We start from the raw sequence: 576,716 nt of genomic DNA, 5'->3' as shown, positions 1-576,716 counted from the left end.
GGATTTCCCCTGAAAGGTCACTTCAAGAACAAGTTGGACTTCACTGTGTTTGCGACAAATACTTGCTTAGGCTGTTCTTGTTTATCTTTTTTTGACCAGGAAGTGCCTGACTACAAATTCCTTATATGGAGGAAATGCTGGGTGTTTTCCTATAGGCAATGAGCAGACACATTTTTCCAAGGGGAGATCTCTGGGCTGTCCCTATGCTTGCCTGCCTCGCCAGCAGCTGCAGCATATGTGGTGCCATGGATCAAACCCAGGGATTCGTGGATAGTAGAAGCACTCTACCAACTGAGCTACATCCCTGCAAGAAATTTGCTGTTTTGAGATGGAATCACCTGTATCCCAAACTGGTCTTAAAATCCATATTTAGCTAAGGATGACCTTGAGCTCCTCCTGCCTCCATATCCCAGGTGCTGGGGTTATACCTATATGCTACCACATACCACATCTAGCTTGGATCCACTGAATCTTAAAGCATAATTCTTCATCATCGCCTCACCCTGTAAAAAGATGAAAATGGCTATCAGGTCAGCCATAGTAACATATGCCTATAATCTCAGTACTGGGGGAGGCTTAGGAGCGCAAAGTCATTCTTATCTACTTAGCTAATAAAGGCTGTAAACCTTGCCAAAACCTCATAGTTGGGGAGGTCACAGGGTCTAGTAGGGAATCTGCTACTGTTGATAGGCTAAATGCATTAGGTAGCAGTCTCTGAGGCTTTTGAGGATGGATGCCTCCCTCATAATCAGCTTTGGTCCTTACTTCCCTTTTACCTGATAAAGAGTGGAAGGTATCTGGGCTTTGTTGAGGGAAAACTTCTTCCTCCAGATGAAATGAACAAAATCTGAGTCCTACATCTGGTCCTAGATGAAGACATGACATTTTAAGCCACCCAAACATAAGATTACAAAAACATACTGTGGTGGGCTGGAGAGATTGCTTAGTGGTTAAGGTGCTTGCCTGCAAAGCCTAAGGACCCAGGTTTGACTCCCCAGAACCCATGTGAAGCCAGATGCACAAGCTAGCACATGTGTCTGAAGTTTGCTTGCAGTGGCTTTAGGCCCTGGCATGCCCATTCTCTCTCTCTCCAATAAATAAAAATAAAATATTAAAAAAAAACATACTGTTAAACCCCCTGATGAAGAGTGCAGGTCCTGCAGACGAGCCACCATGAGTAAGGCCCACACTCCTGAGCTGAAGAAATTTATGGACAAGAAGTTATCATTGAGATTAAATGGCAGCAGACATGTCCAAAGAATACTGCGGGGTGCCGGGCGTGGTGGCACATGCCTTTAATCCCAGCACTCAGGAGGCAGAGGTAGGAGGATTGCCATGAGTTCAAGGCCACCATGAGATGACAGAGTGAATTCCAGGTCAGCCTGGACCAGAGTGAGACACTACCTCAAAAAACAAAACAAAACAAAACAAACAAACAAAAAAAAAGAATACTGCGGGGATTTGATCCCTTCATGAATCTTGTGATCAATGAATGTGTGGAAATGGCAACTAGTGGGCAGCAAAATAATATTGGGATGGTGGTCATACGAGGAAATAGCATCATCATGTTGGAAGCTTTGGAACGAGTTTAAACAGTGGCTTTTCAGAGGAATTCATGATCGCTTCTCAAAAGGCCTATCTTACTATTGATATGAAATCAGGTCATGTACATTTTCATATTAAACTTTTTGCAAAATGTAAAAAAAAACAAAACAAAAACAAAAACATACTGTTGTTTTCTTCCTAAATAGTTGATCCAACCGAGCCTGTCAATCACCAGGCCAGGAGACCACCCCTCAGGAAAGTTGATTCACTTGAAGACATGCTAAAGAGATGAGACAAATAATTATCCTTTCAATGAGATAATGTACTCACAGAGGCCCTCCCCTCTCTGCATTTGCACATTTTAAATGCAAGCCTGTCCTCTTAGTTCTAAACTAAGAAAAAAAAAAAAAAGGAACTTTTCTTCCTTTGATCTCTTCTTTGGATCCTGGCCAAAACCCAGTATACTTGTCCTGACCCTCTAGATTTCCTCACAGTTTCTCTGAGGAACCACCGCCTCTTCAGCTGCTTGCTAACTTCCATTGCCCAACCCACTTGTTTTCTGGCCCAAAGTCAAAAGGCATGACTTGTTTCCTATTATCCATTACCCTCCTCCTGGAAGCTTCCAAGATTTGCAGGTATGCCTTGTGATTTTTCTTTCAAACTCTAATAAATGTGACCAGGATTTTCCTTCTGAGTCCATTTAAATTTTCTTTCATTAACAAGACTAAGAACCCACACAAAGGAATCCCACAAAGGCATAATTTAAGAAGCTGTTCTGAGGACAGAACAGGTAACCATATTCACTGACTCAGGTGAGCTTCTTTTTTTTTAAAAATAAAGTTTTTTTTTTAATTAATTAATTAATTTATTTATTTATTTATTTGAGAGCGACAGACACAGAGAGAAAGACAGATAGAGGGAGAGAGAGAGAATGGGCGCGCCAGGGCTTCCAGCCTCTGCAAACGAACTCCAGACGCGTGCGCCCCCTTGTGCATCTGGCTAATGTGGGACCTGGGGAACCGAGCCTCGAACCAGGGTCCTTAGGCTTCACAGGCAAGCGCTTAACCGCTAAGCCATCTCTCCAGCCCTCAGGTGAGCTTCTGATGGCTCAACCCTCCATCAATGACTTTCTCATCTTTCCTTCCCCAGATAAATAAAATTCCTTTTCTTTGGTACTCTGCCTCCCTGGGAAAAGGAAACAAGTCTTCTTTTCTTCTTCTCCCATGGGGTTAAGGATAAAACATGGAGTGCACATGTAATTACTTTCTTTCTTGGGCTATTTCTCCATGTGTCCGTTGTGGATGTCCTTGAGATGGGATGTAATTAGCACAAGGGTTAACTCGGTCCTTTCTCTAGTTGCCTAGACTCCCTTTTCTTTACCACTGCCATTTGCTCAGAAGCAGAGACCACAGCTCAAATTTAGGAAGTGCGTGGAACTAACAAAATGGCCTAGCAGGGTTGGGCACTCAGGCCTCTGATCAAAATGGAGGGAACAGACCATGTTTGCTGTGTCTACAGTTGGCTACATGACCTCCAGGTCCTCAGGAAGCTGCTTTTCTTTTCTTTTCTCTTCTTTTTACAAAACTTTTTATTGAAAAATTTCATTTGTGTACATAGTATATTTGGTTTTTTTTGTTTTGTTTTGTTTTTTTTTTTGGTTTTATTTTGTTTTTTCAAATAAGGTCTCAGTCTATGTCAGGCTGACCTAGAATTCATTATGTAGTTTCAGGCTGGCCTCAAACTCACAGTGATCCTCCTACCTCTGTCTCCCTAGTGCTGGGATTAAAGGCATGCACCACCACAACTGGCTACATAGTGTATTTTCATCATAATCCCCTCCTGTTACTTTCTTTTGTCCCCTCTCCTTTCCACTGAACTCCCTCTTCTTTGTAACCAATACCTTTTTTATGTTGATGACCTTTTGTTGATACTCTCCTCTATCATCCCTGAGGACATGTTGATGTATCCAGTATTGGGCAGATCTTCTCTAAGTAATGAAAGTTGCTGTGAGGTTATGAATGCAATGGCTTACTTCATGTCCAGAAAATAGCATTCAAACGCACGTCTCCTCATCCTTTGACTCTTATATTCTTTATTCCACCTCTTCTGCAATATTTACCAAGCCTTGAGAGGCATGATAGAGATGTCTTATTAGTGCTGAGCTTTCAATAGTCACTTATTCCCAGCACTTTGGTGAGTGTGAGTCTCTCTAGCAGCTTTCCTTTGTGGCCATCCCATCATCCTGGCTATTACTGCTGTTTGGCAAATAGGCATGCTGTGCCTATCAAATTGACCTTGTGGTATTAATGTTCATGCTCATGGGTTAGTGCTGCATTCACATTTGGTCAAAGAAAGAAAATTTTTTTCTTTTAAAAAATATTTTTAGTGACAACATCCATTCATAAATATGATTTACTCTGATGATAATTCCCTCCTGCCACCCTTCTTTGTCTCTTCTCACTTATCCCTCTCCACTGAACCCCTTCTTCTTTTTTATATTTTTATTTATTTGAGAGTGAGAGAGAGAGACATGCAGAGAGAGAAAGAGAGAGAGAGAGAGAGAGAGAGAGAGAGAGAGTATGGGCCTCCCAGGTCCTACTGCCACTGCAAGTGAATTCCAGACTCATGTGTCACTTTGTGCATTCAGCTTTATGTGGGTACTGAGGAATCAAATCCAGGCCATCAGTCCTTGCAAGCATGTGTCTTACCTGCTGAGCCATCTCTTCAGCTCCTCTTCTTCTTTCCAAGTAGTCCTTTTATTTTGATGTCCTCAATTTTTGGCCATCATATTCTATAGGTAGTGACTGCTCTTGTGAAGCTATAAACAAAACCTTCACTTTGTGTCTGGAAGACAGCATTCCAAAGCACTGCTCCCTATCCTTTGGCTTTTACAGTCTTTCCACCACCTCTTCTGCAATGGTCCCTGAGCCTTAGAGTGTGTAATAGAGATAACTCATTTAATGCTGAACACTCAACTATCATTTCTCAACACCTTGAAGATTTGTGAGTCTACCCAGTAGATACTGTCACCTGAAAAGAGGATCTTCTCTAACCAAAAGTATTAATATATGGGCATAAACACAAGTATTTAAAGGACATTTGGCTCTCATTATTTCCTCCATAGCACTAAGAAATCTTTAATCTAAAGTCTGTACTTCAAAGGCATGATTGTTCTTAGAAAATATCTCTTTTGTTTTTTTGAGTAAGACAAACAAGATGTATTGAGAAAAAGGTAGAAAGTCCCAAAGTGTCAGGGAAATTATGCTTAAGTTTCAGCTAGCATCCAAAGAAGAAACAGAAAGAGAGAAAAAAAGAAAAAAAAATTGAGTTAGATCTCAGAGAAGTGGGCAGGGGCAGGATCTGCAGAGAGGATCTGTGAGCCATGGCAACAATGGAGGGTTTCTGGAAGTTTAAGTACATTATCTTATTAAGGGGGTAACTGTTGCTTCCACTTTTTCAGCATGTCTGTAGGTGAGGGGGGGGGGGCGGGTCTCTTGGACCAGGTGAGTGACTGACAGGCTCCATCCAGAACCAGATGACTTTGATCCTTTAGTCAGGAGAAAGTGGCTCTACCCTGACTCTTGTTTCCAGGGAAACAGGAGGTAGAGTCTGTCTCCCAGTGACTTCCAAATATAATGTCTTCCTTCCTACAGTAGTCACCCCTCAAGAGTTAAGACCCCGAGATCATTTAAGAGATATAAATTGACTCAATTTAGCTATTTCAGGCTGAAGTGGGGCATAGAGGGGTTTTTAGGGTTTTCACTCTTGTTGACTTTAAGGCCTTGGAGGATGATCAAAGGCAACTCAGAAGCTGGGTGTGCTGGTGCACACCTTTAATCCCAGCACTCGGGAGGCAGAGGTAGGAGGATCACCGTGAGTTTGAGGCCACCCTGAGAATACAGAGCGAATTCTAGGTCAGTCTGGGATAGAGTGAGACCCTACCTCAAAACAAAAACAAAAACAAAAACAAAGGCAACTTAGATAGATGCAGTTAGATTTTTGTATAACCATCTGAAGGTGGATAGGCTGTAAAGGAGAGGAGATAAAATTACAGACTTTAAAATTAATATAATTACTATTAAGATTGTACTAGATATAAACCATTTTTGTCATGCTCTAGGAATCTAATTTTAAAGTGCCCCCCACTTGCTTTTTAGAGGTAGAGTGTCGCTCTAGCCCAGGCTGACCTGGAATTCACTATGTAGTCACAGGCTTGCCTAAAACTCACAGTGATCCTCCTACCTCTGCCTCTCAAGTGCTGGGATTAAAAGTATGTGCCACCACACCCGGCTAATTTTAAAGTTTTTACCAAATTTAAAAGGATGGTGTCTGAAATATCTTGGGTTTGATATAAAGCAAAGTAGACATTAGTAGAATAACCTATATAAACATTTTGTTCATAGTTACAAAAGGCACAAGAACTTTTTAATCTGTCTATACTCAAAGTTAAGTGGAGAAGCCTCTAAGTCCAAATGTTCACTTATCTTTTTTTTTTAATTTTTTTTATTTATTTGAGAGCGACAGACACAGAGAGAAAAACAGTAGAGGAAGAGAGAGAGAGAATGGGCGTGCCAGGGCTTCCAGCCTCTGCAAACGAACTCCAGACGCGTGCGCCCCCTTGTGCATCTGGCTAACGTGGGACCTGGGGAACCTAGCCTCGAACCGGGGTCCTTAGGCTTCACAGGCAAGCACTTAACCGCTAAGCCATCTCTCCAGCCCTCACTTTCCAGCCCTCACTTATCTTATTATAAATTATTTTACTGTCCTGCTGGGTGGAAAACTTACATATTAAAAACAGGGCTTGACATGCAATTTTTTTTGAGGTAGTGTCTCACTCTAGCCCAGGCTGACCTGGAACTCACTATGTAGTCTCAGGGTGGCCTTGAACTCATTGCAATCCTCCTACCTCTGCCTTCTGAGTGCTAGGATTAAAGGCGTGTGCCACCACACCCAGCCCTTGACATGCAATTTTTTCTTTTATTTATTTATTTGAGGGAGAAAAAAAGGAGAGAGAGAGAGAGAGAATATGGGCCTGCCAGGGCCTCTAATCCCTACAAATGAACTTCAGACACATGCGCCACCTTGTGTATCTGACTTAGATGGGTACTAGGAAATCACACCTGGGTCCTCAGGCTTCACAGGCAAGTGCCTTAACTGTTAATCCATCTCTCCAACCCTTAACATGCAATTTTAAGTGTTACTTTTATGCTTGCTTGCAAAGACTGATGGTCTGGTTTCAATTCTCCTGTACCATGTAAAGCCAGATGCACAAGTTGGTGAATGCATCTGGGGTTAATTTGCAGTGTCGGGAGACCCTGGTACACCCATATTCATTCTCTCTGTATCTCTCTCTCTCTAATAACTAAAATAAATAATAAAAATATTTTTAAAAGTGCAATTCCTGGGCTGGAGGAATGAATGGCTTAGCGGTTAAGGCGTTTGCCTACAAAGCCACAAGACTGTGGTTCAATTCCCCAGGACTCATGTTAGCCAGATGCACAAGGGGGCACACACGTTTGGAGTTCGTTTGCAGTGGCTGGAAGCCCTGGCATGTCCATTCTTGCTCTTCCTCTCTTTCTCTCTCTCTGTCTGTCTCTCCTTCTCTCTCTGTCAAATAAGTAAATAAAATATTTTAAAAAATTAAGAAAGGAGACCATGCCTCAGAAAAATAAAATAAAATAAAATAAAAATTAAAGTGATACTTCTTCCTTTGCCTCTGAGAAGACTCAGTTTGGGCAGCAATGTGAGAGAAGCCATTATGACCAGGCCACCAGAGTTTCTGGGATACCTTTCTCCTCCTCACATCTCTTGTGTGTATACACAGAAAGGAAAGTGGAAAGCCTTTTCTAGAGATCTAACTCAAGGTGGAAATTACTGTTGTATCTGAGAGAGGCAATTGTACTATTAGCATATTAAAAGGGAAAAATGCTTGATCTTTGCTGATCAAGGCAAATCTTGGATCCTGATCCTCTCCACTCAGGAAACTTCATACCTATTGACTAAGGTAACTGCAGAATTGTATTGGGCATGCTAATGAAGAAATGAGAGAAAGATAACTTTTTATTCTTTCATTTTTTTTATTAGCAACTTCCGTGATTATAAAAAATATCCCATGGTAATGCCCTCTCTCCTCCCCTCCACTCCCCTTTGAAACTCCATTCTCCAAGAAAAATACTTTTTATGGGCAGTCAGACAGGAATAGAGGCCCAAAGAGAACAAGGAGATGGTACCTTGCCTGCCCTGGCAGGACTAGAACCCCAGTATGATCCAATCTCATCTAAGATGGCTGCAAGCAACACTACTCAGCAGCAACTTCCTATTTCTCCCTTAGCTCAGCACACCTAGGTGGGCTGGCCTCTTCTAAGTCAGCTCCTTGACTCCATAAACCACTCAGGTCTATCACACACCTGAATCTGATGGCAAGTCTCATCCTTACTGGATGTCTTACCTACATAAATAGTCTTTCTACATGTGTAGATTCCTCTGTTCTTCCTGTGGTTTCACCTGAACACTAGGGTATAAGTCTCTCACTCCCTCTTTCTAGCCTGGCTGGGCAGTGGGGACACTTTCTTCTGCCTGGCTGTTTTTCTGCTTGACTCCTCCATGTGGTCTTGATTTAGGGTGCTTTCTCACTTAGTTACCTGTATGATCTTTCTTTAATCTCAAAGTCCATCACTATTTCTATTTATTTATTTATTTATTTATTTATTTATTTATTTGAAAGAGAGAGAAAATGAGCACACCAGGCCTCCAGCCACTGCAAGTGAACTCCAGACATGCACTCCCTTGTGCATCTGGCTTACATGGGTCCTGGGGAGTCAAACCTGGGCCTTTTGGCTTTGTAGGCAAGCACCATAACTGCTAAGCCATCTCTCCAGTCAAACCACTATTTCTTTTTTTAAATAATTTTTCTATTTACTTTTATTTATTTATTTATTTATTTTTTTTTTTTTTATAATTTTTATTTATTTATTTGAGAGCGACAGACACAGAGAGAAAGGCAGATAGAGGGAGAGAGAGAGAATGGGCGCGCCAGGGCCTCCAGCCTCTGCAAACGAACTCCAGACGCGTGCGCCCCCTTGTGCATCTGGCTAACGTGGGACCTGGGGAACCGAGCCTCGAACCGGGGTCCTTAGGCTTCACAGGCAAGCGCTTAACCGCTACGCCATCTCTCCAGCCCTACTTTTATTTATTTGAGAGCGACAGAGAGACAGAAAGAGACAGATGTGTGTGTGTGTATATATATATATATATATATATATATATATATATATATATATATATATATATATATGGAGAGAGAGAGAGAGAGAGAGAGAGAGAGAGAGAGAGAGAGAGAGAGAGAGAGAAGAGAGAGAGAATGGGCACACCAGGGCCTCCAGCCACTGCAAACAAACTCCAGATGCATGCTTCTCCTTGTGCATCTGGCTTATGTGGATCCTGGGGAATTGAGCCTCAAACCAAGGTCCTTAGGCTTCATAGGCAAGCGCTTAACCACTAAGCCATCTCTCCAGCCCCCATCATTATTTCTTAATCCTCTCTGTGAAGGGGATCTTTTGGCTCTTTTGTTTGCCTTCCATTTGTGGGTGTATGTGCCCTTTCCAAAGGCTTCTCCCCTGAAGATTGCCCTCTCTTCTTTCTCCCCTTTACTTGGATACTAATCCTCCCAACTCCCAGAGATTTTTCTGAGTCAGAATTCCATGTCCATCCTGCCTTTCTAGCATGGTAAGGAGAATTCTCTTTTCTGTCTTGAGTCTTTCAGCTAGTAACCTCCCTGTTTCTTAATTACCCCCTACAATAAACCTCATAATTCATAATATATCCTTTATGGAGTCTGTTTTCTCAATTTTTTGTTAATGGGATAAGAACCTAAAAGTTTAGGACCTCCATGATCTCCAAAATTCTGCATCACTACCACAATTCCCAGTAAGCTTTTGGCCCTTGGTTCTCAGAAACCAAAGAAACTCTGCAGTTGAGCAGTGTATGCTACTATGGGTTCTGAAGCAACTATGAGTCCTTATGCCTGCCAGTCAGGAAACAAACCACAGTGAGTAAAGTAACTTTTCATTCCCAGACTTCCAATTTTTACTTCCTTTCTTTGTGGGGATGCAGCTTTTTGAGGTAGAGTCTCACTCTAGCCCAGGTTGACCTGAAAGTCACTATGCAGTCTCAGGCTGGTCTCCAACTCAAGGCAATCCATCTACCTCTGCCTCTGAGTGTTGGGATTAAAGGCATGTGTAACCACACTTGGTTCCTTACTTACTTCCCTTTTGGTCCTATTGATTTGACTCTCAGATATAGTCTCCATAATTGGGGCAGATTTGATACTCAAGCATTAAAATGGAGGCTCCTTTAATCCTAGCACTCAGGAGGCAGAGGTAGGAGTGCTGCAAGTTCAAGGTCAGCCAGAGACAGTAGAGTGAGTTCCAGCTGATCCTGGACTAGACTGAGACCCTACCTGGAAAGGAAAAAAAAAAGAGGCTAACTTGACATTACACAATGTCACCAGACAACTTAAGCTAGATGTTAAATAGAATGACTAATAACTGGAAAATTAAGCTTTAATATCACGCCCAGATAGATCTTATTTTGTTAAAGGCAAAAAGAGATCAGATGTGCTATTTCAACAAGACTGATATAACTGACCTTCTGGGTATTCAGTAATCATTCTTGGAGGCCAAAGCCAACAAGGATATAGGGACTAAAAGAACAGCCAATAATTTAGTCCTTGCACCCAGGTAAACCAGATCCCAGGATACAATGGAACAACTCTCAAAAAGTCCTGAATTTCTGTTAAGTCATGTTTCCTCTTGATCATAGAGTTGGACTCTAACTAGTATACATTCTACAAATAGGAGTGCCAGCCCAAGGGAAAATGCCCTCAGTGCTGACAAGGGAAATCACATAGTCAGCAAGACACTGACCCATACCAGAAGGTAGCACAACTCATAGAGGTCCATCAAAGTCACCTTAACTTTCCTTACCAATAAAAATAAATAGTTAATTTTAGGTCATCTACATGGACTTAAACACACAGCAGAAAAGTATAGCCAGAGAGTGGAATGATTGGTAATAATATCAAATAAAAGAATTAAACTAGTTTATATAAGGCACAGTGATTCAGGCCTTCTATGCCTCCTAATTAAATCCCCACATGCCAGGTAGGACAGTCACCACCACCCCATCTATACTCAGACTAAAAGACTCTCATGCGTTTCTTAGCTGTAATCAAAATGATATGTGTGTATTCTAGATAATTCTGCAAATATCTCTTTTGCTTTACAAGACCTACAGAGTCAGAGTCACATCATTTCAGGTACCATGCCTTTTGGTGGATAGCTTTGGAATTAGATTTCTGGATCTTCATGGTAGAAGTAAATTATAATCTTAGTGGTCCTATTAATCTTTAGAAGCTGTGTGCTTAGCCACTGTTTTAACTGTCTCTCTTCTTGCTTATAGTTGATCCACTCTTACATGTTCCTGCTGCAATCTACTCCTACTATTTGGGTCTCCTTGATTGACCTCCAAAACCTGAAAGTCAGCAAGAGTAGAGACCCTAAAACTTTCTATGCTCCATTTCAACTGGGAGTAGCTGGATTGACTTGATCTCCTAAGTAATTTTTAGGGTCTCAAATTTGGGGAAGGAATTTTAGGTATCTGAACAGGCATTAGCAAGCTTTGACAACATTGAAGATGTACCCTTCTCTCATAATAAGATTTAGTTCCCACCTTCCTTTGCTCTGATAGAAGGAGGAGGGTGAAGATATCAGGGCTTTGTAGAGGGAAAACTACTTTGAATCCTAACTCAAAAAGTGTAACTTTTCTTTTTCTCCCTTTCAATTTCTTTACATCCTGGATCAAATCTTAAGCATACTTGCCCTAACCTTTTAGATTTTCTCACTGTTTCTCTGAATACCTCTCCCCATGCAGCTGCTTGCTGACTTCCATTGCTGAACCTGAATGCTGTCTGGACCCTAACTCAAAATACATACCTTGCTCTCTTCCCATCATCTATCTTCTTCCTCCCAGCAGCCACCAAGATTTACAGGTTGCCTGTGCTGTTGTTTTTCTCTAAAGTTTAATAACATTGTCCTTCGGATTCCATTTCTAAATAGTTGTATGAACAAGACTAAGAACCCACAAAAGGGAATGCTGATTCACTGTTAACAAATAGATATGTGAAACTTCAGTCTAAATATTTATGCTTATGCCCATAGGTTACCATTGCTTTCAGTCTCAATCAAAGAAGCTTCTTTTTGAAGTGGGCAGAGACACATATCAAAGAGCTGAAAATAAAACTATTTTGTGCTTGGTCTTATATAGGATATCTATATTACCCCCTCCAAGACTCAGGGAACATTGTGAAAGTTGAAAAGGAGACATAAAGGGTGGAGAAAGGAAGGGAGGAGGATACTTAATAGGTTGATATTGTATATATGTAATTACAATGATTGTAATGGGGAGGTAATATGATGGAGAATGGAATTTCAAAGGGGAAAGTGTGGGGGTGGGGAGAGAGGGAATTACCATGGGATATATTTTATAATCATGGAAAATGTTAATAAAAATTAAAAAAAAAAAGAAATAATCTGGACTTTAAAAGGTTTGCTAGTTTTACCCCTTCATCTGTGCTGCCTATAGGCTCTCTTGTGGATAGGATCTTCCCTGAGCCCACAGTTGTACTTGTTAGACGTCCCATGGTCCTTGAATCTCCAACATCCTGGATTCCCCATTGCAACTCAAGGTTCACCTTCACAGCTTCATGCAGTGGCCTCTGTGCAGGGTCTCTGACCTTAGCTAACATTATTTCACTTCAGTGGCTCTATGGGACCATAGTGAAATACACCATGACTCCCTCCATCTTCCATTGCTCATGCCTCCAAAACCAGTTCCACATTGATGGTGCTGTCAAGTTTTGTTGCCAAATCAGGATGAAAACTAGCCTTAGCCATAGGTGTAGCAGCCTCTATATGCTGACCTTGGTGAACAGGGAATTCCTATATACTTCTTTCAGACCTTTTCAAAAAGGAGCCTTAGCTAGGCATGGTGGTGCACACCTTAATCTCAGCACTTTGGAGGCAGAGATAGGAGGATTACTGTGAGTTTGAGGCCACCCTGGGCTAGAGCAAGACCCTACCTCAAAAAAAAAAAAAAAAAGCCTTCTTCTAGTTAGAGCTTTCAATGGATTAGGCCTTACCATCAGGGAATCTTTCATATTGTCCTAATGTATAGTAGTATGTTTTTCATAAATGGTGCTAATTATAGCTAAAGAGATTGCCTTGCCTGGGACTTTGAACTTGCTCACGTTTCTTTCCATACCAGGTGTGGTGGTCTGATTCAGGTGTCCCCATAAACTTAGGTGTTCTGAATGCTAGGTTCCCAGCTGATGGAAATTTGGGAATTAATGCCTCCTAGAGGGAGTGTATTGTTGGAGGTGGGCTTATGGGTGTTATAGCCAGCTTCCCCATGCCAGTGTTTGGCACACTCTCCTGCTCCTGTTGTCCACCTTCTGTGGGCCAGGGGGTGATGTCCACACTCTTCTCAAACAATTGTTTTCCTCTGCCATCGTGGAGTTTCCCCTCAAGCCTGTAAGCCAATATAAGCCTCTTTTTTCCCAGAAGCTGCTCTTGGTTGGCTGATTTCTACCAGCAATGTGAACCTAATTGCAATGGTAAAGTGGTACCAAGGAGTGGGATTGCTGTTAGACAGCTAAGTGTGTGGCTTTGGCCATTTTGAGCTGATCAAAAGGAATGTGGAAGGATTTGAAACCTTTGCCTAAGAGACACCTTGCAGTGCTATAAGTACAGTTTGATGGACTATTCTGGTCAGAGTTAAAAGACCTGAATGCAGTAAGAACTATGGACTGTGAGGTTTGGCTTATGAGGGTGAGAAAGAGCTTTGCTTGGACTGGACTAGAAACAGTTTGAGACCTGTTGTTATGGCTATGTCCTCAGAAGTTGTGCAGGGCTGTATTACACAGAAATGGACCAGTGTGAGCAGAGGGATATGGCACAGAAAAGATGAAATCTTTGGGCCTAAACTGCTGCCCATTCACCTGCATATTGTTTGAGTGAAGGGTTCAAGTGTTCAAGGAGTGTTCTGTTCTTCAAAGTCTGCTTTATTCCCCCATGGTTTAACAAATTGGCACCCTACCTGGTATTGTGGAGTATAAGAAATTCAGGAATCTGGGTCATTGAGTTTGAAACATGGTCTTGTGTTTTGGAAATGGCCATGGGCAGTGTGAAGCAGGTTTGCAGGATGCCTGTATGGAGACCCGATGGGACCATGAGGATGAACCATGGGTTGCAGTGGAGACCCAGTGGAGATGGCAGGACCATGAGATGGCCGCCAAGGAGAGCTGCTGGCCCCAGATGAAGTTTTCCAGGACTGTGAATAGCCCAGCTAGAAGGGTGAAATTGGAATACTAGAGACTTGTTGCTGGATAGAACTATCAGACTTGGAGAGTTGTCATTGACCAGAGTTGCTGGATTTGAAACTACAGAGTGTGATGTTTGCCCTGTTTAAATCTTGTATTGGTTGAATATTTCTTTGCTATGCCCAGTGCCATCTTTTTCAGTGTGAATGTTTATTCTGTGCCATTATGGGTTTGGGGGGAATTTTTTGTTATTATGGCTTAGTTAGAAGATCTTGGACTATGGGGATGTATGAACATCATTGGAATTGATAAAAACTATGGTGAATTTTAAAGTTGGATGAATGCACTGCATTTTACATCATGCATGGTTATCAGTTTATGGGGGCCTGGGGTGGAATGTGGTGGTCTGATTGAGGTGTCCCCCATAAACTTAGGTGTTCTGAATTCTAGGTTCCCAGCTGATGGAGATTTGGGAATTAACACCTCCTGGAGGGAGTGTATTGTTGGGGGTGGGCTTATAGGTGTTATAGCCAGTTTCCCCTTGCCAGTGCTTGGCACAAATTTCTGTTGCGATGGTCCACTTTGTGTTGACCAGGGGCTGATGTCCACCCTCTGCTCATGCCATCGTCTTCCCTGCCATCATGGAACTTCCCTCTCAAACATGTAAGCCAAAGTAAACCTCTTTTTTCCCACAAGCTATCTTGGTTGTGTGATTTCTACCAGCAATACGAACCTGACTGTGACACCAGGCTTCATATTTTCATTTTTTTTTGCTCTGTGTTTTGCTCTTTCTCTATAGATCTGAATCAAAGCAGCCAAGAGAATCCATGTCACAGACTCATTGGTATTCTTCCTCAAAATTTCCTCTAAGAAATTAGTCCCCTACTTTTAAATTTAATTTCACTCTGGCTTCTCAGTTGATGAGCATGATGTAACCAGATTCTTTGTCAAAATATCACATGAGCCAGTCCAGTTTCCAATAGAGTCTTTACTTCCCTCTAAAACCTCCAAGGTCCACATTTCTCTCAGCCTTCTGGACTTCCAAACTCCCATCAGAATGGTACAGTAATGGCCAAGTAAATCCCTCCTTACAGTAGGTATAATAAGGATTCTTTAGTCCAAACTTTCAAAGTCTTCCATATTCTCCCCAAAAACCAATTCCAAAATATTAAGAACCACATAGTCAGGTTTATCTCAGCAATAACCCCACTCCTTAGTATCAATTTTCTGCATCAAATACTTTCTCATTAGTTGGACAAAATATCTAACCCAAAGTAGCTTATGGAAGGAAAATGGTTTAATTTGACTTATAGTTCCAGAGGTTAAAGTCCATGATGATGGGAAAAGCCATGGAAAGCCTGAGCAAGAAGCTCAGTGCAGGGTCTCTGACCTTTAACATTATTTAACCTGAGTGGCTCTATGGAACCATAGTGAAATACTCCCTGACTTCCTCCATCTTGCATTTCTCATGCCTTGGCAGACAGGAAACAGATAAAGAATTGGGCCAGGTTACAACACTGTGAGGCCTGCACCTGGTGATAGTGACATACTTCCTATAACAAAGCTCTACCACCTAAAGGTTCTACCACATTCCCAAATAGTGCCACCACTTTGGGGAGCAAGTGTTTAAACATGAGGCTATGGAGGACATGTTAAATTCAAACCACCACAGTGTTTATAATCCCAGAACCTTGGAGGTGGAGGTGGACGGATTAAGAATTCAAAACAAGTATGAATACATAAGGCCATCTCTTAAACAAACAAACAAAAAAATCAAACAGAAATGGATCATACCTTAAATGTCATCTATGTTTCACAACCACATTTTATTTTATTTGTTGATTTTTGTTTTATTCCATTTTTGATACAGGGTCTCACACTAGCTCAGGTTGTTCTGGAACCTAGTATATAGCCCAGGTTGGTGTTTAAATATAGTGTCATTCTCCTGGCTCAGGATCTTTTTTTAACTTTTTATTGCCAACTTCCATAAATATAGATGATATATCACCATCATAATCCTCTCCCACCATTCCCCTTTTCCCCATTCCAAGCCCATCTCCACTGAATCCCTTCTTCTTTATACAAGTCCCTATTCTATTTTGATATCATCATTTTTACCTCCTATTATATAGGCTTTCTGTAGGTCGTGTCATCTAATGTGAGGTCATGAATATCAACGACATCTTGTATCTGGAAGACAGTATTGTAAGAAGTCATCTTCTTCCTTTTAGTCTTATATTCTTTTGTCACCTCTTCTGTAATGGTTTTTGAGCCTTGGAGGGTGTGAATGAGATTTCTCACTTATTTCTGAACACTTCCCAGTAACTTCCTCTTAGAACTTTGGCCATTTTTGAGCCACCCAAGTAGTCACTGCCATCTGAAACAGTTTCTCTAACCAAAAGTGAGAGTAGCATTAGAATATGGGCATAAACATACAAGTTTATAAGGCAGTTTTATGGCAATAATCGATCCATTTAGGTAGACAAAAGTAGTAGTTTCAACACCAGGGTTTATGACCTCCTCAGCCACTCAGCCACAGGTTTTTGACTAGGTTTTCAGTACCAGGTATGAATTTCTTTCCATGTAGTGGGCCTCAAATCCAGAGAGCAATTGGTTTCTCCCAAAACAAACATGCCACCATTGCACCAGATGGTATATTTGGCCTGGCTGACCAGGCGTCAAGCTTACAGGGTCCACTGCTTGTTAAAACGGTTGATGACTTTTCTCCTCCTGAAGGTTGCATGCTATATAGCTCTTTCAAGCATCCTACAGCTAGTTAATAAAGAGTCAGCTTCCATCATATCTCTAGCTTGACTTCTCATTGGTCTGAAGCCCAATCATGTAGTCTTTAGCAATAGGGACTTACCATCTAATTCTTGTGGACAACAAAGAGCCTTCTGCTTCAGGATCTTTACTGTGAAGATTGAGTTATTATGCCTGGCTTACATACTCATTTTATTCATGAAGAAACTAAGACCAAGAGAGGCAAATAAATTTGATGGGAGGAAAATATGGCTCTATGTTGCTTTCAAGACATTTCTTATGTTACTTATTTATTAGAGAGGGAGACAGAGAGAAATAACGGGTGCCCCAAGGTCTTCAGCCACTGCAAATGAACTCTAGACACATGCACCAACTTGGAATCTGGTTTACATGGGTCTTGGGGAATTGAACCGGGATTCTTTAGTATTGCAGGCAAGTACCTTAACCACTAAGCAATCTCTCCAGCCAAACATATTTCTTAAAAACAGAAACTAAAAGGCTTTTGGGGAAAAGGTAAAGAGACTGGCTAGCAGGTCTTTCTACTGAGATTGAACCTAAGTACCTTCCATCTCTGAGGGATGGGTATGAGACCCAGGAGAAATGTGAGCTTCACTTGTCCAACACATGATGTAAAAACAGAAGTGGTGCCATTTCTCTTGCAAATTGTCTTCCAGATATCCAAGAAAAGCTCCCAAAGGAAAAAAGATTGTGGTTTGCTTTCTATTTTCATCTCCTAGAAACTTTCCTGATGCCAGGCCTCTGATTGATGATGCTTACCACAGAGATGAGATCATCCTGACTCCCTAGCCAAAGGCCTCTGTCTGGACCCACTCTCTACCTGGCTGTATTCCCAAGCCACAAGTGCATCAGTTGTTTTGTACTCCAACATTCCAGTTGCCTCCATTTTCCAGGGGACTGTATCAGCATAGCACATTCTAACGGCCATGGACTAGCCTTCTAGCATAGGGGAGCTCCTTGCCATCCTCACAGCTCTCACTTGTACTGGGTTTAAGAATGAAAGTAGGCATACTCCTTTATCTTAACACAGTTACTCAGTCATCATCATATTTACTCTTCTTGAAAAAATTATATCTGTGTGTGGTGGAGCATGCCTTTAATCCCAGCTCTTGGGAGGCAGAGGTAGGAGGATTGCTATGAGTTCGAGGCCACCCTGAGACTACATAGTGAATTCCAGGTCAGCCTGGGCTAGAGTGAGACCCTACCTCGAGAAACAAAAAAAGATTGTTTATTTTAAGACAGGCTCTCACACTAGCTTTAGTTGGCCTAGAACTCACCATGTAACCCAGGTTGGTCTCTCACTCATAGCAATCATCCTGCCTCAGCATCCTTAGGCCTGGGGTTATAGATGTGAGCCACCATTCTGGGTTATCACACCTGAGTCCTCCCACTTTCTTTAAGCTTGGATGTGGGTTGCTTCTACTTTTTTGCAGTGCTATACCTTTTCCTATCATAGAGTACTAATGCTCTTTCTGCCTGGTCTACTCTTCCTCTGGTTCTTTGCATGTCTGCCACCTTCCCTTCCTTCAGGTTTCAGTTTAAAAACTACTTTTTTAAATTTGTTTTTTGAGGTAGGGTCTTGTTCTAGCCCAGGCCGGCCTGGAATTCACTATGTAATCTCAGGGTGGCCTCGAACTCATGGCAATCCTCCCACCTCTGCCTCCCAAGTGCTGAGACTAAAGGCTCTGACACCATGTCTGCCTGGTTTTGTTTTTTGATATAGTGTCACAGTAGCTCAGGTTGGCCTGGAACTCCATGTTTAACCAAGGAGTTCTTTTTAAATTTTTCTAAAAATGTACTATTATTATCATTTTCATTTATTCAGTTGTAAGCAGAGAGATATAGAGAGAAGAGAGACAGAGTGAATGAGCACACCAGGACCGCCAGCCACTGGAAATGAACTGCAGATGCATGTGCCACTCAGTGCATCTGGCTTTACATGGGTACTAGCAAATTGAGAACAAGTCATTAGGCTTTGTAGGCAGATGCCTTAATCACTGAACCATGACTCCAGCCCCCTTAAAGATTTACACACACACACACACACACGCGCGCGCGCGCGCGTGTGCGCACACAGTGTGTATGTGTGAGAAAGAGATGGACAGAGAGAAAGAGAAAGAGAGAGCAAGCTCTTGTCAGGGTGTCTTGCATCCGCAAATGAACACCAGATGCTTACACCACTTTTTTTCTCTTTTGAGGCAAGCCCAACAGACTGGCTTTTTTTTTTTAATGTGAGAGAGTCAGACGGACAGAGGGAGAAAGAGAGAAAATTGGTGTGCCAGGGCATCCAGCCACTATAATTAAACTCCAGATGCTTGTGCCACCCTGTGCGCATGTGCAAACTTGGGTGCTTGTGTCATGTTGTGCATCTGACTTATGTGGGACCTGGAGAGTCAAACATGGGTCTTTAGGCTTTGGACGCAAGAGCCTTAACCACTAAGCCATCTCTCCTGCCCTACACCACTTTTGGCATCTGGTTTTTGTAGGCAGCTCGGGAATAGAACCCAGTTTGGCAGGGTTTTTGGAAGCAAGTATTTTTAACTGCTAAGCCATCTTCCCAGTCCCTAATGAAGAAATTTTTATGCTTCTAGCTCCATGTCCCAAATTCTAGGAGTATATATATTAGCACAGCTACACCCAAGAAATTATTAAAAATTAAAAACCAGGATGAGAGCCAGGTGTGGTGGCACATACCTTTAATCCTAGTACATGGGAGGCAGAGGTAGGAGGATCACTGTGAGTTTGAGACAAGCCTGGGAGTTTCAGGTCTGCCTGGGCTACAGTAAGACCCTACCATGAAAAAAAAGAAAAAAACACAAACAAACATCATCAACAACAACAAAAAACAGATGAGGCTGAGCATGGTGGTTCACACCAATAATCCCAACACTGGAGTGGCTGGGGTAGGAGGATCACTGTCAGTTTGCAGCTAGCCCCACAGTATAAGTCTCAGGTCACTTCAGCTAGAGAGAACCTGCCTCAAAAAGAAAACAATGACAAAAAAGTAAATAAAAAACAGGAGTTGTGATGTAGCCCAGTTGGTAGAGTGCTTTCTTAGCAGGCAAGATACCCCAAGTTTAAAGGGGAAACAAGCTTATTGTAGAAAGGAAGCAAACTTTATTGTAAAGAAAGAGAATAGAGAACTTCCTTTGGGGAAATTTCCTATGACCGGGGACCCAAAGACAGAGTTGCCTATTGAAAAGTAAAAGAAGCAAAAGTCAAGCTCTCTGCAACAGAGGGAGGTCCAGGAATGTGGGTTTCCAAAGAGCTTCACTATCTTGGAATTTATAAGGCTTTCTGGCTAGAGAAATAAGTCGATCTTTAAAGTGGCTGGACTGAGATATAAAGAAGTGAAGTTCTGCCCTGATCATCAATCCTCATGAGGTATCAATGAGTTTCTTTTCCAATCAGGGAACTGTTACATTTCTCTTTGTCTCAGTGACTGGGCAGGAGAGTGTTCAGCACCCACCTGTAAGATTTGCATGGGGAAAGCATGACAGAATCAAGAATGAAAAACTAGGAGGATTTCATAGGGGCCAGTCAGAACCTGCCAAGACAGGCTATGTTGTCTTTCCCAGATACCTGTCTTTCCTCTTACCTAGTCAGTTGGGATTTCTCAAACTAATCCCAAGCCCTCTTAATCTTCCTTTTCACCAGTGTTTTGACTTTACTATTTTAACCCTAACATTCACTCTAACTGTTCCATTTTCAAGGCAAGGACAAAACTGCTAGTTTTCTTTCTTTTCAAATATTTTATGTATGTATGTATGTATGTAGTCACTTATTAGAGAAATAGAAGATAAAAATGGGTGCAGCAAGGCCTCTTGTCATGCAAATGAACTCTCAATGCATGTACCACTTTATGTGTCTAACTTTATGTGGGTACCAGGGAATTAAACCTCAATTCATAGACTTTAGATCTGAATGCCTTATCTGCTGAGCTACCTCCCCAGACCCCCAAACTGCTAATATTCAAGGTCTCTCCCATACCTACCTAGCAAGTTCCTTCCTCCTACCCTGTACCATCTTTTTAACATCTCTTCTTACCCTACTAGTCCTTATACACATTCCCAAGTAGGTTCAAAGCTCGAGTGTGTGTGTAGGAGGAGTGAGCGGATGTGCTTCCTTGAGATAAGGTCTTGCCATGTATGCCATGTATCCCAGACTGGCCTGAAGCTCACTGTATTAGCCCACTCTGGCCTCAGCATCTTGAGTGCTAAGATTACAGACATGCATTTAGACTTCTATACACACACACACACACACACACACACACACACACACACATATATATACACTAACTCTTGGCTACCTACCCTTCAAACCTTTAAAAACAAAAGTAAAATTCATTTCCTGCCTTTAATCCCAGCACTCGATATCCAATTGCTAAAAACAGTTAACAGTGATTTAAAGCCTTGGCATCTGCCTGAGGGTCTTGGGCCCTAGCTCTGAGGTAAAGGTGTTAATGAAGGGAAGAAGAGAAAGTAGGTGGCACACACCATTAATCTCAGCACTCAGGAGGCAGAAGTAGGAAGATTATTGTGAGTTCGAGGCCAACTTGAAACTACATAGTGAATTTCAGGCCAGCCTGAGCTAGAGTGAGACCCGCCTCAAAAAAAAAAAAAAAAGTTATTTCCTCTGTGAAGGTTTTTCATTCTCAGCTCCATATTCCAAAGAATTTCCCTTGTCTGTGCTCCCATAATGCATTGGACATTTAACTCCCCTGGAGACAAGATTTGGGTAAACTAGATGTGGCAAAAAGAAATATAAATCTATACTTTGAGGATTTAGAGGTGGGAAGGTTCATTCCATGAAACTTAGAAGACTGATGGAAAAACTCCACTGATACACATAGGAATGAGGACCAAAACAGAGATTCTGGAGGATTAGTGCCTGTCAGGGCCAGAGGGTTCCTGATCTAATCCAAAGCAGCAGGTAAAGAACATTCTGGGAGGGACTTTCTGCTAGCCTGGGCCCAGAGGCTGTATGGTCCATCTAGAGACAGCAAAGACCTGAGGGTGGGGCTACACCTTCCTCTAGCTGGGGGATCCCAAAGATGAGTCAGAGTAAGGCTTCAAATCCAGTGTTGGGGATTTGAGTGAGAAGAGTACAAGTCTTCTGAGATTGAAAATGAATCTGTAACTTCCTTGTTTTATTTGTTAATCCTTCTGTTTGCGCTGGAGTTACAGGTTGTTAAAGGGCCTTAAATGATCAGTCTTGTTGGCAAAAACCTGTAATCTTAGTGTTGCAGATTTTCACACTGTCAAGTTCTTTACCTTATGATCAGGAAAAAGTAGTAGCACAGATAAGGCATGAATAAGGCCAAGGAGATTTACTGAGAAAAAAATGAAAAAGCCTTTGTGGTGGTTTGATTCAGGTGTCCCCCATAAACTTATGTGTTCTGAATGCTAGGTTCCCAGCTGATGGAGATTTGGTAATTATTGCCTCCTGGAGGGAGTGTATTGTTAGGGGCGGGCATATAGCCATTTTCCCATGCCAGTGTTTGGCCCACTCTCCTGTTGCTTTGGTCTACCTTATGTTGGCCTGGGGGTGGGGTGATGTCCACCCTCTACTTATGTTGTCATTTTCCCTGCCACCATGGAACTTCCCCCTTGAGTTTGTAAGCCAAAATAAACCTCTTTATCCCACAAGCTGCTCTTGGCTGGGTGATTTCTACCAGCAATGCAAACCTAACTACAATAGTAAAATGATACCAAGGAGTGGAATTGCTGCTAGACACCTGACTGTGTGGCTTGAGCCTTTTGGAGCTGATTTTCCAAGAGGAATGTGGAAGGATTTGAAATCTTGCCTAAGAGATGCCTTGCAGTACTGTAAGTACAGCTTGATGGACTGTTCTGGTCAGAGTTGAAAGACCTGAATGCAGTAATAACTATGGACTCTGAGGTTTGTTTTATGAGGGTGAGAAAGGGCTTTGCCTGGACTGGGCTAGCCGTTTATGTGAGAAGCTTGCTGTTATGCCTGGGTCCTGAGAAGTTGTGCAGGGTTGCTTTGCATAGAAATAAACCTGAGTGAGAAGAGGGATATGGCACAGAAAGAAAAATCATTGGGTGAATTGCTGCCTATTCAACTGCGGTTGTAACCTTTGAGATCGGGCCAGCTGACATGTGTTGGGGCAACAAAAGAATATAGACTCTTTTGAAGGGGCCTCAGTGCTCAAGGAGTATCCTGTTCTTCAAAGTTTGCTTTATTCTGCCCTGGATTAACAAATTGGCACCCTACCTGGTATTGTGGAGTATAAGAAATTCAGGAATCTGGGTCATTGAGTTTGCAACATGGTCTTGTGTTTTGGAAATGGCCATGGGCAGTGTGAAGCAGGTTTGCTGGATGCCTGCATGGAGTCCCAATGGGGCCATGAAGATGAACCGTGGATTACAGTGGAGACCTAGTGGAGATGCTAGGACCATGAGATGGCTGCTAAGGAGAGCTGCTGGCCCTGGATGAAGTTTTCCAGGACTGTGAGTAGCCTAGCTGGAGGGGCGGAATTGGAATGGCAGAGACTTATTGCTGGTTAGAATTATCGCACTTGGCCAGGCGTGGTGGCGCACGCCTTTAATCCCAGCACTCAGGAGACAGAGGTAGGAGGATCGCCATGAGTTTAAGGCCACCCTGAGACTACAGAGTTAATTCCAGGTCAGCCTGGAACAGAGTGAGACCCTACGTCGAAAAATTAAAAAAAAAAAAAAAAAAAGAATTATCACACTTGGAGATTTGTCAGTGGCTAGAGTTGTTGGGCTTGAAGTTACAAAATTTGATGTTTTCCCTGGTTGTTTTAAATCTTGTATTGGGTGGGGCATGGTGATACAGGTCTTTAATCCCAGCACTCAGGAGGCAGAGGTAGGAGGATCATCATGAGTTCAAGGCCACCTGAGACTACATAATGAATTTCAGGTCAGCCTGAGCTAGAGTGAGACCCTACCTTGAAAAACAAAACAAAAAATAAATAAATAAAATAAAAATAAATAAATAATAAATCTTGTATTGGTTGAATATTTCTTTGCTATGTATGCCCAATGCCATCTTTTGAAGTGTATTTATTCTGTGCCATTATGGGTTTTGGTTTTTTTTTGTTGTTGTTATTATGGCTCAGTTAAAAGTTCTTGGACTATGGGGATGTTTGAACATCACTGGGATTGATAAAAACTATGGGGACTTTTAAAGTTGGACTGAATGCATTGTATTTTATATCATGTATGGTTATCAGTTTATGGGGGCCAGAGGCGGAATTTGGTGGTTTGGTTCAGGTGTCCCCCATAAACTTAGGTGTTCTGAATGCTAGGTTCCCAGCTGATTTGGGAATTAAAGCCTCCTGGAGGGAGTGTATTGTTGGGGGTGGGCTTATGGGTGTTATAGTCAGTTTCCCCTTGCCAGTGTCTGGCACACTCTCCTGTTGCTATGGTCTACTTTATGTTGGCCAGGGGGTGATGTCCACTCTCTGCTCATGTTGTCATTTTTCCTGCCATCATGGAGCTTCCCTTCAAGACTGTAAGCCAAAATAAACCTTTTTCCCACAAGCTGCTCTTGGTTGGGTGATTTCTACCAGCAATGTGGACCTGACTGCAACAACCTCAAAGTGTCTTGCTTACAATTTCAACTAGCATCCAAAGAAGAGAACAAAAGGAAAAGAAAAAGAAAAGTTAAGTCTTTTTGAGTTAGAACTCTGAAAATTGGGCAGGTTTCTCAATGAGTGTGAGCAACTGCTTCCAAGGAAGGGGCTTCTGGAAGTTTAAGTGCAGAGTTTCATTAAGGGGAGAAATCTTGTCCCCTCCTCTTTAGAGTGTTTATCAGTGAGAGGTTGGCTAAGTGATTGAAATGTTCAGTTGGAATCACTCGTGTTGTTTTTCTTTTTTCCCCCGGCAGCGTTTCACTCTAGCCTAGGCTGACCTGGAGCTCACTCTGAAAGCCCGAGGTGGGCCTTGAACTTATGGCTAGGTTTAAAGATATGCACCACCCCACCCTGCTGATTACCTCTCTTATAAATATTTATTTGTTTATTTGTTGGAGAGGGAGAGAGAGAGTATGGGTGCACAAAGACCTCCAGATGCGTGCATCACTTTGTGCATATGCTTTATGTGGATATTGAGGAATCAAACTCAGGCCATCATGCTTTGCAAGCAAGCACCTTTAACTGGTGAGCCATCAACCCACCCCTGGATTAACTCTTTTTTTTTTTTTTTGTAGCAGGATATTACTCTACTCCAGGCTGACTAGGAACACACTCTGTAGCCTAGGCTGATCTCAAATTCATGATGATTCTCCTACCTATCCCCTCTCAAGTGTTTAGAGTAAAGGCATGTATGTACCACCACACTTGGCATCAATTGGATTAATTTTTGTTTTTTTGGCTTTTAGAGATAGGGTCTCACTCTAGCCCAGGCTGACCTGGAATTCAATATGTAGTCTCAGGGTGGCCTCGAACTCACAGCGGTCCTCCTACCTCTGCTTCCCAAGTGCTGGGATTAAAGGTGTGCGCCACCATGCCTGGCTTGGGTTAACTCTTAAAGGATGGAACCATAATTTTATTTGTTGGATTACTTAGGATGGCATGTCCCTGCCCAGGGCCAGAGGTAAAACTCAAATTAGCTTTCCCTCAACGAAATCTCTGTTACTTTTATCTTCCTCCCTTCCATGAAGAATTTTAAATGTTCCTTATGTTACTAGGCAAACAGGAGGTTTCGTCTGTCCTTCAATGACCTCCAAGTTTGTTTGCCTAGATACCTATCACTATCACTCAGGAAGCTAAGATAGAGAATTGTCATGAATTTGAGGCTAGGGTGGGCTACACAGTATGTTCCAGGCCAGCCTGGACTACAGTTATACCTGTCTCAAGAAAAAAAAAAAAAAAAAGAGTTAGGCTGGAGGGATGCCTTAGCAGTTAAAGGTACTTGCTTGCAAAGCATGATGACTCGGGTTCCATTCCCCAGTGCTCACATAAAGCCAGATGCACAGGGTGGCACATGCATCTGGAGTTCATTTGCAATGGTAGGAGGCCCTAGCGTGCCCATTTTCTCTTTCTTGTGCTCTCTCTCCTTGAAAATTAATAAATAAAATAAAAATGAGCCTTAATTATCTTATTCCAGGTTATGATCTTTTCTTTTTGTTTGTTTTGTTTTGTTTTTCGAGGTAGGGTCTCACTGTAGTCCAGGCTGACCTGGAATTCAACTATGTAGTCTCAGGGTGGCCTCAAACTGACAATGATCCTCCTATCTCTGCCTCCCGAGTGCTGGGATTAAAGGCATGCACCACCACGCCTGGCACAAAAATACTTTTCATGCTCACCCGGCTTAGGTTAAGAACTTTCATTGGGATTCTGTTTTTTTTTTTTTAAATTATTTGCGTACATACATGCTTGTATGTGTGAAAGTCAGGGCCCCTTTCAACTGAACACTAACATCAGACATTTTCACCGCTTTTTGAATTTGGCTTATGACAGTGGCTTGCAATTGAACCTAGGCAGGCAATCTTTGTTAGCAAGCACCTATAACCACTGAGCTATCTTCCCAGCCTCTTTCAATGGTAGTGTGACAACTATAGGCTAAAGTCGAAAAATTTGATCAGTCTCATCTCATCTCCTTCCTGGTATCCTTTTTTGTTTTGTTTTGTTTTTCCGAGGTAGGGTCTTGCTCTAGCACAGGCTGACCTGGGGTTCACTATGTAGTCTCAGGGTGGCCTCTAGCTCACTTCAATCCTCCTACCTCTGCCTCCTGAGTCCTGGGATTAAAGGCATGCGCTGCCTACCTGGCTTTGGTACCCTTTTTGTTAAACCAGACCCTGAGATACAAAGAAACAAAACAACACAAAACTGTTTTCTGACTCCTTTAAACCATTGGGCCCAAATTGGCTCTTCTCACTGGTGGAATGTCTTTCTATTACTTTTCTTCTAACTTCATCTCACCTGAAAACTCCTTCCTGACCACAGATGACTCCTCAGGCTTAATTCCTTCCCTATATCCTGAGCTTCCACGGTTCCTTTTCTCTTTCTACACTGTGTTTTTGTGGGAGAAGTGAAAAAAAATTCCCCTCAAAAGGAACTATGGGTTTATGAGGGGTCAGAGAGATAGTTGGGCATTTATGTACAACCCTGGGGAAAAGGAGCAGGCAATCAAGAGTGCTAAGTTTGAATCCTAGCTCTTCCTCTGATGAAACAGCTGTTTGATCTTGGATCAGTTATTTACCTCTCAAGGTCTCCATCTATGGTGGTCTGAATTAGGTGACCCGCATCAACTCATATGTTTTGAATGTTTGGTTCCAAGTTGATAGTAATTTGGGAGTTAGAGCCTTTCTGGAGGGGGTGTGTTGTTGGGAGCAGGCTTTGGGGTGTTACAGACAGCTACCCATTGCTAGAACTTGGCTCACTGTCCTGATGCTGGTTGTCTGTCCACCTGATGTTGGCAAGGAGGTGATGTCCAGCCTCTGATCTACCATCTTTTCTCTGCCATAATGAAGCTTCTTCTTCTTTAAGGTTGAAATACTTGTAGCCACCCTGTTGATATAGGGTAACAAACCTTTCCAGTTTTCCTGGGTTGTGGGATTTGCAAGGATATTTTTTGGGTGGTTTGTTTATCTTTTAAGATGAGGGCTCATGCTTTCTAGGGTATTTCAAACTCCTCATGTAGCCAAGGATGATCTTGAACTTCTGATCCTCCTTCCTCCACCTCCTAAGTGCTTGTTTTATAAGCCTGTGCCATTATGCCTGGTTTATGTGGTGCTTTGTACATGCTAAGCGAGCACTCACACTCTATCAACTGAGATATATGCCAGACCAACTTGCAGGGTTTTAAAAACTTTTTATTTTTTATTTTTTTCTTTATTTATTTGCAAGCAGAGAGATAGAGAAAGACAGACAGACAGACAGACAGAAGAGAAGGGGAGAGAGGGAGAGAATGGGTGCACCAGGGCCTGTAGCCACTACAAATGAACTCTAGATGCATGAACCACTTTGTGTGTCTGGCTTTATGTGGGTACTGGGGAATCGAACAAAGGTAGTTAGGCTTTTTAGGCAAGCACCGTAACCACTGAGCAATCTCTTCAGCTCTGTTTTTTTTTTTAATATTTGTGTGTGTGTGTGTGTGTGTGTGTGTGTGTGTGTGTGTGTGTGTGAGTGATTGAGAGGGTGTGAGTATATAGACACATCAGGGCCTCTTGCCCATGCAAATAAACTCAAGATTCATTGACCACTCTGTGTATCTGGCTTTACATGGGTACTGAAGGATTGAGCAAGTACCTGTAACCATTGACCCATCTCCCTAGCCCCAACTTACAGTTTTTAAACCAGGAAAGTTGCAGAGAAATTAGAAATTTCTTTCACCAAGTACCTAGCTTCTCCAACTCTCAGTCATCCTGCCCTATATGGGACCAGGAACATAATCCAGCCCCTCTTTCTCCCCCTCAGGTTAGATTACATCTGACTGCTTTTCATGGATTAGTGCTTCATAGCCCTGGTTCCTAATTAGACTCCCTTAGAAAGTTCTACAAAAGTAATTATGGACCAATTAAAACAGTATTTTCTGGCTTGAGTGAACTCTAGACATTACAATTTAAAAAACAAACAAACAAAAAAAAACAACTCTCATATACTGGAGAGATGGCTTAGCTGTTAAGGTGCTTGCCTGTGAAGCCAAAGGACCCAGGTTCAATTCCCCAGAACCCACATAAGCTAGCTGCACATGGTGTGGCCTGCATCTGGAGTTCATTTGCAGTGGCTAAAGTCTCTGGCACACCCATTTTCTCCCTCTCTTTTTCTCTCTAATATATGAATAAATATTGTTTTTTTTTTTAAATACCTGAGTCTTTCTAATGTGAGGAGCATTAAAAAATTAACTCTCAGAATGTCTGGTGTGAAGGTGGGCATAGGAATTATTGAGTTTAGCTGTTCTAAGTATTAACCACAGAATACTCTGGCCTCTGAACTTTAAAAAAAAAAAAAAAAAAAAAAAAACCTTCCTAAAGTCCTCCTCCCCTGTCTGCCTTGCCCAGGCTCCCAGTACACAAAACTTCCTCTAGACTCTTAGAAAAGGCACTTTACAGAAGGCAGAGGCCCTTCCCTACCACTCCCTTTTCCTGGCAGCTTAAGGTGATTCCTTTCCCGGAATTATTGGCATTTTTGCAAAATGATTTTGGAAAGTATTCAAGATTCAAAGGACAAAGCAGGAATGGAAAACTAAACCTATCTTCAAACAAAGGGATAGGTTGAGAGACCTTGGAATCACATCATCTAGTAACTGTCGACCTATTGAGTCTAATAAAGGAGCTAATTTAAACTCTGACCTCCAAGAAAGAAGACTGGGGACTCTAGAATTCTTGCAAGAAGCCTTGCCATTTCTATAAGCAGAGGCTGGGAGAGAAGGCAGTAACCAGTGGGGCCAGGAAGTGGGGTAAAGGCTTTTTTGAGATGCTGGATTTAGAAAGTCAGGCTATAGACTGGCAATGGCACACACCTTTAATTTCAGCACTTTGGAGGCAGAGGTAGGAGAGTCACTATGAGTTCCAGGTTAGCCTAAGCTAGAGCAAGACCCTACCTTGAAAAAAAAAGGTCAAAAGATTTTAGATGGTTTCTACGGCTTAAAATATGAGTTAAATCTTTATAAAATTAATTTCTTCGGATTTATTGAAGAAACAGGACTGCAGATATTTTTGCCTGTATTTATAACTGTTAAGATACAATATGCATGTTTTCTGTCAGATATACCTTCCTTGATTCATATGTATTTCTGATAAAAAGGAGGGGGTAGGTGGAGAGATGGCTCAGCAGTTAAGGCACTTGTCTGAAAGCCTAAAGACCTGGATTTGATTCTCCATTACCCATGTAAAGGCAGATGCACCAAGGGGCACATGCATCTGGAGTTTGTTTGCAGTGGCTGGAGGCCCTGATATGCCCATTCTCTCTATCTGCCTCTCTTCTTCTATCTCTGCTTATAAATAAATAAATAAATAAATAAATAAATAAATAAATAAATAAAATATTTACAAAAGGTTAGAGGCTAGAGAAATGGCTCAGTGGTTAAAGGCGCTTGCCTGCAAAGCTTGATGGCCAGGGTTCAATTCCACAGTACCCATGTATAAAACCAGATGTACAAGATGGTGCCTGTGTCTGGAGTTCATTTGTAGTAACAGGAGGCCCTGGTGCACCCATACTCTCTCTCTCTCCCTGTCTACTTCTTTCAGTCTTTGTCTCAAATAAAAAAAAAAGCATTTAAAAGGTTAGATGAAAGATTATTGGACTTCAGAGATTGCTCAGTGGTTAAAGGCACTAGTTTACAAAGCCTATGGCCCAGGTTCAATTCCCCAGTACCCACATAAAGCCAGATATAAAAAGTGGTCCATGCTTTGAGAATTCATTTGCAGTGGTAGGAAGCACTGGTGTGCCCATACTCTCTCTGTCTCTTTGTTTTTCTTTTTGTAAAAATGTATTTTATTTATTTATTTGAGAGAGAGAGAGCAAATGGGAGTGCCAGGGCCACCAGCCACTGCAAACAAACTCCAGATGCATGCACCCCCTTGTGTATTTGGCTTATGTGGGTCCTGGCAAGTTGAACCAGGATCCTTTTGCTTTGAAGGTAAATGCCTTAACTGCTAAGCCATCTCTCTTTTGCTTTATAAATAAATAAAATTATTTAAAAAAATAATACAAAGTCAGAACATTATTAAATTTCTGGTTAAGGTATGTTTCAAAAAGTTGAGAATTAAATTATAAAGATGACATGAGTAAAGGACTGGAGACATGGCTTAGTAGTTAAGGCACTTGCTTGCAAAACCTAAGAACCCAGGTTCACTTTCTCAGTACCCACATAAGCCTGATGCACAAAGTGGTGCGTATGTCTGGAGTCCATTTACAGTGGCTAGAGGCCTTGGCACACCCATTCTCTCTCTATTTGCCTCTTTCTCCCTCTCTCAAAAAAATAAATAAAAATATTTTAGGGCTGTAGAGATGACTTAGCAGTTAAGGTAATTTGCCTGTAAATCCAAAGGACCTCAGTTCAATTCCCCAGGACCCACATAAGCCAGATGCACAAGGGGGCACGTGCTTCTGGAGTTCATTCACAGTGGCTGGAAGTCCCGGCGGGCCCGTTCTCTCACTCGCTGTCTCTGCCTCTTTGTCTCTTCTCGCTCAAATAGATAAATAAAAATAAAGTTTAAAAACCTTTAAAAAATATTTTACAAAGCATAACAAAAAAGATGACCTGAGTAAAACTAAGTTGGTTATTATTTTTTGTATTTTTATTATTTACTTTTTTATTGACAGCTTCCATACTTAGACAATAAACCATGATAATTCCCTCCCTTTCCCCTTCAAAAATCCACACTCCATCATATCCCCTCCCTCTCACCATTAGTCCCATTCATACCTTACTATTATCTTGCCTTTCTCTTTGTTGGGCTGTATTACATCTGCCACCTGGTCTTCTAGTTTAGATATTCTGTTCTCTCCTTCATACATTCTACTGGTGAGACATTCCATAGAGTTTCTTTATTTGATTTAATTTATTTTTCAATGCTAGTATTTCTGCCTGATTTTTTTTTTCTGCACTATTTCTTTTTCCTTACTTGTGTCTTGTATTGACCTCCTAATTTCCTTGAGTTGGTTTCCTGAGTTCTCCTTCAGGAGTTTGTTTTCTTCTTTGATTTCTTTCAGTATAGATAAAATCATTTATTTGAAATCTTTGTCAGTAATTTCATGTAAAAAAGTCTCAATGTGGTCGGGCATGGTGGCGCACGCCTTTAATCCCAGCACTCGGGAGGCAGAGGTAGGAGGATCGCCGTGAGTTCGAGGCCACCCTGAGACTACATAGTGAATTCCAGGTCAGCCTGGGCTAGAGTGAGACCTTACCTCGAAAAACCAAAAAAAAAAAAAAAAGTCTCATTGTGTTCATTTCTAATGGATTTATAATTTTTAGTGGGATTGTAGTATCTTGATTATTTGTGTTTCTTATATTATAATGTAGAGATTTTTGCATCCTGAGTTAATTGGTGCATGGGTTTTCTAACTATCTGCAGTGTTTTTAGCCATGTAAATCCAAGTTTATATACCTTCAGAGTAGGAGTTTAAAGTGCCAAGTATAGCTCTTGTACTCCAAGAAAACAGCAAAAGTAACCATAGGTGTTGAGTTTACCTGCTATTCATGTATTCTAGTATGCTGGTCAGAGAAATTTACTGGCAAATTCTAAAAATCAACTGAGCAATATACATGTTCAATAAAAAACCAACACAGAGCCAGCCATGTTGATGCACAACTTTCATCCCAGCACTTGGGAGGCAGAGGTAGGAGGATGGCTGTGGGTTCAACGTCACCGTGAGACTACATAGTAAATTCCAGATCAGCCTGGGCTAGAGTGAGACCCTACCTTGGGGAAAAATAGTATTTATGCAAGAGTGGGGATTAAAACATACAGATAACCTTATAAAGCCAAAATCCCTAAGGGTGTGTGTTGTTCTATACCCTTAATCCTGTCAACTCAGAGGTTGAGAATTCTGTTCTGAAATGGGTTTCAGGTCAGCCTGGGTCTGAATCAGGCCGTGCCCCCAATAACGACAGAAGAAAAAGACCAAAAGCCCTATAAATCTGGAAGCATCAAAGGCAACAATAGTCAACTTAAGAATGGTAAAGCCAACCAAAAAATGTAATCCATAACCTGTCCTAACATTGAAAGAGAAATTAGCACTTCAGAGCAGGCCTATGTAATTACTTTTTTTGGTCAGCTAGCCCCATTAACTGTTGGGATGGCTTCCAATCACATCAATGCTGAGTGCCCACCTCAATTCCTCTGTGTTACACTGTGGATCCGGTGTTCTGATCAGCTGTGCTAGATGCCCAGCAGCTGAGATGCTGAATGAATTCTCCATAGGTTCATAGTCCTGACACTTGTGGGATGGGAGGCTGTATAGGATGCCTGCAGTTGTACTGGAGCTGCTGAGCTGGTCCTGTTTGTGTTCTCCTTCAGCAGCTGCTCATATGGTCCCTGCTGTCTTCCCCTTTAGGTTTCTTGACTTTGTGAGGAGGCTGATGCAAGTGGAAAATCCTCTTGGTTTCTGCTCCTGCAGCTTGGCGCTGGACAGGCGGCTGGGCATGCAGCCACTCAGACTGGGCCACTGGTGCCTCAGTGGAATTCTGGCCATTTTTCTGCTTTCTGGAAGATCTTCATCTCTAGTACTTCTCTCCTGTGGTTGATAATAACTTATACACCTTCACTTTTCAGACGACGAGTGCATTTTGCTATGTTTTTGCTTATTTTCCTCACTATGCTGGTTTGGCATGGCTCCTGTGCCACCATCTTACCCAGAAGTCTGTCTTGGTTATTATTAAAGTTATTATATTTCTAAGGTCAAAATTCCAATACTGTAAAATAAAACTAACACCTGATTTTTCTGTTTGCAGCATTAACTTTTCTAAAATATTGTTCTGCTTTTGTTAATGGTTACAAAATGTCTTAAAAGAAAGATTTAATGTCTGTCTGCTCTCCCTCCTGTCCCCCCCATCTCTCCTCCTTCTCTTCTTGCCATTGCAGTTGGTCTAAACAGCCTGGTGTACTGTGGAAACCATGTGGCTTTTTTGGCTGGGGAGGAGCTAGACCCCAGTAAACTGTGGCAGGTGGTCAATGATGATGGCTGAGGTGGGAGAAAGGAGACTCCTACAGAATAGTTGAATTATTGATAAAACCAAGGAAATCTGCCAGGTGTGGTGGTGCATGCCTTTAATCCTAGCACTCCAGAGGTAGAGGTAAGAGGGTTGATATGAGTTGAAAGCCAATCTAGGACTACAGAAGGAGTGCCAAGTCAGCCTGGGCTACAGTGAGTCCCTGCCTTGCAAAATCCAAAGAAAATAAATAATTTAAAAAAAACAAGAAACTCTGTGACTCTTTGAAAAGATAAACAATATTTGATTTCAAGACACTACAGGAAAACAAGCAAAAATAGTATTGTGTTAGCATCAGCATCATTTCATAACAAGAAAGTGTCCAATGAGAATTTGTGTGAATGATTATCACCATGTGATGGCAAACATTCTTCATTTTATCTAAAACAAGAGGAACTAGAGGCTATGCAGAACATGGTGTCCCACAGGTAGCTGGTTCTCCAAACTGAGTCTGAATAGATCCCCTAGTAGGAAAAGGACAGTGGCAACCTTGCCAAGTCTGAAAATGTGGATGCATTCACAGATGATGAGAACAAAGAGGTTGGGAAACAAAAGGTGAAACACATGTCTAGGACCCTGTAGGGTCTGGTGTGGGTCAGCCTACTAGCCAAGGTTCTTCTTCTCAAGAGGAACATAGATCTTGAGCTGGTTCTGTTATGTAAGGAGAAGCTCATGATTTTAATTATTTTATCATTGCTGTAACAAACACTTGACCAAAAACAGCTCATGGGAGGAAAATTTTCTATTTTGGCTTACAGTCTCAAGAGGAAGCTCCATGATGGTCAGGGACAAAATGACATGAGCAGAGGCTGGATATCACCTTTGCCACAGAAGGTGGTAACACAGCAGAAGAGTGAGCCAACTATCACTGACAAGCTGGGGGTTAGTAAACCTCAAGGTCCACCTCCAGCAACACACCTCTTCCAGCAAGTCTCCACCTTCCAAATTGCCACTAACTGGAAAGCAAGCATTCAGAATACATGAGTTTATGGAGGCACCTGAATCAAACTACCACACCTACGAAACTCAATAATGAGAGTTTGTTTGAAGGTTCTAGCAGGGGAGTGCAGCTACTTGTATACCCTTGACCAAAGACCAGTCCTCCTCTATTTAGGGAAGGTCATCCTCTTTGACCAAACATGCAGCTTCTGGAGGGATGCACATGGAATGGTGAGGGAGGAAGGGGACACCCACCTATCCAGCCAGATCAGCCAAACCAACCCTGGAAATTGATGGGATGACAGATGTTGCAGCCAGATTGCCCTCACATCCAAAACCCAATAATGAAAAATAATGAATAAATAAATACTGGCAGAGAAAGACAAATCTCTAGAATCCCTTCAAGAATTCTTGGGATTTGTGGTAGATTGGATGTAAAATGTCCACTATACACTCATGTGTTTGAATACTCCCAGGAAAGTGGCTCTATTTGGAAAGGTTGTGGAACATTTAGGAGTTACAGTCTTGCTGGAGGAAATGTGTCACTTGAGGTGGACCTTGAAGTTTTATAGGCCAGCCTACTTGCTATTCCCTCTCTCTGATTCCTCACTCTGTTGAAGTATGATGCTACCTTCTTGCTCTGGCCTGCCATGCCTTATCCACCATGACAGTTTCAAACTGTAAGACAAATTAAACAAGTTTCCTTCCATAAACTACTTTGGGCTTGGGATTTTGACCTAGGAAGGAGAAAATAAGTGATAAAGAAACTTGGTAACCAAAAGTGGGGTCATTCCTTCAATAAACCTGACATGATATTTGTAGTTTTTTGGAACTGGTTTGCAGAAGCAATATGGAAGACTTCAAAATGTTGGACTAACAGTGGGGAGGCATGGTGGTGCACACCTTTAATCCCAGCACTTGGGAGGCAGAGGTAGAAGGATCACTATGAGTTTGAGGCCACCCTGAGACTACATAGTGAATTCCAGGTCAGCCTGAACTAGAGTAAGACCCTACCTCAAAAATCAAACAAAAAAGAAAACCTTTGGACTAGAGAATACTTACAATTCTGTAAGCAGAACTTAATGGACTATTCTGATGAGAGTTTGGAAGACCAAAAGGCCAAGAAAAAATGTGAACAGTTGAAGGCTTCACTCATAAGGTTTTACAATGAAATAAGCACTCTCTTGGGAACTGTACTAGAGGCAGTTCATGTGATGTTCTGGTGAAGAATCTGGCTGCATTCTGCCTAGTCGGTCCATGTCCTGAGATATGGGAAGTTGAATTTAAAAGTAATGGACTAGCCAGTCATAGTGGTGCATGCCTTTAATCCCAGCAATCAGTAAGCAAATGTAGGAGAACTGCTATGAATTTGAGGCCAGCCTGGGCCTGAGACAACAGAGTGAGTTCCAGGTCAGCCTGGGCTGGAGTGAGACACTATCTTGAAAAAAAAATGGTAATGGAGTAATGAGTCTGTCAAAGGAAATTTCAAGACAAAATAGCATTGAGTCTGTGATGTGCTCCTTTTAGCTTCTATGATTTATGTCTATAATAAGAAGAGCAAAACAACAAAAAGATGAAAAATGTAAAATTTGGCACAGAAAAAAAATGAGTAAATTTTAAATCCTGTGCTAAGGGGATTACTACCATTAAATATAAACCAACTTCTCTGCCTAAGAACGTAGGAAATATGCCGTGAAGTCAAAACCCAACCCATTAAAGGTTCAAGATAGTAAGAATAGAAATTATTTTTTGTTTGTTTGTTTGTTGATTTTTCAAGGTAGTGTCTCTTACTAGTTCAGGCTGACCTGGAATTCACTATGAAGTCTCAAATTGTCCTTGAACTCACAGTGATTCTCCTACCTCTGCTTCCCCAGTGCTGGGATTAAAGGCATGTGCCAACACACCTGGCTAAGAATAGGAATTCTTGCCGGGCATGGAGATGTATGCCTTTAATCCCAACATTCAGGAGGCAAAGTCTATTTAAAAAAACAAACAAAAAATGGGCTGAAGAGATAGCTCAGCAGTCAAGGCACTTGCCTACAATGCCTAATGAACCAGGTTTGATTCTCCAGTACCCACATAAAGCCACATGCACAAAGTTGTGAATGCATCTGGAGTTTGTTTGCAGTGGCTCGAGGCCCTGTTTCTTCTCTCTCTGTCTCTCCCCTTGAAAATAAATAATGAATAAAATAAAAAGCAAAAAGATATTTAAAAAGCATATCAACTCTTTATTTATTTGCAAGAAGAAAGGTGGGTGGGAGAGAGAGAATGGGTATGGCAGGGCCACTAGCCACTGCAAATGACCTCCAAATGCATGCACCACCCGTGCATCTTGTTCTACATTGGCACTGGGGAAATGATCCCAAGCCATCTGGCTTTACAAGCAAGTGCTTTTAACTGCTGAACTATCTCTCTAGTCAAAGAATAGGAATTCTTTTTTTCATAATGTTTATTTAAGTACATTCATTTGCAAGGAGAGACAGAAACACACAGAGAGAATCGGTGTGCCAAATCTCCAAATGCTGCAGATTAACTCCAGACACATGCATCATTTTGTGCATTTGGCTTCATGTGGGTCCTGGGGAATAGAACCCAGGTCATTAGGCTTTGAGGCCAGAGTTATAACCGCTGAGCCATCTCTCTAGCTGTAAGGATTCTTTTAAAAGGATAAATATTGAAGGGAGAAAGCAGAAGTCACCTATTCTCCAAGGTAAATATATATAGACTGCTACAATTCTGACCCAAGACCATCACCTGTCAGTAGAAGTTAGCAGTGTTGTCCATATAATGCTGCCTTTGGAGGGATGAAAAATGCAAGATGGAGGGTGTCATGGAGTATTTCACCATGGTTCCAGAGGGCTGCTGAGTCTAGCAGCATGAGATCGTTTTGAAGGATCTAAAAGGAAGCCCTAAGCAGCCAGTGTGTGAAGCTGTAAAAGCAAACTCTAAGATGCAATGCAGACCTCATGATGTGGGAGATGCCAATAGCACAACATGTCCATCAAGGAAAGCCGTAGGCTCCGAACAGTGGTACTATAGGCAGCACAGCTGGAGGCAATGCTACTCAAGCCTTTTGGAGACTACAGAACTCATCACCAGTCTAAGATATTAGACTTGGACCTCCAGGATTTTGTATTTACTCTGCTAGGTTTTGGTCTTGCTTTGGTCCAATCTTTCCTTGTTTGCCCCTGTTCCTCCCTTTTGAAATGGGAATATTTATTCAATGCCATTATTTATTGGAAGTGTCTGATTGTGTCTTGATTTTTTTTTTAATTTTATTTATTTATTTGAGAGCGACAGACACAGAGAGAAAGACAGATAGAGGGAGAGAGAGAATGGGCGCACCAGGGCTTCCAGCCTCTGCAAACGAACTCCAGACGCGTGCGCCCCCTTGTGCATCTGGCTAACGTGGGACCTGGGGAACCGAGCCTCGAACCGGGGTCCTTAGGCTTCACAGGCAAGCGCTTAACCGCTAAGCCATCTCTCCAGCCTGTGTCTTGATTTTACAGAGCTGACAGTTAAGAGACTGTCTGGAGTGTCAGATGATACTTTGAACTTTTGTATAGTATTGACACTATTAAAGATGATGGAGACTTTTAAAGTTGGATTGAATACATTTTGCATCATGAGATGGCCATGGAATCTGTCAGGACAAGGGCAGAATGTGATGGGTTAACTGTAAAATATTCCCCATAGCCTCATGTGTTTGAAAACCTGTTCCCCTGCAAAGTTATGGCTTTTTTCTTTTTTTTTTTTTGAAGTACGGTTTCACTCTAGCTCAGGCTGACCTAGAATTCACTATGTAGCCTCAGGGTGGCCTCGAACTCGTGGTGATCCTCCTCCCTCTGCCTCCCAAGTGCTGGGATTAAAGGTGTGTGCCACCACACCCGGCTAAGTTATGTTATTTAGGAAGATTGTAGAACTTTTATGAGGTGAAGCCTTACCAGAAGAAATGAGTCACTGGGAGAAGGCCTTGAGATTTTATAGTCTTCTTTCTTTCTTTTTCTTTTTTCTTTCTTTTTCCTTCTCTCTCTCCCTCTCTCCTGTCTTTCCATCCTGACTCTGGTGTAATGTAATAGTAGCTTCTTGCTCTGGCCTATCATAACTTCTTTGTCATAATGGACTCACTCTGTAAACCAAATTAAAACATTTTCCTTCCATAAGATGTTTCTCCTTAGGTAGTTTGTCCCACCAATGAGAAAGCAACTGATAGCAGGTTCTTGGAATTGGGATACTATATTCATCCCTTTCCACTTGGGCTGACTCATAATCTACTACTATTCCTTAACTTTCACCCACGGTGTCTGCCCAAATCTGGAGTAGTGTTACACTTGTTTTTCTAGTGGCTGCTGGGTGCCTAGGAAGAGTATAGAGCATGCCTCAATCATTCTATGTTCAATGACTTCTATAAAATGCAAGGCTGAATAGAGAGGAAATATCCCTCCTTCTGGAATGTTTTGAAGGTTTCCAAAAATAGCCTAAAGGCCAGTCAGAGTGTGCTGGTCCAGGACACAAACTGCCAAGTTCCCACTCAGACTTTGACTGACTAAACCAACTTTCCTTTGTTTTCCATAACTATCTTCTAGAGGACCCTATCCAAGCCTGTAACATTTAAATGTAGCTCTCTGTGGTAGTTTGAATCTAAAACTCCCACCTTAGACTCATGTGTTTGAATACTTAATCCTTAGTTGATACTGCTATTCAGGAAATAGCAGGAGATAGAGCCTTGCTAGAAAACGTGTGTTGTTGCAGGTAGGCCTTAAGATGTTATAGCCCAGCCTTGCTGTTGTTCTCTATCTACTTCCTCCCTGCTGATATGATGATGTGACATAGGGCTCCTGCTTAGGTTTGTTATACCTTCACCATAATGGACATTTCCCCCTTGAAATTGTAACCAAAAATAAACCCTTTTCTTCCTTTAGCTGCTTATGGTCAGTTATTTTGTCCCACCAATGAGAAAGTAACTGATATACTCCTCATCCCTAACATCTATAGAGAAAATGCCTTATCATTTTTCTTTGAGGCAAGGTCTCATATTTCCAAGGCTGGCTTTAAATGCACTATGTAGCCATGGATGATCTTAAAGTTGTGATCTTCTTTACTCTACCTTCAAAGTGCTGAGATTACAGGCCACCTTGCTCTTCTTCAGCTTAATCTTTCTTGTGCATTCTGGGAATGGATAGTTTGAGACATTCAAACCCACAGAAGTAAAAAAAAAAAAAATGAAGAGGAATAGGGATGTATCTCACTTTCACGCTATTGGGTAGAGTGCCTACCTGGTATGCATGAAGCCCAGAGTTTGGTACCCAGCACCACATACACTGGATGTGCTATTGCATTCCTGTAATTCCTGCATTTTAGACGTGGGGATAAGATAATTAAAAGTCCAAGACCATTCTCAGCTACATTGTGAGCTCCAGAACAACTTACATTGCATGAGAGACCCTGTTTCAAAAAAGGAAAGAAACAGAAAGACATAAATACAGAAAGAGAGAAAAAAAACAAGAGACAATGAAATGCAAAGAACATGAAGAGAGATAACTAATGATAGAATGGCTGAAAAGAAATGGTAAGGATAAAACAGTGTCCATAAGACTGGGGCAAAGAGAAGAATGACTCAGAAATGGAAAGTTATCCTAGAACTCAGGAAACAAAGGTAGGAGGATTGCTGTAAGTTGAAGGCCATCCTGAAAGTACATAATGAATTTCAGCTCAGCCTAGGCTACAGTGAGACCCTACCTCGAAAAACAGGAACAAAACAAAACAAAAAATACCAAAAAATAAATGGAACATCATGTAGAGGATAAGAACTGGGCATGTTGGCACATACCTGTAATCTCCTCACTTGAGAGGCTGAGATAGGAGGATTGCAATGAGATCAAGGAGGCCATCCTGGGCTATATAATGAACTCTAGGAGGTGAAGGCAAAAGAGTCAGTGAGGAATCAGGAATCCAAGGTCATCTTCAGCTGCATAGTGGGTTTCAGGCCAACCTAAAATACAGGAGACTCTGTCTCAAAACAAAAATAAAATAAAACAGCAACAAAAAAAAATCATAGATTAACAACACAGTTGTTTCTCTCATGGATGTATGGGACCTATGACTTGCTGTCACTATCTAGCATAATGAGAGAGTATGATATTGCAGGTATACATTTTAAAAAATATATTTATTTGTAAACAGAGAGGGAAGGACAGAAGATGGGAGAGATAGAGCAGGGGAAAAGAGAGAGAGAATCTGCACACCAGGGCCTCTTACTACTGCAAATAAATTAGAGGCACATGTGCCATTTTGTGCATCTGGCTCTATGTGGGTACCGGGAAATCGAACCCAGGCAGTCAGGTTTTTATAAGCAAGTGCCTTTACTGAGCAATCTCTCCAGCCCCTGAAGTAGTTTCTACTAAATATATGTCACTTTCACACTATTGTAAATTGAGTAAATATTAAGTGAAGTGTCAGAAATTAAGGATGGATTGTTTGTGGGAAACAGAGTGGTTGCCAAGAGTATGTGTGGGGGGTGCGTAGGAGTAAGAGAACAGTAAGTGGTTATAACAAGATAACATAAAGGATTCTTCTGGTCATAGAATGTGGTTTATTTCAGTGTGTGTGTGTGTATATATATATGCAACATCTATACTTACAGACAACAAACCATGGTATTTCCCTCCCCTCCCCCATTTTCCCCTTCATAACTCTGCTCTCTATCATATCCCCTCCCTCTCTCCATTAGTCTCTCTTTTAATTTGATGCCATCATCCTTTTCTCCCATTATGAGGGTCTTCCGTAGGTATTACTAGGCACTGTGAGGTCATGGATATCGAGGCCAATTTCTGTCTGGACAGTTGTATGTAAGGAGTGGTACCCTTCCTTTGGCTCTTACATTCTTTCCGCCACATTTTCCCCAATGGACCCTGAGCCTTGGGGGGATTTATTTTTATTTTTATTTTTCAGGGTCTCACTCTAGGTCAAGCTGACCTGGAATTCACTATATAGTGTCTCAGTCTCACAGCAATCCTCCTATCTTGGCCTCCAGAGTGCTGGGATTAAAGGAGTGCACCACCACACCAGGCTGGAATTATATTTCTCTCTTTCTTTCTTTTTTTAATTTTTCAAGGTAGGGTCTTGCTCTAGCCTAGGCTGACCTGAAATTCGCTATGGCTCAGGGTGGCCTCAGAGAGCTGGGATTAAAGGTGTGTGCCACCATGCTTGGGTAGAATTGCCTTCCCCTTCCCCTTCCCCTTTCCCATCCAGGCAAGCCCAACAGACTGGCCTTTTTTTATTTTTTTTTTTAATCTTATTTTATTTTATTTTTTCTCAATTTTTTAAAACATTTTCCATGATTATAAAAAATATCCCATGGTAATACCCTCCCTCCCCCCATTTTCCCCTTTGAAATTCCATTCTCCATCATATCCTCTCCCCATCTCAATAAGTCTGTCTTTTATTTTGATGTCGTGATCTTTTCTTGTGTAGGTAGTGTCAGGCACTATGAGGTCATGGATATTGAGGACATTTTATGTCTGGTGGGAGCACGTTGTAAGGAGTCCAACCCTTCCTTTGGCTCTTACATTCTTTCCGCCACCTCTTCCACATTAGACACTGAGCCTTGGAAGGTGTGATAGAGATGTTACTCGGTACTCTAGTCACTTCTTTCCAGCACCTTCTGAGTCGTCCCAAGGTCACTGCCATCTGAAAAGAGAAGATTCTCTACCCAAAGTGAGAGTAGCATTAATATAAGGGTATAATATTAAGAGAAGTGCTTACTGGGAAGTTTGATAAGCATAGTATATACACTTATCCAGTCATCAGCAGATGTTACACCCCTAGGGATCATGACTACCCCTGTTGATTTGTAAATTTTTATTTATTTATTTTTTGACATTGCAATCTTTTTTTTTCTCAATTTTTATTAACATTTTCCATGATTATAAAAATTATCCCATGGTAATACCCTCCCTCAATCCCCCCACTTTTCCCTTTGAAATTCCATTCTCCATCATATCTCCTCCCCATGTCAATAATTCTACTTACATATATACAATACCAACCTATTAAGTACCCTCCTCCCTTCCTTTCTCTTTCCTTTATATCTCCTTTTTAACTTACTGGCCTCTGCTACTGAGTTTTTTCCTTCTCATGCAGAAGCCCAATCATCTGTAGCTAGGATCCACATATGAGGGAGAACATGTGGTGCTTGGCTTTCTGGGCCTGGGTTACTCACTTAGTTTTCAGTATCAGGGATGTATTCCCTCCCTTGGAGCAAGCCTCCAGTCCAATTGGAGAGCAGTTGGTTTCCACCATGACAGATGTGCCACTATTGCACCCATTGGTTCATTTGGCCTGGATGGCCAATTATAAGGCTTGTAGTGTCCACTGTTGAGTATCTTCACTGGTGATTTCTCTTTCTCCTATTGAACTACATGTAGAATGGCTTCTTCCAGCTTTCTGTCAGCTGGTCTACATGGAGGAGGTCATGAGCTCAGTTCCAGCAGGATTTCTTAGTGGCCTTGTAGCCCAAGTATGTGGAGTCTTCAGCAATAGGCAGACTGGCCTTTTTTAATGCAAGAGAGTGAGAGAGAGAGATTGGCATGCCAGATTCTCCAGCCACTGCAATTGAACTACAGACACATGTGCCACCTTGTATGCTTGTATCACTCTGTGTTGGCTTACATGGGACCTAGGGAGTAGAACATGAGTCTTTAGGCTTTGCAGGCAAGCCCCTTAACTGCTAAGCCATTATCTCCAGCCCCAGAATTGTATTTCTTTACCATCATTATCAGCTACCTTGTTGTGATATTGTATTGTTGTGCAATGTTGCAGTCCGGTTCGCATTGCTGGTAGAAATCACCCAACCAAGAGCAGCTTCTGGGAAAAAGAGGTTTATTTGGCTTACAGGCTCGAGGGGAAGCTCCACGATGGCAGGGGGAAACAATGGCATGAGCAGAGGGTGGACATCACCCCCTGGCCAACAGAAGATGGACCACAGCAACAGGAGGGTGTGCCAAACACTGGCAAGGGGAAACTGGCTTTAATACCCATAAGCCGGCCCCCAATGATACACTCCCTCCAGGAGGCATTAATTCCCAAATCTCCATCAGCTGGGACCCTAGTATTCAGAACACCTAAGTTTATGGGGGACACCTGAATCAAACCACCACATGCAACATGTTATGATTTGGGATAATAAGGTAAAATTTCAGAGGATCTCTGTATTATTTGTTAAAACTACATTCAAATTAGCCATTATCACAAAACCAAGATTTTGGATGTGTTGCAGTCAGGTTCGCATTGCTGGTAGAAATCACCCAACCAAGAGCAGCTAGTGGGGATAAGAAGTTTATTTTGGCTTACAAGCTCAAGGGAGAAACTCCATGATGGCAGGGAAAATAACAACATAAGCAGAGGGTGGACATCACACCCTGGCCAACATAAGGTGGACCATAGCAACAGGAGGGCATGCCAAACACTGGGAAGGGGAACTGGCTATAACACTGATAAGCCCGCCCCCAACAATACACTCCCCCAGGAGGCATTAATTCCCACATCTCCATCATCTGGGAACCTAGCATTCAGGACACCTAAGTGCATGGGGGACACCTGAATTAAGCCACCACATTCTGCCACTGGCCTCCATAAACTGATAACCATACATGATGTAAAATGCAATGCATTCATCTAACTTTAAAAGTCCCCATAGTTTGTAATCAATCCTAATGATGTTCAAGCATCCCCATAGTCCAAGATCTTTTAACTGAGCCATAATACCAAAAAAAAAAAATCCCCCCAAAACCCATAATGGCACAGAAACATTCACACCGAAAAAGATGGCATTGGGCATAGCAAAGAAATACTCAACCAATACAAGATTTAAATAGAGCAAACATCAAACTCTGTAGCTCCAAGTCCAACAACTCTAGTAAATGACAAGTCTCCAAGTCTGATAATTCTAACTAGCAACAAGTCTCTGGAGTTCCAATTCCCCCCCTCCAGCTAGGCTACTCATGGTCCTGGAAAACTTCCGGGGTCAACAACTTTCCTTAGCAGCCATCATGTGATCCCAGCATCTCCACTGGGTCTCCACTGCAATCCACGGTTCATCCTCATGGCTCCACTGGGTCTCCATACAGGCACCCAGAAAACCTGCTTCACAATGCCCATGGCCATTTCCAAAACACAAGACCATGTTGCAAACTCAGTGACCCTCTCTTTCCTGCATTTCTTATATTCCACAATACCAGGTAGGGTGGCAATTTGTTAATCCAGGGGGGGAATAAAGCAGACTTTGAAGAACAGGACATTCCTTGGGCACTCAGGCCCCTTTAAGAGAGTCTACATTCTTCCTGTTGCACCAGTGCAGGTCAGCTGGCCCGATCTCAAAGGTTGTAATCTCTCAATTGCAGCTGAATGGGCAGCAGTTCACCCAAAGATTTTTCTTCCTACACCATATCCCTCGGCTCACACTAGTTCATTTCTACGCAAAGCAACCCTGCACAACTTCTCAGGACCCAGGCATAACTGCAAGCTTCTCACACAAACTGCTAGCCCAGTCCAGGCAAAGCTCTCCCTCATCCTCATAAGACAAACCTCACAGCCCATACTTCTTACTGCATTCAAGCCTTTCAACTCTGACCAGAATAGTCCATCATGCTGTACTTACAGCACTGCAAGGCGTCTCTTAGGCCAAGGTTTCAAATCCTTCTACATTCCTCTTGAAAATCAGCTCTAGCCAGGTGTGGTGGCACCCGCCTTTAATCCCAGCACTTGGGATGCAGAGGTAGGAGGATTGCTGTGAGTTTGAGGCCACACTGAGATTACATAGTGAATTCCAGGTCAGCCTGAGCTAAAGTGAGACCCTACCTTGAAAAAAAAGAAAAAAAGAAAAAGAAACAGAAAATCAGCTCCAAAAGGCCAAAACCATACAGTCAGGTGTCTAGCAGAACTCCCACTCCTCAGTACCACTTTACTGTTATAGTCAGGTTCATATTGCTAGTAGAAATTACCCAACTAACAGCAGATTGTGGGGAAAAAAAGAGGTTTATTTTGGCTTGATGGCAGGAAAAATGATGACATCAGCAGAGGGTGGATATCACCCGCTGGCCCACATAAGGTGTACAGGAGAGTGTGCCAAACACTGGCAAGGGGAAACTAGCTGTAAGACCAATTAGCCCGCCCCCAACAATACACTCCCTCCTGGTGGAGTTAATTCCCAAATCTCCATCAGCTGGGAACCTAGCATTCAGAACACCTAAGTTTATGGGGGACACCTGAATCAAACCACCACAGACTGGGAGTGGTGGTACATAACTGTGATCTCATTACTCACATAGGAAGATCACAAGTTCAAGGCCATTTTAGGCTTCATAGCATGTCTTAGGCCACCCTGGACTTCATAGTGATACCCTATCTACAAGAAACAAGAGAAGAGAAAATTAGTATGTCAGTACCTATTTATTTGGTTTTTAAGAATTTTTGGTTTTTATTTACTTTTTTATTTACAAGGACACAGAAAAAGATAGAGATGGAACATATAGGCACACCAGGGCCTCTTGCCACTGCAAATGGACTCCAGATGCATGCACCACTTTGTGTGGTACTAGGGAATTGAACCTGAGCTGGCATGCTTTGAAACCAAGCACTTTTAACTACTGAGCTATCTCCCCAGTGCTGTTCATTTGTTTTTGAGATAGAATTTCATGGCTTGAACTCACTGTATTGCTGAGGATGACCCTGAATTACTGATTATTTCACCTCTATCTCCTAAATTTCAGGAATACAGGCATGGGTCACCATACTTGGTTTATGTAGTGCTAGTGATTGACCCCTCATGCATGGTAGGCAAGCGTTTTTCCAACTGAGTTACAGCCCTAGTCCAAAATAGTGTTTCTTAGGGTAATGAAACTATTCCAAGTTTACATATTGATAATGGTGACAGACCTCTGTGAATATACTGAAAACTATAGAAATGTACATTTAAAATTTTTTATACATTATGAGTTTCATTATAATATGTTTGTTAGATTTCAAGAATGCTAACTTCCCCTCCCCCAACAGACCAAGTAATCTTTACTGTTATAGAAATTGACTAAGCCTTACTGACCTTCCTGTCTCCCTAGGTGGAGACAACATTTCAAGACTAACTTCCCCAAAGGAGTTCAATAGTAGTTCAAATAACCTGATCATGTAGGCTTGAGTCATGGCTTATCACTCGGCTCACATCCCACACATCTCATGCAAAGCCCCTCCCTCACAGTGAAGTTTCTCTCTTCTCCTCAAAAGTAAGTAAATAAATAAATAAACTTTCCTTCCTCCTCTTAATGTCTAGAAGCCTCTTTCTCTTTCACAATGGATCCTGTGATTCTCTTCAGGAATTAGCAAATAATTTTGAGGGCTGAAGAGATTGCTTATTGGCTAAGGCATTTGCCTGCAGAGCCTAATGATCCAGGTTCAGTTCCCCAGTACCCAAGTAAAGCCAGATGTGCAAAGTGGGACATGCATTTGGAGTTCGTCTGCAGTGGCTGGAGGCCCTGGTGTGCCCATTCCCTCTCTCTCTCTTCTCTCTGTCTTTTGCTCTGCTTGCAAATAAATAAAATTATTTTAAAAATAATCTTTGGCCTAAGACACTGTATTGGTATATAAATGGTGCTATGACTCAGGAAGGGTTACTTTTGGGAGAAATTTCTATCCCCCTTCACCTTTTTTTCCTCCTGCCTTTACTACTGCCTTTCTGTGTACAATGCTGGTTCCATTTTCTTCTGTTGAGACTATCAGGTCATTGGGACACCTGACATCTTTGGACTCCTCAAAATGCTCAGTACTGACTCATGTGATACATCCCTCAGGCACCAATACGGACCCTCACTGCCCCATACCCAGTCAAGATACAAAATAATTCGTTTACTTAAGTCTATGTGATTTTTCTGGGTTACCTGGAATCACATACACGCAGGAGATCTAAAGAGCCATGATGGGCTGGAGAGATGGCTTAGCGGTTAAGCGCTTGCCTGTGAAGCCTAAGGACCCTGGTTCGAGGCTCGGTTCCCCAGGTCCCACGTTAGCCAGATGCACAAGGGGGCACACGCGTCTGGAGTTCGTTTGTAGTGGCTGGAGGCCCTGGCGCGCCCATTCTCTCTCTCTCCCTCTATCTGTCTTTCTCTCTGTGTCTGTCGCTCTCAAATAAGTAAATAAATAAAAAATGAACAAAAAATATTTAAAGAGCCATGATGTTCCAACTCCTTATTGCTTTGCACCAGATTATCAGAGTTTACCACACTCCCCTAAGACTTCCTTTGTACCCTTCCCACTGGGCATGCTGCCCTCCTGGAGCTAAACTAAATCTATTTTTGATTGATAACTCCCTTGTCTGCATTCCTTAATTCCTCTTTCATGTGTGCACAAGCTCAAGAGCCACTGACTCTGGGCTTTGAAGGTCATTGATTTTTCTGATACTTCAGTCTCCTATGTTAAGCCCACTGGGAGCTGAGAAAAGCTCTTTAGCACTCTCAAGGCCTTTGAAGATCCCACCGAGATATGGCGTGAGTAAAGAAGTCTTGCCTTTCTTCTGCTATGTTTCCCCTGCTCCAATCCCCAGTTTCAGAGTGCCAGAGCTCCTCTGCTTGGTCTCTGTCCAAAGAACATTTCCAAACTTTGGTTTCTCAGAATGAGCTTCAGCGGATTGTTTGGATTTCACTCATTTTCTTTGTTGTGCATCTTGGGCTCCACCTTCAGGATTTCCAGCTTGACTTGCTTTCCCCAGAGGAATGTGCCTCTTTCCTCATACATTTAAAAAAGGGTATTATTCTTCTTTTCTAGGGCTTTTTGATAAGGGCAGAGTATAGACTACAGACTACACTGTGCTTTATTTCGTGAGGTGTTTTTCCGTGAGCCTATGGCCATTAGCCACTTGGTAGGAAGAGAACTCTCTTGGAACTTCCTTTTGTTTTTCTAGGTAAGGTCTTCCTGTAGCCCAGGCTGATCTGGAATTCATTATGTAGTCTCATGGCAATCTCAACAAGGCGATCCGCCTACCTCCACCACGCCCTTTTCTTCCTCTTCTTCCCTTCACTAACACCATTACCTCAGAGTGAGAAAGACCCTCAATACAGGGTCCAAGACCCTCAGGCAGTTGCTTTTATAATTGACTATATGCAAAACACCCAGATGATGAGGTTTTAAATCACTATTAACATTTGGGGGGGGTTGAGGTAGGGTTTAACTCTATCCCAGAATGACCTGGATTTCACTATGTCGTCTCAGGGTGGCCTCAAACTGGTTAGCTTCAACTAGAGTGAGACCCTACCTAGAAAAAAATTTCTTTCACTTTTAATTGTATTACCATCTTTTGTTATGTCTTGTTCTAAAGCTGCCAGCTCCTGACATGTTTTTTTTTTTTTCATGTAGTTTGTGTCTTTCTATGTCAAAAATGACAATGCATGGGAAATGGAACCAGTCTAGATGTCCCTCAACTTATCAGTGGATAATGAAGATGTGGCACATTTATACAATGGAGTTCTACTCAGCGGTAAAGAAATATGAAGTTATGAAATTTGCAGAAAAATGGATGGATCTGGAAAGGATTATACTGAGGTAACCCAGGCCCAGAAAGCCAAGCGCCACATGTTCTCTCTCATATGTGGATCCTAGCTACAGATGGTTGGGCTTCTGCGTGAGAAGGAAAATACTTGGTAGCAGAGGCCAGTAAGTTAAAAAGGAGACATAAAGGGAAGAAAAAGGAAGGGAGGAGGACACTTAATAGGTTGATATTGTATATATGTAAGTACAATGATTGTAATGGGGAGGTAATATGATGGAGAATGGAATTTCAAAGGGGAAAGTGTGGGGGTGGGGAGGGAGGGAATTACCATGGGATATTTTTTTTTTATAATCATGGAAAATGTTAATAAAAATTTAAAAAATGACAATGCAAAATCATGGCCATCATAAAAGTAGCAGAGGCCTGTAAGATAGAAAGGGATATAAAGGGAATGGAAAGGGAGGGAGGGGGGAACTTAATAGGATGGTATTGTATATATGTAAGTAGAAGAACAGATTAGTGGGGTGAAAAGGCCTAAGTGAGGTCAGGGGAAGAGATTGAGTAAAAGAAAGGTGGAAGGAGGGCTAATCAAAATCTAAGAGGATATAAATAAGTCATATGGAAACCTAATTTTTTGGACAATAGAACACTCAGAAGCCATAGATTGTTACTAGAAAATTTTCAGTGCCAGGGATGGGATACCTTTCAGGGGGTAGATGGCCAGGGAGGACTCTGATGCACCCAAAACACTCCAGGCCATTGTTGAGGCCCTTGGTTTCCCACCAGGAATAGATGGTAAAGCCCTATTGCTGAAGACTCCACATAGTTGGGCTGCAAGGCCACTGAGAAATCTTGATAGAGCTGAACTGACAACTGCCCTCACGTAGACCAGCTGAAAGAAAGCTGGAAAAAGCTATGTTGCATGCAGTTCCATGGTAGAGAGAGAAATCACCAGTGGAGATACTCATCAGTGGACACTGCAAGCCTTATATTTGGCCAACCAGGCCAAATGAGCCAATGGGTGCAATAGTGGCACGTCTGTCATGGTGGGAGCCAAATGCCTTCTAATTGGACTGGAGGCCTGTTTCATGGGAGGGAATACATCCCTGATACTGAAAGTGTACAACAGGGGTAGTCATGAGGCCTAGGGGTGTAATATCTGCTGGTGTCTGGCTAAGTATATATACTATGCTCACCAAACTGCCCAGTAAGCACTTCTCTTAATGTTGATAATGTTGATACCCATATATTAATGTAACTCTCACTTTTGATTACAGAACCTTCTCTTTTCAGATGGCAGTGACCTTGGGATGACTCAGAAGGTACCATGGTGCTGAGAAGAAGTGACAGAGGAATGCTCAGCACTGAAATATCTCTATCACATTTTCCAAGGCTCAGAATCCATTGCAGAAGAGGTTGCAGAAAGAATGTAAAAGCTAAAGGAAGGGTAGGACCCCTTACATGTTCCTCCAGACACAAAATGGCCTGGATACACATGACCTCACAGTGCCTGACACTACCTACACAAGACCATCATAATAGGAGGAAAAGATCATGACATCAAAATAAAAGAGACTGATTGAGAGGGGAAGGGGTATGATGGAGAGTGGAGTTTCAAAGGAGAAAGTGTGGGGAAGGAGGGAATTACCATGGGATACTGTCTACAATGAAAATTGCCAATAAAAATAGGGCTGGAGAGATTGCTTAGTGGTTAAGGCCTTTGCCTGCAAAGCCAAAGGATCCCAGTTAGATTCTCCAGGACCCATGTAAGCCAGATGCACAAGGTGGCGCATGCATCTGAAGTTCATTTGCAGTGGCTGGAGGCCCTAGCATGCCCATATTCTCTCTCTCTCCCTCTTTCTCTCTCTCAAATAAATAAATAGAATATATTTTTAAAAATAAATAAGTAAACTGGGCGTGGCCACACACACCTTTAATCCCAGCATTTGGGAGGCAGATGTAGGAGGATTGCCATGAGTTTGAGGCCACCCTGAGACTCCATAGGGAATTCCAGGTGAGCCTAGGCTACCGTGAGACCCTACCTCGAAAAACAAAAAAAATTAAATAAATAAATAAATAATAAGTAAATGAATGAATAAATAAAAATCCATGGCCATCAAATGCTCTGATTTTAAAATTGTATGTATTTTAAACTACTAAAAACTCTTCATAATATATATAAAAGAAGAACTTATCTCTGAGATTTTGGCTTTAAAAAGAACAATACTTTGTCATGCTTATGGTAGCCAGATATTTCAAAGGTTTCTAAATGTTTATTGCAATAAGACTCAAATCTTTAACAAATAATCTATTTGGGCTTATTAGTACTTATATTTGGCCAAATAAACATAGGACTGTTGATATGTTTTGTTTGTAGTTTTTTCTTTCTTTTTTATTTTGAGGTATGTCTCACTCTAACACAGGCTGACCTGGAATTTCCTATGTAGTCTCAGGGTGGCCTCAAACTCATGGCAATCATCCTACCACTGCCTCCCAAGTGCTGGGATTAAAGTGTGTGCCACTATGTCCAGCTTGTAGTTTTAGCTGTTAGACATATACATGCTTTGTGTATTTCAGATACAGCACCCTGAGTTTTTATTTAAATGTATTTCTAAATACAAATTCCTAAATTTTCATTTTTAGAAAAAGTATTTCTGGGCTGGAAAGATTGCACCGTGGTTAAAGTACTTGCCTGTAAAGCTTAACAAGCCAGGTTCAGTTCCACAGTACCCACGTAAAGCCAGATGCATAAAGTGACACGTGCATCTGGAGTTGGTTTGCAGTGGCTGGAGACCCTGGAGTACCCATTATAAAAAAGAAATTAAAAAGAAGCAGCAGTAGCTAAGTGTGGTGGCATATGCCTTTAATTCCAGCACTTGGGAAGCAGAGGTAGGAGGATCACCATGAGTTCAAGGACATCCTGAGAGTACATAGTGAATTCCAGGTCATTCTGGGCTAGAGTGAATTCCTACCTGGAATAAAAAAGAAAAAGTATTTCTTTTTTTGGGGGGGGGGGGATAAAGTATATTTATTTATTTGAGAGAGAGAGAGAAAGCAGCAGATAGAGAATGGGCATGCCAGGGACTCTAGCCACTGCAAAAGAGCTCCAGATGCATATACTACCATATGCATCTGGCTTTATGTAGATTCTGAGGATTTGAATCTGGGTCCTTTAGTTTTTCTCCAGCACCAACCCCCCCCCCATTTTTTTCTCAAGGTAGTGTCTCATTCTGGCCCAGGCTGACCTGGAATTCACTATGTACTCTCAGGGTGGCCTCAAATTCACAGTAATCCTGCTACCTCTGCCTCCAGAGTGCTGAGATGAAAGGCATGTGCCACCATGCCCAGCTAAAATATGTTTCTCAGTATAGCTTCATGGGTTTTCATTTTTTAAAAGATATTATACTTACCTTGCAGGGGAGACACCATGATCACAAAGGTGATTTTCCAGGGTGAGGCTTATCCATTGCACTCCAGATATTCTAACCTCTGTGATTTCCCCAAATGTGGGAAACTCAACTGCATAATTTGTGTAGTAGGGAACTGTTCATACTCTTCCTTTGAAAATTTAAAAAATAAAGAGGTATACTGTATTAAAAGTTATTACATTTCTGGTCAAACTATGTTCAAAAAGGGTTATGAGAGTTTAACTGAACAAAGATAATAATGTGGTTATAATTAAAGTGATCATTATTAAAGACTATTAAGGTTCTAAGCTTAAAATTTCAATATCTAAAAACTAATCTCTGATTCTCTATTTACAATAAAGTTTCCTTAAACATTATCCTTCTCTTAATAATGTTTATTAAAAGGCTTGAAAACAACTGTTTTATGTTTTATCATTTTACTAATTGAAATACTCAAAACCTATGATTAAATATATCCAAATGCTAAGATTGTACATTTTCCTACTAAGTAAAGCCTTCACTTGTTAGATAAAAACTTACTCAAATGGGGCTGGAAAGATGGCTTAGCCATTAAGGCACTTGCTGGCAAAGCCAAAGGACCAAGGTTCGATTCCCCAGTACCCACATGTAAGCCAGATGCACAAGGTAGCACATGCATCTGAAGTACATTTGCAGTGGCTAGAGGCCCTGGCATGTCCATTCTCTCTGTGTCTGCTCCTTTTTCTCACTCAAGTAAATAAATAAAAATATATTTTTAAAAACTTGCTCAAATGGACAAAACTGAAATCTGTTTTAAAATATTGGCATCTTATTATGAACTCAAGTTCCCAGAAACGTGCTGCATCTGCTACACAGACTTTTTACTGAATGGACTGACAAAACTTCTATGATCACAGAGGGATGGAATATTGCAGGATAATAGCCAAGTTTCCATTGGCCCATTAACAGCCATTTATGCCCGCCTCTGTGTCTGAACTAATATTCTTCTGATTATTGGTTGATCAGGTGCAGTATTTTGGAATGGTTAGACTCACAGCTTCCATCAACCCAAAAGCTAAGAATGTCATTGGATAGCATCTAAAACCTATGGTGGAGATTGCCCCCTTTCCTGTAACCCTCCTGATGCACAACCAATTAATTTGAAAAGTGCCTTGATTTATGACTTTCTTTTGTTCTATACCTGTAAAACCTTCATGAAATTGTTAATATATTGGAACATGGAATTTGGGGTAAACTAAATCTGTGTTCCCAGACCATGGTCACTTATATTTTGCTCCAGAACAAAATATCTCTTATCGCGTTTGAGGTAAGAGCTGTGTCCCTTTTGTGTCAGAGTTATAAAAAGTTCAGTGCGCACTTGATCTTTAATCCTCTAGAATCTTGGTTAAATAAACATCTGACACTAATAAAATTCTTCTAAATCTAAGAACACTTTGGAAAACATTCACTTTTGCTATACCAAGTAAGCACTATATATACTGTAAGAAAATGAAGTAAAAACTATGAGCCATTTCTATTAAAGACTATTATAAGGAACTTTTAAACCTGCTAACTAAAAACTTCAAAATTGCTTAATTTCTTTTTTAAAAAACTTTTATTTATTTATTTGAGAGAGATATAATGTGGGAGAGAGAGAGAATGGGGGTGTGCCAGGGCCTCCAGCCACAGCAAATGAACTCCAGATGCATGTGCCCCCTTGTGCATCTGGCTTATGTGGGTCCTGGAGAATTGAACTGGAGTCCTTTGGCTTTGCAGGCAAATGCCTTAACCACTAAGCCATCTCTCCAGGCCAAATTTCTTTTTTTTTTTAAATTTTTGTTTATTTTTATTTATTTATTTGAGAGCAATAGACAGAGGAAGAGGGAGAGAGAGAGAATGGGCATGCCAGGTACTCCAGCCACTGCAAACGAACTCCAGACACATGTGCCCCCTTGTGCATCTGGCTAATGTGGGTCCTGGGGAATCGAGCCTCGAACCGGGGTCCTTAGGCTTCACAGGCAAGCGCTTAACTGCTAAGCCATCTCTCCAGCCCCCAAATTTCTTAAATTCCTTCATGATTAAGTAATTTGAAATTGTCTGGGGGTATTGCAAATATTACTTGATATATTCCTAAATAATAAATATGGGGCTAATCTTAATTTTTGTTAAGACATCAATGAAAATAATATTATTTTTGTATGCTTCCTACCTTATCTAAGCTAAGTCTTTACATTTACACATATTTTAATTAACTTTTCTTATACAAACTAAGAGTGTCTGCTTCCCTTCTACAAACAATACTCCTTGTTTTCTCACCTACTACCTATTAGTTACTATTTAGTTAGTTACTGGAACCCATTAGTTACTATTTTCAACCTTAGATATAATATTCATGTTATGTGTCACATGTAAATGTAATGTCAGATAGAGAATATTATATATGAATTGTATTGGCTAATAGACTAATTTGGTTCAGGAGTTTCTTTGCTAATGGCTCTGTTAATTATCTCTGTCTTCTGAAGAGTTGCCTTTCTATCTATTCAGGCTCAGCTATAACAGACCCCAGGCATATGTCTCCTAGCATTGCCAGACAATGACAGTATTTGCCAACGACAATGCCATTTCACTGTTTATCTTGCCCACTTAACTTATACAATTTATTTCAACAGATTCAATTCCAATTTGTTTAAAAATTTGTACTGGGTCTCATGCCTTTTGATTCTTCTATATTCATAGGCCACCCCCTCTAGTCTATTTGCTAACTTGATTCATCCAGACCACCCCCAGTGTCCAAAAAGACATAGAAATCCTCCTAATGTGGGAATACACATATGGGCTATGTACTCATCCCAAGACTGGGAGGCCTCTTGATCCACAATGCTGCAATCCAGCATGAAGCAGTTAATAATATCACAATACCCTATCACTACATGAAGCCTCACTCCCTCTCTCCCCTTTCCTATGATGTAATACCCACCCTCTCTCTCGCTGTCTATACATATACATATACATATACATATACATATACATATACATATACATATACATATACATATACATATACACATATACACATATATACATATATGCATACATACATATATGGCTAAAATGTTAGATTTCAAGACAGCTGATACACCTTCTCTCTCCAACAGCTGTGCTTGGGACCAGGTGCTTAGGACAATAACCATTATTAAGAAAATTGACTAAGCCTTACTTATCCACCTGTGGCTTTGAGAAGAGACATTTCAAGAACCACTCCTCCAGAGGAATTCAATAGGAGGTCCTTCCCTTATTCAGTATCCCAATGCATTTTTTCCCTTTTGCTTCAGATCCTACCATTCTTTCCTGGTATTTAAAAACAAAATATTTGGGGAGGGAGGGAATTACCATGGGATATAATTTATAATCATGGAAAATGTTAATAAAAATTTAAAAAAATATTGGGGGTCAGAGATATTGCTTAGTAATTAAAGGCTCTTGCCTGCAAAGCCTACTGGTCCATGTTCAATTACAAGTACCCGCATGTGTCTGAACTTAGTTTGCAGTGGCTAGAGGCCCTGGCACACCCACACTTGTTATCTCTAATTAATTACTTAATGCTAAAAGTGCTTAAAAATCTTGGTCCCAAGAAACTGTCTGACTTGGGTGTCTGTCTCTCTAACCTTATCATTTTCATACCTGTATATAATGTATTTTGGTCATATTTACCCTCCATTAACCTGTCTTTTCCCATTAAAAAGTGCCGGGGGCTGGAGAGATGGCTTAGCAGTTAAGGCATTTGCCTGCAAAGCCAAAGGATCCTGGCTGTATTCTCCAAGACCCACGTAATCCAGATACACAGGGAGCGCATGCATCTGGAGTTCATTTGCAGTGGCTGGAGGCCCTGGTGCGCCCATTATCTCCCTCTCTCTCTCTGCCTCTTTCTCTCTCTCAAATAAATAAATAAAAAGTATCAGGAAGAAAAGAAACTAACAGAAAAAACGGCTGAGAACTGGAGGTATGTCTCAGTGTTGGAGGAATTGACTAGCATACACAAAGCCTTAAGTTTGATCACAAAATGAAGAAAAAAATAATAAAGGAGTGAATTTTATGATATAACACATAAATTTTAACTGAGCATGGGAGCAGAGACCAGCATTCTCTGGTATTTTGGAGACTGCGAGACATAGGGATACCCTGTTACAATTAACCAAGAATGGAAAGCTTAATTCTTTCTCCTACTGCTCTGTTTATTTATGTTTTTTGTTTCAAGGTAGGGTCTCAATCTAGTCCATGCTGAACTAGAATTCACTCTATAGTCTCAGGGTGGCCTTGAACTCACGGTGATCTCCCTGTTTCAGCCTCCCAAGTGCTGGGATTAAAGGGGTAAGCCACCACACCCGACCTGATTTTTTTTTAATTTAAGAGAGAGGGAGAGAGCGGGAGAGAGAGAGAGCGAGAGAGAGCACAAGCGAGCATGTGCCAAGGACTCCTGCCACTGCAAACGAACTCCAGATGAATGTGCCACTGTGTGCATGTGACTTTATGTGGGTACTAAGGAATCAAACCTGTTCAGCATGCTTTGCAAGCAAGGACCTTTAAGTGCTGAGCTGTCTTCCCAAACCAACCTCCTCCTCTATTTCTTCCTTTTTTTTTTAGGCAGGGTCTTACTCTAGCCCAGTATGACATAAAACTCACTCTGTAGCTCCAAGCTCGCCTCAAACACACAACAATTCTTTACCTAAGACTACCAAGTGCTGGGACTAAAAGTGTACAACACCATGCCAGGTCTTTTTTTTTGGGGGGGGGTTGAAGTAGGATCTTACTCTAGCCCAGGCTGACCTGGAATCCACTATGTAGTCTCAAGGTAGCCTTGAACTCACATTGGTCCTTTTACCTCTGCCTTCTGAATGCTGGGATTAAAGGAGTGCAGCACCACACCTGGCTTCTCTCTCTCTGTTTTCAAAGTAGGGTCTCACTCTAGCCCAGGCTGACCTGGAATTCACTACATAGTCTCAGGGTGGCCTCGAACTCACAACTATCTCTGCCTCCCAAGTGCTGGGATTACAGGCATGATCCATCATGCCCGGCTCTTAAAATAAATTATATATATATATATATATATATATATATATATATATATATATATATGATTTTTACAATCAGATAGAGAAGAGAGACAGACAGAGAATGAGCCTGCCAGGGCCTCCAACCTCTGCAAACAAATTCCAGTTGCATGTGTTACTCTGTGCATCTGGCTTTATGTGGATACTGGGGAATGGAACTCAGGTCATTAGGCCTTGCAGCCAAGTACCTTAACTTCTGAGCCATCTCTCCAGCTCTGTAGGCCTGTTAAATGTTTTTGTTGTTGTTGTTTACAACATCCATACAAATGTACAACATACAACATATAATCATTAGATCATAGTCCCCTCCCACCATCTTCCCTTTCCCCCTTCTCACATGCCCCCTCCAATGAGTCCCTTCTTTCCAGCTAGTTCTTCTTCTATTTTTTTTTTTTTTGCCAATTTCTGTGTATGTACAAAATGTATTTAATTTTTTCTGGTTTATTTTAATTTTTTATTTATTTGAGAGTAACAGAGAAAGAGGCATAGAGAGAGAGAATGGGTGCGCCAGGGCCTGCAGCCGCTGCAAACGAACTCCCAACATGTGCACCTCCTTTTACAGCTGGCTAATGTGGGACCTGGGGAATCGAGCCTCAAACTGGAGTCCTTAGGCTGCACAGGCAAGCACCTAACCAATAAGCCATCTCTCCAGCCCACAAAATGTATTTAGATCATAGTTACCACACATCTCTGTCTTTTCTCTATTTACTAATCCTTTCTTTGCCCACTTTCTACTTCTAACAAGTCCCTCTATTTCTTTTCTTTTCTTTTCTTTTTGTGATTGATTATAATCCTATTTGGTGCTGGTCATATCCCCATCAGGTTTTTTGTTTGTTTTCAGGAAGGTTATCATTCTAGCACAGGTTGTTAGATGATTTGGGACTCACTGGCCTCAAGTTTATTATGGTGAGTCTCCTATCTTAGCCTCCAAAGTTCTGAGATTATAGGCATAAGGCACTTTTGTGAGGACAATTTATTTTACTTAGAGACTGAAAGATAAGAAAGGATTCAAGACATCAGTAGGAAAGTTCCAATCCTACTCTCAGTAACAGAATAGATAGAAGATATATAAGGAAATAGAGAATTTTAATATTTTTAAATTGTATGCTACCACATCTGGTAAAAATTAAAGTAACATCATAAGACAGCTAACCTAGCAGAAATATGCAAATCACTCCACCTAACCACAGCAGCATACACATTCTTCTCAAGTGCACATAGAATACCATCAAGGAGCCAGGCATAGAGGAGCACACCAGTAATCTTAGCTCTTGAGAGTTGAAGGCAGAAAGATCAAGAATTCAAGGTCATCATCCTTGACTACATAGTGAGTTCAAGACCAACCTGGACTATATGAGACTTTGTCTCAAAAGAAAAGGGCTTGAGAGACAGCTTAGCAGTTAAGGTGCTTGCCTACAAAGCATAAGGACCCAGGTTCAATTCCCCAGATAAACCAGATGCACATGTTGGTGCATGTGTTTGGAATTTCTGAAATAAAATAAAAGAACAGGGGGGCTGGGGACATGGCTTAGTGGTTACAGTGTTTGTCTGTGAAGCCTAAGTATCCCAGTTTGATTCTCTAGGACTCATGTAAACCAAGGGGGCACATGTGTCTGGAGTTCATATGCAGTGGCTAGAGGCCCTGGCATGCCCATTCTCTCTTTCTCTCTCATAAATAAATAAATAAAATATATTTTTTTAAAAAAACTCTAGGATTGGCTAAATGGTAGGCCATAAAATGTGCCCTAGAAGCCAAGCATAGAGGTACACATCATTAATCTTAGCATTTGGGAGGCCAAGGTAGGAGAATCACTGTGAATTCATGGCTACCCTGAGACAAAATAGTGAATTCCAGATCAGCTTGGGCCAGACTGAGACCCTACCTTGAAAAGAAACAAAAAATAATAACAACAGGCCTTAATAGATTTTTAAAAATATTTTATTTCTTTATTTGAGAGATAGGAAGAGGCAGACAGAAAGAGAGAATGGGTGTGCCAGGGCCTTTAGCCACTGCAAATGAACGAACTCCCGACACATGTGCCCCCTTGTGCATCTGGCTTACATGGGTCCTGGGGAATCCAACCAGGCTCCATAGGCTTCGCAGGCAAACACCTTAACCACTAAGCCATTTCCCCAGCCCCCTAATAGATTTTTAAAGCAGTGTTTGGGTTTATTAAAGGTATTTTAATATACACTTTAAGCATGAAGGGCAAGAGAAAGAAAGACACTCATAAAGAAAGTGAGACATACCCCAGAGCATAGATGTAGACTTCTCAAATAATAACTACAGAAAGTAAAATACGCCATGTGTGGTGGTACATGCCTTTAATCCCAGCACTTGGGAGGCAAAGATAGGAGGATCACTGTCAGTTCAAGGCCACCCTGAGACTACATAGTGAATTACAGGCCAGCATGTGCTAGAGCAAGACACTACCTTGGAAAAAAAAAAAAAACAAGAAAAGAAAGAAAGATAAACTCACAAGCAGGCATAGGCATCTCAAAAGTGCATTTTGGTAATAGACTTAAAAAATTGTTTTAACTTTTTCTTATTGACAACTTCCATAATTACAGACAATAAACTATGATAACTCCCACATGTTCCCCTTCACAAGTCCACTCCCTGTCATATCCCCTCCCTCTCTCCATTAGTCTCTCTTTTATTTTTTATTTTTTAAAAAAAATATTTTATTTTATTTGGATGGGTGTGGTAGCACATGCCTTTAATCCCAGCATTTAGGAGGCAGAGGTAGGAAGATCACCATGAGTTTGCGGCCACTCTGGGACAACATAGTGAATTCTAGGTCTGCCTGGGCTAGAGTGAGACCCTACCTCAAAAAACCAAAAAAAAAAAAAAATTATTTAAGAAAGAGTGAGGGCTGGAGAGATGGCTTAGCTGTTAAGCACTTGCCTGTGAAGTCTATGGATTCCAGTTCGAGGCTCCATTCCCCAGTACCTACGTAAGTCAGATGCACAAGGTGGCGCATGCATCTGGAGTTCGTTTTCAGTGGCTGGAGGCCCTGATGAGCACCCATTCTCCCTCTCTCTCTCTCCCTTCCTCCCTCCCTCCCTCCCTATCTGTTGCTGCCAAATAAATAAATAAATAAATAAATAAATAAATAAATAAATAAATTTATAAAAAAAAGAAAGAGTGAGGGAGTGATAGAGTCAGGGAGAGAGAGAGAGAATGGGCATCCCAGGGCCTCTAGCCACTGCTAACAAACTGTAGACATATGCAACACCATGTGAATCTAGCTTATGTGGGTCCTGGGGAATCAAATCTGGTTAGGCTTTGTAGGGAAGCACCTTAACCATTAAGCCATCTCTCCAGCCCCTCTCTTTTATTTTGATGTCATCATCTTTTCCTCCTATTATGAGAGTCTTGTGAAGGTAGGGCTATGCACTGTGAGGTCTTGGATACCAAGGGAAATTTCTGTCTGAGTGATTGCATTATAAGCAGTCCTACCCTTCCTTTGGCTCTTATATTCTTTTCCCCACCTATTTGCAATGGATCCTAACCCTTGGAAGAGATGATAGAGATACTTCAGCACTGAATAAACCTCTGTCACTTCTACTCAGTACCATGTTGCCTTTTTGGTCATCCCAGTAGTCATTGCTGTCTGAAAACAGGAGCTTCTCTAACCAAAAGTGAAAGTGGCATTGATATATGGGTATGAACATTACATAAAGTGCTTACAGGGCAGTTTGGTGAGCATAATATATGCAGTTAGCCAGACAAGATCTGACTTTAAACTCCTAGGGCCCATGACATCCCCCACCATAGGCTTTTGACTAGGTTTTCAGTACCAGACATATATTCCCTCCCATGGAGTAGACCTCCAGTCCAATTAGAGAGTGGTTGGTTTCCCACATAACAAAGATGCCACTATTGTACCTATTCAGGCATTTGGCTGGCCAAACTTAAAGTTTGCATTGTCCACTGTTTTCACTACATATGACTTCTTTTCCCATAGGGCTGCATGCAGCATAGCTTTTTCTAGCTTTATGTCAGCTGGTCTATAGGGAGGAGGTTTGCAGCTCAGCTCCAGCTGGACTTCTCAGTGACCTTGAAGCCCAAGCATGTGGAGTCTTCAAGAATAGGCTCTTACCATATATTTCTGGTGGGAAACTAAGACCTTGGCAAAAGTCTGTAATGTTTTGGGGGCATCAGGGAACTCCCTGGCCAACAACTCACTGGAAGGTAATCCATCCCTGTGACTGATTTTTTTTTCTAGTAACAATCTATGGCTTCTGGGTGTGCCATTATTCAAAAAAGTAGGTTTCCATATGGATTATTCACAACATCTTGATTTTTTTTAGAGGGAGAGACAGAAACAGAGAAGAGAGATAGACAACTGTCATGCCAAGGCCTCAGACACTGCAATCAAACTCCAGACACTTGTGCCACCTTGTGCATCTGGCTAACATGGGATCTGGAGAGTAGAACATGGGTCCTTAGGCTTCACAAGCAAGCACCTTAACTACTAAGCCATCTCTCCAGATCAATATCTTGAATTTGGATTAACCCTCCCCAACACTTCTTTCACTCAATCTCTTCCCATGACCTCACTTAGGCATTTCCACCCCCAGTAATCTGCTCATCTATTTACACATATATTATACCATCTCCTTATGTCCTCCCTTCTCCTCCCTCTCTTATATCCTTTTCTAGCTTACTAGCCTCTGCTACCAATTTTTATTACAACTCACATACAAGTCTAAACATTTGTAGCTAGGATCAACATATGAGAGAGAACATGCAACATTTGGGTTTGTGGGCCTCTGTTACCTTACTTAGTATAATCCTTTCCAGGTCCATCATTTCCCTGCAAATTTCTTAATTTCTTTTTTTTTTCCATTGAGTAGAATTCCATTGTATAAATATACTACATCTTCATTATCCATTCATCAGTTGAGGTGCTGGGCTCCCATGGCTGGTAGTGCTGAGGAAGAACCAGGCCCGCTGGTTCCTCCCAAGGGGTTAAGGAGGAGGATGAGTGTCGATAGCCAGGAACACACCAGTGAGCCAGGAGTCTTGTTGAAGCAGGAACTCGCTTTATTGTTACAAGCAGTTACTTATATAATGTTGAAAACGAGGGTGGAGATTTTAGGATGGGGTGGGAGGGGGAGGTAAGAGAAATAATAACCTCGACTTTTGAAATGACTGGTCCCAAGCACGTGCGCACGGGAATTCCAACTCCTGCGCGGAAGTAGCAGGCCAGAAGACATTTGGCAGCCTGCTGAGTCATAGCTGGCCAGAGGCAGATCACCAAACTTTAGCTAGGCTCAGGAAGTTCCAGTAGGCCTCACGCCGGGGCCTTTCAAGGCCCAACATTGAGGGACACCTGGGCTGGTTCCATTTCCTAGATATTGTGAATAGAGTGACAATAAACATGATTGAACCAGTATCACTAAGCTAGAGAGAAGAGACCTTAGGATATATGCCTAGGAGTGGTATAGCCAAGTCACATAGTAAATCTATTTTTAGCTATCTCAGGACCTCCACACTGATTTCCACAATGGCTATACCAGATTACATTCCTATCACCAGTGTAGAAGGGTTTTACTTTTTCTGCATCCTCTCTAGCATTTATTGTCATTTGTCTTCTTGATGATAGCCATTCTGACAGGTGTGAGATGGAATCTCAAACTAGCTTTAATTTTCACTTCCCTGATGACCAAGGATATAGAACATTTTTTTAGATGTTTATATGCCATCTGTATTTCTTATTTTGAGAACTCTTTATTTAGATCCATAGCCTATTATTTAATTAGTTTGCTTGATTTCTTATTATTTAGTTTTTTGAGTTCTTTATATATTCTAGATATTAATACTCTATCAGATGTGTTGCTGGCAAAGATTTTCACCCATTCTGTAGGTTCCTTCTTTGCTCTATTCACAGTGTCCTTGCTGTATAAATGCATTTTAAAGCCAGGCATGGTGGTGCATGCATTTAATGCCAACATTTGGGAAACAGAGTTAGGAGGATTGCCATGCATTCTTGGCCACGCTGAGACTCCATAGTGAATTCCAGCTGGGCATGGTGGTGCACGCCTTTATTCCCAGCACTTGGGAGGCAAAGGTAGGAGGATCACCATGAGTTTGAGGCCACCCTGAGACTACATAGTGAATTCCAGGTCAGCCTGTGCTAGAGGGAAACCTACCCTGAATAATAATAATAAAAATTTAATAATAATTACATGAAGTCCCATTGGTTGATTAGTGGTTTTATTTCCTGAGCAACTGGGGGTATATTCAGAAAGTTGATGCCTCTGTCAATATGTTGAAGCATTTCCCCTACTTGTTTCTCTAGTATTTCAGAGTTTTGGTTCTGTTATTAAGGTTTTTGATCCATTTGGACTTGGTTCTTGTGCATGGTGAGAGATAAGGATACATTTTCATTCTTCTACATGTAGATATCCAATTTTCCAAGCACCACATGTTAAAGAGGCTGTCTTTCCTCCACTGAATATTTCTGACATTTTTGTCAAAAATCAGATGGCTGTAGTGGCCTAGATTAATATCTGGGTCCTCTATTCTGTTCCATTGATCTATATTTCTATTTTTGTGCCAGTACCATTCTGTTTCTGTTACTGTGGTTCTGTAATATAGCTTAACATCAGGTATGGTGATTCCACCAGCCTCATTTTCCTTGCTCAAAATTGTTTTGGCTATTCAAGGTTTCTTTGTACTTGCAAATGCATTTATGATTTTTTTCTATTTCTGTGAAGAATGCCATTGGAATTCTGATTGGAATTGCATTAAATGTGAAAATTGCTTTTTTTTTATTTTCATACTTTTATTGGTGCTGAGGAACAGTACACAAACATTTCAATTATACACAAGTCTTAACACACGTACCAAAAATCTAAAGACCATGTATTGTTTCTTTAGAAGTTATTCCAGTGACACCCAGCTTCAATCTTAGAGGCATTTTTCCTTATTAGGCTCTCGTGTACAAACATCTTCAAATGCTCACAATCTCTACTCAACTCCCACTGGTTCACAATTTTAGTATCATACACACTGCAAATGCAAATTTTTCATCTTTCACAGTACGTTATCAAAATTATTAAGAACACTGGACTACCACGACTAGAGATGTCACAGAGGCACACAGTGCTGACAACAGGGCAGTGACCAAGGAGTGGTTTTTTTGTTTTTTTTCTTAGGAAACGGCTCTACTAAAAACACAGACTAGGAGTAATTGAAAATATTCAAGACATATTAAATGCACAAATGTGACTCCAAATTGCCATTTAGTATGCTTTGTATTGTAGGATATAAAACTAACCCCCCACCTATGGAATGTTAAGCTGACACCCAAGACAGTCAAAGCTTCCCATAATTCAATATCCCACTATTTTCTGATTGTACCAAAAAATTAACAACCAGCAAATGATTTCACCTCTTAAAAAATCATTTACACTTAAAAAATGGGATGAGGTGGGATTCCCTCCTTTTAAAAAATGTTTCTAGAGCTACTAAAAAACTTGCATTTACAAAATAGTTGATAAAAATATTCCTCTGGATTGTACAAGAAGGAGACAGGGATGCTGATGGACACGGTGGATGACTACTCAGCCCTGGCGTCTTCCTCTCCCGCTTCCTCAGAGGCTGGACTCTCCTCGCTCTTTGCCTCTCCGTTCTCGGCAGGTAGGTCTTCTTTAGTCTCTGGCTTAGTCACTTCAGCCTGCTTGCCCTTTGCTCCCCTCTTCCCTTTTGCTTGCACTTTTTTGTCTGAAGGTTTATCCTTTCCCGCTGCTTTTTTTGGCTTCGCTTCCACTTTCGCAGGAGCCGGTTTCACGGACAGCCTGGCCGACCTGCGCTTGGGCTCGTCCTTCGCCGCGCCGTCCGCCGAGCTCACCTTCCTCTTGGGCATCTTGGCGGCGCGTGCGGATGCTGCAGGCCGGGGCGCGCGAGAACCTTCCCGAAGCTACGCTGCCTGCCCGCCGCCGCCGCTCCGCCTCCCGCCTGAAAATTGCTTTTGATATGATTGAAGTTTTTACAATATTACTTCATCCAATCCAAGAACATGGGTTGTTTTTCCATTTCCCAGTGTCTTCTGCAATTTCTGCCTTGAGCATTTTAGAGTTTTCATCGTGGAGATCCTTCACTTCCCTGGTTAGGTTTATTCCAAGGTACTTATTTTTTTTTTTTTATGTAACTGTGAATGGGAGTGGTTCCTTGATTTCTTCCTCAGTGTGTTTCTTGTTAGCATATATGAAGACTACTGATTTCTGAGTGTTTATTTTGTATCCTGCTACATTGCGGTAAGTGTTTATCTGGTCTAACAGTTTGCTGGTAGAGTCTTTAGGGTCTTTTATGTATAGAATCATATCATCTGCAAATAATGATAATTTGATCTCTTCCTTTCCAATTTATTTATTTTTATTTACTTGAGAGTGACAGAGAGAGAGAGAGATTGAGAATGCGTGCATCAGGGACTCCAGCCACTGCAAACAAACTCCAGATGCATATGCCACCTTGTGCATCTGGCTTACATGGATACTGGGAAATTGAGCCTCAAACTGAGATCCTTAAGCTTCACAGGCAAGTGCTTAACCACTAAACCATGTCTCCAGCCCCTTTCTTTCCAATTTGTATCCCTTTTATGTGTGTCTTTTGCCATATTGCTATAGCTAAGACTTCAGGCACTATATTAAATAAAAGTGAGGACAGTGGACACCCTTGTCTTGTTTCTGATTTTAGTAGAAAAGCTTCAGATTTTTCCCCATTTAATATTATTATGTTGGCTGCAGGTTTGTCATAAATAGCCTTTATTATGTTGAGATAATATACCTTGGAATAAACTTAACCAATTAAAACTCTATAACACTGAAAAGAGAAATTGCAAAAGACGCTAGGAAATGGAAAGACATCCTATGTTCTTGGATTGGAAGAATCAATATTTTGAAAGTGTCAATCTTACCAAAAGCAATCTACACATTTAATTCAATCCCCGTTAAAATTCCAATGCCATTCTTTTTTTCATGATTTATTTATCTTTATTTATTTATTTGATACAGAGAGAAGGACAGAGAGAGAGAGTGAGTGAGAATGTGTATGCCAGGGCCTCTAGCCTCTGCAAACGAACTCCAGATGCATGTGCCACCCTGTGTATCTGGCTTACATGGGACCTGGAGAATCAAACCTGGGACCTTAAGCTTTGCAGGCAAGTGCCTTAACTGCTAAGCCATCTCTCCAGCCCCCAATACCATTCTTTATGGAAATAGAAAAAAGAAATTCTAAAATTCATCTCCAAGCACAAATAGGCTTAATTATCTAAAACAATTTTGAGAAATAAAAATCAGGCTGGTGGTATCACCATACCTGACTTTAAGCTATATTACAGAGCCATAGTAACAAAAACAGCATGGTACTGGCACAAAAACAGGCATGTAGATCAACTGAACAGAATAGAGGACCCAGATATAAGTCTGGGCAGCTACAGCCGCCTGATCTTTGACAAAAATACCCAAAATACTCATTGGAGGAAAGATAGCTTCTTCAACAAATAGTGCTGAGAAAACTGGATATTTTCATGCAGAAAGATGAAAATAGATCCTTATCTCTCTCCATGCACAAGAATTAAGTACAAATGGATGAAAGGCCTTAATATCAGACCTGAATCTTTAAAGCTAGTAAATGAAAAAGTAGGGGAAACCCTTCAATATGTTGGCATAGGCAACAACTTTCTGAATATAACCTAGTTGCACAGGAAATAAAACTACTAATCAACCACTGGGAACTCATGAAATTAAAAATGTTTTATACAGCAAAGGACACTGTGAATAAAGCAAAGAAGTAACATGCAGAATGGAAGAAAATCTTTGCCAGCTATATATCTGACTAAGGATTAATATCCAGGATATACAAAGAACTAAAATAATAACAATAAATCAAACAACTCAATTAAAAATGGGCTATATGACTAAAGAGGGAATTCTCCAAAGAAGAAATACAGATGGCATATAAATATCTAAAACAATGTTCTACATCCTTAGCTATCAGGGAAACACAAATTAAAACTACTTTGAGGGCTGGATAGATGTCTCAACAGTTAAGGAGTTTGCCTGCAAAGCCAAAGGACCTTGTTTCAATTCCCCAGGACCCACATAAACCAGATGCACAAGGTGGCACATGCATCTAGAGTTTGTTTGCAGTGGCTGAAGGCCCTAGCACACCCATTCTCTGTCTGTCTGTCTGTCCCTCTCTCTCTTTCTCAAATAAATAAATAAATAATAAATAGAATATTTAAAATGATTTTGAGATTCCATCTTACTCCTGTCAGAATGGCTATCATCCAGAAAACAAATGACAATAAATACTGGCAAGGATGCAGAAAAGGAACACTTCTACGCTGTTGGTGGGAATGGAATATGGTATAGCCATTGTGGAAATCAGTGTGGAGGTTCCTGATGCAACTAAAAATAGATTTACCATGTGACCCAGGTATACAACTCCTAGGCATATATCCTAAAGGCTGATTCCACTACTTTAGAGATAGTTGCACATCTACATTTATTGCTGCTCTATTCATAATAGCTAGGAAATGTAACCAGCCTAGATGTCCCTCAACTGATTAATGGATAATGAACTTATACAATGGAGTTCTATTCTGTAGTAAAGAAAAATAAAATTATGAAATTTTCAGGGAAATTGATGGACCTGGAAGGTATTATACTAAGTGAAGTAATCCAGGCCCAGAAAGCCAAGCAACGCATGTTCTCTCTTACATGTGGATCCTAGTTACAAATGTTTGGATTTGTATGTGAGTTGAAATAAAACTCAGTAGCAGAGGCCAGTAAGCTAGAAAGAGGCTATAAGGGAGGGAGGAGAGGGGAGGACTGAAGGGGATGGTATTGTATATATGTAAGTAGAAAAACAGATAACTGGGGCGGAGGGTGGAAAGGCCTAACTGAGGTCAGGGGAAGAGATTGAACAAAGGAAGTATGGGGGGGAGGGTTAATCAAAATATAAGAGGGTATGAATAAGTCATATGGAAACCTACTTTTTTTGGATAATGGCACACCCAGAAGCCATAGATGGTTACTAGAAAATTTCCAGTGCCAGAGATGGGATGCCTTCCCGTGAGGTGTTGTCCAAGGGATCTGTTATACCCCCATACCATTACATATTAGTGTTGAGGCTCTTTGTTTCCTACCAGGAAAAAAAATGGTAAGACCCTATTGCTGAACACTTCATATGCCTGGACTACAAGGTCACTGAGAAATCTTGCTGGAGCTGAGCTGAAAACCTCCTTCATGAAGACCAGGTGACAGAAAGATGGAAAAAGCTATCCTGCATGCAGCTCCATGGGAAAGAGAAAAGTCATCAGTGGAGATAAACAGCAGTGGATACTGCAAGCCTTAAGTTTTGCCAGCCAGGCAAAATAACTCAACAGGTGCAATAGTAGCACGTTTGTTATGGAGGAAACCAATTGCTCACTAATTGGATTTGAGGCCCTCTCTATGGGAGGGAATACATGAGTGGTAATAAAAAACCTATGATGGAGGAGATCATGAGCCCTAGGGGTGTAATGCTTGCTGGTGTCTGGCTAAATGTATATATTGTGCTCACCAAACTGCCCAGTAAGCAGTTCTCTTAGTGTCCATACCCGTATAGTAATGATATCCTCACTTTTGGTTAGAGAGGCTTCTCTTTTTATATGCTGACAACTTCTGGGATGATTCAAAAGACACCATAGTGCTAAGAAGAAGTGACAGAGGAATATTCAGCACTGAATCATCTCTATCACACCCTCCAAGGATCAGGGTCCATTGTAGAAGAGGAAGTGGAAAGAATTTAAGAGTCAAAGGAAGGGTAGGACTGCTTATAATGCAGTCTTCCAGACACAAAATGACCTGGAGATCCATGATCTCACAACGCCTGGGACTATCTACACAAGACCCTCATAATAGGAAAAGATGATGACATTAAAATAAGAGTGGTTAATTAGAGCTGGGTGCGGTGGCATACACTTTTAATCCCAGCACTCAGGAGGCTGAGGTAGGAGGATCACTGTGAGTTTGAAGCCACCCTGAGACTACATAGGGAATTATAGGTCAGCCTGGGCTACAGTGAGACCCTACCTCAAAATAAAAGAGTGATTGAGAGGGGGAGGCAATATGATGGACAGTGGAGTTGTGAATGGGAAGTTGGGGAGGGGAAGGAATTATCGTGATTTATTGTCTATAATTATTGAAGTTGTCAATAAAATAAAAAGAATTAAAAAGTGGCCTAGGGCTGGAGAGGAAACAAAAGTTCCAAAGGATCAAAATCCACATGGTCAGATTCATCTCAGCTACATCACATTCTGGTACCACTTACTGTAGCAAACAGGTTTGGGTCACTGAGATGAACTTCCAAACCAGGCACAGTTATGGAGGAAGAGATATTTAATGAAGTTTACAGATCCAGGGGAAGTTCCATAATGACAGAAGAAGCTGGCCTGCTTTCACAAGTCCAAGCTTAGAGAGAGAGAGAGAGAGAGAGAGAGAGAGAGAGAGAGAGAGAGAGAGAGAGAGAGAGAGAGGGAGTCCCCAAGCCAAAACCCAAAAGCCACACCCTATAGCACACTTCAGGAATTTCAGGACAAACTCATGCACTTTACATATTTTTAGACTGGAATTCATCTGGAGTTTGTTTGCAGTGCCTAGAGGTCCTAGTGTGTCTATCCCCCCCATAAATAAATAAATAAAAATTAAACTAGCTGGGTGTGGTGGCTCATGCCTTTAATCCCAGCACTCAGGAGGCAGGTAGAAGGATCACTGTGAGTTACAGGCCAACCTGAGACTTTGTAGTGAATTCCAGTTTAGCCTGGGCTAGAGCGAGACCCTACCTCAAAAAAACTAAAAAAAAAAAAAAAATTGAAAAGTAATGTGGCCTATGTTCTGGAGAGATTGCTCCGTGGTTAAGGTGCTTGCCTGCAAAGCCTAAGGACCCAGGGTCAATTCCCCAGTACCCACATAAAGCTAAGTGCACATGGTGCCACATGTATCTGGAGTTTGTCTGCAGGTACTAGAGGTTCTGGCATGTCCATTCTCTCCCACCCCCTGCTCAAATAAAATAATAAAAAGCGGTCTATGAAAGTGACAAGACTGCTCTCAGAAGAATTAATTACGGGGCTGGAAAGATGGTTCAGTAGTGGAAAACTTTTGCATGTATAGACTGTGGCCTTGGCTTTATTCTCCAGTACCCACATAAAACCAGGCCCATATGCGTCTGGAGTTTCTTTCTAGTGGTAATATGCCTTGGCATACCTGTACTTCCCTCACTCTCATAAATAAAATATTTTTTTAAAAAATAAGAATTACAAATGGTCAATAGATATTCAAAACAGTGTTCACTGGTGTGCCCATTCTCTCTCTCTCTCTCTCTCAAATAAATGACTAAAATAGGATAAATTTTAAACATGTTCAACATTATTAGCCATTAGAAAAATGCAAATTAAAATCCTCTTGAGATTCCATTTCATTTTAGTCACAATAGCCAGCATCAAGAAAAAAAGGACAAATACCAGTTAGAAAAAAAAAAAATACCAGTTAGGATGGGGGCATGCTATAAACTGGTATAGCTATTATGGAAATCATTGTGGATGTTCCTCAAGAAGCTAATAATAGGACTAGGGAATTGGCTCAGCCATTAATGGTACTTGCTTTCAAAGCCTACTGGCATGGGTTCAGTTCTCCAGCACTCATGTAAAACTGGATTGGGTACAAAGTGGTATATTCATTGGTTATCCCAGTGTACCTACAACAATAGGAGGCAGAGCTAGGAGAATGGTTTGCAGTCTGACAGTTATTTATTTATGTTTTTTTTTTTTTTTTTTTTACAGCAGCAGGAAAATACCCTGTCTGAAAGAAAGTGAGGCACAGATACTTCAAAGTTGTCCTGTGACCTCCAAATATGTATTGTGACACACACACATGAACACACATAGATGATAGATCCATTTTTTTAAAAAAAAAATCTAAAACTTAAGGCTGGAGCTGGGTATGATGGTGCACGCTTTTAATCCCAGCACTTGGGAGGCAGAAGTAGGAGAATCACCATGAGTTTGAGGCCACCCTGAGACTACATAGTGAATTCCAGGTCAGCCTGGGCTAAAGTGAGACCCTACCTTGAAAAACCAAAATAGTAATAAAATAATAATAATAATAAAGTTAAAAATAGGGCTGGAGAGGTGGCTTAGTAGTTAAGGCACTTGCCTGCAAAGCCTAAGGACCCAAGTTCGATTTCCCAGTACCCACATAAGCCAGATGCACAAAGTGGCGCATGTGCCTGTAGTTCCTTTGCAGTGAGTGGCTAGAGTCCCTGTTGCACCCTATATGCAGCCTGCATAGCATATTCTAGTACTATGAAAACTATCCATCAGGAAGGAAGCTCATACTTTAGCCCCAACTTGATTTCTCTATGTCCTGCACCTGATGAATATGACATCTTCATCAATATGGTCTTACCTTTCAGTCCTGGTGGGAAACCAGGAGCCATGCAAATAGCCTGTATTATTTGGGGGGCCTCAGAGGCTTTCCTGTCCAAAAACTTATTGGGACATAGTTCATGTCTGGCAATAACATTATTGTTGGATAGCCTATGGCTACTAGGAAAGAATTACCCATCAATGTAATATATTTCCTGTGTTAATTTGAATGGATGTCCCCCAATAGACTGAAAAGTTTAATTAAAGCTGTAACTTGGATTTCCAGCTTCCTGGCTGGAAGAGGTGTCACTGTGGGCAGATCCTGGGATACAGCCCTAAGGTGTTACTGGGGGTGGATCTGAATTCCAGATGAAGATATGCAGAGTGGGTTCTGCCTGGGTCTCTGCTCTGAGTCTTTTGCTGTTGGTGCTTTGTTACTGGTTGCTTGCTTTATACTTGAGATTTCTCTGCCTCTTTCTCCCCTTCTCAAAACAAATAAATATATTATAAAAAATCGAAAAATAGAAATTCCATATGACGTAATCATACCACTTTTGGGCTTATACTAAAGAATTCTATATCATATTACAGGGATATCTGCACATCTATGTTCACTGTTGCTCTATTCACAATATCTAAGAAATGGAATTAACGTAGATATCCATCAACTGTTGAATAGATAATAAAAATGAGGTACATATACACAATGAAATTTTATTCAACTCTAAGGAAGAAATTATGAAATTTGCAGGAAAATGGATGGAACTGGAAAAATTATATTGAGTGAGAAAACTTGGGCTCAAAAGAAAAAAGCCACATATTCTCTGTATGTCATATTTGATCATAGCTTCAAATCTCCAGACTGGTGAGTACAACTTGGTGGGTGTATCTTCAGAGTCCATAAATTAGAAAAAGGCTAACTGGCTGGGGGAGAGGTCTTAAGGGAGAAGGTAGTTTAACATATGTAATATGAAAACAGTGGGGATAATACTGGAGCTGGAAAGGGTTATTAAGCAGTGATGTTGAGAAGTTGGAAATAGGGTTAACTAAAAGGTTTAGGAGTTGTGAAAAAGCCTTATGAAAACTTACTATTGGGCTGGAGAGATGGCTTAGCGGTTAAGCGCTTGCCTGTGAAGCCTAAGGACCCCGGTTCGAGGCTCGGTTCCCCAGGTCCCACGTTAGCCAGATGCACACGGGGTCGCATGTGTCTGGAGTTCGTTTGCAGAGGCTGGAAGCCCTGGCGCGCCCATTCTCTCTCTCTCCCTCTATCTGTCTTTCTCTCTGTGTCTGTCACTCTCAAATAAATAAATAAAAAATTTTTTAAAAAAACTTACTATTTAGTAATATATTATGTACATATATATGTATGTATATATATAAGAAGTCAGCCTCACTTTTCTGGGATGAACTGTAAAACCAGGCACAGTTATGGAGGAAGGGATTTATTAAAGTTTACAGATCCAGGGGAAGTTCCATAATGGCAGGAGAAGTTGTGCCCCTTTCACAGATACACACAGAGGGAAATATCACCACCATCACCACAAAGCAAGCAACCAGTAACAAAACACCAACAGCAAAACAGCAGGGACCCAGACAGAACTCACTCTGCATATTTTAGGCTGGAATTCAGATCCACCCCCAGTAGCACCTTAGGGCTGGACCCCAGAATCTGCCCACAATGACACCTCTTCCAGCCAGGTGGCTGGAAATCCCAGTTACAGCTTTAATAAAGCTCTTGAGTCTATTGGGGGACATCCATTCAAATTACCACAGGAAGTATATTACACTGATGGGTAATTCGTTCCTAGTAGTGGAAAATGGAATGTGAAAGGAATTGGATGAGCCCTCTGTGCAATGCAGGTGTTTACTGTTAACTAAGGAATAAGATATTCCTTCTGTGCAATGAACCATGACCTCCCTGTATCTCTTTGTTTCTAGATATCTTTGTGATTACATAGCATAGAATATTTCTTGCCTCAGTTCCGCCTATGTGACCTATTTACCAACCCTGTGACTTCTTGTAATAGCCACCCCTCTGTTTAACAGTATGTAATTTTGTGGTATTACTCCCAATCCTGTATCTACTATAAACATCATGTGGTTATTTCCAATAAAAGCTGACACTCCAAAAAGATAAGGGCTGCATCTTGAGATCCCGAACTCTGGGATGCCAAAGCTGGTATGCCAGCTTTCCTCTTTTTCTTTCTTTCTACCCAATAAAACTTTGCTTCACATTCTGTGAATCAATGGCCTTACTTGTGTGACACTGGAACCCATAACAATAGCCATAGGCTATCAAACAATAATGTTGCTGCCAGACATGAAATATGTCCCAATGAGTTTTTGGTCAGGGAAGCATCCGAGGTCCCCCAAATAATGCAGGCTATTTGCATGGCTCTTGGTTTCCCACCAGAACTGAAAGGTAAGACCATGTTGTTGAAGATGCCATATTTATCAGGTGCAGGACATAGAGAAATCAAGTTGCGGCTGAAGTGGGAACTATATCCTTCCTGCTGGATAGTTTTCATAGTGCTAGAATGTGCTATGCAGGCTGCAGGTAGGGAAAAGTCATCAACAATATCACCCTGTGATGAATCCTCAATTCTACAATACTGACTCACCAGGAAAGATGTGCCCTCCAGTGCAATAGTGGAATCAATACAGGATTTTGGGGTTCAGGAGGGGTCCATCAGAATTAATGAACCTCAAGTTTTGAATTCTGTCCTACCTTTAATAAAGAATTAAAAAGGATAAACCCAGAAGAATAAATTATGAATTATTAAGCTTAGAGGAAAATCACAAATTTTGGAGTTTATTTAAGGGAGATTGTGATCTAGAAAGGGAGGCTACAACAGAGTCATACACATGTGAGAAGTAGGAAATACACTCTCATGTGGAAAACACTGCATAGTTTATAAGATTCCCGTTAAGAACAATTGAGGTTTTTAGAGAAAGACTGCAGTAGAGCCACAAACACATGGAAGGGAGCTCATAAAGCTCATTTAAGAGAAACTGGGGCTTTTGAAGAGGGACTACAGTAGAGCCACAAACACTTGAAGAGTAGAATCTAGGAGCTTGTTTTGGGAGGCATAGGCGGACCTGCATGGCACCTGCCATGTGATTTCCCATGGAGAGAAGAGGACAAACAGTGAGGGTCAAAGAAAAATGAGAGGGCAGATATCCAAGTAGAAAACAATAGAGTCAGAGAAGAAATGATTAATGAAGAGAGTTACACCCATGGTTACCTCGAGTTTAAAGAAATTACACAAGTAACAAGCCTAGAGTTGGAGAGAGCACCCATGTGATAGATTTGAAGTGTAAGCGAAGTAGAAACATTCAGAGGCCAGAGGAAAATCATACAAACAATCAAAGTGAGAAATTACTCCAAACCCAAAGCACAGGCAAACAGAAAAGTTCAGATCAAGAATCAGTGCCAAGCTCTCCCCAGACTCATGCTCTCCCCAGACTCACGTGGGTCCAAACAGCACAGGACAAAAGACCCCACACACGGAGGGTCAGGCTAAGAGAGAGGGATGGACAGGAAGAGCACAGCCTTTATAGCATCAGATTCAAGTTTTCAAGGGAAGACCTGATTGATTTGTAGATTTGGAGGGCAGATGTCAGGGCCAGCCCACCTGGGCTGTTTATTGTAGTGTGCTAGACTGCAGGCAACAGAGGACACTGCAGGTCAGTTTCAATCAGACGCAAGTTTCATTTCCATCCTTGTGCCAGGGAGAGGTGGTATCTTCTGGTTCTTTGAGCCTCAATCTCTAAGTGAAACTGCCTAGAAGAAGCTAGGTTTCTTCTATCCTCCTTTAGCATGACAGTTATGGAGGTGACCAACAGCTATATGATTAACTTTGAAGCTTGCTCTACAGGAGGAAGTACATGCCTGGTACTGAAAACCAGGCCAAAAGTCCATGGCTAGGGAAAATGTAGTAAGCCATAGGGTAAAACCTACCATTGCTATATTGCTAAATGGCAGTGTTGCTAAATGGTCTTCTATATATTTATCCACAGATCAATTCTGCTCTCAGCCCTGGTAAGGAAAGCATTTTTTTTTTTTTTAATTTGGCAGTGGAAGGCAACCAACACAGAGAATCATACTGGCCAAGTACTGCAAATGTGTGACTGATGAGTGCTAAGCCCTAAATCAGGCATATACATCATCACCTCCAGGGTTTAGGGACCATCACAGAAGATGGGATGAAAAGAATGTAAGAGCTGGGGACTAGAGAGATTGCTCAATGGTTAAAGACACTTGCTTGCAAAGCCTGCTGATCTGGGTTCAATTCCTAAGCTAGATGCAAAAAGTGGTGCAAGCTTCTGGCATTTGTTTGTAGTTGCAAGAGACCCTGGTGTGCATGCACATGCATGAATGTGCACACACACACACACATAGAAATAAATAACTTCTTTTAAAAAGAATGTAAGCCAGGTGGGGTGGTGCATGCCTTTAATCCCAGCACTAGGGAAGCAGAAGTAGGAGGATCACTGTGAGTTCAAGGCTACCCTGAGACTTCATAGTGAATTTCAGGTCAGCCTGGGATATAGAGTGAACATATCTTGAAAAACAAACAACAACAACAACAACAAAGCTGGGCATGGCGGCACACACCTTTAATCCCAGCACTCAGGAAGCAGAGGTAGGAGGATTTCTGTGAGTTTGAGGCCATCCTGAGACTACATAGTGAATTCCAGGTAAGGCCTGAGCTAGAGTGAGACCTTACCTCAGGAAAAAAAAAAAGAAAAAAGAAAAGAAAGAATATAAAAGCTGAAGGAGCCGGGTGTGGTGGCACACGCCTTTATTCCCAGTACTCGGGAGGCAGAGGTAGGAGGATCGCCATGAGTTTGAGGCCAGCCTGAGATTAACTAGTGAATTGCAGGCCAGCCTGGGCTACAGTGAGACACTACCTCAAACAAAACAAAACAAAACAAAACAAAACAAAACAAAACAAAACAAAAAAAATGCTGAAGGTTGTGGAGAGGTGCTGTGGAACTCTGGCATCTGGACATGGCAAGGCTACTGCACTCTTGAAACTCACAATAGCTGTGGTTACCTACATAAGACCTGCACATGATGGGGTCAGTCAACATTCTGTTATAAACTGTGGAGTGTCTTGAGATGCCAAGTATTCCTCTCTAATGACTGAATGACAGTCAAACGTTGCTATGAAGGGGGAGAAGAAGTGACTGCTTGTGCTGAGACTCAAACAGAACATCTAAACCACCCTCTCCAAAGTTCAGGGAACCTTGTGGACAAGGAAACCTGAAAGAACTTAAAAAACAGAAGGATGGGGAAGAGGGATATAAAAGCTGTCTTCAGTATACAACATGACTGTTATAACTCATAGCAGCTGTGGTTTTCTGCTCAAGACTGAGTCTGTCAATACTTCACCATTAGGTGAAGGGCATCTGAGGACAGAAGGACATCTGAGACCCCACACCTTTCAGAATAGCTAATGATAGCTAATGGTTGCTGAAAGAGGGGAAGTCATCAGTGGTATAGCCATTGGCAAGTTGCCTGTTCCATAGTAAATAACCCATGATCATGCAAAGAACCCTAATTTAACTCAATTAATTTAAAAGACATAAAACTGGGCATGGTGGTTTATGCCTTTAATTCCAGCACTTGGGAGGCAGGGGTTGGAGGATCACTATGAGTTCAAGGCTACCCTGAGATTACATAGTGAAGTCCAGGTCAGCCATGGCTAGTGTGGGACCCTACCTCAAAAAGCAAAACAAACAAACAAATAACAACAACAAAAAACAGCTGGGCATGATGATGCACGCCTTTAATCATGGCACTCGGGAGGTGGAGGTAGGAAGATTGCTGTGAGTTCGAGGCCACCCTGAGACTACATAGTGAATTCCAGGTCAGCCTGGGGATAGAGTGAGACCCTGTTTTGAAAAAAAAAAGGCAGGAAAATGCTGGGTGGGTTGGCATAGCACACCTTTAATATCAGTATTCAGGAGAAAGAGGTAGGAGGATTAGCTGTGAGCTCAGGGCCAACCTGGGACTACAGACTGAGTTTCAGGTTGGCCTGGACTATAGTGAGACCCTACTTTGAGTAAGAAAAAAAACAACATAAAAGTAAGATGAGGACTAATGAGGAAGAATGGTCTTTATGACAGGGGGATAAGCGAGTATAATTAGGGAGGGAAATGATCAAAATACATTATATCCATGTATATAATGTTTTGACATTTTGAAAATGTCAAAAATGGAAAATTTTTTTTTTTCTTTTTGAGGAAGAATCTTGCTCTAGCCCAGGCTGATCTGGAATTTACTATGTAGTCTCAGGGTGGCCTCAAACTCACAACGATCCTCCTACCTCTGCCTCCTGAGTACTGGGATTGGAGGCATGCGCCACCATGGCTGGCTTAAAAGTATTTTTTTTTCCTCTCTGTCTATCGTGGAGGGGAGAGGACAGGGAGGAGGCTAACAATGGTACCAACTTGACTGTATTCACTGACTACAAAATTTTTTTAAGTATTTTTTTCTTTTTTTCACAATTTTTATTAACATTTTGCACGATTATAAAAAATATCCCGGGCTGGAGAGATGGCTTAGCGGTTAAGCGCTTGCCTGTGAAGCCTAAGGACCCCGGCTCGAGGCTCAGTTCCCCAGGTCCCACGTTAGCCAGATGCACAAGGGGGCGCAGGCGTCTGGAGTTCGTTTGCAGAGGCTGGAAGCCCTGGCGTGCCCATTCTCTCTCTCTCCCTCTATCTGTCTTTCTCTCTGTGTCTGTCGCTCTCAAATAAATAAATAAAAGTCAAAATAAATTTAAATAAAATAAAAAATATCCCATGGTAATACCCTCCCACCCACCCCCCACACTTTCCATTTGAAATTCCATTCTGCATCATATTACCTCCCCATCTCAATCATTGTAGTTACATATATACAATACCAACCTATTAAGTACCATCCTCCATTCCTTTCTCTTCCCTTTATATCTCCTTCTTAACTTACTGGCCTCTGCAACTAAGTATTTTCCTTCTCACGCAGAAGCCCAATCATCTGTAGCTAGGATCCACATATGAGGGAGAACATGTGGCGCTTGGCTTTCTGGGCCTGGGTTACCTCACTTAGTATAATCCTTTCCAGATCCATCCATTTTCTGCAAATTTCATAACTTCATTTTTCTTTACTGCTGAGTAGAACTCCATTGTATAAATGTACCACATCTTCATTATCCACTCATCAGTTGAGGGACATCTAGGCTGGTTCCATTTCCCAGCTATGATAAATTGAGCAGCAATAAACATGGTTGAGCACGTACTTCTAAGGAAATGAGATGAGACCTTACGATATATGCCTAGGAGTGCTATAGCTGGGTCATATGGTAGATCAATCTTTAGCTGTTTTAGGAACTTCCACACTGATTTCCACAATGGCTGGACCAGATTGCATTCCCAACAGCAGTGTAGAAGGGTTCCTCTTTTTCCACATCCCCGCCAACACTTATGATTATTTGTTTTCATGATGGTGGCCCATCTGACAGGGGTGAGATGGAATCTCAATATAGTTTTAATCTGCATTTCCCTGATGACTAGTGACGTAGAACATTTTTTTTAGATGCTTATATGCCATTCATATTTCTTCCTTTGAGAATGCTCTATTTAGCTCCATAGCCCATTTTTTGATTGGCTTGTTTGATTCCTTATTATTTAACTTTTTGAGTTTTTTGTATATCCTAGATATTAATCCTCTATCAGATATATAGCTGGCAAAGATTTTTTTCCCATTCTGTAGGTTGCCTCTTTGTTTTTTTCACTGTGTCCTTTGCAGTGCAAAATATTTGTAATTTCATGAGGTCCCATTGATTAATCTATTTTTATTGCCTGAGCGATTGGGGTTGTATTCAGAAAGTCTTTGCCAAGACAAATATATTGAAGGATTTCCCCTAATTTTTCCTCTAGCAGTTTCAGAGTTTCAGGTCTTTAGTTTAAGGTCTTTAATCCATTTGGACTTAATTCTTAAGCATGGAGAGAGAGAAGAATCTATTTTCATCCTTCTACAGATATATATCCAGTTTTCCCAACACTATTTGCTGAAGAGGCTGTCTTTTCTCCAATGAGTGTTTCTGGCATTTTTATCGAATATCAGGTGGCTATAGCTACTTGGACTTACATCTGGGTCCTCTATTGTGTTCCACTGATCTACATGTATGTTTTTGTGCCAGTACCATGCTGTTTTTGTTACTATGGCTCTGTAGTATAGGTTAAAATCAGGTATGGTGATACCACCAGCCTTATTTTTGTTGCTCAGTATTATTATAGATGTTTGATGTTTTTTTTTGTTTTTTTGTTTGTTTTGTTTTTTGTTTTTCAAGGTAGGGTCTCACTCTGGTCCAGACTGACCTGGAATTACCTCTGTAGTCTCAGGGTGGCCTTGAACTCACGGCGATCCTCCTACCTCTGACTCCCGAGTGCTGGGATTAAAGGCGTGCGCCACCACGCCCGGCTTGATGTTTTTTGTGATTCCAAATGAATTTTGGGAGTGTTTTTTCTATTTCCATGAAGAATGCCTTTGGAATTTTGATAGGGATTGCATTAAATGTGTAGATTGCTTTTGGTAAGATTGCCATTTTCACAATATTGATTCTTCCAATCCAGGAACAAGGGATATTTCTCCACTTTCTAGTGTCTTCTGCAATTTCTCACTTGAGTATTTTAAAGTTCTCATTGTAGAGATTCTTTATTTCCTAGGTTAGGTTTATTCCAAGGTACTTTATTTATTTATTTTTTGATGCAATTGTGAATGGGAGTGATTCTCTGATTTCATCCTCTGTGTGTTTGTTGTTAGCATATATGAAGGCTATTGATTTCTGTGTATTTATTTTGTATCCTGCTACATGGCTGTAGATTTTTATCAGCTCTAACAGTTTGCTAGTAGAGTCTTTAGGGTCCTTTATGTATAGAATCATGTCATCTGCAAATAATGATAACTTGATCTCTTCCTTTCCAATTTGTATCCCTTTTATGTGTGTCTCTTGCCTTATTGCTATGGCTAAGACTTCCAGTACTATATTAAATAAAAGTGGGCACAGTGGACACCCTTGTCTTGTTCCTGATTTTAGTGGAAAAGCTTCCAGATTTTCCCCATTTAGGAATATGTTTGCTATAGGCTTGTCATTAATAGCTTTTATTATATTGAGATATGTTCCTTCTATTCCCAGTCTCTGCAGGACTTTTATCATGAAGGAATGTTGGATTTTGTCGAACACTTTCTTTGCATCTAATGAGATGATCATGTGATTTTTGTCCTTCGACCCATTTATATAATGTATTACATTTATAGATTTGCATATATTGAACCATCCCTGCATCTCTGGGATAAAGCCTACTTGGTCAGGGTGAATGATCTTTCTGATATACTCTTGTATTCTGTTTGCCAACATTTTGTTGAGAATTTTTGCATCTATGTTCATGAGGGAGATTGGTCTGTAATTTTCTTTTTTTGTTCTATCTTTGCCTGGTTTTGGTATCAGGGTGATGCTGGCTTTATAGAAGGAGTTTGGTAGAATTCCTTCTTTTTCTATTTCCTGGAAAAGCTTAAGAAGCAATGGTGTTAGCTCTTCCTTGAAGGTCTGGTAAAATTCAGCAGTGAATCCATCTGGGCCTGGGCTTTTCTTAATTGGGATTATTGATAACTGTTCGGATTTCCATGCTTGTTAAAGGTCTATTTAAGTGATTAATCTCATCTTGATTGAATTTAGGTAGGTCATATAAATCAAGGAAATCATCCATTTCTTTCAGATTTTCATACTTTGTGGAGTATATGTTTTTATAGTATGCCCCTATGACTTTTTGAATTTCTCTGGAATCTGTTGTGATGTTACCTTTTTCATCTCTGATTTTATTAATTTGTGTCTCTTCTCTCTTTCCTTTGGTCAGATTTGCTAAGGGTTTATCAATCTTGTTTATCCTTTCAAAGAACCAACTCTTTGTTTCATTAATTTTTTTTTGTTTCTATTTCACTAATTTCTGCCCTAATCTTTGTTATTTCTTCCCACCTATTGATTTTTGGTTTGCCTTGTTCTTGTTTTTCCAAGGCTTTAAGGTGAAGCATTAGGTCGTTTACTCGCGACCTCTCTAATTTCTTAATCTAGGCACTTAAGGCTATAAATTTACCTCTTAGAACTGCCTTCATTGTGTCCCAGAGATTTTGGTATGTTGTGTTCTCATTATCATTTGACTCTACAAGCTTTTTGATTTCCTTCTTGGTTTCTTCATTGATCCATTCATCATTTTGTAGTGTATTGTTTAGTTTCCATGATTTTGTTTATGCTCTATAGCCTTTCTTGCTACTGATTTGTAGTTTAATTCCATTGTGGTCAGATAGAATGCTAGGAATTATTTCAATTTTCCTGAATTTGTTAAGACTTTCTTTGTGTCCTAATATATGGTCTATTTTACAGAATGTTCCATGTGCTGCTGAAAAGAATGTATATTCTGCAGCATTTGGATGAAATGTCCTGTATATATCTGTTAGGTCCATTCCTTCTACAACCTCATTTAGTCCAGATGCCTCTCTGTTTATTTTTTCCAGGGATGACCTGTCAATTGATGAGCGCAGGGTGTAAGTCACCCACCACCACTGTGTTTGGTGTTATCTGTGACCTTAGTTCTAATAGTGTTTGTTTGATGAATTGGGAGCCCCCATGTTAGGTGCATATATGTTTAGGATTGTAATGTCCTCCTGTTGGAGGTGTGCCCTTAATCAAAATAAAGTGACCTTCCTTATCTTTCTTGACTAAAGTTGGACTGAAGTCTACCTTGTCAGATATTAGGATAGCAACCCTTGCTTGTTTTCTAGGCCCATTTGCTTGAAACACCATTTTCCAACCTTTCACCCTAAGATAATATCTATCCTTTGTAGAAAGGTGAATTAATTGGAGACAACAAATTGTAGGATCCTGCTTTTTAACCCAGTCTGCAAACCCATGTCTTTTGGTTGGGGCATTGAGGCCATTGATATTAAGAGATACTATTGAAATGTGTGCATTTATGTTTGCCTTTTTTTTTTTTTTTTTTTTTTTTTTGTGGTTCCGGTTCTACCTTTGCTCTCTTGTGTGGTCTCAAACTCACAACGATCCTCCTACCTCTGCCTCCTGAGTGCTGGGATCGGAGGCATGCGCCACCACGGCTGGCTTAAAAGTATTTTTTTTTTCCTCTCTGTCTATCATGGAGGGGGGAGGACAGGGAGGAGGCTAACAACGGTACCAACTTGACTGTATTCACTGACTACAATTTTTTTTAATTTTTGTTTATTTTTATTTATTTATTTGAGAGTGACCGATAGAGAGAGAAAGAGGCAGATATATATAGAGAGAGAATGTGTGCGCCAGGGCCTCCAGCCACTGCAAACGAACTCCAGATGCGTGCGCCCCCTTGTCCATCTGGCTAATGTGGGTCCTGGGGAACCGAGCCTGGAACCCAGGTCCTTAGGCTTAACCGCTAAGCCATCTCTCCAGCCCATACAAAAATTTTTAAAAAGTATTTTTTTTTTTACTTTTTAATGTTTTTATTAGCGTTTTCCATGATTATTAAAAAAATCCCATGGTAATTCCCTCCCTCCCCACCCCCCACGCTTTCCGCTTTGAAATTCCATTCTCCATCATATTACCTCCCCATCACAATCATTGTACTTACATATATACAATATCAATCTTTAAAAAAGTATTTTTTAAAAAGCGGTGTATTATAATATAATGAGTACGATGGCGAGCTTTGTAATCAAACTACCTGTTCATTTAAATTTTTTTTAAACTTTATTTCAGAGAGAGAGAATGGGTACTCCAAGGCCTTCAGCCAATGTAAATGAATGCCAGATGCATGTGCCTCCTTGTGCATCTGGCTTATGTGGGTCCTGGGAAGTAAACCTAGTTCCTTTGGCTTTGAAGGCAAATGCCTTAACCTTTAAGCCATCTCTCCAGTCCAAACTACCTGTACTTTATTCCTTATTAGTTGTATGACCAAGATAAGTTACTAAAATCTCTTTAAATTTAGTAATTCTGCTCTAGAATTGAGGCTAATGATGGTACCTCTTTCATAGGATTGTTTCATGGATTAAACAAAATGATACATAGTACATAGTCTTTTGAAATTACTCAATAGTTATTTGTTGAATAAAGGAGTTAATTAAGTAATAACATATTATTCAAGCTTAGGATCACAGACCTGACAGATAACAAATATACTATCTACTATCCATATGTGTTCCACTAGAATATAAGTTTGCAAGGACAAAGTAATTTATAAGAAGGAAATGATTTATTTTGGCTCATGATTTGAGGACACCACTATGCCTAGCCCTCCATGGGAATGATTTTAGAGTACCTACACCTACTACATACAGTTCTAAGGATGAATTAACCTAGACAAAGCACTTAGAATAGTTGCCTGACACATAGTAAGTACTTACTTAATTACCAGTTAATTTTTTTAATTATCATGAATATGGTGAGGATGATAGTGATGATGATAATAATCTAAATTATCCCCTTGTGTCCCTCTTGGCTGTGACTACCATAGTGTATACTTCTTGGCTAGATCACTAAGGCTTTCTAACTTAGCTGATTACAGCAAATAGTGAAAACATTGTGTAGAGTGCTTGGCACAGTCATGAAACCAAAGCTTATTGGATATGATGCTTCCTATTTTCCTAAGGTCTGAGGGAGTAATATACCTAATATAATTTGGGTAGGAAATATCCCCAGGGGGCTTATTAGTGAAGGCTTGGTCCTTCAGCAATATCTATGGGTAATTTGATAATGGGGACTCGAACATCTTCAGTTGATTAATCCATTGATGAAATCATAGCTAAATGGAGTGTTAGGAAGGGAAGCCTGATTGGAGGGAGCTGGTCACTGAGGGTGTGCCTCCGAAGGGCTTTTTTTGTCCCCAGCCTTCTCTTCCCCCATTCTCTTTCTTTCTCTATCTTCCTTCCTCCTTTTCTTCCTCCTCCTTATGTTTTCTTTTTCCTTTATTATTATTAAGAATATTTTTATTTTTTGATTTTCAAGGTAGGGTCTCACTCTAGCTCAGGCTGACATGGAATTCACTATGTAGTTTCAGAGTAGTCTTGAACTCACAGCGATCCTCCCACCTCTGCTTCCTAAGTGCTGGGATTAAAGGCATGCACCATCATGCTTGGCCAAATTCATAGTAGAATCTCAAAAAGAACACATACAGCTGTACCTCCATCCCCCTTTTTGTGTTCGTTTGTTTTGTTTTTTGAGATAGCATCTCCCTCTATCTAGCCCAGGCTGACCTGGAGTTCACTCTGTAGTCTCAGGGTGGCTTCAAACTCACAGAAATCCTCTTACCTCTGCCTCCTGGGTACTGGGATTAAAGGCATGCACTACCACACCCAGCTCAAGAACTTTCTTTTCCATCTTTATCTCACACTGCTATATATACAACCATACCACGTGATGAAGTGCTTTCTGTTCAATTCCACTATTAGTTAAAATGGATTCAACTTTTTTTTCAGTTTTTCGATGAATGCTTTTACTCTAGTCCAGGCTGAACTGGAATTCACTCTGTATTCTCAGGGTGGCCTTGAACTCACGATGATCCACCTACCTCTGCCTCCCAAGTACTGGGATTAAAACTGTGCACTACCATGCCTGGTTCAACTATGTTTTATTAAAAAAAAATTGAGGTAAGGTTTCGCTTTAGCCCAGGTTGACCTGGAATTCACTATTTAGTCTCAGGCTGGCCTCGAACTCACTGCCATCCTCCTACCTCTGCCTCTTAAATGCTGGGATTAAAGGCATGTGCCACCATGCCAACTCAACTATGTTTTATCAACAAAAATTTATGAGTGGATTTGAGATCAAGATAGCTTCCAGGTTTAGAACTTGAGTCTTAGGGAGAATTATGAAATTCTGTGGATCTGTAGACTGCTCAGAGCCCATCCCAATTGCTTTGCTTTCCCTACCCTAAGGCCCTGGCTATGGTAGAACCAGCCTTTCCCCTCTTCAGTGGTCTAGCCCTCTGGACTAGGAAGGAAGCTTTCCTTTTTGGCCTCTCTTCCTTGCTTCCTAGCCTGTGTAGTGAGCACCCTCTTCATAGTATTTGAATCAGAGGAAACAGATAGATTGAGGAAGTGAAGAAAAAGCAGGCCGCCTGGCCTCTCTGAGCCAATGTAAACATTCAGTGGTTTCCTGTTGTTGCAGCCCAAAGAGTCCTATGACATCATTCCTGGCCTTTCCAGAGCACACCAGCTCAGCCCAGCCTGCCAATCTGCCCAGAGCTGAGCAGCAGTCACCCCCTTCTACACTAGTATTAGATCCTCTGAAATTGGGAAACTTTTCCAGGCCAACAATTCCCTGACTTGCCCTGCCAGCCACTTAGGCCTTTCGAGCCCTATAAGGCATTAGAGCCTGCAGACCGGACATGCTGTCTCACTTCTCAGAGATTCAAAGGCTTATGGGTCAGACAAAGATTTCCCAAACCGGAAACATTATTTTACATCTTTTAATGGAAATTTGGAGTCAGGGGAAAGGGAAGAGATTGTGATTCAGCTCTTGAGACAGGCCCTAACTGCTCCCTCCTCTCTTCACCCTAGCTCAAGGCCCACTGGTTTATGCCCTGTGTTGGTCACATATGCCGAGAAGCAGAACTATAACAGATCATGTATGGTAATCTTTCCATGAATTAGATGAGAGCACTGAAGCTCAGTAAGGGAAAGAAACTGGAACCAGTGACACAGTCAGGACACTATAAGGACTTCCAGAGGTGTGAATGTGTACTATCCCAAGGCAGGATGATACAGTTCTAAGAGTTAACAGAGAATACAGAGGCCACAGTTTCAGTTATAATTCTTTTGTGGAGAAATTGCATAAATTTCTTCTCATTGGGCTTTGGTTTAGTCAGCTGTAACTCAGTTTAAGACAATTTATTGAAAATCTAATGTGCTGTGGCTGGGAACTACTGAAGATGAAGGGGATTAAGGTGAAACATTTTCTATTTCACAGGTTGGAATAAAAAGACAATGGAAGTGATGCTCTGAATCTTATAAAAAACTTGAAGCTAGGCCGGGCGTGGTGGTGCACGCCTTTAATCCCAGCACTTGGGAGGCAGAGGTAGGAGGATCGCCATGAATTCGAGGCCACCCTGAGACTCTATAGTGAATTCCAGGTCAGCCTGAGCTAGAGAGACCCTACCTCGAAATACAAACAAAAACAAAACAAAAAAATAAAACAAACAAAACTTGAAGCCGGTCTGGAGAGATGGCTTAGCAGTTAAGGTGCATGCTTGTGAAGCCTAAGAATCCAGGTTTGATTTTTCCAGGTTCCACATAATCCAGATGCACATGGTGGCACCTGCATCTGGATGCTCTGGCATGCCCATTCTCTCTCTCCCTCTCCCTCTCCCTCTCTGTCTCCAATAAATAAAATAAAATAAAATATTCAAAAAAAAAATCTCCTAGAAGTAGGGCTTGGTGGCGCATGCCTTTAATCCCAGCACTCGGAAGACAGAAGTAGGAGGATTGCCATGAGTACAAGGCCAGCCTGAGACTCCATAGTGAATTCCAGGTCATCCTGGGCTAGAGTGAGACCCTACCTCGAAAAACAAAACTGTGTCTAATCAGAATCAAATCATAATCAGTGGTGGGGTCTTTTGGGTCCTGTGCCCTCCACCCTCATCATTTGCAATTTAGCAAAGTATTCTCATTGGACAAAAATTTTGTTTGCAAAAATATTCCCCAGTTCTGGTCTCATTTAGCAAGGTAGGTTTGCATAGAAAGGTGGTGGCAGAAGTCAAATTGTTTGTTGTCTAGAAGCTAGAGCCAAATATATTATGGTAATTCCTGATGGCAGCAGAGTAACTAGATTTCAAGCTATAGCTATGCCAAGGAGCACAGGCAGTTTGAAATAGCTCTGTTAACCAACCAAATTCATCACAGTCTAGATTAGCAAACAACATTCAGAGGCACCTTTGGGAAAAAGGATGCCTATTTCACACCCAAACAAGCACAAGGCAATATGAAGCCAATAAATTTAATGACAGCACAGATTAGGAAAAACAACAAGGGAGATGCACATGCATTCAGTACCTGGACATGCACATTTATATGAGATAAATACATGGGAGGCTGCACATGTTACATAGGAGACACAATGACACACAGAACAGTGATACATACAATAAAAGACATATCAATAGAAATCTAGGAAAAGACAGCTAGTTGTCTGGGAATGGGGGATTGTCTTATGATAACTTGCTCATTTTGCTCCTTTCCCCACCAAAGATCCTAATTTGGATCCTATAGAGTACTTTCTACACAGATGCCTTTGAAGCCACTCCTCCCACTTCCTATATCCATACTTACCACACCAGACATTATCTGTTGTCTAGACTACAGGAAAAATCTTTTATTAGGGTTCCCCAATGCATGTTTTCTCCAATCCATCTTCAATGGGGTTGCCTACCTGGACGAATCTATGTGGAACTCTGCCTTATTCTTGTTTCATCCCTATCCCAAAGCCTCATTTTTCTTCCTACTGCTGGTATGAGCCAACCCAGATACCTGTAATTTATGAGGTGATCAAAACCTGGATTCTTCATATCCCTATTTTGTGTTTCTTGCCCGTCAGAAGACAGATTGCATAATGCCCAGATGACCAATGACTGCCTTCATGTTTTCTGCCCTTAAGAAAGAACCACCCCCCTTTTTTGCACCTATCAACATCTACCCACCTTAGATTTTTCTGGGCTGCTTCAGTTTTTTTTTTTTTTTTTTTTGAAGCAATATCTTACTTTAGCCCAGACTGACCCAGAATTCACTCTGACCTCCTACCTCAAGTGATCCTCTTACCTCAGCCTACTGAGTGCTAGGAAAAAAGGTGTGAGCCACTATGTCTGGCTTGATTATTTTAAAGATATATTTTTTGATATTTAATTTTGATTCATTTGAGAGAGCGAAAGAGAGAGAGAGGCAGATACAGAGAGATAGATACAGAGAGGGGAAGAGAGAGAGAGAGAGAGAGAGAGAGAGAGGGAGGGAGGGAGGGAGAGAATGGGTGCACCAGGGCCTCCAGCCACTGCAAAGGAACTCCAGATGCATGCGCCACCTTGTGCATCTGGTTCACATGGGTCCTGGGGAATTGAACTGAGGTTCTTTGGCTTTGCAGGCAAATGCCTTAAATGTTAAGCCAGCTCTCCAGCCCCAAGATATTTTTAAATATTTATTTATTTATTAACGAGAGACAGAGAGTGAGTATGTATGTGTGCCAGGGCTGCATGCCAATGTAAGAACTAAAGACAGATGTGCCACATTGTGCATCTAGCTTTATATGTGTATGGGGGAATTAAACCTGGGACAGCAGGCATTGCAAGCAACCACCTTAACTGCTGAGCCATTTCACCAGTTCTACCAGCTTGACTTTTTTTTAAGAATGACTATATCTTTGGACATTTTGTTTCATGTTTTCCTTTTTCAAGGCCTAATCCAAAAGTTGTTTGCTGAAGAAAACTCTGTCACTAATCTCTCCCAAACATTGTATCATAGACCTTAACTTACACCAGCCTCACTAGACTAGGGTGCATGAATCAGTCCTCAAAGGAAAGCTAGTGGGGAAAGAGCACAGAACTCTGATAGTAATGCCTCTTCTGGGCAAACAATATGTTGGTGTTCCTCTGGTGTTGCTATGTTGCCTATAGTTCCAGGAAGACAGATAATACCAGACCTCTAGACTCTCAGATCATTCTGTAGTTCCTTTTGTCTACACTGGGGATTGAACTCAGGACCTTTCACATGCTAGGCAAAAAAACTTGCCTCTGAGGTATCTCCCCAGCCTGGCCATTCTATTTTAAGCTACCTCTAATCTAGTTATTGCTTTGAGTCATGGTACTGCCTCAATCTTGATATGTGACTATGACCAAGTCTCAATCCTCTTTGGCCTCATTTTTCTTTTCAAGGATCATTTCAGTTTTGGATGCTATTTAGTTCAAGATTAAAGATTGAATGTCTCTGAGTATATGCCATCCCCCAACACACACATGCATGTATGTGCAGGCCAGAGGACAACCTTAAGCATCATTTCTTAGGTGTCATCCACATTTTTTGAGACAAGTGTTCTCATTGGACTGGAACTTCCTTAATTAGGCTGGACTGGCTGGCCAGGAAATCCAAGTGATCATCCTCTCTCTGCCCCTGAGCCCTGGAAGTATAAGCATGCTCAGCATTCTTTTTTTTTTTTTTTTTTTTGGTATTTTTGAGGCAGGGTCTCACTCTGGCCCAGGCTAACACCCTGGAATTCACTATGAAATCTCAATGTAAGTGATCCTCACAGTGATCCTCCTGCCTCTGCCTCCCAAGTGCCAGGATTAAAGATATGCACCATCACATGTGGCCATGCTTAGCATTAAAAAATATTTATTAGATGATTGGGCTTCTGCGTGAGAAGGAAAATACTTAGTAGCAGAGGCCAGCAAGTTAAAAAGGAGATATAAAGGGAAGAGAAAGGAAGGGAGGGGTGTACTTAATAGGTTGGTATTGTATATATGTAAGTAGAATGATTGAGATGGGGAGGTAATATGATAGAGAATGGAATTTCAAAGGGGAAAGTGCGGCAGAGAGGGTATTACCATTGGATAATTTTTATAATCATGGAAAATGTTAATAAAAATTGTGAAAAGATAAAAAATAAATAAAGCAAAAAAAGAAAAAAAAGAAAAAAATTATTATTTATTTGAAGTAGAGAGGGGGGAGAGAATGTGCATTGCAGGACCTCTTGCCACAGAACACGAACTCCAAACTAATGTGCTACTTTGTGCATCTGGCTTTAGGTGGGATTTGAACCTGGGTCGTCAGGCTTTTCAAGCAAGTGCCTTTAACCACTGAGAAATCTCTCCAGCCCCACACTGAGCATTTTTATGTAAGTTCTGGTGATTGAATTCAGGTCTTCATGCATTCAAGGCAATCAGCTGAGCTGTTTCCTCAGACCAAGATGCAAGATTTTATGCAACTCTTCTCATAAGGTCGTATGATCCCTCTCTATGTTTTCATCTTGCTGTTTCTATCTTTTCTCTTCTGTTTTCGTCTAACATTTATTTACTTCTCTTTTCTATCTTCCCCTCTCTCAGCCTCTTTTGTCTCTTCTCTCTCTCTCTTGCTTTCTGTCTCTCACTCTGCCTCCCTTCCTACCTTCTCAACCCAAGAATCTGAAATCTGACAGAATAGCTTCCCATGCAAAATATTTCTGTTTTTTTCTGAGTGTTGGTGGTGGGAAGAAGTGGCAATGAGGTATTCAAGATGTCCAAGTCCTCTACCCCTCTGCTTCTTAGGTCTGTAAACTACTATGCAATATGACAGGATAAAGGGTTTCATAAAATGCCAGGTATGGGTCTGGAGAGATTTCTCAGTAGTTAAGGCACTTGCCTGCAAAGCTTAATGACCCCAGGTTCAATTCTCCAGTACCCACATAAAGCCAGATGCACAAAGTGGTGCATGCATGTGGAGTTTGTTTGCAGAGGCTGGAGGCTCTGACAAATACATTATTTCTATCTCTTTTTGCTTGGGATTATATATATGTATAAATGCCAGGTGTGGTGGTGCACACTTGTGATCCTGGCATTCAGGAGGCTGAGGGTGGAGAACTGGGAATTGAGACCAGCCTGGACTATATAACAAATTCCAGGCCAGTTTGGGCAACATATTCAGACCTTATCTCAAAATAAAAACAACAAGCTGGGCGCAGTGGTGTACACTTTTAATCCCAGCACTGGAGAGGCAGAGGTAGGAGGATGGATGTGAATTTGAGGCCAGCCTGAGACTAAACAGTGAATTCCAGGTCAGCCTGGGCTACAGAGACTCTATCTCAAATAACCAAAAAAACAAACAAACAAAGAAAGTTCTCCTAATAGGGCTTCCTGGCTCCTACCTGAAGCTTTTTTACCCAAGGAGAGGGTGCTGTCTATAGATTACAAAGGATCTTCAACTCCTAGACGATCTGAGCCAATAGTTCTTAGCAAGGATATTGTCACTCCTCCCTACACCCTATCATTTTGAAGATATGAAAACTAGGACCACATGCATGAATCTGGCTATAAAGTGAAGTAACAGAAGAACTGGACAGAGAATGTTGGTCTCCTGACTCCTAATCACGAGCTCTGAAAAAAATGTAAAATTAGTTCAGTACCACCAGTTGAAAGTTGTTGTCTGGGGCCAGGTGTGGTGGTGCATGCTTTTAATCCCAGCACTTGTGCGTTGGAAGGATTGCCAGGAGTTGGAGGCTACCCTGAGACTACATAGTGAATTCCAGGCCAGACTGGGCTAGAGTGAGACCCTACCTCGAAAAACCAAAAAATAAAAAAATAAAAAAAAGGAAAAGAAAGTATTGTCTGGGGATTCGTTGCTAAGAGAAGGCTGAGGATTTCCATTGGGTAGGGTGGTTACATAATCAAGTTTCCCTTGTTTCCAAAGGAAAACCCAACACAGTGTCTAGTCTCAGCTCAGTGATTGATAAATAATGGAAAGACCTATTGCTACCAGGCACTAGGAGGACACTGGTGTTTGCTGAGGTGGGAAAGTTCTGGGTATTTATGCAGAGCACTCCATAAGCTTGGAAATACAAGGGTCAAAGAATATAGTATCGGTTTGTTCTAAATTTGCTCCTTCCTTAACCAACCCTCACAAATCATTTTCTTCTTTATAAGAGAAGGGATAATAATATGTGCTTCATTTGGCTCTCTGGGGTTTAGGGAAATAGCAGTGAAAAAAATGGGAAAGAGCTTTGACAAAAACAAGCTGTGCAAATGTGATGGTCTGGTGCTATGGTGATATCCCAGCTAGCAATTATCTTCTGCACAGGGACGACCTGGGCACCAAATGAATCACCCTCTCACTCTCAAGGCCTTGAAAGGGGAGAAATGAGACAAACCTTTTTTCTGAGTGCTTTTTTTTTTAATGGAGAGGGAAGCATAATGGGGGTGGATAGATTCCCCTAGAAACTTAAACATATACAGTATACCCCAAATTCTAGGCTCTTGGGAACAAACAGCTTAAGTGAGGACTGACCTCTATCTCGGCTGTTTAATTCTAAGATTCAGGGGTTACTAAACCATTGGGTGCCTCTGTGGGATCATAATCATAGGATCCCAATTTCCATTAATGAATGTTTTAACAGCTGGTCAGCTGTTACAAATTTACTCTGTGGCTTCAAGAAAATGTCATTTCTTCTTTAAGCCCTTTTCACCTGTAACAAACAGAATTAATTCCCTAGCATTATGTTTTGAGAATTCTGATCTGTGATTCTACAGATCTGAGTTCAAGCCCTAGCTCTGTCACAATTGTATTACCGTAGAAAAGTTCTTTCCCATACCTCAGTTTCTAGAACTGTGAAAAGAAGCTCTTAACTAGGATTCAAAAAAATCTGTTTTATAGTGAATTCCAGGTCAGCCTGGGCTAGAATTAGAACCTACCTCAAAACAAAACAAAACAAACAAACAAACAAACAAAAAACATAACAACAACAAAGAAATCTATGTTTTAACCCGAAGAGGGACAGGGTGTTTTTGTCTGAGTTCACACTGATCTCATTCCTTTTTTTGGGCCTCAGTTTCTCCTACAATTTTCCTTATTGCTGAGAATGGCTCCCAGGACCATGGGAACACTAGGCAAACATTCTACATTCCTAGCCCAAGTTTCTCCATCTTTATCAGGAAGGGTCTGAACACAAATTATTTAAACATATACTATGATTCTGACAGCTACTTTCACCAGCATTGAAAAGGAAGCAAAGAGAGGCCACACCCAGAATAATTTCTCATAAACTGAAAGTGGCTGCCCTCTAGGGGTCTGAGCTAAAAGTGCATGCCCAACCCAGACAACCGCTAAAGGGCTGACATAGAACAGAGAAGAAAACTCTTGCGTTTTACCAGACGGGGTCAGATTTAGGTTAGCCCACAGACTTCCCAATAAGAGGAAACCAGAAAGAAACAGTGTTGGGCTGGGTGTGGTGGGGCATGCCTTTAATCACAGCATTCGGGAGGCAGAGACAGGCGGATCGCTGTGAGTTCGAGGCCACCCTGAGACTACATAGTGAATTCCAGGTCAGCCTGGGATAGAGCGAAACCCTACCTTGAAAAACCAAAAAAAAAAAAAAAAAAAAAAATTGTATTGGAATATGGACTCTTCCCAAGCTTTCTTGGCCTATACAGAGAGCAGAGGTACCATGTCTCTGCCATGAGTACAGTGGGCAGATTTTGGGAGAAGTGGATAAATGTTTGGGGATGGAGTGTCATTGAACTTTAAGAGTGGGCGGGTCTGGGAATAAGTTATCTCACAGTTTAGGAGTTTTCACTTGGTAAGTAAAAAGTCTCTTTTAACATATGGCAGGATCTACTTAAAGATTGATTGAACATCTTAATTGTATTCGCTTTCTGTTGCTGTAAACAAACAAACAAGCAACAACAACAGCAAAAACGCAACTGAGGGCTGGAGAGATGCCTTAGTGGTCAAAGCACTTGCCTGAAAAGCAAAAAGACCCAGGACCAATTCCTCAGGACCCAACTAAAAAAGCCAGATGCACAAGGTGGTGCATGCATCTGGAGTTTGTTTGCGATGGCTAGAGGCTCTGGTATGCCCATTCTATCTGTCCCCCCTCTTTCAAATAAATAAGTTTTTAAAACATTTTTTCAAGGTAGGGTCTCGCTGTAGCCCAGGATAACCCAGAATTCATTATGTACTCTCAGGGTGGCCTCAGACTCACAGTGGTCCTCCTACCTCTGCATCCCAAGTGCTGGGATTAAAGATGTGTGCCACAATACTGGGCTTCAATCATGTTTTTAAAAAAATATTTTAGGGCTGGAGAGATGGCTTAGCTGTTAAGGTGTTTATCTATGAAGCCTAAGGACTCAGCTTCGATTCTCCAGTTCCCATGTTAGCCAGGTGCACATCATGGCACATGCATCTGTACTTTGTTTGCAGTGGCCAAAGACCCTGGCATGCCCATTCTCTCTCTCCCCCTCTGTATCTAATAAATGAATAAATAAAACAATAAAAAATTTTTAAAAATATATTTTATTTTTAGTCATGCATGGTGGTGTACACCTTCATTCCTAGCACTTGGGAGGCAAGGTATTATTTAATGGCTGTCTTAAAAGAGAGAGGGGAGGGCTGGAGAAGATAGTTTAATAGTTAAGGCGCTTGCCTGCAAAACTAAAGGATCCTGGTTCAATTCCGCAGGACCCATGTAAGCCAAATGCACAAGGAGGTGCATGCATCTGGAGTTCATTTGCAGTGGCTGGAGGCCCTGGCGTGCCCATTCTCTCTCTCTGTGCCTCTTTCTCTCTCAAATAAATAAATAAAATATATTTCAAAAAAAGAGAGAGAGAGGAGTAAGGAAGGAGTGAGAGAGAGAATGAGTGTATGAGTGAGAGATATAAAGGGGCTGGGATCCAAATATCTTCTTCAAGTGCACAATTACAATGACTTAACTTCCTCTACTAGGCTATGTATTTTTTTATTTATTTACTTTATTTGTTTGAGAGAGATAAAGGTGGTGGTGGGGTAATATGGGTGTGCCAGGGCCTTCAGCCACTGCAAATGAACTCCAGATGTATGTGCCACCTTGTGCATCTGGCTTCCTTGTATCTTCTGGAATTGAACCTAGATCCTTTAGCTTTGTAGGCAAGCACCTTAACCACTAAGCAATCTCTCCAGACCTAGGCTGTGTATTTTAACAGTTCAACTGCTTTCCAATAAAACCACAGGCTGATGACTAAGCCTTCAATACATGAGCTATTGGGGAGCATTTCTCCAAACAATAACCCTCATCTTGATCTTGCCATCACTAGAAGAAAGGCAATATGCACAGAGGAAGAAGAAAAATATGACCTTAGCATGGGAGTGAGAACCCAATCATGAGAAACTGAATACCAGGAGTGCTCAGTATTTAGAAAAGACCCTAAAATTTAGTGCTCTCACTCTAGCCCAGGCTGGCCTTGAGTTTAAAGTAATCCTGCTACCTCAGCCTCCTGAGTTCTGGGATTAAAGGTGTGTGCCACCATGCCTGGCCCTCTATTAGTTTTTTAAAAAAGCTTGTCTAGAATGACTTTAGGAAGGCTAGAGTAAGCAATTTGAAAGACTATAGTAGTGAATAGATTAAATGGATATATAGTGCCTACCAAATTGCCCTCTAAATATTTGTGTTTATACCCATGTATTAGTGCAATCTCACTTATGGTTGGAGCAGCTTCTCTTTTCAGTTGACAGTAACTTCTGAGGAGACTCAAAACTCATAAAATTGCTGAAAGGCGACATTTGAGTGTTCAGTACCAAATGAGACATCTCTATCATACCCTTCAAGGCTCAGAAGGGGTGGCAGAAAGAATGTAAGAGCCTTTGCAGGAAAATGGATGGATCTGGAAAGGATTATACTTAGTGAGGTAACCCAGGCCCAGAAAGCCAAATGTCACATGTTCTCTCTCATATGTGAATCTTAGCTACAAATGACTGGTCTTCTATGTGAGTAGGAATAAAACAGCATAGCAGAGGCCAGTAAGATAAGAAGGGGATACAAAAGAAATAGAAAGGGAGGGAAGGGAGACTTAATAGGATTGTATTATATATATGTAAGTAGAAGAACAGATTAATGGGGATGAAAAGGCCTAAGTGAAGTCAGGGGAAGAGATTGAGTAAAGGAAAGGTTGAAGGGCTAATCAACGTCTAAGACAATATAAATCAGTCATATGGAAACCTTTTTGGACAATGGAACACTCAGAAGCCATAGATTGCTACTAGAAAATTTCCAGCGCCAGTGATGGTATATCTTCCAGTGTGTTGTTGGCCAGGGATGTCACTGATACCTCCAAAACATTACAGGTCATTGCCAAAGCTCTTGGTTTCCCACCAGGAATAGATGGTAAGACCCTATTGCTGAAGACTCCATATATTTGGACTGCAAGGTCAATGAGAAATCCTACTGCTGCTGAACTGAAAACCTCCTCCATGTAGACCAGCTGACAGAAAGCTGGAAAAAACTATGCTGCATGCAGTTCAATGAGAGGGAGGGAGGGAGGGAGGGAGAGATAGATCACCAGTAGGAGATACTCAACAGTGGACACTGCAAGCCTTAAATTTGGCCAGCCAGGCCAAATGAGCCAATGAATGCAAAAGTAGCATGTCTGTTATGGGGGAAACCAGCTACTCTCTAATTGGACTGGAGTCCTGCTCCATGGGAGAGAATACATCCCTGATACTGAAAACCTACAACAGGGGTAGTCATGAGCCTTAGGGGTGTAACATCTGCTGCTGTCTGGCTAAATGTGTATACTATGCTCACCAAACTGCCCAGTAAGCACTTCTCTTAATGCTCATACCCATATATTAATGCTACTCTCACTTTGATTAGAAAAGCTTCTTTTTCCAGATGGCAGTGACCTTGGGATGACTCAGAAGGCACCATGGTGCTGAGAAGTGACAGAGGAGTGCTCAGCACTGAAACATCTCTATCACACCTTCCAAGGCTCAGGGTCCATTGTAGAAGAGGTGGCAGAAAGAATGTAAGAGCCAAAGGAAGGGTAAGACTCCTTACAATGTGCTCCTACAAGTACAAAATAGCCTGGATATTCATGACCTCACAGTGCCTGACACTACCTACACAAGACCATCAGTATAGGAAAAAAGATCATGACATCAAAACAAAAGAAAGACTGATTGAGAAGGGGAGGGGATATGAAGGAAAGTGGAGTTTCAAAGGGGAAAGTGGGGGGAGAGAGGGAATTACCATGGGATACTGTATACAATTATGGAATGTATCAATAAAAATAAATTAATAAAAAAATTAAAAAGAATGTAAGAGCCAAAGGATGGGGAGGAGTGATTTGGAATGCTGTCATCCAGTCACAAAATGGCTGGTGCATTCATGACCTCTCAGGGGCTTCTTTTACCTGCATAAAACTTGCACAATATTGGGTTGGGTGCATCAGCGTGTCATCATGGATGATGGAGCAGGGCAAAAAAAAAAAAGAAGTCATCAAAAATAGAAGAGGGAAGCAGGAGGGATAGTTTAGCAGTTAAGGCATTTGCCTGCAAAACCAAGGGGCCCAGATTCAATTTCCCAGGTCCCACATTAGCCAGAATTTGTCTGCAGTGGCTGGAGACACAGGCATGCCCATTCCCGCCCCCCTTTAAAAAAATAGAAGTGGGGCCTGAAATGATGGCTTAGCAGTTAAGGCACTTGCTAGCAGTCAAAGGACCCAGGTTTGATTTCCCCAGAACCCATGTAAGCCAGATGCACATGGTGGCGCATGAGTCTCGAGTTTGTTTGCAGTGGCTAGAGGCTCTGGTGCACCCATTTTCTCTACCTGCCTTTCTCTCTCTCTTTCTCTGTCTCTCTCATAAATAAATAAATTAGCATTTAAAAACATAGAAGAGGGACAGGTGTGGTGGTGCATACCTTTAATCCCAGCCCCTGGGAGCAGAAGTAGGAGGAGGATCACTGTGAGTTGAGGCCAGCCTGGAAAAACAGGATGGGTCCCAGGTAAGCCTGGGCTAGAATGATACCATACCTTGAAAACAACAACAAAAATAAAATTAAAAAGGGCCAGATATGATGGTGTATGCCTTTAATCCCAGCACTCAGGAGGCAGAGTTAGGAGGATCACTGTGCATTTGAGGCCAGCCTTGGACTACAGAGTGAGTTCCAGGTCAGCCTAGGCTAGAGTGAGACCCTATCTCCAAATAAAAGCCTATAAAAAATCTTCATCTTTAGCCAGGCAGGGGGGTGCACGCCTTTAATCCCAGCACTCAGGACCTACAGTGATCCTCCTACCTCTGCCTCCTGAATGTGGGGGTTAAAGGCGTGCACCACCCTGTCCGGCTAAAGATGAAGATTTTTTATACCTTTCCGTTGCTGTGGAACAAAACACATGAGTTACTCACTGCTTAAGAGGTTTAAGCAACATAGAAACTATGCAGTGAATATAAATACTACTCTGAAGAGTGTTGCAGCAAACGGGAAGCATGCAAATGGATGAAAGTTAAGAAACTACTTCTAGCTCTACACCTGAAAATATTTAAATACATAAACCAACTTCATTGACACACAAAACTTTCTTACCAAGTAGTTTTTCCTTTATAACTCTGTTTAACACTCCATGAGATGTTACCAGGATCCTGACAGAATGTACGACCCTGTTGCTGTTGTAGTTTACTATGGAAGTGGTCTCAATCGAGGCCATTACATTGCAATAGTTAAGAGTCATGATTTTTGGTTGTCATTTGATGATGACAGTGTAGAAAAAAATAGATGCACAAACTATTGAAGAATTCTATGGGTTGACATGATATCTGAGATATCTCAAAAAAAAAAAAAAAAAAAAAAACCTCTTAAGCCTGGTGACATCCTTTTCTATCAATCTTGGGACTGAAGGGAACCTTGATGAAGAGATACTTTTGCCTCATTTCTTCTCTTGTTATTTTGGAAATGATCAGTAATTTCTCAGGAAAAGAGAAACACAGAAGCTCAGGGGACAGAAACACACTTTGCACACAGTGAAGCAAAGACTCAAGTAACGGCCTTCGGGTCAGGGTAGCCTCTGAAGTAGAGCCCTTCCTAACAGGGTAGACTGTGGAGTGAAAACAGTCCTTGTTGTCAGGGTAGACTGCAGTAGACAAGCCCTTCCTGTCAGGGTAGTTGATGTGTTTGCTCAGGAATCATGCTGTCTGCAGTTCTATATAAGAAGATGATGGCAGAGATCTCAGGGCCTCTTTGGAAGCAGCCTTCAAGCTATTGACACACATTTTCTCTTTAGTAATTGTACCAATAGTGATTTGAATTCCTTGGGAAAGAGCGGTAGAAAGAATTGGAATCTGTGCTCATTGTTTCATAATTTAAGGAGACAATATGGAACCACACACATTGTCCATGTCTAATGTGTATAGAAACATATTCATAGGTCCTTTCAAGCATCAACCAAAATACTTTTGGACCCAACACTTGCAGTTGCCTTTCTGCTGTACAAAACTAACAGTTACAAGAATACAGCTTCATGAAGACAAATATGTTTTGCTTCTCTGAAGAAGCTTATAATAATATATAGTGTATGTATATGTAGGGAACAATTGATCAGAATTGGCTCTTTGTTTTCCCAAAGGGAAAGACTGGCTTTGTAATTATAACTTTTTTTCCTTATTTATTTTACATAAAACCAATAGAGTCTAAGTATTGTATAAGTGCCCATGATTCTGTCAGCAAATTTTAGCATATTTTTATTAGTTGGTCAATTAAGTAGTCCTTTTTTCTGTTTAGTTTTTCGAGGTAGCGTTTCACTCTAGTCCAGGCTGATCTGGAATTCACTATGTAGTCTCAGAGTGGCCTCAAACTCACGGTGAACCTCCTATCTCTGTTGGGATTAAAGCCGTGCACCACCATGCCCAGCTTGTTTGTTTCTGTTTTTAAGGTAAATTTTAAATTTTAGCTGAGTGCTAGAGAGATGGCTTAGCGGTTAAGACACTTGCCTGCAAAGTCAAAGGACCCCATTTGATTCCTCAGACCCACGTAAGCCAGATGCACAAGGGGGCACATGTACTTGGAGTTTGTTTGCAGTGGCTGGAGGCCCTGGTGAGCCCATTCTCTCTTTCTAGCTCTCTCTCTTCCTCTTTCGCTCAAGTAAATAAATAAACAAAAATTAAATTTTAGCTGAAATCACTATGATAATCATGAGAAAAATTGCAATGAGAGAAGATAAATGTTCTTTGTCATGATGAACTGATCTCTTTAGATAAATATCTGTTCTTTGGTCATTGTTCATAAATCAGTCTTTTAAATATTTTATTTCTATTTATTTATTTGAGAAGGAAAGAGTCAATGAGAGAGAGAGAGAGAAAAGAAAGAAGAAAGAAAGAAAAAAAAAGAGTGGGAGTGGGCATGCCAGGGCATCCAGCCTCTGCACACAAACTCCAGATGCATGTGCCACCTTTTGCATCTGGCTTACTTGGGTGCCTCTGGGGAATCGAACCTGGATCCTTTGGCTTTGCAGGCAAGCGCCTTAACCACTAAGCCATCTCTCCAGCTCATAAATTAGTTATTTTATTAAGCTTAATTTTAATCAAATAAAAATTCAAAAATTCCCCATTGTTGTTAAAATGATACAAAAAATTCTAGTGAAATTGTGGTACACCAATCTTTACTTATTTTTTAAATATTTTATTTATTTATATATGTATATTTTGAGAGAGAGAGGAAGAGGGAGTGAGACAGAGAGAGAGAGAGAGAGAGAGAGAGAGAGAGACTGAGAATGGGCATGCCAGGGCCTCCAGCCACTGCAAACGAATACCAGAAGCATGTACTACCTTGTGCATCTGTCTTATTTGGGTCCTGGGGAATTGAACCTGAGTCTTTAGGCTTTGCAGGGAAATGCCTTAACCACGAAGCCACCTCTCCAGTCCTATATCAATCTTAAGAATTCCTAAATGTTCTAATATTTTATGTTGAGCCATTATTGGAAAATTTATGTATTACAAGTGTTATTTTCAAACATCCATTTCTTTTTCTAAATCTTGGGAAGAAATAATAGGTTCACCACAACCCTAGCAACCTGGGGAATAGCTAAAATCATTTGGAAGATTACATTTTGTTGAAGTAGACAGTGATCCACAAAGGAAGTTACTTTCCTTGGTGATGATGTTATATAGCTCCCATTGGAAGAATGTCCCAAAGTTAAAATTTATGTTGGACTTCATTCTGCTAAGGGTTGTAGGTGATATGGGAATTGTAAACTATTGTGGTTGATATTTTCCAAGTATCAAGTATAAGTGGCCTGAAAGTGGCAGAAATTAATTGAAAATTGTACTTAAAATAATAGCAATCAAGCTTTTGGTATTATTTATCAAACTCTTTTCATGGAGAGATGTTTTTTGTTAATGCCCTAAAGTTGTATAACTGGGGCTGGAGAGATGGCTTAGCAGTTAAATGCTTGCCTGTGAAGCCTAAAGACCCCAGTTCGAGGCTTGATTCCCCAGGGCCCACTAAGCCAGATGCACAAGGGGGCGCATGCATCTGGAGTTCGTTTGCAGTGGCTGGAGGCCCTGGTGTGCCCATTCTCAATCTATCTGCCTCTTTCTCTCTCTCTCTGTTGCTCTCAAAGAAATAAATGAAAATAAACAAAAACAAATGTAAAGTTGTCTAACTAAAACTGTTGACTATGAAAAATAACAAAAATATTTTTTGTGCTGCTATTATGAACACTTACCTGTACCTTTTAGTTCAGGAAATGATTCCATCTCTCTTCCCACAAACAGATCTCTACTAGCTTAGAGATAGATGTGCTAGGAGAAGATGATGACATTTTTGGCAAATTCATTTTGACGATACAGTTCCTGAAGCTTTACACTGGCTGGAGTTGTTTGAACATATCAGATCCTGCCTGATATGACAACATAGCACAGAGAATTACAGCCAGGAATGTGGGAAAAGCCAAAGCAGTGTGAGTGATTGCATCTCAGAGGCTTTAAAAAATTGTCTTGGAATTTTTATTTTTTTTATTTTTTTGAAGTAGGGTCTCACTCTAGCCCAGGCTGACCTGGAATTCACTATGTCGTCTCAGGGTGGCCTCGAACTAACGGTGATCCTCCTACCTCTGCCTCCCGAGTGCTGGGATAAAAGGTGTACACAACCACGCCCCCCCCACCTTTGGAATGTTTTTCTTTTTTTATTTTACTCTCTTGGAATTTAAAACTGTTTTTACAGCTTGATCTACATACAAAAAGGGTAAAGGGAAACAGTGCATTTCTGACATCAACTAGGCTATAGTATGCATAAGAAAGGTAGAGGAAGTCATTTACTTAAAAGCATAGCTTTGAGAGCAGGAGAGATGGCTTGCCTGTGAAACCTAAGGACCCAGGTTCCATTCCCCAAAATCAACATAAAACAGATACAGAAGGTGGCACATATATCTTGAGTTCGTTTGCAATGGATAGATTCCCTGGCTGTTTGTCTGTCTCTCTCCACCTCTTTCTCTCTCTCAAATAAATAAATAAAATTTATTTTTTAGCTGGTCATGGTGGCACATGCCTTTAACCCCAGCAGTCGGGCGGCAGAGGTAGGAGGATTGCCATGAGTTCGAGGCCACCCTGCAACTCATAGTGAATTCCAGGTCAGCCTGGGCTAGAGTGAGACCCTACCTTGAAAAACCATATATATATATATATATATATATATATATATATATATATATATATATATATATATATAAAGTACAGCATTGAAATACTGTATTGTGTTTGCTTTTACATTTTTAAAGATATTTATTTATTTATTTATTTATTTATTTATTAGAGAGAGAGAATGGGTGCGGCAGGGCCTCTAGCCATGGCAAACAAAGTCCAGACGCATATGTCACCATGTGCATCTGGCTTACATGGGACTTGGAGAATCGAACCCAGGTCCTTAGGCTTCACAGGCATGCACCTTAACTGCCAAGTAAAATTTAACTCTAGCCCTGCTTTTACATTTTTCTTTTATATTTCAAAGAAATGTGTTGCCAGCTGGGCATAGTGGCATCTGCCTTTAATCCCAGCACTTGGGAAGCAGAGGTAGGAGGATCACCATGAGTTCGAGGCCACTTTGAGATGACATAGTGAATTCCAAGTCAGCCTGAGCTAGAGTGAGACCCTACCTTGGAACAAAAAGGGCTAGAGAGATGGCTTAGTGTTTACGTTACTTTCCTGCTAAACCTAAGGACCCAGGTTTGATCCTCCAGAGCCCATGTAACATGGTGCATATGGTGGTGCAGGCATCTGTAGTTCATCTACAGTGGCTAGAGGTCCTGGTGCACCCATTCTCTTTCTCTATCTCTCTTAAATAAATAAGTAAATAAATAAATATTTTATTATAGTGCCAGAAAGGCCTAATTAAATTTCATGATATAGCAAGTTCTAACATTGGTGCTGAATTCCATCATGGTTATACATCCACATTGTATTGTAGTGGAAAAGAAGCTGAAAGCTGAACTGATGTACTAAGTTACTGTAAGAGTTTGCTGAGGAACTGAACTTTGTCAGTAGGTGGAGGAATCCAAAGAAAGAACTGTCTGGAACCCAGAGGGATGATAAGAGGGAAGGACAGTTTAAACTAAAATAGAATAAAATAGAGCTCATGGTTAGGGTGACCCAATTACATGATTTATATGCATGTTGATTCTTATGTATGTTTTGAAAAACTGTTTTGGATCATATAGATTGTACAAGCTAACTGTCATGTCCTGCCTCTGTAAACCTGCTGCCTGCTTGCTCGCTCCCTCCTCCCCTCAGCTATAAACACTAGAAAATGAAAGTAACACTGAAGTTATTTTGGGGAGCAATCCCAAAATAAAATTTCCCAGGGAAATAAACTCCTCTACTTTCACTCATGCTGGCATTGGAGTGATCTTTTCAGAAAATAGTATGATCTGGGAGGCTGGGGCACTTGAGTACCTGGCTCTAAAGTGAACTTAACTGTGTGACCTTTACCAAATCACTTAATATCTCTGTGCTTCAGTCTCCCTGTCTTATAAAATGGGAATAATACCTACCTCACAGGGCTGTTATGGGGATTATTTAGAAATAATTTCTGTAAAACATTTAAGGTTCCTAAAGAAGGCAATATGTAAATACAAGATAATATCTATTAAAGTTGATTTATTTGTGAAAAAAATATTTTTGCAAACTTTTTTTTTGTTTATTTTTACTTATTTGAGAGTGACAGAGAAAGAGGCAGATATATAGTGAGAATGGGCGCACCAGGGCCTCCAGCCACTGCAAACTGAACTCCAGATGCATGAACCCCCTTGTGCATCTGGCTAACGTGGGTCCTGGAGAATTGAGCCTTGAACCGGAGTCCTCAGGCTTCACAGGTAAGCACTTAACTGCTAAGCCATCTCTCCAGCCCTGAAAAAAATTTTAAAAGACAATATCAGGCTGGAGAGATGGCTTAGCAGTTAAGCTGCTTGCCTGCAAAGTCATAGGATCCAGGTTTGATTCCCAGAACCCCTTTCTCTATCTGCCTCTTCCTCTCTCTCTCTCTCAAATCAATAAAATATTTTTAAAAAGAAGAAAGTCTGTGCTGGAGAGATGGCTCAGCAGTTAAGGTGCTTGCCTGAAGACCCTAACAACCCAAGTTCGATTTCCCAGTATCCACATGGAGCCAGATACACAAAGTGGCACATGCGTCTGGAGTTTGTTTGCAGTGGCTCTAGGCCCTGGAGCACCCATTATCTCTGTCTGTCTCTCTTCTATCTCTGTCTGCTTGCAAGTAAATAATATAAAAAAGGAAGTCTAGGGCTGGAGAGAGAGCTTAGTGGTTATGGCACTTGCCGCAAAACCTAAGGACCCAGGTTCAACTCCCCAGAATCCACATAAGCTAGATGCACATGGTGGCTCATTGTGTCTTGAGCTCATTTGCAGTGGCTAGAGACCCTGGCACTTCTATTCTCTCTCTCTCTCTCTCTCTCTCTCGTGCACATTAATAAATAAACTTTAAAAATGTTTTTTTAAAAAGTTTGAGAAATACTACAGCATTGCTGTAGTGGGATTGATAAGGTTTACTGAAGAATTCTCCAGTAAATTAGGATTGAAAAAATTGGAGGCTAAATCGGGTATGGTGGTGCACGCCTTTAATCCCAGCACTTGGGAAGCAGAGGTAAGAGGATCACTGTGAGTTCAAAGCTAACCTGTGACTACCGAGGGAGTTCTAGGTTAGCCTGGCCTAGAGACCATACCTTGGGAAAAAACAAAAACAAAAAAAGCTGGGTGTGGTGGTGCACACCTTTTATCCCAGCACTTGGGAGGCAGAGATAGGAGGATTGCTATGAGTTCGAAGCCAGCCTGAGACTACATAGTGAATTCCAGGTTATCTTTGAGCTAGAGTGAGACCCTACCTTGAAAAACAAAAACAAGAGGGAGTGAGGGTATTACCATGGGATATTTTTTATAATCATGGAAGATGCTAATAAAAATATGAAAAAAAAGAAAAACAAAAAAAAATGGAGGCTGGAGAAATGATAAACTGCTAGCCACACAAACATGAATATCTGAGTTTGGTTCCCCCAGCACCTATATAAAGCCAGGTGTGGTAGCACATATATGTAATCTCAGCACTGGGTAGGCAGAGACTGGGGTTCTCTGGGGTTTACTGGCTAGCAAGTCTGGTAGAAAGCTTCAGTTTCAAATCTAAGGTGGGGAAGCTGGGTGTGGTGGTGCACGCCTTTAATGTTAGCACTCAGGAGTCAGAGGTAGGAGGATTGCCATGAGTTTGAGACCACCCGGAGACTACATAGTGAATTCCAGGTCAGCCTGGGCTAGAGTGAGACCCTACCTCGAAAAACAAATATTAAAAAAAAAAAAAATTTATGGTGGGGAATGATTGTGGAAGACACCCAACATCAACTTCTAGCCTACACACACACACACACACACACACACACACACACACACACATACAAACACAATATACACGTGGTGCAAAGAAAGATAATTGGTTAAAAACAAAATAAAACAAAAAATGGTGCCTTCTGAGCTACACAGACCTGTGACTATAGCATATTTCTCTTCCTTTTCTTCTTTGTGCGTGTTTGTGTGTGTGCATGTGCACATGTGTGAAGGTCAGAGAATGACGTTGAGTGTCTTCCTCAGTCACTGTCTACTTTTCTTTTCTTTCTTTCTTTCTTTCTTTTTTTTGGTTTTCCAAGGAAAGGTCTCACTCTAGCTCAGGCTGACATGGAATTCACCATGTAGTCTTAGAGTATCCTTGAACTCATGGCGATCCTCCTACCTTTGTATCCCAAGTGCTAGGATTGAAGGCATGTACCACCATTTTACCCTTTGTTTTGTTTTGTTTTGTTTTTTGAGAGAGAGAATATGAATGGGCACACCAGGGCCTTGCAGCCACTGTGAATGAAGTTCATACTTGGTGCGCCCCCTTGGCGGGCATTAGTGGCATTGCATGCTTGCATCACTTGCTTCTGGCGGCTATACATGGGATCTGGAGGATTTGAACAGGCATTCTTAGACTTTGTAGGCAAGCACCTTAACTGCTATACCATCTCTCCAGCCCACTCTGTATCTTTTAAAATATACATAAATGCATATATATATATATTTTTTGTTTGTTTACTTTTTTTTTTTTTGGTTTTTCAAGGTAGGGTCTCACTCTAGCCCAGGCTGACCTGGAATTCACTATGGTGCCTCAGGGTGGCCTCGAACTTATGGCGATCCTCCTACCTCTGCCTCCCAAGTGCTTGGATTAAAGGCGTGCGCCACCACGCCCGGCTTGTTTACTTTTTATTTATTTGAGAGAGACAGACACACACAGAGAGAGAGAGAGAGGCAGAGATAGAGAGAGAATGGGCACCGTAGGGCCTCCAGCCACTGCAAATGAACTCCAGACGCGTGTGCCCCCTTGTGCATCTGGCTAACGTGGATCCTGGGGAATCGAGCCTCGAATCAGGGTCCTTAAGCTTCACAGGCAAGCACTTAACTGCTAAGCCATCTCTCCAGCCCATTAAAATATATTTTTAATGAATTTTATTGTTAGTTATTTATTTACTAGAGAGAGAGAATGGGTGCCCATAGCCACTGCGAACAAACTCCAGATGCATGTACCATCATGTGCATCTGGTTTATATGGGTTCTGGGGAATTGAACCTGGATCCTTAGGCTTCACAGGGAAGTACCTTAACCGCTAAACCTCCAGTCCTCTCATCCTTTTTTAAAAAAATATTTTTATTGGACTGGAGAGATGGCTTAGCAGTTAAGGCATTTGCCTGCAAAGCCTAAGGACCTATGTTCGACTCTCCAGATCCTACATAAGCCAGATGCAAAAGGTGAGGCAAGCACAAGGTCGCACATGCCCACTAGGTGGTGCAAGTGTCTGGAGTTTGACTGCAGTGGCTGAGGCCCTGGGTATATTCTCTCTCTCTCTCTCTCAAAACAAAAAGAAAGAAAGAAAAAAATATTTTCATTTATTATAAATTATTTTCAAGCAGAGAAAAAGTTAGTTGAGTGAGAGAGAATGGGCAATCTGGGAGTCTCTTGCCCTAGAAAAGGAACTCCAGATGTATTCACCACTTTGTGCATCTACCTTTATGTGGGTACTGGGGAATCGAACCTGAGCCATCAGGCTTTGTAATAAAGTGACTTTAACCACTGAGCAAACTTTCTAGCCCTATCTTTTTGTTTTACCCTCAGGCATGGTCTCACACTAGCCTTGGTTGACCCTGAACTCATTCTGTAGCCCCAAACTGGCCTGGAATTCCTTTATCCTCCACCTAGCCCTCCTGGATACTAGGATTATAGGCAATACCACACCAAGCTCCACTTTAATATTTGAGACCTGGTCTCTTACTGAATGTGGAGATCACATTATGTTAGACTAGCTACCTCCAGCACTGGTATTATAGGCACACAGTGATGCACTTGGCTTTCTTTTTATATGGAAGTGAAGTACAATTGATCTTTATTTATTTTTTGGTTTTTCTAGGTAGGGTTTCACTGTAGCCCAGGGTAACCTGGAACTCATTCTGTAATCTCAGGGTGGCCTTGAACTCATCGTGATCCTCCTACCTCTGCCTCCCAAGTGCTAAGATTAAGGATGTGTGCCACCATGTCTGCCTAATCTTTTCCTCTAATAGAAGTATGTACAAAATGTTTATGGGGTTCAGAGAAGGGCTTAGTAGATTTACTAGCTAATTGTCAAGGACCATACTGCTATGACAAATTCTCCAAGTCTTTTTCCTTTTCTTATTTTTTTAAATTTTTTATTTATTTATTTGAGAGCGACAGACACAGAGAGAAAGACAGATAGAGGGAGAGAGAAAGGATGGGCGCGCCAGGGCTTCCAGCCTCTGCAAACGAACTCCAGACGCGTGCGCCCCCTTGTGCATCTGGCTAATGTGGGACCTGGGGAACTGAGCCTCGAACCAGGGTCCTTCGGCTTCACAGGCAAGCGCTTAACCACTAAGCCATCTCTCCAGCCCTTATTTTTCATAATTTATTTTTCCTTCATTCCTCTTTGCTTTCTTTTCTTTATTAACAACTTCCATAATTGTAATCAATATATCACAGTAATTCCCTCCCTTCCCCCACTTTCCCCCTTTTTTGGTGTTGCCTCAAGGCAGAGTCTGCCTTTATCCCAAGCAACCTGGAATTCACTATGTAGTCTCAGGCTGGCCTTGAACTCTCAGCAATCCTCCTACCTCTGCCTCCCAAGCACTGGAATTAAAGATGTGCGCACCATGCCCAGCTGATCTTGGATATTTTTTATCTTGAATATTTAAATATGAATAGTGATTTGTCAGAAAGAGGGAGAAAAGTAGAATGTTTTAGGTAGGGCTAATGAGAAAGTCATACAGATTTAAAAGAAGTATAGGCGCTGGGCATGTTGGTGCACGCCTTTAATCCCAGCATTTGGGAGGCAGAGGTAGGAGGACCGCCGTGAGTTCGAGGCCACCCTGAGACTACATAGTGAATTCCAGGTCAGCCTGAGTTAGAGTGAGACCCTACCTTGATAAACCAAATTGAAAAAAAAAAAATCTAAGATGGGCATGGTGGCACATGCCTTTAATCCCAGTACTTGGGAGGCAGAGGTAGGAGTGAATTCCAGGTAAGCCTGGGCTAGAGTGGGACCCTATCCTGAAAAACAAACAAACAAACAAACAAACAAACAGCAACAACAAAAAACTATAGGCAAATGACATTTTAGGAGAAGTTGTTTGAAGAAAGGTACATTCAAAAAATGAATTGTTACCAACTCTTCTCTCCAAAAATGCTAAATTGGGGGCTGGTGAGATAGCTTACAGGATAAGGCATTGGCCTGAAAAGCCAAAGGATCCCAGTCCAGTTCCCCCGGACCCACATTAGCCAGATGCACAAGGTGGCACGTATGTCTGGAGTTTTTTCCATTTGCAGTGGCTGGAGGCCCTGGTGCGCCCATTCTCTCTGTCTGTCTGCCTGCCTCTCTCTCTCTCTCAAATAAATAGATGAAAAATAAATAAAATATAAAGTGCTACATTGGAAAGTAAATTCTGGAGAAGGATTGGGGCAGAATCTTAAATATATTTAAGTATAACTGTAATATCAGAAGCACAAAATTCCAAGGAATTTTTGTGAGAGTAGTTCTCATGTGGTAGCTTACACTGTCCTGTAACTCACAAGGCCGAGATTGTCCTTACACTTACTGAAAACCTATTTCGCCTCCCAAATATAGAATTACAGGGATGAGCCACCAAGAAATTTTAAGAAATTAGGCAGAAAAACTAAGTATGCATTAGTGGGTGTTGAAACTGAAAGGCCCAAGAAGTCAGAAGCTCAGAAATACTATCACGCTCCAAGGGGAGCTTAAGCGGGCTCCCTGCATACCTCAAACTCCAGGCTTTACTCTCTGTTGGAAGCAAGTAAAGAATCCCTCTTCTCATTACATCAGAGCCCACTCCTAATATAAAACTAGGTAAAAGGGCATGAGATAGCCCTCAAGGATGGGAAATGAGTAATGAAGTGAACCACTTATTTGGTTTCTGTAAATAGCCTGCACTATAAGCCTTACACTATAAGCCTTAATAGCCCACACTGTTAGCCTTAGTAGCTCGCACCATAAGCTGTAGCAGCCTGCCTCAGACCACCAAGGTCATAGGAGGCTGATACCATACTCTGCTACCCCCACCTAAGGAATTACACAAGTGCTGACCTCCAAGGTCATAGGAGACTGGAACCACACTCTGCTACTCCCACCCAAGGACCTGCGCAAATGCTGACCACCAAGGTCATAAACTAATTGGCTTAGAAACTATGGGGTGGCACCAACTGACTGGCTAACACCCTGCGGGGCTCCTAATATTAGAAAATGATTGGTCTAAGGCACAGGTTTTGTTAGAAACCCTATAAAAACTGTCCTGTTCCTGCATTCGGGGCTCTGCAGTCCTCTACCCCTGTGAGGTGTAGGACTGTGGGCCCCAGCGCGCTTGGAATAAAATCCTCTTGCAGTTTGCATCAAGACCGCTTCTCGTGAGTGAGTGATTTGGGGTGTCGCCTTATCCGGGCAGAGCGTGGGGACCCCTGTGGGGGTTTTTTCCTACAAAACCAACAGCATTAGAAAGCTGGGAGAGTTAAACTCCATAAATTTTAATCTATGGTAGAGAATTAGAGACCAGACATAAATCCTCACTGTTCAAAATAAAAAATGTGAGCAGAGACTTGTCCAAGAACACACAGAAAAGACTAGAACCCAGGTTTCTGTACTCAACCCTCCTTCCCTCCCCCAAAAAAATAGGGCTGGAGAGATGGCTGGGCAGTTAAGACAGTTGCCTGCAAAGCCTAAGGACCCAGGTTTGATTTCCCAGGACCCACGTATAGCCAGATTCACAAAGTAGTACATGTAACTGAAGTTCATATGCAGCAGCTAAAGGCCCTGGTGCCCATTCTCTCTCTTTCTCCCTATAAAAAATTAATTAATTAATTAATAAAAGAAGACACAAAACATTGGGCTGGAGAAGTGACTTAGCAGTTTAGGCACTTGCCTTGGAAGCCTAAGGACCCAAGTTTAATTCTCCAGGACCCACATAAGCCAGGTGCACAAGGTGGTGCATTGTACGGTGTTTGTTTACAGTGACTGGAGGCCATGACATGCCTGTTCTGTGTGTGTCTCCCTATCTATGCTTACAAATAAATAAAACATTAAAATAAGCAAAATATTGGTACCAATTTATTTATTAACATTTATTTATTTATTGGTTTTTCAAGGCAGGGTCTTCTAGTCCAGACTGACCTGTAATTTACTCTGCAGTCTTAGGTTGGCCTCGAATTCATGGCGATCCTCCTACCTCTGCCTCTCCAGTGGTGGGATTAAGGGTGTGCACCATTAGGCCTGGCTTTTATTTATTTTTATTAAGCTTATAAAATAAGGGTTTTCACAGAGTAAAGTAAAAACAACAACAACAAAATAAAACATGGGGGCTGGAGAGTTGGCTTAGCAGTTAAGCGCTTGCCTGTGAAGCCTAAGGATCCTGGTTCGAGGCTCGATTCTCCAGAACCCACGTTAGCCAGATGCACAAGGGGGGGCACGCGTCTGGAGTTCGTTTGCAATGGCTGGAGGCCCTGGCGCGCCCATTCTCTCTCTCTCCCTCTCTCTTGCTGTTGCTCATAAATAAAAATAAACAAAAAATAAAATAAAATAAAATAAAATAAAATATGGGGTTTCATTATGACATTTTCATACATGTATATCGTTGCACTTTGCTCATAGTCACCCTCCACAATAACCAACCTTGTCTGTCCTACCCATGGTCCTGCCTGCCACTGGTCTCCTACTCACATAGGCTCATACCAATTTAGAAGTCAGGGCACCTTAGAACTTTAAAGAAGGGAGATTCTATTCAACCTAAGCATGCCTATTTATATACACGATATTTTTTTCTGTAGCTCTATTTCAGGGTATTGATTAGGTACTGATTCATTGATATAAAAACATACCCTAAGTCGGGCGTGATGCTGCATGCCTTTAATCCTAGCACTTGGGAGGCAGACGCAGGAGGATCTTCGTGTTCAAGCTGAGTTCACGGCCACCCTGAGAGTACATAGTCAATTCCAGGTCAACCTGGGCCAGGGAGAGACTTTACCTCGAACCCCCCCCCCACCAAAAAAAAAAAACACCCTAAACCATATTTTCAGGAATTACAATAGTCTGATACAAGTCCTCTGCGGACCACCAAGGGGCGCAACATATTTTTTCTACAAGGCAATCCAAACCTACCCCCAAAATTCGCGGAACCTAGAAGCTGAACGTTTGTTGGTGGTAAGGTTGCTTTTTGAAAAGACACATCCGCCTAGCGAAGACGAGTTTCTTCACGTGATAAGGGTCCTTCCATGTCCCACGTTCCGATTGGCCACACTAGCTCTGAGAGGCGGGCTTGCTTCGGGGTCACTCTCTTCTATTGGCTGTTGAGACGGCGGCCGTTTAGAGCGCAAGTAGCAAGTTAGGACGAAGGAGCTGAGGCACGCTGTAGCACTGTCCTTCCATCTCGGTTCTGGTGGGAATCGGAGGACTGGAGCAGGTCTGGGTCCCTAGGGAATGGATCGGGTATGGCGCGCGTGGTTCCGAAAGTGCGTCAAAGAGAAAGGATCGTCTGCACCTGGCTCCCAGAGCATCGTAGTCTCCTGGCTCAACCGGGCCGAGTGGGACCAGGTGACGGTCTATCTATTTTGTGATGATCAGAAATTGCAGCGGTATGCACTGAACCGCATTACTGTGTGGAGGAGCAGGTAAGACAGAAGACAGCCTTCTAACCTGCATGCTGCTAGTGCTTCACCAGTTCCTGTGTCGAGTTCCTGAAAGCCCTAATTATCTGTAGTTCTCCTCTCCAAATTGTCTAATGGTGCCATTCTCCCAGGTGTCTAAGGGAAAGTTACAACCAAACTCTTAACCTGTCTGGGAATGAACAAGACGTGTGTTTCAATAATCCTGTTGTATCTATGAAATTTAATCGTTGCTTACAAAATAGAAAGATTGGGGCTAAAGTAATGGATTAACATTCTAGAATAGTTTTCTGATTCCAGTTAGAAAGGGAGCCTTACAAGAAAAACCATGTTGGTGTGGTGCGGGATGGGCGTGGCTGTTCAATCCACTTGATCAGGACGGGGGCAGGCTAAGAAGGGATTATTATAGGGCTTCTCTAGCTAAGTAGAGTTTCAGAGCAAAATAAAGGGGTGTATCCATACAGTTGTTGAGTCTGGGGGAGGGGCATCCTCTTGTGTGTCTTGTAGCCTTTCAGGCTGTATTATTACTGCTGGATTCCAGCGACATTAGCCATCTCTTTCACCTTGTATCTACTTGTACTCTTGAGCCAGTATGTAATGAGAATATAACAACATTTTTATGATAGTGCTGGACTGTGGCCCTTTAGGTTAGGCAACGAACTCCCCCTGGCAGTGGCTTCTACTGCTGACCTGATACGCTGTAAGCTCATGGATGTTACTGGTGGCTTGGGCATGGATGAACTTAGACTGCTCTATGGCATGGCATTGGTCAGGTAAGGCCTGCATGGGATAAAAGTGGGGGCTGGCTTTGGGAACTGGAGGTGGATAAGCATGTAATAAGCAAAGCTTGGCTTCAAGTGCTACGTGAAACCAAAAGTGCTGGGGGGGGGTGTCCTCTCTGATTATGGGTCAACCTGTGATTGTTTAACTGGACAGCTTTTGTCACCTTGCCAACATATTCTGTTTTCTTTGTCCAGAAAGGATATCTTCTCTCTCTCTTCTTCCCTCCCCTTTAGGTATATGGCAGGGAGGAGGATTCAGATCATTTGGTCTAGGTGGTCCTCATGTGGCTTTGACAGTCTGATTTTTTTCCTTCCCCATTTACTCCCTACTGAGAGGAACATTTCTGAATGGTTCATTTCCCTTGTCTATAACTGTAGATTTTCCATCCTTGCTTCCATCTGTGTATCTAGCACCATCTTTCCTCTATGAAAATAGAGATTGCTGAGTTGTGTAAGTGAAGAAGACATGCACTGGGAGTTCCTGTACTACAAAGTGAATCACACTGGTAGTTTTAGCTATTTCATACATATGGTGGTGTTGCCACTGAATTGTTTCATATGTCAAAACTTTTTCTATGGGCCAGAGAGAGGCTTAGATGGCTTAGTTAAGGCCTGCGTAGCCTAAGGACCTAGGTTTCATTCCCCAGGGCCCACGTAAGCCAGATGCACAAGGTGGTGCTGCATCGGGAGTTTGTTTGCAGTAGCTAGAGGCCCTGGTGTGTCCATTATCTCTCTGTCTCTCTTAAATAAATAAATAAAATATTTTGAAAAGCCCCTTTTATCATTGCATATTGTTCCCTTTTTCTTGATGTTCTTTCCTCTTATTGTCTCTATCATATAGCTGTGTTCCATAAACATCTGATGTAGTTCTAGCATCTATAACATATGTTATGTTATGTTATATCATGATTGTTTATTCTAGACCAAACTTGTCAAGGCCAGAATAGTGTCTTATTCCTTCACAGGGCTTCAGTATGGGAGGAGATCTCAGTAAATGTTGAGGTAGATGGAAGTATACATTAGCTAACACCTACCATAAGTAGAGGTCAGCCAGAAAGGTTGCAGAAATATATAAGGTGTAACTTAGCAAGGTATTTCAGGTAAAATTTTTTTTGGCTCTGCTACTTTTTCTTCCCCAATCCCAGGTTTGTGAATCTTATCTCAGAGAGGAAGACAAAGGATGCCAAGCTCCCCCTCAGATACCTGGCTCAGGAGGTATGTATGATAAAATGGTATTAATTATTCTCTGGCTCTCCAGGAAGGCTCCTTAAGTGGGGTAGGTGGTGAGGTTTGCAAACAAACTATTTCATCCTATCACCACCAGCTGAGCCCAGTGGGCACTCCAGGGTGTTCCAATTTCTTTTTTCTTTTTGAATTTTTTATAGTTAGCATATGAAGAAATATATATATATATATATATGTATGTCATACTTATTCACTCCCCCACTGCCCATCCCTCTCTCCTCTTTTGCCTTTCCTCCCCCTAAATAGTCCTTCCTTTTGTTTGTTTGTCATTTACATTCCATTCAATTACATTCTTTCTTCTCCCCCTTTATACCTCTTCCTGTCCTTTTATAGTCTCCTTTCTACTTTCATGTCCTAAAGACACAAACATGCATATATAAATTTAAGTCTGAATTCTAACATATGTGAGAAATCATGTGTTATACTTCACTTCACATATTGATGTCTAATCCTATCTGTTGCACTGAAAATGTCATTATTTAATTCTTTACAGCTAAATAAAATTCCATTTGTTATATGTACCACATTTTCTATATCCATTCATGTGAGGCTGGTTCCATATGGTAGCTATTATGAACAATATAGCAGTAAACATGAATTTATAAGTGTCTTTATGGTATGCTGACCTAGAATCATTTGGGTATATGCCCAGAAATGATGTAGCTGGATCCTATTGTAATTCTGTTTTTAGTTTTTCCCCCACTTTTCATAATTTTAATTGTGTGTGTATGTGTGTGCATGTGTGTGTGCACCCACACGTCAGGTCTTTTGCCACTTCAAACTCCAGACACATCCACCACTTTGTGCATCTGGCTTTATGTGGATAATGGGGAACTGAAGTTTTGCAAAAATGCACGTTTATCCACTGAGCCATCTCCGAAGCCCCTGCTTGTTGTACTTAAAAAAAATTGTTTATTTACAAGGAGAAAGAGAGAGAGAAAGTATATGAATGAATATGAGCACACCAGGGTCTCTAGCCACTGCAAATGAACTCTAGATGCATACACCATTTTGTGCATCTGGCTTTACATGGGCACTAGGAATCACACCCAGGTGGTCAGGCAAGCACCTTAACCAATAAGCCATCCCCCCTTGTTCTACTTTTTGTTTGTTTGTTTGCTTTTTGTTTTGAGGTAGGGTCTCGCTTTATCTCAGGCTGACCTGAAATTCACTATGTAGTCTCAGGGTGACCTCAAACTCATGGCAATCCTCCTATTTCTGCCTCCCAAATGCTGGGATTAACAGCATGTGCCATCACTCCTAGCTCCCTTGTTCTACTTTCTTTTGTTTGTTTTTCAAGGTAGGGTCTCACTGTAGTTCAGGCTGACATGCAATTCACTTTGTAGTCTCAGGGTGGTCTTGAACTCATGGTGATCCTCCTACCTCTGCCTCCCAAGTGCTGGGATTAAAGGTGTGTGCCACCATGCCCGGTCCCCTTGTTCTATTTTTAACAACTGAAAATAATGTAAATACAACAGGGTATAGTATTTTCCAAAAAGTAATATCCCTTGCCAACTACTTTAGTACATGGGTGAGATTTCTGTGAGTGAGGAGAGCAGGACAGTTACATTTTCTCAGTTGTGATCCCAAAAATCAGTAGTGCCAGAAAAGGTACTGAAAGCTAGCTTGCCCTTAGTAGCTCTCAAATACAACTTAAACTACTATAGGAAAGAAAAGCTTGTTTTCTCCTGGACTATATGGCTGAGTGGGCAAATAACAACTTCCCCAGTCTTGCTTTAGAATTTAGTGAAAGTGTGAGATTAAAGAAATAAGGGGAGGGGCTGTAGAGTTGTCTCAGAGGTCAAAGGTGCTTGCTTTTGCATCCTGATGGCCCAGGTTCAGTTCCCCAGTTCCCAGTGCAAAGTGGTACTTGTGTCTGGAGTTTGTTGGCAGTGGCAGGAAGCCCTGGGGTGCCCATTTTCTCCCTCTGTCTACCTTTGTGTCTCCCCATACAAATAAAAAATTAAGGCCAGAGGGATCATTTGAACTTTATATAATTTTTTGTTTTTAAAAACCGGGGACCATTTGGACCTCAGCTTCTATTATATCAGTATGTCTAACCCAGAGTAGGATCTAACTCGCTAAGTAGCTGAGGATGGCCTAGAACTTCTGATCCTCCAGCCTCCATCTCCCGAGTGCTGGCGTGACAGGTGCACATTACCAGCCCTGTTTAGGCAGTGCTGAGACTCAAAATTGAGCCTTAGGGCATGCCAGGCAAGCACTCTGAAAGAAGCAGAGTTGCTCCCTTGATCCTTATGACTTGTATCTCAGTGGGCTTGGCCAGCCCTAATTCTGGGAGTAGCCCATTGAAGGTGAGGACTCTGAACGTACTACTGCGTAGGGACAAAAAAGGGTAGCAGTTAAAGTGCCTCCTCTCAGAACTGACAGTGTAAGGGAGGAGACTGCCAAGCAGCAAGAAAGTTACAGATATTTCTGCCTTGAATAAGTATTTGGATTGTGTATGGCAGAGGGCAGGTATGGGAAGAATGGAGGGATAAAGGGTATATAGGGAGAGGGAAAAGGCAGAGGGTGGCTGGAGAAGGTAATTGCTAATGCTTACTCACAGAAATCCCTTAAAGCATGGTTGGTGGTTGGATGACTCCTGATTTTCAAAACCATTTCTACACAGCCATAAAATATAATCAAACCCTGGATTTTAATCTTCACATGAAGATTGGAATCCTTTCTCAGGACATGACTTATTCCATCTGTAAAATGGGAGGGATAACCAGGTTAATACATTCTTCAGTTTCTTCCAGTTTTAATATTTTCTGGTTTCTATACTTATCCCTTATCTCCAATCAGGTGAATATTCCAGATTGGGTTGTTGAACTTCGCCATGAGCTGACCCACAAGAAAATGCCACATATAAATGACTGCCGCAGAGGTGAGGTATACTAATTACAGTTAAGTCCAAAGGTTTGGGCTGATGTTATTTGGATTAGAAGAGCAGGGAGGTCTGGGCGTGGTGGTATATGTCTTTAATCAAAGAAGGGCAGGGAGGAAGATCTGTCTTGGCCACAAAATTTAAGGGGTTATCTAAGCTTAGTGATCAAGATAAACACATCTTCATGTGGAAAAACCTTCTACAAGCAAAGTATGAAAAATGAAAAAATATTAGTATTACTGAGTTCTTTTGCTTCAGGCTCCAATATGGCTTGGCAGGGTATTGGGCTGGTATTTTTTTTTAAATTTATTTTTATTTTTTATTTGAGAGCAACAGACTGACAGAGAAAGAGGCAGATAGATAGAGAATGGGCCCACCAGGGCCTCCAGCCACTGCAGACAAACTCCAGACGCATGTGCCACCTTGTGCATCTAGCTTACATAGGTCCTGGGGAATTGAGCCTTGAATCAGGGTCCTTGGGCTTCACAGGCAAATGCTTAACTGCTAAACCATCTCTCCAGCCCTGGTCTTATTTTTTGAAGTAGGGTCTCACTCTAGCCCAGGCTGACCTGGAATTCACTATGTAGTCTCAGGGTGGCCTCAAACTCATGCCAGTCCTCCTACCTCTGCCTCTCGAGTGCTGGGATTAAAGGCATGTGCTGCCATACCTGGCTTTCTGGGTCTTTTTGATAGCTTGATTTCAGGTTTTGTTTTTGCCTTCTCCTAAATTTTGCTTCTGCTGTATACCTCATTAGCCTCACTGCAATAGGGATGGAAGGGGTTTATTGAGAGGAGTAAGCCACAAACATAGTTATGAACACAGGAGTTACTTGGTTATCCATTTCTTCACATTGAAAACAAAGATAACAAAGCAACAACAACAATAGCAGCAACAAAAAACCCTGATCTAACCATCTCCCTTATACTTAGGAAATAGATCTAGAGAAAGGATGAGACTTGGCTAAGGCCTTGTAACTAGCTGGTGTGGCTGGCTTCCAGATCTCCCACTTATCACCTCTTGCTTTATGTAGTATCCCATGTCTAAGTCTAGTATTAGGCTTTGCTTGTTTGTTTTGTGTTGTTTTTCTTTTCTGGGAAAGATTCTGGTGAACAGGAGAAAACAACAGACAGCTTAGAGGGAGAGAAGCTATATATGAATATTTGAGACTTGAGTCTTTGAACTAACTATTCCTTAGGCTTTCCCATTATGTGCACTAGATGAGAATGGAAACCACAGAGCTGGGGACCTGCTAGCTGTTTGCCTTTGGTTGGTCCTATGACATTGCCTTTTTCCTCTCTTCCTTTAGGCTGTTACTTTGTACTGAACTGGCTCCAGAAGACATACTGGTGTCATCAATTGGAGAATAGCATGAGAGACACCTGGGATTTGGAGGAGGACAGAGGACAAATAGAAGAACAAGAGGAAAATAATGTTATTGAAGATGTGGAACCAAAATCAGAGCCTCAGGATGAAGGGAAAGGTGCTGAGTTGAATGTCAGGGGTGATGGAGACAATAAAAGTAATGAAGAGGTGGATTCTCCTTGTGAAAAGACTCTGAGACATAAGGAGTTATATGGTAGGTGTGCATGGAGTAAAAGGGCCCACGAGCTTGGAAATCTCGGGCTTAGGGTTAGTATGAGTTACTCCCTGATTTAGCATATCCTATGGACTGTGGTGAGTCTCAGCTTTAAAACTTAGTTCCACAAACCATCTTCTGCTAGTTTCTATGATGTAGTGGTTACCTCATCTTTCTTGGACTCTGTGAAGTAGATGGGAAAAGAACTGTCCTCAATTTATAACTCAAGAAATGAGGTATAAGAGGTTCAGAATCTTAGCAGGAAATGTGGCTGGGATGGTGGCCCCATCTGTTTCCCCATTCTATTTTCAGAAAGATCCCGAGAATTGCTTGTATCATATGAAGAGGAACAGTTTAAGGTAAGTGCCCTTGACCTGATATACTCTTACCCTCCCTAGCCACTTTTTTTTTTTTTTTTTTTTTTTTGCTTTTGCCAGCTACCTGAGAGAATTCTTGAGAAAATATTTGAAAGAAAAGTGGCAAAGCATGAAGGAATTCCTGGGAAAGTGAGGAGGAGGGGAACAAGGAATGAGGGAAGCAGAGCAGGCTCTAATGACATGACCCACCATACTGATGGAAAGGAGCAGGTGATGAAGTTTGCAGACAGTCTGTCCTATGGGTATAGATAGCTGGGTGAATGGTTGTAGACCTGCAGTTCTGAAGCTGGCCAGCAGATGGAAACTCAGGAGCATCCCTAGATCAGGTGAGCATCAGTATGCTATTTTATTTTTATTTATTTGATTTTTTGAGGCAGGGTCTCACTTTAGCTCAGGCTGACCTGGAATTCATGATGTATTCCCAGGGTGGCCTTGAACTCATGGTAATCCTCCTACCTCTGCCTCCCAAGCACTGGGATTAAAAGTGTGTGCCACCATGCCTGGCCAGCATGCTATTTTAATAGAAAGGCTCAGAAAGAAACCACTTGGCTTACTCTCCCTTTTCACAGACACATTGGAGCTGAGAATGAGTAAAGGGACAGAACCAAGCTCCCATATACAGTTAATGGTAAAACCAGGATACACACCTGGGCCTCTGACTTTTCTTGCTTAGATAAAAATAATTCATTGCCTCCCCTCACTTCTTACTTCTTGGCCCAAATGTCTCTACCTATCTCCAACCAAGTACTCCTATTGGACATCTTTTTATTAAGGTATTTTATGATTGGCAGCCACAGAGCATTTGGGGCAGGAGAGAAGGAAGAGGAGAGAGTGGTTATTTTTAGTTGTTGGGCTAATATGGGAATTGTGGACCCCCCTTACATGCTTTGCTCTGTTTGCTGAAAGGCACTGTTGAAATTCTATGAGAAGGCATTCTGGAGGAATTGAGGTTGGGTTGCCTTGCTGAGTCAGCATTTTGATGGGACCCTCTTTGCCGTCAGGTGCTGGAGAAACTTAGGCATTTACCTCGGGCCATTAAGATTTGGAGTAATCCATCCCCACGTGTAGAATGCATCCTGGCAGAACTCAAGGGCATTTCATGGGAGAACAGGTGTGTAAAACTGTAACCAGGGGCTAGTTAGTTTCTAAGCCAGGCCTTGTTGTGCAGGTCCATATTCCCAGATTGTTAGGAGGCTGAGGCAGGGGTATTACATAATCTGGGTTACAGAATGAATTCAAGGCCACTTTAGGTAATTTAGTGACACCCTGTATCAATATAAATGGTAACAAAAGAAGGCTGTGAATATAGCCCAGTGGTAGAGTGGTGCTTAGTATACACAAGGCCCTGGGTTCCATTCAAAGACAAGAAATCAGTTTCTGTATCCTAGCTTGGTAACTTCTGTTGTAGGAAATCCCTGGGGTAATTCCCGCCCCCCACACAGTTGGCCCTGTTTTCTGCATGTTCTTCTGCCCCCGGCTGTGCCAGCTACCAGTGAAGGTTGCCTGTTGTGTCAGGAGAATGTCCAGAAGCAGGAATTCCCACTGTCATCCATCCCTTGACCAGCCTTGTTCCTCTCTGTTGTGTGTAATACGGCACTGTATACAAGTAGGAAAAGCACTTGATCCTTAACACCTCACTGCTTAGTTCTTGGGTACAGCTAGTTAATGCTTTGAAACAGGTGTTGGAGGGTGTCAGCATCTCTTGAGTAGTCATGGTTGGGGTGGGGGCAGAGGAAGGTCCTTTTCAGGGCTTGGCTCCTAGAGACAAAATTCTTCCTCTTTCAGTATAGCCATGTATGTACCCCTTACTTTCAGTAGGGCTCAATTCCTGCTCTCAGGGGGCATTCTACCTAACTTAAGATAGAAAGGGCTTTGGAGAACTGTTTACTAAGAACTTGTGGAGTCAGGGGTATAGTTCAGTGGTAGAATGCTTGCCTTACATGCATGAGGCCCTGGGTTTGATCCTCAGCACCAGAAGAAAGGAAGGAGAGAAGAAAGAAAGAACGGGAAGATAAGTAAACAATGATATTTTATTGGGGGTATCTTGGAAATCATTTTCTCTAGGCTTGCCAGGAGAGGCTCTTGGGAAGCAACTAGCTCTGGAGTAGTTAGCTTGCTGCTACTAGTTTAGTTTTGAGCTACATGAGGTTAAGAGATTAACCCTAGAACTAGGGTTTGATTCCCTAGTTCCCACATAAAGCCAGATACACAATGTGGTGCATGCTTCTGGAGTTTGTTTGAGTGATTAGAGGCCCTTGCATGCACATTCATTCTCTCTCCCTATGCAAATAAATAAATAAAATATTTTTGAAAAAATAAAGTTGGCTATCTGAATGCTACCTTGTTTTTGAGAATCCATAGGTCTCTCCTTCCCTAGCACTGGGATTATAGGTGTAGGCTATGTGTAACATTATGGGTGTTAGCAATCTGAACTCAGGTCCTCATGCTTGCATAGCAAACACTTTTACCCACTGAGCTATCTCCCCAGTCATCCATACGTTTTTTTTTTTTTTTTTTTGTGGTAGGTTCTCACTTTAGTCTAGGCTGGCCTTGAACTCACAGTGATTCTCATACCTCAGCCTCCCAAGTGCTGCTCCTGAGTAACTTGGACTACGTACATGTGCCACCATTCCTGGATAAACTAGTATCCTCTTGTTTCAGAAATGCTGTGCTGGATGCTTTTCTGGATGATGGTTTCCTCATTCCCACATTTGAGCAGCTGGCAGCTTTGCAGATAGAGTATGAAGGTAGGGCCCGGGGGGTCCACTGCAACGTTAGGGTTCTGTGTTTCTTGTGTAAGAACACCAGAGGTGGGCTGGGGAGGTGGGGATTGGGAAGCATTAAGTCTCAGCTTTCTTGGTTGAGTGCACCAGGTGGTTCTGCTGATAAGTAGTTGTGGGGCTGTCTTGAGGTTGCTGTGGTTAGGGTGGAATGGGATGGTATGGCATGGGGTGGAATGCATAAAGTGGAAGAGTCTTAATGTTATTGTGCCTTGGTAATTGTGATTTAGCTACTAGCTAAAGAGCTATTAACAACAGTACTGGAAGGGCCTTTGTGAGGTCATCTAGTCCAACATCCTCATGTTACAGATGGTCAGACTGAGGTCCAGAGAGGGGAAAGTACTGATCCAAAGTCACACAGTGAGTTACTGACAAAGTTGAAGCCAGAACCAGAGCTCTTTTTCTTTTACACTTTATTATTTTACATCAGTTGTTGGTTTCTAGATACTAACTGGTTTCTCTTTCCCTGCTCTGCTTTCCTCTTTCCTCTTGTTCTGCGGTGGCAACTGTGTTGTTGGGGCTCGGGTGTGTTCTCTCTTGCTTGTTCGCTCGCTCGCTCGCTCTCTTGCTCCCATCCCATTGCCCTCACAAACCAGAAAACATGGACTTGAATGACGTCTCGGTGCCAAAGCCATTCTCTAAGTTCTGGCAGCCTCTGCTCAGGGGCCTGCACTCTCAGACCTTCACACAGGCCCTGCTGGAGAGGATGTTCTCTGAGCTGCCAACCTTAGGGAACAGTGGGATCCGGCCCACCTACATCCTTAGATGGACCATTGAACTGATCGTGGCCAACACCAAAACTGGTGAGAGAGACTAGCCTTTACCCCAGGCAGGACAATGTCCTCAGCTCTCTTCTGAAAAGCACCAACAGGCAGACAGTTCCCTTGTTACAGGTTTAGGATTGTCCAAGAGGGTCCTGCATGAATCCCAGAGCCAGCTAAGCTGGGCTAGGATAAAGCGATCTGAATGCTTTGAGCATTTAGGAGGTATAGGGTGGGAGATCTAGGGGATGAAGAGGGATACAGCCCAAGGTTTCAAGGTCACAAGTTGGGTGTGGTGGGGGGGTGATTTGGTTTCTTCTCAGACCCTTTTTTCTCTTTCAGGACGGAATGCTCGACGGTTTTCTGCAAGCCAATGGGAAGCAAGAAGGAGCTGGAGGCTGTTCAACTGTTCTGCCTCCCTTGACTGGCCCCAAGTGGTTGAGTCCTGCTTGGGCTCACCTTGTTGGGCCAGCCCCCATCTCCTTCAGCTGTAAGTCTTAAATTCCATCTGGTAAGAGGATGAGGCCTGGAAGCCTCAGGGCCATATAGCCCTAGACTTGCTGAATTGGAAAATCCTTTTGGGGACATCTATTCCAGTCCCCCTCTCAGAGACTGATGGGAGAACTGAGTCCAGAGAGGAAGGGATAAGATATTCTTGCCTATGATCATTCAGCCTAAGATTTGACTGAACTACGTCCAGTGTGAGAATGCTTCACATATGGCTTGCACAGTGTAGATGCACAATAAATGGTAGCTGATGTTCATTTCTGGACCCAGGTCTTCCGATTTAAAGCCAGTACTTTCCAAAACATATGCCTGATAGTTGTGCAAAAGCCTTTAGTGGCTCCCCAATGCCTTCCTGGCAGAGTAAAGCTTAGCCAGACATTCAAAGATCTTTGTGATTCTGTTCCTACCTATCATGTTAAACATATCTCTTGTGAGTCTCCTTTACTCAGTCCTCTTCAGGGTCTGTGTCCAATTAGAATCATCATGCTGGTTCCCATAAATATCTGTGATTATCTCCTTTTCCTTTCTCTGTCATTTCCTGCCTCCAAGCCACTTCCCTCATTCTCATGGAAGCTGTCAGCACCTGATTCTCTTCCTGCTTTCTGGAGCAATTTTTCTTTTCATCTGGGTGATCCATTTGACACTATATTTCCTCAACTCTACAGATTTTCATTCTCTCTTGCATATAGCCATCAGTTTCCATTACTCAGAGGTGTTCCTCCTTGAAAGCTGACACCCCAGCATCCCATTTGGTGACCACCACCTCTTATCCTTTTATTTCTTAACCTCCTATTTTATGACAGTGTTCTATACCTGTGCCCCAACCTCCCTTTCATTTCCTTCTTCCATCTAGTTTGTTTCCTCAGTCAGTCCTGTCAATGGCTGGTCACATCAGTCACTTATCAACACTCATTTCTGCTCATCCTTCAGCCTTGTGGAACTTTCAGATTTTAAACTGGAATTAGTCCTCTCTTCTTCCCTCACTTCTCAGCCTGGGGAACTGAGCTCTTCTGGAGAAAACTGCATAGCTCTGCAGATTGCTGCTACTGCAGAGGTGTAACATTTTTTTTGTTGTTGTTTTTTCAAGGTTGGGTCTCACTCTAGCTCAGGCTGACCTGGAGTTCACTATGTAGTCTCAGGGTGGCCTCGAACTATGGGTGATCCTCCTACTTTTGCCTTCTGAGTGCTGAGATTAAAGGCGTGCACCACCACACCAGGCTTATAATTTTTTTTTTTTTGAGGCAGGGTCTCACTTGAGCTCAGGTTGACCTGCAACATACTCTGTATTCCCAGGCTGATCTTGATCCCACTTTTGCCTCCTGAATCCTAGAATTAAAGGTATACACTTTTAATCTCAGACTTGGCCTCAATTTTTTGTGTCTAGACTTTTTTTTTCTTTTTCTTTTTCTTTTCTTTCTTTCTTTTTTTTTTTTTTTTTTTTGGTTCTTTGAGGTAGGGTCTCACTCTAGCCCAGGCTGACCTGGACTTCACTATGGAGTCTCAGGGTGGCCTTGAACTCATGGCAGTCCTCCTACCTCTGCCTCCCGAGTGCTGGGATTAAAGGGGTGCACCACCATGCCCAGCTTTTTTTTTTTTTTTTTTTTTTTTTGAGGTAGGGTTTTGCTCTAGCCCAGGCTGACTTGAAATTCACTATGCAGTCTCAGGGTGGCCTTGAATTCACAGCGATCCTACCACCATCATCTTTGTCCTGTTGGCTTCCAAATACTTTCCAAATCTGAGATTTGTCTTGCCATATCTACTTATCCAGGGTCTCTTTCTATTAGCCTAAGCTTTTCAAGAGCAAGAGTTCTGCATTAGCTATCTGCTCCAGCACACCACACAAATGCAGACATTAAGCAAGCCTTAGTAAAGATCATTGAATTGAAAGGTATGGTATCAAAGGTATTTCTTTGATTAACAGTGCTGTCCTTGTTAGGAGATGACTCATTGCCTGAGAAATGAATGAAACAGGAGACTCGATGTCAAGACCATCTTAGTTCCCTAACCCCTCTGTTTGATCCAGAAGTCTTTCTTGAACCCTTAGTAGCATTTAAGGCAGAGTATAATTTACAAGGCAAAAAAATATGTGGCCTTGTTGACATTCATTCAAGGTCAGAATTCTAGAAATGAGATTAACCAAATAGGCACATGCTAAATGGGTGGAGCTTTAGAGTAGAAGTGACATGGATGGGTAATAAACTGGGACAAGTCCTAGATGAAGCTGGGGGGGTGAGTATAGACCATTTAAAGGATAGATAGGCTGGAGAGATAGCTCAACAGTAACAGGCGCTCACTTGCAAAATCTGACTATCTTGGCTAATTTTCCCAGGACCAACTTAAAGCCTGACCCAAAAGTGGTGCACACATGTGCAGTGTGTTTGCAATGGCAAGAGGCTCTGGAGTGCCCATACACATGTACACACACACACACACACACACACACACACACACACAAATGAGCAAGTAAATAAAGGAGAGACATTTGAGCATTTCAAGCAGGGAAAATCAAGGAAGTTTTAAAGTGCAAAAGGAATGCCTCATGTGTATGTACTTGAGGGAGGAAGTGTAAAGAGCAATATGGAGATGTTTGGATAGATGACCTTCAAGATACTTTACAATCCTAAGTATCTGCAGGGTGGAAGCTGCTAGTCTTAAGTCCGGACCATAGAGAACTTCCAACCCATGCATACCAGAAGGATGCAGCACATGCCATTAATACAGCAGCTTATTTGGGTATGATCCATTGTGAACAGATCCTACCTTTCTCAGATAATCAGGAATTTAGTTCGAATCACCCCATTATACAAGTGGGAAATAGAGGGAACTTCCTAGGTATGTTGCAAGTCTGCTATAGCCAGAATCCAGGCAGCCTTTCCTTAGTCCTGTGGTCTTCATTTTATTTTGTCTTTATTTATTTATTAGAGAAAGAGGGAGAAAGAGAGAGAATGGGCATGCCAGGGCTTCAAGCCACTGCAAATAAAGTTCAGATGCATGTGCCACCTTGTGCATCTGGCTTACATGGGTACTGGGGAATCGAACCTGGGTTCTTAGGCTTCACAGGCAAGTACCTTAACCACTACCCATCTTTCCAACCCTCTTTTTTATGTTTACAAATTTTAGTTTTTTATTTATTTGAGAGAGAAAGAGGCATATATGGAAAGAGGATGGGTGTACCAGGGACTCCAGCCACTGCAAACGAACTCCAGATGCCTGTGCCACCTTGTGCATTTGGTTTATGTGGGTACTGGGGAATCGAACCTGGGTTCTTAAGCTTCAAAGGCAAGTACCTTAACCATTAGCCCATCTTTCCAGCCCTGTGGTCTTTCATAATGCTCCACTAGTTTATGATAGCAGAAGGCATTTGTTACTAGGTTAATAAAGAACAGTTTTTGTCCGTCCCCCCCACCCCGCCCCACAATCAAAAAATAAAGAGTGCCACTGTTAATTAGTATCAGTCATGGTGCTGTTTTTTCTAACTTATGTAATTATATACAGTATTCTTGGTAGGTAGAAGAATAATACCCTTTGACAAAGAAAATGTGATAAGATAATTACCTGGTGTGTTGATAATGGGACAGGAATCCTAGCCTGTGTCCTATAAGTCTAAGTCTACCTTCTTCCAGCAGTTCAAAGCTGTGACCTTCTCAATCCCAGGCCGTCATCAGACATCCTCAGGAAGGAAGTGCATTTTACCAGTCCTGTCATGTCAGCTGGAGAATAGTGGGTGGGTAATAAGAAGCAGCAGTGACAAGGAGACTTGTCAGTAACAAGTGCCTGGGAATATTTATTATTAATCAAGCTAATGGACCACAGAGAGTAGTTTCTCCCTGGATTTTCTGCTAATAAAGTTGGAAGCTTCTCAGAAGCTCCCCGCAGCCAGCCAATATCAATATTCAATTTGAATCAGTGTCATTTTGGAATGTGAAATAAGCCCTGCCAACAGGGTGTTCCAGTTTAGTGTGCAGACCCCCAGCTCTGCTAGTAGCGTCCATGCATATGTGACCAACCTGCGTGCGCTGTATGAGCTCCTCCAGCACTCACACATCACACTGGTAGGACTAGAAGGATGTCTTCCACCCCTCCACTTTGCCCTGTGTCCAGCAGTGCTGCCTACCTGTTAGGGGCGAGGCTCTGTGAGGTATGCTCTGCCCCTTCCTCCCCAGCAGCCCTGCGTCTGGTACTGGTTTTGCTGCTAGTACTACCTGTTGTGTGCGCAGTATCATCATATTTAGTTCTCTCTGCTGACCCTTCCTGACAGTCATCAAGCCCTGTCCCCTGTCTGTCCACCATCCCTCATAGCTTCTCTCTCTCCCTTGTCTCCCACCAGTGCCCTAGCTCTGCCCTCACTGGCTAGCCTGAATTGTGCCAACAGGTGCCTTCCTGATCTCTCTGCCTTCAGGACGCCCTGCCTAGGCCATTTTCTACATGACCATCCTTCAGGTGGTTGCTACAGGGATCTTCAGAAACGGCAGCTCTCACCTGTTCTCAGAGTTGGCATATGATCTGCTCCGTAACACACATTTCCTTTCCCTTCCCGGCCTTCTCTTCCTCCCCCAGCTCCTCCACATTGGTCTTGCTGTCCTGCAGCCAGGCTGCTCTCGCCACATGCAGCACAGTGCTCAGTCTTATTGCTTGTCTTCCTGATCCTCACCTGCATGTAGCCTCCTTCAGACCCCATTCCTTGTGCTTTCTGCCTCCCCAGCTCCTGCAGTGCCCACAGATCAGTTTACTGTGCTCACTGGGCCTCCTTTCCACATCCTGTTTTGTCTTTCCAATGCTGCTGTTTTTTTTTTTTTAACTATTCATTTATTTATTTACGGGGGGGGGGAGGGGAGAGAGAATGAGAATTGGCATGCCAAGACCTCCAGCCCCTGCAAACAAACTCCAGATGCATGTGCCCCCTTGTGCATCTGTCTAACGTGGGTCCTGAAGAATTGAACCAGGGTCCTTTGGCTTTGGAGGAAAACACCTTAACTGCTAAGCCATCTCTCCAGCCCTGTGTGGTTTTGTTTTTGAGGTGGGGTCTTGCTCTAGCCCAGGCTGACCTGGAATTCACATGTATCCTTAGGGTGGCCTTGAACTCGTGGGCACCCTCCTACCTCTGCCTTCTGAGTGCTGGGATTAAAGGCATGCACCACCATGCCTGGCTTATTTTTTTTTTTTTAACCTTCCCCCTGTTTCAGGCTGGGTTTATAGCTGCTCCCATAAGGAATCACACATTGTGTTCTGGGCAGAAGCCCAGAACATTTCCAGGCATATCCTTGAATCTGAGGACAGATTGCTCAGCTAGGCCCAGAGGATGAAGGATTCTATCATTCTCATTCCTTGCCCATTGGCTACTTTGCACATTTATTTAGCCTTTCTTGCCCTATGGCCCTATTGGCTACATTGTATATTTATTTAGCCTTTCTCACCTTATAAGCCCATTGGCTACTTTATATATTTATATAGTCTTTCTTGCCTTATAAGCCCATTGGCTACTTTCTATATTTATTTAGCCTTTCTTGCTTTATAAGCCCATTGGCTACTTTGTATATTTATTTATCCTTTCTTGCCCTATAGGCCCATTGGCTACTTTATTTATGAGAGAGAAAGAATGAGCATGCCAGGGCCTCCAGCCTCTGTAAAAGAACTCCAGAAGCATGTATCACCTTGTGCATCTGGCTTACATGGGTCCTGGGGAATCGAACCTGGGTCCTTTGGCTTTACAGGCAAGTGCCTTAACCACTAAGACGTTCCTCCAGCCCTACTGGCCTCATTTTAATGAGGGAGAGAGAGAATGAGAATGTGTACATCAGGGACTCTTGCCATTGTAAAACAAACTCCAGATGCCTCTGGCTTTATGTGGATACTGGGGAATTGAACCCAGGAAATCAGGCTTCACATGCAAGCAAATTTAACCTGTGAGCCATCTCTTTAGCCCCCTTGTTTATTCTAATATATATACTACCATATATATATATATATATATATATATGTATATGTATATGTATATGTATATGTATATGTATATGTATATGTTTTTAGAGGTAGGGTATCACTCTAGCCCAGGCTGACCTGGAATTCACAATGTAGTCTCAGGGTGGCCTCAAACTCTGGGTGATCCTCCTACCTGTGCCTCCCAAGTGCTGGGATTAAAGGCGTGCACCACCACGCCTGGCTTATTCTAATTTTTATTATTTAGAAACTTTGTTCTATGGATAAATCATGTGTTCTGCTGTACTTCTTTTTCCTTTTTTTTTTTCTAGGTAGGGTCTCACTGTAGTCCAGGCTGACCTGGAATTCACTATGGAGTCTCAGGGTGACCTTGAGCTCACAGCATTCCGCTTACCTCTTCCTCCCAAGTGCTGGGATTAAAAGTGTGTACCACTACATCCATCTGCTTTTGTAAAGTTTTATTTTATGTATTTGAGAGAGAGAAAGAGGCAGAGAAAGGGGAGAAGAGAGAGAGAGAAAATGGGTACATCAGGGCCTATAGCCACAGCCTCTGCAAACTCAGATGCATGCACTACCTTGTGCATCTGGTTTACGTGTGTCCTGGGAAATTGAACCTAGATCCTTTGGCTTTGCAGGGAAACGCCTTAACCACCAAGCAATCTCTCCAGTCGCTGTTTTTTTTTTTTTTTTTTTTTTTTTAAGGTAGTGTCTTGATCTAGCTCAGGCTGACCTGGAATTCACTATGTAGTTTCAGTGTGGCCTCAAACTCACAGCAATCCTACCTTTGCCTCCTGAGTACTGGGAGTAAAGGTGTGTGCCACCACACCAAGCCTATTGTACTTCTTTATATTTTAAATATTTATTTTTATTTATTTATTACAGATGGAGAGAAGGAGAGAGAGAGAGAGAGAGATAATGAATGAATGGGCATGCCAGGGCCTATAGCCACTAGAAACGAGCTCTAGATGCATGTGCCACCATGTACATGTGGCCTGGAGAATTCAGCCTGGGTCCTTTGTCTTCACAGACAAGCACCTTAACCACTAAGCCATCTCTCCAGCTCCCTCTTGTACTTCTTAACAAAGTTTGTTCCTCTCTTGTCTAAAAGCCATCAGGTGCTTTGATAGGACTTCAGAAGAGTTCCAAAACATAGTTCAAAATTCTAGTTGTTTTGACTGGATCATTTAGGACAAGAAATTCATGACTGAGATGATGTTTCAACATTTTGCTATAGCATGGCATCACCTCAGGGCAAGGACAGGAAAAGTTAGTTTCCAGGACATCAAAGAAAATAGCTTCTTAGTAGAAAGAAATTGTGGAAGACTGGTTTTTGCTCTTGTGCATCTCTAATGAATTAGTGAAAGAAGTCTTTCAGGGGGAAATTGAAACAGGAATACAATACAGACAGCCCAGGCCTTAGAGTACCCCCCCACCTTGGAAAAAGTGTGTCTACCCTTTGCTGGTAGAGCAGCACCCATTACCTCTCCACTTTTGAGTAATTTGTGGTCAGATACTTTCAGGTAGAAGGAGAACTGAGCAAGGCCAACGTAAACCAGTATTTAGCCCACACACAGTAAGAGCCAACCTGTCCTTAAAGAGACCTGTTAGGGGAAAACCCTATTTAGCAGTTTATGCTTATGTACTTTGTGCATGCATATGATTTAAATCAGACACACTATGGTAAAGCACATGTGTAATGAAGAAGGGTTTACATAACCCAAGCCTATCAATCACAACAGGAGACCATTCTTATCCTGTTCCTAACAGTCAATTCCACCTCCTCCAGTAGCCTGAAAATGAAGCCCTAAAATAATCTGAGGTTTTTTGAGCTGTGTACTTGCTCAAAGCCTGCTCTCATCCTGTGGGATTTATTCTCTGCTTTTTCTTTCACTTTTTAATAAATCTATCTATCATTTTAGTACTACTATTAATACCACTACTACTACCACCACATGTCTTGCTCAATTCTTTGGCAAAAAGCCTGAACATTGTGTCATAGAACACTCAAGACCGATTTAGGTTCAGTGGCATATATCTGTAATCCCACTACTTAAGACATGAAAGAAGGAGGATTAGAAGTTCAGTTTAGTTACATAATTTGAAACAAGTCTGGACTATGTACACACACACACACACACACACACACACACACACACACACACACAAAGTAGACAATGGGCCTATAAGGCAAGAAAGTCTAAATCAATATACAAAGTAGCCAGTGGGCCTATAGGGCAAGAAAGGCCCATTGGCTACTTTGTATATTGATTTAAATTTTCAGTACAGATTAGTAGCTATTATTTATTACATGCCCACTATATTGCCACACACTTGCCAGGTGTTGAGTACCATTATTGTCCTCATTTTAATAAGAATGTAAGTGAGTCATGGAGCTGTTTCAGGGTTCATGATTCTGTTGTCTCTGCATTGTTTACTCTTTTGTACTGCCTTTCAGAGGCAAATATAGAAACTCAGAACAAGTTCAAATCCTGGAGAGACATGAGATTTTGAAACTTCCCTACTCCATCCTTCCCTTTGCTCAGTGTCTTCAAAGCCATGGGGCAACTCTTGCCTGATGAGGAACAGGAGAAGCTGCTGCGCATTTGTTCCATTTATACCCAGAATGGAGAGAACAGCCAGACAAAGCCAGCCTTAGGGTCCACTCCCACTGGGAAGTGTCCATACACACCTGACACTCTTAATTGGAGCCTAAGACAAGCTGCCACCAATTGTGGGTCTGGAGATAAGGTCCAGCAGCAGAAGCAGCAGGGCAGCCTTAATGATGTCAAGCAAGAGGAGGAAGAGGAAGAGGAAGAGGAGGAGGAAGAGGAGGAAAAGGGCTTGCAAGACCAGATGGAGGAAGAAGAGGAAGAAGAAGAGGAGGAAGAGGAAAGTGATGATCTGGAAGAGGAAGAGGTGGATGAAGACGAGGAAGAAGAAGATGATAGTGAAGAGGAAGACAGAATGGAAATGGAACCTTTTTCGGCCATGCAGGAATCCTTCACTGTTGAGAATGCTAGGATTATGACCCAGAAAAGAGAAGCTTTGCAGGGTTCAGCATGGCAAGTTAGCTCTGGTAAGGAATCTATACCTACTTTTTGCACTTAATCCTTGGATGGCCCTTCTATTGCTTTTTTGTTTTTTGTGTTTGTTAGCCTCCTGAGTGCTGGGAGCACAGGTATTTGCCATCATTTCCAGCTTCTTGTATTTTATTTTATTTATTTTTGAGATAGGGTATATGCTGCCTAGGCTGTTAGTCTGGAGCTCCTGCATTCAGGAGGTACTTCTACCTCAGGCTCCTAAGTATATGGAACTACAGGTGCATGCTGTACCACTGTAGTCTGCTGGATGGCCCGTGGCCCTTCCCTTCACCCTACAGAATAGGTGAGAAAGTGGCTGGAGGTAGTCAGTGTGAGGTAAGCCTGGGAAGCAGCCAGGTACATGGATGACAAATGACTTCCCTCTTAGGATGGAGTGTGTACTAAGGACCCCTGTCAAATTCCTGGTTGTTTCATTTAGGTAGCATATTGGGGTGGGGGGGGCTGGGTGAGGGCCAGCAATAGCAGAATAAAGTGAGGCTAGGGTGTGTGCATGGGTGTGGTAATGCATGTTTATGTGTGTAGTAAGAGCACATTCTGTGGACACATAGAGGCTGGCTGATGATAAGACAAGATTTTGCTATGTGTGTTAGAAGTAAGGAACCCAGAGGACCCTGCTAAATGCCCTCATTTAGGCTGGGAAGCACTAGCCTCAGCTAGACCTGGAAGAAGTAGTAGGACAGAGTGGTTGTGGAGCAAGGCATATGTGTGTGTGTATGTACACACTAGAGATAGGGGCATGGTCTGTATGCTGAAGTCTGAGGGAGGGAAGGAAAACAGACAAGCCTGGTAAGGAGCAGAATAGAATCATATGTGTCAATGAATGAACTTACAGGGAGAGCCAAACTCCAGGTGGCATGTGCCTAGCATTTTGTCCATCTGCTTTTATGTGGGTACTGTTGAGGTGACCCTGGGCCTTTGCCCTCATGTGGTCAGGTGGGAAAGGACCGGAGCATAAAGACCCCAAGTGGGAATTCTTGGGGTAAAGACACTGTGTGTATGTGTGTCTGTGTTTGTGTGTCTGTCTGTCTTTCTGATAGATGAACCACGGCACAGTGACAGAAATCTCTAGGACAAGGAAGGCTATGTTTGCAGGTCTTTGTAAATAGCAAAAGGGAGGGACATTGGTATGGGGAGAATTGTATTTGTGTTACAGAGGGGAGAGGAGGTGTGCATGTGAGAGAAGCAGGGTCACTGAAAGAAGTCTGAAACAGGCAGTAGTGCAGCTGTTTATACATACATTCGTGGTTGTTTATGTTTCCAGAAGATGAGACTGTTACCAAGACTCATGAGAGCTTGGAGGTATTGGTATTGTGTAAAAGAGAGAAGTGGCAGCAATGAAGATTGGGAAACTAGGGGCTGGAGGGATGGCTTAGCGGTTAAGGTGTTTGCCTGCAAAGTCAAAGGACCCAGGTTCAGTTCCCCAGGACCCAGATGTACAAGGGGGAGCACACGTCTGGAGTTCATTTACCGTGGCTGGAGGCCCTGGTGTGCTCATTGTCTCTTTCTCTCTCTCACTCTCTTCCAAATGTGTGTGTGTGTGTGTGTGTGTGTGTGTGTGTGTGTGTGTGTGTGTGTGTGTGTTTCGAGGTAGGGTCTCACTCTAGCCCAAGCTAACCTGGAATTCACTATGGAGTCTCAGGATGGCCTCGAACTCACGGCAATCCTCCTACCTCTGCCTCCCAAGTGCTGGGATTAAAGACATGTGCCACCACGCCCGGCAATAAATATTTTTTTTTTTAAAGAGTGGGAAACTGAAGAGATGTGTGACTGAGTAGCAAGACAGTCGCTCGGAGGTGGCCTGTGTGTTTCTGCTATCAGTGAGGGGACTTGTACAAGGAAGGATGCCAGGCTAAAGAGGCATGGCAATGATATGCATAGATTTGGGTATGCTAATGATAGAGGGATGGTCAACTCAGTGCCAGACAGCCTATGGGGGTGGCCCCTGTGCTTGAAGGTACCTGGATAATAGGGTGATAAGGTCATGAAGTTAGATAGAAATATCTGTAAGAGCCACAGTTGGGGGAATGGGAAGATAGAGGGATGGTTCTTTTGTGTGTGTTCATTTGTGGGCATCAACCCAGGGCCTTGACCTACTAGGAAAGCACCCTACCACTGAGATACACTCCTAGCCTATCCTTATTCTATTTATTTATTTATTTATTTATTTATTTATTTATTTATTTATTTATTTGAGACCGACAGACACAGAGAGAAAGACAGATAGAGGGAGAGAGAGAGAATGGGCGCGCCAGGGCTTCCAGCCTCTGCCAACAAACTTCCAGACGTGTACGCCCCCTTGTGCATCTGGCTAATGTGGGACCTGGGGAACCAAGCCTCGAACCGGGGTCCTTAGGCTTCACAGGCAAGCACTTAACTGCTAAGCAATCTCTCCAGCCCCTATCCTTATTCTTAATTTTAATTTAGTTTTAAAATTACTTATTTGCAAGCAGAGAGAGATAGAAGAGAGACAGAATGGGTGTGTCAGGCCTCTAGCTGCTGCAAATGGACTCCAGATACATGAACCACTTTGGGCATCTGACTTTTTGTGGGTACTGGGAAATCAAACTTAAGTCATTAGGCTTTATAGACAAGCACCTTAACTGCTGGGCCATCTCTTCAGCTCTAACTTTTATTATATTATTTAAAATTATTATTTATTTATTTTATTTGAGAGACAGAGAGGAAGATAGAGAGAATGGATGTGCCAGGGCCTTCAACCACTGCAAACGAACTCCAGACCTGGGGAATTGAACCTGGATTCTTTGGCTTTGTAGGCTAGCACCTTACCTACTAAGTCATCCTGCCAGCCCTAACTTTTTTTAAAGTATGTTTTAAATTTTTTTTATATTTTTGGTTTTTCAAGGTAGGGTCTCACTGTAGCCCAGGCCCACCTGAAATTCACTATGTAGTCTCAAGGTGGCCTTGAACTCACAGTGATCCTCCTATCTCTGCCTTCTGAATGCTGGTATTAAAGGTGTGTGCCACCATACCTGGCTTGCTGGAACTTCTAATAAGGAATCCTAAATTGGTCATCTGTTATTTATTTAGTTATTGATTTATTTTTTAGAAAGAAAGACAGATAGAGGGAGAGAAAGAATTGGCACCCCACGGCCTCAGCCACTGCATTCGAACTCCAGATGCTTGTACCACCTAGTGAGCATGTGCAACCTTGTGCTTGCCTCACCTTTGTGTGTCTGGTAAAGGTGGGATCTGGAGAGTTGAACATGGGTCCTTAGGCTTCACTGGCAAGTGCCTCAACCTCTAAGCAAGCTCTCCAGCCTAAGTTGAACAGTTTTTAAAAATATTTTTTGGTTTGATTTTTCAAGATAGGGTTTCAATCTAGTCTAAGCTGACCTGAAATTCACTCTGTAGTCCCACACTAGCCTTGAACTCACAGTGATACTCCTGCTTCTCCCTCCCAAGTGCTGGGATTAAAGGTGTGTGCCACTACACCCAGCAATAATTTTGTTAATTGGAGAGATTATGGGCATACCAGGGCCTCTTGCCATTGCAAACAAACTCCAGGTGCATGTGCATGTGCCTGTGTCTATCATTTTGTCTGTCTGGCTCTATATGTGTACTGGGGAACTGACATTGACCCCTGGCCAGCAGGCTTTGCAAAAAGTACCTTTAACCACTGAACCATATCCTCAGCCTTGGATTTTTTTTTTTTGGTTTTTTTTTTTTTGTGTGTGTGTGTGTGTGTATGTGTGTGTCAGGGTATCGCCATCACCTAGGCTGACCTGGAACTCACCCTGGCCTTGAATTCATGGTAATCCTCCTACCTCTGTTTCCTGAGTGGTAGAGTTAAATATGTGAGCTTCCAAGCCCACCTTATGTCTGTTTTTTTTTTTTTTTTTTTTTTGAGGTAGTGTCTTGCTAGCTCGGGCTGACCTGGAATTCACTATGTAGTCTCAGGGTAGCCTTGAACTCATGGTGATCGTCCTACCTCTGCCTCTTGAGTGCTGGGATTAAAGGTATGTGCCACCATGCCTGGCTTCATGGCTGTTTCTTAATTGTAAAATAATTGTACATATTTGTAGGATATAATGTCTAATATGATACAGAGATATGATTGTATTATATATGTAACATATACATGTATAATGTGGGAACAACTCTTGTATATAATATATATATAATCATGTATGTAAATATTACTTGTACATATATACATATATATTATACAGATATGGGAACAATCCTCTTGAGGGGCTTCTCTGTGGGTTGTATAAAAAACTGGTCCAAGGTTGGTACATCACACAATGCCAGGGGCATTATGACAGGGAGATAAAATGTGGAGGAGCTCACCAGGGGATACTTGACAATATTGGAAGCATTTGTGGACAGGGATTTAGTATAAGACTTTTTTTTTAAAAAAGTTTTTATTTATTTATTTATTTATTTATTTGAGAGCGACAGACACAGAGAGAAAGACAGATAGAGGGAGAGAGAGAGAATGGGCGCGCCAGGGCTTGCAGCCTCTGCAAACGAACTCCAGACGCGTGCGCCCCCTTGTGCATCTGGCTAACGTGGGACCTGGGGAACCGAGCCTCGAACCGGGGTCCTTAGGCTTCACAGGCAAGCACTTAACCGCTAAGCCATCTCTCCAGCCCAGACTTTTTTTTTTTTTTTGAGGTAGGGTCTTACTCTAGTCCAGGTTGACCTGGAGTTCACTATGTAGTCTCAGGGTGGTCTGGAACTTATGGTGATCCTCCTATCCTTCCCTCCCAAGTGCCGGGATTAAAGGCTTGTGCCACTATGCCCGGCCCAGTACAAGACTTTTGAAGGTGATGAAGTGGTATAGAACATGGATAAGGAGCTTCTGACATGGTCTGTTCCAAAGTGGATAGTGTCATGGGGAGGTTATATGTTATGAAACAGGAAATCCTAGAGTGCTAGGGTCTTAAATCCTTTCTTACCTTGCTCTCATTCCTTGTATAGGTGTGTATCATACATGGGTAGGTAGGGACATAAAGATTTCTGGGGCTTTATGCCTGCAATTGAGCTGTGGGAAGCAGGGAGTGGAATGGGGATATTAATTGAGTGGGGTTATATATGCTTCTGTGTATATTTTTGGGGGTGAGATATGTGGGGTTCCTTTTTTATGGAAAAGTGTTTTCTGTATGTGCATCTGGGGCAATGAAGACCTTGCAGGGGGCATGTCACACCTGGATGATATTTGCCCCGAGTGGTGGCTTTGGGCATCTCTTCAGGCAAGGCAAGAGCACTAAGAAAGGATTTGGCATTCAAATATATCCAGGGCAGGGGGTAGCATTTGTATAAATGTATAAGAAATTTAGGTCACTCATATTATCCTCAGCATTTGTGGGTTTGGAAAGGGTATCCTGTGAGAGTATTAGGGCTTTTAGGAGGGAGATGGGGTGATAATGAGAGTAAGCTAGCTAGTGACATAATCACATCTGAAGATATCTCTGTTTATGTAGAAACCTACCTTAAAAAGTGGTAAAGAATAAAAATGTCTGTCGTTGTGGGTTGATGTATGTAATGTAAACACACAGAAAGGAAGTGTCATAAACAATGTGTGGTAGAGGTGCTACGTGGAGAAGTACTCATAAGAAGTAGTAACAGTGAGGACAGACCCCATTGTAAATGGGCTGAACATGTAGAGAGCCCATATGGGATAAGAGGTCTAGGCAGAGAGATAGGATGGTTGGATGTGTGCACTAATTGGAGAACCAGCTCACCACCATTGCCAACTCTTTGTTCCACAGAAGATGTTCGATGGGGCACATTCCCCATAGGCCGAATGCCAGGTCAGACTGAGGACCCAGCAGAGCTTATGCTGGAGAATTATGACACCATGTATCTCTTGGACCAGCCTGTGTTAGAGCAACGGCTAGAACCTCCTAAGTGCAAGAGTAGGTGAGTGCCCTTGGCAGCAGGATTTCTCACCCCCTTTGCCTGCCATCTGTTGGAGGGAAAGGAGACGAAGTGGGGTGGGTAAGTGGCAGGGCCTTTGCTAGGACCACGTGCCCATACCACTAGTATGGGGAGAGTTGATTGAATTCAGTGTGTGTGTGTGTGTGTGTGTGTGTGTGTGTGTGTGTGTGTGTAAAAAGGCCCCTGGCTTTCAGTAAATTCTTCAAACATTACTAAAAAGTCTCAGAATATATGCTCGAATCCTGTTCCTGAGTAGAATCCCAGAACGGGAATATGAACAAAGGTGGACATAGTAATCAGGAGGTCTCCCTACACTGTTCAGGCATGTTGGTAGCAAGGCCTGCACAGGGCTCCGTGCTTTCTCTCTAAACTTGCCTTTGTATGGCATGTATGAGAGCCCTTGGGTCATCAGGGAGCCAGGAACCAAGCAGTCCTTACTGAAGGGCTATGTTTGTAACACAAAGGAGCCCATCAAGAGGGCCTATACATTTCCGGAATGCTGGGCCATTGTGACCAGGAGTATCTCGTGAGTATCAGAGAGAGATCCCCTGTGGGCCCCTGAAATTGAGAGTTCATTCTTTTTTTTTTAATTATTAGTTATGGACATAGTTTGTAAACAGCACATGCTGTTATCATCCTTTCCCTCATCCCTGCCCCCTTCCAAGTGGACCCAACGGGACCCACCTTGTTGGGGTTGCTGATCATATCCATGGGGATTGTGGGTCATGCATTGTGGGGGCAGCCGTCAGTTATGGGGAAGAGGCAATGTCTTTGTGCATAATGTCCCAACTTGTGGCTCTAACAATATTATTCTTTTTTGTTTGTTTGTTTTTTTCGAGATGAGGTCTTGCTCTAGTCCAGGCTGACCTAGAATTCACTACAAAGTCTCAGGGTGGCCTTGAACTCACAGCGATCCTCCTGCCTCTCCTCCTGAGTGCTGGGATTAAAGGCGTGCGCCACCACGCCTGGCTTACCATTCTTCTTACTGCTTCTCATATTTGGGGAGAGGGCTCTAGAACCTTGGCCCTGGAGCAGATGAACACAGAAGGTGGTAGCTGGGGAAGCCAGTTGGGAGTGGGATTCACATTGTGAGAGGCCCTTTCTTCCTACAGCCCCTACTAACCTGTTCCTAAGAAAGGCTAACCCAATGATCACTGGGAAACTAAGGGGGAAGTCTTGACTCAGCTTGCATACCTCCTATTAGTAGGGAGGCTTACTCTGCTGCTACAGGGTATACCCAGCCCTGCTTCCTGCTGTAGTTCCAGCTCCAGTCTTAATTTGGCTATATGGTCTTGGGCAAGTCCTTTCTCAACTCTGGATCTCAGTTTCCTTAAAGTTGTGTGTGATGGGAAGGGATGGGACTAGATCATCTCTAGGTTATTTTTTTTTTTTCATCTGCAATTGTGTAATCATAGATCTGCCTGAGGGAAGGATAATGGCTTGACCCTCAGCTTGCTACTTCATCCAGCTGGAAGGAGGACCTTTGACCTTCAGGAAGCGGAAGAGTATTTTGAACTGGGCCAAGGAGAGGGAGGGCAGGTGTCTCCCTCAAGCAGTCTAAAAATCGTGGGATGGAGCTGAACCAGATTATCTTTATAGGCTAAGTCTAGTGTTGGGCTCCTTAACGAGGCTAGCTATTAGATGTGGAAAGAATCTAGCATAGACTCCACTTGGAAAGAACCCTGTTGAAGCAGCCGCTCAGTAGCTTCCTAGGGTTGAGGTGAGGACCCCCATTCCTTAATGTCAATCCATGCAGTTCTGTGTGGGTTTTCACCTGTTTTATGTACTTCAGCTCTGTATAATGCTTCACCTGAAAAGTTCCACCATTCCTTTCCTCCCACCCTCAATGAAGAAATGGCAGACTCAGCCCAGGTGCTCACCTGAAATCAGTTCTCAGATCTGCCTCTGCCCCTTCCTTATAAAGACAAGGAGAAGCGTGACCTCTTCCCATAGAAACACACAAATCAAGTTCTCTTAGCTTCTCTGGAGCATAGAGCCTCCTTTTTTCATGACTGACTGTCTACTTTCTCTGCAGCACCCTGAGCCTAAGCTGTGCTGGAGGCAGTGGCAACTGCACCAACAACAGCAGCAACTTTGAGGGCCTTCTCTGGAACCAGGGGCAACTACATGGGCTCAAAACTGGCCTGCAGCTCTTTTGATGATTGCCCTGATGCAAGTGTTCATACAGCTCTGCTGGGGTAACAGCCTGATGCTCATTGATGCAACCTGGGGGACATCCTGGATCGGCCACCTCCATTCAGCTTTCTATCACAGTGGAATTATGGATATTTTCCCTCTTTTTGTTTTGTTTAAAAAAATAAACACAAAACTTTTGCTTTGGTGGTTGTGAGATTGGGGAGGGATGTGTGCTGTGGTAGACCAACATAGTTCTTCCTTTACCTTGGCATCAGAGAAGGTGAGATCAAGCATAACAAGGCTTTGCATGTAAGAGCTGGGTTCTGAGGCCCCTTGGATCTACCAATTCTAATTGTTCCCCCAACCAGATTCCAGTCATACCTTTGGCCTGGCTCCTTGCACCAAACAGGAATTGAAACCTAGAGATAAGCTTTTTTTTTTTTTTTTTTTTACTTTTATTTTCAAAGTAGGGTCTCACTTTAGCCTAAGCTGACCTGGAATTTACTATGTAATCTTAGGGTGGCCTTGAACTCACTGTAATCCTTCTATGTCTGCCTCCCTAGTGCTGGGATTAAAGGCGTGTGCCACCACATCTGGCTGAGATAAGCCTTTTTTTTATCACCTCTCTGACTTTTGGCCTAGAAGAAATACAAATGCCTAAATGGTAGACATTGGAGCCATAAGAGATGTCTTACAGAATGACTGAACCCCTTTTCTGTGGTCACCCAATTTCCTCAGTCATTTAATCTGAGCGTTTACCCTTAGTTGCTAAGATATAGGCAAGATCTTCTGCCTGATAATAGAGGACAAAATTACTGATGCCTCTGCCAAACACCTTAAGGGATTTCTGCAAGTGGCTGAGCCAAGAAATGATGCTTAGGTATGAAAATGCCAAGGAGGAATTTGGTAGAAGTGCTCTGCCAGAACTCAATTAAACTGTTCCATGTGATCACCCCTCAGCAAGCTAAGGGTAAAACCCAGGGCCTTATGCATTGTAGGCAAGTACTTTATCAATGAGCTACAACCTCAGTCTCTCAACGGTTTTGGTCTATAAGGAGTCCATAACACCTAAAATGATATACTAAGGATCTATGGATGGTTGCTAGCTTTTATTACAGTAGGTTCTAAAAATATCTGCATTCCTAAGAACCCAAGTAATGCTAATTTTAAAAAAATTATCTATACCAACCCTTGCTCTGTGGCCATGAGTAAATTACTCCCATTTTTTCTGCCTTAGCACATAAGTGTACTTAAAATGAAGAGGTGCTAAACCAGAACTATGATTTTCAGATTTTTTTTTTAGCAGTAAAGTTAATTTTCAAAAGAAACCCTATATAGGATTCCAAAACATGCAGTCAAGTCAGGGCTACTCTGGTGAAGTGGAGGGGGGCTGAAAGCTTGTGACACCTGTCTCCCTACATTTTAAAATGTGTCAGAGCACAGGTTTTCAAGTCCCTCCAGTACATGCAGTCTATTTTTTAAATGTTTTTGTTTATTATTTATTTATTTGAGAGTGACAGACAGAGAAAGAGAGAGAGAATGGGCGCTCCAGGGCCTCCAGCCACTGCAAACGAACTCCAGATGTGTGCGCCCCCTTGTGCATCTGGCTAACGTGGGTCCTCGGGAATCGACCCTTGAACCGGGGTCCTTAGGCTTCACAGGCAAGCACTTAACTGCTAAGCCATCTCTCCAGCCCTACATGCAGTCTATATGCTCTTTGAAAACTCTTCTAGCTCTGACATTTCAGTATTCCTTTGCTAAAGGAGGGGGAAGCATTGGAGAGAAACTATTAGCCAGTACACATGACTGAGTCAATGCCTATATAAGTCCACATAGAAAAGCCTATTGGGATAGGCTACAATCCTGTTTGACACACTCCTCTGGTTATTTGGAAGGCAGCTATGCTCACTACTATACCACCAATGCACTGCTGGTTATTTGGATGCATACTCAAATTTGTGATGCACTGGTTAATGGGAAAGATCTTGAGCAAATCTTGTAAGTTTCCTTACCTGAAGAAAGGTTATTTGCCCTACAGACTTGGAAGGATCAAAATGGATAATGGGTTTGAAAGTGCTCTCTGAAACACACACTGTTTTATATGTATGACTAGTGACTTTATAGCAGGGTTGTAAGTCTTGAATTCAGTTACTCAGGGTCTAACATAAACCCAAATGATATTTTTCCCTGGCCCTCAAGAGCTGATTTAAAGGAACATACTACTGAACTTACCTCTAGTGCAGGTCTGGTGAGCCAAAGGTTATTTTTCGCTGGAGTCCTCAAACCTGTGAGTTGTGAGGTTTGCATGGCTTCAGATAATGGGGTAATGATTATAGTAGACAGTTGCCAGGAAGCGGCCTTAATCTAGTGATCTTGGAGTTTGCCCTTCTGATTAGAGATCAGAGTGATTATGAAGTATGTGAAATGCCCCCATTTAAACTTAAAGTTACTCAAGGACAGTAATTGACAGACCCCTCTGCCCCCCTCCCAAAAAAATCTTCAGAGGTGAACAAAATGGTTTCTGTCCCCCATCCAACTCCTTGATGTGAAAGTATATCAACACTATTTTAATAAAGGGGCAAGTAATAAGAGGTATTGAAGATTCTTTCAAGGTCTACCTCAAGGAAGGCCTAGCAGTGACTGGACTAGAAGGTAGAATATCTTATTGCAGGAGGTGACCTTAGTCCTGCATCTTCAAAAGCAAGGCTTTACTTGCCAAACAAGTAGTAAAAGGAAGATCAAAGATTGGAAAGGCCAGGGAATGGTGGCATACACCTTTAATTCTGACAGAGGTAGGAGGGTTGCTATTGAGAGTGAGGCCATCTTGTGACTACAGAGTGAGTTCCAGAACAGCCCTAGCTATAAATGAGACCCTACCTTGACACAAAAACAACAACAACAAAAAAGATTGGAGGGCTTGAAAAGGAGAATGGTTGGGGGAGCCAGAGAAAGGAAAATGGTGGTATGCCTTGGTACATCATGAGGCCAGTGAGGTGAGCTGGGGAAGTCATATGGCCAGATTGTTTATTTTTCACTTAAGGAAGAAGCATTGCATACTGAATTACCCTTTTAAAATTCTGATTGTTCTTAACATCATCTTGCACATGTCCTGCCACTGTCCTCCAAAGAACCCTTAATATATTCATTTAATTTTTTCCCATTTATTTATGAGCAAGAGAGGTGGAGAGAGGGTGAATAAACCAGGGCCTCTAGCCACTCCATCAAACTCCAGATGTATGCACCACTTAGATCATCTGGCTTCACGTGGATACTGACAAATCTAACCTAGATCATAAGGCTTTGCAGCCACCTTAATGGCTGAGCCATCTCTCCAGCCCTCACTTATTCTTTTAGTAGTGCTTCACTCCATCATTAAGAGAGCAAATTTCCCAGACAGGAACTGTTTCTTTTATTTGGTGTGTGTGTGTACATACACACACTTGAATATGAGAAGAAGCAACAAGAATAAAGGAAAGGGGAGACTATATATGAATATTTTTAGTACCATGAAGGGAGGGAAGGAAAGAAAGTTTGAAATTCTTAAATTTACAAGTAGCCCCTCCAAAGGCTTTTCAAAAGGAGGCCACTGTGCATTTAGTGTAAAAAATGAGATTATCGTGGGGAATAAGTGTGGGGTGGGTAGGAAGCCCAAGACTGTAGTATGAGCAAACAGCACTGTGATGAAAGGCTTACTGACCTGGGAGTCCTAAGGTCTGGCCTTCCAGTCTTGCCACTGCTACTAGTTCTTAGACTTGATCAAATCTATTCAGTGCTCTTGGAGCCCTAATTTCCCACATGATAGCCTGCTGCACCTAAATATTCCTTGAGTGTTCAGTGTAGGTTGTTTTTTTTTTTTTCTGGTTCTTCTATTTTGGCTAAAGTTTGACAGATGATGTCTCTGGTCTTGAGGCTCTCAGTGATACATTGTGTATCCAGTCTGAGTTCAGCCAAGCACCTGATTTTAGTTACTAGTGGAAGCCAGTCCTGCCCTGTGGGAAACACCAATTTGACTAGCATTTAGTTGGTTCAGGAGTTCTGTTAGTCTTCCAAAAATAGAGAGCAGCTGAGTGTGGTGGTGAACACCTGTAACTCTAGCACTGGGGAAGGTAAGGCAGTAGGATTGTGAGTTGGAAGCCAGTCTGGGATTCATAATGAGTTCTAGGCCTTGGTTACAAATAAACCATGTCTCAAGAGAAAGAAAAAGAAAAAAAAAAAGGTAGGAAAATTTGCCAGGCATGTGGTGGTACATACTTGTAATCCCAGCACTTGAGAGGCAGAGGTAGGTACATAGCCAGGCCCTCTCTCAAAAAGCAAAGGGTTGAGGATATAGCTCAATGGTAGAATGACTGTCTTGCATGTGCAAGGCCCTGGGCTTGATCCCTAGTATCATAAGAAGTAAATAAAAACTTACAGGGCATATGCTTGTGCTGGTAAAATGCAGGTGAACTCTTTTGGGGGGTGTGGAATCTCTGTCCTTACTGCTTAACTAAAAGGCAAGTTGCAAGGACATGAAGTTGATATTTTAGGAGCAAATTGTTGTGTGTGTTAATGTTTTCTTGACGTTCTTAAAGAAAAAGCGAGTAGCAGTTAGTAGACAAATAGTTTATGCAATAAATAAGTGTGGTTACAGTTCATTGTTGTCAGCCATACAGTGTTTTCCATCACAATTATAGGTAAAACAAATTAAAATCTCATGAAGAAGTAAATCATGGCACATTCATGCTAGTGAGAACAAATTACAAAGAATTACACATGCATTATAGAGGCAGACAAAACAGAAGGGTTATATTTCACTTACCTCATGTTGGCTTTGTGTATTTTGTCATTGAGACTTACATTATGTTTGGGTCAAACAAGAAACCCAAAGTGGTTTTATAAAAAGTTTACAACTATTAAACAGTACTGTTTAATCCCACAAATGGATAAAGCAAACTACTATAGCTCAATGATACACAAACCAGGACTAAAAAATAGTCAATCTGCCTATGTGTATAGCTAGCTATAATACAATAGACATTGGATATACTGTCTTCAGAAAGGCATTGACTACTTTAGATAAGCAAGTTCTAGAAATATACTGGTTTGGTCTCCAATGAAAACTAGTGGTAGTGCCTTTTTGGTTGAAAACTATGCACTCCTCTGTCATACTGGAGGAGAAGCAAACTAAAGGAAGGAAAAAGAAGGATTAGGAGGAAACCTGAGCAGGGCTCTTTGGACAGTTTGACATTACGTTCCCTGTGCAAATCCAGACCTGGTTCACAGAGTAAAACAAACTTGAAATTGTTGGCCCTCAAATAGGGCATTTGTACAAAGTCCCATACTTACCGTATAGGCAGAATGGTAACTGAGTGCCTCTTACAATGAGCTCGTTCATGTTAGAAGAAAACTCTGACAAAGATTAATGGATATCAATGATTGAATTACTATATAAAGATAATTTATTCCAAAATAGAAAAAAAAATTGTGAAGAAGTAATAGTCTCTTAGAAACTAGAAGGGGCTGGGAAGTAAGAGTGAGGGGATAAAATCATGCTATATGTTTCATTACTTAGAAGAAAAGCTTGCAGACCATTTCCATAAGGCATCTATTTCTCCCTTTTGTACCTGGCACCTTAAGAGTGAGTTTAATAGTTCCATGTTGCCTTTGAGCTGTCTTATAGAAAGGGTGCCCTGGATAGACCATGCCGTTCCAGGGTCACATTTCTCCTTTAGGTGGAAATGTACACAATAATAATAAGATCACAAGAAAACAAAGTGCATAAAATCTACAAAATCTAAGGCCTGAACAGGCAAAGACTTGCTATGAGGTCAGAAAATCAGTGAAAGGATCACAATTACAAAGCACCTCTTACAAAGTATACTGCTTTCTGAAATCCACACAAAACACTGCAAGAACACCTGCTGAATGCGTGGAGGTAAATATCCTGAAGGACACACACTTAGCCCCATGTAGGAAGATTGATTTATCAAGGGTGCCAAGCAGATCCCAGTGCTCTTTATTATTTACTATTTTATATTTATAGATAAAATGGAAAAGTCAGGAAATACACAGACCTCAACATAAAGAAAATGTTTCTCTACTAAGTAAGAACCAAGCTGGATTTATGCATTCATTGTTGCTCAGCTCTATTAATGATTCTTATAAATGATTCACTAGGATGGACACTTTTTATTTAAAAAAATCCTTTTCTTGTGCACATACTAAATGTGGCGAGCTAAAGTGAAGTATAATATGTTTCAAATTGTATGCACAATAGCAGTGCACCTAATAGTAAAGAGGCTTTGAAAACACTTTGTCTACAAACTACTGCTGCCCTTTGGAAATAAAAGCTCCCTCATCATCCCTGGGCTACTTTCCTGTGACACATAGTGCCACAAATATGGTGAAAAGCCAGTGTTAAACATAGTTTAAGATGAGTTTCGTGTATTTGTTTCTATACAATCAGGAAAAAAGAGATACAATTTGTATCAACGAAAGGTCATTTCTGGTTATTTGAGGCATTGCTCCTAGCTGCTTTGGTTCATACACATCTTATAAGATAAGAATAGCAGTCATTTTTAGAAAATAAGAAATGCATATGCTACCTTAAAAAGATTTCCTGCCTGGGAGGAACTTACACTATTTTGAGTGCTAACTATGAACATGTTTGAGATGAATTGCATATGAGAAAACAAATCCTGTGTTCCCCTGTACATTGTACAGCTAGTGGATACTGCACTGTCACTAATGATTTTGATAGGAACATGAACTAATTCACACAAAGATCATTACAGTAATCTGAGATTGTCAAAGAGCAAGCTGCTGAAGGTATGAAGTAGTGCCTGTGTGAAATAGCAAACACTGCAGTGGCTACTGTCACTCTCTGGACCTACCTGACAGAATGTACTTTTACACTTTATCAGTGTGCTGGGGAATGGGAAGATTAGAAGGTAGGACATGAATGTGAAATTGTGCTTAAGTGAAGAGAAACAGTACAAAGTGAGAGGGAGGAAGAGAAAAAAAATGTGTGAAAAATGCTATAATGAACTTAGGTATCTATATGTCTATATGCTAAAAAGTGTAATTTTAAAAAGATGTATTATTTAGTTGACAACAGACAGAAAGCAGCATGCAAGCCATTATCAAACCACCAGAAACAACCCTGACTACAGCCTCACATTTGGAGTGTTTCACAGTAAGAAACATTTATAGGCAGTGTCACACCTTCTCATGAAGAAACAAAAGGCCAAGGCCAGGCCTTCTCAACTTTCATGAAAACAAAACAAAATCAAACAAAACACAACTGTAGAAGTTAATACGTTCCAGCTCAAGGAATAGTGAGCTGATCACGGTTCAAAATGTTGAAATATACAATGTATTCAGAAAGGGGGTTCATTTAGTGCAAATTTAACCAATAAACACCTCCTCTAGAGGTATTTATCTACAAAGGATTCCACCCTGAGCAATGTACAAATTGTGCAAATCATGCTGCCCAACCCAAAATTATGCTTCTTTAGTAAAGCATCTCAGAATTATCTAACACCAAGTGCTCCCTCATTGCAGTGATTTGAAGTGCATAACAGAGCCAAAATGCAGCATCCCCTTTTGAAAGCTGCTTTTTTTTTTTTACCACCTAAGAAATCCCCTCGTTTTTCTTCCTAAAGAAATTCTGTTCCATCAATGACTGATCTATTGCCCAAAGGGTGGGCAGCAGGAGAAAGTGGCTTACATAGCTTCACACTGTTCTTCACTACATTTTATCCTGTGATTGTGAATACTGCATAGTTCAGAAGTTCAAAAAGCAACTGTTATTCCCTCATTGTGTGAAGATTTGTCTTCATCATGTAAAGCCATGAGGGTTTGGCCGTTTCTCCTGGGATAAAAGGAATGAACTCTGGTAGTAAGTTCCTTGTCCTAGTGAGAGTCTTCAGTGCTTGTGTAGCATAGACATACTATGTGTGGAACTTGAGTTTCTCTAACAGCTCCTCTGCAGAAGGCTGCAACCTGACCCCAAATTTGCTGAGGTGAAGAGACTTGGAAACTAAGAACTGTTAATAAACATTTGCAGGTAAAAAGTGCAAAGAAAGTAGAGTTGGTTTGTTCTGGAAAGTAAGAAACCAATATTTAGATACTGGCATGTCATTTCACTTTCAAATCTAGTTGGAACTATGAAATGAGACATAAAATCATCAAAGTGGATTAGTCATCTATACAGGTATAAACTTCAGACTGTATAGAATTTACCTTCTCATTATTACTATATAAAAGGTTATATCAGAGATAAAAACACATCTCAAACCAAATATATAAATTCATACATGCAGTGTAGTTGCTAGGAAGAGGGTTCCAATATAGTTGTAGAAGCTTCAATGTGACTCTATAGGTTGGTTAAAGATACTGAATGATCAGATATCCATGCAATAAAGTCTGTTTACTTTTTAAACAGGTTGAAATCTTCCTATTAAAAACCCTAAAAGGTTAACTCATCATACAATCTGATCATGATGTGTTTGGTCTCTAAATTGGATGGACCATCCATACTTTGTAATACAGAATATGTGACTAAGAAAACACTGGTAATGAAATCCCTTGGGGTTTATTACATTTTAGAGTTCTCCCCGTGGGTTGGGTTTTGTCCTTTGTTGCTTCCATGGTGCAGTTCAAAAGGTCATGGGACTTGAAGTCAGAGAACTTAGGTGTATGTCTTGACTTGGTCATTTGTTAATCATGTGATCTTGGCAGATCATTTAATCTCATTAAGCTTCAGCTACCTTTTCTATAAAATAGGATATTACTAAGACCTACCTCAGAGAGCTGTTATGCACTTAAATGATGTAAACACTCTGAAAGTACAACACAGATTATTAATTACTATGATAATAGTACCAGTGTATTATCAGTATTAATATTCATATTTATATAAAGGATTAAGTCTGGTGTTATGTCAACGGGCAGCCCTAAGCTTTGCAACAATCAAGGCTGCCAGCTGCTGGGCATCTGCTGTATGAGGATTCTTCTCCATCACTGCAAGAACGATGTTAGAAGGGAAAATGTTGCAGAGGTTCTTGTAGGTCTGATATTGGTGCTCTGGGATCATATGCTCCCTGGAATCATTGCACATTCCAGCCCAGGGATTCTTCCAGAACTGCTCCATTTTTTCAGGCATGCTCCGTACCATGACTGGCTCATAACATGGTTGCATGAGGCTATTACCTAAGGGATAGGAGTTGTATCCATAGGAGTCAGCTGCACAGGGCAATGGGTCCCAGCTAGCATGCTGCTCACGGCACAGAGGAGGTCGCCTTTGCCTCATTGGGTTGCTCTCATAGAGGCGGGAGTCAGAAATGCTGTCCATCCGAGTCATCACTAGAGCACGGCCTGGCTGGGAGGTTGCCCCTGGGTGGATATTGGGAGGAATAGTGTAGTCTCCAGAACAGCTGGAGTGTCCTCCAGTAGCTGAGTGCTGGGCATGCAGAGTTAAGTGGGATACTGATTGCTTATGGGGGGCTTGCTTGGTATCTTCTGAGCCATAGCTCTGTACTCTTGTTAAGGCTTCATGGTAACCATGAGAGAAAGGTTGAAGATGGTTCTGAGATGCTGAGCGATGCAGCTTCATACTGCCTTCAGGATGGGCATCAGCTACAGCCAAGTACAAGTTGTTATAAGAGGAATAGTTGTCATTCCTAGTATGGCTCATAAGACTGTCAGGACAGAGGTTGGGATTCTGAACATACATCCCCTGGTTTGCTTCAGCCATGTAGTACTCTCGATTATGCATGCCATTGATGTTCAGTTTGGAGAGGTCACTTAACATAGAATAGTAGCCATGGTCCCCCATGGACTCAAACTTTGGGTATTGCTCAGCATAGCTAATAGGGGTCCCATGGCTATTGGTAACCAGGATAGGGGGGTACTGCATGCTGGCCATGTGCTCCAAGGAGGCCTTCTGATGGGGGAAATGAGAGGATCCTGGCACTGGGCTGCTGGCCGACCGGGTGTTGAATGCACCCACTGCATGGCTTTTGGGGGGTGGGATTGTGGGGACACTTAGTGCAGTCACAAGAGAGGGAACAGAGCTGGCCTCAGGCTTACGGGCAATAGACAACCATTCCTCAGGCTCCACAGCCACAGACCGGATGCTGGGATCTGATTGGCGCTTGGGGGCCACACGTTTGACCTCAGAGGTTATCTCACTTTTGGCGCTAGACAGCCCTGTGCCACACTTGGCCAGGGTGTCTTCGCTCATTATTTTCACTGTGGATAGTTTGGCACTGATGCGGAGCTCATCAGCCACCGAATGCTGGGGTTGGTTGGCCCGCTCCGGATGGTAGTATTTGCACTTGTGGCCGTAGGTGCACTTTTTGCCTGGAAAATAATGCCTTGGGGTAAGACTTTCTCTTATAGTGGTGCAACACTCTGTGCCAGAAACTATGGTAACAATCTGGTCACTCCTGTCACTCTTTATACTGTTTGGGATTAAAGTTGAAAATCACCTCTGCACAAAGATGAGAGACAGACAACATCAAGGAGTCATCACACACTGTGAGGGGGAGAGGGAGAAGGTGGAAAGCTGAGGAGGACATTGGCGTGTACAAGCAAAGAGCTGAGCAGTTGACTAGACTTAATTTTCTGGTAATAAACAGCTTTGCCTAGGCACAATCTGTATGCCGAGGCAGCCCAGAATAACAGAAGGTAGCATGGTGCGTTGCAAAGCTCACAGGTTTGGAGGCCAGTCAGACCCGAGTTTTAAGTCCACCTAGGTCCTTTACTGGCCGTGTAACCTTGACAAGTGACTTTATTTTCTAAGCCTCATTTTCTTCTTCTGTAAATAAGGTTGATATCATGTGTATATCACAGGATCATTACAAAGATGAAATGACACAGTAACATGAACATACTTTGATTTCAACATTAATTGAGGACAAAACCAAAAACACTGCCCCCCAACAAATGATAATCCAGAAAGAGTACACACTCAAAATAGCCACAGACCAAGTAGTCCTTGTGGCACTGATAGGTTCACAAGCTCTATCAGAGGGATTTTGTTAAGATAACAAAACACTCAGGAAAACTGTATTTTAAAAAGATGAAAATGACATTTAGAGACAGCTGAAAAGTACAAATCAGAAGGAAAATCATATTACTGGCTCATGAAAGATGCAGTCACCTCTCCTGTGGAGCTCAAACCTTTGGCATGGCGTTTTCTGCTGCCATAGGTCAGGTAGGATTCTACATGGCCTTTCGCCCAGCCACACTGCTGAGGACTTAGGCACCTAGAGCACTCCCATTATTTTAACAAGTGACAACTTATCTTCCATTGAATTTTTGTTACGTTTTTCAATGATATTTCTATAAACCCCTGTGAACACATAAATTTAACTTATAGAAAGTGGATTAGCCAAGATTTTCCATTTGAAAGGGAAATACGGAAGAGAAAAGCATTCAGAGTCCTTCTGTTTTCCTTAGCACAGAACTGAGTTCTGCACATAGGTACTCACCATAAGGACATGGCTGCTTCTTATGCTCGGGAATAATAGGTCTCCTTCTTAAGAAATTTTCAAGGCTTGGGCCATGACGTCCTAAAGGATCATCTGGAGGCATAAATCTGAAATCATGCAAACAAGAGGTGAATGTCTTTCCTTCTGCCCACCACTATCACTTGCTAGGAGTTCAGACCATCATTACCAATTGCCTGTGCACTATTGTCTCATCTTCCTAATTATACTTTCTACCTCAAGTGTGTCTTCTCCGAATACAGCATTGCTTCCTTTTACTCCTACTTGATCACAAATAAAGGATTATTTCCTCAGTGCATCATTCATACATGGACTATATTACCATGAATGTTGGTTTCTCTCAACATGCCACCCACTTCCACACCTTTATAGAATTGTTTCCTTCACTTGGTATACCTAGCACTGCTTTTTATTCTATAAACATCATTTCAAAGCAATTTTTTGATTGCTCACTCTAGCACAGGCTGACCTGGAGCTTACTCTGTCATCCAGGCTGGCCTCAAATTCACAGTATCCTCCTACCTCAGCCTCATGAGTGCTGGGATTAAAGGCATGTGCCACAATGCCCAGTGATGAAGTAATTTTTAACACATTATTCATCCATCTATCAGTTCTCTTTTTCTCTCTCCTCCCTTCCACTACATCTTGAGCCCCTTGAGTGTATAAATCTTGGTTCCTATTTAGTTTTTTATCTCCATAGCAACCAGCATTATATGTGGCACATAGTAAATGTTTATTGAAATGAGATATATTTCTACTAGTATCTTGGATATAAGGCCATTCAGAGACCATTGGAAAGAAACGCACTTATCATTCACAAAAGAATACATCAGCAACCGTTCCTCTATAAACTTCTTCCATTCAGGCTTTTCAACTTGAAGGTCTCTGTAGTTATCATTGGACACAATGATGCCATCAGAATCAAAAGCCAATTTGACTATGAACCGGTCATCATAGCAGACTACCCTCCTGCCCTGGACCCTTCGAGATGGTGTGAAGACAAGGATCTTTTCTTTCTCCAGTTTACGTAGAATGTCTTGATCTGTGAAAATATGATTACATGCCATAGAGTAGAAATCATCTTCAGAAATTAACAGCATTAACACTACATTACCAATTTACAAGTTAGTACTAGATGAATAGTTTATTTGTCCTTGGAGAACAAGTATGCTATTATTTCTGACTGTGACATCAAATTGGATTGTGACCTTAAGTAAGTCACATTCCCCATTTGATTTCAGCTTTCCTTCCAATAAAATAAAAGAATTGGATTCAACCATATTTAGTTTTAAAAAACTACCACAAAGAGTGAGAACTAACACTTAGCATTCTTTTTCTTCTTTTTAAAAATTATTTTGAGACAGGGTCTCACTGTGTAGCTCAGGCTAGCCTGGAACTTGAGACCTTCCTGCCTCAGTCCCCCAGGTGCTAGGATTAAAGATGCACACCAACACACTATCTTAGTATTCACAACATTTGTTTTGCCCTATGTCTAAAGCACTACATTGTTTTCTGTGGTGGTTGGGGATGGGGCCCAGGGTGTAGAGCTAAGCAAGTGCTCTACCACTGTTCTACATGCCCAGGCTCAGCACTAGTTTCTTGGCTGTTGAAGAAAACAGGGCACTAGCTGAGGATAAGTCTGACAGGAGTAAAGCATCACTCATGAAGACTTTTCATTTGTGGCTTCTACCTGAAAAAACAAACAAACAAACAAACAAAAACAATGTTGAACAACTAGGAATAGCATTTGAGCAATGGCCACCTTTTCTTTGGTACTTGCGCTTAGGAGAGGAAGCTTGCTTGCTGGGCTTGCGCAATACTAGCATCTTCTCAGACTGAGGTGTGGGCCTGTTCAGCAGATGCAGACCACTCTGTACAGAGCTCAGCCATCTATTTACTAGACTTTCTCATTAGGTACAACAGGAAAGAGTTGGTAAGAGAACTGGGATCAATCTCTGTGTGCTTTAGTACTGTTGGGAGCATGTACTATATGTAGTCCTGTAAGTAAAGGTCTTGACTATAGTGCTATTATTATGACCACGTCATCATTTTTGTAGATCTTAAGCACCTTTGCCTTCAGGAGCTCCTTCCATAAAGAAATAAGAACAGTTCACTTTAGAACTGCATTGATCTAAAGAGAAACATAATCCAGCCAGTGGCATTATTTTATATTCATTTTTTTTTCTTTAAGAGGTAGGGTTTGGCTCTAGCCCAGGCTGATCTGGAATTTACTATGTAGTCTCAAGGTGGCCTCAAACTCACAGCGATCCCCTACCTTGGCCTCCCAAGTGCTGGCATTAAAGACATGTGCCACCATACCTGGATTCTTCTTTTTTTTTTAATTGTTTTTTCAAGGTAGGGTCTCGCTGTAACCCAGGCTGATCTGAAATTCACTATGTAGTCTCAGGATGACCTTGAACTCACAGCAATCCTCCTACCTTTGCCTCCTGAGTGCTGGGATTAAAGGTGTGCGCCTCCATGCCCAGCTTCATCCCTTGATTCTTAATTTTGAAAACATCACAATCATTTCTCTGATACAAAATAAGACCTGTCATGGTATCTTCAGTTCCTTGGAAAATTTAGTCATGCGTATAACCAGATGTATCCTCTGTACCCTGAAATTTATGATCAAATGGAAAAAAGTCTATTTGTTTTGTGAAATAAAGTTTCACTATGTAGTCCAGGCTGGCCTCAAACTTATTATTCTCCTTCTTCAGCCTCCTGAGTGATGAGATTACAGGCATGCACCAGCACTCCCAGCAGAAAAACATCCTTTTTCAGCTATTTACTTCATCCTTTGCTGAATTGAAATCTTTATTTAAATATCATATACCACAAAACAATGATGGTTTTATATAGATCATTAACAAGATGTACTTAACAAAAGACATGTTAAGTATATTTAGCAATTTAGAAAAGTAATTATCTAAATTGGGACTGTCAATGCCTCTACAAACTTGTTAGCTTTGCCTCTCAATGACAAGGAGGTATCTTTGAAATAGTACCTGCAATTGGTGCATCAGGGCGGGACTGCTCCTTTCTCCATGCAGGTACAAATACAGTGATATCTTTATGGCCTTTATCTAGAAACCAATTGACAGCAAGTTGTATTCCTCTGCAGGAGAATTCTTCTTTATTCCCATGGCTTCAGAAAAATAGAGAACAAGAGGCAAGAGTGTTAACAATAGTTTCACTGGAAGCTTTTCCACTAAAATCAGGAACAAGACAAGGGTGTCCACTGTCCTCACTTTTATTTAATATATTTTTGGAAGTCTTAGCCATAGCAATAAGGCAAGAGACACACATAAAAGGGATACAAATTGGAAAGGAAGAGATCAAGTTATCATTATTTGCAGATGACATGATTCTATACATAAAGGACCCTAAAGACTCTACTAGCAAGCTGTTAGAGCTGATAAAAACCTAGGGCCATGTAGCAGGATACAAACTACACACATAGAAATCAGTAGCCTTCATATATTCTAACAACAAACACACAGAGGATGAAATCAGAGAATCACTCCCATTCACAATTGCATCAAAAAAATAAAGTAACTTGAAATAAACCTAACCAAGGAAGTAAAGAATCCCTACAATGAGAACTTTAAAACACTCAAGCGAGAAATTGCAGAAGACACTAGAAAGTGGAGAAATATCCCTTGTTCCTGGATTGGAAGAATCAAATATGGTGAAAATGGCAATCTTACCAAAAGCAATCTACACATTTAATGCAATCCCTATCAAAATTCCCAAAGCATTCTTCATGGAAATAGAAAAAGAAAAAACAATCCAAAAATTCATTTGGAATCACAAAAAACCTCGAATACCTAAAATAATACTGAGCAACAAAAATAAGGCTGTTGGTATCACCATACCTGATTTTAACCTATACTACAGAGCTATAGTAACAAAAACAGCATGGTACTGGCACAAAAACAGGCATTTAGATCAGTGGAACAGAATAGAGGACCCAGATGTAAGTCCAAGTAGCTATAGCCACCTGGTATTCAATAAAAATATCAAAAATACTCATTGGAGAAAAGATAGCCTCTTCAGAAAATGGTGCTGGGAAAACTGGATATATATCTGCAGAAGGATGAAAATAGATTCTTCTCTCTCGCCATGCACAAAAATTAAGTCCAAGTGGATTAAAGACCTTAACATCAGACCTGAAACTCTGAAACTGCTAGAGGAAAAAGTAGGGGAAATCCTTCAATATATTGGTCTTGGCAAAGACTTTCTGAATACAACCCCAATTGCTCAGGCAATAAAACCACAGATTAACCACTGGGACCTCATGAAATTACAATGGTTTTGCACTGCAAAGGACACATTGAAAAAAGCAATGAGGCAACCTACAGAATGGGAAAAAATCTTTGCCAGCTATATATCTGATAGAGGATTAATATCTAGGACATACAAAGAACTCAAAAAGTTAAATAATAAGGAATCAAACAAGCCAATCAAAAAATGGGCTATGGAGCTAAATAGAGCATTCTCAAAGGAAGAAATACGAATGGCATATAAGCATCTAAAAAAAAATGTTCTACGTCACTAGTCATCAGGGAAATGCAGATTAAAACTACATTGAGATTCCATCTCACTCCTGTCAGATTGGCTACCATCATGAAAACAAATGATCATAAATGTTGGTGGGGATGTGGAAAAAGAGGAACCCTTCTACACTGCTGTTGGGAATGCAATCTGGTCCAGCCATTGTGGAAATCAGTGTGGAAGTTCCTAAAACAGCTAAAGATTGATCTACCATATGACCCAGCTATAGCACTCCTAGGCATATATCGTAAGGTCTCATCTCATTTCCTTAGAAGTACGTGCTCAACCATGTTTATTGCTGCTCAATTTATAATAGCTGGGAAATGGAACCAGCCTAGATGTCCCTCAACTGATGAGTGGATAATGAAGATGTGGCACATTTATACAATGGAGTTCTACTCAGCAGTAAAGAAAAATGGATGGACCTGGAAAGGATTATTCTAAGTGAGGTAACCCAAGCCCAGAAAGCCAAGCGCCACATGTTCTCTCTCATATGTGGGTCCTTGCTACTGATGATTATGCTTCTACGTGAGAATGAAAATACTTAGTAGCAGAGGCCAGTAAGTTAAAAAGGAGATATAAAGGGAAGAGGAAGGAAGGGAGGAGGGTATTTAATAGGTTGATATTGTATATATGTAAGTACAATGATTGAGATGGGGAGGTAATATGATGGAGAATGGAATTTCAAAGGGGAAAGTGTGTGTGGGGGGAGGGAGGGAATTACCATGGGAGTTTTTTTTAATAATCATGGAAAATGCTAATAAAAATTAAAAAAAAAATAAAAAGAACAATAGTTTCATATATATCCCATCAGGCTTCTTGTTAGTACTAAAGGATTAACAAAAGACAATTTCTTTCTTTTTTCATACTTTTTTTTTTGAGGTAGGGTCTCACTCTAGCCCAGGCAGACCTGGTATTCACTATGTAGTCACAGGCTGGCCTTGAGTTTACAGCAATCCTCCTGGCTCTGCCTCCTGAATGCTGGGATTAAAGGCATATGCCACCATGCCTGGCTTTCATAATTTTTTTTAATTTTTATTTATTTATTTTTTATTTTTATTTTGTTGGTTTTTTTGAGGTAGGGTCTCACTCTGGTCCGGGCTGACCTGGAATTAACTCTGTAGTCTCAGGGTGGCCTTGAACTCACAGCAATCCTCCTACCTCTGCCTCCCAAATGCTGGGATTAAAGGCATGCGCCACTACGCTCGGCTAATTTTTATTTTTATTTATTTGACAGAGAGTGAGAGAGAGAAACAAAGAATGGGCACGCCAGGGCCTACCGCCACTGCAAACAAACTCCAGATGAGTGTGTCCCTTGTGCATCTGGCTAATGTTGGTCCTAGAGAATAGAACTTGTGTCCTTTGGTTTTGCAAGCAAATGTCTTAACCGCAAAGCCATCTCTCCAGCCCCCACTTTTTTTTTTTTTTTTGAGACAAGGTCTTACTATATAGTCCAGGCTGTCTGGAGCTCACTTTGTAGTCAAGGTGGTTTCTAACGTATGATGATTCTTCTACCTCAGCCTCTCAAGTGTTGTGATTTATACCCTTGTGTCATCATGGTAGCTGACATTTTCTTTCTTGATGGTCCCCAATTTTTTTTCTAGATTGAGAGATCAAGCTCAGGACTTACATAAGCATGTTACCATTGAGCATACCTGTACTCCCAAATCACATATTTATAAAAGAGCATATCAGTTTTTTTTTTTGGGGGGGTAAGGTAAGGTCTTACTATAGTGCAGGATAACCTGGAATTCACTATATTGTCTCAGGATGGCCTTGAACTAACTCACAGAGATCCTTCCTCCTATTTCAGCTTCCCGAGTGCTTGGATTAAAGGTGTGTGCTACCATATTAGCAACTTTAAAAAAGATGTTGTGATAAATACCAGCTTTGCTCAAGGCCACCGGGAGTAATAACAACTTCCAATTTTAAAAGCCATGGTGACTATTTTTTTTTCAAGGTAGGGTTTCACTCTAGTCCAGGCTTATCTGGAATTCAATATGTATTCTCAGGGTGGCCTTGAACTCACAGTGATCCTCCTACCTCTGCCACCCTAGTGCTGGGATTAAAGGTGTGTGCCACCACACCCAGTTTATGGTGACTATTTTATTTCCCATTATTATGCTCATTGTTGTCTTTTTCTGTTTCTACTGATACCTTTTTCTCCCAAGGATTCAGATACTTGCAACAGATTAAAAAGAAGGGACTTTCTCAGAGGTTTAGATAGTTTATATGGAAGCTAGGTGGTGATGAGTTTTACGCACACACATTCACACACTACAGTATCTCAGGCATGTTAGACAAGTGCTGTATTTTCAGCCATTAAGCATACATATTAAGCTTAAAAATTATACTGACAGCAAAAAGAATGATACATATTAATGCTTAACAGATATATTCAATTAAATACAATATACCAAAAAAGTATATTCTTGTAAACCTTTTTAAAAATGTTTCTCTTTAAAATCTTTTAAGATGTACAAAACGTTCATACTATAAGAATGAAAGAGGGATGGAAAAATGGATTAATGTCTAAGGTGCTTGCTTGCAAAGCCAAAGGACCCAGGTTCAATTCCCCAGGACCCATGTAAGCCAGATGCAGAAGATGGTGCACGCATCTGGAGTTCGTTTGCAGTCGCTGGAGGCCCTGACACACCCATTCTATTTCTCCCTTTCCCTGCTTATTTCTCTCTCTCAAATAAATAAAGAAAAACATAAGCCGGGTGTGGTGGCACACACCTTTAATCCCAGCATTAGGGAGGCAGAGGTAAGAGGATCACCGTGAGTTCAAGGCCACCCTGAGACTACCTAGCGATTTCCAGGTCAGCCTGGGCTAGAGTGAGACTCTACCTCAAAAAAACATACAAAAAAAAAAAAAAAAAGAAAGAAAAAGAAAAAAAAATATTTTTTTGGGTGGCCTCGATCTTGAACTCCTGGCGATTCTCCTACCTCTTCTGCCTCTCAAGTGCTGGGATTAAAGGCATGTGCCACCATGCCTGACAAAAAGAAAATATTTTTAAAAAGAATGATGAAAGAAATGCTTGACTATATATACATAATTTCCCTGGACTTAGGCAATAAGAGGCTCAGATTTCCAAGTGGCTGGGATTATAGATGTGTGCCATTGTTCCAAATTTATAATTCTAATTGTATAGAGAAATCTTAATACATAAGCTTAAAATTACTGCAAATAGATACATTAATATATTAATAAAATTTTTGTTATAGGGTTGGGGAAATGGCTCAGTGGCTAAAGCACTTTCTATATAAGCATGAGTACCTGAGTTCACATCCCCAGCTCCCATGTAAAAGCTAGAAGTTCTTTTAGGCTGCTGTAATCCCAGGACACCTATGGCAAGATGGGAGGTGGAGACAGGAGAATTTCTGGGAAGTTTGAGGGCCTGCTTGCCTGGCAAATGGAACATGGTATGATGAGAGCCTCTGCTTCCAACAAGGTTGAAAGCATGGACTGTCACCTGAAAGTTTTCTTCTAACATCCACATGTGCACTGTGGCACAAGCACACCTATACTCAAACATGGGAGCATGCACACACACACTCCCACACTAAAGACATTGTTATGGCCAAGTTTGGTAACAAATGGCTATAATTCCAGCACTGGTGCGGACTGCAAATTTGTAACCAGTCAAGGGTACATAGTAATACTCTGTCAATGGAAAAAGAATCTGAGAAAATTATATGACATACTTTCTTCTTCTAATCCAACATTTACAAAAAAAAATCATGCATTTTGATCTTACTACAAAAAGGACCCTACCAAGCAGAACTAATATATGTGGGCTCAGATGTCACCATGGAGACATTGAGAGGTCATATTTGCAGAAAATGTAACGAATTCAACATGATTCAGGGAAGCCCATCTAGGAATTCAGAAAACATTATCAGGATGTAGAGGTAAGGGTGGTCTGGTCACAAAGTATATGTTTTTTATAATCAGAACATTATACAATAAGAGAAGAAACTCTATTACCATAAACATTGTGCAATTAAAAATAACCAAACAAGTTTCATTTGAAGGGAAATTTGAAGAGGGGAAATTAGCAAATAAATTGAGAAAAGGTACATATTTATTTTGATTTTATTTATTTATTTATTATTGATTTATTTTGGGTTTCTTTAAGTCAGGATCTCATATAGCTCAGGCTGATCTGCAATTCACTGTATAGCTGAAGATGCCCTTAAATTCTTCCTCCCTCCACATACCGAGAGCTGAGATTGCAGGCTTGTGTCACCTTTTTGTTAAATTTAATTTTTAATTTTTATTTTTCAAGGTAGGTCTCACTCTAGCCCAGGGTGACCTGGAATTCACTATGTAGTTTCAGGGTGGCCTCAAACTCACAGAGATCCTCCTACCTCAGCCTCCTGAGTGATGGGATTAAAGGCATGTACCACCATACTCAGCTATTGTGATCATCTATGTAAGTATGTATGCATGTATGTTTGTTTGTATATTCAAGATGAGAGAGAGAGAGAATTTGGGCATGGGTGCACCAGTGCCTCCATCCACTGCAAATGAACTCTAGATGCATGTGCCACTTTGTGCTTCTGGCTTTATTTGGGTATTGGGGGATCAAACCCGGTTTGTTAAGCTTTGCAGGCAAGCACCTTAACCTCTGAACCATCTCTTTAGTCCATATTGTGATTATCAACACTCAAAATCAGAAACTGGGCTAGAGAAATGGCTTACTGGTTATGGCACTTGGCTGTGAAGCCCATGGGCCCATATTCGACTCTCCAGGTCCCATGTAGGCCAGGCCACAAGGTGACGCTAGCGTGCAAAGTTATAGAATTGGGACTTACTTGTTTTGAAAATTATGATATCTTAGCATGGTTTCTTGTGCTCTGACATCTATGCATGCATAAGTACATGAAATTATAGCAACTTGATGACAATAATTAGCATATGAATACCAATTTCATTGCAACCAAGTAGATATTATTTTTATTTAAATATTTTTTATTTTTATTTATTTACTTATTTGACAGAGAAAGAGGGAAAGAGAGAGAGAGAGAGAATAAGCATGTCAGGGCCTCCAGCCACTGCAAACAAACTCTAGACATGTGAGCCCCCTTGTGCATCTGGCTAATGTGGGTCCTGGGGAATTGAACCTGGGTCCTTTGGCTTTGCAGGCAAATGCAAACCACTAAGCCATCCCTCCAGCCTTTTGTTGTTGTTGTTTTTGAAGTAGGGTCTCACTGTAGGCCAGGCTAACCTGAAATTCACTATGTACTCGCAGGCTGGCCTCAGACTCACAGAGATTCTCCCACCTCTGCCTCTCAAATGCTAGGATTAAAAGTGTGCACTACCATGCCCAGCTTCGACATTACTTTTCTTTCTTTCCTTCCTTCCTTCTTTCTTTCTTTCTTTCTTTCTTTCTTTCTTTTGTACTAGTGCTGGCACTTTTAATTAATCCACAGAATGTTCAACATATTTCTTGTTTGGTTTTGCTGGGTCACTAACTATAATATATATTTTATAAATGTGAAATAATTGGCTCCCGACCTACTGCCAGGGCCGGGCTGGAGTGACCTCCCCCCCCCAAAAAAAAAGTCTGGATTTCTAGAAGGTATGAGGTGTTCTGAATGCATTGATTGGGGGGAAAGCGAAATACCATTGCCTCCATCGCTGCTGGTGTTTTGTTTTTCACAGGCTGGTGGATTATCATAGATGCAACTGTTATTTACCCCACCACGGAGGACTTCAACCACTCATACCATGCCTGTGGTGTTATAGCAACCATAGCCTTCCTAATGATTAATGCAGTATCGAATGGGCAGGTCCAGGGCGACAGTTACAGTGAAGGTTGCCTGGGACAAACAGGTACTCACATTTGGCTGTTTATTGGTTTCATGTTGGCCTTTGGATCTCTAATCGCATCAATGTGGATTCTCTTTGAAGGTTATGTTGCTAAGGAAAAAGCCATAGTATATCCTGGAATTACTGTATTTTTCCAGAATGCCTTCATCTTTTTGGGGGGCCTGGTTTTCAAGTTTGGCCTCACTGAAGACTTGTGGCAATGAAGAGTCAAGTTTGGGCAGCACATACACCCTGCATGTTTTTTTTTTTTTTTTTTTTTTTTTTTAAGGCTCCCCCGTCTTTTGTAATGCCTTTTTCTACACTTCTGAGTGTAGTCTCAGCTTCAAGTTGTTTAATGCTAAAATCATGAGACCGCCCTAACGTAACATCTGCACAGCACACAGCGAGTTGTGCACTTGGCCATCTTTGGCAGCGTTCAAGGAACTGTTCCCATGAGTACCTGTCACATGAGTATCATGACATAAAGAGAAGTAAATTATGCAGACATGGTGGCGTCATCTGTATGAGTATTTGATTGGAAGTCCGGCATGTTTGTTAAAACATGGCCTCTTCTGTGTGAGACGTTCATGATGTCTAGACATCTTGTTATTAAAATCTTGTGTGGTCACAAAAAAAGTGAAATAATTTTAATTTTTGAGCATAGGTGTATAGACATCACTTTTCTAGTAGGACTGGTCATAAGGAAAAAAACTGCTTTGTTAATGGGCTAAGTAAGATACTGGTATGAGTCTTCTTACTTTAGATTCCTTGCTCCTCAAAGGTATTCTTTCATTGGATGATAACAGAAATTATCTCCAATCATACATATTGCTCTGTGGGTGGTATATATAATCTCAGGGGGACTATCAACACATGTTCTGAAAAATGTCCTACTATTTTCTTATTCTTCTGGAACACTGCAAAAAATATCCTTTATTAGCATTTCCAGGTACATAGTAATCACAAGTTCCCTAGTATTACCTAAGTTGTAGCACTTAAGGAAAATAAATTATGTTTAACCGTTGATATATTCAAAGCTAGCCTTTGATACAACTAATACTGACTGCTTCTAAAACAACAGCAAGAAAGCCCACAGTGCTTACAGGATTAATACTGGATAAACCCATCATGATACAGGGAGGAAGAAAATATATCCAATTCTGATTTCTCTCACTACTACTTGTTGGTAGCTATAAAGAACATAATTTGGAAAAATAATTTTCATTGAAAGGGAGGATTTATGATCAGATATGGTAGTTCAATCCTGGGAGTGGGAGGGATTAGGATTGAGAGTATCAAAAATTCAAAGATAGTTATGATGATATCTTGGTAATGCAGCAGAATTCTGATTGTGCTGTAGAGAAGCCAACCTTGGAGAACTGAGTATGTACAAAGGGAAAACATTCAAGGCCAGTATGGCTACATAGAGTCATTGTCTCAGTAAACAAGCAAAACAAACATATACAAACAAAGGTGGGCACTGGAGGAAGGGAATGAAATTTTATTTCATGTGGCTTTATAGTGTCTGAAAGGATGATCTTAAACACAGTCTCTAAGTTCTGAAATAAATATAAGAATAACATTTTCTACTGAATACTCCAACTTTATATTTTAGACTACCAACTTCTTTAAAATATTTTTCATTATTATAAACTTATATGCTTATAGTGTAATGTTTATGGAATAAACTGTAAAAACAACCACAAAATATCAAGAAAACAGCTCCCAAGATTCAACTGATTTACTATTACACAGAAAAAGGTGTTTTTATTATTTTAATACATTCAAATTGATATTTTTTTTTGTTTTTTCAAGGTAGGGTCTTTCTCTATCCCAGGCTAACCTAGAATGCACTATGTAGTCTCAGGGTTGCCTCACACTCACAGTAATCCTCTTACATCTACCTCCCAAGTGCTGGAATTAAAGGCGTGTGCCTCCACACATGGCTTGATATTAATTTTTTAACAAATTGAGCATCATGTTTAAAAAATGTAACACACATTCCAATAAAATGTTTCAAAACATGTCAGAGAAGCAGTCTATGAAGTACATCCTAAAATTCTCAGTGAGAATCAGAAGACACATTTCACATTTATCAAGATGGTAGTGAAGATTCACATAAGAGTTCATTGTGCAAAGTTCAGAGTTCAAACAAATGCTTGCAAGATGACCTGTTTTAGTCTCAATCCATAAAATATGACTTTGGAAATCTTGGACCTAAGATCTGTAAGTTACTCCTATGACATGGATATCACAGCATATCTTGGTGATAGTACAGCTCACTTTTTAATGTAAATTGTCTTCAAAGTATGTCATAATCCAGGATCCAAAGCAAAATTTTGCACATCAGATGGGTCCTTGGCCTCTTGCTCTATAATTTCTTTTCTTCTTCCTTCCTTTCCTTCCCTTCTTTCCTTCCTTCCTTCCTTCTTTCCTCCCTTCCTCCCTCCTTCCCTTTCCTCTTCCTCTTCTTCTTTGGTTTTTGAGGTAGGGTGTCACTCTAGCCCAGCCTGACCTGGAATTCACTATGTAGTCTCAGGTGGCCTTGAACTCACAGCCATGCTCCTACTTTTTTTTTTTTTATTGACAACTTCTATATTTACAGGCAATAAGCTATAATAATTTCCTCAACTCCTCCACTTTCCCCTTTACAACTCCTCTCTCCATTATATCCCCACCTTCTCTCCATTAGTTTCTCTTTTAATTTGATGTCATCGTCTTTTTCTCCTATTATGAGGGCCTTGTGAAGGTATTGCTAAGCACTGTGAGGTCATGGGTATCAATGTCAATTTCTCTCTCGGCAGTTACACTGTCAGGAGTGGTGCCCTTCCTTTGGCTCTTACATTCTTCCGTCATCTCTTCCACAATGGACCCTGAGCATTGGAGGGTGTGATGGAGATGTTTCAGTGCTAAGCACTCCACCATCACTTCTTCTCAGCACTATGTTGCCTTTTGGGTCATCCCAGTGGTCACTGCCATCTGAAAATAGAAGCTTCTCTAACCAAAAGTGAGAGTAGCATTAATATATGAATATGAACAATAAATGTAGTGCTTTCAGGGAAGTGAGAATAATATATGCATTTAGTCAGACACGAGCAGGCTTTATACCCCTAAGGCTCATGACCTCCCCTCCCATAGGCTTTAAAAAGTTTTTTTTGGTTTATTTTTATTTATTTGAGAGTGACAGACAGAGAAAGAGGCAGAGAGAGAGAGAGAGAGAGAGAGAGAGAGAGAGAGAGAGAGAGAGAGAGAATAGGAGTGCCAGGGCTTCCAGCCACTGCAGACAAATTCCAGATGCATGTGCTCCCTTGTGCATCTGGCTAAGGTGGGTCCTGGGGAATTGAGCCTCGAACCGGGGTCCTTAGGCTTCATAGGCAAGCGCTTAACCGCTAAGCCATCTCTCCAGCCTGCCATAGATTTTGATTAGGTTTTCAGTACCAGGCATGTATTCCCTCCCATAGAGCAAGTCTACAGTCCAATTAGAGAGTGGCTGGTTTCCCCCAGAGCAGACATGCCACTGTTCAATCTTTGGCCTGTCTGGACAAACTTGAGGCTTCCAGTGTCCACTGTTTTCACCATCAATGACTTCTGTCTCCCATAGGGCTACATGCAGTGCAGCTTTTTCCAGTTTACAGTGGGCTGGTCTACAGAGAGATTTTCAGCTCAGCTCCAGCTTGATTTTTCAGTGATCTTGCTGCCCACATATGTGAAGTCTTCAGCAATACAATCCTCCTACTTCTGCCTCCTGAGTGTTGAAATTAACTGTGTGTACCACCGCACCCAGCTCTCTGTAATTTCTTTAGTACCATTCAAATATTTGAGTTTCTCCCATACTTAACAAAGAGTGTTGTGTTATTTATACTTCAAAACCTTAAGTTACTTAAAGGAAACATATCCCAGAATGAATATACCCTTTCAGATCATAACATATTACTGTTGAAGACTCCATATGCTTGGGCTACAAGTTCAGTGAGAAATCAAGCTAGAGCTGAGCTGACAACCTTCTCCCTGTAGACCAGCTGACAGAAAACTGGAAGAAGCTATGCTGCATGCAGCCTGTGGTGGTTTGATTCAGGTGACCACCTTAAACTTAGTTGTTCTGAATGCTAGGTTCCTGGATGATGGAAATTTGGGAATTAACACCTTCTGGAGGCAGTGTATTGTTGAGGGTGGGCTTATGGGTATTACAGCCAGTTTGCCCTTGCCAGTATTTGGCACACTCTCCTGTTGCTATTGTATACCTTATGTTGGCCAGGGAGTGATGTCCACCCTCTGCTCATGCCATCATTTTCCTCTGCTATCATGGAGCTTCCCCTCAAGTCTGTAAGTAAAAATGAAACTTTTTCCCCATAAGCTGTTGTTGGTCAGGTAATTTCTTTAAATTTTTGTTTTTTTATGTTTATTTATTTATTTGAAAGTTACAGACAGAGAAAGAAGGAGAGAGAGAGAGAGAGAGAGAGAGAGAGAGAGAGAGAGAGAGAGAGCACACCAGGTCCTCCAGCCACTGCAAATGAACTATAGATGCATGTGCCCCCTTGTGCATCTAGCTAATGTGGGTCCTGGGGAATTGAGCCTCGAACCGGGGTCCTTAGGCTTCACAGACAAGCGCTTAACTGCTAAGCCATCGCTCCAGCCTGGTCAGGTAATTTCTGCCAGCAATATGAACATGACTGCAGCAGTAAAGTTGGTACTGACAGGAGTAGGGTCATGCTGCTAGATACCTGACTGTGTAGCTTTGGCCTTTTGGAGCTGATTTTCAAGAGGAATGTGAAAGGATTGGAAACTTTAGCCTAAGTTGAGATGCCTTGCAGTACTATAAGTATGGTTTGATGGACTATTCTGGTCAGAGTTGAAAGACCTGGATGCAATAAGAACTATGAACTGTGAGGATGGTAAGAAAAAGCTTTGCCTGGACTGGACTAGAAGCAGTTTGTGTGAGAGGCTTACTGTGATGCCCATGTCCTGACAACTTGTGCAGGGTTGCTTTTCGTAGAAATGGACTGGTGTGGTCAGAGGGATCTGGCACAGAAATGAAAATTTTGGGACGAAACTTCTGCCCATTCATCTGCAATTGTATTAGAGATTACAACCTTTGAGATTGTGGCAACAGGAAGAATGCAAACAATTATGAAGGGGCCTGAATACTCAAGGAGTGTCCTGTTCTTCAAAGTCTGCTTTGTTCTCCCCTCCCTGGATTAACAAATTGGCACCCTACTTGGTATTACAAAATATAAGAAATGTAAGAAAGAGAGGGTCATTGAATTTGTAACATGTTTTTTTTTGTTTTGGAAGTATCCATGCGCAGTATGAAACATGTCTGTTAAGGACCGCCTGCATGGAGACCTAGTGGAGCCATGACAATGGACTGTGGGTTGCAGTGGAGACCCAGTGGAGATGTCAGGATCATAAGATGGCTGCTAAGGAAAGCTGCCAGCCCCAGATGAAGTTTTCCAGAACTGCGAGTAGCCTAGGTGGAGGGGTGGAATTGGAACTCCAGAGACTTGCTGCTTGTTACACTTATCAGACTTGAAGATTTGTCATTGTCTAGAGTTGTTGTACTTGGAGTTACAGAGTTTGATGATTGACCTGTTTGAATCTTGTATTGATTGAATATTTCTTTGCTATACCAAATGCCACCTTTTGCAGTGTTAATAGTGTATTCTGTGCCATTATGTTTTTTTTTTTTTGGTATTATGGCTTAGTTAAAATATTTTAGACTATGTGAATGTTTGAACATCATTAAGATTGATAAAAAAAAAACTATGGGGACTTTTAAAGTTGGACTGAATACATTGCATTTTACATCTTGGATGGTTAACAGTTTATGGGGCTGGGGTGGAATGTGGTGGTTTGATTCAGGTCTTTCCCATAAACTTAGATGTTCTGAATGCTAGGTTCCCATTTGATGGAGATTTGAGAATTAACGTCTTCTGTAGGCAGTGTATTGTTGGGGGAGGTCTTACAGGTATTGTAGCCAGTTTCCCTTTGCCAGTGTTTGGGACTCTTCTGTTGCTGTTGTTGACCTGATGTTGGTGAGGAGGTGATGTCTACTCTCTGCTCATGTCATCATTTTCCTCTGCCATTATGGAGATTCCCCTCATGTCTGTAAGACAAAATAAACCTTTTTTTTCCCAGAAGCTGCTCTTGGTTGGGTTATTTCTCTATTTTTAAAAAGTATTTATTTATTTATTTGAGAGAGAGAAAGACGGAAAGAGAGAGAGGGAGAATTGGCACACCAGGGCCTCCAGCCACTACAAACTAACTCCAGACACATGTGCCCCCTTGTGTATCTGGCTTATGTGGGTCCTGGGGAATCGAACCATCTCTTCAGTCCCAATAAATGTACTTTTAAAATTTAATGTACATTTGGTATACTTTGCCTGTTTTGATTATTTGTTATAGTTAACTTTTAAAAAATATTTTATTTATTTTTTATTTATAAGAGACAGAGGGGGGGAGGAAGAAGAGGCAGATATATAGAGAATGGACACACCAGGGACTCCAGACACTGCAAACGAACTCCACATGCATGTGCTCCTTGTGCATCTAGATTACATGGGTTCTGGGAAATTGAACCTGTGTACTTAGGCTTCACAGGCAAATGCCTTAACAGCTAAGCCATCTTTCCAGCCCATGGTTAACTTTTGTGAGTTTTGGTATTGTTTTAATCTTTTAGTGCTTCTGTTTTTATTATATATATATATATATATATATATATATATATATTTACCTCAACGTGGTTTTGTTTGTGGCTGTATGCTCCTACGTTATATTTTAGGATCATTTTGTATGTTCCTCTATCTAGTCTATTGTCGGGAAGTCTCTAATACTCTTCCCTAGCAGAACTTTCCTTCTCATTCCAACCTTTTCTCCACATAATATCCTTATTGTCCCTCTTTATACTATATAACGATTTTAGCAACCTCTATAATCTCTTTAACCTAACCACATCCCAACTTTCCCCTAACACTTCTACCTTTCTGTTTTGTAACTTACTATTTTAGTAAGCATGCAGATATTTAGATACCATCCATTATGACATTTTCAAATATATTTTTAGTTTATTTTTGTAGGAAATTCACATGAAGGGAACAACCAGTTGAGAGACCCCAAAAGCCACAGTGGTGAGGGTAAAGGACACTGAGTTTGTCTTTGGCTGGACTCCTGGAATGTGTTCTTTTTTTTTTTTTGGTTATTTTCATTTATTATTATTATTATTTTACTATTAACAACTTCCATGATTATAAACAATATCCCATGATAATGCCCTCCCTCCCCCCACTTTCCCCTTTAAAACTCCATTCTCAGTCGGGCGTGGTGGCGCACGCCTTTAATCCCAGCACTCGGGAGGCAGAGGTAGGAGGATTGCCATGAGTTCAAGGCCACCCTGAGATGACAGAGTTAATTCCAGGTCAGCCTGGACCGGAGTGAGACCCTACCTCGAAAAACCAAAAAAAAAAAACAAAAAACAAAAAAACTCCATTCTCCATCATATCTGCTCCCCCTCTCAATCAGTCTCTCTTATTTTGATGTCATGATCTTTTCCTCCTATTATGAGGGTCTTGTGTAGGTAGGGTCAGGCACTGTGAGGTCATGGATATCCAGTCCATTTTGTGTCTGGAGGAGCATGTTGTAAGGAGTCCTTTCCTTCCTTTGGCTCTTACATTCTTTCCGCCTCCTCTTCTGCAATGGACCCTGAGCCTTGGAAGATGTGATAGAGATATTTCAGTGCTGAGCACTCCTGTCACTTCTTCCTAGTACCATGATACCTTCTGAGTCATCCCAAGGTCATTGCCATCTGAAAAGAGAAGTTTCTCTACCAAAAGTGAGAGTAGCACTAATATAAGGGTATGAATATTAAGAGAAGTGCCTACTGGGCAGTTCAATGAACATAATATATACATTTAGCCAGACAGCAGCAGACGTTACCCCCCTAGGGCTCATGACTACCACTGTTTTAGGTTTTCAGTATCAGGGATGTATTCCCTCCCATGGAGCGAGCCTCCAGTCCAATTGGAGGGCAGTTGGTTTCCACCATGATAGACGAAAGCACATGTTCTTTATATGGTTATTTTAATAATTGGTTGTAATGACTGACATAATATCTAAAATGATAAAAATATTCCTATGTGAAGAGCCAAGGAATCTGTTACTAGGCACTAATATACACATGACACTTTAAATCATTAAAGTGATGTGTTGAAGAATGATGAAAGGTTGAATGACAGGTGAGAGGGTAAATGGCATGTCTGAGGTCACATATCTTTTTATCAATAATAGCAGCTAATATGTAATGAGCTCTTACTATGTGCCAGGCTTTCACTGTTCTAAGCACTTTGCATGATTTATCTCACTTCTTGCAATGATCCTACATAGTAGGTTAGTAGGTAACATTATGCCATTGGACAGAAAAGGAAATTGAGGCACAAGGAACTGGATGAAAAAGGCTGAGATAGGGACTGAGGATATAACTCAGTGATAGAACTGTTGTTCTTTTTATAGTTTAGATTAATTAGCAACACCAAGGACATTTTTTTGTTATTCTGATAGTTCTAAAGAAAATAATAATTGCTGGAGAGATTGCTTAGTGGTTAAGTTGCTTGCCTATGAAACCCAAGGATCTGTTTAATTCCCCAGTAGCCATGTAAGCCAGTTGTACAAGGTGGCACATGCATATGGAGGTTGTCTTCAGTGGCTAAAGGCCCTGGAATGCCTATTCTCTCTCTCTCTCTTATACACACACACACATATACACACACATACTCTCTCTCTCTCTCTCCTAGAGCATCTATTCTCTCTCTTTATCTGCCTATTTCTCTCTCTCTCTCTCAAATAAATAAAGAAATAAAAAATAAAACAATAGTAATACCAAGATAGATTAACTTTTAGCTATTAAAAGCCAAAGCAGAGCAGACATGGGGTTTTAGTCCCTTATAGACACTCAGCTTCTCTTGAATGATTCTGAGTCATTATTTTGTGACAATGAGACATATTTTTATTTCCTCCTCTTCTCTGAAATTCTATTCTCTCCTCCCCTGAATCACCTTCTCCCTCTGTAATAACTTTTTCCCCTTCTGTTTACATATCACAGGAATGGTCATCCATGATGTTACTATTATATGCTGGGAGTAATATGGAAGCCGCATCAGATAACTTGAGCTCCTGAATGGAGGCTATAACTTCTGAACTACACATCTAAGAATATAGCTGGTAAAACAAAAAGGAAATTAAAGCAACTCAATACCTCTAGATATGCAAATTCTAATAAAAATATGAGAAACATGAAAAATTAAGGCAATGTAACTCATCCCAAAATTACTAACTCAGCAGGAATGGCATCCAGAGACAGAATTGGATAAAGTTCCAGATAGAGAGCTCAAAAGAAACATTATAACTATATTCAAGGAAATCAAAGAAGAAATAGAAAATTTCTAGAAGGAATCCTAAGAAAACACAGAAAATCTTTGAAAATCAATGAAAAAAATGGTACAAAATATAAGTGATAGAAATAGGAACAAAAACAAACAAACTGAAAAAGTGTAAATGAAAAACACAATAAGTTGGATTAAAAAACCTGTGGAAAACTTCATCACTAGAACAAAAGGAGAGAACACAGTAACTGAGCTTTAAGACATGGCCGACAAATTGGAATAATCCAGCAAGAATAAGGACAAATTAATAAGAATGTAAGAGGAGGACTTTCAAGACATTTGGGTCATTATTAAAAGATAAAATCTAAGAATTTTGGGCACAGAATGAACAGAATTTTAGTCCAAAGACATAGTAAATATATGCCACAAAATTATAGAAGAAAATTTCCCTAAATTAGGATAACAGATACCAATACAGGTATAGGAGGCATTTAAATCACCAAATAGACAAGACAAGAAGAGAACTTCCCCTCACCTTTTTATAATTAGACTACTAAATATTCAGACCAGAGAAAATATATTGAAAGCTTCAAGCACCTACTCACATACAAAGGTGAGCCCATCAGAATAATAACAGGTTTTTCAACAGAAACATTAAAAGCCAGAAGAGCTTAGAATGATGTGTTTCAAGTTCTGGAAGATAACTGCTAACCCAAACTACTAAATCCAGCAGAACTATCTGTCATAATTGAAGGAAAAAGAACTTTAAATGATTGAAACAGACTACAGGAATTCATGACCACTAAGCCAGTTCTACACAAAATGCCTGAAGGAATCTTTATGTCTGAAGAGAAGGACATATATACAGCCACAGGAAAGAATAAACCATGTGTGAATAATAATAAAGACAAAAGGAATGGGAAAACTCAAAACACAACAAAATCAGCAAAAATGATAGAAATTAACACAAACTTTTCAGTAATGACTCTGAATATAAATGGTCACAATTAATCAAAAGGCACAAAGTAGCTAGGAATGGTGGCACACACCTTTAAGCCCTGCACTTGGGAGGCAGAGGTGGGTGGATCACTGTGAATTCAAGGTCACCCTGAGACTACATAGATAATTCCAGGTCCACCTGGGTTAGAGTGAGACCCTACCTTGAAAATCTAATAGTAATAATGATAATGATGATGATGATGATAATAGACACAAAGTAGTAGAATGGATTAAAAGACAAGATCCTTCAGTCTGCTGTCTCCAAGAAATTCCTCTCTCCATAAAGGACTGATACAACCTTATAAAGAAAGGTTGGATATGGTTTTTAAGCAAATGGGGCTTGGAAACAAACACAGGACACTATCCTAACATCTGAAAAGATAGATTTCAACATTAGTCAGAAGAGATAAAGAAGGACACATTATATTCATAAAGGAAACAATCTGACAAGAAGACATTATAATTCTAAGCATATATGTACCAAACATGGTACACACAATTTCATAAAAGCAACACTAGTATGTGCATAGTTGCAGATTAACCATAGCACAAAAAGTAGTAGCTGACTTCAGTGCCCCATGTTCATCAATTGATAGGTGATCCTGGCGAAACAGAGAATTTTCTGGATTAAATGACATCATAGATCAAATGGACTTACCAGACATTTATAAACTTTCCACTCAAACATTGCAGAATACATATTATTCTCAAGAGTCCATGGAACTTTCTCTAAAATAGTTTATATATTAGGAAACAAAGTTTATATATTAGGGCTGTGATGTAGTCCCCATGTTCCTACTCTCCAGCCAGCCTGTTGTATCTCACTCTATGAGTGTTCTGGCTCTCTCCTGTCCTCTCATGAAAGTCCTGTGCTTACCTGGGTTTTATCCATGCTCAGTACACACTGAGTCCACTTCTGCTAACCGACTCACACTGGCTGTGTGATGCCTGCTTTTACAATTACTAGAAAATGGGCATGTTCATTGTCCTCTTAGCAGCATCACTGTGCACCATTTTCCTTTTGGTTCTTCTCTGCTGCAAATGGACATTGGCCACATTGGAACCAAACCAAATGTCTGACAATGACTTTGTTTTACTCAATCCATTTTGACTATAAAGCAAAAAACACTAGTGGAATTAAACAGTAATGAAAACACAATGGAGCCAAACCAATGAGCTATAATGAGAGCATTTCTAGCCGGGCATGATGGTGCACGCCTTTAATCCCAGCACTCGGGAGGCAGAGGTAGGAGGATTGCCATGAGTTCGAGGCCAGCCTAAGATGACAGAGTGAATTCCAGGTCAGCCTGGACCAGAGTGAGACCCTACCTTGAAAATCAAAAACAACAACAACAAAAAAGAGAGCATTTCTAAAAGGGAAGTTTATAGCTCTAAGTGCCTATATTATTAAACCAGACAGATCAAATAAATAGCTTACGAATACACCTTAGGGCTTTGCGAAAAGAAGAATAAGCCAATCCAAAAATCAGTAAATGGAAAGAAATGATTAGGATCAGGGTAGAAATTAATGAAATAGAAATTTTAAAAAAATCAATGAAACAGATGTTTGCTTGAAAAAATAAGATTGATACACCTTTAGTGAAACTAACTAAAAAAAGGAACAGAAGACAGTGCTTGTGGTGGTATATGCCTTTAACCCCAGCACTTGGGAGGCAGAAGTAGGTGGATCAATGTGAGTTCAAGGCCACCCTGAGACTACATACTGAATTCTAGGTCAGCTTGAGATAGAGCAAGACCCTACTTTGAAAAAATCAAAACAGAGAGAGAAAGAGAAGACAAAATCACAAAAATAAAATCCAAATGGATCACAGACCTTCTTTTTTCAGAAACTGCTAGAGAAAATAACTGCTTTTATTGTTATTAAGTTACATGAAATCAGGAATGGTGATACCGCTAACTTTATTATTTATTTATTTATCTCAAACTTGCTTTGACAATTTGAGGTCATTTGTGCTTCTGAAAGAATTGTAAAATAGTTTTCTATTTCTGTGAAGAATGGCATTAGAGCCTTGATGAGGTCTGAATTAAATTTCTAAATTACTTCTGGCAATATAACATTTCTCCAACATTCATTCCTCCGATCCATGAATATGGGATAGCTTTCCCATTCCTTTGTGTCTTCTTCAATTTTTTTCTTGGGTTTTTTTTATATTTTTAAAAATACCACATTTTATTCAGATTTTGTAAAAGAATGTGGGAAGGGGAAGGCTGAGAGGTATGGGGAAATAAAGTGGGGAGAAGTACATCATGGGGAGCTCAAAAGTCCATGTGGGCCACATGTAGCTCACAGGAGTCCATGTGACCAGATAGGGATCTGGGGGAAAAAAAGCATGGAAAGAAAAGAGGAAATAAAGTTCAAGGAGTTCCTTCCATGTGGGGAGCTAGAGGAAATAAAGAACCTATACAGAGAGAAAGGGCTAGGAGGGGCCCCTCGCAGCTGGGCCTAGGCATGGGCTAGGGCCTAGGCTGAGCCTCTACCAAGCCAGCCCTGGCACAGCTGAGGGAAAAACTTACTCACAGCTGGAAGTTCCCAAGTAATCAGAGTGAGAGAGTCTGCCCTCCCTTTGTAAAGGTATTTATAACCTTAGGGTAGTGTCTTTTGGCCCAGGTGAGTCAGAGGGCCAGCTGGTTGGTTAGGACCAGGGGCTGTCTCAGGAAGAGATTAGGAGTTCAGGGCTAAACCTGACCAACTACAATGTTTAAATCCTATGAAAGACCGCTATCATGGGAGGGTCCTGACTGTTTATGGAAAAACAGTTCTTTGGAATTAGGCAAGAGATAAGAAAAACTTTCCTACCCTTTTTACCTTCAGCGGTCCAGTCACTCTAACTCTACCCCTCACTTCCCCCTCTCATGAGAAGACACTCTACCTGATGATAGAGGACAAAGGGACAATGATGTCAAATCATTAACTATTTCTTGCTGAATGGGGCACAAAGTTGTGGCAGTTAGAGAGTCTCTCCCTTTTTTAAATTCTTGGCTTCCCAATTATAATAAAACATAAGTTGCTACCTGGAGCAACTGTTTTAAAGTTCTTACCTGGTTTGGTCACCAATTTTTGTAATTTCTTACAAATATCAGGTGTTGACTGAATTAAGAATTTATAAGAAGAATTTCCTCCTCCATGGTGTCTGGAGTTACATTAGTATGTTTTCTAGCTGTCTCTTTAAGTCTCTGGAGAGAAGTAATGGTCAATTCCTGTTCATTTAATGTATTATTTAAATGTATTATTTAATGTATTATTTACATGAGCCCAGTTTTTCAGGAGACAGGTTAGCAGAGACTTTTGGGATATCCTGAAAGCCAATTGTCCCATCTGAAACAAAGTGGAGAAAGTGAAGAATCGATTGCCAGGTTATGCCCAATCCTGGCTTGCATCTTCTCAAAGAAGGGGGGCATCATTATGGACTAGATTTGGGAGAAGAAATTAGGGCTTTACAGGAGTCGAGTCCTCACCCAATTTTCCCTGCTTTCTCCCCAAACAGGGACACATAGTGCAGTCTATGTGCCTCTGAGAGCAAGGAAGGTACAGGACAGGATATCTATGCTCACCTTGCCTGGCCAACTTCCAAACACAAATACATCCAGGAATTTCCCAGCCCTGCACATGTCTTACATCATGGCATGTAAGAGAAGTGCCAGGCCCAACTGTGAAGACTCCTGTATCTACTCTTGTCTTGACATCCTATATGCTCTTCTGGGGAAGGGTTTTCTTGGGTCCTCTTTTCCTTTTCCATTCTGTGGGAGCCTGGGATATGGGTGCCCCCTCTATTTGTGAAAGTTTCAGAATGGTCTAAGGACTAAAGATTGTTTTAAAGGTAATCTTTGGTTTTATTACCTTAAATATAGGGAATCCTACCCTTTGTTGATATGAAAGAGAGAGAGAGAGAGAGAGAGAGAGAGAGAAGGAGGGAGAGAGAGAGCATACAAGTAAGGGTTTGTGGCCTCTGCAAAGAAACTCCAGACATGTGCCATCATGTGCATCTGGTTTATGTGAGTGCTGGGGAATCGAACATAGGTATTTAGGCTTCCTAGGCAAGCACCTTGACCACCAAGCCATCATTTACTTGATGCTGTTTAATCATATCTGTTTATACCCTGATATACATTTTAGGTAAGCCTGGTGTTTATCTTAGGTAATGAGTTTGTAACCTGATCAAGTACATTGACTCAGTTTACCTATTTAACCTTTTTGTCTTCTGAGAAATTTCATCTAACAGATTTGACTTTAGGTATTCAAAAGGGAGAAACTATAAAGAGAAACAAAGTTATATCCCATTTGTCATGCCCCTTTCCTTATCAGAGACAATTGGATATTTTTTCTATGGACAGGGTCTGGGGGACACATGGCTTAAACTTGCATGGGGTCTGAGATAAAGGGAGCACCATCCCTTTCTCTAGAGTCCAGCTTGCCATGACTTTAAATAGCATACAACAGTAAGCAAGAGCAAAAGGAAATGACAGAGCAGAAAGCTAAGCATCCTGACATTCCTTGTCTTACTCTGAAGTTGTTTATTTTTACCTAGGATACTTATTTTACTCATTTGTAATACACAAGGTGAGAGGGTCTTCTCTATGTCTAACCTTGTTAGACCTCCAAAGAATATGAATCACATCTGTACTTATGACTTTGTGACACACCTAGCATAGGGCATAAATTGAATTTACATTAAGTCTATATCCCTACATAAACTTCTACACTTAGCCTGAAAGTTTGCTTTCTGTTCCTTAGAAAAGGAAATTAATTTTAGGCAAAATTTGTTTTTTTTTTTTAGATCTCCTATATCCTTTCTGTAAACACACACCTTCATCCACATAAGCATTCTGATCTAAGTTCCATACAAAAAGCATTTTTAAAAAGCATTCTATGTCCTTCATTGAAAAATTCCTTCCCAGTTCCTTCAATCATCTCATCTCAACCCATAATTAACCATCTTTCTTAAAAGACTATTAAGAGAAACTACACCAAATTGATTAATCCTATTACTGACAAAGAGCAAGTAGTCTAGCTTCAAAGAGTTAATTCACCTTACTTTTGGGAATTTGTAGAGAAACAGCCTTAGCAGAAAAACTTACAACTTCCTTAATACTTATGTCACCCAAAATCTCTACTTGACAATCAGACCTCTTTAATAATACCAGTATGTATACCTATAGATTTTATATAACCTATCGATTTGAAATGTCTCCTATTAATAAACCCCATTAAATACACTTTTAAGTTATAAGTCTATGAATACATGCAAAACATGACAACTATTTTGTGGATAATCTTTATCAGTACCTCTAACACATTTGTTAATGCTTTTACTAGGAGTAACTATGACAAATTTTTGTTTCTGTCTTGAGGCAGACTGGCCTAGAACGCAGGCCAGTTGCCTCCTCCTTTTAAATAACAGGACATTAATATATATATAAATATATATAATATATAATATATAAATATATATATTAATATCCTGTTTTATATATATATATATATATATATATATATATATATATATATATATTAGCTGGTCGTGGTGGCACCCACCTTTTTGGGGTTTGTTGGTTTGTTTATTTATTTATATTTATTTGAGAGTGACAGACAAGAGAGAGAAACAGGCAGAGAGAGAGAGAATGGGTGAACCAGGGCCTCCAGCCACTGTAGACAAACTCCAGATGCATGCACCACCTTGTGCATCTGGCTTATGTGGGTCCTGGGGAATAGAGTCTTGAACCAAGGTCCATAGGCTTCACAGGCAAGTGCTTAACCACTAAGCCATCTCTCCAGCCCAGACATTACAATCTTTTAAAATACCTGGCAAATTATACGTCACTACCTCAGAGAGAATTTTGTTGTTTTCAATAATCCTCTATATAAGTTGAAGTTGACCTAGAACATTAATTCATTAATTATATTTATCAGTTTACCACAGGCTTTAGTTAAATATGACTTTTAAAGACACCCCCCCCTGCAAAAAAAATCCTTGAAGTAAATCAAATGCCAACAAAAATTTTAGGAGAGACCTGTTGGACTATTTGGATTAATACAGAAACCAAAAGGTGTCTATAAACAATATCTTATTTGTTTAAAGCACAAGCAAAAGAGAAATATCAGACACAGTTCAAATTAAAATTATATACTTGTTTTAACCAAGCAATTTAAATTAAATACAATTAAAAATGTAGAGTCAGGCTATCATTGGTGATCCTTCTGTCTCAGCTTCCCAAGTAGCTTGTGTCTGTATTTTCAAAGACAGAGTGTGGTTATCTCCCCCACCCATCTGACACACTGCAGGCCTCAGCTTCATAGGGGTTAGGAGTCATGTGTTTGGGACCCAGGCCTGTTATAAAACCCTTTCCAGCCAAGCGCTTAGGCTCTGGGCTTGGCTGGAATATTTTCAGTCTCCCCCTCATTTAGGGGGACAAAACCCCCAGTCTCTGGCTTGCAGTGAGGCTTAGCCCCATGCTGCAGGATGGGCAGAGCCCAGAGCAGGAGTTGGAGTTCCATCCTCCCACACCCACAGACAGCCATGTGTCTTGTGACACAATGGCTTGTAATAGAAAAAGAAAAAAAAAACCCTAGAAAACATTCAGGTCAGGGGTTTTTGGTTTCTGGAGCCTCCATGTGGCCATGACTCCACACCCCCCCCCCCCAGCTCAGCAGAATCAGTTCCCATAATAGCCTTGGAGTCTGGGAAGCTCAACCCATGCATCCCCCTACAAAAGTTGTCACCTTTACAAAAGAGCCCCACTTGTCACTATATCAGTTTGGGCCCTTTGGCCTTGAGAACATATAAATAGGGCTTTGATATCAGCAGGGTGGAGCAAGCTAGGCTGAGAAGCCATGGCAGAGTTAGGGGAGAGAGAGAGGTGGGGGAAGAGCGCAAAATGCAAACCATAAATCAGATTTTAATGGGAGCAGTATTTGGAGAGTATCAGTGGCTCACAGAGGTAAAGTGGGGAAACTGAATACAAATGTGGCTATTTGTATAAAAATCAACCCTAATCCCTGAGTTTATATCTGCAAACTAACCAAATAATTGGCAATTCCATATTCAAGAAAATGATTTTTAAAATACCATATTTTATTCAGATTTTACAAAGGAGTGCAGAAAGGGGCAGGTTGAGAGGTATGGGGAAATAAAGTGGGGATAAGAGAAGTACATCACGTGGGACCCAAAAGCCCATGTGGGTCATGTGTAGCTCATGAGTCCATGTGACCATAGGGATTTGAGGAAAAATGTGGAATTTGTAAGGTTTGAGAGTGACCAAGGCTACATAAATCACTCTGAGGCAAATATTAAAGCTTTTATTTGAGAAAAGCATGAGCTGCCAGGGCTGACTGACAAGAGAGGAGCACAGCCAAACTGAGTTTTCAGGTAGTGGGTTTTATAGGGCTTTTTTAATTGGGGGAAGGTAAAGAAGGAAAACAACTCATTTATTAAGTTGAACAGAGAACTTCTTTTGGGGGGTTCATTACAGTAACCATTTAAAATAGCTAGGGTGTGACACTAGAACAGTGACCATGTAACTTACTAGATAAGGGGGCAGAAAGCCATCACCTTGGGTATTATTAGGCAAGGAGGGGATAAAGACTGAGTTGTTCCCTGAGAAATGTGGATAATCTACTTTTCATGCCTCTGTCACCATTTTGCTGACCATGGTGACTCCATCTTGGGAGCCTGTCCCAACCTAACATTCCAGCCTTTTGTTAATGATAACAGAAAAAGGTAATTTCTCTTCTGTAATATCTTCATGCTTATTGTAGGGGTGATGAGTTTTTATGGGAGAGGCTGGATAATGTGGTCAATGGGTCTCCCTTCAGGGCAGGTGATGAGGAGGCAGTTCCATGGTGGCTAGAGGTAACAGAGTGGTGAGATTGACATGAGCACCCTCTGACAGTGCCAGTGTAGCATGCTGTTATGACTTGGTCCTGAGCGAAACAGAGACATTTCTCATATTATCTCTGTATTGACCTGGCTTTGGGACAGTCACTGGCAACATCTGTTATAGAGAAGGAAGACAGAAGGAAGAATTAAGGAGCTTGTTATCCTTGTCAACAGCTATGACATCAAAACGCCAGGTGTATGGGGGGGGGGGCGAGCACTCAAAGGTGAGGGGTAGAGGGCTTGTGGCAAGAGTGAGGAGGCAAAGAGTTATCAGTGTATTCAAGAGGAACATTTTGGGATTGGGGAAGAGCAGGAACATGAGAAAGCTTAAGTTTGAGAGAGCTTGTTGGTGTGGAGGTGTACCTATGCCTGAATGAGGTAGGGTAGGACAGAGGTGACTTGACTCTCTTGAGCTGTGATAGATGGATCCAACTGTGGGTGCCCCCAAGCTCTGCGGCCATGGGAATGGTTAGGATCACCAGATGAGATCTGGTCCAGAGTGGCTTGAGGCCTTGTGGGCAAGACTTCTTAAAGTAGACTTGATCTCAAGGGTTAAGTGAGAGTGTTGTGGCTCCCTCTGATGGTTGGGGAAGAAGGAGGTCAACATGTTCCCAGAGAAGCTTCTGGATAAAGGTAAAAGTTGGTAAGTACATATAGAGAGGAGTTTCTGGTAGTGTGGGAAGGTTGTTTAACAGGAAGGGTCACTCATATATGAGTTCAACAGGGCTAAGGAAGGAGGGTGGCTGAGAAGTAGTTCTGATATGGGCTGAGGCAAGTGGGAGGATCTGGGACCAGGACAGGTGAAGTTTATAAGTCAGTTTAGACAGGTGAGTTTTGAGAGTAACATTTGCTCTTTAACCCTGTGGGGGGAGAGGACAGTAAGTTGTTGCTCAAAATTCCTCTTAAGCCAGAAAAGCAGCTGTGGCAAGAGCACATAGGCATGGTTGCCAACCCAGGGCAGAGGGTTTTTTAGTTGTTTAGAAAGGTAAGCTACAGAGGCAAAGGATGTACCCTTCTTTTGGCCCAGAACTCCCAATGCCACACCCCCTTTTTCTGTGGTATAAAGAAGAAAAGGCTGCAGAAAGTCTGGAAGTGCAAGAGCTGGAGCTCCCAAGAGCAGGCAAGAGAAGGCAGCATCTGTCTCTGACTTAGGGTCTAGGGGTTCATGAAGGTCTTCCTTAGCTTTGTCGTAAAGAGGCTTTGCCAGGAGGGCAAAGTTTGGAATGCACATTTTATGGAACCCAAAAAAGTCAAGAAAAGAGCATATTTACTTATTTATTTATTTATGAGAGAGAAAGAGAGAGAGAGAGAGAGAGAGAATATGGACATGCCAGGGCCTCGAACTCCAGACACATGTGCCACCTTGTGCATCCGGCTCATGTGGGTCCTGGGGAATTGAGCCTCAAACTGGTGTCTTTAGGCTTCACAGGCAAGCACTTAGCCACTAAACCATCTCCCCAGCCTGAAGAGTATTTTTTTCTTAGAGGTGTGTGTGGGGGGTGAGGGAGCAAAGATGTTTGCAGTCTAAGGTTAGTTGTGATGAGGTAGGGGTAAGGAGAAAGCCCAGGTACCTAATTTGTATTAAAGAAAGTTGAGCCTTTTTGGGGGGGACTTGATATCCCTTAGATCCAAGAAATTTAAGAAATGTGGTGTGTCATTTAGATAGACAAAAAGAGTGTAGCCGTGCTACGTCCACGGTGACCTCGCCTGTGTAGCAAGCAGAGATGCTTCTGCACTGGAAGAGAGCTGAGGACAGAGGGCCAGCACTCTTCGGAGGGATGCCCCCGGTGACCCCTTGGCAGTCAGTTACTGTAATGGTTCCTGCTGCCCATGAAGTCACGACGACCTAATTGCTGGTGCCAATGAGCTGTTTCTGCGTTCTATTTCTTTTCTTCTTTCTTCTGGTTGTTTGTCAAAGAACAGCTAGTTCTACGCTACGCTTACTGGTATTCATGCACACAATCAAAGTACAAGGAACAATTTGAGTATTGAATGTGCCCCTCCTATGATTAGGGCAATGGAGGAAATGTATAACTCTACTAGGAATAAAAAATTAACTCTAGAACAGTTTTTAGATGGTGTAGAGTAGAAACAGCTTATGATGTTTTAGAACAATACTGATCCTGAGAAAGTGAAAGTAGAAATGTTAATCGGTAATGTTCATAAGAAGCATGACAGTTCTACAGAAAAGGAGTTACAAAACTTAGGCATTCCCACCAGGAAACTTCCTGGGGGATATGTTCAGTACTTGATCAAGGGCTGTTAGTAGACTCCCAGAGCTGGGAACTACTTAGATCCACTCCCCTATGAGGGAGGATATGATGAATTCGGTAATAGATGAATGAATTATGAAGGAAAAAGGAGGCTATGGCATTCTCTTCCTTTATGAAATGCTTAGCAAGGACACGTAAGCCTTGGTGCTTATATTCTAGACAAGTAAAAAAAGAATTCCTCGAAAACATTAAACCAGCCTTAAAATATTGGTGGTCTTTTGGATAAAAACACTTTTATAATAAATATGAGGATTATATAAATAATCTAATAAGTGGAAAGAGATGGCTCTCTGCTCGGTTTATAAAAAAATAAATAACCTATTGTTCACCTTACATCCCTTACCCCAAGCTTCTATTCATGTAAAGCTATGGTCAATGGTGCAAGACGTCCTTCTTAAAAAATGGGAACATTCCTGCCTGATAAATATTACATGTATACTTAGAATAAAACAATACTTAAGAATGTTTAGATTAATGATTTCTGAGATCACTTGTTGGCTTGCTAAGTTTCCCTGTTCAATCTGTATAAAACCTTCATGAAACCTTCAGTAAGTTGCAGCAGCATACTCAACTTAGAGTGTGTCTGTCTGTCATTTCCTCGCCGAATCCCGAGTTCTCCTTGAGCCTTTGCCCTTGTTCTCCCTCGGTCCTGATCTCCCCGAGAGTCAGTCTGCGGCATAGCCGGGCGTGGTGGCCCACACCTTTAATCCCAGCACTCGGGAGGCAGAGGTAGGAATATCGCTGTAAGTTCAAGGCCACCTTGAGATTACATAGTGAATTCCTGGTCAGCCTGGACTCGAGTGAAACTCTACCTTGAAGAACCAAAAATAAAAATAAAAGATAAAATTAAAAAAAAAATAAAATAGAATAAAAAAATAAAAAAGAGAGGGATCAGAGCAAAAGATCATGTACATATTGTAAAAGTTTGCAGGCAATAGATCCAGGGACATAAAGTCAGTGGAGAGAACTTTACTAAATAGGTGGGAGGGGGAGTGTTTCATATCAGAGTAATGCAAGGGGAATGACTGAGGCAAAGGAGGCTGGCCTGGAGCAAGCAAGAAATAATAGGTTTGAATCCTTGGCGATGTTTAAGTGAGATTAAATATTGAGGATGGCAGAGGAAGGATGTGGGGTCCTTGAGTCTGATGAGGACAGGTGTGTGGTGAGAGGCTAGTGTCAGCAAGAAAGTGTCCCATACTCTGGGATCAACCTCAGAAACAGGGAGGAGGAAACTTTGATTTTTTGGTAAGGGATGGAGCTGGCATGAGGAGGAAGGAAGGGTATGAACGGAAAGTCAGAGAGAGAGAAAGTTTTTGCATAAGACCTCAACCCAGGAGAGGAACAGGATCAAAAGGTATTATGAGAAATGGATGGGGGAGGGAAGTGCCCCAGACTACACAGGGTAAAAGGGGGTGGTGATGCGTGGGGAGTGAGATAGGCCATCAATATCTGGCAGAGATCTGTGAGGGAAATGTTTTACCAGAGTAGGATGGCAGGACTGATCAACAGACTTTCCTTCCAGTTGGACTGTGACCCTGGGCTTCTCCATTGTGATATAGAGAGTGTTGATGGGGGCTGAGGTCGCAGGGCACCATAAAACTTTGGTCGCCAGGCCCAGAAGTTCAGCAATTGGCTCTTGTGGGGGATAAGGGTAAGGGGCTGGCCTATCTTATAGAGGCAAAGAAGAACAGTCCCCCTCCCAGCAATTCCGCAGTGAGGACAAGTTCCTGGTGGCAGGCACAGGTTGTGGCAGGCTTCTGCCTAGTGACCAGTGTGGCAGCACTTGAAGCAGGGTTCTGGTGGTGACCATTATGGCCCCATCCTCTTTGGAGGAGGCCTCAGGGCTGCAGCCAGAAACTGGAACTGCCTCTAGCCACTCTCTCAGTTCATTTCTGGTTCTCTCTGTTGTTAAAAACTTTAAATTCCAGGTCAGGCAGATCTCTCTGAGGAGGATGAGGATCCTTTTCTAAGTGTTTAAGTTTTTCCCTCATGTCAGGGGCAGACTGGGACAGGAAATGGGTATTAAGAACTATCATGCTCTCTTGGGAAGTAGGGTCAAGGTGAGTGTACTGGGTTAGTGTCTCAGTTAGGTGTCCCATAAACTCAGCTGGATTTTCATTAGACCTCTGGATAAGCATCTGGAGTTTGTCAAAATTGACAACCTAATGGGATGCCTTTTGGAGGCCAGCCAGGAGGCAAAGAACCATTCTATCATGGGCCACCCACCTGGAGGAGTTAGTAGGAGCATGGTATTTTCAGCCAGAGTCCTCTCTGGAGATAGCAAGTGTCCCCCACTGGGAAAGTGTTATCAGTTAAGTGAGCTTCATCAGCATGAGCATGAGCAGCCACCCAGACACAATGTCTGTTCATAAGTATTGAGAGTGGAGGAAAGAACTTCAAAGAGATCATGCCAGGTTAGGTCAGGTGAGGCAGTAAAATATTTTGGTATAACGTGTTGGATCAATGGAGAAAGACCTTAGATGTTTCTCAATCTGGGATAAATCAGACATTGAAAAAGGAACATGAACATGAACAATTCCATCAGCGCCTGAGGCCTCATGTAAAGAGTACATTCTGCCCTGTGAGAATTGGTACATTAGGCAGGGGGGAAAGAGGAGGAGAGAAGATGGGACATGGTGGTGGGATGGGTATGGAGCAGAACAAGAGACAGATGAAGCTGTTGGGGCCTGTCATCTATGGTGTCTGAGTTAAAAGCAGAGGGTGAGCATGAGTGTAGGGGAGGGGTTTAATGAGCGCATTCCTACAAGGGGGAAGGAGACCAACACAGAGAAAAATCAATTCCTACCAAATCAGAGAACCAGAGCCTCAGATGCCCCCAACACCTCATCACTGAAGCAGACCAAAATGAACCCAACATGGCTCAGGGAAATTTTGCGGAACAGGGGATGGAAAGAATGTCAGAGCCACGTGTTGGGTCATGTCATGCAGAGACATTTATCTTACCAATAACTGTGGGCTAACTCCACAATGCATGACCCATATACCTCAACAAGGAGGGGCTAATGGGGAGGAAGTAGGTCACGGATGAGCCTAATAATGGTACCAAACTGCCTGTATTTGCTGAATACAAAACTAATTAATAAAAAAAAAAATAGAGCGCATTCCTGAGACCTTGGCTAGAAGGATCTGGTGAGAAGAGCAGGTATAGCCAAAAGAAAAAGAGAAAGAGAGAGAGACAGAGAGAGAGAGAGAGGTGCATGCAGAGTGAAAATTGTCTGAATAGAGGGTATTTTGGACCATCTGTTTGTATGGTGGCAGAAATTTTCTAAATCAGTGAGAATATAGAAATCAAAAATACCATTTTTAGGCCATTTAGACCCATTGTCTAGCTTATACTGTAGCCAGGTAGAGTTTCAGAGATAGATCAGATGACAAAGTTTGATGTCATCCAGGAGTCATAGTAGAAATTGGTTTAGCCCATGGAAGCATGACTGTATAGTAAAGGGGCTAGTGAAAGGAGACAGAGAAAGAGCAAAACAAGGGTAAGAGAAAGAGACCAAGGCTTAAGCTGGATTTACACAGAACACCAATATGACCCCCTGCCCCATTAGGGTGAATGGGACCTGCACCTCCCACGTGGCAGAGGCTGTACAGGTTGGAACTGTCAGCTGTTTAGCCTATTAGTGGGCAAGGTGGATGACTCTGCTTCTGATGGACTAAGCAGCTAGCAGTGAAAGATGGAACTTCAGGAGGTGGAGGGAGAGGAGGGAGGGGCAGAGTTTCCTGAGATGGTACAACCAAACCAAAAGGACCCCTTAGGGTACAGTAGACTGGACAGCGAGAGACCTGAGGTGTTGAGATTGTGTCTTTCTTGAGACCTGGGGTTGGGACCCAAAGGAAGGTGAGGGGTATAGCCTGGCATGCTGGCATGGCTTCCATGAGGAGGAATTGAACCCGAGAGCAGGCTACCCCCAAAAGGACACTTACCAAGAAGGAAGGAGGAGTCAAAGAAGGGAAGAAGAGCAAGGCTAGATTGTGGTGGGTGTGACAGCCTGTATCATGAAGAGATGGTCTGAAGCCTTCAGAGGGTTTGGTCATGGGAAAGGAGGTCTGGCCACTCATTTAGGGCAACCAGATGCCTCCTATTCAAGTCACAACAGTATATGTAAGGTTTGGGAGTGGCCAAGACTGTGCAAATTACTCTGAGGCAAAGATAAAAGCTTTTATTCAGGAAAAGCATGAGGTGCCAAGGCTAATTCACAAGAGAGGATCACAGCCAACCTGAGTTTTCAGGTAGTGAGCTTTATAGGGCTTTTTCAGTTGGGGGAAGGTGAGGAAGGAAAAAGAACTCATTTAATAAGTTGAACAGAGAACTTCCTTTAGGGGAGGTCATTACATTAACCATTTAAAATAGTTAGGGTGTGACTCCAGAACAGTGACCATGTAACTTACTAGATAAAGGGGCAGTTAAACATGACGTGGGACATTGTTATGCAAGGAAGGGATAAGGACTGTGTGGTTTCTTGAGGAATGTGGATAATCCACTTTCCCATGCCTCTGTCACCATTTTGCTGACCATGGTGACTCCATCTTGGGAGCCCGTCCTGACCTAACAGAAAGAAAAGAGAAAATAAAGTTCAAAGGAGCTTGTGCCATGTGGGGAGCTGGAGGAGATAAAGAATCCATGTGGAGAATAAGGGCTAGGGGTGCCCTCCCAGCTGGTACTGGGCCTAGGCAAGAGCCTAGGTCATGCCCCTCCCAAGCCAGCCCAGGCCCAGCCAATGGAAAAACTCACCCACAGTTGATAGTTCTCAAGTGAACAGAGAGCAAGAGACTTGAGGTTTTAATTTTTCATTATAGAGGTTTTTGGCTTCTTTGGTTAAGATTATTCCAAGGATTTGTGTGTATGTGTGTGGGTGTCAGCAATTGTGAATAGGACTGTTTCCCTTATTTCATCCTCAGCATGTTTGTTATAGGTATATAGGAAGTCTACTGATACTTGTGTATTAAATTTGTATCCTACCACTTTGCTGAAAGTGTTATTGATACATGATTTTGGGGTTAAGGAAGTCTACCAGAATTTATGAACCCCAAGTTTTGGGTTCTGTCCTACCTTTAATAAAGAATTAATGAAGACTGACTCAAGAAAGAGAAATTATAAATTTTAAGTTTATTGAGAGGAAATCAGAAATTATGGGGTTTATTTAAGAGAAATTGAGGTATTTGGGGGAAAACTGGAGTAGAACTGCAAGTATGTATGTGGACTTAAGAGAAACCGAGGCTTGTAAAGAGAAATTAGGGTAAAGGTGCAAGCATGTGGATTTAAGAAAAACTGAGTCTCTTAAGGAGAACTTATAGCAAAGCTGCTGGTACTTGGAAAGTAGAATCTAGGAGCTTGTGTAGGGAGACTTAGGAGGAACCAGCATGGCATCTGTCATGTTTTTCTTTTTGTTTGTTTGTTTGTTTTGGTTTTTCGAGGTATGGTGTTACTCTAGCCCAGGCTGACCTGGAATTCACTATGTAATCTCAGGGTGGCCTTGAACTCACAACAATCCTCCTACCTCTGCCTCCCAAGTACTGGGATTAATGGTGTGCACCACCACACCTGTCTCTGCCACGTGTTTTTAGAGAAGAAGACAAACAGTGAGGGTCAGGGAAAAAATGAGAGGACATATATAAAAGGATAGACCAAGAAATTCAGAGGAGAAATGAGTAATGAAGAGAGTTACACTGAGTTTAAAGAAGTTACATAAGTAGCAAGCCAAGAGTTGGTGAGAGCACCCATCTGGTTGATCTGGAGTGTAATAAAATTATGCCTATGGTAGATTCAAAAACCAGAGGAAGGCCCCAGAGCCCCGCGACGTTGGGGGTTGCGCATCGGTGGCCGTGGGTGCCGCGGGCAGAGAGCTAGGGCACCGAGGGGCAGCGCGCCGGGGCGGAGCGCCATGGACGAGGCTGGCAGCTCTGCGGGCGCAGGCTTCCGCCCGGGCGTGGACAGCCTGGACGAGCCGCCCAACAGTCGCATCTTCCTGGTGATCAGCAAGTACACCCCCGGAGTCGGTGCTGCAGGAGCGCTTCTCCCCGTTGGGGGAGATCCAGGACATCTGGGTGGTGTGGGACAAGCACACCAAAAACCGGAGGAAAATCATGGTAATCAAAGTGAGAAGTTACCCCAAGCTATAAAGCAGAGACAAGCAGAAAAGTTTCTCTAAAACAAGAAACAGTTTTATGCTCTGCCCCATTCCCCACCTCACCACAGTGGATGAGGGGGAGGCTAGACTCCTATGTGTCCCTGTGGCCAAGCAAAGAGAGACAGAGACCAGCAGCAGAGTCAGAAAAATAGAGCAGGGCTGAGCGGAGCAGGGTGGAGTTGGCCACATGAAGAAGAGAGGAGTCTTTATAAGCAAAGTGAAGACCCAATTTGTTGGTAGGTTTGGAGAGCACATCCCAGAGACATCACACCTGGACAGTCTGCGTAGGTAGACTATGGGCAGCAGGGAGTGCTGTGGATCACTCTCAATCTGACACAACTTCCATTTCTGCTAAGAGTTCCATTCTTGTGTCAGGGCAAGATGGCATGTGGTATCTCTTAGTTCTTTCTTTGGGCCTCAATCTCTAAAATCCCTACAACTGCTAGTTTTCTCCTATCCTTCATTATGAGCTCAGAAGTTCTCTGGTGGAAACTTTAGTGTCCCATGTATAGAATTGTATCATCTGCATAGAAGGGCAGTTGACTTCATCCTTTCCTATTTTATCCCATTTGCTTCTCTTGGCTTATTGCTTTAGGTAAGACTTTCAGTACTATATTAAATAAAGTATTATGTGAAATGTGGACAGGTAAGAGAGGACAAGAGAAGGGAACATAAGGGGATTATGATAAAAATACATTACACATATGTATTACGAATTGTTAATTTAAAAACCTTACAAAAGAATGGAGAAAGTAGACACCCTTATTTTGATTGAAAATTCTTTGCGTTTTTCCCTATTTAGTATAATGTTGGCAAAAGGTTTGTCATATATAGCCTTTATTATGTTCACATATGTGGGACTTATTTTTTTTTTCCCACAGTAGGGTATAACTTTATCCCAGGCTGACCTGTAACATACTCTGTAGTTCCAGGCTTGCCTTGAACTCACTGTGATCCTTTTTCCTCTACCTCCCAAGTGCTGCTGGGTTTAAAGGCATGTGCTACCATGCCTGGCATTTTTTGTTTTCAGGGCTTTTATCATGAAGGAATGTTTAATTTCATCAAATGCCTTTTTGCATCCATTGAGACAATTGTGTGATTTGTGTTCTTGAGTCCAATTACATTTATTTATTTCTTTTTTTAAAATTTTTATTAACATTTTCCATGATTATAAAATATATCCCATGGTAATTCCTTCCCTCCCCACCCCCACACTTTCCCATTTGAAATTCCATTCTCCATCATATTACCTCCCCATTACAATCATTGTAATTACATATATACAATATCAACCTATTAAGTATCCTCCTCCCTTCCTTTCTCTACCCTTTATGTCTCCTTTTTACCTTACTGGCCTCTGCTATTAAGTATTTTCATTCTCTCGCAGAAGCCCAATCATCTGTAGCTAGGATCCACATATGAGAGAGAACATGTGGCGCTTGGCTTTCTGGGCCTGAGTTACCTCACTTAGTATACATTTATTTATTTATAAAGCTAACTTGATCATGCTGAATGATCTTTTTTTTTTTTTTTTTTTGGTGAGGAAGGGTCTTACTCAGGTCCAGGCTGACCTGGAATTCACTATGGAGTCTCTGGGTGGCCTCGAACTCATGGCGATCCTCCTACCTCTACCTCCCGAGTGCTGGGATTAAAGGCATGTGCCATCATGCCGGCTCTGAATGATCTTTTGATGTGCTTCTGTATTTGGTTTACAAGTATTTTGTTGAGAATGTGTGCATCTATGTTCATCAGGGAGATTTATTTGTAATTTTTCTTTCTTTATTTGAATTTGTTATCAGGATAATTCTTGTTTTTCTTTTTGTTTTTTTGAGGTACGGTCTCACTCGAACATAAGCTGCCTTAGAATTCACTATGTAGTCTCAAGACAGCCTTGAACTCAGTGATCATGCTACCTCTCCTTCCTGAGTGCTGGGATTAAAGACATGTGCCACCATGCTGGGTTTAATTCTTGCTTTAAAAATATTTTATTTTTATTTATTTATTTGACATATAAAAAGAGGGAGGGAGGGAGGGAAAGAGAGAGAGACAGGAAGTGAGAAAGAAAGAATGGGCATGCCAGGGCTTCCACCTCCTGCAAATGAACTCTAGACACTTGGGCCACCTTGTGCGTCTGGCTTATGTGGGTCCTGGGGAATCAAACTTGGGTCCTTTGGCTTTGCAGACAAGTGCTTTAACCACCAATCCATCCCTCCAGCCCAATTCTTGCTTTATAAAAGGAGTTTGACAGTGGTCTTTCCTCTTTTTTTTAAAATTAATTATTTATTTATTTGAGAGCGACAGACACAGAGAGAAAGACAGATAGAGGGAGAGAGAGAATGGGTGTGCCAGGGCTTCCAGCCTCTGCAAACGAACTCCAGACGCGTGCGCCCCCTTGTGCATCTGGCTAACGTGGGACCTGGGGAACCGAGCCTCGAACTGGGGTCCTTAGGCTTCACAGGCAAGCGCTTAACCGCTAAGCCATCTCTCCAGCCCGGTCTTTCCTCTTTTATGAAATACTTTATGAAACAGTAGAATCAGTTCTTATTTGAAGGTCTGCTAAAATTCACCAGTAGGTAATGCAATCCTTAGCAAGAGTCCAATGCCATTCTTCACAGAAATAGAAAATAGTCTTAAAGGTCTTTCAGAAACATGAAAACTGCGACTAACTAAATCAATCGTGAGCCAAAATAGGAAAAATAGTGAAAATAACAGTATGGTACTGGCAAAACCCAAACATCTACAGAATCTACAGAAAAAAGGGAAGCTTTTAATGTAAAACTATATAGCTACAGCCATGTGATTTTTCTTTAAAAATTATTTATTCATTTATTTGCAAAGGGAAAGAGGGAGAGAGAGGGAGAGAGACAGACAAAGAGAGAGAGAGGGAGAGAAAGAGAAAATATGAGAATGGGTGTGCCAGGGCCTCTAGCCACAGCAAACAAACTCCAGATGCATGGGCCACTTTGTGCACCTTGCTCTATGTGGATACTGGGGAATTGAACCCAGACTGTTAGGCTTTGCAGTGCCTGTGTAATAACCATGGAGCCATCTCTACACCCCTCCATACAATTTAAAAAAAATATTTTTGTTTGAGAGAGAGAAAAAGAAAGAACGTGAGCACCTGGAAGTACTAGTGCTGAAAATGAATTCTCAATTGTTTCTTTCTATTACTCTTGAATTTGGTTTGTTCTTTGGGGTACCATTAAGTTATTTATTTGAGTTCTCTGAATTTTTAAAATATAGGTACATAAAGCTTTAAACTTCTCTCTCAGGGTTGTTTCAGTATGCTATTTTTTTTTTTTTTTTTGCTTTTTTGAAGTAATCAATCAGCTATCTTTCTACCTCAACAATCCAAATGCTGGGATTAAAGGTGTGTGCCACCAAGCCTGGATCAGTGTGCTAATTTTATTTTTCCTTCAATTCTAGAGGTTTTTAAAATTATCCTCATGGGATGGAGAGATAGCTTAGCAGTTAAGGTGTTGGCCTGCAAAGCCAAAGGGCCCAGGTTCATTTCCCAGGATCCACAAAAATCAGATGCACAAGGTGACACATGCTTCTGGAATTCATTTACAGTGTCTGAAGACCCTGGCAGTCCCATTCTCTCTCTCTATTGACCTCTCTCTCTATATCTCAAAATAAATAATTTTAAAAATTTAAAAATTCCTCTCTTGATTTTCCGTAAGTTCGTGTATTTTCTGTAAATTTTCTTGTTGATTTTTAGCTTTATTCCATTGTAGTCAAGTAGAATATTTCAATTTTATTTGTTGAGACTTGCTTTGTGTCCTTATGTACAATGCTTGAGAGAAAGACTCATGAGTTGCTTAGAAGAATGTGTATCCTATGGTGTGTGGGTGGAATGTTCTTTAAACATCTTTCAGCTCCATTTGATCGATAATACCATTTTTATTCATTTTATATTATTTTTTATTTATTTGAGAGAGACAGAGTTAGAGAGAGAGAAACCGAAAGATTCAGTGCCTCAGGAGCACCATCTGGTGCAGTTGAACTCCAGATGCATGTGCCACCTTGTACATGTGGCTTGTGTGGGTCCTGGGGAATTGAATCTAGGTCCTTTTGCTTTGCAGGTAAGTGCCTTAACTGCTAAGCCATTCATCCAGCTCCTATGATGTCATTTAACTCCAGTGCTTTTATGTCTCTTTCTTTCTGGATAACCTGAACTGAGAATAGGGTACTGAAGTGATCCACTACTGCTATTTCTTTATTAAATTACACACACCTGTGTTCAGCATGTATTGCAATGTCCACTTCATGGTTTGTTCCATTAACTAATGTGAAGGGACCTTCATTTCTTCTGAATAATTAATTCTATCTTTAATTTATTAACTCCAGATACATGTGCCACCATGTGCATCTGGTTTATGTGGGTCCTGGGGAATTGAACCTGGGTCCTTAGGCTTCACACACAAGCAACTTAACTGCTAAGTTATCTCTCCAGTCCTCTTCTGGATGATTTTAGTTTGAAGTATATTTTGTCAGATATTAGAATATTGATACCTGCTTGCTTCTTGGTTCTATTTGGTTGGAATACCATTTTCCACCCTTTCACTCTCAGGTAGTATCTATACTTGACCATGAGTTGTTTTTCTTAGGGACTGTAAACAGAGGGATCTTATTTTCTAATCCAATTCCCCGGCCTGTATGTTTTGATTGGAGAATTAAGACAATTAACATACAAAGTTATCATTGAAAAGTGCCATTTTGTTGATTCTGTAGTGTTTGATGTTTTCTGAGCTATTATGTCCTTAACAACTCTCCTAACATTTATTTTCAATTTTTAAAATAATTTTCACACATTTACATAAAGTATTTTGATCGTAATCACTCCTAATATTTTCTTTTGCTCTTGCTTTTTGCCCCTCCTACTGAATCCCTTCTTTATTCCAATTAATTCCTCTCCTATTATGATGTCTTTTTTTGCCTTCCTATATCATTCATGATGAAATGTCAATATTATGCAGGTCTTGTGCAGGAAGAGACAGCAGCTGTGAGGTCATAAATGCAATATCCCTTCATGTTCAGAAGCCAGCTTTTCAAAGCAATCTTCTCCATCCTCTGCCTCTAACATACTTTTGCCACCTCTTCCTTAATGTTTCTTGTGCCTTAGAGGGCATGACAGATTTGTGGCAACTAATATTGTGGCTAAGGGTAACTTCCAGTTATGAAAGAAGTTTATATCACAAATATTCACAAAAGGAGAGAAGAAACCATAAAAGAGTAGCATTAATGTCTGAAACAAATACAACATAACAGCTGCTTTAAAAATAATAAGAATAAGTGATGAAGAGATAGCTCAGCAGTTAAAGAATTTGCCTGCAAAGCCTAAGGATCCAAGTTCTATTCCCTAGTACCCACATAAGCCAGATGCACAAGGTGGAATATGTATCTGGAGTGTGTTTGCAGTGGCTAGAGTCCCTGGCACTGCCATTCTCTCTCTGATTGCCTCTTTCTCTCATAAATAAATGACATAAAATAAAAACATAAAGAATTAATAAGACTAGAGATAAACAGTGAGACATTAAATGAGATATCAATGAAATCTTTAAAATCATCATGGCATACTTAAAAAATTCTATTGCATGAAAGTAGAAACTCAGAAATAATTGAAATTCTTACTTATTCTTTCAGATGAAATTCTTTGTCATCTTCTTCTTCTACTTTCTTTTCTTTTTTTTTTTTTTTTTTTTTGGTTTATGGAGGTAGGGTCTTGCTCTAGCCTAGGCTAACCTGCAATTCACTCTGTATCTCAGGATGGCCTCGGACTCAGGGCAATCCTCCTAGCTCTGCCTCCTGAGTGCTGGGATTAAAGGTGTGTACTTTTAGATGAAATTCTTAATTTTTAATTTATTTATGTGTGAGAGAGGGGGGGTGAGGAGGTGCTCCAGGGCCTCCAGACACTGCAAATAATTCCAGAGGCTTGCATCACCTTGTGCATCTGGCTTACATGGTCCTGGGGAATCTAACCTTAGTCCTTTGACTTTGCAGGAAAATGCCTTACCTGCTAAGCCATATCTCTAGCCCTAGATGAAATTCGTTTTAAAATATTTTATTTTTATTTACTTATTAGAGAGAGAATGGGACAGAGAGAATGGGCACACCAGGGCCTCTAGTCACTTCAAACGAACTCCAGATGCATGCTCCACCATGTGTACTGGCTTATGTAGGATCTAGGGTATTAAACCTGGGGTCCTTAGGCTTCACAGGCAAGCACCTTAAGTGCTAAACCATTTCTTTTTTTTTAATTTTTAAATTTTAATTAACATTTTCCATGATTATAAAAAAATATCCCATGGCAGTTCCCTCCCTCCCCACCCCCACACTTTCCCCTTTGAAATTCCATTTCTACAGCTCCATAGATGAAATTACTGATGCATATGAGCTACTATGGTTAAACCAAGAAGAGACAAATAATTTAAATAGTTCTATCAATAACTAATGAGATTGAAGTCTGAAGCCAGAATTAAAAAAAAAAAAACTGATAAAAAGTCCAGATTCAGATGGATTCACTGTCGAATTCCACCAGACCTTCAAAGAAGGACATGCACCTATGCTTCTTGAACTATTGCATAAAATAGGAGAGAAAAAGTGAGGATCATTGCTTAACTCTTTTTAAGAAGCCAGTACTGGCTGAAGAGATGGTTTAGTGGTTAAGGGACTTGCCAGTGAAGCCTAAGGACCCAGGTTCAATTCTCCAGATGCCACATAAGTCAGATGCACATGGTGGAAGATGTTTCTGAGTTTGTTTGCAGGGGCTAGAGGCTCTGGTGTGCCCATTCTTTCTCTCGCTCCTTCTGTCTCTAATAAAAAATTTTAAAAAATTAAGAAGCCAGCACTGGGCTGTAGAGATGGCTCACTGATTAAGGTGCTTGCCAATTATGTCTAATGACCTGAGTTTGACTCCTTACTGGCTTTGTAAAGCCTGATGCACAAAGTGGCACATACATCTGGAGTTCATTTCCCATGGCTGGAGACCCTGGTGCACTCATTCACTCTGTCTGTCTCTTTGCTTGCAAATAAATTTTAAAAAGTATATTTTTTAAAAAGAAGCCAGCACAATCCTGATACCAAAACTGGATAGAGATAGAACAGATAAAGAAAATTATAGACCAATCTCCCTCATGAAAATCAATGCAAAAATTTTTAATACTTGCAAACAGAATGTAAGAATAAATAAAAAAAAATCATTCATTATGATCAAGTTTGATTCATATCAGCGAGGCAAGGATAGTTCAGTATATGCAAAGCAATAAATGTTATATATCACATTAATAGACTCAAGAACACAACATAACCATCTTGATTCATGCAGAAGGGACTTTTGAGAAAATTCAATTATTCCTTCATAATGAAAGTCCTGAAAAACTGGCAATATATGGGGCATATCTCAGCACAATAAATGCTGTGTAAAGCAAACCTATAGCCAACATTATATTAAATGGGGAAAAACTTAAAGCATTTCTAAAAAAATCAGGAACAAGCCAAGGTTGGCCACTTTTCCCACTCTAATTGAATATAGTACTGAAAGTCTTAGCTAGAGCAACAAGACAAGAGATGTAAGTAAAAGTATTTACAAACAGGAAAGGTAGAAGTTAATTTTCATACTTGCAGATGATATAATTTTATATCTTTAAAAGACCTTAAAGACCCCACCATAAAACTCTTACATGGATACACACTTATAGAAAAGTGGCAGAATATAAAATTCATTAATCTGCAGCTTTGTGCTCTCTCTCTCCATATATATATATCAAACTGAGGATTAATCAGGGAAATAACACCTTTTAGAATAGTCTAAAATAAACTAGAAATAAACCTAACTAGGGAAGTGAAGGACATTAATAATGAAAATTTTACATCAAAGAGAAAGATAGATATTGAAGACGACACTTGATGAAAAAACCTTCTACATTCATTGTGGTAGTTTGAATTTATGTCCCCCATAGCCTCAGGTGTTTTGCTAAAGCTGGAGGAGTTGTCACTTGGGGTGGATCTTGGGGTCCAGCCCTAAGATGTGTTGGAGGTAAATCTGATTTCCAGCCCAAAGCTATGCAAGGAAGTCTGAGCTCTGGTGGGGTCCCTGATTCTTGTTTCCTGTTCATGCTTGTTGCTTTTGATTTCTCTGAGCTGTTTGGCTGTTTCTCTCTGCTTGGATATATGGAAGCAGCTTCTTATACCCTGATAGAATTTCTTCCTGGATTTGTAAGCTTGAACTAAACCCATTCCTCCCATAAACTGTGTCTTGTTTGAATGTTCATCCCAGCAGCATGAAACTGACTAAAACACTCATGGAAAAATCAATATTATCAAAATGGCTATCTTATGTACAATAATGCATGCTTTTAATGCAGTAACTATCAAATTCCAATGTTATTCTTCACAGAAATAGAAAAAAATCTTAAAATTAATTTTGAGGGCTGGAGAGTTGTCTTAGCAGTTGGGGTGTTTTCTTGAAAAGCCTAAGGATCCAGGTTATATTCCTCAGTATCCATATACATCCAGATGCACAAAAATAATCACTGGAGAAAAGACAGACTGTAACAAATGGTGCTAGGAAAACTGGATAGTCACATGGGGTAAAATGAAACTAGATAGTTATCTCTTACCCTGCACAAAAATAAACTCCAAATGGATCCAGGGCCTTAACATAAAACCTTAAACTGGTTTTACCAGTACCCTGGCTGATTTACAAGAGGTCACTCATCTTATGATGTGGAGTCAGATATCTTTTCCTATCAAGTTGATGGATTTTGGCTCTCCCCATGAAAACAAACATTTTTAGGTTGGCTAATTTGGTAAAAATGAGGCAGCAGAGCTAAATTATTTTATCTCCTTTGGAGCATCATTGATGTCAAAGCTAACTTCAAAACATTAACAACTGGTAGCAATTTCAAAGGAGAAAGAAAAGTCAAGGGCAGAATCTTTGTAGCCTCTGTTCACCTACAAGAATGCAATACATAAGCTCCACAATAGAAGACAATTTCTATGAACTTAGTATTTTAGAAAAGGAAGAAAAAATACACCAGACTTACCTCATTGCCACATTACTCCCATCAATAACAATTGGCCTCAAATTATCACTATTGTCTATTTCATCTTCAAGAGACAGTTCAGGGCTTGAAATCTCTCTGGAGCTGGCCCCATGGGGCACTAGCAAACTCACGCTGGCTTGCCCTTCTGAGTCACCTTTGTTTCCAAGTCTGACAAGCTCTGCCAGTACATCATTAATAAGTGATTCTGGGCCTAGCTTATTAAGCACTGATTGAATTTGATCTTTGGCATATCCCAGCTTTAGAGCGAAGTCCATCTTGGCTTGGTATTCCTTCTCCAAGTCTATCTTCCCATCCTGTAAAATGCTGCTCTGGGAGAAGCTTGGGCGATCCAGACAAGGTGACCGACAGAGTTGACGATGTGACTTGGAAGGCATCTCCTTTTTCTTCAATTGAACATCTCCAGTTTGGCAGCTCTTTTTGGCACTCTTAAGGCTCATCTGTTCAGTGTCACTCCCAAAGGCTGTCCACTCTCCAGAATCAGCATTGCCTTGCTCTCTGTTATCCTGGTGAGGCTGCTGCTTCTCTTCCTTGGAGGCACTTTTTTCCATTTTTGGTGTTACCACTGCAGCTGTGGCTGTCATCCCGTTCAGTGTAGCCTGATGTCTAATCAGCTATTTTTCTTTATGGCCTGCTTGGCATCCATGTACAGTAGCATTTCTCTATAGTAAAATGTTGTGGTAGCAATGGTGCAAGAGTTTGTTTGGTTTTGTATGTTCAGATGTTACCAGTCTCTACAAATAAACACATATGGAATAATCATATTTAGTAATCTGGAGAAAATATTAGAATATGGAGATTTTCCTAAGAAATTATAGGTTCTGTGACATTTGATTTTCCTGCATATAATGGTACAAAAAGTCTCTAATAATTGTCTAATAATCCTAGGCAAAATTTCGGAAGAGGAAATAAAACTGCAACCCCTAAAATCACAGCTAAAGTTACCTATCATTACAACTTTGAAAAAGAGAAATTGTACTTCAACAGGGTTCGGTAGATGTGTGTGTGTGTGTGTGTGTGTGTGTGTGTGTGTGTGTGTGTGTGTATGTGAATGTCTCCTTGGAAGGACAGTTGCTTCCTATCTGTTAGAAAAGTGTTTCTAGATTCCTCGCAAGACCATCCTTTTAACACTGAGACTCACTCTTGAGAAGCAGATGCTCTCAAATATTGTTCTGTAGGAACTGTCAGTACTCTCATCTACTAAGAAAAGTGGATATAAATTAACATTGTAGACTTCCAGGTAAGATGGCAGCATACTAGCAACACCAAAGCAGGTTAGGGAGGGATATAAGCAGAAACACAGCAAAATGCACTCTTCTACTGAGAAGTGAAGGTGTATAAGTTATATCAAACATGGTAGAGAAGCAGGAGAGACCAAGATCTTCTAAAAAGGAGGAAACCAGCCAGAATCCCAGTGAGGTGCCTGTGACCCTGATCCACTCATCCAGCTGCTGGTGCAGGGAGGCAGGAGAAACAAGGTGAAGGGATTTTACACTCACATCAACTTCCTTGAATATTCAAGAAACTTAAAGTGGAAGACAGCAGAGACCAGCTGAGCAGCTGCTAAAGGAGAATACAGACGGGACCAACTGAGAAGTTCCGGTAGGTCTCCAGGCACCCTGCATAACCTCCCATCCCCCAACCGCCAGGGCCATGAACATCTGAAGAACTTATTCAACCCCAGCCATTTGGCACCAAGAGACCAAAGTGGGCACTGGGCATTGGTGAGTTTGGAAGCCACCCCAAAAGGTAATAGGGCCTACTTCTATAAAACCAGATATGCAGGCCTGCAATGGAAGTGCTAATCTCCCTTTCCATGTCAGGAGAGGTTATTTATCACATTAGAATGATACATTCTTAGTTGACTTTACCATTCTCAAATAAGCTGTATTTTGGTGTTGACTATTGTTGCCTTTGGTTTTTTCCTGATTTTTAGGGCATTTTTCTTTGTCTTCTGTCATTATTAGGGGCAGGATCTGAATGGTCCAGGCTGACTTGGACCCCATTTAAGACCAGAAATCTCAACCTCCTAGTAGACAGGATGAAGTGTGTGGGGCAATACATACCCTTTGGGACATTGGCTTTATAAGATTATTTGTTTATTTTGATTCCTCTGATTGTATAAATGCTCTGTGCTGGTTTTGATTGGATGTGTGTATTATTCAATTGAATTTTAGAATTTTCCAATAATTTTATCTACTCATTCTACCACAATACTTGAATAGCAGGCAAACTCAACATTGAGAGTCACTTCTGATGTTTCTCATGGAGTATAAGAGCTACACTTGGCACCCTAAACTCCTACACTGAAGATATATAAAGTCAGATTTACACAGCTAAGAATATTACAGATAGACAACATAAGTATCAAATTAACTCGATTCAAAAATCTATACATTATAATACAAGAAACACAAAAAGTCAAGACAATACAATTCCACCAAAAATTATAAATCCATCAGAAACGACCTCTAGTGAGACTGCTTTAGATGAAGTGCCTGAAAAATATTTCAAAAAAGTGATTATAACTATGTTCAAAGAAATCAAAGGAATCAAAAAAGAACACAAACTCCTGAAGGAATCACAAGACAACACAGGTAACTAACTTCATGCAATAAGGTGGTCAAAAAAAGACATGAGTAAGGAAATAGAAATAAAGAAAAAAAATACCAATCAGAAATACTAGAAATGAAAAACAGAGTTAGTCACATAGAAAACTCTGTAGAAAGCCTTATCAGTACAGTGGGTCAAGGAGAGGACAGAATTATCTAAACTAGAAGACGAGGTGGCAGATCTCATACAGTCCAACAAAGAGAAAGACAAACTAATAGGAAGGCATGAATGGGAATTTAAAGACATTTGGAACACTATGAAGAGATCAAACATAAGAATCAGGGCATAGCAGAAGCAGAAGAATTTCACTCCAAAGGCGTAACAGGTATTTTCTTTCTTTATTGACAACTTCCATAATTGTAAACAATATCCCATCATAATTCCTTCCCTCCCCCCAAGTTCCCCTTTGATACGCCACTCTCCATCATATATCCTCCCCCTCTCAATCAGACTCTCTTTTATTTTGATATCATCATGATCTATTCCTCCTATTATGATGGTCTTCTGTAGGTAGTGTCAGGCACTGTGAGGTCATAGATATCCAGGTCATTTTTTGTCTGGAGGAGCATGTTGTAAGGAGTCCTACCCTTCCTTTGGCTCTTACATTCTTTCCACCACCTCTTCCAAAATGGACCCTGAGCCTTGGAAAGTGTAATAGAGATATTTCAGTGCTGAGCACTCCTCTGTCCCTTCTTCTCAGCACCATGGTGCCTTCTGAGTTGTCCCAAAGTCATTGCAATCTAAAAAGAGAAACTTTTCTAACCAAAAGTGAGAGTAGCATTAATATATGAGTATGAACATTAGGAGAAATACTTACTGGGAAGTTTGGTAAGCACAGCATATACATTTAGCAAGACAGCAGCAGAAGTTATACCCCTATGGCTCATGACTACCCCTGTTGTAGGTTTTCAGTATCAGATATATTTTCTCTCATGGAGCAGGACTCCAGTCAAATTAGAGGGTGGTTGGTTTCCTTCATAACATACATACTACTATTGCAAACCTTGGCTCATTTGGCTTTGCTGGCCAAGTTTAAGGTTGCAGTATCCACTGTTGAATACCTTCACTGGTGATTTCTCTCTCTCCCCTGAACTGTATGCAGTGTGGATTTTTCCAGTTTTCTGTCAGGTGGTCTACATGGAGGAGGTTTTTGGCTCAGCCCCAGCAGGATTTCTCAGTGACCTTGCACCCCAAGTATTTGGAGTCTTCAGCAATAGGGTCTTACCATCTATTACTGGTGGGAAACCAAGGGCCTTGAAAATGGCCTGTAATGTTTTGGGGGACCTGTAATGTTATGCAGGGACCTCCTGCATAACAGGTATTTTCAACAAAATCATAGAAGAAAACTTCCCCCATGTAGGGAAAGTGATGCCAAAACAGATAGAGGAAGCCTGAAGAACACCAAACAGACAAAATCAAGAAAGAACCTCTGACTGTCATATGATAACTAAACTACAAAACACACAAACCAAAGAAAATATATCAAAAGCAGTTAGAAAGAAAAAAAAAAAAAATCAGATCACATACAAAGGCAAGCCCATCAGGATAACAGCAGATTATTCAAAACAAACTTTAAAAGTCAGAAGTGCTTGGAATGATGTATTCCATGTTATGAAAGATAACAACGGTCAACCAAGATTACTTTATCCTGCAAATCTATCCATCCAAATAGACAGAGAAATAAAGACATTCCAAAACAGAAGCAGGCTAAAGGAATATATAAAGACTAAATCAGATCTACAGAAAATATTTGATAGGATCCTCCAAGCAGAGGAGAAAGAAAACACACACATATGTAACCGGGACATAATAAACCATACTCAAGGGCTGGAGAGATGGCTTAGTGGTTAAGCACTTGCCTGTGAAGCCTAGGGACCCTGGTTCGAGGCTCGGTTCCCCAGGTCCCACGTTAGCCAGATGCACAAGGGGGTGCACGCATCTGGAGTTCGTTTGCAGAGGCTGGAAGTCCTGGTGCACCCATTCTCTCTCTCTCCCTCTATCTGTCTTTCTCTCTGTGTCTGTCGCTGTCAAATAAATAAATAAATAAAATTAAAATAAACCATACTCAAATGCTCATTAATGCAAGAGAGCAAAGGTAAAACCAGAAAAAATACAAAACAAAAAAATGGCAAGAATAAATACACACCTTTCAATAATAGCTTTTAATATGGTCTCAATGCCCCAAATAAAAGACAAAGTTTTTGCAGACTGGGTTAAAAAGCAGGATCTTTCAATTTGCTGCCTCCAAGAAAATCAACATTCCACAAAAGATGGACACTATCATAAGGTAAAAGGTTGGAAAACAGTGTTTCAAGCAAATGGGCCTATAAAACAAGGAGGTGTTGATATCCTAATATCTGACAGGGTAGACTTCAGATTAACATTAGTTAGGAAAGATAAGGAAGGTCACGTTATATTAATTAAACACTCCAACAGGTGGACATTACAACCCTAAACATATATGCACCTAACATGGGGGCTCCCAAATTCATCAAACAAACATTATTACAATTAAGGTCACAGATAATACCAAACACAGTTGTAGTGGGTGACTTCAACATCCCACTTTCATCAACTGACAGGTCATCACGACAAGAAATAAACAGAGAAGCATCTGGATTAAATGACATCATAGAACAAAAGGACGTAACAGATATCTATAGGACATTTCATCCAAATGCTGAGGAATACACATTATTCTCAGCAGCACATGGAACATTCTCCAAAATAGACCATACATTAGGACACAAAGCAAATCTTAACAAATATAGGAAATTTGAAACAATTCCTTGTACTCTATCTGATCACAATGGGATAAACTACAAATAAGCAGCAAGAAACATTATACAGCATACATAAAACCATGGAAACTAAACAATGCACTACTAAATCATAAATGGGTCAATAAATCAATTAGAAAATCATACGAAAAAATGATAATAATAACACAAGATACCAAAACTTTTGGGACACAACAAAGGCAGTCCTAAGAGGGAAATTTATAGTTTTAAGTGCCTATATTAAGAAATAAGAAAGGATGCAATAAACAACTTAATGCTTCACCGTAAGGTCTTGGAAAAAGAAGAGTAAGGCACATAAAAAAATCAATGCATAGGAAGAAATAATAAAAATTATGGCAGAAATTAATGAAGAAGATCCTCCGTTCCCAAATCCAAACAACCAATGAAACAAAAAGTTGGTTCTTTGGAAGGATAAACAAGGATAAACTCTTAGCAAATATGAACAAGAGAAAGAGATAAGAGACACAAATTAATAAAATTAGAGGTGAAAGCTGGGCATGGTAGCACATGCCTTTAATCCCAGCACTTGGGAGGTAGAGGTAGGAGGATGGCCATGAGTTTGAGGCCACCCTGAGACTACATTGTGAATTCCAGGTCATCCTGGACTAGAGTGAGACCCTACCTTGAAAAACTAAAAAAAATAAAATAAAATAAAAATAGAGGCGAAAAAAGGTACCATTATGACAGATACTAAAGAAATTCAGAAAATTATAGGTATATACTTTAAGAACATATACTCTATTGTTTGAAAATCTGAAAGAAATGGATGATTTCCTAGATTTATATGACCTACCAAAATTAAATCATGATGAGATTAACCACCTAAATAGACCTATAAAAAGTATGGAGCAAGCAGTTATAAAAACTCTCCTGACTTAAAAATGTCCAGGCCCAGATGTATTCACTGGTGAATTTTACCAGACCATCATGGAAGGACTTAAACACCAATGCTTCTCAAACTTTTCCATAATGTACAAAAGGAAGGAATCCTACCAAACTCCTTCTATGAAGCCAGCATCACCTTGATACTAAAACCAGACAGGAACAAGACAAGGGTTCCACTGTCCCCATTTTTATTTAATATTTTATTTTCAAAAAGTATACAAATTGGAAGGGAAGAGATGAAATTATCATTATTTACAGATGGTATAATTCTATACATTAAAGGCCCTATAGACTATCAGCAAACTGTTAGAGCTAATAAACACATATAGCAATGTAGCAGGATACAAAATAAACACTCATAAATTAGTAGCCTTCCTATATGGTAACAAGAAATCAAGGAATCACTCCCATTCACAATTGCATCAAAAAAAAAAAATAAATAAAGTACCTGGAATAAAACTAACCAAGGAAGTGAAGGATCTCTACAATGAAAACTTTAAAACACTCAAGGCATAAATTGCAGAATTACACTAGGAAATGGAAGACATCCCTTGTTCTTGGCTTGGAAGAATCAGAATTATGAAACGTCAATCATACCAAAAGCAATCTACCCATTTAATGTAACACCATCAAAATTCCAATGGCATTATTTAGAGAAATAGGAAAAATCCAAAAATTCATTTGGAAGCACAAAAACCCTCGAATATCTAAAATAATTTTAGGCAATGAAAATAAGGCTGGTGGTATAACCATACCTGATTTTAACCTATATTACAGAGCCATAGTTACCAGAACAGCTTGGTACTGGCCTAAAAACAGACATGCAGAATAATGGAAAAAACAGAGGGCCCAGATGGTAAGTCTGGGCAGCTACAGCCACCTGACATTTGACAAAATTGCCAAAAATACTCATTAGAGAAAAGACAGCCTCTCCAACAAATGGTGCTGGGAAAATTGGATGTGTATCTGTAGAAGAATGAAATAAATCCTTCTCTCTCTCCATGCACAATAATTAAGTCCAAATGGATCAAAGACCTTAATATTAGACCTGAAACTCTGAAACTGCTGGATGAAAAAGTAGGGGAAACCCTTCAACATACTGGTATAGGCAATGACATTCTGAATGTAACCCAGTTGCTCAGGAAACAAAATCACTAATTGCTGGGACCTCAATAAATTCTAAATCTTTTGTACAGCCAAGGACACTGTGAATACAGCAAAGAGGAAATATACAGAAAGGGAGATAATCTTTGCCAGCTATATATCTGAGAAATGATTAATATTTAGGATATTCAAAGGACTCAAAATACTAAAGAAATCTAACAACCCAATTAAAAATTGGCTGAAGAACTAAATAGAGAGTACTCAAAAGAAGACATACAGATGGCATATAAACATCTTAAAAATCTTCTACATCCTTAGCTGTAAGGGAAATGCAGACTAAACTACATTGAGATTCCATCTCACTCCTGTCAGAATAGCTATCACCAAGAAAACAAATGACAATAAATGCTGGCAAGGATGCAGATAAAGAGGAACCCTTCTACACTGTTGGTGGGAATGCAATCTGGTTCAGGCATTGTGGAAATCAGTGTGGATCTTCCTGAGACATCTAAAAATAGATTTACCATATGACCTACCTATACCACAAGTAGGTACATATCCTAAGGATTCGTCTCACTACCTTAGAGACACTTGCTCAACCATGTTTATTGCTGCTCTATTCACAACACCTAGGAAATGTAACCAGCTTAGATGTCCCTCAACTGATGAATGGATAATGAAGATGTGATACATTTATACAATACAGTTTCATGCAGTGGTAAAGAAAAATGAAATTACAAAATTTGCTGGGAAATGGATGGGTCTTGAAAGTCAGATAACCCAGACCCAGAAATCCAAATGTCACAAGTTCTCTCTCATATGTGGAAACCAGCTTCAAATGTTTGGATTTCTATGTGAGTTGGAATAAGACTCAGTAGCAGAGGCCACTAAGCTAGAAAGCAAGTATAAAGGGAATAGTAAGGGATGGAAGGAGGAGAAACTTAAGAGGATGGTATTGTTATATACAAATATAAGTAGAAGAATAGATTACTGGCAGTGGAAAGTCCTAAGTGCAGTCAGGGAAGAGACTGAATAAGGAAGGGTAAGAACAAGGTTAATCAAAATCTAAGTGGGTATGAACAAGTTATATTAAAATCTACCTTTTTGGACAATGGTATGCATCTAAAAATCCTCAGATTATTACTAGAAAATTTCCAGCGCCAGTGATGGTATATCTTCCAGTGAGTTGTTGGCCATGGAGGTCCCTGGTACTCCCCAAAACATTACAGGCCATTGCTGAGGCTCTTGATTTCCCACCAGGAATAGATGGTAAGGCCTTATTGTTGAAGACTCCACATACTTGGGCTGCAAGGTTACTGACAAATCATGCTGGAGCTGAGCTGAAAACCTCCTCACTGTAGACTAGATGACAGAAAGCTGGAAAAAAGCTATGCTGCATGCAGTTCCATGGGAGAGAGAGAGAAATCACCAGTCGCAATAAACAACAGTGGTCTCTGCAATCCTTAAATTTGTCCACGCAGGCCAAATGAGCCAACAGGTACCATAGTGTTTGTTATGGGGGAAACCAACTGCTGTCTAGTTGGACTGAAGCTCTGTTCCATGGGAGGGAATACATGGCTGATACTGAAAATTTATGGCAAGGGAAGTCATGAGCCCTAGGGGTGTAATATCTATTTTTGTCTCGCTAAATATATATTTTATGCTCACCAAACTGCCTGCTAAGCACTTCTCTTAATGTTCACACCCATATATTATCTCACCTTTGGTTAGAGAACCTTCTCTTTTCTTTACTTTGGGATGACTCAAAAGGCACCATAGTGCCAAGAAGAAATGACAGAGGAGTGCTCAGCATTACAACATTTCTATCATACCTTCCAAGGCTTAGGGTCCATTGCAGAAGAGGTGGTGGAAGGAATGTAAGAGCCAAAGGAAGGGTAGGACTCCTTACAATGTACTCCTTCGGACACAAATTGGCCTGGATATCTGTGACCTCACAGTGATTTACACTACCTACACAAAACCATCATAATATGGGGAAAAGATGATGACATCAAAATAAAAGAGACTGATTGAGTGGGGGAAGAGGTGTGGTGGGCAGTGGAATTGCAATGGGGAAAGTGGGGAGGGGAGGTTATTACCATGGTTTGTTTTCTGTAATTGTGGAAGTTGTTAATGCATTTATATAAACAACAACAAAAATTAATTAAGATTCCTGTAAGGTAAATAAATAAAAAGGAATGTTCTAGATATATTATTCTATGTGTGCATACTCCTGAATGTATCTGTCACCTCTTATTTTAATCGATAAACAAAAAAGAGCTAGTCATCTGTACAAGGTGGTACATGATTTTAGTCCCATTAACTCAGGAGGCTGAGGCAGGAGGCTCCCTTGAGCCCTAAGAGAAACAGCCCTCCCCATTGGAAACAGGATATATAAATCATATAAATTACAAAATGAGATCAATAAATTGCCTTGAATTATAAATAATATTAAAGTACACATTACTAAAGAGAATAAGTGACAATTTTATTTCTAACCTCTTCCTCTTACCTGTTTTATCTATACTGTAACATTTTAGTTCCAAATTGTTTCCTTTTATTAGAATCTTTTTTTTCCCTCATATGTGAAGTGAAGATATTGATTGCTACCTGACAGAGCAATTTGTAAGCATTACAGAAGTTGAGTGAAAAAAGTACTTAGAAAAGTAAATAATCCGGACATGGTGGTGCACGCTTTTAATCCCAGCACTCTGGAGGCTGAGGTAGGAAGATTGCCATGAATTTGAGGACATCTGAGACTACACAGTGAATTCCAGGTCAGCCTGGGCTAGAGAGACCTTACCACAAAAGAAAAGAAAAGAAAATGTATTAAGCCTAAATATATATAAAAGATGCAACAATGACTATGGTGCATAATTATTTATTGATTGATGTCTTTTTAGATAGTCTTATAATGTAGTCCAGACTGACCTGGAATTCATTGTGATCCACTTATCTCAGCATCCCAAGTGTGAACCACCATGTCCAACTAAAAATATATTTTGAAAAAGTTATTTTCAAATACAGTGAGAGAGAAGAGAGACAGAAAGAACGGGAATACCAGTTCTTCCAGCCACTGCACATGACTTTGTACATTTGGTTTACATGGGCACTGTGGAATCAAGTGTAGGTCATTGGGCTTTGTAGTCAAGGACCTTAACTGCTGAGTAATCTCTCCATCCCTCAAATATAATTTTAAAAAATGTTTGAGCCAGGCATGGTGACACATGCCTTGAATCCTGAGGTAGGAGTATTGCTGTGAGTTCAAGGCCAGCCTGGAACTACAAAATGAGTGCCAGATCAGCCTAGGCTAGAGTGAGACCCTATCTCATCCCCCTACCATAAAGAGTTTGAATAGTAGTACCCTGTGTGGGTAGATAATGTTGCTCCCAGAAGCCATAGGTTGTTATAGGAAAATCCCAGTACCTGTGTAGGATACTTCCCAATAAGTTGTTGGTCAAGGAGGCCATGAGACCCCACCCCAATAATACAGGATATTGCCACTACACTTTTTTAAATATATTATTTAGTTATTTGAGAGATAGGGAAGGAAGGAGAGAGGGAGAGAAAGAGAGAGAGAGAGAGAGAGAGAGAGAGAGAGAGAGAGAGAGAGAGAGAGAGAATGGGTACACTAGAGCATCCAGCCACTGCAAAGGAACTCCAGACACATGGGTTACCTTGTGCATCTTACTTACGTGGGTGCTGAGGAATCAAACCTGGGTCCTTAGGTTTCCCAGGGAAATACCTTAACTGATAAGCATTCTCTCCACCCCCTGCCACTACTCTTGTTTACCATCAGAACTACATAGTAATTCCTGATACTGCAATCTGGCAAAAGCCCATGGATTGGGAAGTCATAGACCATACAGTATAACATACTTCTTAGCTAAACTGGCATGTTATAAAATTGCCTTCTAATTATACATGTTTCTGCCATAAAATCTTTTACATTGCATCTATGCTCTATAATCTTCTATGTTAGTAGTTAAATGGCCAAATAGAGCTATAAAATATTAATTCCCTAATTTACTAAAACATTTGGCTTTCACATCCAAAGATTCCCATTACTTCTCTGAAATCTAAGATCTATCTCTTAAGATAAATTATCATATTATAAAAGAATTTCAGAATAACTCATTAACATATACATAAATGCATGAGCCATCTCTGATAAAGGGAGACATTATACATTATTTTACATAATGTTTAAAATTTATAACTAAAAATTTAGAATTGGTTACAGTTTTTTCATATTGATTTCCTTGGAGAAAAACAACTGAATGAATGAGAGCTACAATTAGATGATTTCATCAATTAATGAAGAAATTACATCAAAGACTCCTGTTGCAGTCAGGTTCACATTGCTGGTAGAAATCAACCAACCAAGAACAACTTGTGGGAAAGAAAGGGGGTTTATTTTGGCTTACAGGCTTGAGGGGGAAGCTCCATGATGGCAGGGGAAAATGATGACATGAGCAGAGGATGGACATCACCCCCTGGCCAACATAAGGTGGATGATAGCAACAAGACAGTGTGCTAAACACTAGCAAGGGGAAACTGGTAATAAAAACCATACGCCTACCCCCAACAATACACTACCTTCAGGAGGCATTAATTCCCAAATCTCTATCAGCTTGGAACCTAGCAGTCAGAACACCTAAGTTTGTGGGGGACACCTTAATCAAGTCACAACTCCCTTTAGCCTGGATGTAAAATGTCCTACCAGGTACTTTTGACCACCTCTTGTGCTGCAAAACAATAGAAGGTAAACTCTTGGATTTGTATTTCTCACCTTAAACTTGTGTCATTTTTCCCTAGTACACATACATGCGGTCTTTAGAAAAGCTAAATAATACTCATCTTCCATTATGTTAGCAACCAAATACCCCAAATAACTGAATTTTAAAACCCCTCAGTCAACATTTTTAATAGCTCTCACTATTTGAAACATATTTCTTTTTTCCAAAATTTTTATTAACAACTTCCATGATTATAAAAAATATCCCATGGTAATACCCCCCTCCCCCACTTTCCCCTTTGAAACTCCATTCTCCATCATATCTCCTCCCTTTCTCAATCAGTCTCTCTTTTATTTTGATGTCATGATCTTTTCCTTCTCTTATGATGGTCTTGTGTAGGTAGTGTCAGGCACTGTGAGGTCATGGATATCCAGGCCATTTTGTGTCTGGAGGGAGCACATTGTAAGGAGTCCTACCCTTCCTTTGGCTCTTACATTCTTTCCACCACCTCTTCTGCATTAGACACTGAGCCTTGGAAGGTGTGATAGAGATATTGCAGTACTGAGCACTGGGGTCACTTCCTTCCAGTACCATGATACCTTCTGAGTCGTCCCAAGGTCACTGCCATCTGAAAAGAGAAAATTCTCTACCAAAAGTGAGAGTAGCATTAATATAAAGGTATGAACATTAAAAGAAGTGTTTACTGGGCAGTTTGATAAGCATAGTATATACATTTAGCAAGACAGCAGCAGACATTACACCCCTATGGCTCATGACTACCCCTCTTTTAAGTTTTCAGTATCAGGGATGCATTCCCTCCCATGAAGTGGGCCTCCAGTCCAATTAGAGGGCAGTTGGTTTCAGCCATGACATACATGCCACTATTGTAGGCGCTGGCTCATTTGGCCTGGCTGTCCAAATCTTCACTGGTGATTTCTCTTTCTCTCATTGAACTGCATACAGAATGGCTTCTTCCAGCTTTTTGTCAGCTGCTCTACATGGAGGAGGTCATCAGCTCAGTTCAAGCAGGATTTCTCAGTGGCCTTGCAGCCCAAGTATGTGAAGTCTTTAGCAATAGGGTCTTACCATCTATTCCTGGTGGGAAATCAAGGGCCTTGGCAATGGCCTATAATATTTTGGGGGCATCAGGGACCTCCCTGGCCAACAACTCACTGGAAGGTATCCCATCCCTGGCACTGCAAATTTTCTAGCAACAATCTATGGCTCCTGAGTGTTCCATTGTCCAAAAAAGTAGGATTCCATTTGATTTATTTATATCCTCTTAGATTGTGATTAGCCCTAATAGGATGGTATTATATACATGTAAGTAGAAAAATAGATTAATGGGGGTGAAAAGGCCCAAAGAAGGTCAGGGGAAGAGATCGAGTAAAGGAAAGGTTGAAGGAAGGCTAATTGAAACACATTTCTTAAACCCTTTTATATTTAGATCTTTTAGAATTTCCCTTGATGTATTTTCCTATATGATGGAAATAATGGTATTGCTTTTACATAAACTACTTTACTTGCCCAGACATTCTACTTTATTTAAACCAAGCATTTGTGTTTTAAAGTTCCAAACTCTTCTGCATTCTTCCCATAAATCAGTTCCAAAGGTCTATGAACCACACGGTCATGCTGACCATAGCAATAGTCCCACTGCGTGATACCAGTTTTCTTTTTTTTTTTAATTTTTATTAACATTTCCCATGATTATAAAATATATCCCATGGTAATGCCCTCCCTCCCCACACTTTCCCATTTGAAATTCCATTCTCCATCATATTACCTCCCCATTACAATCATTGTAATTACATATATACAATATCAACCTATTAAGTATCCTCCTCCCTTCATTTCTCTTCCCTTTATGTCTCCTTTTTAACTTACTGGCCTCTGCTACTAAGTATTTTCATTCTCACACAGAAGCCCAGTCATCTGTAGCTAGGATCCACATATGAGAGAGAACATGTGGCACTTGGCTTTCTGGGCCTGGGTTACCTGACTTAGTATAATACTTTCCAGGTCTATCCATTTTTCTGCAAATTTCATAACTTCATTTTTCTTTACCGCTGAGTAGAACTCCATTGTATAAACGTGCGACATCTTCATTATCCACTTATCTGTTGAGGGACATCTAGGCTGGTTCCATTTCCAAGCTATTATAAATTGAGCAGCAATAAACATGGTTGAGCATGTACTTCTAAGGAAATGAGATGAGTCCTTTGGATATATGCCTAGGAGTGCTATAGCTGGGTCATATGGTAGATCAATCTCTAGCTGTTTTAGGAACCTCCACACTGTTTTCCACAATGGCTGGACCAGATTGCATTCCCACCAGCAGTGCAGAAGGGTTCCTTTTTTTCCACATCCCCACCAACATTTATGATCATTTGTTTTCATGATGGTGGCCAATCTGACAGGAGTGAGATGGAATCTCAATGTAGTTTTAATCTGCATTTCCCTGATTGCTAGTGATGTAGAACCTTTTTTTAGATGCTTATATGCCATTCGTATTTCTTCCTTTGAGAACTCTTTATTTAGCTCCATAGCCCAGTTTTTGATTGGCTTGCTTGATTCCTTATTATTTAACTTTTTGAGTTCTTTGTATATCCTAGATATTAATCCTCTATCAGATATATAGCTGGCGAAGATTTTTTCCCATTCTGTAGGTTGCCTCTTTGCTTTTTTCACTGTGTCCTTTGCAGTGCAAAATCTTTGTAATTTCATTAGGTCCCAGTGGTTAATCTGTGGTTTTATTGCCTGAGCAATTGGGGTTGTATTCAGAAAGTCTTTGCCAAGACCAATATGTTGAAGGGTTTCCCCTACTTTTTCCTCTAGCAGTTTCAGAGTTTCCGGTCTGATGTTAAGGTCTTTCATCCATTTGGACTTAATTCTTGTGCATGGCGAGAGAGAAGAATCTATTTTCATACTTCTGCAGATATATATCCAGTTTTCAAAACACCATTTGCTGAAGAGGCTGTCTCTTCTCCAATGAGTATTTTTGGCATTTTTATCGAGTATCAGGTGGCTATAGCTACTTGGGCTTACATCTGGGTCCTCTATTGTGTTCCACTGATCTACATGTCTGTTTTTGTGCCAGTACCATGCTGTTTTTGTTACTATGGCTCTGTAGTATAGGTTAAAATCAGGTATGGTGATACCACCAGCCTCTTTTTGTTGCTCAGTATTATTTTAGATATTCGAGGTTTTTTGTGATTCCAAATGAATTTTTGGATTGTTTTTTCTATTTCCATGAAGAATGCCTTTGGAATTTTGATAGGGATTGCATTAAATGTATAGATTGCTTTAGGTAAGATTGCCATTTTCACAATATTGGTTCTTCCAATCCAGGAACAAGGGATGTTTCTCCACTTTCTAGTGTCTTCTGTAATTTCTCGCTTGAGTGTTTTAAAGTTCTTATTGTATATATTCTTTACTTCCTTGGTTAGGTTTATTCCAAGGTACTTTATTTTTTTTTTTGATGCAATTGTGAATGGGGGTGATTCTCTGATTTCATCCTATGTGTGTTTGTTGTCAGCATATATGAAGGCTACTGATTTCTGTGTATTTATTTTGTATCCTGCTACATTGCTGTAGGTTTTTATCAGCTCTAACAGCTTGCTAGTAGAGTTTTTAGGGTCCTTTATGTATAGAATCATGTCATCTGCAAATAATGATAACTTGATTTCTTCCTTTCCAATTTGTATCCCTTTTATGTATGTCTCTTGCCTTATTGCTATGGCTAAGACTTCCAAAACTATATTAAATAAAAGTGGGGACAGTGGACACCCTTGTCTTGTTCCTGATTTTAGTGGAAAAGCTTCCAGTTTTTCCCCATTTAGTAATATGTTGGCTGTAGGCTTGTCATAAATAGCCTTTATTATATTGAGATATGTTCCTTCTATTCCCAGTCTCTGTAGGACTTTTATCATGAAGTGATGTTGGATTTTGTCAAATTCTTTCTCTGTATCTAATGAGATGATCATGTGATTTTTGTCCTTCAACCCGTTTATGTAATGTCTTACATTTATAGATTTGCATATGTTGAACCATCCCTGCATCTCTGGGATAAAGCCTACTTGGTCAGGGTGAATGATCTTTTTCATATACTCTTGTATTCTGTTTGCCAATATTTTGTTGAGAATTTGTGCATCTATGTTCATGAGGGAGATTGGTCTGTAATTTTCTTTTTTTGTTCTATCTTTGCCTGGTTTTGGTATCAGGGTGATGCTGGCCTCATAGAAGGAGTTTGGTAGAATTCCTTCTTTTTCTATTTCCTGGAAAAGCTTAAGAAGCAATGGTGTTAGCTCTTCCTTAAAAGTCTGGTAAAATTCAGCAGTGAATCCGTCCGGGCCTGGGCTTTTTTTAGTTGGGAGATTATTGATAACTGTTCGGATCTCCATGTTTGTTATAGGTTTATTTAAGTGATTAATCTCATTTTGACTTAATTTAGGTAGGTCATATAGATCAAGGAAATCATCCATTTCTTTCAGATTTTCATACTTTGTGGAGTATATGCTTTTATAGTATGTCCCTATGATTTTTTGAATTTCTCTCAAATCTGTTGTGATGTTACCTTGTTCATCTCTGAGAAACCAGTGACGACAGTACAAGGTATGATACCAGTTTTCTGTATCAGTTACTTTTCTTTGTCATATTATTTTGGCATTATACAAAAATTTAATTTGGAAAAATTTAATTTGAGGAAATAAATGAGTATTCATATTATATAACAACTCACATAACAATACAGTTTCATCTTAAATCATTTTGTAGCAAAATTGTTCTTTGTCTAAGAACTAAGTATTAGCCATAGGGGTAGAATGAAGAGCTTATATTTTTGAGAAACCATGCTTCCATAGACTTTATGTGAATAATGCAATCTTATTCCTTATGTGACAATCAGAAAGTGTCTTTTAAAATAGTTTGCATCTATTTCCCACTGAGAAGATAGAAGTATTATTTAGTAATTTTTGTTCCTATTTACTTGCACGGACAAACATGAGCAATGGCAGTTTCCTCTACTGCTTTTTCTGGGGGGCTCTGGGGTCTCCCTGAGCAAGAACTTATAGGGAGATATTCTATACCTGGTAGGATTTTTGCTTAATGATTTTTGGCTTCTGGAAGCAGTATTATCCACCTATGCAGGATACTTCCATTAAAACTCCGATTAATTATATTTATTTTTTTCTTGTGTGCGTGTATACATGAGTACAAAGGAACACACATGGAGGACAGAGAACAAAGTCAAGGGTTGTGCCTTGCCTTCAACAGTGCTTGAAATGGAGTCCACTGTTGTATGCTTCTGACCATATCAGGCCAGCTGGGCCATGAGCTTCTTGGGATTCTCCATTTTCCATCTTTCCATTGGTACACTGGGATTACAGATGCATACTACCATGTCCAGCTTTACATGTGTTCTAGGGATCTGAACATAGTTCCTCATGTTTGTTATGCAAGCCCTTTATGCAATAAAATATTTCACATCCCTTAATTATATTTCTTCATTACTTTACAAAGTATTAGTTTCCATATGGCCTGTTTATATAACCTTAATTTTGGTTAACACCCCTTTCCTTTATCCCCCAATCCCCACTTACACATTACAAGCCACAATGTTTATCCCTTTTGCTTTCATATCACATTTGTTCTACTGTCTCCATACTTAAGGCTTCCACCCTGTTTTCATAGCCCCTTAGTGCATCCTACCGACATTCATTCCAATTTAAACACACAAATCTATAAAGTTGAAGGAAGAATATGTATGTGAGAGACAATATGTGGTGAATATCTTTCTAGGCCTGGGTTATGTCACCTGATAAATTTACAGTTACATGCATTTTTCTGCAATTTTCATGATTTATTTTTTAAACAGCTGAATAAAATTCCATTCATATGAATCCCATTTTCATTATCCATTCTTCAGTTGATGGGCATTTAGGTTGACTCCACTTATTTTATTTATTTATTTTAGCTTATTTTATTTGTTGAGAGAGAAAGAAGTACACAGAGAGAGAATAGGTGTGCCAGGACCTTCAGCCCCTGCAAACGAACTCCAGACACATGGGCCACCTTGTGCATCTGGCTTATGTGGGTTCTGGGGAATGGAACCTGGGTCCTTAGGCTTTGCAGATAGTGCCTTAACCACTAATCCATCTCTCCAGCCCTTTTATTTTATTTTTATGATTGACATTTTCCATTATTACAGACAATAAGCCATGATAATGCCCTTTCCCCCTTCCCCTCCACAACTCTGCTATCCATCATATCTCTTCCCCCTCTCAGTCTCTTTTATTTTGATGTCATCATCTTTTCCTCCTATTATCCTACTCTTGTGTAGGTAGTGCCAGGCCCTGCAAGGTCATGCATATCCAGGCCATTTTGTATCTTGAACAGCACATTGTAAGGAGTCCTTCCTTTGGCTCCTACATTTTTCCCATCATCTGTTGTGCAACAGACCCTGAGCCTTGGAAGGGGTGATAGAGATGTTTCAGTGCTGAGCAATCCTCTGTCACTCCTTCTCTGCACTATGGTGCCCTTTGAGTTATACCAGAGGTCATTGTCATTTGAGAATAGAAGCTTCTTGTTGCAGTCAGGTTCATACTGCTGCCAAAAATTCACCCGACCAAAAGCAGATTTTAGGAAACAAGGGGTTTATTTTGGCTTAAAGACGAGGGGAAGCTCTATGGTGGCAGCAGAAAAATGATGGCATTCCAGAGGGTGGGCATCACCCCCTGGCCAACATCAGGTGGACAATAACAATAGGAGAGTGTGCCAACCATTGGTATAGAGAAACTGGCTATAATACCCATAAGCCCATCCCAAACAATACACTGCCTCCAGGAGGTGTTAATTCCCAAGTCTCCATTATCTGGAAAGCTAGCATTCCAAACACCTAAGTTTTGGGAGGACACTTGAATTAAGTCACCACATTCTGCAATGGCCCCCATAAACTGATAACCATCCATGATGTAAAATGCAATGCATTCAGTCCAACCTTAAAAATCCCCACTTTTTTTTTTTTTTTCGAGGTATGGTCTCACTTTGGTCCAGGCTGTCCTGAAATTAACTATGAAGTCTCAGGGTGGCCTTGAACTCACAGTGATCCTCCTACCACTGCTTCCCGAGAAGTCCCCACATTTTTTTTTTTATCAATCCTAATGATGTTCAAACATCCCCACAATCTAAGGTCTTTCAACTGAGCCAATATACCAAAAAAAATCTCCCCAAAGCCCATAATGACACAGAATACACATTCATACTGCAAAAGATGGCACTGGGCACAGCAAAAAAACATTCAACCAATACAAGACTTAAAACAGGGCAAGCATCAAACTCCGTAGCTCCAAGTCCAACAACTCTAGCCAGTGACAAATCTCCAAGTCTGATAATTCTAACCAACAACAAGTCTCTGGAGTTCCAATTCTGCTCCTCCAGCCAGGCTACTCACAGTCCTGGAAAACTTAAGCTGGGTTGGCAGCTTTCCTTAGCAGCCATCTTGTGGTTCTAGAATCTCCACTGTGTTTCCACTAAAATCCATGGTTCATCCTCATGGCCCCATTGGGTTTCCATGTAGGCAATCCTGTTTCATACTGCCCATGGCCATTTCCAAAACACAAGACTACTTTGCAAACTCAATGACCCTCTCTCTCCTGCACTTCCTATACTCCACAATACCAGGCAGGGTGCCAACCTGTCAATCCAGGGGGAAACAAAGCAGACCTTGAAGAAGACACTCCCTGACCATTCAGGCCCCCTCAAAAATAACTGCATTCTTTCTGTTGTTCCAATGCAGGTCAGCCAGCAGAATCTCAATGCCTATAATCCCTCATACAATTGCAGCTGAACAGGCAGCAGTATTGGCCCCAAGATTTCTTTCTAGGCCATATCCCTCTGCTCACACCAGTTCACTTCTATGCAAAGCAACCCTGAACAAGTCCTCAGGACATGAGCACAACAGCAAGCCTCTCACACAAACTGCTTCTAGCCAAGTACAAGCAAAGTTCCCTCTCACCTTCAGAAGCCAAACTTCCCGCTCCATAGTTGTAACTGCGTTCAGGTCTGAGTTTGACCAGAATAGTCCATCTAGCTGTACTTATAGCACTGTAAGGTGTATCTCAGGCCAAGGTTTCAAATCCTTCCACATTCCTTTTGAAAATCAGCTCCAAAAGGCCAAAGCCACACAGTCAGGTGTCCAGTAGCAAACAACATCACTCCTCAGTATAAACACTTCTTTAACCAAAATTATTAATCATTAATATATGGTATGAACAATTAAGAAATGTGCTTACTGGGCAGTTTGATGAGCATAATATATGTATTTAGCCAGACACCAGCAGGCATTATACCCCTAGGGCTCATGACTTCCACCATCCTAGGTTGCCAGTATCAGGCATGTGTTCCCTTCTGTGGAGTGGGCCTCCAGTCCAGTTAGAGAGCAGTTGGTTCCCCCCATAACAGACATGGCACTATTGCAATGGGTGGCTCCTTTGGCCTGGATGGCCCAACCTAAGGCTTCCAGTGTCCACTGTTGTTTATCTCCACTGATGATTTCTCTCTGTCCCATGGAGCTGCATGCAGAAGAGCTTTTTCCAGATTTCTGCTAGCTGGTATACAGGGACTGAATCCATTTCTTAGTTATTGTGACTAGAGTAACAATCAACATGGATGTGTAAGTATCTGTGTAGTAGGACATAGAATCTATTGAGTATATGCTTGCTGGATTTTATAACAGCAAGACAATAACTAATACACAAAGTTGGTACTGAGAGCAGGGTCATTGCTGTGATAAACTTGATCATGTGGTTCACACATGTGGTGGCTTGAATATAAAATCTCCCCAATAGCCTCAAGTATTATTAAGCTTCTTCCTTAGTCCCCAGCTGATGGACCCTTGCTGGAAGAGGTGTGTTGCTGGGAGTGGAACTGGGGATTAGTTAGTCCAGCCCACTGAGTATTATGAGATACCTCATGCTCCCCCACCTCAATGTATGAAGATGTGAACTTGTTGCCATATGTTCTCCACCAGTATGAAACCTCCCCTCAAACTTTAAGGATAAAATAAACCCTATCCTCTCATCAGCTGTTTCTGGTTGGATGCTTTGTCCAAGCAATGTAAAGATAACTGATAAAATGGACATTTGAAGCTGATTGTGGGAGCAATATGAAAGAATTTGGAATTTTGGAATAAAGAAGCCCTACAATGTTATAAGGAGAGGTTGAGTCATTCTGATGTGAGTTTGGAAAGCTGAAATGCTGAGAGGAACATGAAAAATGGAGGCCTGGTTCATGAGGTTTCGTAGGAAAGCAAATATTCTACTTCAAACTGGGCTAAAGGCAGTTTATGTGAATCCTCCTGTTGTGTTTTAAGCTTCCCTACTAGGATACCAAGGACAGTCAAGGGACAGTAGTCACTGGGTTCTTCTTACATAAGATGACAAGTGAAACAACTTCTGTAAGAGATTTTATAGAAGAGGACTTTTATTATTATTATTATTTCCATATATATATATATATATATATATATATATATATATATATATTTTTTTTTTTTTTTTTTTTTGAGGTAAGGTATCACTCTAGCCCAGGCTGACCTAGAATTCACTCTGTATTCTCAGGGTGGCCTGGAACTCATGGTGATCTTCCTACCTCTGCCTCCCAAGTGCTGGGATTAAAGGTGTGAGCTACCACACCCAGCTCTTTTTATAATTATTGACAACTTCCATAATTATAGACAATAAACCATAATTCCCTCCTCCACACTCTTCTTCACAACTCCACTCTCCATAATATCACCTCCCCCACTCAATCAGTCTATTTTTTTATTTTGATGTCATCATCTTTTCCTCCTATTATACTAGTCTTGTGTAGGTGGCGCCAGATACTGTGAGGTCATAGATATCCAGGCCATTCTATGTCTGGAAGAGTGCATTGTAAGAAGTCCTATCTTTCCTTTGGTTCTTTATTCTTCCCGCCACCTCTTCCTCAATGGACCCTGAGCCTTGGAAGATGTGATAGAAATGTTTCAGTGCTGAGCACTCCTCTACCACTTCTTCTTAGCACTATGGTACCTTTTGAGACATTCCAGAGGTCACCCCCATCTGAAAAGAGAGGCTTCTCTAACAAAGAGTGAGAGCAGCTTTAATACATGGGTATGAATATTAAGAAAATTGCTTACTGGGCAGTTTGGTGAGCATAATATATGCATTTTGCCAGATACCAGCAGACATTACACCCCTAGAGATTCTGATTTCCCCAGTCATAGGTTTTCAGTATCAGGCAGGTATTCCCTTCCATGGAACAGGCCTCCTGTCAAATTAGAGAGCAGTTGGTTTCTCCCATTACAGACATGCCACTATTGCACCCATTGGCTCATTTGGCCTGGTTGGCTCAACTTAAGACTTTCAGTATTCACTGTTATTTATCCCCTCTGATGACTTCTTTATCACCCATGGAGCTAGCTGCATGCAGTGTAGTTTATTTTGTTGTTGTTGTTGTTTTGAGGCAGGGTTTCACTGTAGTCCAGGCTGACCTGGAATTCACTATGTAGTCTCAGGATAGCCTCAAACTCACAGTGATCCTCCTACCTCTATCTCACGAGTGCTGGGATTAAAAGTATGCACCACCATGCCTGGCTCAGTGTAGCTCTTTCCAGATTTCTATCAGCTGGTCTACAGGGGAGGAGGTTTTCAGCTCAGCTCCAGCAGGATTTCTCAGTGACCTTGCTTCCCAAGCATATGGAATCTTCAGCAATAGAGTCTTACCATCTCTTCCTGGTGTGAAACCAAGAACCTTGGCAATGGCCTGTAATGTCTTGGGGGCATCAGGACCTTCCTGGGCAAAACTCACTGGAAGGCATCCGATCTTTGGCATTAGAAAGTTTCTACTAACAATCTATGGTTTCTGGATACACTATTGGTCAAAACAGTAGGATTCCATATGACTTATGCATATCCTCTTAGATTTGGTTAACCCTTCTCCCATCCTTCCTTCATTCAATCTCTTCTCCTGACCTCAGTTAGGCTTTTCCACCCCCCAGTAGTTTGTATTTCTACTTACATATATACAATACCTTCCCTTTAAGTTCTCCCCTCTCCTTCCTTCCTTATAGCCCTGTTCTAGCTTACTGGCCTCTGCTACTGAGTTTTACTCCTACTCACATACAAGTCCAAACATTTTCACCTAGGATCCACATATGAGAGAGAACATGCTGCGCTTGGCTTTCTGGGTTAAGTATAATCCTTTCTAGGTCCATACATTTCCCTGCAAAGTTCATAATTTGGAAGAGGTCTTTAAGGTTGGTCTGCCAGTGTCCCAATAGCTACCATAGTGGTAGTTATAGTGGCATTAAGTTTAATCATGAGGGACATTTGTTAGGGTGACAAGTATGGTAGATCATGGAGATAGGAGATAGAGGTGATAGAGTGATACAATTATCCTATTCTTTTTGTTTCTGTAACTATAAACAGCTACTCATTCAAACAAAGCTTCTAAACTGACATCTTATTTGGAAGTCCTTCATATTATCATTCTTCCCATTCCCTAGATTGTGGAATTTTTTTATTCCTTTAATATTTAATTTTTAGTAGCATTGTGACTGTGTTTTTAGACTCTAAATCAGGCTATGGGATCTGATGCATGAGATTTTTGCGTTACTTCTAGGTGCCAAAAGCAGTCCAGAAGATGTTTTTTGGATGTTGAAAAAACTGGAATATCATATTGATCTTGGAGTTTGCCATGTTCACACAAGCTCTAGTGATTCTTGGGTTTTTTTTTTTTTTAATCCCCTATAGGACTGTGGTTACAGGGGAACATGGACATGTATAACTGTTTAATGTGAGTTTGGAGATTCAAACTCCGGCAGTCTTAGGCCCCCCTCAAGCCCTTATATTTGTGAAGGAAGCACATTGAACTGTTAAACCATTTCTCCAGTTCACTGGAATATCTTAATACTTTAAAAATGTGTGTGTGTGTGTGTGTGTGTGTGTGTGTGTGTGTGTGTGTGTGTGTTTGAATGTCATGGCACGTATGTGGAGGTCAAAGGGCAACCTCAGGTACTGGCTATAGTTTAAGGCAGGGTAACTTGTTTATCACTGCATATGCCAGGCTTGCTGGCTCACAGGCTTCTGAGGATTCTTTTGTCTCCGCCTCCCATCTTACCATATAAGTGCTGGGGTTATAGATGCATGATATTGTATCCAGTTTTAAATGGGTTTTAGGGATCCAAACTCCAGTTCCCCTCATACTTGTATGACAATTGCTTTATTCATTGAGTTATCTTCCCAGCCCCTAAAATGGAATTCTGACCATTTGGAAAGGATAGTGTGTGATGGAGTTTTAAATCAATTATGTCTTGGAGTACTTACCTACTATATGAAAAGGATGTTTGAGTCATTGACATTGATGCAGCAGACTCCATCATGATAATGTGAGCCTCCCAGGGAGATTGTTGAAAAGCACTCATTTGATTTCAGTATGTATTGGGAAATACATTGCCTATTGTATGCAAGAAAGGGATTTGAAAAATTCACCCCATTTCACTGCAGAGGTGGACATTTGTTTCCTTTTGGGGTTCTCATTATCATTTCTAAATACCCCCTCCCTGGACTCCTGCTATGGTTTCCATGGCAACTGCCTGAGCCAACCTTTGTCACTGTATAATATGGGATTTCCTGAGCTTGTATTGGAGCAGGAAGTTTAGTCATTGGACAGTGAATCCTGTCTGGCACATTCTCTATATCAATTATGCATCTTCATGTTTTGTGCATATTGATATGTTTTGTTGATATTAATCTTGCTGGAGTAATAAAAAATGAGACAATTAAGCCCTCACTAACTCAAAACAAAATAATGAATACATTTTAAACATCAGTGATGAATGCATTCTGTGTTCTTGTAATTTGTTTATTACAAACATTATGTACCAGGAATGGTCTATCACTTTGGAGGCAGAGGTAGGAAGATTGCTGAGAGTTCAAGGCCACCCTGAGAATACATAGTGAATTCCAGGTCAGCCTGGGTAGAGTGAGACACTATGTCAAAAAAAAAAAAAAAACCACAAAAACATATGCATAGCAATATAGAGAGAAGTATAGACTTATATGTATTATGCCACTTTGTGTTTTACATGTTTTGTTTAGGAATGGAGAATAAACATTAAATGGTCCCCGATCAAGACAGAATAAATTATTAATATATTACTTGGGCACTGGGGAGACAGCTCAGTGTTTAAAGCAATTACCATGAAAACATGAGTACCTGAATGGGTATCCCTAGACTCCATGTAAAAGCCAGATGCCACGGTGAACTTCTGTAATCCTAGCATGCTGACAAATCAAGATTATTTTATAATTTAATGTGTAATGGTCTGATGATAGATTTACTCATTATATATATATATATATATATATATATATATATATATATACTGAAATTAGATTCATACATATTTATTTTATAATTTTTGTAAAACTGTTTTAAGAGGGCCAAGAAACCAAAAACAGTAAACCAGTTTTTTATACTTTAGAACCCAATTGCATGTTATTAGTATTAATATTTTCTTGCAACAAAGCCACACTCCATCAGAAGACATGACTTATGTTTGACCATGCAAGAATAATAAGTGGATTATACAGTTTAGGGTGGAAAGTCTTTCTTTGGAGGACAGAATCCAAGAAACAGAATTCAAAGCCTAAATATAAGTGTTAATGTGCTAAAATGTCAACAATGATGATGATAATTTTGTGGCCTCTTCCACTGGTCTGGTGTGTTTCATTTAATTTTTTTGTTTGTTTGTTTTTCAAGGTACAGTTTTTTGTTTTTTTTTTTGTTTGTTTTTTTGTTTTTTCGAGGTAGGGTCTCACTCTGGTCCAGGCTGACCTGGAATTCACTATGTAGTCTCAGGGTGGCCTTGAACTGAGGGAAATCCTCCTACCTCTGCCTCCCAAGTGCTGGGATTAAAGGAATGTGCCACCACTCCTGATTTTCTTTTTCAAAAATATTTTATTTATATCTTTATCTATCTATTTATTTAGTTATTTACTTGAGAATAGAGAAAGAAAGGCAAGTAGAGAGAAGGAATGGGCATTCCAGGACCTCTAGCCATTTCACATGAACTCTACATGTATGCACCACTTTGTACATCTGGCTTTATATGGGTCCAGGGGAATTGAATTTGGGTCCTTTGGCTTTAGAGGCAACTGCCTTAACTGTTAAGCCTTCTCTTCAGCCCTTAGGTGTTTCACAGGAAGGAAATTATGAAGCAAAACTAAACTTTCCAAAAATATCACAATGCATTAATTATTCAATTAGGATTTAAAGAAGAAGCCCTAGGCCTATACACTTTTAAATGAGAAGATAGAAGAAAGAAAAATTAAATTTCATAAAATCCATTTTCATAGATTCAATCAAAATATAAATTACCGCCAGGTGTTGTGGTGCACGCCTTTAATCCCAGCACTTTGGAGGCAGAGGTAGGAGGATCATTGTGAGTTCGAGGCCACCCTGAGACTCCTTTGTGAATTCCAGGTCAGCCTGGGCTAGAGTGAGACCCTACCTCAAAAAAACAAAAAAAAAATAAAATTAAAAAAAATATAAATTACCAAGCAATTCTATATATGTACCTTATTTGAGTTTTACAATCAACATATGAAGTAGGCAAATGTGATCTCTCCAAATAAGTAATTAAGAAACTGAGGCTGGGTGTGTTGGCACATGCCTTTCATCCCAACACTTGAGAGGCAGAAGTAGGAGGATCGCTGTGAGTTTAAGGCCACCCTGAGACTATCTAGTAAATTCCAGGTCATCCTGGGCCTACCTCGAAAAACAAAAAAAAAAAACAAAAAAAAAAAAACAAAAAAAAGAAAGCTGAGGTCCTGAAATATAATCTTATTTTTAAAATTTTTTTGGTTTATTTTTATTTATTTATTTGAGAGCGACAGACAGAGAAAGAGAGAAAGAGAGAGAGAATGGGTGTGCCAGGGCCTCCAGCCACTGCAAACAAATTCCAGATGCATGCGCCCCCTTGTGCATCTGGCTAACGTGGGTCCTGGGGAATTGAGCCTCGAACCGGGGTTCTTAGGCTTCACAGGCAAGCGCTTAACCGCTAAGCCATCTCTCCAGCCCATATAATCTTATTTATTCTAAGCCACAAATTTCCAGAATTAGAATATAGTGCTTTTAGTTTTTAATGTTTTCAATGTTGAGGATGGACCCCAGAGCCTTGTTTATGATAGACTAGTGCTTTACCACTGAGCTATAGCCCTAGGCCCTGGAAATCAATTTTTCTTACTTCTGTTACAGTTTTCTTCTACCTCCTTGACTACTTTCATCATACATTTTTTTTTTCTTTTTTCTTTTCGTTTTTTGTTTTTTAAGGTAGGATTTCACTGTAGCTCAGGGTGACCTGGAATTCACTATGTAATCTCGGGGTGGCCTCAAACTCGCGGTGATCCTCTGCCTCTCAAGTGCTGGGATTAAAGACATGTGCCTGGCTTCGTACATTATTTTTCATTCATCCATTGAAAAACTTTAGTTCTGTTTCCAGTTTACAAATAAAATTACTATCAATATTTGTTTGCAATTATTAGTATGGGAATATAGTTTCATCACCCATTATTTAATACCTAGGAATAGAATAACTTGTTAATAGGATATTTGTATATTTAAGTTTTATGTTTAAGAAAAATCTTATCTTTTAATGTAATAGAATCATCATGCCTTATTTTTTATTTCTTTTTCAAGTTGGAAGAAACATAGATACATAGAAGTCTTGTAGCCAAAAAGAACATCTGAATATTTAGATTTATAGTGTCTCTGCAGCTTGGAAAATGCTTATGTATGTATATATATGTATATGTATATGTATATATATATGCATATATATATATACACACATACATACACACACATAGTACATACATATACACACATACATACATGCATATATATACATGTGACTATTCATCAATAAAGACTGTTAAATCTTTGAAGGGAAGGTGTTAACTATCTAACACAGTGACTTTTCTTTTTGAAAAAAAAATTATTTCCTTGTGAGAGAGAGAAAGAAAGAGAGAGAGAGAGAGAGAGAGAGAGAGAGAGAATGTGTGTCCCAAGATCTATTGCTGCTGCAAATGAACTCCAAACACATACACCACTTTGCGAATCTTAGATTTATGTGGTTACTGGGGGATCACACTTAAGCAAGCAGGCTTGACAATCAAGTGCTTTTAACCACCAAGCAACTTTCCTAGCTGCAATCCAGTGACTTAAAATTTTTTAGACATTAATTTCATTATAAAAAAACATTTATTTATTTGAGAGAGAGAAAGAGGCAGGAGAGAGAGAGAGAGATAGATAGATAGAGAGAGAGAGAGAGAGAGAGAGTTAGTTAGTTTTAGGGCCTCTAGCCAGTGCAAAGGAACTCTAGGCACATGCACTACCTTGTGTATCTGATTTTATGTGGGTACTGGGGAATGAAGCTTGGCTCCTTTGGCTTTACAGGCAATTGCCTTAACTGCTAAACCATCTCTCTAGTCCAATCCAGTGACTCAATGTGTTTGGGTCACAATCCCTACTGATAATCTGGTGGTTTGTTACAGATATGTACAAAATTCCCCCAAATTTCAGAAAGTATACCATACTTTGGCCCTTTGAAACCTTTTCCCCTGATACTTTTTATTATTAATTTTTAAAGTTAGCATACAGATTATGAATTTCTTTTGAAATACATTTATGTATTTGTCCTTTTAATCAAGCACTCGAATCTAAAAATTCAAATATAAGAAAACTGATATCAACTCAGTATATTTTTCAAGTACTTATATTTTATACTCTACTTTTCCCATGAAGTGACATAAATAAGGTTGCAAATAATATTTTTTTCAATAGGGATTGAATCTGCAACCTATGCCACATTAAGAGAATGATACCAGAGAGTGAACTAACCAACTTAAGACAAAGAAAGAGCAAAAAACGTGAAAAAAAGAAAATAAGAGTGAAAGGGAGGAGAAATGAAAGAAGTACTCCGAAGAGTAAGGAGAAAGGGCAAAGTCATGGTTTTAGATATTTATAAATTTTAATTTTGTACATTATGCATGTTTTCATGTTTTGATAATTCATAATCGTTTAAGTTACACCATAAGGGAGTAGCTTGAAAATACTACCATCTACAGGAACATGCCATTTGTTTAGAGCCCATGTACAAAATGTTCTTTTGGGAGAAAGACTGAAGGAAATTAAGTATACTAAATTCTTTAAAAAAAAAACTTTATTTTTATTTATTTATTTGAGAGAGAGAGAGAGAAAGAGGTCATGAGAAGGAGAGAGAGAATGGGCATGCCAGGGCCTCCAGCCCCTGCAAATGAACTCCAGGTGCATGAGCCCCCTTGTTCATCTGGCTCACATGGGTCCTGTGGAATCGAACCAAGGTCCTTTGGCTTTGCAGGCAAATGTCTTAATCATTAAGCCATTCTATAGCCCTCTACTAGATTCTTTTTTGTTTTTTTGGTTTTTCAAGGTAGGGTCTCACACTGGTCCAGCCTGACCTGGAATTAACTCTGTAGTCACAGGGTGGCCTTGAACTCACGGTGATCCTCCTACCTCTGCCTCCCGAGTGCTGGGATTAAAGGCGTGTGCCACCACGCCCGGCTCTACTAGATTCTTAGTACACATTTACTAAGTGATTAGCAGCATAATGATTAAGGAACCAGCACACATTTAAAGTAACTAGTCTTCTTTTTGAAGTGAAAAAGTCCTTAACACATTTTAAACATGGTTACACTAGAATGCTTGGAGACCTCTTCTCTGTAGTATCAGTATGGCAGTTTAAGAAAACCACATGGGAATTTGTATTTGCAAATCAGTTGTTGTTTCTTGCATCAGAAATGTTAATTCAATGATTTTGGATGGTATTTTTAAAATTTAATTTCATTATATATAACTTTTATTCTGTCATTTCTGATCCTGTTTCCCTGTAGCCCTCCTCATAAGGTTATGGTATTCCTTGTGGGGTCATGAAGGCCTCACACAGTCCCTATGGGTTAGGGTGGAAGCATGGCTCAGGGTATTCCTACTCACTTTTTGGCTCTAAGAGTATTTCTGGCCCTTCTGCTGCAATGTTCCCTGAGCCATGGCAGGCCTGTTGGCAGTCTGATTTAGTGTTGAGTCCTGTGTATCATCTAGATTTTGGCTTTGATGAGTTTTGGTTGATCATCATGTTTGTCACCATCACCCTGGGGCTGGCTGTCAGGCTAATTTCTCCTGATCCCTGGAAGTTATGGTAGAGTTGGTATAACTAGTGATGGGCAGTCAGCTATTTTTTTTTTTGTCTTATTGATGGGTCTTGGTTCTCCTCTGTTTTGTTTTCTTTCTTTCTTTCTTTCTTTCTTTCTTTCTTTCTTTCTTTCTTTCTTTCTTTCTTTCTTTTTTTTTTTTGAGGTAGGGTCTCACACTAGTCCAGGCTGACCTGGAATTCACTCTGTCCTCTCAGGGTGGCCTTGAACTCACAGTGATCCTCCTATCTCTGCATCCTGAGTGCTGGGATTAAAGGCGTGTGCCACCATGCCCGGCCTCTCCTCTGTTTTCTACGCCTTCTGTAAAACAAAGCACATTCTCCAACCAAAAGTGAGAGCAGCACTGATCCTTCTGGATTTGTTCAGTATTTTTGAAATTAAATTACTTTATTAGCTTCTTTTTTTTGTTTGTAAAAGACATGCTGGGGTCACTATTAATTTCAAGATCCAGCTGAAGAAAATGATGAATTACTCTTTGATGCTTAAATGCCATGTCTGCCAAGAGCTGGAAAAATATGAAACCTGATATGGCATCTGGATCTTTTTCATGTAGAACCTTCTTAATTTTCTCACTAACTAGATTCAATAAAGAAACTGGTGCCTTGAAGAGCTCAGAGTGACCATCTAGGAGAAACCAGATCATTTGTTTAGCCTGTACTGTTTTCAGCCTGTACTTTAAATAAGTTGATCTGTAAGACTGCTTTGGCAAGTTTTCAGGGCCACTGTTTTGTTATTATACAGTTTTTATAATTTTTTAAATTAAAAAATTATTTATATATTTATTGGAGAGAGAGAGAGAGAGAGAGAGAGAGAGAGAGAGAGAGAGAGAGAGAGAAAGAGGCAGAGAGAGTGAGGGAGAGAATGGGTGTGCCAGGGCCTCCAGCCATTGAAAATGAACTCCAGATGCATGCTACCCCTTGGGTATCTGGTATACATGGGTCCTGGAGAATTGAACCAGGATCCTCTGGCTTTGCAGGCCAACGCCTAGACTGTTAAGCCATCTCTCCGGCCCTTCATACTGTTGTTTTTTTTTTTTTTTAAACTTGTAAGCATCAGCTTCTGATGCAATAGCCATACCAGCAATTAGCCAAAGTAACTCTTCTTTATCATTGTGTAACAGCAGTCTTAGATATATTGGAACTGCTTCAAGTAACACTGGTTTTGTAAGTTTGGAATCATTCATTTGGTTCCTATTTTATGGACTAATTTGAGAATCATTGGCTTTTGTTATTTTTTTTAAATAATTTTAATCATTTTATTTATTCATTTTTAAAACATATTTATTTATTTGACAGAGAGGGAGAGAGAGAATGGGCACACCAGGGCTTCCAGCCATTGCATACAAACTCCAGATGCATGTGTCCCCTTGTGCATCTGGCTAACGTGGGTCCTGGGGAATCGAGCCTCGAACCGTGGTCCTTAGGCTTCACAGGCAAGTGCTTAACCACTAAGCCATCTCTCCAGCCCTTATTTTTTTTTTTTTATTTACAACTGTAACTGTTGACAATAACCCATAGTAATTCCCTCTGGCCCCCCATTTTCCACTACTCTCCATCATACTCCTTACCCTCTCAATCAGTCTCTCTGTTATTTTGATGTCATTATTTTTTCCTCCTATTATGATGGTCTTGTGTAGGTAGTATCAGGCACTGTGAGGTCATGGATATCCAGGCCATTTTGTGTCTGGAGGAGCACATTGAAAGGAGTCCTGCCCTTCCTTTGGCTCTTATATTCTTTCTGCCACCTCTTCTGCAATGGACCCTGAGCCTTCGAAGCTCTGATAGAGATATTTCATTGTTGAGCAGTCCTCTGTTACTTCTTCTCAGCACCATGGTGCCTTCTGAGTCATTCCAAGGTCACTGCTATGTGAAACGAGAAACTTCACTAACCAGAGAGTAGCATTAATATGCAGGTATGGACATTAAGAGAGGTGCTTACTGGGCAGTTTGTTGAACAGAGTATATGCATTTAGCCAGACACCAGCAGATGTACACCCTTAGGGCTCATGACTACCTCTGTTGTAGGTTTTCAGTATCAGGGATGTATTTCCTCCCATGGAGTTGGCCTCTGGTCCAATTAGAGAGTGGTTGGTTTCCTCCACAACAGGCATGCCACTTTTGCACCTGTTGGCTCATTTGGCCGGGCTGGCCAAATTTAAGGCTTGCAGTATCCACTGTTGAGCATCTCCACTTGTGATTTCTTTTTCTTCTATTGAACTGCATGCAGCATAGCTTTTTCCAGCTTTCTGTTAGCTGGTCTACAAGGAGGAGCTCAGCTCCAGAAGGAATTCTCAGTGATCTTGCAGTCCAAGTATGTAGAATCTTCAGAAGTAAGTTCTTACCATCTATTCCTGGTGGGTAAATAAGAGCCTCAGCAATGGTTTGTAATGTTTTGGGTATCAGTGACCTCCCTGGCCAACAACTCATGGGAAGGTATCCCATCCCTGCCAATGAAAATTTTCTAGTAACAATCTATGGCTTCTGGGTGTTCCATTGTCCAAAAAAGTAGGTTTCCATATGACTTGCTTATATCCTCTTAGATTTTTATTAGCCCTCCCCTCACCTTTCCTTTACTCAATCTCTTCCCCTGACCTCACAAAGGCCTTTTCACACCCATTAATCTGTTTTTATATTTACATATATACAATACTATCCTATTAAGTCCCCCTTCCCTACATTTCTATTCCCTTTAAGTCCCCTTTCTAGCTTACTGGCCTCTGCTACTGAGTTTTATTCCTACTCACATAGAAGTCCAATCATTTGTAGCTAAGATCCACATAGAGAGAACATGTGATGTTTGCATATCTGGGCCTGGTATACCTCATTAAGTATAATTCTTTCCAGATCCATCCATTTCCCTGAAAATTTCACAATTTCATTTTTCTTTACTGCTCAGTAAAACTGCATTGTGTAAATGTGCCACACATTCATTATCCATTCATCAGTTGATGGCCATCTAGGTTAGTTCCATTTCATAGCTATTGTGAAGAGAGTGTCAATAAACATGGTTGAGAAAGTATCTTTAAGGTAGTGAGATGAACCTTTAGGATATATGCCTAGGACTGCTATAGCTAGGTCATATGGTAGATTTATTTTTAGCTGTCTCAAGAACTTCCACACTGATTTCCACAATGGCTAGACCAGATTACATTCCCACTAACAGTGTAAAAGGGTTCTTCTTTTTCCACATTCTCACCAGCATTTATGGTCATTTGTTTTCATGATGTAGCCTTTTGGACAGGAGTAAGATGGAGTCTTAATATAGTTTTAATCTGCATTTCCTTGGTGACTAGGGATGTAGAACATTTAAAAAAATATTTTATTGTTATTTATTTGTGAGAGATAGGCAGGTAGAGAGAATGGGTGTGCCAAGGTCTCCAGCCACTGTAAACCAACTCCATATGCATGCACCCCCTTGTGCATCTGCCTTATGTGGGTCTTGGGGAATTGAACCTGGGTCCTTCAGCTTCACAGGCAAGTGCCTTAACCGCTAAGCTATTTCTCCAGCCTTGTAGAACATTTTTTAGATTTTTATGTGCCATCTGTATTTCTTCTTTTGAGAACTCCCTATTTAGTTCCATAGCACATTTTTAATTGGGTTGTTTGATTTCTTATCATTTAGCTTTTTGAGTTCTTTTAATATCCTAGATATTAATCCTCTGTCAGATGTATAGTTGGCAAAGATTTTCTCCCATTCTGTAGGTTGTCTCTTTGCTCTGTTCACAGTGTCCTTTACTGTACAAAAGCTTTGTACAGTGGTTTTATTTCCTGAGCAATTAGGGCTATATTCAGAAAGTCTTTGCTAAGACCAGTATGTTATAGGGTTTCCCTACTTTTTCCCCTAGCAGTTTCAGAGTTTCAGGTCTGATATTAAGGTTTTTGATCCAGATGGACTTAATTCTTGTGCATGGACAGAGATAAGGATCTATTTTCATCTTTCTACAGATACATATCCAGTTTTCCTAGCACCATTTGCAGAAGAGGCTGTCTTTTCTCCAATGAGTACTTTTGGCATTCTTGTCTGAGATCAGATGGCTGTAGCCACGCGGACTTACATCTGGGTCCTCTATTCTGTTCCACTGATCTATCTACATGTCTGTTTTAATGTCAGTACCATTCTGTTTTGTTTTTCTACTATGGCTCTGTAATATAGGTTAAAATCAGGTATGGTGATACCACCAGCCTTATTTTTGTTGCTCAAAATTATTTTAGATACTTGAGCTTTTTTGTGCTTCCAAATGAATTTTTGAATTGTTTTTTTTTTTCTATTTCCAGGAAAAAATGCCATTGGGATTTTGATGGGGATTGCATTAAATGGGTAGATTGCTTTTGGTAAGATTGCCATTTTCACAATATTGATTCTTTCAATCCAAGAACAAGGGATGTCTTTCCGTTTCCTATTGTATTCTGCAATTTTTGTCTTGAGATTTTTTTGTTGTTGTTGTTGTTTTGAGGTAGGGTATCACTCTAGCCCAGGCTGACCTGGAATTCACTATGGAGTCTCAGGGTGGCCTCGAACTCACAGCAATCCTCCTATCTCTGCCTCCTGAGTGCTAGCATTAAAGGCATGCACCACCAAGCCTGGCTCTATCTTAAGATTTTTAATGTTTTCATTGTAGAGATCCTTCACTTCCTTGGTTATGTTTGTTCCAAGGCACTTTATTTTTTGAGGCAAAAATAATAAAGATTAGGGCAGAAATTAATAACATAGAAACCAAAAATAAAATCCAAAGCAGTAATGAAACAAAGAGTTGATTCTTTGAAAGGATAAATAAGACTGATAAATCCTTAGCAAATCTGACCAATAGAAAGAGAGAAGAAACACAAATTAAAAGGCACTATTACAAGAGGTACCAGAGAAATTTTAAAAAATCATAGGGACATCCTATAAGAACATATACTCCACTAACTTTGAACATTTGAAAGAAATGGATGATTTCCTTGATTTATATGACCTACCAAAATTAAATCAAGATGAGATTAACCACTTAAATAGACAAGTCACAAGTATGGAGATACAAGCAGTTATAAAAATATCTAACAACTAAAAAAAGTCCAGGCCCAGGTGGATTCACAGGTGAATTTTACGAGACCTTCATGTAAAAACTATCACCAATACTTCTCAAACTTTTCCATAAATTAGAAAAGGAAGGAATTCTACTGAACTCCTCATACAAAGTCAGCATCATCCCAACACCAAAACCAGACAAAGATAGAACAAAAAAAAGAAAATTACATACCAATCTGCTTCATGAACATAGAGGCAAAAATTCTCAACAAAATATTGGCAAACACCCGGGCATGGTGGCACACACCTTTAATCCAGCACTCAGGAGGCAGAGGTAGGAGGATCACCATGAGTTTGAGGCCACCCTGTGACTGCATAGTGAATTCCAGGAAAACTTGGGCTAGAGTGAGACCTTACCTCAAACAAAACAAAACAAAACTTGGCAAACAGAATACAAGGGTATATGAGAAAGATTATTCACCTCAACCAAGTAGGCTTTATCCCAGAGATGCACGGATGGTTCAACAAACGCAAATTGATAAATATAATACACTATATAAATGGACTGAAGAACAAAAATCACATGATCATCTCATCAGATGCAGAAAAAGCATTTGACAAAATCCAACATCCCTTCATGATAAAAGTCCTATAGAAACTGGGAATAGAAGGAACATATCTCAACATAATAAAGGCTATTTGTGACAAAACTATAGTCAGCATAATAATAAATGGAGAAAAACTTGAAGCTTTTCAATTAAAATCAGGAATAAGATAAGGGTTCCTATTGTCCCCACTTTTATTTAATATAGTATTGGTAGTCTTAGCCATAGCAATAAGCAAGAGACACACATAAAAAGGATACAAATTGTAAAGGAAGAAATCAAGCTATCATTATTTGCAGGTGATATCATTCTATAAATAAAGGATCCTAAAGTCTCTACCAGAAAGTTACTAGAGCTTATAAACACTTATATCAATGTAGCAGGATACAAAATAAACACACTGAAATGAGTAGCCTTATATACTAACAACAAACACACAGAGAATGAAATCAGAGAATCATTTCCCTTCACAATTGCATCAAAAAATAATAAAGCTTTTGTTATTCTTTAAAGCTGTTGTGGAATTCTATTTTTTAATTTTTTTGTTCATTTTTATTTATTTATTTGAGTGACAGAGAGAAAAAGAGACAGAGAGAGAGAGAGAGAGAGGGAGAGAGATGGGTGCACCAGGGCCTCCAGCCACTGCAAATGAACTTCAGATGCATGTGCCCCCCTGTGTATCTGACTTATATGGGTCCTGGGGAATCTGGGGTCCTTGGGCTTCGCAGGCTAGTGCTTAACTGATAAGCCATCTCTCCAGCCCCTCATTTGATTTTTTTTTTAACCATGAAAATACTTTTTTTTTTTTTAAAAAAAAAAGAGCTTTCAGGCATAATACACAAAAGCAACAAGTTTATCATTTGATTGTTTTTAATTCAAGGTATCTTTCCTCTTGCAGTGGAGGTGTCTGCAATAATCAGAAAGAACTAGCTTTCAGTGAGGTTGACATTTTCTTCTGTTAGACTGGTATTCAGAACACCAAGCTGTATCTCCATTCCTCCCCTAATAGTTAAGTACTGACTGCAACAACAGTCACTGTCTAGAGATAAACCCACTATGAAAACATAGCAGCATTTGACTATAAAACAATCATACAGTCGGGCATGGCATGGTGGTGCATGCCTTTAATCTCAGCCCTTGGGAGGCAGAGGTACGAGAATCGCCATGAATTTGATGCCACCCTGAGACTACATAGTTAATTCCAGGTCAGCCTGGGCTAAAGTGAAACACCCCCCTCCGAAAAAATTGTATAAAGTCCTTAGAGTATATACCAAGTAATGGTATAGCTTGGTCATATGGTAAATCTATTTTCAGTTGTCTCAGCAACCTCAACACTGATTTCTAAAATGGCTGTACAAGGTTATATCCCCACCAACAACAAAGTTAGTCTTTTATTTATTTATTTATTTATTTATTTATTTATTTTGTTTTTTCGAGGTAGGGTCTCACTCTAGCCCAGACTGACCTGGAATTCACTATGTAGTCTTAGGATGGTCTTGATCTCACAGTGATCTTCCTACCTTTGCCTCCCAAGTGCTGGGATTAATGGTGTGTACCACCATGCCCGGCTGTCATTTGATTTCTTTATTTAAAAATTTTATTATTTATTTATTTCAGAGAGAGAGAGAATGGGTGTGCCAGGGCCTCCAGCCACTGTACCTCCTTGTGCATCTGGCTTATGTGGGTCCTGGGGAATTGAACCTGGGTCCTTTGGCTTTGTAGGCAAATGCCTTAACTGCTAAGCCATCCCTCCACCCCTCATTTGATTTTTTTTTTTTTTCAAGGTAGGGTCTCTCTCTGGTCAAGGCTGACCTAGAATTAACTCTGTCATCTCAGGGTGGCCTTGAACTCATGGTAATCCTCCTACCTCTGCCTCCCAAGTGCTGGGATTAAAGGCGTGCGCCACCACGCCCGGCTCATTTGATTTCTTAATGATAGCCATTCTGACTGGAATGAGATGGAATCTCGAGTTTTAATTTGCATGTTCCTGATGGCTAAGAATATAGAACATATTTTAAGATATTTTTTTGGCTATTTTTATTTTTGATAACTTTCTTCAGTTCTATAGCCTATTTTTGATTGGGTTGTTTGATATTTCATTCTTTAGTTCTTAATATTTTATTATTATTTATTTATTTATTTGACAGAGAAAGAGGGAGGGAGGGAGGGAGAGAGAGAGAGAGAGAGAGGGAGAGGGAGGGAGCAAATGAATGGACATTCCAGGGCCTCTAGCCACTGCAAACAAACTCCAGATGTGTGCACTCCTTTGTGCATCTAGCTAGCATGGGTCCTGGGGAATTGAACCTGGGTCCTTTATATTTGCAGGCAAATGCCTTAACCACTAAGCAATTCCTCAACCCTCATTCTTTAGTTTTTTTAAATTTCTTTCTATATCCTAGATATTAATTTTCTGTCAGATATACAGCTGGCAAAGATTTTCTTGCACTCTGTAGGCTGCCTCTTTGCTGTATTCACAGTGTCCTTTGCTATATAAAAGTTTCTAAATTTATTTTCTGGAGTGATGGCTTAACAGTTAAGGTATTTGCCTGCAAACCCAAAGGACCCAGGTTCAATTCCCTAGGACCCATGCTAGCTAGATGCACAAAGGAGCACACACATCTGGAGTTTGTTTGCAGTGGCTGGAGGCCCTGGCATGTCCATTCATTTGCTCTCTCTCTCTTTCTCCCTCTTTCTCTGTCAAATAAATAAATAAAAATAAAAATATATTTTTAAAAAAGCTTTTTTATTTCATGAAGTCCCAATGGTTGATTAGTGGTCTTATTTCCGAGCAATTGGAGTTCTATTCAGAAAGTCCTTGTCTATGTCTATATGTTGAAGTTTTCCCCCTACTTTTTACTCTAGCACTTACATTCAGGTCTGACATTAAGGTCCTTGATCTATTTGGAGCCAATTTTGTGCATGGATAAAAATAAGGATTGATTTTCATCCTTCTATATATAGATATCCAGTTTTCCTAGCACAACTTGTTAAAGAGGATATTGTAGTGGAAAAGAAGCTGAAAGTTGAACTGATTCACTAAGTTACTGAAAGAGTTAACTGCTGATAAGCTGAACTTATCTTTGTCAGCAGATGAAAAAAATCCCAAAGAGAAAACTGTCCAGAAAGAGCCCAGAGAGGCAATAAGAGGAAAGGACAGTTTAGAGTAAGATAAAATAAAATAGAGGTCATGGTTAGGGCAACCCAACTACAGGAATGATTGATATGCATGGTTTGAAAAATTGTTTTTGAAGTCATATAGACCACACAAACTACCTCAACTAACTGCCACATTTTGCTTCTGTAAAACCCAGCTGCTCTATTTGCTCCTCCCCTTGGCATCTCAGCTCAGGGCTAATGTTACTTCGGAAGCAATCACAACTTTGGTCCCTGGGTAAATAAACTTCTGTACTTTCACTCATGCTGATGTTGAAGTGATCTTTTCAGAGAAGTTCCACAATAATATCTTTTGTACAGTAAGTAATTTTGGGACTTCTGTCAAACATTAGACAGCTTTAGCTGCTTGAGTTTATATGATATACATGTCTGCATTTGTGACTGTACCAAAAACTGTTGTTTACTATGGTTACTTAATATATCTTAAAATCAAGTATGGTGATACCACCAGCCTTGATTTTGTTGCTCAGAAATGCTTTGGCTACTCGAGGTTTTTGGTTCTTCCAAATTAATTTTAGGATTGTGTTTTATTTTTTTCTATTTCAGTAAGAATCCCATTGAAATTTTCATAGGCATTGCATTAAATCACTATTGGCAATATAGCCATTTCACAGCATTGTTTCTTTGATACAAGAACATGGGATGTCATTCCGTTTCCTACTGTCTTCATCAATTTATTTCTTGAGTGTTCTAAAGTTTTCCTTGTAGAGTTCCGTCACTTCCTTAGTTGGATGTATTGCAATGCATTTTATTTCTTTTTTATATAATTTTTTATTTATTTGCAAGCAGAGAGAGATAGAGAAAAGAAAGACAAGAGAGAGAATGGGCACGCCAGGGCCTATATACTTCAACTGAGCTCCAGACACATGTGCCCCTTGTGCATCTTGCTTAAGTGGGTTCTGGGGAACTGAACCTGGGTCCTTTGGCTTTGTAGGCAAACACCTTAACTGCTAAGCCATCTCTCCAGCCCTGCAATTTATTTCTTGAGTCAATTGTGAATGGGATTGCCTGGTTTCATCCTCAGCACAGTTGGTACATAGGAAGGCTACTGTTTTCCATGTGTTAACTTTGTATTCTGCTACTTTGCTGAAAACAATTATAAGCTCTAACAGTTTTTTTTATAGAGTCTTTATGGTCCCTTATATATGGAATCATATCTGCCAATAATGATAAGTTGATGTCTTTCTTTCCTATTTGTGCTCCTTTTTTAAAAATACGGAATGCTTTACAAATTTGCATGTCATTCTTGCACAGGGGCCATGCTAATTTCTGTATCATTCCAATTTTAGTACATTTGCTGCCAAAGTGAGCTATGTCCCTTTAATTTGTCCCTCTTGTCTTACTGCTGTAGCTAAGACTTTCAGTGTTGAATTAAGTAAAATTGGAGAAAGTGAACACTCCTTTCTTAATCATAATGTTAGTGGAAATGCTTTGAGTTTTTTTTTTTCCCATTTAGTATAATGTTAGCTTCTGGATGTGCCATTATCCAAAGAAGTGGGCTTTCTTATGTCTTATTCAGAATATATTGAATTTTCATTGACCCTCTCTCCACCCTTCTCTTACTCAGTCTCTTCCCCTGTCCTCACTTAGGCCATTCCACACTCTGAGATCTGTTATGCTATGTACAAATATACAATACCATCCCTTAAAGTCCTTCCTTCTTCCTCCCTTATAGTCTTCTTCTAGCTTACTGGCCTCTGCTACCGATTTTTTCATTCTAGAACACACACAAGTCTAAACATTTGTAGCTAGGATCCACATATGAGAGAGAACATGTGATGTTTGGCTTTATGGGCCTGGGTTACCTCACTTAGTGTAATCCTTTCCAGATCCTCCCATTTTCCTGCAATTTTCATTTTCTTACCGCTGAATAGAACTCCATTGTGCAAATGTATCACATCTTTTTTAACCATCCATTTATTGAGGGACATCTAGGCTATTTTCATTTCCTAGCTACTGTGAATAGAGCAGCAATAAACATGGTTGTGCAAGTATCTCTATGTTAGTGAGAAGAGTCATTAGGATATATTCCTAGGAGTACTATAGCTTGACCATATGGAAAATCTATTTTTAGCTGTTTCAAGAACCTCCACATGGATTTCCACAATGGCTGTATCAGATTACATTCCCACCAACAGTGTAGAAGGGTTCTCCTCTTTCCACATTCTTGCCAACGTTTATTGTCATTTGTTTTCTTGATGGTAGCCATTCTGACAGGAAAGAGGTGGAATCTCAAAGTAGTTTTAATTTGCATTTCCCTAATGGCTAAAGATATAAAACACTTTTTAAAGATGTTTATATGCCATCTGTATTTCTTCTTTTGAGAACCCTCTATTTAGTTCTATAGCCCATTTTTAAATTGGGTTGTTTGATTTCTTATTTTTTTTTTTATGAGTTATTTGTGTATTCTGGATCTTAATTCTCTGTCAGATATACAGCTGGCCAAGATTTCCTCCCATTCTGTAGGTTGTCTCTTTGCTCTATTCACAGTGTTCCTTACTGTCCAAAAGCTTTGTAATTTAATGAGAGCCCAGTAGTTGATTAATGGCTTATTTCCTGAGCAATTGGGGTTATATTCAGAAAGTCATTCCCTATACCAATATGTTGGAGGGTTTCCCCTACCTCTTCCTCTAGCAATTTCAGAGTTGAGTTTCAGGTCTGATATTAAGGTCCCTCATCATTTGGACTTGATTCTTTTGCGTAGAGAAAGATAAGGATCTATTTTCATCCTTCCACATATAGATATCCAGTTTTCCCAGCACCACTTGTGAAGAGGCCATCTTTTCTCCAGTGAATATTTTGACTTTTTTTTTTTGTCAAAAATCAGATGGCTGTAGCTGCCTATTTGTGTTCTCTATTCTGTTCCACTGATCTACTTGTCTGTCTTTGTACCATGCTGTTTTTGTTGTTGTTGTTTCAAGGTAATTTCTCACTCTAGCTCAGGCTGACTTGGAATTCACTATGTAGCCTCAGGGTGGCCTGAAACTCATAACAATCTTCTTACCTCTGCCTCCCAAGTGCTGGGATTAAAGGCATGCCCCACCACACCCAGCAATGTATTGTTACTATGGCTTTGCAATATAGGTTAAAATCGAGTATGGTGATATCATCAGCCTTATTTTTGTTGCTCAAAATTGTTTTGGCTATTCAAGGTTTTTTTGTGCTTCCAAATGAATCTTAGGATTGCCTTTTCTATTTCTGTGAAGTATGCCATTGGAATTTTAATGGGGATTGCATTAAATGTGTAGATTGCTTTTGGTAAGATTGATATTGTCACAATATTGATTCTTCCAATCCAAGAACAAGGGATGTCTTTACATTTCCTAGTGTATTCTGCAATTTATCACTTGAGTGTTTTAAAGTTCTCATTGTAGAGATCATTTACTTCCTTGGTTACGTTTATTCCAAGGCACTTTATTTATTTATTTATTTTGAGGCAATTATAAATGGGAGAGATTCCCTGATTTTAAACTCTGCATGTTTGGTGTTAGTATATAGGAAAGATACTGATTTCTGTGTTTATTTTGTATCCTGCTACGTTGCTAAAAGTGTTTATCAGCTCTAACCATTTGCTGATAGAGTCTTTATGGTCCTTTATGTATAGAATCATATCATCTTCAAATAATGAAATTTGATCTCATCCTTTCAAATATGCATCCTTTTTATGAGTGTCTCTTGCCTTATGTCTATAGCTAAGACTTCCAAAACTATAGTAAATAAAAGTGGGGACAGTGAACACCCCTGTGTTGTTCCTGAATTTAGAAGAAAAGCTTCAAATTTTTCCACATTTAGTATTATGTTGGCTCTATATTTGTCATAAGTAGCTTTTATTATGTTGAAATATGTTCTTTCTATTGCCAGTATCTGTAGGACTTTTACCATGAAGGGATGTTGGATTTTTTCGAATGCCTTTTCTTTATTTTTTAATTTTTAAATTTTCATTAACATTTTCCATGATTATAAAAAAAATATCCCATGGTAATTCCCTCCCTCCCCACCCCCACACTTTCCCCTTTGAAATTCCATTCTCCATCATATTACCTCCCCATTACAGTCATTGTAATTACATATATACAATATCAACCTATTTAGTACCCTCCTCCCTTCCTTTCTCTTCCCTTTATGTCTCCTTTTTAACTTACTGGCCTCTGCTACCAAGTATTTTCCTTCTCATGCAGAAGCCCAATCATCTGTAGCTAGGATCCACATATGAGAGAGAACATGTGGCGCTTGGCTTTCTGGGCCTGGTTTACCTCATTTAGTATAATCCTTTCCAGGTCCATCAATTTTTCTGCAAATTTCATAACTTCATTTTTCTTTACTGCTGAGTAGAACTCCATTGTATAAATGTGCCACATTTTCATGATCCACTCATCAGTTGAGGGACATCTAGGCTGGTTCCATTTCCCAGCTATTATAAATTGAGCAGCAATAAACATGGTTGAGCACGTACTTCTAAGGAAATGAGATGAGTCCTTTGGATATATGCCTAGTAGTGCTATAGCTGGGTCATATGGTAGATCAATCTTTAGCTGTTTTAGGAACCTCCATACTGTTTTCCACAATGGCTGGACCAGATTTCATTCTCACCAGCAGTGTAGAAGGGTTCCTCTTTTTCCACATCCCCGCCAACATTTATGATCATTTGCTTTCATGATGGTGGCCAATCTGACAGGAGTGAGATGGAATCTCAATGTAGTTTTAATCTGCATTTCCCTGATGACTAGTGGTGTAGAACATTTTTTTAAATGCTTATATGCCATTCGTATTTCTTCCTCGAATGCCTTTTCTGCATCTAATGAGATGATCATGTGATTTGTGTCCTTCAGTCCAGTTATATAGTTTATTACATTCATTGATATGTGTATGTTTAAACATCCCCACATCTCTTGGATAAAGCCTACTTGGTGAGGGTGAATAATCTTTCTGATATATTCTTGTATTCGTTTTGCCAACATTTTGTTGAGAATTTTTGCTGAGTAGAATTCCATTGTATAAATGTGCCACATCTTCATTATCCACTCATCAGTTGAGGGACATCTAGGCTGGTTCCATTTCCCAGCAATTGTGAATTGAGCAATAAACATGGTTGAGCATGTACTTCTAAGGAAATGAGATGAGTCCTTAGGACAAATGCCTAGGAGTACTATAGCTAGGTCCTATGGTAGATCAATTTTTAGCTGTCTTAGGAACCTCCACACTGATTTCCACAATGGCTGGACCAGATTGCATTCCCAACAGCAGTGTAGAGGGGTTCCTCTTTTTCCACATTCCCGCCAGCATTTATAATCATTTGTTTTCATGATGGTAGCCAATCTGACAGGAGTGAGATGGAATCTCAATGTAGTTTTAATCTGCATTTCCCTGATGACTAGTGACGTAATTTAGATGCTTATATGCCATCTGTATTTCTTCTTTTGAGAACTCTCCATTTAGCTCCATAGCCCATTTTTTAATTGGCTTGTTTGACTTCTTATTATTATATCTTATCTAGATATCAGATATATCTATCAGATATATAGCTGGCAAAGATTTCTTCCCATTCTGTAGGCTACCTCTTTGCTTTTTTCACTGTGTCCTTTGCAGTATAAAATCTTTGTAATTTCATGAGGTCCCAGTGGTTAATCTGTGGTTTTATTGCCTAAGCAATTGGGGTTATATTCAGAAAGTCTTTGCCAAGACCAGTATGTTGAAGGGTTTCCCCTACTTTTTCCTCTAGCAATTTCAGAGTTTCAGGTCTGGTGTTAAGGTCTTTAGTCCATTTGGATTTAATTCTTGTGCATGGAGAGAGAGAAGAATCTATTTTCATTCTTTTTTTTTTTTTTTTTTTTTGGTTTTTCGAGGTAGGGTCTCACTCTGGTCCAGGCTGACCTGGAATTAACTCTGTAGTCTCAGGGTGGCCTTGAACTCATGGCAATCCTCCTACCTCTGCCTCCCGAGTGCTGGGGTTAAAGGCGTGTGCCACCACGCCCGGCCCTTATTTTCATTCTTCTACAGGTACATATCCAGTTTTCCCAGCACCATTTTCTGAAGAGGCTGTCTTTTCTCCAATGAGTATTTTTGGCATTTTTATCGAATATCAGGTGGCTACACCTACCTGGACTTATATGTGGGTCCTCCATTCTGTTCCATTGATCTACATATCTGATTTTGTGCCAGTACCATGCTGTTTTTGTTACAATGGCTCTATAGTATAGGTTCACATCAGGTGTGGTGATATCTCCTGACTTACTTTTGTTGCTCATTATTATTTTAGATATTCGGGGTTTTTGTGATTCCAAATGAATTTTTGGATTGTTTTTTTTCTATTTCCGTGAAGAATGCCTTTGGAATTTTGATGGGGATTGCATTCAATGTGTAGATTGCTTTTGGTAAGATTGGTGTTTTCAAAATATTGATTCTTCCAATCCACAAGGGATGTTTTTCCATTACCTAGTGTCTTCTGTAAGTTCTTGCTTGAGTGTTTTATAGTTTTCATTGTAGAGATCCTTTACTTCCTTGGTTAGGTTTATAATAAGGTACTTTATTTTCTCTGATGCAATTGTGAATTGGAGTGATTCTCTGATTTCATCCTCTGTATGTTTGTTGTTAGCATATAGGAATGCTACTGAATTCTGTGTATTTATTTTATATCCTGCTACATGCAAGGGATGTTTTTCCATTTCCTAGTGTCTTCTGTAAGTTCTTGCTTGAGTATTTTATAGTTTTCATTGTAGAGATTCTTTACTTCCTTGGTTAGGTTTATAACAAGGTACTTTATTTTCTCTCATGCAATTGTGAATTGGAGTGATTCTCTGATTTCATCCTCTGTATGTTTGTATGTTTGTTGTTAGCATATAGGAATGCTACTGATTTCTGTGTATTTATTTTGTATCCTGCTACATGCTGTAGGTGTTTATCAGCTCTAACAGTTTGCTGGTAGATTCTTTAGGGTCCTTTATATGAATCATGTCATCTGCAAATAACTTGATTTCTTCCTTTCCAATGTGTATCCCTTTTATGTGTGTCTCTTGCCTTATTGCTATGGCTAAGACTTCCAGTACTCTATTAAATAAAAGTGGGGACAGTGGACACCCTTGTCTTGTTCCTGATTTTAGTGGAAAAGCTTCCAGTTTTTCCCCATTTAGTAATATGTTGGCTGTAGGTTTGTCATAAATAGCCTTTATTATATTGAGATATGTTCCTTCTATTCCCAGTCTCTGTAGGACTTTTATCATGAAGGGATGTTGGATTTTGTCAAAGGCTTTCTCTGCGTCTAATGACATGATCATATGATTTTGTCCTTCAGTCCATTTATATAATGTATTATATTTATCGATTTGCATATGTTGAACCATCCCTGCATCTCAGGGATAAAGCCTACTTGGTCAGGGTGAATGATCTTTCTGATATCTTCTGGTATTCTGTTTGCCAATATTTTGTTGAGAATTTTTGCATCTATGTTCATGAGGGAGATTGGTCTGTAATTTTCTTTTTTGGTTCTATCTTTGCCTGGTTTTGGTATCAGGGTGATGCTGGCTTCATAGAAGGAATTTGTTAGGATTCCTTCTTTTGCGAGTTTATGGAAAAGCTTAAGAAGCAAGGGTGTTAGTTCTTCCCTGAAGGTCTGGTAAAATTCAGCAGTGAATCCATCTGGGCCTGGACTTTGTTTTAGTTGGGAGGTTTTTGCTTGTTATAGGTCTATTTAATTGATTAATCTCATCGTGATTTAATTTATGTAGGTCATCTAAATTAAGGAAATCATTCATTTCATTCAGATTTTCATACTTTGTGGAGTATATGCTTTCATAGTATGTCCCTATGATTTTTTGAATTTCTCTGTCATCTGTTGTGACGTTACCTTTTTCATCTCTAATTTTATTAATTTGTGTCTCTTCTCTCTTTCTTTTGGTCAGATTTGCTAAGGGTTTATCAATCTTCTTTATCCTTTCAAAGAACCAACTCTTCACTTCATTGATTCTTTGGATTTTTTGTGGTTTGTTTCTGTTTCATTAATTTCTGCCCTAATCTTTATTATTTCTTCCCATCTACTGATTTTTGGTTTGCCTTGTTCTTCTTTTTCCAAGGCTTTAAGGTGAAGCATTAGGTCGTTTACTTGTGACTTTTCTAATTTCTTAATATAAAAAAGTTATAAATAAATTAAAGCTATAAATTTACCTCTTAGGACTGCGTTCATTGTGTCCCAGAGATTTTGGTATGTTGTGTTCTCATTATCATTTGACTCTATAAATTTTTTGATTTCCTTCTTGATTTCTCCACTGACCCATTCATCATTTAGTAGTGTGTTGTTTATTTTTCATGATTTTGTGTATGCTCTATAGCCTTTGTTGCTATTGATTTATAGTTTGATTCTATTGTGGTCAGATAGAATGCAAGGAATTATTTTAATTTTCCTGTATTTGTGAAGATTTGCTTTGTGTCCTAATATATGGTCTATTTTAGAAAATGTTTCATGTGCTGCTGAAAATAATGTATATTCATCAGCATTTGGATGAAATGTCCTGTAGATATCTGTTAGGTCCATTCCTTCTATGACTTCATTTAGTCCAGATGCCTCTCTGTTTATTTTTTCCCAGGATGACTTGTCAATTGATGAGAGTGGGGTGTTGAAGTCACCCACTACCACTGTGTTTGGTGTTATTTGTGACCTTAGTTCTAATAGCTTTTGTTTGATGAATCTGGGGGCCCCCATGTTAGGTGTATGTATGTTTAGGATTGTAATGTCCTCCTGTTGGAGGGTGCCTTTAATCAATATATAGTGACCTTTCTTATGTTTCTTAACTAATGTTGGACTGAAGTCTACCTTGTCAGATATTAGGATTAGATTTAATTTTGGTAGGTCATATGAATCAAGGAAATCATCAAGTTCTTTCAGATTTTCAAACTTAGAAGCATATATATTCTTAAGGTATGTCCTTATGATTTTCTGAATTTCTTTGGTATCTGTTGTAATGGTACCTTTTTCATCTCTAATTTTATTATTTTTTTTTGTCTCTTCTCTCTTGTGGTCAGATTTGCTAAAGGATTATAAGTCTTGTTTAACCTTTCACAGAGCCAACTCTTTGTTTCATTGATTCTTTGGATTGTTTTTCTGATTTCTATTTCATTAATTTCTGCTCCAATCTTTATTATTTCTTTCTGTATACTGATTTTTTAAAATTTTTTTTGTTTATTTTTATGCATTTATTTGAGAGTTACAGACAGAAAGGTGGGGGAGAGAGAGAGAGAATGGGCACGCCAGGGCTTCCAGCCTCTGCAAACGAACTCCAGACACATGCGCCCCCTTGTGCATCTGGCTAACGTGGGTCCTGGGGAATCAAGCCTCGAACTGAGGTCCTTAGGCTTCAAAGGCAAGCAATTAACCGCTAGGCCATCTCCCCAGCCCTGTATACTGATTTGTTATTTGCCTTGTTCTACTTTCTCCAAGGCCTTATGGTAAAGTATTAAATCATTTACTTGTGAACTCTAATTTCTTTTCTTTTCTTTTTTTTGCATGGAAACCCGTCTTTATTTTATTAGTAAGGAACAACAGGTCACTCCAGGTTCCTGCCAGGCATTCCTACTGGGGACACGACAGAACCCAGTGAGCACACCCTGCCCACCTGTTGTGGAAGTCCCTTCCTTTTCAGGTCATAGAAATAAAACGCAGTGTCCTACTTATTCTTAGCACATCACCAAAAAACAAAACAACAACAACAACAAAAACAACATGAGCACCAAGCTGGGTACAGTTAAGTAGTATTTTCACACACTCAAACTCAGCGAGCCTCAAATCCATGGCTGTTGTAGAGAGTTCCATAAAGCTTGAGGAAGGAGTATTTAATACACAAAAGTACTATAAACAGCGAGGGATGATGGTGGAGGGACAAGAATAAATAAGGAGAAAGTGAGAGAGGGGACCCTAGAACTAATGTCCCTTCCCCCTCACAATGACTGAGCCTGGAAGATCTGTCTAATGTCTATGAAGAATATATACACCTTGTTGGTAGAGAAGGGGATTAGCCCCAGGAAAGCCCCTCAGCAGGTTGAAGAAGCAGCAAGACAGGCTGAGGGGAGTGTGGGGTTCATGCTATAGTGGGAAGAGGGGAAACCCCTTTGGTCCAATGTGTCACGAGGTGGGAATGTGACAACCGGACACTAGCATGTCCTCAATCCCACTCGGACACAGGTCACACAATCTGGGTCAAGGAGATGGAGGAGCCCTTATGGTCATCAAAGCGATCCATAGTCTTGAGGCTGAGGATCATGTGCAGGCCATAGGTAAAGACGAACAGCATGAAGAGGGAGGTAAGCAGTCCCATCCAGATGCCAGGGGAGAAGCCGGCACAGTCACTGGCATAGGAGAACTGCTCACCTGTCACATTGAAGGCCTGGATCTGGAAGTCATGAAGAGTTATCTGCCAAAGGGAGGGCTGCATCTCACAAGGAGATTGCCTTTCTTGGTAAGAGTGCTGACGTACTCACAGTGGAAGGAGTAGATGCTGGGCCCTGTAACTTGGGAAGCATTGAAGTAGACAACAGAGCCATTGCTGTGGATTTCGAAGCTCTCCATAGTAAACCAGTATCTCGCAGACACTGGGTAGAAGCGGTTAGCAAGAATAAACTTGAATGTTACCGTGGTACCAAAGAGCTGTTCATAGGTCAGCGAGAGCCTGGCAAAGGAGTCATTCCAGAAAGAGCCAGTCATGTTGAGTGTCTGTACCCCAAAGGTGTGGGAGGTCAAGTGTTCCCACTGGTCCTTGTATGCCACAGAGAAGTTTTGTGCCCAGAACTGGATGAGTGGAACAGTGTCATTGTAACTCACAGGAGGATAGATCACAGGTGATGCCACCTGTTTTTGAAGCAGCTGGCGACCTAGACCCCCGGCCACCATGGCTACATCACGGGTCACCCTGGAGGGGCGGACTGCTGTAAGAGCTGCTGTGTAAGGGACATCTTCAGACTTGAGTGTGCTCAATACCTGCCCAATGACCTCATCATTTCCTGTGAGAACTTCTCTAGGCGCCATCAGTCCGGAGCTGGCTGTGTAGGGCAGGTGGATGAGCAGCAGGGCAGGGAGGGTAGCACTGAGCTTTAGCTCCTGGAGGGTGGCCAGGTCCACATGCAAGGGACTGGCCCCAAGCTTCTCCTGCAGGTAGATGGTCAGAGTGCTGACTGCATACCAGTCCACAGCAGGAAGCACCAGCGAGGAGGGGGCCAGGTCCAGGGCATTCTCCAGGTTAGAAAAGGCGCTGTCCTGCTTGTTTCCAAATACACCACCATATGCCGTGAAATCCTCAATGCTCAGCTTTCCTCCTTATGGCTTACATGGCCTTCCCTCCTTTCCTGGTGACCTGGGACCATCTCTTACACCTTTCCCACAGTGTGCTCCAGCCACACCAGCACTTTCTGAAAGCCATCAAGAGCACTCTCTAATTTCTTAATATAGGCACTTAGAGCTATAAATTTCCATCTCAGGACCAAAGGTTTTGGTATGTTGTATTCTCATCATCATTTGATTCTATGAGTTTATTGTTTTCCATTTTGATTTCAATTACTCATTCAATAGTGTACTGTTTAGTCTCCATGAATTTCTGTATGCTCAATAGTTTTTGTTATTGCTGATTTGAAGTTTAATCACATTGTACAAGGGATTATTTCAATTTTCCTGTATTTGTTAAGATTTGATTTGTGTCCTAATATATGGTCTATTTTAGAGCGTGTTCCATATGCTGATGAGAAAAAAAAAAAGTATACTCTGAAGCATTTGGGTGGGTTGTTCTATAGATATCTGCTAGGTCCTTTTGTGCCATGACATCATTTAATCCAGATGTGACTCTGTTTACTTTTTGCTGGAATGACCTGTCAATTGATGAGATTAGGGTATTGAAGTCATCCCTTACAATTGTGTTTGGTGTTACTTGTTACCTTAAGTCTAATAGTGTTTGTTTGATGAAACTGGGAGCTGTCATGTTAGGTGCATATATGTTTAGAATTGTAATGTCCTCCTGTGGGAGTGTTCCTTTAATCAGTATAAGGTGACCTTCTTTATCTCTCCTCACTAAAGTTGGTTTGAAGCCTATCCTGTCAGATATTAGGACAACAACCCCTGCTTATTTCTTTGGGCCATTTGCTTGAAATACCGCTTTCCTTCCTTTCACCCTAAGACAGTGTCTATGTTTTATTGAGTGACAAGCTTCCTGGAGGCAACAAATGTCAAGATCCTGCCTTTTAACCCAGTCTTCAAGCCTGTGTCTTTTGGTTGGGGCATTGAGGCCATTGCTGTTATTATTGAAAGGTATGTATTTATTCTCTCCATTCTTCTTGTTTTGTAGTGTTTCTTGTTTTCCCTTTACTCACTTGTTTTAGCTGTTATTTGAGTATGTTTTACTATTTCCTCATGTGTGTTTTCCTTTCTCCTCAGAGTGAAGGATTCCTTCAAGTATTTTCTTTAGAGCTGGAGTAGTTGTCATAAATTCCTTTAGCTTGTTTTTTGTTGTGTAATGTTCTTATTTCTACATCAATTAGGATAGGTGGATTTTTAGGATAAAGTAATCTTGGTTGACAGTTGTTATCTTTTCAGAACTTGGAATACATCATTCGATGCCCTTCTGGCTTTTAAAGTTTGTGTTGAGTAATCTGCTATTATTCTGATGGGCTTGCCTTTGTAGGTGACTTGCTTTGTCTTTGTAACAGCTTTCAATATATTTTGTTTGGTTTGCGTGTTTATTCGTTTAATTATAACATGACAAGAAGAGTTTCTTTCCAGGTTTTGTCTTTTTGGTGTTCTAAAAGCTTGTATCTGCATTGGAATTTCTTTCCCAATTTGGGATTTTTTTTTTTCTATAATTTGGTTGAAAACACCTACTATGCATTTGAAGTGAAATTCTTCTCTTCATACTCTACCCTGAATTCTTATGTTTGATCTTTTCATAGTGTCTTGAATATCTTGAAATTCCCATTCATACCTTCCTATTAGCTTATCTCTTTCTGTTTCTTGGACTGTATTAGGTCTGCCACCTGGTCTTGTAGTTTAGATATTCTGTTCTCTACTTCATCCATTATACTGGTGAGACTTTCCACAGTGTTATTTTATTTGACTGACTGTGCTTTTCAGTGCTAGAATTGCTGCATAGTTTTTTTTTTTCTTTCAGTATTTCTATTTCCTTACTCATGTCTTATAATGACCTCCTTATTTCATTAACCTTGTTTCCTGTGATCTCTTTCAGGAGTGTGTTTTCTTCTTTAATTCCGTTGCTTTCTTCTTTGATTCCTTTGATTTCTTTGAGTGTAGATGGAATTGTTTTTTTGAAATTTTTGTCAGGCATTTCGTCTAAAACAGTTTTATTGTGGGTCATTTCTGATGGATTTATAATTTTAAATGGGGTTACCTTGATTCTTTGTGTTTCTTGTATTATAATGTAGTAACTTTTGCACCCTGAGTTGATTTGATGCTTGGATTTTCTATTTTTCCACAGTTTTCTTAGATGTAGAGATCCAACTTTATATACCTTCAGAATATGAGGTTAAGGTGCCAAGTGTAGCTCTTGTACCAAACTCTCACTTCAGAAGTAATCTTAGGTGTTGAGTTTGCCTGCTATTTAAGCATTGTAGTGGGCTAGTTGGAACAATTTACTGGTAAATTTTAAATTTCAACTGAGCAATATACACAGTCAATAAAACCCAGCACAGTGTATGCAACTGTGAGGATTAAAACAAATAGCCTTATAAAGCCAAAATCCTTCAGGGTATGTGTTGCTCTACATCTTTAATCCTGTCAACTGGGAGGTTGAGATTTCTGTTCTGAATTGGGTTCCAGATCAGCCTGTATCTGAATCAGACCCTGCCCCCAATAATGACAGAAGCAAAAGACAAAGGCCTTATAAATCTGAAAGCATAAAAGGCAACAATAAGTCAACCCCCAAATATAGCTTAATTGAGAATGGTAAAGCCAACCAAGAATATGTATCCCATAACCTGCCCTGACATGGAAAGAGAGATTAGCACTTTCAGTGCAGGCCTATGCATCTGGTTTTTGGTCAGTCAGCCTTGTTACCTTTTAGGGTGGCTTCCAATCTCACTAATGCTGAGTGCCCACCTTGGTCCCTCCATGTTGTATTGTGGAGCTGGTGTTCTGATCAGCTGTGCTGGATGCCCTGCCGCTGAGGGCTGAATGTGTTGTCTGGAGGTTCATGGTTCTCATGGTTGGGCAATGGGAGAGTGCAGGAAGCCTGGAGTTGTAGTGGAACTGCTCAGTTAGTCCTACCTGTATCTCTTTCAGCAGCTCCTTAGGTGATCTCCACTGTCTCCCCTTCAGGTTTCTTGACTTTGCAAGGAGGCTGATGAGGTTGGAAAATCTCCTTGTTTGGTCTCGGCTCCTGCAGCTCAGCGCTGGGCAGATGCCGCCAGGCAGGTGTGCAGATTGCGTGGATCAGGGTTACTAGTGCTTCAGCAAAATTCTGGCTCTTTCCCTCCTTTCTGGTGGACCTTGGTCTTTCCTGATTCTAATTGTTGGCTAATAAAAACCTATACATCTCCACTTTTCAGAAGAAGAGTGTATTTTGCTGTGGTTTTCCTTAAATCCCTTGTTAGGCTGCTTTGGTGTGGCTCCTATGCCACCAATTTATGGGGTAGGTATATATATATATTAATTCATTTCTTAAAAACAGAAATTCCTAGCCAAATAATATAAAGCATTTTAAATTATTTGAAAGTATGTACACTCTTTGTATAAGTAAACCTTTGAAACTGTACAGATTTAAATGAATATTCATTTAGCAAACAAGTTGAATCGTTATTACCCACCTAGCACTTTGTAAAGTGTTTTGAGTGTTTCAGAAACAAAAGATCAAAACACAAAGACAATTTGGGGTATATATTTTTAAGGTATGTCATTATAATTTTCTGAGTCTTATCTGCTATAAAGGTACCCACCTCATCTCTAATTTTATTAATTTGGGTCTCTCCTCTCTCTCTCTCTCTCTTTAGTTTTTCAAGGTAAGTTCTTGCTCTAGCCCAGACTGACCTGGAATTCACTCATAGTCTCAGGGTGTCCTCAAACTCATAGCAATTCTCCTACCTTGGCTTTTCAAGTGCTAATATTATAGGTGTGTGCCACCATGTCTGGCATTTCATTCTCACTTGATTCTAGGAATTTATTGATTTCCTTCTTGATTTTTCACTGATCCATTCATCACTCAGTAATGTATTTATAAACAAATATTATTTATTTATAATCAGAGAAAGACAGAAATGAGACACACACACACACACACACACAGAGAGAGAGAGAGAGAGAGAGAGGGAGAGAGAGAGAGAGAGAGAGAGAGAGAATGGGCAATCCAGAGTCTCCATCACTGCAATCGAACTCCAGATTCATGCACCACTTTGTGCATCTGGCTTTATATGGGAAATTAAGAATTGTGCCCAGGTCATTAGGCTTTTAAGGCAAGTATCTTAATTGCTGAGCCATCTCACCAGTCCTCAGTAATATATATATTTTTTTATTTCCCATGAGTTTATGTTGTTCTACAGTCTTGTTTGCTATTTATATGTAGTTTAATCTTATCGTGATCTAATAGAGTATAAGAAATTATTTCAGCCAGGCGTGGTGGCACACGCCTTTAATACCAGCACTCGGGAGGCAGAGGTAGGAAATCCTACCTCAAAAAACCAAAAATAAATAAATAAATAAATAAATAAATAAATAATTTCAGTTTTCCTGTATTTTTAAAGTTTTTCAATATAATCTATTTTAGCAAAAGTACTATGTGCTACTGAAGAGTGGACTCTGCAGCATTAGGATGGGATGTTCTGTAAATTTCTGTTAGGACCATTTGTTCTATGATGTCATTTAATCCAGATGCTTCTCTAGTTATTTTTGCTACAATGACTGATCACTTGGTGAGAGTGGGATACTGAAGTCACCCAGTACTATTGTACTTGGATGACTTTGTGACTTTACACCTACTATTGTTTGTTTAATGAAATTGGGTACACCAAAGTTTGGTACATATATGTTTAGAATTGAAATGTCCTCTTGTTGGGTTGTTCATTTAATTAATATAAAGTGACTTTCTTTGTAAACAAGCACCTTTAACCACTGAGTTATATATATAGCTTTCAAATGACTTTCTTTATCTCTTCTTCCTAATGTTGGTTTGAAGTATATCCTGCCAGACATTCAAACAGCAACAACTGCTGGTTCCTAGGCCCATTTGCTTGAAATACTATTTTCCATCCTTTCACCTGAAGGTAGTTTCTCTCATTTTTTTTTCTTTTTTTAGTTTTCCAAGGTAGGGTCTTACTCTAGCTCAGGCTGACCTGGAAGTCACTATGTAGTCTCAGCCTCAGGGTGGCCTTGAACTCATGGTGATCATCCTACCTCTGCCTCCCAAGACCTGGGATTAAAGGCATGCACCACCATGCCTGTCTTAGTTTCTGTCAGTTTTGATTATTTTTATTTATTTATTTGAAATAGGGAGAGAGAGAGAGAGAGAGAGAGAGAGAGAGAGAGAGAGAGAGAGAGATGGGGGAGGGAAGGGAGGGAGATAATGGGCATGCCAGGGCCTCTAGCCACTGCAAACAACTCCAGATGCTTGTGCCACTTTGTGTGTCTGGATTTTCGTGGGTACTAGGGAACTGAATCCAGTCCACCAGGCTTTGTAGGCAAGCACCTAAATTGCAGAGCCATCTATTCAGTCAAGTTTCTGCCTTTTATGGAGAGGTTAGTTGCTTGAAGGCAACAAAAAGAATGATCCTGCTTTTGAAGGTAGTCTGAAAATCTGTGTCGTTTGGTTGGACATTAAGACCTCTCACATTAAAAGTTATTTTTTGAGGGTGGGAAAGATGACTGAGAGGTTAAAGATGTTGCTTGAAAAGTCTAATGGCCTGGATCTGATTCCCAAGTACCCATGTAAAGCCAGATGCACAAAATGGCACATGCATATGAAGTTACTGCAGTGGCCCAGAAATACCCATTCTCCTTCTCTCTCTGCTTGCAAATAAAATTTAAAAAAACTTTAAAGAGTTATTATTGAATGGCAGTTATTATTCCTACCATTCTTTTTTAAGATTTTAGCACTTGTGTTTTCTTTGACTGTCTTGAATTATTATTCAATCATGGCTTATTCTTTCCTATGGTCTCATGTGTATGCTTTTCCTTCTCTTTAGTTCAAAGGGTCCCTTCAATTATTTTCTCTAGAGCTGTTTACTGGCCATGTGTTACTTTAGTCTTTTTTTTTTATCATGGGATATTCTTATTCCTCCTTCAATTATGATGGGTAGTTTTGCTGGATATAGTAGTCTGGGTTAGCAGTCATTGTCTTTTAGAACTTGGAAGACGTCATTAAATGCTCTTCTGGCTTTTAAAGTTTGTGTTGAATAGTCTGTTGGTATCCTGATGGGCTTGTCTTTTTAGGTGACTAGGTACTTTTCTCCCACTGATTTTACTATATTTTCTTTGGTCTCTGTGTTTAGTAGTTTAATTATAATATGATGAGGATAGTTGTATTTTTGCTCTTCTGTGCTTGGTGTTCTAAAGGTGCTGTATCTGTGTTGGCATCTCTTTCCCTATTTTGGGGAAAATTTTCCTCTATGACTTCATTGAAAGTACTTACTAAAATTATTCTCCTTCTTCTATACCCTGAAATCTCCAAGGTTGGTCTCTTCATGGTGTCTTGAATATCTTGAAAGTCCCATTCACACTTTCTTATTAGTTTGTCTTTCTCTTTGTTGGTATGTTTTAGATTATCCACCTTGTCTTGTCTCCAGTCTCAGATATTCTGGCACCTTCTTATTTATTTTATTTATTAAATTTTCAAATTTTTATTAACAACTTCCATGATTATAAAAAATATCCCATGGTGATACCCTCCATCCCTCCACTTTTCCCTTTGAAATTCCATTTTCCATCATATACCCTCCCCATCTTAATCAGTATCTCTTTTATTTTGATGTCATCATCTTTGCCTCCTATTATGATGGTCTTGTGTAGGTAGTGTCAGGCACTATGAGGTCATGGATATCCAGGCCATTTTGTGTCTGGGGGGAGCACGTTGTAAGGAGTCCTACCCTCCCTTTGGCTCTTACATTCTTTCCGCCACATCTTCCACATTAGACCCTGAGCCTTGGAGGGCGTGATAGAGCTATTACAGTACTGAGCACTCTGGTCACTTGTTTCCTGCACCATGATGCCTTCTGAGTTATCCCAAGGTCACTGCCATCTGAAAAGAGAAGATTCTCTACCAAAAGTGAGAGTAGCATTAATATAAGGGTATGAACATTAAGAGAAGTGCTTACTGGTCAGTTTGATAAGCATAATATGTACATTTAGCCAGACAGCAGCAAATGTTACACCCCTACGGCTTATGACTTTAAGTTTTCAGTATCAGGGCTGTATTCCCTCCTGTAGAGCAGGCCTCAAGTCCAATTAGAGGGCAGTTCATTTCCACCATGACAGATGTGCCACTATTGCACCCATTGGCTCATTTGGCCTGACTCTCTGGCCTCTTCTTGATCTATTTTATTGGTGAGACTTTCTACAGTGTGTGTGTGTGTGTGTGTGTGTGTGTGTGTGTGTGTGTGTGTATAAAATTAATATATCTTAAATATATTTTATTTATTTATTTGAGACAAAGAGGAAGAGGCTGATAGAGAGATAGAGAATAGGTGTGCCAGGGCCTCTAGTCACTACAAATAAACTCTTGGTGCATGCATCACCTAGTGCATCTGACTTTATGTGGGTACTGGGGTATTGAACCAGGGTCCTTAGGTTTTATAGGCAAGCACCTTTACCACTGGGCCATCTTTCCAGCCCTCCACAGAGTTTATATGACTTACTGATTTTTTCATTTTCAGTGTTTCAGATTTGTATTTCTATTTCCTTCTTCATATATTGTAGTGACCTCTGTATTTCATTGATTTCCTGTGTTCTCTTTTCAGGAGTCTTTTTTTTTAAACTTATTTATTGACAATTTCCATAGTCAATATACCATGATGATAATCCCCTCTGACACCCTCCCTTGCCTCCTCCCAACCCCTCTCCTTTTCAACTAGTGTCTTTTCTATGTTGATGCCATCATTTTTCCTCCTGTTATGCAGATATTGTGTAGGTAGCATCAGTCACTGTGAGGTGATAAACATTAAGGCCATGTTGAGTCTGGATGACAGCATTGTAAGCAGTCCTCCGCTTCCTTTGGCTCTTATATTCTTTCTACTGCCAATTCTACAATTGTCCTGAGCCTTGGATGGTGTGACAGAGATGTTTCACTTAGTGCCGAATACTCCACTGTCACTTCCTAGCACTATGGTGAATTTTGTGTTACCCCACTGATCAGCACCATCTGTGAAGAGAAGCCCCTCTAACCAAAAGCAAGAGTAGCATTAATATATGAACATAAACATAAGTGTTTAGAAAGCAATTTAGTTGGCATAACATATGCATTTAGCTTGACAGCAGTAGTTGTTGTTCCTCTAGGGCTATGACCTCTCTAGCCATAGGCTTTTGACTAGGTTTTCAGTACCACACATATATTCCTTCCCTTGTAGCAGGCCTCCAGTCCAATCAGAGTACTTGGTTTCTTCCATAATAGGCATGCCACTATTTCACCAGTTGGCACATTTAGTCTGGCTGGCCAGGCATAAGGCTTGCAGGATCCACTGGTATTTAACACTATTGGTGATTTTTCTCTCCCATAGGGCTGCATATAGTACAGCTCTTTTCAATATTCTGACAGTTAGTCAACAGGAGGAGGTTTCCAGTTCAGTTCCAGCTTGATTTCTCAGTGATTTACAATACAAGCATATGGAGTCTTCAGCAATAGGGTCTTGCCATCAAGTTCTGGTTGACAACCAAGAGCCTTGGCAATGTTTTGGGGGCAGTAGGAACCTCACTGACCAACAACTCATTGGAAGGTACCCCACCCCTGACACTGAAATTTTTCTATGACAATCTATGGCTTCTGAATGCACAATTATCCAGATCCATAGGATACTTCTGCCCAAACTGTTTTCTTTGATTCCACAGATTTCATGTTTGATTTATTTGAGTGTTTTTATAATCCTTATTTTGAATCCTCTATCTGACACTTAATCTAAATAAGCCTCACTGTAGGTCATTACTTTTGTATTTATAACTTTTGGAGAAATTACATTGTCTTGGTTTTTGTTTTATATTTTATTGCAGCTTTTTGCATCTTGAGATATTTCAATGTTTGGGTTTTCTAGTTATCATCTCTATTCTTGTTTGTGTGGATCATATGTTATATCTCCAGGATAGGATCTCAAGGTGCCATATGTGGCTTCTATATTTCTCCCAGAGTAACAGCCAGAGTGACCCAAACTGGTGAATATGCCTGCTATGCAAATATCCTAGTAGTGAATTAACAAAAATGTTCCTTATGATTTCAATAATTGCTGGTGGTTAAATGAACAGGGCTGGTATGAAGTATGCTTGGGTTATGGTTATTTAGAAGTGGGAGCAGTGGGGCTGGGAAGATGTCTCAGCAGTCAAGGCTCTTGTCCACAAAACCTAATGACCTGGGTTCAATTCCACAGTACCCATGTAAAACCAGATACACAAGGTAGGACATGCATCTGAAGGTTGTTTGCAGCAGCTGGAGGCCCTGGCATCTCTCTTCTGTCTGTCTCTCTCTGTTTTCAAATTACATAAGAAAGAAAGAAAGCAAGAAAGCAAGCAAGTGAGCAAGATAGAAAGAAAGAAGTGGGAGTAGTATAGGGGTGCTAGTTGGAGGACTACTACTAACATTAAAGAGCTAGAGCTGGCACAAGTGTCTGGGAGAGTGAAGTTGGGGTATTGTTAGTTTCCACAGATTTTAAAGGTTGTTGAGGTTATGGAAATTTTAGTTATGCAGAATAAAGAGGATCAGATAAGGAAGAAAAATATGGAAGAGAGTTTGAAAAGACATAGAAAGTAAATAAATTGTGTGTGGGAAGAGTCATACAACGATCCCAATAGGCTGGGTGGAGAAGAACACTGAACAAAGGTAAAATCCAACTGAGCAAAGTACAAACACAAACAAAGCTAGCAAGGCCACTGTGAGAGGGCAAATCCATTCCCAGTTGTTTTACTTTTCTGGCTCATGCAGGGCCTAGGGAGAAGAAGCACTTTATAGTGGCCTCAGGCTGGATCCAGACCTTTTTTTAAAAAAAATTTTATTTATTCATTTGAGAGCGACAGACACAGAGAGAAAGACAGATAGAGGGAGAGAGAGAATGGGCGCGCCAGGGCTTCCAGCCTCTGCAAACGAACTCCAGACGCGTGCGCCCCCTTGTGCATCTGGCTAACGTGGGACCTGGGGAACCGAGCCTCGAACAGGGGTCCTTAGGCTTCACAGGCAAGCGCTTAACCGCTAAGCCATCTCTCCAGCCCCCAGACCTTCTTAATTATTTCATAGCATTTGCTTGCTGTTGTTACAGAGCTTTTTGTGTCTCATTTCAATATCATTTGCTGTCCTTGGGCTTTTCATTGCTCTTTTACACCTCTTTTTGTATTTCAAGGCTGGTTCTTTTGGGGACTCTGCTCCTCCATTGATCAACCTTTTATTTTCTGGCCTCAAAATCTCTGGTATGTTTGGGCCTTTCCAAAAACCTCTGTCCATCTCATTTACCAAAAACTCCAGACCAGGACAGAGGGATTTTTCCCAGGGCTTTTGCCTTGACCTCTTAGGCCATGAGGCATTACAGCTCCAGTTTTGGTTCATATTTTTTCTAAAAGGTAATGAGAAGGAGACCTCCAGTATTTCTTTTATTTTCCAGACCAATTTCACTCACCAGATAAAACTCGCAATAGTATCAAGGCAATCCTAGCCACCTAAAGATTTTCTCTTGGACCATCTTACTCAGAACCTTATGAAAGCGTCCTTGCATAAGAATTTTCTTCTACCTTTATAGCCACCTCCACCTCTTCAATCATGTACTTTAGTTCAGATCTACTACTCCATGCAAAATCCACTGTATCTAAAGATCTAAATCCCCAACACAGGGAACCAAAGCTTAAATCAAAACGTGCCTCTCCTCCCTCTAGATCCTGCAGGCTACTGGCTCCCCCATGCTACCCTTGCCATTGCTTAATCTCCTCTCATCAATCGTGGCCCCACCTAAACCAGTTGCCTATCAAACCAGTCTGAACCTCCAATGTCTCACAAGGGCTCTCACAACATTTGTCTCAATATCTTTCCCTGTATGTCTACACAGTATCCAAACCTTATACTTGCAGTCTCCCCACCAACACTTGGAATAATGAACTACATGATACAGGCTCCCAGCTCCCCTCCACACCAAGGTCTCTCATCTCTGGGCACTGAATTCAGACAGCCAACTCCTAACCCCCCTTTTCTTAACATTATTAACTATATGACTTCTCATCCTAGCCCCTATCATTTCTTCACTAACCACAGACATAACAGCTCAATTTTTCCACCCTCCTGCCTTGTCAATAACTACTGTAGGTCGCTGGAGGAGACAGGCTTCTGAATGTACACATGCATTTTTTGCTCTCTGATATTTCTTAGATTAAAAACTCTTTGGCTAGAATGATGGCTTAGTCGTTAAGGTGCTTGCTTGCAAAGTGTAAGGACCCAGGTTTGATTCCCTAGTATCCATATAAGCCACAGGCACATATGTCTGGAGTTCATTTGTAGTGGCTGGAAGTCCTGGTGCACTCATTCTCTCTATCTGCTTCTCTTTCTTTCTCAAATAAATAAATTAGATATTTTTAAAAAAGAAATAAAAAATAATAAATATAATAATAAAAAATTTAAGAAATAAAAATCGGTACAGAAAACTGGATTTAGTGAACCAGTGTAGTGGCTCACTTTTGTAATCCCAGAACTTGGGAGCATGAATTGCAAGCTAGTCTGGGCCACAGAGTGAGTCCCAGATCAGCCTAGGCTGCCTCAAAATAACAACAAAAAATTCTTGGTCTCATTCTCTGAGGACCCTCACCCAATATAGAAAGGAATTTCAACACTTTTCACACACTTAGCACTAAACTTATTAGTATATTTATGTAATTATTTCATCTATCACTGCTGAAGAAAAGGTCCAAGTTGGGCCTTCAGCAATAGCTTTTACAGACATTTTTCATAGTCAGGGGCACCATTTGCTATGCTAGCAATAATGAAGTAGTGCCATCTACTGACCTGAACTGGAATTACCAGCCTGGCTTTACTGGTTTCATAATCTGCTTAATAAAAGGGATTTTTTTTTAAATGTTGTTCTTAAAGATGTTAAAAAAATTAAAAAGAATATAAATTAATACAACTACTATGCTAACTATTATGAATATTTTTAAAGTATTTAAAAACAGAACTACCATATGAATGAGTAATGCCACTGCTAAGTACATATCCACATGGAGTAAAATCTGTTGGTTAAAGAGATTTTATTTAAAATATGTATTTTTTATTTTTTAGTTTTATTTTTATTATAATTTTCTAACTCAAAATACTAAAGAGGGCTGGAGAGATGACTCAGCAGTTAAGTCATTTGCCTGCAAAACCTAAAGACAAGAGTTCAATTTTCCAGTGCCTATGTAAAGCCAGATGCACAAAGTGGTGCATGTATCTGGATTTCATTTTGTGGTGGCTAGATGCCCAGGCAACCTATATTCATTATTTCCTCTTCTCTCTCTGCTTGCAAATAAATACATAAAATATTTAAAAAATCTTCACCCCCACCTTTCTTGCAGCAATGTTCACAATAACCCAAACTGAAAACTTTAGTATTTATGTAATAAATTATGGTATGTATAACATAATAAAACACTTAAAAAGAAAAACAAAGAATTAAATAGGAAGTGATTCAAATCACCCAGAGAACCAAGGAAAAACCCAGAAGCCTTTATGAACTGTCTTATAGAGGCATTTTTTTCTTAAAATTATGATTTATTAAGTTTCTTTAAGGAGATATCACAAATTGTGGTGGTTAGGAAACATGCTTTCATGTGGAAATACAGCATAGTTTATAAGGTTCATTTAAGAGAAACTGAGGTTTTGGGGGAGAAATTGGAGTAGAGCTGTAAGCATGTGGACTTAAAAGAAACTGAGGCTTTTAAAGAGAAAATTAAAGCTGGGCGTGGTGGTGCACATCTTTAATCCCAGCACTTGGGAGGCAGAGGTTGTGTAATCACCATGAGTTCGAGGCCACCCTGAGACTACATAGTGAATTCCAGGTCAGCCTGGACTAAAGTGAGACCCTACCTCAAAAAAATTAAAAAGAGAGAAAATTAAAGTTATAGGCATGTGGATTTAAGAGAAACTGAGGCCTGTTTTTTTTTTTTAAATTTTTATTTATTTATTTATTTATTTGAGAGTGACAGACACAGAGAGAAAGACAGATAGAGGGAGAGAGAGAGAATGGGCGCGCCAGGGCCTCCAGCCTCTGCAAACGAACTCCAGACGCGTGCGCCCCCTTGTGCATCTGGCTAATGTGGGACCTGGGGAACCGAGCCTCGAACCGGGGTCCTTAGGCTTCACAGGCAAGCGCTTAACTGCTAAGCCATCTCTCCAGCCCGAGGCCTGTTTTTTTTTGAGGTAGTGTCTCATTCTTGCCCAGGCTAACCTGGAATTCACTATGTAGTCTCAGGCTGGCCTCAAACTCAAGGTGATCCTCCTACCTCTGCCTTCTGAGTCCTGGAATTAAAGCAAGCACCACCAGCCTGAAACAGGCTTTTAAAGAGAAATTCAAGTAAAGCTACAAACACATGGACTTAAGAGAAACTGATGCTTTTAAAGACAGATTAGAGTAAAGCTTCTGGCATGTTGAAAGTAGAATCTAGGAGCTTGTGTAGGGAAACTTGGGAAGAATCTGCATGGCATCTTTTAGAGAAATTAAGAAGGCAAATGGTGAAGCTCAAGGAGAAAAAATGAGAGGGCAGATATCAAACCAGAGACCAAGTGATTTAGAAGAGAAATGAGTAATGAAGGAAGAGTTACACATGGTTATCCTGAGTTTAGAGAAATTACACAGGTAGCAGGGCCTGGAGTTTGTAAGAGCACTCATGTAGTAGATCTGGAGTGTAAGAAAAGTACACATGGTAGATTTAGAATCCTGATGAAAATCATGCACATAATCAAAGAGAGAAGTTATCCCATGCTATAAAGCAGAGACAAGCAGAAAAGTCATCCAAATCAAGAAACAGTTGTATGCTCTTCAACCAACCCAGCCAGGCTGGGTAAGGGGGAAGTTGGACTAAGTGCCGCTTGAGACTAGGCACTGAAGACTGATGCCCTGGTTCAGGACCCCCAACCACAACTGCTATCATGAAATCTGAAATCACATTGAATATTACAGTAGCTTGTAAACTGACCTCATTCTTATTGGACTCATGGGCTGTTATTTGGCTTTAATTGAATATTTTGGAATACTGGCCTTTTCTACTATCTGTATTATGGAAGTAAATGGTACTATCACCAAACCCTTAAAAAAGCTCTGCCACTCACCTGTGTTCGACACCAACCATTATACATTTCTTATTAATTATTCCCTCCTGTCCAGCCCTGCTTCTGGGATGGGATATTCTTTTATCCACACACTACAATTTCTAGTCACCTCCCTACAACCAAAATGAAAACCCTTACACGGGCACTATTCTCATACAATCCTTTATGATCAATCCTATTAAGAACTCAACTTAATTCCATAGCCTGGGACACCAAATATCCCTCAGTTACAGCCACCCAGCACTCCACTGTCCAAATAACCCTAGAATAACTAAATCTCTTCTCCAATAGGGTTCACTACTTTTTTCTGTCAAAGTATTACAGGGCCCCCAACAAATCATTGATAAATTCTAGTCTTTTCAGGCCAACTAACTGCCCCATTCCAAATATAACTATCTTTACTGCTAAACAAATGGCTCTTACTACCTACTTTAACACTTTAGGACAATTTTTTTTTGTTATGAGATAAAGTGTTAATCTCAGTACCTTATTAAACATCAAACTTAAATTATCATGATGTTTCATGATTTTCAGCACATAAACTTCAATTGTTAAAGAGAGTACTGTAAGGTTCAGGAGTGACCAAGAACCATAGAGACCACTCTGAGGCAAAGATGAAAGTTTTTATTTGGGGGAAAACACGAGCTGCTAGGACTGACTCTCAAGAGTGGAGCATTCAGTTTGGGGTTACAGATAGTGGGCTTTATAGGCTTTGCAATTGGGGGAAGGTGAGAAAGGGAAGTAATTTCTTTGTTGGGGCAGTAAATCTCTGTTCTTTACATTAGCCATAGGGTGAGGTCAGAAGTGAACCAGTGAGAGATAAGGGGGCAGTAAATCTATACCTGGAGCCTTGTTAGGCAGGGGAGGGATAATGGTTGGGCAATTTCTTAAGGAATGTGGATGACTCCTCTGCCACCCTCCTGCTGTCTGCCCTCCTGCAGTCCTGGGTGACTCCATTTTGTCCTGACCTAGCAAGTACCACCATTAGAAGTAGGCCAGCTGTTCTGCATTGAGACAATTTGAAAGATTCTCTGAAGGTGAAATCTAATACACTAAAGTCTCAAGATAATAAGAATACAAATTCTTTTGAAATGAGGGGGTCATAAAAGTAAAAAGTTGAAGAGGTATACTGTTCTTCAAGGTCAAGCTTTATTCCTTCCCTAGATTTACAAATCTGATGTCAAGTCCCCATGGTACTGGTTTAGGACGGTGGGAAATACAGAAAAGAATTGACAGAAAGTGTACAGGGTTCCAAGAGCTGCTGAAATGCAGCATACAAAGCAGTGTTGGAATCTTTGCATGGCCACCCTATGAGAGGACACTGCATAAAGCTATGAAGATTAACTGTAGTTTGACATGGAAATTCCAAGATTTTAGAGATGGCAGGACAGTGAAAAAACCCCCAAGTTTCTCACTCTGTCTTGGGTGGATTTTCTGGAAAATCAAGTAGCACAATAGAGGGTCAAGTTGCCAACTTTCTGGAGCTGAAAATTTCAGATGCCACATGTGAATCTGCAGAATTTGATGTTTACCCTGTTGGATTTTGATTGTGCATTGGGCCAGTTTTTTCTTGTTATGCATTCTTTTTTGCAATGTGTATGTGTATTCTGTGTCATTATATGTTGGAAGTATACAACTTGTGTTTTGACTTTATAGGGGTAAAGCTGGCCTGTGGATTACTCCATTCAACCTAGATATGGCCCCAACACTTAAACCTATACCAAAAGAAACACTGTCAGAGTCACCCCAAAGTCGATGCTGTCTCCTTCTGTGGTTTCCTGGTAGACTTCAAACTACTATTAAAAAAAAACAAAAAACAAAAAACAAAAACAAAAACAGGTAAGACCACTCCCTCTAATATCTCTACATTACAAGGTGGAGGAATTACTTCAGGCAATCCTTTGGGAGCTCTCTTTGTCCATGAGCATCAGGGGCTGAAATTCATGAGTTGCTAGATTTCATATCTGAGTGTTGGTTAAAGGGGGGTCCTATAGGCTTCATGCCACTTGAAATCAAGTTTTTCCTAGTTATTCTTACGATTTTAGTTTACTCTGATTAAAATATGAATTGTTCTCTGCTTTATTCTCTCCTTTTACTCTATTTTGGATGTTTGGCTTCAATTAAAGAAGTTCTTATCCCAAGAACATTCTCTCAATCTTTCCCAACATATGCCTAATACTTTAATATCTTCTGGCCAATGACTATTTGCTATGTCTCCTCCTCTCAACATCTGCATACACTGAGGTTTTCATCCTTTTATTGGCATCATATGGGTAAACTGATAGGGATCAAGCATACTAGACCTCAAAGTAAAAATGACCCACTCTTTCCAACTAGACACCACTATTCTGAGTGACATTTGGCACATATATCCAAAATATATATATTCAATGGGGTCCCAAGCATCAGGTGTACCATCTATACCTTCCTGGTGGTTTGGACTGCTCTCCTGCTTTATAACATACCCTGTCCAGGAAGGTATTTCTATCAGTGGCTTTCTCTTTTTTTTTGGTATTTAATTTTTATTCATAATCATAAACTTAACTCTGCAATCCAGCTAGACTTGGAGGAGAATAAGGAAAATATGGAACCCCAAAGAACTGCAGTGAGAGCACAGGCTACAGGGTATGGTGAGCAGATGGGGAGTGCAGGGTGCTCTCCTGAGCTACAGAAGGAATGGTTTGGTGGTTAAGATGGAACAATCACAATCCACAATCAGCGATGGTGACCATCTTGCTAGTCTTGCCGTTCCTAGACCCAAGGCGTTCCATTTCTTCAACAACGTTCATGCCTTCTTCCACTTTCCCAAATACCACATGCTTACCGTCCAACCATTCAGTCTTGGCAGTGCAGATGAAAAATTGGGAACCATTTGTGTTTGGACCAGCATTTGCCATAGACAAGATCCCAGGACCTGTATGCTTCAGGATGAAGTTCTCATCCTCAAATTTCTCCCCATAGATGGACTTGCCACCAGTGCCATTATGGCGTGTGAAGTCACCACCCTGGCACATGAATCCTAGAATAATTCTGTGAAAGCATGACCCCTTATAACCAAATCCTTTCTCTCCAGTGCTCAGAGCATGAAAGTTTTCTGCTGTCTTTGGAACTTTGTCTGCAAACAGCTCAAAGGAGACGCCCATTGACCGCGATGTCGAAGAACACGGTGGGGTTGACCATGGCTGACAAGAACCTACGACCCAGAACAGCGGCGTCTGCAAAGCAGCCAGTGGCTTTCTCTTTACTGGTACAAAATATCTGACCAGCTTATGAATGGGAAGGGTTTATTTTAAGCTTACAGTTTCTAGTGGAAGTTTCAACATGGTGGAAAAGCAGATAGTTGGCCACCATATCTTCACATCAGCAGGGAAGTAGTAGTGAGGTGAAAGAGCACCAATCAGGGCTAGACTATAACACCCCAGACCCACCAGCAAGGCTCCATTGCCTAAAGGTTTCCCAAACTTCCCAAACAGTGCCAACCACACACAACTTACTGGTTTTCTTCTACTACTTAGACTGGATCATAACCATTGATCTAATTTCAAGCTCATAGAATTTCTGTATCTCTTCAAACCTGCTGTTGGTCCCATACAGTTTCTTTTGGCATTTTGCTTGTTAGCTCTAGAATGTTTATTTGGTTCTTTTATATAATTTATAGCTTATTTTAAGTTCATTAAAGATGAAATTTAAATTTATTTATTTATGAGATAGAGAAAGAGAAAGAGAGCACACAAATGTGCATATCAGGGCCTTTAGCCATTGCAAACAAACTCCAGATGCTTGCGTCACCTTGTGTATCTGGCTTTATGAGGGTATTGGGGAATCTAACCTGGGTCCTTTGGCTTTGTAGGCAAGTGCCTTAACTGTTAAGCCATCTCCCCACCCAAAGACAAATTTTAATATATATACTTGCGGTTTACAATGTTGTATTTAATGTTATGATTCAGAAGGGATTATTATTTTCTATAATTTGGTGGCTATTGTTCTGGTTGGTTGAATTATTATTATCTCATTTCTGTATCTTCTGTTATTATTTGGACTTTACTGGTTTGCTATTTGCTATGAGATTATTACTTCTAGATTCATCTGTTCCTATGATGAAGCATATTCTTTGATGCACACTTGTGGATGAAACTGTGTTTCTTTTTCTGCTGAACTCTTTCATTAAGAATTTCCTGTAGTGCTAGCTTGTTACAAATTCCTTTACCTGTGGCTGTCTTGAAATATTATTTTTTTCATTAATTTTAAGAGATGATTGCTAGATATAGTAATCTTGGTTTATAGTTATTTACTTTCAGGACAAGAAATATATGATTTCATGCTTTTCTGGCTTTTACAGTTGCTGATAAGCAATCCATTTTCATTCAGATGTTTCTTTGCTTGTATATGAATCAACATTGCCTATAACATGTAGCTTTTAGTATGGTTTCTTTTTAAAAATATATATTTACTTATTTATTTTGAGAGAGAGAGAAAGAGAGAGAGAAGGAGAGAGGCGAGAGAGAGAGAAAGAGGGAGGAGGAGAGAAAGAGAGATTGAGAGAGAATGGGTGTCCCAGGGCCTCCAGCCACTGAAAACAAACTCCAGATGCATGTGCCCCCTTGTGTATACGACTTATGTAGGCCCTGGGGAATCCAGCTGGGGTCCTTTGGATTTGCATGTAAACACCTTACCTGCTACGCCATACCTCCAGCCTTGGTTTCTTTTTTTTTTTTTTTTTGATAACTCTCTATGAAGTCATGGAGAGGTTCTTCTATGTAAGGTCATGTCTATTTGGCACTATAAATGACTCTTGGATTTACATTCCTGTGGTGGTTTGATACAGGTGTCCCCCATAAACTTAGGTGTTCTGAATGCTAGGTTCCCAGCTGATGGATATTTGGGAATTAATGCCTCCTGGAAGGAGTGTATTGTTGGGGGCGGGCTTAAGGGCTTTATAGCCAGTTTCCCCATGCCAGTGTTTGGCACACCCTCCTGTTGCTGTGTTCCACCTTACGTTGGCCAGGGGGTGATGTCCACCCTCTGCTTATGCCATCGTTTTTTCCTGCCATCGTGGAGCTTCCCCTCGAGCCTGTAAGCCAAAATAAATCTCTTTTTCCCAGAAGCTGCTCTTGGTTGGGTGATTTCTACCAGCAATGCGAACCGGACTGCAACAATTCCCATTTATTTCTCTAAGATTGAGAAATTCATGGACATAATTTCAGTGGACAAATTATCTAAAACTTCCTACTTTATTTTAGCTCCTTATTCTACCCCCATGGATTCTAACATTTGGTCTCTTGAACATATGCCAAAGTTCTTGGAAGTTTTAGCCATGCATACATACATACACAGAGAACACGTATATGCATACATGCATATACATACACACATGTGTGAGTGTGTGTACATTGACCTTGTTCTCCATCCCTGAAATTCACTTTTCTTCTTGGTCTTGTCTATTGATCATGCTTTCTGCTGTGATTTTTTAAAAATTTGATTAATTTCTAGAATTTATGTTTTGTTCTTTTCAGCATCTCAGTTTATTTGCTGATATTTTCCTATATGTTTATAAACTTTCCCCTACAAATTACTGTACTTTTCATTTACTTTGGCAATGTTCATGTCTAGATTTTGAATTGATTCCCTAACTCCATTCCTCTGGTTGGTCAAGAAATTTATATGGTCATTGAGCCTTTTGAAAAGTAGGACTATGAGATCTTTTTTCTCCATTTCAGCCATTTCATTTTCATTGCTTTCAATATTGAGAACTAGTACTCTGTGGAAATGTCATAATGAAATGTTTTCTCATTTTTTTTGTGTGTTCCTTTGTTGCGTTTTGTTGATCTGTTGGGAAGTACATATACTCCTCCCTTTCCCCACTATGTTTGTTTTTGTTTTGTGTTGGTCATCCTTGTGAGCTGGTTTTCCTTGGGTCTATGTTTGGAAGGAAGCCAACTGAAGTAATCAATATAATGGTTTGACATCAGTCCCGGTATTAATTGTAGGGGAAGCCACTTGTCCACTTCACTTTTGTCCTTTATGAGCTTCAAAGACAGCAGCACAATGGTGCTGCCTTGAGAAAATGTATTTTATGGCTAATGGTATCAATATTAGATAGTGACGTGAGACAGAAATGAGAATGTGAAATGGAGGGGACAAAGAAAGAATGATAACAAAAATATATGGTTTAGGTGGATGAAAAGAAGTATAGAAAATATTGTACATTAAGATTATATGAAGGGTTCAGACCTGCCTGAGCACTTGAGAACTTCTAACTATTGATGAGTTTCCCCTTGGCTTGACCCAGGCCCAGCTGGGACCACAAAAGCCAGCTGGGCTAAACCAAGGGGAGAGCCCCTTAGCCAGTTACTCTCCACATGAGCTCTTTACCCCCTCCAGATTCCTACATGGCAGGAGTTCTTTCAAATTCCTCTCTCCCTCCCCTCCTCCTCCTTTTCTCTCTCCTTCTCTCCTTCCCTCCCTCCCTCCTTCCCTCCCTCCCTCCCTCCCTCCCTCCCTTCCTTCTTTCTCTCTTTCTTTCTTTCTTTCCTTCCTTCCTTCCTTCCTTCTTTGAGGTAGGGTCTCACTGTAGCTCAGGCTGACCTGGATTTCACTATGCAGTTTCAGGGTGGCCTTGAACTGATGGTGATCTTCCTATCTCTGCCTCCCAAGTGCTGGGATTAAAGGCGTGGCACCATGCCCAGCTTTTTGAAATTTCTTTTCTCTCTTCTTTCCACGGTTTTCCCAGGCCCTCCATGTGGGGTCTCTAGCAATGTGGGTGCCAGTCATTGGCTGTATATGTCTCTCAATAAACATAATAATTTATTAATTATACTTCTCAGTCTATTTTATTCAATTCTTTGATTAAAAATAAGACATGCCCCTAGGGTTTAGGGTTCAAGGACTTTCCTGAACCCCGAGCACCCTGTTACATATTGGTGGCCTCTATGGGGAATATTTTGAGGAGGAATTTATAATTATGGAGGGAAATGTGAAGCACATTTTATTTTTTTTTTTGGTTTTTTGAGGTAGGGTCTTTCTCTGGTCCAGGCTGACCTGGAATTAACTATGTAGTCTCAGTGTGGCCTCGAACTCATGGAGATCCACCTACCTCTGCCTCCCGAGTGCTGGGATTAAAGGCGTGTGACACCATGTGCAGTTTGGGAAGCACATTTTCTACCTGTGAGCATGACTTAGGGTTTTTCTTTTCTTTTTTAATTTTTTTATTAATTATGGACAAACTTAGTATGTATACATCACGTGTTGGTACCATTCTTTCCCTCATCCCTGACCCCTTTCTGAAGGGGCCCCTCCTCATTGGGGTCACAGATTTCCCCCTTGGTGGTTGTAGGTTATATATTGTGGGAGCAGCAATCAGTTACTGGGGAGAGGAAGTACGTCCAGGCATGATGTCCCAACTTGTGGCTCTAACAATTTTTCTGTCCCCTCTTTTGCAAAATTTAACAGGGTATTTCTACTGCTCCTCTCCAAAAAAAATAGCTTGTTTTTCTTTTGCTGGGGCGAAGATCACTATCTCTGGCTAAAATGTGGGGAATGAATGGGGCACAGCTTTGGTGACCTCTGAGGTGGGCCAAGCTGGACTTCTCTTCAGATCCCCATTCCCTGCAGCCCCCACGCGCCAGGCTACCTAGCCCCCAGATCCGCCTGTGGATGCAGACATTTGATTAAGCACCAGCAGGGGCTTATACAAAAGCCAAAAGCCACAAACCACAGTAGTGAAGCCTCTCCAGTATGTTGACAGCAAGCCATATGCCTGAGTCAGGCGCTTTGCCTGTAGGCGTGGCCTGTTGCGATTGGGAACAGAAAAACTTCAGTGTTTCTTTTTCTTATCTCCTGGTTTAGCTCATTGCCTTCTTGTTGCTATGGGAACCTAAAGGAGGGATATATAACCCAGCCCTTCAGAGGGTACAGGGAAGGCTTCAATGTGATAGGCAGACCACACATTTAAAAATCACGATTTAAATTGCTTGGTTGAAATGTGTACATAATTAAAAAAAAATTTTTTTGTTTTTATTTTTTTTATTTATTTGAGAGCTACAGACAAAGAACGAGGCAGAGAGAGAGAGAGAGAGAGAGAGAATGGGCCCGCCAGGGCTTCCAGCCTCTGCAAACGAACTCCAGATGCGTGCGCCCTCTTGTGCATCTGGCTAAAGTGGGTCCTGGGGAATCGAGCCTCGAACTGGGGTCCTTAGGCTTCACAGGCAAGCGCTTAACTGCTAAGCCATATCTCCAGCCCAAAATGTGTACATAATTTTAACTTGATGTTTTTCAAATTACTTAATGACTAAAAAGAACTCATTAGTAACTGTACTTGCTATTTTCTTTTTTGTTTAGGCTTTAAACAAATAAGATGTTATTTATAGACGACTTTTGCCTTCTGTATTATGTGTGATAAATTACAGTATGGCTTTCCTAATCCAGTCTCCTCAAGTTTTTGTTGACATTTGATTTATTTCAAGGTGATTTTTAGGGGGGGCGGGGAAGAGTTGTCTTTAAAAGTCAGAGTTGGGCTGGAGAGATGGCTTAGCGGTTAAGCGCTTGCCTGTGAAACCTAAAGACCCCGGTTCGAGGCTTGATTTCCCAGGACCCACGTAAGCCAGATGCACAAGGGGGTGCACGCGTCTGGAGTTCGTTTGCAGTGGCTGGAGGCCCTGGCATGCCCATTCTCTCTCTCTCTCTCTCTCTCTCTCTCTCTCTCTCTGCCTCTTTCTCTCTCTGTCAATCTCAAATAAATAAAAATGAATATTTTTTTTAAAGTCAGATTTTACTAAAGCCTACAGTGACCCGAAATTATATAAACATGCCATAATTTGTTACATGATATCATAAATATAATTACTGAGTTTATATTCTAAGTCAATGTCTACCTGCATAGAAGACTATTGGGAATAATGTGGTGGCTCATAAGTTGCCAGGTATTTTAAACGATTGTAATGGTCCTGTCACTTAAAAGGAGAAGGCAACTGGCCTGCATTCCAGGCCACCTGCCTCAAGACAATAAAAATCTGCTTTAGCTACTCCTAATAAAATCTTTTACAGGTGTGTTAGAAGTATTGATAAAAATTATCTCAAAATAGTTGTCATGTTTTGCCTGTATTTGTAAGATTATACCTTTTTTTTTCTTTTTTTTTTTTTGGTTTTTCGAGGTAGGGTCTCACTCTGGCTCAGGCTGACCTGGAATTCACTATGTAGTCTCAGGGTGGCCTTGAACTCACCGTGATCCTCCTACCTCTGCCTCCTGGGTGCTGGGATTAAAGGCGTGCGCCACCACGCCCGGCAGATTATACCTTTTAAAAACATATTTCATGGAGTTTATTAACCGTTTCTCAAATCAATGGGTTATATAAATTATATATATATATATTAAGACAAGTATGGCTGTCATTTTTCTTAATGTAGAGATTTTGGTTATATAACAATAAGGAGATTCTAAGTTTTTTTTTTTGATAAGATTGTTTGTCTACAATTTGCAATAATAAGATAATCTTTTGAGGCTAGACTACTTGCTTCTTTGTTATTGGATCATGAGATAAGTCAATTTTCTGTAGTTTCTCTCTTTTTTTTTTTGTTTTTTTTTTTTTTGAGGTAGGGTCTCACTGTGGTCCAGGCTGACCTGGAATTAACTCTGTAGTCTCAGGGTGGCCTCAAACTCACGGCGATCCTCCTACCTCTGCCTCGCGAGTGCTGGGATTAAGGGCGTGCGCCACCACACCCGGCTGTAGTTTCTCTTAATAGTCTTATAAGGATGATGGTTAATTGTGGGTTAAAAAATGAAATGATTGAGCCAGGTGTGGAGGCGCATGCCTTTAATCCCAGCACTCGCGAGGCAGAGGTAGGAGGATCGCCGTGAGTTTGAGGCCACCCTGAGACTACAGAGTTAATTCCAGGTCAGCCTGGACCACAGTGAGACCCTACCTCGAAATATCGAAAAACAACAACAACAACAAAAATGAAATGATTGAAGCTGGGCGTGATGGCACACACCTTTAATCCCAGTACTTGGAAGACAGAGGTAGGAGGATTGCCCTGAATTTGAGGCCGCTAATTTTCAGGCTAAACATAAGCACCATGCTTTTCAACTGTTTACAGACTCTTTTTATTTTTATTTTTTTAATTTTTTTTTGAGGTAGGGTCTCACTCTGGTCCAGGCTGACCTGGAATTAACTCTGTAGTCTCAGGGTGGCCTTGAACTCATGGCGATCCTCCTACCTCTGCCTCCCGAGTGCTGGGATTAAAGGCGTGCACCACCACACCCGGCCAGACTCTTTTTAAAGGATGATCTAAAATGTTTATATAGGGACACAGACTTAATCTAAATTCAGTTTACATTAGACACAGGTGATGTTCTGGCTTGGATGGGTCACAAAGTCATAACCACAGATGTAATTCACATTTTTTGGAGATCTAACCAGGTTAGACACAGACAAGACCCTATCACCTTGTGTATTACAAATGGGCAAAATAAATTTCCTAGATAAAAATAAATAAACAATTTCAAAATAGGACAAGAAATGTCAGGATGCTTAGGTCTCTGTTCTGCCATTTTATTTTGCTCTTGCTTATTGTTATATGCTATTTAGAGTCATGAAAAGCTGGACTCTGGAAAAGGGATGGTGACCCTTTTATCTTAGACTCCATGCAGGTTTAAGCCATATGTTCTCCAGATCCTATCCAGAGACAAAATGGCCAATTTCTTTGACAAAGAAAAGGGAGTAACAAACAGCATATTACTTTGGTTCTCTTTATATTTCCTCTCTTTTGAACACCTGAAGTCATCTCTGTCCAATGAAATCTCTCATTAGACAAAAAGGTCAAATGGGTAAACCGAGTCAAGGTATTTGATTAAGTTAAAAACTCCTTACATAAGACAAGCATCAGACTGACCTAAAATGTATATCAGGGTAAAAACTGACATGATAAAAAGGCACCAAGTAAGTGATCTCTCTTATATCTCTCTCTCAAATATCAACAAAGTATAGGATTCTGCTGGATATGACAGGTCGTACCTCTAATCCTTATATTTAAGGTAACAAAACCAGATATTACCTTTAAAATAAAACCAATTTAGTCCCTAGACCATTATGAAAGTATTCACAGATTGGGAGGGACCCATATTCCACAATCCCACAGAGGGGATAAGGGAAAGGGTTCCCAGGATTCCCCCACTCACAGTAGGGCATCTAAGCTATCAAGACAGGAGTAAGGGCAGAAGTCTTCATGATTGGGCTTAAAATGCCAGTGGCAGTCCTTATATGCCATGATGTAAAGCACTTGCAGGGGCTAGGGGAAAAGTCTGGAGGAACTCAGTCTTGGGAGCTGGATATCCTATCTTGGACCTTTCTTGCTCCAGGAGACATATAGACCATGCTACACGTCACCCTTTGGGGAGAAAACATGGAAATTTGGGTTAGGACTCCTATACGAAGAAGATAAAAACAAAACAAAACTCTAATTCTTCTCCCAAATCCAGCTAGAGGGATGCACCCCTCCGATGAGAAATTGACACAGGATGGGGTATAACCTGACTCTATATTCTTCTTTATATTTTCCTCCATTTCATTTCAGATGGGACAATCGGCTTCTAAGATACCCCAAAAGTCTCTGCTAGCCTGTACCCTTGAGAATGGAGCTCATTTAGATAATATAGGAAGTACAAGAGTTGCCCATTACTTTTCTTCAGAGACTTAAATAGACAATTGAAAATATTTTAATTTAACTGCACACACAGTGGAGGATAAAAATTCCTTTTTAGCCAGGCGTGGTGGCGCACACCTTTAATCCCAGCACTTGGAAGGCAGAGGTAGGAGGATTGCCGTGAGTTCGAGGCCACCCTGAGACTACATAATGAATTCCAGGTCAGCCTGGGCTAGAGTGAGACCCTACCTCAAAAAATCAAAAAACCAAAAAAAAAATTCTTTTTTAAAGATAAATGTTCACCTCAATGAACACCTGATATTCATTAAGAAGTTACAAAAATTGGTAGCTAAAGCCAGGTGTGGTAGTGCACATCTTTAATCCCAGCACTTGGGATGCAAAGGTAGGAGGATCACCATGACATTGAGGCCACCCTGAGACTACATAGTGAATTCCAGGTCAGCCTGGATGAGAATGAGACCCTAACTCGAAAAAATAAAAATAAAAAATTGGTAGCCAAACCACCTAAGAGCTAAAAACAGTTGCTCCAGGAGACAACTTCTGTTTATGACAGTTGCAAAGCTCAGAGACAAAAAGAACAGAAAGGGAAATTTAAAAAAGGATAAACATCAACAGGAAATCACTACAGTAATAAAGGTTGCTCAGGAGAGGAGCCCTCCTTTCAAATACTTAATTAGATAAAATCAAAAACATGTTTACTTGATGCCAAGGTTTAGCCAGTAGAAAAACTGAGTCCAACAGTTTACTATGTTCATGATTTAAGGGTTATAAAACTGGCTTTAATGCTCTCAACAAAGTTAACTATGTTTCTCTATTGGCCAAAACATTAACTATTAGAGAAAATTAGTTTTATGGTTAAGGTTCACTCATTACCAGTTCACTGATGCTAATTTTCATGGTTTAGAGATATAAAAGTTGGCTTTAAGGCTCTAACTAAAGTTAAGTATATTTCTATATTTGCCAAGATATTAACTATATAACTGAGTCTTAAGTTATAGTTTCCCTTATTTTGACTTTAAAGGTACCTCTTATTTTATTTATGCTAATTCTATCAAATGGTCATCACTAGGCTTATCACTTAGGTTTAAGTGATTTAATTTCAGTCACTATAACTTTTATCCTCCTGTTAGATAAAATATGTTGGGGTAGCTTACGTAAGCTTTATCAATTTTAAGTCATGGGTAAGACATAAAATTGCTTTAAAATATTGGTTGTCAAATAGCATTTTCTCTTTTAAAACAGATTTGTTAAGGGTGGTATTAGAGCTCAGCTTTTTTGACTCAACAATAACAAGGTTCTACTCTATTATGTGTAATCAAATTGTTTAAATCAAGATGTTGTTTAAATGACTGTCTCATTTTTAATATCCCAAGAATATTGCTTATAAGAACATTAACTCTTAAGACATATTCCTTGCTTTAGGGTGCAAACAATGGTCCTCATCTGAGAGAAATAATTTCAAGCTCCATGGTTCCGTTTCCAACATTCCCTGTGTAAATGGTACCCACACAGGTATCTAAACTAACCAAAGATGTTTTCATTCTTCTTCTTCTTCTTTTTTTTTTCCCCAAGGTAGGGTCTTGCTCTAGCCCAGGCTGACCTGGAATCCACTACGTAATCTTAGTCTGGCTTCGAATTCATGGTGATTCTCCTACCACTGCCTCCCAAATGCTGGGATTAAAGGCATACACCATCACATCCATCTGTGAAAAAGATAATTTAGTGGGCTGGACAGATGGCTTAGCAGTCAAAGCATTTGCCTGCAAAGCCAAAGGACCTTGGTTTGATTCCACAGGACCCATGTAAACCAGATGCACAGGGAGGCAAATGTGTCTGGTGTTGGTTTGCAGTGGCTGATGGCCTGGTATGCCCAATCTCTCTCTCTCTCTCTGCCTCTTTCTCTCTCAAATAAATAAATAAAAATAAAGTTTTTAAATTATTAGATAGATATATAGATAGAGAAAGAGAGAGAGAGAGAGAAAATGAGCATGCTAGGGCCTCTAGTATTGCAAACAAACTCCAGATACATGTGCCACCTTGTGCATCTGGCTTATATGGGTCTCGGAGAATCAAATCTGGGTCCTTTGGCTTTGCAGGGAAGTGCCTTAACAGCTAAACCATCTCTCCAGTCCAGTCCCACAGACGTTTTCAAACACAGGTGCCAAGACTTTATACTGTCTTACTTGTCTTTTTGAAAATTTTTATTTATTTACTTGAGAGAGAGAGAGAGAGAGAGAGAGAGAGAGAGAGAGAGAGAGAGGGAGGGAGGGAGGGAGGGAGGGAGGGAGGGAGGGAGGGGGAGGGAGGAGATAGAGAGAAAGACAGAGAGAATGGGCATGCCAGAGCCTCCAGGTGCTGCAAACTCCAGATGCACGTGCCACTGTGTGCATCTGGCTTAGGTCCTGGGGAATCAAAGCTGGGACCTTTGGCTTTGTAAGCAAATGCCTTAACTGCTAAGCCATCCCTCCAGCCCTTGCCTTTTTGCTGATAATTTCTAGGTTAAATTAATTGGTTTAGATTTGTATTGGTTTCAAGACTAGTAACAGGTTCTGCCTGTATTTATAGCTATTAGATATTCAAAGGATAAAATGTGCCTACTTTCTATGTTTCAGATATGGCCTATGCTGCCACAAGACAGATAAAGTTACAGGTTGGGCAAAATAACTCAAAACATTTGTGTCATTCTTAACCTGGATATATTTTGATATATTTTACTAATCAAATGTGCTACATATGTACACTCTTCAAGGTTGGTCTAAATTCCTTTGTAAGTGTTCTAATAACCTATTTGTAGAAGACAAAGCCAGTTGGATTTATTGAAGCTAAAATGTGCCAATATTTTGGCCTGTGCTCCCAGGTCATGAGGCCACTGGAGATGATGGGACACTTCTACACTGGTCCCATAGTAGGTCACATGTCTTCCTGAGCAGGGAGGATATGGAGACACCAAAACAAAACAATAATAGGTGTACAGTCTGTACAACTGAGGAAAAAATAGTTCTTTTGGCTTTCCAAAGGAGAGAAGAACTTGGCCTGCATGGCCCTGACTCATCCTAACAGACACCAGTACTGAACAAGCCATAGTGCTCCATCCATGTCACTAGATTCTCCTTTGGGGAGCCATTAATGACCTCTAAGATACTGGGAACAATAGTGAGTCCTTTCTAACTTGTGCCAGGACATCATTAAATAAGTCCCGATGCAGTATATTTCTACAGCCTCCAATGATATCCAATGGCTCTATGGTACCAACTTTGGCCCTGGCTTCCCCCAGGACAGATAGAAATAGGTACATTCTTGGAGGCTATCATAAAACATATGGAATATTCACCATAATCAAAGTTAAATGTGTATATATTCCTGATCATTCTGCCAATATCTCATCTGCTTTATAAGCCATACAGGAACAGATTCAGACATGTCAGGCTCAACTGTGCCATTCTACGAACAGTTCTTGGAGAAAATCTCAGCCGGCTCATGTTAAGAAGATCCTGAGATAATCCAACTCCATCTGCTTGGATTCCCTCAAATGCTCCCCAAGACCTAGAAGTTCACAAGAATGGAAACCCTAAAGGTGACCAGTTTACTGTGTGACCACTTCTCATTAACTCCTTGCTTTTATTCTTTTTTCCCAACATTTTCCAAAACTATCTTCCTACACTCCATCAATAAACTTCCAGGGTCCTTTAGAATAGTTTCCTTCTCTTGGAGAGACTCTCTAACTGCCACATATCTACACCCCTGTTCATCCAGAAGTAGTTCAAGATCTGATGTCATTGTCCCCTTTCCTCTAACAGCAGTTAGAGTATCTTCTCAAGAGCGCAGGGAATGAGAGGAAGTAGACAGTTAGGGTGACTGAACCCATGAAAGTACAAAAGGCAGGAAAATCTTCACTTGCTACAAATCAAAGGATGATCTGGTTCTTATCTCTTACCTATACTTATTTTTCCACAAACAACCTGGACCATCCTGGGAGGAGGGTCTTTCATAGTATTTAAACATTATGGCAGGTAAAGTTCCGCCCCGGAACTTGGTGTCAGGGCTAGTCTCTTCTTGGGACAGTCTCCAGCCTTAATCAATCAGCTGTCTCTCAGGTACACATGAGCTGCAAAGTAGGGCCCACCACCATAAGTTTATAAATGCATTTGTGAGGGGAGTGCATGCTCTCTATGCTGACTGACCACACAGGGACTTCCAGTTGTTGATGAGTTTCCCTTTTGGCTTGGTCCAGGCCCAGCCCGGCTAAGCCAAGGGGAGGGCCCCCAGTCCTTACGCTCCAGCTCTATACATGGCAAGAGCTCTTTGAAGTTTCTTTTCTGCTTTTTTTCTTTGCACAGTTTTCCCAGGCCCTCCATGTAGGATCTCTAGCCATGTGGGTGGGTAAATTTCCTTGGTTCTGTACTTCCCTCAATCAATTAAAAAAATTAGAGGAAGTAAGAAAAGATATATGCTTTTGCAGTGAGATACATGTTATAGCACAACTCATCAATTAAAGCCCCAAAATGGCTGAGAGATGACCCAGCAGTTAAGGTGCTTGCCTGCAAAGCCAGAAGATCCAGATTTGATTCTCTAGGACCCACATAAAGCCAGATGCACAAGGTGGCACATGAATTTGGAGTTCATTTGCAGAGGCAAGAGGCCCTGGTGCATCAATACTCTCTCTGCCTGTCTTCCATAAATAAATAAATAAAAAAACAAAATATTAAAAGAAGTTAAAAAATATAAATACAAAAAAAGAATGAGAGGATCTAAGATTACAGGCAACACTCAGGCACAGTCTGCCAGAATTTCCCCAGAATAATCTGTGGAAATATGAAAAATAGCTACCACAAAAAGACACAGACACTCTAAATAGCTGCTCAAAAGGCCCTAGTCCAGAAAGCAGCAGTATTAGCAGGAGAAGCTAGGAAAGAGGTCCTCCCTTTGGTACTGGGTACTTAGCCAGCACTGGCAACTGCCGAGTCAGAAGTAAATCACCATTTTTTAACAAAATATATTTTCTTTATTAATTTGAGATAGGGACACACACACACACACACACACACACACACAGAGAGAGAGAGAGAGAGAGAGAGAGAGAGAGAGAGAGAGAGAGAAAATGAGTGTGCCAGAGCATGCAGCCACTGCAAACAAACTCCAGATGCATATGCCACCTTTGTGCATCTGGGTTACATGGGTCCTGGGGAATTGAATCCTTTGGCTTTGCAGGCAAATGCCTTAACTACTAAGCTATCTCTCCAGCCTATAACTCACCATTTTAAAATGACTTCTGCTATTGTGATGTCTCACCAGCCCAAGATCTACTGTATGGCATTCTCTTGGGAAACTCAGACAAGGATCATGGGAGTATATGCTGAAACCTAAGAAGTAGAATAATATAAGACTGTGAAAAAAAAACAAGCATTGGCTGGGTAGTGGTGGTATGCACCTTTAATCCCAGCACTTGGGAGGCAGAGGTAGGAGGATCACTGTGAATTTGGGGCCAGCCTGAGACTACATAGTGAAATTCAGGTCAGCATGGGATAGAGTGAGTCTCTACCTCAAAACAACAACAACAAAACCCACCAAAACAAGCTTTGAATAAGATCTTCACTACAGTTGGTAAGCTGAAAACCTGCTAAGAATCAAAGTATACATGGTAACTGTCATATGGACTCCCACTCCAATTTGCTTACAGAGGTTTTCAAAAGCTGTGTAGAGATGGGGCCAGCATTCAGAAGCAGAACCATGAAGATAGTTGCAGAGATGTGACCAGATCTGAGATTTTGCCTGTGAGCCACTTCACAAAGTCCAGTACTGTATCAGTAATCTGACCACCAAAAGAAAGACCCAAGGGGAGAATAGACTACCAATCACAGAAGATTCCAGAAGCCAGGGGAGAAATACTGGAGTATAGACAAAATCCAGTAATCTAGCTAATCAGATTTCATATATTTGTTCTCATTTCATATATTTCTCAATCAAGTTTTCTCTCTATACATCTACTGTTTTTATTTAATACTCTACTTCGTTTTAGCAAGCCAGATCAGCCCGCATGTTGTCTAGCCCTATATAGTTTTGTAAAATCCATACTTTCAGCTAAGTGTAGTTGTGAATGACTTTAATTGCAGCACTTGGGAGACAAAGGTAGAAGGATCACCATGAGTTCAATGTCAGCTTGAAACTACAGACTGAATTCTCAGTCAGCTTGGGCTAGAGTGAGACCCTACCTCAAAAAAACAAAAACAAAAACAAAAACCATACTTTCATGTCCCCCAAAGAACACAGTCTGGCCTGGACTGCAAGGTCTCTATGACACAGTCTCATGAGAGATAGGACTACTATACATTGTGTGATAGCACATTTTTAACTCTCTTGTCAGTCAATCTTTAGCCAATTCTCCTTCATTGCCTTCTAGTTTCTGCTTCTACAGGTTTCCCTCCTCTGCTTTTTCTTTATCATTGCAATGCTAATCATGAGTCTTTCTGGTTTTTTTATTTTGATTTTTTATTTCCTTTCCAGTCATACCTACAATATCTAATATAGTATCAGACACAGCACTATCTATGAAATAATGGTTCCTTTATTTTTTTTTTTATTAACTAGTTTTGTATTCAGCAAATACAGTCAGTTTGGTACCATTATTAGGCTCATTCGTGACTTACCCCCTCCCCTAGGTCCCTCCTTGTTGAGGTATATGGGTCATGCATTGTGGTTCCTTTATTTTTTAAAGTAATTAGTACTTACAGGATGATTGTTTTGTAGTTGATGTTTATTCCATTTTTTATAGTAACTAGTAACTATTGCTGCAAATAGTATTCTACTTTCAGGGGAGGTCTGGGAATAGAGCCTAATACCCTAAGCATTCGTTTAAAGAAGAAAATGACATCTTAACCCTATTATAATGTAGGTTCCGAATATCTCAAACAATTCTACTTGTAGGAGAAACATGGCTTAAATGAAAAAAAAAAGGCAATAGTTAGGTCTTCATGTGCAAGTACCAATGCGGAAACATAAGTTACATACATGAAAGTTACATGAAAAATCAAGACAACATATCTGTTCTAAAATCTATCAATTCCCAGATTAATAGCCCCATTAGAGTAATGTGGGCAAAATTCCAGACAAACAATTAAAAGAATGATGAGATATATGTACAAAGAAATGAATTACAGCCAGGTGTGGTGGCACACACCTTTAATCCCAGCACTCGGGAGGCAGTGAGTTCCAGGTCAGCCTGTGATAGAGTAAGACCCTATCTTGAAAAAAATAAAACTACAACAAAAGGAAATGAAAGTGATAATAAACTCCAGAATGAATTCCAAGAGAACACAAATGACAGCTTAATGAAATAAGAAGGTTAATATAGGATATCAAATGGAATTCAGTAATGAGAAACACAAGAAAAACTGAGCTGAATTCCAATCAGAAAGCAATTGGTTGCTTCCACAACATTCATGCCACTACTGTACCAGTGGGCACATCTTGCCTGGTGGGTTGGTTGTAGAATACACAGTGTCCATAGCTAGGCAGGGCTGATTAAGACTTTTCTCCCACAGTAGCTAGCATAGCACCTTCTGGTATGATGAAAGCTAGCCAGTATAAAGTTTCTAGCTCAGTTCCAGTTTGGTTTTTCTATTTCCTATAACTGAATTGTGGCAACTTCAGCAAGAGTAATTGAATCTCTCCACCCCCCCATAAAATTCAAAGCCCAGCTGAATTCACTGCAGAATTCTACCAGAAATTTAAAGAATTAACATCAATCTGTCTTATATAATTCCATAAAATAAAGGAAATGAATGCTTTCAAACACCTTTTATACAGCCAGTATTACCATGACACCAAAACAAGATATAATACAACAAAAAGAGCATTACATATTAATCATGATGATGACCTTAAACACAAAAATTCTCAATAAGATACTTGTGAACTAAATTCAACAACACATCAAAAAGATCATTCTCCATGATCAACTTAGCTTAATTCTAGAAATTCTATGCCACCCTTGGGCCTACACACAAAGGTACTACTACAGAGATATGTGCACATCCATGTTTATTCCAACTTTATGCACAATAGAATGGAAATGGCAGCAGCCTATATAGAAGTGGCCTACATGTGCATTAACTGATGAATGAATAATGAGAATGTGGTACAATACACAATAAAATTTTATTTAGTCATAGAGAAAAATGAAATTATGTAATTTTTAGGAAAATGGATGGAGTTGGAAATATTATATTAAGTGTGTTAACCCAGGCTCAGAAAGACCAACAGTGTGTGTTTTCTCTCATTTGTGGATACTAAGTTTTAATTTTTTAAACAAGTAAATATATGTAGCAGTGAGTGTTTTCAGAGTTCAGGAAACTAAGAGTCCAAAAAGAGGGTAAAAAGATTTTTAACTTGGGGAGTATAGTAGAATATATGTGATATTAAACTGGAAAGGGGCATACTGGGAGTAGAAAAATTTAAGTAGAGAAGGGAGCCTGGAGATGAGGAAGAATAATGGGTGGAGAGGAGGGTCATCCAGAACTAATGGTGCATAAAAAGGCCATAAGAAACATCTGATACTTGCTATCTGGGAAGATGGTTTAGCAGTGGTAAGATCTACTGACCCCAGCTCAATACTCTCCAGTACCCATGTAAAGTAAGACACAAAGTATCTTTGATCCTAACTTGTCTATGACAACAGAAGGTGGAGGTTCATAGGCTAGCTAGACTGGCATTTATAGCAGCAAAATCAAGAAGAGACACCCTGTCTGAAAAGAAGGTGGAAGCAGGTCTCTCTGGGTCCCTAGACCAGCATGTCCAGGAAACTTCTTTTAGCAGATGGCAGTGACAACTGAGGAGACCCAAGACTTGTGAAGGTGATGAGAAATAATGGCAGCACTGGACAAGACATGTCTTTCATACCTGCCAGGGCACAAGGAACAATGCAGAGGAGATAGTGAAAAGAATATTAGTGATGCACTCACCACCAAAGAAATTCCTTTTTGGTAATGGCTGTGGATACTGCAGAGTGTCAAAACTGATCAAAATACTGAAAACAAAAGGTACTTGAGAGTTGAGTACTACAAAAAACAACATATCTATTACACCCTCCAAGACTCAGGAAACATTGCAGAAGGGACAGAAAGAATGTTAAGAGCAACAGGGTGGGAAGGAGTACTTTGGGGCATTGTCCTCTGATGCAGCGGCTGGTGCTTTCATGTCCTCACATTGGAGGTCACTACATCCATAAGATCTACACAATGTTGAGCCCATCAACATTTTGACATAGATGATGGAGGAATTGAGTTAAAAAAAAACCCAATGTGATATCCAAATAGAGGAACCACATGGCAAGAGGAGGGGGGTGAGTAGAATTGGGGCTAAGGAGAAGATCTAATGAAGGTAATGAGAGGGGATTATGCTTGCACTACAGTATGTTCAAGTATTAAAATTCTCAATAAAAATAAATAAGAGATAGCTAAACACTGGGGAAAAAAAAAAGAAAAATCAATGAATCAGGTTGAAGAGTGATTCATTTATTTACCATCTGCCGTTGTACCAGGAGATGTAGTACCTGATAAGCAGCCTATAAGCCTAGGATTCAGCTTCTTACACTGAGGGTCACAACCCCAAATTTGGCAGCAGTAAAAGTTTTCTTAATGTGCAACAATAAAAACTAGTTCAAAATCAAACATCATGAAGTTGAGATGATTCTTGCCATGCTTGTTTGTTGTTGCAGTCAGGTTTGCTTGGTGGTAGAAATCACCCAACCAAGAGCAGCTTCTGGGAAAAAGAGGTTTATTTTGGCTTACAGGCTTGAGGAGAAGCTCCACAATGGCAAGGGAAAACAACAACATGAGCAGAGGGTGGACATCAGCCCCTGGCCAACACAAGGTGGACAATAGCAACAGGAGAGTGTGCCAAACACTGGCATGGGGAAACTGGCTATACCACCCATAAGCCCGCCCACAACAATCCACTCCCTCAAGGAGGCATTAATTCCCAAATCTCCATCAGCTGGGAACCTAGCATTCAGAACACCTAAATTTATAGGGGACACCTGAGTCAAACCACCATACTTGTGTTACTTCACTGCAGCCTTGGTTCTGAACAGATAACATGAGCATTTAACACCATGAAAATCTCCATAATGCCAGTGAACACTTCCTGAAGCACCTTTGTTCAAATTCTAAACTACTATATGTTATGAACTACAGTGACTTTTTACTGTACATACAGCTTTCTGCTGTTATAAAAACATAATGGTTTAGTTATAGAAAGAAAACTTTTAACATTTTCCTGCCATTATTCCTCAGAATGTAAGATTTTAAAATTTGCTGTTTGATGCTGTTCATTTGAATTTCTCTCAGAAAATAGTTCAGTAAATGTTGGCATGTGAATAGGACAGAATTTCTAACAATTTCTGAAATGAACCTAAACATATTTATGTGAAATGGCATTCCAAGTGTTGGCGTTACCTTCTTGTTGAGGAGACAAAACATCCTACCAAAAGCAGCTGATGGGAGGAAAGAATTTATTTTCACTTATAGCCTTGAAGGGAATCTTCATGATGGCAGGTAAAATCATGGCATGGGCAGAACTGGACATCACTTCTGTGATAACAGGTGGCAAACAGCAGCAAAAAAGTGAGGTAAGCTAACGTTGCAAGCTAAAGCCTAATGAAATTCAATTCAAGTGCACTAACACCAACACACCTTCTCCAGCAAAATTCCACTTCCCATGTTGCCACCAGCTGGGAACCATGCATTCAAAACACTAAAATTTATGGGATGCATCTGATTCAAACTACCACACCCAGTATTAATTATTATAAAATCAAAATATTGACAAACTGAAAACTGTTGACAATGCAATATTTAGCCAAGTTTTGCTTCTTTATGTGAAAATAAGCAGCACTTTAATCTCATTGGTATATACATTTTTCTTTGATCTTTAATAAATTGTAAGAATATGTATATAAAAATTATTTTATTTACCATAATGCTGATAAGAAGTGACAGAGGAGTGTTCAGTATGAAGACATCTTTATCACACCTTCTAAGGCTCAGGGTCCATTGTGGAAGAGGTGGAAGAGAGAATGTAAAAGCCAAATGAAGGGTAGGACTACTTATCATGCAATCTTCCAGACACAAAATGGCCTTGATATTGATGACCTCACAGTGCCTGACAATGCCTATACAAGACCTTCATAATAGGAGGGAAATAAGATGACATCAATATGGAAGAGAGATTAATTGGAAAGAAGAAGAGATTCAATGGCAGTTGGCTTTGAAAGGAAAAGAATGGAGGTCGCAGAGGGAATTATCAGGGTTTATTTCTATACTTAGGGAAGCTGTCAATAAAAAGTTAAAAAATATTTTAAAACTTACTTATTTATGGGTTGCTATTTCAAAGAAGAGTATGGCTGGAGAGATTACTCAGTGGTTAAAGGCACTTGCTTGCAAAGCCTGATGGCCTAGGTTCAATTTCCCAGTATCAATGTAATGTCAGATGCACAAAGTGGTACGTATCTGGAGTTCATTTGCAATGGCAAGAGGGCCTGCTGCAACCACTTCCCTTTCTCTTTCTTTTTCTCTCTCTACTTGAAAATAGATAAATAAAAATATCTAAATCAAAACAAATATTAAAAAAAGATGGAAGGAGGGTACAGACAAATCAAGATTATTCTGTGATCTCCATATGCTCATAGTGGCACACACATGCACACACACACACACACACACACACACACACACACACACACACAAACACACACTAAATAAATGAAAAGAAAATTTGATGCTTGGTAAGCAAACAACACAATAAATTTTAAAAGGAGTTTGAATGGACGTACCTTGTGTGGTTGGATGAAGCTGCTCACAGAAGCCATGGATTATTAAATGAAAATTCTAGTGCCCTAGGTGGGATACCTCTCTATGAGCTGCTGGGTAGGAAAGCCCCTGAGGCTCCCAAAACAACAGGCACACCAGAACCTCTTGCCATTGCATGTGAACTCCAGACACATGTGTTATTTTGTGCCTCTGGCTTTTATATGGGTATGGGGAATCAAATCTGGGCCAATAAGCTTTGCAAGCAAGTACCCCTAACCAACAAGCAATCTCTCCAGCCTGCTACTTCTCTTGATTGCTCACCAAAACTAGATGTTAAGACCCTGTTACTGAAGACACTACATGTCCTACAACATTCCCTGGTCACAGTACATAAAGAAATCAAGCTGAACATTAGCTGGAAGTTTCTTTCCTGCTGTCCAACCCTCATGGTGGAAGGTGAGATGCAGCCTACTGAAGGAGAACCATCATCAATAGTCTTACACAGCTGTGGACCCAGATGTAACACTATTGGCCAGACATTAGTGTCAAGTCTGTTATGGGCATGACCAATTACTTTCTTACTGGATTTGAGGCTCATTTCACAGGAAGAAATTCATGCCTGGTTCTATAAACCAAATTAAAAGGTCATGGCTGAGGAGTTCATGGACCCAGTGAGGGAGCTTCTTCTGTTGGTTGGCTATAGACATAATGTTCTTGTAATTGTGCCTTCTAAATAACTATGTTTATGCCCATAGATTAGTGCTGCTGTGAGCTTTTGTCAGAGAAACTTTTTCGGAGGTAGGGTTTCACTCTAGCTCAGGCTGAATTCACTGGAATTAACTATGTAGTCTCAAGGTAGCCTCGAACTTGTGTCAATCCTTCCACCTCTGCCTCCCAAGTGCTGGGATTAAAGGTGTGTGCCACAACAATTAATAGCAATAATGGCAGAGATTCATAACAGATCACAGGGCCGATAATATGTTTGCTGAACATTCAGCCATAAATGGGACATATATATCACCCCCCCCCCAAAGGCTCAGGGAACATTATAGAAGAAGGGGTGGAAAGAATTTTAAAGCAGGAGGAAAGCAGGGCATTGGTGTGGAATGTTGACTTCTGGGCATAACATGGCTATTGCACTCTTGAATTCACAGCAACTGTGATTACCTACAAAATATATGCATGAGATTGGGCTTCACCATCTTGTCATGGAGGGGAAGGGATGGACATTTTCTTTAATGTTGGAGCTACTGTTAAGGTGTGATGCTTCTGTAAAAAAAGTGTTTTTCAGTGCTCCTATAAGCAACCCTAATTAAAATCATTCAGCCAAAAAATGTAAAAAAAAAACAAAAACAACCAAGACATGAAAGTTTGTAAGAAGAAGGGGATTAAGTGGGAATGAGAGTAATGGGTGTTAAATATGATCAAAATACATTATGAACATATATGAAATATCTTAATGAATCCCATTGTTATATGTAATTAATATATGCTCATAAACAGGAAAATATAAAGATTAAAATAATAAAAATAAGCAATAAAATGAATTCAAAATTATCTCTCAGTCATTGTTTCTTCCTGATTGTGGAGATATGACTTCTCTAGCCCTTAACTATTTTTTCAAATCAGATGCTGCAGGTGGGGAAGGTATAGTAAGTATCAGTAATTCAAACAAATAAGTGTGTCCTTTTAGAAGAAGGACTTCTTTTGGCTGAAGAGCACGTTCTGTCAGATAGCTTCTGTGTGATTGCTTCAAGTTGAAAATTACAGCCTATCTCTGGTGCTTTGTGGGTCACTGAGCCACAGAGAGGTTGAATCTCTTAAAGAGTGCTGAGGGCTCACTCACTATGGTCAACTCTTTTTCTTGGATGTGCAGGATACTATAGCAAATTCTACCTCAAGCTTCCAGTAATCTAGATCCCATATAATTTGTTCTGATTATAACAAACAGGTGATGAGGTGTGTGGTTGGGAATGTCAAGTATCTCTCAGCTTCAGACTTCCTGGTCACTCTTCATTGCCATCTTCATTATCTATGCTGCCTGGTATCTGGGAATCTCCAGAACTCTTCCCACAGGCCAGATTCTTTGCTCTGCTGGGAAATGGCAGTGGTGAGGAGGGCATGTTGCAGTTGCCCCAAGATCAGACACTTTCCTCTCCAAACATGCTCATTTCAGCCTCCAATTTAAGTTTCCAGGAATGAGAACTCTCCCTATCTCCCATCTCCACCCTTCCACAGCACTCAGAATATCATATACAGAATCCTTTTAAAAATATATTTTATTTATTTATTTATTTGAGAGAGAAAGAGGGAGGGAGGGAGGGACAGAAAGAGAGAAGAGAGAGAGGGAGAGAGAGAGAAAGAGGGAGAGAGAATGGACATGCCAGAGCCTCCAGCCACTGCAAAGGAACTCCAGATGCATGCGACCCCTTGTGCATGTGGCTTACTTCAATGCTTAGGCTTTGCAGGCAAACACCTTAACCACTAAGCCATCTCTCCAGCCTAATATACAGAATCTTTGGACACACTTCCTTGGAAGGACCCAGCTCAGCATGAGCATCTTGGTGATTTTCTGGAGATGCTGGCTGGTTTCATTACAGAGAAAATCCCACCTAGTCTTATTTATAGTTATTTTTGTAACCCTTTCTCTTATTTCTCTATTGGTGGCTTTTATCTTGACTTTCTCCAATTCAATCTCATGATCTCAAAGACAGCTTCTAATCTGTCATTTTATGCTAATTCTTGGGTAATCTTTTGACCTTTTGATGTGTTTTTGAATTCAGTTTGACATTTTTTGAAGATTTTTGCATAAATGTGTATCAGAAATACAGGTTTATAATTTTCTAGGCATCAAGGTGATACTTGCCTTATAAAATATACTTAGAAGTGTTCCATATGACTCTATTTTTCAGATTAAGAGGAAATGATAGGAAATCTTTGAATCTTGGGAAGAATTCAGCCATACTAACTTGTTGCTTGTAAATAAATAAACTTAATTATTTATTTGCAAGAGGGGGGTTGGGGGGAGAACCAATGCACCTGGGCCTTTAGCCACTGCAAAGGAGCTCCAGATGCATGTGCCACTTTGTGCATCTGGCTTTATGTGGGTACTGGGAATGAGCCTAGGTCATTAGGCTTTGCAGGAAAATACCTTAAATGCTGAGCCATCTCTCTAGTCTCTCGCTTTTCTATAAGAAGTTCTTTTTTTCTTTATATGTAATCATTTATGCACTTAGTTTTGGTTAAGCCTCCTCCTTTGCCCCATTTCCCAGCTCTCTACCTTAGAAATATTTAAATAAACTTATTCAATATCTTTATTTGTTATTAGTATGTTCCAGCTAGTCTTTTTTTGTTTGTTTGTTTTTTGAAGTAGGGTCTTCTTGCTCTAGCCCAGGCTGACCTATGTAGTATCAGGCTGGCCTTAAACTCACAGTGATCCTCCTACCTCTGCCTCCTGAGTGCTGGGATTAAAGACATGTGTCACCATGACCAGAAAGCATGTAATATTTATTTTTGTTTTATTATTGTTAGGTTATATTTTGTAGGGAATTGTCAGTTGTTTTTTGGTTTATCAAAATTCTGGCAGATAAGTGTTCATAATAGTTCTGTATGATTCTTTTTTATATTATATTATTTACCTAAGAGAGAAAGAGACAGAGAGAGAATAGGCATGCCAGGGCCTCCTGCCACTACAAATGACCTCCATAAGCATGCACCACCTTGTGAATCTGGCTTTATGTGAACATTAGGGGGGATCAACCCAGATCATCAGGCTTTGTAAGCAAAGGCCCTTACCCCCTGAGCAATCTTTCCAGTCTCTTTATGATTCTTTCTATTTGAGTTGTTTATTTCAATGACTTGTCTGACTCCCATTTCTTTTTTTTTTAAAGATTTTTATTTATTTCTTTATTTATTAGAGACAGAAAAGGAGGGAGAGAGTGAATGAGACTGGGAGTGTCAGGACCTCTAGTCACTCCAGATGCATGCACCACCATGTGCATCTGGCTTATGTGGGACCTGGAAAATTGAACCAGTATCCTTAGGCTTCGCAGGCATGTGCTTTAACCGCTAAACAATCTCTAGCCCCTGACTTCCATTTTCTCTTTCCTATTAGTCTAGCTAGGACTTTGTCAATTTGTTGTTTAATGTTACCAACACATGATTTTAGTTTTTTTTCCCCCATCAGCATACATTCATTGTACAATGATGGTGTGCTACATACCAACATTTTATTACCAGGATATGATGTACTTTGAGAATATTTCTCTACATATCTCTTCACCCTTCCCATGTGTCATCTTCCTCCCCAGTATTCTTTGTTCCCCAGACTCTTTTGTTTCTACTGCCATGTCATATATACATGCCTGATTTTATGTATCTATATAAAATGAGTAACCACAAATAAGAGAAAAATATGTTTGTCACCAGTTTTATCTATTTTTCTGAAAATGACAACATTGTTCTTTACAGCTAAAAAATTATATGTGTTCATAAAACACACTTTCTTTACATGTTACTCTTATGAGACCAACAGCTATTCTGAATTGTGCTGCAATAAACACTGATGTGCCAGTATCTCTGTGATATGTTGACTTAAGAGTCCTTCAGGCAAATAGCTAGTATATATCTGGAAGCTCTAGTTTTATTTTTATTTTTTTAATTTTCTTTATTTATGAGAGATAGGAGAGAGAGTGAGAAACAGAGAGAAGGAGGGAGGGAGGGAGGGGAGAAGTAAATGGGCATGCCAGGGCTTGAAGCCATTGCAAACAAACTCCAGACACATTTGCCACCATCTGCATCTGGCTTTTGTGGGTTCTGGGGAGTCAAACCTGGGTCCTCAGGCTTTGCAGGCAAGAGCCTTAACCACTAACCCTCTCCCCAGCCTCAGTTTTACTTTTTTGCAGAACCTAAGCAATGTGTTTGGGTTCTTTTGTCAACCTCCTTGCCAGCATTTGTTATTTGTTTTCTTAATGACTGACATTCTGACAGAACATATATGGAATTCCAATGTAGTTTTGATTTATATTTGTCTGATGACGATGATGAACATTTCTTCATACAATTATTGACCATTTGCATTTCATCTCCTGTGAACTGTTTGTTCATTTCATAAATGGATTATTTTTTATTATTTTGTTTTCTGTACATTGTAGATATTAATATTCTGTCCAATATACAGATAGCAAAGATTTCCTTCCATTTGGTGGGCTTTCTTTTCTAAAATAATTTATTTATTTATTTATTTTCAAGCAGACAGAGATAGAGAGAACAAAGACAGATAGAATGGGTGCATCAGGGCCTCCAGTCACTGCACACAAACTCCAGATGCATGCACCACTTTGTTCACCTGGCTTTATATGGGTACCGAGGAACCAAAATGGGGTTCTTAGGCTTTGCAAGCAACTACCTTAACCACTGAACAATCTCTCCAGCCCTCAATTGTTGCTTTTGTTGTGAAGAAACTTTACAATTTTATGAAATTCCATCTATCAATTGTTGGCTTTATCTCCTGAGAAACCACAGACTTGTTCAGAAAGTCCTTGCCTGTCCCTATGTCTTGAAGTAGATTCTCTACTTTTTCCTGTAACAGTTTTAGACTTTCAGCTCTTACATTAAGGTTTTGATTCATTATATTTGATTTTATACAAGCAGAGAAATAGGGATCTAATTTTATTACTCTATATATTAATATGATTTTGTCTCAGCACCATTTGTTGAAGAGTCTGTATTTTCTCCAATGTATATTTTTGTTAACTTTGTCAAAAACAAGTTGGTTGTACCTGTGTAAGTTTACTTCTGGGTTCTCTATTGTATTTTTAATTTAACTTATTTATTTGAGAGAGAAAGAGTCAGACAGAGAGAGAGAATGGATGTGCCAGGGCCTCCAGTTGCTGCAAACGAACTCCAAACACATGTAACACCTTGTGCATCTGGCTTATATGGGTCCTGGGGAATTGAACCTGGGTCCTTTGACTTTGCAGGCAAATGATTTAACTGCTAAGCCATCTCTCCAGCCCCACATTTTAAATATTTTACTTGTATTGATTTTTATTTTGAGGGAGAGAGAAGGAGAGAGAAAGAGGAAGATAGAGAATGAGTATGCCAGGGCCTTCAGCTGCTGCAAATGAATGTCAGATTCATGTGCCACCTTGTGCATCTAGCTTATGTGGGTTCTAGAGAATTGAACGTGGGTCCTTTGCCTTTGCACACAAGCGCCTTAACTGCTGAGCCATCTCTCCAGGGCCTCTATTGTAGTTTATTGATCTATATATTAGTCTGCTTTTGTATCAAACCATGCTGTATTTTTTACAATTTTTATTTATTTATTAGACACACACCCACAGAGGGAGAGAATGGGCATGTAAGGACTTATAGCCACTGGAAACGAATTCCAGATGCTTGCACTAACCAGGTGCATCTGGCCTACATAGCTCTGGAGAGTTGAACCTGGGTCCTTAGGCTTCTCAGGCAAGTGCCTTAATCACTAAGCCATCTCACCAGCCCCATGCTGTAGCTATGGCTTAGTAGTATAAATTGAAATCCAGCATTGTGATACCTCCAGCATTTTCTTTTTGCTCAGGATTTCTTTGGTTTTATTGGAATATCCATTTTGAACTTCCAGATGAATTTTAAGGTATGTTTTCTAGTTCTGTGAAGAATAGCATTAGAATCATGATGGGAACTGCATTAAATCTATAGATTATGTTGCAGTCAGGTTCACATTGCTGGCAGAAATCACCAGACGAAGAGCAGTGTATGGGGAAAAAAGGCTTATTTTGGCTTACAGATTTGAGGGGAAGCTCCATGATGGCAGGGGAAAATGATGGCATGAGCAGAAGGAGGACATCACCTCCTGGCCAACATCAGGTGGACAACAACCACAGAAGAGTGTGCCTAACATTGGCAAGGTAAAACTGGCTATAATAGCCATAAGCCCATCCCTAACAATACACTGCCTCCAGCATTCAGAACACCTAAGTTTATGGGGGACACCAGAATCAAACCACCACAGGTTGTTTTGGTGTTATAGATCCTTTCATAGCACTAATTCTTCTAAGCTGTAATCATGGGAATCTTTCCATCTTCTATGGTCTTCCTAAATTTGTTTCTTTGGTATGTCATTTACTTTCTTGTTCTGGGGACAAAATAACCAGGACAACTCTTGGAAGGCAAAAGGATTAATTCAGCTTATGATTTCAAGGGAAATTTCATTATGGTAAGGAAAGCATGGCAGGCCAGCCTGTGTTACATTATACCATTAGCAGAGAAGAAGTAGGATTGGACTGCAAAAGCTCAAGGCCTACCCACAGGGACACAATTCTACCAGCAATACTCCTTATCCTAAAAAATTCATAACCTTCCTAAAAAGTGCCACTTTGCTGGGAATCAAGTGTTCAAACACATGAACCTATGGGAGTCATTTTACATTCAAACAACCATGTTCTGCCCCTGGCCCCCATATGTTTCATGGTTATTTCATAATACAAATTTCACTCAGTCCAACTTTAAAAGTCCCCATAGTCTTTACCAATCCCAACACTATTCAAAAGTCAAAAGTCCAAATACTCTCTGAGACTGAAGGCAATCTCTTAACTGTGAGCCGTGTAAAATTAAAACACAAGTGACATGCTTCCAACATATGATAAACATTTCCATTCAACAGGGAAGGAATGGGGGAACTGTAAGGAAAGACTGAGTCAAAGCAAGACCAAAACCCAGGAGAACAAACACCAAATTCTGTAGCACAAAATTGGTCTCATCAACATTCTGATATGGGTGATGGAGGAAGGTCAAGATTTTTTTTGCTGTTTTTTTCGAAGTAGCGTCTCTCTCTCTGGTCCAGGCTGACCTGGAATTAACTATGTAGTCTCAGAGTGGCCTCAAACTCATGGAGATCCTCCTTCCTCTGCCTCGCAAGTGCTGGGATTAAAGGTGTGCACCACCACGCCTGGCTACAAGATTTTATTTTATTTTATTTTTATTTATTTATTTATTTTTTTAATTTTATTTATTTATTTGAGAGCGACAGACACAGAAAGGCAGATAGAGGGAGAGAGAGAGAATGGGCGTGCCAGGGCTTCCAGCCTCTGCAAACGAACTCCAGACGCATGCGCCCCCTTGTGCATCTGGCTAACATGGGACCTGGGGAACCGAGCCTCGAACCGGGGTTCTTAGGCTTCACAGGCAAGTACTTAACCGCTAAGCCATCTCTCCAGCCCAAGATTTTTTTTTAAATAAAGACATCAGGGCTGGAGAAGTGGCTTAGCGGTTAAGTGCTTGCCCATGAAGCCTAAGGACCCCGGTTCGAGGCTCGTTTCCCCAGGACCCATGTTAGCCAGATGCACAAGGGGGCGCATGCGTCTGGAGTTCATTTGCAGTGGCTGGTGGCTCTGGTGCGCCCATTCTCTCTCTCTCTCTCTCTTTGCCTCTTTCTGTCTGTCTGTTGCTCTCAAGTAAATAAAAATAAACAAAAAATTTTTAAAAAGACATAAAAGTAGAAGAGGAGCTTATTACAAAGAAGAGGTTTGAGGGGGATGGAGTAGAGAATCAACAGCATGTAATGGGAAGGAACTATGATCAAAATACCTTATGTATACATTTAAAATTATAAATTAAAAAGTAAGTTTTTTATAAATAATAATAATAATTTTATATATTGTTTTCTTTTATGTTCCCTATGTGGATCAAATTTTCTCATTTTTGCATATTTTGGTTTTTGTTCAAACCCAGAAAATTTGAGTATTATCATAAGGCAAACCCGGAAATCCATTTTGTGCTTGCTTTCTTTTGTAGATTATGGGCTTTTTGCTTGTTGAAGACTTTCATAAAATAATTTTGTGAACTCAATAATATAATACCTTTCAAATAAAAATAATTTAAATTAATTTAGACCATAGAACTAGGAGACACTGTGGAAGGAACATAGCCATACTTTCTTTTTGGAAAATTGAAAACATTGTAAGTATATGCATCTATTTTCATGCATTATGTAATGCATACCAGACTTTGCTATGTTCGGGAGATGGTGCCTCAAATAGCAGTGATGTTAGCACAAACTAAACACTGAATTTTCATTAAAATTCCTACAAATTTGAGAGGCAATATCATGGGCTAACAATTGTATGCCAGCATGCAAGCTATGACCATATGATTTATTTTACATTTTCATTTATTTAAAAACTTGAGGTACAATATTAGCTGGCTGTGTGCTCTTGAGTTCCTCAATCTCTCTTTTTTAGAAAACTCTATGAGATACTTATGTCACCTCACTGGCCTTTGAATTCAAAGTCAGGTGGCCTAGTTTCACTTTGATTTCCAAATTTTATTATAATGCAAATAAACTGTGATGAGATTTTTTGGGGGGTGTGTAAAAGGTTGGGGTTATATTTTCTACCTTAGTAGATAGAATATACATATTTATGCTCAATATTTAGCATAGTACATGACACTGAATATATGTTAGTGACCATAATTAGTTTGTTTGGAGTTTGCTTTACCTAACCTAATGTAACAGCATCAAAGGTATCTGAAGTCCTGAATTCAAGCCCTGGTTTTGCCATAGTCTTGCTGTATGACTAAGGGTAAATATGACTTTCCTATCCATATACTGAATAATCTCAAATCAAATTTTTATATGCTATGATTTTATTTAGTTGGTGGAATCCTTGTACTAACTAAATAAGAAGGGATATTTTATATACATATATATATAATATATATATATATATAATATATACATATATATAATATATATAATATAATTTTATATACATATATATATATAATTTATTTATTTATGAGAGAGAGAGAGAGAGAATGGGCACACCAGGGCCTCCAAACAAACCTCAGACACATGCGCCACCTTGTGCATCTAGCTTATGTGGGACCTGGAGAATCAAACCTGGGTCCTTAGGCTTCACAGGCATGTGCCTTAATGGCTAAGCCATCTCTCCAGCCCTAGAAGGGATATTATTATTATTATTTAAATATTTTATTTTATTTACTAGAGAGAGAGAAAGATAAAGAGGCAGATAAAGATATAGAAAGAGACAATGGATGCACCAGGGCCTCTAGCCACTGCAAATAAACTCCAGGCACATGTGCCACCTTGTGCATCTGGCTCATGGGTACTGGGGAATCAAATCTGAGTCCTCAGGCTTTGCAGGCAAGCACCTTAACCACCAAGCCATCATTCCAGCCTAAGAAGGGATATTACTGAGCCACATAACAATGATTTTTCCCCTAATCTCAAATAGTTCTACTATCTGGAATGTACTATAGCAGAATGTACACCAGAATTTTAATTGAGAGTTTGTGGGAACAAGCCTTGCTTTTATTACTGAAAAGTGTATGGCTTCCACTTTTCTAGGATTCAGTTTCTTCATCTGCAAAACTAAATAATATTAACCACTGTCTTATTCACAAATTGGCAGCATGATATGATACAATGAATATAAATATACTCAAAAACTGTCAATGTTCGATAAATACTGATTATTTAGAATAATATTATTAATTATTAATAATATTATTAATTATGTCCATGTTCCTTCTGGTATTAGAAAGAAATGTGGGTCAATTCTCCATAGATAAAAATTTTACATATAGGAGCTTGCCCCCCTGGTTTACATAAGAGACACCAATCAGCACCCATAGTGAGCTGGATATGATCCCACAAACCTGGTCCATAAAGGAGAACACAGCCACCATCTCATGGGAAGCAAGCCCTGACCCGTATTATCTGAACTGGGAGGAAGATATCTAGCAGTATCCAGAAGGAAGAAAACTACAACCACACATAACCAGTCTACATAGGAAACAGTAGCCAGTGCTCAGCAGGATGTAGGCGCTAAACCCACCTACCCAGTCTGCACAGTAGATAGTAGCTAATGATGGTGGAAATCATGCACTTAGCCCACCCACCTGACTCAAACAGAGTATGTTGAGCAGTACCAATGGGAAATGGGCCCAACCTCACCTCCTCCATCTATATGGGAGATGCCAGCTTGTACCAGACAGGACCCTGGTCAATGTGAGAGATACCAGCTAGAATTTAGCAGCAACAAGTCATGACCCCAACTACCTGGTTGCACATGAGACACTACCCCTTCACTCCTAGATAAGAAGGTGCTCTGAGGTAAGTGTTTTACTTGGGTTCTACCACCACACACAAACCAGCATCAGTCCTCTGCCAGAAAGATTTGCCCAGGGTCACAAGTATAATAAAACATGTTCTTCAGCTGGGCATGGTGGTGCATGCCTTTAATCCCAGCACTTGGGAGGCAGAGGTAAGAGGATTTCTGTGAGTTCAAGGCCACCCTAAGACTACACAGTGAATTCCAGGTCAGCCCGGACTAGAGTGAGAACCTACCTTGAAAAAACAAAACAAAACAAAAAGTTCTTCAATAGCTATATTCAACCAGATTTGCTGATAAATAAATAGGGGTCACAAGTGCTATTTAATCTAACAGCTGTAAGTAATATAATTGTTAGTTTGTTGGCCTGTAGAAAGTCCCTCCAAAAATGAAATAAACCACCAACAAGAACCGGAAAAGGGGACAAATTAAATTTGTAACAGCTGCAAAAACACAACAAAGCAACAGAGGGAATATGAAGGAACATACCACTATGGCTCATTCCTATAAAAAAGTCAAAATAACCAAGATTAGGACAATGTCAGAGAAACAATTCAGAATTCCACTTCTAATGAGTAGAGTCCTGCTTAATAAAAGAGCTGATGAGCCAAACGTGGCGGTACATGCCTTTAATCCCAGCACTTGGGAGGCAGAGGTAGGAGGATTGCTGTGAGTTCAAGGCCACCCTGGGAATACACAGTGAATTTCAGGTCATCCTAGGCTAGAGTGAGACCCTACCTCGAAAAACAAAACAAACAACAACAAATTGATGAATGGACTAAGGAAATCCATTCAAGATCTTGAGAAGACAATCTTAAATGTAAATAATACAGTAAGCAAACTGCAGGAAAAAGTACAAAACATGAAACATAAATTCATCAGGTAATATGACTGGAGAGATTGCTTAGTGGTTAAAGGACTTGCCCGTGAAGGCTATGGACCCAGGTTTGGTTCCCAAGTACACACATAAGCCAGATGCACATGGTACATGCATCTGGAGTTCATTTGCAGTGGATGGAGGCTGTGGTATGCCTATTCTCCCCTGAACCTTAAACAACATTTTTTTTTAAAATTCAGCAAGTAAATAAAAACATTGAAGACAGCAGGAGATATGGCTCATCAGTTAAGGCACATGCTTGCAAAAGCTGATGGTCCAGGTTCAACTCCCCAGTACTCACAAAAGTCAGATGCACAAAATGGCACATACATCTGGAGTTTGTTCTAGTATGTCTTTCTTCTTTCTCTCTTTCTCCTTGCAAATATATATATTTTATTAGAGAGAGAAAGAAAAATAATTGGTGCACCAGGGTCTTCAGTCACTGCAATTGAACTCCAAACATGTGTACCACCTAGTGCACATGTACAACCTTGCATGCTTGTATCACCTTGTGCATCTGGCTTACCTGGAGAGTCAAATATGGTTCCTTAGGTTTTGTAGTCAAGCACCTTAATTGGTAAGCCATCTCTCCAGCCCAATAAATTATTTTAAAAACACTGAAAAACATTCTAATAGACATGCTGGAAATGAAATGACAGAATTATTCAAATAAAAATGGCAACAGTGAAAATCACCAACAGATAGGACCATGCAGATGACAAAATTTCAGAAATGGAGGACAAAGTCCAGACAATAATATACTCAGACATATATAAAGGGAAAAGTATCAAAGAACATAAGAACATAAACAAAACTTACAGGAAGTCTGGATACATTCAAGAGACAATACCTTCCAATTCATGGGATAGGAGAATGAGCAGAGATAAAGTCTAAAGGAATTGAAGGATTACATAATGAAATCGTATCAGAAAACTTTCAAAACCTAGAGAGAGAAGTTAATATGCAAAGACAAGAGGCATTGAGAGTCACAGACATTCATGACTAGAGAAGACCTGTTCCATGACACATCACAGTTAAAATACAAAGTAAACAAACAATAATAAAAGCTATAAGGGAGAAACACCAACTCACCTACAAAAGCAAGACCATGACAATAACTGCAGATCTTTCAGCAGCAACCCTAAAATCTATAAAACCATGGGACAATACATATCAGGCCCTTAAAGTAAACAACTTTTAAAATTGGTAGAGTAAGAAATTCCAAGACAAACATAAATTAATGCAATTCATTATAACCAAACCAGTTCTACAGAAAAAATTTAAAAAGAATATTACATAGGTGTTGAGGTACTTAGGGTGACAATGCCCCTGAAAATAAAGACATGAATGTCCTTAACTCTATCCTTGCAATCTGAACTTTATTAGAGATCAGAGAAGGATCTTTCATCGCCTTATCTCTTGACTGAAGAACTTATCTAGATCTGTTTTCTTTTTTTGTTTTGTTTTGTTTTTTCAAGGTAGGGTTTCACTCTAGTATATGCTCTCTCAAATACATAAATAAAAGTAATAGGGCTGGAGAGATTGCTTAGCGGTTAAGCGCTTGCCTGTGAAGCCTAAGGACCCCGGTTCAAGGCTCGGTTCCCCAGGTCCCACGTTAGCCAGATGCACAAGAGGGCGCACGCGTCTGGAGTTCGTTTGCAGAGGCTGGAAGGCCTGGCGCGGCCATTCTCTCTCTCTCCCTCTACCTGTCTTTCTCTCTGTGTCTGTCGCTCTCAAATAAATAAATAAAAAATTTAAAAAAAAAGTAATACATCTTTAAGTTCATAAAACAAGAATCCAGGGTACCTTAAATTTATTGGTGTGTTGGCTTATGGGTATATTGGCAAGGAACCTAAAAATTTCCATTTCAGCCTCAAGGGGAAAGACAATAGTATTCATGTGAACACATTCAAGAATTCTCACCAAGAAATCAATAAGAGAACAAAGATGATTTGGAAATGATTCAAATGATTCAACCATATTCAACACCGTACCAGGAATCCCCCCAAACTAACAGGGGCACTAAACAAGGAATAACAAGAATATATCCATCTAAAAAGCCATCTAACAAAAATCATAGAAAACACTGTCAATAATAACTTTCAGCTTAAATGGACTCAACCCCCAAAAGAATCACAGGCTAACTGATTGGATTGATAGGAAGATCCAACTATCTGCTGCCTCCAAGGAACACACACTTGATGAGCAAAAAGTATACAAACTGATCATCAAAGGATGGAAATCAGCCTACCATACAAATGGAAACCACAAACAAATAGGCATATCTGATAAGGTGTACAAAACTAGTGAAAATAGACAAAGAGGGCCAATGCATATTATTAAAGGGAACAGTTTATCATGAAAACATGTGTTCAGAGGTCATGTGATCCCAGAGTCTGTTCCATGACCCCCAACAGCACCATACAGGTACCACATGGGAGGTCAAATATTATGTGAACCCATGCCAAATTCATGAATGCCCTCTTCTGCACCATGTGGACTATGCATATGAGGCTATAGGCCATGTGACCCCTGAGTCCACTCTCCTGCTCCAATTGCCATGTCATGCAGAATTTACATGCAAAGTCAGATGCTGTATGACTCCTACTCTCACTCCTTGGGCACCCTGCTGCAGCACATGGACTCACTCCACTCATGAAGTTAGAGTTTGTGCATCACTTGCACTTGTGCCCAGGCCACCATGCCATATTGCATGGACTCTGCCTTTGAGGTCAGATACTGTGTGATCCCCTATAGCTGCCATGGGTTCCCCTCACACTGGGAAAAGTCTGCCTGTGAGGTCAGAAGCTATGCAGCCCTATGTATGTCCCAGAAGAGGAGAGAGGCCATGAAACCCAGGATGCCCATTTCCATAATACTAACTGTTATTCCATGAGGTCGCAGGCTGTGGGACATCTACATTTACTCCTGGAACACTCCATCTAGTGCATAGATTCAGCCCATGAGATAAGAAGCCAGAAGCTTCTTGAGATACTTTCCACATACTCCCCTGATAATCCTGCCACAATGAATGGACTCTTCCCGAGAGGTCAAATGTCATACAACAACTGTGACAGCTCCCTGAACTCCCCCTCCATACCAATTGGATTCCTAAGGTCATGTGACCACCACACACATTAATAGTCTCACTATGTTGCAGTGTACATTTTGCCAAAGAGGTCAGAGGCCATGGGATCACCACATATACTGATAGTACAATGTTCTCACTTCCTGAAATCTGGATGTGAGGTCTGTAACCATGTGACTCCTGATTCCAATTCCAGCAAAACATCCCTATCTGACTGCACAGATCCCAACTCCAGAGGTCAAAAGAGATGTAATCCTTTTGAAGATACCCCTATTACACCATATATACCCCAGTCTGGGTTTTTAGAAGCTAGGTGTATCTCACTCACCAAGCATAGCTAAAGTGAAAGAACGCCAGAAGCAGTGTCAAATATTCACTCAACACAGGTGTGTTAGAATGACTTAACCAACAGAATAGTTTCAAAAGTATAATTCAACACAAAATACAACATGAAAAAACAAGAAAAGATGTCTACTGCAAAAATTACCAATCTCATAATAATGATACCCAATCAGAATGACTTAGAAGAAATTTCAAAGAATTGAAAAGATTACAAATATATTCAAATAAATATAAGAGGACACACACTAATGAATAAATACAAAAGAGAACATGAATGAATCCCAAGAACACACAAATCAATAATTTTTTTGCTTGTTTAGAGGCAGGGTCTCACTGTAGCCAAGGCTGACATGGAATTTACTCTGTAGAACAATGACGGCCTTGAAACTCACAGTGATCCTCCTAGTTCAGCATACAAAGTGATGGGGTTAAAGGCATGAGCCACCATGCCTAGCTTGTGACATTGAAAAATTTCAATAATGCATATCAAAGGAACACACAAGATCTTTGACACACCATGGAAAGACAAAAATCTACAAATTATGGATTTAGAAGTAGAAAAATTCCATTTCAAAGGTATATGTAATAGTTTTAGCACAATCATAGAATAAAATCTCCCCCATATAGAAAAATCTAGGTACAAGAGGCTTATAAAATACCAAATAGACAGGACAAGAAATACCACACATTGTCTTAGTCAAAACACTAAATATACAGAACAAAGAAAGGATTTTAAAAGCTACAATTAAAAAAAAAGCCACATATAGTCAGGCACATCATAAGAACAGATGAATATTCAGTGGATGTTCTAAAGGTCAGACGGGCTTGGAATGATGTATTTAAAGTTCTTAAAGACCACAGATATCAACCTAGACCACAAACACATCAAAACTATCTTTAATAATTAAAGGAGAATAAAGCAATAACATGATAAAATCAAGCTAAAAGAACTTATGGCCACTAAGCCAGCTCTACAGAGGTTACTGGAAGCACTGCTTTGGACTGAAGAAAAAGATGAATACATTCAAGTGCGTATAGGAAAAAACAAAATGAAACAAGGGCAGTGGCTTAGCAAATGAATTCAAATAACACATCAAAAATTACAAAATCAACAAAATGATAAGAATTGATACATACATATCACCAATATTTTTAATATTTGATGTTCTCAATTTTCCCATAAAAAGACACAGAGTAACAGATGGATCAGAAACAGGGTCCAGGGTTTTTGCTGTCTCCAAGAAAATTACCACACCATCAAAGATAGACACTACCTTAGGCTGAAAGGATAGGCAAAGGTATTCTAAGCAATGGAACCATTAAACAAGCAGGCAGTATTACTCTTCTAATATCTGAAAAACTAGTCAAAAAATATAAAGAATGTCATTTCATATTGATTAAGGAAACAATCCATCCAGAAGATATTACAATTCTAAACATATATGTAGTAAACTCAGACATCCAATTTTATGAAATACTACTAGACAAAAGGGCACATATTAACTTCAACACAAAAACAGTGGATGAATTTAGTATCCCACTATCACCAAAAGACAGGAAACTTAGACAAAAAATAAAGAGAAACACTGGAGATAAATTATATCTTTCAAATGGATCTAACAGATATCCACAGAACACTGCATGTAAACACAGAGAATAAACCTTTTCTTCAACAATCCATGAGAATTCCTAGAAAATAGATCACAAATGAAATACCAATGAAAAAACACAAAAAGAAAAATGGAACAAAGTGTTGATTCTTTGAAAAGAAAAGCAAGATTGATAAGACATTGGCAAAATTAACCAAAAAAAGAAAAAAGACTCAAGTTACTAAGGTTAGAGATAAAAAGGAAAGACATTTTAATAGATAGCAATGAAATGTTGAAAATGTAAGGGCATACTTTAAAAACCTACATTCTACCAAAGTGGATAATCTAAAAGGAATAAATGAATTTCTAGATGCATATGAAGAACAGAAGTTAAACTAACATGAGCTTAATAATTTCTACTACTCTATAACAAGCAATAAGATCAAAACAGTAATAAAATATCACCTGATTTGGTAAATTTTACCCAAAGGTATAATAGTGGCACATAAATTATGGGGGTAAGCAATTGCTCTGATTAGATATGAAACCTGCTCAGCAGGAAAGAATTCATGCCTGGTACTCAGAACCAAGTCAAAAACCTAGAGTTTGGAATGTCAAACACTCTAGAGGGAAGCTATCACTGTTTTGGCTAAATGGAAAGTTAATACCCATCAAAAACCTTCTAAATGTATGTGTTTATGCCTTTGACTATGCTTTTACTTTGTTTAGAGAAAGCTTTTTGTGAGAAAGCTTTTTTTCACATATGACAATGAATACTGGGGAAATGTGTGATTCATCACAGTCACAACAAAGAGAGAAAGCCCACTGCTTAGCACAGGGTAAGTCATCTCTATCACACCTGCGAGGGCTCAGAGAACAGTCCAGAGGAAGTGGCAAAATGAATATGAGTGGTGTTCCCACTGCTAGCCAGAGAAGCTTCTACACAGAAATGGCAGTAGACACTGAGGAGACTCAAACTCATCAAAGCAGAATAAAAGAGGCTACAGAGAGCACAACACTAAGAGATATCTATTATGCCTTTCAAGGCTCTAAGAACACCGTGGAAGTGGAAACATTCAGAATATAAAAACCACAGTATAGAAAGGAGTATTTTAGAGTACTTTAGTCCTCTTGACATGAACTAAATGGTACATTCATGACCTCACAAGAACTGCACTGTTCTGAGCCTATCATCATTTTGACATGGAAGATGGAGGAGGAAGAATGAGTCAACAAAATAGAGGAAGAGCTACCAAAAAGAGGATGGCAGGAGAGAGGAGACAAAAGAGGATATCAGGACAGTAATATGATCAAATTACTGTATGTTCATATATTAAAGTTCTCAATAAAAATATCTCCTGATTTAGGCCTGGAGAGATGGCTTAGCGGTTAAGGCATTTATTTGCCTGCAAAGCCAAAGAATCACAGTTTGATTCTCCAGGACCCATTTAAGCTAGGTGCACAAGGGGGTGCATGTGCCTGTAGTTCTTTTGCAGTGGCTGGATGCCCTAGAGTGCCCATTATCTCTCCCCCTTTCTCTCCCTCAAAATAAATAAATAAATAAATAAATAAATAAATAAATAAATAAATAAATAAATAAATATTTCTTCTTTAAAAATAAATCCCAGGTCAAGTTAGCATCAATTCTACCCCCTTTAAAGAATTAAAATCAATGCTTCTCAAATTATTCCATTAACAGAAAAGGAACACTTCTGAACTACTTTTAAGAAGTTAGCATTACACTGACAGTGAAATCAGATAGACACACACACAATCAATAGCTCATTCTCTCTGATGAGAATAGATACTAAAAATCTCAATAAGATACTTGCAAACAGCATATATAAATATTTTCACCATGATCAAGTTGGATTACGGAGAAGCAAACATGGTTAAATATGCATTAATAAATAAATGTAATTCATTACATAAATTGATACAAGGACAGGAATCACATGATCATCTCAACAGATGCCAAAATGTCCTCTGTCAAAATCCAACATCCCTTCATGAGAGACTAGGGATGGAGGAAACATAGCTCAAACCAATAAAGTCTACATATGACAAACTTGTAACATCATGCTAAATGGAGAAAAACTCAAAGAATTTGCACTAATATTAGGAACAAACATAGGTATTCACTCACTCTAATTCAACATAGTGCTTGAAGTTGTAGCTAGAGCAAAAAAACAAAGATGAAAATAAAGATAGAAACAATAAAGGAAGACTTCCAACTAACCCCCCTTTTTTGCAAATGATATGATTCTATACATAAGAGACCATAAAGATTATAATAGAAAATTCCTAGAGCTGATAAATACTTTTAGCAAAGTGGTAGGATAGAAAATCAACACCCAAAAAAACAGTGGCCTTCGTATATACCAGTGACAAACATATAAAGAAATCAGGGAAACAATACCACTCCAAGTAACCTCAAAAAAGAAATAAATGAACTTTGAATACATAAAGTAAATAAGACAAAACTATATAAAACTATGTAATTGAATGTCTTCTATATTAAATTAATTGATATGAGTGTTATATAAAGTGAATACAACCATTTGATGCTTACTATCTACCAAGTATTAAAGTAGTAGCTTTCAATATATTTGCTCACTAATTTAATATTCAAAGAATGCTCATTAAGTAGATATTAATAATCCTACTTTAGGGAAGAGACTTTACAACTTATAAAGGAAACCTGTTCACTATTACAAGCATAGAAAAATGAATACCAGAGACAAATTTAGGACTAAATATAGTTAAATTTTCCTTCTCCATGAGTTATTCTAATACTAAATTATCTTTTTATTTATATATTTTTTATAAATAAAAGCACTATTCAGCTACATTTCTTCACAAGCTTAATGTATTTTTCAGGTGTTGAAAATATATTTTATATTTTTGCTATAAACTTTTCAAGGTAGATCTTTGGTTCATTCATTACCACAGTGAAAAAGCAGAAGGGAACTACTCAGTGGATCTGAACCTTTCTCTCTCTCTGCCTCTTTCTCTCAAATAAATAATTTTTTTTTAAAAAAAGTGTAGGAAAGGAAAGTTCAGGAGCAGGAACATTCACTATTGGATTGTGCCAAACATTTACAGAATTAATATCAATCTTTTATAAACTCATTAAAAAATGAATAATAGGACACCTTCTAATTCATTCTATGGAGACAAGCATTTCCATGATATTTAAAATAGATACTAATCTCACAAAAAAAGAAAATTACAGAGCAATGTCACTTGATGAGATAGGCACAAAAGGCTGGGCATGTAGTTTAATGCTTAAGTGGTGTTGTGGATTTCGGCTCCCTGGACAGAACATGGCCATTGTTGTCTTGAACTTAGAGCAGTTGTGATGAAGCAGTACAAGAAGTGGCTCAAATGGGGCTCACAAGGCACTGCTGAGGACATGATGCAGAAGAGATTTCATGGGTTGGGTACAAGACAATCTCCCCTTCCTGAAGATATATAAGTAGCTATAAATTACCATGAGAAAGATTCTTATCTGTGAGTCAGCTACTTGTGAGTTTCCCATGAGTCTGTAAGTAACTTCTTATCCATGCTCCTGAATATAACCCCATTTAAACTCACTGGTTCACCACATTGGACTTCAGAGGAAACATTAGTTGGTCTGTCATGGGGTCCTATCTGGGATGAAGAGACAATTGTTCAAGTCTTTCTGGGAAAATCCATACAACATGTAGCATGTGCAAGGCACTGGTTGATCCCCACTACTTCAAAACACAAAATAACAACACATCCTCAAACGAAATAAACAATTCCCCAATCAAAATCAACAAAACCTCCCCAAAGCACTTTTTAAAAGTAACTCACAACAGGCACATTTTATGGAATTAACTTTGGTGCCCATCAATAGATGAAATAATAAAGAAAATATAGTATATATGCACAGTGGAGTTTTAGTCAGCATAAAGAATAAAGCAGTGTTGATTGCAGAAAAAAATGTATGAAACCAGACATCATGTTAAATAATTTATTCAAACTCACAAAGGCAAGTATGACATGTCTTCTCTTTTTTTTTTTTTTTTCGAGGTAGGGTCTCAGCCTAGCCCAGGCTGACCTGGAATTCACTCTGTATTCTCAGGGTGGCCTCGAACTCACGGCAATCCTCCTACCTCTGCCTCCCGAGTGCTGGGATTAAAGGCGTGCGCCACCACGCCTGGCTCAATGTCTTCTCTTATATATGGTATTGCAGTCAGGTTCACACTGCTGGTAGAAAACACCCAACAAAAAGCAGCTTGTGGGGAAAAAAGGATTTATTTTGGCTTACAAACTCAAGCAGAAACTCCATGATGGAAGGGTAAAATTATGGCATGAGCAGAGGGGGAAAATCACCTGCTGGGAAACATCAGGCGGACAACAGCAACAGAAGAGTGTACCAAACACTGGCAAGAGGAAGCTGGCTATAATACCCATAAACCCGACCCTAACAATACACTTCCTCCAGGAGGATCCAATTCCTAAATTGTACCTAGCATTCAGAACAAATAAGTTTGTGGGGGCCACCTCAATCAAACCACCACATATGGAATTTATGGATGAAAGGTAGATATCTATAAAAGGGGGGCTATTAGGGATATGGAAGGGAAAAAGAGAATGGGGACAAGAAAATGTAATATGATGTGAATATGGTCAATATATGGGAATGTTATGATTATTAAACCTTATTTTATAAAATTAATATACAATAAATAATAGACATGCAAAAATGGTTAACAAAACACTTGGAACCTGGAGACAGCAGCATACTAAAAGTATGCACCATAAGGAAATGTCATTTATTCTATAAGTGCAAGACTTTTTCAACATAAAATTAATAAATCACACTAATACAATGAGGGAAACCACAAAATCACCTCAATGTAAAAAAGCAGTTTGACAAAAATAAAATACCTTTTCATGATGGAAATACTTGACAAACTAGGAAAAGAAGGGAGTGTGCTCAAAATGATAAGAGGCATTGGCGAAAATCCCATTATTAACATGATACTCAATGGTGAAATACTCTAAACAATTTCTCTATGATCTGGAATGAGAATAAAATGCCTGTTTTTCTGTATTGTATTAGAAGGGATAATCAGAATATTTCAAGAAAAAAATGATATTGAAATTAGAAATAGATAAATTTTCTATTTCTAGGTGGCATTATCTTATATAGAGAAAAACCTATACACATGCACACACATGTGCAAACACATGAGGCAATAAGCACATTGAGAAAATTGCAGCATTAAAAATGTCATTGACAAATACTGCATCTACTCTCTCATCTGCAGTTCTTTTTTTTATTTGAGAGAGAGAGAGAATGGGCATGCCAGGGACTTCAGCAGCTACAAATGAACTTCAGATATGTGTGCCTCCTTGTGAACATGTGCAACATTGCATGCTTGGGTCACTGTGTGTCTGGCTTACATGGAACCTGGAGATTTGAACATGAGTTCTTAGGCTTCACAGGCAATCACCTTAACTGCTAAGCTATCTCTCCTGCCTTCATCTCTGGTTCTTAATTGTTATCAGTTGCAGATGAGTGCAAATGGTAGTAAGCATCAGGAATATGGGCATAAAACTAAAATGAAATCAGGAGGGAGATATGAGAGGAGTATTTACCTAACAGTTTAGGGGAGGGACAGAATATCAGAGATGGGAGGGGCTTGGAGGGGTAGAGATAGAGGGTAGGAAGGGTGAAGAAGAAACTACACAAAAGATAAGACAGCTGGGTGTGGTGGCACACACCTTTAGTCCCAGCACTCAAGAAGCAGAGATAGGACGATTGCTGTGAGTTCAAGGCCACCCTGAGACTACGTAGTGAATTCCAGGTCAGCCTGGGCTAGAGTGAGATCATACCTGAAAAAAAGTTAAGACAACATGAACCATATCCATAGAAATCCTCATCCTGGCTAGCATTCTATAAGATTCAACTACCAATAAAGGGGGAGGGGAGACAGTCCAGGCAGAAGGTGTAAAAAGCGTAACCTTAAACTACTGACACTGGCTGGTAAATACCAGATTCAGAATTGGTCCCCCCCCCAGTGTTCTATTGTCCAGGGAGACCCAGGAGGTCCCCAAAACAATGTAGACAATTGCCAAAATACTTGATTACCTGCCAGAGCTAAAAGGTAAGACCCTATTGCTAAAGACAGCATAGGTTGCTGTCACAGAACATTGGAATACCATGCTGGAACTGAAAGGGAAACTAGCTCCTCCTTGATAACCCTCATAGAGCCGGAAAGCCCTATGTATGGGAGCTGCTGGAGGACAGTGGTCACTAGCAAGATGAATAAGCAGGGGACCCTGCAGACTATAAAGTCAACCAGCCAAACAAAAAGTACACACTCATGCAATAGTGACACATAGCCTCTATGTGTAACCAGCTGTTTTCTGATTGGTCATGAGGCTACTCAGTGGGAGAGAATTCATACCTGGTACTGGAAACCAAGTCAGAATTCCATTGTCAGGAAACCCATAGACCTCAGAAAGAAGCCCCCACTGCTCTCTGGAGAAGAAGAGTGGGTCTCCACACCAAAAATATCTTCAATAACTTTGCATATCCCCTTTAACACAAGCTGCTCTTAGTTGGAGAATCTGCTTTATTTTACAAATGGTAGAGAAAATAGAATAGAGCCAAGATCCATCGATAAGGCAAGAAGACAGCAGGCTGCCCATCATGAAATATACCACCTGTACTACAACGCCGGGGTCCAGAAGAAATTTCAGTGGAAGCAGTGACATGAATATTGCTCCTAGTGCTAGTCTGACAACAAGCTCCATGGTGATGGTGACAGACATGGTGACCAATCAAATCCTGTCAAAGCAGAAATCCAGAGGCTATAGAAACTCAACACTAAGTCAGACTGACAATAGGCCTGCCATAGCCCAGAAACGTAGAGGAGGGGGTAGAAAGATTGTAAAAGCCACAAAGTAGGTAGGAATACCTGATGCATGGTCCCAAACTGCTACCCCATAGGGACTGAATGGGCCCCACAGTAAGTACCATAACCCCAGTGAAGGGTTCCACCAGGATAACAGGAGACAGGGCAAGGAGACATATAAGTATATCCTGTTATAATATACATAAAATTAAATTTTAAAAATTGTCACTTGAAAATTAGCTATTTCCATATACTAAGAATATATCTGGAGTTCATTTACAGTGGCTGGAGTCCCTGGCAAGCCCATTCTGTCTCTCTCTCTGTCTCTTTCTCTCTCTCAAATAAATAAATAAATAAAATATATTTTTAAAAATTCTTAGGAGAAAACATAGGGGGATGACATTGGATTTGACAGCGATTTCATGGACAGACAACAAAATGATAGTAAGAGTTGGGGAAGATGACTCGGTGGTTAAAGATACTTGCTTGATAAGTCTGTTGGCCTGGGTTTGATTCACTATCACCCATGTAAAGCTGGACACAGTGTGGTCTGATACTTTTTTTGCAGCAGCAAGAGACCCTGGGTACAGCCTTACACATTTGTATGCAGATAAATAAATAAATTTAGAAAACAACAAAAAATAGATAATATTTAATTTATTAAAATTATTCTAAAGACATCATCAGCCAGGGTCAAAATATAAACCATAAAAGAAAACCTTTTCTTTTTTTTAATTTTTTTAAAAATTTATTTATTTGAGAGTGACAGACACAGAGAGAAAGACAGATAGAGGGAGAGATTGAGAATGGGTGTGCCAGGGCTTCCAGGCTCTGCAAACGAACTCCAGACGCATGCGCCCCCTTGTGCATCTGGCTAACGTGGGACCTGGGGAACCGAGCCTCGAACCGGGGTCCTTAGGCTTCACAGGCAAGCGCTTAACCGCTAAGCCATCTCTCCAGCCCAGAAAACCTTTTCAATCAACATATCATACAGGGGACTGAAATCCAGAACTTCTTCAATTCAATAGCACCAAACACCAAGAAAAATGGACCAAAGACCTGAGCAGGCATTTGTAGTACATGACTTCAGGTTGCTGTGATGAACTTCCAAACCAGGCACAGTTTATAGGAGGAATGGAATTTATTTGAAGTTTGAAAATGCAGGAGAAGTTCCATAATGGCTGAAGAAGCTGACTCCCCTTTCACAGATCTACACATAGTGAGAAAAGCAAACACCACCAGCACACTTGAGAAATCCTGGGCAAAATTGAAGCACTCTGAATATCTTAGGCTGGAAATCAGATCCACCCCCAAACACCTAAGGACTGGATGCTAGGATCTATCCACAGTGACACCTCTTCCAGCCAGGCAGCTGGAAATCCAAGAAGCTTTAATAAAACTGAATCTATTGGGGGACATACATTCAAACTACCAAAGCCTTTCTCTAAATATATACAAATGATCAATAAGTACATGAAAAGATGGTTAACATCCCAGAGTCATTAGATAGGCAAATCAGACCCACACTGACCTAATATTTTACATCTATTAGAATGGCTATGTTTTAAGATGGAAGAGTGAATCTATGGGGTAGAGAGGTAGCTTAGAGGTTAAGGTACTTGCCTATGAAGCCCAAGAACCCAGGTTCGACTCCCCAGAACCCACGTAAACCAGATGCACAAGGTGGTGCATGCATCTGGAGTTCATTTACAGTGGCTGGAAGCCCTGGTGTACCCATTCTCTCTGTGTTTCTTCTCTCTATCTCTCAAATAAATAAATGAAGCCAGGCATGGTGGTGCATGCCTTTAATCCCAGCACTCAGGAGGCAGAAGTAGGATCGCTGTGAGTTCAAGGCCACCCTGAAACTACAAAATGAATTCCAAGTCAGCCTGGGTAGAGTGAGACTTTACCTCCAAAAACGAAAATAAATAAATAATATATATATATATATATATATATATATATATATATATATATATATATATATATATATATATATATTTTAAAGTGACTATCCAGTTTCAAATTAACATTTTTTTAAAAAATTGTTTAGTTTTATTGGCACACAGAACATTAGATTTCCTTATGTTATGTTTCAAAGACATTTTATTGTTTTTCTTCAAAGTTTTCTGTTTCTTCCCCTCCTACTTGATGCCATGCCCTGCCATAGCTTCCTTTCCACTTTCATACTATATTTTCCCTTTTGTTCTCACTTCTTTTCTCATCACCTCTTGTTACTGTTGGGTGGTCTCCTATCTTGATTCATGGTCTATGCTCTCACATCTTCTTATTTACTTATGCACAAATATGAAAAATGAGGATCCACATATGAGAGAGAAATTATAATTTGTCGTTCTGAGCCTGACTTACCTCACTTAGTATATCTTTTTCAACTCCACCCATTTTCCTGCAAATTTCATAATTTCATTTTACTTTATAGCTGAATAAAATTCCACTGTGTAATATGTGCCACACTTGCATTAACCAGTCATCAATGGAGGGACATCTATTTTGATTCCATTGTGAATTCTAGTATGAACTGAATAGCAATGAACAATGATGTGCAAGTAATTCTGTGGTGGGATAGTGTTATTTGGGTATATGCCCAGGAGTGGTATAGATATGTAATATGGATATTTAATTTTGAACTTTTTGAGAAACATCCACAATAATTTCTATAGTGGCTATATAAGCAGTTTCACAACAGTGAAAAAGGGTCCCCCTCCTCTTCCCATAAGGTTGCCAGCATTTGTTGTCATTAGTTTTCTTGATGATAATCATTCTGGCTGGGTTGAGATGAAATATCAAGGTATTTTTAATCTGTAATTTCCTGATGGCTGAGGATGTTGAAGATTTTTTTTTTTTTACCATATCTGTTGGCCATTTGTGTTTCTTTTTCTGAGAACTTTCAGTTCATTTAACTATCCCCTTTATTCATTGGCAGGTAGGGTATTTTTCAGTGTCTCATTTTTACAGTTCTTTTTAGGTTCTGGATATTAACCTCCTGTCTGAGAGGCAGATGGCAATGATTTTTCTGTCATTCTTTCTTTTTAAAATTATTAATTTATTTGAGTGAGTGAGAGGAGAGAGAGAGAGAGAGAAAATGAACAGGTACACTAGGGTCTCTAGCCATTGCAAACAAACTGTAGATACATGTGCCACCCTGTGCATCTGGCTTTATGTGGGTACTGGGGAATCGAACCTGGGTTCTTTGGCATTGTCAGCATACACCTTAACCACTAAGCAACCTCTCCAGCCCTTCTGTCATTCTTTCTGTAGGCTTTCTGTTTGTTTTCCTGATAGTTTCATTTGCTATGCAGAAACATTTTAATTTCAGAGTCCCACTTATTGATTCTTGGAACTATTTTCTGTGCTACCAGAGAGCTACTCAGAAAATTCTCATTTATTCCTATAACTTGCAGGGTATCACCTATGTTTTGTTTTAGTATTTTCACTACTTATGGTTTTATTTTAAAATTTTAAATTAAATTCTATAATGTCTCCTCTCTCTTAATAAGCATCAATATTATTTTATGGGCTCTGTGATAGAAATATATCAGTTAGTAAACAATTACACAAGATATTTTCATCTGGGGCTGGAGAGATGGCATAGCAGTTTAGGGTGCTTGCTTTCAAAGCCTGATGGCCTGAGTTCGATTCCCCAGTACCCTCAAAAGTCAGAATCACAAAGTGGCACATGCGTTTGGAGTTTGTATGCATTGACAGGAGGCCATGGTGTGCCCATACTCTCTCCCCACCACATAAATACATAAATATATATCTTTTAAAAAATCACTTTATCCATGTAGGCAGAAATTTTTCCGTTAAAAGCAGAATAGGCAAGCAGGCCCCAGCACCCCGCCCACTAGGCCTGTGTGGGAGATGACAGTCTGTGCCTGGCAGGAAGCAATCTCTGGCATCTTGCCCACATAGCCCACATGATAGAAGCCAGATAGAACCCTGGTTCTGAAAAGGTCCTGGGCAGGCCCTGGCATCCAACCAACCAGGCCCACACAGGAGATGCCACCCAGAACCAGGAAAGAAGCAGATCCTGGAATCCAGTCAATCAGGCCCACTCAGGAGATGCCAAATAGTTGGGTGAGGAGTAAGCTCTAGAGGCTATATAGTGAATATCAGGTAAGCCTTAGAGTGATACCCTACCTTGACTCCCCCCACAAATCCTAAGTTTACAGTAACCTAATGATGTAAGTTAAGGTACTAGTAAAACAACAAGAAGTCAATATCCAATGCGGTAGATGGCAAGAAATAATAAAGATTAAGGCAGAAATTAATGAAATAGAGACTAAGTACATAATACAAAAAACTCAAGAGTTGGCTCCAAAAAAGTAAAAGGTTGACAAACCCCTAACCAAATTAACCAAGAGTAAGTGACAGAAAATCAAAATAAATTAAAAAAAAGAAGCTGGATGTGGTAGTGCATACCTTTAATCTTAGGACTCAGGAGGCAGAGGTAGGGGGATCATTGGAGTTTGAGGCCACTCTGAGGCTTTATAGTGAATTCCAGATCTGTCTGGGCTACAGCGAGACCCTACCTTGAAATAAAGAGAAAAAAGAAAAAAAAAGAAAACCAAAATAAATAAAAATAGAGACAAAAAGGGGTTGTTACAAAAGATCTGGGTGAAAAGCCGGGCGTGGTGGCGCACGCCTTTAATCCCAGCACTCGGGAGGCAGAGGTAGGAGGATCGCCATGAGTTCAAGGCCACCCTGAGACTACAGAGTTAATTCCAGGTCAGCCTGGACCAGAGTGAGACCCTACCTCGAAAAACAAAACAAAACAAAACAAAACAAAACAAAAAAAGAGATCTGTGTGAAATCTAAAAGATCATTCAGGAATGCTATGAATTCCAAAATCTGCAAAATCTTGAAGAAATGGATGAATATTACACATAAAAATTGAGCTAGGGATGGAGAGATGGCTTAGCAGTTAAGGTGCTTGCCTGTAAAACCTAAGGACCCCTATTGACTCTCCAGATCCCACATAAGCAAGATACAAAAAGGTGAGGCAAGCGCAATATCACAAAATGCCCACTAGGTGGCACAAGCATCTGGAGTTTGATTACAATGGCTGAGGCCCTAGCACACCAATTCTCTCTCTCTCTCTCTCTCTCTCTCTCTCTCTCTCTCTCTCTCTCTCTCTAGCTCTCTCTCTAAAATATTTAAAAAATATTAAAAACATTGAAGCTAAACAGACCCATACAAGCAATGCTTCTCTGAACAAAGAAAAGCCCAGGTCCAGAGAAATTCACAGTCAAATTCTATCAAACATTTTTTGTTGTTTATTTTTAGTTATTTATTTGAGAGCGACAGACAGAGAGAAAAAGAGGCAGAAAGAGACAGACAGAATGGGCATCCCATGGCCTCCAGCCACTGCAAACGAACTCCAGATGCATGCGCCCCCTTGTGCATCTGGCTAACATGGGTCCTGGGGAATCGAGCCTCGAACCAGGGTCCGTAGGCTTCATAGGCAAGTGCTTAACTGCTAAGCTATCTCTCCAGCCCCCCTACCAAACTTTTAAGGAAACTCTACTATCAACATTTCTCAAACTGTTAAACAAAACAGAAATGGAAGAACTATAACCAAATTCATTCCATGAAGCCAACATTATCCTAATATTGGATAAAGACAAAACAAACCTAAAAAGGAAACTACAGACCAATTTCTCTGATGAACATAGACACGAGTATTCTCAACAAAATACTTGCAAACCAAATTCTAGAATGCATTAACAAAATTACACATCATGACCAAGTTGGTTTCATCCCAAGGATGCAAGGTTTTCTCAACATATTCAAATCAACAAATGTAATTCTCCATATAAATAAACTCAAGGAGAAAAATCATACAATCATCTCCATAGTTTCAGAAAGATATTTTACAAAGTTCAACATACCTTCATGATGGAAGTGTTATAAAATTTAAGAATATATAGAAGAGTGCTTGCTTTGGCAGCACATATACTAAAATCGGAATAATACAGAGAAGATTAGCATGGCCCCTGCTCAAGATTGACATGGAAATTCATGAAGCATTCCATATTTAAAAAAAGAATGGACAGCAGAGGGCTGAAGAGATTGCTCAGTGGTTAAGGCACTTGCCTGCAAAGCCCAAGGACCCAAGTTCAGATCCCCATCCACATATGCACAAGTGGCACATATATCTGGAGTTCGTTTGTAGTGACTAGAGGCCCTGGCATGCCCATTCTTTCTCTCTCCCATTCCATCTGCCTCTCTCTCTTTCACTCTCAAATAGCCAAATAAAATATTTTGGGGAAAAAGGGTTCCTTTCCACTGAGCGGATCTGTTCCAAGAGCAGTTGGTTACCCACCATGGTTGTGTGCCACTATTGCACTTGTGTGAGCATCACATCAGGTTATTTATTTCTGAGTAGCTTAGACCTCGAGTTGTTTGGACAGATGTTGGCCAGTTTCCCCCAGCAACTCATGTAGCACCTTCTAGCACAGACAGGCTATCTGGGGACTGGCTCTCCTCCAGATTCCAGCCAGGTGTCTCCATGTTCTGTACCGACCATTTATGGTGTCTTCAGCAATAGTGTATTACCATTAACCTCTGGTGGGTTGTCAAGTGCTCTGGCAGAAGTCTGTCTTCTTTTGGGAAGCCTTGTAGGTCTCTCTGATCAATAGCTCATTGTGGGTATAAACCACACCCTCATACTGGGACTTATATACCAGTTGTCAAGAGAAAAGAAAGAAGAAAAAGAAAGAGAGAGAGAAAGGAAAGGAAAGGAAAGGAAAGGAAAGGAAAGGAAAGGAAAGGAAAGGAAAGGAAAGGAAAGGAAAGGAAAGGAAAGAAAAGGAAAGGAAAGGAAAGGAAGAGAAAGAAACATGAGAAAATTAAGGTTAGGCTTTGTCTCACCCTCTCCAGGGCCCTATGATTCAGGTGTCTGGAACTGAGAAACAAGTCAGAATCATATCCAGATAATGAGTTTGCTCTCCAATATCAAGCTCCCACCAACCTTGGGCTATAAGAGAGCCTACACCCATTAAATTCTATCTAAACTAACATGGTTATCTGATTTAACCTGTGCTGACTTCACTCTCCGTTGAAGAATCTGCTTCTCTTTTTCAGATGGAAGCAGGACCCAAGGGGAGAAATAGCCCATTGTACTGCACCAGGGCCCTAGCTAAAACCATAGAGGAACTGGAGAAATGAGCACAAGTGCTGCTTTCTTAGTGAACCTGCTATCATCACAAGGGTGAAAGAGATAGACACTGACAGTCAACTCCTACCAAATGAGAGATCCAGAGATAGAGAGGCTCCTAAGAGCCCATCACTGAAGTAGACTTAAAACAAACCCAACATGGCTCAGCAAATTTCACAGGAGCGGGGATGGAAAAATTGTTAGAGCCACAATTTCGAATGTTGTGTACAGATTACCTTTGCCAATCCAGAAGAATAGAAGTCTATCCAACACTGGGTATTTTATTTCTTTTTCAGAGTCATAGAGTTTTCTTTGTAGAGGGCTTTCATGACTTTTGTGAGGCTTATTCCTAGGTACTTAGGTTTTAGGACCTATTGATAATGGGATATTTTCATAATCCCTCAGCAAGTTTATTTTTGGAATATATGAAAGATACTGGTTTTGTATCCTGCAACTTTGCTTAAAGTGTTTATAAAATCTATGAGTATATTGGTAGAGTTGATCTCCAGGAACTGGTGTTTGTCCTGGATTTCTGTCTTGCTGTAACCTGATTTTTTTTTTTTTTTGCTATGCCCCCAGTACTCCATTTTGGAATGGGAATGTTTACTCTACGCTACTGTATACTAGAAATATGTAAGATTATTTTTTAAAATATTTATTAATTTCATGTGTGGGGAAGGTGTTCCAGGGTCTCTTACCACTACAAACAAATGTTAGGCACAAGTGCCACTTTCTGGCATCTGATTTACTTGAATAGCTTGGGAGTTGAACCTGGACTGGCCAGTAGACTTTGCAAGAAAACACAATTAAGTGCTGTTCCAAGTAAATTTACAGTAAAAATTGGGTATCACAAATATACTCCTTATCAACTTGACACCCAACCATATGTCTTTATGCCATACTTAATTTCCAAGTAAAGACAATAACAAGGTCATAATTCCACCTAACATTATATAACAATTCTATGTACAACTAGAAATGCATGATTCTTTATTCTCAAAATTATGGCAAAGTCCCTTAAAGAATGCTTAGTTTAAGTATCCCATAACTTAAATATAACATAGATTTAACAAGTAATTAATGATTTTTATTTTTTTATTAATTAATGATTTTTATCTCAATCAATATTGCATAGTAAATAAATAACAAAAAAAACATAAGATTCTTAGCTGGGTGTGGTGGTGCATGCCTTTAATCCCAACAGAGTTAGAAGGACTGCTGTGAGTTCAAGGCCATCCTGAGACTACAAAGTAAATTCCAGTTTAGCCTAGGATAAAAGGACACCCACCTCAAGAAAAGATTCCTCTGAATATATGCGCACATATACACAAAGATGCTTAACAAACTAGGACAGAAACATGCATGGAATCTGCAATCCTCACTTCTGCAACCATTCACATGGCCTTCACTGGTATTTGTAACTAACTTCTCCCCATTCTGTATTTCCTTCATCTCATCAAGCACCTCAGCCTATCTTGGTTCTTTACTTGTAGGGGTGACCCACACCTTCATTCCTGAAAGGTCTATATCATTCATTACCCTGCCTTGATTGTATTGCTGCAGTTTCATACTGACCTTAATCACAGGGCATGGTAATACCAAAATGCAACTTAATGGCTCTCCTGTACTCTAAACATACTCGTCCTCCCCAATGTGGATAAGCAGTTTGATTTCATTTCGGTGGTCTAGACCAATCACCCCTGCTAGCATTATAACTCTTTTATTAGCCTGTTGACTCAAGGACATCAGGAGCCCAAAGTGGCTAGGGGGAAGTCTTAGATTCTAGTTCAATGGAATGTTTATTGTACTTCTTGGGAGAAGCTTTCCTCCTTGTGGGAAACCACGATTTCTCAGCCACCACAGTATAAGGTTGTGGGAACAGGAAGCAAGTATTTCACTAAGGGGTCATGATGATGTTGAATGGAACCATTCCCATTTCTCCCCCTTGATTCCTGGACCTGTGGAATGTGGCTATAAGGAGAACAGTACCATTCTGTGAATACTGATTCAGAGGGACAAAGCCTTATGAAGAACCCTTGCAAAGCTCTCCAAGATATTGCCATACATTTGAGATATAATTATGTCCCTAATGTCATTACATTAAGACAGCTGCTTCAGGATTGTGGAGAACATGGTAAGACCAGTGAATTCCATGTGGATAAGCCCACTGCCCCACTTCTTTGACTTTGAAGTGAGTTCACTGGTCAGAAGGAATGCTCGGTGGAATACCATTACTGTGGATAAGGCATCCTGTAAGTACAAGGATGGTAGTATTGTTAAAAGCATTACATGAAAGAAAGGCAAATCCATATCTAGAATAAGTATCTATTACATCCATGAAGGAAATAGTCTAGTGTAGTCAGTCTTCTGGCATATTGTTGGATGGCCACCCAGGGCACAGTACCATATTAGGGCCACAAATGGTATTGGTCTCTGATGCTGGAAGAACTGGCATTGAGCAGCAAAACCAAGCCAGCCTTGGTTACTGAGCCCCTTTTCAATAGGTCATCTTATATATTTTATTATTAAAGTTTACCTCTGGGCTGGAGAGATTGCTTAGTGGTTAAACCACTTGCTTGTGAAATCTGAGAACCACGGTTTGATTCTCCAGGTCCCACGTAAGCCAGATGCATGGTAGCACATGCATCTGGAGTTCGTTTGCAGTGGCTGGAGTCCCTGGCATACCCATTCTATCTCTCTCTCTCTCCCCCCTTCTCTCTCTGTCTCTAATAACCAAATAAATCTCTTTAAAAAAAAGTTTACCTCTACTGAGGCCACCTTTCCATGAGCATTTCCATAGAACACAAGTATATTTACATCCACTATGCATTTGGAGAGGAGTATCCACAGATAACACTCCACATGTCTTTCTTACCATGTTCCCAATTGAGTTCCTTCCAAGTCCAGCCAAACTACTGGCTGCAGTTTATGAATCAATATATATTCACACATCTGTATATATTTTATTCTAAAAACAGAGCACAATCCTGTGCCCCACCCAAAGTTCTGCCCATTGTGAAGCTTTCCCTTCACCACTGACTTTCAGGATTGTCTCAGAGAGGGACTATAATGACTAGGGAAACAACTCCCATGAGACCACAGAGATGTATGTTTAGGGATAGAAGGCATCACAACAGTAATAGGAACCATAAGTATTTGGGCAACTCTTTTTTTTTTTTTTTTTGAGGCAGACTCTCACTCTAGCCCAGGCTGACCTGGAATTCACTCTCACTTTTTAGTCTCAGGGTGGCCTCAAACTCACGGCAATCCTCCTACCACTGTCCCTCAAGTGCTGGGATTAAACGCATGTGCTACCATGCCTGGCTTTGGACAACTCTTTCAAGCAACTTAATTTTGCCTTCGGGGCATGCTCAGGATGACTCACCTATGTACCACTTCCACTTAATTATGGCCTCCTGCTGTGCAGACCAACTTTATGGATTAGTGGATTAGACAACACCTAGCTCTTGATGGGCAACTCAGAATACCTGGTAACTTGGTGGCCCATTGTTCAGTGTTTAGTTTCTACTTTGGCTCAATAGCAGACCAAGGGCAGTATCTCAAAGGGTGAATAATTGCATATAACAGTGGAACCTTGCTCCAAAATTCCAAGTGCCTGCACTGTAACTCAGCAATAGGGGCCAGTGAAAGGTTCTAAACAACATAACTAATTGATACTGACACCTAAAGTACCATCAGGTCTGCTGTATCATATGGTCCAAAGTGTCTGAACTGTCTGTAAAGTGGCCTGGGCCTATTGAAGAGCCTTGACCTGTTTTGGGTTCCACTGAAAACTAGTAGCTTTCTGAGAAACTTTACCAAGTTACTTAGGGTAACACACAAAAGTAAGGAATGTGCTGCCTACAAAAACCAAATAAGCCTGCCAGGCATTGTGCTTTACTTTCTTAGTGATAGGTAGGGCCAAGAGCAATAAATTATTTTTCACTTTTGAAGGAGTATTTCTGTAAGCCCCATACCACTGAACTCCAAGAAATTTCACTGAGGTATAAGGCCCTTGAGTTTTGGTTTGGTTTATTTCTCATCCTCTAATTGATATATGCTGTACCATCAAGTCTTGAGTACTTTTTACCTTCTACTCACTTGGTCCAATCAGAATAATATCATCATTTTATTACACAAGTGTTATAAATGGGGGATGGGACAGGCAATCAGTGAACTAAATTATGACACAAGGCTGGACAATTAAAAGAGCTTAGAGGTAAAACAGAAAAGATGTTATGGTGGTTTGGTTCAGGTGTCCCCCCCATAAACTTAGGTGTTCTGAATGCTCCCAGCTGAAGAAGATTTGGGAGTTAACGCCTCCTGGAGGCAGTGTATTGTTGGGGGTGGGCTTATAGGCATTATAGCCAGTTTCCCCATGCCAATGTTTGGCAGACTCTCCCACTCCTGTTGTCCATCTTATGTTGGCCAGGGGGTGATGTCCACCCTCTGCTCATGCCATTATTTTCCCCTGCCATTGTGGAGCTTCTCCTTGAGACTGTAAGCCACAATAAACCTTTTTTTCCCACAAGCTGCTCTTGGTCATGTATTTTCTGATTGCAACAGATGTAATGCTCACCTTTCCAACTGAAAGCACACTGCTTCTGTTGGTCCTTATGAGCAGGTATGGAGAATAAAGCATTTTCAAGATCAGTAGCTGCATACCAAGTACCAGGAGATGTGCTAATCTGCTCAGGTATGGAAACCACATTTGGTACAACAGCTGCAATGAGAGTAACTACTTGATTAAGTTTCTGATAGTCAACTGTCCATTTCCACAAAATCCTTCATGGGTATGGGCCAAATAGTATATTCAAAGGCAGATGTGTTGGCAACCTGCATCCCTGCATCTTTTAACTCCTTGATTGTGGCACTAATCTCTGTGATCCCTCCAGGGATGTATACAATCTTGTTTTTGGTTTGCTTTTCCCTGCCAGGGGCAGCTCAAATGACTTCCATTTGGCCTTTCCAACCATAATAGCCCTCATTCCACAGGTCAGGGGACCAAGTAGGAGTTCTATCAAGTTTGTCCTATCTACCTATATAATCTAATCTCCCTATCTATATCTGTCTGTCTGTCTGTCTGTCTGTCTATCTATCTATCTATCTATCTATCTATCTATCTATCTATCTATCTATCATCTATCATCCTCTTTTTCCTCCTATTCCTCCTCCTCTTCTCATTCTTTCTCTCTATTCATCATCATCATCTCCCAATTTCTGGGATTGAGAATGTAATTGCAAGATGAATTTGGGAACTTATTGCATACATTGTTAGTAGAACTTTGGCTACAATTCCAATTGATCATCTGACCTCCATTAGCTTCTACTTTACCTAGAGAGCCATGATACTTTTTGAGGTCTCTGGGAGTCAGTGCCTATTTGGCCTCAAAACATCTGATTATTTTCTTTTCCTCAAAGTATTTATCCTAGTAAAAGACCATAGTCTTCTTTGGGAAAGTATGAGAGAAAGATTAATATTAAAATTTTTCAGGCAGGAGATATGGCTCATTAGTTAAGATGTTTGCCTGCAAAGCCCAAGGATCCAGGTTCAATTCCCCAGTACCCATATAAAGCCAGATGTACAAAGAGGCACATGCATCTGGAGTTCATTTGCAGTGGCTAGAGGCCCTGATACACACATTCTATTTATCTGCCTCCCTCTATCTCTCTTTCTCTCGCTCAGTAAGTCAATAAATAATTAAATAAATATTTCTTAACAAAACTTTTCAGTATTACAGCAAGGTCCTTCACCAACGGAATTGGCCTACCTGTCTTTCAAGGGATTCTGGATCTGTAAAGTGGTTCAAAGATAGAAACTGGTTAAGGGATTGTGATTCTCTGTTGCTGATTCAAGGTAGACTTTTCTTCACTTTCTCTAGGAATTTTCTGCTTATAAATATTGAACAAGAACTTAGCTGGCTTCCTGTATATTTCACTTTTGTAAACATCATGACTAAGTAGCTAGTGTCAAAGGTCTACATGAATCAAATACAAACATTGCTTTTCGTATACTGTCCATTTATAGTAAGTTCTCCAATTAAATGATTCAATATAGCCACTTGATCCTTATTACTCTGGGATCCAAATACACCTTTTACATTTAAGTTATCAAATTGAGCAGTGAAGGTTCTCACTGTAAGGTGTGGCATACATAGAAAAATGATAAAAGATCTCTTCATGTATGCTGATGTTCCTATAACAAATCTATATCTGATGGAATAAGTAAAGGAAAGGCATATCTTCTGAATCTCCCATCATGGATAATTAGTCTTTACATAGCAAATCCACTCTAGCATGCTGATTTCACTGAGCCTTTGAATTGCTTCTTTAACATTAAACAAGGAATATCAGGCATCTTCAACTCACTCATAATAGATTATCTATTGACCTACACTTCAGCCAACAAATTTTAAAAAATAAAACTCTTAGCTGGGTGTAGTAGCACATGCCTTTAATCCCAGTACTTGGGAGGCAGAGGTAGGAGGATTGGTGTGAGTTCGAGGACACCCTGAGGCTCCATAGTGAATTCCAGGTCAGCCTGGGCTAGAATGAGACCCTACTATGAAAAAAACAAAAACAAACAAAAAAACAAAAACAAAAACAAAAAACCTCTTCTTAGCTTTTATAATTGCATGACCTACAACACTGAAACTAGGATCTTTGCCTAATGGGCCTACATCAATAAACTCAGTCTTATTTAGTTTTATATTCTTTATCCCATCATTCCACATCCTTAAAATATATACCTACACATATTTTCCATATTTTCTTCTTATATGAGTTAGAAAACACAACTTTATTTTGAGACATAGCATACCTCCACATGGGTTACACTTTCTACCACATTTCTAGGGTTATAGAGGCAATTATGATTGGGTACTGAGTGGCTTCATCATTATCTTGACTGGTATATTCATAGAATGTCATTGCTAGTTCCAGAGACAGTGCAAAATTAGTTCTCTCAGGCAAGAACAGAGAGGGCTGTATTGCAGGATGTGGGACTAGGGACCCATCCTCTATCAAGGGTGAGGACACTGGTTCCTCAGGCAAAATAAGCCAATCAGAATGAGAGTTCAATACCTTCAGCTTCCTCAGGGTCTTCCCATACATTTTAAATTTTTTTTTTTTATTTGAGAGCAACAGACACAGAGAGAAAGACAGGTAGAGGGAGAGAGAGAGAATGGGCACGCCAGGGCTTCCAGCCTCTGCAAACGAACTCCAGACGCGTGCGCCCTCTTGTGCATCTGGCTAACGTGGGACCTGGGGAACCGAGCCTCGAACCGGGGTCCTTAGGCTTCACAGGCAAGCGCTTAACCGCTACGCCATCTCTCCAGCCCTTCCCATACATTTTAACCCAAGATACAGGGTCCCACTTTCTTCTGATCAGTGCTCTAACTTAAACCTTAACACCCTTCAAGGGTGGTACTTGAATTTGCATTGTAAGTCTGACAATCATATGATGAAGGCTTGGATTTGGCTGCCAGGGGAAAAGTTCCTTCCAGGGAACACTTAGAAATCTTAGATTCTTTATGCATACCTCAACTTGAGAAATTTCATCTCTGAGCTCATTATTTTCCTTTGCCACTTTAAACAGACTCACTATTATAGTATTTTTTTCCTACAAATAATCAGCAGTTTTTATATAGAATTACTAAACCTTGGTCATCACAAGAGATGAATTAGGATCATCAAATGCATCTATCTATCTTATATAGTTCTTGAAATATTTCATACAATGGATTATCAATGTTTTCCCTGCTACCAGGAGTGTGTTTAATACTATAGGTTTAGTTGAGTTGGTAAGCCAATTCCAAATACCATCAAATGTACTAGAGAAATTATTCTTTGCAATTTTATTTCTCTAGAACCATTCCTAGTACCACAGTTTATATTAATGAGGGCTCTCTAGAGGAATAGAACCAACAGAATGAACATATGTTACAAAGGGGACTTATTTGGTTGACTTACATAATACAGGTTGAACACTCCTCCAATGGCTTTCTGCAGGCAGTAGAGTCTGAGAATCTGTTAGGTGCTTGGTCCACAGGACATGGCAGTCCCAGTCTGGTGCAAAAGGCCTGGAGGTTTCCTGAAGAGACACTGGTCTGCAGGCCACACTGGAGGAAAGGCCAAAGAAGATGGGTTGCAAAGTCAGTGAAGAATGGCAACAATAGGGTAGATGCACTCACCAGCAAAATGTAAAAGCAAGCAGGGACAAACAAAGGGATGTTCCTCCCTGCTCCCCTGGACCTCTTTATATATAGGCTGCCACAGGAAACTCTGACCATTCTCATTCTTCACCATTCAGTCTTCCCTTAAAATGTGTTCACAGGCCTTCCCACAAGGCATGTTTCTTCTTCATACCTGATCCAAGTTAAGTTGACAATAGAAATTAACTGTCACAGGCAATATCATTGCCAATATTTTAAAACTTTTTTTGATTTTTTGAGGGAGGGTCTCAATCTGGCTCAGGCTGATCTGGAATTAACTATGTAGTCTCAGGTGGCCTCGAACTCATGGTGATCCCCCTACCTCTGCCTCCTGAATGCTGGAATTAAAGGTGTGTATCACCACGCCTGGCAAAACTTGTTTTATTTTTTATGCCATTCTGACTTAAGTTAAATAGAAAGTCAATATATTTTTAATTTTCATTATTGTGACGGTTAGTGATAATGGAAATTTTACATATGTTTATTGGACATTTATATTTCATGTTTGAAGACCTATACATACATTTCATTAGTCCACTTATTGATTGGGTTGTTTGGTTTGATAGTATTTAGTGTTTTGACTTCTTCATCTGTGGTAAGTATTAATCATCTTCCAGATATGTAGTAAGCAGAGATTTTTCTCCTATTCTATAGGCTGTCCCAATATATTTGTCCTTTTGTATCTAATTTATTAATAAAATAATCTTTAGTTCCATTCAATTGTTTCCTATGTGCAAAAGTCATTTTTGTTTATGAAATTCATGACTGGTTAGAGTACTTTCCAGAAAGTCCTTACATATGCCTATATCTTAAAATCTTTTTGCTAATTTTTCCTCTTACCATTTCAGGGTTTCTGGTCTTATATTAATGTCTTTGTTCTATTTTGAAATGATCTTCATACATAATGATTTCTAGGATGCTTGACAAAAATCAGATGCTTTTTGGTTTATATATGTGTTGTATCAGTTACTTTCTCAGTGTTTGGACAAATATACAAACAAAAACTTATGGAAGGAAAATGGTTTAATTTATATTTCAGTTCCAGAGGGTAGAGTCTATCATATTTGGGAAAGAATAGCAGGGGTAGGAAGCTGGCTCACACTGAACAATAGCAGGGACAGAGAACAGCAATCAGGTTAAGGCTGTAACACCTCAAAACCCACCCCACTGACACACTTCATCCAGCAAGTCTCTACCTCCTAAAAATTCTACAACCTTTCCTAACAGTGTCACCAGTTGGGGATTAAGTAGTCAAATACATTAGGCTATGGAAGCCATTTTACATTTAAATAACCACATTTTGCCCTGGTCCCTATAGATTCACAGACATCTCATGATACAAAATGTATTCAATTAAATTTGTTAAGTTCTAGTAGTCATTACCAGTCCCAAGTATGTTCAAAAGTACAAACTTCAAGGTCTCATCTGAGACTCAAGGCAGTCTCTTTAATTGTGAGCTCTTTAAAACAAAAACACAAATTCAAAAATTACATACTTTCAATATATAATGGCATACAATAAACCTTTCCATTCCAAAATGGAGGAATGGGGGCACAGTAAGGAAAGATAGGAGCAAAGCAAGACTTCAAACCAGCAAGGCAAATATCAAGTCCTACAACTCCATATCCAATATCTGAGACTCACAAAGAAATCACCTGGACCACATAATACTTGGGTAGCTCTACTTCTTCAGCTGTGCTACCTGTACTCTCTGCCTCACAGGCTGAATCCTCCTTGAGCCCCATAGCTTTTCTTGGCAGATTTCCATATTTATCCCATCTCTATAATCCTGAGGTCTCCATTGCAACTCATGGTTCAATTTCACAGATCCATGCAATAGCCTCACAAGGCATTCTTGCAGAGACTTTAACCTTTCTTCACATCACTTTGACTCAGTAGCTTTCTGCAAATTTATTGTAGTACTCTAGGTCCTCATTAATCTTGTGTCTTTCAAAAGCAATACCCCATGGACAGTACTTCCAAGTTCTGCAGCCAGGTCAGGATGAAATCTGGAACCCATAGAACACAGATGCAGAAGCCTCTGAATGCTGACCTCAAGAAGTAGAGACCTTCAACATTCTTCCCTCAGGCTTTTCCCTTTCAATGGAATTTGTATTCTTCCTATCTTGAGCCTTCATTGTATTGGATCTTGCCCTTAGGGCATCTTTCCTATTGACCCACAATAAAGCAATTGGCTTATGTTTATTGGTGATAATATCTTTAGCAATTTTAGTGCAAGTGGCTGAGGTTTCTGTGCCCATGACTTTAAATTTGGTCACATTTATTTCCCTGCCAAACTGCCACATTTTTCTTATCTTTCAGCTCTTTATTTTGCTCTTTTACTGTACATCTGAAATTAGAGCACCTATAAGAGTCAATGTCACAGACTCAATGTTTTTCTGTCTTGAAATTTCCTCTACCAAAACCATTAAGTTTATTCATTTTAAATTCAACTTCTCTCAAGTTTTCAAGACACGAGAAGGATATAGTCATATTCTTTGCCAGAATATTACATAACTTGTCTCTATCCCAGTTTCCAAGAGAGTCCTTACTCCCCTCTGAAACCTCATGATCTCAGCCTACAAGGACCATATTTCTCCCAGCTTTCTAATTTTTCAAACACTTACCAGAACGGTCCATTAAGCTCTGCTTATAGAATTGTATGATTTCCCTAACCCAAAATTCTAAAGCCTTCCACATTGTTCCTGCAAACTAGATCCAAAGACTACGGTTTATTGCATCAATGACCCATTTCTCAGTACCAATTTTTTATACCAGTAACTTTTTTTTTCAAACTTTTTTGTTTATTTTTATTTATTTATTTGAAAGTGACAGAGAAAGAGATAGAGAGACAGAGAGAGGGAGAGAGAATGGGTATGCCAGGGCCTCCAGCTACTGCAAACAAACTCCAGACACGTGCTCCCCTTGTGCATCTGGCCAACATGGGTCCTGGGGAATCGAGCCTCCAATTGGGGTCCTTAGTCTTCACAGGCAAGTGCTTAACCATTAAGCCATCTCTCCAGTCCTACCAGTAACTTTTTGTTGCTATATGACAAATACCCAACCAGAAGCAACTTATGAAAAGGGGTTTAATTCAACTGAAAGATCCAGTCTATCAAGGTATGTTAAATATTATATAATCAGGAAGTCACCACGTATCATAGCCCAGCAGGGATGAATAGCAAGCAGGTACAGGCTCTAACACCTCAAGGCCCAGTCACATTGGCACATTTTCTCCAAAAAGGCTCTAGATTCTAAAGGCTCCACAAACTTCCCTAACAGTGTCACTAAGTTGGGATTAAGTATTTAAGGCTTTAAGAGTCATTTTACAGTCAGACTACCTGATGGGACCTTTACTGTATCCTACTAATCTATATGTCTGTTTTGTGCTACTACCATCTGTTTTTGTTACTATGGTAATTTGGCATAACTTGATATTAGATATGGTTGATACTTCCAGTACTGTCCTTTTATTCTGAAGACTGCTTTGGGTAGTTAAGAGCATTTTGTAATTCCACCTGAAATTTATGATTTTTTTTTCTATTTCTGTGAAGAATTTCATTGGAATTTTGAGGGTGATGTACCAAACCTGCAGATTACTTTCTGCAGTAAAACCATTTTTACAATATTAATTCTTCCAACCCATGAAAATGAGAGTTTTAATGGTTATTGGTCATATCAACTTGATGGGATTTAGAATAATTGTGGCAAAAAATTTCTGAGCCTGTCTGTGGGGGAATCTCTAGATTAGGTTAATTGAGTAAAGAAGACTCACCTTAAAGGTGGGTACATCATTGTACGGCCTATCAGTCTTCAACATATACAAATAAGAAAGTGAGCTCAGGGCTGGAGAGATGGCTTAGTGGTTAAGGTGTTTGACTGCAAAGCCAAAGGATCTCAGTTTGATTACCCAGGACCCAGGTAATCCAGATGCACAAAGTAGTTGTATATGTCTGGAATTCATTTGCAGTAGCTGGAGACCCTGCCATGCCCATTCTCTCTTTCTCTCTCTGCCTCTTTTTCCTTTGTTTTCTTAAATAAATAAATACATTTTTTTTAAAAAAAGAAAGTGAGCTGAGAATCAGCACCCATCCTTCCCTACATCCTTACTGAAGACACAACATGACCAGCTGCTTCATGTTCCTGTTATCATACCTATCCCACAGTTATGAACTATTACCTTGAATTATAAAACTCCTTAAGTTGCTTTTTTAAGCTATTTTGTCACTGTAACACAAAAGGTAACTAAAGCAGAATATTGGTACCAGGACTTGGGTAATTATACTAATAAACATGACCAGATGATTATTAGGCTCCTGAAACTGTTTTTTTGGTGGGATGTGAAAGTGTTTGAAATTTGGGGTGGAAAAGCCTGCGAATACTGTTAATAGAGCTTAATGGATCCTGGTTGGATCTAGGAAGAATAAGTATTTAATAAGTATTTGGGATTTTATCTAATTCACTTTCATTGAGAACCATTAATGTGCAAATGCTATTGTTTGGAAGGATAAAGTTTCTAGAATTTCCAGTTTGGGAATTGTATATCTGTGATAGCTTTATAAAATATCCACCATATATGTTTATTTGAGATGTTCAAGTAGAACAAGATTGTAATGAGGTTGAGGTGTCATCTTTCACCAATGGATTGGAGTATATAAAGTAGGCAAACCCTCAGTCCACAAGCTGGGACACCAGAAACAATACACAACACCATTCCAAGATAAGAATATTAACTGCAGCAACCATTACTGCTTGGTAGGCACACAATGCAACTATCATAATAGTTAAAAATAGTCATCCCTTGAAATTTAGTACCTATTTGGACATAAAGGAACAAGTACACTATAGTGTTAGTAACATAATAATTACTTAACTTAAAAAAGAAAGGGAAGTAGGCTGAGTAATGGCAGGGATTAGCATTAGATCAAATGAGAAAAAAAATGGGGATGGAAATGTAGAGTGAAGGAGAAATTCAAATATTGTTATGATCCAGAAATTTGAAGTTATGGGAAGTTATAATCAAGAAGTAGGGGGCTGGAGAGGTGGAATAGCAGTTAAGGCATTTGCCTGCAAAGCCAAAGGACTTCAGTTCGATTCCCCAGGGCCCATGTAAGCCAGATGCACAAGGGGGCACATGCATCTGGAATTCATCTGCAGTGACTGAAGGCCCTGGTGTGCCCATTCTCTGTCTCTCTCTCTCTCTATGCCTCTTTCTCTCTCTCTCTCTCCCAAATAAATAAATAAAAATAAAGTTAAAAAAAATCTTAAAGAAGTAGGGCTAGAGGGATTTCTTAGCAGTTAAGGCACTTGCCTACAAAGCCTAAGGACCCGGGTTCAATTCCCCAGTACCCATGTAAGCCAGACGCACAAAGTGGTACATGTTTCTGGATTTTGTATGCAGTGCCTGGAGGCCCAGGAGTACCCATTCCTCTCTCAATGTGCTCCCCTCAAATACATACATACATAAATAAATAAATATTTTTTAAAAAAGAAGTAAAAACACATAGGGATGGGGAAGAGAGAGGGTAATGAAGAGAGGTAGCAATGAAAGGAAAATTATATGGGTTGTATATAGGAAGAACAGTAAAGAATATATAACTGAATGGGTGCACAAATAATAATCATAAACCCTAATCAAATAATACAAGAACCAAAGCAAGATTATTAAGACATTTATGCAAGAGTAAAGATCTAACAAAAATAATACTTAAAATAAAATAGATAAAAATATAGCATCTGTATTTTTCTCCTTGGTAGGATCTATTTTGAATTTCTCCTCTCCCTATGATGTTTCATGTAGCAAACTGTAAAACCAAAAAAGGTGAAGTTTTGAAGCTCCAGTCAAAACTTTTTCATAAAACCAGAGTTTTGGGTATGCATTACCTTTTGGGTTGAATTTATGTTCAGTCTGCAGTAGGTGTCAGACTTTATTTTGGTTTTTTCCAAGCCCTCAGCATGAAATGATGCTCTTGGGAAATTTCCAATTGTGATTGTCCCAATTATACTCGTTGATCACTTTTCACCTACCTGTGTTTCTAAGAAAGAAGTATTGCTATAACCATGCACATATGATTGCTTACCTTTTTGGCTAGAAAGTTTCATTTTACCAGGACTTTGCTACTTCTGGCAACAGTTTTCTGCAGTCTCTATGAAATTTCAGATCACTCTAACTCACATGTGGTGACAATGTGGATCTGGCACCACTGTGAGGATATCAGCAGTATACTTCTCCATTCCTGCATTGTTGCTCATCCAGGCAAATGCAAGGATTTTCCTTCTTGATGCATTTCCTTCAGGGTACCTGTAAAGAATCTTAGCTTTAGGCTCATATACAATACTACAGCCTTCATCTCCATGGCTTGCACTGATCTAGCACGTGATCACATGTATGTAGATGGGTTCGTCTCTTTCTAGCTCCCTGTTTTCATGATGCCTGTGTGTTTCTGAATAATTGATGCTTTTCTAATAAGTTTTAACCTGGGACCTTATTACCTATGAGATCAAGATGCTTCATTATTTAAGTAATTTTATGTATATTAATTTAATTATTATAATTTTTATAGAAGTTATAATGCATTTGCATTGCATACTTTTACCTCTCAGATATTTCCATCTACAAAATAATGTATGACCACAGAACAATATATTTTAATAAAGCAGATTTTTACCAGCAAAACTGTTTTGATGTTATATAATGCACTATGAATCAATAATGGATACTTGAAGAAACCAAGAAAGAAAGTTTAAAAAATTCCTAGAAACAAATAATAAAAAACACAACAAATCAAAGTTTATGGGATATAATGAAGGTAGTCCTAATGGGTAACTTTATAGTTTTAAATGCCTATAAGAAAAACATTGAAAGCAATCTCATATAAATAACTTAATGATATACATTAAGACCTTGGAATAAGAAGAACAAACCAAACAAAACATAAAGTATACTGATATAAATAATCAATGTCAGAGCAGGGGTTAATGAAATAAGATAATATAAAGAATCAATGAAACAAATTTTGGTTATTTGAAAAGATAAACAATATTTATAAACCATTAAGTAAAACTAGCCAAAAAGAGAGCTAAGAATCAAACTAACAGGATAAAAGGTGAAAAGGGATCCATTATATTAGAAACAAGTCATAAAATCATAAGAACATACCTTAAAAATATATACTTCACTAAATTGGGAAATCTGAAAGAATTTAATTTCTAGATACTAGTGTCCCACCAAAATTAAACCAAGATAAGATAAGCAGACCCATAACAAGGAATGAGATTGAAGCAGTTAAAATAGATATCTCCCAAATTAATAAAAATGTCCTGGGGCTGGAGAGGTTGCTTAGGGATTAAGGTACTTGCCTATAAAGCCAAAGGACCCAGGTTCAATTCCTCATGGCCCATATAAGCCAGATGCACAAGGTGGTGCATGTGTCTGGAGTTTGTTTACAGTGGCTGGAGTCCCTAGTGTACCCATTCTCTCTCTGTGTGTCTCTCAAATAAATAAACAAGTAAATAAGTCTTGTAACAGATGGATTTGCTTGTGAATTTTTTAAGATCTTCAAAGAGGAAAAAAAAATACTAATGCTTTTCCAACTATTTGACTAATAGGAAATGAATTCTACTAAACCCCTTTTATGCAGCAGCATTAACCCAATAGAAAAGCCAGATAAATACACAATAAAAAGTAAGTACAATCCAATATACTTCATGAATATAAATGTAAAATTTTCTCAAGAAAATATTTGCAAACAAAATATAGGAATACATCAGAAAGATCATCCAACATGACTAAATTGGTTTTATTCCAGAGATGGAGATATGATACAACATATGCAAATCAACAAATATAATGAGCCATATAAATAGCCTCAAGGACAAAAAGATAGAATTCAACATGCTTCATGACAAAAGCCCTGAATAATATCAGAATGGAAGGAAGATAATATAATACATTATATAATATAAACCAACAGTTAACATTACACTAAATGGCAAAAAATGAAAGCATGGGATCGTGGCATGGATGAAATATGGGTTTCATTGGAGACTCCAGGAGTTCTGGATATATCAGGACTATAAAATGACCACCAAGGAGAGCTGCCAGCTTAAAACAGAGTTTTTCTTAGACTGTGAGCAGCCCAGTTGGAGGAGTGGAATTGGAACCTCAGAGACTTTGTCACTGGTCACAATTGCCAGATAAGGAGCTATAGAATTTATTGGCCTGTTTGTTTTAGAGTTTGCATTGGTTCAAATCTTTCCTTGCAATGACATCTTTCATAATGTGAATGTTTACACTCTGTGCCATTATGTGTTTTTGATTTTGCAGGCTCGCAGGTAAGAGACGTTGTACTGCTGGCATGTTTAAACAGTACTAGGATTGAAAAAATCACAGGGACTTGACTGAATGCATTGCATTTTACATCACGGATGGTCATGGGTTTATGGGGACGAGGTACAGAATGTAGTGGTGTTACAGTCAGGTTCACAATGCTGGCAGAAATCATGCAACCAAGATCATCTTGTGGGGGAAAAAGGTTTATTTGGGCTTACAGACTTAAGGGGAAGCTCCACGATGGTAGGTGGAAATGATGGTATGAACAGAGGATGGACATCCCCTCCTGGCCAATAGCAGGTGGACACCAGCAGTAGGAGAGTGTACCAAACACTTGCAAGGGGGAACTGGCTATAATGCCCATGAGCCCGCCCCCAACAATACACTGCCTGCAGGATGCGTTAGTTCCAAATATCCATCAGCTGGGAACCTAGCATTCAGAACACCTAAGTTTATGGGGACACCTGAATCAAACTACCACATTCTGCCCCTATCAAATAAAGAATGTTGTGGTTTGAATGAGATGTTCTCTATAAACTCATTTGTTCTGAATGTTTGTTCTTCAGCTGATGGAAATTTGGGAGGTATAAACTTACTGAAGGGGCTTATTTTGAGAGGGGAGGGGTGATATGGGCATTACAGCCAGCTCTCCCTTACTAGAATCTGCCTCAACTCTCCTGCTGCTGTTTTCCACATGCTGTGTCAGACATCATGTCAAACCTCTGCTCATGCTATGATTTCCCCTGTCAATTTCCTGTTAGCTGCTTTGGGTCTGGTTTTATATCCCAATAGAAGGTGACTACTTCATACCTGTCTATTTTCTAGTTCTCTTTGCTTGAAATGCATTTTTGCATTCTATGACCCTTTATCTTTGCTGGTTAATTGTGTTTCTTGTAGCAAACAAACAGATGGGCCCTGTATTCTAATCCAATTTGCTAATCTGTATATTTTGCTTAGACAATTAATACCATTAGCATTCAGAATTATTTTTGTAATACACATATTAAATATTGTCATTTTGTTGTTCTGTAATAGCATTTTTTCCTTAATCTTCATTTACATGTATTAGTTCCTGTTCTAGTGTAGTTTATTCTTTCCTGTGATCTCAGAGATCTTTTTATCTTTCTCGTTACTATGTAGGATTTACATAAATATTTTCTGTAATGTTTGTTTTTGCGGTCATGAACTTCTTTAGTTTCATGAAAAGTCATTCTCCATCACTTGTGAAGGATAGGGTTGCTGGATATATTAATCTGATTTGGTAGTTATTTTCTTTCAGAGCTTGGAGTACATTTATCCATGTCCTCCTGGATTTTAGATTTTGTTGGTAAATCTGATGCTATTCTATAATATGACTTGTGCTACTCTACTGCAGCTATCAATATTGTTTCTTTGTTGTGTATACTTAATGTTTTAAGTGTAATAGGATATAGGGAGTTTCTATTCTTGTTTGATTAATGTTCTAAATGCTTCCAGTGCCTAGATAGCCATCTATTTCACTAGATTTGTAATTATTTTGCCATTATTTTATTGAGAATTTATCTATGCTTTTGTCATTGTTAATAAATTTGATCTTTTAATGGTATCCCATAAATTTTGTGCTGTGCTAATACTTTTGTGTTATTATTGCAACTTAGTTGTCTGAATGCTTTAATTTTTTTTATTTTTAAGATATATTTTATTTATTTGAGAGAGAGAGAAAGAGAATGGGTGTGCCAGGGCCTCCAGCCATTGCAAATGAACTCCAGATGCATGTGCCCCCTTGTGCATCTGTCTTATGTGGGTCCTGAAGAGTTGAGCTGGGATCTTTTGGCTTTGCAGGCAAATGCCTTAACCATTAAACATCTTTCCAGCCCAGATTTAATTCTTATATTTTGACAATAGGTAGTGATTGTCTTCTACTTCATCCATTTTATTAGTAAGGCTTTCTACTGGTTTTTTGACTTACTGATCTTATCATTTTTAAAATTTAAAATTTGTTTTTCCAATATTTCTAACACTTTATTGAATTTCTTTCTCATATATAGTATTTGGAACTTTATTTCATTTTGCTCTTTATTTGTATACATTCAAGTGTTTGTTTCCTTTGTGATATTGTTAAGCATTCTTAATTCACTCTCATTGGAATCCATTACTGTGGAATTGTTAATTTTCAGAAACTCATGTTTCCTTGGATCTTCAAGTATTTCTTTTTTTTTTTTTCCAGATTGCAGATTGCCCATTTTTAATTATTTCATTTGGATTTTGTTTTACTATCTCACTGTATATTGACTTTTAGTGGAAATATTTCCAAAATTTAAGTGGGACTTAGTTCTAGTAAGGTTGAGGTATTGATACTCCCTACTGAAGTAGGAGCATTGTTCAATAGCTAAACCCTCTGTTCAATTTACTTACAGTACTGGGCATAATCTGTACCACTCTGAGAGCAGAATGCTTACTGTGAAGGCAACCATAACTGATGGATAAGACCCCTCTTAGTAAGAGAACCAAAGATTTATATGAATGCCCCATTCAAGCTGACCTAAACTGGAACTTAGTGGGGTAAATTTACTCAAATCAATACCAAGAACATACTGACAGCAGATAACCCAAGCACTGGAAAGATAAATATATTCAGATTATATGTAACCAATAGTGTAGAAGTGTCCACATTAGGGCTTCAGACATTTAAATCCATACATGGATAGCACAACCATGCAGCACACATGGAAAAAAAGTGTTGACAGATCCTCTAGAGCAGCACTCCATACTGATGGGATGGGAAACTTCTAAGGGAGTGTTGACCCCTACTGATGCCTTGGCAGAATATCAACCCAACAAGTAAAACTGAATTCCAGGGAGATGCTACACAGCAACCAACCTGGTCTAAAAGGTTAGAACTGCAGAAACAAACAGCAAATCTCCAATCATTACAGTTTTTTATTGACAACTTCCATAATTGTAAATAATATCCTATGGTAATTCCCTACCCCCCGACTTTCCCTTTTGAAACGCCACTCTCTTATCATATCCCTTACCCTCTCAATCAGTCTCTTTTATTTTGATGTCATGACCTTTTCCTCCTATTATGATGGTCGTGTGTATGTAGTGTCAGGCTCCGTGAGGTCATTATAGTTTGATAAAGCTTTTAATTATCTCAAAAGTGAAAAGCAAACTGAAGAACTAGGGCCACTGTTATTAGGCTTGTATTAAATTCTATTATCTTTTTAACATTACCCACTAGAGAGTAAACTTAAATGTAATATCCCCATGAGACTGTGATATATTCAAGAGCTTATCCATTCAAAAGCTAACACAGTAGTTGGCACATTATAAATATTCAATAGCAAGTGCTTGTAACTGAAATTTATGTTTTTTTTAAATTCACTGTTCCCTGAAGTGATTAAAGTAAAATTGCATAATAATAAAAGGTCTGGGTTGTAGTGTTCAGACACCTACCTGTGAAAGAACCTCCGGTGTAGCCACCCCTCTAGTGTGAAGTGGGTCTTGGTCCCCTCAGTCCCAATGTGAATCTGGCTCCTGACTGACAGAGCAGGAAGATAAGTCACTGAGTGTGGAGCAGCCTGTATACACCCACCCCAAAGGATAATGATAAGTAAACATCAATCCTGGATATGCTTCTGAAATCCAGAAACAATGGAATGCCCACTTCTTGAAACTTTTTGAAATCAGGCATTCAACATTTTCTAGAGATTTTGATATCCCATTTGGTATGTGATGGATGAAACATCCAGGTAGAATGTGAGTAAAGTGGAGTTTAGTATGCTACTACCTGAGCACAATACCAGTTTCTTCTCACAAGCAACTCTCATTACCTCTGGGATTTATTGTCAGAGAATGTTAGAATGATTTTCTGAGAATATCAGATGACGCCTTTAGGAAGGCCAGTTGTCCAGAAAGAGCCATGAACTTCATTGACAATGCCCCACAGTGGTTTGTTGTCTCAGTTTCCAGTGGAATCTCAATTATGTCCCAACATGCCTTATTCTGGACCCTCAACAGTACCTTTTATTGCAGCCTCCTTAACACAAAATGTTACTGGCACCAGACATGCCTTACACTGACGCCCAAGATATGTCCCCTTCTACATATCATATGTTGTACCCCTTAGGATAATCATGTTTGGATCCCAGTCACTGATGCCTTTGAATTCCCAGGACTAACTTGTGAACCAGTAAGACTGCCAGGAAGGCTTCTTCTTAACTGAACATTTCACACCTGCTACACAAACAGCAGAGAAATATGAGGGGCACCTAGGATGGAATTCTCAGTTTCAAGGCCTTTCTTCTGCCAGTACAACCACTGTGGAGAAGTTTCTATGAAATGTTCCTACCTCACAAGCCACCAATGTAAATTCACAGCCAAGAAGATCCAAAGATACAATTGGGAAGGCTACACATGGTCTTTCTCTCATTCTGATGAGCTTGGATGATACATACAGATACACATCAACTATTAGACACAGAGATGATAAGTGAATCCAGCAGTTTTTGATATCTGGCTACCTTAGGCAACATCAAAGGATTAATCATCAAATGCTAGGACCCCTAGAATTCAGGCAATAGATTGCAAGAAGGTTTTATTGCTCTCAGCCTTTCTTCTTCTCCTTTTGTCTTCTCTAACACAAGATCCTGATGCCTCAAACCAGCTCATTTCTTAGGTAGGTGAAGGTTTAGATGAAAATAGGAATATTAGGAAGTGCTATTAAAACCCAAATGAAGCTCTAGACTCTGCCAGGGATTCCTCAAAACACTCAAAAATTGTCTCTGATATCAATGTCTCATAGTGACCACCTACTTCTTCCATAGAAGATAGAGCACAAATTTTGAGTATTATTTAAAACCTTGTATCTCATTTCACTCCCCAGCTTGAAACTTTTCAGTGACTCTCCTATTCCTGCTCCATAAAATCCACATTGTTACTTTAGTTTTCTATGGTTCACAGGGCTAGACTATGTTCACATCTCATCATTATCACTCACTAGCAATATGATCTTGGGAAACGGTTCAATCCATTTACATATTTATAGATTAATCAGTTTTAGGACAGGGGATTTGTTGTAAAGACAGTTCACTCATTTGCTCTCTCTCTCTGTGTGTGTGTCTATTCTTTATAGACACCATGAGGTGAGCAGTTTTACTCCAACACATGCTTTAATAATGTACTACTTTGCACAGGCCTTAAACCAAACATGCCAGCAATCTTTGCCTGAAACCTTTGAAACCAAGAGACAAAATAACACTTTACTCCATTAAGTAGATTTCTCTAAGGTACTAGATCAAAGTGATGATAATCCACCAGAATAAAGCAGGACAAGGAAGATATAGAGGTGGAGACATCAAAAAGAAAGAGCACTGACGTTTCCAAGTGTCAGATACATGGCAAAATGGGATTATCTGTGACTTGTCTCCTAACAGTACTATCAATTTAAAAAATTATCCAAGCCGGGTGTGGTGGCACATGCCTTTAATCCCAGCACTCAGGAGGCAGAGGTAGGAGGATCACCATGAGTTCAAGGCCACCCTGAGACTACATAGTTAATTCCAGGTCAGCCTGGACCAGAGTGAGACCCTACCTCGAAAAACAAAACACAAACAAAAAAAATTATCCATGCACCAAAATGCCTTCAGAAGACCTAAGGAAACCAAGTGGTGTAGCAAGTAGGTGAAACAGAAAAAAAGAAAACATGCATTAAAGAGGGTAGGAAGGGCATATTCATCCTACCTATGCCATTCCTCTCCTAACCTCAAGCAGAATAGCTTGCAGCAAGACATTATCTGTGTGGAGAAAGAAAAGAACATGAGAACTAGACTTTGCTTTGGACCCAAAGACAAGACTCAACAAAACACAGAACTGGGAAGGGTTCCATGGTCTGAGACTCTGGTGTATTACTCCTATAACAAGTCACCAAGCTTCACATGGGATTCTGAAGTCCAAGCCTCAGGGATGCTTTGTAGACTTGATCTCTAAAATGCTCCACCATGAGGTCAGTCTCCAAGGACTCAGCTTCTTGGTATGTCCAAGGTTTCAGACTAGCCCAGAGCTAGGTGTGCATCCATAGCCACAGGCTCCAGGCCTACTACAGACCTAGCTTCTAGGCCAGCAATCATATGCTGCCAGTGCTACATGCTACATGCTCAGCCTCTTGGCAACCACAGCAGAATGAGGCTCCATTCCAGATTAAGTAATCCATGTCGTAGGATAGAATCAACTAATATAAGACCTAAATGCAAAAAATACTGTGGAGGCTTAGATTATTGGGCCAGAAAGAGTTTGTGTGAGTGGCTGGGTGTGCTTTTCCAATGTCCTGAGAACTTAAGCAAAGTAAAACTTAAAAGTAATGAGAAGAAAAAAGGGGGGATTATAATGGTTTATTGTCTATAATTATGGAAGTTGTCAATGATAAAAATAAAATACAATAAAAATGGGAAGGGAATTATCAAGGTTTATTTTCTATAATTATGGAAGCTGCCAATAATTAAAAAAAAAACAGAGAAAAAGTAATGGATTTGTCAATGTGAAGAACATAGAGCAGAAGGATATGAAAGATATAAGTCAGCACAGAAAGAAATGAAAGTTTTGGGCTGGAGATTATATCCAGTTCAGCTGCAATTGTTTGAAAGATTACCAACATTGAGATTGGACTAGCTGTTGTGCATTCAGACAGTAAAAAAATCCTGACTCTTTTGAAAGGAAAGGGCCTGAAATAAGAATAGTGAAGGAATGTCTTGCTTTTGTGGTGGTTTGATTCAGGTGTGCCCGAGAAACTTAGGTGTTCTGAATGTTAGATTCCCAGCTGAAAGAGATTTGGGAAATAATGCTTTCTGGAGGCGGTGTATTGTTGGGGGCGGGCTTATGGGTATTACAGCCAGTTTCCCCTTGCCAGTGTTTGGTACACTCTCCTCTTGCTATTGTCCACCTTATGTTGGCCAAGGGGTGATGTCCTCCCTCTGCTCATGCCATCATTTTCTCCTGCCATAATAGAGCTTCCCCTCAAGTCTGTAAGCCAAAATAAGCCCCTTTTCTCCCACAAGCTGCTCTTGGTTGGGTATTTTTCTGCCAGATGTAAACCTGACTGCAACAGTAAAGTTGGTACTGAGGAGTGGGGTCATGTGCTGCTAGACACCTGACTATGTGACTTTGGCTTTTTTGGAGCCAATTTTCAAGAGGAATGTGGGAGGATTTGAAATCTTGGCTTAAGAGACACCTTGAAGTGCTGTGAGTACAGCTTGATGTACTATTCTGGTCAGAGTTAAAAGACCTGAATGCAGTAAGAACTAGGGACTGTGAGGTTTTGCTTATGAGGGTGAGAAAGAGCTTTGCTGGGACTCGGATACAAGCAGTTTGTGTGAGAGGCTTGCTCTTATGCCCCTGTCCTGAGAAGTTGTGCAGGATTGCTTTGCATAGAAAGGGACTGGTATGAGCAGAGGAATAGGGCACAGAAAAATAAAATCTTTGGGCTAAAACTTTTGCCTGTTCCACTGCAATTATATGAGAGGTTACAACTTTTGAGATTGGGCCAACTGACCTGTGTTGGGGCAACAGGAAGTATGTAGACTCTTTTGAAGAGGCATGAATGCTCAAGGAGTGCTCTGTTCTTCAAAGTCTGCTTTATTCTCACCTGGATTAATGAATTGGCACCCCTCCTGGTATTATGGAGTATAAGAAATGCAGGAAAGGAAGGGTCATGAATTTGCAACACAGTCTTATGTTTTGGAAATGGCCATGGGCATTGTGAAGCAGGTTTGCTGGATGCCTGCATGGAGACCTGATGGAACTCTTAGTATGGAGTGTGGTTTGCAGTGGAGACCCAGTGGAGATACTGGGGCCATGAGATGGCTGCTAAGGAGAAGTGCAGGCCCCTATAAAGTTTTACAGGACTGTTAGTAGCCTAGCTGCAGGGTCAGAATTGGAACTCCAAAAACTTGTTGCGGGTCAGACTTGGAGACTTGTCATTGACTACAGTTGTTGGACTTGGAGCTACAGAGTTTGATGTTTGCCCTGGTAAATCTTGTATTGGTTAAATATTTATTTGCTATACCCAATGCAATCTTTTGTAATGTGAATTTTTATTCTGTGCCATTATGGTTTTTTGAGGGAATTTTTGGTATTATGGCTTAGCTAAAAGATGGACTCTGGGGATGTTTGAACATCATTGAGATTATAAAAACTATGAGGACTTCTAAAGTTGGACTGAATACATTCCATTTTATAGGATGGATGGTTATCAGTTTATGGTGGCCTGGGACAGAAGGTGGTGGTTTGATTCAGGTGTCCCTCATAAAGTTAGGTGTTCTGAATGCTAGGTTCCCAGCTGATGGAGATTTGGGAATTAATGCCTCCTGGAGGCACTGTATTGTTGGGGGCAGGCTTATGGGAATTATAGCCAGTTTCCCCTTGCTAGTGTTTGGCACACTCTCCTGTTGCTGTAGTTCATCTGTTGTTGGTCAGGAGGTTGCTATACACCCTTTTCTCATGCCATTGTTTTGTTCTGCCATGATGGAGCTTCCCCTAGAGTCTGTAAGCCAATTTTTTTTTTCCCCCACAAGCTGCTCTTGGCTGAGTGATTTCTACCAGCAATGCAAACCTGACTGCAACATTTTTCAAAGTTGGCTTCATCCCTCCTGGATATACAAATTTGGCAGTGAAGCCCATCTGGTACTGGTTTTGGAAGTATGATGAATGCAAGAAAGATAAAGTCATTCGATTTGCAATACTGGATGATATGGACCAGGATAACAGTCTCTGAATGTAGGTCATGAAGGACCAATGCATGGATTTTTGAGAATGAACTATGGGTTGTAGTAGATAACCCAGGATTTTGGTGATGCTAGGACTATGGGATGGAATCCAAGGAGAGCTTCTGGCTTTGGGAGGATTTCCCCCTGCCTATATACCGCCCAGCTGCAAGGGCAAAATTGGGAGCCCACAGACCTCATCACTGGTCCCAGATACCAGACATGGAACTGCAGAATTTGATATTTTCCCTGCTTGTTTAAGATCTTATGTTTCAATCTTTTGTTGAAATGCCTTCTTTTTTTTTTAGTTATTTTTATTTATTTTTTTTTTAATTTTTATTAACATTTTTCATGATTATAAAATATATCCCATGGTAATTCCCTCCCTCCCCACCCCCACACTTTCCCGTTTGAAATTCCATTCTCCATCATATTACCTCCCCATTACAATAATTGTAATTATATATATACAATATCAACCTATTAAGTATCCTCCCCCCTTCCTTTCTCCACCCTTTATGTCTCCTTTTCAACTTACTGGCCTCTGCTACTAAGTATTTTCATTCTCACGCAGAAGCCCAGTCATCTGTAGCTAGGATCCACATATGAGAGAGAACATGTGGCGCTTGGCTTTCTGGGCCTGGGTTACCTGACTTAGTATAATACTTTCCAGGTCCATCCATTTTTCTGCAAATTTCATAACTTCATTTTTCTTTACCGCTGAGTAGAACTCCATTGTATAAATGTACCACATCTTCATTATCCACTCATCTGTTGAGGGACATCTAGGCTGGTTCCATTTCCCAGCTATTATAAATTGAGCAGCAATAAACATGGTTGAGCATGTACTTCTAAGGAAATGAGATGAGTCCTTTGGATATATGCCTAGGAGTGCTATAGCTGGGTCATATGGTAAATCAATCTCTAGCTGTTTTAGGAACCTCCACACTGTTTTCCACAATGGCTGGACCAGATTGCATTCCCACCAGCAGTGCAGAAGGGTTCCTTTTTTTCCACATCCCCGCCAACATTTATGATCATTTGTTTTCATGATGGTGGCCAATCTGACAGGAGTGAGATGTAATCTCAATGTAGTTTTAATCTGCATTTCCCTGATGACTAGTGACGTAGAACATTTTTTTAGATGCTTATATGCCATTCGTATTTCTTCCTTTGAGAACTCTCTATTTAGCTCCATAGCCCATTTTTTGATTGGCTTGTTTGATTCCTTATTATTTAACTTTTTGAGTTCTTTGTATATCCTAGATATTAATCCTCTATCAGATATATAGCTGGAAATGCCTTCTTTTTGTAGTAGTGACATATACTTTGTCCTATTATAGGTATTTAACTTGTGCTTTGATCTTATAGGCTCACAGTTAAATGACAGTCTCATATAAAAATATCTTTAAATTTTCCAATAGTGTTGGTACTGGTAAACACTAAGGGATCTTTTAAAGTTGGACTGAATGTACTTTTCATCAGGATATGGCTGTCTATGAGGGCCAGGAGCAGAATATGGCAGTTTAAATTATATTTGCCCCCCCCCCACCCTGCATCTGGCCTACATGGGACATGGGGAATTGAACCAGGGTCCTTAGGCTTCGCAGGCAAATGCCTTAACTGCTAAGCCATTTCCTCAACCACCTATTAGGCAAATGGCACAAATAAAAGTGACACAAATAGGAAAGGAAGTAATAAAATTATTCTTACTTGCAGATATGACTCTATAAATAAGAACTACTAATAGCTCTAAGAGAAATCTGTTAGAGTTGATAAATATTTTCAACAAAGTGGCAAGATACAAAAGTAACACAGAGAAATACTATATTGCAATGACAAAACATGCTGAGGGCAAAACCAGGGAAACAATCCTATTCACAATTTAAATACCTTGCCATAAACCAAGGAAATGAAAGACCTTTAAAATGAAAATTTTAAAAGGCATGAGAGAAACTGAATAAGACACAAGGAAATCAAAAGACATCCCATGTTCATATATTGGAAAAATCAATGGAATTCCAAAATCATTCTTTACAGCAATAAAACAAAACAAAATCTCAGATATCCAAAGCAATCCTGAGGAAAAAATAATAAAGCTGGAGGAATAACTATACCTGATTTCAAGGTATATTAAATAGACATACTAACAAAAATAATATGCTACTGGCACAAAACAGATATAAAAATCTATGCAATAAACTAGAAGATCAATATATAGACCCATGCATTTTCAGCCATTTTATTTTATTATTTTATTTCCGTTTTATTTTTTGAGGTAGGATCTTGCTGACCTGGAATTCACCATGCAGTCTCAGACTGCCCTCAAATTCACAGAAATCCTACAACCTTGACCTCCTGAGTATACCACCATGTGCGGCAGAGATCAGCCATTTTATTTTTAACAAAAGTCCAAAAGTACCCATTGAAGAAAAGATAGCCTCTTTATCAAAGGGTGTTGGAATAACTGAAAATCTGTATGCAGAAGAATGGAACTATATTTTTATCCATTTCCATGCAAAGCAATCCACTTTAAATGGACCAAATACCTTAATGTAACACTTGAAACTCTGAAAGCGTCTGAGAGTAAAGTAGGATAAATACTTTAAAATAATGGCATAGGTAAGGACTTTTGGAATAGAAGTCTGGTTACTTTGGAAAAAATAGGCCAATAATCAACAAATGAGATCATAATACAATTAAAAATCTTATGGACAGATGGGCTGGAGAGATGGCTTAGTGATTAAGCACTTGCCTGTGAAGCCTAAGGACCTCGGTTCGAGGCTCGATTCCCCAGGACCCACGTTAGCCAGATGCACAAGGGGGCACATGCATCTGGAGTTCGTTTGCAGTGGCTGGAAGCCCTGGCATGCCCATTCTCTCTCTCTCTCTCAAATAAATAAATAAAAATGAATAAAATTAAAAAAAATCTTATGGACAGAAAGGATACAGTTAATAAGTAAGAAGACAGCCTACAGAATGGGAAAAATATTTTCCTGCTATATCTCTGACAGAAGATTAATATCTAATGTATAAAAATAACTCAAAAAACTATACAATAAGAAATCCAGCTGGGCGTGGTGGCACACGCCTTTAATCCCAGCACTCGGGAGGCAGAGGTAGGAGGATTGCCATGAGTTTGAGGCCACCCTGAGACTACATGGTGAATTCCAGGTCAGCCTGAGCCAGAGTGAGACCCTACCTTGAAAAACCAAAAAAAAAAAAAAAAAAAAAAAAGAAATCCAACAACCCAATCAAAAAAAAAAAAAAAAGAGCTAGGGACTTTCACAAAGAGTTCTCAAAAGAAAGAAAGAAAGAAAGAAAGAAAGAAAGAAAGGAAGGAAGGAAGGAAGGAAGGAAGGAAGGAAGGAAGGAGGGAAGGAAGGAAGAAAGAAATATAAACCAGGTGAGGTGGCAAACACCTTTAATCCCAGTACTCGTGAGGCAGAGGTAGGGAGATCGCTGTGAGTTCAAGGCCATCCTGAGACTTCATAGTGAATTCCAGGTCAGCCTGAGCTAGAATGAGACCCTATCTTGAAAAAAAAAAAAGAGGGAAGAAATACAAATGGCTAACAAATATTTGAATAAGTGTTCAATATCCTTAGCAATCAGGAAAATGCTAATTAAAATCTAAGATCCTATCTCACTCTAGTAGAATGGGTATCACTAGATAAAAATGAGAACAAATGCTTTTAACCATGTGGGGAAAGAAGAACCTTAATCACTGTTGGTGAGAGTGCAGCCTGATATAGTGATTATGGAAGTCAGTATGGAATTGTCTCAAAAAGCTAAAAATAGGCCTATCATATGACCCAGCTGTAACACTGCTGAGCATATACCCTAAGGACTCCATATTATACTACAGAGATACTTGTTCATCCATATTTACTGTTGCTCCATTCACAATAGTTAGGAAACAGAATTAGCCTAGATGTCCAGAAATTAATGAATTGATAAGGAAATATGGTAACATATCCACAATGAAATTGCTTAGTTGTAAAGATAAATGAAATTATGACATATGCAAGAAAATGAATGGATCTAGAAAATATACTTAGTGAGGTAACTCAGGCTCCGAAAAACAAATGGAATATGTTATCTCTCATATGTAAATTTTGGCTTCAAATTTTTAGATATGTATGTTAGTTGAATTGAGGCCAGTAAGCTTGAAAGGGGCCACAGGGGGTGGGGAGTGGAAGGAGGAAGATATTAAGAAAAGGGAACAATAGATAGAATACATGTGATATGAAAATAGAGGAACAGAATACTGAGGTTGGAAAGATTTAAGTGGGAATGGGGGTGGTGGATTGGAGGCGTGGAAGGCTTGGGGAGGGGTAACCAAAATTAAAGTCGTATCAAAAAGCCATATGGAAACCTACTTCTTTGTTAGCTAATTTAAAAATATAATTAAAAAAGAATTTGAACAGACATACCCTGCGGAGGTGGATAATGCTACTCCCAGACTTCATAGGTTATTATAGGAAAATCCCAGTGCCAGGAGTGGGATACCTCTCAGTGAGTTTCTGGTCAGGAGGCTGACGAGGCCTCTAAAACAATATATGGCTTTTGCTCGTCCACTAAAACAATATATGGCTTTTGCTCGTCCACAAAAGCTACATGGTTAAAGTTTTTACTAAAGACACCGCTTGTTTTGGTTCCAGGACAGTAATAATTCAAGCTAGGAATGAGCTGGCAGCTTCCTCTCTACTGCCTCACTAACATATTGCTAAAGGGTGCTATGTAAGCTGCTGGAGAGAAAAGTCACCAATAGTCTTAGCCAGTAGTGGAACTTCAATGCCACACAACCAACCACTCAGGAAAAATGTGCTGACAAGTGCAATGGTGCTATGACTATTATGGGGCTAACCAACTGATCTGATTGGATTTGAGGCTTGTTCCATGAGAGGGAATGTATGAAAGGTATTAAGAAACCCACTCAAAAGCCAATGGCTAGGGATGTTATAGGCATTAGGAGAAAAGTTACCACTATTGTTTTGCTAAATGGGTATATTGGACTAATTAGATTACTTATCAAAATTCCATCATGGATGGTGGTAGAAGGCATATGGACTCAATCCTTCCCTGAGGAGTTTTTGGCAATTACTTATTGCTGAAGGAGCATGGGATACTTTCTGCTGTGTTGTAGCCAGTGGTAGATTACATGTGAAAATAGAAAATAGAGGAGAACCAAGATCTATCAATAAGACCAAAAGATAGTGGACTTCCCGCCAAGAGAGACCTGCCACCTCTACCAAAGCTACCAGGGCCCAGGAACAACTACAGAGGAAGTGGCAACATGAATACTGCTCTTACTGTTAGCCTGACAACCAGCTCCAGGGCAATGGTGACAGACACAGTGATCAATCAAAATCCATCAAAGCAGAAATCCAGAGGCTACAGAGAACTCAGTACTAAATTGGACTGCCAACAGGACTACCAAGGCTCAGCAAGCATTGTGAAAGAGAGGCTGCAAAGACTGTAAGACCCACAGAGTGGGCAGGAATAGCCCGAGGCAGGCTACCCTGACACCACAGGGACTGACTGAGGCCTTCATGACCATATAACGAATATCATAACCCCATTGAGGAGGGCCACAGGGAAACAGGAGCAGAGCTTAAGGGAATAAAAGAGTATGACTGGTTATATATATATATATATATAACAAATTTAAAGAAACAGGACAATCCTGAGATTGATGAGAGAGATCCTCCCTGTGTCTCAAATACATTCACCCTTCAAAAGTATAAAAACCCAGATCCTTAACAGAGAGGGTAAACTACAACTCTGGATTCTCCAGAAGCCTGCCTCTGTGAGGGGGGGGGGGCGGAGAGGAAGGGAGAGAGCACACGTGATTTTGCTTGCAATAAGCCTTGCCTGTGTGCTGTGACTGTACCTGGTTATTCTATTCTATTCTTTTTTTTTGGGGGGGGGGGGTTCAAGGTAGGGTCTCACTCTGGTCCAGGCTGACCTGGAATTAACTATGTAGTCTTGAAGTGGTCTTGAACTCATGGTGATCCTCCTACCTCTGCCTCCCAAGTGCTCAGATTAAAGGCGTACACCACCACGCTCGGTTTATATTCTACTCTTAACTGGAAGAAAACAAGGATTGTGGTCCCCTTCTACTAGACTGTAACGGAGGAGTAAAGAGAAGATAATGAGGGCTGGAGAGATGATTTAGCAGTAAGGTGCTTGCCTGCAAAGCCAAAGGATCCTGGTATGATTCTCCAGGACTCATGTAAGCCAGATTCACAAGGGGACACATGCATCTGGAGTTTGTCTGCAGTGGCTGGAGGCCCTGGTGCTCCCATTCTCTCTCTCTCTCTCTCTTTCTCTGTGCCTCTCTCTCTAATAAGAAAATAAATAAAATATAAAAATAGAAGATAATGATAATGGAACTGGATTATGATCAAAGTACATTATATATATATATATATATATATATATTTAACTATCAATTAAAAATCAGAAAGAAATAAAATTATAAATTGATAAAAATAAACATAATTATAGTAAAAAGATAAAATGGTATAAATCTGATAAAATATATGAAGGATACTGTAAACTAAAAACTGCCAATTAAAAATGCCAAAGATAGCTGGGTGTGGTGTGCCCACCTTTAATCCCAGCACTCAGGAGGCAGAGGTAGGAGGATCGCTGTGAGTTCGAGGTCACCCTGAGACTACATAATGAATTCCAGGTCAGCCTGGGCTACAGTGAAACCCTACCTCGAAAAATGAAAAAAAAAATGCCAAAGATAGCTGGGTGTGTTGTCAGACACCTTTAATCCCAGCACTTGGGAGGCAGAGGTAGAAGGACACCATGAGTTCAAGGACACCCTGATACTACATAGCGAAGTCCAGGTCAGCCTGGACTACAGTGAAACCCTACCTCAAAAAAACTGCAAAAGGGCTGGAGAGATGGCTTAGCGGTTAAGCGCTTGCCTGTGAAGCCTAAGGACCCCGGTTCGAGGCTCGGTTCCCCAGGTCCCACGTTAGCCAGATGCACAAGGGGGCGCATGCATCTGGAGTTTGTTTGCAGTGGCTGGAAGCCCTGGCGCGCCCATTCTCTCTCTCTCCCTCTATCTGTCTTTCTCTCTATGTCTGTCGCTCTCAAATAAATAAATAAATAAACGAACAAAAAAAAAACTGCAAAAGATTTACACTGGAATGATAAAGATTTATGTATTAGAATAGTTAATATAATAAATATGTCAGTTAACCCAAGTTAATATACATGTTTAACACAGTTCTAGGAGAGCCTAGTAAAAAAACAAAATTAGTGTATAGTTTCAGGCACAGAAACTGAAAGCCTTTATAGCTGCAGCTATTGAACAGATTGCCACCATTAAAAATAAACTAACTGTTCTGTCCTGAGACAATAGGTGTCTTGAGGGCAAGACTTAACCTATTAAAGTCTCAAAGTAAAAATATGAATTCTTTCCAAATGAAAAACCCTGCAAAAAGAATGTTGAAGTAGGTTTCTGCTCTCCAACGTCAGCATATAGGTACTATATACTGAGGTCAGGTAAACTAGGGCTATAGAGGAAGCACCATCTCAAACAATAAAACAAAACCAACAATATTTCTGGTTTTGTCTTTTTTTAATTTTTAAATTTTTATTAACATTTTCCATGATTATAAAAAAAAATCCCATTGTAATTCCCTCCCTCCCCACCCCCACACTTTCCCCTTTGAAATTCCATTCTCCATCATATTACCTCCACATTACAATCATTGTACTTACATATATACAATATCAACCTATTAAGTATCCTCCTCCCTTCCCTTCTCTTCCCTTTATGTCTCCTTTTTAACTTACTGGCCTCTGCTACCAAGTATGGTTTTGTCTCTTGATTGGGCTTTCCATAAAACAGTAAGATTTTTTTGTGAAAACTTTGTTTCAATTGTGTGTATGTATACTTCTCTATAATTGTAAAAGACATTTCTTACTGTGACTTGTAATTTCAACTGTGAAGTCACTATCTTGTGACTAGTGGTAGTAAATAAGTCAACACAAGTTCAAAAAACTGGCTAAAGAAAGATAAGAATTTCTCCCAAGCACAATGTTGACAAAATAATTTAAAATGCTACTGATAAGAAAGGAACGTTAAGGGCCAGAGAGATGGCTCAGCAGTTAAGGTGCTTGCCTACAAAGCAAAGCCTATCAACCCAGGTTTAATTACCCCATACCCACATAAAGCCAAATGTAGCAGATGGCACATAAATCTGAAGTTCGTCAGCAGTGGCTAGAACCTGGCACACTGATTCATGTTCTTTCTCTCCCTCTCCTCTCTCTCTTTCACCTATCTCTGCTTATAAATAAATTTAAAAAAAGAAGGAACATTAAAATGTGAGTAACTTAGAGTGATGTTAATTACCATATAACTTTACGGTGGTGCTCTTTGATGAACTCACCCTTTTACAGATGTGTAAAAGATGAAAAGAGGAGGCATTCAACAAAGGATGAGAATGAAAATTCACAGCATAATAATACTACAACTTACTTAAGGGAGCCTAAGTCCAAATTGAAGCAGGGTTATAAAAGAGCAATAAAAATGGCTTCAGAGGTAGAATCAGAATCTTAAAACAAGACAGTGATAGACTCACTATCAGATCATTATCAGATGAAATAGTATAATTACTCATGTTCTACTTTGTTCATTTTTCTAACAATGATTATCAAACTACAGATAATAGAAGAAACAGAGTTATGAGAGAATTAAAATTCATTATCTTTGGTGAGGAGAGAGTAAGAAAACATCTAGCTTTTCTAAAGTAATGTAAATTTCCAGGGTCAGATTGATTATAAACTTGGACACTGGGAGAAGTCTGAAAATAGAAGAAGTGCTTGAACAAAGGATATAAAGTGTTCTGTTCCTTTAAAAGGAAGGAAAGGAAAAATCTTTAAAAACTGTAAGAAAACAGTAACATTATTATTTTTTTAAACATTTTATTTATTTATTTATTTATTTATTTATTTATTTATTTATTTATTTATTTGAGAGTGACAGGCACAGAGAGAAAGACAGATAGAGGGAGAGAGAGAGAATGGGCGCGCCAGGGCTTCCAGCCTCTGCAAACGAACTCCAGACGCATGCGCCCTCTTGTGCATCTGGCTAACGTGGGACCTGGGGAACCGAGCCTCGAACCGGGGTCCTTAGGCTTCACAGGCAAGCACTTAACCGCTAAGCCATCTCTCTAGCCCAACAGTAACATTATTAAGTTGATGATTCATGAATAATTTAGAAAAGAAACTGGTGCTTAATAGTAGTCAGCATGAATTTAGGAAAACTACTGAAGCCAAAGTCAGCTCTGTTGGAATATTAGACTGAAAAAGATGATGCAATTCAAAGACATGGTATATTAAATTCAGGTTAATATTTGGAATATTTCTCACAATACACCAATGAATTTGTAACTGATAGAATAAAGTAAATAATAAGGTTTAAAAGAAATATTAACTTGGTTCAAAGTATATATGAACATATTAGTAAGGGCTCCATTATTGCCTTTTCCTCTTATAATTTTAACCACAAATGAATGGTCAAAGAAAGCATGCTCACCAAATCTGGGGTCATAAGGCAATATGGTTTTCAAATTTTAGTCTCAGGACTAGTTTGCACTCTTGAACTCTTTTTTTTTTTTTTTTTTTTGGTTTTTCGAGGTAGGGTTTCACTCTGGTCCAGGCTGACCTGGAACTAACTATGCAGTCTCAGGGTGGCCTGGAACTCATGGCTATCCTCCTACCTCTGCCTCCCGAGTACTGGGATTAAAGGCGTGCGCCACCACGCCCGGCTACTCTTGAACTCTTGAATAACTTAGTAGACCCATTACATGTTTACACACACATGCACACACACACTTCATTTTTGAGACAGAATCATACCATGTAGCCCAAGGTGGTCTTGAATTTGAAATTATCTAGCTTTTCATCTAGATAACTAAGACTATAGGCATGCATGTACACATATGACAACCACATTTAGAATATGTTACCCCACTTCAGTTAAACTAATGTTGAACATCACCCACAGACATGCTCAGAGATTTGTTTTCATGGTGGTTCATTCAGTCCAACTTCAAAGGTCCATGTGTGGTGTACGCAGGTGTTTGTTTAGTTGTGTGTATTTGTCCCTTGCACACGTGTGGAGGCCAGATGGAGGTGATGGGTATCCTGTTTTATTGCTCTTCCACCTTATTGACTTGAGACAGTCTCTCACTGAACCAGGAGCTCCAATTTTTCAGTTAAACTGGCTGACCAGGAATCTCCGGTGATCCTCCTCTCTGCTTTGTTGAATAGTGGGGTTATGGGCATGAGGACTCACACCTGGCTTTTTAAAAACTATACAGGTGCTGGAAATTAATTCAGGTCCTCATATTGTGCAGCATGTGCTTTTATTCACTAAGTCATATGTCCAGAATCCAACTTTCTCCTTTTTATGTAGCCCTGGCCCATTGAATGGGGCTGCCCAAATTTATGGTAGAACTTCCCAGCTTAATCTAGTTTAGAAAATCCCTAACAGGCATGCCCAGTGATTTGTTTCTATGATTATTACTCATTCTACAACTGAAATTAATGATCATAGCATCCTCAGATAATTGTTCTATACATTGTTATGTTATGCATCTCTTTTCCCCTGATAATTTTCTGGCTTTATAAGTCTGCTCTATATGAAGTAAATATAGCTATCCCTATTTTCCCCCAGCAATATAAACATGATAGCTCTTTCTCCATCATTTTAATCTAAATGTAGTCTCATATTTAAGGAGGCTTTCTTGCCAAAAGTGATGACAGATACCACCTACTAGGGAGGTTGAGTCACGAAGATCACAAGCTCAAGGTCAACCTATACAACTTTGTGTGACCTAGTCTAAAAATAAAATAAAAAACAAAGGAGTGCTGGAGAGGTTGCTTAGTGGTTAAGGCACTTGCCTGTAAAGCCAAAGGACCCAGGTTCTATTCCCCAGGACCCAATTAAGACTGATGTAAAAGGTGGTGCATGTGTCTGGAGTTTGTTTGCAGTGGCTGTAGGCCCTGGTGCACCCTTTCTTTCTCTATACCTGCCTCTCTTTCTTTCTCTCTCAAAATTAGTAAATTGAAAAAATAAAGGAGGTTGGAGTGTATGTAGTTCAATGGCATAACATTTGCCTAGCATATGCAATCTTTATTAGCATAAAGTTTCTTATAGACAACATATAATTGTGTTTCATTTTTTTATTTGCTTTGGCAATCATTTATGTGATATATTTGGAGCACTTATGTCTAAGAATGATTATTAAGCCAGCATTCAGGAGGCAGAGGTAGGAGGATCACTGTGAGTTTGAGGCCACCCTGAGACTACATCGTGAATTCCAGGTCAGCCTTGGGTAGAGTGAGACCCTACCTTGAAAAACCAAAAAAGGATGATTGTTGATATAATTGGATTGATATTTAGTATCTACTGTATTTGTTACTATTTTCCTTCTTTACTTATGACATGCTTTTGCTATGTAGCCCAGACTGGCTTAAAAGCTGCTATGTAGCTTAGATTGGCTGTCAACTCTTTTTTTTCTTTTTTCCTTTTTTTTTTTTAAGGTAGGGTCTTACTCTAGTCTAGGCTGATCTAGAATTCACTCTGCAGTCTCAGTCTGGCCTTTAACTCACAGCAATCCTCCTACCTCTGCCTCCCAAGTTCTGGTATTAAAGGCATGAGCCATAACACCTGGCTGGCTGTCAACTCTTCATCATGTTCATTCAGCCTCTAAAGTATGAGGATAACCAGCAGGAACCTCCACATCCTTACCAATATCCAGTACAGTAACTAATTCAGGCTTTCCTTGCAAGTTCACACAGATTGCTACTTGGGGTTCCTTCCATGGTAAGATGTGATCCCTTGTATCTGCCTTTATGTCTCTAATTCAGGGCTCAGTGGTTTGTACCAGAATCTCAATTCTCTTACAGATATAAGAAGGTTTGCTGACTTTCAGTTTGTTTAATTGTCTAGGACTGGGTTATGAGTTAAAAGTTGCTAACATGCTGAGCCAGAAAGTAGAAGTCCCAGTCTTACACTTTCATTTTACCCTGTTTACCCATATATGATTCTAATCATTTGTGTTGATTCACTGACTTGTACAGATCTTTCCATTGTTAAGACATTTTATTTCATAACATTAATAAAGCTTCATATCCTCTATGGCATGAGTTCCAACAATCCACCATTTAGGCTGAAACTTGTGTGTGAGTTCTATAATAAAGATGCTCTTGAGTAATACCTCTTCTTCTACCACATGGGCACAGATGATCTTCTATTTGGGTTGGGACTTGCAGAAGAGTTACAGCATTTGGATTCCCTATAGGGTTTACTCTCACTCCAATGCAGGGACACTATTGCAGGTTCACATTGCTGGTAGAAATAACCTGACCAAGAGCAGCTTGTGGGGGATAAAAAAAAAATTATGTTGGCTTACAGACTCTAGGGGAAGCTCCATCATGGCAGGGGAAAACGACAGATGGACCACAGCAACAGGAGAGTGTGGAAAACACTGGCAAGGGGAAACTGGCTATAATACTCATAAGCCTGCCCCCAACAATACACTGCCTCCACGAGGAGTTAATTCCCAAATCTCTATCAACTGGAAACCTAGCATCCAGAATGCCCAACTTTGACTTCTGGTTAAGATGGCGGCGTAGGTACCACGCCAAAACAACCTGGGGGGGAAAAAGACCAAAAAATCTCAACAAAATACACACTTTTGCTAAAAAGTGAGGTGTATAGGAAACTGAAGCAGCATCGGAGAAGTAGAAGAGATCCAGAGCATCCAGAGCCCGCACAGGCTGACCAAAGCGGCCCTGGCAGCTCTGCCAACCACAGCAGCGGCGGCGGCGGCGGCGGCGGCGGCGGCGGTGGTGGAGGTGCACCAGAAAGCTGCCAGACTCGGCTTCAGCCACAGGAAAAGCCAGGTGCAGGGAGTTTACACTCACACCGGCACTCTCCGCAACTCAAGAAATGTGAAGGGAGAGTGGCAGTGAGCAACGGAGGAGCAGACCACGAGGTAGAAGAACAGGTGGAACAGCAAAAGAATCAGAGCAGCTGTGGCTCTCTCCCCTCCCCCACCGTCTGAGCCCAGTTCCAGCGAACACAGCAGCGGTCCTGGGACCCGGCCACACCAACTTGGGCCGACAGCGGGACCCAAGCAGGAGTAGAGTCCGGTAGCAACATCAGCGGCTCTGGCACCAGTAACAGAGGCCACAACAGCAACAGACCCAGTAGCTGCAGCAGTGGCAGACCCAGCAGCAGCAGCTTCAGTGGCACCAGTGGCAGTGGACCCAGCAGCAGCAGCTTCAGCAGCAGCAGTGGCTCCAGAAGTGGCAGCTACAGAAGCAGCAGCAGCTTCAGCAGCAGCAGCGGTGGGCCCAGCAGCAGCAGCTTCAGCTGCTGACAGACCCAGCAGAGGCAGCTTTAGCAGCAGCAGTTCCAGCAGCGGGGGTGCTGATCTGCAGGGCCATAGTTGCCAGGCTCAGTTTACCCCACAGGAAAATCCAGTGCCCAGCTCCAGAAACCAGAACAGCAGCCCAACGACCAGGCAGCAACTTGACTGAGACCAAAGTCATCCAAGGTAACTGGGATTTCACCAGGGAAGGGTCTCACTTGGTCACAAGCTGACTTGGATCCCTCAACAGACCAGAAATCTTAACCTCTATGTTGATAGAGGTTCTGGTTGTTATAATAACTACTCTGGCATACATACTTGGAGCTGTTTTTGATTGAATGGGTACAGTGTTTAGTTAACTTTTAGAATGTACCTGTATTTTACTCCACTCAGCCTACTTGAATACTCCCATAGCAGGGAAACTCAACCCCTAGGAGCACCTTTATAGATACTCTGAGAGTCTTAAGAGCCACACCTAACACATTAAGCTCTCACCCTGAAAATATATAACATCAAATCAATTGATACAGCTAAGAATACCCAGCTAGCTAGAAAATCCAAGCATTAACTTAATCCAAGATGCAAAAATATATACATTATAACACAACAAACACTAAAAATCAAGATGATATAAATCCATCTAAAAGTATTAATGCATCAGAAATGACCTCCAGTGGGTTGGAGAGATGGCTTAGCGGTTAAGCGCTTGCCTGTGAAGCCTAAGGACCCGGTTCGAGGCTCGGTTCCCCAGGTCCCACATTAGCCAGATGCACAAGGGGGTGCATGCGTCTGGAGTTCGTTTGCAGAGGCTGGAGGCCTGGCGCGCCCATTCTCTCTCCCTCCATCTATCTGTCTTTCTCTCTGTGTCTGTCACTCTCAAATAAACAAATAAAAATAAAAAAAAGAAAAAAAAAGAAATGACCTCCAGTGAGAACGAGTTAGAGGAAATGCCTGAGAAAGATTTCAAAAGAATGATTATAAATATGTTCAAGGAAGTCAGACAACAAATCAAAGGAGTCAAAGAAGAACTTAAAGATGAAATCAAAGGAATCAAAGAAGATGCAGGACACCAATTTAACAAAATAAAGACGTCAATACAAGACATAAATAAGGAAATAGAAATAATAAAGAAAAACCAGTCAGAATTACTAGCAATGAAGAACACAGTTAATGAAATAAAAAACTCTGTAGAAAAATCTCACCAGTAAGATGGATGAAGGAGAGGACAGAATATCTAAGCTAGAAGACCAGGTGGCAGATCTAATACAGTCCAACAAAGAGAAAGACAAACTAATAGAAAAGTATGAATGGGAATTTCAAGATATTCGGGACACTATGAAAAGATCCAATATAAGAATTCAGGGCACAGTAGAAGGAGAAGAATTGCACTCCAAAGGCATAATAGGCGTCTTCAACAAAATCATAGAGGAAAATTTCCCCAAAATTGGGAAAGAGGTGCCAATGCAGATACAGGAAGTCTTTAGAACCCCAGCCAGACAAAACCTGGAAAGAAACTCTCCTCACCATATTATAATCAAACTTCCAAACACACACACCAAAGAAAAAATATTGAAAGCAGTTAGAGAGAAAAATCAAGTTACCTACAAAAGCAAGCCCATCAGGATTAAAGCAGATTATTCAACACAAACTTTTAAAGCCAGAAGGGCTTGGAGTGATATATTCCAAGTTCTGAAAGATAACAACTGTCAACCAAGTTTACTTTATCCTGCAAAGTTATCCATTCAAATAGATGGAGAAATAAGGACATTCCATAACAAAAGCAGGTTAAAGATTATTTGAAGACAAAACCAGCTCTACAGAAAATACCTGATAGAATCCTCCATGCTGAAGAAAAGGAAAAGCACACATATAAGGAGCCTAGAAAAAACAAGCAATACTCAAATACTAGTTAACACAAGAGAGCACAGGTAGAACCGGAACCACAAAAAAAAAAAAAAAAAAGGAAAACAGAATGCCAAATTTTGAGGGACACCTGGACCAAACCACCACATTGTGCCCCTGGCCCCCATAAACTGATAACTGTACATGATAGAAAATACAGTGTATTCTGTCCAACATTAAAGGTCCCCATAGTTTTTACCAGTACTAATGATGTTCAAACATTCCTATAGTACAAGACATTTTAACTAATCCATAATACCAAAAAATCCCTCAAAAATCCATAATGGCACAGAATAAACATGCATACTGCAAAAGATGACATTGGCATAGCAAAGAAATAATTCAACCAATACAAGATTTAAACAGGGCAAACATCAAACTCTAGCTCTATGTCCAACAACTCTGGTCAGTGACAAGTCTCCAAGTCTGATAATTCTAACCAGCAACAAGCTTCTGGACTTTCAATTCTGCCCCTCTATCTAGGCTACTCACAGTCCTAGAATATTTCATCAGAAATCAGCAGGTTTCCTTAGCAGCCATCTTGTCATCCTGGCATCTCCACTGGGCCTCCACTGCAATGCACAGTCCATCCACATGGCTCCATCAGGTCTCCATGCAGGCATCCAGCAGACCCGTTTCACACTGCCCATAAACATTTCCAAAATACAAGACTGTGTTGCAAATTAAATGACCCCCTTTCCTCTATTTCTTATACTCTGCAATATCAGGTGGAGTGCCAATGTGTTGATCCAGGGGGGAATAAAACAGACTCTCAAGAACAGGACACTCCTTGAGCATTCAGTCCCCTTCAAAAGAGTCTACATTCTTCCTCTTTCTCCCATGCAGGTCAGCTGACCCAATCTCAAAGTTTATAACCACTCTTATAATTGCAGTTGAACGGTCAGACATTTCAGCCCAAAGATTTCATTCCATGTCATATTCCTGTGCACACACCAGTCCATTTCTTAATTTTTTTTAAATATTTTTATTATTTTATTTATTTATTTATTTGAGAGCGACAGACACAGAAAGAAAGACAGATAGAGGGAGAGAGAGAGAATGGGCGCGCCAGGGCTTCCAGCCTCTGCAAACGAACTCCAGACACGTGCGCCCCCTTGTGCATCTGGCTAACGTGGGACCTGGGGAACCGAGCCTCTAACTGGGGTCCTTAGGCTTCACAGGCAAGCGCTTAACCGCTAAGCCATCTCTCCAGCCCAACCAGTCCATTTCTGTGCAATGCAACCCTGCAATAGTTTCCAGGACATGGGCACAAACAGCAAGCCTCTCACACAAACTGCTTCTCACCTAGTCCAAGCAAAGCTCTTTCTCACCCTTATAAGCCAAACCTTATAGTCCTTAGTTCTTATTGCACTTGGGTCTTTCATCTCTGACCAGAATAGTCCATCAAGCTGTACTTACAGCACTACAAGGCATCTCTTAGTCCAAGCTGTCAAATCCTTCCGCATTCCTCTTGAAAATCAACTCCAGAAGGCCATAGCTCCACAGTTAGGTGTTTAATAGCAATCCCATTCCTCTGATACCAACTTTACTATTGCAGCCAGGTTCGCATTGTAGCAGAAATCACCCAGCCAAGAGAAGAATGTGAGTAAAGGGGGTTTATTTTGGCTTACAGACTTGAGAGGAAGCTCCATCTTGACAGGGGAAAATGATGGTATGAGAAGAGGGTAGACATCAACCTCCTGGCCAATAACAGATAGACCACAAAGGAAAACTGGCTATAATATGCATAAAACCATCCCCAACAATTCACTGCCTCCTGGAGACATTAATTCCCAAATCTCCATCAGCTGGGAACCTAGCATTCAGAAGGCCTACGTTTATGGGGGACACCTGAATAAAACCACCACATGCACAAATAATCTACCCTATGCACTGGAACTCACAAATGCGTTCCTGCACTTGGATTTCTGTGAACCATGCCCCCTTGCTTCATTAGTAACTAATCTCCCTCCACTGTGGGGGCATAATGATCCACAAATTGGCCTGGGGCATGTACATGTGCCAGCACTCATGTTTTTGTACCAAGCCCCCTACCTCCATATCAGGGCTACCAATGATCCACCATTTGGGCTGGGATTCAACCTGTGAGTTGTAGCATTCAGATTACTCCTAAAAGCCATTCATCTACTACTAACAATCTTCCATTGGGACAGGGACCCAATCATGAAATCAAGCACAGCTTCAACCAAATTGAAACCAAATCAACCATACCATCTACGAAGCCATGAATAGTATCTCAAAGATAGAAATCTAAGAACCATGAAGAAGAACAAAAACAGCAGAACATAAAGAAACTTCAAGCATTATCCTTACTGTTCAATATGTAAAATGCAACAATTTTATATAAAAACAATTTTATTAACCTATAATCAAGTCAGTCTGGTCAAAGACAAAGAAATTTATATTTCTTTGGGGCTAATTAGGATTGCAGTCTGGGAAAACACAGACAAAAGGAATGTTAAAAATATGCTGTTAGAGTTTTATGAAATGAAAACTATATATGTTTCAATGGCAAGAGTATTGGGGATTATATCACTTGTTAGTCAGGTGTTATGATTGGGGCTGGCAAAATATAAACTCCCTTATAAGAAAGGGTTGGGTTCTACTATGAAAACACATACTATTAAACACTACACTCTGGAGGAGCAGTTGAGAGAACTACAAGTTTGAGGTCTTCCTGAGCTAGGTCACAAGCCTAGGCTATATATCCTATAAAAGAAAGCCAATCAGTCCAAGCAACTCATTGTCTAACCTAATTAGCAACAAATAACCTGATGTGATGCCAACACAAGTGCAATAGTGGCACACAGCCATGGTGAGGAACCAACTGCTCTTCATTTGGCTAACGGATCCCCTCAGTGGTACGAGACCCATAGCTGGTGCTAGGAAACAAGTCAGAATAATACCCAAACACAAGCCCACTTTCCAATATCAAGCTAACATCAATCATGGGGTACAAGAGGGTCTACAACTATCAAACTCTCTATCAAAAAAGTAAGTGTTATCTCAATTTTCTGGGTGCTAACTTACTCTCCGTTGGAGAATCTGCTTCTCTTTTTCAGATAGATGCAGATCCTAAGGAGAAAGCTGCCCCAACATACCTCAAAAGGGGCCTGGCTGAAACTAAGGACAATTGGCAAAACAAGCAAGGGTGATGTTTTCCTGTGAACCGGATACCAGCACAAAGGGGAAGGAGACCAACACAGAGAAAAATCAACTCCTACCAAATCAGAGAGCCAGAGCCTCAGAGGCCCCCAACACCTCAGCATTGAAGAAGACCAAAAATGAATCCAACATGGCTCAGGGAAATTTTGTGGAAGAGGGGGCGGAAAGAATGTCAGAGCCACATGTTGGGTCATGATTCGCAGAGACATTTATTGTACCAATAACTGTGGGCTAACTCCACAATGCATGACCCATTTACATCAACAAGGAGGGTCCAATGGGAGGGGGTTGATCATAGATGAGCCTAAACAATGGTAGCAAACTGCCTGTAATTTGCTGAAAAGAAAACTAATAAATTAAATTTAAAAAAAGAAAGTCAATCAGACAGAATAGAAAAGAAAAGGAATAGAACACTGGAAAGGAGGGGAAATAGAAAACATAAAAGGAAGACCGGAATGTCTATTAATTTTCTCATGGTGTGATAAAATACCAGGCAGCTTAAGGGAGGAAAGGCTTATTTTGGCTTACATTTTGAGTGAATATAGTCCATCATTCCCATGAAGATATGGTGGCAGGAACATGAGGTGGCTCATCACATTGTATCTGCATTTAAGAAGCAGAGAACAGACATTAAGGGGATTCAAGCTATAAAACTTAAGACACACCCCTCCTCTATTCCCCATCCTGGGCTCTTGGCAATACACCATCAGTAAATGTATAAGTTACCCTCTGACTGTGGGACAAAATGTCTGCTAAATGGCAATTTAGGAGAGGAAGGGTTTATTTCAGCTTGTACTTCCAGGTTATAGCCAATTATGGTTGGGAAGAAATGGTGACAGATGCTTGAGGTGTGGTGGTGGGTTTGAGATTTCAATCTGAAAATATGCAAAGTATGCCTATCTATAGTTCCTGAAGTGTGCTATGCTGTATGGCTTTTGCCTTTTAAGCTTGTGTTTCTCTCTCTGTGTTTGGTCCCGTGAAAGCAGACCAGCTCCTTTGGCCATTATGGAACTTCCCCTGGATCTGTAAGCTTCAATAAATATCCCTTCCTCCATAACTGTGCCTGGTCTGGAAGTTCATCTCAGTGATCCTGAAGCTGTGTACTACAAGCTCCATGTCCAGTATCTGGGATTTGTGATTAAATCTGGGCTCCAACATGTTCAAATAGATTTGCTCCTCCAGTTAGGCTTACAATAGTCTCTCTGTTGGACAAGATCATTCCTGAGCCCACAGATTTCCTTGTTGGATGTTCCATAGTCCTAGCACCCAAATATCCTGGGACCACAGGATATTCACACTGAAGTTGGAAATCATCTACATAGCTTCATGCAGTGGGCTCATAGAACTTCAATTTAGCCTCAAAATGCTTATCTTTAATGGTTCTCTAAAACCATGGTGAACTATTCCATGACCCCTCCATCTTTTTTTTTTTTAAATATTTTTTGTTAATTTTTTATTTAGTTATTTGAGAGCGACAGACATAGAGAGAAAGACAGATAGAGGGAGAGAGAGAGAATGGGCACGCCAGGGCTTCCAGCCACTGCAAACGAACTCCAGACGTGTGCGCCCCCTTGTGCATCTGGCTAACGTGGGACCTGGGGAACCGAGCCTCGAACCGGGGTCCTTAGGCTTCACAGGCAAGTGCTTAACTGCTAAGCCATCTCTCCAGCCCCCCCTCAATCTTGTATCTTTCATTTTTCCAAAACAAATACTATACAGATGACACTGCAAAATTCTGCTGATAGATTGGGATGGACATTGCACCTATGGAACACAGATGAAGCACCCCTTATATATTGGCTCTTGGGATCAAATATTTCTACCCATGCTCTGGGAAGCCCTTCAGGAGGAATGGAATTAGAACCCCAGAGCCTTCATCATTGTTGAACAGATACTGTATTTGAAGTTATAGGATTTGATGTTTTTTACTGTTTTTCTTTAATAAATATATTTATTTATTTATTTATTTATTTATTTATTTGAGAGCGACAGACACAGAGAGAAAGACAGATAGAGGAAGAGAGAATGGGTGCGCCAGGGCTTCCAGCCTCTGCAAACGAACTCCAGATGCGTGCACCCCCTTGTGCATCTGGCTAACGTGGGACCTGGGGAACCGAGCCTCAAACCGGGGTCCTTAGGCTTCACAGGCAAGCGCTTAACCGCTAAGCCATCTCTCCAGCCCTTTTTACTGTTTGTTTTATATCCTGCATAGGTTCAGTTGTTTCTTGCAATGCCATCTTTTGCTGTGTGAATGTTTACTGTGTCATTATGCATTTTTTGTCTTACAACTCACAGTAACAAGACCTTGGACTATGGGGATGTTTGAATGGCATCTTTGTGGAAGAGGTAAAACTGGTATAGTGATGATCTTTATCAGAAGTATCATCATCAAACAAACCTGAAAATGTCAATCAGAAATTTCATAGTTTCCCATGTATTGGATATATATATATTTGAAAATGTATTGTAGTTTAAAAAAAAGGACGTACAAAACTTGGTGTAACTTTGTTCATCTTGTAGGTAGAAATATAATACCAACATTGTATACATTAAAGTTTTGGATGTAATGGATTAAACATTTCCAGATTCAGGCAGGAGAAACATCAGGGACATAAAGAATATAAATAGTCACATGCTAAAGGAATACAAAATATCTCAATGAAATCATAGCAAATTTTTTTATATATTAGGGGTATGCAAATCCAGATACAAGAGGTATTTAGAACATCAAACATATCACATTTAAACAACTATACATATAACAAAAACAGTATATATTAAAGCCAACAAGAGAGAAACACCAAGTCACAGACAAAGGCAGGTCCATCAGCATAACAGTGCATTTCTTAACAAAAACCTTAAAAGTTAAAGTGACTTTGATGTTGTATTTTAAGTTAAGAAAGACTAACTATCAACTAAGACTAACATATCCAGCAGAGCTAATCATTACAATTGAAGGAGAAAGGAAAACCTTCCATGATAAACATACTTAGTAAATTTGTGACCTTTAAGCCAGCTCTTTGATGATACTCAAAGGAACTTTCTGAACTAAAAAGAAAGACAACCAAATCCAACAGGCCACAGGGAAAAATAAATCATTATTGACTAATAGTTAAGCAACAGAAGAATAACAAAACCCCAAATACTAAAAAATCAACACAATGACAAGAAATAATATATTTTTCAATAATAATCCTGAATATTAATGGTCTCAATATCCCACTCATAAGACACAGACCAAATGACTGGATTAAAAGGCAGGATCCATTTGTCTATTGCCTACATAAGACTAATTTCCTTATAAAACATAGATGGTACCTTATGGGGATAGTATAGAAAAACTATTTCCAAGCAAATGTAAGTAGAACATCCAGTTGTTACTGCTCTAATATTTGACAATTGACTTGAAACCAAAACTAGTCAGCAGACATAAAGTGACTTTATGCTGAATAAAGAGACACAGTCCAGCAAAAGGACATTAAAATTCTAAATGTGTGTGTATATATATATATGCATATACATATACATATATATACATATACATACACATACACACATACATGCACATATATATGTATTTATATATATGTACATATACATAAATAGAACAAGACAAAACAAGCCAAATTCAGTATCAGTTGGAAGAAAGAATTAAGGCTATGGCACAAATTAATAAAATAAAAATCGAGAGATGGACCAAAGGCAGTGACACAAAAAGTTTGGCCTTAGAATGAATAAACTCTTACCCAAACTAAACCAAAAGTAAAAAAGAAAAATTCATTAAATTAGAGATGAAATGGGGCTATTATGACAAACACTAATTAAATAAAAATCATTCAGACATATCTTGAAAACATAAACTCTACTAAATTTGTAAATTTGAAAGACATGGATCAATTTACAGATGAATATAATCACTCAAAATTAATTCAAAAAGCCAAGTAATTGAAACAGATCTATATAACATTTAACCAATGAGATGGAAGAAGAAATACAATTTCTTCTGACTGAAAGCCACAGGCCCAGATTCACTGGTGAATTTATTAGACTTTAAAAGAAGAATAAGCTGTGTTCCCTGCATGGACATTGTGTGGGTGGGTGTGGTGGTGTGGAGTGAGTAGGCCAGACCCCTATTTCCTGGCTCCTCCAACCTTCCTGGTCTCAGTTCCCTATAGAGACAGTGTGCGGGTGGGTGTAACAGTCTGGAGTGAGAAGGCCAGATCCATCTTTTCCGGCTCTTCCCAGTGTCCTGGTCTGGGTTCCCTGCACAGACAGTGTGAGGGTGAACACTGTGGTATGGATTGAGTAGGCCAGACAACTCCTTCCTTGCTCCTCCCAGTCCCCTGGTCCTTTTTGGGGAGGTCTGGTCAGTGTGTGAGCTGGGTAATCATGCCTTTTGCTCTGGTATCCTGACTGACCACTGGGTACCAACATCCCTGTTTACATGACTCAGAGGGTGCATAGGTCAAAGGACAAAAAACTTGCTTCATCCACAATAAAATAAAGAGTCTTTCTAAAATGGGTAGACAATAATGCAAAAAGCCATTGAAGGTCAGAAAACTGAGAGATCTCCACCAAGGAGACCTAGTCCTACAATGGAACCCTCCAATGAAATCATACAGAAATCAACAAAAATTCATTCCCAAAATGAAAACACAATAACCAATGAGACCCTGACCAAAAAAAAAAAAAAAAACACTGAACTGAAAGCAAACCATCAAAGAACCAACAATTGTATCTATGCAATAGAACAGAATTATCTCCTAGAGTGTTCAGCTTTTGACAGTAGGCTTAATTTGATTGAAGAAAACATTAGAATCCACCAAAGAGATATGAATAAATTGAAGATGAGTCAAGCAATAGAAGATCTGAGCTGGGCATGGTGGCACATGCTTTAATCCTAGCACTTGGGAGAGAGGTAAGAGGATTGCCATGAGTTTGAGGCCACCAGTTTATTAAGCTTAATGAAGATTTGATCAAATGCAAGAATGAATTCCAGGAAGCATCAAGAAAATCAGAACTCAAATTGAAATCGTACCTCACATAAGAGATGGACATGATGCAAAATAACACTGCAGAAAACAAAAATAAAACAGAAATTATAAAACCTCTCTAGAACTTATTACCAACAGAGTTATTCATGGGGAAGACAGAACCTCTGACCCAGAAGACAAGACAGAAGAAATTGATTGGGGGGCCAAATCTTTGTTAAATTCAGAAAATCACATGAGGAGACTTCTGGTTAAGATGGCAGCTTATGAACCACACCAAAGCAGCCTATGGGAGGAAAGCCAAAGAATACCCAGCAAAATATACACTTTTACTAAAAAGTAAGGTGTATAAGAAATTAAAAAGGCAGCAGTGAAGTAGGAGAGATCCAGAGCCCACACAGGCAGGCCTAAGAGGCTCCGGCAGCAGCAGATCCAGCTCTGTTAGCAGCAGCAGAAGCAGCAGCTCCGGCTCCAGTTCCAGCATTGGCAGCGCTGGCTCCGGCAGCAGTGGCTCCAGCACCAGCAGATCCATCAGCAGGAGCATCAGCAGTGGCTACAGCAGCGGTGGATCCAGCAGCACCAGTGGTGGCAACAGCAGCAGCAGATCTAGCAGCAGCTCTGGCAAGAGCAGTGGAGCCAGGTCTGTGGGGCCACAGCTGCCAGGCTTGGCTTGCCCACAGGAAAAGCCAGTGGCCAGCTCCAGAAAACAGAACAGTGGTCCAGTGATCCAGCCAGCCTACTTGAACCCACAGGGCACCAAATTGGGATGCATAACTGAAACCAAAATCATCCAAAAAGGTAACTGGGATTGCACCAGGGAAGGGTTTCACTTGGTCACAAGCTGACTTGGAACCCTCAGCAGACCAGAAATCTTAACCTCTTTGTTGATAGAGGATCTGGTTGTTATAATACCTACTCTTGCATAAATACTTGGTACTGTTTTTGATAGAATGTGTACAGTGTTTATGTAAATTTTAGAAACTACCTGTATTATGTTCCACTCAGCCTACTTGAATACTCCAATAGCAGGCAAACTCAACCCCTAGGAACACTTTTCTAGATCCTCTGAGAGTGTTAAGAGCCACACCTAACATCTTAATCTCCTACCCTGAAGATATATAACACCAGATCAATTGATATAGATAAGAATACCCAGCTAACTAGAAAATCCAAACATTAACTTAATCCAAGATGCAAAAATATACATTACAACACAAGAAACACCAAATATCAAGACAATATAAATCCACCAAAAGTATTAATGCATCAGAAAAGACCTCCAGTGAGAACAAGTTAGAGGAAATGCCTGAGAAAAATTTCAAAGAATGATTATAAATATGTTCAAAGAAGTCAAAGAAGAAATCAAAGGAATCAAAGAAGATGCAGGACACCAATTTAACAAAATAAAGACGTCAATACAAGACATAAATAAGGAAATAGAAATAATAAAGTAAAACCAGTCAGAATTACTAGCAATGAAGAACACAGTTAATGAAATAAAAAAAAAAAAAAAAAACTCTGTAGAAAATCTCACCAGTAGAATGGATGAAGGAGAGGACAGAATATCTAAGCTAGAAGACCAGGTGGCAGATCTAATACAGTCCAACAAAGAGAAAGACAAACTAATAGAAAAGTATGAATGGGAATTTCAAGATATTCGGGACACTATGAAAAGATCAAACATAAGAATTTAGGGCATAGTAGGAGAAGAATCTCACTCCAAAGGCATAGCAGGCGTCCTCAACAAAATCATAGAAGAAAATTTCCCCCAAATTGGGAAAGAGGTGCCAATGCAGATACAGGAAGCCTTTAGAACCCCAGCCAGACAAAACCTGGTAAGAACCTCTCCTCACCATATTATAATCAAACGACCAAACACAAAATCCACAGAAAAAATATTGAAAGCAGTTAGAAAGCTCATGTTACTGACAAAGGCAAACCCATCAGGATTACAGCAGATTACTCAATGCAAACTTTAAAAGCCAGAAGGGCTTGGAGTGATGTATTCCAAGTACTGAAAGATAACAACTGTCAACCAAGATTACTTTATCCTGCAAAGCTATCCATTCAAATAGATGGAGAAATAAGGACATTCCATGACAAAAGCAGGCTAAAGGAGTATTTGAAGACAAAACCAGTTCTACAGAAAATACTTGAAAGAATCCTCCATGCCGAAGAGAAGGAAAAGCACACATATAAGGAACCTGGAGAAAACAGACAATACTCAAAAAATCACATGAACAAAATACTAGGGAACTCTGTGCTACCCTAAAACAACCAAATATTTTGAACATGGGTATACCATAAGGAGCCGAAATCCAGGCCCAAGGAATAGAGACCATATTCAACAAAATTATTGAAGAAAAATTTCCGAATCTCTCAAAAAAGAGGTCCATCCAGATACAAGAAGCCCACAGAACACTAGACAGGACCAAAGAAGAAACTCTCCAAGATACAACATATTTAAGACTCTTAATAATGAAAACAAAGAGAGACTATTAAAAGCAGCAAAAGAGAAACAATTCACAACATACAAAGGCAATCCCATCCGAATTACATGATATTTCTCAATGGAAACCCTGAAAGCCAGAAGGGCCTGGAATAGAACACTTCAATGTCTGAAAAACTATGGCTTCCAACCCAAGCCACTCTACCCAGAAAAAGTATCCCTTATAGTAGATGGTGAATGACAAACATTCCATTAACTCTATGATCCAACTCTATGATTATATGAACACAAATCCAAACCTACAGAGAATACTTTAGGCAATACTCCACACCAAACAGTCAAACAACCAATCTCAAGGTCCAACAAGAAGAAGATCACAGTCACCAACATAGACTAGGCTCTACATGGACTCACTCATCTGTGGTTCCTAACCTGGATCAGCCCAAGTTGCTGACATACCTGAATGGCATCTCAAGGCTTGGACAATAAGGAGGGTAGGACTTGGGGGAAGGGGAAGGGTGGAGAGGGGACACAAAAGCAAACCCAAATTGAACTGGCACTATAGAATCCTATATACTGGAAGTTAGACTAAAAGGTGGAACCCTCAAGATGACCTAGGGGAGAACCTGAATCAAAGGGCCCTGGAAACGGTGAGACAAAACCTAACCTTAGCCAGTCGTGGTGGTGCACACCTTTAATCCCAGCACTCAGGAGGCAGAAGGAGGAGAATTGCCATGACCTCGAAGCTACCCTGCGACTACATAGTGAATTCCAGGTCAGCCTGAGCTAGAGTGAAACCCTACCTGAAAAAACAAAAGACAACAACAACAAACAAAAACCTAAGTTTAAATTTCTCCAGTTTCTCTTTCTTTTCCTTTTTTCTGTATCCTTTGCACTGGCCTGTAATTCCCTATTCCAGGATATTGTTTATATTCCCAATGAGCTGTTGATCAGAGAGACCTACTAGATCTCCCAAAACAAACAAGACGGTCTTCTGTCAGAGCACTTGATTACCCACCAGAGGTTAATGGTAAGACCCTACAGCTGAAGACACCATATGCTGTCAGCATGGACCATGGAGAGACTTCATTGGAATCCAGAACAGAGCTAGTTCCCAGGCAATTAGCCCTTCTATGCTGGAAGGTGCTGCATGTGCTATCAAGGGAGAGTGGCCAACATCTGTCCAAGCAACTCAAAGTCTAAGCAACTCAGAAGCAAACAACCTGAAGTGATACTCACACAAGTGCAATAGTGGCACACAGCCATGGTGGGTAACCAAGTGCTCTTGGATTGGCTAACAAATGTGCTCAGTGGAAAGGAAAACATATCTGGAAGTGAAAAATAATTTAGAATTATATACAGATAATAATTCTGCTTTCCATTCTCAAGTTCTGACTAATATAAGAGGATATACACCCTTTAAATTATCTCTAAATTAATAATGGTTATCCCGTTTAATCATTTCTGACTTCATTCTCCATTGGAGAATCTGCTTTTCTTTTTCAGATGGGAACTGGTCTTGAGCAGATAAACTACCCAGTGCACTCGACCCTGGTCCCAGCTGAAACCACAGAGAAATTGAGGAAATGAGCAAGAAGGCTGCTTTCTTAGTGAATCTGGTATCAGTACAAGGGTGAAGGAGATAGACATTCAACACTTACCAAACCAGAGATCCCAGAGACTCCTAAGTGCCCATCACTGAAGTTGACTTAAAATGCTCCCAGCATGGCTCAGGGAATTTTGTGGGAAAGGGGGTGGAAAGATTGTTAAAGCTACAAGTTGGTACATTTTGCACAGAGACATTGTCTCTCCTCCATAACTGACCACTGCCTCCATAATGCATGACCCACAATCCCCATGGGATTGACCTGCATCCCCAACGATGGCCTCTTCAGAAAAGGGGCAGGGAAGAGGGAAAGGATGGTACCAATATGTTTTGTTTACATCATAAATATGTCAATAGCTAATAAAAATTTTAAAAATGAAGTATGAACACTAATGACTCTCAATCTATTCCATAAAATAGGAAAAGAAAGATCTCTACAAAACTACTTTCTTAATTTTTAAAATTTATTTGAGAGTTAGAGAGGCAGATAGATAGGGAGAGAGAAAATGGGTGTACCAGGGTCTCCACCCACTGCATACTCCAGACACATGCTCCGCCTTGTACATCTGGCTTTACATGGGTACTGAAGAATTGAACCTGAGTCCTTTGGCTTTGCAGGTGATCACCTTAACTGTTAAGCCACCTCTACATCACCTACCAAACTACTTTTATTGCCATGAAAGAAAAATAAGACAACACAACAGAAAAGAAATACATACATACATACATACATACATACATACATACATATATATATACACATACATATATATATATATGTATATGCCAATTTCCCTCATGAACATAGATGTAAAATTTTACAACACAATACTTGCAAACCAAATAAAATATTTCAAGAAGATAATATAACATGCTGGTTTTATTGCAAAGATGTAGGTATGGTTCAACATATACATAGGAATAAATTCAATATGCCCTGTAAGTGGACTCAAGAACAATAATCACATAATCATCTCAATAGATCAGAAGAGTCATTTGATGAAATGCAATATACCTTCATCATAAAAGTCTTGAAAAACCTGGGAATAGAAGGAGCATGTCTCAGCTTAATAAAGGTATATACAATAAATTTATGGCTAACATACTAAAATGGGAAAAACTTAAACCATTTCTATTAAAGGCAAGAACAAGGCAGGGGTGTATTCTTTCTTTGTTTTTCTTTAATATATTATTGGAAGTCGTAGCTAGAATAGTAAGTCAAGAAAAGCAAATAAAAGGGATATAAATATGGGAAAACAAATCAAACTTTGCTCATTTGCAAATGATATGATTTTATACAGAAGATACCATAAAGATTCCACAAGAAACCTTTTGTGTGTTTTGAGGTAGGGTCTTACTCTAGCTCAGACTGGCCTGGAATTCACTATATAGTCTCAGGCTGGCCTCAAACTCATGGTGATCCTCCTACCTCTGCCTCCTAAGTGCTGTGACTCAAGGTGTGCACCACCATCAGAAAATATTTAAGGCTAAAACAATTTCAGGAAAATATAAAGTTATAAAATTAACATGTAAAAGTCAGTAACAATCTTCCACCATACCAATAACAGGCCAAGGAAAATATACTGTATCTCCATTCATAATTGCCTTAAAATTAAATAAATAGAAATATACCAAATCAATTTACTGGCTGACTGACTTCTATAATGAAAATATTAAAAGACTCAAGAAAGAAATTGAAGAAGACATTAAAAGATTGAAAGATCTCCCATCCTAATGGATTAGAAGAAACATTATAGTGAAAATACCTATTTTACCAAAAGTAACATATAAATTCAATGCAATTTCTATCAATACTGGAATGGTATTCTTCACAAAAGTTAAAAAATAACTTGAAATTAATTTAGAGGCACAAAGAACTTCAGATAAGTGAAACAAACACAAGCATAAATAAATAATAAGTAAAGAAATAAATAAATGGAGGGAGGTATCACCATACCTGATTTCAAGCTATATTACAGAGCCAAAATAATAAAAACCACATGGTACTGACAGAAAAACTGAAAAGTAATTAATGTATCAGATTATAAGATTCTGATATTAACCTGCTTACCTACATATACCTGGCTTTTAACAAAAATGCCTCCAAAATACTCATAAGAACACAACCTATTTAACTAATAGTTAAGGGAAAACTGGACATTCACACAGAGAATAATGAAACTAGATCCACAGAACTCAACTATGAATGAGTCAATGACCTTCATGTTAGGCATGAAATTTTGACTTCTAGGGGAAAAAAAGTAGAGAAAACTCTTCAAGAAATAGGAGTGGGTAAGAATTTTCTGAATAGAACTCTGACTCCCAGGAAATAAGATCAACAATCAACTAACAGGGAATCATGAAACTGAAACACTTCTGTACAGCAAAGGAAACATTTACCCAAGTGAAGAGAAAACCTGCAGAATGGAAGACAATCTTTCCTAGCTATTCGTCAGATAAAGGACTAAAATCCAGATTATACAATGAACTCAATAAATAAAACAATAGCCAAATAAATAGCTCAATCAAAACTCTAGGCTAAAGAACTACACAAAAAAAAGAGAAATGTGGTCAATAAATATTTTAAAATGTGTTCCATATTCCTGGTTACCAAAAAAATGTTAATTAAGACTACTGTTAAGATTCCATTTTATCTCTGCTTGAATAACTTAATAACACCAATAAGAAAACAAATAACAGGTTGGGGAGATGGCTCCATTGGAAAGTATCTTGCCTGTAAAGCCTGCAACCATGGTTCAATTCCACAGCACCCATGTAAAATCAAATGTAAAATGTGCTACAGGCATCTGGCATTCATTTTCAGTGTCAAGATACCTTGACAGGTGTGCTCTCTCTCTCTCTCCTTCCCTCCCTCATAAATAAATAAATAAATAAACTTTAAAAGAGAAAATAAATAACAAATGCTGGCCAGGATGTGGAGAAAGGGAACTCTTATACACCATTGGTAACAATGTAAAATGGCATAGCCACTGTGGAAATAAGTGTTGAGGTTTATCAAGAAGCAAAAATTTGAACTATCATATCATCCAGCTATGTCACTCCCTGGCATATACCAGAAGGACTCTAAGCTTACTACAGAAATATTTGCTCATCAATGTATATTGCTGCACTCTTCACAATACCAAAGAAATGGAATCATCCTAGGTGTCTACCACCTGAGAAACAAGCATTGAAAATGTGGTAACTACATGCTATAGAATTCTATTTAGTAATAAAGAATTAAATTATAAATAGTGCTAGAAAATGAATATCACTAGGAAAATAGGTGTGATAACTCAGGTGCTGAAAGAAAATCATTGCATGAGTTTTCTCTCTAGGATCCTAGTTTAGAATCTTTATATGTGTGTATTACTATGGGAGTGAGAGTGTATAGACAACAGGGTACTGTAAATGGATCCATGAGAGGGAAAAGAAAAGCTTTAAGAAGCAAGAGTAGGGAAGCTAGCAAATGTTAAGTGATATGAAATTCAAACAGGGAATACTAAAAATGGGAGGAAGAATACAGGATAGAAGAGTACAGAGATGAGGGAGAGGAAAAAGAGAGGGAGTTTTAAGCAGATTAAATACAAATACAAATAAAGAATTTTTTAAAAGGGAAAAGATAAAGACAAAATACAAATCTAGGGCTAAGGAGATTGCTCAGTGGTTAAAGACACTTGTTTGCAAAGCCTGTCAGCCTGGGTTCAATTCTGTAGTATCCAGATGCACAATAGACACATTCTCTCTTTCTCTCTCCCAAGTAAAATAAAATTTAAAAAAAGTCAAAACTAAAAAAAGCTAGATCTCATGTTCATTCTCTCTGCTTTCTGACTGTACATGCAATGTGACAAGCTTGCCCCTGTCATCATTCTCTCCCCACAATGATGGACTGCACCCTTAACTGTAGGTGAAGTAAACCTTTCCTCCCTTAAGTTGCTTCTTGCCATCTATTTCATCATAGTGATAACAAAAGTAATTAATGAACTAGTTGTCAGAAAATGGCACATAAATACTACATTGAGATTCCATCTCACCTTGGTCAGAATTTCAGTCAACAAGAAAATTAGTAAATGTTAGCAGGGATGTGAACAAAAACAATCTTTGTATACTATTGCTATGTATACAAAATGGAAATTTTTATCCACAACAAAGTTACATCATTTGGAGATAGACATTAAGGAAATTAAGTCAGTCTCAGAAAGAAAAACAATATATATATTTTTTCTCATTTGTGGTATTTTAGGTAGATAAACAAATCATTAACATATGTCATGATATGACATGAAATTAGAAGTGAAACTGACAGCTATTTAAGACTATTTTGGTAGCAAGTATTTAAAAAATATGCAAGATAGATGCATTTGATAATCCTAATTCACCTATTATGAGAAGCATGGAATTGAATGACTCTCTATATAGAACTTTTGAATATTCTGGGAAAAGTAAGGAATAAAATGATGCTGGCTGGCTGCTTCTTACATCTCTACATGAACTAAAAAAACTGAAAAGACTGAGCTTAGAGATGATTTCCCAGCTCCAGATATGCATAAAAAATATAAATGATTCTAAGTGTGTCCAGGAAGAGAATCTTCTCTCCAGCAACCATAGGTCTCAAGTGGCAAAAAACAAATTCAAGCCCTCAACATATGAAAGTCTAAATTACAATGCAGGTTCAAGTCCCAGACTCAAAGCTGTCAGCAGTGAAATTTAAGGCACTGACTGGAAGAGTGAAATCCTGTAATGTGGGATGGAATTGTGTGGAAAGACCATAAGGAAGATGAGGGCATTGAATCAATAGATGTTGTAGTTACCTTTACATTGCTGGGGCAACACACACACGCAACCAAAAGTTAGGGTTGATTTTGGTTTACATTCTCAAGAGGAACCTTCATGATGGCAGGGGAAAGATGGTAGAGCACAGGCTAGACACAATCTTGCCTTATCAGGTAGAAAATAGCAGCAAGAGAATAAACTGAGCCAGCACTGGCAAGATAGATGTCAATAAAATTCATGGTCCACACGCCTTGTAACATATCTCCTCCAGGAGGGCTCCACTTCCTGAATTGACACAAGCCAGGACTAAGCATTCAAAATATGTGAGCTTGCGGGGAACATCTGATTCAGACCATGAGGAAGTACTGTCCCTAACCTTCACAGAGGATGGATCTCCCCTCTATAACCTATAACACTTCCACATCCACCCTTCCCTGAAAGAATCAATTATTTATTATCTGTGGAACAAGTAATGACCTTCACTGAAGGAGATACTGACACCCCTCAGTTCCCACCCATCTTCACCTCTAGATCTATAACCAGACTCAAAGCTGAGCATGTGTCTAGAGGTAAGGTGACAAGTGTATGTATGTCTCATGAGGAGGCATGCTATACTACTAAAAGCCATAATGAGATTTCTAACTCAAAATCAAAACTCTTGGAATTGTATGTGGGGATGGATTTTATGGTTGTGGGATGAAGGGAGAAGGAACATAAAACTGGATCAGTCTGAGTTTATTGATATGGGCTTATTAGGCAGAGATGCTAGGTTTAATGTTGCAGCTCACAGACATTAGAAAAAGGTAACAAGAGTTTATTTGATTGACTGGCTTAAATATGGGTCAAAAGATGGTTGGTCTATGAAATGAGGTGAAGATGCCTGGTATTCCTTGGCTTTGTGTTGATGAGATTTAAAGGCTCAGAGAATTAGAATACTAGAGTGGCTTTGCCTTATTAAACGTAATCCTCCACAATAGGAGGCTCAGAAGTGTACTTTCTTTACTAATGCCAAAAGAAACTGATGCATGCATGGAATACCAGAATTCATGAAGAACTCTATCATTGTGCTATGTGTGTCACATAGTACAGTTGGAACTATGGAAGCTCAATTAGATAACTTAAATGCAATATATGTAAATTGGATCCCATAGTAACAAGGGCCAAGTAGCAACACCTAATTGTCAAAGGTAAGGTAAGCTTAGTTACCAAGTAGATAACATAATAAAAGCAATGCTCCTAATGGTCTGATATGTGTGGACCAAGGAAGTGGCTAATTAATCATTATATTTCTAAAAATGAAGTAGATAGGAGGTCTAAGTTCTGCTCAATCTATATAAGCAGAAAAAATTTCAGAGCAAATCAGTGAAAAGATACTTTGGATCATACCAACAGAAAATCTTGGCCCCCGAACCAATTTCCAGACTTAAGCCAATTTACACACAAATTGAGAAGCCAGGACATCTTGAGGAGGTTGGATCTTGTTATAATGCCTAAGAATTTCAATAGAATTGTTTTCTCATCCTTGAACAGAGTAACATATCTCTTAGTAACTGGCATACAGCTATTGTTCTACCAAATGCTTTCTTCTCCATACCTGTCCACAAGAACCACCAGACACAATTTGCTTTCAGCTGGTAAGACCACGAGTATACCTTTACTCTAAGAAACTATATTAATTCTCCAGTCCTGTGTTATAATTTTGCAGTGAAAGATCTTGTTCACCTGTCTCTTCCCCAAGTTATCAGGCTTGTCCATTATGTTAATGGCATTATTTTGATTTGATCAAATGAGCAGGAGATAGTAACCACACTCCATTTGTTAGCACAGAATTATGCACACCGCATCAGAGGGTGGGAAATAAATTCAAAGATCTTCTACCTCAGTAAAATTTCTAGGATTCTAGTAGTAGAACACTTCAAAGATATTCTTTCTAAGGCCGGGTGTGGTGGCACACGCCTTTAATCCCAGCACTCGGGAGGCAGAGGTAGGAGGATCGCCAAGAGTTTGAGGCCACCCTGAGACTACATGGTGAATTCCAGGTCAGCCTGAGCCAGAGTGAGACCCTACCTTGAAAAACCAAAAAAAAAAATATATATATATATATATATTTTCTTTCTAAGGTAAATGATATGTTGTTACACTTGGCCCCTCCAAACCACAATAAAAGAACATAACTCCCAGTGGGCTTATTTATATTTTGGAGGCAGCATATTCTTCACTTGGGTGTATTATTACTCTATTCCATATACCAAGTGACTCTGACAGCTGCTAGATCTGAGTAGGATCCATAACAGGAGAAGGTTCTTCAATAGGATTCGGCTACGTAGGCTGCTCTGCTACCTGGACCATATCATCCAGCAGATCTGATGGTAGTTGAGGTGTAAGTAGCAGACAGGAATGCTGTTAAGGTACTTTGGCAGGCCCCCCACAATAGAAACCTTGGGATTTCAGAGCAAGACCCTGCCATCATCAGCAGATAGCTATTTTTCCTTTGAGAGATAACTCTTGGCCTTCAATTGAGCCTTCGTGGAAACTGAGTCTTGATGATGGGTAGATTGCATGAAATAATAAAGATGAAGGCAAAAAAAACAATAAAGTGAAAACTGAAAGAGCAATAAACAAACTCAAAGAGCAAGCAGTTGGTACTTTGAAAAAGTTAAGATTGACAAACTCCCATCCAAACTAACTGAACAGAAATAAGATCCAAATAAATAAAATTGGAGATGCAAAAGAAGTTGTTAAAATAGACAATGGGGGATGGAGAGATGGCTTAGCGGTTAAGTGCTTGACTGTGAAGCCTAAAAACCCCGGTTCAAGGCTTGATTCCCCAGGACCCACGTTAGCCAGATGCACAAGGGGGCACATGCGTCTGGAGTTCATTTACATTGGCCGGAGGCCCTGGTGTGCCAATTCTCTCTCTCTCTGTCCCTTTCTGCCTCTTTCTCACTCTGTCACGATCAAATAAATAAATAAACAAAACTAAAAAAATAGACAATGGCTGGTCATGGTGGCGCACACCTTTAATCCCAGCACTTGGGAGGCAGAGGTAGGAGGATCGCTGTGAGTTTGAGGCCACCCTGAGACTACATAGTGAATTCCAGGTCAGCCTGATGTGCATTGAAACCCTACCTTGAAAATCCAAAAAAAAAAAAAAAATAGACAACAACGAAATTCAGAAAATATTTAGGGAATGCCATGAAAACTAAAGTCCCCAAAAATTGGAAAACATTGACAAAATGGATAAATTTCTAAATATACCTGTCCAACAAAAATTGAATCCAGAAGATATAAATATTTTAAACAATTTCATAATGAGCAATGAGATGAAGCAATAAAAGCTTCCCCACAAAGAGAAGCCCAAAAGCACATGAGTTCATGGTGAAATTCTATTGAATTTTAAAAAGTATTTACTACCTCCTGACCATGGGCAAAGAACACTTCATTGATGGTGGTTTTCTTATATCAGGCAGGAACAAAACAAACGGAAGGCCTTTGTTCAACCTAGCTTGATGAACTTGGTGGCCAAAGATATTTCATGCCTAGAGCACAATCTTGAGGGGAGAAAAAAGCTGGGCTGGAGAAATGGCTAAGCAGTTAAGGCACTTGCCAGTAGAGATTAATGATTTGTGTTTGATTCCCCAGTACCCATGTAAAGGCAGATGCACAAAGTGGAGCATGTATCTAGAATCCATTTTCAGTGGCTGCAGTCCCTGGTGTGTTCATTCTTTCTGTCTCCTATCTTTCTATGCTTGCAAATAAAAAAAAAAAAAAACAATTAAAGGGCTGGAGAGATGGCTTAGCGGTTAAGTGCTTGCCTGTGAAGCCTAAGGACCCCGGTTCGAGGCTCGGTTCCCCAGGTCCCACGTTAGCCAGATGCACAAGGGGGTGCACGCGTCTGGAGTTCGTTTGCAGAGGCTGGAAGCCCTGGTGCGCCCATTCTCTCTCTCCCTCTATCTGTCTTTCTCTCTGTGTCTGTCGCTCTCAAATAAATAAATAAATTTAAAAAAAAGAAATATTAAAAAAAACAATTAAAAATAAAATAAAAGGTATTATTTGCAAGGGGAATGAGATAGTGACAGTGAGAAAGAATATGAATGAAAATAAATGAATGACTTAGTATGGGTGAGCCAGTACTTCTTGCCATTATAAACTAACTACAGGAACATGTGCCACTATGCACATCTGGGTTTATATGAATACTGGGAAATCAAACACAAACTATCAGGCTTTGAAAGCAAGTGACTTTAACTACTGAACCATCTCCCCAGCCCTTTATTGAACTTTTTTTTAAAGAAACCTCTTTTTTTTCTCACAAGCTGCTCTTTTATTTATTTATTTATTTATTTATTTGAGAGCGACAGACACAGAGAGAAAGATAGAGGGAGAGAGAGAATGGGCGCGCCAGGGCTTCCAGCCTCTGCAAACAAACTTCAGACGCATGCACCCCCTTGTGCATCTGGCTAACGTGGGACCTGGGGAACCGAGCCTTGAACCGGGATCCTTAGGCTTCACAGGCAAGCGCTTAACCACTAAGCCATCTCTCCAGCCCGAACTTTTGTTTTTATTAATTTATTTGAGAGTGACAGACAGAGAAAGAAAGAGGCAGATAGACAGAGAGAGATGCATGCACCACCTTGCACATCTGGCTTATGTGGGTCCTGGGGAATCAAGCCTTGAACCTGGGTCCTTAGGCTTAACAGGCAAGCACTTAACCACTAAGCCATCTCTCCAGCCCTCCTTTATTGAACTATTAAGGAAGATTAACGCCAACACTTTTCAAACTATTCCACAAATTACAAAAAAAAAAAAAAAAGGGAACACTATCGAACATCCTATGAATATAGTTTTATCTTGATACCCAGGTTAGTAAAAGACACAAAAGTGGCTGTGGAGGTGGCTCAGTGGTTAAAAGGCTTGATGTACAAGAGGAAGATGTGAGTTCAACCTCTGGCAATCCCTCCTCTCACCTACACTAAAATCAACTCCAAATTGATCAAGGACCACCATATAATACATGAAACTCTAAATGGTCTAGAAGAGATGGTAGAGAAAACACTCCAAGATATAGGTGTAGGGAAAGACTCTGAATAAGACTCCAGTGGGCCAGGGAACTAGGCAAACAGTCAACTGGGACCTCATGAAAATAATAATAATAATAATAATAATAATAATAATAATAATAATAATAATAAACTATTGTACAAAGATGCAAACCATCAACAGAGTCAATAGACAACCTATTAAATAGGAGAAAATCTTCCCTGGCAATATCTCCAACAAATGTTTAATAACTAGGATCTAAAAATAAAAGAAAACAATAAAAAAATCAAACACACCACTCAAAAGAATGAGGCAGGGTATGGAACAGACTTTTCAAAGGAAGAAATACAAATGAACATTAAAGACCTAAAGAGATGTTCAACATCTCTACTCATCAGGGAAATTCAAATTAAAATGAGTATGAAAATCTATTTCACTCCAGTCAGAATGATAATCATCAAAAAGTCAAATGAGGGTCGGGTGTTGGCACATACCTTTAATCCCAGCACTTGAGAGGCAGAGGTAGGAGGATTGCCGTGAGTTTGAGGCCACCCTGAGACAATATAGTGAATTCCAGGTCAGCCTGAGCTAGATTGAGACCCTACCTCAAAAAACCATAAAAAAGCCAAATGATAGTACATGCTGGAGGGGAGTGTGGGGAAAGAGGAACCCCCATCTTTTGCTGATAGGAGTGCAAAATTGTATAACCATTATGGAAATCAGTATGGAGACTCCTCTAAAGGCTGAAAATAGGAATACCACTAGATACAGCTATACCTCATTTGGGTATATATCCTAAAGTCTCTTCTATATACCACAGAGCCACTTGCTGTATTATTTTTTATTGCTGCTCTATTCATAATAGGCAGGAACTAGAAGCAGCCCAGATACCCATCAACAAATGAATGGCTAATGAAGAAGTGTTACAGATACACAATGGAATCCTACTCAGTAGTAAGGAGAAATGAAACAACCAAATTTGCAGGAAATTGAGGAACTTGGAAAAATATCACCTGAGCGAGGTCACACACACTCAGAAAGACAAATGCTGCATGTTTTCTCACATATGCACTTCCTAACCTAATCCAACATCAGTTAAATGTATCCCATGATAAATATCTACAATATGGACATGGCATTAGAATGAAGATAGGAAAAAGGGGAAATAGTGAGGGAAGGGTTCCTGGACAGGTCAATGATCAGCAAAATGAAAGAAATGTACAGAGAGGCCTAGAGGGTAGAGGAAGGGACTGGAACAGAAGAGCAGAAGAGCTTCATAAAAGGTAGAAAAAGCATTACCCTAAAGCCATGGGTGCTGGTTGGTAATTCTCAGGGCTGGAATTGGGTCCCCCCCACAATGAGCTGCTGGTCAGGGAGACATGAGGTCCCCAAAATAATATAGGCGATTGCCAAAACACTTGGTTACATGCAAGTGCTAAAAGGTAACTCGCTACTGCTGAAGATACTATAGACTGTGGCCAAAGGACATCCAGTGATCATGTTGGAACTGAGAAGGAATCCAGTTTCTTCCTGGATAGCCCCCATTGTGGCTGGAGCAACTGACTGATTAAGCAGGAGATCCTGCCAGTTACAAAATCAAGTAGCCAAGCAAGAATTACATGTTCGTGCAACACTGGTACACAGCTGATATAGGTAACCAACTGCACCAAGAATTAGACATGAGACCCACTCAGTGGGAGCTAACTCATATCTGCCTTTGGAAACCAAGCTAGAGTCCCTAAAACAGTAAATCTATAGACTCCAGAAAGAATCCCCACTGCTTTCTAACTAAGAAGAATGGATATACATATTAATATACCTTTCTAACGATTAGACTTATCCCGTTTTATTCAAACTGTTCTCACTTTTGATTGGAGAATCTGTTTGGCTTTACAGATGGAGGAGAATACGGGGGAGAACAAAGATATATCAATAGGTCAAGAAGAGAGAACCAACAGTCTACCTCCACTTCATCTTCCTGGGCCCAGAAGTCCTTACAGGGGGAGGGGTAGAACTAATACTACTTTCACGACTAGCCTGAAAAACAGTTCCAGGGAAACTGCATCAGACACTGGTCACCCAAACCTCATAAAAACAGATCCAGAGCCTACAGATAAATCAACACTAAATCAGATCTCTATCTTGTCCACCAAGGCTCAGGAAGCATCGCGGAAGATGGGGCAGAAAGATTGTAAGAGCCTCAGGGTGGGTAGGAATAGCCCGAGACACCATGTTTTCCCCATCCCTGCAGAGACTAACTGAGGCCTCTTGGTCCCAATGAACACCAAAAACCCCACCAAACACCCTCAGCAGAATTGAAGCAGAGGAGAGGGCTGGGTCTCTGTGTACAAACTTTTCATTAAAAATCAATAAAAATTAAAAAACCCACCACAATAAAAAAGAAAACTTCAGATGAATTTCCCTAATAAATATGAATACAAAAATTCTCAACAAAATACCTGCAGACTGGGTCTGGAGAGATGGCTCAGCTGTTAAAGATGCTTACATACAAAGCCCAATAACCTGGGTTCAATTTCCCAGTACCTATTTGGCCAGATGCACAAAGTAGCACATGCACCTGAAGTTCTTTTGCAGTGGCAAAAGGACCTGGTGTGCCCATTCTCTCCTTCCTTCCCTCCCTTTCTCCTTCTCTTTGTTTCTATATCTCTCTCCCTATTTCTGCTTGAAAATTAATAAATAAAAATATTTACATGCTTGCAGACAGAATTAAAGAACACATTAAGAAAATTATACATCATAACCAACTTGGATTCATTCCAGGGATGAAAGTTTTGTTCAACAGACACAAAGAAATAAATGTAATTTACCATATAAATAAACTTAAGGGGAAAATTATATAATCATCTTGATAAACACAGAAAAGGCATTTGACAAAGTCTCCAAGCCTTCATGATGAAAGTTCTGAAGAAATTAAGCATAAATGGAACATATCTCAAGGTTGTAACATATACATTATTACACATTACAAAATTCCAGTCAACATTATACTAAACTGGGAAAAAACTAAAAACATTTCCTATGAATTCTTCACTGTGACAAAGGTACTCATTATCTCTATTCTTATTTAATAAAATGCTCAAAATCTTAGCTAGAGCAAAAACAAACAAAAACAAGAGAAACATAAAAGGAATAAAAATAGGAGAGGAAGAAACAAACTTAGGCCTCTTCACAGATGGTAAGACTCTACACTTAGGAGAACCTAAAGAATCTACTATAAAGTTCTTAGATTTCTAAACACTTTTAACAAAGTTGCAAGATATAAAATCAACAACCAAAAATAAGTAGCTTTCATGTAGTCCAACAATGAACTTGCCAAGAAGGAAACTAGGAATAATATCTATTCATAATAGCTTTACCCATAAAGAAAGCATCTAGAAATAAGCCTCTCAAAGACATGAAATACTATCTACAATGAAAACTTTAAAAGACTGAAAAAATAATAAAAGAATACCTGATTTAGGAAAGACCTTACATGTTCCTGGATTGGCAGAATCAATCTTGTAAGAATGGCTACATTATTACCAAAAGTAATCAACAGATTCAATACAATTTCCATCAAAGGTCTAATGACATTTTTGTCAAAACTACAAAAACATCCAACAATTTATACAGAAATACAAAAGACCAAACATAGCTAAAGTAAACACAGGCAGAAAGAACAATGCTAGAGGCATCACAATTCCTGACCCAAAATTACACTACATAACCAAAGAAATAACGCAGAATGGTAGTGGTAGAAAAACATACATATAGACCAGTGGAGTTCAATAAAGGAACAAAAACTAAACCCACACAGCTATGGCCTCCTAATTTTTGAAAAGGCATCAAAAACATAAACTGGAAAAAAGACAGCCTATTCAATAGATGGTGCTGACAAAATTGGATATTTTTGAATACCTGAAAAAGAATCAAGTTAGATCCACATCTCTCACTCTGCACAAACATCAATTGAAAATGCATCAAAGACCTTAATGTAAAAAGAAAAATGCTGGAATACTGAAAATACTAGAGGAAACCACAGGCAATACACTGGTAGTTATAAGCATAGTTAAGAATTTTCTGAATAGGATTCCAACACTATAGGAAATAGTCCAAAGAATCAGCAAATGGAACTATGAACTTAAAAAGTTTATGTACAACAAAGGAAACTATCATCAGAATAAATAAAAAGCCTACAGACTAGAAGGCAAAAATGGCAGCTATTCCTCAGACAGGAGCCTGATATCTAGAGTGTCTAAAAAACTGCAAAAATTAAACAGTAAAAATCCAAACTGCAAATCAATGAGTTGATGTAATGCAGATACAGCTCTCAAAAGAAGAAATACAATAGCCAAAAGAAGAAATTCAATAGCCAACAGATATTATAAAAGTATTCAAGGGCTGGAGAAATGGCTCAGCAGTTATTGCACTTGCCTGCAAAACCTAAGGATCCTAGTTTGATTCCCCATCACTTACATACAGCTAGATGAACAGGGTGGCACATTCATCTGGAGTTCCTTTTTGCAATGGCTAGAGGCCCTGGAACACCCATTTTCTCTCTTCTCTCTCTCTCTCAAAGAAATAAGTATTTTTTTTAAAAGTGTCCAACATTGATAGCTATCTAGGAAATGTAAACTAAAACCACTTTAAGACTTCATCACACCCTTGTCAGAACGGCTATCATCAAGAAAATCAATGACAAAAAAATGCTGGTATAATCTGGTGTTACTACTATGGAAATCAGTGTGGAGGTTTCTCAAAGAGCTAAAAATTGAACTACCGTATGACCAAGCTATACAACTCCTGAGCAACTACCAAAGTACTCTATATCCTACCACAGAGATATCTGCATATACATGTTCATTGTTGTTCTATTTACAGCTAGAAAATGGAATTAATCTAAATATCTATCAACTAGTGACTAAATAATAAAAATGGGGTACATATACACAACATAATTTTACCCATCTCTAAAGAAGAAGGAAATTATTATGAATGGAACTAAAAAAATTATGACCAGTTAGGTAACCCAGGCCCAGAAAGACATTAATTGTATGTTTTCTCTCATACATGTATCTTAATTTTTAATGTTTTTCTCTATGCAAATAAAGTGATCCAAAATAGGGTATGAAACTAGATAAAAGATCATGAGAAGGGAACAAGAGGTAATAAGAAACAAAATAGCTTATGAAAATGGGGGGGGGGTGACTAAAGAAAACATGTTGTTTGAAAGCAGATAGGAGGCTATAGTGAGGGGAAGGCACCAAGGAGGTAAATGAGAAAAGAGGTAGTGAAGGGAAAGAAAATGACAAAATTCAATTGAAAAACACTATAATGAATCCTAATTAATTGTATACTAATTGAAAATAAAATTTGAAAATACTTATAATTCAAAAAAGGAAACAGTTGCAGTACCAACAAGGTCACAATAGCCTAGAAGGCTGCTTCAGAGTTCTCTAAAAGGCTGTATATGCTCTGAATCAGCCCCCTATATTTGGTCCTATCTATCCTATAACCAGGATTCAAGTGTCTAGGAATCAAGAGGTATAAATAATAATGCTACCATTCACCATTACCCCTAGTGACACACTAATGACATTTTTGCTTCCTGTTCTCACAACTTTATGCTCTGTTGGCTTAAAGTCTTAGTTCCAGAGTGAGAAGTGCATCTTACATAAAACACAATAAATGTTCCATTGAACTTGAAGTTACAACCTACCCTTGGCCACTTTGGGCTCCTGATGCCCAAAGTCAACAGGCAAAGTCAACAGTTAAAGGGAATTATATCCCAGTACCAGAAATTTGTGCTACCCACATCAAGCTGTTGATCAGAGACATACAAGGTTCCTACAACAAGACAGGCTTCTGCCAAAGCACTTGATTACCCACCTGAGGCAAAAAGGAAGACCCTATTGCTAAAGACACCATATGCTGCTGACACAGAAGAAACCTACCTGAAATCTGGAAGAGAGCCAGTTCCCAGAAAGTTAGCCCATCTAGTGCTGGAAAGCATGACATGAGCTAATAAGGGAAAGTGGCCAACAGTGTGAGCAAGCAGTAGTCTGAGCTACTAAGAAGTAACCAGTCTGACAAGAAGTACACACTAGTGTAATAGTGGCACACAGCCTTGGTAGGTAACCAGTAGCTTTCTGAGTGGCTAAGAATCCATTCAGTGGAAAGGGACCCATGGCTATAACTGGGAACCAGGTGTGAATTCTATGGAAACAAAAGATTATGCGTTCCAATGTCAAGCTCCAATTAGTCTAGTGCTAAAAGAGTGCACTTATCCAATTTAACCTGTGCTGACTTCACTCGCCATTGGAGAATCTGTTTTTCTTTTTTCATAAGGTAGCAAGACCTAAGGAGATAAACTATCCCTCACATCTCAGTCAGGGCCCAAGTGAAACTACAGAGGAATTGGGGAAACGAGCAAAAGTGCTGCTTCCATAGTGAGCCTCACAATCTGCATCAGGGTGTAGGAGACAGACGCTGAGGGTACTCAACAAATACAAAACAAAACCAGATATCCAGAGGCTCCAAAGAACTCATCTCTGAAGTAGACCTAAAACACACCCACCAAGGCTCAGGGAATTTTATGGAAGGCAGGAAGAAAGATTGTAAGAGCCACAGGTTGGGATCTCATGCCCAGAGGCACTGCCTCTCCCCATGACTGACTGTTGTTCCCAGGATGCATAACCAACCCATAACCCCATGGGGAATACCAGCAACCCCACTGAGGAGGGCCCCATGTGCAATGGCGACAGGGAGGAGGGAAAAGATAGTACCAACACATAATGTATCCAGACAAAGTATATTATTTTTCGTTTGTTTTTTGAGGTAGGGTCTTACTGTAGCCCAGGCTGACCTGGAATTCACTATGTAGTTTCAGGGTGGCCTTGAACTCATGGTGATCCTCCTACCTCTGCCTCCTGGGGTACTATGATTAAAGGCATGTGCCACCATGCCTGGCTAGTATTTTCTTAATAAAAAAAAAAAAAACTCTGATAACTACAAAAGATTACTATAGTGAAACGAAAAGGAGTTACAATGTTAGAAAAATTTATTGATCCTGACTGGGGGGGGTGAATTTGACCATCAGGAGTACAGAAGATCCTTTAGGGCATCTCTTGGTGTTTGTTATCAGACCCTGGGACTAAGAACAATGGGAGATTACAGCACCATAATAAAGGCAGGGTAATATTATAATTAATCATTCCTAAGGGACTTTGCCATGAATTTGGGAGAAAGAAGTGCATTTCTCTTTGTATTTGGGATAGTTATATCATGTTAGGTGAAATTATGAGATTATTGTCTTTATTTGGAAATTAAGGGTAGCATAAAGAGATATGTCAAGTGACAAGAAGTAGATTTGTAGTGTTTAATCTTTCTTGTCATATAACTCTTGGGTAGGTCTATGAGGTCATTTCCAACTGAATGAGACAGACTATCCCTCAGAGTAGGTAGCCACTCTGATGGAAGCCTACATAAAAAGAAGTTCCAGAAATATCAGGCCTTTTTCTGGGCTGCTTTAATTCTTGCTGGTGAGCAGATCTAGCCTGTTGCTGCTATCTTTCACAGACATCAGAACTCAGCTTCTTCAGCACTCCAATGTGGACTGAAGACCAGTAGCTCTCCAGGAATACTCCAGGCCTTCAGCACCACATTGGGACTGTAGATAAATCCAGTCTCATGGATTGAGAAATTACCAGGTTTTCAGCTTATTGAACATGAACACAAGACAGCCACTGTTGGACTATCCAGACCATACTTTGTAAGCTAACCTAATAAATCCCCTTTTTAATACATATTCATTATTTCTATCTGTTTTATTCCTCTAGAGAGCCCTGACTAATATAAATGGCGATTAAATTATTTTAATTTATTTATCTTTATTTGAGAGAGAGAGAGAGAATGGGTGCACCAGGGCCTCCAGCCACTGCAAATGAACTAGATGCATGTGCCACTTTGGGCATCTGGCTTACATTAGTCCTGGGGAACTGAACTGAGTTCTTTCGCTTTGCAGACAAACGCCTTACCTGCTAATCCATCTCTCTAGCATGGCCATTAAATTTTGATTGGATAAAAAATGTGATACACATACATACTGGGAACTATTTCAGCTGTGGGAGAATGAAATTATGACATTTTTATGAAAGTGGGTAGAATGGAACATGGTTATTTTAAATTAAATAAGCCCAGACTCAGAACTTAGAACTTATATGCAGAATCTAGACATATATGCATATCAGAGAGAGATTGAGTTAGAAAGAAAAGTACAAAGAAGTGGTTAAACGAGTTTATTGGATCAAACAGAAAACATATATATATATATGTGGCATGAAAACAGAAAGGGCTGGTTAAGCACTTGCCTGTGAAGCCTAAGGACCCTGGTTCAAGGCTCTATTCCCCAGGACCCATGTAAGCCAGATGCACAAGGGGGCACATGTTTCTGGTGTTCATTTGCCGTGGCTAGAGGCTCTGGCATGCCCATTCTCTCTCTCTCTATCTGCCTCTTTCTCTCTTTGTCTGTCTGTTTCTCTCAAATAAATAAACAAAATAAAAATTGAGAGTTGTATGTCCCTATCCTAGGTAATATAATTATTAAAAAATAAAAACAGAAGGAGAAGTTATTTGGTGGTAGGAAAGAAACCAGCAAGATGGGGCAGGGGAAAAAAGAAGGACAGTGGGCAGTGGAAATAAATTAGAACAAGGTCTAATGACACACACACATATACATATGAGTATGCCATAAGTAAAATCATTATTTTATGGTAACTTTAAAATTAATTTAAGAAGAGGGGCTGGGGAACTGGCTCAGCAGTTAAAGGTGCTTGCTCGCAAAGCTTGTCATCCCAGGTTCAATTCCCGAGTATCCATGCAAAGCCAGTGGCATATGTGTCTGGAGTTCATTTGCAGTAGCAATAGGCCCTAGTGTGCCCATACTTTCTTCCTCTCTCTCTTAAATATTAATTATTAATTAGATTGTTTATTTTATGATGTTTTTTTTAATTCTTTCTATATTCTGGATGTTAATCCAGATGAAAATTTGTCCTACATTGCAGTCAGTCTCATCACTCAATTGTTCATTTCCTCTGTGCAAATTTGTTAATTTTTAATTTTATGAAAAAAATTTTGTCAGGTCATTTTTTAGGGGAAGGGAGATTTTGAGGTAAAGTCTTGGTCTAGTCTAGGGTGACATGGAATTCATTATGCAGTCTCATGTTGGCTTCTAACTCACAGTGATCCTCCTACCTCAGCCTCCAGAGTGCTGGGATCACAGGCATGTGCCACCATGCCCGGCTTATCAGTTCTTTCTCTTATTTCCTTAGCTATTGGAGAAAGTCATTGCTTATGCCTGTATCTTGAGGGATAGAGAAGACATTCTCTATCCTTCCTTGTAATAGTTTCAAAGTTTCAGGTCTTACATTAATGCATTTGTTCCATTTTGAGTTTATTTTTATACAGTATAAGAAGGATTTCATTTCAGTCTTTTCCATGTGGATATACTAGTTTTCTTAGCACTATTTGTTCAAGAGACTCTCTTTTTTTCCCGTTATGTTTTTGGTCAACCTTCATTGAGAGTCAGATGACTTTAGCACTATAGCTGTGTGGGTTTATTCCTGGGTCTCTTCTTCTATTCTGTTCATTTTTGTGTATGTTTCTCTGCCAGTACCATGTACATATTATTACTGTGGTTTTGTGGTATGGTGTAAAATTGAGATACCATTTGCCTTGGTATTTAACTTAGAATTGTTCTAGCTATTCTGGACTTTATGTGCTTTAATATTAATTTCATGCTTTTTTTCTACTTATGTAAAGAATGTTATTGCAATTTTGATGGGATTGCACTGAATCTGTAGATTGGTGGGGGGGTATTAGTCATTTTCACAATATTAAGTGCTAGGTTGGGACTGCTGAGACATTTATAGGACTAAGCAGCTACTGAAGAATAACTAGGCTTCTGTCTACACTGGAACCTAAAGAAGCTAAAGTATGATGTCAGCAAATAATGGCAACAGCAGAAGAAGAGGTATTTGTACTCACCATCAAGACCAGCAAGCACCATTGCTTTTTCTTTTTTTTAAAAAAAATTTTTATTTATTTATTTATTTATTTGAGAGCGACAGACACAGAGAGAAAGACAGGTAGAGGGAGAGAGAGAGAATGGGCACGCCAGGGCTTCCAGCCTCTGCAAACGAACTCCAGACACGTGCGCCCCCTTGTGCATCTGGCTAACATGGGACCTGGGGAACCGAGCCTCGAACTGGGGTCCTTAGGCTTCACAGGCAAGCGCTTAACCGCTAAGCCATCTCTCCAGCCCACCATTGCTTTTTCTTCAGATCTCCTTATATTAAGGCCGACCTTTCAAAGGTGCCACCCACTCTGAGGGAGGGTCTTTCCATTTCTGGAAACACCCTCATGGACACATCTAGGGCTTAACTCTTAGTTGTTTCTAGATCCTGACAATTTAACACTCAAGGTTAACTATCATATCTAGTTATTTTCAAATTTATATCACCATTTCTAGAATTCAAATTTGCAAATCTATTTGTGTATTTGTTTACACCTGAATCATCTCAAAGTTAATGTATCTTCAACACAATGCTACATTCTTTATTCTAACAGCATAAAACCTAGTTTTCCCCTAATATCTCCCCCTTCTGTGATGCTAGTACCAACACTCAGTTTGTTGCTCAGTCAAAAATCCTTGGAGCCTGGGGCTGGAGAGATGGCTTAGTGGTTAAGGTGCATGCCTGTGAAGACTAAGGGCCTAGGTTCCATTCTCCAGGCCCCACATAATCCAGATGCTCATAGTGGCACATTTGTCTGGAGTTCGTTTGCAGTGGCTGGAGGCCCTGGCACAACCATTCAATCTCTCTCTCTCTGTCTGTAACAAATAAATAAAAATAAAATATTAGGGGCTGGAAGGATAGCTTAGCAGTTAAGGCATTTGCCTGAAAAGCCAAAGGACGCAGGTTCAATTCCCTAGGACCCACGTTAGCCAGATATACAAAGGGGTGCATATGTCTGGAGTTTGTTTGCAGTGGCTGGAGGCCCTGACATGCCCATTCTCCTTCTCTCTATCTCTTCCTCTTTCTCTGTCAAATAAATAAACATAAAAATATTTAAAAAATAAAATATTTAAAAAAAATTTTGGAGCCATACTTAATTCTACATTCTTCACATCTCAAATACAATCCACCAACAAATCTTACTAGTTGACCTTTAAAATATATTAACAGTCTATGGAACAAGATCATAGACTCAACTTTCCCTATTCTCTTCTCCATTGCATTCTCTAAACCTGAGTAGGTAACATAAAGGAATTCTGAAATATGAAAAGAACACAGATAGCTTATGACCCTTATTACATGAAGAACAACAATGCACTGTGTTTCCTGAGTTTAATTTCTACCTTTAAATATTCCATACTAGTCACTGATTAGAACTGTAATAAAAAATTCACCAACAGAGCTGGAAGGATGGCTTAGCAGTTAAGGCATTTGCCTGCAAAACTAAAGGTACCTGGTTCAATTCCCCAGAACCCATGATAGCCAGATGCACAAGGGGGCGCATGTGTCTGCAGTTCGTTTGCAGTGGCTGGAGACCCTGGCACACCCATTCTCTCTCTCTCTCTCCCTCTTTCTCTGTCAAATATAGGAATAAAAATAAAATATTTTTTAAAATCACCAACAGATATAACTATCAGTAAAAATGTAAAACCTGCACTAAAGTAATGACAAATGAGAACACCAACATAGAAATACTAGGAACTGTCAACTACTATTCTACCACTAAATCTCCTGAGGATAGCCTGCTTTGCACAGAGAGGCAAATCCCTGGCACAAGCCCCTGACAGACCTTCCTCCACTCCATAATCAGAATATCAGAAGGTGTCCTGTCTACCCACAGAAGAAACTTCAGAATCTCACCAAGCCATCTTAACTCCTAGTACTCAAATAGGATACTAGCAGCCTGGGGGAAAATTAATCCTAAATGCCTAGGTAAAAACCCATGGTATTTTTAAGCTTATTCACCTGTAGCGGAAGCAGAAAAGTGTTGGATTCACCAGATCTCCATCCCATACCTAAGTAATTATCCTCTGGCCCTACATCTGGTAGCATCAGAATACCTAGTTCCAGTTGCTTTTGCTCCAATTTCTATAGATAAGAAGGCCCAATAACACTGGATGGCTAAGAAAAGTTCTTTATATCCCTGAAAGTGGAATTTATAATAGGAAATGAGCAATAACTGATGAATAAAACAGGTCAAAATAGCATTGAAATAAGCCTTAAAACTAAACTGTCATTAGACCTGGAAAAAAAAATAGTAGATAAGGGCCTATATTCTAAACCTAAAGGGATGGTTACCTATGAAAATAGAAGATTTAAATAGTATCAAGAGATTCCTAAAATAGTAGCCTAAGTGTCCAAGATGCAATGAAAAATCACTCCTTGTACCAAAAACTAGGGAAACCACAAATTCAATTAACTGAATGTCAATACCAAGATGGCTTCAAGGATTTTTAAGCTACACAAAAATACATCAACAGGAAATTAAAAATTATCTTGAAAGAAATTCAAATAAAAACTTCTGCAAAGAAATTATGTTTTATGCAGAACTAAATGTAAATTACAGAACTAAAATGCAATAGACATTTTTTTTTTAAAATTGCTTTACAGAATTAAAAGGAGTTTGCAGATAAAATGGAATCAGCAAAACTGAAGACAGATCAGAATTTATTCTTTCTTAACCAAGAAAATAGCATGTAAAAACATAATAGACTCTTGGGTGTCTGGAGGACATTATGAAAGATCTAACATTTGACTGCATCAACAGAATTCTAGAAGGAGAATGTATTCAAAGCACAAGGAAAAACACAGGGAACAAACATAAAACAAAATGGAGAGTAGTAATGTAAACAAAATGTAAACAAAATGGCTGAATAGAAAGCCTGAGACCTCCCCTTCTCCCATGGAGATACCAATTCAACAATAATAAACTACATTACTCCCAGAGAAATCGAGAACCCAACAAGATGGTTCTGCATCCTAAGCAAGCCTGAAACCAGTCACACAGAAGTGAGGAGGAAAGGTTGTGGTAACTACTGGCCATGATCTTTCTGTCCAGCTCAGCACAGTTCTCAATTGTTGGCTTCTCCTTGGGGGGCAGGGTCTGAATAACGGAGTTATAGCATGCCTGAATCTCAGCACTGGAGAAAAAGTAAAGAAAAAGAGCTACCAAGAATAAGAAAGGGTGAAAATTTAGACTAGAATGAATTATCTTATGATAATATCCCCATCCCCAGATAAGTATAGGAAGAAACAGTGAAAACTTCCAACTCTTCATTCTTTTTAGGGTGGGAAAGAGTTGGAGCATGTGTCCAACATGCTATCTTTTCAGAGAACTACCCAAAGGGTTGGTTATGTATCATCAGTCACAGAACAGGACTGGTCATGCTATACATATCTCAGAGCTGCTGACAATAAGACTTTAGTGACTTGACAGAGTTTGTAATACAACTCAGTGGCCTCTCATTCAGGGGGAGAAGAGAAGAGTAGAGTATGACATTTTAGCTTTTAAGGCAACACCCCAAAGAAATCACTAGATTCAAAGCTCTGATGAAACCCATTAGTCTTTTAGAGCTTCTGGGACACTAAGAACAAAAGGGATAGCCTACAGGTAGCCTATAGCCAACTTCAAAGAACATGCAGTGCAATAAACAAACACCAAAGAGGGGGTATAATATTATAAAAATCCTGATTTAAAACAAAAAAAAAAAAAGCCTTCCTAGTAAGATGGCAGAATAGGAGCCTAATCAAAGTAACCAGGGGTGGAAGGAGGTAACATACAATATACAATACCCCTCTTCAGCAAAAGATGACATCTATGATCTATCAATGCATGAACTTATTATTCCAGTTGAGATCCTGGTGGAGAAGCTGGAAAAGTAGAAGGAAGCTAGTGCTACTCATCTTAGATCAGCTTCAACTGGAAAGTGTTTCTCTTCCCTCACAACAGCCCTACCCTGCCTTGGAAATTATTGGAAAGGGCTTCTCCACACTCACACTGGCCTGAAAAAAATAAGTAATACCCGAAGGAGAGGATGGGGGACCAGCTGAGTTCCAGGAAAATATCTCCCAACATCAATCCACAACCTTATGCTCCCCCATACACCAGCAACAGGAACACTGAAGCCAAAGCCCCTACTCATCTCTACCACCCCCCCCCCCCCCCGCTGAACCAAGGCACAAGAAGAGATGATCCAAAGACTTGCCTGAACAAAACAAGCTGAGAGTATACCAAAGAAGGAAATCATCTTCTCAACTCACCCTAAAAGGTAACCGGGCTTATCTCCAGTTATATACCCCCAAATCTTGTAATACAGACTTGAACTGGAAGTGCTAATTTCAACCCCCATATGAGGGCATGTTGCTAAAGGAAACATTACAGGGAAGGAAAGAATTCAAAACACATCCCACAAAGGCAAAAATCTCTGACATTTTAGATTTCAAATATATTAAGCATATGTGGATTTTTAATACCATTTGTATTGTAGGGTTAATTTTGATAATTTTAATATGTTTTTATTTTTTAATGGCTCTTTTAAAATCTCCACTCTTACATAAGTATTTCATAGTGGTTTTGTTTCTGTTTGTGTATTGTTGAGTTGGATTTTAGTTTTGTTCTGGTTTTGTCTCCATCTAGTCTACTTTTGGGATGTCTACTACTTTTCTTTTCTTTTTTTTTTTTTTCATTTGGTTTATATGAGGCAAAGTCTCACTCTAGCTCAGGCTGACCTGGAATTCACTATATAGTTCTAGGGTGGCTTCGAACTCATGGTGATCCTCCTACCTCTGCCTCCTGAGTGATGGGATTAAAGGTTTGAGCCACCACACCCAGCACTACTACTTTTCTTATGCACAACTCATACACTTTCCCTCTCTTTCCAAATTCTTCTTCATATTTTCTCTTCTATATCCCTTTATTCTCTATAACTATAACCTTCTATAGTCTTGAGAACCTCTAAAATTTGTGAAATCTTACAGTATCCCAACTTTCCTCTTCTGGATACTTTTGGCACCTCCATCCCTTTCAAAGTTAACACAAGGTCCCATCCTAACCCACCCAACATCCTTTCCACTTTGAAGTAACAAAAATCCCAATATATTCCATGCTAGCTTTATTCATTTATCTACCAATGGTTATTGAAGTCAAATAGGCCATTGATGTTATTTCCCTACTATTACATTTGCATAGCAGGCATATCCTAAGATTAATATAGTGGTCATATGAGGTACCTTGAGCTCCTACATTGGGGATATAACTTTACTACACAAGGAAAAATATACCTAGTAAAACAAATAGAAAACTCAAGCAGGAAATAGCCAAACATAGTCAGGCATGGTGGCACATGCCTTTAATTCCAGCACTTGAGGGACAGACATATAGGAAAATCCAATATAGTATTTCATTTAATTTTTATTTATTTATTTAAGAGAGAAAGAGGTAAATAGAGAGTAAGAATGGGAGTGCCAGAGACTCCAGGCCACTGCAAATGAACTCCAGGCATATGTGACACCTTGTGCATCTGGCTTACATAGGTCCTGGGTTACTGAACCTGGGTCCTTTGGCTTTGCAGACAAGTGCCTTAACTGCTAAGCCATTTCTCCAGCCCACAACACAGTACCTTTGAAAGCATGGAAAATAAAGGCAACATAACCTTAAAAGTATAAATAATATAGAACTGGCCAAGAGTGAGATGAATTAGACGAAATACCAGAAAAAATTGATGATATGCTAAAATAAATCAAAGAAGAAATGAATGGAGTAAAGAAGAAAACAAACTCCTGAAGGAATCTCAAGAGAAACCAGAAAATTGACTGAATGAAATAAATCAGTAGATACAAGATATGAATAAGAATATAGAAATATTGTAGAAAATCAAATCTGAAATACTAGAACAGAAAAACACAATAAGTCAAATAAATCCATAGAAAGCTTTACTAATAAAATGTTCTTAAGAAGAGGACAGAATTTCAGAGCTTGAAGAATGGTAGAGCAATTGGGACATTCCAACAAAGAGAAAGATAAATTAATAAGAAGTATGAATGGGACTTTCAAGACATTCAGGGCAACATAGAAAGTTCAAATCTATGAATTCTGGTAATAGATGAAGGAGATGAACATCAGTCTAACGGCACAGAAACACAAATATGATGTTGACATGTCCCCAGGAGAATGCAGGCAGGCACTAGATGAGGGGTATAGACATTTGAAATTAAGAGTCACTAAACCCAATACCCCCTCCAACAATCCACAGTCCAGAAGAGAAAGGAACCACTCCAAGATACTGCAGAAATGGATCAAACTGCAGCAAGAGAACTCTCCAGCAGGGAATAAATTCCAAACTACCCACATCTACAGACTCAGTTTCAGAGCAAACTAAATTAACAACTCTGTGCAATGGCCTTATCACAGAACAAATACTCTGAAGGTGGAATAGAACTGCCCATCCTAGGCAAGAGAGGAAGTCCCAGTGAAACAGTCACCATTCCAGAAGGATGGCCAAATATCAGGATGGTCAGTTTTCAAATCCTTTATATCCACATATCTCTTTCTTTCTCCACACCTATTTTTACCATGTAGCACTTTGTAAGTGCTGGGACAAATCATAAGGAGCTTATGAAAAGAAAAGTTTACTTTGGCTTATAGTCTAAAGTTAGAATTTCATCATGGCAGGGAATGCAACACAGAAGCAGGATACTGGCTCACACCTTCACATATCAGCAGGAAGGAAGCAATGGGAGGGATCCGGATAGCACTGGTAAGGAGAAATGAATTATAAAATCCCAAAGCCCACCCCAGTGACACATCACCCACCTTGATGCTCCATCACCTGTAGATCAAGTAAGAACACATGAAGCTATAGGGAACATTATACATTCAAACCACCCTACTCAGACCCAGGCCTCACAGACTCACAACCATCTCATGATGTAAAACGCATTCAGCCCAACTTTGAAAGTACCCATGATCTTTACTTATGCCAACACTCTGAGTCCTGTAAACCCAAAACACAAGTTACATACTTCTACCACATACTGGCACAAAATAAACATTCCCATTACAAAAAAAAGGCATGTGGGCTGGAGAGATGGGTTAGCAGTTAAGGAACTTACCAGCAAAGCCTAAGGACCTAGGTTTGATTCCAGGACCCACGTAAACCATATGCTCAAGGCGGTGCATACATCTGGACTTCATTGGCAGCAGCTGAGGGCCCTGGCGCACTAATTATCTCTCAAATAAATAAATAATAAAATGCAAAATAGAAGGCATAGAAATGAAAAATTAGACCAATGCAAGATAGAAAATCAGCAGGATAACCAACCATCAATTCTGTAGCTCCATGTCCATGTCTGATACCTGATACTTTTGATAAAATCCTTTGGCCTCCAAAAGCCTGGGACAACTGTGTCCCTCCAACTATGATACTTGTATACCAAATAAGCAGCTTTTCTTGGTAGCTGTCCCATAGTCCTGGCTCCAAAATTCTGTGCATCTCCATTGCAACCTAAGGTTCATTTTCACAGATCCACATAATAGAGTCACAGGGCATCTGTGTAGAGACTTCAGCCCTGCTCACATGGTTGAACCAAAGTAGCTTTTATGAACTGTAAACAGCATCATGACCCTCTATTTCCTGAATTTTGCATGCTTTCAAAAAACAATATAATGTGAGCTTCCAAATTTGTTAAACTGGTGGTGGTAGAAGGATAAAGCTGCCTTTGAGGAACAGAAAATTCCTTCAACATTTTTCCTTCAGACCTCTTCTTTCAAAAGAATAAACACTCCTCCTATTCTTCCAATTCAGAGTAACCAGCCTATCCTCAATGTTCATAAATCACTTAAATAATTGGAGGTGGACTGTCTACCGTATCTGGCATAAGACTTTCATTTCTTTCTATGCCAAACTTTTTATCATTTTTTTCAAGGCATAGCCTTACTCTAGCTGGGAATAAAGGCATGTGCCACCATGCCTGGCCAAACGTTATATCTTTTATAACCTTCTACTCCATATTCCTCTGCCAAACACATCATTTCATTACATTTAAAAATATTTTGTTTATTTATTTGAGAGAGAGAGAAACAGAGACAGAGAAAATGGATGTGCCAGGGCCTCCAGCCACTGCAAACGAACTCCAGATGCATCCACCACCTTGTGCATCTGGCTTACTTGGATCCTGGGATATTAAACCCGGGTCCTTTGTTTTGCAGACAAGTGCCTTAAGCGCTAAGCCATCTCTCCAGCTGAGTCCATTATTTTAAATTAAACTTTGTCCAAGTTCTCAGAACACAGGTAGAATACAGCTAGCCTCTCTGCCAAATCATTTCACAAATTACATCTAGTCCAATTCCTGATAAAGTACTATTTCTCTTCTGAAACCTCATAAGCTGAGCCTTTATAGTTCACACATTTCTCTGCATTTAAGCCTTTCAAACTTTAGCCAGAATAACCTATAGAACTCTATTTATAGCATTGTAAAGTATCTCTAGTCCAAAGTTTCAACTTTCCATTATTCCTTATACTAATCAATTCAAAGACCAGAAGCTACAAAGTCTAGTTTCTTTCTTTTCTTTTTCTTTCTTTCTTTCTTTTTTTTTTTGAGGTAGGGTCTCACTCTAGACCAGGCTGACCTGGAATTCACTATGTAGTCTCAGAGTGGCCTCGAACTCACAGCAATCCTCATACATCTGCCTCCCAAATGCTGGGATTAAAGGCATGCGCCACCACGCCCGTCAAGTTTGTTTGTTTGTTTTTGAGGTAGGGTTGCACTCTAGCTCAGGCTGACCTGAAATTCACTATGGAAGCTCAGGGTGGCCTTTAACTCATGGAAATCCTCCTACCTCTGTCTCCTGAGTACTGGGATTAAAGGTGTGTGCCACCACAACTGGCTTACAAAGTCTAGTTTCTTAGCAGTAAAAACCTACTTCTGATACCAATTTTCTGTCACAGACACCTTTGTGTAGCTGAGACAAAACAGACAGCCAGAAGCAGCTTATGGGAAGAAAGGGTTTAGTTTTGCTTTTGTTCTGAAGGAGAAGCTTCATCATGGCAGGGAAAGGATGGTAGAGCAGAGACTGGACATTGTATTTTTCCAAAGAAGCCGGCAGAAAGCAGCACCTGTGAGTTGAGTTACGGCAAGGAGTAAGCTATGCTATTACACTCTAAAACCCCCAGAAACACACCTCTTCTCCAAAGGCTTCACCTCCTAAATTTCCACTAGTTGGAGACCAAGCATTGGAAACACAAGTTTGTGGGAGACATCTGATTCAAACCACCACAGTCAGGTTCATCACAGCAATAACACAGCTCCTTGGTACCAATTTTATGTAACAGTTATGATCTCATTGATAAGGCCTAATACTCAACCAGAAGAAGCTTATGGAATGAAAGGGTTTTATTTCCAGCTTACAGTTTTGCAGAGAACTTTCCTCATGGCAGGGAAAGGACGGCAAGAATGGACAGCAAGGTATCATGTCTTGTCAAATCAACTTGGAAGGAAGTAAAAAGAGTAAAATAGCTATCTTTAGCAAGGAGGATTCAATTACAAAATCTCAAGGACAACCTCCAGTGGCAGACCTCCTCAAGCAAGGCTCCACCTCCCAAAGGCTCTATTAACTGTGGATCAAGTATGAGGCTTAATCTCAAACACATAAAGCTATGAGGGATGTTTTACACTCAAAACACCACACAACACCTACTGTCATATTATCAGGCCAGCTTCACTTTACTCTACTTTTATCCTCTAATTCTTCCTATATATGTATGTGTGTGCATGCACACATATGTGTTTTCATGTTACTTTTGTTTAATGTATGTTATTGTACTGTTTACTGTTATGTTTTCTTATTTTCCTTTCCCAAAATAGATATTCTATTCTGGTTTACAGTCAGTATAAGCCTCAGCCACCTGAGAGACTGACCAATTCTGTATTATCTGTTAGCATAACTTCATCCTCTGCCCTTGTCTCTCTACCTTTTGCCAAAATTCCCTCATCTTTTCCCCATTTTTTCTCTGTTGCTCCTATAGCTCCATCTTCTACTTAGGTTTCCCTTTTTACTTTCTCTATATCATTTCAATACCACTTGCTCAACAAAAGTTTTTCCTTCATTATATTTTATCTCTTCTCAAACCCAAAATAACTAACATATTAGAATATTAAATACCATCAATGTTCTCTTAAATTCCTAAAAGTATGGACACTTTAGAGGTGACTGTTTTGTAGTAGACTATCACTATTTCATAATGGGTATACCCTAAAATAGTGACTGTTGTTAAAAGCTGTATTCTACTTGAGAGGGAGGACTGGGAATAGACACTAGTTCTTTGAATACAAGTCTAACAGAAGAAGATGACACTTCAACCCTATTACAAGCTAGTCTCTCCTAAATATAGCAAATGCCTCTACTTAAAGAAAGTGACCCAAATGTAAAACAAAAATAACTCAACACTCTAACCACTGATAGAGAAGCTACAATACCCCAAACCCCCAAAATTCAAGACATGTCTCTTTAAAATCAACCAATTCCAGAGAGATGGCCTCTGATAACAGAGACTTACATATAATCCCAAAGACTTTAAAAAGAATGTTGGTGTAAGCCAAGTGTGGTGAAACATGCCTTTAATCCCAGCACTCAGGAGGCTGTGGTAGGAGGATTGTCATGAGTTCACAGCCAGCCTGAAACTAATTACATACAGATCATCCTGTGATTGAGCAAGACCCTACCTTGAAAAACCAAAAGAAAAAAATGATGACAAATATGTTCAATGAAATAAAAGAATTCCAAGAGAACTCAAGTAATCAACTAAATAAAATCAGAAAGTCAATGGAAAAGAGGAAAATTTAATACAGAAAAGAAATAAAAATTGCTGAAGCAAAAACAAACTGAAATGATGTTGGGAATGAAAATTACTATGCAATGGAAGGCCTTATCAACTTAATGGATCATGGGGTGCAGCAGACAGCTTCAGGTTCAATGAGATGAACTTTCAGACCAGGCACAGTTATAGAGGAAGGGACTGATTGAAGCTTACAGATCCAGGGGAAGTTCCATAATGGCAGAAAAAGCTGGCCTGCCTTCACAGGCCCAAGCAGACAGAAAGAAGCACAAGCCTAAAGGTCAAAAGCCACAGCACACTTCAGGAACTCCAGCTAGGCACACTTTGCATATCTTTAGATTGAAATCAGAAACCCACCACCATACCTTAAGATCACCCAGTGACATTGACTTCATCAGGTGGCTACAGATGCAAACTACAAACAAACAACTGAATATATTGGGGCCCACCTATTCTATTCAAACCACCACATTCCGCCCCTGGCCCCCAATAGATTTATAATCATCACACATTATAAATTGTATGCAGTTCAATTTTAAAGGTCCCCACAGTCTTGACCAATTTAAGATATTAAGACCTGTGAAATCAAACAAGTTAAACATTTCTAACATATAGAGGCACAGAGTAAACATTTTTAACTGGTATAAGGAACAGCAAGGAGAGACTAAAACAATGCAAACTCAACCACCATTAAACAAACATCAAACTTCTGCAGTTCAAGTCTAAGAATGACAGTCTCTAGATTTTCCAATTCTGCCCCTCCAGCTGGGCAGAGTAGCCGGAGAACACTTCCATCCTAGGTCAATAATGCACTCTATGGTAGCCCTTGCACAGTCCTGGTATATACAAAACATCTTCAGGTCTTCATCCAAACCACAGTCCATCTTCCAAAAGCTTTTTCAGCCTATCAGGGCATCATGCCCTGCCTCATGCTGCATCTCAGCAGCAGCTCCAGAAACCATGTGCAATTCATGACCACTCCTCACATTTTGCAAAGGCTCTTTCAACCTATCAGGGCATCAGGCCCTACCTCATGCCACATCTCAGTGGCAGCTCCTGGAAGCATGTGCAATTCACGACCACTCCTCACATTTTTCATGCTTCTGAAACCAATACCAGGTGTGTAGGACACAGCCATATTCTTAATTCAGGGACGAAACAAATCATAGCCTTGAAAAGCAGGTTCCTTCTCCAATCAATTCTTTCCAAAAGTGTTTGCATTTCTATGATAGTCTTTCCTCAGGCATCATTTCCATGGTCCTTTAAGATTGCTAATGTGTTTGACAATAGCAGCTTTAGTAATCTAAAGCCAGCCTCTGTGCCAGTAAATTTAACTTGCTTAAAGTTTTCCAGATTAAAATCTTAAATCTCTCAGTCCAATACCTCTAGCCAAGCACATCAGTCCATTACAAATTTAATCTTGGTCAAACTCTCTGAGCCTGGGCAGCAGGACACAGCCAGCCCTTATGCCAGTAGCCCAGTTCCAACAAAGTCCTCTTCAGTCTTTCCTTCCCCTTAGCAAGGTCATAAGCCAAGCCTTGAAGTGCAATGCTGTCTGCAGTTAGCATTCTCAAACTCTGATCAGAATAGTCCATAAAACTTGGCTTACCACTCCAGAGGCATCTTCAGTTGCAAGCACTATGTCCATGCCCATTCCTCCAAAACAAAGGTTCCAAAAGATCAACATCCACATGGCCAGGTACATCTCAGCCCACTCCTCGGTACCAAGTTCTGTATCAGACAGATTCAGGTTCGCTGAGATGAACTTTCAGACCAGGCACAGTTATGGAGGAAGGGATTTACTGAAGCTTACAGATCCAGGGGAAGTTCTATAATGGCAGAAGAAGCTGGCCTGCCTTCACAGGCCCAAGCAGACAGAGAGAAGCACAAACCTAAAGGTCAAAAGCCACAGTACACTTCAGGAACTCCGGCTAGGCACACTTTGCATATCTTTAGGTTGAAATCAGAAACCCACCACCACACCTTGAGATCACCTAGTGACATTGCCTCCAGCAGGTGACTACAGATGCAAACTACAAGCAAACAACTGAATATACTGGGGGCCACCTATTCTATTCAAACCACCACATGGGGCAAACAAAATATCAAGGCCTGAAGAGAAGATAAAGAATTTGGTATATATAGTAAAGGAGAGCAATACAATTTCACACACACACACACCCCCTAATGGAACATGCAGGATCTTTTCATCAATACATATTAGTGCAAAAGTACATCTCAACAAGTATATAAAAATTGGAATAACTTCTTGTATTCTATCAGACTACAAGGGAATAAGTTATTAGAGCACAATGGAATAAGAGGCATTACATAAAACAATATATTCATGGAGATTAAACAATATATATTAAATGATGAATAAGACAGTCATTCATTCACTCATTCATTGAAGAAATCAAGAAGGAAATAAAAGCATTCTTAGAATTGAAAGAAAATGACAACACAATATATCAAAACCATGGGATACAATGGTGGCAGTCTTAAGAGTGAAGTTTTTTAAAGATTTATTTTTATTTATTTATTTATTAGAAACATAGAGAAGGAGAGAGTAAGAATGGGCATGCCAGGACCTCTAACCACTGCAAAGTAACTCCAGATGTATGTGCCACCATGTGCATCTGGCTTATGTGGAACCTGAAGAATCAAACCTGGGTCCTTAGGCTTCTCAGGCAAGTGCCTTAACCGCTAAGCCATATCTCCAGCTCAAAAGTGAAGTTTTAGCAGCAAGTACCTATACTAAAAAAATCAGATAAATCTCAAGTAGATAGCTTAATGATGTTATCTTAAGGCCTTGTAAAAAATAAGAAAAATACAAATCCAAACACCATAGATGGGAAAAATAATTAAGAGCAGGGCAGAAGTTAATGAAATAGAAATTTAGAAATGATATAAAGAATACATTAAACATGGAGTTTGTTCTTTAAAAAATAAACAAAGTTATTTATCAATAATCAATAACTGAAATTGAACTTGAATTAACTTGAATTAACTAAAAATCATTAATGGTTTGCTAGATGACCTGGCCTAACAAAATTAAAATTAAATCAATAATTACATAGATCTATAACAATCAATTAGATTGAGGACGTAGTTAAAAACAAATGAAAAAGTACCCTCCAAACTAAAAAAATAAAAAGAAATATGTAGTCCAGATGGATTGACTGAAAATTTCTACCACAACATTAATGAAGAACTAGAACCAATATGCCTCCAATTAGAAGGAATACTTCAAAAAAAATGTCTTTAAGGTAAGGTCTCACTCGAACCAATGCTGGCCTGGAATTCACTCAGGTTAGCTTTGAACTCACAGCAATCCCCTTACCTCTGTCTCCCAAGTGCTAGGATTAAAGGCATGTGCCACCACACCTGGCCAAAATTCTTTATACAAAGTCAATACAACTCTGATACTAGATAAAAACAGAACAGAAAAGATAATATTAGAACAATCATCCTGATGAATATAGTGGTAAAAATTCTCAATAAACCATTTGCAAACCCTATTCCAAAACACACCAAGAAGATCATAGACAATGAACAAGTGGGATTGATTCCACAGATGCAGGGACAGGTTAACATACATAAATCAATAAATGTAATTCATCACACAAGGGACTCAAAGACAGAAATCACATGATCATCTCTATTCATGAAGGAATGGCCTTTGACAAAATCAAATATCCTTAATGATAAAATTCCTGGAGAGGCTAGAGATGGAAAAGATTTATCTCAGCATTATAAATGCTATATACAAGAAACCTATAGCCAACATCATGCCATTTGGAGAAAAATTTGAACCACTGCCAGTAAGATACTTGAAGTCTTAGCTAGTGCAATAAGACAAGAAAAGGAAATAAAATGTAAAAGGATGAAGTTAAGACATCATTATTTACAGATAGTAAGATTCTATAAATAAGCTACCCTAAAGCCACAACCACAAAACTCCTTGAGTTGATCAACACTTTCAGCAAAGTGGCAGGATACATTAATATAAAAATCAGTAACATTTTTATATGCCAATGACAAACATACTTACAAATCAGAGAAAAATCCCATTCAAGATAGTCTCAAAAATAAAATATCTTGGGCTGGACAGATGGCTTAGCAGTTAAGCACTTGCCCATGAAGCCCAGGGACCCCAGTTCGAGGCTTAATTCCCAAGGGCCCACATAAGCCAGATGCACAAGGTGGCGCATGCATCTGGAATTCATTTGCAGTGGCTGGAGGCCCTAGTGTACTCATTCTCTCTCTATCTATCTGCCTCTTTCTGTCTGTCTGTCACTCTCAAATAAATAAATAAAAATTTAAAAAATTAATAAATAAAATATCTTATTGTAAACCTACTCAAGGAAGTAAATAAGTCTACAACAAAATATTTAAAACACTGAAGAAAGAAATTGAAGATGGCACTTGAAGATGGAAGCATTTCCCATGCTCATGGACTGTAAGAATTGATACTGTCAAAATGGCCATTCTACTAAAAGCAATCTACAAAGTTAATGAAATTGCAATCTAAGTTCCACCATCATTAGTCATGTAAATAAATTTTTTTTAAAAGTCCTAAAATTCATATGAAAGCACAAAAGACCTTGGATAGCCAAGGCAATACTGAGCAAAAAGAATAGTGCTGGAGGTATCACCATACTTAATTTCAACTTATTCTATAGAACCCTAGTAATATGGATATCATAGTACTGGCACAAAGCAGACATGTAGATCAACTGAATATAACATAGGATCAAAATATCAATCCATGCAACTCCAGCCACCTGATTTTTGACAAAGATACTAAAATCAAATCGGAGAAAAGATAGCACTTTTAACAACTTATGCTTAGAAAACAAGCTATCTGTATGTAGAAGAACTTTATCTATCACACTGCACAAAAATCAACTGCAAATGGATCAAACACCTCAATGTAAAAATCTGAAACAGCTAAAGGAAAAAGGAGTGAGTGCACTATAAGAAACAGGTATAGGTAAGGATTTTCTGAATAGGTCTCCTGTCACCCAGGAAAGAAAGTTAATAATGCACAAACAGGACCTCATGTAATTAAAAAGCTTTTGTACAGCAGAGGAAATGGTCAATTCAGTAAAAAAAAAAAAAAGGTAGACTACAGAATGAGAGAAAACCCTTGCCAGCTATATGTAAGACAAAGATTTAATAAGGCTAACCATCAAGAAAATAAACAAACCAGCCAAAATAAAGGGATGTGGAATAGAACAGAGTTCTCAAAATAAGAAATACAAATTGCCAATAAATACTTCAACATCCTTAGCCATCATTACTTTGAGATTCCATTTCACTCCAGTCAGAACGGCTAGCACCAAAAACAAAATGAAAACAAATGCTGGTGGACATGTGGGGAAAAAGGGACCCTTATTCATGGTTGGTGGGAATGCAAACTGATGCAGCCACTATGGAAATTAGTGTGGAGGTTTCTCAAAAAAAAAAAAAACCTAAAAATAGGGCTGGATTGCAGAGCGGTTAAGGTGCTTGCCTGCAAAGCCAAAGGACCCAGGTTCAATTCCCCAGGACCCAGGTAAGCCAGATTCAGAAGTTGGTGTATGCATTTGGAGTTCGTTTGTAGCAGCTGGAGGCCCTGGAACACCCATTCTCTCTTTCCCTTCCTCCCTCTCCCTCTTTCTCTCTGCCAAATAAATAAAAATAAAATATTTTTTTAAAGCTAAAAGTAGAACTACCTTATGAGCCAGCTATACCTCTCTAGTCATATACCCTAAAGACTTTATACTCTACTTCATAGTTGTTTGCAAGCCATGTTTATTGTTGTGTTCCTCATAATAGTTAGAAAATAGAATCAGACTAGATGCTCAACGACTGTGAATGGATAAAGAAGATATGGTGCATATTTACACAGTGGAAATTTTAAAATATTTATTTATCAGGAAAGAGAAAGAGGGAGAGAGAATATGAGTGAATGGACATACTAGGGCTTCTTGCCATTGCAAACAAACTCCAGATGCATGCAACATTTTGTGCAGCTGGTTTTACATCAATACTGGCAAATCAAACCCAGGCCATCAGGCTTTGCAAGTGAGTGCCTTTAAATTCCGAATCATCTCTCCAGCCAAATAAAGTTTTATTAAGTTGGGGAAAATATTGCATGAAATTGGATGGGACTGGAAAAGATAATACTGGGTGAGATAATCCAGGCTCAGAAACATAAATGCCACATGCCCTCATTTATATGTGGATCTTCACTTCAAATTCTTATATTAATGTGTGTAAGTTAGAGTGAGTATCTGCACAGGCAAGGGAGCTAGAAGGGGGCTATGGAAAAGATTTTGGTCTGAGATAGTAGAACACATGTGACATGGAAGTAAATGTGGTAATAAAGACAGGAAATGAATTAAGTAGGGATAGAAGTGGAGATGAGGGAGAGAAGTGGGTGGTGGCAGGATGAACCAAATCTAAGGACATATGAATAAGCCATATGGAAACCTACTACTTGGTAAGCCAATTAGAATATATATTTTTTAGCAAAGTGTTTGAATGAAGGTCCCTATGTGGGTAGAGGCATCTGTTCCCAGAAGCCATACATTATTAATTGTAAATTTTAGTGCCAGGACATACACTGGGAAGTTGTTGATCAGGGAGGCTATGGAGATTCATAAAACAATAATAAGAAAAAAAAACAGTAGAGGTTATTGGCATTGGCATCAAACCTAAATGATCATACCTTATTGCTGAAAGACATCACATGCAAGACATAGAGAAACTAAGCTGGAACTGAGCTGGAAACATCTTCCCTGCCAGGTAACTTTTTTTATACCAGAATGTGGTATGCTAGCTGCTTGAGTAGAAAACCCATTAGCAAGGATGGGATTGGCTCAGTGGTTAAAGGCACTTGCTTGAAAAGCCATCAACAAGCTTACCCAGCTTTGGACCTAGTAAAATCCACAACTGACCTGCCAAGCATGACATACTCACTGATACAATAGTGGTGTGAATGGATTTGAGTCCCACTCCATAGGACTGAGTTCATACCTGGTACTATAAACGTTGCCAAATCCTTTGGCTATGGATACAGGCCCTAGCAAAGTACCTATTGCTGTGATTATGTTAAACAGACAGCAAGTCTAACTGCCTTCTAAATATACTTGTTTCCATAGATTAGTACTGGTTGAAATTTTGAATACTTAAATTACTTTTGCAAGGCGTAGAGGTGAACACAACACTGCATATATGGCAAAGTTACCAAAAATAAGTGACTAGTTTGTGTTCAGCCCTAAATATGACATAAAAACCAGTCCCTTCAAGGTTCAGGGAACTTCATGGAAGAGGGGGCAGAAATAATGTAAAAGTAGGAGGATTGGGGTAGAGGGCTGTGAAATTATGTTTTCTGTGTACAATATAGCCACTATACTCATGAATTCATAGCAGCTATGGTTTCCTGCACATCACTTAGCCTGCCAATATTTCATCCTATATAATGGATGGTTCAAGAGGCCCCACAGCACCGAGAGCAACTAGTGAAAACTGATTTTTGCTGTGAGATGGAAGTCATGTCCTTTAGTTATATAGCCAGTGGAGGATTGCCTGAAATCTAGTAAATAACTTCCTACCCATGATTACCCTATCAACTCTAATTTTAACATTATTATTATTATTATTTGAGGGAGAGAGAAAGAATTGTAGGGCCTCAGCCATTACAGTTGTACTCCAGATACTTGTGCCACTTAGTGGGCATGTGCAGCCTTGCACTTACCTTATCTTTGTGTATCTGGCTTATGCGGGATCTGGATAGTCAAACATGGGTCTTTGGGCTTCATAGGAAAGTGCCTCAATCACTAAGCCATCTCTCCAGTCCTCAACTCTAATTTAAATCTGTGGGTAAAAAAAATAGTTAAAGTACTCGGGAGGCAGAGGTAAGAGGATCGCTGTGAGTTTGAGGCCATCCAGAGACTCCATAGTGAATTCCAGGTCAGCCTGGGCTAGAGTGAGACCTTACCTCGAAAAATCAAAAGAAAAAAAAAAAAAGAAAAGAGTTAAAGTATGAAAATAGGATGGGGATAGAATGGGAGGAAGAAGGGCTTTTGTGGGACTGGAAGGGGAAAAGAGGTAAATGGAAGAGTGGGATCAAATTTCATCGTATATATGTATGAATGTCTTAAAAAGAAAAAGAAAAAAATCTAACCTTGAGAAGTAAGTTTACCAATTAATAGGTAAAAACTTAATTTCTTAAATACTATTTTACTAATCTACTGAATAGACATGTCACCATCTTTATGTCAACCATTACCTATCACCCTGAACATCTCACAGAGAATAATGCGGACTGGATAAGATAACATATGTGAAAGCTCTTTAGCAACTTTAGAGTGCTATTCTTTAGCTTGTATAAGACAGGTAGAAAATGAATAGATGCCATGTGTGTGTATGATGGTAAGGGGAAAAAGAAGGAGGGGAGGAGAAGAGTAAAAATGGAAGGAGAGGCAGGAAGGAGATAGAACAGAAAACTTTGTATGTGTGTTTGCTTTTCATAATTCAATGGATGTATATATTGAGGACAACAAAAGAAGAGAGATGGTTATTCTAGCAGACTATTGAAACAATGGATCCTAAAGGATTAAAGTTTTCTCAGGAAACTAATGCTGGAGGAAGAGAAAGGTAGAAGCCTGGTGCCAGCCAGAGGTAGAACTTTCCTCCCAAGAAGAAATATCAAACAGTTCTCACAACTCATGTGACAGAATTGCAAGAAAGTCTGGAACCAGATAATAATCAACCAGTGATGGGTGGGACCACACCCTGATAAAGGTCATTTGTCCCACCTTCTTTCTATCTACTAAAACATCATGTTAATATCTGAAAATGGACTTCAGGGGTTCATAAGACCTCTGTATTTGTTTGTCTTCCCAATGTGACCATGTTGAATAAATCTTCCTTCTCTGCTTTAAAATAACATACACTAAATTGGAAAATCTAAAAAAAATGGATGAATTTCTAGATACATATGACCTACCAAAATTAAACCAAGATGAGATAAACTATAAAAACAGACATATATAACAAGCAATGACATGGAAGAGTAATAAAAAATTCCTAACTAAAAATGTTCAGATTCATTGGTGAATTTTCTAGACATTAATTATTATATAACAATAATGTAATAATTATTATTATTTTAAAAGGCTGTGGTATCACCATACCTAATACCAAGGCATATTACAGAACCACAGTTTAAAAAAAAACAGCATGGTCCTATCACAAAAACCAGATACGTAGAACAATGGAACAGAGTAGAAGATCCAGACATAAACCATGCAGCTATGGCAATCTTAATTTTGAAAACACTTAAAAAAAAAAAAAAACTCTCACTGGTGAAAACCCAGCCTCTTTAACAAATGGTTTGTGGAAAACATGTTATCTATATATATAAATAATACAACTAAATCCTTAACTCTCCCCTGCAAGAATCAACTCCAAGTGGATTAAATATGTTTTTTGAGGTAGGGACTTTTTTTTTTTTTTTTTTTAGCCAGGATTGACCTGAAATTCATTATATAATCTCAGGGTGGCCTCACACTCATAGCGATCCTCCTACCTCTGCCTCCTGAGTGCTAGGATTAAAGGCATGCACCACCATGCCCAGCATGGATCAAAGACTTTTAACATCAGGCCTGAAACTCTGAAACAACTACAACTCAGAAATAAATGTAAGCATATGTACTCAAACCATCTTCAACAATCCTCTATGTTTACTTTATGCAGACAAAAGTCAAACATTACTGTATATTTCAAAGCTGACCATGGTGGTATATGCCTTTAATCCCAGCATTTGGGAGGCAAGAGATAGGAGGATCACTGACAGTTCGAGGCCACCCTGAGACTATATAGTGGATTCCAGGTCAGCCTGGACTAGAGTGAGACGCTACCTCGATAAGCAAAAACTGATTACTGTATATTTCATATAACTTATTTTTAATTATTTATTTATTTGACAGAAAAAGAGGAAGTAGGATGGAAGGGAGGAGGGAGGGAGGGCGGGAGAGAAAGAGAGAGAGAGGGAGAGAATGGGTGCATCTGGGCCTCCAGTCACTGCAAATGAACTCCAGATGAATACACCCCTTCTGCATTTGGCTAATGTGGGTCCTGGGGAATTAAACCTGAGTCCTTTTGCTTTGCAGGCAAATGCCTTAACTGCTGTGCCATCCCTGTTGTCCTCATATAACTTATTTTAATGTGTGTTAGCATTTCATCAGATACTATCATTAGTCTGGATGCTAATATGCAGGAAAAATTAGATTTATATAACCTTGCTGCATTACCTTGGACTAGTCTTAACATTAAAATTATTTTTGGGCTTGTCTGAATAAAAAATCAGCATATGATAAATGTTAGATATTTCTTTTACATTTTGGAAAAATATTGTATACATTTAGTGTCTTTATATAATATATTCCATGTATCACAATTTTTAATCTACAACAGACATTAAGATTCTCTTCAGTCCACAAACTTCTTTTCTGTAGACTGTATAGAATTTCACTTAGGTTTGGGGCCTAGTAGCCATATATACATGCATGAATACATCTATATGTACATGTATATGACCTGTATGTATGATCATTTCATGTGTGTGTGTGTGTGTGTGTGTGTGTGTGTGTGTGTGTGTATGGATGCATTCATGCATGGTATGATATGACATAACATGATGCTACTCCACTAGTAACAATCAGATTTTGGCTGGATAATGGTCCAAAATGGAAAAATCCAATGGTCAGAATTAGGATTGGGATTCAAAATTGCTAGTAAACCTCTTTAGATTGACTGATTTTAGAATATGTAAAATTGGATGCTCTTGGGTAAGCCATATTTGGCTATGTACTGAGTGACTACAAAGAATAAGGTAAACTGAAAGAGAGATAATCAAGAGACTCAATGGAGCCAGGGATGGGGAGTCAGAAAAGAAAAGGGGAATGAAGTTTCGTCAACTCTTGATTATTTTTCATCCTAGTTCAGGTTCATCATCTGCTTAGGCTATACTTTCTTCCCTTGGCTTCCATTAGAATTTCTCATATAACATACATATGTATGTATGTATGTATGTATGTATGTATGTGTGTGTGTGTGTATGTATGTATGTATGTGTATATATAATATATATGCACATGAATTCATTATTTTGCTTAATGTTACTTGAAATACATTAATAACTTCATTATTTACTACCAAAAATCTTTCTTTTTCTTTTGAAATTATATCTGTCTACATTACCTAAGCTATTTTCAAATTCTTGGGCACAGGAAATACTCCCTGTGCCTCTTCTTTGGCCTCCTGAGTAGCTGAGACTACAGGCACATATTCCCACATCTGGCTTACCAATACTCTAATTAAGACACATACAATTGGGTTAGTAGTGAAATTATGCCAACTTAAAACTGTGACATCTTATACAAAATATCACTGACATAGCTTCATACTTTTAATTTAATTTATCCTTATACATATAATCTATTTAATCCTTAATTAGAAATTTCATTAGCAAGGTATTATATTCTATATTACTTAGTTAATTAGACCCAAGGACTACCAAATTCAGAAACAGTCATATTCAAATGTGAATACAAAATAATTTTTCAGAGCTGAGGAGAGAGATGGCTCAGTGGGTAAAGGCACTTGTTTGCAAAGCCTGCCAGCATGGGTTCAATTACCCCCGTACCTATATAAAGCCAGATATACAAAGTGGTGCATGTGTCTGTAGTTAATTTGCATCAGGAAGAGGCCATGGTACACCTTCCTCTCTCTGCTTGCAAATAAATTAAAATTTAAAAACAGAAAAAAACTATTTTTCCAAAGTCAAATAATTTTAATTTTTTCTAAGCTTCTACTCCCTCCTGATAACACAGATTAAGAACTAAACAGGGGGCTGCAGAGATGGCTTAGTGGTTAAGGCACATGCTGAGAAGCCTAAGGACCCAGGTTTGATGCATGTGGTGGTACATGTGTCTGGAATTCATTTGCAGTGGCTAGAGGACCTGGAGCACCCATTCTTTCTTTCTCTCTCTCTCCCCCTCTCTCTGCCTTAAATAAATAATTTTTTTTTAAATCTTGAGAAAAATAAGTAAACAGCATTGCATTGGATATTTTACCCCCCCCCAAAGTATTCAATGTCTCTCCCATCTATAAATACACATTCAATAAAGTTATAGTGTACATGTTATAGCAATTGCAATGCAGGAAAGAAAGCTAATTAGGTTTTAAAAATCTAATGAGATAAACTTTTACTCTAATTGATCCAATAACCTGTGTTATTGCTTCCTTAGATGGTAAAATAAAAATCTAAGATCTGTAAATTAAAAAGAATAAATTACACAGTAGAAGAAAATTAATATTGCTATAAAAGCAAGAAACAGAGAATTAGCTGTTAAAGCCCTTGAAAGACTGTGTATAATATGTAACAGGCTTCTAGCAACTCTATTATTAGGTGTAGCTGTGCTCCATAATTGCTAAGTTGTCAAAATAAATCAGAATAGAAGTTTACTTATTTTTTCAAAAGACTTCACCTAGAACATGAGAAAGTCTGGACTTTAAATCTCATTCCATCAAAACACAAGTAGGAGCTCACTTCGGCAGCACATACACTAAAATTAGAACAATACAGAGAAGATTAGCATGGCCCCTGCACAAGGATGACACGCAAATTCATGAAGCGTTCCATATTTTTTCTCCTGGGGGTATAAAGAAAGCATACATATGAGCAAAATGCCTCAGTGGACTCCAAAAAAAACTCACACAAGTAGAATAAATCAATATTAATATTTATTCATTCACCATTTTTCACTTATTTATTTTGTTATTTTAAAAACTATTTTTAACACAGAGAGAATGAGTTTGGACATGCCAGGGCCTCCTGCCATTGCAAATGAATTTCAGACACACATTCCACTTTGTGCATCTGGATTTACATGGGTACTGAGGAATCAAACCCAGGCCATTAGGCTTTGCAAGCAAGCACTTTTAACTGCTGAGCCACCTCTCCATCCCTTATGTACTTATTTTTAAGATAAAGTATAATGCTGTAGCCCATGCTGGCCTAGAACTTGCAGCAGTCCTCAGCCTCCAGAGAGCTGGCATTTCAGGTTTGTGCCACCACACCTGGCTCATTCACAGTTTAACTATTAACTCAGAACTGGGGAACATGGTCCTGAAGTTGAATTATTTGCAGATCAATGGTAACACCACTGACATATTAAGATGTAAGGTGTAAGCTGGGCGCGGTGGCACATACCTTTAATCCAGCACTCAGGATGCAGAAGTAGGAGGATCGCTGTGAATTCAAGGCCACCCTGAGACTACATAGTGAATTCCAGGTCATCCTGGGCTACAGCAAGATCCTACCTTGACAAACCACAAAAAAAGATGTGAGGTGTAAAGTTTAAAGCACATTTTACTTTCTCCTTCTGATGAATCAATATAAATTTAAAAATGCATTGAACTTCCATCCAAGCAATATTGCCACTACAGCTTTTTAAAATATCTGAAAGTATACTCTGGTTTCTCTTCAGATCATATAAATCTTTGACTTTTTTGTTTGTTTGTTTGTTTTTTGAGGTAGGGTCTCATTCTAGCCCAGGATAATCTGGAATTCACTATGTAGTCTCAGGCTGGCCTCAAACTCACAGTGATACTCTATTTCTGCTTCCCAAGTGTTAATATTAAAGGCATGTGCCACCACACCTGGCTAAATCTTTCACTTTTTAAAATCTCTGAAGGCTGTATACCATGAGCATTGCTTCAAACTTACTTTCACTACAGGTTGATCAACTCTAATATGAAAGTCCAATCTCTGAAATATTCAAAAATTCAAATATTTTTGACCAACACTGCAGTGCTCAGTTATGGATTTCTGAGCATTTCAAGTTTCTGATTATCTGATTAGGAATGATCAACCCACATACCCATACAAATATTTATTTTTTCCTTTTTACTTTTTAAACTTTTTGTTGACATTTTCCATGAATATAGACAATAAACTATAATAACTCCCTCCCAGCATCCCATTTTCTCCCTCCCAAATTCACCCTCCATTGAATCCCTTCTTCTTTCCAGTTAAGTCTCTCTTCTACTTTGATGTCATCATTTTTTTTTTTTACTTGTTATGAAGGTCTTCTCTAGTTAGTGTCAGGCACTGTGATGTCATAATTCAGTTTTTGAAAATTTGAAACTTAAAACACTACTGTTCCCAAGCATTTCTCCGTTCACATCCCTTTTACAGTCCAATGCATTTAATATCCTATTTAGTGATAGGGTACTGAGAAGATGTTTAAAACCTAGATCTTCCTACTTTAATCATACTTAGCACTTACTTGAATTCAGAATCAATGCTCTCATACCCAGTAAAGAAGCTCCAAAACTTCATAACGTCTAGTAACACTCTGGCTGCTTTTGCTACAGAGTAGAATCTATAACTACAGAAAAGCATATTGAGCCTATAACAAGTTCTTGATTAGTGGATCATGAATGAATCAAGTATTGCTCTACTATAATTTGGAAGCCACTGATTTAGAATTTGTAATAATTTAGAGCCAACTGTGGTGGCGCACACCTTTAATCCCAGCACTCGGGAGGCAGGGGCAGGAGGATCACTTTGAGTTCAAAGCCACCCTGAGACTACATAGTATAGTGAATTCCAGGTCAGCCTGAGCTACAGTGAGACCCTACCTTGAAAAACCAAAAAAAGGAAAAAAAGAGTTTGTAATAATTTAGAAGCAGATTAAAATAATTTAAGCATTGTTTTGGAATACATTTGTCAAATTAACAAGCAAGATAATATAGAACATATTTGATATTAAAAGCATCTTTAAATGCTTTAGAAATATAACTATGTATAATCCACTGATACATTAGCTACAAATAATTTTCATCTATTTACTAATTTCAGTAACAGTCACACTTTGTTCATTTAATTCTGGTTACTATATATATGAAAAAGCAACAAAGTAACATATTTATAAAAACATTAAAAACTTTAACCATTTTAAACTTATTCATCTTAAAATTATGGTAAATTAAGAAAAAATAAATATGAAATGTCACACTTTTCTTACACATCTGTTTTTCTGTTTCTGTGGGATCATAGGTATCCAGACCAATTTGGCAGCAATAACACTATACATTATAATTAAGCATATTTTTAATAAGCAAAAATGATCAATTTAATAATGTCAGTCTTGAAAATATGCAGGATGAGAAACAGAATATGTATGGATACATTTTTTGAGGTAGGGTCTCTCTCCAGCCCAGGATGACCTAGAACTCTATAGCTCCAGGCTGGCCTCAAACTCACAGTGATCCTACCTCTACCTTCCAAGTGCTGGGATTAAAGGTATGTGCCACTATGTCCAGCCTGTATGGGTACATTTAAAGATTAAATTCAACAATAACCACTAAATGTTATAAGATATATGTCCACACTTGGAAAGAGAAAAAAATAGAGTTATGAGACTAAATTAGAAGTGGTAAAATTCATTCAGAATCCCAGCACTTGGCAGGTGGTAGGAGGAAGATCATGGGTTTAAGGTCATTCTCAGCTTCCAGCCTGGGCTACATGAAACCCTGTCTCAAGGAGAAAACAGAAAACAAATTATATAATGAGACTAGCTTTTATATGACCCGTGGAATTAAGTTTTTATGTCACAATTCATTTTTCAACTACTTTTTACTTTGAAAGGAAAATAAAAGTAGTTCCAGGTAGATGTCAAGAAATGTCATATAATGGAGAAAAAAATCTGAATACGTTTATTAAAAAATGTATAACTAAAAAGTAGTGACAATAAGACAGAATGAGAAATAGAAAAAAATAGTTCTCTTGATTCTAAAACAAGAGATCTTAAATATTACAACATGAAGTTTACATGGTAAATACGTAATAATGGATTCTGAATTGATATGGATGAAAGAAGTACTGTATTTATTCCAGATATATCAAACATTTTGACTTCCTTCCAAAAAGAAAATGAAGTACGTTTCAAATAAAAAACCTAGTGCATGCATTTTTCCAGCTATCACAGCACTACACACACAAACACACAAAATGTTCATTTTTCTCATCACTTATTATTATATTAATTATATTGATATAAGTATTAATGAGTTATATTATTATATTCATAATTAATATAATGCATTATTGTATTAATTATATTACTATATTGATTGTTGGAAGTTTAATTTCAGATTTAAATTAATATTTATTACATTTTAAAAACTGTAATAAGAGGGCTGAAGGGATTGCTCAGCAGCTAACATGCTTGCCTGCAAAGCCTAACCACTGGGGGTTCAATTCCCCACTATCCACATAAAGCCAGATACACAGAGGTGCATGCATCTGGTGTTTGATTACAGTGGCTGGCGGCCCTGACATGCCCATTCTCACACCCCTCTCTCTCCCTTCCTCTCTCTCTCCATGTTTCTATTTTTTGTTTGTTTGTTTCAGTTTTTTGGAGGTAGGGTCTTGCTCGAGCCCAGGCTGACCTGGGATTCACTATGTAGTCTCAGGGTAGCCTTGAACTCATGGTGATCCTCTTACATCTGCCTCCTGAGGGCTGTTATTAAAGGTGTGTACTACCACACCCAGATTCCTGTTTCTCTTCTTTCTCTATCTCTTGCAAATAAAAAAAATTTAAAAAAAAACTGTTATAAGTTGGGGAGATAGCTCAGTTGGTAAAGAGCTTGCCTTGCAAGCGTGAATATATGAGTTTCATCCCTATGACCCATGTAAAAATGCCCAACTTGTTGTAATCCCAGCACTGGAAAGCAGAGATAGAAGGAAGGGCCCTAGGGTTCACTGGTCAGCCAGCCTAGCCTAATGGGTAAGCTCCAGGCTAATGAGAGACCCTGTCTCAAACTAAGTGGATAGCATTTCTGAAGATGGTACCTGATGTTGTCCTCTGGACTTTATGTGCACATGCATATGCACACACACATGCATCCATGCATACACACATATTACATACATACATATGTACATACATATTCTCAAAAGCAACTGTTATGGGTCTAGAGAGATGGTTCAGTGGTTAAAGGCACTTACTTGCAAATCCTGCTAGCAGGAGTTCAATTCCCTAGCCACCCATGTGCAGCCAGACCTAAAAGGTGGTTATGGTGGTTTGATTCAGGTGTCCCCCATAAACTTAGGTATTCTGAATGGTAGGTACCAAGCTGATGGCAATTTGGAAATTAAAGCCTCATGGAAGCAATGTATTGTTGGCGGTGGGTATATTGGTGTTATAGCCAGTTCCCCCTTGTCAGTGTTTGGCACACTCTCCTGTTGCTGTTGACCATCTGATGTTGGCCAGGAGGAGATGTCCAACCTCTGCTCATGCCATCATTTTCCTCTGCCATCACGGAGCTTCCCTTTAATTCTGTAAGCCAAAATAAACCCCTTTTCCCCACAAGCTGCTCTTGGTTGGGTGATTTCTGACAGCAATGTGAACCTGACTGCAACAGTAAGTTGGTACCAAGAGTGGTGTCATTGCTGATTGAAACCTGACTGTGTGGCTTTGGCCTCTTGGAGCTTATTTTCAAGAAGGATGTGGAAGTATTTGAAACCTTGGCCTACAAGATGCCTTGCAGTGCTGTAAATACAGCTTGATGAACTATTCTGGTCAGAGTTGAAAGACCTGAATGGAGTAAGAACTATGTACTGTGAGGTTTGGCTTATGAGGGTGAGAAAGAGCTTTGCCTGGACTGGGCTAGAATTAGTTTGTGTGAGAGGCTTGTTGTTATGCCCACATCCTGAGAACTTGTACAGTGTTGCAGTTCATAGAAAAGGACTGGTGTGAGCAGAGGGATATGACACAAAAAGAAATCTTTGGGCTGAAACTTCTGCCTGTTCAGCTGCAATTATATGAGAGATTACAACCTTTGAGATTGGGGCAACAGAAAGAATGTATACTCTTTTGAAGGGGGCTGAATGCTGAAGGAGTATCCTGTTCTCTTCAAAGTTTGCTTTATTCCTTCCTGGATTAACAAATTGGTACCCTACAGGGTATTATGGGGTATAAAAATGCAGGAAAGAGAGGGTCATTAAATTTGCAATACGGTCTTATGTTTTGGAAATGGGCATGGGCAGTATGAAGCAGAACTGTTAAGGATTGCCTGTATGGAGACCACATGGAGCTGTGAGGATGGAGCATGGGTTGTAGTGGAGACCTGGTGTAGATGCTGGATTCATGAGATGGCTGGTAAGGAGAGCTGCCAACCTAGATAAGTTTTCCAGGACTGTGAGTAGTCTAGGTGGAGGGGTAGAATTGGAACTCTAGAGACTTGTTGCTGGTTAGAATTATTGGATGTGGAGATTTGTCACTGACTATACTTGTTAGACTTGGAACTACAGAGTTTGATGTTTGCCCTGTTTAAATCTAATATTACTTAAATTTCTTTGCTATGCCCAATGCGATCTTTTACAGTATGAATGTTTATTCTGAGCTATTATGAGTTTTGGGGAGATCTTTTATTATTATGGCTCAGTTAAAAGATCCTAGATTATGGGGATGTTTGAACATCATTGGAATTGTTAAAAATTACGGGGACTTTTTAATTTTTTTTTTATTTGAGAGTGACAGACAGAGAGAGAAAGAGGAATATATATAGATAGAGAATGGGCATGATAGGGCCTCTAGCCACTGCAAAGGAACTCCAGATGCGTGTGCCTCTTGCGCATCTGGCTAACGTGGGTCCTGGGGAATTGAGCCTCGAACCAGGGTCCTCAGGCCTGACAGGCAAGCGCTGAACCACTAAGCCATCTCTCCAACCCAATTATGAGGACTTTTAAAGTTGGATGAATGCATTGCATTTTACATCATGTATGATTATCAGTTTATAGGGGCTAGGGGCAAAATATGGTGGTTCTATTCAGGTGTCTCACATAAACTTAAGTGTCCTGAATGGTAGGTACCAAGCTGATGGCAATTTGGAAATTAAAGCCTCCTGGGGGCAGTGTATTGTTGGGGGTGGGATTATTGGTGTTATAACCAACTTCCCCTTGCCAATGTTTGGTACTCTCCAGTTGCTGTTGCCCACCCGATGTTGGCAACGAGGATGATGTCCACCCTCTGCTCATACCATTGTTTCTCCTTGTCTTCATGGAGCTTCCCTTTGAGTGTGTAAGCCAAAATAAACCCTTTATACCACAAGCTGTTCTTAGTTGGGTGATTTGTGCCAGCAATGTGTTACCCAACTACAACAGTGGTGTAGTGTCTGGTGTTCTGTTTGCAGTGGCAAGTGCTGTGTGCAGGCACACATATACAGAAATAAATATTTTTAAAGGAGTTGATTTATAAAAAAAGATGAAAACTGTTAAAAACTCTATGACAGAATAAAAATATTAACAAAATTAGTCTGTTGTAGTTCTGTAAAGATACACTTGTAACTAGGAAAATAAGTCTTTTGTATGCCAATAATTCAAAGAGAACTAACAAATCATGATATAAGATATTTTATTAAAAGTGATGCTGCTGCATCTGGAGTTTCTTTTATCTTTTATTTTTAATTTAATTTAATTAATTAATTTATTTATTTATTTATTTTGGTTTTCCAAGGTAGGGTCTCACTCTAGCCCAGGCTGACCTGGAATTCACTATGTAGTCTCAGGGTGGCCTCGAACACACAATAATCCTCCTATCTCTGCCTCCCGAGTGCTGGGATGAAAGGTGTGCACCACCACGCCCAGCTGGAGTTTCTTTACAGTGGCAAGAGGCTCTGGCATGCCCATTTACTCTCTCTTATTCATATTCTCTCTCTCCTTACAAATGGATAAGTAAAAATACTTTAAAGATATGATTTCAGATAATAACTGTGTAAAACAATTATTTATATATTTTATATGATTATTGTTTGAATAGATTCCAACTTTTATGTGAAGGTTTTGTTTAGTTTTGTGAATAAAATACTTGAAGCAAGAATTCTACTCTTCATTTTTCTTCCTACATCAAAATGGTTATCGGTATCTTTCACTTAGTGAAAAAGTTTACATTTTAGGACAGTTTGCTCCAAAAAGAACTGTTGGATATAAGTCTTGTTTCCAATAAGTTTTCACCATAAAACTTGTAGTTGTACTCAGGGGGAAAATATTCAGTCCACTGACATAATAAAGATCACACTTTAGAAAGGGATAATTGTTTAAAAACTACATATTTAAAGAAAAGTATATCATGAATACATCTCTGGTATTCACTATAATGCTTTGTTTTAGGGCTCAGTAATCAGATAAAAAATACTGAGTGACCCTATTGTACATAACAGAAACTGACAACCCCTAACCATACTTCATATGTTGCCACTACTGAGGCATGGCAAACCAACTAAGATATGTATGTTCCTTAACCCGTCATAGTACTTAGAACTGGACTATAATTTCATTCCCACAGCATTTTCCACATCATTTGAATTTACCAGTTATCTTTCCAAAGATTTTTCCTTTGATACTTGCCTAACAAGCTAAGCATAGAAATGTTCAATACTAGCTTAGCAAAAGAGGTGTACCCTAATAACTTTTGAACATATTTTACATATTATCTTGTTAATTTCCAACAATAATCATGTTTTCTAACTGTATCTAGATGTAATATTATGTTCTGTAATAACTTGTTTAATATTTGACCTCATAGATAGTATATCACAAAATTAACAATATTTATTGAGACTAGAAACTATTAGCTTCTATAAACTAATATTTACTAGTAATATATTTAATGAAATAAAACTATTGTTGAAAGCAAATGATGCCAAATGAAAGGTACAAGATGGTGTACAGAAGCCTCAAAAATTTGAAATTGGGTATATTACTTCCTAAAGTAAAAGTGTGAATTTGTTTGTATGTATAATTTGAAAACGTAAATTTCTGTTGGGAAACATACAACTTATTTGTTAATAAAGGTATTCTGGAAATTAGGATGTGATTACATCTCAATAAGTTGAAAATATAAGTAAAAGTGGGATTGAAATCGCCTAAATTACTGAACTGAATAGTTTAGTGACATAGTATACTACATTGTTTTTTTCATCACAATTGCATGCTGACTAGTAGCCACAGCTTGCTACAGCTGCCCAGAATTGCTAGAGCATATTGATCCACATAACAATAACCTGAGAAAAAATCAAAATATAAAATAAAAAGTATAGTTCCTACTGGATACATATTTCATTTGTACAAGTGAAGTAAAAAATCCTGTAAGAAATGACAGCAACTCGGGGACCACCTGTAATTTTAGTGTGTTTTATTATTTTTCTATATAAAAACATTAATTTACATTGTTTCACTAAAACCCAGGAGATCATGAGACATATAACCAATTCTCAACGCAGAAAAAATTGTGAGAAATGCACTAGAGTAAGTTTTGCAAAGGTTTATAACAGTAGTTTAAACATTAATGCTGTATGTCAATTATCAACACATATATTATGTTATAACTTTGAAAATTATCAATTTGAAAACTCAGACACAGCCTTTAGCCCTTCCCTTTGTTTTCAGAAAGTGACGGAAAGAGTAGTACTACTAAATGATAAACCAGTTATATGATTTAATGAATCAAGATGTATGTGTTCAGAATTTATCTGCAAATACTTTGGAGCATATTAATAATCTAAGATTGCATTTATCAAACCAATTTTGCATAAAACACTTAGATTATGGCTGTCTCTGCTAACAGTGAAATATGTACATTCAAAAAGCATGTGAACTTAATTAGCTACATCTGGTTAGAAAATATTCTCACATGCTCAGGAAATAGGATGATTATTTTAAGCCTCACATATAGCATGCATGTTTGCAAAATTATTCATATACTCATTTAATTTATTAAATTAATATGAAAACTATCAGAAAGATATGCCCACTTCAAGAAGTTCATTGCTACATACAGTTCTTTCCCCCTTTAGTTTTATCCAAGAGTGTAATATGCACAAAGATTATAAAGTCAAGAGACTTAGTTCATGTTATGCTGAACTCCTCCACTTCCAAAATAGTTATTCTTTCAAAATCAAGTATAACTTTTTTGGTAAAGTCTTCTTAGACAATCCCCATATTTTAATGATCTCTCTTTACTCTTAATTGTTTTAGCCCTTATTCTGTACTTCTCTATGTTCCAATTATTGACCATAATGTATCACCTGTATTTTCTCTCTCCATTAGTAAGCAGTTTGACTCCTGGGATCTGTTTGTATTCATTTTCTTTTTAGTTTCTAGGGAATGGACTCAGGGCCCTGTGCATCTGTGCATACTAAGAAAATGCTCAGTCACTGAGCTAACCCACCAACCCTTGAAACTTGCATCTATTCTATTCTCAACAATTCCCATGATAGTATGGGACATTCAGTAGAATCTAGGAAATAAAAGTTTGTTAAAAGTCATTAGGAGCAAAACTAATTTTAGAGCTCAGAGATCAAGTTACTTGACAACATTTGAAAAACTAGCTATCATTATTATTTTATCATTTGATCATGACAATCTGACTTAATGTTCTTGAGTAAGTAGTGCCTTCATGACCATATTCATTACAAAAGAATATTTTTAGATCATCATTATTTCAAATAGTTCATATTTGAATTCATCAAAAGCTTTTCGCAAACCAAAAAAAAAAAAAAAAAAAAAAAAAAAAAAAAAAAAAAAAAAAACCTCTAACTTTGAAATCTAACATCTAGAAGCATGTCAGTTTAAAGATGCGCCTAACAGTCAATACACACTGAGGTCCAACTATTTTTAAGGGTTAGCAGAATTTTATTGTATCTTAACCCCAAAATAACTTTAAACAAGAAAGCTGCCAAGGCAAGCACTTTACCCAAAACTATCAGAGAGTTGGCAGTGTTTACAGATTCACCAGCTAAATTTATCTAATCACAAAAGGTATCTACTTCCTTTTAAAACTTCTTTAGCTTAAATGTTACATAGAATTAATTTTAACTTGTCCATTATTGTGCTTCTTTCTATGACTTCTTTTAAATTAAAAATACTTGAAATGGACTTAGGAGATGCCTAAGTGGTTGAAGGAGTTTGTTTTTTTTTCCAAGACTGTTGAACAGTTTCATTCCCAAGAATCCATGTATAAAACTAGACATAAAGTGCAATCCCAGTGCACCTAAGGCAATGGGAAGCAGTAGGAACAACCCTGAAGCTTGCTGGCCAGCTCATCTGGCCTTCCCAGAGGCAAACTAGAAGAGAAACCACATCTTAAACAAGGTGTAAAGGACCTACACCCCAAAGCTGTCCTCTGGCCACCACAACTTGAAGTAGGATAACACTGTTTTGTTTTGTTTTGTTTTGTTTTGTTTTGTTTTGTTTTGTTTTTCGAGGTAGGGTCTTACCCTAGGCTGACCTGGGATTCACTATGTAGTCTCAGGGTGGCCTCAAACTCACAACAATCCTCCTACCTCTGCCTCCCGAGTGCAGGGATTAAAGACATGCACCACCACACCTGGCCTAGGATAACCCTCTTGCAGAAAGAGAGAGCAAACATGTATTGGGACATGTCTCTGGAGGCACATGTACATGCATACAAACACCCATATAATACAAAAGACAAAAAAAGGAGATTTGAAATGGCTTTGAAAACGTAGTGAGAAATGGAGCCAAATAACAGACAGAATCCATCTTATGTGTCTGCTCACATAAGTTCCTCACAATCAAAATTGCTAGTGAATTTAAATCCAGTCCACTTTTAAAAGAGTCACCTGAGAAATGTAATTTTTTTCTACAATTTACTTTTGAAGAAACAACTTCACACCTCAAAGATAATATATTGCCTAAAATACCTTATAACTTTAGGTCCTTATCTAAATATGGTGTCCAAACTCTAACTCACTTCAAGTGCCTCATGCCATATATTTTGGGAAATGACCATGTTAAACTGTAGACTACTTCAAGGAAAACAAATGGTTTACAACTCTCCTGTCTTTTATTAGGAACATTTCACCAACATATTTATAAATGAAGAAGTATGTGATTCAGAATAAATAGTAGTTTGTAAAACCTGATTCTTCTATTCTCAGTCATCTACTGTGCCTACTTCTCAAGACTGACAGCAGTTTGGAAATCAAGTGGAGTGTGCATTGCTAGTTTGCCTCACTATTATTTAATGTAAATACTAGCTTTCTATTTTTAAAAGTCAGAAATCAGAAACTAGGCATAAGGCTTTCAGAATCTACTGGCACACTAGTAGAAAGAATACCGAATGGTAGGGCTCCACAAAATAGCTATCTGTTCAATTATTGAGACATCAAGTGACAGCAATGCAGAGAAAGGAATCTTGAGAAGTCAGAGGTCAGGCTGATCCTCTTGAGACCGCGAGCCTGAGCCAGTCACTGGGCACTGGAAGAATCTATCCTCCAACTCACGGACTAAGGTGTATGACTGTACTTAGACTTACCAGCTTCTAAGAAGCCACGCCAGTCTTTAAACCACCTACCCCACGTTTCTGTACGCCAAGGTTGAGACCAAAAAGTGGTGGCTCTGAGAAGGAAAACTACCTCAAAGGAATTAGTCCTAAGCAGATGTAGGAGGGGCGTCGGAAGCTTCTGAAGGAGAACAGTACTTCCCTCACCACCTGGGGCCCGGGAGGCCAGAAAGCAGCTGGAACACCGCGCGAATGCCATGCCACTACTCACCCTTACTCTCCTACAGTCCGGCGGTCGCCTGGCCCCACGCAGCCCCTGTGGCGGGGGAACGCTTCCCCCCTCCCCCGCCGCCAAGGGTGGGACTCGCGGACGCTAGGAGGCGGCGTTACAGTTGTCCGAGAGTCAGAGCCAGATAGGAGCTGAGTGCAAGGGAGGCAGGCTGGTACCTTGAGCCTCTGGCGCTGCCAACTTCACCACCATCGACGTGGAGGGACGAGAGGAAGCAAAGGGGGCAGGCCTTCGCCCAGCGGCCCAGACCCTCCCGAAGTACTAGGCCCGAGCCTCTGGCGGGACCGTACCATCTGGTCCCCTCAGCAACTCGACCCCCAGGCCTGACACCAGTTTCTCGGCCCCTGCGGCCACAGAACACTGGCGGCTCCCTCTTGGGGCCGCGGTTGCAGCTGCATCCTCGTGCTCCTCCTCCTCTGGCGCTGCTGCCTACACACAGCCCGGCGTAGTTACCGCCACGGCGCCTTGACCGCCGTTTCCTAGCAACCGTGCGCATGCGCTCCATCCCCGCCAGCGACCACTGGCGCCTCTGTCAGAGCTCGGACCAGCTGGTTTGTGACCTAGAAAAGTGAACAAAACCCCCACTTCTTAGGCCCCAGATGGACCAGCGTCCAGGTAAGTGTAGAGTGAGGAGAAATCGAGGCGTCTACAATTCGAAACTACAGAACATAGGGTAGCCTCTGACACCCAGCCAGCCCCAGGATGGGTACCAGGATGTTGAGAGTACCTGTAAAATTGTCTCCTTGTTGTCCCTCCTTAATACTTCTACAAGAGTGATCTTTGTAAAAGCATATCTCTCACTTGAATTTGGTTAAGAGAATGGGCTTTGGAGTTAGAGCTAAATTTGTATTTGTGCTTCACCACTGAAAAGCTCTTTCCTCGTTTGTAAAATGAGAATTGTAGCATTATAGAATAGTCATAGGGATGAAATGAGCAGGTGTATGTACGGTATGTAACATAACTTACAGTGGCACAGCATAAGCACTCAGTAAAATCTCGAGCTATTTTTAATAGTTAATTATTGCTATTATATACACATATAGTATATGTATACAGTACAATACATATTGTATGTATACAATGCTATATATGTGTAATATATATATATATATTATGTATTGTTTATATACAATGCAGGAAAAAGTACAAATTCTAGCTTAACATTCAAAGTTTAAGACCTGTCTCTATTTTTATAGTGCATTTTCATTTCACCACCACCCCTTAGTCTCCCAGCTGCAAACCAATTTTACAGTTTCTAAGCTACATCTATAAATCTAAATCTATAATCTATATATAAATCTAAATCTAGAAATTGCCTACATATATTTCCAAAAGGTTGTATTGGGCAAGTAATCTATATGAACATTCCAATTAATGAACATCCAGTGAGCCTTCCAAAACCACACATGGTAATTTAAAAATGTTGATTCTGAGAATTGACATGTTGGCAGTGACTATATACAAAACATTTCTGTGTGATTTTTCTGAGGGCTTATTTACTTGATCATTTTGGAGTCAGTCTGAGAGTTTCTGTAATGTGTAATTATAACAATATGTAATCAATCTTGAACAAAATAAACATATTTACAAAATATGCCCTGCTGGATATTCATTTAAAAAGGATTAAATGTATTAGGAAGTGTAAAATATATTGTACTATGTTAGATGAACGTTGTGAAGCCCTTGCAAAAGTGCTAATGAAGTGTGATGAACTTTTAATGATCAGATAGCTAGGAAATATTGAACAAAGAGAAAACCTATTTTAAAAAAAGGGGAGGGGGGAATCACTCTAGGACTAATAAAATAGAAGTACCAGATAGAAATACTCAACAAGCTGATCAATGGAGGAGACTAACAGGAAAAAATATATATGTATGTATACATGTATATGTATATGTATAGTTGTTGCTGTTAACATGACACTAAACTTGGGGAGAATTCTCACACAGCTTATGACTTTCTTTATGTATGATATAGACATGACTTTCAGCTTCAATGTAAAGTATTTTCCTATTATTTGGTCTTTTACAGTAACCAGCAAGAATCCTCAGGGACAGAATTTTAGTAGAACTTTCTTGTATCTTCTAAAATCTATATTTAGGGATGGAGGGATTGCTTAGTGGCTAAGGCATTTGCCTGCAAAGCCAAAGGACCAAGGTTCAGTTCCCCAGGACCCACATTAGCCAGATGCACAAAGGGCACATGCATCTATAGTTTGTTTGTAGTGGCTAGGGACCCTGGTGCACCCATTCTTTCTCTATCTCTCCCCAACTTTCTTTGTCAAATGAATAAATAAAAATAAAATCTATATTTAGTTATGTTCTCTGTACACTTGTTAAACCCATTACATTAGAATACCCATATTTATTTTTTTACAATGAAGTATAGAAGTAAATATATAAGGTAGTACCTTAAATCTAATGTCATCTTTAAGTTAATGTTCTTTTCTACATGCAGAAGTGTCACTGCTGTACTTAAAACATTTTAAGTTGTTTTATAGGAGTTGCAAGGTAAAATTTGAGTTCTTTGGCTATGTACCTGCCTCTACTATGTTGGCAAATAAATAATTCCATCAACAATGAAGCCTATGTGGATATGGATTAATATGTAGAGAAAGAAGGTTGATTTATTACATGTAAATTAGTTGTGAGTAAGCACAAATGATCACTTGTGTATAGATATCCCCCAAAGAACTGCAAATTCAGGATAAGATTCTACAGAATGTACATAGTAAAGCAGATACAAAGGTCACTTCATCCACTTGAGATTTGAGTCAACCATTTGTTTAATTGACAATTTCTTAGAGTAATAAAACACCTCGAGAAATATACCACTAATCTTCATGAAAGATAAATAAATGGTTGTAAATTGAGATGGACTCCTACATTAACTTTGAAGAAATGTGTTTACATTTCATGGGAGGATATGACTTACGACCTTGGGTAAATATGTGTAATACAGAACTAGAAACTGACACTTTCTAGTCCTCAAAAATTTATCTACATTTCAAAAGTTAGAGAAAGGAGAAAAATTTACCATGTCCCTCAAAGAGACACTCTAAGAAGATGGAGGTAGGAAGTAGCACTTTTCTCTTTTACATACATTTATAATTACAAGTTTTTCATAAATGGAACCCAAGGAGAGTAGAACTCCTTCTTAAATTAAAAAAAAAACATGATTCATAGGCAATGTAGCATGGTTTTGTATGTTGACAGTTAAGTAGGAGAATCCCAGAAGGTGATAAGAATTCCATGCAAAGGAAAAATGATCTTCAAAAGCCTAGGAATGTTTGTTTACCTTTTTTTTTTTTTTTTTTTTTGATTTTTCGAGGTAGGGTCTCACTCTGGCCCAGGCTGACCTGGAATTCACTATGTAGTCTTAGGGTGGCCTCGAACTCATGGCGATCTTCCTACCTCTGCCTCCCGAGTGCTGGGATTAAAGGTGTGCGCCACCACGCCCAGCAAAAGCCTAGGGAATGTAAAAGTGCATGGTATGGACAGTAAAAGCAGGAAAATTTGATTTATATATATTCTGTCTGTACTTAGGATGAGAACAACATGATTTTTTTCCAAATTTTTATTAACAACTTCCATGATTATAAAAAATATCCCATGGTAATACCCTCCCTCCCCCACTTTCCCCTTTGAAACTCCATTTTCCATCATATCCCCTCCCCATCTCAATCAGTCTCTCTTTTATTTTGATGTCATGATCTTTTCCTCCTCTTATGATGGTCTTGTGTAGGTAGTGTCGGCCACTGTGAGGTCATGGATATCCAGGCCATTTTGTGTCCGGGGGGAGCACGTTGTAAGGAGTCCTTCCCTTCCTTTGGCTCTTACATTCTTCCTGCCACCTCTTCTGCAATGGACCTTGGAAGGGTCCTGGAAGGGGTGATAGAGCTATTACAGTACTGAGCACTCTGGTCACTTCTTTCCTGCACCATGATGCCTTCTGAGTCATTCCAAAGTCACTACCATCTGAAAATAGAAGATTCCCTACCAAAAGTGAGAATAGCATTAATATAAGGGTATGAACATTAAGAGAAGTGCTTACTGGTCAGTTTGATAAGCATACTATATACATTTAGCCAGACAGCAGCAGACAGTACACCCCTAGGGCTCATGACTACCCCTGGAGAACAACATGATTTTATAATGAAGATGAACACACAGAAGCATATTAGAGGCAAATTATTCAATGTCTGTGCCATGCCAAAGAATTTGCAAAAAGTCTCCATCTACTAGCTAGTTACAGTATTAAATTTTTCATACTTGTTAAAAATGGTAAGGAAGAGTTTATTCAAGAGCTGTTGTGATAGAATTTTATACTAGGGGAGAGAGACCAGACTCAACTGTGACTCTAAACATAGACAAATGTGGATTTACAACCAAGGGATAGGATCAGGTTAGTGGATGGAAAATAAGCTTCAAGGCTAGGTGATTCTTATTACACATAATCAATAGCATTTTTATTAAAGGGAGACCAGGATGATAAGATACAAAGGGTAGAATATGAGGCCTCTGGTCAAATATACAGGGTGATCATAGTTCCTTATATGATTTCATTGAACTACAGTGTAACAAGTCTCTGTAACTGGAGTAATTCCTAGGATTCCCACTTAAGCTCTGTGCTTACAATAGGTCTGTACTTCTGTTAACGGTTTCCATTCCAGCTACTCTGAGGAATCTCACTCTTTTTTATAAAAAAAAATGTTTATTTTTATTTATTTATTTGAGAGCAACAGACAGAGAGAGAAAGAGGGAGAGAGAGAATGGGTGTCCCAGGGCCTCCAGCCACTGCAAACGAACTCCAGATGCATGCGCCCCTTGTGCATCTGGCTAATGTGGGTCCTGGGGAATCAAGCCTCGAACCGGGGGCTTCGCAGGCAAGTGCTTAACTGCTAAGCCATCTCTCTAACCCAAACCTCACTCTTTTAAATACAAATGCATAGCACAACATATTTGATTTCTCATCTAAGTCTTACATTCTAAACTGGAGAAATTTAAGGTTAGGTTTCATCGCATCCTCTCCAGGGCCCTTCAAGTCAGGTGTACCCTCTAAGGTCCTCTTGAGGGTTCCACCTTTTAGTCTAACTTCCAGTATATAGGATTCTGTTCTACCAGTTCAATTTGGGTTCAGTTTTGTGTCCCTCCTGCTGACTTTCCCTTTCTCCAAGTCCTACCCTTCCTATTGTCCAAGCCTTGAGATGCCATTCGGGTATGGCAGCAACTCGGGCTGATCCACCATGTCCAGTTTTAAGTCTTCTCAGCAGTCACCACTATCTGAAAAGAGAAACTTCTCTAACCAAAAGTGAGAGCTGCACTAACATATAGACATACACATAAGTATTTAGAGGGCAATTTAGGTATAATACATCTATTTAGCCAAACAGTCATTGTACCTTTTCCCCTAGTACTTGACCTTAACAGCCATAAACTTTTGACTAGGTTTTCAATACCAGGTATGGATTCCTTCCCATGGAGCAGACATCAAATCCAATATGAAAACTGTTGGTTACACCCATCACAAATAGGTCATTATTACACTATTGGACATCTTGCCTAGTGGCCAGTTGTGTAGCTTTCAGTGTCCCCTGCTGGTTAAGACTACTAACAACTCTTCTCACCCAGTAGGCTCCATAGTATTTTCTGGCACTGTGAGAGAAAGTCAGCAGCTCAGTTCCATCTTGCTCTAAGAGCCCTGGAACCAAAGAATGTATTGTCTTCTGCAACAGGGCCTTACCTAGTTCTGGTATACAACCAAGAGCCTTAAAAATAATATGTATTATTTGTGGAGCCTCACAATCTTCCTGACCAACAACTCACTAGGATGTATCCAACCCCTGGCACTGAAACTTTTCTGTAACAATGAATAGCTTTTGAGTGCAGCATTATCCATTCTACACGGTACTTCTGCCCAAACTCTTTTCTTAAATTCACACACACATACACACACACACACACACACACACACACGCACACACACACATTTCCATGTCTTATTTATAGCATTGTTAGTTTTGGTTAACCCTCCTCCCATTCCCTCTTCTCCTCTACCCCCTCCTCTGACACCACTTATACCATTCAGCTTTCAGCTCCTGTCTTATTGAAGCCTACTGTTACATATGGTAATCTGTTATTTTGGTCAACTTGAAATTCTGTATTCCATTTACTTCCAGATACATATACTCCTTTTACTTTCCCTGTTTATTTTCCTTTTTTCATTTGCTCATTTCATGAACTCTTACTCCTAAAATGATGCTCCCCATAATAACTTTGTTCTTGGCCTACAATTTACTTTGATATACTCTTTGAAACTATTGTGTTCTTGTTTTCAGACATGATTTGAATATGTAGCCCTGGGTGGCCTTTTAACATGCAACTCTCCAGACTCTGCTTCTCAAATATTGGTATTATAGACGTGTACCACAATATCTGGCTTACTTTCCAAACATTATAAGTTATACACGAAAGACTCTCATCTGTATGGATAGCTTAGACCTCACTTCTGTGATCTAAATCACAGTAGTTTTGATTAGATCTCACTGTCTATTAGACATCTTCACCCAGATGCCTGCAAGCAATTCAAATTCAATGTGACTCTTTATCAACTCACTATCTTTTCATATGAATATGTTCCTTTTTTATTATTTTAGATTCTAAAAACAAAGCTCCAAGGGGAAAACTTATTATTATATAACTCTCACCACATAGAAGTGACTAGATTATGACCATTTAATATAAATCAAGCCAAGATTTCTGTACTTTTGCTTGAAAAATAGATGACAAATATGCCTAAGGAAGAATAAGATGTATCACTAAAATCGAAGCTTCATTAAAATAAGTTCTATTGCTAGCTTGCAATATTAAACCTTTGACCACAGCTATGGCAGCATCTATGTGCCTTGGTTGGTGAATCTGTGAAAATACTTTCTGATGCATTTAATTTTTTAGCAAGTAACCTCTTTGATAGCATTCTCCATTCAGGCTCTCTTCTTTCAAAAGAATTTTCAGTCTCAAGATTTAGAGCCTTCATTGGGTAGGGTTTTGCCCTCAGGTACTGTAGCAGACAGCTTCAGGTTTGCTGAGATGAACTTCCAGAGCAGGCACAGTTATGGAGGAAGGAATATTTATTGAAGCTTACAGATCCAGGGGAAGTTCCATAGTGGCAGAAGAAGCTGACCTACCTTCACAGGTCCAAACAAGCCAAAAAGCCAAAAGCCACATGGCACACCTCAGGAACTCCAGATACAACTAAGCACACTTTGCATCTCTTTTGATTGAAATCTCAAACCCATCACCGCACCTTAAGATTGGCCCAGTGACACTGCCTCCAGTCAGGTGGCTGCAGAAGCAAACTACAAACTAATAAAACACTGAATATATGGGGGTGATCTATTCAAACTACCACATTCCTCCCCTGGCCCCCAATACATTCATAACAATCACACATTTTAAATTGCACTCAGCTCAATTTCAAAGATCCCCACAGTCTTGGCCAATTCAAGATAGTAACTCCTATAAAATCAAACAAGTTAAATACTTCCAACAAATAAAGGCACAGAGTAAACATTTTCAACTGCTATAATGCATAGGAAGGAGAGACTAAAACAATGCAACCTCAACCACCATCAAGCAATCAGCAAATTTCTGCAGCTCAAGTTCAATATAACCAGAGACTTCCAGTCTGCAGACTTTCCAATTCCACCCCTCCAGCTGAGCAGAGTAGCTAGGGAACACTTCCATCCTAGGCCAACAGTGTGCTCTATGGTAGCCCTTGCATAGTCCTGGTATATCCAAGATGTCTTCAGCTCATGCAAACCATGGTCCATCTTCCACAGGCTCTCTCAGCTTCTCAGGGTATCATGTCCTGCCTCATGTCACATCTCAGCAGCAGCTCCTGGAACCATGTGAAATTCACGATCATGCCTCTCATTTTTCATGCTTCTGAAATTATTACCAGGTATGCAGGACACAGCCATATTCTTAATTCAGGGACTAAATAAATCATAACGTTTGAAAGCAGGTTTATTTTCCAGTCAACGCTTTCCAAAATAGTTTGCATTTCTATGATAGTCTTTCATCAGGCATTTTTCCATTGTTTTATGTAAAGCAATTGAGCCATCTTCCTTAAGATTGCTAATGTGTTTGACAATAGCAGGTTCAGTAAACTAAGACCAGTCTTAGTGCCTGTAATTGTAACTTGCTTGAGGTTTTCCAGTTAAAAATCTTAAATCTCTCAGTCCAATTATCTTTAGCCAAGCACATCAGTGTATTACAAATTTAATCTTGATCAAACTCTCTGCACCTGGGCAGCAGGACACAGCCAGCCCTTATGCCAATAGCCCAGTTCCAACAAAGTACTTTACAGTCTTTCCTTCCCCTTAGAAAACTCATAAGTCAAGCATTGAAGTTCAGTACGGTCTGCACTTAGCATTCTCAAACTCTAATCAGAATAGTCCATAAAACTTGGCTTACCATTCCAGAGGCTTGTTCAGTTGCAAGCACCAAGTACATGCCATTCCTCTGAAACGAAGGTTCCAAAAGATCAACATCCACATGGTCAGGTTCATTTTAGCCCACTCCTTGGTACCAACTTCTGTAGCAGACAGCTTCAGGTTTGTGAAGATAAACTTCCAGACCAGACACAGTTATGGAAGAAGGGATGTTTATTGAGGCTTACAAATCTAGGGGAAGTTCCATAATGGCAGAAGAAGCTGGCCTGCCTTCACAGGTCCAAGCAGAGAGAGAAGCACAAGCCAAAAAGTCAAAAGCCACACAGCACACTTCAGAAACTCCAGATGGAACTAGGCACACTTTGCATCTCTTTAAATTGAAATCTCAAATCTATCACTGCACCTTAAAATCTGCCCAGTGACACACCCTCCAGCCAGGGGGCTACAGAAGCAAACTACAAACTAATAAAACACTGAATATATTGGGGGCCATCTATTCAAACCACTACAGGCACCGTTTTGATTGTCCCAGTACACAGCACAACATTTCCCTTTAACAATTATAGTTGCCATCACAGGATGCTCCTTGTGGGAATTTAAATTTGCTCTCATTCTTTTCTCTTTCAAACTTCACATATTTTTATATCTTTCTGCTCTACTTGTTGCTCTCTCTCACTGTATATCTGAATACGAGTTGTCAACAATAGCACCATGTCATAGCCTGGAACCTTTCCTATCTTGAAATTCCTCTGCCAAACAAGTTGGTCCATTGCCTTTTGAATTCATCCATCTTTAGGTTTCAGAACACGGGAAGAACACATCCAGATTTTTTGACAACACAGAACTTTCTTTATCCCAATTCCTTAAAATACCCTTTTTCCCTCCAAGGCTTCATCAACTGGGCCTTAATTGTCCATATTTCTCTCCATACTTTTGTTTTTTAAACTCCTGATGGATGTCTTATAAAGATCTGCTTATATTATCCAAGGATTTTTCTATGTCCAAGTTCTAACGTCTTCCACATTTCTCCCACAAACCAATTCCAAAGATGTACAAACCATGTATAACCATCACATCCCCTGTCTTCTTAGAAGATCATTGTATCATTTATTTATTTATTTTTGTTTTTAGTTTTTAGTGGTGGCCTCAAATTCACAGTGATCCTCCTATCTCTGCTTCCCAAGTGCTGGGATTAAAGTTGTGTGCCACTATGCCCAGCTATATCATTACTGTATATAAACTCATTTTATGTAACCTTTGTGGGCACAGATGATGAATCTGGGACTATCATAGTCCTTCCTTAGGAATATGGATCTCAACTAAGAAATATTTAGGGCCAATCAGGTCATTTTCTTATTCTTACTAATTCAGTGGAAACGATTTTCTGCCCATATGGACTAGCAAAGAATATATATATATATATATATATATATATATATATATATATATATATATATATATATGCATGTATATATATATTCAATCGGACATACAAAGATGTGCAGTGATGAGAGGCAGAACCTCTAGATAGCAGTTGAATTCCCAGCTGCAGCTTATTCTTTGAAGTTCAGCTGCCTTGCTCTAGGGTTTGATTAAACACTTTGATCCTCATGCTAAATTTCTACTGGGATCATAGTAGTTGGAGTTGAATTGCTGTCTCTTACAAGGAACCAAATTGCTCTGCCATACCATTTAACACTCTTCTGTCTTTGCTTATTAATCTCCCATTGGAAAATAGTTGCTCTTTCCACAGTCATTTTGCCCAAATAATTCCTGTTTGTAATGGCAAAGTGTGATAATTAATCTCTGGTTGTCATCTTGACAGGATTTACAATCACTATGGAAACAAATCTCTTGGTATTTCTGTTAGGATTTTCTAGATTAAGACTTGCCCTAACTGGGGTCAACACCATCCTGTTAGCTGGGTTCCTGTCCTGTATAAAAAGGAAAACACTACCTGGGCATTCAGGGATCATTGATCTCTCTACTTCTCCCCTGCTGATATGATGATGTGCTGCTGGTTTCCTGTTCCTACCATGCTTTCCTCACCATGATGGACTTCTCTCAAAACTGCAAGCTGAAAGTAAATGCTTTCCTGCCTTAAGCTGCTTAAGGTATTTTGTCCCAGCAATGAGAAAGTAACAAACAACAAGGTAGCACATGGGCTTTCTACCAGTGAGGTACCTGTCCTTCTAGCCTTCCCTTTCCTTATCTCTTCTTTAAAAAGGGGAATACTTAGGTCAGATGTCATGACACTGATTGGGGCAGATTTAATAATAGGAGAGGTCAATATTTTGCCTGAATTTTCCTTTACTTTTCCTCTTTCCCTGCTGTGGATACTCTAAGAGAACTGGAGCCTACCTTGTGACAGATCCAGCTATGCTTTTCTCTATGTACTAAGCATACTGGTATTTTTTTAAATAATTTTTTGTTTATTTTTATTTATTTATTTGAGAGCGACAGACAGAAAGAAAGAGGCAGAAAGAGAGAGAGAATGGGCATGCCAGGGCCTCCAGCCACTGCAAACGAACTCCAGATGCATGCGCCCCCTTGTGCATCTGGCTAACATGGGTCCTGGGGAATCGACCCTCAAACTGGGGTCCTTAGGCTTCACAGGCTTAACTGCTAAGCCATTCCTCCAGCCCTCATATTATTTTTTTTTATTCTATGTTATGCAGCAGGCCAGAAGAGTGATCTTCGGATTTGAGCTTGAATATAAGAGTCCTTAAGTATCCTCACTAAGGCTTCACTTGAGTCACATTTCAACCACACTGTCCAATAATTCTACACAAGGAATATTTTGTTCATTCTTTATGCTTGCTAATCACAGTTGCAACTCATATTAGGAAAAAAAATAGATTCTCTCCTGTAGTTAGAGATCCTTCAGGTTGTAAATTGAAAGGGCCATTGCACTTATGCTGAAGCTAGATTGGAAGGCAGAGTCCCACATGGAAAAAGCAGTCTTTGTTTTAGACAGACAGAAAATACATTAGATAGCAATATTTTGAGTTCAAGTGATTTGGAACATTAAACAAGGATGATTCACCTTTTCTTGTTGCTCTGACAAAATACCTGAAGTAAAGAAGGAAGGGTTTCCTTTGTTTCATAGTTAAGGGTGTGTCCATTATATAGAGAAATCATAGAAACCAAAAGAGCTCATGCTAAATCCACAATAAGGAAGCAGAAAGAGTTAAAAGATGCTGCTCAGATCCCTTTTTACTTTTTTTGAAGTAGGGTCTCAGTCTAGCTCAGGCTGACCTGGAATTCACTATGTAGTCTCAGGGTGGCCTTGAATTTACAGCAATACTCCTACTTCTGCCTCCCAAGTGCTGAGATTAAAGGTGTGTGCCACCATACCCTGTCCTTTCTCCTTTTCACTCATTGTAGGATCTCAGCCAATGGGATGGTGATGCTCACATTTAGGACAGGGTCTTACCTCCTCAATTAAATCTTTCTGGGCATATTCTCATAGACACACCAAGAAAAATTAATCCCATAAAGTTGATAATCAAGATTCACCATCACCATAGTATTTATTCCACACTCCACCCATTTACTCATCTGGAGCAGACAATGTATACATTTTAAGACTATTTTAAGAAGTCACTTCTTGTTGCTGGACCAAAATAATCAGAAACAGCTTTTGGAAGGAATAGGTGGATTTCAGTGTACAGTTTTGAGGGGAAGTTTCAATCATGGCAGAGAAATCATAGTAGGAACAGACAGCTAACATCACATTATCTCATCAGCAGGGAGTAAATAGAAAGGTGCAAAAACAACAAGTAGGCTGGACAAAAACACCAAAAGGCCTTCCCACAACAGCATACCTCATCCAGCAAGGTTTTACCTCCTCAAGCCTTCACAAACTTCCCAAAAAGTGCCATCAACTGGGGATTAAACATTCAAACACAGTAGTCTGTTGAGGGACATTTTTACATTCAAACCAACACAGTGTCTTTCCTGTTGTGAAAGGGAAATTAGTACAAGAAACTTTTGCATTGCTATTTGAGCAACTAAATACTGCCATGGGTCTGTGTTTTAAAAGTGCAGGTAGTAGTAGCATAAAGTTAATAAGTGTTGAAATTCCTTGTTTATTTTAAAATAAATAAGACAACTCACTTGTTCTCTCCCAGAGGCAATTTCTCTCAGTTGAATGGTATTTAATTAATTCTAAGCAGTAGGGAATTAGCAAACATGTATACCGATTAAGTTAAAATCAAGATACAAAATAAGTTCTAATCTGGGGCTTCATACTGTTTTCTCAAAATATGGCTTTCTTTGGGGTCCATTGTAACATTTTTTTTAAATCTCTAATTTTATTTATTTCAATTTTCTCTCTTTGTTAGTTTGGCTTAGGGTTTGTCAATCAGTAATTTGTTTTCAAATAATCATTACTTTGGTTGATTTTATTCTCTATTTGCTGAACTTTTGAACTTTTTTTATTTCTTGCTGTTATTGTGTTTGGCATTGACTTCTTGTTAGTTTTAGCACCACAATTTATATCATTAGATTATTTATTTGAATTTTCTTTATTTTTTAAAATTGATTTTATTTTCCCATGTGGAGGCATACCAAGACCTCTTGCTATTGCATATGAAAACCAGGTGCTTCGTTTTTGTGGGTGGCATGATAATTGAACCTTGGCTGGCATTCTTTACAAGCAAATGCCTTTAACCACTGAGCAATCTTCCCAGACCCTTCCTTCAATTTTTAGTGTAAGCATTTATGGGTATAAACTTTCCTCTTAGGGCTACCATGATTCTATACTGGAGGATCTAGTAGGTTATATTATTTTTCACTAATTTCTAGGAATTTTTTTTTTTAATTTAATTTATTTATTTATTTGAGAGCGACAGACACAGAGAGAAAGACAGATAGAGGGATAGAGAGAGAATGGGCGTGCCAGGGCTTCCAGCCTCTGCAAACGAACTCCAGATGCGTGTGCCCCCTTGTGCATCTGGCTAACGTGGGACCTGGGGAACCGAGCCTTGAACCGGGGTCCTTAGGCTTCACAGGCAAGCGCTTAACTGCTAAGCCATCTCTCCAGCCCAATTTCTAGGAATTTTTTAATGTCCTCCCTGATTTCTTTCATGTCCCACTGTTCATTCAATAGTGTATTGTTTGCTTTCCAAGTATTTGTGTAGCTACTAAAGTTATTCTTGCTTGTGATTTATAGTTTTTTTTTTCTAATATTGTCTGATATGGTAAAAAGGAGTATCTAGGTTTCTTTTGTAATTATTAAGGCTGGCTGTGTAACCCATGATGTGGTCAATTTTGAAGAAGCTTTCATGTACTGCTAAAAAAGTACGTATATCCCCTGTCTCTTGGATGGAATGTTCTCTATATTTCTGTTGGATCCAGCTAGTATATGGTATAATTTAGCTCTGAAGCACATTTACTAACTTTAAGTTTGGAGGCCCTATCAAAATATATGAGTGGATTATTAAAGCCTCCTTCTGTCCTGTATAATAAGAGAGAAAATAAAAGATGATATCAAAATAGAAGAAAGATTAGTTGGAAGGAATAAGGGATTCAATGGAAGGGGGGATTCAGGAGGTGGGAAAGGGGGAAATTATGATCATGGTATATTGTCTATATGGGCAGAGATTATCAATAAAAAGTTAAATAGCCGGGTGTGGTGGTGCACACCTTTAATCCCAGCACTTGGGAGGCAGAGGTAGGAGGATCACTGTGAAATCAAGGCCATCCTGGGATTATAGAATGAGTTACAGGTCAGCCTGGGCTAGAGTGAGACCCTACCTTGAAAAATAAATAAATAAAGTCTCCCACTGTTATAGGGTGACGAGCTGAAATCCCTCTGGATTCTAGATTTGTTTAGAACTGCCCAACCAGTGGCTTTTGAGCTCCTCAAAGAATTGAAAACCATAGACATGAAGAAAGCAAAATTATGAAAGATTTACTTTAAGAAAGAGTAGAAATAAAATCAGGAAAATTCCCAAGATGAGAGGGGACCTACTCTCCTTCAAACTAGGAGTGTCCCTAGAGAAAACATCTGGGGAAATCTTGGTGGCAACTTGAATCAGGTCTTTTTTATAAATTAGGCATGCATTTGGGGTAAGCCTCATTGCCAGGCTCAAATGTAGATGAAGGACCTTGATTGGTTAGTGGGGCTCAGAAGACTGCAGACCCAGAAACAGTACAACAAAGGTGTAGACAAGCTCAGGAAAAGTTAAGGAGGAAGCAACAGAAAGCTGTTCTTTATTGCCATCTTAGAAATGGAGTTCTCTTTTAGTCTTGCTAGGGTAAGGTGTCATCTATGTTTTATGTCCTGGACCATTGCCTCTAACTGACTACCTGCAAAAGAAGTTTACCTTTCTCCCTATCAACACAACCTTTTGTGACATTTTATGCCTTTTTAGTGTTTATGAAATTGTTTTTTCTTTTTTTTGTTTTTGAGTTTTTGAGGTAGGGTCTCACTCTAGCCCAGGCTGACCTGGAATTCACTATGGAGTCTCAGGGTGGCCTAGAACTCACGGCAATCCTCCTACCTCTGCCTCCCGAGTACTGGGATTAAAGGCATGCGCCACCACGCCCGGCTTTTGTTTTATGAAATTTTGAGCGCCAATATTTGGTTCATAAATGTTCACAATTGTTTTGTCTTTTGGTGAAGTTTTCCTTTTTAAATATGTAGAACCCTTCTTTATCTGTTTTGATTAGCTTTGGTTTGAAGTATACTTTGTTATCTATAAGAGTAGCTATAACCAAGTTGTGATGGTTTATATCTTTAATTCTAACACTAGGGAGGCTGTGGTAGGTGAATTGCTGTGAATTTGTGGCCAGCTTGGGCTACAGAGTGAATTCCATTCAGTCTGGACTAAACCTGAGAGCTTGGCTCAAATAAAAGCAAAATAAAAAGTAGCTACATCCATCTGTTTGTGGTTTCCATTTGCTTGCTCTTTCCCCTACTTCCTCAGTGACCTGATTACATTTTTAAAATTTTTTTTTAATTTATTTGAGAGTAACAGAGAAAGAAGTACATAGAGAGAGAATGGGTGTGCCAGGGCTTCCAGCCACTGCAAACGAACTCCAGACGTGTGCGCCCCCTTGTGCATCTGGCTAACGTGGGTCCTGGGGAATCGAGCCTCGAACTGGGGTCCTTAGGCTTCACAGGCAAGCGCTTAAACACTAAGCCATCTCTCCAGCCCTGATTGCATTTTTGACCCCAGAACAATGTATTCATGAATGAAATATGTTGACTGCATTGAAGACAACTCATGAACTTCCATAGAACTGTTAAATACAATAGGTACTCTTAGTGTGAGTGCATTTTTGAATGGTGTGAGTGTACATTCAGGATCAGTACAATACAACAGGTCATACCCTAAGATGTTTAAAAGAATTATTCAAAGTCAAAACTTCGTTTTACTTCACTGACAAGTTCCCTGCCCTTTGTCCATGCCATGCTAAATTTGTTCACAATTTCTTTTTATTGTTCAACAAAAACACCAATGAGTGCCTGTCAGTAAAAGCTATAGTCACAGAAATATCAGAGCAGCAATGACAGTGGATGCAGTGGGTTCACCGTTGGTTTAAATGACTCCAGGGGTCAGTTTTCCTTCCTTTAGGCTCTGCTCTGAGAAGCAGCTAGCTCACTCTTAGGTAAACATCTACAAAAGTCAGGTTCTGTAATTCCATGGCAGTGCCACAGTCGGGCACTTCTCCATCAATTTTGAAAGATAAATTTTGGGGTTGCTGAGTTTTGCTTCCACCTCTTGGTTAGAACTTGTTTACCTTCAAGGCCTGAAATAAACTACTCCATTATTTTCTGGCTTTTATGGTAGATGGGGAAAATCTTAAGTTATTCTGATCTTCTTGACAGTATGTGAGTTGGAATTTTCCCCTTACATCTTTTAGTATTTTTTGACATTTTGAATAAGATGTGTAATGTTCTTCTCTGGTCATGTATGTTTGTGGTTCTAAATGTCTCTTGTGTTTTCAAGGCAACTGCTCTTCTAGGTTTTGGAAATTTCCTGCTATGATTCATTTAAATAGCCCACCAATTCCTTTAAATGTTATCTCAGCTCCTACATTTATACCATAGACTCCAAGATTTGGTCTCTTGAATATATTACAAACTTCTTGGAAGTAGTGTTTATCCTTCTTGATTTTGTTTGCCTTATGTGTATCTGTGTGTACTATTGTCTTGCTTTTATCCTCCAGTTCTGAAATTTGATCAACCATATGGTCTTGTCTGTTCATAATTTTCTGTATTGGGATTTTTATTTGAGTGATTATTTCTTTCATTTCTACAATTTCTGTTTGGTTCTTTTGTTTAATGTTACCATTTCCTCACTGAATTTATCCTCCATGTTTTGGACTTTATCCTTCAATTTGCTGATTGTATCATCCACTTTGGAAACTACCTTGTCACAGTATTGAATGGGATTTCCTAAGTTCATTTATCTACTTGCTTGTGTCATTTATGTGGTCATTTTTCTAGAAGTAGTGTTTTGAATTCTTTCTCTGATATTTCCCCTATCTTGGTGGCTTGGGCTTCCATTATAGGGGCATTGAGAGTCTAAAAATGAATTTTGTTGTTGTTCCTAAATTTTCTTGGTTTCTTTGTTGTGTTTTCATATCAATTCCAGATTTAATTTCCCCTCCCCTCTTTTCCAGTACTTGCTGGTGATTTGTTTCATTTTATGAGGGTCCTCCTACAGGCCACTTCTCTGTTGATTGTGTTTCTAGTGGCTAGTTAGGCCAAGTCATAGTGATGCACACCCCCCCCCACCACTCATTTATCAGCCCATCTGGTTTATACCTAGCTATAACAAATCCTTATTGTTAAGGAACTGAGTGTGCTGCTGAAGGCCTAGGAGAGTTGAACTCAGAACCACTTCCTCTCCAAGGTCATTGGTGTGGTCTCTTGGGAGCTGCCAGACATCTCCCATGTAGACCTGGTTTAAAGGTTGTATCTGGCTCCCTACCAATACTTGCTGGCATGACATCCCTACATGTACCAGCTGAGTGTCATTGTGTTCTACTCCCTCTGTGTCAGGAATGTACCAGCCAGTCTCTGTCAGGAGAACAATGCCACACACTATATTTTCAAACCCTGTGGCTCCTACATTTTTTCTGCCCTCTCTTCTGCAATGTTCCCTGAGCCTTGGATGGCATGTTAGAAGCCTAGTTTTGTGTTGAGCTCTTGGCAGACTCTTATTTTCTGCTTTGATGAGTTTTGTACTTTCTCAGTGTGTACTGTAATCACCCTGGAGAACATTCTCTGGCCAGACTTGTGAGAAGCATTCATATTTAATCTGCCTCTTTCTCTTTAATACTTCCTGTGTCCTGGTAGATGTAATATAGAACACTCATCTGATTCTTGGCACTTGGCTTTCTCTTCTTGTCATTATATCAGGTCTTTGGTCTCCTTGGTATTCACTACCATCTGTAAAATCCAGGTGCTCTAATAGCAGCATTTATCACAGGGTATAAACATAAATATTTAGAAGAAATTTTGATGAATATCACCCCTCCATTTATCCAAGAACAGTGTAATATTCTCTCTATAGTCTGTGGCCTTCTAGGCCATAGGCTTTGACTGGGTTCTCAGTACCAGGCAAGCCTCATGTCCAATCAGAGAGCAGTTGGTTACCCCATAACATGTGTGCCACTATTGCACCTATGGGTACAACTTGCCTAGCTGGTTGATTCTGTAGCTTGCAGGAAATCTGCTTTTGCACATTGTTCATAACTTTTATTCCCCAACATCTCACATTGTGATTTCCAGCACTGTGATAGCTAGCTGGAAGTGAGATGTCTTCAATCACACCTCCAACTTGATTTATCAATGACCTGTGACCCCAGCCTATGGTGTTTTCAGCAATAGAGCCTTAGCATCTACTTCTGGTGAATATCCATGTGGTTTGTCAATGTCCTGTATTGTGTTGTGGGCCTCTCTGACATGCAGCTCTCTATGGGGTGACTCAATTCTGGCAGTTATAGTCACCTGAAAAAAGCATATGGTGTTAGGGTAAAACTTTCTAGACCCCAGAAGGGTGCTTCTGCCTAAGTGCTCATTCTCTCTCTCTCTTTAAGGAAGTTATATATTTTAATAGTAGGATCCTATAGTATTAATTCATGGCATTATTAGTTCAGTGAAACCCCCTCCCATTTCTTCCTTTTCCCTGTCCCCCCCAGACCCTTCCACCCCATGAATTCTATCCTACCACTTGCATGCATATTATCTCCACTTCTAGGACATCCCCACTTCTTCCCTCTCTCTAAACCCCAATTATAATGTTTTTATCAATACTATTGCTGCTTACTACAACGTATAGACAAACAAAGCTACGTTGGGATTTGCATATGAGGGAGAACATGGGACATTTGTTTGTCTGAGCCTAGATAACCTCACTTAGTAGTTTTTTTTTTTTTCCAGGTAGATACACTTTTGCACATTTGATTTATCCATTCTTCTGTTGATGGGTACTTGGATTGTTTCCAGAAATTAGCTATTGTGAGTAGTACTACAATAAACATTTGTGTGTAAGTATCTCTGTTCTGTGTTGGCTTAAAGTCCTTTGGGAAAACACTAATGGTATACCTGAGTCATATGGTACCATCTCTACTTTTAGATTTTTGATTAAACTCCATATTGCTTTCCATAGTGGTTATGTGAGTTTGCATTCCAACCAGTAGTGTATAAATGTTGCTTTTTATACCCTTGCCAGCATGTTTTTTTTTTTTTTTTTGAAAATAGTTTTATTTGTTTATTTGCAAGTAGAGGGAGACAGGGAATATGGAAGTGAGGAGGGGGGGGGGGAGAATGGGCATGCAAAGCCTCTAACTTTTGCAGACTCCAGACGTATGCACCATATTGTGCATCTGGCTTTATGTGGGTACTGGAGAATTGAACCAGGGTTGTTAGGCTTTGCAGGCAAGTGCCTTAACCACTGAGCTTCTCTCCAGCCCAATTCGTTGTTTTTTAATGACTGCTATTCTTACAGGGGTGAGGGCAGTTTTAATTTTCATTTTTCTGATAGCTAGTGAGGTCAAATATTTTTCATATGGTTACGAATCATTTGTACTTCATCTTTTCATAACTGTATGTTCATTTCATTAGCTAATTTATTGATTGGGTTGTTTGATTTCTTGATATTTATCTTTTTGTATGTTTTGTATGTATGGTTTTTTGAGGTAGGGTCTCCCTCTGGCCCAGGCTGACCTGGAATTCACAGGATCTCATATAGCCTAGACTGGCCTCAGATAACTTTGAACTTCTGATATACCTTCCTCCACCTTCTGAGTTCTGGGGTTACAGGCATGAACAACCATGCTTGATATTATGCAGGGATAAGAATTGAACCTAGGGTTTTATATTTAATAGGCAACATTTTACTAATCAAGCTACATTCCCAGCCCAAGTTTTTATATCTATATCTATATCTATATCTATATCTATATCTATATCTATATCTATATCTATATCTATATCTATCTATCTATCTATATCATATCTATATATATATACATACATATATATATATATATTTCTTTTTTATTAGTTTTGTTGTGGTATATGGGCCATGCATTGTGGGGTTAGCCATCAGTTATAGGTAGGAGGAAATGTCTCTGTATATCATGACTCAACGTGTGGCTCTGAAATTCTTTCCGCCCCCTCTTCCACAAATTTCCCTGAGCCATGTTGGGTTAATTTCAGGTCTGCTTCAGTGATGAGGTCTTGGGAGCCCCTGCATCTCTGGGTATCTGATATTGTAGGAGTTGATTCTACTCTGTGTCGATCTTCTTGTGCTGGTACCAGATTCACAAAGAAGACAGCACTCTTGCCTGTTTCACCAATTATTCTTAGTTTCAGCTGGGGCCCTTTTGAGGTATGATGGGGTGGTTTTCTCCTTAGGATCTATTTCTATCTGAAAAAGAGAAGCAGCCTCTCCAATGGAGAGTAAAGTTAGCACCAAATAAATGGTATAACCATTATGTTTTTAGAGATAATTTAATAGGCGTAGCCCACAATTGGTGGTAATCTGATAATGGAGACTGGGCTCATTTTTGGATATGGTTCTGACTTGCTTCCCAGATATATATATATACATTTCTAAGATTTTCTTTTCTTTTCTTTTCTTTTTTTTTTTTTTTTCGTGGTAGGGTCTCACTCTGGCCAAGGCTGACCTGGAATTCACTATGTAGCCTCAGGGTGACCTCAAACTCCTGGCGATCCTCCTACCTCTGCCTCCCGAATGCTGGGATTAAAGGCGTGCACCACCATGCCCAGCATATTAACTCTTTCATTCCATGAGCTTGAATCATCTTGTCCATTTTATGTAAAAAGGAAAAGCTTTTCTGTGGGCTCCCCCAGTTGATCCCACTTCAAGTCCATTGGTCAAAATCAGATACATAGCACACTGATTTTATGGAACCTGTAAAAGTTTTTCACCAGAAGCTGGTCATACCACTGTCAAATTTAAGATTACATTGACAAAAAAGAAAGAAGGGATGAATATGGGCAAAACAATTAACAGAGTCTGCCAGGGGCTGTGGTAGACCAATTTGAGACTCCCAGGCCGGTGGTCACTCCCTAATCTAAGGCCCCTAGGGTAATTCAGTTTTAGCCATAGGTTTTTCTCTCAGGATGGTACCTGGCAGCTGTCCTCCAAGTGATATAGTGTGGAAAAACATTGTATCTCTTCATCAGTGAACCTACACCTGAAGTGGAGGGTTATAGGCTTATTCTAAGAATAGGACTGTCTATCTTCAGAAACACTTTCTTTATTGTGTTTTGGAATATATTCTACATTTTATTTCTGCCTCATACAGAGACATCCTCTATTCTGCCATCTTACCCAAGATTTCTAAAAAGTAAAGCTGAATTACATGTGTTCTTACAAAGTAGCATCCTATTCATCATTGCATTTTAGCACCTTGTGAGACAAGTAGAACTTAGTAGATACTCTATAAATACTTGAATTGAGTTAAACTGACCTGACCTGTTCTGTAATTCATATTCTCTCTGTATGTATATACATGTTACTATATTATCAATATATAATATATATTATGATATGTTATATATTAAATGTACATATATATATGCATATATATATATATATATATATATATATATCTTAACTCACTTTGTCAATTGTACTTTCTATTCAAAGTGCATTGGATTCATCATTTTTCATAAATAAATTGCTTTTGAACACAGCTGTTGTTTAAAAGAACAAGTTTCCAAGCCCCACCTTAATGAAGAGGAATAGCCCTCCCTCAGATAATCTGAATCTTATTTCTAATGTTCTCTGGTATATAAGCTCTGATTTCTTCGCAGGTTCTTTACACCTTAGGTTAATATGGAAATTGATTTCATTCCCAAGAAAATATTAATTGATGACAGGGGAAGGCTGCACAGACACATGGGGCAAATGGAAACCAAAGGGGGGGGATTTGTTGCCAATGATTCACAATGTAGATTGCCAAGCATATAACCAAGAGTTGGCAGTGTATAGTCATTACTCACAATCAGAAGCTGTTAAAATAATCAGTTTACTCTCCCCGGGTATAGAAAAATGCCTGGAATTATAGACACTATATGTTGAGAATTGTGACTTTATAAAGTGGAATTGTGACATTTTACTCCCTTTATAATTTTATGCAACTTTTGTGCTATAGAAATGTAGAATAAATTCAATTCATTTTTACAGATAAAAATCAAACCAATGAAATGCCTAGTATGTGTTGTATGTCACACAGAACATGAAAATATATCATTTAATACTCAGAACTACATTATTCAGTCAGTTTTATAAATTGTGTTTATTTTTCTGTGTGTTAGGAATAAGAGGGCACACCAGTGTCTCTTGCTGAACAAGCACAGATGCATGCATCATTTTTTGTGTGTAGCTTTACATGAAGGCTTGAGAATTGTACTTGGGTCATCAGGCTTTGCAAGCAAGTACATTGAAATGCTGAACCATCTCCCCAGCCCTAATTTTATGGATTTTGTAATAAGTTCTGGAGAGGCAAAGTTACTTTCCCCTAGAGTACAGCCAGAAACACAAATGTGAATATTGAAGCTCAGTTTTGTTTGAAGGACTTTCTAGAACAGATTTCTGGACCCTACATTCAGATTTTTTAATTCAGTATGTTTAGGATGGGGTTTAGAGTTTGTATCTTACAAGTGCCAAGTTATACCGATCTTGTTGCTCTGTGGCTTACACCATGAAAACTATTCCTCCAGGGAATCTATATATGGAAAGTCTTAAGTCATTTGTCTTGGGCATTCAAATCAGGAGAATAAGGCATACTGTTCTGCCACAAATAAATTATAACTGTTCAGAATCTTAAGAATAGTGGAATAGAACCTTGATAAACTATTCACTTTAGTATAGAGGAGCCTTGTTGGTTCCCTACAGTGTGCCATACAAATACCATTTATATGATCTGAAAACAGATTGAAAGCACTGATCTAGCACATCAATTCATTAGATGTCTGAAGTCTTACTGTACACATGCCTTATTGATGGTCCTATAGCTTTTGATGGGAAACTCATTCATCTATGTAGGATTGTTTTACCCTTTGACTGCTTTAACCTGAACATTGAAAAGTTTTTCCTATAGGTTGGAAGAAGAGAGAGTAGAAGATGAAAAAGCCTTCTCAAGGCAGAAAACTTTAATGATTTTCTATGCATGCCCATCATTTTCATCCTGTATTAATTTTGCTGCATAACAAATTCCCCTGCCAAGTCTAGCAGCTTAAAGCAGCTCACATTTGTTATCTCACAGTTTGTTTGAGTCAGAAATCTAGATATGGCTTAATTAGGTCTTTTGTTTCAGTCTCTCACAAACAGAAACTTACATGTCTTTCTGTGTTTGCTGGGCTATAATCATCATGAGGCTCAATTTTACAAAAAGAAAAAAAAAATCTGCTTCCAAGTTCACATTGTTTATGGCAGAAGGGTAGGATTTAATTACTTGTAGGTTGCTAGAGTGACTTAGAGCCTGAGAAGTAAAAAAGAAAAAGAAAAGAAAATCTGGTAGTATAACAGGGTTTATGGAGTTCATGAAGAGTTCTTAAACTCCAAACCTTGAGTTCATTTTGTATTTTTTATGAGAGAGAGAGAGAGAGAGAGAGAGAGAGAGAGAGAGAGACAGACAGACAGACAGACAGAGAGGATTGGTCTGCCAGGGCCTCCAGCCACTGTAATCTAACTCCAGACACATGAATCACCTTGTGCACATGTGCAACCTTCTATGCTTGCATCACCTTGCGCATCTGGCTTAGGTGGGATCTGAAGAGTTGAACATAAGTCCTTGGGATTCACTGACAAGTACCTTAGCTGCTAAGGCATTTCTCTAACTCTCTCTTTTTTTCTAGCTTTTTGGTTTTTTTGGTTTGGGGGAGGGAAAGAGGCAGAGAGAGAGCACACAGGGTCTTCAGCTGCTGCAAATGAACTCCAGACACATGTGCCCCCTTGTGAGCATGTGCTATGTTGCATATTTTTGTCACTGTGTATCTGGCTTAGGTGGAACCTAGAGATTCAAACATGAGTTCTTAGGCTTCACAGACAGGTGCCTTAACCATTAAGCCATCTCTCCAGCCCCTGCTGTCTGTTTTCAACCAAGAAATTTGGATAAAACAAGACTGAGAAGAATAATTATGAAATTATTTCATATATTTGGAAGTCACGAGGGATAAGGGAAAGTGCATGGACCAAGGAAAGGGGAATGAATGCAACCACATTTCTCAAAAGCCCATGTGGTAAGTGAGCATAAGCCCAAAACATTAAAAAGGATTAAGAGAGGAAAGAAAAGAAACTGTAGAGAGTTCCTGCCATGAGAATGGAGGAGAGCGTAGAGAGCCCAGGTTGGATTAGGGATCGGGGATCTCCCCTTGTCTCAGCCTGAAGTCTTACAAGGACAGAAACCTGGAAATTCAGGAGAGATGAACAGCCAACAAAAAGAGGGCTTGCCAACCTGGTAAGCATCCATGTATAATCTAATTGTGGTAGGCTTTGCCCTCAGATACCAGAAGGTCTCAGAGAGGGCTGATTGGTCTGGGCCCAAGGGGACTGGATCAGGAAGAGTTCAGTGCACCTGAATAGGAGGTAGGACTGCTGATTGGATGAGATTGAGGCATATGCTGAATTTCAGGTCTGCTGGCAGGGCTCTGTGACATAAGCATCTGCTTGTGTTCCAGGTAGAAAACAGAAATCAATTTAATATTTCTCTTATGAGCCTTTTTCTAACTATCTACCTAATAATTATATAACTAGTTCACTCTCAGTAGCAAAAGGAAATGACATTATTTTGTAAATTAATCTTGGAAGTGACATCCTGGATATTTCCCATCACATATACTTGTTAGAAGCAATTAGCTAACTCTAACCCACACTCAAATGAAGGTAATTACACAAAGGAATGGATACTAGAAGGCTGGTAGCATTGGATATTATTTTAGAAGTCTACCTACTACACAGATCCTTTATTACTTCTTAGAGAAGCAATATCTGGCACAACCCCAACAAGGTAGCCTTTTAATACCTTAAATTAGACTACTCCAAGACTAGGTTGCATGCTGTAGACCTGAGATGGCAGGTCATTATAGCAGACACTTTTAGTTTCTGTTGTGGTATGAATGAAAAATGTCCCCAATAGGCTCATATATTTAAACACGTGGTCCCTAGCTAGTGGTGCTTTGTGAGAAGGTTGTGGAACCTTTAGAAAGTAGACACTTGCTAAAGGAACTAAGTCACTGAGGACAAGACTTGATTTTTTTTTGTTTTGATTTTTCAATGAAGGGGTTCATTCTAAGACTAAACTGGAGTTAGGGGCTTAGGGACCAATGAGGTCATGGAAGCAGAGAGATTATTCATAGGGATCATAAACTGGGTGCTCATTCACTATTTATTGATTGGATACAAAGGCATAGGACTTAAGCTATTGTTTTTATACTATACCTATAAATACCTAACTTCTTAACTCTATCACTTATGCTCACATAACTACATTTTCTATTCTTTTTTTTTTTTTTTTTTGAGGTAGGGTCTCACTCTGGCTCAAGCTGATGTGGAATCCACTATGTAGTCTCAGGGTGGCCTTGAACTCTCAGCGATCCTCCTACCTCTGCCTTTCAAGTGCTGGAATGATAAGCAGACTTTTACCCTTATTGGTTTAATTTGATTTGTAATTCCTCTAATGCTGGCTTTCAATTAATGATGGAAGTAGTAAGAAAACTGAGTTTTAAATATATATGTGTGTATGTGTGTGTGTGTGTTTATGTATTTATATTTATAATGAAATATATATATACACACAATATATATATGCATATATATATACATTTATAATGAAATATATATATATATACACACACACACATCAGTTTGTCAATTTTAGGTGTTGCACAAAAACCACTACTATTTCCAAGTTTTTCACTCCCCCAAACATAAAATATGCATCCATTAAGAGGAGATAATTTCTCACTCCATGTGCTGCCCCTAGCTCTTGGTAGCTTCTAATAAGCTTTCTGTCTACAAATTTACCTATTGTAGATATTTCATATGAATTAAACCAGGCAATATTTGTCATTTTTTTCCTATGGCTTATTTCAATTAGCAGATTATTTTCACGGTTCAGCCATGTTTCACTATGTGTCAGATTTTATTCTTTATATACCAAATTCCCCATTGTATATTTATACTACATTTTATTAGCTATTTTCAAATAATAGATATGGGTTAATTTTGGTCTATTGTGAGTTCTATTGAAATAAACACTAATATAGACGTGTCTGTTTGAGACCTTTGTTTCCAATTCATGTAATAATCTTATAATTAACTTTTAGAGAAAGTGCCAAAGTGGTTACTATGAAGTTTATACCATTTTACTTCACCACCAGTACTGCATGCGTGTCCTAATCACCACTTGTTATTTTCTGTATATATGTAATATATGCACACACACACACACACACACACATATACATGTATGTTCTGTTGGTTCTGTTCTTCTAGAGAACTTTACCTTAAACAGATTGTGCACACATGTTAAGAACAATGGGATATGAAGATAGCCTTGTTGAAGTAAAGGATAAATTGTTACACCTGACCTTCCTACCACTAGTAAAGAACCAGAACACCTTCTGGGCTTATTTAGATTGTGGGGCCAGCACATTCATTATCTGAGTGTGTTACTGCAGCCCATATATCAAATAAATTGAAAAGCTACTAGTTTTGAGTGAGGCCCAGAATAGGAGAAGGCTCTTTAACAGATTCAGTCTGCCATGTAGGCTGCTACTTGGGCCATGTGATCCAGCAGATCCAATAGTGTTTGAGGTGTTGGTAGCAGATAGGATGCTGTTTGAAGCTTTCAGCAGGCCCCAACAGGTGAATTACAGTAAAAACCCTTAGGGTGTTGGAAGAAGGCCTTGCCAGCGTCTGCAGACAGCTGTTCTCTCTTTGAGAAACAGCTCTCGGCCTGCTGTTGGGCCTCAATGGAAGCTGAATACTTGACAGTGGGTCACAAGTTATCATGCACCTGAACTACCCATCACAAGCTGTGTGTTACCTGACTCACCAAGCCATAAAACTGGAAGTTCACTCTAGCAATCCATCATGAAATGGAAGTGGTATATATATGATCAAATTTGAGCAAGTCCAGAAGGCACAAGTAAGTTACATAAAGAAGTTGCCCAAATGCCTTATGCTTCCTACTCCTGTTACAATGCCATCTGTCTCCAAGCATAAACATGTGACATCATGAGGTGTTTGCTATAATCAGTTGACTGAGGAAGAGAAGACTGGAGCCTAGTTTACAGATGTTTGTGCACACTACGTAGGTACCTCCCATAAGTGCATAAGTGCAGCAGTGGCTAGAAGCCCTGGCATGCCCATGTGCTCTTTCTCCCAAGTAAATAAATAACAAAATTTTTAAAATGATATGGTTACAGTATCAACTAGGCAGCAATATCCTGAAAGGCTGGAGCAGAGTTCTCCAGGAGGCTGCGTATGGTTGGACTCAGTGCCCAATGTATGGTACTGTTTCTCTCAAAGCCAGGACTCACAAATTCAGGAAACAAGTGGGAATTGTACCCCTCATGATCACCCCAAGTGTCACACTAGCAACATTTTTACTTCCTTGTCCTAAAATTTTATGCTCTGTTGGCCTAGAAATCTTGATTCTAGAGGTATAGGGACTGTATTGTAGGGGTATACTGTAGGGAGGAACAGCAAACATTACACTGAACTGGAGATTAAGACCTCCCTCTGGCCACTTTACAGCTCCTGATTTCTTTGAGTCTATAGGTAAAGAAAAGAGTTACAGTGCTGGCAAGGATGATTGATCTAAACAACCAGGGGGACATTTAACTGCAACTCCACAATGGAGGTAAGAAAAAATATATCTGGAGTTCAAGAGATCTTTTGGGGCCCGATTGCCATTATCATGCCTTGTGATCAAGGTCGGTGGGAAACTAAAATAACACAATTCAGGTAGGCTGATAAATTGTCCAGTCCCTTCAGGAATGAAGGTGTGTGTCACCTCTCTAGGTAAAGAAACTGTAAGGAAAGTGTAAGAGAAAAGCAAAAGAGAGCACCAGACTTGATCTCTAGAGACAAGACTGTTTTATTGAGAGAAAACAGCAAGAGGCCTCAGCTTTCCCATGGCATGAAGGCTGAAGCACTGGGCCAGGCTGGGGTGTAAGCTTACAAGGAGGATCCTAAGAAAAACAGACTGTGCCAGGTATAGCAGATAAGAAAATTGTAGCTGTTTGTATCCTTGTTCAGAATAGGCTTCTTCAGCCAGGAATGACTAAGGGAGGATACTCAGATGGTCTCTGTCCTTCAAGGCCATCTAGGCTAAGGGAAGTACATCAGGAAAGAGTGCCAAACTTCTTTTTCTTAAATATTTTTTTAATTTATTTATTTATTTGAGAGCAACAGACCCAGAGAGAAGGACAGATAGAGGGAGAGAGAGAGAACGGGCGCGCCAGGGCTTCCAGCCTCTGCAAACGAACTCCAGACGCGTGCGCCCCGTTGTGCATCTGGCTAACATGGGACCTGGGGAACCGAGCCTCGAACCGGGGTCCTTAGGCTTCACAGGCAGGTGCTTAACCGCTAAGCCATCTGCAGCCCATGAGTGCCAAACTTATTTATTGCCCCAAAGCTTTATGAATAGATATTAACTCTTTACTCCCCTTTAGTTTTTAGGGAAGGCTATTAACCCTTCAGAAACAAGATTTGCTGAGAGTGGAGGAAATATTAAATGCATAGGAGAAGAAATATCATCTACTACCATGTGTCTAGTTAAAGAAATGAGGAGTGTATTCAAATAGATGGAGAAATAAAGACATTCCATGACAAAAGCAGGTTAAAGGAGTATTTGAAGACAAAACCAGCTCTACAGAAAATACTTGATAGAATCCTCCATGCTGAAGAAAAGGAAAAGCACACATATAAGGAACCTAGAAAAAACAAGCAATACTCAAATATTAGTTAACAGAAGAGAGCGCAGGTAGAACCAGAAACACATACACACACACAAAAATGGCAAACAAAAATACACACCTTTCAATAATATCTCTTAATATCAACGGCCTCAATGCCCCAACGAAAAGACATAGATTTGCAGACTGGGTTAAAAAGCAGGATCCTACAATTTGTTGTCTCCAAGAAACTCACCTTTCTACAAAGGATAGACATTATCTTAGGGTGAAAGGTTGGAAGATAGTGTTTCAAGCAAATGGGCCTAGAAAACAAGCAGGGGTTGCTATCCTAATATCAGACAGGGTAGACTTTAGTACGACGTTAGTCAAGAAAGATAAGGAAGGTCACTTTATATTGATTAAGGGCACACTCCAACAGGAAGACATTACAATCCTAAACATATATGCACCTAACATGGGGGCTCCCAAATTCGTCAAACAAACACTATTAGAACTAAGGTCACAGATAACACCAAACACAGTGGTGGTAGGTGACTTTAACACCCCACTCTCATCAATTGACAGGTCATCCCGGGAAAGAATAAACAGAGAGGCATCTGGACTAAATGAGGTCATAGAAGGAATGGACTTGACAGATATATACAGGACATTTCATCCAAAGGCTGCAGAATATACATTCTTTTCAGCAGCACATGGAACATTCTCTAAAATAGACCATATATTAGGACACAAAGCAAATCTTAACAAATTCAGGAAAATTGAAATAATTCCTTGCATTCTATCTGACCACAATGGAATTAAACTACAAATCAGTAGCAAGAAAGTCTATAGAGCATACACAAAATCATGGAAACTAAACAATACACTACTAAATGATGAGAGGGTCAATGAAGAAATCAAAAAGGAAATCAAAAAATTTATAGAGTCAAATGATAATGAGAACACAACATACCAAAATCTCTGGGACACAATGAAGGCAGTTCTAAGAGGTAAATTCATAGCCTTGAGTGCCTATATTAAGAAATTAGAAAGGTCGCAAGTAAACGACCTAATGCTTCGCCTTAAAGCCTTGGAAAAAGAAGAACAAGGCAAACCAAAAATCAGTAGACGGGAAGAAATAATAAAGATTAGGGCAGAAATTAATGAAATAGAAACAAAAAGAACAATCCAAAGAATTAATGAAATAAAGAGATGGTTCTTTGAAAGGATAAACAAGATTGATAAACCCTTAGCAAATCTGACCAAAAGAAAGAGAGAAGAGACACAAATTAATAAAATCAGAGAAGAACAAGGTAACATCACAACAGATTCCAGAGAAATTCAAAAAGTCATAGGGACATACTATAAAAGCATATACTCCACAAAGTATGAAAATCTGAAAGAAATGGATGATTTCCTTGACCTATATGACCTACCTAAATTAAATCAAAATGAGATTAATCACTTAAATAGACCTATAACAAACATGGAGATCCGAACAGTTATCAATAATCTCCCAACTAAAAAAAGCCCAGGCCCGGACGGATTCACTGCTGAATTTTACCAGACTTTTAAGGAAGAGCTAACACCATTGCTTCTTAAGCTTTTCCAGGAAATAGAAAAAGAAGGAATTCTACCAAACTCCTTCTATGAGGCCAGCATCACCCTGATACCAAAACCAGGCAAAGATAGAACAAAAAAAGAAAATTACAGACCATGAACATAGATGCAAAAATTCTCAACAAAATATTGGCAAACAGAATACAAGAATATATCAAAAAGATCATTCACCCTGACCAAGTAGGCTTTATCCCAGAGATGCAGGGATGGTTCAACATATGCAAATCTATAAATGTAATACATTACATAAATGGGTTGAAGGACAAAAATCACATGATCATCTCATTAGACGCAGAGAAAGCATTTGACAAAATCCAACATCCCTTCATGATAAAAGTCCTACAGAGACTGGGAATAGAAGGAACATATCTCAATATAATAAAGGCTATTTATGGAAAGCCTACAGCCAACATATTACTAAATGGGGAAAAACTGGAAGCTTTTCCACTAAAATCAGGAACAAGACAAGGGTGTCCACTGTCCCCACTTTTATTTATTATAGTTTTGGAAGTCTTAGCCACAGCAATAAGGCAAGAGACACACATAAAAGGGATACAAATTGGAAAGGAAGAAATCAAGTTATCATTATTTGCAGATGACATGATTCTATACATAAAGGACCCTAAAGACTCTACTAGCAAGCTGTTAGAGCTGATCAAAACCTACAGCAATGTAGCAGGATACAAAATAAATACACAGAAATCAGTAGCCTTCATATATGCTAACAACAAACACACAGAGGATGAAATCAGAAAATCACTCCCATTCACAATTGCATCAAAAAAAAGTAAAGTACCTTGGAATAAACCTGACGAAGGAAGTAAATAATCTATACAATGAGAACTTTAAAACACTCAAGCAAGAAATTGCAGAAGACACTAGAAAGTGGAGAAACATCCCTTGTTCCTGGATTGGAAGAATCAATATTGTGAAAATGGCAATCTTACCTAAAGCAATCTACACATTTAATGCAATCCCTATCAAAATTCCAAAGGCTTTCTTCATGGAAATAGAAAAAACAATCCAAAAATTCATTTGGAATCACAAAAAACCTGGAATATCTAAAATAATACTGAGCAACAAAAAACAGGCTGGTGGTATCACCATACCTGATTTTAACCTATACTACAGAGCCATAGTAACAAAAACAGCATGGTACTGGCACAAAAACAGACATGTAGATCAGTGGAACAAAATAGAGGACCCAGATGTAAGCCCAAGTAGCTATAGCCACCTGATATTCGATAAAAATGCCAAAAATACTCATTGGAGAAGAGACAGCCTCTTCAGCAAATGATGTTTTGAAAACTGGATATATATCTGCAGAAGGATGAAAATAGATTCTTCTCTCTCGCCATGCACAAGAATTAAGTCCAAATGGATTAAAGACCTTAACATCAGACCTGAAACTCTGAAACTGCTAGAGGAAAAAGTAGGGGAAACCCTTCAACATATTGGTCTTGGCAAAGACTTTCTGAATACAACCCCAATTGCTCAGGCAATAAAACCACAGATTAACCACTGGGACCTAACGAAATTACAAAGATTTTGCACTGCAAAGGACACAGTGAAAAAAGCAAAGAGGCAACCTACAGAATGGGAAAAAATCTTCGCCAGCTATATATCTGATAAAGGATTAATATCTAGGATATACAAAGAACTCGAAAAGTTAAATAATAAGGAATCAAACAAGCCAATCAAAAAATGGGCTATGGAGCTAAATAGAGAGTTCTCAAAGGAAGAAATACGAATGGCATATAAGCATCTAAAAAAATGTTCTACATCACTAGTCATCAGGGAAATGCAGACTAAAACTACATTGAGATTCCATCTCACTCCTGTCAGATTGGCCACCATCATGAAAACAAATGATCATAAATGTTGGCGGGGATGTGGAAAAAAAGGAACCCTTCTGCACTGCTGGTGGGAATGCAATCTGGTCCAGCCATTGTGGAAAACAGTGTGGAGGTTCCTAAAACAGCTAGAGATTGATCTACCATATGACCCAGCTATAGCACTCCTAGGCATATATCCAAAAGGCTCATCACATTTCCTTAGAGGTACGTGCTCAACCATGTTTATTGCTGCTCAATTTATAATAGCTGGGAAATGGAACCAGCCTAGATGTCCATCAACAGATGAGTGGATAATGAAGATGTGGCACATTTATACAATGGAGTTCTACTCAGCAGTAAAGAAAAATGAAGTTATGAAATTTGCAGAAAAACGGATGGGCCTGGAAAGTATTATACTAAGTGAGGTAACCCAGACCCAGAAAGCCAAGTGCCACATGTTCTCTCTCATATGTGGATCCTAGCTACAGATGACTGGGCTTCTGCGTGAGAATGAAAATACTTAGTAGCAGAGGCCAGTAAGTTAAAAAGGAGACATAAAGGGTACAGAAAGGAAGGGGGGAGGATACTTAATATGTTGATATTGTATATATGTAATTACAATGATTGTAATGGGGAGGTAATATGATGGAGAATGGAATTTCAAATGGGAATGTGTGGGGGTGGGGAGGGAGGGAATTACCATGGGATATATTTTATAATTATGGAAAATGTTAATAAAAATTAAAAAAAATAATAAATAAAAAATAAAAAAAAGAAATGAGGAGTGTAACTGTCATGAATGTTTCTGTTCTATTCTGTTAAGAGTGTGTTTATGAATTGTTATAGTTTATATTGATTATCCACTTCACAGGCTCTAGAAGTGCCTGAGACAAATCTCTGACATGTCTATGAGGGAGTTTCTAGATTAGGTTTAGGGAGGTAAGAAGAACCCCTCTAAGTGGGTTGCATCATTCCATGGGCTGGGGTCCTGAACTGAATAAAAGTGAAAAACTGAGCTGAGCTTCAGTATTCACACCTCTCTCTCTCTCTCTCTCTCTCTCTCCATATATATATATTATCTACAGACAGAGAAAGAGGTAGAGAGAGAGAACGGGCACATCAGGGCCTCCAGCCACTGCAAACAAACTCGAGTTGCATATGCCACATTGTACATCAGGCTTATGTGGATACTGGGGAATTGAGCCTTGAACCAGAGTCTTTAGGCTTTATAGGCAAATGTTTAACCACTAAGCTATCTCTTCAGCCCCAACCACTCTCTACTCTTTTTTTATTTTTCATTTTTTTATTTTCACAATTTTTATTAACATTTTCCATATTTATAAAAAATATCCCATGGTAATACCTCCCCCCCACACACACTTTCCCCTTTGAAATTCCATTCTTCATCATACCACCTCCCCATCTCAATCATTGTACTTACATATATACAATAACAACCTATTAAGTACCCTCCTCCCTTACTTTCTCTTCCCTTTATATCTCCTTTTTAACTTACTGGCCTCTGCTACTAAGTATTTTCATTCTCACGCAGAAGCCCAATCATCTGTAGCTAGGATCCACATATGAGGGAGAACATGTGGCGCTTGGCCTTCTGGGCCTGGATTACCTCACTTAGTATAATCCTTTCCAGATCCATCCATTTTTCTGCAAATTTCATAACTTCATTTTTCTTTACCGCTGAGTAGAACTCCATTGTATAAATGTGCCACATCTTCATTATCCACTCATCAGTTGAGGGACATCTAGGCTGGTTCCATTTCCCAGCTATTATAAATTGAGCAACAATAAACATGGTTGAGCACGTACTTCTAAGGAAATGAGATGAGTCCTTAGGATATATGCCTAGGAGTGCTATAGCTGAGTCATATGGAAGATCAATCTCTAGCTGTTTTAGGAACATCTACAATAATTTCCACAATGGCTGTACGAGATTGCATTCCCACCAGCAGTGTAGAAGGGTTCCTCTTTTTCCACATCCCCGCCAACATTTATGATCATTTGTTTTCATGATGGTGGCCAATCTGACAGGAGTGAGATGGAATCTCAATGTAGTTTTAGTCTGCATTTACCTGATGACTAGTGACATAGAACATCTTTTTAGATGCTTATATGTCATTCGTACTTCTTCCTTTGAGAATGCTCTATTTAGCTCCATAGCCCATTTTTTGATTGGCTTGTTTGATTCCTTATTATTTAACTTTTTGAGTTCTTTGTATATCCTAGATATTAATCCTCTATCAGATATATATCTGGCGAAGATTTTTTCCCATTCTGTAGGTTGCCTCTTTGCTTTTGTCACTGTGTCCTTTGCGGTGCAAAATCTTTGTAATTTCATTAGATCCCAGTGGTTAATCTGTGGTTTTATTGCCTGAGCAATTGGGGTTGTATTCAGAAAGTCTTTGCCAAGACCAATATATTGAAGGGTTTCCCCTACTTTTTCCTCTAGCAGTTTCAGGGTTTCAGGTCTGATGTTAAAGTCTTTAATCCATTTGGACTTAATTCTTGTGCATGGAGAGAGAGAATAATCTATTTTCATCCTTCTACAGATATATATATCCAGTTTTCCCAACACCATTTGCTGAAGAGGCTGTCTCTTCTCCAATGAGTATTTTTGGCATTTTTATCGAAAAGCAGGTGGCTATAGCTACCTGGGTCCTCTATTCTGTTCCACTGATCTACATGTCTGTTTTTGTGCCAGTACCATACTGTTTTTGTTACTATGGCTCTGTAGTGTAGGTTAAAATCAGGTTTACTCTTGAATGCAGATTGTACATGATCATCTGCTTCATGTTCCTGCCACCATGCCTTCCCCACAATGAACTGTATCCTTTCAAAATGTAAGCTGAAATAAACCCATTGTCCTTTAAGTTGTTATTTGTTAATTATTGTGTTACAGCAATAAGAAAAGTAACAAAGAAACTGTTAAGTTTTCCATGTTAACACCCAATCTCCTCTCATGTAAGCAACCATAATTAATCTCACTAGATCACCAATAAAGAAGACATAAAAGTCCAAGGGGAACAGCTAGGGAGAGAAAGAACTAAGCAGAAATGAGATAGACAAAATGTAATCAGGAGGTGGATGTGATCAAAATACAATACAAACTTGCATAAAATTATCAATAAGTAAATTAATTTTTAAAATAATTAATGAATACATGTATTTATACAAATACATTAAGCAGATAATTTGTTCTTTTCTATTCCTTTACCCGGCAATAATAGCATTGAAATTATAGTAGCAGTTAAGTATAATTAAATGTATATAATCATATTTAAGTTATGAGATAATAAAAGATTAAGCATTCTTTGAGGGACTTTGCCATGTATTCTTGGGGAAAAATACTGTATCTCCAGTTGTACATATGATAGTGTGATGTTTTATACTGATTGTCAACTTGACAGGACCTAGAATTACCTGTCAGGGATTATCTAGATTAGGTTAGCCTCTGAGAATGCCTATGTGAGAAATTATCATGATTGGGTTAACTGAGGTCAGAAGAGCCACCTTAATAATGGGTGACACCATTCCATGGGTTGGGGTCCTGGTCTATATAAAAGGAGAGAACTGGCTGAACATTCGTCTCCCATCCTTATCATTAGACTAAATGTGATTTATAAGCTGAAATAAACCCCTCTTCCCTTATGGTCACTGTCAGGTATTTTGCCAATAAAAAGTTGACTGAGGCTGAGTGTGGTGGTACACACCATTAATCCAAGCACTTGGAAGGCCAAGGAAGTAGCATCGCAATGGACCCTGAGCCTCAGAACGTGTGATGGAGATATTTCAGTGTTGAGCACTCTTCTGTCACTTCTTAGCACTATGGTGTCTTCTAGGTCATCCCAAGGTCACCACCATCTGAAAAGAGAAGCTTCTTTAACCAAAAGTGAGAGCATTAATACATGGACATAAATATTAAGAGAAGTGCTCGCTGGGCAGTTTGGTGAGCATACTATATACATTTAGCCAGACAGCAGCAGACATTACAACCCTAGGGCTCATGACTTCCCCTGTTGTAGGTTTTTACTATCAGGCATATATTCCCTCCCATGGAGCAGACCTCCAGTCCAATTAGAAGGCAGTTGGTTTCTCCCATAAAAGACATGCCACTATTGCACCCATTGGCTCATTTAGCCTGGCTGGCCAAATTTAAGGCTTGTCGTGCCCACTGTTGTCTATCTCCAATGGTGATTTCTTTCTCTTCCATGGAACTGCATACAGCATAGCTTTATCTAGCTTTCTATCATCTGGTCTATAGGGAGGAGGTTTTCAGTTCAACTCCATCAGGATTTCTCAGATACCTTGCAGCCCAAGACTATGGATTCTTCAGCAATAGGGTCTTACCATCTATTCCTGGTGAGAATAGAAATGGAGGGAGGGGGGACTTAAGAGGATAGTATATATATATATATATATATATATATATATATATATATATATATATATATATATATGTTAGTAGAAGAACAGATTAATGGGGTTGGAAGGCTTAAATGAGGACAGGGGAAGAGATTGAGTAAAGGAAAGGTGCAGAGAAGGCTAATCAAAATCTAAGAGGGTATGACTAAGTCACAGGGAAACCTACTTTTTTGGACAATGGCACATCCAAAAGCCACAGATTGTTACTAGACAATTTTCAGTGCTGGGGATGGGATATCTTCCAAGTGAGTTGTTGGCCAGGCAGTTCCCTGATGCCCTCAAACTATGATCTTTTAAGTTTCAACTCACCCAGACTTGTTGAGTTCCTGACTCCCACCCAAAGGAAATTTTGAGGAATTTGCTGTATAACACCTTCAGTCCCAGATCATGACTGCTAAAGCATCCAGCCTGGTGTATTGAACAGTTACTAGTAACTCAGCCTCTCTAACATGTACATGAACATTACTGGACTAACCAGCCTCTGTAGTTATGAGATTAGAAGCTACTCTAGTGAATTCTTTTTATAATATATACATACATTCTATCATTTCTGTTCTTCTGGGGAACTTTGTACAATAAACTTCTTATAGCTTTTCTTTCAATATGTTCTACTTTTAATGGTTCATTAAGGCATAAATTTAGTTTATTTATTTGACATCTTCTCTTTAAATTAGATAGCTATGACTTTTCCCATAAGTGTTGTTTTTGCTAAATGCCATATATATGGGTAAGTTGTGTTTTCATTTTTATTTATCTCAAGGTATTTTCTAATATCTGATCCATTTTGTAGTTGTTTAAGAGTATCTTGCTTAGTTTCCACATATTTGTGATTCTTTTCCACTTTTCCTTATAATATTGGCTTACAGATTTGTTACATTTTCATTGTAAACAAAGTTCTTTGATCACTTTACAAGATTTTAGTCTTTTAAAAATGCACTGAGGGCTGGAGAGATGGCTTAGTGGTTAACTGCTTGCCTGTGAAGCCTAAGGATCCCGGTTTGAGGCTCGATTCCCCAGGACCCACATTAACCAGATGCACGAGGGGGCCCACGTTTCTGGAGTTCATTTGCAGTGGCTGGAGCCCTGGCGTGCCCATTGCTTCTCTCTTTCTGTCTGCCTCTCTCTCTCTCTCTCTCTCTCTCTCTCTCTCTCTCTCTGTCACTCTCAAATAAATAAATAAAAATGAACAAAAAAATGCATTGAAACTTGATTTTGGGTCTAGAATAAGTTCTATCCTGGAGAATATCTCCTCAGTACTTGAGAAGCATATAAATTCTTTTTTATAAGCATGTAAATTCTGATGTGGTGGGGTGGAGTGTTCAGTATGTGTCTCTTAGGTCTAGTTGGATTACAGTGTTATTTAAGCCCTCTATTTTCTTGTTGATCTTCCTTCTAAATTGTTTTATCTATTATTTTTAAATAACATTTTAAATATTTTATTTATTTATATTTGAAAGCAGAGAGAGATAGATAGAAGAGAGACAAACAGAGAGAATGGGTGCACCAGGGCTGCCAGCCACTGTCAATGACTCCAGGTACATGTGCCATCTGTGCATCTGACTTTACATGGGTACTGGGGAACCGAACTCAGGTCATTAAGCTTTGTAGGCAAGCATCTTAACCACTGAGCCATGTCTCCAGCCATGCCACATCTATTATTCCAACTATGTATTGAATTCTCCAACTATTATGGTAGAATGATCACACTGTAAGTTAAGATTTCAACATATAAATTGGGAGTGGCATAAACATTTAGTCCAGACCACTGAGGAAGTCTGAGATTAAGAACTGAAATAAATCAGTCAGACAGCACATGACAGGAAAGAAAATTACAATAAGGTAGAGAGCTTTGAAAAGAAGGATTGTTAGGGAATTTTTGAGAAAGGAAAGGAGAAGTTTGAGAGAGACACACAGTCATCCTTCCTGGCCTAGGTCTTTATTAACAACAGTAGCACAGAGGGGGCCTGAGATACAGAGAGCATGGTGTCTCCTTTTTACGGTCCCTTGGGAGGAGTAAGGAGGGGGAAGTCCAGCATTGTGAGGAAGCCAGTGTAGCTAGTTATATGCCCTGTTTTAATGCCTGCTAAAACACCTGACTTTAGATTATGTGATAGTGGACACAGATATCTGATAGGGTAGTCAGATAGGACTTACTTGTTAAAATGTGACTGCAGTGTTTTAGCCCTGTGGCAGCCCTCTCTGATTAGGGGAGGACCTGGGTTTTCTAATGGAGTTTATCACCAGAGGTGGGATTGCCAAATAAAATGCAAGGTATCTAGAGGTTAGAATCATGAAAGAAAGTGGGAGCAAAACTGCCCAATTTTGCCTGAGTGTCACATTCATGAAATCTTAATCTGAGACATAAGTATCTATATTTTGTTACTCAAAAAAGCATATGCCATTTTTTCTTTTTTGTTTATTTTTATTTATTTATTTATTTGAGAACAACAGACAGACAGAGAGATAAAGAGGCAGAGAGGTAGAGATAGAGAGAGAGCGCGTGCACCAGGGCCTTTAGTCACTGCAAACAAACTCCAAATGCATGTGCCACCTTGTGCATCTGGCTTACGTGGGTACTTGGGAATCGAGCCTCAAACTGCAGTCCTTAGACTTCACTGGGAAGGACTTAATTGTTAAGCCATCTCTCCAGCCCCCATTTTTCTTTTAATTGACATGAAATTCACATATCATACATTTCTATTTATAAATATGTACAAATTATTTTCAATGTGAAATTCAGAACATTCGAGATATTATGAAGCCACCACCATTATCTAATGTTGAATTAAAAAAGAAAAAAAGAGCCAGCACTCGGGAGGCAGAGGGAGGAGGATCGCTGTGAGTTCGAGGCCACCCTGAGATTCCATAGTGAATTCCAGGTCAGCCTGGGCCAGAGACCCTACTTCAAAAAACAAAAAACAAAACAAAAAAAAAAAGCTACATCTATTAACAAGTCACTCTCTATTCCCTTTCCAGTTCCTGGCAACTGTTAATCTTTCTCTATGGGTTTGCCAGCATTTTGTATTTAATTTAATTGGGATTATACCTTATATTGTCTCTTGTGCCAGGCTTCTTTCACTTAGCATAGTATTTTCCAACCTCACAAATTTTTATGTTTATTATTATTATTAAACATATTTCTTATGGATACATCATGTATTAATACCCTCTTTTCCCTCCTGCCTGCCCCCATTCCATTGGGTACACTCCTCAGTGGGGTTGCAGGTATTCCCTATTGGGTTGTGGCTTATGTATTGAGGGAGCAACTGTCAGTTATTTTGGGAGGAAAGGAATGCCTCTAGACATAATGTCTCAGCTTGGCGCTCTTACAATCTTTCCACCCCCTCTTCCACAAAATTCCCTGAGCCGTGATGGGTGAGTTTTAAGTCTCCTTCAATGATGAGCTCTTAGGAGCCTCCAGATCTCTGCTTTGATAGGTTTTGAGTATCCTTAGAGCCAGTCTCATACACCCTGATGCTGATTATCAGGAACAGCATGGAAGCAGCACACTTGCTTGTCTCCCCCATTCCTCTGTGATTTCAGCTGTGACTTGGCTGAAGTGCGAGGGGTAGTTTATCTCCTCTGGTCTCCTTACTTCTGATAAAGAGAAGCAGATTCTCTAATGCAGACTGAAGACAGAATAGTTTAAATGTGATAAGCATTTATTAATTTAGGGAGAATTTGATGTATGTAGCCCTTTTATTAGCCAGAGACTAGTGAGAACTTGACACTGGAGAGCATAATCTTTGTCTCTATAGGATTTTGATCTGGTTCCCAATTCCAGATATGGGTTCCTTTACACTGAGCAGATCTTTTAGTCAATCAGAAAGCTATTGGTTACCCACTGAGGCCATGTGCCACTATTGAACTGTCATGTACATCCTGTTAGGGTGTTTTGCTTCTGAGTAGCTTAGACCTCTGGTTTCTCAGACTGTTGTTGACCACTTACCCCTAGTAGCTCATGTAGTGCTTTCCAGCACTAGACAGGCTAACTATCTGGGATCTGGCTTTCTTCTTAATTCCAGCCAGGTCTCTCCATGCTCTGTGTCAGCAGTATATGCTGTCTTCAGCATTAGGGTCTTAGCTTTTGCCTCAGGCAGGTAATCAAGTGCTTTGACAGAAGGCTGTCTTGATTTGGGGATCTCGTAGGTTTCTCTGATCAACAGCTCAATGTGGGTAGCAACTATTCTCTTGTACTGGAAGTTACAGAAAATAAAATTCTTTTAAGCTTAGGCTTCATCACACCCTCTCCAGGGCCCTAGTTTTCAGGTGCTTCCCCTTTACTCCTTTTGAAGGTTATATCTTTTATGTTATCCCCAATGATAAAGGTTTCTATGGTACCAGCTCATTTTGGATTTAGTTTTGTATTTGTTTTCCCCCTTCCCCTCCCCCCAAGCCCTTTCATCCCTACTGTCAGGACCTTGAGTTGCCTATCTGGTATGTCATCAACTTGAGCAGGTCCAGGTTAGGAACCACAGATAAGTGACACCATGTGGCATATGTCTTTCTGTGATTGTGTGAGTTCACTGAATATGATTTGTTCCAAGTCTGTCCATTTTTTTTTTAAATTTTTATTAACATTTTCCATGATTATAAAATATATCCCATGGTAATTCCCTCCCTCCCCACCCCCACACTTTCCCGTTTGAAATTCCATTCTCAATCATATTACCTCCCCATTACAATCATTGTAATTACATATATACAATATCAACCTATTAAGTATCCTCCTCCCTTCCTTTCTCCACCCTTTATGTCTCCTTTTCAACTTACTGACCTCTGCTACTAAGTATTTTCATTCTCACACAGAAGCCCAGTCATCTGTAGCTAGGATCCCCATATGAGAGAGAACATGTGGCGCTTGGCTTTCTGGGCCTGGGTTACATGACTTAGTATAATACTTTCCAGGTCCATCCATTTTTCTGCAAATTTCATAACTTCATTTTTCTTTACCGCTGAGTAGAACTCCATTGTATAAATGTACCACATCTTCATTATCCACTCATCTGTTGAGGGACATCTAGGCTGGTTCCATTTCCCAGCTATTATAAATTGAGCAGCAATAAACATGGTTGAGCATGTACTTCTAAGGAAATGAGATGAGTCCTTTGGATATATGCCTAGGAGTGCTATAGCTGGGTCATATGGTAGATCAATCTCTAGCTGCTTTAGGAACCTCCACACTGTTTTCCACAATGGCTGGACCAGATTGCATTCCCACCAGCAGTGCAGAAGGGTTCCTTTTTTTCCACATCCCCGCCAACATTTATGATCATTTATTTTCATGATGGTGGCCAATCTGACAGGAGTGAGATGGAATCTCAATGTAGTTTTAATCTGCATTTCCCTGATGACTAGTGACGTAGAACATTTTTTTAGGTGCTTATATGCCATTCGTATTTCTTCCTTTGAGAACTCTCTATTTAGCTCCTTAGCCCATTTTTTGATTGGCTTGTTTGATTCCTTATTGGTTAACTTTTTGAGTTCTTTGTATATCCTAGATATTAATCCTCTATCAGATATATAGCTGGCGAAGATTTTTTCCCATTCTGTAGGTTGCCTCTTTGCTTTTTTCACTGTGTCCTTTGCGGTGCAAAATCTTTGTAATTTCATTAGGTCCCAGTGGTTAATCTGTGGTTTTATTGCCTGAGCAATTGGGGTTGTATTCAGAAAGTCTTTGCCAAGACCAATATGTTGAAGGGTTTCCCCTACTTTTTCCTCTAGCAGTTTCAAAGTTTCTGGTCTGATGTTAAGGTCTTTAATCCATTTGGACTTAATTCTTGTGCATGGTGAGAGAGAAGAATCTATTTTCATCCTTCTGCAGATATTTATCCAGTTTTCAAAACACCATTTGCTGAAGAGGCTGTCTCTTCTCCAATGAGTATTTTTGGCATTTTTATCGAATATCAGGTGGCTATAGCTACTTGGACTTACATCTGGGTCCTCTATTCTGTTCCACTGATCTACATGTCTGTTTTTGTGCCAGTACCATGCTGTTTTTGTTACTATGGCTCTGTAGTATAGGTTAAAATCAGGTATGGTGATACCACCAGCCTCTTTTTTGTTGCTCAGTATTATTTTAGATATTCGAGGTTTTTTGTGATTCCAAATGAATTTTTGGATTGTTTTTTCTATTTCCATGAAGAAAGCCTTTGGAATTTTGATAGGGATTGCATTAAATGTGTAGATTGCTTTAGGTAAGATTGCCATTTTCACGATATTGATTCTTCCAAGCCAGGAACAAGGGATGTTTCTCCACTTTCTAGTGTCTTCTGCAATTTCTCGCTTGAGTGTTTTAAAGTTCTCATTGTATAGATTCTTTACTTCCTTGGTCAGGTTTATTCCAAGGTATTTTATTTTTTTTGATGCAATTGTGAATGGGAGTGCTTCTCTGATTTCATCCTCTGTGTGTTTGTTGTTAGCATATACGAAGGCTACTGATTTCTGTGTATTTATTTTGTATCCTGCTACATTGCTGTAGGTTTTGATCAGCTCTAACAGCTTGCTAGTAGAGTCTTTAGGGTCCTTTATGTATAGAATCATGTCATCTGCAAATAATGATAACTTGATTTCTTCCTTTCCAATTTGTATCCCTTTTATGTGTGTCTCTTGCCTTATTGCTATGGCTAAGACTTCCAAAACTATATTAAATAGAAGTGGAGACAGTGGACACCCTTGTCTTGTTCCTGATTTTAGTGGAAAAGCTTCCAGTTTTTCCCCATTATTAATATGTTGGCTGTAGGCTTGTCATAAATAGCCTTTATTATATTGAGATATGTTCCTTCTATTCCCAGTCTCTGTAGGACTTTTATCATGAAGGGATGTTGGATTTTGTCAAATGCTTTCTCTGCATCTAATGAGATGATCATGTGATTTTTGTCCTTCAACCCATTTATGTAATGTATTACATTTATAGATTTGCGTATGTTGAACCATCCCTGCATCTCTGGGATAAAGCCTACTTGGTCAGGGTGAATGATCTTTTTGATATACTCTTGTATTCTGTTTGCCAATATTTTGTTGAGAATTTTTGCATCTATGTTCATGAGGGAGATTGGTCTGTAATTTTCTTTTTTTGTTCTATCTTTGCCTGGTTTTGGTATCAGGGTGATGCTGGCCTCATAGGAGTTTCGTAGAATTCCTTCTTTTTCCATTTCCTGGAAAAGCTTAAGAAGCAATGGTGTTAGCTCTTCCTTAAAAGTCTGGTAAAATTCAGCAGTGAATCCATCCGGGCCTGGGCTTTTTTTAGTTGGGAGATTATTGATAACTGCTCGGATCTCCATGTTTGTTATAGGTCTATTTAAGTGATTAATCTCATTTTGATTTAATTTAGGTAGGTCATATAGATCAAGGAAATCATCCATTTCTTTCAGATTTTCATACTTTGTGGAGTATATGCTTTTATAGTATGTCCCTATAATTTTTTGAATTTCTCTGGAATCTGTTGTGATGTTACCTTGTTCATCTCTGATTTTATTAATTTGTGTCTCTTCTCTCTTTCTTTTGGTCACATTTGCTAAGGGTTTATCAATCTTGTTTATCCTTTCAAAGAACCAACTCTTTGTTTCATTAATTCTTTGGATTGTTCTTTTTGTTTCTATTTCATTAATTTCTGCCCTAATCTTTATTATTTCTTCCCGTCTACTAATTTTTGGTTTGCCTTGTTCTTCTTTTTCCAAGGCTTTAAGGCGAAGCATTAGGTCGTTTACTTGCGACCTTTCTAATTTCTTAATATAGGCACTTAAGGGTATAAATTTACCTCTTAGAACTGCCTTCATTGTGTCCCAGAGATTTTGGTATGTTGTGTTCTCATTATCATTTGACTCTATAAATTTTTTGATTTCCTTTTTGATTTCTTCATTGACCCTCTCATCATTTAGTAGTGTATTGTTTAGTTTCCATGATTTTGTGTATGCTCTGTAGCCTTTCTTGCTACTGATTTGTAGTTTAATTCCATTGTGGTCAGATAGAATGCAAGGAATTATTTCAATTTTCCTGAATTTGTTAAGATTTGCTTTGTGTCCTAATATATGGTCTATTTTAGAGAATGTTCCATGTGCTGCTGAAAAGAATGTATATTCTGCAGCCTTTGGATGAAATGTCCTGTATATATCTGTTAGGTCCATTCCTTCTATGACCTCATTTAGTCCAGATGCCTCTCTGTTTATTCTTTCCCAGGATGACCTGTCAATTGATGAGAGTGGGGTGTTAAAGTCACCCACCACCACTGTGTTTGGTGTTATCTGTGACCTTAGTTCTAATAGTGTTTGTTTGACGAATTTGGGAGCCCCCATGTTAGGTGCATATATGTTTAGGATTGTAATGTCCTCCTGTTGGAGTGTGCCCTTAATCAATATAAAGTGACCTTCCTTATCTTTTTTGACTAACGTCGGACTAAAGTCTACCCTGTCTGATATTAGGATAGCAGCCCCTGCTTGTTTTCTAGGCCCATTTGCTTGTAACACCGTCTTCCAACCTTTCACCCTAAGATAATGTCTATCCTTTGTAGAAAGGTGAGTTTCTTGGAGACAACAAATTGTAGGATCCTGCTTTTTAACCCAGTCTGCAAATCTATGTCTTTTTGTTGGGGCATTGAGACCGTTGATATTAAGAGATATTATTGAAAGGTGTGTATTTATGTTTGCCATTTGTGTGTGTGTGTGTGTGTTACTTGTTCTACCTGTGCTCTCTTCTGTTAACTGGTATTTGAGTATAGCTGGTTTTTTCTAGGTTCCTTATATGTGTGCTTTTCCTTTTGTTCAGCATGGAGGATTCTATCAAGTATTTTCTGTAGAGCTGGTTTTGTCTTCAGATACTCCTTTAACCTGCTTTTGTCATGGAATGTCTTTATTTCTCCATCTATTTGGATGGATAACTTTGCAGGATAAAGTAACCTTGGTTGACAGTTGTTATCTTTCAGAACTTGGAATATATCACTCCAAGCCCTTCTGGCTTTAAAAGTTTGTGTTGAATAATCTGCTGTAATCCTGATGGGCTTGCTTTTGTAGGTAACTTGATTTTTCTCTCTAACTGCTTTCAATATTTTTTCTTTGGTTTGTGTGTTTGGAAGTTTGAGTATAATGTGGCGAGGAGAGTTTCTTTCTGGGTTGTGTCTGGCTGGGGTTCTAAAGGCTTCCTGTATCTGTATTGGCACCTCTTTCCCAATTTGGGGAAAATTTTCCTCTATGATTTTGTTGAAGATGCCTACTATGCCTCTGGAGTGGAGTTCTTCTCCTTCTACTATGCCCTGAATTCTTATATTGGATCTTTTCATAGTGTCCCGAATATCTTGAAATTCCCACTCATACTTTTCTATAAGTTTGTCTTTCTCTTTGTTGGACTGCATTAGGTCTGCCACCTGATCTTCTAGCTTAGATATTCTGTCCTCTCCCTCATCCATCCTACTGGTGAGATTTTCTACAGAGTTTTTTATTTCATTAACTGTGTTCTTCATTGCTAGTAATTCTGACTGGTTTTTCTTTATTATTTCTATTTCCCTATTTATGTCTTGTATTGCCTTCTTTATTTCATTAAATTGGTGTCCTGCCTCTTCTTTGATTCCTTTGATTTCCTCTTTGATTTCCTCTTTGATTTCTTCTTTGATTGTTTTCATGTGTTCTTTGACCTCTTTGAACATATTTATAATTATTCTTTTGAACTCTTTCTCAGGCATTTCCTCTAACTCTTTGTCACTGGAGGACATTTCTGATGCATTAATACTTTTAGGTGGATTTATATCGTCTTGCTTTTTAGTGTTTCTTGTGTTGTAATGTATATATTTTTGCATCTTGGATTAAGTTAATGCTTGGATTTTCTAGCTAGCTGTGTATTCTTAGCTGTATCAATTGATTTGATGTAATATATTTTCAGGGTAGGACCTTAAGGTATTAGGTGTGGCTCTTAAGACTCTCAGAGTATCTACAAAGATGTTCTTAGGGTTTGAGTTTCCCTGCTATAGGAGTATTCAAGCAGGCTGAGTGGAATAAAATATTGGTAGAATCTAAAATTTAACTAAACACTGTACACATTCAATCAAAAACAGCCCCGAGTATGTATGCAAGAGTAGTTGTTATACTGACCAGATCCTCTATCAACAAAGAGGTTTAGATTTCTGGTCTGTTGAGGTATCCAAGTCAGCTTGTGACCAAGTGAGACCCTTCCCTGGTGCAATCCCAGTTACCTTGGGTGATTGTGGTCTCAGTCAAGTTGCTGCCTGGGTCGTCGGGCTGCTGTTCTGATTTCTGGAGCTGGGCACTTGCTTTTCCTACGGGGCAAACTGAGCCGCTGCTGCTGCCTCTGCTGCTGTTGTAGCTGCCACCACCGGGGCCACCACCACTGCTGAAGCTGCCGCTGCCGTGACCACCGCTGCTGCTCCCCCCGAAGCCGCTGCTGCGGGATCTGCCGCCGCTGCCGCTCCTGGGTCCGCTGCTGCTGGGGCCACTGGTACCGGTGCTGGGGCCGCTGAAGTTGCTGCCGAACTCTGCTCCTGCTTGGGTCCTGCTGTCAGCCCAAGTTGGCGTGGCCGGTTCCGGGCCGCTGCTGTGTTCGCTGGAGCTGGGCTCTGGCGGTGGGGGAGGGGAGGGAGCCGCGGCTGCTCTGGTTGTATCGCTGTTCCACGTGTGCTTCTACCTCGCGGTCTGCTCTTCCCTCCGTTGCTCGCTGCCGCTCTCCCCTCACGTTTCCTGAGTTGCGGAGAGCACGGTTTGAGGGGAAAATCCCGCACCTGGCTTGTCCTGCGGCTCGAGCCGAGAGTCCGGCGGCTTTCTGCCGCTCCGCGGCTGCGGCGGATGGCCGAGCTGCCCCGGAGCCGCTGTTCCCGCCTGTGCAGGCTCTGGATGCTCTGGAACTCTTGTACTTCTCCGCTGCCGCCTCAATTTCCTATACACCTCACTTTTTAGTAAAAGTGTGTATTTTGCTGAGTTTTTTTGGTCTTTTTCCCCCCTAGGCTGCTTTGGCGTGGTACCTACGCCGCCATCTTAACCGGAAGTCCCCCATTTTTTTAGATTTTTGTTCATTTATTTATTAGAGACAGAGAGAGGGAGAAAGAGAGAGAAAGAGAGAATGGGCACACCAGGGCCTCTAGCTATTGAAAACGAACTCCAGATGCATGCGCCACCATGTGCATCTGGCTTATGTGGGACCTGGAAAAGTGAACCTGGATCCTTAGACTTCACAGACATGCACTTTAACCACTAAGTCATTTCTCCATCCCACTGTCCATTTTTCTACAAATTTCATTGTATTGTTTTTTCCTTACTGATGAGTAGAATTCCATTGTGTAGATATATGGCATCTTGGTTATCCATTCATCCAGTAATGGGCATCTGGGTTGAATACAGTTCTGAGCTATAATGAATTGAGCAGCTGTAAACCTAGTTGAGCAAATATCTCTGTATTGATGCATGGAGCATAAATGCCCACTAAGGGAATAACTGGGTTTCTAGGTAGCTCTATCTTCATTCTTTTCAGGAATTTTGATATTGATTTCCATAGTGGTTGGACAAATTTACATTCCCACCAACATTCCCACATCCTTGCCAATATTTGTCGTTGTTAGTAAGGTGTTTTTTATGGCTGTTTTAATTTGCATTTCCCGAATGGTTAGGGATGATGAACATTTTCTTGAGTGTGAGCCATTTGTAATTCTTCCTCTGAGAACTCCCTATTCAATTCTCTGCCCCATTTTGGGGGTGGGTTCTTTGAGTTTTGTTGTTTAGTTTTTTGAGTTCTTTGTAGATTCTAGATATTGGGCTGGTATAGCTGGTCAATATTTTCTCCCATTCAGTGGATAATCTCTTGGCTCTGCTTGTGATATGTTTGGCTTTGCAAAATCTTTTCAGCTCCATGAAATTCCATTGGTTAAGTGCGTGTTTAATTTCCTGGGCTACTGGGGTTTTTCTCAGGAAGTCTTTTCCCAGTCCCATATTGTTAAGTGGGCCTCCTATTTTTTCTTCCAGTGGTTGAAGAGTTTCAGGTCTTATGTTGAGGCCTTTAATTCATTTGGACTTGAGTTTTGTGTATGGAGAAATGAATGGGTCTAGTTCCATTTTTCTACATATGGTAATCCAATTTGTCCAGGGGCCATTCAATCAGGAAGGCAGAGCAAGGAGTCTGCTTTTGCAGAAAGTTCACCAGGTCCAGGCAGCCCCAAGTCAGCAGCAGGGGAGTCAACCAGGATGAGGGAATCCATGTCTATGCCCTCTGGAGCAAGGTATCCAGGAATTGGGGGCTCAGTGGAACTTCAGTCAGGAGCAAGGAGCCTACTTCTTCAGCAAGCTCTCAGGGTCCAGGCTGCCCCTAGCCAGCAGCAGGGGAACCTACCAGGGCCAGGGAACTGGAAGGAGCAGGGGTAACAGGAAGATCTGGCCTACTCGCTCTGTGTGTGTGGAGCAGAGGATCAGGAATTGAGTACCCAGGGGCCCTCCAATCAGGAAGGTGGACTAAGGGGAATTCTTCTGCAGAAAGCTCACAGGGTCCAGGCAGCCCCTAGCCAGTATCAGGGGAACCAACCAGCTCACCAATGTTTTAGTGAGTAACTAGCACTTAATTCCTTTATTTATAGATTAGAAATATCTCATTGAAAGAATAGAGCACATTTTGTTTCTCAGTTGGTAAACATTTATATTTATTTCCACTTTGTAAACCATTAAGAATAATGCTGCTATGAATATTTCCATGTAAGATATTGTGTGGATGTTTATTTTCATTTTTCTTGGGTAGTGCCTCAGAGTGTAATCAATGATATGGTAATTTTCTGTATATAAATTTTTGAGCATCTACAAATTTATCTGCTATTTAATATGCCAAGAGTCTTTAAAACAGAAATATATCTGAGCTTCTCAACCACTGGGTATTCTTGCATAACTCATAGTGACCACTGGCATGAGTTTCAAGATCCCAAGAAAGAATTGTGCAAGTATATCACTTCCACCCACAAATGGGATCTTATGTAATCATTGTCACATTGTTCTATCTCACTATGTCTCTTCTCTTATACTATTTCATGAAACAGCTAGTTGTAAAATGGATCTTCATACATTTTCAGATACACTGAATTTTCCAGATTAGAAACTCTTTTGACAGGAAGGCATTAAAATTTCATCTTGGCAGATGCAGAAACTGAGGCTTCAAAAAGTGATGTGACTTCCAAGATTCTACAGTCAGTGAAATGTTTAGCCTATATTCAATACTAGTACTTTCAACACATTTTCTAGGGACCTTCCCAGTATAGTGTATGACTTACATGCTTCTGGAAAAGGTAGAAGATCATGGGTATATTTGGGCTAACAAACTGAATCCAGGCAACCTCTAAAATATTTAAACTAATTCTCTATTGCCACAAGTTTGCATATAGGGGATATTGTTTCTCACTTAAAGCATAACATATCTGGGAATAACTCATCTGAAGGGAAATCATTCCCTCCCAACCTATACAGCATAAATCACTGAGGGCATGAACTATATTTAACCTTAGAGATTAAAAAAAAAAAAAAGAAAGGGAAATGGGCTGGGGCTAAAGATAAGTGAGGCATGTGCCTTAGGCACAATTTTAAGGAAATGACAAGAAATTCAATAATCAATATAAGTATTTTAACTAACTTTTTAATTTTGATTATAGATTAGCATGCATTTTCAAAAATAATACAGATTGGTTCTGTGTAACTTTCCCCCTGTTTCCCACTATGGTAATCTCTTGCAGAACTGTAATACAATCATATAGAGGATATTGACATTGATATAATCAAGATACAGAACACTTACAACACTCACAGAGTTCTCTCATGTTGATGACCAAACCTGTTCTCCATTTCTGTAATTTTTTTAATTTTTTATTTATTTATTTATTTGAGAGCGACAGACACAGAGAGAAAGACAGATAGAGGGAGAGAGAGAGAGAATGGGCGCGCCAGGGCTTCCAGCCTCTGCAAACGAACTCCAGACGCGTGCGCCCCCTTGTGCATCTGGCTAACGTGGGACCTGGGGAATCGAGCCTCGAACTGGGGTCCTTAGGCTTCACAGGCAAGTGCTTAACCACTAAGCCATCTCTTCAGCCCAATTTTTAATTTCATGAATGCTACATAAATACAGCATATAGTGTACTGCATTGAGGAACTAGTTTTTTTTTTTTTTTCATTCAACATAATCTTTAGAGTTCCACCTAGAGATTTTTTTCTCTTTTTTTCTGGGAAAAAGGTTTATTTTGGCTAACAGGCTCGAGGGGAAGCTCCCCAGTGGCAGGGGAAAATGATGGCATGAACAGAGGGTGGACATCACCTCCTGGCTCACATAAGGTGGAAAATAGCAACAGGAGAGTGTGCCAAACATTGGCAAGGGGAAACTGGCTATAACACCCATAAGCCCACCCCCAACAATACACCGCCTCCAGGAGGCTTTAATTTGCAATTTCCATCATCTGGGAACCTAGAATCCAGAACATCTAAGTTTATGGGGGACACCTGAAACAAACCATCACATTCCACCCCTGACCCCATAAACTGATAAACATCCATGATGTAAAATGCAATGCATTCAGTTCAACTTTAAAAGTCCCCATAGATTTTATCAATCCTAATGATGCTCATATATCCCTATAGTCCAAGGTCTTTTAACTTAGCCATAATACAAAAAAAAAAAAAAAAACCCAAACCATAATGGCACAGAATTATCATTCACACTGCAAAAGATGGCATTAGGCATAGCAAAGAAATATTCAAGCAATACATGATTTAAACAGGGCAAACACCAAACTCTGTAGCTCCAAGTCCAACAACTCTAGCCAGTGACAAATCTCCAAGACCAATAATTCTAACCAGCAATAAGTCTCTGGCATTCCCATTCCACCCCTCCAGCTAGGCTACTCACAGTCCTGGAAAATTTCACTGGGGCTGGCAGCTTTCCTTAGCAGCCGTCTCATGGTCTTGGCATCTCCCTTGGGTCTCCACACTGCAATCCAGGGTTCAACCTCATGGCCCCATGGGGTCTCCATGCAGGCATCCAGCAAACCTGCTTTACAGTGCCCATTGGCATTTCCAAAACACAAGACCATGTTGCAACTCAATGGCCCTCTCCTGCATTTATTTTTTAAATATTTTTTATTCATTTTTTATTTATTTACTTGAGAGCGACAGACACAGAGAGAAAGACAGATAGAGGGAGAGAGAGAGAATGAGCACACCAGGGCTTCCAGCCACTGGCTCCAGACGCATGCGCCCCCTTGTGCATCTGGCTAACGTGGGTCCTGGGGAATCGAGCCTCGAACCGGGGTCCTTAGGCTTCATAGGCAAGCGTTTAACCGCTAAGCCATCTCTCCAGCCCAGTCTCCTCTCCTGCATTTCTTATACTCCACAATACCAGGTAGGGTGCCAATTTGTTAATCTAGGGGGGATAACGTAGATTTTGAAGATCAGGACACTCCTTGAGCACTCAGACCCCTTCAAAAGTGTCTACATTCTTCCTGTTGCCCAGGTGCAAGTCAGCTGGCTCAGTCTCAAACTTGTAATCTCTCAATTGCAGATGAACAGGCAGCAATTCACACAGATTTTTCTTTCTGTGCCATATACCTCTGCTCACACCAGTTCATTTCTATGCAGAGCAACCCTGTGCAACTTCTCAGGACACAGGCATAACAGCAAGCTTCTCACACAAACTGCTAGCCCACTCCAAGCAGAGCTCTTTCTCGCCAACATAAACCAAACCTCACAGTCCATAGTTCTTATTGTATTCAGGTCTTTCAACTCTGACCAGAATAGTCCATCAAGCTGTACTTATAGTACTGTAAGGTGTCTCTTAGGCCAAGGTTTCAAATCCTTTCACATTCCTCTTTAAAATCAGCTCCAAAAGGCCAAAGCCACATACCTAATCAGGTGTCTAGCAGCAATCCCACTCTTCGGTACCATTTTACTGTTGCAGTGAGGTTCACATTGCTGGTAGAAATCACCTGACCAAGAGAAGCTTCTGGGAAAAAGAGGTATATTTTGGCTTATAGGCTTGAGGGGAAGCTCCATAATGGCAGGGGGAAATGGTGGCATGAGCAGAGGGTGGACATCATCCCCCGGCCAACATAAGATGGACAATAGCAACAGGAGAGTGTGCCAATATTTATCTTTTTTTATTACTGAGAAATATTCCATGATATAAGTATACCATAGTTTGCTTTCATTTTGGGGTTGCTGTAAATAAAATGACTGTTTTAGTCCACTCCAAGTGGCTGGGACAAACATCCAATCATACAGTTTATGGGAGGAAGGGGCTTATTTCAGCTTAAAAATCTAGGGGAAACTCCATGAATGGCAGAATAAGCTGCTTATAAACATTGATCCAAGCAAAGAGAAACAAGTGCAGGAAGCACACACCAACATCAGCAAACACCAACTGCCAGAGCTCAAACTGTTCTTTCCACACCTTTGGGCTGCAATCAAGATCCACCCCTAAACCCACCTTAGGAATGGACCCCAGGATCCGACCCCAGTGACACCTTATCCAGCAGGTTGCTAGAGACTTAAGCCTGAAGGTTAACCTTAATCAAGAATATCCGAGGCTGGCCAGGCGTGTGGCGCACACCTTTAATCCCAGCACTCGGGAGGCAGAGGCAGGAGGATCACTGTAAGTTCGAGGCCACCCTGAGACTCCATAGTGAATTCCAGGTCAGCCTGAACCAAAGTGAGACCCTACCTCGAAAAACAAAAAACAAAAAACAACAAAAAAAAAAGAATATCTGAGGCAGGCTGGAGAGATGGATTAGTGGTTAAAGCACTTGGCTGTGAAGCCTAAGGACCCAGGTTCAATTCCCCAGCACCCATGTAAGACAGATGCACATGGTGGTGCTTGTGTCTGCAGTTCATTTAAAGTGGCTAGAGGCCCTGGTGTGCCCATTCTAATTCGTTCTGTCTCCCTTCTCTCTCTCTCTTCTTGCAAAAAAATAATTAAAAAAAACCTGGGGTTATGAGGGGCATACATTCACATTCAAACAACTACAATGATCATAAATATGTGTACATTTTGGTATCAAAATAAACTTTCATTTTGGGAGAAAATGAAAGTGTGTCTTTATTGGGCTATATTGTAGTTGCATGTTTTTTTTAAACAGAAATAGCCAAACTGCTTTCTATAATGTTGTGACATTTTTCCTATTAATCAACAACATGGATAACTAAATTTCTCTATAGTTTTTAAAGCACTTGATAGTGTCATCATTTTTTCTCTAGCCTTTCTTATAAATGTGTAACATTATCTTATTGTAGTACTAATTTGCATTTTCCATGTGACTAAGGATATTGAAACTATTCTCCTATACTTAGTTGGTATTGTAGTTTGAATGTATCATTCCATAGATTCTGGATTGAATCTTGAGTCTCCAGTAAGCACAGCCCTACTGGGGAAGAGGTATGTCACTTGTAGTGGATCTTTGAATCAGCCCTAAGGTGTGTTTGGAGGAAGATCTTGAGTTCAGCCCTAAGGTGTGTGTAGAAAGTTGGAGCTATGGTGGCGTGTGATTGCTGGTGTTGGTGTTTACTAGCTGTTTGGTGATGTTTCACTCTCCTTGGATCTATGGAAATGAGCCAGCTTCTTCCAAAGTTGATGATGTTCCCCTGAAATTTGTTAGCATGAAATCAACCTTGACTTTCAGTCAAGTGTTTGTCCAGCAATGGAAGCTGACTACAACACTAAATTGTATTGGGATCATTGTTGTGATGAATCTGACCATTTGGCTCTTGGTCTTTTGGAATTTGTGTACTGGAGGAATTTGGAAGGAATTGGAGAAGTATTACAACAGTGTGATAAGCAGTGCTTGATAGGCTATTCTGGTTAAAGATAGAAAATCCTAAATGCAGAGAGAGCTATAGAATGTGAAGGTTTGGCTTTTGAACTTTTAAAAATGGGAGATAACTTTGTTGGAACTGGGCTACTAGCCTAAAGACTGGTTATGTTCTTTTGCCCATGCCCAGTCAGCTTTGCATTGCTGAACAAACACTTGATCAAAAACACCTTACAGGAAAAAGGGGTTTATTACAAAATCCAGGGGAACATCATCAATGGCAGAAGCTGGCTCATTTCCAGAGATCAAAGCAGACAGACACCACCAACAGCCAGTACCATAAAACAGCAAAGATCCAGCTGCTCTCCACACACCTTAATGTTGGACTGCAAGATCTTCCCCCACTGACACACCCTTTGTAGTAGGGATCTGCCTGCTGGGGGCTCAAGTAGGAAAGTTAATCATAAATGCCTGAGCCCAGTGTGGTGGTGCGTTCCTTTAATCCCAGCACTCAAGAGACAGAGGTAGGAGGATCACCATGAATTCAAGGTCAGTATGGAACTACAGAGTGAGTTCCAGGTCAGTCTGGGTTAGAGCGAGACCCTACCTTAAAAAATAAAAAAAAAAATAAAAAAAAAAAAAAGCCTGAGTCTAACTTTAGCTAAGACTGTCCTGGAATTTACTCTGTAGTCACAGGCTGGCCTCCAACTCACAGCAGTCCTCCTACCTCTGCCTCCTGAGTGCTATGGCTAAAGGCATGTGCCACTATGCCCAGCATTTTTTTTTTTTTTTTTTTTTTTGGTTTTTGAGGTAGGGTCTCACTCTAGCTCAGGGTGACCTGGAATTCACTATGTAATCTCAGGGTGGCCATGAACTCATGGTGATCCTCCTACCTCTGCTTCCCGAGTGCTGGGAATAAAGGCGTACACCACCACACCTGGCTGACAATTTTTTTAAAAATTTTTTATTTATTTATTTGAGAGCGACAGACACAAAGAGAAAGACAGATAGAGGGAGATAGAGAGAATGGGCGCGCCAGGGCTTCCAGCCTCTGCAAACGAACTCCAGACGCGTGCGCCCCCTTGTGCATCTGGCTAACGTGGGACCTGGAGAACCGAGCCTCGAACCAGGGTCCTTAGGCTTCACAGGCAAGCGCTTAACCGCTAAGCCATCTCTCCAGCCCAACAATTTATTTTTAACAAAGAAAACCTTTGAAATTTTCATGAGATGCAGTTAATCAATTTTTCCTTTTATGGTTTATGTTTTTGAAATCAGACAAAAAATTATTTGCCTAGTTCTGGGTCTTGGAGATTTTCTCCTTTTTTAAAAAAAGTTCTATAACTTTACATTTTACATTTAAGTCTACAATCCATTTTGAATTAATTTTTCCATAAGGTATGGGGGCTTTAGGTTGAAATTCATTTGTTTTTACTTAAATGAATCCAGGTATTGTAAGGATGGAGTGTTGACTCAAGGTAGAGCTCCTACTGATATATCAGTTCCTCTATTCTTCTAATGACACATCTGATCATGGTAACAGAAATAATACAGGTTCAGGTACTATGAACCAATGTTTTCATGCAGGAATTACCATGCCAGATCCCCATGGCTCATCTCTTTATGTTGGCTTTGCTAAAAGACAACGTGACTTAGCATGCAGACTGATTTCAATTTTCTTCATGGTTTCTCAGAGGGTGACATCATAGAAGGTCCCTCGTTTACTAATGAATCAAACCTCCTAAGAGCACTTAGCCATGTCACTGCAACCTAAGTTTCAGCCTAGAAAGCTGAGATTCATATTTTACCAGTGAATATCCACCAGCTTTAGCATTACTTGTTGGAGAGATTGTCATGACTTGTATGTGTGCCTTTGTCAATATCCACTCAACCCTATTTGTGTGAGTCTATGCCTGGACTTGTTATTCTGTTCTGTTGATATATATTTTTATTTCTCTATCTTATTAGTGTTGAAATCAGAGTACTTCATCACCTTTGAAATTTATTTTAGCTATTCTAGTTCCTTTGTATTTCCACATAGATTTTAGAATTATCTTGCTTTTAAATACCAAAATTATTTCTGAATTTGGACGTAATTTATCACTATACATGTACATCAATTTAAGGAGGATTGACGTTTGCCCCAGTTCTGCTCTGTAGGGTCCTGCCTTATTCTATATGCCTTCACTTCTGCCCAGGTTGCTACACTTTCTAAAACTGAATCCTTTTTTTTTCTAACAATGGACAGTTTATATTTCTTTCTCCGTTGCTTCCATCTCATAAACTAATGGAAATATGGTGAATGAAGAACTTGTTTCTATGGGCACCTGTCATGGGGTCAGTTTACCTGTTGAAACCTTCCAAACATGGACGTCCTTAGAGCCCTCCTTGCTCTGCTTCTCCTACCTGTTAGAATACCCCTGCTAGTTCATGTTCCACCTGCCTCTCTAGAGTATAGCTTGCAAATGAAAATAAATCTTGTCTTTTCCCTGGGTCCTAAGCCTTCTCTCAACATTCAACTAACTCTAATACTCACTTCAATGTGACTATGTGGTGGCAAAGAGATAGGAGGAACCAATTTTCTGGCTTCCTTAATCTGATCTGGCTCTGCCCAGCTAACAAGGCCACTCAAGGCTACTTCTTCTGATATAGAAGTCTAACTTGAGTCAGCTTATAAAAAGGCACACTAGGGCTGGAGAGATGGCTTAGCGGTTAAGCGCTTGCCTGTGAAGCCTAAGGACCCCGGTTTGAGGCTCAGTTCCACAGGTCCCACGTTAGCCAGATGCACAAGGGGGCGCACACATCTGGAGTTCGTTTGCAGAGGCTAGAAGCCCTGGCGCGCCCATTCTCTCTCTCTCCCTCTATCTGTCTTTCTCTCTGTGTCTGTTGCTCTCAAATAAATAAATAAATACATTTTAAAAAAATAAAAAGGCACACTGATAATGCTAATTTTGAAAAATAAAAGATAGTCTATTGTAAAACTTACTTTCCTGTTGTATTACTTTGGTTTTTGCCAACTCTTGCTGACTCTGACCTTCAGTTTCACTATCTTCAAATTTTTTTTTTATTTGATAGAGCAAGAGAGAAAGAGGCAGGGAGAGAGAGAGAGAGGGAGAGAGAGAGAGAGAGAGAGAGAGAGAGAGAGAGAGAGAGAGAGAGAGAGAAAGAGAGGGAGAGAATGGGTGTACCAGGGGCTCCAGCCATTTCAAATGAATTCCAGACGCATCTGCCACCTTGTACATCTGGCTTATGTGGGTTCTGGGGAGTAAACTGAAATCCTTTGGCTTTGCAGGCAAATGCCTTAATCATTAAGCCATCTCTGCAGCCCAGTTTCTCTATCGTTAAAATAAGGAGAAGTAGGTCTAAATCACCAAGTTTTAAATATTTTTAAGCAGCAGAGTGACATTTTGAAAATAATCTCTTCCATGAATCCCCAAATATTAAAATAATAACTATGAGTTCCTGTTGAAGGAAGAATAAAGATGGCTCCATTTTATTCTAATATCTTAGGACTCTGCCAAACCCAGTTTAAAACAATTGATCTGATTTCTTCTTCCTTTTCTGTTGTGGTGGTGATGTGTGTGTGGGTGTGGGTGGGTGTGTGCATGCCACACCACATGTGTGAAAGAGAACAATCTTAGATGCTGTTCCTCACCTTGTTTGAGGCAAGGTCTCTCATTGCTCACCACTGTGCTCACCAGAGTATCTGGCTATGAGATTCCAACTGACTGTACTGCCTTCCCTATCACTATAGGCAAGATGGGATTAAAGACACCTGTGCTGCTGCATCCAGCTTTATGTAGGTTCAGGGGATCTGAACTCAGGTACTCACACTTGAGCAGCAAGTGCTTTTTCCACTGAGCCATCTCCAGAAACAAACCTAGTTGATTGATTTCTAAGACAACTTTCCATCTTTTATGCTAGCCTTTGTAGGGTTAAATCAATTGACAAAGTAAGAGTATTGAGAGGACAAAGGTCAAAGAAGTCTTTATCTTACATGTTGTCTAGGAGCTTCTAAGCTTTGGCCTTCCACTAAGAAATTTATTGAAGCTTACATTAGCAACAGAATCATCTGTGATAATACTTGCCTGGGAAACATTTCTTGATTCTCCCAGGAGTTCCTTAGTCCCATCTGATGGCCTGGACATTTGCAGATATTAAGTCTATAAACTGCCTTCCAGAAAAAAGCCTCCAGGACTTTTACAGTGACTTCTACAGTATGGAACCAGCTTTTCAGCAATGAATATAAGCCAAAGAAGCCAGCTTTTCCAGTCAATTATTTCTTATGCACAGAACATAATTCCCCTTGAAATGAACACATATACCTTCTTGTTGATGAAACAATAAGTAGATTTTCTCTCTTTCTGTAAATTCCCTATCAACAGACTTGGAAAAGCAGATTTGAACTTTTTGCTTTTGATCCAGGGCCTCCAGCCTTTGCAAATGACTCATGTGCCACCTTATGCATCTGGCTGATGTGGGTCCTGGGGAATCAAACCCAAGTCCTTTGTTTTTGCAGGCAAGTGCCTCCTTAAGTACTAAGCCATCTCTCCAGCCCACTTTTAATTTTTTTTTAATGTTAGGGTTTCATTCTAACCCAGACTGACTTAGAACTCACTGTAGCCCAGGGTGTCCTCGAACTTATGGTGATCCTCCTCAGCTTCCAGAGTTCTGGGATTAAAGGCATGAGCCACCATGTTTGGCATAAGATATTTTTTTCTTACAAACAATCTGTACTTTGGTATAGACATCTATGGACACTGTGCAGAGCTCTTTCTCAGTAAAATTTCCATGTGATCCCAGGTCATTCAATTCACCACTCAATTATAACACAGTTCACACTGTGTTGCCATTGTTTATTTACTGTTCCATCTCCAATAAAGTCATGAGCATCCAGAAAGCAAAAATTGTTCTTATTCCTCTGGCTCTCACTCCTCTAGTATCGGATGATACTCAATATATATAGTGATGTGAAATATTAAGTAAAAATATTATTTCTTAAATTCCTTCTGCTCCATAGAAACCCAAGTCATTAAAATTATCTCCCAGAAAGCATTGTGCTTAATATAAGTAAAATAATATTTTTTTTATATTTTAGGATATAGTTCAGAAGTACTTTTTGTGTATTGTGTCATATATAGGATTTATTTCACATTATTTTATTAATATGCATAATAGATCATGTGACCAATTGGCATAGTGAATTTATAACCATGAAAATCTAACTAATGAAAGACTTTTATATTTGTTGTGTCCTCAGTTTTAAGATTGAGTAGCCATACAATGATGTGTTTTAATTTTTAAGTGAACATGTGCACATTCCTTAAGTCCTTTTGATATAAAGGATGATAGAGGAGCTAGATTGCCAATGATAGAAAGCAAGGAGGTGATCAAAAATTAATTAAAGGGACTGGAGAGATGGCTTAGCAATTAAGTGCTTGCCTGTGAAGCCTAAGGACCCCAGTTCGAGGCTTGATTCACCAGTACCCAAGTAAGCCAGATGCACAAGGTGGTGCATGCATCTGGAATTCATTTGCAGTGGTGGGGGGTCCTGATATGCCCATTCTCTCTCTCTATGCTGCTCTCAAATTAAAAAAAAACCAATCTGACTGTGGTGATACAAACCTCTTTTCCCAGAACTTAGGAGGCTAAGGCAAGGAAATCATGAATTTGAGGCCAGCTTGGAAAACAGAGATACTGTCTCAAAACAACAAGAAAGAAGCAAACAAACAAAATAATAGAAAAGAGAAGGAAATTCAAACAAATGCAATCAACCACATGATTTCTTGCTTCTTCTGGTTTACATACAAGTGCTTGGGGATAATTATCTAAAGAGAAGGTTCAAATAAATATGAAAATCACTCCATCCTGGAAAATAGGATAAATAAGAAAAGCAAAGGAAAATGTATTAAATGTGTCATGTTTACTAGGGGTGGAAGGATTCATGACATGAACCTTAGGTTCAGATATTCTTCAGCTTAAAAAAAGGAGCTTTGGGCTGGAAATATGGCTTATCAGTTAAGGCAGTTGCCTGAAAATCCTAAGGACCCAGGTTCGATTCCCCACAACCCATGTAAGCCAGATGCACATGGTGGTGCATGCATCTGGAGTTCATCTTCAGTGGCTAGAGGCCCTGCTGCACCAATTCTCTCCCTCTTTCATAAGTATATAAATAAAATAAAAAGGTGAGCTTTTAAGTATGTATCCTTTGTTGAATATTTTAAGTTCCAAGGAACATTAGAGAGTTCCACTCTATTATTTTACAGATGGGAAGCCTGAGTCTACTAGAGGAGAGACTTGCCTAAGGACATACAAGAGGATAATATTAGGCTTTTGATATGAATTCAAGCTCCCAGACTCAGAAGTCAATATGCATTTCTTCTCCTGAGTTTTGGTAGAAGCTGATGAAAAGTTTTAAGAATATTCAGCAGATATACAACATACTACTATTATATAGGTTTTTTCATAATATAGTTTACAGACATGGAGAAAGGAAAATTGGGGCTCCCTTATTCCCAGTGCCAGTTCTTTGTTCCTGGTATTTTCTACTTGGGGTATCTAGGTCATTTACATTGGATAGGTGAGAAAGAAGAGAAGAGTGAAATTTCAGTAACACAATGCCATCAAAAATAGCAAAAATCTTAGCTGAAGCATTACATGGAAAATACCTCACACAGCCTATGTAGGCAGATGCAAATTATATTAATCCCCCACAACTCCCAGCTACTTTGGGAATCTTAGTTAAGGTTCAAATTACACCCTCCCCTAGTGAAGGGCTAGAGAACATAAAAGTTTTCTGGGAGGGGGCTTAGAAGTTAAGAGTACTTCCTGAGCAAACATGAGGCAGCACGAAAGCCCTCTCCATTTCCATCCCCAGGACCCACATAAGCAACTGATGCAGAATGCTTTTATAACTCCAGTGGGGAATAGAGAGCCTACAATCCCAGAGCTTGGGAGAAAACAGCAAGTTCTAGGATCAGTAAGATCAAGTAGAAATGGATATAAGATTAATGGAGCATGACCGTGACACATGATATTCTGCTCTGGTCACCATAGGTGACTCCAGATGCATGCACCATGCACTATTCTTCTGGCTTCATGTGGGTTTAGGGAATCAAACCTTTCGTCTATTGTGTGGATGTTTACTTTCCCTGGCACCATTTTTTGTAGAGGCTGTCTTTTCTCCAGTGTTAATTTTTGGCATCTTTGTCAAAAATCAGGTGGCTGTAGCTGCATAGATTTCTGATTAAGTCTTGTATTTTATTGTTTTGATCTGTATGTATATTTTGTACCAGTTTTATACTGCTCTTGTTACTATAGCTATGTAGTATAACTTGCAATCTGGTATGGTGATAACTGTAGCATTATACTATTTGCTCAGAATTGTTTGTCCATTAGTCTTTTCTTGTTTCCACGTGAATTTTAAGATTTTTTTCTATTTGTGTGAAGAATGACATTAGAATTTTGATATGGATTACATTGAATTTGTAAATTTCTTTTGGTAGGATAGCCATTTCCATAATATTCCTGAGCATAGGAGATCCGCCCTACATAGGAGGCCATCTCGAACATTTCAGATTCACTGAAATAATAAGGATTATTTTAAAAAAATATAAGCCAATAACATAATCCTAAATATGCAAGTCTTAACACAAAAACACAATGAACATGAAAAACCAAGGCAACATTACTCCACTCAAATTTCTTAATTCCACAGCAATTGTCTCTAATAGGAATGAATTCAATAACATTACAGACAAAATTTTGCTTCAAATTGTGAACTGCCAAAGACAAAAGTTTTCCTCATAGAAAAGAAATAAAATTCGTTCCAACTTTAAAAATATTTTATTTACTATTTTCATGAAAAGAGAGAGAGAGAAGAAGACAGAATTAATATAAGAATATGGGCATGCCAGGGCCTCTTGTCACTGCAAAGAACTCCAGACACATGTGCCATTATGTGCATCTACCTTCACGTGGATACTGGAGAATTAAACACAGGCTGTCAGGCTTTGCAAGTAAGTGCCTTTAACTGATGAAACACCTCTCCAACCTCATTTCAACGGTTTATATATCAAAGTTAAATAAGTCCCATTTATAAATCTACCAGTATCTGTAATCCTACTTATGTTTTGGTTTGTTTCATTGTTTTTCTCTTAGGTACTGGTGACATAATACAATACATACTTATTTATTTATTTATTTATTTTTATTTTTTTATTTTTTTATTTTTTTATTTATTTTTATTTTTTTTATTTAATTTTTATTAACATTTTCCATGATTATAAAATATATCCCATGGTAATTCCCTCCTTCCCCAACATACTTATTTATTATAACCTAATATTGTTTTCCTTTTACTATATTCTACCATCTAATTCATTTTTGGGATTATTCTTTTCTGTTTTCTGCCACATTCTAAGTATATTGATTATATCTATCTCTCTAGTTTCTATTTTTGCAAATCAAGGTATCTTATTCCCAGGCTCAAACATTAGGAAGGGGTCTTGGGAGATGGTTCATTTGGCCAAGTGCTTGGTACACAAGCATGAGGACGTGAGGTCTCTAGTACCCATGTAAAAACCAGGCATAGAATCACATGCCTGTAATTCCAGCTATTGGGAGGCAGAGAAAGGAGGACCCCTGGGGCTCACTAGCTAGCTGGTCTAGCCAATTCAGTGAGCTTCAGGCTCAGGGAGAAACCTTGTCTCCAAAGATAAGTTTGAGGGCTGGAGAGATGGCTTATTGGTTAGGACACTTGCCTGTGAAGTCTAAGGACCCAGATTCGACTACTCAGAATCCATATAATCCAGATGCACAAAGTGATGCGTGTGAACATGCTGTGCACACACACAGGGTAACACATGTGTCTGGAGTGTTTTCAGTGATTACGGCCCTCATGTGCCAACTCTCTTTTTCTCTTTCTGTCTTATAAAACAATAAGTTTGAGAATGATTGAGGAAGACACCCCTCAACCTTTGACCTCCACATACATGTACACACATGTGCATATTTACTTGCACACATATACATGTGCACAAACATTCATGCATACACACCACACATGTAGAAATAAAATTTAGATAATGAAGATAGATAATTCTATAAGTCTTGATGGCCCTTGATATTTTCACAGCAGCATAAGGGGAATCTTTACAACTCAGGCAATGCATCTTTAGTCCTCCAAGATTTACATACCCAAATTAAATCTATATCAAGTTCTGGATTATGTTTTAATGTTATCAGGCACTTTATGCTATAAAGCCTTGCTGGTTTTGGAATTAATCTTAGACATAAGAATCTACTCTGTGCTTTATTGTTCATATAGTTTTGAGATCTCAAGTAATATTCTGTCTTCCAAATATCCATGACATGATAATCCTCCAATATACAAGTTTGAACCTTTTCATGTCCTCTCCTACTTAAATCAGATAGGTTGGGGCTTTTGGTCCAAGAATAGGCAGGGTTTATGACCCTGTTCAGTATGAAGAACTTTCAGAAAATGGATCTTCAGCATTCTTCAACCCTTAAGATAAGGAATTGAGTGGGGCTTGGTGGCACACCTTTAATCCCAGCACTTGGGAGACAGGGTAGGAGGATTGCTGTGAGTTTGAAGCCACCCTGAGACTACATAGTGAATTCTAGGACAGCCTGAGCTAGAGTGAGACCCTACTTTGAAACAAACAAACAAACAAACAAACAAACAAACAATTAATATTAAGGAATTGAAGTCACAGAGGAGGAAATTGAGTCAGGATCGAAACACAGGGAAAATTCCAGAAGAGAAAGTAGTTCTTTACTCCAGAGTCTGGTTGAAGCCTCTTACCAGCTAATGACCAGTTTCCAGTTTTCAGCCCAGTTTCCAGTACACAACATTCTCTGTGAAGTTTAGCTACATAGATATTTCTTTTATATAGACGTGTCAAATAAACATGTTAACATAACAATGAATCATGCTTAAGGCCTAAGTATATATTGTCTCTCTCCTTTCTTAGCTGTAAACCTGTAATTTTCTCAGGATCTCACTATGAGCCCCACTTACAGTAAAAGACCTGCCTTAACCCTTCTTCAACTGCTGTGACCCATGGTTTTATTTTTATCAGGTTTTGATCCCATCAAAGATACGTCTAAACCACCCTATAATTTCACATATCAAAAAAGAGGGGGGGAAAGAAGAGAAACTATTTCTTAGCAATCCTTTGAAATGCAATGTGAGAGCCACAAAAATATATATTGTCTATTGCTAAGACACTTAACGGTAACATTCCTTTGAGAAGCCCACACCTATGCTCTCAGGTACTTCTTGTTTCCTTTAGTGCCTCTTTTTTATTAATCCTATGTTTTAATCTATGTTAATTTTTTTTCTTTTTCTTTTTTTTTTTCGAGGTAGGGTCTCACTCCAGTTCAGGCTGTCCTGAAATTCTCTCTCTCTCTGGATGTAGTCCCAAACTGACTTTGAACTCACAGTGATCCTCCTACTTCTGCCTCTAAAGTGCTGGGATTAAAGACATGCACCACCATGCCTGGCTCACATTTTCTAATAAACTCCAACTCTGCTTCAAACTGGCTCATCCTGAAATGCTTTTTACAGCAATGGAAAGCTGAGTTGAGATCCATAAAGGAAGGTGCTGGCAGTGCTGGCCTGTGCCTTCTGCCACACTGTTTCTGACACTTCTTACAACTGTGCAAGGAACAAGTGAGACAAGTTTTCCTACATAGTTCAAAAAAAAAAAAAAAAGGCAAACCTATAGAGGGACAGAGGCTTCTTGCTCTTTCTCTAATTGACATCTTAATTGTTAAAGATAGCATGGACTTCCATCTTTCTTTAACGTCCATTCATAGGAAGAAGGGGGCATACCTCACTCCCTGAACACACCCTATATTGCAGTGAACTATGAAGCTGAAATAATAAAGTCTTCAGCTTGATAGAGGCCATAAGGAGCCACAAAAATACAGTTCTGTGAATCTGGAGTCCTGGTTATGGGTTGAACAACCCAAAGTAGGTGACCTTGGATATATCCTTTGTCCTTCTTGGCCTCAATTTCCTCATGTGTAAGAGGATTTTGGTGAATCTTGAAAGATATTTGCCAAGTTACTTTGAAAATCAGAATGTAAACCTGTAGCACATTTAATTTAAACAGATGTGTTGGGGCTGGAGAGATGGCTCAGTGGTTAAATGTGCTTGCTTACAAAGTCTGGTGGCCTGGAATCAGTTTCCAGTTCCCACTTCAAGCCAGATGCCCAAAGTGGCACATGGATCTGGAGTTCTTTTGCAGTGGCAGGAAGCCCTGGCTCACCCATACTCTGTCTTCCTCTCTTTCTCCTTCTCTCTCCCTTTCTGCCTTTTTCTCTCTGTCTCCCTCAAATAAATAATAAATAAGATATTTAAACAGATACATAATCACATCTAAAACATTTAGTCCCTAATTAGGCATAAGGACATAATGTAAGGTGAAGATTTTTAGAGGAAATTGATAGGGGGGGGGGGAAGGGAAGAACTTTGGTTTTAAAACCCAAAGAGACCAGGCTGTGGATATTACTTAGCGATAGAACACTTGACTTGTGTCCATGAAACCCTGTATTTTTTCACAAACACAGTAAAACAAACAAAAAAATAAGCAAAAACAATCACCACTGAAAAACCCCCCAAGAACATTCTCAAATGGCTTCTTGAAAATCTCAACATACATGTTCCTCTTCTTTCCAAACCAATACTAACTCACTTTGATAAATGCTTTATGCTTACCTGAACCCTTTTTGACATTTGTCCTCTACATTTTTTCATATACATTTTTCATATTCATTTCCTTCGTGAATCTTCAGATGCACTCCAATTTGAGATAAAGCTCTTTGTTTGTAACTTACTGTGTGGCCTTTTTTAAAGCCACTTTTCCTATTTGAGTCAATTTTCTGCCTTGTAAAAGAGAATGGACCTATTTGCTCACTTCATGAATATTGTAAGGGTGAAATGATAGGCTGTACATTTAGCCCTCGACACATTACTAGCCATACAGGCTTCTTCTCTCCTCTTCTTACAGGACACAAGGCTTGACTCACTGTTTTTTAAATGTCAGCTAGTTGTAATATATGATAGGGGTCTTCAAAACCATCAGAAAATATTAGTCCATATACTAGAGATTTTTTTCTGGACATGAAAGTTAGCTGGTTTGGGATTCAAAGAATAGGAAAACTTTCATTTCTTCCCCAAAGAACTTTTAAATTGAGTAGACACTCAAAATGGCCTCATATTCATGTCCCATGTGCTTTGCTGGGCTCCTACACAATACCAAGCCCTGTATTTAACATCAACATGTAGATGACCTCACTAAATCCTCACAATAAGCCTTTGAAGTGGGGCTCACTAAGTCCATTTTTCAGATGAGGAAAGAGAAAGAAGCTCAGAAAAACTGGAGTTCAGTCAGGGAGAGCTATGACTCTAGTTGGGAGGGAGGCAGTGCCTTTCAGGCCAGATCCACCTTTGAGAAACTAACACCTGCTTACCTTTTCTCATTTCATCTAACTCTCCACTCTGCTTCCACTGTCACCTTCTTAAGATATCCCTCCAACTTCATCACTTCTGTGATTTAAAATTATTTTATTTTAGGGGTTATAGGTGTAGCTTGGTGGTAGATTGCATGATAAGAATGCACAAGACCTTGATTCAATTCCCAGCGCCAAAATTAATATATACTCAATATAATTCCATATTACTTGGCACACAGTAAACACATAATAAATGTTTATTGAATAATTGTTTACCCACAGTATTAAGTCCAAATTTTTAGCCTGACATTGAAAGTACTTCAAAACTTATTTCCAACCATCTTTCTTTATCTTTTCCTAACTTATATTTTGTAGGTACATCTTCCACTTCTCTTTCTTAAATGCATACCTCACAATAAGAACTCCATCCTTCAAGCGCCCTGAACCATTGTCCTTTTCTTTCTCTATATGTTCTATCCTTTCCTGTAAATGTCATTCTCCTATATAGCCTGATAAATTCTTAGTTATCTTTTGAAACCTATTTTCATCTCCATTCTGATTTAACACCTGCTATTTCTGCATTGTGACACCTCGCTGCATAATGCTTTGTTTTTACAGCCTCTCTTGCTTCTCTAAGGCAAGGACTCGATTTTATTTTATCTTTGCCTTTTTTAAAAAAATTATCTTTTGGCTGTTGGAAGTGCCTCCCTCAATATTCCCTTCATTGACTGGCAAAGGATAAGGTCAGTAACAATTCAATGGATGGGTAGCTGGAAGAAGAAAGGATTTTTCCTCCTCAAGCCCAGTTTCCCTGTTTTTGTAGCCGCCCCCTCCTCCGCGTCTTCCTTCTCCACCTCCACCCCATTTTTATTGCATTGCCAAAGCTATAATACCCAGGCTGCCGCTACAACACTTGACATTTAGAAACTAATTCTACCGCAGCGTTTCTCTCCTGCCCAAGGCATTCAGTAATTAACGATTTCTACACCTATTGGGGGTGGGTGTCCCTGGCGGGTGTGAGCGGGTATGATTCTCATTTCTCCAGTTGCCTTAGGAAAAACTTCCCCATTTTTCCACACACTAACCAAACGAATATTCCCATTCCCTTGTACTCCTTACAATCTTTGACATAATTATCTGTGACAAATTGATTTAAAGTGCGGCTAGAGGAAGAGAAACAGGACTGATCGCTTGGCCTTCTGGGAATTGTAGTTCTTAAGGCCCCCGAGCTCCCTGGTTGACTGTAGAAACGTGGACTACAGCTCCCAGGCCTTCTCTAAAGCCCTAACGCACAGGCTCTCAGCCCCAAACCAGTAGGAGGTGGCTACATTGTATCTATTGTATCCCTTGGCTGGAACATTTGTACATTCTCAGGACGTGAAATTGAGAGTGAAAAGCATGGCAGATGAACAAGAAATCATGTGCAAATTGGAAAGCATTAAAGAGATCAGGTAAGCGCTTCACTGAACGTTGCAGCCTCCCTCCGCCCGCCTCGATTCTCCCCCGCCCCCATCCCTCGCTAAGAATGAGGGCTGTTACCTGTGGAAAGTATCTATTGTTGGGCTACTTGTGGAGGGGAGCCGGAAAGGGTCCCATTCACCATACACTTACAGGTGAAGTGAGAATTGTGGGGGAAGGGTGGGGTGAATCAAAACAGACCATTGGAGGGAGACGGGGAGAGGGGAGGTAGCTTGCCAGATGTAGCTGAGAAAAACACAGTTGGAGACAGAAGGGGCTGGTCCCAAGACCGTGTGTGTGGTGGTGGTGGGTAGGGGATCAGAGTTGTCATTCATTGACGCATTTAAAAGAAAATACTTCTTGAATACAAGTTGTTTTTAGCTTCTTCCTTTTTAGGAGTCGAGAATTTTCTGTTTAGTGTACAGTTCAACTTTAGGACCCCGAGCTCCGAAAGCCTTTTGAAGGACTCTAGCACACCAGTACAAGTTTCCACTGCCCTATGGCTACTAGATGGGTGCACAAAGGAACCCTGTAGGGGCAGCTGGGGGGATGTCGTGCACTTTTACTTTTTTGCCACTTTCTTCATATCTCCTAATTAAATGGGAGATGAGAGTTATGGGGACTAAGAACATGAACACATGAACTGGTGGCTGTGCACTTCGTGACATCACAGCAGCAATCCTGAAGGGGGTTGGCGTAAAGGATGGGCTGGCAAAGTGAGAGTTGCCACTCCATGACCACATAATGGTGGCGATGAAGCACCTTAGTTTCTTCTTTCTGTGGAGGGATTGTGCGTGTCTTTTCTTTTTCAGGGCAAGAAAAGGAAGGAAATTATTGTTAATTGAGCCCCTGGTGTGCCAGGCCTTTTGACCTATTTGCATTCATTTCTTCATGCATCCTGTGACCTTCGTTTCTAGCAGGGAAAATGGAGTCTCAGGGGATATGGATGAGTTTCCCAGAACCACTCAGCTTGAAAATGCCACATTTTGATAGCTCCCATTCTTTACACTGTTTCCTACAGAAGGGCAGGAGGTAGGGGCATACTGCAGTCTTTTTCTCCAACAGCACCAGGAGTTAGGGAATTGAACACCTAGGTACAGGAGAATTCTAGGGGCCACGACAATGCATCTTACTGAGAAAATTAGGCCTTTAAGTAGAAAGCCCCAAAGCCAGGCTACTCTTACTGGGCTTTGAAAGAAGCCTATCTTATTACCAGAGGTGGATCATTTGGGAGCAAGGACATTCATCCCCAATGAAAATTGATCTCTTTCAGTGAAGACCACCTGAGGAGTTAGGACTTCTTTTGTATCATTGAGAATTTTAATACATGAACATACTGTAATTTGATCACAATTTTCTCTCATTATCCTCTTTTGTGCCCCCTCCCACATCTCTAGCCCACTGTGGAACCTCCTCTTTCCAAGTAGTCCTTTGTTTTGCTGTCTCATTCTTTTTGTCTTTTTATCAACTATGTCATAATGTTGATGGCCTCAATAGTGTGCAGGTCTTGTGGAGGTGATGACATCCATGGTGAGGTTATAAATGCACCCATCAGTTCATGTTTAGAGGATAGTGCCCCAAAGTACTCCTCATCCTGTAGATCTTACATTCTTTTCACCTTCCTCTTCCACAATGTTCCCTGAGCTTGAGAGAGCTGATAGAGTTTCCTCATTTAGCATCAAGCTCTCAACAGCTTCTTATATTTAGAACTTTAATGAGTATTTGAGTTTCCTTAGTATCCGCAGATATCTCTATACAGAAGATTCTCTGGCTAGTGGTGAGAGTAGGACTAATATTCTTTTTGCTTCCTCCTCTACAATGTTCCCTGAGGCCTGACAGATGTGATAGAGATACCTTGTCCAGTGTTGAGTACTAACTGTCACTTCTCATCACTTTGGTGAGTCTTGGATCATCCCAGTAGTCACCGCCATCTACAATAAGAAGCTTATTTAACCAAAAGTTAGATAGATTAATCTGTGGGCATAAATATAGCCATTTAGAGTGGAATTTAGTGGGCACAATGTATCCATTTAGCCAAAGAACAATAGTGGCTTTTCCTCTAGGGCCTATGACATTCAAAGCCATAGGCTTTTGAGTTGGTTTTCAGTATCAGGCATGAATTTTCTCATAATGAGCAGGTCTTTAACTAGAGAGCAATTGGTTATACCCACATCATTACATCAGTGAGTACACATTGCCTGACTGACCCATTGTGTATGTTGCAGGGGTTACTGCTGGCTAAAACTGTTGATGACTTTTTTCCTTCCTATGAGCCTGCATAGCATTTTATAGTACTACTGTACAGTGAGGAAGATTCCAGCTAAGTTCCAGATTGATTTCTCAGTGTGATGTCTTCAACAACAGAGTCTTGCCATCATGTAGTTCTGGTGGGCAGGTTGTCCCAAGACTTCTCAACAGTGGTAAGCAGGATTTTCTATTGTAAGCAGCTGGAATAGGATCAGGAAGGTTTTAGAGGGAAGGCTGAATGTTTACTGGTTTTTGTTTGTTTGTTTTTCGAGATAGGGTTTCACTCTAGTCCAGGCTGACCTGGAATTTACTATGTAGTCTCAGGCTGGCCTCACACTCATTGCGATCCTCCTACTTCTGCCTCTAGAGGGCTGGGTTAAAGGCATGTACCACCATACCCGGCTGAATTTTCACTCTTAACCAGCATCTAAACCAATTCCTAACAAAGGCATTCCAACCTGGTTCTCAAGTAAGATGCAGTGTAGAAACAGCAATTATTCTGTCCCACCTGCATCCCCATGAGCATGTCAGAGGATGCCTGATAAGGCAGAACACACAGATGGCAATAGTAGCATGACATAGGTATTAGAATTATCTAAAGGTTTTTTTAAAAAAATCATTAAAATGCTTAATGAGAAATTATATTAAAATATCATCATTAGAATGATGCAGTGAAGCTGGTGTGGTGTGTTGCATGCTTTGAATTCCGTCACTTAGGACACAGAGGTAGATGGATAGCAGTGAGTTCAAGGTCACCCTGAGACTACATAGTGAATTCCAGGTCAGCCTGAACTAGAGAACAAGACCCTAATGTGGAAAACCAAAAGAAAAAACAAAAAAAATGATGCAGTGAGCAATTATAACAAATTTGGAATATGTAAAAATAGAAAATCACAGCAAGAATCAGAAAAACCATAAAGAAGCTAATGAATTTTTTAAATTAATTAATTAATTTGCAAGAAAAGAGAGAAAGAGAAAGAGGCCCACACCAGGGCATTGGCTGCTGCAAACAGTCTCCTGATGCATGCACCACTTTGTGCATCCAGCTTTATGTGGCTACTGAGGAATTGAACTCTGATCTTTTGGGTTTGCAGGTAAGCACCTTAACCACTGAGCTGTCTCTCCAGCCCCAGATATTTTTTTAACTTAAAAACTACCAACAATCTAGAAACTTAACAGATAGACTCAACAGTAATATGGAAAAGACATAAAAATCACACAGCCAAAACAAAAAAATAAAATAAAAAATCACTGAGACTATGTCAAAAGCTTTACAGTCCTGCCAAAAAGAGAAGGAAAAGAGGAATGACCTTAAAAAGAATTTGAGGAAATAATGACTGGAAATGCCCCAATCTGAAGAAAACCAACACCAATAGAAACAAAAATTCCACCACCAACAACCAAAATCCATTCCAAGGCAGATTGTGATGAACTTTATGAAAAAAAAAAAAAACATATTGAAGGAGAAGCAGCTGAAGAGAAATAATACTTTTACTATGCCTACAATGAAAAAAGTTAGAATCATAATTTTCTCATTGTTAATATCAGCAGAGCAACTATGAAAAAATAACAAAAATCAGTTCTTTAAAAAAGAAAAACGAAGGAACTTTGGAACATCAGGAAGGAAGAGTAAACATAAGAAGCAAAAAACAGAGGAAATAGGGTTGAGTTTCCTTTTTCTTTTGGGGTTTCTTAGTGACACAAAGAAATTTTGTGTTTTTTTTTATCAGCATATATTTAGTTGTACAGATTTTTCCTGTGACATTTCATATATACATATAATGCACAATGATCTTATTCACCACTGTTATTCTCTATTGTTTTCCCTTTCTCTTATCATCTTCTGTAACAGACCACTTGAAGAAAAAATTATAACATTATTATAATGTAATCTAAGTATATATAAGCAGTATGTTTATGACATTTTAAAAACAAGGGAGGGCCAGGTGTGGTGGCACACGCCTCTAATCCCAGCACTCGGGAGGCAGAGGTAGGAGGATCACTGTAAGTTCAAGGCCATCCTGAGACTACATAGCGAATTCCAGGTCAGCCTTGGCTACAGTGACACCCTACCTAGAAAAACCAAAAAACAAAACAAAAAAACAAAAAACAAGGGAGAGCTAAGGAGATGGCATAGCAGTTAAAGTGTTAAGGCACTTGCCTGCAAAGTCAAAGTACCCAAGTTTGATTCTCCAGGACCCACATAAGCCAGATGCACAAGGGGTCATACACATCTGGAATTCACAGTTATCTTAGATTGAACACTAAAACTCCTTTCTGTTTTTGCCTTCAACCTCTTGCTCAAATTCCTGTTCTAACCATTTCCACTTTCACTGAACAATTTTAGGCCTTCATCATGATTACCCTGAATATTTGTAGTATTGCATCCATTTCTACCTATAGAATTACTTCCTTGTCTTTCATCTGTATTCTATCTTTAATTCTTTGCACACTGTTATAAGAACTACACTCACAATTCATGGGTATCATGGTTTTCCTCAAACATCTCACTGACTTACCACTTCAGATTCTAGTCCTTTGAAAATAGAGGCCATTGTCCATTGTTGGATTGCATGATAAATTTATTCAGTTGCTAGTAGTTAAATTTTATTTCAAAAATAAGGTTACCAATACACATTGTACAAGAGGCCCACGTGTGCCAATATATCTTTAAGATGCTTATGTTGTTAATTCATGCATATTGCATATATACACATGTATGCATATACTATATTCCTTTGAAGCTATTATTCTTTCCTATCATCCTTCAGCCAGTGAGTACTCTGTCAGCCTCAGCAAGCTCCTTGGTTACTGAGCTTGATAACTTAGCCCCAGTAAGCAGGTACATTGTCAATAAGCAGCACTATTTTGAAAGGAATCTTCTTTGAGAAGGAATTTCCAATAGAGGGATTAAAATATCCAGTGAATTATATTAGTAAGCAGATATACTGTCACCCAAGCTTTTGTTTTATGTGTGTGGCATAGAGTAAATTTAGTGTTATTCTTAAAGGCTATAAGATATTTGGGATGGTAATGAACATTGACTTTCACTTAGTATTATCACTAGCTGCATTAGTCCCTAATAAGAAAGTTGACCTGTCCTTTGAACCTAGATATTGACTTCTCTCTAGTTACACAATTCTAGAAGGTAATTTCTTCCAATGTAAGTCTGCTTCATCTACACAGAGAATAAGTTGTTTTGTGTATGGCTCATTTCATCAATTATCTTACCTAGATCCAACTTAGTTACTATAGCTTCTCCATTAATACTTCCTCCTTTCCCCTTACACATTGATGTTTTTGAAGTGATTTTCTTTAAATCTCATGAAACAACCTCTGCTATCATCACATTGCTTCTGTAGCTTCCATACATTTATCAAACTTCATAGTACTGAAGAGTGTTAGGGCCTAGCTCTGGATTCGAGATTTTCTCTTAAAAGAAAACTTTCATTGGTTTAATCATTTAAGCAGACCACTAAAACTTTCTCCAAACCATCAGTAAGGCAGTTTCAACTTTTTTTTTTTTTAATCAGTCATGTGGTCCCACTGGAATAGTGCTTTTTATTTAAAGTAAGACACATGTGACTCTTCCTTTCATTTGAGCACTTAAAGACCATGGCCGAGTTATTCACTGCCCTAAATTAGTAAATTAGTATTGCTGTATTTTAGGGAATAAGAAAATCTGAGAAAATGGAGAGATAGGGGAATAGCTGGTTGATGGAACATTCCGAATATGCACATTAATTAAGACAGTTATCATACATGAGCAAAGTTTGTAACATTACACAAATAAATGCAATAATAACATCAAAGATGACTGGTCTCAGATAAAAATTACATATATAATTATAAAATGTTTGAAATACTTAAAGAATAAGAAAATTATAACAGAAACAAGAGTGAGCACAAGCTGAGAAAATGGTGACAATAGATTTGCGTGGCACAGTTACCACAAATCTTTAATTTGGTTAGACTGGAGAATTTTTTCTAAAAGTTTAAAAAAGAAGTAACATCAATATTCACAGTCTTCTAGAAAGTAGCAGGGTAGAGAACATGTTCCATTTTATTTTCTAAAATTCTTACTATCTGGTTACCAACTATAAGCAAAAACAGTACAAAAAAAGAGTAGAGACTCATAAATATAATGACTATATATTCAAAAATCATAATTAAAATATTAAAAAATATAGTTCTGTAATGTATAAAAATAATTATACCCCATGACCAATTAAGTTTTATTCTGGAAGTGCAAGTCCGGCTAGTTATTTTAAAAAATCAATATCAGTTATATTCACAAACTAAAGAAAAAACTTATATGATAATTTTAATTAATGGGTATAAAACACTTAACAGAATTCAACAAACATTAAGAATAAAAATCTCTTAGAAAACTATGAATGGAGGGTTAATTCCTCAATATTGGTATCTATGCATATGCTATATTATAATGAATTGTAAAAGTATGAATATTCTACTTCAAAGATCAAAAAGCATGAATATCTAGTTTCAACACTACTATTCAGTATAGTATTAGAAGTTGTAGGTAGGACAGCTAGGCAAGAAAGTAAATAAAAAGTGAGCTGATAAAAAAAAGAAATAAAATTGTACTTATTGCTGAGCATAGTTGTGCATGCTTTTTAGTTCTAGCACTTGTGAGGCAGAGGCAGGAGGATCACTATGAGTTTGAGGCCACCCTGAGAGTACATAATGAATTCGAGGTCAGCCTGGATTAGAGCAAGACCCTGTCTCAAAAAAAAATATTATACTTATTTATAGATAACATAATTGTGTAAAATACCCCAAGAAATATTTTTAAAAGCCCAAATATTAGTGAAACTTCCTTATCTAATAAGTGAACTAATTAATCCAGGATATAGTACACTAGCTCAGTGTATAAGAATGAATTGTTTATATATTATTAATAAGCATGTGGAGGCCATAATTAAAAACATAAAACCACAATTAAAGCTACAAACTTATTTACATTTACTTCCAAATGTGAAACATTTGGTCCATTTCATAGTGGACAATTGACAAAGGCTTTAAAACACTTTGTTTTATTATTTTGTTTTTTTCAGGTAGGGTCTTACTCTAGCTAAGGCTGACCTGGAATTCACTATGTAGTCTCAGGGTGGCCTTGAACTCATGGCAATCTTCCTACCTCTGCTTCCCAAGTGCTGGGATTAAAGGCATGCACCACCATGCCCCTCAAAACACTTTGGATGGATATCAACTATATCCGTTACCTTCATGTTACTGGGGAAAAAAAAAATACCTAAGCAGAAGCAACTTAGGGAAGAAAAAGTCTTTAATTTGGCATACAATTTCAGATGATAGAGTCCATTATGACATGGAAAGCATAGCAGAAGCAAGAAGCCTGTGTCACATTCTTATATCAGCACAAAGGAAGCAAAGACAGAAAGAATAGCAAGAAGGGCCAAGTTGTAATGCCTTAAGGCCTGCCCCTAATGACATAATTCTTCTAGCAAGGCTGGTTTCCCAACCTTCCTAAATAGCACCACTTTGCTGAAGAGCAAGTGTTTATAACCATGGGTCTATGTGGGACATTATATTAAAACTACCACATTGTGCCTTAGACCTCCATGGGCTCCATGGTCATGTTTTGATATTAAATGCATTTAGTCCAACTTTAAAGTCCCTGTAGTTATTATCAGTTTTAACACTGTTGAAAAGTCTGAAATCTTCTTTGAGATGCAAGGCAGTCTCTTAACTGTGAGCCCTGTAAAGTCAAAACACAAGTTACATACTTCCCTCACATAATGGCACAGAGTAAACATTAACATCCAAAAGGAGAGGATTAAGGGCATAGCAAGGAGATATAACACCAAAACAAGACTGAAAGATAGCAGGACGAATAGCAAATCCTGTAGCTCCATGCTGGGTATCTGTGACACCTAGTGAAATCATCTGGGCTTCAAAAGACTTGGGTAGCTCTACTCCTCGAACTATATTATCTGTAGCCTCTCTCCTGGGCAGAATCTGCCCTGAGTCTACAACATTTTTGGTGGATGTCTTTCCAACATCCTGGAGTCACCATTTCAGCTTAGGGTTCACCTTCACAGTTTCATGCAGTGACCTCACAGGGTCTCCTTGCAGGTACTTCCAACCCTTCCTCACATTGAGTAGCCTAAGTGACTCTCTGGAACCTTAGTGTAATATTCCATGACCTCGCAGGACATTAATTTTTCATTTCAAACCAGTACCACATGGAAAGTGCTGCGGAGTTTTGCTGTCAAGTCCGGATGAAGCCTGATGCCCATGGCAAATAGTTACAGTCACCTCAGTATGCTAACAGTGGGAAGCAGAAACCTCGTTTAGCATTCTTCCTTCAAGCCTCTTACTTTCAAAATAATTCACATTCTTCATTTCTTGAGCCTTTAATAGGTTGAATCTTTCCCTCAAGACATTTTTCCTATTATCCCAGTCCAGAGCAGTTGGTTCATCTTTAATGGTCATAATTTCTTTAACAATTATAGCCTAAGGGGCTACAGTTTTTGTACTCATGACTTTAAACTTGCTTACATTTTTCCAAGCCTAACTTTATATTTTTTTATGTCTTTAGGATCTGTGTGTTGCTCTTTTTCACTGTAGATCTGAATCAAGTCAGTTGAAATTTTATTCTGACAAACACATTAGTCCATTATGCTTAAATTCAAGTTTGCTAAAAGTTCTCAGAACATGGGCAGAATGCAGCAGACTATCACACGAATTGCCTCTAGTTCAATAACCAATACAGTCCATATACCCTCTCAAACCTCATGAGCCAAGTCTCCTTTATTCACATGTTTATCAGTATTTTGGCCTTTCAAAATCCCACCAGAATAGCCCATCCAGCTCTCCCTAAAACACTGTGTGGTGGTTTGAATCATTTATCCCCCAGAAACAAATCTGTTTTGAATAGTGGTTCCCCAGCTCATGACAATTTTGGAGGTAGAGCCTTGCTGGAGGATGTATGTTGTTGGGGGCAGGCTTTAGGGTGTTATAGCCAGATCCCCCCTTGATAGAAATTGACTCACTTTCCTGATGCTATTTTCCAACTGCTGTGGCAGAAGTGATGTTCAGTTTCTGTTCATGCCATACTATCCTCTGTCAAAATAAATATTTTGTAATTCAAACTACTTTCCTCCCAATAGCTGCTTTCAGTCAGGTGTTTTGACCCAGAAATGAGAAAGTAACTACAATACATTGAGAGGTGTTTTTAATCCGAAGTTCCAAATCCTTCCACATTCCTTTCTCAAACCAGTTTCAAAAGACTAAGAACCACATGGTCAAGTTTATCACAACAGCAGTTCATTCTCAGTATCAATTTTCTATGTCAGCTTCTCTCTCATTGTTCTGATCAACTACCCAGTCAGAAATTATTTATGGAAGTAAAGGGTTTAATTCAGCATATAGTTCCATAGGGTAGAGTCCATAATAGAGGAAAAGCATGACAAGAGCAGGAAGCCTGTCTTACAGTGTGGTATCAGCAGGTTGGCCAAGTTTTCAGTTCTTTCTAATTCCCTTTGTAAAAATACCTGGTAGTCAACTTAAGAGGGGATGTTTTTAGCTCACAGTGTTAAAGGTTGTTTTGGTTTTTGGCCCATGGAGAGGCAAAACATCATGTTGATAGGAAAATGTAGAAAAGGAAATTTTTCACCTCATTGGACCACGGAATCATGGGAAGGGATACAGTAAGAGGCCACCACATGATGCAATCCCAAGTTTATACACCCCAGTGACCTACTTCCTAAAGCTAGATCCCACATCCTATTTCCATCACCTCCCAAAATAGTGCCACCAGCTTGGCACCAAGTGTTCTATATACATGAGCCTGTGGGGGACATTTCATATTCAAACCAAAACAATAGGTTTTGGTATTAGAGACTCTGGCTTTAAATCTCACTTTACTAGCTCGGTATCTTAAGCTTCCATTTCCTTCTGTACAAATGGTGCAACACCCATCCATTTATTTCTTCCTAATGTAAGAACAATAAACCATGATTTTTTTTTTTTAAATACAGAAAGGAAAATTCCCGGCAGCTGAGCTATCCAATATAGTTCTTTTTCTCTGTGGATTGGTGCCATTAAGGGACATATCTTGAGGTAATAGGTTCAAGTAATACTGACAAAGGAGATAGCAGCTGGTTGATGTCAGAGGCCAAGGGTTAGGCTATAGAGAAGGAGAATATAGGAGATACTGGAGCTGAGGAGAAGGCTAATAACTAAGGCAGAAATATGAGTAAGGGGCAAATGACTAGATAGCTGTTGAGAATCAGGGAGTGGGATTATGTGTGAGGACAAAATGCTCTACAGGGCCTCCTTCCAAAAGTGTGTATCCCTCACATGTAGGCAGGTTTCAAATGACTTTAAAGCCCTTTAATATTCCCCAGATCTTTTTCTTGTACAGTAGCATGCATGTATAATTTGACATTACAATCTTAGTGTATACTTTTTCATTGACTATCATATATGTTACAATTTCTATGACACAGATTTTAATAACTCCAAAATGTGCCAGTTTTGCCTATAGCCCAGAAGGCACATCTATTTGTATTAACACTTTTATTCTTTGGATAATTTCTTTAGAATAAACTCTTAGGGCTGGGGAAATGGCTTAGTGGTTAAGGTGTTTTCCTGTGAAGCCTAAGGACCAAAGTTCAATTCCCCAGGACCCATGTAAGCCAGATGCACAAGGGGGTGCATACATCTGGTGTCCGTTTGCAGTGGCTAGAGTCCCTGGCATGCCTATTCTCTCTTTATCTGCCTCTTTCTCTCTCGCGTGCAGATAAATAAATAGAATAAACTCCCAGATGTGGGATTACTGAGCTAGATGGTAAAAATTGAGATCTAACAATAAGCATGTTTTTGTGTCCTTAAGACAGAAATGACCCATATTTACCTTCTCCTTACTCATCTTTAACTAATGATTATGGTATGCGAGTCTTGTTTAAAGTAAACTTCATTAATATTCATAATTCAGTCCCTCAGTTACAATAGGCACACCTCAAGTGCTCAATAGCCACTGGTACTGTTGTTCTGGAAATCACAGATAGAAAAGATTTCAATCACTGTGGAAAGTTGATTGAACTCTCTAGAGTTTCTCAAAAGGTCACTGTTGACATCTTGATTGGAAGCACTTTGTGGAGTGGGACTTCTGATCAGCATCTCTATCCCACTTCCACTAAATGCCATTAGTACTCTCCCTTGAGTCAATCCCATAACTAAAACCTGCCTCCCTTTTACAGATGCCCCAGTGGCACAAAATTAACCTCATTTGTGACAACACCTACAAAGAAAGTGCCTTTTAACTTTTCTTGGGGTGACTTTCAGTTGGCTCTGACTGAGAGAGGAAGATTTGAAAAGATGGCTTAGAAAGAAAAGCCTAACTCTCTTCTCCCATTTTTATCTTACTCTCTTTCCCCACTGGCCTGTTTTCTGCTCTGGGAAATTTTCAGGAATAAGACCCTGCAGATGGAGAAGATCAAGGCTCGTTTGAAGGCTGAGTTTGAGGCACTTGAGTCCGAAGAGAGGCACCTGAAAGAATACAAACAGGAAATGGACCTTCTGCTACAGGAGAAAATGGCCCATGTGGAGGAACTCCGACTGATCCATGCTGACATTAATGTGGTATGTGGCTGGGCTATCTACACACAGATAGTCAAGAATTTTGTGGCCTGTCTTTGATATGTGGCTATAGCCAGCCTAAGCTAGTAGGCCTCAAGTTATTGTGAAGTGGAAAAATCCAGGAGTTCTGAATCCAGCTCTGGCTCTGTCATTAGCTGAGTGATATCACTATAAAAGTCCTTTCTGGTTCTCATTTCTTTCTCCCTATATAATACTTTAGTCCTGGAATTCTGAGTGTTAAGATATAGCTAAGGAAAAGTGAACCAGCTGTTTGCCTCTGAAGTATAGCTTAAAGTGCACAAAGGCTCCCAACCAGACCAAATAAATCATCTCTGTCTGCTTATCTAGGTAGAACTCCTTTGGACCATGAGAAGTAAACTGTTGAGATGACAAACTTCCCTCTTATACATGCTGGGATCCTATATTGATTATTCCTTCATCAGGAAGGAGGTTTGAGGTATTTACATATGAGGTCCTTTACAGTCCATAGAGACTATGGCAATGTTATTTTATTTACCTTTTTAGGAATTAAAGAGACTTCATTAGATTAAAAGAAAGAAAAGGGAGAAAGTACAGAGAGCTCCTGTCATGTGGCTGGCAGGAGGGGACAGAGAGCCCATGTGGAAGTAGTGGTAACCCCCATCAGGGCTTAACCCCAACAGGGCTAAGATGAGGGGAGCTTACCAGAGCGAGGACCTATAGAGATGAACAGAAGAAAAAGCTTTTTTTTTTTTTTTTAATGGACCTAAGTGTCTATTCTTGGGGAACTTGATTCTGTAAGAATACTGATTTCCTAGCCTTATCAGACCTAGTATATTAAAGGAAATACAAATGAAATTTGAACAATCGGCTCTTGGGATTTTCTGTAATAGAGATCACAGGATGCTGGGCCTCATGAGGAATTGTCAGCTTTGCTGTCAGATAACTAATGATGCAGAGCTGAGAAAATTAACATCATCTTTGCCATGGGAAGGCATGACACTCCATTCCAGTGGATTACAGAGCATCAGAGTCACCTTGAAAGCTTATTAAAACACATTCTAAGCTGGCTGTGGTGGTTCACACCATTAATCCCAGCATTTGGGAGACAGACATAGGAGGACTACAGTGAGTTCAAGGCCACCCTGAGACTGCATAGTGAATTCCAGGTCAGCCTGGGATAAAGCAAGACCCTACTTCAAAAAACCAGAAATAAAACCTATGATTTCTAGATCCACATATATGGTTTAGGGCCTGAGAATTCTTAAATATGGGATTGCCACTACTGCTGCTGCTACAACCACAGTTTGAAAACCACTAACCTAAGAGAAAAGTTATCAGTTTGGGAGACATAAATCTTAAATATTTATATAGGCTTAGTCCCTAATAAGTATTTTCCTGAAGAAATCCTTTCTTCTTTCTGGTAGGGTGAGGTAAATGAAAGGCCATTCCTGTTCTTAGATACAATTTGTTTCTGTTAATTCTTTTAACTCCTATATTGAGTATTTTAATTGAATTTTATTATTAAATCTTCACTAAGACTGTATCAGATATGCATAATTAAACATTAATTGCTATTGAGGTGAAGAAGCTGAGAATTGACCAAAGTTACTTCAAAAGGACTTGATAGATAATGAATTTGAAAAATAGGTTGGTCTGCTTCTGGAAATGGTACTATTATCTACTCCATTATAAAGCCACTTTGAGAAGATAAGATTTTTCTGTGTCCCTATCCTATTTTATTTTATAGATGGAAAACACTATCAAACAGTCTGAGAATGACCTGAACAAGCTTTTAGAGTCTACCCGACGACTGCATGATGAGTACAAGCCACTGAAGGAGCATGTGGATGCTCTACGCATGACACTGGGCCTGCAGAGGCTTCCTGATTTGTGCGATGAGGAAGAGAAACTCTCTCTGGAGTAAGCCACATGCCCTCTGACCCTATATATATGAGAGAGGGAATGAGAATGAATGATTGAATGAATGAATGCCTGGCCTGAAAGCCAGAACACACATATGTAGTCTCAGTCTTAGGCCTATCAGTAGCTGATTCATTATATTGTCTTGTGTAAGTCCCTATACTAACCTGTTGTATAAGAATGGTTGCCAGGCGTGGTGGCGCACACCTTTAATCCCAGCACTTGGGAGGCAGAGGTAGGTGGATCTCCTTGAGTTCGAGGCCACCCTGAGATTACATGGTGAATTCCAGGTCAGCCTGGACTGGAATGAGACCCTACCTCAAAAAAAAAAAAAAAAAGAATGGTTAACCAAGAATAATAGATGGTTTTTAAAATTACTTCTGTGATTTTTAAAAAGATTTTATTTTTATTTATTTATTTATTTACTTATTTATTTGACAGAGAAAGAGGGAGGGAGGGAGAGAGAAAGAGAATGAGTAGGCGTGCCAGGGCCTCCAGCCACTGCAAACAAACTCCAGATGCATGTGCCCCCTTGTGCATTTGGCTAACATGGGTCCTGGGGAATTGAACCTGGGTCCTTTGGCTTTGCAGGGAAACACCTTAACTGCTAGGCCATCCCTCCAGCCCTACTTTTTTTTTTCTGACAATACAACAAATTACCTAGGAATCTTTAGAGATCGTTCCCCAAGTCAGGGTCTAGCAAGATATCCAGAAACCTCAAAAGGCCAAGCTATCATGATCTCTAAGGGCTTAGCCTGGTCTTAAATCCTCAAGACCCCAGCTGAGGACTAGGCTTACTTTAAAGAGGACATTTTAACATAACAGAATGAAGCATTTCTTAAAAATACAGCAGGTTGCCTATCGTAGTAGTCATATTCCTCTTCCTAGAAGTATATAAATGTATTCCCGAGTATACTTAGTAAGAACATTGCAAATGACCATGAGATAGATAGAGGATAGGACTAAATGTCTTCTAAGGACCTTTCTAGCACTGATATTTCTTGATCACCTGGGTCTGTTAGAGTCCAGGAGCAAAATAACTACCTTTCCTAGAAGTTAATGGTATTGAAATGCAGGAAAAAGAGCATTGTGCTGGGGAAGGTGTGGTATCTTTTTACAGAGTCACAGTCTAACTTTTGGTTCTGTGGCCTAGAAATTTTAAGAAAGTCAGTTCTTGCTTTCAGAATGATCTAGCCAAAGTTTCTTGTCCTCAAAGTTACTTTGAGAAGCAGAAAGCAGAATGGCAGACAGAGCCTCAAGAGCCCCCCATTCCAGAGTCCCTGGCTGCTGCAGCAGCTGCTGCCCAGCAACTCCAAGTGGCCAGGAAGCAGGACACTCGGCAGACTGCTACCTTCAGGCAGCAGCCTCCACCTATGAAGGTAAGTGTTATATAGCATTACTCTGAATTTCAATTACTCTGAATTGAAATAGAGGGTGGACTGGGTCAAAAGGTCAGCAAGTCTGGGAGAGCTGAAACTTAAAAGATCACAGATTGCTCCCCTAATTTATAGGAGCAGTAAACAACTAGTCCAAGGGGCAGACTCTGACCACTGTTGTATAGCAGTTTTCTCTGAATTGAAACATTCCCACCTGAGGAAGGAGAGAGGCTCAGAAGGTCAAGCCTATGAAGGCTGAAACTTAAAAAGACCCCTGCATAAGGTTCCATAAATGGTAAACAACTCCTTGCCGGGAGACTCTGACCAGCCGAGCTGCTGCAAGTCAGGCAGTGTGAGCTTACAAGATGCAGCTGACATGAGTTATCTTCCCTGCTGGGTGGGCTTTTCTGTGAGTCATCCATGCTTCTATAAACAAACCCGAGCCTTGTTCTGTAAGTAATCCCAATAAACTTATTGGTTCATCAAAACTGGTTTGGGTGCAATTATGCTTTGATCTGTAGTTTGTACCCTTTTTAGGGTGAATAGACATGTGGTCATGTCTCCATAAGCAAAACAGTTTCATGTGATAGCAAATAAGCTACATAAAGCTATGGAAAAAACAAAGTTCTCTGCCATGGTAGGACTATGAAATGCTGAATCTGAGGTTATGGGCTTATTTATTTTGGATATTCCTTAGCCACCCTTGACTGGAACACAAATGAAGTAGTGTTATATTAGGTCTACTTCCCCCCCCTGAACATTCCCAGAGGGATTAGAATGCAGCAGGGAGCTTGGCAGGCCCTGCTGAAGTATAATTTTCTAAATGATATAAACATAACCTTTACACAAATATATAGTGAAAATATGTCATTAGTAAGGGTATCAACAGAACTACAAGTCAGTTTCCAAGAACATCTGAAGAACAGATATTTACATGATTAGGAAAGAAAAGAAATGCTTAAATAAATTTGGAAAGTTTTATACAGAACTGATTTATTTCATTTAGGGCAATACATTTGTGACCTTTAAGATCATTCTTTCTTCCAAAAAGAACTAATTTTCAGCCGGGCGTGGTGGCGCACGCCTTTAATCCCAGCACTCGGGAGACAGAGGTAGGAGGATCACCATGAGTTCGAGGCCACCCTGAGATGACAGAGTTAATTCCAGGTCAGCCTGGACCAGAGTGAGACCCTACCTCGTAAAACCAAAAAAAAAAAAAAAGAACTAATTTTCATTTCTACTAGGCATAAACCATTTGTGGCTTACCAGTATAATATCACAGGACCTGATAAGTAGTAAATACTCAAAGCAACATTCTCCTATACTAGAAGTCTGACCTGCTCCCTGCTTTCATTAGATTTATTGGCACACATACATGCCTGATGCTTTTTGTATTTTAGCTTAACATAAAATAGAGCTAAGTAGTTACAACAAAAGGCTACTTAATGTGAAAAGTTTAAAATATTTACTACTGTGGTTTTTACAGAAAAAGCTTGCTGACTCATCCTGTCTAAGAAAATTACATAATCGGTGGGTGAGCCTGTTGGAGACAATGTTCTACTGTATTGCTGAATGGATATATAGTCCTCATTTTGTCTTATTATCAAGTTTTCATACATTTTTTCAATATCCTTCTCTGACCTGGCTTATATACTTCACTCTCGTGTTCTGTGGCCTCCAAAAACACTGATCTCTACTTGGGTCTCACTGATAAGTTTCCCCTTCTGATAGAAAAATCACCATTGCTTTCTGGGCCCCTGGTATCAGCAGTCTAAACCATTACCCAGAAGAACCATGTGACTAACTTCTTTTTCCTTTGTTCGCCACCTCCTTCCAGGCCTGTTTATCATGTCACCAACAAATTCACCGAAATGCACCTATATGCCCTCTTTGCAAAGCCAAGAGCCGATCCCGAAACCCCAAAAAGCCAAAACGGAAGCAAGATGAATGAAAAAAGAGTGAACCTATAGACCTCTTCTGATCACAAGCCCTCCCTTTGGCCAGAGTGATGATGTCCTGGTATAAAAGAAACCTTACCCATTTCTACCAAGTCTTCTATTTAATGTTAAGGAAAGATAACCCTTCTCTGATCCAATTTCTTTCTGTTCTTGGGATTTCTAGCTCAAGCAGAGTTGTGGTTCAGGTGCTAATGGCTGTCTCTTCTGTCCCACCTATATTTCATATACTGTCCTTGTTCGGAGATGAGTAAAGGGGGAAAGGCCAAGACTGAATCTTTTCCTTTGGTCTAAAGCCTGGAGCCTTATGAGCTATAGGGTTCAAGAGCTAGGACAGGCCTATACCTTGTTTCAGAAAAAGGTTCTAATGATTTCCATTCATGTACTTTTGCCTTTGGTTCTGAAGGGATCATAACTTTTGTGCTGGACTTCCCAATGGGCTGGGTGCTTATATCTCATAACCCCTACCTTCCTTCTTAATGTCCAGAGGTAACTTTGAGAAATGTTTCTTTTTATATTAATTTATGAGGACTACGTATTATTCTAAAGCTGCACTCAAGTCTCCCAGATGTACTAGAGTTATTAGGTTATGTGTCTAGGAATCCTGAGATTTGTGAGCCTTTCCTCATATTCCTATTCTTTATAAATCAGTATACATTCCTCACAGTGAAATAAGGGACCCATTCTACCATTCCTTCCTAGCTCATAGTGTACAATGCTGAGACTGAGGGATAAGGGTTGTTTCAAACCTAGAGGAGACCCAGGCTGACTTTGGCTTTGGATTTTGTTCAAAATTATTACCCTGATACCTGTTCATTATTATATCACTCAGAGGATAGGAATGGATATATAATCAAGTGAATAATAATCATTTTACAGATAGGACTTTCCTTCCAGTCCTCCCTCCCTTTATTAGGTCTGTCTTCTTCAAAATAATCTCAGTTCAGGGTAACAGTTGGACACCCCTTTCCTATGAATTTTGCAGGTGATGTTACTTGCCTAAAGGAAAGGCACTAAGCTCCCTAAACCCCACAACTCACTTCTCTACAAAGCCAGGTCTTCTAGTCAATCTTACTCTTATAGGCTAAGAATGGGTGCTAACTGACTGAAAAAGGTTTTGCTTCAGGTTTCACTCCCTGGCTGGGGAGAGAAGGGAAATATTTTTCCTTCTTTCCTTAATTGTAGTTTTAATTGGCTACAATATGTGTTCAAAACATCAAAGGTTCCTCTGCCTTTTGAAAGTAAGAGTGTTATGACTGTATAAATCCATTTAAATAAAAATTCATTCATTGGAATAAATGCTGACTGAGTACTTACTGCGTACTAAGTAATACAAAAATAATAATAAAGGTGAATTCTAGGTAAAATAATGGATTAGAAACTGCCTTTGTATGATCTAGTGAAGAATAATGTTCAGAATAAGAATGAACAAACTATATTCCTAAGAGCAAAATATAGGAAACATACAAAGGGAATGATAGGACAACTGAAAGCTATGGAGAAAAGAAAGGCAATGTGAGATATTAAAATTTTTCCTTAGGAAGAAACCACTACCTGATACCCAGACATAACATATGGCCTTGCCACTGCTGGCAGCATTGTTAGCAGTATTTGCTGAAGAGGGGCTGTTGCCTCTCCAGCATGGGTACCATAGGAACTGTGAGCCAGAGAGAGATTGAGTGGGCTGCAGAGACGCTACCAGGATCTGAGAGCACCGTGGGCAGATAGAGATGGCTGGGGCAATGCTAGTTGCAGAGTCTACAGCAGAAGTGTAGCACAAGAGCTCAAACTGAAACTCACTACTATCTTTCCAGAGGACTAGCCTAAAGAGTATATGGAGAGCTACATCCCTGTACAACCTAAGTGAATAACAACCTGGGAGCATAAGAAGTATGCAGACAGAAACAATTATTTTCAGGCAGAAACTGTAGGACATTGGCACAACAGTAACTAAGATCCAGGCAGTATGAGAACACCCACTGGGAAAGTAAACACAAGCATGGGTGAACCCTCCACATACCCCTTAGAAGCTCATATACTGAAACCCAAGCATAAAAAGTTGATTCCTAACACATCAGAAGAAGGCTGTAACTGGCAGGGAAAGGATGTCTTAAACTAAAGACCTCTATAGTTTGATGCACAAACTCTTCTCAGCAAGGAGAACATACTGATATAACTTGTTTGAATTACTGAAAAAATAGCCTTCTTTTCCAGCAGCAAAGGTAGTGACAAAAGACAACTGAGGGGGTGAGGTTACCCCCCCATATACATACATACATACATACATACATACACACACACACACACACACACACACACACACACACACACACATATATAACAAGTGAGAAAATATTGACTGATGTTATATTTTCTATTTTATTTTATGTCTTGCTTTAGAAATGTTTACTTTTGTATTTCCATTCTTTAGTTTTTTTAAGCTTATATATTGGCCAAATTGGTTTTTATAAGTGCATTTTTTTCTTCACTACCAATTCTATAATCTCTTTCTTTTTCCTTCCCTCTCCTCTCTCCTTTTTCCTTCTTTTCTTCCTTCTTTCCTTTTTCCTTCCTCCCTCCCTCCATCTCTCTTCCCCCCCTCCCTCTTTCTTTCTTTCTTTCTTTCTTTCTTTCTTTCTTTCTTTCTTTCTTTCTTTCTTTCTTCTTTCTTTCTTTGAGTCAGGGTCTCAAACTCATAGCAATCCTACTATTTCAACCTCCTGAATGCTGGAATTAAAGGCATGAGCCACCATGCTGAGTGCTATGCTATTTCTTATGCCTATATCCATATACATTCACCCATAATTCATATTTTACTCCCTCTTTCCCCTTTCACAATCTCCTCCTGTTTTACTTTTTAATTATTAATACCCTTAGGTTTTTTTTAAAAACATCTACATTTTCCCAACATTACTCTATCACCTCTTGTCTCTGAACCTTTTGGATATAATTAAATTGTGTTACTGTTGTTACAGGTAACTTCCTCCATAAATAGTATTAGAGAGCATATGGAAACTCACCAAGAATTTTCACATAAAATAAAACAAAAAGAGAAGGAAGAAGGAAAAGTGAAAATGTAGAATGCATCAATTTCAACAGATACAAAAGACACAACAAAGAAATTTTTTTTAAACTTAGAAAAAAATCCCAAGTGACTATGATGCCTGCAAAAGCTAATAACACCTTAATAAATGAAACCAAAGACAATGGAATACTTAATATTGTGGGACTGGAGCTCTGGGAGGGATGCAAGAGAGAGATAGAGCTCTGTGCTTAGAGGCCCCCACCCCCAGGCTTGTGACTCCCAAGCCTCGAATCACTATCCACATTTAGCAAAGAACTGAAAAAAAAATGGACTTGTAGAAGAGTAGGTTATGGAGGATTTATTAGGGTGGGGTGAAAGTATGAGAGAAGAAAAGCATGAAAGCTCCCAAGTCAAAAGGAATTCTTCCCCTCCAAATAGTGCTGGAAAGATCAGGGAAGAATCTCTCTCACACACAGTTCATGGAATAGTGTCACCCACGGTTAGAATGGGTTTTCTCACTTCAATTACCTTAACATAGAAATTTCCTCACAAATGAACCCAGAGATTTGTCTCCTAGCTGATTCTAGATCCTGTCAAGTTGACAACCAAGATTAACCACTACAAGTTGACCCCTTGTCAACTTGACATTCAAACATCATTTTTAAGCCACTCTATTTTGCCCCTTGTCCATAGGCTTATGGTCATCAAAAGGCATCTGTCCAACTTCCAAGTCCCTATAGTCTTTTAACAGTCCCAATATTCTTCAAAAGTCCAAAGTCTCAGGAGCTTGGAGAGGGCGCCAAACTAGTTTCTATATACCTAGTCCATGTGGAAGATTGCAGCCAGTATTCAGAGGGAGTCTGACCTACCACACCTTTGCTCCTAGACAGTGCAGTGCCCTGAATTCAGGGGCCACTTTGGACTCCAGCATGTGGGATAAGTCAGTCAGCATAAAGGGAGCCACACCCTACCCTGCACATCCTGGCTATAAGGACAAGGCTACTCGGAACCCCACAGGAGTGGAACACAGTGATTCCTATTTGGTCCATGTGGGCAGATGTGGGAGGAAACAAGTCAAAACCAACCCTGTTCATGTGGTCCATGTGGAAGATGTTTGGCAGTGCCCAAGAGATCACCCCCATGGCCTAGAGAGTAAGGTGCTCTGAGTTCAAAGTTTTCTTTCATCTTCAACACCACACATCATCAGTCTTCTACCAGTAACTTCACCTAGGATCACAAGTGTAATACGAAAAGATCTTCTACAGCTAAAAATAAACCAGATTTGCTGATAAATAAGTAAAAAAACATCACTACAACTGAGCCTAAGTAGCTGCAAGGAATGTAATCAACAGTGAAGTGACCTGTAGAAGATATATCATAAAACAAGACAAATCATTCACAGGTACTGGCAAAAGGGGGAAGTTAAATCTGGAACAGCTATGAAAAACACAAACACACACCAATAACATGCAGAAATAACACAAAAATACCCATTATCACACTCCCGACTCTCCTATAATGGAAGCCAACACCACCAAGATAGGGGAACTGCCAGAGAAAGAATTCAGAAAAAATACTTCTAAAAATAAGACCATATAGAAACACACAAAAAAAGCAGATTAATGACCTTAGCAAATTCTTTTAAGACCTTGACAAGACACTCTGCAAAGTGAATGAACCTTTCAGCAAATTGGAGGCAAAAGTCAAAAATATGGAGAAACAGGCTGGAGAGATGGCTTAGTGTTTAAGGTGCTTGCCTACAATGCCAAAGGTCCCAGGTTCAATTCCTCAGGACCCACATAAGCCAGAGGGAAAGGTGGCACATATGTCCGGAGTTTGTTTGAAGTGGCTGGAGGCCCTGGTGCACCCATTCTCTCTTTCTCTCTCTCTCTCTCCCCATCTATCTGTCTCTTTATCTCAAAAAAAATAAATACAAATGAAATAGTTAAAAAGTATGAAATAATGTACATTTTCAGAGGTGGAGGACAATGTCAAGACACTGTTGCACATAGGCATATGTTTTTAAAAGCAGGGCTGAGAAGATGGCTCAGAAGTAAAAAGTGCTTGCTTGTAAAACCTGATGGCCCAGGTTTGATTCTCCAGTACTCATGTAAAGCCATATGCACAAAATGGCTCAGGTATCTGGAGTTCATTTGTAGTGGCAAGTGACCCTGTTGCATCTGTTAGTTCTCTATCTCCTCACAAATAAATATTTTTTTAAAAATCAAGGAATATTAGCAATACTTACTAAAGGTCAAGGGACCAAGTCTTAGGAATGATTCAACCATGTTCAACACAGAAAGTCAACAACCCCCACCCCCTGCCAACCTAACAGGGGATACCAAAAAGAAATGCCAATAAGACAGTCACATAGAACATCACTTAACAAAATCATAGGACAGACCCTCTCAATCATAATAATTTTGAATGTAAATGGAGTAAAATAGCTGATGACTAAAAAACAAGACCAACCTATCTGTTGTCTCCAAGAAACACACATAGTTAACAAAGAATTCTACAAACTAAATGACAAAGAATAGAAATTAACCTACAAAGCAAATGGAAACTGCAAACAAGTAGGCATAGATATTCTTTTAAAAGATTTAATTTGTGTGTGTGTGTGTGTGTGTGTGTCTATGTTATGAGTTCACAAGGGTCTCTTGCTGCTGCAAATGTATGTCCATCTTGATTTATGTGGGTGAATGGAGAAGTGAACCCAGGCTGGCAAGCTTTGCAAGCAAGCATTTTTAACCACTGAGACTTTTCCCTAGCCCTCATCTAGCTAGTCTTATATCTAAAAAGTACTCTACAATCCAATGTTAGTCAAAAAATCAAAGAAGGCAACTGAATATTAATAAAGGGAATAATTAATCAAGAAGATGTAACAATTGCAAATACGTATACACCAAATATTTGGGCTCCCCATTTCATAGAACAAACACTAAATGGCATAACAGGTAATATAGGTCCTGAAACAATAAACAAGGGAGACTTTAATACCTCGCTTACATATTTACACAGCTCTTCCAAACTAAAAATCATAAACAATACTTCAGAGGTAAATTACACCACAGACCAGCTGCATTTAACAAATATCTACATAATATCTCATTGAAAAGATAGGGAATACACATTCCATTCAGAAGTACTCAGAATATTCTTCAAAATCAATCACATTGTAGGTGATAAGGAAAGACTTAACAAATACAAAAAAAGAGATCCATCTATTCTACAAGAACACAGTGGAATTAAATAAAACTAGAAATCACCACTGTGTGGTTGGGTGGGCCACATGTGTAACCTCACATGTACATATAGTGATCAAGCCACTTGCCCTTTTTAGGACTCAGCTTCTATTCCTGTGTCAGGTGTGAGTTTAGGTTAGTGGGAAGCTATGTGGCTCAATGTTCATAGGTGACAAACACATACTTGTGAACTCACAGCTTTTTGGTATAGCCAGAAGATAACTTTTCATGTGATTCCCTTTCTTCTGGAAAGATTAACATGGAAATCAATGCATCCTAGCAAGAAACATTGATTGAGGAAAAAGTAATCTGCTAAAGGAATTTCAATTTATCTATCTTCCCTGATGGAAATCCAGATTGCTTCCTAGCCTCAGGCAGGTAAATTGGACACAAATAAGTCTACAGATTGTTGTGAAGGAATAAAATAGTCATGATAATTTTAAATGTGTGGGCCACAATGTACCTTAATTTTAGCCCATGAGTTGCAGCCTTAGAAAATTGTCTGGGGACTTAGTGTCCTATTTTTGGAAGATCTGATGGCAGTTAAGCTTTTGGTTTTGTATTAATACTGACTTCATTTTAAGACCATCATAAGAGGAGGAAAAGATCATGACATCAAAATAAAAGAGAGACTGATTGAGATGGGGAGGGGATATGATGTAGAATGGAATTTCAAAGGGGAAAGTGGGGGGAGGGAGGGTATTACCATGGGATACTTTTTATAATCATGGCAAATGTTAATAAAAATTGAGAATTTTTTTAAAGTCCTTTTATACCCATACAAGATATTTTTCATTCCTCTATAGGCCAAAGTAAAATTAAAATGCACATATGACAACCAACTATCCTTACAAACATATATGAAATAGAAAGCTTAAAGAGATAGAAACTCTGTTTTGCTTCTGTGCTCCTCTTTCTTATGAATACTGCAAAAAATCTATAAAAATATGGGAAAGAGGCTGGAAAGATAGCTTAGCAGTTTAGATGTTTCCCTGTGAGACCTAAAGACCCAGGTTCAATTCCCCAATACCCACATAAGCCAGACACACAAAGTTGGTGCATGCATCTGGAGTTCGTTTGCAGTGGCTAAAGGCCCTGGTGCACCCATTCTCTCTCTGTCTCTCTCACTCTTAAATAAATAAATATAGATGATGAGTTCAATTTTTTAAAGTATGAGAAATTCTTTTTTGGTCAAGAAGGGACCGAGAATGGATATGGCATGAGAAATTGAATATTACAGATATACTTTCGGAGATACCAGTAAGCAACCAGCTTAGGTTGTTTTTACTAAGTTCCTGAAAAATGCTGACTGAAGAAAAAAAGATACACTTGAATATGTGGCATCAGTGTGATCAGTCTCAGCCTTTCAGAGTGTCACTTGAGGCAGGGCAGTACATCAAATGATCTATCTCACCTGTATCTGTAGCCATACCTTTCCTAATTGTGTGCGTGCATGTGCACACGTACAACACACACACACACACACACACATTACTTTTAATGAATGGACTTGAATTTAAGGAATAAATACCAGAAACTAGCATAAGAATAATTCCACCTGAGACCCAATCTCCCAAAATTTCTCTACAGCTTTAATTAAGTAAGCTAGCTAGAGAAAATGGGCAAGACATTTTGTGTGGACTTAACAAAAATCACAAATTATATAATCATGGAAAATGTTAATAAAAATTTAAAAAAATCACAAATTAGCTTATTTAGGTCTTTAAGTTGCTTCTGTAATTAAACAATTTTACTTTTAGTGAATGATTTGTATGACTTGTTATGAGAGTAGTTCATTTGTGTGATTTAGGAATGACAATAATAAAAGAAGAAACTGCAGGCTTGTTTTCTTTCTGTGGGGTGGGCTACTAGGATATCTTTGAGAATCTAGGTTTGAGAGCAAAATGGGGAAGGTAGGGAGGGATAGCTTGATAGGGGCAGTTTTAAGGGTTCATTAAATACTTTGTCAGAGAACAATTGCTGCCTTGTTTGTATAGGCCAGCTCAATAATCTTCCTGATCCATACTAAATCTTTAATCCATGACTATTTGGTATTAGGAACTTGTTATTTTATTCTCTGCTACAGGCATATAAATCACTTTGAACAGCCAAATGTATCTGACATTATTATTATTTGGACATGCAACATTTTAAAATAAAATAAGGAGACTTTATGAAGCTATTTAACTTCTGTGTAACTCTAGCAATCTAGGATTCTATGATTTGAAGAAAATCTAATATGTATCATCAAAGAATATAATCCCTTTAAATGCGGCCAGATAACAAAAATTGGAAAGAGGGATGATACTCTTACAAGAATTATCTGGCCTGTGTGGGGGAAGTATGTAGATGACATATTTCTGCTTTTCTTAATCTGGCAATCACAAAAGAAAAGGCATGCAATACTCCATTCTGCCTCACATGTTCTACCTGCATACATGGCTTACTTTAAAGTTAAGGGCTGGACTGGAGACAAGGCTTAGCAGATAAGCCACTTGCCTGTGAAGCCTAAGACCCAGGTTCGCCCATGTAAGCCAGATGCACAAGGTGACACAAGTGCACAAGGTCACACATGAGCACAAAATGGTGTACACATCTGGAATTTGATTGAAGTGGCTGGAGGTCCTGGTGTGCCAATTCTTTCTGCCATAGAAAATACAAAAGAAAATATTAAGGGTCATGGAGAAATCAAGATAGAACTCAGTTTGTAGTCTCCTCTCTTCTGACTAGCTATCATAGTACTGGAAAGTAATATGTAGCCTTCTAGGGGACAGAAGTCTTCAATAGTGATAACCAGAAATGGATCTTGTAAGCTACACAATGTGCCAGCCAGGCAAATATGTGCTCTAGTGCATTGGTGGCATGAGTGGTATGGGGGTAATCAGCTTTCTGATTGGATTTGAGGCCAATTATACTTGGAATTCAGTACCAGAAATTCATGCCTGGTACTGAAAACCTAGTTAAAAGCTTATGGCTAAGAAGGTCAAAGTCCCTAAGGAGGAAGCTACTACTTTACTGTAATTTACTGTAACTGTTAATGTTTGTCACTGATTGCTACTGCTATCACTTTGGGTTAGAGAAGCTTCGAATTCCAGATGGTGGTGTCTACTGGGGAGACTCACAACTCATCAATCTTTTTACATGGCTATTGAGTGCTCAGCTTTGAGACATTTCTGTCTTGCAGTCCAAGGCTCAGGGAACATTGTGGTAGAGGGGGCAGAAAGAATGTAAAAGCCAGAGGAAGGAGAAAAGTGCTTTGGAAGACTGTTTTCTGTACATAAAGTGTCTAATAACAGCACTTATACCACTTATGCTCCTGAATGTTAGTTTTGTGTAATATTAGTGCCTATAGCAGAGACTTTGACTTTGGTTTTATTTTGTTATGTAACTTTCTGATGCTCTTATTTGTATATATTTATGCCAAAATCTCCTTTCATGTCTTTTTTAAATCAAAATGTGTCATTTCTTGTCATGAAGCTTCTCTAAAACCCAGCATTAGAGCTGGAGAGTGCTTACCAACATAGTTAATTAATTTAAAAGACCCACTTAATTCTTCATTGCAGGGAAGGCTAGGCTCCAGATTTCCATTAAGAAATTAATCACAAGCTAGGCATGGTGGCCCATGCCTTTAATCCCAGACTCAGAAGGCAGAGGTAGGAGGATTTCTGTGAGTTCAAGGCCATCCTGAGACTACATAGTGAATTCCAGGTCAGCCTGGTCTACAGCAAGATCCTACCTTGAAATAAAATTATATATACCATAATTGTAATTGATCTCTTTTTCTTTTTTTTCTCTTTCTTTCTTTCTTTCTTTCTTTCTTTCTTTCTTTCTTTCTTTCTTTCTTTCTTTCTTTCCTTCTTTCTTTTTTTGAGGTAGGGTCTTGCTCTAGACCAGGCTGACCTGGAATTCACTATGTAGTCTCAGGGTGGCTTTGAACTCAACATGGTGATCCTCCTACTTCTGCCTCCCAAGTGCTGGGATTAAAGGTATGTGCCACCACCCATGGCTATGGTGTGGATAACTATTCCATAAACAAAGGCTCCTATTCAGAATGCTCAAAATTCAAACAGAGCCACAGAACATTTGGGAGACTGGTAGTTAATGAAAATAACAATACAGAGGCAAATATTTTGTTGTTGTGTATATAGATGTGTTTGAATGTTTGTGTGGGTACAGGTTCACACATGTATGTGGATACATGTGCATGTGTATATGCATGCGCATGTATGTATAGCCCAGAAGAAAGCCTTTGGTATTTTTCCTTCAAATGACATCTTCCGTTTTTGAGATTTGCTTTGTTGGCCTGGAGCTTGCTATGTGGACTAGACTGGCTGGCTAGAGAGCTCCAAGAATCTGCCTCTCTTTGCCTCCCCAGCACTAGGATTATAAGTGTGGGTATATGCATGCTTTTTTTTTTTTTCAAACATAGGGTACGGAGTTCTCCTTCAGGTCTTCTTAAGCATTTACTGACTGTGCTATGTCCCCAGCCCAAGGCAAGTTTTTTTTTTTTTTAAATAAAGTATCTTCTTTTATTTTATTTTATTTTATTTTATTTTAATATTTTTGTTACTTTAGATTAGTCATTGCTCTTAAACTAAAATCTGCTAATTGAAGGAATTCCTTCAGAATGGCTATGGCAAATATTGTGTGCTTGTATGCTACAGGTTACATTGAGTTGTTTCCAAAATGACTGGTTTACTTTTGCATTCAGATAGCATAATCTTGTTTTGCTTAATTTCTTTTTGAGGTAGGGTCTCATTCTAAGTAACTAAAGTTGAAATACTTGCCAAATATATGTTCTTTTGGCCCAAGTTGTTTTTATAAGTTCCCATTGTCCTACAATTTTAGGAAATGCCTTACTCATCATTAAAAATACATTAAGAAAACATAGATTTTCCTGTCAAAAGATGTAAGAACTAGCATCGAGGAGAAAGAAGACAAGATTCTATTTCTCCTTTGTCATTTCATTATTACTCCATATGCCATCCAATTAGTGTGTCATATATGGTACAGTCATTCTTGGGGTTTTAAAACTTTAATTTCCGTAATCAAGTGTTAAAAGAAACTTGATTCTACTTGTTTAGAAACCAGCTCCTGAAGCAGCATACTAGACAGTGCTATACATTTCTTCCCTCTCCAGGGCCTATATATTATAGGATATGCCCTCGTGTTCTGTACTTTTAATACTTCTGCAATAGCTAAATCCTAGATGCATCCACCATAAGAGAGCTAACAAATGGGTTTATACTATTTCACATACAATTGCATGTTAAATAGAATATAGATTTATTTTAATTTGAAATAAGCATGAGAAATATGCTCAAAGGGATAAAGTAAATTATTAGTATGGAGAAACAATCATAGGACAAGGAGATAGAGTAACAGGTACTTGTCTGCAAAGTCTACCGGCCCAGGTTCAGTTCCCCAGCACAAACGTAAAAACAGATGCACAAAGAGGTGTGTGTTTTTAGAGTTAGTTTAAAATAGCAAGAGACCCAAGTGCACCCATACACTCACTCTCTCTCCATCTCTCATGAATAAATAAATAATGCTGCTTTCAAAAGAGAAACACATATAAATTATTTTTTAAAACTTCAAGAGAATATTAGATGTTAACAATATTATATTTTTTCAAACATAGGTAGGAAAATTACAATGCAACTCTAGAAATAATCAATGAGCTAGCATACTCCATGAAGAAAGCCATGTGGACAGCAATATGAAAATAAAAACCAGAAGTTCTAGTATTTGGATAGAAGACTACTTAAAGGAGATATAAAAAAAAATGAACAGGATGAAATACCTGAAGACCTTAAATTGGAAGGGATCATGGAGTAGAATGAATGTTCTTAGATGATATAACATAATGTTATAAGGATAATATTATAAGGATATTATTTCATAAAATATTTATATTTACTTATTTGGAGAGAGACAGTTCAGGCATGCCATATTCTCTTGCCACTGCAAATGTACTCCAGATGCATGTGCCACTTTGTATATCTGGCTTTACATGGATATTGGGGAATCAACTGCAGGCTGTCAGGCTTTGCAAGCAAGCACATTTAACCACTAACCTGTCTCTCTAGACCAGTCTATTTTGTCATTAAAATTCCAACCTAAACACACCATAGAGAAATTTACTAATATCACAAACATGAGTGAGACTTGACTGACATTTGCACATCCCTGGATTATATTCCCAGCACTGCCAAAATAGACAAAGAGAAAATGTTCAACATTTTATGTGAAAACACCCAGCTTACAATGAACAAAATGATGGCTGATTTTTAATAATGAGAAAAGAATACATTATTTTTATAATATTTTATTAATATAATTTTGTACTTAGAATTTTTCTATCCACCCAAAATGTCATCAAATGTGAGAATTTGATGCCAATGTTTCAGATATACAGTTTCAAAACATTTGAGTGAAAGTATTAAAAGAAAAGAAAACAAATCTAAGAAACACTATTAGAAATATGGGAAGTAAATATGATTTTTATAAAATTTACTATTATTTTTTAAAAATACTACAAGAGGGCTGGAGAGATGGCTTAGCAGTTAAGCGCTTGCCTGTGAAGCCTAAAGATACAGGTTCGAGGCTCAATTTCCCAGGACCCACGTTAGCCAGATGCACAAGGGGGCGCACGTGTCTGGAGTTTGTTAGCAGTGGCTGGAAGCTCTGGTGTGCCCATTCGCTCTCTGTCTCTATCTGCCTCTTTCTCTCTCTGTCACTCTCAAATAAATAAATAAAATAAACAAAAAAAATTTAAAAAAATACTACAAGAGTGAGAAGAAAAGGATACTATAGATTCATAAGTTATGGGAGGTAAGAAGATACTTTGCCATCCATGTTCAGTAATTTACTAGAATTCCTTAGGCTTCGAGGCAGTTACATTCATGGCTATTACTTACTAAAATGAAAAGATAAAAAGCAACATTAGCAAGGGAAAATTATACAACATATGGAGTCATACAACATATGGAGTCAATAGAGAGTTGCATAAGCTTTTAAAATTCTCTCTTATAGGCAGGAGATGGATGACAAGATTGGGAGCTACACAGAATAAACTACTATTTCCAGTATTGAACCACAGTAATAAATTTACATTCATAATGATCTTCCAATGGAAGCCCAGTTAAGATTTACACTCCAGAAGTTGCAAGTAAGATAGTAGGTGAGACACTGCCTCTCTGTGGCTTAATGAGGAGGAAGAGCCAAAATAAGGGAAAAAAAAAAAAGATTCTACTCCTCAGCAAAGAAGAGCTTCAGAAACAGACTAGCTGAAATGTGTGGAGAATAAGAAAGGAAGATTTTCTAAGAGCAGCTGCCAAGGTGCACTGCTACACATAAGACTAGAGGTCTGGGGGACTGGAGAGATGGCTTAGCGGTTAAGCGCTTACCTGTGAAGCCTAAGGACCTTGGTTCGAGGCTCGGTTCCCCAGGTCCCACGTTAGCCAGATGCACAAGGGGGCGCACGCATCTGGAATTCGTCTGCAGTGGCTGGAAGCCCTGGCACGCCCTTTCTCTCTCTCTGCCTCGCTCTCTGTCTGTCGCCCTCAAATAAATAAATAAAAATAAACCAAAAAATTAAAAAAATAAATAAGAAATAAAAAAGACTAGAGGTCTGGGGCCTATGTTATCTGCCAGGGAGGGACTATCTCCACCTCAAGGTTCTGGGTCTGTTGGAATCAACAGTCAGAAAAGCTGAGGGGTGAACAAGAATCGAATTTACACAAAAATCAAGATATTTTATTGAATAATAGCAAATACAAGGATAATGAGCAGATTAAACAAGTGTGTTATTTATATTGACATTAAACTAGTTTATAATGTCTAAAGCATACATAACATACTGCAATTAAAAGGAAACAACAAAACAAAACTTACAGCACACTAGATATATACCATCACAAATGTTCAAAAGTGAGTGAATAATAAGGGCTGAGTGAGATAAGGCACTAAAAAAAGTAGCCCTCATTCACAATACTGAGGAAAATGTAGAAAAGGCCGTTTTAGAGAAAATAATACTCTTCCATTTACTCCTGTGCAATATCAGAAAGAAATGTTCATGTAGGTCTATTTAGAAGAAGTGAAACACATAATATTTCAGTTACAGGGAATCCAAAGCAATCTAGCTTTTCATCAGCACAGAATACATGAGGTGAAATTGCTTTAGTAGATTACTTTTTCCCAAATCAGAGTTCTAGTATAACGCATCAATTTCCTTTTTAATCTGTCCAGAAGGGTATCAAATGAAAAGTTATTTTCTGGCTGTACCCAAAAGCTGTGAATTCACAAGTACGTGTGTGTCACCTTTGAACAGTGATCCACATAGTAACCTAAACTCACACCTGACACAGGAGTAGAAACTGAGGCCCAAGACAGGGAAGTGGCTCCGTCACACTATGTACATGTAAGGGTTACACATGTAGCCCACACAATAACACACTGAGTATTTTGAATCTTGTTTTACTTCCTGCAAATTACTGGAATCATAGTAGTGACTTGTAAATGGAAATTGGATATGATTAGAACTGTGACAAGAAAATTATTAGGCCTCAAAACACAAGGCAGTTAAAAGTGCATGTTAGCAGTGAGTGGTATTTATTTAGTGCCTACTGGCTAAAGCTTTTCCCTTGGCTACCGTCACCCACAGAATGCCCATCTTCAGTGGCATTCCTCCCATTAAGGTTTCCATCTTCTTAGCCATACAGGTAGTCAGTGAAATTACCACTGTGATCAGAGACAGATGTCAGATAAGGATTTAGAATAAGTATGGTCCATTTTCTGCCTAGGTCAACATGTGTGCCTCTCAACCCCATCCTCATCCTATTATTTTTTTTTTACCTCCCTCCTCCACAACTCCAACAATATGGGCTAAAACCTGTGTCTCCAGAGCACTCTGAAGGTTGCACTAAGTGGACAATCATCTTTGTTTTCCAGATAGGTTAGCCTCCTGTTTGTACCCCCCATGCCCAGTCATGGTGTGGTCTCTAAGTGGCTGAAAGCTATTCCCCAATGATAGTGTTGAGGTAGAAAGGGATGTCTTGAGAATTGAGAATGTAGGCTAAAGGTTTCAAATTCTATCTTTGGACACTGGCATTTTTTGGGAGTTCCCTGTTCTATTTGCCTTCTTCCTCAATAAACACACATGAGCATGAATGTCCCCCACCCCTCCAATAATCCTGCATGCCCATCCTTCCTGCTCTCTTCTCGGTTTTCCCTCCTGTTCCATTAGTGAGCAGATGAGATGCATCTTTGGGGGAAAGTATCCAGGGAAAACATAAGTGAGCTTTAAAAGAAGTTTACTCTTCCTCTGGTCTCCCTTAGCAATCATGTCCATCAAGTTGAGGTACGGTTGCCATAGCTAAAGACTAGGGACACCAGCCTAATTGCAAAGAAGCAGAAGTCCCTGAGTGTACACAGGCCTCAGCTCTGTCCAAATCCATAGGTAGAACTGCATACAGATGCTCCACAAGTGCAAACTACCCAAAGTGAGTGTCCCAGCTCAGCCCTACATATCACACCTATCCACAAAGCAGCTTCTGGCCCCACTGAGAGGATTCTTACAAAGTGCTTTTAGTCCATAGGATTCAGCACAAGTGTGCCATGTCCTCTCCTGTTGTTACTTTGGGGCCCTCAGCCGGAGTACCCACCAGAATGCTAGGAGTGTGAAACCAGTTCTTGCAAATAGGGAAAATGGGGCACAGAGAGATTAAGAAAGCCTCTCTGTTTATGAGTGCATTGCAAGGTTGAGGTGGGAAAGGGGATCCTCAGGATTCTGGGATTCCATTCAACCACATTTTTTTCTCATTTGGAATCCCAAGTCTTCTTCTCAAACTCTCAAATGCCGAGCAGGATCCATGTGCTCCAACTACATCCTTCCAAGATTTTGCTCACATGCTGAGCTCTTTATCCCTTGACACCCTATTCCCCCAGTCCTGCTCTGTTCATCAGTGCCAAAGTTCCTTCATCCGCCTATTATACCATTCATCTGTCAGTGTGCCCATCAGTAAGCATGATCCCCCTCCATGAACAATCCACTAAGCTGGGCTCTGGAAGATGCCACTGATCAAAGGGTGCTTGTTGGGCTAGGGCACAGAGACTGTATGTAATGAGGGGGATCAGCTGGGGACTACCACAGTTAAGGAAGTTCAGTCTTCTACAAGTCTCCCTAGAAGAGTTCTAGGCTGCAGAGGAGATGGTGGTGAAAAAAAAAAAGAAAAAGAAAACAGCTTACCTTTACATTCATACATGCCCATGTTGGAAGACAGACTCATCCAGCATGACCTTAGACCCTCCCAGTATACTTATGGTCGCTTCACTGCTGCCTTTGAGTCTATAATTTCTTTACCTTCCCCTCATCATTGATAGTTGGTTGTTTCTGTTACTGTTGTTATTGCTTCTGTATTTTAAATGCAGGTTTTCCCTCAATACTCAGTACTTTGTACTCACTCTGTAGCCCCGGCTGGCTATGAACTCATGGCAATCTTTCTATGTCAGCCTTCCAAGTGCTTGGATTAAAAGAATGAGCCACTCTTACCTGATTCTTATTTGGGGCAGTGGGTACATTTGAGGATGGGAGAGTGTTCTTCCCAAACTGGGGTACTAGTTGTTGTGTCTATCACATGCTGCTAGCTAGCCAGGAATCAGAGTAAGGTCTAGGGAAGGAGAGTAATGGGGTTCAGAGAAGCTGGTTTATACTAGTTTTTTTTTTTTTTTAAGTATGGTCTCACTGTAGCCCAGTAGCCCAGGGTGACCTAGAATTCACTATGTAGTCTCAGGGTGGCCTACAACTCACAATCATCCTCTTATCTCTGCCTCCCATGTGCTTGGATTAAAGGTGTGCACCACTATGCCTGGCTAGTGTAGTTTTTTTAAATGTATTTATTTGCAAGGAGGGAGGGAGGGAGAGAGAGAGAGAGAGCATAGGCATGCCATGGCCTATTGTCATTGCAAATGAACTCTAGACACATGTCCCACTTTGTTCATCTGGCTTTACATAGGTGCTGAGGCTTTACAAGCAAGAGCCTTTAACTGCTGAGTCATATCTCCAGCCCCTCTTCCAGTGTTTTTAGCCTGTGGGAATTTGAATTGAATTAATTAGGAAATCAAGAGACACTGAAATTCAGGAAGGAATCAGTTGTCTAGATCTGGGCTCTGGAGTTACACCATATCTGGGTATTACTTATCAACAGTTGCCTTAACCACATTTTCAGTTAGGTCCTGGGTGTCTAGAACAGTGCCTAGCATAGAGGAGGCTCTTTGTCAACTGCTTATTGGGTTGGAGGGACAAAATAAGCCATGTGACAGGGAACCTCTGAATTATTTAAATCCATGACCTGTGTCATTTGGCTGGTACCTGTTCACCTCTGAATTTAGTCTGATGCCAGGGTCCTAACTACATCTCTCAGCAGTGTTACATTTCTGCAAGATTCTCTGTTGGATTCTGAGACAAGCAGGCAGGCTCTAGTGAGCTAAGCCACCACCAAAGGATCTTTTTGTGGTCCACATTTTCTCCTTGGTCTGTCTAGCTGAAGATTGAAACAGAGACACAGATGGTCATATTTAGGTCATCCATAGATTTGAAAGGGCCTAGTCTCTTCAGCTTAAAGAAGAGCAGTATATGGCTCAGACCAACTTTCCTTCATTTCCTCTTCTGACTGGCAGGGCTCACCAATGTTCAGGTTGTAAGGGTGCCCCTAGCTTCTTGGTCTCTAGATAACTCAAACCAACACCCCTGCAAAGATGCTAGGGCAAACACTTAATTCAAGGAAACAGAGTTTTAGTACATGAGCCTTCTCAATACAAAGGGGGAAAGATCTCCTTGTCAGCTTTATGTACTTTGATAGAATTGGAAAGATGAGAAATTCATCTTGATAACTTAGAAGAGCAAAGGATTCCAAGCCTGATTGCATTCATTTGTCTATTGCTCTTGATGGCCACCCAAGGTGGTACACACATCCCTAGAATTCCAATTACTATTTGATTTTATATCTTTAGAGCCTGCAATCCGCAGTCTGAAGACAACATGTGATCTTATCACTCTTGTTCTTTTTCAAGCTTTTTTTTTTCTCCTGAGATTACTTGTCAGACTTTAAATTTGGTAAGACTTTCATGGAAAAAGAGATCCTGATGTCTTCTTGAGACTTTATTATATTTAATGAACTATGCTTTCAGAAAAAAAAATATTTGTATCTGTCTTTCCCAATGTATCCAATAAAAGTGATTTACATATGAGTTGCAATAAGCATTGCTGTTGAAAAGTGGTGTTAGGGGCAGGAGAGATGGCTTAGTGGTTAAGTGCTTGCCTGCGAAGCCTAAGGACCCCGGTTCGAGGCTCGATTCCCCAGGACCCACGTTAGCCAGATGCACAAGGGGGCGCATGCTTCTGGAGTTCATTTGCAGTGGCTGAAATCCCTGGCGTGCCCATTCTCTCTCTCTCTCTCTCGCTCTCGCTCTGTCATTCTTTCTCTCTCTGTTGCTCTCAAATAAATAAAAATAAAAAAAACTATTCAGAGAGGAGAGGACAACATTTTCAATATATATAATTGTGGAATCTAGTTATTCACATACAGAACAATGAAGCTGGAACCTTACCCTATAGCACATATGAAAAATAATTTGTATCTAACATAACTATAAAACTCAAAAGAATATGTAGGGATAAAGTTTCATAACAGTGGATTTTTGCAATGACATTGATATGACACAAGGCAGACAACAAAGTGAAAAAATAGACTAATTGGACTAAATTAAACTTTAAAAACTGCTTGGTATGAAAAGACAAATCAATTTGTGAAAAGAAAACAAAATGGGATGAAATATTCCAAAGAATATCTATAATATATGAAGAACCAAAACTCAACAGTTACTTCAAAAATTCAACCCAATTTAAAATTTAAAATGGCCAAAGGGGTTGAGCATCATAATCATGGCTGTAGCCTCTTTGTGGGGCTTACATGTGTGCCAAGAATTTTCCTTGTTGGGAAAGTTTTCCTTAACTCTTTTGAATGTAAGAACTTCCTAGGCATCTGCTAGCTGACTATGCCTTCCATACAGTGACCTATCCAGACATAGTCCACTCAGCCCAAGGTTTCCAGTTCAGGTACAGCTCCTGGAAAGCCCATCCACTGGTCGTTTTTCTTCTCTTAAAAGTCAGAGGTGACCTGTCATTCTACCTGCACCTTATCATTGATGTGCAGTGCTTTCTGCAAATCAAGAGAACCTCTGCAGAGCAACAAGTTTCCCAAGAATGAGAAAGGCAATAGAGTCCATTCTTTACTTGCTCTTCAGCAATCTGGTAGATGCACAATTGTTAGTGTCCTCACAGCCCAGTATCACCTGTGGAGCAATGCCTGTTCTACCCCTTTTTTGTTCACCAAGTATTCTCAGGAATCCTACCCATGCTCTAAAGATTTTTCTCTGGGACAGGGCATTAGGGACATGTGCTTGAGCATCTTCTCTCTTTTCTGATAAGATCTACCCTGTGCTGTCCACTTGCCCTCCAGCCCTCATTTCCTAATTCCTTAGTTCCTATTACCTAATGCCGTCCCAAAAACAGATACCGGAAGTGATAGTAGCAGCCACCCTATTAGCTACTCATTCCCACGCTTTTGCCCAAATCACTGTTACCCCTACTTCAGAGATGTTGGCCCACTTGACCTGGGACTGCCCTTGCTTTCTCATACCCTTCCTTCCAGTTGAATCTCATTCCCAAAACTACTCTTTTGGCCTCTTAGGTTGATTTTCTGAGCTTTTGACAGCTCCCTTGGTTTTGGTTGGCAAAGTATGGTGCCTTTTCCTCTCCATGGTGCCATGTAATAACCTCTGTTCCTCTCCATAGGTGTATTGGAGTCTCTGGTACTCTCTGAAGCAGTGAGGTGATCCAAATTGCTCTTGAGGATACCAGGCATGAGGTGGGTCATAGGGCACTGGCCTTAAAGTACTTGCCAACTTCAACTGCCACATTAATTCCAGAACTTCAAACCAAATCAATATCCTTTTCATGTGAAACTTCTTCAAAGTGGGCAAGGGGCCACTTGAGGTTTATTTTGTTTTTGTTTTTCGAGGTAGGGTCTCACTGTAGCCCAGACTGATCTGGAATTCACTATGTAGTCTCAGGGTTGCCTCAAACTCACAATGATCCTCCTACCTCTGCCTCTTGAGTGCTGGGATTAAAGGCGCAAGCCACCACAGCCTGCTCCGCTTGAGGTTTTGCTAACACTATTTGAACTTCATTTCATCCTTCTGAAGGAGCGGGGACTCAGCACAGAATTCACTTTAAATGGAGCTAAGAGTCCTTCATTCATGTGAAAAGAAAAATTTTATTCTTTATTCTTTTTAACTGTGTGGTATACTTCCAGTTAGTTTGAATGAGAGTAGTAGTTTACTAAACGAACTTGAATTCAGTCAGACTCTCATCATTGTGATGTGTAGTGTCAGCTCTCCACTTGGATGTTGTGACTGTTGCGTTCACTCTAAACATCATGAACATGCTCTTGCTATTTTCTAATGATAGCCAGACTTTAAGGAGCCATAGGTGACCATACTTTCAGTTTACCAGTAAATATGGTGACACCCATTTAAAAATTTACATTTTGTCCATAAAGACAGTTTATAAGGTGATCATAAAAGTTGTTTTACTGGGCTGGAGAGATCGCTTAGTGGTTAAGCACTTGCCTGTGAAGCCTGATGACCCTGGTTTGTGGCTCGATTCTCCAGGACCCACGTTAGCCAGATGCACAAGGGGGCACATGCATCTGGAGTTCGGTTTGCAGTGGCTGGAGGCCCTGGCATGCCCATTCTCTCTCTCTCTATCTGCCTCTTTCTCTCTCTCTCTCTCTCTCTCTCTCTCTGTCACTCTCAAATAAGTAAAAAATAAACAAAAATTTTTTTTAAAAAGTTGTTTTACTTCATCCTAATTTAAATTGGGAAAAGATGTGTATAGTTATACTAATTAGAATCTTTCAGGTTACTATGAAAAAAATCCTTTTCTTTTTTTTCAGTGTACAGTGTTACATTTAAGTTATATCTATGGAAATTAGTCTATCTTTGATTTCTAGTGTCAAAATTGGAAATAAAAATATTAATTTGAACAAAAGTTCTGGAAATCTGCACAATGTAGGATAAGGTTTGATATTACTCCACAATAAAAAGACAAGAGGCTAAGATAGTAAATGTTATTCTAGTATTTTTTACAAATAAAATTATAAATTATTAGAATTAGACAACTATAACTTGTTTTCTCTCATATGGAAATTAGCAAGGGAAAGTACATTAAAGCAAAAAACAGGCTAGTAGGAATAGAAAATGAAAAGGGGGAAGAGGAGAAGGATAAGAAATATAAATAAAGGGGGTTAATATGATCAAAATACATTATATGCATGAATGAAAATTTCATAATAAATCCTATTACTTTGTATAGTTACTATATACTAATAGAAATAACCAATAAATAAATAACATGATTCCATGGGTCAACAATGTGTACAGAAATTCTCTAGCAGGAGTCATGGAGTACTCTCTGATATCACATAGCAATTCACAATAAGGTGATGAATTGGTTTGGATTTGTCTTGTGTTACAATTTCTCACTCATTTTGTTGGAGGCTGGACATAAACTAGGCTTCACATCTCATCTTCCCGTAATCTTGGATGGCTATCTAAAAGTGGTTGGGCTGCAAAAGCACCAAGAGATCAATATATCATGTATATTAAAATTTACTCACCAAGCAAGCCACATAGCCAAAAATAGACTCAATTTCATAATTGGAAGAACTGCAAAATGTTGCATCTATTTTCAAAATTTTTAATAGGATGCTCAAAGAAGGTACCTAAGAAGGTTTTGTGCATATACATATACATACATACATACATACATACATACATACATACATACATACATATATATACATACATACAAACACATATACAAACAGAGATAAGATCATGAAATTATATGAAAGAAGAGAGTTCATGCTTAATGAAACAATACATACAAATATTTCTGAGGCTATTATTTGTTTTATTTCTTCAAGGAGCATGGTGCAGTTGGAGCCAATTACAAAAACTCAAGAGTGGTAGACATGAAGTCAAAGAGGTTTCAGTCCAGATTATAAAAGTTGATCAAGCTATGGACTTTGCATTTTATTCAAAAGACAATAGACCATTAGATTTTGAGCATATGTGTTACATAACTTGAATTTTTTTTCTGTAAAGATATAACCCACTGCTAGGTTAAGAGTATATTTTTGGTAAAGCTGGGTGTGGTGGCACACACCTTTAATCCCAGCACTTGGGAGGCAGAGGTAGAAGGATCTCCATGAGTTCAAGGCCACCCTGGGACTCCATAGTGAATTCCAGGTCAGCCTGAGCAACAGTGAGACCTTACCTCGAAAAACCAAAAAACAAAAAAAAAAGAAAAAGAAAAGAAATTAAAAAAGAGTAGATTATTGGGACTGGCGTAATGGTGCATGCCTTTAATCCCAGCACTTGGAAGGCAGAGGTTGGAGGATTGCAGTGAGTTTGAGGACACCCTGAGACTACTTAGTGAGTTTCAGTTCAGCCTGGGGCTAGAGTGAGACACTACCTCAAAACAAAACAAAACAGAGTAGATAATCAAGAACTGCTATTATAAGGATTGAATTGGAAAGACAAGTTAGAATCCCAAAGCTCTGATACAGGAGATAGGGAGAAATGACCAGACATGATTAATTTTTAGAGCAGAACTGACAGGATTTGATGATACAATGGAGGTAACATGTGAAAGAGAGAGAAGACAGTTTCACGAATTTTGCTGAATAAATTTATGAGGCAAATTTGTAATGCCACGTAAAGTAGAAGAAATACTGGGAAAATACAGTGGATTGGTATGAGGGGGAATATCTGAGTTAGGTACTGGCTATATTAGGATGTAGATTCATTTATACTAGACATTCTAATAGGTATGTTGAGTAGCATATGTCCACAAGAGGCTAGAATCCAATGAAGTGGATATATATAGATAGAGACATATATATCTATACCTAAAAACCATGGATTGATACAAAAATAGAAGTTTAAGGAATTAGAAGTGGGATTGAGTTTTATATGGAAGAGAAATAAGCAAAGTAGAAGGGGCTATAAGGAAAGAGAAAAGAAGTAAAAGAATGTTAAGTTCTGAAGGCCAAGCAAAGTAGATTCTCAAGGATGGGGCAATGAACTTCAAGGTTAAGTGCTGCTGAGAAATTAACAGAGGACATAGGAAGGTGGAGATAACATGGGTAGGATGTAAGATGGGAGAAGGTCAGCAAGGGAGTAACCATGAATAAAGGAATATTCCTAAACAAAATACACTGTTACTTTTTTAAAAAAAAGGCAAAAGTGGGCTGGAGGAATGGTTTAGCAGTTAAGGCATTTGCCTGCAAAGCCAAAGGACCCAGGTTCAGTTCCCTAGGACCCACGTTAGGCAGATGCACAAGGGGCATAAGCATCTGGAGTTCATTTACAGTGGCTGGAAGCCCTGGCTCACCCATTCTCTCTCTCTCTCTCTCTCTCAATCTCTCTCTCTCTCTCTCTCTCCTTCATTCTCTGTCAAATAAATAAATATTTAAAAAATTAAAAAGAGAAAAAGTGATGAGAGAGGGTAAAGAAATGGCTCATGGGAAAAGTGCTCACTGCACAACCTGACAACCCAAATTTGGATCCCATGTAAAGCCAGATGTGTTGTGCAAGCATCTGTAATTTCAGTTCATCTACAGAGAACAGTGAGGTAGAGACAGTAGAATCCCAAAGCTTATGGGCCATCTACCTTGGTGAACACAGTAGTGAACATAGGGATCCTGCCTTAAAAAGGTAGAAGTCAAGGGCTGATACTCCAGACTGTCCTCTGACCTCCACATGTGTCCTGTGGTATGTGTCTACCTACATTCACACACATGAGCACACACACATTCACAATAAGATAAAAGATGAAAGTGAAATCAGCAAAGGAGAGGGGACAGTCAGTAAGGTAAGAGAAAAGAAATGAATGTTAAGCTCTGAAGCCAAGAAAGTAGAGTTTCAAGGATGAAGGAATGACTTTCTATGATAAGTCCTGCTGAGAAATGGCCAGAGGGTCTGTGAAGGTGGAGGTCATACGGGTTTCCATCACATTTAAGTAGAAGGCAGGATCAGCTTCCTTGACAGATATACAGTTGTGCAAAGGACAATGCAATGGGGCCAGTCACAGGATGACCCATATTCTGCCCATTATTTTTGCTTTCAGCTACCTACGTCCTGAGCGCTGCTGGGAAATGATTAGGGGAGAAACAAAGCTCCCTCCTGGCTCTGTTTATTGAGAGACTTCTTCCACTGTTTTGGGTTTCCCTGCAACTTCTCACCATGTGAGCCAGAAACAAATCCCTTTGATATTTCAGATCAAAAGGCTGGGAAGATTCCTCAGTGGTTAAAGGTGCTTCTTGATATTTCATATCATCTTGGAGCTGAACAAAAGGCATAAAGACATGGAACTCAGTTCAGGATCACCTACCCAAGAGAAGGCTGAGAGAAATTAGTGAGGCAATTCAAAGAAATCAGCATGACACCTCTTCTCACCAGTTGCTCTTGTTCTTTCAACCCACAGCTGTTCCCAGACTCAGACACAGGAAAGCAAGGCTAGGAATTTACCTTGCTAGAACCACCTGATGAACTATTAGAGGCTCCTACTGGGCAGCAGGAGGGTCAGAAGACGGCAGAAGAAGTAGTCTGACATGGGCACAACTATTCCTGGTCTTTGCTGTGTCCTCAACAGGACAGATTCTCCTTTTTTCCTATCATTCCTGCATCTCCTTTCCATCATGGCATAGACCTTCTTCAGAAGTATGATGGGTCAGCAAGGCTCTCCCAGTACCCAGGATCTAGAGTCAGGACATACATGTGATAGTCAGTTCTTTGTAATACATATCTGAGATCATTATAAAAAAAGAAAAGATATATTTTGGATTAGAGTTTGGAGGTTTCAGCCCAAGCTTGGTTGGCCCTGTTGCTTTGGGTCTTTTGCTAGGCAGGACAGCATAGCAGAAAGAAGCATGTGATAAAGCAAAGTAGCTCGCCTGGTGAGTAGACATGTAAAAAAGAGAAAGAGGGCTGGAGAGATGGCTTAGCGGTTAAGTGCTTGCCCGTGAAGCCTAAGGACCCTGGTTCAAGGCTTGATTCCCCAGGACCCACGTTAGCCAGATGCACAAGGGGGCGCATGTGTCTGGAGTTTGATTGCAGTGTCTGGAAGCCCTGGAGCACCCAGTCTCTCTCTTTCTCTCTGCCTGCATCCCTCCCTCCCTCTCTCTCTCTCTGTCACTCTCAAATAAATAAATAAATAAATAAAATTAATAAAAGAGAAAGATACTGGGTACACCCTCAATAAACAGAAGACATCCCATTGGAATTTGCCTCTTAAAAGTTTCTGCTATTTTACATATGGTAGCTCCAAGCTAAGGACCAAGCTTCTAACACAGGGGCCTTTGGGGAAATTTGAGGTCTGAAATATGTAGTATATGTGAAGATGCCCATGGATGATAGGAGGTGAGAACAGAGGGCTCCCCACAGATCCATTCTGCAGGAGCCAGACTTTCCAAGCCAAAGTTGGCCTGACTTGCTGCGTAAGCTGGGGGGAAAACTGTTTCTGTGTATTTAGGAATGGAGATAGTGCCTTCCACAACCAACTTAGTTGTGTCCTTGACGGGCTGTTAGGAACACTTTTCCCATCATCAAGACAACACTCAGAAAGAATAAGCACCAGTGTTTGGAGTTTAGAATCACATAAAGAAGGGATTTAAGACTGAGAATGAATATGTAAAGGACCCAAGAACTAGGCTGAAGAGATGCCTTAGTGGTTAAGGCACTTGTTTTCAAAGCCTTATGGCCCAGGTTCAAATCCCCAGAGCCCACAATAAGCCAGATGCACAAGGTGGTGCATACATCTGGAGTTTGTTTGCTGAGGCACAAGGCCCTGGTGCACCCATTTTTTTCTCTCTCGCTCTCTTTCTGTCTTGCTCCTTGCAAATAATTAATTTTTAAAAAGACTCAGGAGCCAACCATTCTGTGTAAATGCCACAACTGCTGCCCTTGGCAGAACCACTTCCAATAGACAGTTTCAAGCTGGCCTATAGGGCAGGCATCCAGAGCCAAGGCCATGGCAGAAGGATGTGATCATTTAGACAAACTGCCTGCCATGTTGCTCTCCCCAAATAAGAAAATGGGTTTCACTCCACAGATTACTGCCTTAAGGAGAAGCCTATCAAAAACTTGTCATCAAAATCTGTTTGTCAGGGCATCTTGCAAAGGCCTGCCCAGTCTGGAGCAGTTCCCAGTTGTAGTCAAGCATACTCAGTTCTAAACAAGCCTGTTGGAATCAGAGTACTGAGGTGGGCACATGTATAAAGGCTGAAATTCCAGCTCAGCTGTTTACTTGCTATGTGACCTGGGCAAGCCACTTCTCTCTGAAGCTTGGTTTCCAAGACACTTCTAATTTCATAGCTTCTATTTGGTTTTGCAGTGAGGTTTCAAAGATCATGAGGAAAAGGAAAGCAGACTATGAATAGTATGTTGTTCTTTTTCCAATGTCATCACAATCACTTGCATAGAATTAGGGGTACTTTCTCTCCCCCACAGCCCCTCCCCACCATATGCTCACCAAAAAGGAATACAGAGAAGAACCTCCACTTTTATAAATGTTAACAGCTAGGCTCTATGATCTACTCAACATTTCCTCAAACATTTTTGGACTATGTATTATAAACCTAGGAGTGCACTGGGTTTGGTGGGCAAAATCAGTATCATGAAAAGTTTCTGTGCTTGAAAGACAGAGAAAGTGGGCAGAAGGGAGAAAATTTGTGTAGGAAGATTAATGTCTAAATGCTAGCACTGCTAAATGCTAGACACTATGCTAATTCATTCCAGTAGTATCTTGATTTATCTTTCTGACTTTATGAGATGGTTGCTATTATCACAGATGAGGAATTAGGCTTCAAAAGGCATATTTTACATTACATGATGCTACAGCTGACTTTGATGTTCCTCTCTAGCCCCCAACATTATTATTATTTGTTGTTGTTGTTGTTTACAGATTGGTGGGGATGGGGAGTATTAGCAGCTAAAACATGTGCAAACACACCTATATTACAGGGTAGGGAAAAAGGGCAAGTTGCTTTGAGTTACTGACAGAAAGTGCCCAACCAAAACCAGCTTGTGGGAGTAAAGGATTTATTTTGGCTTACAGACTGTAGGAGAAGATCCATAATGGTAAGGGAAACTTTGGCATGAGCAGAGGATAGACATCACCTCCTGGCCATATCATGTGGACAACAGCAGCAGGACAGTGAGCCAAACACTGGCAAGGGGAAGCTGGCTATAACACTCATAAGTTAATCCACAACAACACACCACCTTCAGGAGGCTCCAACTCCCAAATTTTCACCAACTGGGGACATAGCATACAGAACACATGAGTTTATGGGGGGGCACCTAATTCGAACCACCACAGGCCTCATTTGAGGCAAATCAGAGCAATGCCTCTGGGACATGGGGATAAAGGCATGCAAAACTGAGGACCTCATAGAAGAAGTGGCATTTCAATTTGTATTTGAATGATTTACCAACAGCAATTGCTAGCTGCCTACCTTTTGGACACCCTCACACAGTGTTCTGGGACCAGTGATGGCAGGGATGGCCCTTATGGGCCATTAATGTTTTAAAAATTAATTAGTAAAATAGAAGACCTGTATTACACATTTACCTTGTGCTCCACATTAGATTAGGCACCTAGAACTGGATCTGGCTGAGCTGTTGTGGCACTCCCTCTACCAAAGACCTATGTACACTAGGCTTCATGCTCTCTGCATGTCCTTAGCTATGGGCAGGAACCAGAGTCAATACTGGCACTCACATGGCTGCACTGATGCCAGGAAGGTGGGTTGCTGAAGAAGCTGCCAGTACACATGGCTTGGAGATCAAGGAGGTACAGGAGCTCAAGCTCTCAGACCACAGGAGCCTTGTGAATCTTCTATGTTAGCATCTACAATCACCAAGGTATTTTCAAATGAATTCCAGATTGGTGGATGAAAAGTTTAAACAACAGCAGGAATCTTGGGGCCAAGATTGTTTCAAATGCTCACCAGAGTTTTAGTGTAGTAATAACAAAATTATCAAGTTTAAAATTGCCGTTTGGTAGTGAATACGCTGTCCCCAGGTGATGGAAAAGCAGACAATGTGAGAGATGCTTAAGTTGTTTACCAAATAGCAGTATAATGGGTCTCTTTGAGAGAGACATGAGTTTTATCTCTGCTCTTAGGTAGACTTATTAAAGTACTATACTCTACAAAGCTACACTGAGTTTGTTCCCGGTACTTTGTTTTGTGAAATTAAAAAATGGATTTTTAACATTTTTATTTATGGGAGAGAAAGTATGGGTGTGTCAGGGCCTCTTGCCCCTGCAAAGGAACTCCAGATGCATGAGCATGTTGTGCATCTGGCTGTATACGGGGCCTGAGGAATTGAATCCTGGGGAATTGAACCCAGGGCTAGCAGGCTTTGCAAGTGCATCCTTTCTTTTGGTGGTGGGGGGCGAGCTTTGAGGTAGGGACTCATTCTGGCCTAGGCTGACCTGCAATTAACTATGTAGTCTCAGGGTGGCCTTGAACTCAAGGGGATTTTCCTACCTCTGCCTCCCAAATGCTGGGATTAAACGCATGTGACACCACATCCAGCTTGCAAGTGAATCTTTTAATGGCTGAGCCACTTTTCCAGGCCACAAAAAAATGGATATGATGGACAACAAAAGTTGAATTTTAAGGAGAAAGCTTATCACAGAGAAACAGCAAGTTTAGAGAAAAAGTTTATATTGTTTATTGAAAGGTCAACGAAGCAAAAGTAAAGAGCTCTCTGAAACAGAGAGGTCCTGGAAAGTGTGGCACCAATAAGTTTCTTTGGCTTGGGATTTGATGAGGATTTTGGGCTTAGAGAAATTATTTGATCTTTAAACTAACTAAACTGAGTGGCTGAAGAGATGGGTCAGTGGTTAAGGCTTTTGGCTGTAAGGCCTAACAACCCAGGTTTAACTCCCCAGTACCCACATAAAGCCACATGCACAAACTGGAGAATGCATCTGGAGTTCATTTTCAGTGCGTGAAGTCCCTAACATTCGCATTCTCTCTGTCTCTCTTCTCTCTTTGCAAATAACTAAATAAAAATATTAAAAAAAGAATAACTTGGCATGAGGCCTGCTCAGTGGGAGAGAACTCATACCTGATACTGGTAGCCAAGTCAGAATCAGACAGTCAGGAAACTCAGACTTCAGAAGGAAGCCCTAACTGCTTTCTGGAAAAGAGTGGGCTTGCACACACACACACAAAATCTCTCAAATAACTTTGTGTGCCACTTTTGAGCCATGTTGTTTTTGCTCCTTGTTAGAGAATCTGCTTTATTTTATAGATGACAGAAAAAATGGATGAGAGTCAAGATCCATCAATAGTACAAGAAGATAACCAACTTCCCAATACGAGACTTACCACCTCTGCCACATCAACCAAGGTCCAAGAGAACTTGTGGTGGAAGATGTGCCATGAACACTGCTGTTACTGCTAGTTGACAACCAGCTCCAAGGTAATGATGACAGACATGGTGATCAAGCACAACCTATAAAAGCAGAAAGCCAGAGGCTACAAAGAACTCAACACTAACTCAGACTGCCAACAGACCAGCTATGGCTCAGGGAACATTGCAGAAGAGGGGATAGAAAAATTGCAAGAGCCACAGAGTGGGTGGGAATACCTTGAGGCATGGTTTCCCTACTATCCAACTGGGACTTACTGAGGCCTTCATGACCCTCCCAGGGTAATTCCCATAACCCCACAGAGGAGGGCTCCAGGGAAATGGGAACAGATGAGAGGAAATAAAAGAGTATATTCTGTTAATAAATAAATAAATAAATAACTGGACTGAGGTATGGAGAAGTGAGGTTGTGCCCCAAAAATCAATCCCCTCTAGGTGTCCATGCATGTCCTTTCCAATCAAGGAGCTCACCCTCTTTCTCTTTTTCTTAATGATTGGGCAGGGGAAGGGTTTGTATCCATCTGACAGTTTTATAAAGAATAAGGAAAAGAGAATCAAGGACAAAACATAAAGAGAGTTTTATGAGACAGCTGGAGCCTGCTGAGCCTGGTTTTGCCAGAACCCTGTCTCTCTCCTTATGTGGTCAGCTTGACCATGTCATACCCAGCTGCAAACCCTCTTGTTCTTCTTTACAAGTGTTTTTGATCCAAATATTCACTTTAATTATATTGCACAGCAAGGACAAAAGGCAAAGTCACTGCCAAGGAGTAGCTGAGCTGCAGCCAAGGGCTCAGAGCATGATTGCTGACTCTCAAGCGCCCTTCACTAACTGCCTAATAAGGCTCTTCCTCCTACTGTCTCTCAGTAGGTCAGCCACAAGGGATCCACAGTCACAGATTTCAATGTAGGTATGTTAGATAGTTTACTTAGTTCAAATATATTCTCTGATCCTGATTGAAGTTTGGTTCTATGGGCATTAGGCTTTCTTCCCTGGCAAATTAGATTAACTAAAATGGTCTCTTTGCCTTCCCACCTAAACATCAGTATGTCGACTTTTCTTCTGCCCTTCAACAATATGCAACCTGTGAGCAGTGTCTAGGAAAGTAGTGATCCTTGCTTGCATAATTTCTCAGCTAACTCAGATGTTTATAAAATTCCTATGAAACCCTGCATGCACCTTGTTCATATTCATTATGATTTATCAACAAACACAGAAGTGTCCTTATTTGAGAGTAAATGAATATATTATGTACATATGCACATGCAAGTATGAAAATAAAAAAAATAAATGAAGAAGTATTAGAGAATGAAGTACAGAGACCTACAACTTTGAGCAAATAACTAATGTTTTAGGAGCTGAGATTTCAGATTTAAAGGCTTCAGCCCACATTACTGATACAGATTAGGGGCAAGACAGCATTTTCTCATAAATAGTTAATAAGGGACTAGCCCAAAGAAACATGATGGGACTACAACTCAAAGTCTGTTTCAGTCTCATCCAAGATGGCTGTAAGCCGCAATGACAGCAATAGCAACCAATGGGCTGGCCCGTCCAGAATCAGAGTTTCTCCTGGGCTTGCCAACCAGTCAAGTTTCTCCTACATAGCTGAGTCTGGCAATGAGGCTCATTCTAGTTCAATGCCTGATTCATCCAAATGGGCCTGACCTGTGTGTGCAACTCTTTTTGCCCAGGTTTCTTTCCCCATAGGCTTCTGAGACTTTTATTCCCCATGTGAAGGAATATTTTTCCCTGGTGTTTTTCTCTCCACTCCCAGCATTGCTGGAAGGTGGGAGCAATTCCACTTTCCTTCTTTTTTTAATCTTCTGTTTTCACCCTATCCTTAATAAATTCTCATAACTTACCCATCTCTATGCGTTTTTAAATTCTTTCATAAATTGAACAAGGATCCAAAGTTTGGGGTTCATGAGCTTGGGGGAGGGGTCTCCTACATTATTTTGTAGATATAATATCTCCCAGAGCTCCAATACGACCACAACACTACCTTGTAGTAGAGCTGTTTTAGTTGTTGGGAAGGAGTGCACACGTTTTCTTTCTTTGTCTTTCCTGTGACAAAATTTTAATTTTTAATAACACTGTATTTTATTATTAAAATGAAACATTTTGATTTTGAGGGAACTTTAGAGAAGTGAATTCTATGTGGCTCACATAATAAAAGCTAGCTCACCTATAGAGCAGAGGGAATATCTACCAGACATTAAGTGACGATGCTGGAACTAACAGGGAATCTAGTTTCCTCCCAGCTAGTCCTCATAGTGCTATAAATTTCTGAGAGTGACTGGATAATAACAGTTGCCAACAGGGTGAATAAGCAGGAGATCCATCCAGATACAAAATCGATCTGCTAAACAAGAAGTGCAGATTTGTGCAATAGTGGCACATAGCCAATGCAAGTAACCCACTGCTCAGATTGGGCGTGAGACCTGTTTAGTGGAGGAGAATGCATATTTTGTTCTGGGAACCATCTAGATTCCCTAAGTAGGAAATCAATAAACTACAGAAGGAACCTCCACTGATCTTTAACTAAGAAGAGTGGAATACACATCAATAAATCTCACTAATAACTATGCTTATCCTCTTTAATTCAAATTGCTCATACTTTTGGTTGGAGAATCTGTTCTATCTTACAGATGGCATAGAATACTGGGGAGAACCAGGATACATCAATACATCAGAAGTAGAGAGCCAACTGTCTACCATGAGATGGGTCACCTCCACCACAACTGCCTGGGTCCAGAAGTCATTGCAATGGAAGTGGTGACATGAGAACTGCTCTCATAGCTAGGCTGCAAATGATAGGTGGATTTCTAAGTTTAGATACTGTATTTTAAAGGCACATGTTTCCTGATCAAGTAGGGTAATAATCCTTGAAAATTTCATAAAAACAATAATCATGGAAAATGATAGGTGGATTTCTAAGTTAAGATACTGTATTTTTAAGGCACATGTTTCCTGATCAAGTAGGTCTTCAAGGGCTAGAGATATGGCTTAGTAGTTAAGGTGCTTTCCTGTGAAGCCTAAGGACCCATGTTTGACTCTCCAGATCCCATATAAGCCAGACACAAGTGAGCAAGGTTGTACATGCACACAAGATGGCACACACTTCTAGAGTTCAACTTCAGTGGAGGGAGTTCCTTGCATGTCAACTCTCTCTGTGTGACACACACACACACACACACACACACACACACACACACACACACTTTTGCTCTTGCTATCACAAAAAATACAAAAAAATAAATTTTTAAAAAAGTCTTCAAGTTAGCCAGTATTGAAAAAAAAAAACAAAAAAAACAGTAGTATTCTGCCAATTGGAAACAGATGGGCAATATAACAAAATGACTCCTACTGGAGTCCTATTTCCCTTGATAACTGTGCAATGGGAAATAAGAGTTCGTTATACCCATAAACTATGGAATCCTGACTTCTCACATTTCTCTTGTTCATACCCTTGTCATAAATAATTGATTTGGAACACTAATAAGGAAAAATTCTGTTGGTAAGGAATTCTATATGATACTGTATTTTTATCTAATTTCTTCAATAATGTGACTGTTTCATTTACTGCCTCAAACTAAAATCTGGTAAAATACTAAAATAATAGAGCAGATCAACTTGTTCACAAGGAAGATTTATAATAATTTAGATATTCAGGACCAATATTTCCTAAAATGAAAGCTAGCCATTCCAAATGAGGTTACAGCTGTGGAGTCAAATGTGCCAGAAAAATTCAGAATATACAATAACAATTTATTTCTGATACATAAAACATTACATCAATCATTTCATATAGTACAGATGACCATAAACACAGAGGGAAAGCACATAGTCAGTCTAGTTAAGGAATATGGTGACACATAGAGAAGATTGTTTTGAGTAGTTGGATATTTTAAAGTTTTATTTATTTATTTAAGAGAGGGTGGAAGAACCATTAAATTATTATTGTTATTGTTGTTTTCCAGTGCTGGGCTGAGATGGCTGCATGCATCTATAAATATTGGCTTGTTTGTTTTTTGACACAGGGTCTCACTTTGATGCCTAGACTAGCTTCTAACTCATGATCCTCCTGCCTCAGCCTCTTAAGTGTTGGGATTTTAGGCATGTGTCATTATACCTGGCACATTTTGTTATTTATTGAAAATCCAGATATCTTCCCTGGAGAAACATCTATTCAAAATGTTTGCCCATTTAAATTCAGTAATTCATTGGTATGGATTGAATGTTTGTGCGTACTCTTGGATTCATATGCTGAAATGATCATCCTCAAAGTGATGATACTGGAGGTGAGGCCTGTGGGAGATGCTGAAGTCATGAGGGTAAAGCCATTATGATTGGTGTATGTGACCTTATAAGGAGACCACATGACATAATTCCATAACTTCCATCTATAAACTAGAAAATAGGATTGCACCAGATAACAAATCTGCCAATGTTTTTATATTGATCTTCCTAGCAAAGAGAAACAAATTTCCATCACTTATAACTGCTTAGTTCTTTGTTATTGCACCCCAATGGACTGAGATTTTTTTCATTTTGTTAGGTTGTAAATGTTCACTATGTTTGTTATTTAAATATATTAATTGTAAAAATGTATCTCCCATTCTATTGTTTAGCTTTCTCTTTTATGATAATGTCTATTTACAATTTCTTTTTTGTTGATTCTGCTTAATATATAATATCCAAAAATCTGTTCTTTTTTTCTTTTTTTTTTATTAATTAGTTTTGTATTCAGCAAATACAGTCAGTTTGGTACCATTATTAGGCTCATCCGTGACCTACCCCGTCCCCATTGGCCCCTCCTTGTTGAGGTACATGGGTCGTGCATTGAGGAGTTAGCCCACACTTATGGGTAAGATAAATGTCTCTGCATATCATGATCCAACATGTGGCTCTGACATTCTTTTTGCCTCCTCTTCCGCAAAATTTCCCTGAGCCATGTTGGGTTCATTTTTGGTCTGCTTCAGTGATGAGGTATTGGGGGCCTCTGAGCAAAAATCTGTTCTATATAAGATTTCAATATAGTTTTTGGATTTTCTTCTTGAAAGTTTTATGGTCTCTTACATTTAGATCTGGAATTCCATTTCAATTAATTCTTCATATGGTGGGAGGTATTTATTCAATTTCATTCTTTTGCATATAGGTGTCCAAATGTTTCAAGACAATCTGATGAAAAGACTTCTCACTCCATAGAATTATCCTAATGTGTTATTAAAAAGCAAGTGAGCACAATTATGGAGGTTTATTTTGAATTTTCTATTCTGTTCCACTGATCCATGTTTCTTTATTAATGCAAGTATACTATCTTCATTACAACTGCTTTGTCATGAAACTTGAATTTGAGATGCTTGAATCCTTAACATTTCACTTTTCCCTTCTTCCCCACTTAATCCACATCTTACTTTCATGTCTTTATTTTTAAACCAATGAGTTAAATTAGGGTTGCTTGTTTGATCATGGGAAGAAGGTTATTTACCATGGAATGGAAAATTTACCAGAAGCTACACCATAAACGAACCCAAATCTCCTTCTTCCAGAAACCATTAGCTAGTCTGGAGTCTCGAGTATCCTTCTTGTGGTGATGGTTCAGTAATGATATGCTCAGCTGTGGGCTGGAAACTACAGCTGCTGTGATTTCATGCATGTAATGGCCATGTTGTGTCTAATGACAGCATTTCTCAGTCCTCCTCCTCATCCTCCTACTTTTACATTCTTTCTGCCCGCTCATCCCAATCCTTAGACAATGTGGTTTAGATGTCCTGTTTGAAGCTGAACATACAAGAGTCCCCTATTCAAAACAATTTTGCCAGCTATGCATCTCTGTATTAACCACTGCCCATTATGCAAAAGTATCACTTTTTAAAGATTATTTTGGTTTTAATTAATCTTTTCCATTTCAGTATGAATTTCAGGATCAGTTTATTAGTTTTATAAGGAAGGCCATAGGTATGCTATTATTAGCCCTTTTCTGTTTTTGGCTTTCTAGTTCTATATGAATTAGGGTACTCCAGAGAGACATAGCCAATAGGTTATAGTTACCTTTAAAGAAAGAAAAAGAGGATAGAGGAGAAGGGCGAGCAGAGAGAGGTGAAAATCCAAGACAGAGAGAGCAAGGAAGAGATTTATAGATTTATTGTAAGGAATTGGCTCATGTGAAATGCAAATTAAAAATACTTTGAGATTCTATTTCACCCTAGTCAGCATAGCTACTGCCAAGCAAACAAATGACAACAATGCTGGTGAGGGTATGGGGAAAGATAAACCTTTATTCACTGTTGGTGGAAGTGTACACTGGTGTAGCTATTATGGAAATAAGTGTGGAGTTTTCTCAAGAAAGTAGAAATAGAACTGCCATAGGACTCAATATAACCACTGCTGGGCATATATGACTCCATACTACTGTACTATATTTGTTCAATTATGTTTGTGGCTGCTTTATTCACAATAGCAAGAAAATGGAATCACCCTAGAATGACTATCTACAGATTAATTAATAATAAAAATATGGTACATATATACAATGGACTTTTATTCAGTTATAAAGAAAAATGAAGTTGTGCAATTTGCAGGAAAATATATGGGACCAGAAAACACTATATTAAACTAAATAACCAGGCTCAGAAAGACAAATACTAATATATTTTGTCCTATATGTAGTTCTTAGCTTCTAAATGTTAACTATCTGTATCTAAGTGGGAGGAAGTGTGGATGAAGGTCAGAAAACTAAAAAGAGGCACATTAGACTCGAAAAAAGAGGCTTAAAGGGAAGGAGTGACAATAGAGCATATCAGCTATTAAGTGGAGGGGGTGATATTGGGGCAAGAGTACAGGAGAGGAAGGGGAACAAGGAGGCAGAGGATGGAAGGGAGAGTCAACCAAAACAAACTATGCATGAAAGTGCTGTAACAAAATCTATCACTCCACAAGCTCCTTTAAAAATAAATAAAACAAAGAAAAAGAGAGGTAATTGGCTCATGTGCAGGCTGGCAAATCCCAAAATCTGTCATGTGGGTGGTCATGCTTGAGATTTAGGAAAGCCAGTATATTGTGGTTCTGATCTAAAGGCCAACAGCCTGGAAATATAGCACAGCCAACAAAACAAAATGTGAAGTCAGTGAAGTATGGAATGACTTTTTATTATAGAGGCTGTTTTATTTATTCTATGGAAGCCCTCAACTGATTGAAGGAGATTCACTCAAAACATAATCTGCTTTACTCAAAGTTCATTGATTTAATTGTCAGTATCTGGGGCTTGGGAGATGGTTGAGCAATTAAATAAAGGAGATTGCTTATAAATGTCGGTATCATGTCTAGTCATCTTCTGAGGAGACTCATAAAATTCAACCATGCAACCTCTACTAGTAGTTAAAACTTGCACCTAAACTAATTATGAATCACAAGTGTCTTTCTCAGCCTGATATTTCTCTTTAGATCTATATCTAGATAGATATGCATATGTATGGGTGTAAATATATACACATATGCATACATACCTCTATGTGTGCATGCAACTCTTTCTCACCTTTATTTGAATATTCATCAAGCCACTCATACTAAGCTTGTTTAAAAATAAATCAATTCTTTCTTCAACACCAAACAAAAAACAAATATACTTGTCTTCACCATCTACCTACTCAGAAAAGCTACAATCTTAAGTCCCTCCTTTTCTTTCATTCCAAGCACCCATCTTCCAACACAAGCAGATCTTCACAATTCCTGGCTTATATTCCTCCTAATGTCTCATTCTCCTAAGTGTGTTATCATCTGAGCTGCTGTTTTCCTACTTCAAAACCTATTTTCTCTTGTGTAAGTAACTGCTCTCTCTTATTCTATCCTCACTTCCCACATATCCATCCTTTAGTTTGCTCCAAAAGTTGTCTTTTTAAAATTCATATATGCTTGTACTGCTGCTTACTTAAAAACCCTCCACTGGATAATGAATCACATTTCAAATCCTCTGATACAGTCAACAAGTTATTTCAAGATATGAGCCCTGCCTTTCTCTTTCCAAACTCTTTTCTATCTAGACCCTCCTTACCACTGCCCACATTTTATGCTCCAACAATATCAAATTAAATACTATTTAAAGAATGTACCATATTGTTTTATATCTTTGCACATGTCTGTCTAAATTTCTTGCTCCAACCCACCTACTTTTCTGGAAAACTGAAATGTATCATTCAATAGTCATCTTCCATGCCTTTCCACAACAATGATATCCATAACTGTCAAAGATAAACATATTCACCATTTTGGCTGTGTTATTTCTGTACTATAGGCTTATTTATATTTTGCTCTGTTCACAATTTGTAAATTTATTACACAGCTATCATTAGATATGAAAGAGAAGATTATACCTCAGTCTGGACTTAAATCTGGTATCCTGCTCAGAGAGTGGCTCATGTATACCTTAACAAATTTTGAAGAGCTATTGTTAAATGAATGGATGAACAATTAATTAGACTGAAACTAGGCTACCCTTGCTACTTTTGTGATAACTCTCAACCCCCTCCCTTTTTTGAGTTGGACCTTGCCTGAACTCCAGACCTATATGCAATTGTTACTTGAACAATTCTGCTTGGAGTCAATGACTTCAGATGAACCTGTCTTAAATGTGTTCCTCAAATCATATTCTTTAGTTTATATAAGTACATGGCATCATTCAGTCAACCAGTAATTCAAATCCCAAATCTACAACTTGCTTCAGGCTTATATCCATGCTCCTGATTTTTCAACCCAGTTAGCCACAAAATACTCCTGATTCTAATTCCATAACTTCTCTTATATTTGTTATCTTTATGGCCAAATGAAGCTATTTAATGCGATCACCTAAACTGAGGTACAGAGTTCTAGCAGCTGGGTTCAAACACAAGAGATAAGAAACGCAAATAATGTTAGATGAATAAGATGCATACATACTTCTAATATGTTTCTAATTTATATTCTAATGTGATAGTGCCTATATTTCCTTCCCTTCATCATTTCACAGAAGGCATCATTTTTACCAGTGCTAGACATCAGCAAAGAGAGTAACTAGATTCATTCTGTATTGGCTGAGGAACACTAGGCAGGAATGCTAATCTTGTGATAGGATATATGGATGTGACCTTTAGGATTAAAATAAGATTAGTCAGTTTTGGTGAGCAAACAAAAATAAATTGAGTGCCTATTATATTCCTGTTTAGAGAGATGAGATAGAGCATAGTAAGTAATAGATTGTTTGGATTTGACTTATACTACCTAAGTATGTGATCTTGGAAAAGAAATTTAATATCTTTTCCTTATATCTAAGATGAAGATAAACTTAGTACCTGTGAGTCATGAATTCATATGAAAGATGAAAATAATCATAACAGAATGCTCTTAGCACATTTACTCAAGACAATATAAAATCTATTATGTAATATTATTTTTTCAAGAAATGTCTCACTGTGGCCCAGGCTGACCTCAAAATCACTCTGTAGTCCCAGGCTGGCCTCAGACTCATGATCCTCCTATCTCTGCCTTCCAAGTGCTGGCATTAAAAGCATGTGCCATCATGCTCAGCTAACATCATTATTTTATGGCCCAGACCCTATATTTGACTCTGAGCTGTTGCTCACCATGGCTTGGGACAAATTTTAAATGCATGAAATGAACAAAAAGTGGGGAAGATACAAAGCATATGTGATAATTATACTATATCAAGTGTCAATTCCAAAAAGGTGAGGGAGAAATCCAAAGACTAGAGATGGAGAAAGAAACTGGGAAGAGCAAAGATGAAGCCAGTTATATATAAAAAGGCAAGGAGGGATACTAAGGCAATAGGACAGAATACACTAGCTGTCAATGGTGTAGGAGCCTAGGAACTATGCTGGACCAAATGAATTATTTTGCATAAAGTAGTATAATGGTAGGAGTGGTGCAGAGACTTAAGAACAGAGACAAAAGGGAAAGGGTGGCTGTCATCATGTTGTGCTGTGAAGGTGACAAGAAGAAGCCCTGAAACAGGTCAAGAAGCCGACCAAGGAGATGGATGAGGAGCATAAGGCTTTCAAGCAGAAACAAAAAGAAGAACAGAGGGAAACTCAAGGAGCTGAAGGCGAAGGACATGGAGAAGGGCCCACTGGCCACAGGTGTAATTAAGCAATCTGGCAAAAAGTAACCTATTTCATAGGCCTGAGATGATGGTGATCCTTATCTATCCCTACTTAAACATCTGTATTTCCTGTCATAACATCTTTTGCCACCTATAAGTAGAATAAAACGTTGTCTTGATGTCTGCTGTCCATTATTATTATTATGCTCCTGGACAGAGTATATCAGATGGCTGAGCCAGTTGTAGGAAAGGGACCTTTAAAACATAGAACTGGGCCATTAGCTGTAGTACATTGATACTGGACCTGAGCAAGATATGTAACCATAGCAGGAAGAGAGTCAGAAGATAGTATCCACATACACAAATTACTTTGGGACCAATGCTCTACAACAGAGGTGCTATCAGAAGGAGTTCTGCTGATTCCTACAGGCAGGATATTACTTCACTAGATTTATGCAAGGAGTTAATAGTATCAATGTTTTTATTTTAAAAAAAGGTGACTGACTAGAAATTAGAAGCATGAGGAAAGTATTTGGCATGGATAAAGAGAAAGAGCTGGATAAACAGAATTAATTAGTCTAGGATATGACATGCATGGGTCGGAATGTAGGCTTTGCCATTCCTGGTTAGCTGGCTTCAGGTAAATTGATTAGCCTCTATGGGAGCTCTTCTTCATTTTTTAAACTTTGTATTGACAATCTCCATTCATATACATCATGTAACATAATCATGAACCCTTCCCACAACCCTCTTTTGTCCTCCCTCTCCTGCCTCCATCCACTGAACCCCTTCTACTTTCCAATATGTCCTTGTTCTATTTTGATGTCATCTCTTTTTGGCCCTCATATTACGCAGGTCTTGTGTAGACAGCACTAGCCACTGTGAAGTCATAAGTACAAAGGCCACTTAATGTCTGAAAGACAGTATTCCAGTGTACTCCTCTCCTTCCTTTGGCTCGTATAGTCCGTCCACCACCTCTTCTGCAATGGTCCCTGAATCTTGGAGGTTATAGTAGGAATGCCTCACTTAGCACTGAACCACTGTCATGTCTTTTCAACACTTTGATTTTATTTTAATTTTTAAATATTTTATTTATTTATTTGACAGAGAAAGAGGGAGAGAGAGAATGGGTGCACCAGGTCCTGCTTAAACTGTTAGGCAAGAGAAAAATAGATAATCTATTTGATTTTGGATCTATTTAACTATTTATTCTCCTCTAATATAGTCCATAGCAGCAGCTTTCATCTAGAAATCTATGAAATATCTTCTTCAGCTGAAGTCTACTGGAAGACAAAATTTGGGAGTAATTTGGAAAGCAGGAATACAAATTCAAACTCCATCATAGGAGACAGATGCAGCTTGAACCTCAAAATGCTTCTAACCCTCATGGGGTTGGAAAAATAAAGAACAGAGGAGTGAGATTACAGAAGTTTATAATTATAAACTTTCCTTAGAAAATAGCCCATTATTGCACTGTATAGATGGCTTAGCAGTTAAGGAGCATATCTGCAAAGTCAAAAGACCCAGGTTTGATGCTCCAGAACCCATGTAAGCCAGATGCACAAGGTGGCACATGTGTCTGGAGTTCATTTGTAGTGGCTGAAGACACTGGTGTGCCCAATTTTATCTATCTCTCCATGCCTCTTCCTCTCTCTATGAAATGAACAAAATAAAATTAAATTTAAAAAGAAAATTGTGTATTATAAATATGAGGATTCCTGTTCATAAGAAAATGCATGGGCCATATCTCTAGATAGTCCAAAATAAATAGAACTGAAAGAGTAGTAATATAGATTATGAGCAAGGTGGCTTTCTCCTGGTAGGGAACATGGATGCCATCTTTCTTGATTTGGCAAGACTAGAACTTGCATCTGATTCAGTCTCATCTAAGACTGCTGAAAATAATAACTACAGAGCTATCTTCATGCTTCTTTCTCAACTTTTCCCAGCTTAGCATCTGTGAGCTGGCCCTTCCTGAGTCAGACTCTCAAACCCACCAACCAACCAGGCCTATCCCTTACACACTAGAACATGGTGATGAGGCTCATTCTAAGTGGATACCTTATTCATATAACTGGACCTGAGCCATGTGTGTAAGCCTCTAACCCCCATAGTGTCTCCTCTCTTTGCCTATATGAGGGGGATATTTTTGGTCTCAAGAATTTCCTTTAGTTTGGATATTTTTCTGCTTTGCTTTCCTTCTATATTAACTCTCCATAAAAGAAATCTCACAATTTTACTCTTCTCTTGAGCCTATGTTCTCAGTTTTTTTTTTCTGCTAATGTGAATAAGAACCCTAGACTTGAGACCTGCTGGCTTGTGAATTCTAATCTCACAGAGCTCTCTCCCACATCAATAGGAAACTGGAGAGGGAGAAAATGGGTGAGAACTATCTCAAAACACTTAGAACCAGGAAAACAAAAGGTTTGAAAGGTATTTGGAAAGATGAAGTGGCACTTTGGGGAAGGCTAGGTGATACCAGCAGAGCAAATGTCTAAATTTGTAAGAAATGTTTCAATTGCTATAAATACTGGAAAAAAAATCTATAGAAAATATAAATTTAAAGAGTCCCAGAGCTCTCTATCCATTCCCCTTTCTCCCTCCTCCAATATAACTATGCCTAATCTAGTCTGAGACTCTGGAACTACCTCCTGTTATGAGAATTAATGATACCACTAGGCTAAGAATCAGATCATATGCTCATCTACTGATGTATGGATTATAAAGATGTGGCATGTTTACACAATGGAATATGGGCATAAAACTAGAATGAGATCAGGATAAAATGGAAATAGGGAGAGAAGAGAAGAGAGGACACCTGACAGACTAATGGAGGGAAAAATATATGCGGTGGAAGTTTTTTGGAGGGCAGGGAAAGGAAGGTTGAGGAGGTGAATTACACAAAACTTCAAAAAAGTAAATTCCTCCTGGATACCCTTCTACAAGTCATATTTACAATAAATGTGGGTATGGTCCAGGCAGAAATATTGAGTAGAAGGTGGGGAAAGCTCAATCATAAAACCATTGGGTCTGGCTAATAAATCCCAGGACCAGAATTGGGTTACTCCCCCCACAGTAAACTGTTAGTCAGGGAGACCACATGGGGTCCCCAAACAACACAGACCATTGCCAAACTACTTAGTTACCTACCAAAGCTATAAGTTAAGACAGTATTGCTGAAGACACCACAGTCTGTGCTCACAGAACATTGAGAGACCATGCTGGAACTGAGAGGGAAACAAATTCCCTCATGGCTAACCCTCATATGGCTGGAAAGTGTTATGGGAGGGTAATGGTGACCAACAGTGTGAATAAGGAAATCCTGCAAGTTATAAAATCAACCAGCTGGGCAAGAAGTACACACCTCTGCAATAGTGGTACATAGCCTTTGCAGGCAACCAGCTGTTCTCGGGTTGGATATGAGTCCCAGTTAGTGCAAGAGAACACATACCTGCTACTGGGAACCAAGTCAGAATTCCATAGATAGGATGTCCTTTCCTGCTCTTTGGCTAAGAAGAGTAGGAATAAACATCAAAAAATTCTCTCAACTGGTATGATGGTGCATGCCTTTAATCCCAGCACTTGGGAGACAGAGGTAACAGGATTGTTGTGAGTTCATGGCCAGCCTGGGACTACAGAATGAGTTCCATGTCAGCCTGGGCTGGAGTGAGACCTTTACCATGAATAAAAAAAAAAAAGTCTCTCAAATAACTATGCTTATCCCTTTATCTCCAACTTGCTCTCACTTTTGGTTGGAGGATGTGTTTTATCTAACAGATGGTAGAGAATACTGGGGAGATCCAGGATACATAAATACAACAAGAAAAGATAGTTGATTGCCTACCATAGGATAGGTTACCTCTATCACATCTGCTGGGGCCTGGGAGAAATTGCAGAAGAAGCAGTGACACAAGTATTGCTTCCACTACTGGCCTGAATACCAGCTCCAGGGAAACTGACAGACCCTGTGGTTAATTCACTGAAGCAGAAATCCAGAAGCTACAGAGAACTTTACACTAAATAAGACTGCTTGGCTAGAGAGATGGCTAAGTGAGTAAAGGCACTTGCTTTCAAAGCCTAATGGCCCAGGGTTCAATTCTCCAGTACCCACAGTAAAGCCAGATATACAAAGTAGTCCATGCATGGAGTTCATTTGCAGTAGCAGGAATTCCTGGCATACTTATACTCTCTCTTTCTCTCTCTCTCTGCCTTTCTTTTTTGCAAATAAATAAGATACAATGTTTTTAAAAATCAGAATAACGACAGGCCCACCAAGGCTCAGAGATCATTGCAAAAGACATGGTAGAAAGACTGTAAGAGCCAGAGGGTAGGTAGGAACTGAGGCAGATCCCACCCCAGAAACTGAACAAGGCCTGAATAATCCTACAGTAAATACCAACAACCTCACTGAGGAGGGCCCTCAGGGAAATTGAGACATAGGAGAAGGGATACAAGAATATAACCCTTGTAAAAATAAATAAATAAACAAAAAATATCATATGATCCAACAATCCTCCTTCTGAGGATTGACAAAGAACATGAAATCATGTTGAAGAGATTTCAACACAGTCATGTAACATTATTCACAAGGATGAGATATAGAGTCATTCTAAGAGTACAGAAATAAGTTGAAATAATGACAAAATATATTACAGCCTCACAATAAAATAGTATCTAGCCTTATAAAAGGAAATCTTGTCATTTGCAAACAATGGCCAAACTTAAAAGATATATCAAGTGAAATTAGACAGAGAGAATAATTCTTTCTTTAAAAAAAAACTAATGAATTTATTTATTTGAAAGAGAAAGAGGGAGAGAGAAAAAAATGGGTATGCCATGGCCTCTAGCCAATGCAATCGAACTCCAGATGTGTGTGTCCCATTGTACTCATGTGTGACCTTGCGTGCTTGCTCACTGTGCATCTGGTTTATGTGAGACCTGTGGAGTAGAAAATGAGTCTTTGGGCTTTGCCGTCAAGCGCCTTACCTGCCAAGCCATCTATCCAGCCCCCAGAATAATTCTTAATCATATTTATATGTAGAACCTAAAAAGTTAAATTAATGGAAGTCAGAAATAAAATTTTAATTACTGATTTAATTTAGACATAATAAATTTATATGTGGTTTCTAGCTTGAGATTATGTATATGCTAATTTAAAAGAAATTGTTTTCTAAAAACAGAAGTAATAAATTCAAAAGATATACTGCATAGTGAGCAATTTTCAGCTGTTTACTCACAAAAAGATTGATACATGAGGTAAGCATTATAACTACTTTAACAAGCCTACAATGTATACACACTTGAAACACATTGTACATGATAATTGTATACAATTCTTATTGCAAACTTAAAATAAATCTGAAAACAAACACTCACAAAGCCTAAGCTATTCACAATATGTCCTTTAAAAAACTGCTGGTTATGTTCCGGAATCATGAAGAGCAAGACTATGGATATCTATATCTATTACCATACATGACACTTAGTAGATGTATAACCAGGATCTGTTGAGAGAACTGAAGGGCTTAGAGCTCCAGCTATCAGCACCCCTTTACTGAGGAACTCTTGGCAATGAACACTACATAGGGTAGTTCCCTTGTCATCTTGAAAGGTCTGGAGAAAAGGCACTAGATCAGCCCAAGAATCCCTTCCCACACTCTAACCCAATATGCTCAGTTATACTTATAGAAACACGCTGCTTTGTTCAAGCTTTAGGTAAGATGGGGCACTCTCATGGAGCAGAAGTCTTCTTTCTTTTTCCCCAAAGAATGGGCTAGTGAGGACTCTGGAGAGCACCCATGTGGGAGAGGCCTAGTAGTTCTGTTCCTCTAGAGAACCCTAATACAGATTTTGGCACTATAAGTTATTTTAGGGAAACAGAATTGTAAGGATGGATTTCTCTAGTGGGGTTGGTGCTATCGGGGTTGGCTTTCCAACTTCAGTGCTACTAAAGGCTCTACTGGTAATAAGGAGAGTGCTTTTACTGGAAATAAGGAGGGCACTAATAATCTACGGTGTGAACTATTTAAAAAACTCTGTGAGATAGATGTATTTGGTGATCCTGGGTCATGTCTTATGAAGAGCAAGGAATTTAGTGACTCTGTATTTAAAACATTTGAATATTTAAGGAAGAGTAAGACAAATGATAAGGCTGGTTGGTTGCTTCTAGCATCTCTAGGCAAATGATTGAGGGAACAACAGAAGCTCAGAAAGGAAAATTCCAAGCTTAAGACCCACATACATGATCTGAAGATTCCTAAGGGTGCCTTGGAGGAGAGTCTCCTCTCAAGCCAGAACAGGAGTCAAATTGCAGAAAACCATACCCAAGCTCTCATTGTAAGACTGGCTAACCTGCAACATAAGCTCAAATTCCAGCCTCACCTGCTATCAAAAGTTAAAGTGAGGGCATTGATTGGAAAAGAGTGGGATCCTGTGACTTGGGATGGTGATGTTTGGGAAAACCCTGAAGAATCTGGGGGACAATGAAGTGTCAGATTCTGAAGAAGTTGTTTTGGATGAAAATATGACCTCCTCTTCCTTAGCAGCAGTTGTATACACACCTCCACACTCTGAAGTATTACCCTCTCCACCCTTGCCTGAGAGAATTAATCCTTCTTTGAGGAATCAGCAGGAGGTGCTGGTGCTTCTCAGTTCCCACCCATCTTTGCCTCTGGGCTTATAACCAGATGTAAAGATAGGCAGGCCCCTAAAGGTGAAATAGGAAGTGTAACACAAGAGGAGGTGAGGTACGCTTCTAAAGGGCTTCAGGAGTTTTCTAACTTGTACAGGCAGAAGCATGGGGAATATGTGTGGGAATGGATTTTAAGGGTGTGGGATGATAGAGGAAGGAACATAAGATTAGATCAGTCTGAATTTACTGAAATGGGCTCATTCAGCAGAGATCGAACTGCCTGATATCCCTGGGCTTAATGTTGATGAAAGGATTAAAATGCTCAGAGAATTTGGAATGCTGGAGTACATTTGTCATGTAAACTCATCTTTGCCCCCACAGTTGAAGTGTCCAGAAGATGTGCCCTTCACTAGGACTATAAGAAACAGATTTGTGAGGGGAGCACCAACATACTTACAGTCCCCAATCATTCGTCCTTTATGTAAAGAAGACCTCATAGTGGGAACTGCAGTTGCTGCATTATGTGGCTTAGATGCAATGGGTCTAACTGTATCTCAGGGTTACAAGGGCCAAGTGGCAGCACTGAATCATCAAAGGTGAGGTAAGCATGTTTTTCATAATAGACAGCATAGGCAAAATTATGAATATAAAGGTATGACCCCTATGGACCTTTGGCACTGCCTGATTAATCATGGGTGATCCCAGAAATCAAAGAGATAAAAACCTACTGAGTTGCTGCTTGACCTGTATAAGCTGAAAATTTCCAGAGCAAAGGAACATAAAGCCACTGTGAATTATAACAACAGAGAATCTAGGACTCTTAATCAGTTTCCAGACTTGTGCCGGTTTACAGATCCTGAGCCAGTTGATTGAAGGGGTGACCAGGTCTCCTTGAGGAAGGACTCTCTTACAACCCCCAAAAGTTTCAAACAGCTGTCCTTCCTCAGCGGGACCTGTGGCCTTTTGCTAGGGTAACTGTACACTGGGGGAGAGGAAATAATCAGACCTTTCAGGGCCTACTGAACACTGGCTCTGAATTGACATTGATTTCAGGAGACCCCCCAAAGCACCATGGCCCTCTGCTTAAAGTAGGTGATTATGGAGGTCAGGTAATCAATGGAGTTTTGGCAAATGTTAGACAGATAGTGGGTCCAGTTGGTCCCTGAACTCACCCTGTGTTTATTTCCCCCATCACAGAATGCATAATTGAAGTAGATATACTAAGGTGTTCGCAGAACCCCCACATTTGTTCCCTGACTTGTGGAGAGAGGAATATTATGGTTGGAAAGGCCAAATGGAAGCCATTGAGGCCCGCACCACTGGGAAAAACAGTGAATCAAAAACAATATCACATCCCTGGAGGGACTGCAGAAATTAATGCCACTATAAAGGACTTGAAGGTTACAGGGGTTGTGGTTCCCTCCACATCTTCCTTTAACTCTCCTATTTGGCCTTTTCAGAAGACAGATGGAACCTGGAGAATGGCAGTGGATTATGGGAAACTTAATCAGGTGGTGACTCCAATTGCAGCTGCTGTACCAGATCTGGTTTCTTTCTTTCTTTCTTGTTTTTTGTTTTTTCAAGGTAGGGTCTCAGTCTGGACCAGGCTGACCTGGAATTAACTCTGTAGTCTCAGGGTGGCCTTGAACTCACGGCGATCCTCCTACCTCTGCCTCCTGAGTGCTGGGATTAAAGGTGTGTGCCACCACGCCCGGCGCAGATCTGGTTTCTTTACTTGAGCAAATGAACACATCTCCTGGTACCTGGTATGCAGCTCCTGATCTTGTGAATGCTTTCTTCTCCATACCTGTCCATAAGGACCACCAGAAGCAATTTGCCTTCAGCTTGCAAGGTCATCAGTACACCTTTACTGTTTTAAGTGAAGGTTATATTAACTCTCCAGCCCTGTGTCATAGCTTAGTTTGCAGGGACCTTGATCGCCTGTCTCTTTAACAAGGTGTCATGTTGGTCCATTATATCGATGACATTATGCAGATTGGATCCAATGAGCAGGAGGTGGCAACCACTCTGGAGTTGCTGGTACAGCATATGCGCATCAGGGGATGAGAAATAAATCCATCTAAAATTCAAGGACCTTCCACCTCAGTGAAATTTCTAGGAGCTAAGTGGTGTGGGGCAGGCAGGGATAGTCCTTCTAAGGTGAAGGATAAGTTTTTGCATCAGCCCCTCCTACCACTAAGAAAGAAGCACAACATCTAGTGGGCCTATTGGATTTTGGAGATAGTACATTCCTCATTTAGGTGTCGTACTCTGTCCCATATACCAAGTGACTTGGGTAGCTACTAGTTTTCAGTGGGGACCAGAACAAGAGAAGGCTCCTCAACAGATCCAGGCTACTGTGCAGGTTATTCTGACCCTTCGGCCATATGATCCAGAAGATCCAATGGTTCTTGAGGTGTCTGTGGCAGATAGGGATGGTGTTTCAAGCCTTTGTCAGGCCCCCATAGGTGAATCACAGTGGAGGCCCTTGGAATTTTGGAGCTAGGCCCTGAAATCATCTGTAGACAATTATTCTCCCTTTGAGAGACAACTCTTGGCTTGCTATTGGACCTTAGCGGAAACTGAACATTTAACAATGGGCCATCAAGTTACTATACTACCTGAGCTACCCATTATGAGCTGGGTGTTATCTGACCCACCAGGCCATAAAGTTGAACATGCACAGTAGCAACCCATCATCAAGTGGAAGTGGTATATATGTGATCAGGCTTGAGCTGGCCCTGAAGGCACCAGTAAGTTACATGAGGAAGTTGCCCAAATGCCTATGGTTTCTATTCCTGTAACAATACCTTCAGTCCCCTAGCTTGCACTTATGGCATCATGGGGTGTGACCTATGATCAGTTGACTGAGGAGGAGAGGACAAGGGCCTGGTTTACAGATGGTTCAGCATGTTATGTGGGCACCTCCCAGAAGTGGACAGCTGTAGCATTACAGCCTATTTCTGGGACAACTCTGTAGGACTGTGGTGAAGAGAAGTATTCACAATGGGTAGAACTTTGGGCAGTGCACATGGTTGAGCATTTTCCTTGGTAATAAAAATGGCCAGATGTGTGGTTATACAATGGTTTGGCCCAATGGTCTAGGACTTGGAAGGAGAACAATTGGAAAATTGGTGAGATCATTTGGGAAAGGTTTATGTGGATAGAACTCTGAATGGGCAAAGGGTATGAAGATACTTGTGTCCCATATTAATGCTCATCAGAAGATGACCTCATCAGATGATGACTTTAATAATCAAATAGATAAGCTGAACCATACTGTGGATACTGGTCAACCTCTATCCTAAGCCACTCCTGTCATTGTCCAATGGGCCCAAGAACAAAGTGGTCATGGTGGCAGGGATGCAGATTATTCATGGGCCCAAAAATATGGACTTCCACTAACTAAGGCTGACATGGCTGTGGCTGCTGCTGACTGCAAAATTTGCCAGCAGCAGAGACCAACTCTGAGCCCCTGATATGGTAGTATTCCTCAGGGTGACCAGCCAGCAACTTGGTGGCAGGTTGACTACATTCGACCACTTGCATCATGGAAAGGGCAACATTTTGTCCTTACTGGAATAGACACTTATTCTTGGCATGCATTTGCCTTTCCTGTACATCATGCTTCTGCCAAAACTACCATCTGTGGGCTTACAAAATGCCTTATCCACTGTCATGATATTCCACACAGCATTGCTTCTGACCAAGGAACTCACTTCACAGCCATGGAAGTACAACACGTAAGCCAGATTCACAAGGTGATGCATGTGTCTGGAGTTTGTTTACAGCTGTTAGAGGCCCTGACATGCCCATTCTCTCTCTCTTTCTCTCTCTCTCTCTCTTACCCCCCTGCCTCTTTTTTTCCCTCTCAAATAAATAAAAATAAAGTATTGTAAAACTATGAAGGAACTGCTCTGCACTAGAACAAAGAGATGCTCTGCAGGTAAGATCCAACCCATGAAAAGCTCAAGATAGAAAGAATGCAAATTAGGGCTGCAAAGATAGCTTAGCTATTAAGGCATTTACTTGCAATGCCTAAGGACCCATGTTCAACTCTTCAGATCCCATGTAAGCCATACGCACAAGGTGACACAAGTATGCGAGGTCACACATGAGCACAAGGTGGCACATCCTTCTGGAATTTGATTATAGTGACTGGAGGCCCTGGTGTGCCAAGTCTCTCTCTGTGTCGCTCTTGCTCTCTCACTTAAAAAAAAAAAAAAAAAAGGCCAGTCTGTTGGGCTTGCCTCAAAAAAATGCAAATTATTTTGCAAAAAAAAGGCTTGTAGAAGAAATACTGAATAAGGTGTGTGTTCCACAAATTCAGTATACAGAGTTTGCTAGGGCTGTGTTCCATGGGCACCAGGCTTCATATCTGATCTGGCAACATAACTTGACAGCAGTTATGTGGTACTGGTTTATTTTGTTTTATTTTTGTTTGCTTATTTAAGAGAAGGAGGGAGAGGAAGAGGCAGAGTGGATGGGCACATCAGGGTCTCCAGCCACTGCCTGGTACTGGTTTTATAGGCATGAAAAATACAGAATGTAGAGGGTCTTGAGTATTTTTGTGGTTCCTGACAGCCTCGTAGGCTAAGCAATGTAAGACAGAGTGGGATTCCATGCATGGAGGCCATTGTGTGAATAAGCTGTGAAGGTAAAGTTGAAGGAGGCCTCAGGATGTTGGAGATTCCAGGACCATGAGACATCTACCAAGGGAATTTGTAGGTTCATGGCAGAGCGTGACTAGGAGAGAGGCTATGGGCAACAGTCGTGTGTGTGTGTGTGTGTGCATGTTTGTGTGTGTGCTGGGGGTGCAGAGGGAAGAGCTAAGGAAGCCTATTGAAGCAAAATGGATTTCAATTTGAGTTCCAGGTATTGGACATGGAACTGCAATATTTGGTGTTTGTCCTGCTGGGTTTTGGACTTGCTTTAGTCCACATTTTCCTTCTTGTGGCCCATTCCTCCCTTTTGAAATGGGAATGTTTATTTTGTGCCATTATATGTTAGATATACGTAACTTTTGATTTTCAGTGCTCACAGTCAAGAGACTGCTTTGAGTCTCAAGTGAGATTTTGGGCTTTTGAATAGTGTTGGAATTAGTAAAGACTATGGGGAATTTTAAGTTTGATTGAATGCTATTTGTATCATGAGATGTCCATAGGACTTATGAGGGTCAGGGGTGGAATGTAGTGGTATGAATATAAAATATCCTCATAGGCTCAAATGTTTGAATACTTCATTGGCATGTGGTGGTGCTCTTCTGGAAGATGGCTGCACTATTATGAGGCCGAACTCTCCTAGAAGAAGTATGTCCCTGAAGTGTGGGCCTTGAGGTGTTATTTCCAAGTCCCACATACTGTTATTCTGTGCTTCTGTTGAAGATTGTGACAACTAATTCATGGTACTGTCATGCTCTACTCTCTAGAACTGCAAGCCAATATAAAGTCGTTCTTTTTCTAAGTTCTTCTGGTCAGGGATTTGTGCACTGTAATGAAAAAGCAATGAGTACACCTTGAACAATTTAAAATTATTTAGAAACAAAAGTATTTGTGAAATGTGAAAATATAAAAGGCTGGAGTGACATTTGGTTGTGGTGTCTTTCTGAATTAAGGACATCTGGCTTTATTCATTTCCTGTGAAATTTCTAGGTATCATGCTTGGATCAGTACTTAAGAAAACTGTGCCAGGCATGGTGGTGCATGCCTTTAATCCCAGCACTCGGGAGGCAGAGGTAGGAAGATCGCCATGAGTTTGAGGTCACTCTGAGACTACATAGTGAATTCCAAGTTAGCCTGGGCTAGAGTGAGAACCTACCTCGAAAAACAAGCAAACAATAAAGGAAAACTGTATTGTTATAAACAGAGAATTAACCATTAGTGTTACCTTAAGGTATCGAATATTGATGCCATAAATTTTAATAATACTTTTATGATCAAATTAATTATAACCATTTTTTTTATATTTTAATTTTTATAACCTTTTTACAATATCCTTTTGCCTTCTAGCTTTGACTTAATCTCTCCATTTTATACTTTGGAACAAACTTTATAAACTTTCCATATAAATTGCTTTTCTAATTTAAAGCTATTTCCATTTGTTCAAACTTTTAAAAAAATCTTTTAAAATATTTTATTTTTTATTTATTTGACAGAGAAAGAGGGAGAGAGAGAGAATGGACATGCCAGGGACTCCAACCACTGCAAACAAAGTACAAATGTGTGTGTCCCCTTGTGCATCTGGCTAACGTGGGTCCTGGGGAATCAAACCTGGGTCCTTTAGCTTTATAGGCAAATGCCTTAACAGCTAAGCAATCCCTCCAGCCCTTGTTCAAACTTTTTTATTAAAATATATATTTACTATTCATAATGTTATATCGCTTATTCTTTTTTTAAATTTTTTGTTCATTTTTATTTGTTTATTTGAGTGTGACAGAGAGAGAAAGAGACAGAGAGAGAATGGGCACGCCAGGGCCTCCAGCCACTGCTAACAAACTCCAGACGCGTGCGCCCCCTTGTGCATCTGGTTAACGTGGGTCCTGGGGAATTGAGCCTCGAACCCGGGTCCTTAGGCTTCATAGGCAAGCGCTTAACCGCTAAGCCATCTCTCCAGCCCTGTATCGCTTATTCTTATTTGCTGGTTTTTATTTAGATCTATCATATGCCAGTTTGTAAAAATTGGACCATTAATATTTATAGCATTAAGTAGTATTTGATCTAAAACATGTACTTCCAAAGATACTATTATTATTATGATGATTATGATTATTATTATTACAAGATCCAATGATATTGTCCTAGATCTTCAATATTCCTGTTTGTTGGAGTTGCATCCCTTGCAGTTTCCATTTGGAAAAGGAAATTCAGCAAAATGATATTTGATAAACATATATATTTATTTTAATATTTAATTAATTAATTTATTTGCTTATGAGAGAGAGGGAGACAGAATGGGCATGCCAGAGCCTCTAGCCACCACAAACAAACTCCAGATGCATGTGCTACCTCATGCATCTGGCTTAGATGGGTTCTGTGGAATCAAACCTGGGTCCTTAGTCTTCGCAGGCAAGCACCTTAACTGCTGAGCAATCTCCCCAGCCCCTGTATGTATTTTTATTGTATATGTTTTATAGCTTTACTAAAACCTCACATCAATCATTTACATATTAAAAACATATTTAGAAAAGCAATCAATGGTAACCAATACCAAAAAAAGACCTTTAATGTACATTTGCGACAGGGCCAACATAGCATTTTTTAAATTTTTACTTTTTGCTACTCTTGATTACTAAAATGAAATAAAATTTTAATGTTTCTTTTTAGAATGTTTTAGAAAAATATTTATTTAGATCTTCATAGCAAATGTAAGCTTTTGTAGCTTAATGAAACTTTTACGTAATAATTTGCAATTTTTAAAAAGTAAATTAATTAATTGACAGAGAAAGAGGGGAAGAGAGAGAGAGAATGGTAATGCCAGGGCCTCCAGCCACTGCAAACGAACTCCAAACACTTGCACCCCCTTGTCCATCTGTCTAACATGGGCCCTGGGGAATTGAACCTGGGTCCTTTGGCTTTTCAGGCAAATGCCTTAACCACTAAGCCATCACTCCACCCCTAATTTTCAACATTTTTATTGAGACTTTTCATACAAATGCATAATGTATTTTGATCATAATCTCTCACCACTTTTTGGTCCTCTTTTCCCCATTCCCTTCCCATTGAACCCCTTTTTTTCCAACTAGTTTCTTCCATCCGATGTCATGTTTGTTTGTGTGTGTGTGTGGAGGGGGGGTTGTCCTACTCCTCTATCTATGACAACATGTAAATGGGTCCAGTATTTTTCAGGTCTTGTGTGGGTAACAACAGCCACTATGAAGTCATGAATAAAATATCCACTCTGTATTTGGAAGACAGTGCTCCAAAACACTCCTCTCCATTCATTGATTCTTACATTCATTCCACCACCTTTTTTACAATGGTCCCTGAGCCTTGAAGGGTGTAATAGAGATGTCTCATTTAGTGCTGAACACTAACTAAACTGTCACTTCTCTGTGCATTGAAGAGTTTTGTCTCTCCAATAGATATCTCCATCTAAAAGAGAAACTTTTATCACAAAAAGTGAGAGAGCATTAATGAAAGGGCATACACATAAATGTTTAGAGGGTAATTTGGCTGGCATAATATGTTCCTTTAACTAAACAACTGTAGTAGCTTCCAACCCCTGCCAGGGCTTATGACCTCCACAACCATAGACTTTTAAGGACTAGATTTTAAGTACCAGGCCTGAATTCTTTCCTGTAGAACAGGCCTCAAAGCCAATCAGAGATCACTTGGTTATCCCCATCACAGAACAGATACTTTTGCTCTAGTGGACACATCTTGCCTACTTGGCCAGTTGTTTAGCTTTCAGGGCCCATTTCTGGTTAAAATAGCAAGTGACTTTTCTCTCCTAGCAGACTACATCCAGCACTAAGACAACTAATCAGCAGGAAGGAGGCTTCCAACTCAATTCTAGTTAGACTTCTCAGTATACTGCCACTTAAGCATAAGGTATCTTTAGCAATTGAGTCATAACATCTAGTTCTGGTGGGAAGCTAAGATATCTTATGGTTTTGATGACTGTTTTAAATTCACAAACTGTACTTAAAGTATTTTAGATGTATATTGTGTCTTTAAAATATTTGGTTTCGAAGATCAGACATCTCTTAATGTTATATTTAAAACATTTTAATGTTCTAGAAAATGTATTGAATACCATAACACACAGTTAAATTCAAATCATGTTTATGACCGATTTGCATCATAATTTTACTTTAAACTACTGCTGTAAGTAATTTTATCTCCTATGCATCCCATAACAAGAATTTCCCCAGCCTCAGTTTCAACATTTGGAAGCATCAGACCCAAACCATTGCATCTAGAAGGAAGCTGAATGTAAATATTTAACTAGTTAACATTCTAATTAGACCTAATTGAGGTAAATTTCACACATGATGAGTTGAAATTCTAGTTTGAAATTGTTGTTAATCATGACAGAGGCAACAGTTAATAAATTAAAATAGTATGTAAAATTATCTTTAAGACACTTACAATGATATATACATGCATATATCTTAGACATCTATAAAGTGTGTGTAATACTGTTTTCTTTTGTCTAGATTAAGTGGCCATAGGTTTTTTTTTTAATTCATTTACCTCCTTTTTAGGATAAAAAAGGAAACACAAAGATAATAACCTGTAAATAGTCATTATGGATATATATGATAGCTGGCCAACAAACAAAATGACACACAGTACACTAATATTGTAACAAGAAACTTAGGAAACATATTATGATCACATTTAATTAGAGCATTTTCCTAGTACATCGGGAGGGGGCGCACCAGGACAGAAAACTTGAATGCAGACAATTCTGAGAAAGGCAGAAGACATCTTAGTGCTGTGGAAGCCTGGGGGTGGGAGTGGGGAAATGAAGAGCCCTTGTGGATCCCACAGGATGCAATGAAATCTGTGGGTCTTCTGGCCTTGGAAGGATAGTCACAGACAAAAATTGCCTAGAATCTATTGTGGGGGTGGAAAATGACTCACCACTGTTCAGAAAGAAAAAAAAAATGGAGAAATCTGCTGTAATAAAAGGCAACTAGCTGTTAACTGCAGCTGCTTAAAAATGATTTTTCCTCATCCCCTCCCTCCACAGCTTGTCAGAATATGATTGTAGCCTCTGGTGTGTGTGGTTGGGGAGGGCAAGTGGTTGAGGCTGTCTGCACAGAGGTCGGAGGTGTGACCTGTGCTGAAAAGACAAAAAAAAAAAAAAAAGTGAAATGGGTGAGAAACTTTGTAGCTCACAGAGGCCCATAGGTCATCAGAGTGAAACGGGCCAAGAGAGGCAGCGTGAGAAAAGTGCTTTGAAAGAAGGAAAGTAGCTGAAAGGAAACTTTTTAGTTTGTACAACCATCATGGGGACAGAAGCGCAGATAAGGGCAACTACACTATCTTGCATAGTTCTCCTTGCTACCAGAAGAGTCTTTAGTAGCTATAGCCAACTCTAGATACCACCAATCCACTAACGAAATTCATCCTTACAATTGTTTCTCTAGACCCACTATTGGTACCACACTCTATATCAGTCAGCATTCTGTAGAGGATCAGAATGAATAGAATGAGTATTTATTACAAAGGACATTTTAAATAAGTTTACACGATCCAGACTGGGCAGTCTAACAGTGGTTGTCTGCATGCTGAACAGGTTAAGAAACAAGCAGCTGCTCAGTCCATGAGGCTGGATGACTCAGTAGTCACAATGTAGTCCTGAAGTCCTGGAGGATACTGGGGTGCCACTGGTCTTCTGTCGGCATTGGAAGGCGGAAGAAGCTGGGTTCCAATATTAGTGAAGGACAACAGAAACAGGGTGGATACACTCACCAGCAAGCAGCAAGGGCAGCCAGGCAAAAGTACTGCTTTTTCCTGAAACTATAAATAGGCTGCCACTGGAAATGCTACTCTTCCTCCTCAGTTGATCCTTTCTGTAAATGCCTTCACAGACCTTTCTAAAAGTCATGTCTCTAACTTGATTCCTGATCTTGTCAAGTTGACAATGGACATTAACCATCACAGTTTGAGAAGTAATATAGTGTGAAGTAGCATAGTTCAGAGTCAGACTAAATTTGAATCCTGGTATTTTAATTTATATGATCTTGGGCCTCAGTTTCTTCATGTTTGAAAGGTAGATAATAGATCCACTCTTCTTATTGAGAAAATCAATCGACATAGTTATGTTAAGCACTTAGCATGGTTTCTGAGAATGTTCAATAAATAGTGGTATTAGTAGCAATAATAATAGTAGCAGTAATGATAATAATGGTAGCAACAAGAGTAATATTAGTAACAGCTGCAATATTAATAACTATACCTGCTTTGATTAAACCCAGATGAAAATATTAATATTTTCCTTGTGGTCCACACCTTTAATCGCAGCACTTGGAGACAAAGGTAGGAGGATCACAGAGAAGTCGAGGACACCCTGAGACTACATAGTGAATTCCAGGTCAGCCTGGGCCAGAATGAGACCCTAACTCAAAAAAGAAAAGAAAAGAAATGAAAATCTTCCTGATACCTTGGAGTTGACCACTACCTGGATGTCCCTGCAAACTCATATGTATCTATACCATTCTCAGGGCTGAAGCAAGAACAAAATGGAGTGATAAATGTAATCTTGCCATTCTCTTATTCATGATGGACTGAGGCATTGTTCCTTATTATGTAAATATTAACATAGTTATGCTTATTGGAATGAGCTAGGGCAAGACAGAAGACATGCATGCTTATCTATATGGTCTTATCATACATTTTAAGGTAATCACTTTATAGCCTTAGCAAACTACTCAGTAGGCATAATTAGGAAGTCGTCTGTTTTCCTAACCACAGCATAGTTACTAGTTTTGCCAGATGTCTTCCAACTAACGGATGATGGGCTGCTTCATTGAGGACAAGATTGACAAGCACTGACTAGAAGGATACACATCACATGATGCCATCCAGGAACAGTGATTGACTTTCCTTCTCTCCATATCAGGAACCCCACCCAAACCTCATAAAGGGAATTACTTTTATGTGTCCCAGATTATGGAACTCCCTGGCTCCTCTATCAAGCTGGAAACCAGAAAATGCATCTGCTCTGTTATACCTGAAAAACACATGACCTAAAATAAATATCCAAGGAATTTCCTATCTGCATGAGAAAGCTAAGAAACTTTCTTGTTTGCTAGAAAACTATCCCTGCAAAATGTCCAAGTGCAAAACCAGTGTCCACAGTTATGTGGACTGAAGTCTGTATACGAGAACAGCAAGTGTTCGCTGGCATCTGGCAGGTAGTTGTTGAGGCCTATCCTCACACGGAAACCTCACCTTTAGCCCCCTGTATTTCCTGGCATAGAAAATTTCAAGGAGTTCTCAGAAATTCCAGAAGTTTAAGAGTGCCTTCATCACTTAAAGACCAGGATGAGAGTGATATAACTGTAGCAATAGACACAGGGGAACCTTCAAGTTAAGAACAGTATTATGTACTGACTTTACCTGGTTTCTATGGAATTGAACTCTGGTCTTTAGGATTTGAAGCTAAGCGCCTTAACCATGGAGCCATCTCTCCAGCCCAGGAATTTTTTTCTTATAAGAAGCCAAGGCTACCTATAACTTAGCTGCTGTTCCACTCAATGCTTCTGTGTGGATATGTAAGTCCACTTTTGACTAATATGTGTTCATAAAACTAACAAAAATCTGGATTTTTATATGAATTAATTCAATTACTAAAAATTGTCAATTGATTCTCAGGAGTTTAATGTTCTAAGTACACAAAATAAGCCTTTCCTGTTGGAAAGCTAATATGTGGCTTTTGACTTAGAAGTATAATGACATCTATCAAAAAAGTATAATATTTAGAATAATATTATGGAATGGGTGTGGGAAACATAAAGAGTTGCTGAAATATTTTATAATATATATATACTTTTTATTAAACATTTAAAGGTGTTAAATTCAAACAAAAATAATTAAGGGTCTGGGATATAACTCAGTGGTAGCATTCATGCATAGCAGGTTTGAGGATCTCAGTTTAGTCCTTGGCATAATAAAGATAAAGCCAAATTTGAGGACTCAGTCAGAAGAGTTGTCTAAAATGAACTTTCCATGGCAAGGTGTATAATTGTTCCCTTTTTAGTTGTGGTTAGTTAATGTAAGTTGAGAGTGGTGGTAAAGGAGGAAGATTGAATCATGAATCAAACTTCCAAGTATGAGGCTGCATTGCCCATTTGAAAGAAGAGCTGCACTGTTGCAAAAGTGAATATGACAGCAGAAAAGAACCACATAATGGGTTGTACAGTGAAACATTATGTAAAATAAATATGTTTTTCCATTTATCCATGATCCTCCAGACATCTTAAGCTCAGTCCTGTCAGTGAAATCTACAGAGAAAAGAAAAAAATCAACTTCACACAATAAAAAAGTTGGGCTTCACTAAAGCACAATACATGATTATCCAGAATCACAAATATTCATTACTGAGAAATTTGAAGAAAACTCTCTGGTTTGGCAAGAGTGCCTGGTATAGGAGGAACTGTGAATGAGGGCAAGTAATGTAGGTATGAGGTATAGCCAGGGAAAAGATGAATCATCTCCCTTCCAGACTTCAAAATCCACCTGAAATAACAAATGTATCCTGTAACCAAATGTGTTCAACTGTAATTCCCTTTTGTTATCTTTCTGTTACTCTGAAAAGATGCTTGAGGCAAACAACTTTTAAATATTTTATACTGACAACTTCCATATATATAGACAATATACCATGATCATAATCATCCCCCACCACCCTTTCATTTCCCCTTCCAAAGTCCCTCTTCACTGAATTTCTCCTTCTTTCTAACTCGTCACTCTTCTATTTTGATGCCATCATTTTTTCCCTCCTATTATTCATGTCTTGTGTAGGTAGCATCAGCCACTGTGAAGTCATGAATATCCAAGGTTATTTTGTTTCTGGAAGAATCATTGTACACACTTTTCCTTTTCTTTTAGTTCTTATATTCTTTATACCACCTCATGGGCAATGGTCCCTGGGCCTTGGAAGGTGTGATGGAGATATGTTTTACTTAGTGCTAAACACTCCACTGTCACATCTTCTCAGCATTTTGGTGATTTCTGAGTCACCACAGTGGTCACTCCTATCTGAAAAAGGAAGCTACTCTAACCAAAAGTGAGAGTAGCATTAAGATGTGGGCATAAATATAAGTATCTAGAGGACAGTTTGGTGGGCATAATATATTTATTTACACCACAAAGTAGTAGTTCCTCCTTTAGGGTTTATGACCTCCCCAGATAATAGGTTTTTTTGTTTGCTTGATTTTTTTTTTTTTCAGAGTAGGGTCTAGCTCTAGCCCAGGCTGACCTGGAATTCACTATGTAGTCTCAGGGTGGCCCCAAATTCATGGTGATCCTCCTACCTCTGTCTCTCAAGTGATCCTTCTACCTCAGCCTCTCAAGTGCTGGGATTAAAGGCGTGCACCACCACGCCCTGCCAGCCATAGGCATTTGTTTAGGTTTTTTAGGTACTAGGCATGGATTGCCTCCCATGAAGCCAACCTCAAGTTCAATTAGAATGCAGTTGGTTTCCCCCTAACACACATGAGACAATCAACATTTTTTTTAAATTTTGTTTTTTTTTTTTATTTATTTGAGAGTGACAGACACAGAGAGAAAGACAGATAGAGGGAGAGAGAGAGAATGGGCGCGCCAGGGCTTCCAGCCCCTGCAAACGAACTCCAGATGCATGCGGCCTCTTGTGCATCTGGCTAACGTGGGTCCTGGGGAATGGAGCCTTGAACGAGGATCCTTAGGCTTCACAGGCAAGAGCTTAACCACTAAGCCATCTCTCCAGTCCCGAGACAATCAACTTTTAAGGAGAAATGGCTGTTAGCTCATTGCTTCAAAGCTTTCAATTTTCACCATCAGTTGGCTTCATTGACTCTGAACAGAAGATAGTGGTGGGAACCCTGAAAGATGAGGCCTAGTCAGAAACAGAAAGGGAGAAAGGAGAGGCAAGTAAGAAGAAGGAGAAAGGGGAAAAAAGGAGGAAGAAGAAAAGGAAAAGAGAAACATGAGGAGGAGGTGAAAGAAGATGGAGCCAGGGAGGTAGGAAAAGAGGGAGGGAGATAAGAGAAAGGGAATCGCAATATACCCTTCAAGGCCAATCCTTCAATGACCTGACTTTTGCCAACTAGGTTCTACTTCTTAAATGTTCTATCACCTTCCAATAATGTCAGAGGCTAGCAATCAAGCCTTGAACACATGGGCCTTAGTGAGACACACTAGGTTCAAATTATTGCACCCATGCAGGCATTTTTTAAAGTTATTTCTAAAGTTTAAACAGACTTTGATATGAGAAGAAAATAAAACATGAATTACAAGATCTTGTGGTTCATTGTGCTTTATCAGTTTCTACTCAGGATCATGGTTTCCTCATCTTTGCAAATGAAAAACATTGCCCTAGCAATTTCTAATGGTCTTTTCACCTCTGAAATTCTTCACATAGAAATGGTGGAGATACTATTTTAATCATGGTTGTGGTATGTTGTGTGACTTTTCTTGGGGAGACATGGACAAATATCTGTTCACTCCAGAGAAGGCAACCAGCCAAAACAAACAAAAAAATCCTTCAAGTCCAGGTTAGTGAGCCAGTGAGTTTCTTGGGGTTGCTTATGAGAGAAGAGGTGAGGGATTACTTACAGGGGCATGATGGCTCAATGGCAGTGGCATCACTGAAAAGTCCTCCCCAGTATTATGATGACTCATGAAAGCTGTATATCTAGAGCTCCCTACACAAGTTGTAGGCAGCTTGGCCTGCCAGAGTCTCTACAATAAACAACCAATTGCAAAAATGTTTTGTGAAATGAATGCCCATACATAACAGTAAATTAGGGTAGATTCATAATGATGGTTTCAATTGCTTGTATGGAAGTACTTGCAAGAGTTCTGTGACAGTATCTGTACAGGTCAGGGTATATTTGCATCCCTCATTCACAAGGGTAGTCCCTACAATGTAAACTTGCTAATTTTACATGAGACAGATTTATTTATGTACTGGTCACATCAGAGCATCCATCAGTTGAGGACATCATTGAAAACAGGCCTCACAGATTTGGACAGCATTGGCTCCCAACCTGAGGGAATATGGTCCATATTTTAGTGAGGCATTTGCTTGTAATTTTCCAGGAGGACTCAGTGGGCTAGGAGCAGACACATGGGAAACTATGATGGGCTCTGACTCCCACTGAATTTTAGTATACATTTCTTTCCACATCTGTTATGTCTACAGTGGGCAATAGCACCTGCTAGTTCTCCTTTCCCCACAGGTCCATCCATAAAATCAGGTTTATGAATATAGTCCATGTCTGTACAGATTGTGAACGATTAAATCTCTTGTGTTACTACTAGCCATACTGACATTTACTTATCCTAGTAGCTGTTCTTTCATTCTTTCTCAGCACACTTGGTGCCTTAGCGCACTTGCATTGCTACAGCTATCCATTCCTGCTTCATGCTCCTACTTATACCATCTGTGCACCAGGAATCTACAAGGATAGTGGAGTCCCTTTTGACACCTTATCTGGCTTGACTATTGGTTCAATTACTGGAGGAGGCTAAGTAGTTTGAAGGGACATTAATCCCAGCACAGCTTATATGGAATTGGTGGCAACACTTGTAGATACTACACCACAACGATATGCACATGAGTTTGCCAAGTTTGATTCTGTGACACCCCAGAAATATGCTTGGACAAAAGACCTTCAACCTAACCCTTTATTTAATAAGCTTGTTTTCACTGTTACTGTGGCGAATGGGAACCTTGTGTAAAGTGAGGGAGTGTGGAATTGCCAAGACTTCAGGATGCCCCAAATACTTTCACCTCATTTACATTTACTGGTGCAAGCTATTATAGGATTTTTTTCAATATCTTCATCAGGTTTCACATGTATCTTACCCAAGTATAATATTCTCAAGAATTTTTTAGCTGTGCATGCCCATTTCAACATATGTAGGTTGATCTCCCATCCTCTTTTCTTTTGGTGCACCTGTATGTCTTGCAGATGATATGATGGTTTGAACATAAAATGTCTCCCATAGACTCAGGTGTTTAAATATGTAATACCAAGTCAGTAGCACTATTTGGAAAGGGTAGGGAACATTAGGAGGTAGAGCATTGCTGGAGGACATGTATCATTGTGCAGTGGTCATTGAGATTCTCTTTACTTCTATAGTTCCTCCCTGATTATGTGAAGATGTGATGCAAGCTTTTTGTTCTTGTCAAGTTTCCACCACCATAATTGACTCTATACTATTGAACTATAAGCCAAAATAAACCCTTTCCTTCCCTGGGTTGCTTCTAGTTGGATATTTTCTCCCAGTAATTAGAAAGTATCATAACATATAGCTGTTTAATTCAATATGTAAAACGCTCTGAGGTTATCATTATATACTATATATAATGAAACTTCTTTGCACAGAGGGTGAGCAGGATAACAAAGCAAGGTTCTGAGCTACCTTCCCATGACAAATCACCTCCTTCATGCTTTTAGCACTTTATGAACCCAATTCATAAGGCAGTTTAGATCATTCAGATTAGCCAAATTCTTTCTTATCTCAAAAAAGGTCATTTGCCACCATGGGATTCAGTAGAGCCACTAAGTCCCCATACCAGTCCCAAGCTCCCTGCTGAATCAGCCTCTTAACTCTCCTGTAAACAGTCTTATCCAGTCTGGTGAACTGGGCATCGAACACCACCTCTCTCATCAAAGACTATCTCCTTCATGTTCAGTTTCATCAATAATGTCTGTCCTTCCTTTATTATCTTCCAATCACTGATATTTATAGGAACCTCAGCCAGAAATAACCAAGGGTTCTTAATGGTTCAAATAAGGCAGTCCATCAGGGATTGGTTTATCTTGCATTGTTTCACTTTTCAGCTTTTGTCCTAAGGTATGATAAGTAGTTATATTACTCCATTTCCACAGCACGTAGATTGATCCCATCCACCCTCATGTCTCAAAGTCTCATGAGCCAGGATATGATATGAGAAGCTTTTTCATGCCATGATTCTAAGTCTTACCCAATTGAAGCAGTTCAAATAGTGGGTAATCATAAAGGCCCTTATGTACATGCTGGATTATGGATTTTCCCTTCCTCTTATTAAAAGTCATATCTGAGTGGTTATATTGTATCATTTCTACCATGTTCTCTTTCAGCCAAATATCTGATTCTTTTCATCGGTTATGTGGTTTTTGATCCCAAGAAGGAATCTTTCATAAAGATCTAATTTGTGTTATCTTTGCTTTTCATACCATCAGGTCTAAGAAACTACAAACCAACATTTTCAAAACAGTCTCCCTTTATTTCACTTTCCATGACAAATTAGAGGCCATCCAGTACAAAGGTCAGCATGTCCATGTCCACTTTCTGCTATAATTCCTTCCTTGCACAAACTCTTTTTAATTATACAGCTCACCCTCATTCTCGTTTCTTACTACCGACAATAAAGGTCATACAACCCCCACCATAGCCTGCATATAATCCCCTCCCATAGCTACTATCAAAGATTAACTGCAACATATTCTCTAGCTCCTTAGTCATTTTTAAGGCATGCTTATTTTGGTGTAGCTGACCTCATATATCATGGAGACATGCCACTCTATATCATGTAAAGAAATCCAGCAACCCTCAAGGATGCTCCATTCTCAGATGACTTAAACTTGGTTGCATGTTTCATCATCCATCACAGGGAGTATACAACTAGTACCAACCACAGCAAGGAGACATACCATCCCATGCCACACAGGGAAAGATATCCACTTCAGGATTGCCCTTGCAGACCCTCCGTCCTCAGACAGATCATGCTCAATTGCATGTCTCATTACCTATCACAGGGGGCATGCAACCACTCCTTCTCAACTCATCTTTTGTTCTGCTGGTCCCTGTTTGGGCACAAATTATAATGTGTGACTTTTAGATCAGTGACAAAAGAC

The 576,716-nt window shown here is 39.7% G+C and overlaps 5 protein-coding genes, 6 non-coding genes and 3 pseudogenes across 22 annotated transcripts; 9 read left to right on the top strand and 5 right to left on the bottom strand.

Moving 5' to 3' along the window:
• Positions 1–1,173: 1,173 nt before the first annotated feature.
• LOC123456742 (small nuclear ribonucleoprotein G-like) lies at positions 1,174–1,616 on the top strand. The gene is made up of 2 exons (XM_045141073.1): positions 1,174–1,277; positions 1,448–1,616. The coding sequence occupies exons 1-2, from the start codon at positions 1,174–1,176 to the stop codon at positions 1,590–1,592; spliced, it is 249 nt and encodes an 82-aa protein (XP_044997008.1). The 3' UTR covers positions 1,593–1,616.
• Positions 1,617–52,222: 50,606 nt separating this feature from the next.
• LOC123456954 lies at positions 52,223–52,382 on the top strand. The gene has a single exon (XR_006634812.1). It is a non-coding gene; the product is annotated as a U1 spliceosomal RNA (small nuclear RNA).
• A 12,370-nt stretch (positions 52,383–64,752) lies between these two features.
• On the bottom strand, positions 64,753–65,225 carry LOC101612081 (non-histone chromosomal protein HMG-14-like). Its single transcript, XM_045140935.1, has one exon. It carries the CDS (start codon positions 65,192–65,194, stop codon positions 64,889–64,891), a length of 306 nt encoding a protein of 101 aa, XP_044996870.1. The 5' UTR covers positions 65,195–65,225; the 3' UTR covers positions 64,753–64,888.
• A 47,469-nt stretch (positions 65,226–112,694) lies between these two features.
• Positions 112,695–141,177, top strand: Las1l (LAS1 like ribosome biogenesis factor). Of its 8 annotated transcripts, XM_045140806.1 has the most exons (15): positions 112,695–112,991; positions 113,612–113,758; positions 114,913–114,982; positions 117,818–117,899; positions 119,207–119,476; positions 119,789–119,835; positions 120,855–120,964; positions 122,515–122,600; positions 122,943–122,993; positions 123,230–123,436; positions 123,737–123,884; positions 132,382–132,914; positions 138,675–138,825; positions 139,308–139,369; positions 140,879–141,009. In XM_045140806.1, the coding sequence occupies exons 1-14, from the start codon at positions 112,801–112,803 to the stop codon at positions 139,354–139,356; spliced, it is 2,142 nt and encodes a 713-aa protein (XP_044996741.1). In that variant the 5' UTR covers positions 112,695–112,800; the 3' UTR covers positions 139,357–139,369; positions 140,879–141,009. The 8 variants fall into 8 exon arrangements, with proteins under 8 accessions (XP_044996741.1, XP_004661069.1, XP_044996739.1 ...); XM_004661012.3 differs by lacking the exon at positions 139,308–139,369 and having other exon boundaries at positions 113,633–113,758; positions 140,879–141,177; XM_045140804.1 differs by lacking the exon at positions 139,308–139,369 and having other exon boundaries at positions 138,678–138,825; positions 140,879–141,177.
• A 4,428-nt stretch (positions 141,178–145,605) lies between these two features.
• Positions 145,606–426,444, bottom strand: Zc3h12b (zinc finger CCCH-type containing 12B). Of its 3 annotated transcripts, XM_045140212.1 has the most exons (9): positions 426,017–426,444; positions 362,139–362,213; positions 332,124–332,344; positions 325,802–325,950; positions 198,584–199,335; positions 155,480–155,619; positions 153,282–153,516; positions 152,457–152,563; positions 145,606–151,323 (listed from the first exon to the last, which is right to left on the bottom strand). In XM_045140212.1, the coding sequence occupies exons 5-9, from the start codon at positions 199,183–199,185 to the stop codon at positions 149,903–149,905; spliced, it is 2,505 nt and encodes an 834-aa protein (XP_044996147.1). In that variant the 5' UTR covers positions 199,186–199,335; positions 325,802–325,950; positions 332,124–332,344; positions 362,139–362,213; positions 426,017–426,444; the 3' UTR covers positions 145,606–149,902. The 3 variants fall into 3 exon arrangements, with proteins under 3 accessions (XP_044996147.1, XP_004661072.1, XP_044996148.1); XM_004661015.2 differs by lacking the exon at positions 362,139–362,213; XM_045140213.1 differs by lacking the exons at positions 362,139–362,213; positions 426,017–426,444 and adding an exon at positions 337,814–337,892.
• On the top strand, positions 160,388–163,085 carry LOC105944196 (annotated as a pseudogene).
• LOC123456940 lies at positions 164,157–164,236 on the top strand. Its single transcript, XR_006634799.1, has one exon. It is a non-coding gene; the product is annotated as a small nucleolar RNA SNORD55/SNORD39 (small nucleolar RNA).
• LOC123456879 lies at positions 239,029–239,132 on the bottom strand. The gene has a single exon (XR_006634751.1). It is a non-coding gene; the product is annotated as a U6 spliceosomal RNA (small nuclear RNA).
• On the bottom strand, positions 247,312–251,992 carry LOC101605530 (annotated as a pseudogene).
• On the bottom strand, positions 265,964–266,475 carry LOC101605812 (annotated as a pseudogene).
• Positions 316,606–316,712, top strand: LOC123456834. Its single transcript, XR_006634712.1, has one exon. It is a non-coding gene; the product is annotated as a U6 spliceosomal RNA (small nuclear RNA).
• LOC123456977 lies at positions 378,842–378,981 on the top strand. The gene has a single exon (XR_006634832.1). It is a non-coding gene; the product is annotated as a small nucleolar RNA SNORA48 (small nucleolar RNA).
• On the top strand, positions 413,974–414,080 carry LOC123456807. Its single transcript, XR_006634685.1, has one exon. It is a non-coding gene; the product is annotated as a U6 spliceosomal RNA (small nuclear RNA).
• Positions 426,445–426,536: 92 nt separating the features above from the next.
• Positions 426,537–512,884, top strand: Zc4h2 (zinc finger C4H2-type containing). 3 transcript variants are annotated; one of them, XM_045140369.1, is made up of 6 exons: positions 426,537–426,649; positions 506,184–506,355; positions 508,082–508,254; positions 509,471–509,633; positions 511,117–511,160; positions 511,468–512,884. In XM_045140369.1, the coding sequence occupies exons 2-6, from the start codon at positions 506,200–506,202 to the stop codon at positions 511,598–511,600; spliced, it is 669 nt and encodes a 222-aa protein (XP_044996304.1). In that variant the 5' UTR covers positions 426,537–426,649; positions 506,184–506,199; the 3' UTR covers positions 511,601–512,884. The 3 variants fall into 3 exon arrangements, with proteins under 3 accessions (XP_044996304.1, XP_044996303.1, XP_004661073.1); XM_045140368.1 differs by lacking the exon at positions 426,537–426,649 and adding an exon at positions 494,309–494,471; XM_004661016.2 differs by lacking the exons at positions 426,537–426,649; positions 511,117–511,160 and adding an exon at positions 494,315–494,471.
• Positions 512,885–576,716: the final 63,832 nt, after the last annotated feature.

Source organism: Jaculus jaculus, chromosome X, assembly GCF_020740685.1.
Source record: "Jaculus jaculus isolate mJacJac1 chromosome X, mJacJac1.mat.Y.cur, whole genome shotgun sequence".
Taxonomy (NCBI): domain Eukaryota; kingdom Metazoa; phylum Chordata; class Mammalia; order Rodentia; family Dipodidae; genus Jaculus; species Jaculus jaculus.
The sequence above is the reverse complement of the archived record's forward strand: the minus strand, read 5'-3'. Positions and strand labels throughout refer to the sequence as shown.

Bases quoted from the DNA above. Each gene is read 5' to 3' on its own strand.
- LOC123456742 (XM_045141073.1), top strand. From the start codon at position 1,174: ATGAGTAAGGCCCACACTCCTGAGCTGAAGAAATTTATGGACAAGAAG. The intron at 1,278-1,447 runs GCGTGGTGGCAC...ACAAAAAAAAAG, and splicing joins AGAATACTGCGGGGTGCCGG to AATACTGCGGGGATTTGATC.
- LOC101612081 (XM_045140935.1), bottom strand. From the start codon at position 65,194: ATGCCCAAGAGGAAGGTGAGCTCGGCGGACGGCGCGGCGAAGGACGAG.
- Las1l (XM_045140803.1), top strand. From the start codon at position 112,801: ATGGATCGGGTATGGCGCGCGTGGTTCCGAAAGTGCGTCAAAGAGAAA. The intron at 113,759-114,912 runs GTAAGGCCTGCA...CCCCAATCCCAG, and splicing joins TATGGCATGGCATTGGTCAG to GTTTGTGAATCTTATCTCAG. The intron at 114,983-117,817 runs GTATGTATGATA...ATCTCCAATCAG, and splicing joins TCAGATACCTGGCTCAGGAG to GTGAATATTCCAGATTGGGT.
- Zc3h12b (XM_045140212.1), bottom strand. From the start codon at position 199,185: ATGACAGCCACAGCTGCAGTGGTAACACCAAAAATGGAAAAAAGTGCC. The intron at 152,564-153,281 runs GTGCGTTTCTTT...GCATGATTTCAG, and splicing joins TATTCTTTTGTGAATGATAA to ATTTATGCCTCCAGATGATC. The intron at 151,324-152,456 runs GTGAGTACCTAT...ATTATTTTCCAG, and splicing joins GAAGCAGCCATGTCCTTATG to GCAAAAAGTGCACCTACGGC.
- Zc4h2 (XM_045140368.1), top strand. From the start codon at position 494,419: ATGGCAGATGAACAAGAAATCATGTGCAAATTGGAAAGCATTAAAGAG. The intron at 506,356-508,081 runs GTATGTGGCTGG...TTTATTTTATAG, and splicing joins TCCATGCTGACATTAATGTG to ATGGAAAACACTATCAAACA. The intron at 511,161-511,467 runs GTGGGTGAGCCT...ACCTCCTTCCAG, and splicing joins CTAAGAAAATTACATAATCG to GCCTGTTTATCATGTCACCA.